This window comes from Pongo abelii, chromosome 8, assembly GCF_028885655.2.
Source record: "Pongo abelii isolate AG06213 chromosome 8, NHGRI_mPonAbe1-v2.0_pri, whole genome shotgun sequence".
Lineage (NCBI taxonomy): Eukaryota > Metazoa > Chordata > Mammalia > Primates > Hominidae > Pongo > Pongo abelii.
The window spans coordinates 91,651,117-92,120,704 of record NC_071993.2 but is presented as its reverse complement, the minus strand read 5'-3'; the positions used below and the strand labels follow the sequence as shown (position 1 = coordinate 92,120,704).

The following is a 469,588-nucleotide window of genomic DNA, read 5'->3' as shown; positions in this document are numbered from 1 at the left end:
AAGAGTCCAGACCATCTAAGGTTGGTGCAATGGTTTACTTGGGCAATTTGCATGAAGACTTTCAAATTTAGAAGCACTGATACTAAAGCATGAGAAGCAAAGAGGCCAGTAGAAATTATGTTAGACATGGAATCGGGGGATTTGTAATTCCTAGGAAGAACATGATTCTTCAAGGTTCCTGGAAAGAAGTGAGAGTAGAGAGATTTTACAATAAAAGAAAGTTGGAATAGGAATGAGATACCATCTTAACTATAATTCTAAATGTCTTCTGTGTAACCCTTTGCTAATTACATGTGCCACAAATTACTATGTAAATGGAAGTGAATTACTTAGGGCCTTGGTTTCCTGACCCATAAGAAGATTATTAGAGTTATTTTTGGTAATAAAACTCTATGCTTTTAAGTTTCTTCACTTACAGCCTCCCTCCAGGGGCTGGCAAACTATGATACACTAGCCAAATTTGTCTCATAGCCTGTTTTTGTAAATAAAGTTTTATTGGAACAAACATACTGTCTGAAGCTGCTTTCATGTTACAACAACACTTGAGTAGTAAGCTAGAGGCTGCATGGCAGGTAAAGCCTAAAATATTTACTATCTGGGCCATTCCAGAAAAGGTTGCCAATCTCTGATCAAAAAGGAAAGGCCTGCAATGAGCTGATGATTTTCAAATTCAGTTCTCCATAGAGCTTCAGAACATTGAAGTAATGTCTCAGTCTACTAGGATGGAATAGGGAGAGGAGTACCTGGATTAACAAAAGGGGACATGCAGGGAGTAGACTCCACAGGCTCCAGATTTCTAATTCTGATTCAGCCAGAAAGGTTACAATATTATTTGTTTTACATATCAGTTTAACATATTCTAATATTAAACCACGCATATGTATTTATGTATATATATATGTGTGCATATTGTATATATGTATATATACACATATATGTATACACATGTATATATACACATATATGTATACACATGTATATATACACATATATGTATACACATGTATATATACACATATATGTATACACATGTATATATACACACATATATGTATACACATGTACACACACATATATGTATACACATGTATATACACATATATGTATACACATGTACACACATATGTATACACATGTATATACACATATGTATACACATGTATATACACATGTATGTATACACGTATATATACACATATATGTATACACATGTATATACACATATATGTATACACATGTATATATACACATGTATACACATGTATATATACACATGTATACACATGTATATATACACATGTATACACATGTATATATACACATGTATACACATGTATATATACACATGTATACACATGTATATATACACATGTATACACATGTATATATACACATGTATACACATGTATATATACACATGTATACACATGTATATATACACATGTATACACATGTATATATAGAAATATAAATATGTATTTAATTTTCCATTGGTATATTTGCCACTCTATGCAGTACTATCAAACTGGCTCAATTAACATGGTTTATAAATATTATTTATATCTTATGGGGTACCCCCCCCGCCCTCCCTCCCTCCATCCCCCTAGCTTTTTGTCTTTAAAATTGTTTTGGCACGTTAGAGTCCTTTTATTCTACATAAATACTAAAACCATATGGTCATGTTTCATGAAAACACCTTTTAGGATTTTGATTAGAATTATTTTTAGTTCATAGATTAATGGGAGAAATGACAACCTTATGATTTTAACTTTTTCCACTCATGAGCATTATTTAGTTTATAGAATGTCTTCAACAACATTTTTAATACAATTCATTTACATATTTGGTTGCTATTAAAATAACATCTTTTAAAATATTATACTCTCGAATATTTTAATTCTTCATTGGTACAGAGAAATTCAATTGATTTCTTTTTTGTTTTTGTTTTTTTTTTTGAACAGTCTCACTCTGTTGCCCAGGCTGGAGTGCAGTAGTGCTATCTCGCCTCACGGCAACCTCCGTCTCCTGGGTTCAAGCAATCCTCCTGCCTCAGCCTCCCAAGTAGCTGTAAGTCCACAGACTTACAGCTGTGCACCACCATGCCTGGCAAATTTTTGCATTTTTAGTAGAGACAGGGTTTCACCATGTTGGCCAGGCTGGTCTTGAACTCCTGAGCTCAAGTGATCCATCCAACTCAGCCTCCCAAAGTGCTGAAACTGCAGGCATGAGCCACTGTGCCCAGCCAATTTCTTGTATAGTGCTCTTATGTCCACCATCCTTGCTGAAATTTTACTGATTAATGTCTATGTCTATTTTTTCAGTTATTTGTAAAGATTATAGTGTCATCTCTGAATAATGAAATGTTGTATTTAACTCTTTATAGTTCCAATCAGTAATTTTTTTCTTGAAGTAATGGGCTGGCTAGGACTCCACGTAAATGTGTAATAATAAAATTATAGTTGGCATCCTTGCCTCTTTTCTGATTTTAAATTTCATCATGAGACATTTGATATAGGTTTTATACACATACACATGATTGTATTAAGAGAGTTCTTAGTTGGTCAATCTTTTTAAAAAATCAAAATTCTGTTTCAGCATACATTAAGATGGGCACGTTACTTCCTTAATCCTTTTATTGTGGTTGACTTGGTGGAAGATGTATAACACATCTAATGTTAAACCACCCATGCTTCCTTGGCATGAATTCAACTTTGTCATTACATGCATTTTGAATATATTGGTGTTTTTGATTTGCCAATGTTATATTTTATTTATTTCTGTATTTGAGAGACAGGGTCTCTCTGTCACGCAGGCTGGAGTGCAGTGGCGCAATCCTAGCTTACTGCAGCCTCAAACTCCTGGGCTCAAGTGACCCTCGAGGCCGCCTCAGCCGTTTGAGTAGCTGGGACTATAGACACACACCACGCTCAGCTAGGTGGTTTATTTTTTATAGAAATTGGGTCTTGCTATATTTCACAGTCTGGTCTCAAGCTCCTGGCTTCGAGTGATCCTCCCACCTTGGCCTCCAATATTATATTTTAGACTTTTCTGTCTATGATCTCAACAGAGTAGCCTAAAATTCCCCTTTCTTGAATTATCTTCATCTGTTTGTGTATAAAGGTTATACTAACCTACTTGGTTAGGTTAGTCTTCTTATCCAGAAAACAGAAATATATGGATATATACTCCACTTCATTACCAGGAACTGTAAATTTAAAAATTAAAATAAACCATTTTTATTCATCAGATTTGCAAATTAAGGTTTAAAAGTATCAAAATGTTGGTTAGAATGTAGAGCAATGTAAAATTTTCATATACTGCTGTTACAAATGGGAATTTTTACAAATTGGAAGAATAATTTTCCAATATTTAACAAAGTTGAAAATGTCTGTATCCTATAACTGAACACTTCTATTCATTGGTATATTTCCTAGAAAAAAATTTCATACACATTCATACACATTCACTGGGAGATATATATATATATATATATATATATATATATCAGCATATCTTCAGAAGAATTTTGAAATAGTAAAAAATTTAGAAGTCAGACTGTCCATCACCTGGATAATAGACCATTAAATCTGGTGTATTCAAACAATAGAATATTATATGAAAGTGAATATAAATGCATTAGTTAAATTTAACATGGATAAATTTCAGAAACAATGCTAAATGAAAAAATTGCATAATACAGTGTGACAACATTTATATAATTTTTTAAGTGAGAAACTTTTATTTTGGGGGAAATGGCAGATTTGGTTATTTGAATCAACTCTCTTACTGAAAATTTAAAATGCTACTACATATGTATATGTATATGTATCTGTGTGTGTGTGTGTATCTTACATCCCTCTCTCTCTCTTAAAAATCTCATAAAGTTGGCAACATACTAAGAAAAAGCCAAGTCAAAATCTAAGGGAATGTGGGGACCATGAAAGGGGGCCACTAAAACTTTATTTGCTCTGAGAACATTTCTCGAGTCTGTTGAAGTTGAGCTTTGGTTTAATAGCCACCTGGGACAAAGGATATATATAAAAGTCAATATTCAAGGACTACAATTTTTAAAACTTAAATGACATAAACTTAACAAAGTATATTAAAATAATAGTATATAAATGTTACAAAAATTATATAAAATATATACTCAAAATATATACTCAAAACGTATTATTACCTAAATATATTACTTCATTGTACTATTGCATATGCTCTTGAAATTATTTATATCAATTGTATCTGTATGGGGCTCAGTGCAGTGTCTTAAACCTGTAATCCCAGTGTTTTGGGATGCCAAGGCTGGAGGATCACTTGAGGCCAGGAGTTCAAGGCCAGCCTAGGCAACATAGTGAGATGCTGTCTCTATTAAAAAAATCATTTTTAATTATCTGGGCCTGGTGGCGTGCATCTGTAGTTCTAGCTATGCTTATAATCCCAGTGCTTTGTGAGGCTGGGGCAGGTGGATCACTTGAGTCCAGGAATTTGAGGTTGAAGTAAGCTATGGTTGTACCACTACACAGCAGCCTGGGCGACAGAGCAAGACTGTGTCTGGTACAAAAAAAAAAAAAAAAAAAAAAAAAAAAAAAAAATTGTATCTATATGGTGAAAGTACTGTATAATTGTGAGCACATCTTCTCATCTCCATGGCCAGTGGTATCACAGTTTTCACTTGAAATTGTCTTTGATGATTAATTTTATATGTTAACTTGATTGGGTTCAGGGATACTCACATCGCTGGTAAAACAGTATTCTTGGTTGTGTCTCTAAGGGTGTTTCCAGAAAAGATTTGCACTTGAATTATTAGATTGAGTAAAGAAGGTTTGTCCTCTCCAATATGAGCAGGCATCATCCAGTCCATTGGGGGCCTGAACAAAAAGAAGGAAGGGAAAAATCTCTCTCTTCTTGATCAGGGACTCCATCTTCTCCCACCCTTGCACATCAGAGCTCTTGGACCTGCAGAGTTCTTAATAGATTTTTTTTTTGAGATTGGAGTTTGGTTCTTGTTGCCCAGGCTGGAGTGCAATGGTGTGGTCTCGGCTCACTGCAACCTCCGCCTCCCGGGTTCAAACAATTCTCCTGCCTCAGCCTCCTGAGTAGCTAGGATTACAGGCATGAGCCACCACGCCCAGCTGATTTTTTTGTATTTTTAGTAGAGATGGGGTTTCACCATGTTGGCCAGGCTGGTCTTGAACTCCTGACCTCAGGTGATCCACCCACCTCAGCCTCCCAAAGTGCTGGGATTACAGACGTGAGCCACCACACCCAGCCTACATTTGTTTTTTTTTTAAGAGATTGGATCTCACTCACTCACTCAGGCTGGAGTGCAGTGGTGCAAACATGGCTCACTGCAGCCTTCACCTCCTGGGCTCAAGCAATCCTCTCGCCTCAGCCTCCCATGTAACTGAGACTACAGATTACAGGTATGTGCCATCACATCTGGCTAATTTTTTATTTTTAGTAGAGATGGGGTCTCACTGTGTTGCCTAGGCTGGTTGTGAACTCCTGGGCCCATGCAATCCTCCTGATTCAGCCTCCCAAAGTGTGATTATCGGCATGAGCCACCATGCCTGGCCTCAATAGATCTTTTTTAAGGAAAGCAAAAGCACCTTTAATTGACTAATATTTGCTTGTCAATGCCTATAAAAACAGGAAAAAAAAATCTGTTTCTCTCCTATTCTTTACATACTCGTAAGAAAGTTCCAAAAAAAAAAAAAAAAGAAAAAGAAAGTTCCACTTATTTATTTACTTACTTATTTTTCTAATCTCAGCTGTGAATTAAACCCTAACGAAGTAATTTTTCAAACAAGTTTAGGACTTTGCCTGCAAATCAGGAACTCTAAATACAAAGAAAACATGCATTTTAAACCTTTAGACTTCACAGCTCTAGCCACAGTTCCCTTCTAAAATTCTTAGTGTAAATGATACTAGTAAATGGTTAGCAGGCAGGCATAGGAGAATATGCCCCTAATAGAAAGCTAATTCACCACTCTACTCTGCCTCAGTGCTTCCATAGCTTCTAAGTAAGCTTGTGGCTCTGCTGAATTCACAAAGCTGTTGGTATTTGCAAAACGTTTTTCATTTCTTTTTCAAACTTAGAGCTTACTTTAAAGAATATGATTCTTGTGGTAAACAGAATCAGCTGGACTGCAGTAATATTATGAGAAGATGGAGATACTGATGGAGAAAACAGCACAATCAGGAAATGTAGACAAGTATAATGAACATACTAATGACATTTTGAGAGGTTTTGATTGAGGTCGATGTGCTTCTTAAAGTCATGATTATAAATATATTTTAGAATATAATCCTAAAATAATAGTATACAATTTTTTACTTAGCATCGAACTGATAGCTACAAATTGAGTACACAATTCATATTGAACTGAATGTTTAGAGATGGCATTTCTTACACATCTTCCATGATCTTTTCTGCTTTAAAAGAAATCTTTAAAAAAAATAGAACTTTTATTTTCTGCCAGAATTCTTCAAAAAACATCAGACAGAAGAACAAAATTGGGTCTAGTTTAAAATATTGGCTATCAATAAAATGCATAACTGCCATTAACATATATGTTAACAGTTGCATATACTATGCTAGGACCTGCACTTCCAATATGTTGTTTTATTAATTTTCCTGCTGTTCCTTTTCTCCTTGTACATCATGTTGACTCAAATGAAGTGAAACTATTAAATAGTACATTATAACTATTGTTTTGCATATTGAATGTTTTTATCTTCCTTTTGAAAATGTAAATCTGAGATTAATATTTTTATTATCCAAATAAATTTAAAAAGCATATTCTGTTATATTTTCATTCTCCCTGAATAGTTACATTGTCTGAACTTTCTTAATATTTGTTTAGCCTAGCATTTCCCTATAACATTATATATTAACATAGTAATCTGGAGACCCAGACATTTTTATCCAGCAATGCAATATAGAGCCTTTGAACTTCAACCAAACTAAAACATTTAATGAGAACCTAAGTTTCGCACCCCAGCTCCCTTTTATTTTTTAAGTATATGGTGGCGACAGTACCAGACCTTATTTTAATTCTACCATGTGTAGATTTAATTTTTCAACAAAACATTATGTGGAATATTAAGAAGGACAAAATATATTTGGCTTTAGAGAGTTTGCAGCATAGGGAGTTATGAAAATACACAAGTCATTGGACCTAGAAAATAAATATAACTACAGGATTAATACATCCTTTTCTCTTCCCTACTAAGAACTTCTACGGAAATTCCACCAGGAGGCAGCAGAAGAGCGGGTTTCTCCCACCTCCCCCCGGACGCCGGAGACACCGCGGAGCCTGATGTCCCTCAGAGCTTTAATCTTCCCCTCAGTCGCCTTTCCCCTCACCCGCCTCTAATTAAGTCAGAAAGGCCCTGTATTTATTTGCCCATGAACTGACACAGCAAACCAACAGCAGCCATTGTAGTGTGAATGGATTTGCGACCAGGCAAGGGGCTTCAGCCGGGATTACCCGCCCCGCAGCCGGATGAATGTGCTGAGCACAAAGTCTGCTCAAAGCCGAGCAAACGGACTATTTGTGAAAATGCCATCCTGGCTCAAGTCTGATTAAGACCGGGGGTCCCCAGGCCGTTTGATCTTCGCTCATCAAAGAGAGTCTTTAAACAAGCTTCATTTTACACTACTGTATGCTAGCGACGGGTTGTGACACCCAAGGGCAGCCACCGTGAGCAGCCGGCACTGGGAGCGCGTGAACAATGGGGGATTCGCCGCACTGCGCGGGGCCTGCGCGCTGGGAAACGCGCCCGCGCTGGAGGCAGGGCCTTTGCGGAAGGACTCAGGCTTGGGAGCCCCTAGGTCTGCCCGACAGGTAGTTCCCCGACGTGCCTCCTGCCACGGACTCCTAGACTCCTCTGAAAATTATTTTATTTTTGTAACTTAAGGGTGATGAAGAATCCTTACACGAGTTAATTATACATCCCTCCTGCTCTTCCCCGCCAAAAGTTAATATTTCTATTTAATAGCCTACATCTTCCACTCTTTAGCATTTCTAAGTCTGGGTGTCAAGACTAAAATGTTTTTAAGGTCCTACTTTCTACTTTTCACCTTAAGGTCCTTTACAATTCACTAGTTGGAGAATTAGTGATAGCTGAAAACATCAGCTTTAAATATTACAATCAATTTTGTGATGGGAAAACAACCTCTACACACACACACACACACACACACACACACACACTTTTTAGAAAGTCGTCTGGTCCAAGTAATTCATCTTATTTCGAGGCACCTAATACTTACATGCCAGTCTCTTCAAAATCGACATGCTCAGTATCAATGTCAATGATTATTACTTGATCTTTAGGCTGCATAAAAGAACAGACTCCTTGCAGGATGTTCTTATTTAACCTGAGTACAAAAGGCCTTCTCTTGGCAGTGCTGAAAGAAAAAGAAAAGAAAGAGAGAGAGAAAGAAAGAGAGACTGTTGTAGTGAAAAGGAAACTCTCCATCTCCCCAGCATCCCATTTTATAAAGAAAAGCCAGCACCACACCAAGAGTTAAATGGCTTTGCCATATTTAGAAGCCAGATTATGGCTGACACCGTATACAGAGTACCATCCCTAGCCTCCTAAATCCTTGGCAGGATGCCTTTCATGGCCATACCCTGGGAGAAGTTCTGTCTTATAAAGGAGGTAATAATAGGAACCCAGTGACATGGAAGAAAATTGTTTTTCTGTAGATACGGAGACTGTGTCATGGGATCCTACATCCTGCTTTCTGCAGACACTGGCCTATCCTTAGGGTTGGAGATGTTAAATCCTTTAGCGGACTCAAAGAGGACATTGCACTCCCTATACCCACCACCACAGACCTTTCTGAGTGTCAGGACCTCAGAAAAGATGCAGGCAGATATCCATCTGGTTTAGGCACTATCTTCACTGGGTTTTAGCCAAATGTTTCTGGGTTCCGGCCTCTACTCTCAGATTAGCTTTTAATATCTTGCTCCAGTAAAACACATCTTCTGAGCTTGGTTAGAAAGCTACCACGGAGCCTGATTTGTCTGGGCTGGCCATCTCCACTGCCCAAATAAACATAATCACGGTCAAATCTTGCCTTCTGTTTGTCCTGGGGAGTGCAGAAAATCCAGCTCTCAGGGGAGTCATAACATGGACCAGGTCTAAAAGTTCTTTTAACATCATGAAGAACATGAAGACCAAACTGTTTTAAAAGTCAATGAGAAAGTCATATCATTTTTTACAAAGCATCAGGAATGAGGAATCCCTGCTATACTCAAGGTTGACACTAACAAAAATGTTGGCAACACCCACCATAAGGATTGATATGTATGCGGTATTTTCCTAGCAAAGTAAAATTATATGGCAACAAATCTGCTTCTTTTGATTTAATCAAGAGAAAGAAGGAAAGAAGGGAAGGAGGGAGAGAAAAAAGAAAAGAGGAAAGAAGGGAATTTAAAATACAGCAGTAGACTGGGCGCGGTGTCTCGTGCCTGTAATCCCAGCACTTTGGGAGGCCAAGGTGGGAGGATCACTTGAGCCTAAGAGTTTGAGACCAGCTCTGGCTGGCAACATAGTGAGACCCTGTTTCTACAAAAAAATTAAAAATTAGCCAGGTGTGGTGGCGTGCAGCTGTAGTCCCAGCTACTTCGGAGTGAGGTGGAAGAGCCGCTCGAGCCTGGGAGATCAAGGCTGCAGTTAACCATGATGGCACCACTGCACTCCAGCCTGAGCGACAGAATGAGATCCTGTCTCAAAAAATATATAAAAATATATAAAATAAAAAAAATCAGCAGTCACAAATAACAGAGATGGAAAAATAGTTGGTGAATAGCATGGAGTGTTTTGGAGTATATTTGTCTGTCTCCCTCATGGATGAAAAGGTTGAGAAATATCCTATGCCTGGCATCCAGCACTTAAAATATAAAGAAGACATGTGTTATCATGCTGTTCCTGAGTTATGAGGTTCGATTCCACACTGATAAGCATATTTCATCTGTTTAAAAATATAATACAAAATATTAAATTTGTTACATTAATTATGATCATATTTATACCAGATTGAATAGGAGGCAGGATTCCCTACAGGACTAAATAAACTCAGTTTAATAAACTAAATTAATCTACTCTGGCTCCCACCTCCTCTGTCACCCAGCTGTAAGAGAGACTTAGACAATCACCAGAACCCTCTCTCCTTCCTGAGACATGTTGGTCACAGTTCCTGCACCTTTTTCTTGCTCTCCATGACCTAGTATCTGCCAAAATATAATCGATGTTGGAAAAATTTTTACCCCCAGCCCCATGTAAGTATGTCGTATTTCCCCAACTACTTACAGACTGAAAGCTTTCTGAGGACAAGAAGCCTGCCTTTCATATTGTGAGATATGCTCCCAATAATGGGTACTCACCGAATAGCAACTGGTTGCTGATGGAACAATGAGTTTTACTATACCTCTTTATCTACCTTGCACTCTTGTTGCCAATGAACAAACCACATCCTGGAAAGGATTTTCAAATGGAGAAAAAGTACTGAAAAGATAAATTTCCTCATTTGGAACAAAGGTTTGATTTGCTATGTACTTAGCCCTCTCTGAGGACCACCCATGTAATTTCTCCCCTGAATAATTTGTGAGGTTACCTCTCCTCTGCCCACTAAATGATTTGAAGGTAGATTATATGAGAACTCATCTTTTATCACACAATATCATGTATAATGCTTAGCACAAAGTAGGAACTCAGATATTGACCAACTCATTATTAGTTTTAAACGCATGACAACTGCAGGAGCAATGTGAAAGGTGAGGAAGGAGGTAGAAGCTAGCCCACTCTTGAAACTCTATGCTTGGTTTAGCTCTCTTAACTCAATACCACAGATTCTGTCCAGACTCAGTGAATATTGAAACATAATAGACATATGATATGTGTTCAGAGATCAAGGTTGAATTTATGCAACAAGCCTCTTTGTTATAACAGAATTTTCCTTTTGTTGATTAAATTGTTCCACTTTCTTTTCTTTTGCCCCAGGCAATGGATTTTTTTTTTTTTTTTTTTTTGTGAAGCCAAGCTTTTAATGAACCAAGTTCATTAAATGGATTAATCATATACTATCTCTTCAGAAAAAAAGGCAAGAGATTGGCCTTTAGTGTGGCACAAATATATTTCCAGATTCAAAATATTTAAACAGGTTAATAGGACTAAAAAGAAACATTTTCAACCTTCTGACTGGCAGGCAGATTTTTCTCCACATTTCAAAGTCATTCAAACTTAACACAGCTTGCAGATTTCCTAGTGCACTGAAGGTGCTTAATGCATTGATTCCTGACAGGATAATTCCCTGGACAGATGGGATTTGGGATGGGAGGGACACTAGTATAACTAGGGTACCATTCAAGAATTGTTTAGATGATCTTAATATTACCTTTGAAACTGAAGGAACTAGAACACAGACCCTGGTAAATTGTGTTTTAATTACTCCTTCCCCCACTAAACTTTAGGATTTTATTACTTTAAGATTGTCACCGGCTTTACTTGGTGGTGGCCCCAGTTCTGACTATAGTAGGTCAGCATGTGGAGTCATTATAGACAGCCTAAATCTATACAGCTTAGAGGAGGACAAAATAAATGTATCTTACTCTTTTTTAATTCAATAGTGATTATTCAATCATCTCTCCCTTTTCCAAACTCACAAAACAGTTGCCTATTTTCTGACACTTATAAAATCAACCTGTTTTTAAAAGAATTATGTATATTTTTATATTTATTGCTATAATTTTATTGTTACATCTTTTATTACAGTAATTAGAATAAAGAGAACTTTATTATTTAAAATGAGAACTGTGTCTCAGAAATATTTGTGTTCACTGTGCCCCCTCCTCCCGCCACCCATCTCACCAAAAAATTTAAAAAATAAAAATCAGGTAATAACCCAGAGGGCAGTCTAATGCCAGGGCTCTAGGCTTCCAATAAGTTTTTGTTGAATTAAATAGATCATTTCCCATTATAAGCATGACACCATTTTTATACACCAGCCTTACTTTATTATATTTACACACCAATTTCAATGACGTCAAATTCACTTTCAGCTCTTCTTCTCCTCAAGGTAGTTTCTTATCTCCCTAGAAGGGGTATTGCGTGGTCCCGTGCAAGGTATGACTTGGGAGCAAACCCTGCATTCGGAAGCGTTGCGATGTGATATACTAATGAGGAAGTCAGGCGCTAAGCCCTAAGGGTTTCTTATTTCCCCACATTAGCCCACCACTGAGAAGGCAGAACCGGGGAAAGGCGACTGACCTGGCACGTTGGACCCTGTCCGCTTTGGTCCCGGCCACTTTGATCTCACGCGTCTGCCTAATCAAGTTCATCTACTGCCGCGATTGCCCTGATTCAAAGAACAACATTAAATGGTTTGGTTATCGGATGGTCATTTCCCTCTTCCCTCCACCCCTGATCTAATTTCTAAACGCCAGTCTCTCGCCTCCCTCTCTAAACTTCCCATCAAAAGAGAATTAGCTCTTCTTCCTTCTTACGCTCGTTTGATGTGCAAATTTCCTTCTCTTTGCACATTTTTCTCGCAGTGGCGGGGGGAGGTGGGGGAGGAGGGCAACTGAAGGACCTTAAAGCCGGGGATCTAACTCAGATCTGCAAACTGCGACTCTAAAGGGTTAATGAGCAACTTGCACCCGCCACCTGGCCCTTTCAGAGGCGTCTTGCTAGAGCCACTGAATTACAGACCGGTTTGTATTTAATACTGAATATGACTTGTGTGCACAGTCAGCGAGTATTGGCATAAGGGAGAGGGGCAAAAAGTGCTTTTGCAGAGCCTATCACCCCTCGGCTCTGAAAAGTATTTCAGATCCAGATAGTTCAACCCTTACTGCCAGGCAAGGGCACCCAAGTTCCCAGAGTTCCTGCTGCCGCCTGCATATATTAAAGTCGTCTGCTATAATGCTCGCTGGTAGCCTTCACCCCGAAGGTGAATCGGGCCAGCCGAGCGACCAAGTAAGGGAGGGGCGGGGTGAAGAGTGTCAAAGGCGCCCCTTCATGTACACAAACACACCCCCTCCCAGCCCCTCCCAGCGCTTTGAAATCCCATCCCGGCTTTGTTGTCTCCCTCCCAAGGGGCTGGAATGCTCCGGGCCCGCGGTATAAAGGCAGCCGCGGTGGCGGTGGCGGCGCAGAGCTCTGTGCTCCCTGCAGTGAGGACTCTGGGACCGCAGGGGGCTCCCGGACCCTGACTGTGCAGCCGAACCGGCACGGTTTGGTGGGGACCCAGGCTTGCAAAGTGACGGTCATTTTCTCTTTCTTTCTCCCTCTTGAGTCCTTCTGAGATGATGGCTCTGGGCGCAGCGGGAGCTACCCGGGTCTTTGTCGCGCTGGTAGCGGCGGCTCTCGGCGGCCACCCTCTGCTGGGAGTGAGCGCCACCTTGAACTCGGTTCTCAATTCCAACGCTATCAAGAACCTGCCCCCACCGCTGGGCGGCGCTGCGGGGCACCCAGGCTCTGCAGTCAGCGCCGCGCCGGGAATTCTGTACCCGGGCGGGAATAAGTACCAGACCATTGACAACTACCAGGTGAGAGGGGTCGGGCACTCAGAGGATGCTCTGACCTTGAAAGGGTCCTATTTGGAGAGGAGGGAGTAGAACGTGCTGAATGTGTGCGGTTCAGGGAGCATTTGGCAACCCTACATTTGGGAGCAGTGGGCAGTAACAGGTTTTGGAGAGGTGGACATATAGGGACTGTGATCAGCGCCCGGGTCCAAGAGGGCGGGTACCTGTATGTCTGGATGCCTCACCCTCTCCCCGAACCCTTCCCACAGCCGTACCCGTGCGCAGAGGACCAGGAGTGCGGCACTGATGAGTACTGCGCTACTCCCACCCGCGGAGGGGACGCGGTCGTGCAAATCTGTCTAGCCTGCAGGAAGCGCCGAAAACGCTGCATGCGTCACGCTATGTGCTGCCCCGGGAATTACTGCAAAAATGGTGAGTCCTGAAAGCTCCCTTTCACACTAAAACTGTCCAGCCTTTGAGCGTCTATGAATTAGGCGGGGGGTGGCGGGGGGGGGGAGGCGGAGAAATCTCCGCCCTGAGAACACTGCGGCGCCACCTGCAAATGGGTGTTCAGCATGCAGGATTCCGCTGAAGTATCTTCATTGCAAGTGTTTAATCGGGAAGAAGAGAGAAGTTGGGAGGTCTCTGAGGTCCTTATCTTCCTCCGTGTACCTCAATGACTCAATATAACGGCTCACCTCGTAGTGGACCCTTCCATAAAAATTTGTCTGGGGAGAACCTTGAAGTCAATTGAGAAGGGGGATGATGGGGAGGACGATGGGATCATACAGAGACCAAGGAAACCAGTTTTGGCGTTCAGCTGTCCTTTTCATTTTTCTTACTGTGATTCTCACAGCTTCGCCAGACTGGCCTCGCCTTCTGATTTTTGCTGAAACTGTTGTCAGCCAGAGGACTGGTTTATCTGCACTGGCCATTTTTAAGAGAGATCTTGATACCCTCACAACCTGACTTTTCCATCCTTCCCCCTCCCTCTACCCTCCGCTGCCTTAATATAAGTACTCCTCCCCCCAACCACAGATCCACTAACTTTTAATTTTTCAAAAGGTGGATTTAGACAGCTAAAGAGGTCTCCAGAAATAAGCTAACAGGGCGACGACCCTCCTTAGGACCCAGCAGTACTCCAGGATGAACCAAGGAAATCTCTGTAATACAGAAATTACACATTGAAGTAACTGGTGGGTGAGATTGCAATGTTCCTGGCAGCTGGAATTGCATTTGCTTAACTTAGTCTGGTAGGACCCATATAGCACCAGGGGCAGAGAAGTTATTTTTAAGAACATTTTAAAAAGTGACTGAGTTTCTTTTTCTTACCCCAAAGGTAATATTAAAATGGGCAGAAATCTCACTTGCCCCTACCACAGTTGGTGGGAAAGTATTTTAAATGGCTATAGAGGGGATATTACCTATGACTGACTGTATACAGTATACACATTGGTGCTTCTGTCCATCTGGAGAGTTTTGCATTAACAGTAAAGAGGAAGTTTGGCTTGTGTTTAAAATGATGTCACTGCAATGAAGGAACTCAAGTTGATGCTGGCATAACAGACTGCCACTGTCACAGCTGTTAACAGTAATGCATTACAACCCTGAAGTTAATCACTATTTCCTGCTTCCTTAGGAATATGTGTGTCTTCTGATCAAAATCATTTCCGAGGAGAAATTGAGGAAACCATCACTGAAAGCTTTGGTAATGATCATAGCACCTTGGATGGGTATTCCAGGAGAACCACCTTGTCTTCAAAAATGTATCACACCAAAGGTAAGGATGTTAAGACTCATTCTTAGCACATCAGAAATGTCCTTTGAGTTATTTTAGTGAAGCGATGCAGGTTTAACAGTAACTAGGTACTTTTTTCCTACTGTCTTCTCCTTCGTAGGACAAGAAGGTTCTGTCTGTCTCCGGTCATCAGACTGTGCCACAGGATTGTGTTGTGCTAGACACTTCTGGTCCAAGATTTGTAAACCTGTCCTGAAAGAAGGTCAAGTGTGTACCAAGCATAGGAGAAAAGGCTCTCATGGGCTAGAAATATTCCAGCGTTGTTACTGTGGAGAAGGTCTGTCTTGCCGGATACAGAAAGATCACCATCAAGCCAGTAATTCTTCTAGGCTTCACACTTGTCAGAGACACTAAACCAGCTATCCAAATGCAGTGGACTCCTTTTATATAACAGATGCTATGAAAACCTTTTATGACCTTCTTCAACTCAATCCTAAGGATATACAAGTTCTGTGGTTTCAGTTAAGCATTCCAATAACACCTTCCAAAAACCTGGAGTGTAAGAGCTTTGTTTCTTTATGGAACTCCCCTGTGATTGCAGTAAATTACTGTATTGTAAATTCTCAGTGCGGCACTTACCTGTAAATGCAACAAAACTTTTAATTATTTTTCTAAAGGTGCTGCACTGCCTATTTTTCCTCTTGTTATGTAAATTTTTATACACATTGATTGTTATCTTGACTGACAAATATTCTATATTGAATTGAAGTAAATCATTTCAGCTTATAGTTCTTAAAAGCATAACCCTTTACCCCATTTAATTCTAGAGTCTAGAACGCAAGGATCTCTTGGAATGACAAATTATAGGTATCTAAAATGTAACATGAAAATACTAGCTTATTTTCTGAGATGTACTATCTTAATGCTTAAATTTTATTTCTCTTTAGGCTGTGATAGTTTTTGAAATAAAATTTAACATTTAATATCATGAAATGTTATAAGTAGACATACATTTTGGGATTGTGATCTTAGAGGTTTGTGTGTGTGTACATATGTGTGTGTTCTACAAGAACGGAAGTGTGATATGTTTAAAGATGACCAAAGAAAAGACAGTGTCTAAATATAAGACAATATTGATCAGCTCTAGAATAACTTTTAAGAAAGACGTATTCTGCATTGATAAACTCAAATGATCATGGCAGAATGAGAGTGAATCTTACATTACTACTTTCTAAAATAGTTTCCAATAAATTAATAATACCTACCTAAATGGTCAATATTTTCTGGACAAGGAAGAAAATCATCCACAAAAATAATACTCCAAAGTACTTGGTGATTGGCAGGAACAGGATGTGTGCCCATAAATACTGTTAACAAATACATGCAGATTTTGTACCAAACAAAATAATTTGCAGTATCTTAAGTACTACTGCATGCAAAGCAGACTTGTTCTAATTATTTTGGTTTTAAAATAATTATTAATTAAAAATCACACATCCTTCCTCATTCCACTCTTTTTTTCTCTTGCTAGGTGAGTTTCGTATTTCAAGTTTTGTTTAACCTGAAATCTATTGATTGGAATGAGGATAGGGATACAGTATTTTAAAGAAAACCCACAGGAATAAAATCTAAATTTTCTTTGCATTTGTACTTGCCAGGTTTCATATTGTGTATACTGAGGAAAAGGGAAAGCAAACTTTCCAATTTATACTTTTTCTGTAGTATTCCAAAGTCTGCACCCAAACCACAAAATGCTGCATTTCAGGCCTGCAAAGGATAGTAGTGACTGATCAATCGTGCAAATATTTCCTTAAATAATGCAGATGTACTAGACTGTTTGTTGTTTTTGTGTTCCTGGAAGTGGTTCAATTTCAAGGGTCTCAACCAATGGGACACAAGCTTTGGTTGGTTCTTCACTGAAAGAGGAACTGGCAGGATGTCTGCTGTTACATTCCTTTTGTCTGGAAGTCTCAGCTTTCTCACCCAGGAGCAACTTTCTTTTTCTACATGCGCTTGTTTTCTGAAGTGCCAGAAAGGCCAGTTCTAAGGCCTGCCATGTCCAATAAAGCACAATAAAGGAAAGGAAACAGGAAACTTTTTCTTCAAAAAGAAGAAAGAAGAGCCTTCTGCTTAAGTGGGGAAAGAAGCAAACTTTTAAAGGGCTTTGGTTATTGGATCCCTTCCTTTCTACAGGAACGGACCTCGGTACATTGACCCTAGTGATAGCCTTTCTTGCTTCTCATCTCCAGATGAGAGATGTGTGGAAGAATACAAAACAAACCAAAGAGGGACGCCTCTTCTTCCTATCCAGCTGAGAAATTAGGAAGGGATTTCCATTAAAAAGAATTCTTCATATTTATAAAGGTGGAAAATACCAAGAAAATTGTAGGTTTTTATTAGCTAGTAATAGAAGCTAGACGATGGAAATCAGATAAAATAGAAATTCAAAAGAGGATTATTTAAGGAATCTAGAACAATTTGGGTATTGATTGTTTAAAATGTCTGTTGTTGTTGCTGTGTGACTTTTAAACAATGTATTTTAATGGAAAAATACATGCATCTGGGAAAATTTCACAAGGTATTTTATCGAATGTTAGTATACTCTACACGCTGTCCTGCACCTTGCTTTTTTTACTCTATGTGTCTTGCAGATCATTTTATATAATACATAGAGAGGTGACTCATTCTTTTTAAAGGTTACATTAAGTTTGCAGTATGTCAGAATGGCAATACTGTAATTGTTTTAACAAGTGACGTTTAAGTTGTTTCCAGAGTTTTTGATCTAACAAATAATGTGTCATGAGTATAGAATTTTTATGTTCATGTGCTAGTATAGTTATAGGATGACTAATATTTGAAGCAAAGTCCAAAACACATGCTTTCTGTAGCTACTCATAAAGTCTGGTATGAGCAAAATGTCAAGATGCTTGCTTATCACTGACCAAGTGATGATTAAGCTCTTGCTAAACTGTATCAAAGCAGAAAAAGGGAAATACAGGCTTATCCTAACAATTTCACAGTGAACAGTAATCTCTGGCATTCAGTTAAAGCTAGACTTGTTCTAATTACTTTGATTTTGAAATTATTATGAAATAAAATCACAAGCCTTTTCTCACCACTCCCTTTTCTTGTTTTGCTAGAAGAGTTGAATATTTCAAACTTTGTCTAATCTACTGATAGGAATGAGCCTGGCCCTTCATTTTTAAATTGGTGACATTATCAAACTTTATCATACTACCAACTTTCTTTTATGGTCTTAAAGAAAAATAGACAATACTACCATTAGGCTTATAAAATGTCTTCCATTGAGTCCTATGATTGCAATTTTCATACCTTCTAAAATACTATTCTGAGAACAATATCAAAATATAAAAGAAATACCTTATCTTTACATTAAAGAAGAAGAAAATAATCTCATAATTGAAGCATTCGATGTTTGTACAAAAGTGTGTGTACGTATGCAGTCCTTTATATATTGAGTGTAAGGGTTGACAGCTTAGAAATAGTCAATCAATCACATCGAAAATCTAGGACTACAATCTAGGTAATGCTAAGAAATTTTAATTCCATATATATTTATTTAGCCTGCCATGTCCAGTGGGCCCTATGTTAGCACTTGAAAAGATACAGTATTGGCCTTTAACTTCAAAGAACGTACTGTTTAGCAAGGGAGATGATGAACATTAGTGCTGGAAGTTGATTTAGTATAGTGGTTAGAAACAGTCTCTATACTTGGATAGATTTGGGATTGAGTCATGGCTCCCTCAGTAATGTAGATGTGAGACTAACGCATGCATCAGAATACTATTATGTCTAGCTCAGTGTAGGCACTCAATTTTAGGTCTTTACTATTGGACAATGAAATGTATGTATTATGTTGTATTATCTTACATACATTAATACCTGACAACAAATTAAAATTAATTAAATCAGCCTGTAATTGCTCAGAAAAAGCTTCAGAGAAGAGGTGATATTTGAACCATCACCTTCTCTTGCCCTTTTATTTCAAGGAAGAAAAAGCACTTAAACTAGAAAAAGCAAAAAGGAGACATGGGTTGATACCGCTCATAAAAATCAGGACGGAAAGCATTCTGCAGACTCACTTATGATTTCTGTTCCATTGTAATTTGCAATGTCTATCACTTGCCATGGTGACAAGAAAAATTCTGTCCCCAGTATATGTAATCATCCAGTGCAGTTCTGCTCAGTAAATTGCTTAGCCTTTCAGAGACTCCTACTCCAAAATCTTGGGTGAGGGTTCTGATTAGCTTATCTTTAATCAGGGGTCCATCTCTGGTTCAATTGTCTAGCATGGCTACTCAGTTCCTAATATATAAACACAGCTGTCTATATCCATTCTGCCTGTAATAGAAACTATAGTAGTTCTACAAGAGGAATGTGTAGGGACAAATCCCACATCTCATGTCTATCACAAATTAGTTTTGAAGGATGAGAAGGCATTTACAAGGTAGAAAAGAAGAGAAAGAGTTTCCTTCCTATTGGAGACAGAGGAAGAAGTGTGAGCAAAATTATGGAGTTATAAAAATAAAAATACATAATATATTGAGAAAATAAGTAATATCCCACTGTGGCTAGATTTGGGGGTAGCTAGGAAGAGGATTTTTCTGATTTTTGGTTATATAATTTGTTATCCAGAAAAAATAGACCACTACAGTTTTTTATTTTCAGCAACAGTTATTGTATTAGGTGGCAATGAAATTGAAGAGGATATATTTGAGACATATTTTCTCTCAAAAAATTACAGATGTCACAAACTATAGTGATTTTTTGCCAAAAAATTACAAAATAAGAATATTATTTTGTTTCCAGCAATACTTGTCCCATTAGATTTCAATTAAAGTAAATAATACAAATAATACATCACAAATAATGTAAATAATACCTTTCACAAACACGGTGGATTTTTTGCCAAAAATTTATAAATCCTAATAATATGACATAGACCCTAAATATTAGTATATGAAAAATTACCTTGCAAGGGCAATGATAACAAACACCCTGCTGTTTTAAACTGTTGAATAAATTCTATAGTAAAAAGTAAAACTGGCAGAAGGCATCAAACATGGCTTATCTTGATAAATTCATATTATGTTTTATAATATTTCACAATCTTCCTCTTGATAAGCAAAAAAATACTTTTAAAAAGCATCCTATATGGAAAATTTTCACATATCTGTGATACTCCGAAGTTCAAATTAAAAGCAGAAAATGATAGAGGCATATCTTGTTATATTGTGCTTCACTTGATTTTTTTTTTATAAATTGAAGATTTGTATCAACCTCGCATTGTGCAAGTCTATTCGTGTCATTTTTTCCAACAGCATGTGATCACTTCATGTTTCCATGTCACATTTTAGAAACTTTTTTGGCCAGGCGCAGTGGCTCACGCCTGTAATCCCAGCACTTTGGGAGGCTGAGGTGGGCGGATCACAAGGTCAGGAGATCCAGACCATCCTGGCTAACATGGTGAAATCCCGTCTCTACTAAAAATACAAAAAATTAGCCGAGCGTAGTGGCGGGCGCCTGTAGTCCCAGCTACTCGGGAGACTGAGGCAGGATAATGGCGTGAACCCGGGAGGCGGAGCTTGCAGTGAGCCGAGATTGCGCCACTGCACTCCAGCCTGGGCGACAGAGCCAGACTCCATCTCAAAAAAAAAAAAAAAAAAAAAAGGAAACTTTTTCATTATTATTATATCTATTATGGTGATCTACAATCAACTTTAAGGTTACAATTGTAATTGTTTCGGGATACTATGAGTTGTGCCCATGTAAGACAGCAAACTTAACTGACAAATGTATGTGTTTTGACTGTTCCAATGACCAGCCATTTTCCCATCTCTCTGCCTCTCCCCATGCCTTCCGAGTCCCTGGGACACAACAATATTAAAATTAAACCAATTAATAATCCTGCAATGGCCTCTAAGTGTTTAAGTGAAAGAAAGAAGTGCACGTCTCTCACTGTAATGAGGAAGGCATGTGGAAGCTGAAATAGGCTGGAAGCTAAGCCTCCTGGGCCAAACAGTCAAATTGTGAATACAAAAGAAAACTATTTGAAGGAAATTAAAAGTGCTACTCTAGTGAGCACACAAGTGATAAGGAAGTACAACACCCTTGTTGCTGATATGGAGAAAGTTTGAGTGATCTGAATAGAAGATTCAACCAGTCACAACATTCCCTTAAGCCAAAGCCCAATCCTGAGCAAGGCTCTAGCTCTTTTCAATTCTGTGAAGGCTGAGAGAAGTGAGGAAGCTGGAGAAGAAAAGTTGGATGCTAGCAGAGGTTGCTTCGTGACGTTCAGGTAAAGAAGTTCTCTCCATAACACACAAGTGCAAGGCGAAGCAACAAGTTATCCAGAAGAGTATCTAAGATCATTGATTAAGGTGGCTACACTAAACAACAGATTTTCAGTGTACATGCAACAGCCTTCCGTTGGAAGAAGATGCCATCTATGACTTTTATATGTAGAGAAGAGAAGTCAATTCTTGGTTTCAAAGCTTCGAAGGACAGTCTAATTCTCTTGTTAGGGGCTAAATGAGCTGACAACTTTAAATGAAAGCCAATGATAATTTACCATTATGAAAATACTAGGGCCCTTAAGAATTATACTAAATCTGCTCTGCCTGTGCAATATAAATGGGTGGAAAAACAAGGCAAAGCCTGGATGACAGCACATCTGTTCACAGAATGGTTACTGAATATTTTAAGCTCACTGTTGAGGGTTACTATTCAGAAAAAAAATTCTTTTAAAATGTGACCGCTCATTGACTATGCATCTAGTCACCCAAGAGCTCTAATAAGGATGTACAAGGAGGTTAACGTTTTCATGCTTGTTAACACAACATCCATTCTACAGCCCATGAATTAAGGTATAAATTTTGACTTTCAAGTCTTATTATTTTGGAAATACATTTTATAAGGCTATAGTTACCATAGTTAGTTATTGCTCTGATGTATTTGGGCAAAGTAAATTTATATGGAAAGAATTTGCCACTGTAGATGCCGTTAAGAATATTCATGATTCATGGGAGGAGGTCAAAATATCAACATTAACAGGAATTTGGAAAAAGTTGATTCCAACCTTCATAAATGGCTTCGAGGGGTTCATTCAAGACTTCAGTGGAGGAAATTACTGCAGATGTGGTAGAAATAACAAGAGAACCAAAATTAGAAGTGGAGCCTGAAGAAGTGACTGAATTATTGCAATCTTATGATCAAAGTTGAATGGGTGAGGAGTTGGTGCTCACAGATGAGCAAAGAAAGTCGTCCTTTGAGACAGAATGTACCCCTGGAGAAGATGCTGTGAATATTGTTGGAGTGACAATGAAAGATTTAGAATATTACATAAATATAGTTGATAAACAGAGTTTGAGAGAATGGACTCCAATTTTGAAAGGAGTTCTACTGTGAGTAAAATGCTATCAAACAACATTTCACGATACAGAAAAAACTTTTGTGAAGGGAAGAGTCAGTCACTGTTGAAAACTTCATTGTTGTCCTGTTTTCAGAAATGGGTACAGCTAACCTAATTTTGAGCAACCGCTACTCTGATCAGTCAACAGCCAACAACACTGAGGCAAGACCTTCCACTAGCAAAAAGATTACGACTTGCTGAAGGCTCAGGTAATCATTAGCATTTTTAAGCAATAAAGTATTTTTTAACTAAGGTAAGTACTTTGTTTTTTTTTTTAACATATAATGCTATTGTGCATTTAATAGGCTACAGTATAGTGTCAATATAACTTTTAGATGCCCTAGAAAACCAAAAACATCATGTGACTTGCTTTATTGTGATACTCACTTTATTGTGGTGGTCTAGAACTAAACCTACAATATCTCAGAGGTATGCCTGTGACTAGTCTGGGCATAAGTGCAAAAATCCAGGCACTCATTCATATACTGCTAGTAGGTACTGCAATTAGCATACCTTTCTGAAAAGCAATTTGGCTGTGTTTAAAATGTGAAAACTCTTTGATGCAGTCATTTCTAGAAATTTATTTTAAGAACAGAAACATGGATATATAAAAATCCATCTACAATGGTATTTTAATAGCAAAAATTGAAAACAAATTACATGTTTAAAGGATAGAACAGTTTAGATAATGTATGTTATGTTATTAAAGTATTCTGCAATAATTAAAGTAATATGGAGAAACATTCGGAATTCTCCATGTACAAATATTTGAAAAAAGCGTATTTCAGAACATGCATGGTATGTTATAAATTACTTAGAGTAACATCTCATATCTAATTTAAGTCTAGATGGCTTATCTGGGAGGTAGGATTGTGGGAACTAATCTCTTTTCCTTTTTTTTTTTTTTTTTTTTTTTTTGCTGAGACAGAGTCTTGCTCTGTCACTCAGGCTGGAGTGCAGTGGCATGATCTTGGCTCACTGCAACCTCCACCTCCCTGCTTTAAGCGATTCTCTTGCCTTAGCCTCCTGAGTAGCTAGGACTACAGGTGAGCACCACCATGCCCAGCTTAGTTTTGTATTTTTAGTAGAGACAGGATTTCACCATATTGGCCAAGCTGGTCTCAAACTCCTGACCTCAAGTGATCTGCCTGCCTCGGCCTCCCAAAGTGCAGAGATTATAGGTGTGAGCCACCACACCCAGCCTTTTTTCATTATTTTGCACTTTTTCTATAAAAATCAGGGAAGACATTACTATTATTAAATGTAAAGATAGGACAGAACTTGGATTTTTCTCATAAACTTTCCTATACATTGAGCAGATATCTTGATGTGTCTCATTCTAATTTAAAATATTACTGTTAGTGCAGAATTACTCTTCCTTGAATTTCCAAAACTACAGGAAAGAAAAACATCCTGGTCGGTGACGGTGGCTCATACCTATAATCCCAGCACTTCGGGAGGCTGAGGCAGGTAGATCACCTGAGGTCAGGAGTTCAAGACAAGCCTGGCCAACATGGCGAAACCCTGTCTCTACTAAAAATTCAAAAATTAGCTGGGCATGTTGGCGAGTGCCTGTAATCCCAGCTACTCAGGAGGCTGAGGCAGGAGAATCGCTTGAACTGGGGAGGCAGAGGTTGCAGTGAGCTGAGATCATGCAACTGCACTCCAGCCTGGGCAACAGAGTGAGACTCCATCTCAAAAAAAAAAAAAAAAAAAAAGAAAAAGCATGAGAAACATCTTTCACTTACTGACCAAATTTCTTTCCATTCAAAAAATACTGACTGGGAGAACTGCAGCTAGTACAGAGAAGACCTGCACCAAGTAGTTCCTAAATAAATGATTAAATGAATGAAACAGAAATAGGAATAGCTGTGCCAACTTCAGCAAAATTACAACAAAATAGAACATACAAAAACAAATACTTTAAAATATCCAAAAGAAGGAACAGAGAGTAAGCAAAATAAAAATCACGATTCTGTTATAATAGATATATTCTTTTTGTATGAACTTTTATGTCCATGTTTATTTTGTCAACAATTATATGTTGCAATGAACTGTCTGACATGTTACGTGTCTTATAAATATATAAACCGTTTTAGTGTTTAGTTTTTGACATCTTTATTGGTGAGAAAAATCTCACTTTTCTCTTCCTGACAATAGTTAATACTTTCAGACAGCTTGGCTTATACTCTTGTAGGCAGGGAGATTGAATTTCTTTGCTAATTTAAACAGCTAGTGACACAGAAGAGGATGGAAATTATTTATTCTGGAAGCTCTGCACATTTCAGTTTTATAAGCAGTCTTGGTTATCTTCTCGATCAAGTTCTGCTAAGTGCTATCATGTCTTGACACTTAGGTGGCATATTGCAGAAAATGTTTAAAAGAAACAATCAATCAAACAAACAAGCAAATAAAAACCAAGACTTCCACTGCCCTAATACTGGTTCATTTTCAACAAAATTGGGAAACTGGTAAAGTTTTTTCTCATATTAACCCTTCATTCAACAACTTTCTCCTTGCTGCTCACAATCTCTCTCCCTCTAAGGAAAGCTATTCCTATTTTTCTAGTTTTCAATTATCACTTTTCATCCCTTTCCCTCACTTCTTTCATAAGCTTTCAATGTTTTAATTAAAAAAAATTAATTCTAGCTAGCTAGACTTTTGCATCAGTACCCTTCTAGACCTGTCCTTTTAGTCACACACCTTGTGGCAGAAACTATTACCAAACCGGTTGCCTTTTCCTCCTGAGCACATTTCCTAGCCTCCCTTGCAATTAGGTGTGGCCACATGACTGAGCTTGGCCAATGGCAGGTGTGCCTGAAGACCCTCCTATAAGCACTTCCATTCCTCCACACAGCATCATCTGCAGATCTTAAGTAGATAATGACAGCCCTGTGATTAAGAGGCAGAGACGCTCTCAGCCTTGGTTTCTAAATAATAGGATGAGCTGATTCTCCTTGCCCCCACCCCAACTTATGTGACCAAGAAATAAACATTAGTTGTGATAAGCCAAGGAGATTTATTTTTTATTTTTTATTTTTTTAGTTTTTATTTTTTACTTTGACTAATACATACCTCAAACTTTAATTTTCTCCTTCCTTCTCTTCAGTCTTGTGTCAAATTCTGCCCCCTTGCGTGTGTCTATGTCAGAAGCCTGCCGCTGGGAAAACTAGATGGTCTGATAAACAAGTATGTGAAATTGTACAGTGCAATTGATTTAACATTGTTGACATTTATATGAAAATGTGAAAGCCTGCAGCATTGTGTTTGACACATAGTAGGAATTCAATTAATATTTTTACTTTTCAAATTTTGAAACTTTTGCAAATAAAACCTCCTTTCAACCAAGTGACACAATTGGCAGAAAATGCTGATGATAAGTATAACTTTTTGGAGCATGTTTTAGGTACCAGAGACTATTGTTGTGTTTCACATATATTTACTAATTTTATTCTCACAATAACTCTATGAAGGATGTGTGTTTATCACTCCTGTTTTACAAATGAGATAACTTGGGCAAAGAAAGTTTGAGGTATTTATCTGAGTTATGTAGGTACTAAGCGACAGAACCAGAATTTGAAACCAGCTTGTCTTCTCCAAAGTCCAGGCTCTTACTACTAATACGGCTAAGTATTCAACCATCTAAAGCTTTCTGTAGCCCTTAAGTTACTTATATGGTTACTATAAAAGTAGGGTAAAAATGTATCTGCTGATTTGTAAAAATGCAGCATCTCAAGTTTCTGAATTGAGAAACTTCTTTCATGAAGTTTCATTAAAAATATATTTGAAAATATGGCAGATCATTTGAGTCCAGGAGTTTGAGACCAGCCTGGGCAATTGAGAAACCTCGTCTCTACTAAAAATACAAAAATTAGGTGGGTGTAGTGGCACACACCTGTAGTCCCAGCTAGTTGGAAGGCTGAGGCATGAGAATCACTTGAACTTGGGATGCAGAGGTTGCAGTGAGTCAAGATTGTGCCACTACATTCCAATCTGGGTGACAGAGTGAGACCCTGCCACAAAAAAAAAAAAAAAAAAAAAAAAAAAAAAAAAAACAAGAGAGACAGAGAGAGAGAGAGAGAGAACATATAATGCCCTATGGTTTTTGTGTGTTTCAATGAAAAAGGAATAAAAGGTAGGATTAATGAAACTGTGAAAGTAAACTCTTTTAAAGCTAAAAATAGTGTAATCTCTTTCTTGATTAGAGAGAGATAATTAATTTAATGGGTGAATTACCAGGAAACTTTACCTCACTGTTAGATTGTTATTTCTCTCATCTAAGAGGACGCTTTCTGCATAGTAACATTATATTACAAAACATTATGATAAAAATTCTGCATTTAAGGACAGTTACTGAGTCACCTATATACATATACTGTGTTCACAAATGTTTTTGTAGTCTGATTATAGTTGCTCTTCCTTTAAGTACATCTTTCAAATTATACCTTCTGTGGTGACAAGTACATTTATGGCTACAATTTGCTATTTATTAACAAATGACGACTGAGTGGTTTTAACTTTCAGAAGAAGAAACAAAATCTGGTATAATTATATCATGGATTCACCCTAAAGAGCTAAAAAATAGTGAAAATACACACAAGAAACGTACCTAAATTCACTGTTTTTTAAGTGCTTGTTTTTCTAAGAGCACAAAACTCATGACAGACTTATAGCTCTGAGGTGGAAATTAGATTCAGGGTTGAATCTTTGCATAGTTTTAGGTTTTAGGATAATTCAGCAATTATCCTAAACAAAGTGACGGCTATTTAACAAGCGGTCGTTCTGCTACAACCGTTATTGACTCCAATGTGGATGAGCTTTTGGTGCACAGTACTGTGAACACTATTTCAATCTGCTTGTTAATTCAGGATGCTATAATTACATTTCAGTGGTGATGTGTCTTTGTGGATTTTATATGCCAGTTGAAGATCAGGAGAAGTCAAGATATTCCCAAATATGTTCCTGATTATATTTCAAAATGGGTGATCATGTTATAGCTTCCTCAGACAAGTGGTTCCCAAACTCAGCTCATCATCCTCTGAAACACCTAGGAAACTCTTTAAAATTGTAGATTCTGGGAGCCTTCCAAGCCTACCGAATCAGAACCTCTTAGAATTGAGCCTTTGCATCTGTATTTTTTTAAAGCTCTTCCATTGATTGCTTTTATACATCTAATTTTGAAATCCACTGTGACATGGCCTTTAATCAAAATGCTTTACTCCAAACAGTATGGCCATATAGGGACTATGTGCAGAGAAAGAAATGATTGGCTGAGCACTTATCCTGAGCTAGTACTTGGGCTTGGGTAAATATATTATTTCATGTGATCATTGTAACAGTCATAGCAGATATAATAAATGTTCACTATCTCAACAAGGCAACAAGACAAAGAGGTGCTGAGAGATAAACTGATGTCCTTAATGTCACATGGCTAAGAAGTAATAGAATGATGACAGATCTGGATGCTTATTGTGCCAAAGCTCACTTTATATCAATGGCAACAAAAATGGTAACTTAATTTTATATCACGTGTTAGTGTTTACCTTCTATGTTTGCAGATACCTCTTTGACAAAACACATTTTATAGATTTTTCAAACTTGGAATAAGAGAAACTCAAACTGAAATAAACTAAGGTTCTTAACTGTAGTCATTCTGATTTTCCTCTAGTACTCATTTCAACTGATGAAGTCTTACCTTACATTTTAAGGGGAAGTCTTCCCTGACCCAACGTTGTATCACAGGCCAAGTCAGGTAATTTATGTGCACTCATAAATTATTTTTCATAGCTCTTATTCTAATTCTAACAAATTACTTTTATATTTATTTATTAAGTGGATTTCAACCCCATCAAGCTGTAATCTTCATGAGTGCAAAGAGCTTGGTCATTCTTCAATCCATAGCACCCAGTTCTGGGCTTACCCTATAGTAGTTGCTCAATAAAGACATGTTGAATGAATCAGTAAACACCTATGCTATTTCCCCTGAATGGATTTGCCACTATATTATTCATAATACACATAAATATACCAAAAAGCTCATAAATAGGTTATTCTTTTTTTTCTGTAACAGGACTATTTAACTACGTTAAATTTAAAAATTTAAAAATTGTACTTTTAGAAATTTTGTAGTTTTATTTATTTATTTATTTATTTATTTATTTATTTATTTATGGAGTCTCACTCTGTTGCCCAGGCTGGAGTACAGTGTCATGGCGCAATCTTGGCTCACTGCAACCCCCGCCTCCCGGGTCCAAGTGATTCTCCTGACACAGCCTCCCGAATAGCTGGGACTACAGGCCCGTGCCACCATGCCCGGCTTTTTTTTTTTTTTTTTGTATTTTAGTAGAGATGGGGTTTCACCGTGTTAGCCAGGATGGTCTTGATCTCCTGACCTCATGATCCGCCCACCTCCGCCTCCCAAAGTGCTGGGATTATAGGCGTGAGCCACTGCATCTGTCCATTTTGTGTTTTTATTAACTACCTACTCTTTGTATATATAAAATAGTATACTCATAATTAAAACAGACAAAAATTACTTCCTGAGTTTATTATTAAATATTACTCATAATTAAGTAAAATGCAGACCGAAGTGCATCCTGATTTTATTTATTATTACTTGTCATTATTGCTGAACTTGGATAATTTTTAATGCACAAATATAATCTTAAAAGCAGGAGTTAATCACAAAGAAAAATATATTAAAAATAATTTCTTGTGATGTAAAATACTCCCATGTATTTTGCTATTTGCATTGTATAATGATTAGATGGTTTTGAGAAGATGAATGGCTTGCCTTATTTTGGCTTTCATAAAAAGAAATTTTACTTGCAATTGTAATTCACGTTTACTGAGACAAAATAACCCTGTAGTCCTGACTAGCCTAACTTGTTCCTGTAGGTTGACCATATAACAGATCCTTTCACCGTAAGGAAATCTACCTTTTTTAAATGGAGACAGAATGATATTTTCAACACCTTGTAATTCATGCAATAGCCCTAGCTAAATTAAAACGAATTCTATGGATGCCATTAATCAGTGGTGTTCTAATTTTATCTTCACATTAGGATCATCTGGGGACTTTCAAAAACTACTTGTGCCTGTGACCGAGTCCCAGAAAATGTGATTGATTGGTTTGGAGTATGGCCTAGGCTTCAAATTTTTTAAAAGATTGATGGGTTATTCCAATGTACACAAGTTTGGGGACTACTTTTATTAGCTTCTGTCTTCCTCAGACGAGGTAGCAGAAATATGGATATTTCTGCCTTAATCTTGGAATAGATTTGTGGAATGCCCTGTTGACTCTGAAAGTGGAATTTACACATTGAGTTTCCTGAATTTGCCTGCAAAGGATTGCAAGTTAGAAAAGGGAATTCCAGGGTGTATCTTAAATTTGGTGTATCTTAAATAACCTATATGTCAAAGCCTAAGACTAGGGAAGTTTTGATAGCAAGTTTATCAGTGAATAGGAAAGCGAATAAGAATTAAATATAGACTTTAAAATATCTCTTATACCTCCACCTCTCAAAACAGCCGAGTTGAACAGGATGATTATAATCCTATATTACCTAAAAGGTGGGATTTAAAATGAGTTTAACATGATATGATTTATTAGCTGAAGAGATAATAATAGCAAGTTTTAGTGAAGTACCAGTTACATCATCTCGTAATGAAGACATTTATGATCCAAAAGGGAATATTTACATTAACACCATTATTGATATTACTGTGTGCTGACTTCACAAAATTCCCAGAGCATGGAATGCAATTTAAAAATCAATGGTTTCTTTTGTGCACTTGTACCCTAGAACTTAAAGAATAATAATAATAAGAAGAAGAAGAAAATTAATAATAATGGTTTCTGTGCCTAAACAGACATTTAAAAACTGTTAACTTTTGAAAAGCTTGTGGTCTTAAAAATGGCTGAAATCAGTGTTCCAACGGCACATATTTAAACATGTGGCCATAAAGCATTTCTTCTTTCCTCTCTTCCTTCCTTCCTTCCTTTTCTTTCTTCCTTCTGCACGCTCTCTCTTTCTCCCTCTCTTTCTTTTGCTCTGAATGACACATATCCCATCACCATGAAAGCCTTGTGTGCAACTGCCAGCTGACACAGGCCTATTGTGGAAGGCATAGTGAGTATGCAGAAAGTTAAGTACCAAAGAAAGAAAAACAGTAAACCACCTGCTTAAGCTGATCTAGTGTTTTCTAGTTCTTTGGACTCTAGTCTCTAAATAATTGCACCTTGATCTCATTGGAGGTGAGGAAAATATACACACACAGGTGGCCTAACTTCTAATTATTTCATTCCCAGCGAAAGGCACAGGTGTCAAAGTCTTAAGGATTCTGATCCTTCATTTAGTGCACTAAATCTTTTTTCTTTCTTTTACACAAAGCACTGAACTTCCCTCTTAATCCAAAGTGATGTCTGTGGCTCCTTTCCCTCTGCACTGTCACTTATACTAACTCCTTCGGCTGTTATGATTTGTTGCGGCTGCTACTGCTGCTTTGAAACCTCTGAAATTTTCTAGGACCCTGGTTCTCAGTCTTTCACTGCTTATTGGATCACTTGGGCTTCTCTAAAAACTACTGATGCTCATGTCCCACCCATGGAGATCCTGATGTTATTGATACGGAGTGTAGCCTAAGAATTGGGAGTTTTTAAAGAATCCCAGGTAATTCTAATGTGCTGCAAAGTTTGAGAACCATCGTTCTAGGAAGTGGTATCTGATACTGGTTCCCTTGCCCAGTGCTGACCTTTTCTAGTTTTGACCTTTCATTCATGAATATTTTATTGGTTTTCTTTTTCAATGAGAGTACATAGTAGGGGGGAATTGTCAGCTGCATTAGCCTGTTGAGTGTTATATCAACTTATTGTACCTACTTTTAGTATAACTGGGCTTGGGGCTTGCATAAAAATGGGACTATTGGCCGGGCACGGTGGCTCATGCCTGTCATTCCAGCACTTCGGGAGGCTGAGGCGGGCAGATCACGAGGTCAGGAGTTCAAGACCAGCCTGGCCAATATGGTGAAACCTCATCTCTACTAAAAAAACAATACAAAAATTAGCTGGGCATGGTGGTGCACGCCTGTAGTCCCAGCTACTCGGGAGGCTGAGAGGCAGGAGAAGCTCTTGAACCTGGGAGGCGGAGGTTGCAGTGAGCCGAGATCATGCCACTGCACTCCAGCCCGGGTGACAGAGTGAGACTTCATCTCAAAAAAAAAAAAAAAAAAAAAAGGACTGTTGCAGATATGTATGTATGTATGTATTCACCACAGAGTACAGGAAACGCCAGAATATAATCTGACAACTGCTTATCCCATTATGCAAACAAATACTTAAAAATGAAACATTATACCCAGATAGAACTGTAAATATTTCTGATTCTGAATCTAAAGAACATATTAACCACAATTGATTATATAATGAGAACAAATTCTTACCTCTATCCTGAGAAGATATAATGACTTAAAATCAAATATTTAAGTAGTAATAATGATGCAAGTTATAGTGTAACTACATTAACCAAGTTTTACTCATTCAGGCTTTGCAATTCTAAAATGGCACAGTATTTCTTATTGCATTTGAACTGATTTTTTAAAATCTGTGGAATTTATTAAAGCAAGAATAATTCATAATAAAATCATTGTTTTCAAATGGTTTTTATGAAGTGAGAATTCTGGGCTAAGCTATTCCTTTAGAGTAGTTATTGGATAAACACCATTATAGCAACAGAAACCAAAATGAAAGAAAATTTAAAAGGCAGCCATAAAACCACATCAAGGTATGGTACTTTTGTAGTTGAAGGTTCCCTTGCTATATTTGTATCTACAGGCAAGTATTTTACCAATAATTCCTGTAGGCAAAAATTCTGCTTCATTATAAAATGATATATTGTTATGTAGGCCTTCCATAAGTTAATCTTTTTGTTGATATGCCTCATTTTATTTATTAATACTGATATCTTAGTTTATGAGAGATACTACTCTGGAAAGATTATAAGATGTATTTTTTTTAAAAGAGTCCCCCAAAAGCAAACCTCTCCTAGTTTCTAAAAACTAGTGAGCCTTTGTTATATTTTAAAATATGCTTACTTTTGGACTTTGTTATTTATTTTATTTCACCTCCTTTTTATTTTATTTTTTGTAGAGACAGGGTATCACTATGTTTCCCAAGCTAGTTTTGAACTATTGTGCCTCATTTTATTTTAATTCAGAAGCAATATATAAATATGTTTTTGTTGTAAAAAACTGAAAAAAATATAGTTTGAAATTCTTTATGATTTCTTCTACCCAAAAACCTTCATTTCCCTAGTTATAACTTTTAAGCATTTAATAGCTATCCTTTCAGTACAAATGAGACAGTCTTATATTCAATGGCTCTGAATTCCTTTTAATACAGTGAATATGACTTGGAGCATTTTCAAAGTGATATATGAAAGCTTGCGCATCTCTTATGTAAAGGCTGCCTACTATTCTATAGCTCAGATATTCCTGAGTTATTCTTCATTTCCATCTTGATTGATCATATGCATCCAATTTTGCGTGTTTTCAAACAATGTGGTGCTAAACATTCTTATACATTTCTTTATGTGTTCATATAAGTTTTGCTAAAATGGGTCTTTCACTTTAACAGGTGATACATATTGCTAATTGCCTTCGAATAGTCTCTGCCGTATTATACTCCTACTATCAGTGTTTGAGCAGGTAGTCAATTCCTTGCATTTTTCCTAGTGGTAATAATACCAGTCTTTAATTTTCAAAACATGAATAGATGAAGATAGTTCACATATTGTTTTTATTCACTTTTCATTGCTTATTAATAAAGTAAACTTTATTTAAAGTGCTTATTGTCCATTCATATTCCTTTTCTGGAATACACAATCCTTTTCTACCAGGAACCAATACACAGTCCTTACTATAGTATCAGATTGTCTGATGATATTTATCTAGATCTCACAATCCTATTTTTAATAATAATAGTAGCCTTCTTCAAAGAGGGCTTACTACTTCAGAATCATCAAAATGCTTATGTAAAGTGTAAATTCCAGAGTTTCTGGGTGAGTCATACTATCTGGGTGTGAGGACATGAAATCTGCCTTATAAGTAAATCCCTCAGAAAATTCTATGAACACTATGTTCATGAGGAATAAATTAGACATGCTTTGGATTTTCTTTTTTTAAACAAAATAAAAAAGCAAAGTGAAGAATATGTTGGGTTAAAGAAGACATAAATTCTTTAGTTTCCATGGGAAAAAAACTGACACAAATTAAATTTAATGACATTCATAAGATCTCTGAAAGTGGCAAACAAGTTGGATACTTTAAAATGTACATTTAAAAATGTTATAATAGCTTACCTCCTCTAAGAGCTGCTCAAGTAATTGCTATTTGTTTCCATAATTAATAGGAACATTCTAATCTCACAGACGAGCTTCCTTTTTAAAAAAAAAAAAAAAAAAAGTTGTCTGTGCAGCATGCTCATTGCTAGCAGGATTTCCATCTATGGAAAAGAGGTCCTGGGAAGGCAGGAAGGAGCACTGAGATCTGCATCCATGATGAGATGACATGCTTTGGCCCAGACAGACAAGAAAGGAGAGCTGGGGGACATCTGCTTAGCAGAGACATCATTGAGGAACAAGAGCCAGAGGGAGTGGACAGGGGAGACAGGATGAAGCAGGAGACAGTAAGAAAACATCATTACAAAGTGAAAACAAATAAACAAACAAGCTGGGAATGGTGGAGAAAGAAGTGGTAAGGAAAATACATTAACAACACATTAAATATTTTCTTAATGCTAAATAGTTAGTTCCCAGGTAAATAATTTTATAATTATGGACCCTTCATTGTGATTGGGTTCTGTAATTTTTGAACACTTTTGTAACATCTGACACTTATTTGTATTTGTTTCATTTCTTGCATGATGGTTTTGTTCACTCTTGGTAAGTCATTATTTTTATTATTACAGATATTTTTACTTTATCCTAGAAATTAAACTCTGACATTTCAAAAAGTTGGAATGAGCTTTTGAAACAAAAGTGGCTTCTGATAAATGATTCACTGCTGACGCCATTATAATCTTACAGTGATTTCATTTCCTAGTCCTTATTACTTTAAATGAATTTCCCAATGACCCAGGTATGATGAATGCCCTGAATATATTCAATAGAAAATATTTACTAACTGATTGTTTCGAATAAATTGTTAAGTCACCATCTTTAAGGTATTATATGAACTGTGAGAAGGCTTTAATTGCTATAATCAGTATTTTTTAAAATAACTGGCACTTACAGAAATAATCTGCTGATTCTCATATTCAGCTCACCTTTAAGCTTTTATCTCCCTTCCAAAATAGGAAGCAACAACTCTTAGGTATGTTATAGGATACTAGAAGTATGGTTAGAAGCAGGACACAGGCCAGGCATGGTAGCTCATGCCTGTAATCCCAGCACTTTGGGAGACCAAGGTGGGTGGATCACCTGAGGTCAGGAGTTTGAGACCAGCCTGGCCAACATGGAGAAACCCTGTCTCCACTAAAAATACAAAAAATTAGCCCGGTGTGGTGGCGGGTGCCTGTAATCCCAGCCACTTGGGAGGCTGAGGCAGGAGAATCACTTGAACCTAGGAGGCAGAAGTTGCAGTGAGCCGAGATGGTGCCACTGCACTCCAGCCTGGGCAACAAGAGCAAAACTCCATCTCAAAAAATAAAAGAAGCAGGTTGCAGCATGTTGCCATGAAAAAGGAGAACAAAAGAGTTTATGATTTCTCAGGATGTTTTTTGAGAAATACCACAATGAAACATATTTTTTTATTGAAGAGGTCTTGTAGGTCAGGCCACATATATGTGTACAAACTTAAGGAGGTTCACTGATTATAATTGCATCCACTTATCACTTCACAGCTATAAGAATGTCTCCAAAACATGTACTGATTCTCTTACTGTTTCTTGAATTTCTATGATGTAAGTATGTTTAGTGATGACCTTGTACTTCTAATTATAGGCTGCAATCTTGATTGTTATTTGGCCTTCATTATTAAGTTTATAAAATAAAAGCTGCTAAATTGCCTTCAAATGCTTCCAAGTTAAAACCATTTTAATGGATATTACCTATTCCTGGATTTAAGGCCTAAACCAAAACTAGCTACTCTAAAATTTATTTGTTAATTCTCACTATAAGTTTTGCTTTATAAGAGCTCATACTAATTCCTATATTATCGTGAAAAATAATTCTCTTCAACTAAAACCAAAGAGAGTTTATGGATAACTCTTTGTTATGTAATAAAGGGAAAATAATAGGAAAAATTATAACTGTAATTGACTCTTTGTGGTCTACTCCAGCTCACTAAATTGAAGAATGAAAATTGGAACTTGGAGGAACATACAACCGTGGTAATGTAATTGGAAAATCCTCCTATATGGTGTAGCAGAATAAAACATCAGCTCAGATGTTATGGAGACACAAGTCCAAATCTTGGTTCCACTTATGGTGCTTTGTGCAGCATTTTATTAGCTGCAAAGAAGGAGGAGGAGGAACCTACCTGGCATGATTACTGTATGAATACACAACAATTATATAATTTAAATATAAATCTGATTACTATTTTTGCACCATAATCATGCTGATAGTGATTATGAATAAGGTACATATAGCATTGCTTAAATTGCTGAATTGACATTTTTACATTGCATTCTTATGACTGTGGTGTAAAGAAAATACTCTTTATTGGCTCCATTTTACAGATGAGGATATTGAATCTCAGCGATATCAAGCAAATTGCTCAAGCCCCACAGCATGAAAGTGGTAGAAACAGAATTCAGGTATAAGCATTGTGAGTCCAAAGCCTGAGCTCTTAAGAGTTAAACTACACTGCCTCCTTTATTTAATTGCAAAGATCACAAGCACGTGCTTAACACAGCAGCTAAGTGAGAATTTGATTGAGTGAGGAGCTTCAGCAGTGTAGGATGAATGGACGAGAGTGAAAATAATCTAAGAAGTGGAAGATCATTTAGGAGGCCATTGCAAATGCTGGGGCAGAGAGTCTGAGCTAGGAGATGAAATGATTTTAAAGACATTTTGTTGAAATTGTACCGCCTTAGAGTTGGTTGGCTGCCTATGCCACAGGACTGAAGAGAATGGGTACTTAGGTCCATGGTACACTTTATTTGTACCTATGAATGTAACACACATTGGAGAGTGCAAGGAAGGAGGCTGGAGGGAGAGGAGGAAAGAGAGGAATGGAGAGAGACGCCAAAAGTTTAGAAAATAAAGTTCCTGCCCTTCACGTGGCTTAACATTTCATTGAAGAAATTCAATGGACAGAGATTGGAACACGTGAAATGATTGGAGAACAACTGAAGAACACTGGGAATTGTGTGAGACCTCGGCAAAAGGAGAAAACAAAGAATACACAGGTAAGGGGTGGGAAGCCTGGGAATTATGGAATGATTACACTAAAAAGCCTTCAAGACCTCTAATGTAATCCGCTCAGATTGTGGATCACTGAGACTGAATACCAACCAAATCCTAGGGTTTCAAAGCCTCTGCCTGCCTTGTCTCTAGTATCTTCTCTTCCCTGCTTTGCCTTTTGACCTACCATAGTCTATTCACAAACACAAATTAATTTTATCACTGTTTGAAGAAATCTCTGGATAAAACAAGCTTTTTGTTTTAAAACGATTCAGCTGCTTGGCATTTTGAAGGCTGCGTCAGTGTTTTCCAGGTGTACTCTGTATCGGCAGACCATCGCCGGTCAGGCTGTTTGAGAATCACCAGAGGAGCTTGGCTCACACGAAGATTCCTGGTCCTTGTTTTAGTTAAAGCACTAGTATGCAGTCTGCCTGCCAGGACTCAAACCCAGCTCTACCTTCTGCTAGCTGTGTGAACTCACTGTGTTCATTTCCTTGGTAAATAAGAACAATAGATAGTACATGTCTTTATAGGGTTTAGGGACAGGACAAAATGAGACAATACCTAAATACAAGGGGTATTAGCACAATTCTTGGCACATAGTTAAGAATCACTAATTATTATAATTAATTTCTAAAGTGCCAAGGATATTGCGAACAACATATTTTGTAATTGAAAATTTCCAGTGTAACTGCCGGGAAAAAAGTTGAGAACTGCCGCTGTAATACCTCTTTTCACAGACGCAGATCATGTTCAGGACTCCCAGGCCCCAGGCTTTGCTCTGCCTAAGCTTGTTCAGTCTCCTCTCCATCTTCCATGCTACTCTCGGGCTGTGCTAGTATCCTATCCATCCTACCAGGTCCAGCTGGATGGATTCTCTAGCGCCAGGCTGGTATTTTCCAAAGTGCAGTCTGCCACAAGACCCTTTCATTTATTAAAATAAGCATTTGTACAACTGTCCTAGCATAAACGGCACCAATAAAATGAAATGTCATGGAGAATCAGAAATACCTTTTTTTAGATTCAAGGTAACTAAATCTGTCAAAACAGTATTTTGCTAAAATGCTAAAATCAGTGATCCATGAAAATGAATGCAGCTTCTAAGCTGTGCTTTGCTGCTTGTTATGCTTTAAAACAAGAGTTGGTGGACTTTTTCTATAAAGGGACACATAAATATTTAGGTTTTGCAGGCCATACTCTGTTGCAGCTACTTTACTCTGCTGTTGTAGTACAAAAGCAGCCATAGACAATGCATAAACAAATGAGTTTAGCTCATTAGTATTGGAGTTTAGCTTTGTTCCAATATAACTTTATGGACACTGAAATTGAAATTTGTATAATTTTCACGTGTAATGAAATATTTTTCTTTTGATCTTTTTTGGTCGTTTAAAATGTGAAAGCCACCCTTTGCTCAGAGGCTGTACAAAAGCAGGTGGTGGGGTGGATTTGGCTTGCAGGTTGTGGATTACCAGCTCCTATTCTAAAAATTATTCATTTTTAATTCCAGGAAGACAGGTTGACTAGATGGCAGTGTATGACAAAGTCTGGCCACAATATACAGTGTGATTGTCAGCATTAAGCCAGCTTGTACACCGCATAGCACTATTATTCATAGTAGCAAGAAGGGGGAAGCAACCCAGTGACTATCAACAAATGAATGGATAAACAAAACATAATATACACACACAATGGAATATTATTTAGACTTAAAAAAGGAAATTCTGACATATACTAAAACATGGATGAACCTTAAGGACATTACACTAAGTGAAATAAGCCAGTCACAAAAAAACAAATGCTGTACAATTCTAATTATATAAGGTACCTAGAGTGGTTAAATTCATAGAGACAGAAAGTGGAATGGTGATTGCCAGGGGCTGGGAGGGAGGGAGAACAAGGAGTTGATATTTAATGAGTATAGAGTTTTAGTTTTACAAGATAGAATTCTAGAGATTGGTTACACAACAATATGGGTGTACTTAGCTTTATAGAACTGTACAAATGAAAAATGGTTAAGATGGTGAATTTTATGTTTGACTACATTCAAAATAATTTTTTTAAAAAAATAGGCAGCTTAGTATTTTACACACTTTAAATTACACATTCTATCCAAACTGTGCATATTGATAATTGTTACTTCTCACTATTTCTTTTTAGCCACACTGCTGAAGTAAATTATACTGTTCAGCCCAAAAAGTGCTTTCTAAAACCACCTATACGTGCCAAGGTATCACCTGGAAAGTATGAATACAAGCATGATTAAAACACAGTTCCCACCTGTGATAGGTTGATTTGTGGGCCCCAATTCATCACTGTCCTGTAGTAGTAGTATAAATGCACACCCTTGTCATGGCTCATGGCAAGTTGAGTATAATTCCTTACTCCTTGACTTTGTTTGGGCTTGCCCATGTGACTGGCTGCGGCTTATGGGATGTTGATGGACTTGAGGACATTGGAGGCTTAAAATGTGCTTGTATTTCTGCCATTGCCAGAAAAATATTTCAGAATGAGACACATGGAGCAGACACAACTGGACTAGAAGCCAAAAGCCCTGCCCAACCCAGGCTAGCCAAGGTTTGAAAAACCCCAATCCATCCACAAACCCATGAAGATGAAAATGAATGATGTGTTCTTCAAAGCAGTACAAAATTATTATAGTTAGAGGAAAGTGATTTATAGATTATCTTTCAGAAGCATATAGGTTAATGTAGCTTCATGGAAATGATTCTATTCTCCTAAACTCACCTCCAAAAAGCAGTGGTTCTCAAACTTTAGCAAGCATAAGAATAATTTGATGTTGAGCATTCTTCCATACATTCATTGGCCACTTGTATGTCTTCTTTTGAGAAGTATCTGCTCATGTCCTTTGTCTACTTTTTAGTGAGGTTATTTGATTTTGCTTATTGAATTAAGTTTCTTACAGATTCTGGATGTTAGACCTTTGTCAGATGCATAGTTTGTGAATATTTTCTCCTATTCTATAGGGTGTGTGTTTACCATTTTGACAGTTTTTTTTGCTGTGCAGAATCTCTAGTTTAATTAGGTCCCACTTGTCAATTTTTGTTTTCGTAGCAATTCCTTTTGAGGACTTAGCCATAAATTATTTGCCCAAGCTGAAGTCCAGAATGGTATTTCCTAGTAAAGATGGGAATGATAAACACAGGGGACTACTAGATGGGGAAGAGAGGAGGGAGGGTAAGGGCTGAAAAACACGGCTGAAAACTATTGGATACTAAGCTAGGTAAAGGGATAAACCATACTTCAAACCTTAGCATCACGCAATATATCTACGTAACAAACTTGCACATGCACCCCTGAATCCAAAATAAAAGTTGAAATAATAAAAAAAAATTGAGAAGCATGTTAAAATTCTGGATTCTCAGGGACCATTTCCAAAGTTTCTGATGTAGTAGGCATGGAATAGATGCCAGAAATCTGCACTTTTGTAAGCACTCAAAACAATTCTGATGCAGGAGAGCCTAGGTTTGTAATAGTTTTAATTTGTTCTAGTGTATTAGTGAGGGGGAAAGATTTTTGCATGCAAAATCTCACAAGGATGAGAGAGAAGTGATAACAGAAATGCAAAGGAAAACAACATCTGTATTAAAAAATCTGTATGTAATCTCTGAAACTAGGCAAAGTGATCCCCTACCCAGTAAGGTCTGAGAAAATCATGGACACACCAAAGTAGCTCCACAACTCACCTCCTTTGCCTTCTTCTGGCCTGAACTTAGCCAGTGGAGTCATTCCTCTAGAGCAGGTGGAAGTCCATCTTAATTCCTTCTGTTATTAACACAGTCCCAGGCTCTCAGCAGATCAGAAGTGACTTTCTAAATTCCTCTATAGCTGATATTTCCCCCTCCAGACTTTCCCCTTCCTGTGTAGCCTACCTCTCTACTGCCAATCTCCTCATATAACTCTTCTGCCTGAGTATCTACAGTCTCTATTCACCGATTCTTTGGTGTAATAGCCAATACTTATTTAAAATTCTTTATGTTATTTTATATGACAAAGCAAATGCATTGTTAAGGCTATCACCTCACTGTCACTCAAGTTAGAGGGCTTTTCCATTTCATCACAAGCTTGATTACTTCCATAACACCTTGTATGATAACTGTCTTATTCCTGACTACTCACCACTTTACTATATTTAGCTTAGGTTCTATTTAGCAGTTTCCCAAATACCATATTTTTCCAAATTGGAAAAGTACACTTACATTTGTTTGATGTCTTCTACTAGAACTAGAATACCTTTGATTGCACAGTACTTGGTGAACCAAATTGAATTATAGCATGAAGTTAAAATAATAACATCAGCACAAAGTAAGAAAAACTGAAAGCTAATTGAGAACTTTCTATGCTCTGGGAAGTACGCTAAGAACTTAATTGCACTTTATGTTTTATTTAATCCTCACAACAACCAAAGAAGAAAGTACTCATAGTATCTCCATTTGACAAATGATAAAACAGAGAGGGGCTGGGCATGGTGACTCATGCCTGTAATCCTAGCACTTTGGGAGGCCGAGGCGGGTGGATCACCTGAGGTCAGGAGTTTGAGACCAGCCTGGCCAACATGGTGAAAACTTGTCTCTACTAAAAATACAAAAAATTAGCCTGGCATGGTGGCAGACACCTGTAATCCCAGCTACTCAGGAGGCTGAGACAGGAAAATTGCTTGAACCTTGGGGGGCAGAGGTTGCAGTGAGCCAAGATCGCGCCACTGCACTCCAGCTTGAGCTAAAGAGTGAAACTCTGTCTCAAAACAAAAAAACAAACAAACAAACAAACAAAAACAGAGAGGACTGGACTTTTCTAAGGTAACTGTGCTTACTGGTAGGAACTTAACTCCCAGAGACAGAGCAGTTAACTGTTCTACCCTGCTTCCATTTGAATAGAGTTACTGGCAATGAGGAGTTTTTCTTTTCTTTAAATCTTTCTCTTAATAAAAGGATTTCCAAATTTCTTGTTACATTAAAGATAATGAGGAGTGCTTAAGGGTGTAAAATTATAAAATTTGAGTGCTGGTTTTGAAACACCATTCTGCCATTTAATAACTAAAATATTTTAGTCACTTAAATCCACTTCATTTACTGGTAAAAAGAAAAAAAAGATCGTAATATTACCTAACACATAGGGATGTTTTGATAATTAAAGAGGAAACTCCATGTGAAGAGTATAGGTCAGAGGCTGATGCAGTAGGCACTTTAGAAATATTTGCTAACAGGATGATGATGATGATGACGACAGTGATAACAATGACATTCTCCAGAGGTCTTCCTTCTGAAGAAGCAAAAAATTCTAGGTTATAGTCCTTATTCTCTGGGAAAAAATATTATGAATACCTTTTATTTCATATTTATTTTACCTGTATATTTTGCAAAACTGAGAGTCCTAGGCATCATGACTCCCTAGGATGACTTGCAGAATAAAACTGACTCAGCATCTTCAGAAATGTATGGGCTCGAACTTTCTGAATACTAAAACATTTGGTTAACTTCTTAAATCAGGATAGATTCACATGTACATGACATTACACAAAGCAAATCCATTCTGAGATGGAGTCTTATAACCTAGGCTGAACTATGTGTACAGTAAATTGAAGGAAACCCTAAAACTGAAAAATGCACTAAATCTACCACCCATCTTCCTATTTTCTTCTATTCAGTATAGCAGTTCTGGTAGGTTTTTATTTTCTCACTGAAGACTGCACTGCTCTTAAATAAACATGATTATACCCTAGAAGAGCTACAGACTGCTTCAGATGCTAAAAATAAAATAGTTAAAATGGAGAGACTTCAATTTGATGCGGGCTGCTCAACAATTTAACTTCTAATTGTCTTGTGGTTATTCCACAACTAGGAATTGACCATATTCCGTTTAAAGGAGATTGAAGGTCTCAGGAAAAATAAGAAATGAAGTGGAATTTTTCTTCCCAAATCTTGATCTCTAGAAAAATGAGCAAAAATAGTTATATTTTAACTCTAAAATAAAAATATGAAATCTTAAGTCACGTCTTTGAATCTTCTCTTTTATAAAATAGCTTAGTATTCTAGTCATGGAGATTAAAGCAAACAAGTTGCGTATTGGTAATGGTGTTTCAACTAAAACATTTGCCTCTTATTGAGAATGACAGAAGCAAATAGTTCTTAATAAAATAAAATTCATCTCAAGTTCTTTTTTAGTTTCCATTTCAATGGTGAAAAATTCTTAATGCCATAGGCATTAACCTGATAATTTTCTAACTTCCTTTTACAGCCTTAGAAACATGCCATTGCTTTATAAAATAAAACAAATTTTGAGTATTTGTGTTTCTTTTGGCTTGTGATATTGAATTGAAAATAATGAATCATTTGATAATTCAGTGTGAAGGCAAGTAAATTGTTTTTCATATCGTGGTGAAAAGGCTATTTTAAAAACATTCATCTGAACAGTATACAATAAATATACATATTTATGAAAAATATAATTATATATATTTATAGTCTCGCCACCCCCAGGCCTAAATCCATAGTTATTTAGATTTACATAACATTTAGATATTATTAGCAGCCCAATCCCGAGTACACTGAAATAAAATCTAGATTATCGGGTGGATAGTGCAAAGTGAGTTTAGCAACTGAAGTGAACGATCTAGTTCTCAACTATGATAAAATAGTTCTCCATGACATATTTTACTGACCTCAGTTTCTTTATATGGATTTTTTTCCTCTCCCTACTCCTTACACAGTATCTCTTCGGGCTTTATTCTTGTCTGTTTCCTCAACTCTCACTTTACCTGCTTTCTTTGGGCAATTTCATCTTTGCACTTAGTTTTTACTACACCTATACACATTCTAATATTGTGTGTGTGCATTCAATATATATACACCTAAACATATGCACATAGGCATGTTATATATGTGTGGGTGCATAAAAAAATATATATCTATAGATTTGGGGGTGTATATGTGTGTGTGTGTATATATATGTGTCTGTGTATATATATATAAATATGAAGATATAGATATACATAAATATGAAGAGAGAGACAGAGCCTTAATGTCATCCTGAGATGATAAATTCTTTTCATTCAGCAGATAGATGTTCAAAGCCTATACATTAAACACTGAACTTGAAATATAATTTTCTAAATTGCTTTTCTTCCTATTATTTTATTTTTTAATTTATGGCACCCATCCAGCCAACAAATTTAAAAAATTAGGATTTAATCAATACTCTTTCTTAATCCTTTCTTCCATCTTCATCCAATCAATTTCTTAATGACTCAAGATTTTAAATTACCTCTTTGTCTTTATTTTATTGTCATATTTCAGGCCTTTGGCATTTTCTTTTGGATTATTGCAATAACCTTGCAATTGTAGTTCTCAATTCCAATTTTGCCCCCTCTAGATCCAGAATCATTTCAGCTAAAATTTTTTTTTTTTTCTTAAATCCTTACGTGGTTACTCATTTCCTATAGAAATCTAAAAATACATCTAGTTTAAAAAGATTAACCTATAGATTGTTTTTTGGGCAGCACTACCTTTCTCTAGTCTAATTTCCAACCCACCATTCATTCCTCTATTTTATTTTATTCTCCAGAATACTGAGACAGTCCAATACAGCAAACCCTGAAAGTTTCCCTGGCTTCTCTCACACTGTTCCATCAGCCTAGAGTGGCTTTTCACCATTAGTTGCCTAGGTAAGCCCCCTATTTACCCTACAAAACTATATTCATGCCTGCCTCAGTGAATCACCCCTGTAACCTCAGTACTTGGGAGGCTGAGACAGGAGAATCACTTGAGGTCAGGAGTTCGAGACCAGCCTGGCCAACATGGTGAAACCTTGTCTCTAATAAAAATACAAAAATTAGCCTGGCATGGTGGTGCATAACAGTAGTCCCAGCTACTTGGGAGGTTGTGGCAGGAGAATCGCTGGAACCCAGAAGGCAGAGGTTGCAGTGATCCCAGATCACGCAGTTTGCACTCCAGTCTGGGCAACAGAGTGAGACTCTGTCCACACCTACCCCCCCTCCCCGCCCCTCCCCCCCCAAAAAAAACCTATATTCAGATTTTACCCTACTTGAGAAGTGTTTGCTGAGTCAGACGGACTTAGTGATGCCAACGATGGGCCATGCAGAGTGGCCACTGCCATCCCACTGACTACAGGGAGGAGGCGCCAGCAGTGGCAGCAGGAGCGGCTGCAGGAACAGTAGAGCCGCAATGGGATCCCTGTGCCCTGCGTCTCCCGTGCCCCGTGTCCCCGAGGCAGCCAACTGTGCTGCCCCCACACCCTCATGGCTGGGCTGGACCCTCCTCCAGGTCCGGAGCCTCCACTGCTTCAGACCCTGGCCCTGTGTTGCCGCTTTGGCCTCCCACCACTGCGGGGAGGGCCTAGGGAGGAGGCAGGCAGGCCCCAAAGCCCGCCCCCGGAAGACCCCAGAGCCCAGGGCTCTGTGATGTGGCTGGCCCAAGTTGCCCACCAGCGAGGGAGAAGCGTGATCAGGCAGAGAGAGGCAGGCAGAGAGGGGTGCCGAGGTGGAGCTGGTCCCTGGAAGGTGCAGTGCTTTCACATGGAGTGCAGGGGCCCCCGGACGGTGGAACTGGAGCCGTGCTTCGGGGACCTGGGGCAGGAAGTGGGAGGGGCACCGAGTTTGGGAACTCGTCCAGCAGCACAACCACCATGCCCACCACGATGATGTTCAGTTCTTGTGCCTTGGGAGAAGGCTCTGTGCCGGCTGCCTAAGACTGCCACCCCTCTGAGCCTGACCCTCCTGGCAGCTGGGACCGGGGCCTGTTATCCACTCCGAGACACCCTCTGCGGCTAGGCAAGGCTGCAAGCAGGGTGAGGGGGAGTCCCTGGCCTCCCTGAATGCCGGTGCCACAGGAAGAGCTTGTGGGGACTCACCCCTGCCTCAGACGCCAGCCCAGGCCCAGCGAGAACCTGGAACCCCCACCTCAGGCTGCAAGGGGATGTCGCTGGGACTGCCTGCAGGCTCCATGGAACGGGCGAGAGTCCCGCTCTCCCAGGTACAGGACCCAGGCGTCTCTGCACTCTGCACTCTTGGGGGGCAGGAAGGAACCCCTTTCCCCTGCAGGCTCAAGGGTGTCTGCTTCCACTGCCTGGTGTCTCCCTGCTCCTTGTGCCTCGTCTGATCTCAGAGCAGGGTTGGGGCCAAGCCCAGGTGCTGTCACAACCTGGCCAGTTGCATATGCTTGGGGCAGCACTGACATGCCATAAGGGCAGCTCAGCACTGGCCTACAGGTGTCCCTTGGCACAGTAGCCTGGGCACCATAGATGGCGACAGGAGACAGACAGGTTCCTGGGTGGAAGGGGGCGGGTCCCCAGTGAGGCCCCATTTTCAGGCCACAGAGGGCCTGAAGGCTAGGGGCTAGGCTGCCAGTCCCGCTGAGCAGAGTGGGAACTTGTGGTGCCTTTTCTGGGCCCACCCATGGCTGCCATAGACCAATCGGTGCACACTTTCTCCCCTCTGAGGCCCATAATGGCCCTGAGCTCAGCCAGAGCAGAGGAGAGGATGGGATGACCAGCTGCAGAGAGGAGCTATCCTCTCCACTGAGAACTGAACACTTGGGAGGGCCTGCCTGCATAGAGGAGCTACCCTCTCTGCTAGGAGCTGAACATTGGTCAGAACACCCTGACTGTGGAAAGGAGCTACCCCTGTGGGTCTCCTCTGAGCTGTTTTATTGCTCAATAAAGCTCTCCTTCATCTTGCTCTCCCTCCACTTGTCTGCGTACCTCATTCTTCCTGGTCATAGGACAAGATCTCGGGACCTGCTGAATGGTGAGGCTAAAAGAGCTATAACACAAACAGGGCTGAAACATGCCCCTTGCTCGCCATGTTGTGGGTGAAGAGAAGGAGAGAAGAGCTGTGGCCCTTTGGAGAGCCCAGATCTGGGAGCTCCCTGAGCCAGGGCTGTGACTTCCTCTTTGGGGCCCTGCAGTTTCTGGCATCTCCAAGCTTTTGGGTACCACCGTGTTTCCTGATGCCAGCTGTGGAAGCTCCTTGGGGTGTGCCTGGTCCAGCCGCAGTCTTGCAGAGGGTCAGTGCCCATGCCAGAACCTGAAGCTCCTCACCCCACTGCAGCAGCTGGTGTGTCTGCGCAGTGGCCAGACCCCATGCTCACATACCCCTCGCCACTCCACACCTGATTTGCCTTTGGCAGGAATGGGAACCAGGCTGGTAGCATGAGCTAAGCTCAGCCTGCCAGGCCGAGTGGGTGGAATGAGCCCAGTGGGCCTGAGCAAAACTCAGGCAAAGGCACCACTGGACACAGAGGTTTCTGGCCAGAAAAGCAACACCTCAAAGATCCCATAACATTAGCATCTCTTTTAGTTCTGATTACATTTTGCTGTGTAACAAACTATCCCAAAACTCAGTGGCTTGAAATGACAACCATGTTATTATATTTCATGATTTTGTGGGTCAAGAACTTGGCAGGTCTGAAATGGCTGATTCCTTATACAATGCATGAACATTTGGTGATATTTGGAGGCTGAGCACTGTTAAAGAAAGAAGCTTTAGACGTAATAAATTTAACATAATTTATTTGAGTAAATAAATATTCATGAATTGAGCAGCACTTCACACCAGAAGAGGTTCAGAGAGCTCCTCCCAGCAGTGTGAGCTGTGAGCTTTTATAAGAACATGAAAGTGAAGTAAAGAAATCACCTGATTGGCTACAGGCAGGCATCTGCTTAATTATCTGAGCATGGTGTAATGAGGCATTGGCCTTATTTGGGTGTGGGTCTGATCAGTTGGCTGCCTGTAATTGGCTGAAACGTGGCTGTTTGTGTTTAACTGAAACCCAAATATTTGTTACAAAAAATATACTCAAGTTAGGTTTTGATTTGTTTGCTTAACTAAGTTAGGTTAGTTTGTTATGTAGGAACTTAAAGTACAGAGGCAGCCTCTGGCTATTTAATAGCAGGTTTAAGAGTCTAACATGTGTCACTTAAAAGCTGGGCACATTGATGGGGATTGCTGAAAGGCAGGGCTCAGATGGATCCCTCTCTTTCTCCATGTAATCTCAAGGGCTTTCCACATGGTCTTTCCAGGAGGATAATAGGGCTTTGTACATGGCAGCTTAGGGCTGCAGGAGACCAAGGCAGAAACCTACCAGGCCTCTTGAAACTAGACTCTGAATGATATAGCGAAACTTCTTTTGGACTCAAAGCCACAATCCACCCCAGATTCAAGTAGAGGTAAATAGACCCCACCTTGCAATGTAAGGAGAGTCAAAGAATTTATGGTCACTTTGAATTCACCACCACATTCTAAATTTTACATAAATGTTGTCTGTACTTACGTTATTACTGTATAATTATTTATTTACATGTCACACTGTGAGCTCTTTGAAGACCAAGAACTTTGCCTTACTCATCTTTGTATTCCAGCACCCAGAACTGTACATAGTTTTGTTGCATTAATCATGTTGCTATTCCTTACTCTTTTGGGACAAATGGCTGCTTCAGGAGACTCCAGTATAATAGCAGACACAGGCAGTACTTGTAGAATACCTGAGAGTTTTCTCCAGTTCTGTATACCAGTGAGAACTCTTCCATTTTGTCCTCTGATAACTTTTTCTCTAAATGTTTCTTTTAGGGACTATAGCCAGTAATATGTTTCCTGTCATCTTCTTCCCAATGACTCCAGGAAAAAATGTTGGAAAAGCAAGGTGAGAGATTAGAGATTCTTCACCTTTTGTTACGGATTAGCAAAATTGAGCCTGGAAATCAGCAGAGAAAGGATGTTTTTAACAACAGGCAAATGAGGAGCTAGCTTTAAAAGAAAACAAATCTCGTAACTTAAATATAATACATTTTGGAAGAAAAACTGGTTGATGGATAATTCATCACTCAGAAATTGCCAGATGATATGTATGGGTTGACGGATGTTCTTTTACTTCATATATTAACTCTAACCTTGCTCAAAGCATTTAAATTCCTGTTTCCTCATCCATAAATTATACATATATATTAATCTAAAAGGTAATTATAGTTTTTATGTTTCCATGGCTAATAGTAGAGAAACACTCTCTAGTTTTAGAAGACATTTTCAAAATAGTCAAGGATGCTTTTGATTGTAAATTAAATGACTATCCCCCACTTGCTACCTCCTTCATTTCAACATAAAGATACTATTTAGTACTGAAAATTAGACAGAATTTTTTCTACTAAAACTAATTTCTTATTTCCCAAACTTGATTAACCATAAGTTTTACCTTAAAATATAAATTCATAAGGAAATCTCCAGAGGAAGAAACCTAAGAATTATCCAAGGGTAATTCTTATAATCAGGCAAATTTCAAAAACAGTCATAAAACCCAGTACCCCTGAGTTAATCTGAGAAAATTGCTAAGTTATTTAGTTAGAAAAAATTCTAGATTATTGAATTTAGAAAGAAGAATTTCTAAATTTTTAAGAAATTGTTCTGAAATACTTTTCACAAGGAGAATCAGACTGATTTGAAGAAATAATCAAATGCGTTTATTTCTCATGAGAATTTAACATACATGGAAAAGGGCTGAAGAGGTCGTCTCCATCCCCCGTGTTATGAACTAAATGCTTGTGCCTCCGATTCATATTTTGAAGTCCTAACCCCAAATAAGATGGTATTTGGCTGGCCTTTGGAAAGGAATCAGATTTAAATGAGGGTATGAGACTGTGGCCCCATGACGGGATTACTGTCCTCATGAGAAGAGGAAGAGACACCAGAGCTCCCTATTTTTCCAACATGTGAGGACACTGCAAAAAGATGGCCGTGTGCAAGACAGGAAGTTGCCTTCACAACAAACAGAATCTGCTGGCACCGGCATCTTGGACTTTCCCGCCTTCAGAACTGTCTACTGTTTAACCACCCAGTCTATGGTATTTTGTAATATCAGCTAAGCTGACATCCCACTTTATAGATAATAAAACTCAGGCCCAGTTTTTTCTATTTCTATTATTTTTATTATTATTAAAACTCCTTAAATAGACTTCTTTACAAGGGGGAAATCATCACTAATCCATCACACCCTTCCATATTCTACATAGATACCTTTTATCTACTTATATTATTCCTGCATACTGATTTATGTTTAGGTTCCAATCCATGCCTCCAAAATTTTGATGTAGCACACAATAAAAACACTGAGAATCTTTGGGAGAATAGTTGTGGTGGTCACAGTGAGGAGTAGTTAGGGGGTAAGTCTTGTTTTGGGGACTGGACTATAGAAAATGATTGAGTATATCTAATTCAGTTAAATGTATTTGTAAAAGCTGTACTTTTTTTTCAGTCAGAGAAGAATTTGTTTTACTAATGATTCCTTCAAGTGCACATCTAGTTACAGTATCTACCTAAATCATCCTTTCAGTTATCATTGATTTTGATGTTTCCAAGCATAGGATTAACCACAGTAGTTTTTTTTTAAATCTCCCTTTGTATCCAATAAAAAGAATATTTATATACTTCAAAATAGAATCCTTCTTGAAAAATAAAAAGGGAGGTTGTTCATTTTCTTTTTCCAATTACATCAGCAGTCCCTCAATGAAAGTCATTTTCCTCTAGGAAACAAAATCAGTGCTCAGAAAAAAATATGGTTATAGGATGTACTCAGAAAAATATATGGTTATAGGATGAGGTCACCAATAATGAAATGTTGGTAAAGAACAATGCTTGTTATTCCAGATCACATCAGATAAAATATTTGTGGCATTATATAATTTACATGCTATGAGTTATGTAAAAGACTTTGGGCTTGGAGACATCCGGATTTGAACGCTTCTCTAATCTGTTTGTTATGAGAACCTAGGCATGTTATTTTTATCTTTCTGAGTCTCATAATTCTCATCTGTAAAATAAGCCTGATAAAAATTTTATCCATCTCCTGAGATCACCATGATAATTAGATGAGTTATTGAACACTTTATATGTAGAACTGTGCCTGACATATGATAAATGCTCAAGAAATGCAAGTGATTTATGATTATTTATTGCAAGAATGGTGATAACCCAAACCTTTGCATTTACATTGCTATATTAGCTTTTGCTACCATAGAGAGTCACCTAAACTTTGTAATTCAATTTTCAAAACACTGTTAATGAATTTGGTTTTAACATAAGAAGTCAATTGCGCACTGAATATAAATGGAGTATTCCTGAAAATTTCTTAGCAATTGACCATCTCTGTGATCCGCTAAAGGTCACTGATTTTTCCCTTTGTCTTACCTTCTGTGATGGCCACATGCAAGTTCAGGGGTTGATGTCATATAAACCTTTTCGGGTTTTGTTTTTTTTAAGGAGAGTTCAGGGGTTGGTAGAAAGGCACAACAGAGTTGGGCATACAAGTCTAAATCAGGAGACTTAACCACCTATATGACTGGGATCAATCCACGTATCCATTCTATACACAATGTCCAGAGCTCACCGTTTTGAGCTGCCAGGTATTACTTTGGCATCCCCTAATTCTGTCATTAGTGCTGTCATTTCCTTACACCCAGACTTTAAAATCTCATGCCTACATCTTATTAAATGTCAAATAAAGACATATATATGTATATATATATATATATATATTTTTTTTTTTTTTTTTTAAATCCCTCATACACATTCTTAACACTCACTCCATGTTGATTCTCATTTCGGCCATCATCTTTGGCATGGGGTTTGTGGCAAAAATGTTTACAGCTATTTAAACTGTGTCTGATCTCTTCCCACTCTAATGCATCCCACACCTGCTGCTGGTTCAATCTCCATAAAGCTTAGCTACATGGCTTCAGCTTGGCTTTTCACTCTTCACCCCAATATTTGCCATCTATATCTTACCATTTTAGTCCAACAAATCTGATCATTCACTGTTCTCCAGAAATGTTTTGAGTATTCCCAATCTATTACCTTTGCTTTTGCCGTGGCCTTGAATCTCTAATGCATGCCTCATGTCATTTTTGTATTCACAAGATATTTCAGATATTCCTGTCTCCTATAAAGCCTGATGGATCCCCCAAAATCTCTCCTCTCTTTGATCCTACATAACACTTAGTCACACTCTCCCGCTCTCTCTCTTTTTTGATGTGGAAAACACAGGCTTTAGTATCAAAAACCTCAATGCACTTACTATGGGACATTGGGCAAGTATTGTGACTCACAGAATCATAGATTCATCTATATAATAGGGATGGTATAAGAGCAATATTTACCTTGGAGAGTTATTATGAGAGTAAAATGCAGCAAAGCTTATAAAAAGACCAGTCCAAAATTGAAACAAGGATGGTTAACTATTATTTTATTCATATTAAATGAAATATAAATTAAAGTATATAATAAAATAAGACATGCCTTATAAATGGCAGAGGCTCGATAATTGTCCACTTAGATTTAAAGTAAAAAATATTATCACTTAAAAAATTTTCTTCCACCATTAGTCAGACCACCTACTACTGCCCTAAGAATGACTACATTGTCCAGTCTTAAAGAGGCTTTTCTGCACAAATAACCAAGAGATGTCTGTTACTATGAACCTACCATAGTAACAAACAAATTTAAAAGTAGCTGAAAAATTAGAGCAGGAAATAAGTACCCAAACCCTGCCAACTGTCAGCAAAATGCTAACCTGCTTGAATATTTTCTTGGTTTCTGTTTTAAAAACATGAGGGCTGAAGTACTAAAATTTGTGATCCCAAACTAAACATAGTAAGACACAAATAACAGTGTAAATGTTTTGGTTGTGTAACCCATCCTACTTTGGTTGATGGAACTTGGGGAAACAGATGGTGATGTCCACGACTGTTCGATCATTGACACATCCTGTATTATGCAAGTATGGAATTGGGTAGTATAAAAGGCTGCTCCCATTAGGAAAGTTTGACCTGTGTGCTATTTATGGCTCAGAATTTGATGTTACCATAGCAAATGAAATGGAGTTCAAGAGAGACAATATTCCTTAACCTAAGTACATTACCAACAAAACTAATTCTAAGTTCATTACCTTTCTATGAGGCCTGCAGTCAACATTCCAAACCCTAGATAGTCAATAAACAGAAAAGAGAATTTGGCACAAGCAGTTGGGCATACAAGTCTAAATCAGGAGACTTAACCACCTATATGACCATTTAGTTTCACAATGGGGCTGGCCCTAAAAAGGACGAGGAAAATTCCAGTTGAGGATTTACCTAGTAGATCTTCCCTCATGTTTGGTCCTAACATGTTCATCTTTGATTTCTTAGTTGAATTGTTTCCCTTGTGACCTTCTATTCTATTCATTCTCTTTCTTCCTTGCCTCTTTACTTCATGATGAGGACTGAACTCTTTCTATAGTGAGCATTCAGCATCAGTCAATAGCTAAGGCTTAGCTATTGAGAATAACTCAGTAGGTTTTAGTTGTAATATATTTCAGTAAATAATTTATTATATCATTACATAATCATTAGATAATACTCAATGCATTCTAATTAGTAATCTTTTATAGAAAATGTATTCAGGCATACAACATAACTGAATTCTTACTTCCCTTCCATTTTTTCCTGTCTTTTAGATTTCCACATCTATAAAATGGAAATGATAGTAGTAAACTCTTTTGAGAATTTCTTAGAAGATTAAATAAGAAAATTCATGCACAGTTCCTGATACCTCATAACTGGCCCATAAATTTTAAGACATTGCCTGTCTCATTATGTCAGTCAGCAAATATTTTTTGAAAATCTATTTTGCATGAGGTCTAGAGGTGACAGAACTGTATTCATTGCCCTCAAGAGAATCTCAAGCTAAAATGAATTACATGATAACTCACAAAACAAGACCAAACTCATCACCATGAGAGCTTTGAGGGGAATCATCTAAGTCAATCAGGGATTGAGGAGGAAGAAGGTGTCAGGAAAGCTGCACAGAGGAGGCAACTCATTAGGGACGTCTTGAAGGATTTCATAAATAAAAAAGAGGTTTGGCAATAAAAATGGTAAAGGAAAACACTGAAAGGGCCCAGAGATCAGAGAAAGACTAGAGTGTCTGAGAGATTAAAAGGGGCTCTGCAAAACAATTTAGACTTAGGGATGTTGGGGAGAAATAAGGCTGGCCATTTGCCCCAGTCATGATGGGGGAGAGCTTTGTATGACAGAGTGAGAAGGTTGGATTTCATCCTGAAGGGAAGGGGGAAGCGAAGGCCTAGAAATATTAAAAGAAGGCTGAGGAATGACAGGATCATAGAAAAAGGAGAGGCAAGTTAGAAAGCCATTGCAACAGCTCATGTTAAAAGAGGTGAGCCAGCAAAGACAGCAAAAAGGAAGGTTCAGACAGTGTTCTGTGGAAGTCCTTTGTTTTTTACTGAATCGACATGTTCTTATTTCTAGGTTTAGAAATTTGTTAATGTTTTGTTCAATGAGGTTACAGATTTCTAAAATGTGTTTCTTTAGGCTTTCACACTTTATTCTCTTCTCAGTGAGAACCTGAAAAATAGTGTGAATAACTTGAAAAGCTACTAAGGTGGTTGGATTAAAAAAATAGAGCAGACAAAAATAATAAGGAAAATTGGCTACACTCTATTTTCTGTTTGCTTTTTCTCAGTCACATTGCCCTGCATTTAAATGTCTCAAATACAGTACTAATTCCCTGCAAGGTAAGTACTAAGGAGGCAGGTAGTAACACTCATTTTTTGCCCAGCAGAGACTGTCCCTGAGAAAGGTCTGGAATTTGCCCAAGTCTATTTACCTAGAGATGGAGTTGGGTTGTCACACCTGCTGTAACACAGAGGTTTTTCAAAATAAAGATCACATCAGTAGGAATGTTTTTCTGGGAAGAGCAGCTTGACATCTTCAGGAAAAGAATTAGGGTAGTGATTCATTTCCAATGCCAGAGACATTATAGAGACATTATGCAAAATATGTCCAAGTCTCAGAATCTTGGTCTGCACGTGCACACACACACACACACACACACACACACTCTCTCTCTCTCTCTCTCTCTCTCTGTCTGTCTCTCACCCTTCATGATAGCTGGGGTAAAACATCTTTCAAATGGAGTAGAGCAATAGGGAGGTAAATTTCACTTTCTACCAAATACAGCATAGGAACTGTCTTGAGTTTTTTCAGTGGCACTTTCCCTAAGTCAGGTATGGGTATCTTCTCCACACTTTTCACTCCTATCTCTGCATTTGTCTCCCAAGGAAAATGAATGAAATTACCCATAGAATATGGGAAACAGGCCAATGAATCCCTTGATAATTGGGTTTCACTGCAGGAGAAAGCTGAAAAGGTATTCTAGCAGCAGATCACACCAAGAAAAATGAGACAATAAAGATAAGGGAGTTAGTTTGATCAAAACATAAAAAGAACAGCAAATTCCAAGTAAGACCAAAGTTTATCTTGGGCTTTTACAGGTAAGGGCTGTAACACTAGTTCTTGCTTCTTTCTATTCAATTTATTTTCCAAATGTATACTGCCTTATGCTTGAATAAGTTGTTAAACTATTTTGTTTCTAATCTTTGGGATACTCTTGATAACATTTACAAACAGGTTAGATAATGTATTTCATGTCCTACATTTCTGAATTTTGATCCTTGTCCTGCTGATCTCCTCGTATGCCTTCATTTTTTCTTTGACTTAACATAGAAGACTAGCAACAATATGCCAGAATTTATTTCCCAGTGATAGCTTTTAGTGGATTAAGATAATATTTGTATGTCATCAGGGCAAAGAATACTGTCATCACTCTGAACTTTCAAGCAGTTCTTCAAGGTTTATACATTTTATCTCACTCTTTTTTTTCTTCCCCCCCTAAAGCAGCTCAGTAGAGATGTAAGAACAGGTCTAATCGAGATGGGAAAACACAAATAAAGATAAGTCAAATAGCTTGCCAATCAATAAGTATAGTACTATGTCCTTTAGAATTGCATACCAAGGCTCTGAGTGTCTGCTAGCAGGTCAATAAAATTCAGAACAATTAATAATTAAATGTGGGGTGAGGGGGAGGTAAAACTTAAACACTTGCAATTTCATAAACAAAACAGTTGACGAAATTTTTAGTGTTTGTAGAGTGGTAATAGTGAGATTTAATTGATTTTTATGTTACCTTTTATGAAGATGGTAGAGTACATAAATATGGCATGTGCTAAGATCTAGCATTAGATCCTCTGCTTCTTTCTAGTTAGATACAATGCTTTTACCTTTGGAATAATTTTGCTATTTAGATAGGAAAAAGATGCAGTTAAGTTTATCTTATAGTATCTTTGCCATCTATAAATCATTATTATAGAAATGAATCAAAAAAAGTTTTAAGGTTTTTGTGGCTATTTAAAGCAAATAAATTTATACTGAAATTTTGTTTACTTTTTTTTACTGTTGTTAATTGAGTTAATCTTTAGTCGAGTTGAGATTATATTGAATTTTAAAATATAAAGTAATGCAGATTAAACACTAAGCATGGAATTCTGGAAGTCAATCATTGCCTTCATTTGCCACAAACTCCTTTCACATCCTTGGCTTCTCCAAGACAGTCTTAACAATAACTAAAGAGCTAAAGGAAGTAATAGCTATTAAAAAACAGAGTTAGCATGGTGTAGAAATTAGACTAATTAATTCATTATTCAAGTAAAACTTTTTATAACTACTATGCATGAACCAAATTTTAATACTTTGCTAACTGTGATTTTTCCCCCAATGACATGCAAATAATAAATTTTTCTCCTTTCCCCAACATCCCCTAACATTTATATTCTGTTCCTTTAAACAGTGTAAAGATGCATTAAATAAATACAAAGTTAGCATGATGAAGAACAAACTTATTTTCATTCTAAAAAAGGCATCACTTGCTCAGTTGCTCTGTCATGCCTGAGGACGTTGTTATCGCTCATATCTTTTAAACACACAGCATCCCTTTCTTCCTTCTTATCCAGGCTGTCACCAAATCCTTTTACTTCTTGCCCAACAGTCTCTTAACTCTATCTCTTCTTTGGTCTCTTTTGCCAAATACCATACGCTGATTAGGCCTTCTCTTAATGTTTTCTTTTGTTTATTTTAAACCTCTTGATTCCTCTCTCCCTGATTGCCACCTCACTGCTAGAATTATCTTTTGTTGTTGGGATTTCCATTAAAGCATTTTCTTAGAAATTTTCCTTTCTAAACAAAGTTAAAAACAACTGTTTAAAAATCACTCCGCTGTTCCCAGGAAGCAGGAATAGATATGTACATTTGGCCTCCCATATGTCATCTTATTCATTTCCCAGGGAGGCTGTTATATATTTTTAAAATGCATGTATTAGAATTAAAAATGCATAATATTAATGTTGCTTATGTTTACTGGTTGCCTACTGTACACCAGTCGCTTTATATAAATAACATTACTTACCTGCAACAACTGTTCAGGTAATAAGCATTACCCCCATTTTTCAACTGAGGGAACTGAACACAGATAATTTTAGTTACCTGCATCTCGTTCCACCTAAAACTGCCTCCCATTAATAACAACTCATCTTTTATCTCTACCTTGCTAACTTCTTTCTTCGGTTTGTAGTGGGATAAAACTCATTGTACTAACTCCAATTTCCACCCAAGTTTTCCTAACAGAACTGAGCTGACCTGAAATATTTCCTAGCTCCAGTGATCTTTTAGATCCCCTGCAGCAAAGCTCTGGGTTTGGACTATGGGGAAATGACCACTGTCTTAGCAAGACATTAAAGGGGGATTTTTTTTTTCTAGTTTCTGTTAGTACAAATTTATTGTTCCCTTAAATTTAGAGGTGGGGATCGGATTTAAGATAAAGACGTTTTTGAAAGAAAGCAGTGAAGAATTTAAGACATCTGAAAAGGCAGGTCCAGAGACTTCCCAAGACAAGAAAGGAATTAACTGGGCCCCCTAGAAATGGCAGTGGTTTAAGAATAGCAAAGCCTTGAAAATGGTTTAGAAAATTCCCAAAGGTCTCCTCACTTCCTTAGATTTCCTATCTAAAATTCTTCCCTTTTTTTCCTTTTCATCCTTATTTATCAATTTGACTATTTATTGAGCCCAATGATAGGCTTTAATTTTCTGTTAATCTGTACAGTAATTACCTGAGTTTGATGCTATTTCCATTTTTAATATGTGTAATAAATAAGTCTTAGAGAGGCTTTGTGATTTGCCTAAGATCACTTGTTAGTACTAGGTAAATAAGGAGAATTTGAACCCAAATCTCTCTGTCCTCAAAAGGTAAGGCTCTTAACCATTACCCTAAATTGCTTTTTCTAAAGGTTTCTATACATCTACGGTGTAGCATTAAGAATGAGAGGCTGAATAATTAGAAGTTATCCCTGACCACAAAAAATTTATACATGAAGAAAGGAAGTGGGTAAGAAAGGAAATGATAGTATGTGGTAAAGAGTTATTGTAGAAAAGTTAGCCCAGGGTTCTAACTCTATTGGATTATTGTAAAAGGTATCTTTTTTTGTCTTGTGCCCTGCCACCAACCCCATTCCCCAAAAGTAGATCAGCCAAAGCTTTCTTCTTCAGAAGGATATCTAGAAAAAATTCACACACATAGGCAAAACATAAGCAGGAGGTAAGAGCAAGAGGCGATGCTGAAAGAAAAGTGGAGAAAGACATGAAAATATGCTAAACAATTACCATAAAATATGTTAAATAAGAATTGTAAAAAAGCAAAAGGCCATAATATAGTAAGCTTAAAAGAGCAAGATGTAGAATGATATGTTTTGAACTATTATTCTCTTTCCAGAAAAATAAATAAATAAAACCTCCTTCCATGACATGAATGCTAGTTCATGTGTATATAAGGAAGGAGAGGGGAATACATACCACTGGTTATCACAAGGGACCCTGACTGGAAAAGGGGAGTTTGTCAAAGATTAGTGTTGTATTTATGCATCTCTGCATGAATTATTTCACACACCACACCAAGCATCGTTTCCTTTTGTAATCTGAAAGACATCAAAATGGAGTAATGTGGAAGTTATTTTTAAAAGTGAAATAAACTCTACTGTATCAGATTCTAAGACTGGTTTAAGAATCAAAGATGGGGTCATAAGAAATTTCAAATATGCATGTTCATTTATAAGGATAATTTAGACTACAATTGGGATTGTTTTAGAACAGTCTCTTCATTATTATTTAAGGAGACAGGAAATAGCAAAAAACAAAGAATAAATAATATTTATTGAGCATACTTGATTAAGTGCCGGGCCTTGTGTTCAGAACGTTATAAAATGATCTTGTGTATTCACTATTATCAACATCTCTAGAAGGCAGATGTTATTATCTCCATTTTACAGGTAAGAAAATTGAGAATCAGAGATTCCTATATCTTGCCCAAGGTTAGACAATCAGTAGCACAGCCAGGAGTCAAACCTAACTAACCCTGTGGGACATCAAAGTTCATGTTTTTTTCTTTGTACCACTATGGCTGGAGCTCTACCATATACATTTATGAGATTAAAACACTGAATTGGCCAGATGCAGTGGCTCACGCCTGTAATCCCAACACTTTGGGAGGCCAAGGTGGGCAGATCACCTGAGGTCAGGAGTTCAAGACCAGCCTGGCCAACATGGCAAAACTCCATCTCTACCAAAAATACAAAAATCAGCCGGGTATGGTGGCAAGTGCCTGTTATCCCAGCTACTAGGGAGGCTGAGGCAGGAGAATCTTTTGAACTGGGGAGGCAGAGATTGCAGTGAGCCGAGATCATGGCATTGCACTCCAGCCTGGGCGATAAGAGCGAAACTCTGTCTCAAAAAAAAAAAAAAAAAAAAATGAAAGAAAGAAAAGAAAAAGAGGAAACTATTATAAACACATTTTTTTCTGAAGGAGTTCTGTACCTGTAATCCATATTTCTTCCCCTCGGAGTAGGAATCTTGTCTGGAGGTGAAATCAGTGCTGATATTGCTACTTCAAATAAAACTACTTTTTCTTATGCCAGAGAAATTGTAGAGAGTACAGAAAAATATAGATAGAAACAGGGAGAAATCAATCCAATTGATTCCTGATATTGGTGAAAAATTTAGTCCTTGGTTTTGGAAATCACATGACCTAAATTTTACTAATTAAGGAATATATGTCACATATAATTTAGTTTTTTAGTCCAAAAGAGAACTATAACAACAGCTGATATTTACTAAGTGTTTCCTGAGCCAATATTTCAATTATCTACAGTCTTTACCACAGTTCAGCTGGATAGGTGTTACCACTCCTGATTTACAAAAAAACAAAACAGAGGTTCTGAGAATGAATAAATTTTCCAAAAGTGGTAGAACCTTTAAAACCCCAGAACAAGTGTATATGACTTCAGAACCTAGCTTATAGGATTGTGAAGAAAAAAAATAGTAAAAGTGAGCTTTTTGTTTCCTTTCTATTTTTTTTTCTAATCAAGTTCTTCAGATTAATTCAATGGATATGTGTGTGTGTGTGTTTGTGTGTGTGTGTGTGTCCTTTGGAAAACATGTACATTTAAATGGCCGACAAACTTGTAGAGTTTTATACCAAGATGTCAGTAAAAGCTCACTAAAATTATAGAGAATGTGAAAATCCAATTTAGGAGACAGTAATATAGAAAAGTGTTACAATTTAGGCTTGACCAGAACAACAGCAAATGTTTATGTTCTCAAAGTATTCCCTACCCCTTAGAAGCTTGTCCTCAGCTCTGAATGTGTGTTTATTCTTCACAGATCTTGATTTTATGCTAGTAGTATTTTGAGGTTTTTGTTTTGTTTTGTTTTGTTTTTGAGACAGAGTTTTGCTTTTGTTGCCCAGGCTGGAGTGTAATGGCGTGATCTCAGCTCACTGAAACCTCCGCCTCCCAAGTTCAAATGATTCTCCGGCCTCAGTCTCCCAAGTAGCTGGGATTACAGGTACCCACCACCGTGCCCAGCTAATTTTTTTGCAATTTTAGTAGAGACTGGGTATCACCATATTGGCCAGGCCGGTCTCGAACTCCTGACCTCAGGTGATCCATCTTCCTCAGCCTCCCAAAGTGCTGGGATTACAGGTGTGAGCCACTGTGCCCGGCCGTATTTTGAGTTTTTATAAATTGTTTTGTTTTCTATTTTTTCTTTTTATAGATGAGGTCTCAGTCTGTCACCCAGACTGGAGTGCAGTGGTGCCATCATAGCACCCTGCAGCCTCAAGTTCCTGTGTTCAAGTGATCCTTCTGCCTCAGCCTCCCAAGTAGCTAGGATTACAGGCATGCACCACTGCACTTGGCTGAATTTTTGTATTTTGATCTGCACTGTTTTCATTAACTGAGCCAACTTTTGTTTAGAATGACCCCCTAAAGAGAAAGTATACCCTTCAAATATTAGTGGGTTTTGTTACTCAATTGCAAAGCTGAATTCTCCATGATGAAATTGTAAGCCCTCCTCATTTCTAATGATACCTTTTCCTTAAACAGCACCTGGCACATGCCAGGCTCTCAGTAAGTGTTGAAAAATGAATGAAGCCAATTCAACTAGACTGGGAAGTGTGTAGATGGCAAATGGATAAAAAGTTCGAATCAACAAATGAGTGAGGGTTTGGCCAGCAGGAGGGGCAATGGTGATGGGAGAAGAAATGAAGATGACCTAGAAAGACTGCATGTCAGGGAAAGAACTATGACCTGAGCATTTCTTTCCACATGGATGCTAAGCCCCAAACCCCTGACTCAACAGGTGTGATTTAACTTGAAGGCCAAAATGATGATTGTGATCTCCTTTGTAATGACAGCAAATAGAACAAAGAAGAGGCAATGTCCAAGGCACGCTAAGGAAAAGCATTTCCCAAATGCACCTGGGAAATAGCAGGAAAATAAAAAAAGTCTTGCTTACTTTCAAACTCTGAAGAAGCCACTGCACAAATTTATTGACTGGAGCAAAGTGATTCCATCTAGAAATAAGGCATTGTTAAGAAATTAGCTGATCCTAGTAAGACTAGTGTATCCCCATGATAGAAAAAAAAATCAATGACATAATCCTATTTTTCACAGCATTTCTTTACCTGTGTTATGTTGGAAGGAGCTGGGAAGCTATGTCAGATGCCATATCTGTGAAGATCCATAGGATCCTGTATGTCTAAAATTTATTGATTATGGACAAGTCTGAGTTATTCATCTGTGTTTTTAGTCTTTCTCAACTTCTATCTACCTTATAATTATATTGCTAAAATTTTGGTAATTCTTTTGTTCTGTCTTCTTTTATTTCTACCTATAATAGGTTTTAATAGCAGTGGAGTTATTCTGTTTTAGCATTGGTTCTTATAAGTTTAAATTGTAGTGTCTGTTAGTTAGCCCCCATCCCCCACATTAGTTTATCTTTTTATTGTGTGTTACTTTTTCCTTTTTATCCTGTAAAACAAAACAGAAAAATGTAGCTAAAATTGATAGTTTGCATTGGTTGATATCCTGAACAAAATACTTTTCAGGAGCACATCCCTCCTATCTTTTTGCTTCCATATCTTGTCAATTTTACTATTGAACACTAGATCAGTGACACATAGACTTCCTTTTATTAAATTCTCTAGCCACAAATACAAGGCCTAGAAATGTAAATTGAAACATATATATTTTTTTAAGACACAGTTTCACTTTGCCTCCCAGGCTGGAGTGCAGCGGTGTGATCTCCACTCACTGCAACATCCACCTCCCCGGTTAAAGTGATTCTCAACCTCCCGAGTAGCTAGGATTACAAGTGCATGCCACCATGCCCAGCTAATTTTTCTATTTTTAGTAGAGATGGGTTTCACCATGTTGGCCAAGCTGGTCTTGAACTCCTGACCGCAAGTGATCTGCCCGCTCCTGCCTCCCAAGGTGCTGGGATTACAGGCATGAGCTGCTGTGCCTGGCTGCACTGAGTTATTATTAAGCCAGCAACTCTTTCATAGAGCGAAGGTGATTATAAAGCACTAATAACACTGAGTACATATTTTTTTTTCTTCCTCCCTCCCCAAGGAATAGATTATTCCAAATTCTCTAGTCTTAAACTATAGATCCATCTTTGACCACTCTTATTCTCAAGTGTAAGGACAGGGTCCAGTTTCAGTTTTCTGCATACGGCTAGCCAGTTTTCCCAACATCATTTATTAAATAGGGAATCCTTTCCCCATTGCTTGTTTATGTCAGGTTTGTCAAAGATCAGATGGTTGTAGGTGTGTGGTGTTATTTCTGAGGCTTCTGTTCTGTTCCATTGGTCTATATATCTGTTTTGGTACCAGTACCATGCTGTTTTGGTTACTGCGGCCTTGTAGTATAGTTTGAAGTCAGGTAGCGTGATGCCTCCAGCTTTGTTCTTTTTTCTTAGGATTGTCTTGCTATACAGGCTCTTTTTTTGGTTCCATATGAAATTTAAAGTAGTTTTTTTCTAATTCTTTGAAGAAAGTCAATGGTAACTTGATGGGAATAGCATTGAATCTATAAATTACTTTGAGGAATATGGCCATTTTCACAATATTGATTCTTCCTATCCATGAGCATGGAATGTTTTTCCATTTGTTTGTGTCATCTCTTATTTCCTTGAGCAGTGGTTTGTAGTTCTCCTCGAAGAGGTCCTTCACATCCCTTGTAAGTTGGATTCCAAAGTATTTTATTCTCTTTGTAGCAATTGTGAATGGGAGTTTGCTCAAGTTTTGGCTCTCTGTTTGTCTATTATTGGTGTATAGAAATGCTTGTGATTTTTGCACATTGATTTTGTATCCTGAGACTTTGCTGAAGTTGCTTATCAGCTTAAGGAGATTTTGGGCTGAGACAATAGGGTTTTCTAAATATACAATCATGTCTTCTTCAAACAGAGACAATTTGATTTCCTCTCTTCCTATTTGAATACCCTTTATTTCTTTCTCTAGCCTGATTGTCCTGCCCAGAACTTCCAATACTATGTTGAACAGGCATGGTGAGAGAGGGCATCCTTGTCTTGTGCCAGTTTTCAAAGTGAATGCTTCCAGTTCTTGCCCATTCAGTATGATATTGGCTGTGGGTCTGTCATAAATAGCTCTTATTATTTAGAGATATGATCCATCAATACTTAGTTTATAGAGTTTTTAGCATGAAAGTGTGTTGAATTTTATTGAAAGGCTTTTCTGCATCTATTGAGATAATCATGTGGTTTTTGTCATTGGTTCTATTTATGTGATGGATTATGTTTATTGATTTGCATATGTTGAACCAGCCTTGCATCCCAGGGATGAAGCTGACTTGATCATGGTGGATAAGCTTTTTGATGTGCTGCTGGATTCAGTTTTCCAGTATTTTATTGAGGATTTTGCATTGATGTTCATCAGGGATATTGGCCAGAAATTTTCCTTTTTTGTTGTGTCTCTGCCAGGTTTTGGTATCAGAATGATGCTGGCCTCATAAAATGAGTTAAGGAGGAATCCCTCTTTTTCTGTTGTTGGAATAGTTTCAGAAGGAATGGTACCAGCTCCTCTTTGTACCTCTGGTAGAATTCAGCTGTGAATACATCTGGTCTTGGGCTTTTTTATTTGGTTAATAGGATATTAATTACTGCCTCAGTTTCAGAACTTGTTATTGGTCTATTCAGGGATTGAACTTCTTCCTGGTTTAGTCTTGGGAGGGTGTATGTGTCCAGGAATTTACCCATTTCTTCTAGATTTTCTAATTTATTTGCATAGAGATGTTTATGTTATTCTCTGCTGGTAGTTTGTATTTCTGTGTGATCAGTGGTGATCTCCCCTTTATCATTTTTTATTATGTCTATTTGATTCTTCTCTCTATTCTTCTTTGTTAGCCTGGCTAGCAGTCTATCTATTTTGTTAATATTTTCAAAAAATCCAGCTCCTGGATGGATTGATTTTTTGAAGGGTTTTTTGTGTCTCTATCTCCTTCAGTTCTGCTCTGATCGTAGTTATTTCTTGTCTTCTGCTAGCTTTTGAATTTGTTTGCTCTTGCTTTTCTAGTTCTTTTAATTGTGATGTTACAGTGTTGATTTTACATCTTTCCCGCTTTCTCCTGTGGGCATTTAGTGCTATAAATTTCCCTGTAAACACTGTATCAGTTGTGTCTCTGAGATTCTGGTACGTTGTGTCTTTGTTCTTATTGGTTTCAAAGACCATCTTTATTTCTGACTTCTTTTCATTATTTACCAAGTAGTCATTCAGGAGCAGGTTGTTCAGTTTTCATGCAGTTGTGTGGTTTTGAGTGAGTTTCTTAGTGCTGAGTTCAAATTTGATTGCACTGTGGTCTGAAAGACTGTTTGTTATAATTTCCATTCTTTTGCATTTGCTGAGGAGTGTTTTACTTCCAATTATGTGGTCGATTTTAGAATAAGTGCTATGTGGTGCTGAGAAGAATGTATATTCCGTTGATTTGGGGTGGAGAGTTCTGTAGATGTCTATTAGGTCAACTTGATCCAGAGCTGAGTTCAAGTCCTGAATATCCTTGTTAATTTTCTGTCTCATTGATCTGTCTAATGTTGACAGTGGGTTGTTAAAGTCTCCTATTATTGTGTAGGAGTCTAAGTATCTTTGTAGGTCTCTAAGAACTTGCTTTATGGATCTGAGTGCTCCTGTATTGGGTGCATATATATTTAGGATAGTTAGCCCTTCTTGTTGAATTGATCCCTTTACCATTATGTAATGCCCTTTTTTTAAATCTTTGTTGATTTAAAGTCTGTTTTATCAGAGACTAGGATTGCAACACCTGCTTTTTTTTTTTTTTTTTTTTTTTTTGGCTTTCCATTTGCTTGGTAAATCTTCCTCCATTCCTTTATTTTGAGCCTATATGCATCTTTGCATGTGAGATGGTTCTCCTGAATACAGCACACTGGTGGGTCTTGACTCTTTATCCAGTTTTCCAGTCTATGCCTTTTAATTGGGACATTTAGCTTGTTTACATTTAAGGTTAATATTGTCATGTGTGGATTTGATCCTGTCATTATGATGCTAGCTAGGTATTTTGCTCATTAGTTGATGCAGTTTCTTCATAGTGTTGACGGTCTTTACAATTTGGTATGTTTTTGCAGTGGCTGGTACTGGTTGTTCCTTCCCATGTTTAGTGCTTCCTTCAGGAGTTCTTGTAAGTTCTTGTAAGGAGTTCTTGTAAGTTCTTGTAGTAGTGACAAAATCTTTCAGCATTTGCTTGTGTGTAAAGGATTTTCCTTCTCCTTCACTTATGAAGTTTGGCTGGATACGAAATTCTGGGTTGAAAATTCTTTCTTTAAGAATGTTGAATATTGTTCCCCACTCTCTTCTGGCTTGTAGGGTTTCTACAGATAGATCTGCTGTTAGTCTGATGGGCTTCCCTTTGTGGGTAACCCGACCTTTCTCTCTGGCTGCACTTAAAATATTTTTCCTCATTTCAACCTTGGTGAATCTGATGATTATCTGTCTTGGGGTTGCTCTTCTCGAGGAGTATCTTTGTGGTGTTCTCTGTATTTCCTGAATTTGAATGTTGGCCTGTCTTGCTACCTTGGGGAAGTTCTCCTGGATAATATCCTGAAGAGTGTTTTCCAACTTGGTTCCATTCTCCCCGTCACTTTCAGGTATACCAATCAAATGCAGGCTTGGTCTTTTCACATAGTCCCATATTTCTTGGAGACTTTATTCATTCCTTTTCACTGTTTTTTCTCTAATGTTGTCTTCACACTTTATTTCATTAAGTTGATCTTCAATCTCTGATATCCTTTCTTCTGCCTGGTCAGTTTGGCTATTGATACTTGTATATGCTTCATGAAGTTCTTGTGCTGTGTTTTTCAGCTCCATTAGGTCATTTATCTTCTTCTCTAAACTGGTTGTTCTAGTTAGCAATTCCTCTAACATTTTATCAAGATTCTTAGCTTCTTTGCATTGGGCTACAACATGCTCCTTTAGCTCAGAGGAGTTTGTTATTACCACCTTCTGAAGCCTACTTCTGTCAATTCGTCAAACGCATTCTCTGTCTTGTTTTCTTCCCTTGCTGGAGAGGAGTTGTGATCCTTTGGAGAAGAGGCTTTCTAGTTTTTGGAACTTTTCAGCCTTTTTGCACTGGTTTTTCCTCATCTTCGTGGATTTTTCTATCTTTGGTCTTTGTTGTTTGTGACCTTTGGATGGAGTTTTTGCATGGTTATCCTTTTTGTTGATGTTGATGCTTCTGCTTTCTGTTTGTTAGTTTTCCTTCTAACAGTCAGACCCCTCTTCTGCAGGTCTGCTGGAGTTTGCTGGGGGTCCACTCCAGACCCTGTTTGCCTGGATATCACCAGTGGAGGCTGCAGAACAGCAAAGATTGCTGCCTGCTCCTTCCTCTGGAAGCTTTGTTCCAGAGGAGCACCTGCCAGATTCCAGCTGGAGCTCTCCTGTATGAGGTGCCTGCTGACCCCTGCTGGGAGATATCTCCCAGTCAGGAGGCACATGGGTCAGGGACCCACTTGAAGAGGCAGTCTGTCCCTTAGAAGAACTTGAGCACTGTGCTGGGAAATCCTGCTGCTCTCTTCAGAGCCGGCAGGGAGGAACGTTTAAGTCAGCTGAAGCTGTGCCACAGCCGCCCCTTCCCCCAGGTGCTTTGTCCCAGGGCGATGGGAGTTTTATCTATAAGACCCTGACTGGGGCTGCTGCCTTTCTTTCAGAGATGCCCTGCCCAGAGAGGAGGAATCTAGAGAAGCAGTCTGGCTACAGTGTCTTTGTGGTGCTGCATGGGCTTTACCCAGTCTGAATTTCCCAGACGCTTTGTTTACACTGTGAGGGGAAAACCACCTACCCAAACCTCAGTAATGGTGGATGCCCTTCCCTGCACCAAGCTTGGGCCTACCAGGTCGACTTCAGACTGCTGTGCTGGAAGCAAGAATTTCAAGCCAGTGGACCTTAGCTTGCTGGGCTCTGTGGGGGTGGGATCCACTGACCAAGACCACTTGGTTCCCTGGCTTCAGCCCCCATTCCAGGGGAGTGAATAGTTCTGTCTCACTAGGGTTCCAGGTGACACTGGGGTATGAAAAAAAACTCCTGCAGCTAGCTCAGTGTCTGCCTAAACAGCAGCCCAATTTTGTGCTTGAAACTCAGGGCCCTTGTGGTGTAGGTACCCGAGGGAATCTCCTGGTCTGTGGGTTGTGAAGACTGTGTGAAAAGCATAGTATCTGGGCCAAATAGCACTGTCCCTCATGTCACGGTCCCTCACAACTTCCGTTGGCTAGGGGAGGGAGTTCCCGACCCCTTGTGCTTTCTGGTGAGGTGATGCCCCACCCTGCTTCTGCTTGCCTTCTGTGGGCTGCACCTGCTTTCTAATCAGTCCCAGTGAGATGAACTGGGTGCCTCAGTTGGAAATGCAGAAATCACCCGCCTTCTGCGTTGGTCTCGCTGGGAGCCGCAGACCGGAGCTGTTCCTATTCAGCCATCTTGCCCAGGCTACATTTAATTTTTTCGTGTTAGCCATTATTACATGAAATTTCTACTCAAATCTTTTCTCCTCATTTTAAAAAATGGGTTGTCTTATTATTATTGAGTTGTAAGAACACATTATTTATTCAGGATATGGTCTTTTATTGGATTTATTATTTCCAAATATTTTCTCAATGTCCCTGTGTTGTCTTTTCATTTCTCTACTGGTATTTTTGAAGTTAAATTTTGATTCTGTCCAACTTACTAATAAAAATTTGCTATTATGCATTTTGTGTTCTATTTAAAAATTCTTTGCCTAACTCAAGGACATGAAAATTTTCTTCAGTTTTTTTTTTCTAGAAGCTTTATATTTTTAAGCTTTACATATAGATTCAGCTATCTTGAACTAATTTTTTTATATGGAGTGAGATAAATGTGTGAATTCATCTTTTTGCATATAGACATCTAAATGTCTCAGCACCATTTGTTGAAAAGACAATTCTTACCCCGTTGCTTGAAAATTCATTAAAAATTAACAGACTGTCATTAGCTTTTGATGGTTCCATACAGCCTGCTGAATCCATTCAAACTCTCCAGCCCAACTTTGTGGCTCTCCCACCCCCAGCCTCAGGGATACATCCCAATGTATTCACACTCAGTATTATCTTTCACTCCTCTCCATTACTCTGTGTACCAATTAAACTAAATCAGTTGATTCCTAGTATGTGTTATGCTCTCCAATTAAAGCTAGTTACTTACTTTACAATATGATTCCGCCTCATTTTTAGATGTTTAAATCTCACCTATTCATTTTAAATCCCACTTCAACGTTGGCTCTTCTGAGAAGCCTTCCTCCTACTAGATGTGATCTTTTCTCCTCCGCAGGACCGTGCTCTCAACCTGTATGCCTTTGGATATGTGCCATTTTCTATTTTGCATTATAATAGTTCTGAAAATGCCTGTCTCCATTGTGGAATTAAAAGTTTTTTGAGAGAGGGTTTGATTTGTGTTCAGTTGATACTCAATCACTGTTTTTTGATTGAATGAATGAATGATATTACATGTAACTGCCCTTACAGGTTTAACAGTAAGCTATTTGCTGATAGACCGCACTATCTGAACTCAAAGCCCAGGAACTTTGCTTAAGTCCACAAAGATTTGCTAATTCTTCACGAGAGAGTTACTGAGTCTGATTAAAATGTGTTTTCTTTTATCAGAAGGGTAAGACTCTTATCTGCTGTTTTCCAAGGTCTTGGTGACTGTTTTTGAACATAAAGATCAAAGGGCAGTGCCCTTCCCCCCAACCAATTGTAAGACATTTCAGAAAGTTAAATGTGAGGAATATTGTATTCAAATGTGAATTATATGAATGTGAATACTGAACAGTCTTCACAGTTACACATTTGACATTTTGAAACAGTGGCAAGACAAATGTATTAGATTTACAGGTAGTTGTGAATGTTTCCATTGCTCAGACAATATATTTTTTCTTTTCATAGCAACATTTGGAAGGTACGTGCTCTGACTCACACCTTTTCATTTCTTGGCTTTCCAAAGAGCCGAGAAAAAAATTTTTTTTGACCCTTGAAAACACTAGATGCGTAAGAAAACAGCATGGCAAGGAAACTTACTACATTCTGACTTCAGGAATTTGCCAGCATGGAAGGGTCTCTTCAAAAGTGAGGTGGAAATTCAGGATAAAACAGAAAGATTTAAAGTAGGGTGATCTGGAGAATAACAAAAAGATCAGAGTAGGGGTGGGGAGGATTATGGAAGAAAGAAGAAAAGATGAGATGGAGTGAAGAAGAGGGTAAAGTCTTTCCATAGACTTAAATAAGCTTTAGGCAATTATCAGAACTTTCAAGGGAATTATCTGAACTGCACATCAAAATTTGCTGAGGTTCCTCCATTGTAGCTAGTGTCTGGTTAAGGTTTGCCCGGTAAACTTGCTTTTTTTGTGCCATGAGTGGCTTACAAGTCGAAATGATTCAGTGAAATCTTCAAAGTAAATCTGTGTCCACCAAAGCAGTTCACAGACCTGTTTACAACTTTTCTATCCGTCTCCTAGACTATCTCCAATGATGCAATCTTTGGACATTACATCTGCTATTTGAACACAGAACTCATTTTATCAAAAGGAACAGGAGTGCATTCCAGTCCACAATTTTAATGAATATCTTGGTAAGGATTCCAGACTCTTCCCTAGAAGATAAAAAGTTAACTAAGCAAGTCATATACACACCTGGCTTTGACAATTGAATAATTAAAGAGATTGGCAAAGATAAATCTTTGGTTGCCAGAAAAATCATTAGAAGCACTATGTTGTTTTGTACATTTTGATGTGGCTCAAAATCTTAAAAAAATTTCCAAACAGAAATAAAAATATTGAATCACTATGATAATCAGTTTGTAAATTGAAACGAGCAATGAGAAAGAAAAAATTGGCAGATGGTGGGGGTGGACAAAAAAGTGGCAAATTCACGTGAGTGATGGAAACTCCCAAGTGCTGTATCTTATGCTTGGTACATGAGTGTTTGAGTTCGGGTGTTAGTTTGTCGATGGCTATGTGTCAGAACTCAGCGTAAGGGTTTTTAGATATCCTTTATCATACTCAAACAAACCTTGCTCATTCCACAGTCAGATATTTTAGAATCCACAAAAACACAGAATTCACTGGGAGGAAACTACTTTGTAGTTACCTGATGAAGCAATAGGAATCACACAACTTTCATTGAACTGCTGGGGGTAAAGTGGATTGCTGGCCTTTTATCTTTTATCTCTGAAATTGGCCCCCCAGCAGTAGCTTTGTTAAATCTGACACATCTTGAATTTGCCTTTTTTAAATTGCAAATATAGCAGCTAGTGGTTTTATCTTTTTCAGCACCTATACTTTCACATTTTGAAGAGACTATTTTTAATGAGACTATCGTTAGCTACTTTAAAACATGTGGCATTCAGTTTTTAACAGGTTCAATTGGACATCTTCCCCCAAGTGCAGAGGAAGCATTTATAAAACAAACAAATAAAAGGTAAGAGGAATAAATATGGGGTATTTGTGATGTATGGCGATACATTTTGAAAAAAGCAACATTGATAATAAGAAAGGGAAGTTTATCCAAAACACTGAAAATAAGCAATAACCTGGGTCCAGATACTTTTCTATTCTCCTGGCATCTGAAGAAATAATAATTTTATTTTAGCTAGAAAATAAACACACACACACAAAGACACAGACCCATACACACAGCACGTACATTTGTTTTCTAAAGAAAACAACCTTTTGGTTCTGCTTTTTTAATATGAGGCTGACTGAACAATTGTTAACATTTTACTTTTCATTTGTAGATGTTTTATCTTAGGAGATAGCTGTCAGATTCAATCAGCTTTTGAAATCGGTTTTTGCAGAAGATAACTTAACTTTAATGTATTGTATTTCCTCCCTCAATTACTAATTACTGAAGATGAATGTTTTCAAATAAGGCCTTTTCTCCATATAATCCGTCTCCTCTTCCTGCTTCAATCTAGCAAGAAACCTGCTGAAAGAGGTCATAATCCTATTGTTTGCAATATTATAGCCTATGACACTGGGAATGTTTAGGGTGTAATGATTGCAGTAAGAATCTTTGTGAGCAAGTAGAAAGTACAGATCATGAAAGAAATTAAGTTTCTCTGGTGGGTGATTTAACTGTGATGGGTTTTCTTGTCAGTTTGTTAACAATCTTCCTTTCAATGAATCTCAAAGCAGACTCAAAGCTGATTAAAAGCAGCATAGACTATAAGTAATATTGTGTAAACACTACCAAAGCAGGAGTTTCTTTATTACTCAGTTCTTATCTCTAAATCACACCAGTTGCGTTAAATCTGACTGAGAGAGGCATGCTCTTCTTGGGTTTGGCCACCATAGAAATTTTACCTGAATTGCAGACATACAGATATGGACCAGTTATTCTCTACTTTTTAAATTTATGTCCACGCTTTTATGATTTTTGATATATATACATTTATTATATAACTTTCACAATCTTATAATTTGTGGGTTTTATTTAAAATTTGTTATAATGATCCACTTTCAGTTACATGCATATCATTTATTTAATGTCTTGAATTAATATTTTGGTATTGGTAATGTTTAAATCTAATATGATCAAATTTTGAGAACTCCATTAAAATGCTATATACCTGAATAAAATATATTTGATATTTCTCCCAAATAACAAATTTTTTTTTTTTTTTTTTTTTTGAGACGGAGTCTTGCTCTGTCGCCCAGGATGGAGTGCAGTGGCGCGACCTCGGCTCACTGCAACCTCCGCCTCCCGGGTTCACGCCATTCTCCTGCCTCAGCCTCCCCAGTAGCTGGGACTACAGGCGCCCACCAACACGCCCGGCTAATTTTTTTTTGTATTTTTAGTAGAGACGGGGTCTCACCGTGTTAGCCAGGATGGTCTCGATCTCCTGACATCGTGATCCACCTGCCTCGGCCTCCCAAAGTGTTGGGATTACAGGCGTGAGCCACCGCGCCCGGCAAAATTGTTTTTTCCAAAATGAAGATGGTCCAGAGTTGAATGGTGAAATATACAAAACATTTAAGGAAAAGAGCATGGCTTGCTTTATTCCTCAGAACTACTTTGCTGATTCTCATGAAGAAATAAAGAAATCATCTGCATTCATTTTTATATACCAAAATCTTATTTATTTTTAAAGCAGATAAGAATCTGCAACAATACAAATGCGATGTGTTAACTCGGTACACATGTAAACATTTATTTTTATTTGTAACAATGCAGAACTCTATAAAATCTAATATAGCAACTATAAATATATTTGGAAAGAGGTTGCTGAATGTTCTTCCGCTGTTGTGGGCTGTAAAGCTATTTCCTTGCCTCTCTTTCTTGTGATTGCTCAAAAAGCAATCAATGTTGAATCTTAAGAAATTTGTTACTAATTCAGAGTCTCAAAATTGTACTGAGACACTTCCTTGAATCCAAACACTAATCCCATTGAATTTTACATCTTTTGTAGAGGATAACATCAGATAATTACATGGAAATGCTATGGATAATTACATTTAGAAGTGTGGAATGACCAACAAATGTAAGATGTGATTGTCATTATGTATTTAAAGCTGAAGAATTCAAAACAAATATTTGTCATTAAAAATAAACAAATATAATTAAGGACAATAAGGACTTATAATTCATTGGAAAATAATGGTAATTCATGGGTTCATAGTGATAATAGAGAGCTAGCTAGAGAAGCAGAGAAATGGTGGAGGAGAGAAAGTTCTTTCTCTTTTAACTTTAATTTAGGTTCAGGGATATATGTACAGGTTTGTTACATAGGTAAACTTGTGTCATGGAGGGTTGCTGTACAGATTATTTCATCACCCAGATACTAACACTAGTATCTAGTAGTTATTTTTTCTCATCCTCTCCCTCCTCCCACCTTCTACCCTCAAGTAGACCCCAGTGTCTCTTCCCTTCTTTGTGTCCGTAAGTTCTCATCATTTAGTTTCCACTTATAAGTGAGAACATGTGGTATTTGGTTTTATGTTCCTGCAAAAGACATGATCTCATTCTTCCTGATGACTGCATAGTATTTTGTGGTGTATGTGTACCACATTTTCTTTAACCAATCTGTCATTGATGGGCATTTAGGTTGATTTGATTTCTTTGCTATTGTGAATAGTGCTGCAATGAACATTGGTGTGCATGTGTCTTTATGGAAGAATGATTTATATTCCTCTGGATATATACCCAGTAATGGGATTGCTGGGTCAAATGGTAATTCTGTTTCTAGCTCTTTGAGGAATCGCCATACTGCTTTCCACAATGGTTGAAATAATTTACACTCTCACCAACAGTGTATAAGCATTCCCTTTTCTCTGCAACCTCACCAGGCAAGTTCAACCTCAGAGCCTGACGAAAGCTACAGTAAATTTTCCTATAGGTGTATCCCTTCTATCAGCTTTGAAACCATTGTGATAGACTTGGAGAGACCTCACATTTCTTAAGTTTCTCCATGAGAAGGATGACATGAGACTGGCCAGTGGAGAAAGAAGGACAGAGGATCACAGAGAACCTGTCGGTGACAACGGGGTAAGGAAGGGAATAAAGCCTAAGCCTGGAGGAGCAAACCAGAATCTCAGGCAAAACAGACTTCAGATTAAAAAAAAAAAAAAAAGCAGCAATCACTCCCGCTGGCCAGACAGTGTGGTACCAAAGAGGAGCAGAGAAAGAAGGAATGTCTAGTACCTGTGATGGAATCCAGCTGGAGCTATGCATCTTGAGTCTCCAGAATCCGTGTAAAAGGGGCTGGCAGTTGGGCCACCAACATGATGTGTGGTAAGGTAAGTTTTCCAAATGTAACAGATGGTAATGGTTGTCTAGGAGTATCAATTTAAAAATCATTATTTATTTTTATTTTTATTTTTTATTTTTGAGATGGAGTTTCACTATTGTAGCCCAGGCTGGAATGCAATGCCACGATCTCAGTTCACTGCAGCCTCTGCCTCCCGGGTTCAAGCGATTCTCCTACCCTCCCGAGTAGCTGGGATTACAGGTGCCCGCCACCACACCTGGCTAATTCTTTGTATTTTTAATAGAGATGGGATTTTGCCATGTTGGCCAGGCTTGTCTTGAGCTCCTGGCCTCAGGTGATCCACTCGTCTCAGTCTCCCAAATTGCTGGGATTACAGGCGTGAGCCGCCACACCTGGCCTTAAAAATCAAAATCTTGAACCTCACTTTCACATCTGCTGAGTTACAAATCTTAAGATAGACCTTGAAAACAATGTTTTTAATAAGCAAACCAGGTGATTCTTATCAGGCAAGCAATGGAAATGCCGCCGGAAACAAAGGTAGCAGAATGTTTTAAAAAGAGTTTAATGGTGTTATGAGTAAATTCAAAAGAGAAGAAAGTGGATATTTGCCACCGTGCTTCGATTTTGAGTAAAAATTTAAATGGATAGCATTACAGATCTGCAGCCTCTTTTTTACAATTCCAAAATTCATAAAATTCAACATTGATGTAATACCAAAACCTGATCTGCTGCAGATGCTGCGGGGAGTGTTATGTAATATGCCGTGCATTCACTGTACAGTATTGCCTTTCTTAAATCCGAAAAACACTGAATTCAGGAAAACATTTGGCCTCGAGGTTTTTGGATAAGATTATGCTCGTATAATTATGCTAATAGCAATAGCTAATATTTATTGAGATTAACTATGGTGCTGGTCATTACAGAAGCTGCATTTTATTAATTATCGTGTTTAGTAATTGTAATAACCCTGTGGCGTTGGTTGTGCAGTATTAACATTCCTCATTTTATAGAAAAGGCAAAGTGAAGCTTTGAAAATTTAAATAAGTTCAATGCTCAAGGTCACACAGCTTGTAAAATGACAGAGAAAGAATTCAATCCTAAACTCTGACTCCATAGTACATATGTCAACCGTGCAATTATTCAAAACAAGGCCCAGATCAGATATAAAACTGTTCATCCTCCTGTGTATCCAGCGATATACAGACTGATAATAAGTAGGCTTGCATGTTGTACTGCATTTGAGAGAGCGAAATGAATCATAGGGCTCTTTTTCCCACATTCCTTGTAATCGAGATAGAACAGGATGTTAAAGGAATCAGAGCCGTCACTATCTGCAGAATACTTTCGAGCCATCCTTATGCAGCACAGAAGCAAAGAAATGGCTCAGAAATGGCAGATCCTGCCTGGGCACGGTGGCTCACGCCTGTAATCCCAGCACTTCGGGAGGCCGAGGCGGGCGGATTCACGAGGTCAGGAGATTGAGACCATCCTGGCTAACACGGTGAAACCCCGTCTCTACTAAAAATATAAAAAATTAGCCCGGCGCTGTGGCGGGCGCCTGTAGTCCCAGCTACTCGGGAGGCTGAGGCAGGAGAATCACTTGAACCTGGGAGGCGGAGCTTGCAGTGAGCCGAGATAGCGCCAACTGCAGTCTGGCCTGGGCAAAAGAGCAAGACTCCGTCTCAAAAAAAAAAAAAAAAAAGAAATGGCAGATCCTGGTTTCTGTGGGCTCCTCAGAGTAGGAAATCATCTCTGAGACAAATGATGCAATTAACTCAGTGCTTAACTTAGGTTGTTGATTTTATCTAGTGGAAATAACATGCTTTTTAGAGGCCAGGCCATCCCTGAAAAACTGGACATGAATAACTGAAACATTCAGCCTTGTAAGTTTACCAATATGACTTCACATTGGAAAAGCACCTGGAGATGGACAAATAAAATATTCTGAAAAATCTATTATCTCTTTAATAGCTTCTGCATGCAGATCTCCCCTATACACTCTCACGTGGGTGACTACAGAAGCATCTACATGCTCATATACACACACATTCTGACAAGGTCCTAGTAAAAAATATGCCTGTTTCTGATAAGAAACGAGAACCAGCTTCATTCTGTCATTTGTAGCCTAGGAGATCCAAATCCATAACCTTCGAAGTAAGATATTGGAGGAAGAAAATACTAGAACTTCTGTTTATGGTTTTTTTTTTTTGTGTGTGTGTGTGTTATTAAAAATTTCATTTTCAGTTTTTTATGTGGTGAATAATATATTAGTACAGTGATTCATTCTTATTATAACTATATACACTTTAAAAAGTGTAGGAAAGAATAAAGTTTGGCATCCACTAAGCTAGATAAAGAAACAAAGAATATTCTTTTTTTTTTTTTTTTTTGAGACAGAGTCTTGCTCTGTCGTAATGGCCTGATCTCGGCTCACTGCAACCTCCGCCTCCTGGGTTCAAGCGATTCTTCTGCCTCAGGTTCCAGAGTAGCTAGGATTACAGGGGCCCACCACCATGCCCAGCTAATTTTTGTCTTTTCAATAGAGACGGGGTTTCGCCATGTTGGCCAGGCTGGTCTCGAACTTCTGACCTCAGGTGATCCGCCTGCCTCAGCCTCCCAAAGTGCTGGGATTACAGGTGTGAGCCACCACACCTGGCCCAAATGAATGTTCCTATTCAGCAAATAGATTGAAAGAGTGAGATAAATACACATTATCTGGCATTCAGTCTACAAAATTTTCAGATTGAAGCATCACAAAATAGCTAATGCTTATAGTTGTGTACAATAGGCTTTGCATAATTCCAGAAGACCCTTTATATCATGGTCATTTTAAATCTCTACACTTACTCTATTTTTTCTGCAAATGGCAGAAAAGGATGGCTTTTGTAAGTGTCTGAGGTAGGGGCAGGACTGGTTCCCCTGCAGGGCATACCAACTCCCCTGTCACTCTCAAACCTGTGCTTCTGTCCAGATATTACGAACATGGGGTCATGAGAACATATGTGCTGGTTCTTCTGTCATGATATATCTTCTCCATTCCAGAGAAACAGTGTTAGGCTTTGTTCATTGTATTGTTGAAATCAAGGTTCACTATACTGACATTTCCTTAATTTACTGATTTAGTAAATTATAACATAATTTAGAATTTACCGTGATCATATATTATATGTGATCATGACAAATAATGAAGAAGAATAAAGCAATGTCTTGTGCGATGTAGTTTTAGTGAAAGTATCAATTTAATTCACTGTTTTAGAATTGTTCCTGGGAATTGAGTAAATTTATTCATTTGCAGTGTTAGGAATGCACCATTAAAAAAAGTGACAACTGCCTTCTCCAAATTTGTCGTGTTTCTAAAGCTCCCCGTAATGGGTGTGATTCTCCTAGGTTCACAAAATTAAACTTACTTTATGAGGCTTGACACTTTCTTTGTTATAACTCAGATTTTAATTCTGTCCTCTCTTTTCCAGTTTGGTGAGGCATTGTTTGAATGGAGGCAAGAAAATGGAAATAAAGAAATTATATCTTTTCTCTCATATGCATTAATTCAATGTCTGCAAGCAAATGGGGACATTTTTTGAATGGTGTTTTAGTTACATCCTGGGTAAAATATATTTTCTCAGGTAGTTAACTGACATTGTCTCTTAGACACAGAGCTCAACATTTTAAACCTTGTCTGATACATCTTTCAGATTGTGGACATCTCTAGAGAGCAAATACTTTACCCTCTCTTTGCTCTTTTTCATAAAATGCCCATTACTGTATAATGCAAAATATTATAGTATGTGGTCAGTATAAAGCTTAATTGATGTTTAATAGTCATATGAAGTGTTTACTTTGAAGAAAGAAATGCAACTTATTTAGATAAGTAACATAATGGGTTTTCTGCTAAGCTAAGTTGGCAAAATGCTTTGTCATAATATCATATTCAACAAGAAATAGTTATTGTGATCTCACAAGAGACTTTCTGGGATAATGAGAATGTAAAGTATTTTGTTATGGAAAATGCCCACACAAAGTCTTTAGTTTTTGTATTCTGTGGTTTAGTTTTTAATTTGTGTGGCTTAGCTTTTAATTCATGTTCTCATCCACAGAAATTCTGTGCAGAGAAATACCTGTAATCAAATCCTAGCTCTGTCATGTACCAACCATGTGAACTTGACTAAATTGCTCGACTACTCAGAGTCTCAGTTTTCTCATCTATAATTTGGGAAATATAGTGTCTTCCTCAAAAGACAGATGTAAGGATTAAAATATATAACTTACAAAGGGCACTTAATATAATTCCTGATACCTACTATGTGAATAGAGAATTTATATCCATGTTTATATTAATGTCTGGGCACCTTTCTCTGTGCCATCTCAGTAAGGTACCGCTTTTCCATCTCATTAAATTAACCTTCTTTCTCTGGTTCTAAGTGATTACAAGGAGATCCCATGCTCAGGCCTCCAATCACCTTGTTTCTCATTAGATTGCAGGACACCTTTTGAAGTTAATTTCAGTTCTGTTTTAGAAAAAGCAGATATCAAAAGAAAGAATAGGGTACAATCATTGGATTTGATGTTTCTTGAATTATAAAAATATTCTATGAGTGTTTTCCCAGTCATAGTACTGGGTTCATTTAAGAGGAAAAAATACTTGAAAGAATTAATCCAAGTTAAATAGGATCCGCTTAATAAGCTCCCGTTAGGGGGTGCCATGTGCTGCAAAGGACTGTATTATTGAGCATTTATATAGCAGCTTGCTTTACAAAGTAGTTTATAATTCATAAGTTCTTTGATAAGTAATTTATAATTCATAAAGATGCTTTAAGCTAAATTTTTATTGTTATCTCCATCTCTTAAATGGAGAAACAAAGGTAGTTAACTAAAGTCACGTAATATGTCTAAGACCAAAAAGAAACTACCTCTGAGCCATTACTTTTCCAAGAGGAGACATGATCTTCATCTCTTTCTCACAAGGACAAAGAAGAGGTAAAATAAAACAGTAACACCCTATTTATCATAGTCACATTACAGAGTCACTGTTATAAGTGTTTATTTCTTTAGGGTAATCAACTAATATTTGAATTTTGCTTTTTATACTAGATATGCAGAGTCTTTGCCTGGCTCATTTGCCTGCATCAGAAACATCTTTCACAATAATCTAAGTGAAATAGGGAAGTTTCTTTCCAAAAGCAAACCTTTTCATCATGTATCCCAACCCTTACCACTCTGCAATTAGCAGTGCAATCCCTGTAAGCAGTAGTTTAAGGGGTGCGGTGAGGAGTGAGGTACTTCCTGCAGAGGTCTAGAAGTCCCCAAATTGGCCTAGGAGCAGCATCCCCCTCTTCCTCCCTCACAAATTGGTCTTTCCTGCTTCAGAAAGTCTAGTGCATAAGGACATTTTCTGTCCTTGAAAGTCAACTCTTAATTACCCGTGAACAGAATTTCTCATTAATTAACTTCATTCTCTTCCTCATGCTATCCAAATTAATTTCCCAGTACCCCAAAATGCTATGTGCCCAAGGTTAGTCAAAATAGGTAAGCATATTTCAGAAAATAAAAATATATTTACTTAATCTTCACAGCAATGGTTTGTGTTTATATTATGTATTTATTAATATATTTATATATACAATATATAAATTCAGTAAAAATTACTACCTTATATATTATATATTTATATATTCATGTTTATTATATATAATATACACATATATAATATATAAGCATATGCATCATGTATAAATATATTCATATATGTAACAATATAATATACATATTGATTTATAAACGATAAACATATATACTTGTTTTATAGTAGTAAATGATAATAAACATATACTTTTACTATATGAACATTTAGTATGTAACAAATGTATATATAATGTATAAATACAAGCATTTTTTGCAGAACTGTATATTTTTATATAAGTATATTAGTTTTAATATTATGGATAAATTTATTTATGATTATTGAAACCATTTGAAAATAAGTTTCAGGCATCATGACACGTGAAATACTTCACCCTTGAACATGGCATATATCTCCTAAGAATAAGCCCATTTTTCTATATAACTATATTATAATAACATAAAAGCATAACAATAATTCCTAATATGATATAATACCCAGTTTATATTGAAATTTCCCAAATTGTGACAAGAATGTCTTTGATAGCTGTTTCTGTTTTGTTTTGAACCAGAAATCAGATTGGGTTTAGCTCCTAGATTTAATTCCAAACTTATTTGACCACCAAACTCTCCCCTTCTCCAAAAAGCTTGATGAGTGTGTGTGGTTGAACATACCTAGAGAATCAAGGATGTGGAGCATAGAATAGTTTCTGAAAAATGTCCATCCAGCACAAGACTGGCACACAGTGTGAATTAAGTAACAAATTGTCAAATGAACAATAGGTTGGAAGCAAGGTCAGCCAAGGAAGCATGACAAAGGCATTTCTCATCAGGCAGGTGCAGCACTGGGAGGAGAGAGTAGGTAATATGAGGTACTGTGAGATGAGGTGATGGCACCAGGCATACATGTTTCCTTCTTTACAATTTGCCCCTCTGATTTCAAGCTTGCATTAGACTAAAATACCTGTATAGTCAATTCCATAAACTCAAATGGATATCCACAGGCACACACATGCACACACTCATACAGAGGTGGAGTGGAGAAGAAAAAGAGAGGGAAATAAATAAAGGAAGATGGGTAAGGAAAAATAAAGAGAAGAAGGGAAATAGTACTTTTGTTACCCAGTGTTTCAAGTTACGAACAAAGCCTCTAGGACATCAGCATACATATTGAAGAGTTGCCAGTAAATTTCAAAATAAGTGGTTTTCTTCTTCTGTGAATGAAACTCATAAGCACTTCCTCTCCTACTTGAAGGGCAAAAGGCCAATCAAGGAATCAGGAAAGGATTTTCAATATGAAGGCTTTTGATCAGACTTTTCTCTCTAGCCTAGGTAAGGTGATAATAACTCTGTTTGATATCTCTTGGGGCCAGAATATTGATGATGATAGATTAGACACACTATGGCTGCAGCTACAGGAGTTAGAAGATTTTCTCTGCAACTCTATGGTTTAATACTTTTGTACTTACATATACCTCGCAAATAATCCTTCTGAAGGTTCTTTGGATTATCTGTAAAGATGGATGGTCTTTTACCATAAGGACTTAGTAAGACAGGGCATGAAAGCACCTAGCCTAGGGTCTAGCACAGCACAATGTGCTTAATAGATGTTGCCTTATATGATGAATGCTTTTTCCCCTTGAGTCACATCTTGGGGGAGCGGGTTGCAGTATGTGAGAAACAAGCTATGATTCTCCTTGGTAGGAAGCAGAATACGAAAAAGTGACAGAGATGCACAGGTTTCTGTGACTCGCAATTCAACAACTCTCATCAAAAGAAGTGGTAGGGATTTTTTATGGGAAAATGATCCAAGACTTTAACCTGGTAAATTTCACTTTGAGTCTTTAGACTACTGTCGTCAAATTTAAAGAATCCTTTAAAAATGCTTTAAGTATTCCTTGTCATCTTTTTTTTTTTTTTTGCAATTTTATAACTTTATTTGAGGTATTTGATGATCAGTGATTAGTTCTCATCCACATTGACTATCTGTAGATTTTTGAAAGTGGTTAACAGGTACATAGGTAACCAAAGTATAGAGCTTATTTGGTGAATCTTCATCCTCATTACGTTTTCTGGACAACCAAACACGGATTCGGTTTGGGACTTTCCTTATTCCTTTGGCCCAGACAGCTGTGTTGAGCCTGGTGTCAATGCACACATCTGGAGTTCCCATCTCCTTCATGGCAAATCTCTGAATAGCTTTGAGTGACTGAGGGGCACTCTTCTTGAAGCCCACTCCATGGATGCGCTTGTGAATGTTGATGGTGTATTCTCAGGTCACCACCTCGTTGATGGCAGAACGGCCCTTTTTCTTCTCTCCACCCTTCTTTGCGGGAGCCATTCTGCCAGGTCCAAGTTGGAAAGGAAGAGCGCGAGGGATTCTTTGTCATCGTTCTCTAAGTGTACAAGAGTTACAATATGACTAATACAATGTATCTCTAGTAGGTCTGCAATAGGGTAAACATTATTGCACGCTAAATGGTATTTTAGGGCTTTAATTCAACTGATCTTTAAAACAAGTAAGCAAGTTTGACAATATGTGTTTAGAGTGTGGTAAATTTAAAAAAAGAATTTATCAATCAAAGCTTTAACAGCATTGAGTTAGAAGGCATGTCTTTCAAGATTCTGAAATTCTTAATGAATTTGATCTTAAATTCTATCTTGCCAATCAATTTAATGTGAACATTCATATATAAAGCCAATTTGTTTCTGAATTACGGCATTAATCCAAGTCAATAGGGAGATCTAGTGGCCCTAATCACTTTTAGTAAGCTTTATTTAAACATCTTAGGATAGTATGTTGCTCCGATAGCTGCCATACCCAGTCTCTGTTTTCACCAATATGCTAAAGTAGTGTTCACCAGTCCTAAAGATATACTTTTTTTTTTTTCCAAAAGAAGTCTACCAACAGCAAATTTAAAGATCTCATTCAAGTTCACTTGTAAGGAAAACAAATAGCAATATAACGGCTATAAAACACCAGGAAGAAAACAACTTGGAATGACTTTCGAGAGAGAATTTCAAAATTCTAGCTGTCAGTACCTTAGTAATCTAAAATGTTTGTAAGGAGGTTTATTTGTTCATTCTATAATTAATACATATTGTCACTTTAGAGAAAATTTGGAAAATACAGAAAATAGAAGAAAATGCAATAAGTAGCTGAACTATTTCATTGTAATTTTTATCCTATCTCAAATATAACTTAAAATGAAAGTCATTCTTGCAATTTTGTAGAGTTTGGAATACAGGATGGGGAAAGGCAGAAGAAACAAAGAGAAAAGAACAACATTACAGAACGTTATGGAGATAAATGGCATACCTAAGTATGAGAGCTTTGCCATTGTATGTTGTTCTTTACTCGAAATACTCTTGCTATTCAAGATCTGGGCCTTGCTTGGCTGTAATCTTCCATTCTTGCCAAGTGTGTGTGGTATTTTGGGGATGTGGACAAATATCCACAGGAACTTGGCTGAGACCTACAGATATATTTTTACCTCCAACAGCAAACAACCAGGGCATTAACTTGCTCTACCATTTAGCACTTTACATTTGAACCACAGCAGGCCAGTTTAGTGTGGTCCTTTGTGAACCAAAATTAGAGTGCTGTAATCTGCCTTTCAGACTTTGATTTTTTCCAAGATTTATAAAGAAAGACATCATAGAATTTAGAGATAGATAAACTCTCAGATATATAATTCCTTTGCTTAATAAATAAGGAAAATTTGATGCAGGGGAAAGCACAGGATGAAAAGCCTAGGATTTAATTAGCCGTGAAGCTCTGGGCAAACCACATAACCATTCTGAGATTCAAGTCTCCCCATCTGGAAATTGATGGAATTGACCACAATAAATTTCAAGTGTCATTTAGCTTTCATATTCCAATAACCAATTTTGTGATTCTATGAAAGTGGAAAATGTAAGTAGTTTTTGATAAAATTCTTCATATGAAACTATGGAACTGAGAATTGTTTGCTCTTTGGTCAAGGCTTAATGACTTAGGCTACATTGGAAGTGGCTATGCTATATCAAAGGAGAGGGAATACAGTAATTAGCCCTTCCATGTCTAATCTGGTAAGGTATTGATACAAGGTAAAATGGAAAACAGGATATCCCATAGAATAATTTGGTATGGTTGATACCTGCCCTCATTTTCTCTCTTGTAATAAAAATTGAAGGACAGGGGGATTGATTAATGGATAGCAAAAGACATGTCACCTTCAAACAAGGGTTGATACTTCACATGTTCATAAGGAGTAAGAGTGGTATGGCGTTTCCAGCTCCAAAACTTTGCACACAGTTCCCACTCTCTGGGATGAATTTGAACGAGCAAAACCTACTTCTTCTAGGAGGTCTCCCCTGATTATCCAGCTATCAAGGTCTCTCTCCCTTTTCTAAACTCCAATAGTACTTGCTGTGGGTGTTCCCTATTTTTCACTTAACATTTAGGTTTTGTTTTATTGGTTCTTTCCTCAGTGCTAGGCTTCTTACTTTTCCATACACCTGTGAGTCCTCAAAAGAAGGAGACCCTTTAGTGCTTGGAAAAGTTAGCACTAAGCCTGCTGCAGGTACATTTCTCCATTGGCATCTGAGATTAAAGGGACTTATGTTCCACTTTGCATGGTTTGGAATGGACAACAATGGGCACGATTCTTTCATTCTGCAATCCTTTAATTCTCCTTAGAAAGTGATCCAAATTTTTAAAGAAGAATTGAGCACCATCTGCAATCCCCAAGATATACTTTGCTGCTTAACTCAGCTTTGAATGAAAACTCGGTTGAAAATATTTTCTTCCTTCTGTCTTTTGAAAATGGAAAGACCAAATGGAAAAAGACACAGGTCATACATATTCACCTATTCTAGTCAATGATTTAAATACAAACACTTCACAAAGAACCAAAAATGAGAGAAAGCATTGATTAGTGAACCTTGTACATCCTGTTTAGAGATCAAAGGGGCCAATGAGCAGGGATCAAAGTAGGGGGAAATTCAGAATGTAACACCCTTGCGAAGCGACATTTCTCACGATGTGGTATGGCTTAATCAGAGCCACTCCATTCAGCAGCTGCAAAGAGGAAAAGGAAAACAACCGTGAAAATTATTAATTAGGTAAGCTTATGCTCTGTGTGCCTTTCATGAAATAGAGCCATTTCAGCAGCTTGTGCCAGCTTTCAGTAGAGAGGTATTTTTGGAGAAGACCAACCTGTGCTGCAGGTAGGTTCCTTTTAGAAATGATCACAAAAGCACCTTGTTGCAGCAACCAGACAACCACACCTAGCTTGACTCAGTCTGCAAAACTCTTATTATACATTGTGAGGCTAGCTCACACCACAGGAATATGCTTCTAAGCTACTTCATTTGCAAAAGTTTAAAAATTCCTTAAAGCAACCACCTCAGAATGTTACAAAGATTTAAGTAGCAATGCTCAACATCTGAATAATGTTTTACAGTTTTCAAAATGTTTTCATGCATATTCTTTTATTTGTTAATCATAACCTTACTCGAAGCTAAATAATCTGCTGTTGGGACGCAAAGTTGGTAATTAGCAGAATAAGGACACACATCCTGGTCTGTTGAGTGTAGTGATACTTCCACATATGCCAGGTTATAAAATACAAAATTTCAGAAAAACATTAAGGTTGGCAATATGAATTAACACAAACAGTAAGGAGCTTGGAAAGGAACAATAAATGAATGGTGGAGGTTCACTGCTTGGATCTGAGCTCTAGCAGGGTAATGATAGTGATATTTTGAAAACCACGGGCTGGGTGCAGTGGCTCACGCCTGTAATCCCAGCACTTTGGGAGGCCAAGGTGGACAGATCGCAAGGCCAAGAGATTGAGACCATCCTGGCCAACATGGTGAAACCCCGTCTCTACTAAAAATACAAAAATTAGCCGGATGTGGTGGTGTGCGCCTCTTGTCCCAGCTACTCGGGAGGCTGAGGCAGGAGAATTGCTTGAACCCAGGAGGTTGCAGTGAGCTGAGATTGTGCCACTGCACTCCAGCCTGGCGACAGAGCAAGACTCCTTTTCTTTTTTTATTTTATTTTTATTTTTTTATTTTTATTTTTTTAATCTTTTTATTATTATTATTATTATTATACTTTAGGTTTTATGGTACATGTGCGCAATGTGCAGGTAAGTTACATATGTATACATGTGCCATGCTAGTGCGCTGCACCCACCAACTCGTCATCTAGCATTAGGTATGTCTCTCAGCGCTATCCCTCCCCCCTCCCCCCACCCCACGACAGTCTCCAGAGTGTGATGTTCCCCTTCCTGTGTCCATGTGTTCTCGTTGTTCAATTCCCACCTATGAGTGAGAATATGCGGTGTTTCGTTTTTTGTTCTTGCGATAGTTTACTGAGAATGATGATTTCCAGCTTCATCCATGTCCCTACAAAGGACGTGAACTCATCATTTTTTATGGCTGCATAGTATTCCATGGTGTATATGTGCCACATTTTCTTAATCCAGTCTATCATTGTTGGACATTTGGGTTGGTTCCAAGTCTTTGTTATTGTGAATAATGCGGCAATAAACATACGTGTGCATGTGTCTTTATAGCAGAATGATTTATAGTCCTTTGGGTATATACCCAGTAATGGGATGGCTGGGTCGAATGGAATTTCTAGTTCTAGATCCCTGAGGAATCGCCACACTGACTTCCACAAGGGTTGAACTAGTTTACAATCCCACCAATTCACCAGCAGGAGAATTGCTTGAACCCAGGAGGTTGCAGTGAGCTGAGATTGTGCCACTGCACTCCAGCCTGGCGACAGAGCAAGACTCCTTTTCAAAAAAAAAAAAAAAAAAAAAAAAAAGAAAAGCAAAGAAAATCACTTTGTATCTAAGTCCATAAATTTTAGACTCTGTGCAGATCAACCATCACCTTTTGTAAATGCATTCTTTTCTCCATAATGCATACAGTTGATTAGGTTTAAGCTTTTGTTATTTATAATCACATTCCAGATATATCTTCCTGAAGGGCACTCAAGTCAGCAATTCCAGTTACAGATTATCAGTAAGAGTGGGTTTCTCCTGAAAATGGCTTATCTCATTCATTATTCTGCCTTTCTCCTAATTTTATCTTAATTTCACTTTTGGAGGAAATCTTGCCATTGCCCTCATTATCCATGGCTTTTGTGACTCAGTTATTAATGTCACTAGCGATTTCCAAAATTTGTCTTTTTCTTTTTTTCTTTCTGAACTTATTTTTTAAATATTCTGTTTCCTCAGATCCCCCTCCCCCATTTCTTCCTCTTGCAGATAATTTAGTACTGCATTATAAGAATTCTACACTCTATGTCTTCCATTTCAGAAACTTAAGGTACAGGGTTCATGCTTCTTTTTTCTTCAGAGTTTGTGCAATCAACTCTCTATGTTCATTTTTCCCACTTCTGCCATGCTACCATGCTGCCAGGATACCATGATCACTTTTTCTCATTCAGTTTTAAAACAAATTCCTTTTTCTGAGACAGCATTAGGTTTCCTCATTACTTCTTGTGCCTCCCTTGGGAAGGAAGTGAAGACATAATAAGAAACTGCCAGATACATTGGTTTTACCATAGTATGTTGCATTGGAGTTCCCCATTGCTGCTGGATCTTTCCCCCACGCCAATGTTAGGATCTACATCTTGCATAGTATAGCAAGTATAGCATCAGTTTCCTTTATGTGGTCATATAGTATGTAACAATTGTTCTTTTTATTCAATGGCTTCTTGTATGCTTCAATTTACCTGATCATGAATTTCTATATAGTATATATTAATTGTTTTAGAGATCTGAGAAACCAGAGAAGTTTTCTGAGGACATGCTGTTACACTCATTGTGATGATGGCAGCGTTGGTAGTGGCTCAACTGTCCTGTCATTTAGCAGTGCAATCACAGGAATTAAGAATACCCTTAGATGTTCTGCAATGTTCTCTTTCTCTTCCTACAGAGCAATGAAGTAATGAGAGATACAGTGGTTGAGATGTGAGATTTTATGCTCAACTATAAAGGTGAGGAGCATAAGGATGACATATGGATCTTTCTCTCTTTGTTCCTTAACATGGAAGAATGCACACCATCTGCTTCAGCTGGAAACTATTAGTCCAGGAAGTTTGACTGTCCTAGAAATTCCCTGTGAACCCACATGACTTGTCTGTGACTAGCTGTTTTTTTCCTGTTTGTTTTAAAATTATTAATTTTAATTATCCTACATTTTTAAACTTCTTTTCTTTTGGGTGACACAGTATATCTTAATATTATGTCTTAACACCTCTTTTTCTTTGATATCCAATTACATTGACTTTTTATATTTTGTCACTTTTAGTCACTTTTTTTCTCATTTAATTTTTTATATCTAAATTGACACTTTGAACTTTTCATTCATCTTTGTCCATTTTTCTCTAGCTGGTTTTTCTACATTTATTTTAAAATCTCACTTGTTTTGTTGCTTATTTTTTCTTCTCTAACTTAGCAAATACATATCAATTACCTCCTATATGTTAGACATCATTTATTCCTCGTATATTTTATCAGAAATAAGATCAGATCTATCTGAGACATTTAGCACCAATCTACCTCTTTCTCTTTCTCTTCTCCTGGCCAAATCTGTTCCTATTCAATAATATATACTTTAAAATTCTATTCCTATATAAATTTTAAGTTTTAGCCTAACAACTTATCAATCAGTATTTGTTATTCTACATCATAAATCTCAAATTTTATTTTTCCATGATGTGTGCATTGATATATGAACATCTGAGATTACAAGTGTGTGTATTTTTTCAATCCCCTTCCAAGTTTATTATTTCTTATATGTATTACTGGATCCTTTTAAATTTTCCCTAAATTTTTCCCCTGATCTCTTCTGGTGGTATTGTTGATTCTCAGTCAAACTGGCATGAATGGTGGTCTCCATGGGATGCTACATTCTGGGTATGTGCTTAAGAAACATAGCATACCTTGATATTGGTCATTCATTGTGTGTCAATCACACTTGGTATATTTATTCTTTCCGGATAAATACTAGGTTTTTTGTTGTTGTTGTTGTTTTTTGTTTTGTTTTGTTTTGATGGAGTTTTGCTCTTGTTGCCTAGGCTGGAGTGCAATGGGGCAGTCTCGGTTCACTGCAACCTCTACCTCCCAGGTTCAAGTGATTCTCCTGCCTCAGTCTCCCGAGTAGCTGGGATTACAGGCATGTGCCACTATGCCCAACTAATTTTTGTATTTTTAATAGAGACGGGGTTTCACCACGTTGGTCAGGCTGGTCTCGAACTCCTGACCTCAGGTGATCCGCCCGCCTCGGTCTCCCAAAGTGCTGGGATTACAGGCATGAGCCACCGCGCCCAGCCTAAATACCAGGTTTCTTAGAACTTGGGGTTAGTTCCTCTTTATTAAGCTGATTATTTATTCATTCAACAAATATTCCTTGAGTGACTTTTGTATGTAGATTCTATAAGAGGTATGTCATATTTATCCCTTATAGATATACCTTATATGCCAGTGACTCTCTGTTCTCTCCCTCTTCTGTGCACACCTACAGAGTTACTACAGGAAAACTTGGTTTCTCTTTCTCTCCTTATTCTATATCATATTATTTTACTGAGTGTTTTCTTGTAATGGTTTGGAGTCTTGACTGCGTAATCAGACACATGGTTTCCTGACTTCTTTTCTACGTTATATTACTTTCATTCCACTAAGGAACTCATTCTCTTTGTTAAACCAAAATGTTAAGAGGCCTGTCTCATCAAGCAATGTGGACACATAGCTGATACTTGCTGCAGAAGGAAGACAAATGTGACACATTCCTTTAAACTGTTTGGAAATAGGCCCCTTAGTTTCTATATTTTTTTTTCTTGGTTAGTGTTGAATCTCAAATGAAATTAACAAGCTTTGCAACTCCTCTTGATAGTGCTTCCAGAGATGACCCTCAAAGTGAACAATTCTCACCTGTTTGGTTCAGGCTTTGATCTTCTGGGGTTATAAGAGTTTGCTTTATATATAAGCCACTCCCTTCTCCCTCTATCCTCAACTGCTTCCCTCTACCAGGCAATGCACAGTTGGTTGGCAACTGCCAGCAAATGACACCAACTGCTACCAAACTTCTATCTTCACAGAACAGCCACCAGATTGCAAGAAAATTACTCAGCTTTCCGATTCTCTAGCTTTTGCTGCAAGGACAATTGGCATTGGTTCATTACTAGGTTCATTACTTTTTAAATGTTAGGCCTTAGTATGAAGGAAGGTTACTTCTGGGATCTGAGTGTTTGAGATCAAGTGATCTCATCATCCTAGAGAGAAGGTTTAAGGAAAATAAAGAAAATGCCATCAATCATCTTAAATGTTATCGGGGACAATGTTCTATGTTTAAATGGACATATGATTTAATTTACAGAACCACTTTGCATTTGGTAAGAACTGAATCACAACTTGTTGAAAGTTCGTTTGAATGAACACTCAACATGTAATATGGTTAAGAGATTTTGTCTATGTCAGAAAGTCCAAATATACAAAATTCAAACATATTTTTGAAAATTCAAATGCAATAGAATCACCAACATGCACTGGTAATTAACGAAAGTGGGCAGCTCAGTTCAGGCAATAATTATTATTGACAATAACTGAAATAATAGGATTTTAAATATAATGCCAATTGTTCTTGTTTATTGCATTATTAATATTGCTATGGACACCAATATTAAAGAGTCATTTTATTTAAGTTTGTCATTGCGAGCTCAACTACTGAAACTTCTCACTTTAAAGAAAAGGCTTCTCAGACCATAAAAACGTCACCATGTCAAATTATCATAGACTGTCTCAAAGTTAAAGCAATTTCACTCTGTCACTATTTTATTGATAATTATTTCACTTTAGAAAGATACTCTCACTTTTGGGGTGTTAAAATTATTTTACATAATTGATGTAAGAGAGTTGTGACAAGAGCTTATATGTCTTCACTAGTCGTATTGAATATTTTGTGGAAAAGTTATGTGATTAAATAACTTTGGAAATAAATGTGTCGTTATCTTGGAGACACACTTGGTTTAACCTAGTATATCAGTGTCAGAACGGACTTTTAAAGATACATAACTGACAGTCTTCATGAACTAGTCACTCTCTTTTTTGTTCTGTCACAGACACTCTATATTTTAAACACATTTTGAGGATACACACTGATTTATCTTTTTGTTCCAACCAGTCCCTAGTATAAAATAACTTAGGAAAAATTCCCGTTCATAAATACTTGTTTTAGAAATTAAAATCTATTTAAGTCTTTTTGACTTCTTTGCCACAGTACAATTTTCTATCAATTAAACCTTTAATCCAGTAAGTATTGAATGATTTACCACTCACTAGCAAGCCCTACTCTCTGAGCCTCAATGTCCAGCGTTTACACATTAAAAATGGTTTGAAAAATCTAATGTTAAAATTAAGAACAAATATAGTTATAAATGATGGAGAATACTGTATCAGGAATCCGGAGCTGGGTTATAGTCCTGGCTTTAACAACCTAATGACCTTGGGTAAGCGACTCAACTTTCTCCGACATCAGTTTCTTCATTCTTGCCTCTAAAAATATGTATCCAATTTGAATTTTACTATGCAATATGGGGTGTAAGGAATGTCACATCTTTTATTTCACTAAGTAAAATTTACTTTATTTCCATACCCCTTCCTAGAAAGTAGGCAGGCATTTAAACCATCACCATTATTGGGGATCCTCATCTCCTCATCCTCCAAGGTTATATGAAAGCCTAGATTTCTTAGGTAATTCAGAATATTCAGGGAGGCGCTTCTATCTTTGCCCAGAGTGGTCAGTGATCAAATGCTCATTGCCCAAGCTGGCTAATCCGTTGAAGGCAGTAGCTCTGTTTCTCTGGGGGTGGAAGTGGAGCATAGGAGATTTTTCCTGGATGGAAGTCGTGGAATTTCTGGTCTTGCTGCACACAAGGCATGGTACCATCATGATCACTGAGGTTCTGTCATCGCTTCAGGGCGTATGGTGCCCAAAAACTTTAATAGATAAAATTGCCCTAAGCGGGCTGGGCGCGGTGGCTCACGCCTGTAATCCCAGCACTTTGGGGGGCCAAGGCGAGTGGATCACCTGAGGTCAGGAGTGTGAGACCAGCCTGGCAAACATGGCGAAACCCCGTCTCTGCTAAAAATACAAAAAGTAGTCAGGAGTGCTGGTGCGTGCCTGTAATCCCAGCTACTCTGGAGGCTGAGGAAGGAGAACTGCCTGAACCTAGGAGGCGGTGGTTGCAGTGAGCAGAGATCGCGCCACTGCACTCCAGCCTGGGAAACAGGGCGAGACTCCGCCTGAAATATAAAATAAAATAATAAAATAAAATAAAATAAAATAATACCCTAAGCTGTCTGTATCAAACAGATCATACTGGGATATTATGATTCTTCCTGGATGCAGCTATCAGGAAGAATGTAGACAGGTCCCCAGAACTCAAAAAACTCACAGGCCTTTATCTCCATTGTCTTTGGAAAATTTTGCCCCAGGCCAGGACCTGTTGTTTTTTTTCATCTGTCCATGGGCAGGTCTTTCTTCCCCACCCTACCTCCTTGCTGAATGCCCCTTTTGAGGATCTTTAGGAACTCAATGCTGGCCTTTCTGTTCCATAGGTATGTCTGCAAAGAATGAGATCCTAGAAACGAATAAATGTTTTGTGAATAAAATCCTTTAAAAAGTCAGTTTTTTTTTTTCTTTCCCGTACTCATTCACCTGGTTAAGTATTATAGTTAGTGGTATCAAAACAGAGGTGTATCTGAAAGAAGGTAGTTGTCCTTGCCTGGGGAGGTCAGAAGTCTCTGATTATTTTGTAGACATGTCTCATTTTCTTAGGTTATATAAGTGGCTTTCAATTCTATCTTATACTCAATTTTAACATGGAGTTATGTCTTTATGCCTCAGTTCTCCCTCCTGCCAGACAAGCTTACTTGGGGCCTATTTGAATCCACTCGAATGTATTCTCTGTTGCATTCGAAAAACTAGAAAGACCAGAACAAGTTAAGAAAGAGTTGTTGATATGGTTTGGGTGTGTCCTCACTCAAATCTCATCTTGAATTGTAGCTCCCATAATTCCCACGTATTGTGGGAGGGACCCAGTGGGAGATAATTGAACAATGGGGGCGCTTTCCCCCATACTGTTCTCATGGTAGTGAGTAAGTCTCACAAGATCTGATGATTTTATAAGGGGTTTCCCCTTTCACTTGGCTCTCATTCTCTCTTGTCTACTGCCATGTAAGATGTGTCTTTCACCTTCTGCCATGATTGTGAGGTCTCCCTAGCCACGTGGAACTGGGAGTCCATTAAACCTCTTTTTCTTTATAAATTACCCAGTCTCAGGTATGTATGTCTTTATCAGCAGCGTGAAAACAGCCTTAAACAGTTGTACTCTCTTCTGTACTAATCAACCAAGATTTGGAATAATATTTTCTTTTCTGAGCTGAATAGTGTGAAGATTAAACTGCTCCATATCCAGGATATAGCTATATGGATAGTAAAATATTTCTATTTGAAATTTGAGAAATAGTTAATTTGGGAAATATATATTTAGGGAAAAGTATAATCGTTCTCCTGTTCTATGTATTGTCTTGTGCATGCGTGTGTGCATGTGGGTGTACATGTGTGTCTCCAAAGTCATAATTTAGTTTCATTCTGAGATATTAATGGTGGACCTTATAGAGTGAAAATTTCAACTTCATAGTAAGTGTCAAAGTCAAAAAAAATACAGATGAATCTCTGAAATTAAAACATTTTGTTGGGGAAGAAAGAATTGCAATTCAGGGCATACATGCAGACTGGATGGTCTTTGGCATGTCCAAAGATCAAAGAGAAGGTTAGCGGTTTTATTTAAAAAAAAAAAAAAAAGAGAGAGAGAGAGATTGAGAAATCAGGCCCCGCACAGTGGCTCACACCTGTAATCCCAGCACTTTGGGAGGCTGAGGCAGGCGGATCACTTGAGGTCAGGAGTTCGAGACCAGCCTGGCCAACATGGCGAAACCCCGTCTCTACCAAAAATACAAAAATTAGCTGGGCGTGGTGGTGTGTGCCTGTAATCCCAGCTACTTGGGAGGCTGAGGCAGGAGAATCTCTCAAAGCCAGGAGGCAGAGGTTGCAGTGAGCCAAGATTGTACCACTGCACTCGAACCTGGGCTATGGAGCAAGACTGTCTCAATAAATAAATAAATAAGTAGAAATATTATGTATTGCTCTTTGAGAAAGTCCATTGGCACTGGTAAGGTTTTGGGAAAAATGACAAGTTTAGATTGGTAAGTGACAGACATGAGTAAAACTGTTCTTAGAATTGCAGGATGTTGTTTCAGAAGCTATTAGATAAAACTGGTTTCAGGTTACAGTAGGCAGTTTCAGCAGCCAGACTCAGAGAGAATTACGTTCTTGTATCACTGTTATTGTGCCCTGAGTGCTTTCTCCCCCAGCCTTTTGACTCTGTTTCAGTTTGGTATAACAAGAACGACCCAATTTGTATGATCAACTTTTGCAATAAGGAAATACATTTTGTCAATTATATTTTCTGAAAAGGAAGCAGACAGGCTCCCTAAAGTAGTACATTTTCTGTCCTTGAAGATCTTAAACTGGATTCACTGTACTCATGGGCCAGATAGAGTATAGAAATGATTCTTGTATTGAATCCATAGCTGTACTCCATGGCTTCCAAAGCCACCTGTCACCTCCTGCCTCTACACACACACACACACACACACACACACACACACACACACACCATCCATTAGATGCTCCCCTACCCACTAATTCTAAGATATCTGAAAATGCTGGGCCCATAGATAATTCTCAATCATTGGATTATAAATGATTTGGAGGTTTTTTTTTAAGACTATATGAGTGTAAAATATAAGCATTTAAGTCATTTTGATGGAAATATGATGATGATCTGGAAGCATAATTATTATACTACTCCCTTCCTTATCTCAACTCTGTTGGATTGATTTTAAGACTATTTCCTCGATCTTTCCTTCATGCACCTGAAGTCAATTCCACACAGACTTCACATAGAATTAATGTTTTTGTTCTGTGCTGAAATCCTAACAAATATTCCCTACCAGTTTCAGAATTTCAGTTTGCAAAAACTTATATAAGTGACTGGATATCCTGATATATGCCAATTGTACCCAGCAGTTTTTTTTGTCTTGTCTTATCTTTTCTTTTTGGAAATCCTGGAGCCCAGATTTCTTTCTTTGCCTTAAGTCTTAGTCTAGGTGTTTTCTGCGGCTTTTTTCCTATTCTGTTTCTCTTATGTTTTAAAAATGGCCTCTCAACCTTTTCCCACTTACTTTCCTTGGTCTACAAGGCCAAAGGGGAGGCAAGAAAATGTATATATTGTTGGGTGGCTTTCAGATAACCATAATGCACATCATGGGGCCCTCCCCTACTCCCCGTCTAGTGACCTGGAACATAAGCCAAGTAGATTTCAGCTGAGGCAAAAAACTGTGCATCAGGTTAGGTAGTCTGTTGGCTTTCTCTACCTTTTAAATCGACATTCAATTATTCTGTTGTATTTTAAAATAAAACAGTCCTTACTGACAAAGTAAAGCTGTGTCAAACCTCAGGCCAATTAAAACCACATGAAAATAAACTCATTCCTGGTATTGGTAAAACGCACTAGGCTCTTTTTGAAAAAATAATGTGGTGCCCCTTGAATATTCAATTTAACGCTTATGCATAATGGTCCAGTAATGTTCCCAGAAATATTCATAATACCTTTCTGATTTGGCTGTATCTTGAGGAAGTTACCCAGGGACACACAGGTTTTGGTTTGGGACACCATCTCCTCTCCTCGCAGAAAGCTAGTGAGAGGTGGGCAGAGGAGGGGAGGTGACGAATGAATCCCTCCAATGATTTACTGGAAATTTTTTCTCGAATTTTCAGGCCTGGAAATTGGGTTTGTTATATTCATCATTTAGTTGAACTGCATTTTTATTTTCTATCAGTTTGCATGTACTTCCTCCTTACCTAGTGTCTGAATTATATTCCTTGCTTTTAATGTTTATTTATTAAATACCATTTAGAAGGCACAGTTGCATGACAGGAACTTACGATTTTATTTCATATTCCACAGTTAAAAAATGGCAAATATGCTGCCACGTGTATACATTTTATTTGAACTTAACATTTTTACTGTTTTAATCTGTGATTTGAACCACTTCTCTTGAAAGTAAATGGACTTTAATAATAAGAGTTTATATGATGATATACATGAGTACATATTGTTATTTTACACTTACATTGTCCTTGGCTTAAAAATAAAAATACATAATTATAAAGTACACATTATGTAATTTATATGTAGTTTTTTTAGCTATAGAAAGAACTACATATTATGCAAACTTTTAAAATGATCCCTACCTCCTGGTATTCATGACCTTGAGTAATCCTCTCCTATTGATCGTGGGCTGAACCTAGTGACTTGCTCCTAATGAACAGAAGATGGCAAAAGTGAGAAGATGTCCTTTCCATATTAAATTATAAATTATCATGACTTTTGCCTTGCTAGCAGATGCTATCTTTTACTAGATTTGATGAAGCAAGCTGCCATGATGAAGAGCCTCATATTTCAAGAAACTGAAGGTGGCCTCTGTTCAACAGCACACAAGGAAGTGAATCTTATCAACAACCACTAAATGAGCTTAGAAGGAGATCCTGCCCCAGTTTAACCTTGAGATGACTGCGAACCTGCACTAAAAACCTAATTGCAGCCTTGTGAAAGGTGCTGAACTAAAGGATCCAACTAAGTTATACCTAACTCACATAAACTGTGAGATAATAAATGCATGCTCTCTTAAGATACTAAATTTTGGGATAATTTGTTACGCAGCAATAGTTAACTGACACAGACTATACCCTTATCCATTGCTTTAGTCAGTCATAGCTTCTTTCAGGTCTCCTGGGAGATTCTTATTCTCTCTCTCTTTTTCTTTCCAACTTTTATTTTAGGTTCAAGGGATATATGTGCAGGTTTGTTACACGGTAAATTGCATGTTGCAGGGGTTTGGTGCACACATTATTTCATCACTCAGGTACTGAGAATAGTACTGGATAGATAGCTTTTTGGTTCTCACCCTCCTACTACCCTCCATCTTCAAGTAGGCCCCAGTGTCTATTGTTTCCTTCTTTGTATCCATGTATACTCAATGTTTAGCTCCCTTTCATATAGGCGAGAATATGTTGTATTTGCTTTTCTGTTCTTACCTATATTACTTCACTTAGGATAATGGCCTCCAACTCTATCCACGTTGCTGCAAAGGACATAATTTCGTTCTTTCTTATGGCTGCATAATGTTCCATGGTATACACGTACCACATTTTCTTTATCCAGTCCACCACCAATGGGCATCTAGGTTGATAGGTTGATTCCATGTCTTTACCATTGTGAATAGTGCTGCAATGAACATATGAGTTCATGTGTCTTTATGGTGAATGATTTATATTCCTTTGGCTATATACCCAATAATGGGATTGCTGGGTTGAATGTTAGTTCTACGTTCTTTGAGAAATATCCAAACTGCTTTCCACAGTGGCTGAAGTAATTTACATTCCTACTACCAATGTGTAAGCAGTATCTTTTCTCTGCAACCTCATCAGCATCTGTTATTCTTTGACTTTTTAATACTAGCCATGCTGACTGATGTGAGATGGTATCTCATTCTGGTTTTGATTTGCATTTCTCTAATGTTAAGTAATGTTGAATATTTTTTCATATGCTTGTTGGCCACATGAATGTCTTCATTAGAGAAATGTCTGTTCATGTCCTTTGCTCATTTTTAATGAGGTTGTTTGTTTTTTTGCTTGTTAATTTGTTTAAATTCCTTATAGTTTCTAGATATTTGACCTTTGTGAAATGCAGTTTACAAATATTTTCTCCCATTCTGTAGGCTGTCTGTTTACTCTGCTGATAGTTATTTTTGCTGTGCAGAATCTATTTAATTTAATTGGGTCCTATCTGTCAATTTCTGTTTTTGTTGCAACTGCTTTTGGAGTTTTCATCATGAAATCCTTGCCAGGATCTATGTCCACGATGGTATTTCCCAGGTTTACCTCTAGGGCTTTTATAGTTTTAGGTTTTATATTTAAGTCTTAAATCCATCTTGAGTTGATTTTTGCAGATGGTATATGCAAGGAGCCCAGTTTCAGTCTTCTGCATATGGCTAGCCAGTTATTCAAGCACCATTTTTTGAGCAGGGAGTCCTTTCCCCATTGCTTGGTTTTATCAACTTTGTTGAAGATCCGATGGCTGTAGTTGTGCAGCATTATTTATGGATTCTCTAACCTGTTCCATTGGTCTATCTGTCTGTTTTTGCACCAGTACAATGTTGTTTTGGTTACTGTAGCCTTGTAGTATAGTTTGAAGTTGGGCAATGTGATACCTCCGGTTTTGTTCTTCCTGCTTAGTATTGCTTTGGCTATTTGAGCTCCTTTTTTGGTTCTATATGAATTTTAGAATAGTTTTTTCTTACTCTTCAAAAATTGTCATTGGTGTTTTCATAGGAATAACATTGAATCTGAAAACTGCTTTCAGCAGTATGGCCATTGTAACAATACTGATTCTTCCTATCTATGAGCATGGAATGTTTTGTTTGTTTCATCTCTGATTTCTTTAACCAGTGTTTTGTAATTCTCATCATAGAGATCTTTCACCTCCCTGATTAAATCTATCACCAGATATTTTATTCTTTTTGTGGTTATTGTGAATGGGATTGCATTCTTGAATTGGCTCTCACATTGGTGTATAGACATGCTGTTGATTTTCGTACTTTGATTTTGTATCCTGAAACTTTGCTGATGTTATTTTTCAGATCTAGGAGCCTTTGAGGTGTAACTGGGGTTTTGTAGGTATAGAGTCATAGCATTTGTGGAGAGAGGTAGTTTGACTTCCCCTCTTTCCTACTTGTATGCTTTTTATTTCTTTCCCTTGCCTGATTGCTCTGACTAGGATTTCCAGTTCTATGTTGAATAAAAGGAGTGAGAGTGGGCATCCTTGTCTTGTTCTTTTTTTCTAGGGGAATGCTTCCAGCTTTTGCCTGTTCAGTATGATATTGGCTGTGGGTTTGTCACAGATGCCTCTTTTTATTTTGAGGTATGTATCTTTGACACCTAGTTTGTTGATGGTTTTTAGCATGGACTGGACGTTAAATTTTATCAAAAGCCTTTTCTGTGTCTATTAAGATGATCATGTGGTTTTTGCTTTTTGTTCTGTTTATGTGATTAATCACATTTATTGATTTGCATATGTTGAACCAACCTTGCATCCCAGGAATAAAGTATACCTGATTGTGGTGGATTAGCTTTTTGATGTACTGTTAGGTTCGGTTTGTTCGTATTTTGTTGAGGATTTTTGCATCTATGTGCAGCAAGGATATTGGCCTGAAGTTTGTGTGTGTGTGTGTGTATGTGTGTGTGTGTGTCTGCCAGAAATTGCTATCATAATGATGCGGGCTTCACAGAATGAGAGAGGAAGGAATCCCTCCTCCTCAATTTTTTGGAGTACTTTCAGTAGGATTGGTACTAGCTCTTCTTTATACATCTGGTAGAATTTGGCTGTGAAACTGTCTGGTCCAGGGATTTTTTTCTGGTTGGTAGGCTTTTTATTACTGATTCAATTTTGGAACTCACTATTGGTCTGTTCAGGGTTTCTATTTCTTCCCAGTTCAAGGAATTTCCAGGAATTTATCAATTTCCAGGAATTTATTTCCAGGAATTTATCAATTTCTTCCAGGTTTTCTAGTTTGTGTGCATAAAAGTGTTCATAATGGTTTATGAGGGTTTTTGTATTTCTGTAGATTTAGTAATTTTATTCTCTCTTCTAAATCTTTAAATCCTGAATATGTAGCCAGTTTTAAGGATCTCACTCTGTTGCCCAGGCTGGAGTGCAGTGGCACAATCCCAGCTCACTGAAGCCTTGACCTTTCCAGGTCCAAGCGACCCTCCCACCTCAGCCTCCTGGGTTGCTGGGACTACAGGCACGCACCGCCACACCTGGCTAGTTTTTTTATTTATTTTTATTTTTTATAGAGGTGGGGTTTCACCATGTCACCCAGGCTGGTCTTGAACTCCTGGGCTCAAGCAATCTGCCCACCTCAACCTCCCAAAGTGCTGGGATTGCAGGCACGAGCCACTGCGCTGGCCTATTTATATTCTTAATGTGTGTTTTCTTTTTAGCTTTCCTTATTACATGAAGTGTTGGACATACTCTCAGTTAATTGCTAGAAGAAATGTTATTATTGGACATGAAGTACAGTAACAGCTCATTTATCTGGTAAATTCGACTACTTAGAAGGAAGCAGAAAAGGCCTCTGTGCAGCTAAAACAGCCCTCAATTATAAGTTATCTATAGCTTCCTTTTGGGTTCTTGCTTAGGTCTTAATTTCCATCTTTCATTCCTTTTCCTCTGTGCTTACCTTGTGTCCTTCCTTCTTTTCTTCTCTCTTTTATTGAACACTTACTGAGTGCTTATAAAGATGTGAGCATTGTGCTAAGGGTTGAGGAGACAATGATGAACTACTCAATATAATCTCTGCTTGTATGGAACCTGTAGTCTAGTGGGAGGGTTGAATGTTAATTGAATTATTGTGTTAGGAAATGTTTAAAAAACATGTGAGACAAGTGTTCTGAAAAAACTAAATGGGGCCGGGCGTGATGACTCACGCCTGTAATCCCAGCACTTTGGGAGGCCAAGGAGGGTGGATCAAGAGGTCAAGAGATCGAGACCATTCTGGCCAACATGCTGAAACCCCATGTCTACTAAAAATACAAAAAATTAGCCAGGCGTGGGGGCGGGCGACTGTAGTCCCAGCTACTCAGGAGGCTGAGGCAGGAGAATCACTTCCGGGGAGGCGGAGGTTGCAGTGAGCCGAGACCGCACCACTGCACTCTAGCCTGGCAACACAGTGAGACTCCAGCTCAAAAAAATAAATAAATAAATAAATGGTCATGTAGCATAAAAGTTAAGGGGGCAGGGCTTTTAATTGCCTCTATTTAAATCACACTTCCAATTCTTCTTTGTTTTGTGACTTTATACTACCTACCAGCCCTTTTGTGCCTCATTTTCTTCATTTGTGCTACAGTTTGAATAGTTTCCCTCCAAAATCCAGGTGTTGCCAATGTCATGGTATTAAGAGGTCGGTCTTTAATAAGCGACTAGGCCATGAGAGCTTCCTCCTGATTAATGAGATTAAGGCCCTTAGAAAAGATGCTTCCTGCAGCATTTAGTTAGCTTGCCCTTCTGCGAAAGCATGAAGGATGTAGGAAGAAGGCCCTCACTAGACCAAATGCTGGCACCTTGATCTTGGACTTCCCACCTTCCAAACTGCGAAAAATAAATTTCTGGTTTTTAATGAATTACCCATTCTGAAGTTTTATGTTAAAGCAGTACAAACGGCCTAAAATGGGAATGATACGGTCTGTAAAATAAGGTTTATGTGAGGATTAAATAGATTATGTGAGGATTAAATAGATTAATTCAGGTAAATGCTTAGAAGAGAGCTTGTTGTATAGTAGCTCAGTAAAGATACTTAACAAGGGGATTTGACTTTGATGGAGGTCTGGAAAGTCCTTCCTAAGAAAGTAAGGAGGGAGCTGCGGCCTTTGGCACATGCCCCTCCTCCAGGGTCATAGCAGATCAAAGGAAACTGGCTGACAATTCTTATCTTTTAGTAATTAATTTCTTAGTCCATACAGTAATAGCTAACAGGAGAAGAGAGATACACTATACAAATTAAACACATGAGTTAGAAAACACAGAAAGTCCTGAGTAACTTTATGTAATGTGGCAAATACTGTTATTAGCCCTGCAGGCATCACTGACATAGACGAATAAACATTGTCTTGGTAGTATGCATTTAGTTACAAGTGACAGACAACCCAGCTCAAATAATGTTGCCTGACGCCAGTTGGAAATCCAAAAGGGAAACTTCCTGGATTTTTTAATTTAGCTACTCTATGATGGCATCACAGGCTCTTTATGTTTGTTCTGTTCCGTATTCTAGTTTTGTAACAGGCACTGTACTAAGGCAGTTTCATCTGGTGAGTCTTGTGGTTAAACCATGGCTGCTAAGTTTATGGGACATCATCAACCATTTGCATAAAGACTTAGACTTTTTTTTTTTTAATTAGATGTCCCTAGCAAATACCTTTTGCAGTCTCATGGGCCTAAATGGAATAGAGAAGCCCACTTGTGAAACAATAAATGTTTCCCCTCCAATTTCAAATGCCAAGGAAGGTGGGATTAGGAGGTACAACCTCCCAAACCTGAAGTCTTTACTAACAGATGGAGTAAATACATTTTAACGGATACATTTGCAGTGTCCATCACACTAATGCTCAAAATGATTATTCTAAATTATATAAATAAATGACAGAAAGTACAATTTAGGAATAAAATCCTTGAATTTCTTAAAATTCTTAAAATTCTCTTAAATGAGAAAACTTTTTAGTCAGATATTTGCATATGTGGAATGTTTGATTTCCTGTCAATGCCTCATTGACATGTCTCATTGTTCATAATTGAGTTTCATTGAGAAATTCCTGGGATTATTCTGGCCAATAAACCAGTTTCATGAGATGATATCTGAAACAGTGACAATGATGTTCTTTTGTGTCTTGTCTAGTTATTCCCAAAAATAGCATGACATTAGTGGCCTCAAAACCTTAAATTATGACAATTGCCCCTTCTGGTATAATCTTGACTTTATAGCCCATGATATTTGGCTAAATTGAATTAAATAGAATAACTATCAGTTTTGGGGAAAGTCCGACAAACTGAACATAAATAGACAGGACAAAAGCATATATAGGGTTCAAAGTAAGAGTTACCGGTATCTTCTCTTTGCCTTTTAAAATGGATTTAAAGTTAACTGTGCATTTGGTGAAAAAATTTGCAACAGGAGTAAAGTGTTATAAAAAGGCAGGATTATTTAAGAGAGAAAATAGATAACTAGCAAGGGATAAAAATATTTTGGGGTTATGGGGGATCAATTTAAAAGCAAATTTGCAATTGCTGTAAATGTCTCTTTGGTGGCCAGCATTCCACAAATGCTGCACAGAAACACACTCATTTTCAATGTTCTGCAGTTCCAGAGTTATTTTAAAAAGATACTTTCTCAACACATGAAGAAGCTTAAAGTTACAGCATCATGAAAATATCCTTGGTACATCCATGTGTTTATCATTTACTTTAGAAATATTTGTGCCTACAGTTTTGTCTTTGAGAGCTGTATTTAGGTGGTCCTGACTGAGCATTCTATATCTATGGGAGATTTTAATTTTCTGGGGAAAACTTTCACAAACGTTGAAGTTAACCCAATGTTTCTGCCTTGCACTTAATTGAGATATTTTGGGAATGAGCAGTCAGAATATTTTCTTTCATAAGTGGCATAACATAATTAAAACTAAAAATGGAAAGTCAAACTATAAGAATTTGTCGCCCCCGCGCGCCAGTCCTGCCGAGCCGGCCAGCCGGCCTGGCTCCCCTCCCTGGCCCCATGGGCGGGCGGACTGCCCTGGGGAGGAGGGGAGGGGGCTGAGCCGGCCGGCGGCCGGCAATGATGCGGAACTTCTGTGCTGCCCCTAACTGCACGCGGAAGAGCACACAGTCCGACCTGGCCTTCTTCAAGTTCCCGCGGGACCCGGCCAGATGCCAGAAGTGGGTGGACAATTGTAGGAGAGCAGATTTAGAAGATAAAACACCTGATCAGCTAAAGAAACATGATCAATTATGTGCCAAACATTTTGAGACCTCTATGATCTGTAGAACTATACATTTTGCAGAGGCATCAGAAAACTAAATAATTAGTTTATTTTATTTCTCAAAACTAATTGAAGCAGATACTCATGAAGTCATTGGGAGAGTCCTTACTTACAGGACAGTTCTTCGAGATAATGCAATACCAACAATATTTGATTTTCCCAGTCATTTGAACAACACACAGAGTAGACACAGAAAACGAATAAAAGAACTGAGTGAAGACGAAATCAGGACACTGAAACAGAAAAAAAGTTGATGAAACTTCTGAACAGGAACAAAAACATAAAGAAACCAACAATAGCAATGCTCAGAACCCCAGCGAAGAAGAGGGTGAAGGACAAGATGAGGACATTTTACCTCTAACCCTTGAAGAGAAGGAAAACAAAGAATAACTAAAATCTCTGTTTGAAATCTTGATTCTGATGGGAAAGCAAAACATACCTCTGGATGGATATGAGGCTGATGAAATCCCAGAAGATCTCTTTACTCCAGATAACTTTCAAGCACTGCTGGAGTGTCGGCCCGGATAAATTCTGGTGAAGAGGTTCTGAGAAAGCAGTTTGAGACAACAGCAGTTAACACGTTGTATTGTTCAAAAACACAGCAAAAACAGATGCTAGAGATCTGTGAGAGCTGTATTCGAGAATAAACTCTCAGGTCCACTATCACTGACCATGTAGTGGACATAGCAGGGGAAGAGCACCTACGTGTGTTGGTGAGGTTTCTTGATGAATGTCATAACCTAAGAGAGGAATTTGTAGGCTTCATGCCTTATGAAGCTGATGCAGAAATTTTGGCTGTGAAATTTCACACTATGATAACTGAAAAGTGGGGATTAAATATGGAGTATTGTCGTGGCCAGGCTTACATTGTGTCTAGTGGATTTTCTTTCAAAATGAAAGTTGTTGCTTCTAGACTTTTAGAGAAATATCCCCAAGCTATTTACATGCTCTACTCTTCCTGTGCCATAAATATGTGGTTGGCAAAAACAGTACCTGTTACGGGAGTATCTGTTGCATTAGGAACAATTGAGGAAGTTTGTTCTTTTTTCCATCTATCGCCACAACTGCTTTTAGAACTTTATGATTTCTGTCCTTTTTCAGAACAGTAAAGAAAGGGGTAAAGAACTGAAGGAAATCTGCCATTCTCAGTGAACAGGCAGGCATGATGCTTTTGAAATTTTGGTGGAACTCCAGCAAGCACTTGTTTTATGTTTAGAGAGTATAAATAGTGACACAAATATTAGATGGAATAACTGTATAGCTGGCCGTGCATTTGTACACTGCAGTGCAGTAACAGATTTTGATTTCATTGTTACTACTGTTGTTCTTACAAATGTCCTTTTACAAGAGCCTTTGGGAAAAATCTCCAGGGTCAAACCTGATGTCTTCTTTGCAGCCGGTAGCTTGACTGCAGTACTGCATTCACTCAATGAAGTGATGGAAAATATTGAAATTTATCACGAATTTTGGTTTGAGGAAGCCACAAATTTGGCAACCAAACTTGATCTTCAAATGAAACTCCCTGGGAAATTCCGCAGAGCTCACCAGGGTAACTTGGAATCTCAGCTAACCTCTGAGAGTTACTATAAAGAAACCCTAAGTGTCACAACAGTGGAGCACATTATTCAGGAACTTAAAGATATATTCTGAGAACAGCACCTCAAAGCTCTTAAATGCTTATCTCTGGTACCCACAGTCATGGGACAACTCAAATTTAATACCTAGGAGGAACACCATGCTGACATGTTGTAGAAGTGGCTTACCTAATCCCGACATGCTCTCAGCCGAGCTTCATTGTTGGAGAATCAAATGGCAACACAGGGGGAAAGATACAGAGCTTCCATCCACCATCTGTGAAGCCCTCCATCTGCCTGACATCAAGTTTTTTCCTAATGTGTATGCATTGCTGAAGGTCCTGTGTATTCTTCCTGTGATGAAGGTTGAGAATGAATGGCATGAAAATGGATGAAAGCATCTTAAAGCATATTTGAAGTACACTTTGACAGACCAAAGATCGAGTAACTTGGCTTTGCTTAACATAAATTTTGATATAAAACATGACCTGGATTTAATGGTGAACACATATATTAAACTCTATACAAGTAAGTCAGAGCTTCCCACAGATAATTGGGAAACCATGGAAAGTACCTAAGAAACTTTTAAAAACAGGCTTTTTTTTTTTTTTGAGATGGAGTGCAGTGGCGCAATCTCGGCTCATTGCAAGCTCTGCCTCCCAGGTTCACGCCATTCTCCTGCATCAGTCTCCTGAGTAGCTGGGACTACAGGCACCAGCCACCATGCCTGGCTAATTTTTTGTATTTTTAGTGGAGACGGGGTTTCACTGCGTTAGCCAGGATGGTCTCGATCTCCTGACCCTGTGATCTGCCTGCCTCGGTCTCCCAGAAAAATAGGCTTTCTTATATTTGATATTTGGAAGTAAAGCAATAAGGTGTATATAGGCCATTTAATCACTAAATATCTTTGTCTATAGGACTCCATTGAATACATTAGCCATTGATAATCTACCTGTTTAAATAGCCCCTGTTTGAACTCTCATGCTTTGAGGACCTATCTGTTCTTCCAGAAGAGAACACTGAAAGTGCCATGTTTCCTTCTGCATGTTCTCTGCTGGAGGCACTCTGGAATTGTTTTAGTTAAGTCATTTTAGACATAGCATCTATTATCACCGTGGATCTCTACTCATTTGGTGTTAATGAATTCTTTGAAGAAATATATTTTGAAGAGGTGGAGGAGGAAGGAATACATTTTATAAAATGTTATAGTGAAGCCCACAATTGACCTTTGACTAATAGGAGTTTTAAGTATGTTAAAAATCTATACTGGACAGTTACAAGAAATTACCGGAGAAAGAAAAGCTAGTGAGCCCGCCAAACAAGGATTTCAGTGTAGATTTTGTCTTTCTCAAATGAACTTAAAGGAACAAATGGCAGTTAAAGTTTGAATGAAAGTCTGCCGTTGTTCCACATCTCGTTGTTTCTGTTTACATTCCTTTGTGGAGCCTACACCTTCCTAAGCTTCTTAGCAGGTATATGTTGAACACTTCTGTTTCATGGATAAGACAGAATCAGAGGCCATGGATACTGACAACTCATTTGTCTGTTTTTTTCTGTCTTTTTCCATGACTTGTATCTCCTGCCTTGTCTTCATTTATAAGCAAAACCTGGAAGACCTACACAAATAAGTGTTGTGGTTTATCTAGAAAAATATGGAAAATATTGCTGTTATTTTTGGTGAAGAAAGTCAATTTTGTATCATTTATTTCAATCTAAATAAAATGTGAATTTTGTTAAAAAATTTGTCTTTTTCTTTGAAAAGATTTAAATTTTTACAAAGGCAGACTTTTTTCTCTTCATGCCATCCTCTTATTCTCTTACTATGTATATTAAAAGTGTCTTCTAGTTTTTTTTTAATCTATATTTAAGTAACTTCATACTTAAAAGTTACAAAAATTCTGAGAGCAAATTGTAAATGTGATGCCCCAGGACATCTAAAAATTTCAGTGTGCATTTCACCAAATCAAGGACACTCTCCAACATAGGACAAGAAATCAACATTGGTACAATACCACTATCCAATATATAGGCCTCATTCAAGTTTGGCCAACTTTACCCACAATATTTCTTCTCTGCTTTGGCACATGATTCAGTTCAGGAATACACAATGCACTTGTCACAGCCCTTTGGTGACATTCCATCTGAAACCATGTCTATCTTTCTCTGTTTTTCATCACCCTGACAGTTTTAAAAGAGTACAGGTCTTTCTTTAGGGTGTCTTCAGTGTGGTCCATGGAATATTTCTTTTTTTTTTTTTTTGAGACGGAGTCTGGCTCTGTTGCCCAGGCTGGAGTGCAGTGGCGCGATCTCTGCTCACTGCAACCTCCATCTCCCGGGTTCACGCCATTCTCCTGCCTCAGCCTCCCCAGTAGCTGGGACTACAGGCGCCCGCCACCGCGCCCAGCTAATTTTTTTGTATTTTTAATAGAGACGGGGTTTCACCGTGTTAGCCAGGATGGTCTCAATCTCCTGACCTTGTGATCCGCCCGCCTCGGCCTCCCAAAGTGCTGGGATTACAGGCGTGAGCCACCACGCCCGGCCGGAATATTTCTTTATCACTGGACTTGAGCTGTCCTTTCTTGGAAGGAACACCTCAGAAATAATTTCTGCTCTTCTTAGAGGATCACATGAGGAGGTACACAATGCTGACACTTCACAACCTTCACACGTCAAGGTTAATAAGTGATGTTAACCTTATGTTTTCACCAAAAATATACCATTCAATTCCTTCATAATTTATAAGTATTTTGTAGGGAGATACTCTGAAATTACAACAGTGTCTAGTGTCACATCAAAATCTACCCACCAGCCTTAGCATCCATTGATGATACCTGCCTGAATTAGCCACAGCAATGATGGGTGTAAAATGGTGATTTTCTATTTCTACCATTTCTTCTCCATTAATTACTTGGCATTCTACCATAAGAAAGATTTTTCTCTCCTACATGTTTTTTGATTTATTTATATAAATATGAACTCCTGAATCAATTTTTTGATGTGTGGTAATACATTACCATCATTATTTATTTTGATGTTCAAATAGTCTCAGATATGGTCACTGGAATCTCCTGCAGGCTAACTCCTGGATCCTTTTGACATTTAATTCTTTGCGCATTTAACAAATTTCTGGCACAAGATATTCCTCGCTCATTTTGTATTTTCCCTGCTTCACCTTTGGGACCAGTCATTACACTAAGGTATTTAGAAATCAAGATCTGGGCAAAAGGTGAACTCATTTTTGCTGAGTTGTCCTGGCATTTAGCCTTCTTAGTGGATAGAGCAATCTATAAATGCACGTATGTACACATGTACACACACACACATTAATGCACACATTCTTGTCTATTTATATGTCATATATATTTTAAAAATCATGAGTTCACATGCATACCTTCATTTCCAAGGCAAAACCTCAGGATACTTTCTAGGCTCTCCCCCTTCAATTTTATAAACCCTTTTTCAGGCAGCAAGAAAGCTGGTTTCTCTATATGGTGGTTTATTTGTTCAATCCCCATCTGTAGCCAATCCCCTTAATCTGCTGGTCACTTCTTCTCCTTGGTCCCTTTTGTTGAGCTCTGTGCCTTCATGGTTCCCCTCTTGACACCTTTGTCACCCTGCAGCCACCATAGTTCTATGACTTTTTAATGGATATTATTTGAGCTATATAATTTAGAAATGAAGTGTTGTTTGAAAATCACTATAGATTCCCAAAGAACAATAAGGTCATATTGGTTTGGTCACTGGCTAAATGCCAAAAAAAAAGGTGTTTGTTGATATTATTTTAAAGGTCACCAACTTTAACAGTCTCCTTAGCAGACTTACTCTTATGAGCCAGAAAATCTTTTATCTTACTAGTCAAATACTCTAATTGCAATGTAAGCTCCATTCCTCTATTTTGACGCTCTCTCTCTCTCTCTCTGTCACACACACACACACACACACATACACGCACACATATAAATGAGCTCATTTCCTGCTATCATCTTTTAGAAAATATTTAATGATCCAATGACTTTCCTCTATTTTAAATGAATACTAATTTCTATAATATTTCCTCATAGAAGGCATTTTATATCACTCAAATTATTTTGAGGTCTGTAAGATCAAGAAGAAATTATTTTACCCAAACTACCAATTAATTGATTAACTAGTTAATTAAATATATATGAACCATCAATTCCAGACACTCTGGCTAGTTGCTGGAAAAACAGTGAGAAACAATACAGAAAAGGATTCTGAGGTCTGAAAATTTGATCCTATATGTAATAAAAGTTAGTGTCATACTGACCCTGAATTTCTCAATTCACTCAATTCCTCCATCTATCCACCATACTATTTTTTTGTGCTTTGTTTGGACTCTCTCTGATTTCTTACTCAGAGATTATAAACTAGTAGCCTCGTGGCCAAATCTGGACAGATTTCACCTATAGAGGTTCAAAATCGCTTTTCTAATCAGTTATTTAAATTTGGAGATTTTACATAAAACTTGGGATGCAAACTTCTCTTGAAAAATCTAGTCAAGCAACACTAGTTCTACATCCCTACATGGCAAAAACCGGCTGAAATCAATAGCGTCTGATCGCCTTTAGGTTGTAGAGTCTCTGTTTAACTACCGACTCCATCACTACCTATAACGTCATACCCAATCTGCTTTTTTTTCTCTTGCTTAGATTTCTTTTTATTGTTTTTAAAATTGAGAGAGAAAATTATATGTATTTATTATGGTTATTAATCTATTTCCCCCCTGCCTGGCCTTTTAATGCTTGATTTGTGATTTCTGCTTTATATGCTTATATTATAGTACACAAAAATTTAACTACTCAGCACATCACTAATTTTTTTTTTTGAGACTGGGTCTCACTCTCTCACCCAGACTGGAGTGCAGTGGCCATATCTCGGCTCACTGCAGCCTCTGCCTCCTGGGTTCAAGCAATTCTCCTGTCTCAGCCTCCCAAGTAGCTGGGACTACAGGTGCACACCACCACACCTGGCTAATTTTTGTATTTTTAGTAGAGACAGGTTTCACCATATTGTCCAGGCTGGTCTCGAACTCCTGACCTCAGGTGATTCACCTGCCTTGGCCTCCCAAAGTGTTGGGATTATAGACGTGAACCACCATGACCAGCCCACATCACGAACTTTTATGTGCCAACTTACAGGAAATTCATGAGCTAATGTGTAATAATATTTTAAGATTGAATCCTCCATAGTATCTAATACAGTGATGGCAAAAATTGGATGGTGATACTCGTTTCAGGAAATTAAAATATTAGCAAGTAAGTCTGATTCATAATTAGTTTTGGTCCCTAAGAATTCCATGTTTTGACTTATGTGTAATACATGTTTTGCTCCCATGTTTTCATATGATTTGATTTTGCTTCACAAATTGTATAATACTTAATGCATTTTGATTCCATGCTTGTTTTTAATGAGTTAACAAAAACCCTCTTCACAGTCATATTTTCTACAGGCAATCGATTTTCCCTTCATGTTATAATATTTTGTACTTCAAGTGAGGTTGTGTGCTCAGACAAGCCTAGGTAGAGTGTACTTTAGCATACTCCAAAATGGTCTTTATCTTTACCTTTGCTGAGCATTGACTATACCTGTTAGCAGTCGCTATACTTTTTTGGCAAGGGTTTGCGTCTGACATTCAGTTTACTAGATGAATAAGTTTAAAAAACAGCTTTCAGAGAATCTGTAGGATAATAATATTAGATTAATGGTGGGAGAATTTCTCAGATATTTTACTACTTGGATTTATGTGTGAGTGGGCATAACACTCTATAAATTCACTTCAAATAAAATAAAAATAAAAAGCCCACTCTTATGGAACTGAATATACAGCCCCTATCCACATTACCCAACTTTTTCCATGCAAAAGGAGTTTTGGTAGATGATGTCATTTCTTAGACTGATAAAAATTATTAGTACAGTTGAGTGACCGTATCACTATCTCTTTCAATCTGAGTTGCATTATTCCTGGGCTCAAGCAATTATCACTTAGCCTTTTCCTTTAGTGACATCTTAGGTTTAGTCCAGGTAGTTTTGGAGTTTGGATGACTAGGTAGAAATAGTGCATTTTAGTCTTGAAAATATGAGTAGTATTAAGTAAATACATGTGAAAATTTCACAAAAGTTAAAAATAAAATTTGTTCAGTAATGTGAATGTTTTCTACAACTTACAGGTTCTAAAATAGCTCTCATAAAAAATACATAGTTTTCCATTGAAGCACATTCTTTTCCCTATAATATATTTACATTAACAAAGTAATATCTGCATTTTCCTCCCTTCTGTTTCTTTGTCTTTTTTCTGGGAATGTGCAGAAAGTAACATTAACTTAGTATTCTTTCCATCCCTCTCAAGAAAATGTGACTTTTCAAACGACAATAACATGTGGAAATAGGGACATTCCGAGTTTGAAATTTAGCATTTCACCTAGTTTTTCTTCATGAGGTTTTATCTGAACTTAAGAAATAAAAAATTAAATTTAACGAAAATTATAAAACAATTAAAAACATATCGGTTTACCTATGAGAGATGTCCGGTTATTTGGGTATGAATAATGCCAACGAACAAAAAAAAAGAAAAAAAATTGCTCATTAGCAATCTTAATTAAAAGAGAATTATAACAATTGTCACATGTTTTAAGCAATATGGAAATTCCCTTCTGCCAAAATATACTTGGCTCCTAAAAGTGGGGAATGCCTGCATATTTGTTTAAATATTTAAATTACCTTTGGGCTTTGTCTTATGATAAAATGATATTGTCTATTCATTGTTTTTCCTCTATCTGTTGGTTTCTTCTCTTTCCAAACCCAAAGGGCATGTCTGTAAGGGTCTTGCCTGTTCCCTGAATGAAGAACATATTTGTAATAAAAGGTTCTTTGTTAGAGGGTGGGGCCATTTCACAATAAAGGCATTGATATTAAGATGGTAAAATTTGTGAGCTTTTTTATGAATAGAGACTTCCAATAATTTTTCAAATGTCTATATAAATGCACTATGAAATTTGACCAGAATAGTCTTGGTTAAAAAAAAAAAAAGGATAACATTGGCTGAAATTACCTTTGAACGTTTCCAGTTTAGAGGCCTTCCCTCCCTTGAAACATTCCTTTCATTTATGCCTTCCTGTAAAGGCCAACTATTTCTGAGCTCTGTCACCAGAATTTTATACTCTAGGGCCTGTTTTGTTAGGGAATCCTGAGGGCTGCCTGCTATCTCAGCTTTATGATTCTATCCCATTATATACCACATTTTATCTCTTCGGAGTCAGGTTTTTTGGCTGTTAAATAGTTTACATATCTCCACCCATCTTTATTTTGCAAATTCCTAAAAATAAGATAAACAACAGTTAAACAAACTATACTAATATACTAAAAAGAAAGGACTATTTTTCCTATTTCACAAGCAGATGAAATATATATTATATAAGAAATATGTGTATATAGAAAATCTGTTTATCCGTCTATCTCTATGTTTGTATATTTGCATTTTACATGATGTTTTGGTGACTATACCTTTTCCTTGCTTATTTTATTTTCATAAAGAAATTGTTTTTTCTTGATTTTGCAATCTTGAAATCAACATTCTTATAGTTATACATTTACCAATACCATTTAAACCAGTTTTTTTTTTTTTGCAAGATTTATCTCATGCTCTCTGGTTAAATTAAATAATTTTATAGCTGATGTGAATTATTAAAAATCATGCTGCTTTGTAGTTATAATTCATAAGAATTGAAGGCAATATTATTCCATAATCCCTTTCTCAAAAAGAATTGTCTATTTTCTCTTTTGCATTATGTTAGTGTTGAGGTTTCAAGATTCTTTTTGCTGTTGTGATCTAAATAACCCAGAGGCTCTGCAAAGATTTTTACTGGTTTTCCACTGTCCTGGATTTTAATTGGCATCCATGACCAATGTAGAATTCAGTGATGACTGGTTGAAGCTGCCTTTGCAAAATTATGACAGTGAAAGGATGAGCTAACCAATTTCATCTTGCCTTTAACCTCCAAACTGCCTTTGGTCATTCCTGGGAGTGGACCAAGCTAACTTTGGGAGTGATTTATGGTTCAAATGATAATAGCCCTTCCCAAAATTAAGCCACTTTTATAAAACTAATAAAAGGCCTGAATTCTGTTAAAAAATAAGTGTAAACTATCACCAGCCATTGTTCTGGAGGCCACAAGATGTGTAACTTCCTCAATCACTCCTGTAAATGACGTCACTATTGTAGAACCTCAGCTTGGCCTTTTGAGATATCTTTTCAGACTTTTGCATTTCTGACAATGGGTTGACTCTGGGTCACCCTGATCCGTGACTCATGACAACCAGCCCTGTGGCTCCCACGCAGAAGTGGACTTAGTGCACAAGGACCATTTTCCACCTTCCTAGGATTGTATCTCCAACGAATTAGCAGCAAGCATTCCCTAGCCCACTGCCTGCCAAACTATCTTGAAAATATATTAGCCTCTAAATTTTGGGGGAGGCTAATTTGAGTAATAATAAAACTCCATCTTCCATTTAGCTGGCTCTATATGTATTAAACTCCTTCTCCATTATAATCCCCCGTCTTGATAAATGGGCTCTATTTGGACAGTGGGCAAGATGAACCCATTGGGCAGTTATATGGCAGGGGAAAAAGTCACAAAATGTGATTTTAAGAGTCATCTTGGTCAGGCGTGGTGGCTCATGCCTGTAATCCCAGCACTTTGGGAGGCCAAGGTGGGCAGATCACCTGAGGTCAGGAGTTCGAGACCAGCCTGACCAACATGGAGAAACCCTGTCTCTGTTAAAAATACAAAATTAGCCAGCGTGGTGGCGCATACCTGTAGTCCCAGCTACACAAGAGGCTGAGGCAGGAGAATCACTTGAATCTGGGAAGCAGAGGTTGCGGTGAGCTGAGATCACGCCATTGCACTCCAGCCTAGGCAATTAGAGCGAAACTCCGTCTCAAAAAAAAAAAAAAAAAAAGAAAAAACAAAGAATCATCTTAAACTTTAGCTTGAAACCTGAGCAACCCAGTGGAGAGCATTAGCCCTCCTGCTTGGTCCTTAAATGTGTGTGGGAACTTCTGCGTCAGGATATTTGTCCTGGCTGTTCTTCCTCAAATCTAATTGTCTCACATTTTTTAGTCTTTACACAAATGTAATAGTTTCAGTGTCATCTTCCCTTGGACAACTGACTAACACTACATTTTACAGGCTAGAATAAATGTTTGTTTTAAATGTACTATTTTGTTTAAATATTGGCCTAGTTAACATCCTCCGTGTAAATACAAACTATTTTTTCAGATAAAAAATAGGCAATAGGTTTAAAATTACATCTTATCACCATCTAACATATATTTTTATTGATTGATCACATTTCTTTTCTGTTTCTCCCACTTGAATGTAGGCGTCATAAGATCAAGGATTATTTGTGTTTTGTTTCTGGTTCTCTAGGGTCAAGAGCAGAAACTAGTACCTCGTAAACACTCAATAAAAACATGTTAAATGAATGCTTCTTGCACTTCATAGCCTTGGATCAGCACCAAAAAGTACATTTGACAAAAAAACACTAGACCAGCTATTAGTGTGATTCAGGAGATACGCCTTTCTTTACTAGGAGAAGCCCGTATTCTATCAGCAGTCTCCAATCATAGGTTCCCAATGGTGGTCAAGAGGTTGGTCACTTGGTATTTCAAAAACCTGAAAGAAATTGTACACCCAGACAAAGACGAAGTCTTTTCTTCTCTCACTGATTGGAATGGGGGTAGGGGACTGGTAAAGATATGAGTTTGGGGTGGTGCAAAAAATGTTTCGTCAAATATTAATATCTTTGGTTAGTTAAAAATGGGAAAATAAATTATATAATAAATAGTTCATTTGGCTTGAGACCACATCTTTCAAACATTTGTTCATAGTAAAGTATTGTAAAATAGTTTTTAGTGGTAAAAATATGAGGATTCTCATTTTATCTGTTCAATTTAGAATGTGTTAAGTATGTAATGTGATCTTTGCATAATATTGAAGTGCTATGGAGGCATAATTTAGTGACTGGTCCTAAACTTCAAATGGTTATAATCTACATAGAATAATAGAGGACATAAAATGATAAAATATAAGAAATACAAATAATAAATTATACTTTTACTTATTTCTTATTGTATAAATATATGTATAAAATGCATAGATATGTATAAATACATAAATTATGTCTATAAATTCTATATAATGAAATGCTTCTCTAAAATATGATAGTAAATAAAATGATGCACAGTGAACAGAGGAGTTGATGAAAAAGTGTTTGATTGAATTTGTTTCTATCTTTACAGCATTCACTGGCCAAACAATTTGAAGAAAATTGGAATATAAGGTAATCTGTCATCAGCTGATTCAGAATAGACTCAGATGTGTATTTTTTTTGAAGATTTAGATGTGTATTTATGATGATGACTCCTTACACTCTGTGCAGAGTTCATTCTGGTGGTTCCCACTTTCTAGCTACTTCAGTTCTGATAAATGGAAGACCATTGTATAAGTGGAGGACTCATGTTACAGGTAAGCTCCCTTTTTCTAAATCAGCAACAAATAAGTATCCTCATGATAAGATCTCTAAAAATCAGGCATCCTGCCAATTTACTACTTAGATAATTACATTTTGTCAATCTAAATCCCCTATGTAATTGTATCAGGATAAGGTCTTAATTTTCCATCCATTAATGTTCTTTCATTTTATCTTAGAAGTGTTTGCATTTTTGTAATTCAGAGAATAATTGTAAGGAATGATTCTGATCATCTGGTATGATCTTGAGAAATGTAAAACTTGTGCAGATGAATCTCTGTTCTTTTCTGGCCTTCCAGCATCCATATCTCCCTATTCTGACACTAGCACAACAGTCTGTGCTAGCTCTCAGTCTGTGAGACTTTGGGGTGGTCTAATGGGGGTTGTCACGTGACTCAGTATTTTCGTCCCCCTGGCCTCAGTGACTGGTTCAGGGAAGAAAAATGACCTAACTAACTCAACCTGAGCTTAGTCATACATTCAATCAACATTGAGCAAGGTACCGTAACTTCTGGGGATATAGCAGTAAAAACACACAGAAAAAGCCCCTGTACTCATGGGGCTTGCTCTCTAGTGGAAATGTTTTCTGTGATTTAAAAAAAAAAAAAAAAGGCATTCTTCTGGGGAAAGAGACATTCTTTAATTCTGCTAGACTTAGAACTCTGAGCATGTAAGTGTGGAGCTGCTGAAACCTAAGAAAGAATTCCAAACAGAAGAAAACACAGCTGAAATAAAAGCAAGTGAGATGAAGCCTTGAATATCCCTCAAGTCACAATATGTCTGGTCATCCTTTGAGCCCTTGGATGTCCTAAAGTTAGCTTGACATCTAGATTTTCTTTTTTCTTTTCTTTTTTTTTTTCTGAGATGGAATCTCACTCTGTCGCCCAGGCTGGAGTACAGTGGCTCAATCTTGGCTCACTGCGACCTCTGCCTCCCGGATTCAAGCAATTCTCCTGCCTCAGCCTCCTGAGTAGCTGAGACTACAGGTGTGCACCACCACACACGGCTAATTGTTGTAGTTTTAGGAGAGACGGGGTTTCACCAGGTTGGCCAGGATGGTCTTGATCTCTTGACCTGATGATCCACCCACCTCAGCCTCCCAAAGTGCTGGGATTACAGGCATGAGCCACTGCGCCCGGCCAGACACCTCGATTTTCAATGATACGAGCCAATTAAATATTTTGGATTAACCCAGTTTTGATGGAGTTTTAGCCACTTGAAATGGTAAATGTCCTGATTTACCTGCCAACAGTGATCTGGGTACAGTGTCACTACAGTTGCACCCCCCCGGGGTTTATGTGTAGAAATGATGAAACAGATCTGTATGATCCATCCATGGGCTCCCAACTGGGCTCTTGATTGACCTGGCATAGCCTGAAGAAGAACAGATCAGGAAGACATTCTTTAGTGTTATTGCTAGTAAATTTCGCTACAATGAGTCAGGGACACTCTGAGGTAGGTTACAACACTTTATAACAGTGGGTTTTAATGTTTGCAAATAATTTATGACCAATTTGAGAATCCTGCCAAAGCTATGGTGGCCAAATGCTTATATACAAATCCTATTAAATTTTTCCATACATTTTCAAGTTTTCCAAACACCCCCCAAAACCTCATGGTATTTCTAAGTTATTTTGTGCCATCTAAACTTTTATTTATTGTCCTGGTCTAGAACTCTTTCCACAATTTACCTAATGTCTGAATACTGAAAAAATAAAATAAATAAACTGCCCAAGGGATTCACCTTGCCTGTTGCCTAGACAGAGCCTATTGATCAAGACAGGGGAATTGCAATAGAGAAAAAGTAATTCACGCAGAGCCGGCTGTATGGGAGACCGGAGTTTTATTATCACTCAAATCAGTCTCCCCCAGCATTCGTGGAGCAGAGTTTTTAAGGATTACTTGGTAGGTTGGGGGAAGCCAGCGAGCCAGGAGTGCTGATGGGTCAGAGATGAAATCACAGGGAGTCAGAGCTGTCTTCTTGCCCTCAGTCAGTTCCTGGGTGGGGACCACAAGATCAGATGGACCAGTTTATTGATCTGGGTGGTGCCAGCTGATCTCTTAAGTACAGGGTCTGCAAAATATCTCAAGCACTGATCTTAGGAGCAGTTTAGAAGGGTCAGAATCTTGTAGCCTCCAGCTGCATGACTCTTAAACCATAATTTCTGATCTTGTGGTTAATGTTAGTGGTACAAAGGCAATCTAGTCCTCAGGCAAGAAGGAGGTCTGCTTTGGGAAAGGGCTGCTACCATCTTTGTTTAAACTATGAACTATAAACTAAGTTTCTCCCAAAGCTAGTTCAGCCATGCCAGGAATGAACAAGGACAGTTTAGAGGTTAGAGGTTAGAAGCAAGATGGAGTCAGTTAAGTTAGATCTCTTTCACTGTCTTAGTCATCATTTTGCAAAGGTGGTTTCATATACACACACAAGAAACCCCCAAAAAACAAAAACAAACTTTCCTGTATATGTCCTTATCCCTTCTCTTTCATTGCCCTTCATACTGAAGTCGTCCTTCAGTTTAGGTGCCTTCCGTGCGGTCTACACTACTTCCTGTCTCTTGTAAATAATAGCTCACCTTTTTTGAGTACTTTCTGAATGTGAGTGCTCAATCTCACTTAATCCTTACAATAGCTCGGTGAAGAAGGTCCTACTATTTCCCGCATTTGGCATATAACGAAACTGACCTTTACAGGCTCAGGAACTCATCTAAGGTCAGTTAATAAGGATATGAAAGAACTGAATCTTGAATCCAGATCAATCTATCAGTGTACTTAAAAAATTCTGAGGCTGGACATGGTGGCTCATGCCTGTAATCCCAGCACTTCGAGAGGCTGAGGGAGGTGGATCACTTGAGGCCAGGAGTTTCAGGAGACCAGCCTGGCCAACATGGTGAAACCCCATCTCTACTAAAAATACAAAAAATTAGCCAGACGTGGTGGTGCATGTCTGTAATCCCAGCTACTCAGGAGGCTGAGGCAAGAGAATCTCTTGAATCCAGGAGGAGGAGGTTGCAGTGAACTGAGATCATGCCACTGCACTCCAGCCTGGGTGACAGAGCTAGACTCTGTCTCAAACAAAAACAAAAACAAAAGCAAAAACAAAAACAAAAAAATCCTCTACACAACTCCCCTTTATATTTCCTGGTCCCAATTTGTGGACTTTTTCCCTCTGCCATGTACACTTGTTTCCTAATTCAGTGCTGCTCTCTGTTCAGGTCCAACCTGACTCTCTTTCGTTCTATCACTCTGTTTTGAGTTTCTCTCCCATGTGTTGCCAGCCTCACTATGTAAGGCCATGCACACTCTACAGTTATGATACTTGTTCTTGACTTATGCCATACTGTGGAAAAGAATATTTATGCCCTACAAAAAAACTTTCTTGTTTTAGATCAGAGAATACGGCTTTCCTGGGAGTGTCAAGGAGAAAAGCATGACCATGACAAATGAAATAAACATTCCTGATGTAATGTTTTTTGTATTTCTACTTTAATTTGACTGCAAATACAGCAAAATAGCCAGACTTTAAAGATTGTCAGAGATTACCAGGAATTCCTGTTCATCAGTTTTTTTTTTTAAAAGCTATTTTCTGCCCACATAATATGGGTCAAAAAATGTACATACTTGCCAAATTACTGGCCAATGCTTTAAAAGAATTATTGCAAAGTTATAGAATTTTTAAGTTCAAAAATATGTAAAAGATCAGCATTTCAACACTATTTACTTAGCTTTTTTCTAACAGGCCATGATTTATTCTTTTGTAGTAAGCAACTGGATATTTGAGTATTAAAAATATTCCATTACTATAAGATGAAGGATGGTGTGATGGTTAATACTGAGTGTCAACTTCATTGGATTGAAGGATGCAAAGTATTGTTCCTGGGTGTGTCTGTGAGGGTGTTGCAAAAAGAGATTAACATTTGAGTCAGTAGACTGGGAGAAGGAGACCCACCTTCAATCTGGGTGGGCACCATCTAATCAGCTGCCAGTGCAGCTAGAATAAAGTAGGCAGGAGAAGATGGAAGAGCAGACTTGCTGAGTCTTCTGGTCTTCATCTTTTTCTGTTCTGTATGCTTCCTGCTTTCAAATATCAGACTCCAAGTTCTTCAGCTTTAGGGGCTCTTGGACTTAACCAGTGATTTGCCAGAGGCTCTCAGGCCTTCAGCCACAGACTGAAGGCTGCACTGTGTGCTTCCCTATTTTTAAGGTTTTGGAACTCAGACTGGCTTCCTTGCATCTCAGCTTGCAGACAGCCTATTGCGGGACTTCACCTTGTGATCGTGTGAGCCAGTACTCCTTAGTAAACTCCCCTTCATATATACATCTATACTATTAGTTCTGCCCCTCCAGAAAACCCTGACTAATACAGATTTGAGGGACAACACTGTTATTAAGTCATCAACCTTTCTTTGACTGCAAAAGCCCCTGAAACCATAGGATCTTATGGACAATGTGTTTCCAGCATCCTGAGCTCTTAATTCATGTGATTATATTACGGCACCAGTTAGACCTAAAAGTAAATGTGAAGCAAGGCATCTCCTGAGTCTTTTTATTCCCATATATCTCCCTCTCCACTGATTTTTTTCGGAACTGGCTTCCTTTCAGTCTTGCCCCATATTACCGCTATTCAATTTGTTCCTTTCTGTTCCAAATCCTGGATTTAGTTATTTCCCACTAATAAAGAATCCATAGCTTTCTCAAATAAGAGGTAGATAGATAAACTATGAAGAGAATGGAAAACAAAATTTATAGAGTTTTAGGGATTCTGGAACATCTAGCTACCAAGTATCCAGAAAAAAAAATTGCAGATACAAAATTCTTCTACCATACAATATTACCTGCTGTCAAGTCCTGGCTTTCTATTACACAAGTGAGGTGATGCCAAATGCTGTAACGTTGGCAACACTAATTATGCATTGAAATCGTTGTTCTTTGTCTATAGCTAATAGGGTATAATAGTTCTTTCTCAATAGCTAATAGGGTATAATACTTCTTTCTCAATAGCTAATAGGGTATAATAGTGTCCAATAGGGTAGCTACTTGCCATATGTGGCTATTTAAATTACTTAAAATTAAAAAAAAATTAGTTCCTTAGTTGCACTAGCCACATTTGAAGTGCTTAACAGCCACATATGACTAGTTACTACCATATTGGATATCACAGATATAGAACATTTTCATCATCTCAGAAAATTCTGTTAGATAATGCTGCTATTCCAGTGTTTCTTTAGACCAGCGCTTCTCAAATTTTAATATGCATAAGGATCACGTGAGAATGAACATTCTTATGCAGTATGTCTGGGATGTGGTTTGAGATTCTCATTTCCTTTAAAAAATTTAAAAATTGATATATAAAAGTTGTACATATTTTGGGAATACACGTGATATTTTGATACATGTATACCAGCCATCCCCAACCTTTTTGGTGCCAGGGACCAGTTTTGTGGAAGACAATTGTTTTATGGGAGGGGGTTGGTTTTGCCATGAAACTGTTCCACTTCAGATCATCAGGCATTAGATTCTCATAAGATGCACACAACCTAGATCCCTCACATGCACAGTTCACAATAGGGTTTGTGCTCCTATGAGAATCTAATGCTGCCGCTGATCTGACGGGAGGCAGGGCTCAGGTGGTAATACTGGCTCACCCACCACTCACCTCCTGTGGTGCTGTGGGATTCCTATCAGGCCACAGACTATACTGGTCCATGGCCCGGGGGTTGAGGACCACTGATGTGTAATATACAATGTATAATGATCAAATCAAGGGAATACACATCACCTCAAACATTTATCTTTTCTTTGTATTGGAAACATTCCAATTCTTTTCTAGTTATTTTGAAATATATAGTGAATTATTAACTATAATTTCCTTACTGTCCTATTGAATACTAGAGCTTATTTCTTCTATCTAACTGTATTTTTGTGCACATTAAGCAACTTCTCTTCATCCCCACCTCCCTTCCCAGCCTCTACTAATCACTATTCTACTCTTTACCTCCATGAGATCTGTTATTTTAGTTCCCAAGTATGAATGAGAACATGCAATGTTTTTCTTTTTTGTTTTGTTTTTGTTTTGTTTTGTTTTGTTTTGAGACAGAGTCTTGCTCTGTGCCCCAGGCTGGAGTGCAGTGGCATGATCTTGGCTCACTGCAACCTCCACCACCCAGGTTCAAGCTATTCTCCTGTTTCAGCCTCCTGAGTAGCTGGGATTACAGGTGCATGCCACCACATCTGGCTAATTTTTGTATTTTTAGTAGAGAAGGGGTTTCACCATATTGACCAGGCTGGTCTGGAATTCCTGGCCTCAAGTGATCTCCCTGCCTCGGCCTCCCAAAGTGCTGGGATTACAGGCATGAGCCACCATGCCTGGCCTTATGTTTTTCTTTCAATGCCTGTCTTATTTCCCTTAACATAATGACCTCCTCATTTCTAACAAGTTCTTCCATGTTCCAATACTTTTAGTGCAGAGATTATAATTTGAGTAGCAAGGCTTTACACTACACTATAAGGTGGTTGTTCTTATACTGCTATACATTAATTACCAGAAGCGTTAAAATCCTGATGGTCATGCAGCACCTGAAACCAATTAAACAGAATCTCCGGAGATGGGACCCAGGCATCAGCATTTTTAAGAACTTCCGAGATGAATCAGTGTGCAGCCAAGTTTGAGAAGCAGTGGTATAAGGTAGGTGGTTTTCAAATTTTAGCCTGCATCAGAATTATTTGGTGAGCATATTAAAACACACATGTTTGGACCCTGCCTTTTGAGTTTCTGATTCAGCAGGTCTGACATGAAGTCTGATCATTTGCATTTATAACAAGTGCCCAGGTGATGCTGATGCTGTTGTTCTGGGACCAGTGTGAGAACCACCGATGTAAAGCCTTGGTATCACAGCATGGGCATTACCTGGGAGGTCCTTAGATGCAGAATCTAGGGTCTTACTTCAGACCTACTGAAGCAAAAACTGCATCTTAACAAGATCCCCAGATGATCTGTATGTTAAAGTTTGAGAAACTCTGCTGTAAAGCACTGAGGGATATCTTTAACTGCTAATCCAATTGATAAGGAAATTTTGTCTTACTATAGTATCATTAGCGAAGAAACCAGCTATAATGTGGCCCATGGCACAAGGTTAACTTAATGCAGTGGTTCTGAAAGTATGGCTGCTCATCAGCAGCATCAGCAGCAAGTGGGTACTTGTTAAAAATGCAAACTCTTAGGCCCCATCCCAGGTATTCTGGACCACGCATTCTGAGAGTGGGGTTTAGCAATGTGTTTTACCAAACCTTCTGGATATTTCTTCCATATGTTCATGTTTAAGAACCACTGACTTAGTGATGACATGTATGAGCTCTAGAGCCAGAAAAACCTGGTTTAAAGACCAGCATATTTTTCAGTACCACTGCTGGCACATTAATTACCTGGGTTTCTCCTATAAAATGGGGATGAGGCTAATAGCAGTACATACCTCAGGAGGTCATCATTAGGCATATTAATTACCTCAGGTTTCCCCTATAGAATGAGGATGAGGATAATAGCAGTACATACCTCAAGAGGTCATAATTTTCTCATTCAAGCTAGAAAATATGTGAAATGCTCTCAACTGTGGCTAGAAAACCTGTTATATGATAGTATTATTATTATTACACGACTGGCAAGAAATATTTTTATGAGAGCCCACTGCTTACATGAGGCAAAGAGGGTAACATTCCAAAACTGCCTACAGATGAAGGTGTTTATAATTTTGATGGTCGCACCTGGGGTTTCCTGACTCATCCCATAGCATGTATTGTCAATTCTGTGACTGCTAAAACACTTAGTTCATCACAGGAATAAAGCCTGCCCAACAGCCTATTTGCATTTTCTCTTCAGGATGTATGACAATTTCCTAGAAGGTGATGCGGTAAAATAGGCAAATTACTATTCAGCATCTGGCCCATGGACTACTGTTCTCCACTTGCCGTTTTTATTTTATTTTATTGTGTTGTATTTTTTTTGAGATGCATTCTCCCTCAGGTGTCCAGCCCAGGTTAGAGTGCAGTGGCATGAGATTGGCTTACTGCAACCTCTGCCTCCTGGGTTCCAGCGATTCTCCTGCCTCAGCCTACCAAGTAGCTGAGACTACAAGCGTGCACCACAATGCCTGGCTAATTTTTGTATTTTTAGTAGAGACGGGGTTTCACCATGTTGGCCAGGCTGGGCTCGAACTCCTGACCTCAGGTGATCCACCCGCCTTGGCCTCCCAAAGTGCTAGGATTACAGACGTGAGTCACTGCGCCCAACCTCCACTTGCCTTTAGATCCAATACTGTACCTATCTATGTTTTAGCACCTGGCCTCCTGTATAGTCATGGATGAAGCTCAGCCAGCCTCCTAAGAAATATGCCTCATAAGCACAAGCCACTGGGGTTGGGTTTTGTTAGCCACCCAAAGATAAAATGCTTTGTCTGCTTTTTTTTTTAACCCCACACCCATGTATACATTCAAAGTTATATACTATGAGTTAGCATTTGAGGGTTTTAGAAGGGGATAATTCTTCCTTTGCCCATGGATTACCTCTGTAAGGATGGGAAATATGTCTGGATTAAAAAAATGGCCATCTTCTTTCCTCTACCTTTTTTCCTTTCTAATTTGCCCACTAAAGATGTTCAATTGCTCTACCTAACTCATAGCTTTAGTTGCCTTAAAGCTCCCTGACAAAAATTATTGGAATCATGCAGTCCTCTCTTTGGTCTATTGCTCACTTTAGTTTTCTTTTTTTAAAATTTTAACTTTTATTTTTAAATTCAGGGGGTACATGTGCAGGTTTGTTACATGGGTATATTGCGCGATGCTGAGGTATGGGTGCAAGTGATCCCATCACTCAGGTAGTGAGCATAGTACCCAGTAGTTAGTTTTTCAACCCCTGCCCTGCTTTTCCCTTTCTTCCTCTTCCCTCCAGTAGTCTCCAGTGTCTATTGTTGCCATCTTTATGTCCATGAGTACCCAACATTTAGTTCCCACTTGTAAGTGAGAACATGCGGTATTTGGTTTTCTGTTCCTATGTTAATTTGCTTGAGATAATGACCTCCAGTTGCATCCATGTTGCTGCAAAGGACATGGTTTTGTTCTTTTTTATGACTGCATAGTATTCCATGGGTATAAGTACCACATTTTCTTTATCCAATCCACCATTGATAAGCACCTAGTTTGACTCCATGTCTTTGCTATTGAGAACAGTGCGGCGATAAACATAGGAGTGCATACGTCTTTTTGGTAGAATGATTTATGTTTCTTTGGGTATAGACCCAGTAATGGAATTGCTGGATCAAATGGTAGTTCTGTTTTTAGTTCTTTGAGGGCTCATTTCAGTTTTGAATAAAAACATAAAGCTTGGAGAAGCTATAATATTTCAGAAGTACAATTTTTTCTATTGTTTCTAGTGACATAATTTGAGAGAAATATGTCCCAGTAGAAACTATTGTTTCTAGTGACAAAATCTGAGAGAAATATAAAGGATGATATATGCTTTCCGTTTATATTTCTGGTTATATATCTTCCCTGAGGCTTTGATTTTTGACATTGGAGGATAATTTAAGATAAAAATCTTCTCTTAGATTTGGCTTCTACTATAACTGCCTTAATCTGAACTAGACTAAGATAATGACAACCAGAATTTTGGAAAAAAAATGTGCATTTGCAGATCTTGGATTGACTTTTTGGGTTAGCTAGACAGACATCTATAATGTTGAGATCCTACATTAAACTTCCAGAGGAAATAAGCCACCATTGATAATTTGAGTTAACTTCAACTGTGACTTAACAACTGGGAAGCGTGTATTTCTTATTGAGATAATTTTCTGAATAAATGTATTGGATAGTCTTATTCTATATTGTCTCCAATATGATTTCATTTATATTATTGTCCATTACATTGTACTAAAACCCTATCAAGCTGGCAGGATCTGTATGAGGAAATCAAAGATCAAAGATGTTAAGTAATTTACCCCCCAAATAATGAAGTAGGTGAAGTGCCAGGACTGAAAGCATAGCCAGGCTTCTTGACGGTGTTACACGGCACTATCTAACTGAAATATAATGCAAACCAAATAAGTAATTTAAATTTCTAGTAGTGAACATTAAAAAAGTAAAATGAAACAGCTACAATTAATTTATCAGTATATTTCATTTTAACTCAACATACTGAAAATATACAGCTCAATAGTTACATATGGCTAGTGTGTTCCTCACTGGACAGCACAGCTTTAAACAGTCTGAGAAGTTAGTCCCCAAAGTCAAAGCTTATAAGGGTCAGTGGCAGAAGTTTTATTTATAAATATAATACAAATGAATATTAGCAAGTGGAAGTATATTACTCTGTTATATGGCTGATGGTCTAGAGCTGCACTACCCAATACAGTTACCAGTATCCACACAGGACTACTTAAATTAAAACTAAGTAAAATTATTAAATAAAATTTAAAATATATACCTGCAGGCAGATGAGCCATATTTTTTGAGCTTCATAACCCCCACGTGGTTACTGACTACCTATTAGACAGCATGGGAACGTCTCTTTAGACATTCACGAGATACAGATCCATATATTTTTTTCAATGGACAGTTTCCATTCCCACCCCTGCCTCAGCCTTCACTCTACATACATATTACTTTCTGGTTATTTATATGAATTACATCATTCTTTATGTATTTTATAACTTGCTTGTATTCAATCAACAATATTTTCTGGGAGAATTTCCATATTCATATGTATATGTCTACATCATTCATTATAATGGCTTCATAGCCTTCTATTATATTTACCATAGATATTTTAAAATATCTCCCTTTGTGTATTTAGTTTATTTTCAATATTTTGCTATTGCAAACAATAAAACATTGAGCAACATTTTGCATGCATTTTTTTTTTTTTTTTTTGCATTTGTGATAGTATTTCTTTCTTCCTTCCTTTCTTTGTTTTTGTGTGTTTGTTTTTCTCTTTTTAAGACAGGGTCTCACTCTCTTGCCCTGGCTGAACTGCAGTGGCGCCATCACAGCTCACTGCAGCCTCAACCACCCAGCCCAAGCAATTCTCTCATGTCAACTTCCTGACTAGCTGGGACCACAGGTGCATACCACCACACCAGGCTAATTTTTATATTTGTTGTAGAGATAGGATTTCATCACGTTGCCCAGGTTGGTCTCGAAACACTGGACTTAAGTGATCCACCTACCTTGGCCTCCCAACGTGCTGGGATTACAGGCATGAGCACGTACTGGGATTACAGGCGTGAGCCACCACAACCAGCCTGTGACAGTATCTCTTTAAACACTTTTCTCAAAAGCATATTCACTTCATCCAAGTATATACATATTTTTAATTTTGATAGATATTTTCAATCTGCCTTTCAAATGCCCCTCCCATTTGAAATGGCACCCCATCTTCAACTAAATTTTCATATATAAAGGGCCTATTTCTTGACTATATTTTCTTAATAATCAATTTTTCTGTTCTTGTATAAATATTAACTGAGTTACCAACCATCACAGCATATGTTAAAACTATAGGACAGCCCGGTGTGGTGGCTCACGCCTGTAATCTCAGCGTTTTGGGAGGCCAAGGTGGGTGGATCACAAGGTCAGGAGTTTGAGACCAGCCTGATCAACATGGTGAAACCTCATCTCTACCAAAAATACAAAAATCAGCCAGGCAAGGTGGCACAAGCCTGTAATCCCAGCTACCCAGCAGGCTGAGGCAGGAGAACTGCTTGAACCCAGGAGGCGGAGCTTGCAGTGAGCCAAGATTGCGCCACTGCATACCAGCCTGGGTGACAGAGTGAGACTCTGTCTCAAAGAAAAAAAAAAAAAAAAAGGAAGAAAAGAAAACCTTTAGGACAAGTCTGATCTTTTATTTATTTAAAAATGTCTTTGCATCTCTGAGCTTTTTCTCTATCTTATAAACTTCAGAATTAGTAGTTTCTTTAACCTTAATTCAAGGGTCAAGTTGACCCAAAATATGATCATATATTCAAGACCATTTGGATATATTTATTTTAAATTTATCAGAATTCAAAGGGCAATCTACATTGGCCATTGCATGGATTTGCTAGATAATAGACCTATTTCACTTAAAAATGACAAAGCATGTAAAGTATTTGACACATTTTAGGCAATGCTCCATCCTTATTTCATGAGCAAAACCAGACCTTACTGTTAGCTTTTAAATCATATATTTTAAGTACAAATGGCTACTGGGTAATGATCACTAACATTAGAATTTTAATGTATTATGTTTCTGTAATAATTTAGCTCCAAAATCTTTTGGAATATCCTATCTCCAAAATCCTTTAACACAAAAATATGTTTTATAAGTTTTGTCCTGAAATAAGGAAAAGTACATATTTCAATCAGTATTTTTTCATTACAGTTCTTCAGCTCAGAATTCACATTAAAAATGCCAGTTATATTTTAAAACTCTTAGCAATTTAGGTACATTTAAGTGTTTATATTAATCAGATTGTGTTACATATTTATTCATTACAAATTAAAAGTGGAAAAGGGGAGAAAAAAGCTTTCAAATTTTCCAGCTGTTCTGTTCCCTAATGACATCTTGTATTTTAGACTTCAAAACATTTTGGGGAAAACTTTTGCAGTTCTAAGAAAAAGCTGCAAAATGTAAGCCTTTCAAATGAAAATCTAAAACAAGAAGAAGAAAAGTTTCTTTCTTTCTTTTTTTTTTTTTTTTGAGACAGTGTTTCCACTCTGCTGCCCAGACTAGAGTGCAGTGGCTTGATCTCGGCTCACTGTAACCTCTGCCTCAGCCTTCCAGGTAGCTGGGACTACAGGCGTGTGCCATCATGCCCAGTTAATTTTTGTATTTTTAGGAGAGACAGGGTTTCACCATGTTGGCCAGGGCTGGTCTCGAACTCCTGGCCTCAAGTGATCTGCCTGCCTTGGCTTCCCAAAGCGCTGGGATTACAGGCATAAGGCACTGCGCCCGGCTCAACAAGTTTCTTTCTTTTTAACAAGAAAAGGAGATTTCTTGTTAAAGGAGGTACTTTTTTCCTAAGTTCTCTTCTGCTTACCGTGAGCCCAAGAGAAAAATTGGCAGGTGAAATGTAGGCAACTACATGCCTCAGCTATGCAAAAGTAAACTACAATGGAAAAAAAAAGTCCTTTGTGCTGACATAGACTACATAAACTACAAAAATCTACCTTTTAATATATTCAGTTTTACAGTTCCAAAGATATTTCCTGGGGAATTCTATGAAAAGTAAATAAAGAAATTAGAAAATTAACTAATGAAAATAAATAAATTCCTCAACTGATGTAGCAATATGTTTTCATTTAACACCCTTTGTATTTTTTTTTTTTACAAATTTTTTGTAACGTTGGGCCAAAAATCATTTTAACACTTCAGTCATCTGTGTGACTAATTCAAAATTGTATATTCTTACAATTGGAACCTCTTGTATTGGTTTGTTTCAGTTTCACACCACTAAGATACAGGATGTCACACTTTTAGAAAAATCAAAATTAGCAACAGAGACCCGATGAACGTGAAACTCTGTGGAGCAGTTTCATATTCTGGAACAACAGAATGTGCTTGATTTTGTCTTCATTCCATATCAAACAATAAGCACTTGTAGAGCATTTTGGGACTGGGGTCATTTTATTTGTTCTTTGTATGTGTTCCGTAAAAATCCTATGAACTGACACAACAGGTCCCAGTGGACATGTAAAAAAATGTTTTCAAAGGCCTTACCATGCATTGCAAAGTCCTAGTAAATCATGATTTTGTGCTGTGTGACCACTTGATGCTATCAGACATGGACGCCCACAAACAGGAATGGCAGAGCCTCCCTGTAGGTGACTGAAGGCCATTAAGCCATCATTTAAAACAAGAAAATAGCATGTCAAAGGGTGGCACTTCCAAAATTGTCTGAGTCTGGTTTTCTCCAGGCCACTAAATTGGTTCAGATCTAATTTTATATCCTTGAGAAGAAGGTAGAGAGAAAAAAAGAAAATTCTGGCTATTATAATAATATATTTCTAACTAAATATGATCAAGTTGGAGGTTGTGCTGGGCTGGGGAGCGACCAATCTGTTTTTTTTTTTTTTAATGTGCTCCAAGTTAATGTGTCTCTAACATCAATGGTAATATGTCCAGACTAGAGTCACTCAATATTGGCATTACTGACATCTGGGCCTGATCATTTTATTTTTTATTTTTTTGAGAGCGAGTTTTGTTCTTGTCACCCAGGCTAGAGGGCAACAGCATGATCTCGGCTCACTGCAACCTCTGCCTCCCAGATTCAAGCGATTCTCTTGCCTCAGACTCCCAAATAGCTGGGATTACAGGCATGCACCACCACACTCAGCTAATTTTTGCATATTTTTTTTTTTAGTAGAGATGGGTTTTCGCCATGTTGGTCAGGCTGGTCTTGAACTCCTGACTTCAGTGATTCACCCGCCTCAGCCTCCCAAAGGTCTGGGATTACAGGCGTGAGCCACTGCGCCCAGCCAGGGCCTGATAATTTTTTATTGTAGGAAGCTGTCTTTTGCATTGTAGGACATTTAGCAGTATCTCTGGCTCCTACACACTCGAAGCCGGTAGTACTCCCCTAGACACACAGTTGTGACAACCCAAAATGTCTCCAGTCCTTGCCAGATGTCTTCTGAGGGGCAAAGTATTCTGGCTATGTCTTTGCTTGTTTTCCGTGTACAAAGACAGTTTGCTGATGAGTCTATTCACTAATCCATGATTATTTTTTATTTTGTTCTTTTTTTGTTTTTGGAGGGGGTGATATTTTGGTAGAGGGAAGTCATAAACTCTTTAACTTTATGACATCAGAATGATTTAATGCTATCAAGACACTATTAAATAGGACAAAGAAAAGAATATATTGGGTATGTTTGACAGGCTCAAATAAGATAGAAACTATTGCTTTGGGAATTGCCTTGCCCCAGCAAGTAAAATATTACCATAGTTTGAAGGGTCATAATCAAGGATTAGTATCAGTCTTCTTATAGAAATACTAAAGAATTATGCAATTATTGCTACTTTTTGGTGAACTTACACATGGGCAGGGTGAAAGGAAAGGAGAAAGACAGAAAGCTGATTCAACAGCTGAGCTATTGAATATCTTCAATAAAGATAGATAGTATTTAACTTGCTGCTTACGATGGACCAGACACAGTACCAAGCACTTAACATATGTTACTTCATCCACAAAGAATGCACTACTATTATTGTCATTACACAGATGAGGAGACTGATGTTTAGTAAGGTTAAATAATGCCGCCAGTTTCCCATCCAGAAAGAGTTAGATTTTGATTAGAATCAGGGAGACTTAGCCCCTAGTTTATAGCAACCTGATGAACTGACTATGCTGGTTTACCTTTCAATTATTATTAATGATAAATGTTTATCTGTCCATCATTTTAAGGTAGGAACTGACCCATCAATTCCATCAATCTGTATTCAGTAAATATAAGTTTATTTTGTTACTAATGAATCCAAACATCTTTAGGTTAATTAATGTGATATATGTATATGAGAGTATGTGGAGGGGAAAATAACATAAAGCACTCCAAAGAAAAATACAAATGATTTCATTCATGACCACTGGTTCAGGTATTTTCATGTCATAATTCCCCTTGTTACTGTAGAAAATTGAGCATATTGAAAACTTAAACCCTTGGGAAACAAAGATTACAGAATCCTCCTTTGGCATTTTGTGTGGCTGATCTACAATCTGTATAACATAAAACAAGTGTATCTCACTTTTTGAATTAGGTACAATACAGGAATTTCCAGCTTATCAAATTTAGGGGACTTATAAATATGTAACGATTTAGAACTTCAGTTTTAGTGTCAGAAACCTTTAAGTTCAAATTCCATTTTCACCACATACTTTCGAGGCTTGCACAAAGGGCCTATTTTCTTTAAGCCTCCACTTTCCTATCTACAAAATAGGAATAAAAATAGAACACATCTCATAGGTTTCTTGTATTAGACAATTATATATAATGTACATAAGACAATGGGCACATCCTCCTTTGCAGTAAATTCTCATTAAATGGTAGTTTTATATGCATTCATGTGTCTGTGTTCTTAGGCCCAATGATTTTCAATGAGGAAATAGTAAAGTCCAGTCATAGTTCTAGAGAAGGATGATTCTGCTAGCTGCGTTCACCTTACTAGAAGACCCTTGAAAACTCTTTCTCTTATGGCCCTGACTCAATCACTGTCCCCACCCTAACAAAAGCTGTGGCCATCATCTGATAGCTTGGGAGGCGGTTGAAGAGGAGCTGATGAATCTGTGGAACTCCTAAAGGCAGTACTAGTGGCCTTCTTGGTAACTGTGGTATTTTCAAGCAGAGAAGTGATTAGCAGAGGGTGAATGGCACTCCAGAAGGGATTCTAGACTAAAGTTACCTGCTTTATATCTTCAATCATAGATGCTTCTTACCTTCTAATTAACACCCTTGCTAAGCAGGGTCTCCAGGGAGCAATATTTCATGCCCTTTCCTTCCCCCAGCCCCTCTCAGAACTGTTTCCTACTGCCCAGTATTCCCTTTTCCTTCTATGAGTAACATAATTCTGATTTTATTTGGAAAGCCACCTCTTCCATTCTCAGCCGTGTGGTTTTGGTAGCCTTGATCTCTTTCCTAACCCAAGGGGTGAGCCCTGATCAGCTTAAGCCAACTAAAATGTTCAAATCCCTTGTCAAAGTGCTTGATTTGGGATTGGACGCTAAAGACAATCATAGTCAGGAGATGAAAGAAGAATTTGCTGGAGTGTCCTCTTCTTTCCTAGATGGCAGTGTAAGAATGTGTGAGCTGTGGAACATTTATAGCCATGTTGCTATAAAAAGGCAAAATCATAGGGGTCAGGGTAGTGTAAGGTACATAGATGTGCTTTGGTCATGGAATAGGCTAAGGTGGATATCCAGGCCTGCATAACTCAGCGAGTTTGGTGTGCAGGTGCACCCTTCCACTTGTTATATACTCTGTTTGGGTAAGTTGATACTTGGCTCTGAGCCACTATTTCGTGTAAAAGGTATAATTGCCCTGCTAACACTGTACAGGGGCTCTTGGGGCTCAACATGGCTTGATATGGTGGGTGTGCTAGTGCCCAGAGAAAAAGAGAGAGCCAAAGCTGCCTGTCTTGCAGACAGACAGGAGAGAGTCAGGACACAGCTCAGCTTGCTCATGCCCAGAGACAGAGAGTTAAGCTGCTGACCCTGAAGGCAAGGGAGAGCCAGCCACACAGCTGTGTATGGGAGCCATGGGTTCAAGCAGCTGAGAGAGGGCAGACAGTGTGAGAGAACTAGTTGATGAGAGCTGTTGCTGAATAAAATCACCTGACTGTTTTTTTCTGCTCATCCATCCACTCCCCTCAACTTCAGCATGGGATGGACCTGGACAGGTAGCCATTAGGGAAGACATTTAGACTGCTGAATGACACCTAGCCTGCAATTATTTGGCATTTGGACTTTATGGTCAAGGAAATCAGTAAATACTTTTTTTTTCTTCTTTTCCACCAGCTTCAGTTGGGTTTTCATTTACAGCTTAAGATCTTCTGATCTACCCATATTTAATTTTCATAATATCTTAATCTTTTATTATAGAACTTATACTATGTTTAATGTTATGGTTATTAACATGTCAGTATCCTGCACTGGGTTTGGAGATCCAGAATTGGTTAGGAAGGCTTATCTAGGTGACTTTCTTCTTTCTCTCCCCCTGGGACATGGTGGTATTTTTTCATGCAGTCAATCCTCAGTAGAGATTATTACTGAGTAAATGAATGAATGAAAACACAACTTTAAGTCTGTTTCAGGATTAAGACAATATTTGGCAATTTGGTTTTCAAATTCCTAAACAACTAATATGTTAGATGAGTATTATTTAATTAATTTATTCTTATTTTACAAAAAAGATAAAGAAAAGAGAAAGCATTTTGAACCATCGTTCTGATCCTGGGTCACAGAAAATTGTGTGGACTCAGAGTGGAAACTGGAAATTGACCCATCTGTTACTTTTAGTCATTTTTTTCTTCCTAAGAAAATAGTATGTGATGAGGTTACAGGTGCCAGTGGGTAGCAGCTTCTTCTTTGGATACACAGATAACTGGTGCCCTGAGACTTGTTTAATTCGCTGGGAAAGGTGGGAATTACAGCACTCACCTCCGTGGAACAGCAGGTGGATGTCTCCAAAAGCACAGGAATAGTGAGCTCTGGATGATCCTGCAGATGTTCATGGCCCTCGTTATTTTTTTATTTCTGTTTATTTTTTCATAAGAATGATTTGGTATCTGTATACAAATCCAGAGGAAACATGCTGCTAGAACAATAAGCTATTTTCAGAGTCAGTTTGATCAATACTGGGCTGGAGTTGGCATGCTCTCATGTCATCTCAGAAGTGGTACAATTATTGGTTTGAGCCAAACAATAAAAGCCTCACATGGTAAAAGTAGGTGATTTCTTATGCAGTGGACACGTGTGGCCGGGGACGCACAGTGCAAGCAGCTACTTCATACATAGGCGTAGGTTGCCTCTGGATAAAAGAGAAGAACAGTAGTTAACTAAGGCAGCCATAGCTGGTGCTATGTGGAGGTAAAGTATTTCTCTTGAAAAGGGAAAAACCCTAATCACAGCCAGTCTGTGGCTGATGTGGCTACACTGGAGCTCATATGTTGCTGTTTTGTGAGGACTGTGCTAAAGTATCTCAGCACATAATAACTCAAACTCCTTTTGATCACAGAGCATCTGGGGCTTCCTTATTTTTTTTATTATGACCATTATTTAATATTTATTTAACACCTTCAAACTGGTAGGTTCAATTCCCAATATAAAAAGACACAAAATTTGTTCTGAAGAGTGGGCCTAATTTACAAAGAAAATCTTAAAATAGATTACAGTCATGGTCATGGGGCCATTGGTGATGCCTCTGATGATGTCATGGATGTAGTATTGTAGTGGAAAGTTCTACCCTCAAACTGCTTGGCTGTGAGGTTGGCTGCATCACTGAGTAGCTCTGTCACCTTGGACAAGTTACTTTTTTAATATCTCAATTTCCTCATCTGAAAAATGGGATAAAAATAGCACTTCTTTCATATCTCAGAACAGATTAAGAGATCTGGTTATGGCATATTTAGCACAGTACTTTACTGTCATGTAGTGAGTGCACAGAACATGTTAGTTGTTATTGTGAAGACTTTATATTCAGCACATTGAATTTGCAAAAGGACAGAAATAAGAGAAGAATAAATTGGTGCTTATTTTTATGGAGAGAAAGCCCTTCACAAACAAATTGCATTACAGACTTCATCTATCAATCAGCTGACCTAACACTCCTCTGGTTCCTCCCAAAACAAAAATCAACAAACATATATAATTAAATTTTGAACTGGTAGGTTGGTTCATAAGTTTCTACCTTGAAATGACAATAGAATTTGCTGAGATGCCTGCATCCCCACTTCAGCTCTTTAAAGACACAACTACAGTAGAATCTTCTGTGTGATATTACATCGCCTAGGGTATCTTTTAGGGGGCTGTTTTATTTTCTCCTAACCTTTCTCACTCTGTTGCTTTCCATGTAAACCAGTGCAACTTCTTTTTAATTAAAAAACATCCGAGGTCAGTTAGGAATGTCCTTGTGACTCCTTTGTGTATTATAAAATAGACCCTCTGGGGAAATGAATCATGCTATTATCTGGTTAGCTGGCTCATGCTAGCAAAAATACAATAAAAATACCCTTTCAAATAGTCTTCCACACCCTTCTTGTTCTCTTCCCCATCTAGTCTCCACATTGCTGACAGAACATGTAGTCACTTGTTCAGAATCAGCCTTTTGTATCAGCATAAAAGCTCCAGGAGGACAGGGACTATGTCTTTTTCTTCCACACTTTATCCTCAGGAAACAGTGTGGTGCCTGGTTCACAGCACTATACTCATTAAACATTCAGTAAATGAATAAATGAATATCTAGCTGTTAGCTGGAAAAATAAGACATGATGAATGCCAACATCAGTTGACTTGGGCGTAGTGGGCCAACTATTGCTAAAGAACCACTCAAGCATTACTCCCTGAAGAATTTATTGTGAACCTTAGTGGAGTGTTTACTGGTCTACCAGGAGATAAGAGAGAACAAGCATAAAAAGTGAGTCATTAAAGTTAGAAATTTTAATAGCAATTTGCTATTTAAATATGTGTTGACTGATGAATTAAAATTGATGAATCATATTTTTCAGTGTCAATTACATTTCATTTTTATTAGAATTTACACAGAACCAGAACTGGAATGGACTACAAACACACATTTCTCCCTTCAGATATTCCATCAAAAGAATGGTTCATGTAAATGAAAGTGAAGCAGTTGTGTTAACCCAACTTGGTAATAGCCTTACATTGCCCTTTGTTCATGTTGTAATGGAAACTATTTTTTTCTCATTATATGTGTAATACATACCCAATGATTATGAAATATCAAAAAATACAAATATTCCCCTTCCAAAAAGGAAAGAAGTATCTTGTTTAATTTTACCCTGAGATAGATTAATAATTGAAATTATATCATCCTACTCATATATGTATTTTTAGTAAGTGAATTATACCAAAATTCATGTTAATTTTTTAAATCTTCTAGGTATAATATCTACATTGAAATCAAACTATATAAAATATTAAGAAAATGAAAATTTCATGTAATCTTATACCCTAGTGCCATTCTACATAAAACTTGATGCATAGACCTATGATGATATGTTTCCATTACTGGTTTACTAGGAGATAAGTAAAGAGAGAATTCATATAAAAAGTGAGTAATTAAAGTTAGAAACTTTAATAGCAACTTGCTGTTTTAATTGTATTTTTGTCACCAGGGAATTAGAAATAGTAATAATAACTAAAAAAATCTGGCTCTTCACTTCAGATAGATGGAGAAGCACTGGACTAGTGAGAATTTTATTTATATTAGTTCAGATCATTTTCAATCCTTGTGTTACTATAGCTATATCTTTATCTATAGCTATATATTTATCGATCTATATCATATATATAAATATACACACATCTATCTATATACACAGATACATATATTAATTGACAAGGTATGTTTATTTAAAATATATACAAATATATTTATTGATTTTTATACTTATGGGGCAAATAGTTTTCAATCTTCAAAATAGCTGTAGAAGTTTGTTATAATGTTTATCTATTTCTCAAACAGGTGTCCGTTTATAAACTTAGTAGCACATTTTCAGCAGAGGAGAGAAGCACTGGTAAATTTGCAAACTGAAATATGCATTCAGAACTTACAAGAAGACAAAAAAAAACCTTTGAAATAATTTTAGAGCTGAGAATCCTGAGAGTGGGCTCAAAGAGTCAACAAAATCTTATCTTGTAGTTGAGGATACTAAGATAAAGAATGGGTAAGTTTTGGTTATATGTTTTGTTTTGTTTTGTTTTTGAGACAGAGCCTCCCTCTGTTTCCCAGGCTGGAGTGCAGTGGTGCAATCTTGGCTTGCTGCAACCTCCACCTCCCAGGTTCAAGGGATTCTTGTGCCTTGGCCTCCCTAGGAGCTGGGATTACAAGCGTGCACCACCATGCCCAGCTAATTTTTGCATTTTTTAGTAGAGACAGGGTTTTGCTATGTTGGCCAGACTGGTCTTGAACTCCTGACCTCAGATGATCTGCCCTCCTTGGCCTCCCAAAATGCTGGGATTACAGGCGTGAGCCACTGTACCCAGACAAGAATGGGTAAGTTGTACAAGTTGTGTAAGTTGGCATTGTGTCAACTTGCCAACTTGTGTGTTGATATTGTTAGATTCATGACTGGATTTCAAGTCTCCAGGGTCCCAGACCAGCACTTTTTCTTTTCTCTATTCTACTAAGGAATTGACTGTGGAATACCTGTTAGTTGTAGATATTACCATATGGTCCCTCCTCCTTGTAACAATAGGTGTTGGTTTCAAAGATGGAAGTCAGACATGGAGTCAAGGGCAGGTTATCCTTAGGGACAATCACAGGTGATTATGTAGACTATTCTACTTTGACCAGGCATACTCAATAAAAATTCCCAGAAAATTCTTAGGAAACCCAAGTTAACTCTGTATAGCCAGACAAGGTGATGTAGGTATTGAAACACATTTTTCCAGTAATTTATTTGACACTTCCTTTTGCTTCATGTGAATGCAGCCCAAAATTCTGCACTTGGACAAACAGCTGAGTCACCGATGTTGCTTAATATAAGCTTGTTCTATAGAAGAAAAAAGTTTTGCCTGTAAAAAGCTGGCTTGCACACTTCTCTTAGTTCTCTCTGAAGTTTTACATTTATGACAAGTTATCCATTTTTGTCTATTTTCCCTCTCCTCTGAAAGAAAACCAATATCTACTTTATATATATTAGGTGACAATTCTGGTAGATAAATTTGACATATAATCCCACTGATTTATTTTATTTTAAATCTGCAATAAGAACTCAAATAATCAGTCAAGAGACATTTTTTTTCCTTTGCCTGCACTGCTGTATGAGATAATGATGAGACCAAGCCGATTTATCTCAATTCTGGGGGCTTTTTATCAGCCATACCTGTATCATCCGGTAGCCATCTGAAATGTTTCACATTAGGTCTAACTGCAATACGGTCAACCATCTGATATAGATCATTAATCTCACACTTCAAAGGAAGGAGAATTTCTGTGGGAAGCTTTCACATCTGGTATTCTACTTGCTGATTTTTTTCATCCAAATCCTGATAATTGATTGCCAAATCTCTATCATCACATACAAGGCCCAGCACAAAGAAAATAAAGTTGTGTTTTTTTAAGTCACTTTGTATTTAAAAGAATGTATAACACTGATTATTTTTTAAAGCAATATATAGCTATTTGCATAAGAAAGTCAGAAGATATAAAAACTAAATGACAAAAGAAGTTATCTATGAAAGAGAGGATTATAAGGGTTGCTTGCCTTTTCTGTTTGCATTTAAATTTTTTCTGCAATAACTATTATCACTTGGGTAATTTAAAGTTAAGTTTTTAAGAACTAGAGTATATATAATTTCCATTACTTAAATAATAAACAATTTAATGCAAAGATTACTTTTATTTAAGGGGAAAATGACTGTGCTTAGTAATTATTAAACATGTGGTACTTATAATAGGGAAGGAATAAAATATATTTGAACTTTGTATTTGTATTCAACAAATCTGGGTTAAAAACTAGGCTATATAATATTTCTAAGACTACCAGATAAAATACAGGACACCAGATTAAATTTGAATTCCAGATCCCAATAGATGATTTTTTAATATAAAAAAATTGAGAACATATTTATATTAAATTTTTTTTGTTTTATATTAGAAATTCAAATTTAACTTAAAGTCCACTGTTTTTATTTGCAAAATTTGGCAACTACAAAAATTGGATCTTAGTTTTGTCCTGTGCCACATGGAGAGAGTTTCACTCAGATCATTGGTTACTCTGAGGATTATAGGAGAAAACCATCATAGATAGATTTTCCATGAAGTTATCAAAGCTTGCACTTTACCTCCTCTGCATGGCCTACATGCACAGTCTTATACATAGTTTTATATTTATAAATTTCTTAAACCTTCTCTTTGCCCTTAATTATATAAGCTTTGGGACTCTCAAAACTTCCATCTGCTTTTGGAAAACATATTACTGTTTACCTATTAGCTTGCACATAGATGGCACTCAGTAAGTCCCCTTTTCTAACAATAGGGATGCTATGAAGTTAATTCCTCTCTTGTGAATAACACAGGTGACAGCCAAATGGCTGTCCTCACATTAGACTTCCGTATCCCTAAGTTCCAAAGTGCCATCCTCTAAAATGTGGCACAAGTCTCCCCTCTATCCCCAGATTGACAACACCTTCCCCATACTTTGTGAATGGGGAAGCATTAAGCATCGATATTTCCAGAAATTGACAGTTTGGGGCTCCTATTTGATGAGAGATTTGGAAAGTCTGTAAATAATAATAAGTGATCCTGACTGTTTGCTACACAGGGGGTTACTCTACTGAATTTGCAATAAAGGCTGCTCAGGGCCTTAGGCAGCAGACTCCATTCCCATGAACTTAGCTGCTATACAAACTGTCAGACTCCATCTCTCCTGGAATCAGGCACACATATGTAGATGACCAGGCATTTCAAACTCACTAATCACTAGGAGCTTATATTAAATATGATAAAGGCAAAGAATCCATTCCCTCAAATTTGTGCAATGCTGTCATTTTTCCCTCTCTTCCCAGATATCCTGCTTCCCACTAATAGCTACCAATCACTCAGTGTCTACTTCATAAGGAACCATGAGAAAAATTCCTCATGCGTCACAGGAACAGGAACAACTGTGCTGTCTCTCAAAGCAGTGTGATTTTGGCCAGCAACATGGGTAGTCTCATGACTAATTGTGCTTTCAAACTATATTTGCCTAGATTACTAGGATAGTCTGTTTCAAAATTACCACCAACACGCAGGAACCTATCAGAACCCTAAGACCAGTGTGGCAGGCACCAACATTACTGCTTTAATATACATTTTCTTCCAGCCTATCTTTCTTCTTGCTTTAATTTCCACAGGTTGGTCTGTTTTTCTTCCACTGGTATGTATATATTTCTGGAGACTACCTCAAGTTCTCTTTTCAAAGGAGAAGTATTACATAAATACATACATAAATAAATATTTATTTAGCAGCACTGAGGGAACATTCTGGTTAAATCTTTGGTCAGGACTTCTTTGTATCAAGAGCATTGGAGGTCTGACTTTTCCAACTTAATTCTCTAGCATCGTGTGGAGGTGCAAATGGTAGGTGACATATTATTTGCTAAAATTTTAATATGAAAAAATATGATTCCATTATATAGGAGGTAAACAAAAAAGTAAAATTGGACTTAATTTAGTTTGGCAGTTATATTAATAAGATGGAATTTGAGTGTTAGTTGAAGGGATAAATTTCGATTTATGAGGTACTGGAGTAGGTCAAGAAATGTTTTCTTTTCAGTTATTACCACCCCCGGTTGGAGGCAAGTCTAGAAGTGGGGTGTGCAAGGACAGAGCTGATGGCTCTTTATGAGTGCCCACAGAAATATAATTATATGAATTCCAAGAAACTAGTAGCTTTCCTTTGTTGGCAGCCAGGTAAGTCAACAGAGACTCAGGAGGGAGTCTACTCTTGGTTTGGGAAATAACTTAGACCAAAAAATGAATCATAGTAGAAAAGAGACCAGAGAGAGTGTTGTTTGCCTTCCCTCATGAAGAAGAATTAGTTTTCAGTACCTTGCTGAAGAAAAACAGAATTCTTTGCATTCATACATGCATTTCTCCTCCTTTTCTCAGGTCAATAACTCTGGATATCTCTTACAGAAGAATACTGCTATAGAACACTTGCTATGCATTTTATTTAGTGATAATCCCTCAGTACTTACAAAGAGTTCCTGCTATTCTGACTATAAAATACATTTTTAATTGTTAAATTTTATATTAAAATTTTTAAAGTAACCCGAAAAAGTGCATTTTGGAAAGTATTTGGAAAAAGTACATTTTGGAAAGTGTTTAGAAAAAGTGCATTTTGGAAAATGCCATTGTAGAATGACATGAATTTTAATGCTGCTTTGTGTTGTGTTGGCAATACCTGAATCTGCAATTGAGAAGGTAATGGATCTTTCATAATCTTGGGGCTATTAATTGAATATGAGACTTGCATAAAAAATTTGCATCTTGGAACTTGAGCATGGAACCACTCTGAGTATTGTATTCTTTCACTCCATAAAAAGGATCATTTTTTAAACGGACTAGTTTTTTGAAACTACATTGGGAGGAAAGAAAATTCAAAAGAAAACATTTGTAAAATTAAACCAATGGACTATTTATCTGCAAAGAATATTTGCTCAAAAAGGTGACAAAAATCAACATGAATTTTGGTTGCCAAGACCTTTTTCCAGCTTTTCACAACAGGTGCTTTCAGGGCTTTGGCAGAGTTTGACATATGCACCCAGCCTGGCAGCTCTGTGTTCAGGCTCTTGTATAAGCACTGGACTCATACAAGGGTGTCCCACATTGCTCATTTATGGAATCACAGCAAAAGTTTTACCTTCCTTCCTCTTCCACTATTATCACTGTACGTATTGTGAGATGAACATTGTCATATACTAAAATTTACATACAACTGTATTTTTTGTTAACAGAGACCAAAAGGGGATATAATAAGAAAGCACAGTAACATTATATTTTCCTAGTAGTCTTAATAAAAAAGCAAGGTGGGGCCAGGCGCGGTGGCTCATGCCTGTAATCCCAGCACTTTGAGAGACCGAGGTGGGCGGATCAAGAGGTCAGGAGATAGAGACAAGCCTGGCTAACGCTGTGAAACACTGTCTCTACTAAAAATACAAAAAATTAGCCAGGCGTGGTGGCACGCGCCTCTAGTCCCAGCTACTTGGGAGGCTGAGGCAGGAGAATCGCTTGTACCCAGGAGGCAGAGGTTGCAGTGAGCCCAGATTGTGCCACTGCACTCCAGCCTGGGGAACAGAGCAAGACTCTATCTCAAAAAAATAAATAAAATAAAGGAAGGTGGAAATGTCCATTTCATAGCTTATTCACCTCAGAGATATTATTACTAGGTTGAGGCTGAAGATTAAGGGTCGAAGTTGATGTTGGTTGACATGTAACTGCCTGAAGTCTGAATAGGGAGTTAATTTTGCAAATTAACCACTGTAACTCCACAGTCTGCACTGAGACATTCACTGGCACTTTTGGTTCATGTGTCCTTGGACCCCTTCTGTCCAATTTCCAGGCCAGAATTGAAGTTTGAAAATTGCTGGCAGACTACTATAATCTCTATTTCAGGGAAAGTAAGAACAAGTGCCAATATGAAAGGAGCATCTCCCCTCCATACTCGGTAACTTTCTTCTTTATATAGATTGATAAAGCAGGCTTCTTTTGTAATTATTCACTCATTAGTGTAATTCAGTTGCGGCACAGATCTTATTTAAGTCCCATTGACATAAAATGGACTACCCTCTATGACAAAATTTCTATCAGCAGACAGACATATAAATATATTTCACTGTGATTAGATCTTCACCGTAACTACAAAGTAAAAGGCTGTGAATTGTTATGTTACATTAGATATGAGAAAATTGAAGCGCTATTGGTTTAAATGACTTGTCTCAGTCAATTAGGATAATTTGACCAAGACAAATTACTCAACTCAGGGCAGAGTTGAGACTCAAGCCCTGCTAGGTGTTCCACCTGTAAATACTATGCTCCTTCATCTATATTATGCAATCTCCTCTTCATTAATAGTTAAGACAGTAAAAGTAGTTATTTTACTGGTTGCCGTTGTGGCCAGACGTTGACATCTCTCTGTTGAAAATTGTTCACACTGAATATACACCTTCTGAGAAGTTACTCTGGCATTGAATTAACCTGCACCGCTTTAACTTTTCCACTTTTTCCTCAACTTTTACGTTAACATCAGAAACTAATAGCGATATTAAGGACATAAATGTAATCACGTATTTGAACATATTTAAGGGCTACTGAAGAAGTCTCCTTATTTTAGGATAATTATCAGAGTTCCACTGGAGTTGTCTCAGTGTAGGAAGTTCTATAGCTAGTCTTTGTAGATTGGGGTTATCAGCAGTCTTCAGACTTGGGGGTCACAGCATCCCAGGAGGGGCTCTTACTCTAGCCCTGGCTGATTCCAAAGATACAGGAATGTTTAATGCAAGAAACAGTTTTAGAAAAATGAGACAAACTATATCAAAATTTGCCTTAAGTTCACATTTATTTATGTGAACTCTTTGGCATAAGGCATTTAATACTTCCTTTAAAAAACATAGATGTGAATAAGTGAAGTAAAACATATATAGGGAAAAAGGATTCCAACTTATTGCAGATAATTACTTTTCAGGTCAATTTTTATTTCTTTAAACCACTTACTTATCCATAGGAGTCAAGGCTTTGACTAACACAAAGTCTAACACTAGAATTTGAGAGCCGATTTTATTCATTTGCATAAAAGATAAAGCCTGCCACCAAGAAAGGATTTTGTCTTTCTTATAAAGAAGCCAATATTACCCTAAGCCATAATAAGTTTTGAACACTAGGTTTCTTGTTTCTAGGTTGTATGACTAATATGAAAGACAATTACTAAATAGTATAAACTCAAGTTACATCCTTCTATCCTCTCATTTCTCAATATCTTCAAATAAAACAATGCCATATTGGACACAGGCTAATGGAGCTGGAATGTGCTTCAGGGCAAAGAACTTGGTAAGCAAGGAAAGTCATAAAATTATGCCTTTTTAAAAAAAATTAAGAGAGACTAATGGTGCACTTTTCTGTTTAAGATATGCCAAAAATGAAATTAGAAGATGTGTTGTCTAAATTTTTACTCCTTCAGAAAGCATTTATTTTTCTCCTTCGGAAAGCATTTATTTTTCTCATACTTTCTGTTTGAAGTGTGGGTACTATGGTGTCACTGAATTCAAAGCTATTTTTATTTTTGTAATTTGCAGCTAAATCTGATCCCAAGAGATGGTTGTTACGGATGAACATGGCTCTTTCCACTGAATTTTCAGTAAAATAATTATAATGGGGATTGATTGGTGGATTAACATAAAAATTAAAATACAAAATCCCCTTGTTCTTACATGGCAAAATAAGGTAAAATCTCTTATTCTTAACTGCCTTTTCCTGAAACAGTGTATAATTCCACCATTTGTTCCCTTTAAAAGAAAGATTTGGGCTAGAGAGAGACAGCTTAAACTCATCTCATCTGCTTGCACCGCTCTCCAAGTAGGTAATTGCAGAAAGAAAAGACAATTCTTTGATCTCAGTGAGGTGCTAATTTGTAAGATTTTTGAGCTGTTTGGGCCTTAGGAAGCAGGGATCAGTACGTAAACAATGGCATTTATCTGGCAGCCTATTACTGACACATTACTATCTCAGTACTTATTCATTTACACTGGTGTTTGAAGACAGGACTATGTGTCAATAAAGGAATTAGACCAGACACCTCAGTCCATCAGGTTTATCTCAGTTTGCTGACAGGAACAGTAGGTGACATTAAGCAACAGAAAACACTTCAAAGTTTTCTATCCTTGGTTTTGCAATGAAGACAAACAACATTTACTGCTTTAGCAGCAACAAACAATGAGCGTAAGACTGCAGAGGGAAGATGAAAGAGCACACCAAATTATCAAACACAAAGCCTGCCCCTACCCCATTTCTACTCATCCCCTGAATTTCATTAGAGTGATTTTTTAAAAAGGGCTTCCAATGATAAGTTGTGTTCATTTGGACCTCTTAGAAGACAACTCTCTTGAGAAGGATGGTAGGAAATGAATGAATAAGAAAATTTTACTTGACTATTCAGCAGCTACTTTTTTTTTTTTTTTTTTTGACCAACTTTTATTTTAAGTTCCAGGGTACCTGTGCAGGATGTGCAAGTTTGTTACGTAGGAAAACATGTGCCATGGTAGTTTGCTGCACAGATCAACCTGTCACCAGGTATTAAGCCCGACACTCATTAGCTGTTCTTCCTGGTGTTCTCCCTGCCGCCCACCACAGGCCCCAGTGTGTGTTGTTGCCCCCGACGTGTCCATGTGTTCTCATCGTTAAGTTCCCACTTATAAGTGAGAACATGCGGTGTTTGGTTTTCTGTTCCTCAGCAGCTACTCTTAATTAAAGATTTCAATATTCATTTATTTAAACATCTTTTCAATAAACAGTCAAGGTGTGTCCACTATACACTAGACCCGAATAAAGATGATGCTATTACTTTTACAGATTCCTGGAACTATGAAAGGTAACATGAAGTTATAATATAGGAACATTTTAGTCAAATGCAAGGTTGTATTTGAGGGGCTGTGGAAATAAGGTAGATGAACTGTGTCTCAAAGGGATTGCCAAATGCTCAAATGTATTGGGAAATGTTTTTCAATTAACATGTAAATTGAAAAACACTTGAAAGAAATACTTTCCTGCATCATCAAAAAAAAATTCCTCTCAGATTTCTTCCTCTATACATCTCAATTTGGAATGATTTACCAGTGTTTGGGTATGTTTTACATACAATTTTGTTAAAATTTTGAAATATAGATTAATTAGCTTATTCAGTAAATATTCATTGAATGCATGCTATAGCACTCCTTGTTCTAGCCTGACACAGTGCAGAGAACAAGACAGTCTAGATCCTTGTTTTTATGTGGGATGAAAAACAATGAACTGAAAATGTTGTGATGCCGAAAATTACATAAAGTGAAAGAACGAAGTGGTGGGATAAAGAGTGAATGGAAGGAGGTGCAAGTAACATTAATAAAACTGGTACTGTAGACCGAGTGCTCATGAAAAAAAACTGTAATGATAGGAAGTAATCATGAAGTAAAAGGAACATTTAGGCAGCAGGAAGAACAGATAGGACAATATATTGACATGCTGGAAATACAAAGGGCTGGACAATATATTGGCATGCTGGAAAAACAAAGGGCTGGTCTAGAGAAGGGATAGTGAACGAAGGAGAGAGTGAGGTAGCAGATGAAAGCTGGAGAGGAAAATGGGGGAGAGGCTATACTGAGGAAGGGAGGGGATATTAGGAGATGAAGGCATAGATATAAAGGAGATCAATTTGTAGGTGATTTCAAGTACTGGTAATAATTTTAGAACATACTCTATTTAGAAGGTATTCTAGTTTTGTTCAACCCATATACAGCATTTGACCTTGTTAATTTCTCCTTCCTCATGGAAACCCTTTGCTGCTTGGCTTTCAGACACCACACTCTCCTGGTTACCTCCATCTTCACTGGCTGCCCTTTCTCAGTCTCCTTTGCTGGCTCTTCCTCATCTTCCAGTTTACAATGGAGTGTCTCAGGGCTCTGTCTTCAGACTTCTTCCCTTTTCTATTTACATTCACTTCCTCCATGATGTCACTCAGTCTCACGGCTTCAAATAACATCTGTAACAGAATGACTACCAAAATTATATTTCCAGCCTCTACCTCTCCTTTCAAATCCACATTTAAACATCCAACTGCTTACTTGGCATCTTGGCTTGGATGTGCAAACTGCATCTCAAATGCACCCGTCTAAAACAAGTTTCTTGACATTCTCCTCCAAATCTCTTCTTCCCTTAGACTTCCTCATTTTAAGTAATGGCTGTTCCAGACTTTCAGTTGATCAGACTAAAAACCCTGGCTCCATCCTTGCTCCCTCTCTACCCCCTCCTCACAGATGCTGAGCACATTTTTGGCTCACCCAGTTCTAACATTTCACCTAAAGTAGAGCAGTAGAGTTCTAAGTGGTCTCCCCACCTTGGCCTTTGTTCCCCTTCAGACAATCCTCATCACAGTAGCCTGTGTTCCTTCTAAACCCTAAGCCAGAGCCTGTCTCTTCCCTGCTCAGCACCATATTCAGAGTCTACAAGGACTCAGGCCCTCCCTAACCTAGACTCTGTCATCTCTCTAACATCATCTTGAATTCTCCCCACCTCTCTCACTCTGCTTCTTGCTGTTCCTGTGCACTTGCTTTTTCTGCTCCGTGGAATGCTATTACCCTCAAACTCCACCTCCTTTCTGACTCACCTTCTTCAGGTCTTTACTGAAAAGGCATCTTCACAATGAGGCCTTTGCTGACAAACCTATTGAAAGTTGTAACGCCTCCAATACCCCATCTCCTTGCCTAGCCCCCTGCTTTACTTTTTTCCAAAGCATTTATCACTATTTAACATGTTATCTGATTCACTTTTTTTGGTTTATTATCTATTTCCCTTCATTAGAGTGTAAGTTACATTTGGCAGGGATTTTTGTCTGTCTATTCACTGCCATCTCCCCAGCAATGAGAATAGTGCTGGGAACATACTAATCAGATACATAATATATGTCAAATTAAAAAGTGGGAATCTGTGCAAAAACTTAAAAGCAGGAGGTGACAAAGTCTGACTGTGCTTTGAGATGATCATTCCGACCACTCTGTAGAGAATGGATTGGGTGTGGCAGGGGTTGGAGTTGAAAATGTTAATAGAAACACCATTTAGGAAGCAAGAGCAGTAGTCCAAGTAAGAGGTAATGGTAGCTGGGACTAAGTGATATTAGTAGAGATGAGGAGAAGTGGATGTGTTCAAAATTTGTTTAGGGGGCTGACTTAATAACATTTATAATTACTTTAGAATTTGTAAAGTATGGTTTTTATTACACAATTAAACACTGCATTTATCTTATTAGAAAATTCAGTTTGTCTTTATGGACTAGTAATATCTTAAAGGTATTCAACTTTATAATACACAGTTTAATAATATACTCATCAAAATAAAATGCTTTTTCTTCAAAAAAAAAAAAAAAAAAAAAAAAAAAAAAACATTTATAATTACTTTACAGCCAGAATACTTCTGGTTATTTCTATGTTGAACACAGCTATACAGCTTCTCAACTCTGACTGCTTTTTCTCCTTATACAAAGAATACTCAAGTGAATGCTGGTAAACTGGTTCTTGTTGGAGAGAGTTTAGGCAATGATCTAAGATGGCTTCTAGATTTTCAGCTTGAATCACCTGGTAGGTGAAGCTATCATTTACTGAGAGAGAGATAAGGGTAGGAAACAATTTTAGGAATTATTTCATTTGAGGTACCTCTTAGACATGGAATAAATGACAAAAAGGCAATCGGTTATATAAACATACCCTACAGCAGAGAGGTCAACTATAGTGATACAAATTTGAAAGTCAAAATGTGTAAATGGTTTTTAAAACCATGGAACTAGATAAGCTAATGCAAGAAGAAAATCAAGATGGAAGAGAAATGAGGGTTCTGGAACATACCAGCATCTAGAAATTGAACAGAGGAGTCCAGCCAAAGAGGCTGAGAAGGAACATTCTGGAAGCATGGCATTTATTGAGAGAAAATTTTATTCCTCTCATTAGTAAACATGATTTACAAAAAAAGTAATTATTATATTTTGAATTTTGTATTTAGAAAATGGTGATTTGTTTTCTCTCATTATCTTTCATTTTGCTTCTTCCCACAAAGCCTAAAAGGACTAAAATATTTGCTATTTTGTCCTCATAGAAAAAGTTTGCTGACCCTGCTTTAGACTATTTTTTTTTTAACACAAGGTCTCTCTGTCACTCAGGCTGGAGTGCCGTGGTATGATCACAGCTCACTGTAACCTTGACTTCCCAGGCTCAAGCAGTTCTCCCATCCCAGCCTCCCAAGTAGCTGGGACTGCAGGTGCACACCACCATGACTGGCTAATTAAAAAAGAAAACTTGTAGAGACAATGTCTCCCTATGTTGCCCAGGCTGTTCTTGAACTCCTGGCCTCAAGTGATTCTCCTGCCTCAGCCTCCCAAAGTGCTGGGATTACAAGTGTGAGCCACTGCACCCAGCCTAGACTAATTCTTTCACATTGCTGAAAGATAAACTGAGACCTGGAAATTTTAGCTTGCTTTTCAGGGTTACCCAGAAGGAGAGCTACGACTCAAAGCCAGGCCTGAACATCTGGTTGCATTTCTATTCCAATATGCCGTTCTATATCTCTGTTGTGTACACTGTAGGCTAGCAAATATTTATCTCATAAAATATGAAAGAAACTTAATTATATAATTGAAATATTTTTTCAATAAAATACTTAATAAATGTAACAACATTCCAATAGCAGAATATACTTGATTAATAGGATGTAATTTAGTGTTAATTAAAAGAAAGCCATTTGACTTATTTAATTTAAATTCAATTGAGAGAAAGCTGTCTGTCTGACTGAACTTTTAAATTTTTTTAAATAGTGTAAAGAATTATGAAAATTACCCAAGTAATTAATGTCAATGAATGGTGTGCAATCCTAAATGTTTAGATAGGTATCTTTTCTTGCTTGTACCTCAAACCAGAGAATTAATAATAGGTACCAGGGTAAGGTGGGAAATCATTTTGGGCTTGGGAATTAGTAGTTGGTACCATTCTTTTCTGTCGTTTTACATTCTCCAAATGTCTTCATTCCTCACACACTCAAAACTTACAAATTTCCCATAACCACATTTCTCATACATTTACCATTAATTTTTTGTATTGTTGTTAAATGCACACAGCATAAAATGTACCATCTTAATAATTTTTAAGCGTAGAATTCAATAATGGTAAGTATATTCACATTGTTGTAAAACCAATCACCAGAAACTTAATTTTGAAAACTGAAACTCTATACACATTAAGCAATAACTCCTCACTTTCTCTTCCCACTAGTCTCTGGCAACCACCATTCTGTTTTCTGTTTCTGTGAATTTGATGGCTCTCGTTACCTAATATAAGTGGAATCAAACAGTATTTATCTTTCTGTGACTGACTTATTTCATGAATGTAATGTCTGCAAGGTTTATCCATATTGTATCACAGGTCAGAATTTCTTTCTTTTTTAAGGCTGAGTAACATTCCGTTGCATGTATCAAATATACACCACATATTGTTTATCCATTCTTCTCTTGACAGACACGTAGGTTGCTTCTGCCTTCTGGCGATTGTGAATAATGTGGCCATGAACATCGGTGCACAACCATTTCTTTTATAACCTGGATTACATGTCCTCAGCTCTCACTGCTTTTCTCCTCAGAGCATCTAAACTATTTTTCATGATATTTTTGACTCATGAGAAAGATCTTTAAAGAAATGAAGAGAAGGCACCTCTCCATTAGGAGTGTTAAGCAAGTGTAGGAAACCCTCCCTGTAAATGTCTTTTTTTGCTACCTTGACTAAGATTGGGGTACCCATCCCTGGACCATTCTAAAAACACAATATTATTGAAGAAAGTATGGAAAGAGAAAGGGGCCCAGCATCAGGAAACATGTGTATAGGCTAATTGGGTAGATTTATTAGCACGTGGTAGAAACGTGTATAGGCTAATTGGTTGATTGGGTAGATTTATACCTGAGTCCCCAGGAATCTATTGCAGGAAGACCCTTTTAATAAATTGCCCATGTGTAGTAGTTGTCTGCAGGCAGGGCACAGTCTTGAGCACCTGGCTAGGGAACCAAAAGTTAGACCAATGTGCTTAGAAAGTAACAAAACTGTACATTTTTATAAGTACAGCATTCATTATAAGCAAAACTTATAAAACTTTGTAAATCTGAATTTATTATGAACTGCCATAGGTGAAGCCTCTTTGTGATTAGAAAGATGTGAATTTGAGTCTTGGCCTTCCTGCTAGCTATGACTTCTGACAAACCACTGAGCTACACTGAGCCTCCTATTCCTCACCTCTTACACAGAAATAATAATGCCTACCTTGTGGGCTTATTTTGAGTATTGCAATACAGATAACATTCAGCAAATGGTAGCTCTTGTTTCTACTTTGATATCTACAATTGTTAATGATAGAGGCTGAAGGTCAGGCTAAGGAAACTCTTCTTTTTTGCATGGGAACACACAAATTATCAATGCAAAAGAAAAATATTAGTGTTAGTAAAAATTGAAGTCCTTCTAACTTAACATACATATACATGGAATCACAGATGTTACAAAAATGTATCCATTATAAATGTCTTTTCTTCTGAAACTTTAGATGCTAAACATAGGTACTCTTGAAAAAATACACATATTCCAGGTTTGTGAGTAATTCAGTATTTTTAAAGCTGGTATTTAGACATTAATGCCATTTGGAGAAATGGTACTTTTCATTCTGTCTGTGCTTGGATTAATGTTATGCATCGGAGTCTAAGAATCCCCTAAATAAATACCATATATTTCTGAATGTTGACTTTCTGATTCTGCAGCCAATCCTTTTAATGAATTTCAATGCACAACTCAGAGTCGGCATCCTATTTCCTAAAAGCCCATAGTCAAATGGTGGACAGAGTTTCCTTAACGTGTTGAGGGTCCTAGTAAGGCACACACAGCTTACTAGTTGCTAATTGCTCCTATTCAGGAATGAATATTACTCAGGTTTTTTTGTTTTCTTTTGTTTTGTTTTTCTGAGACAGCGTCTCACTCTGTCCCCCAGGCTGGAGGGCAGTGGCACGATCTCGGCTCACTGTAACCGCCACCACCCGGGTTCAAGCAATTCTCCTGCCCCAGCCTCCTAAGTAGTTGGGATTACAGGCATATGCCACCACGCCTGGCTAGTTTTTGTATTTTTAATAGAGACGGGGTTTCACCATGTTGGCCAGGCTAGTCTTGAACTCCTGACTTCAGGTGATCCACCCGCCTTGGCCTCCCAAAGTGCTGGGGTTACAGGCGTGAGCCACAGCACCTGGCCTCAGAGTATTTTTAAGAGAACGGTAAACACGAGTGTAGAAAAATGCAGGGAAATGCCTTGATCATCAATGAACTATATTCCTTTATGGGTATTCAGGTATTGTCTAAGAAACTGAAAGGGACAGAATGGGACTTCATAAATAAATATGTTTATCCAACATACGTGTGTTGAACACCGGCATATGTTCCATCACCATGGTGAGACACAGTGATGTGTAGCCTGAAGTCCCATCCCAGTTTCTTAGTATTATGAGAGAGAAGATGTACATAATTATAGCTAATACTTATACTTATTGGGTACTTACTAAGAACATTTATATATATTAATTTGTAATCTGCACAACAAGCTTTGAAGTTGGTACTATTAGTCTTCCCCGTCCCCATAATATTGAGGCAGCAAGGATTAGTCCTTGCTCAGGGTCACATAAATAGCCAGGAATTAAATCTCAGGAAATTTGACCCTTGGAAACATAGTGATTCTCTTGCACACACACAAAAGCACTGTGGCAAAAAGTGACGGATATCAGAACATGGGAAGATATATTGAAATAGGGTTTCAGAAAAGATATCCAGAAGGCTGACCTTCAAATGGGGCTTTGAATGTTAGATAAGACTTGGATGTGAGGAGGAAAGTGAGGAAATGGAAAGGTTGGTAAAAGCTCAAGGTCTGTAAAGATATAGAAATTGCTGTGGAGCATAGCATGCATGAGAGATTGTTGGTCATGAAAAGGCAAGTTGCTCCAGCACATAGAAGACTGTGAAATGCAAGATTTAATGATTATTACTTTATTTGGTAGGTAAAGGGCAGCCAGTGAAAAAATCCTCAACAGAAAATGGACATATTTTGAAGTGGCTCTTTAGGAAGATTAAGCTATAAGTTTGCGGATGGAATTAGTGGAGAGACAGACTGAAGGCAGGGAAAAGTCAGGATGCTATTGCTGACTTAAAAGTTAAAATCCTAACTTAAAAGTTAGGATTGCTATTGCAAAGAATAATAAAGGTTTAAGCTAGAACATTGTTAATGCAGACTGAGAAAGAGATGGATATCAGAAAATACAGATGAGATACAGTATCAACAGAACAGAACACAGTAGCAGATTTCAGCAGAACAGTTCCTGAAATGAGCCTCGAAAGATGTACTCGGTTTTTATTAGGTAGAAAGGAGGTAGGCAAACATTCTTAGTGGAGAAAATAAGCAAATATTAGTTTCTGTCTTTCTTCAACTATTTTGAGAATACCCAGCCTTCAGAATCCTACCCTGGCACTGACTAGGATTTCTGTCATATCAGTCTTGACCTCCCCTAAAATGATTACGAGATATCCAGTGGGTACTCATTATAGACTTGATGATTTTCAAATGGAGAGAAGAACTGTGGATTATTGGAAGTTATATATTCATGTCTCCTACATAATGAAATGATTTTTAATGCTGAATCAATGTTGGGATTTTTTTATTTCTCTTTTTTTCCTTTTATTAAAATCAGAAAAGTCTTTCAGAATGATTACTGATTCAGATATTTTAAGGGATTAAAAGTTTTTTTCTTACAGAGTAACACTGTTCTACTGTTAGAAGTTAAAAGAAATCATGTAACTATGGCTAATATTTATCCTACACAGATTGCTTTTATGAAAGCATCTTTGTATGTGTAAAACTGCTCCAAATTGGGAAAATACTTACACAGTAGCCACCTGGTTAGAGTGGCTACAGAATATACAAGCATATAAAAGCCATTTTATGTACTTTACATTTTTAAAATAACATCTATTACTTGTGGTTAGTGATCTTTCATTGCCTTTAATTTGTGGACACTTTCTAACCACCACTTGTGGGTCTTCAGGGAGCAAACCCTTTCACCGAAACTTTTATTTGCCAACCATGAAGACTGTGAGGATAGAGAGACAATTCAATATTTATTCTGTGTTTAACAATATCCTTTGAGAGTTGAAGCAAGACTTTCAAAATGTAAAACCGTAGAAGAAAATAATCCTCAAATCCAACAACCCCCTAGAATTCTGTGGAGAATGGGACAAATGGGGCTGTTCCAAGTACATCAAGTCTAGGAAGTACTTCCCAGCATATTTCACAGAAGAATGGCTTGAAACAATGTAACCCCAGAAAAATAAAGTAAAGCTCTAAGGGAAAAAATAAAGACTATTGGAGTGTATTCTTATGAGATATAGACTTATTCTCACCCAGTCGTCTGTGTCTCAGTAAAGTCATGGGCCTGACAAAGTCATCTCTTCCATTTTCTAAGTGCAGGACTCAGACAGACATTCTTTCTACCCTTCTGAATTCCAGTCTTTCCATATGTAAATTAAAGAAAATTATACCAGATGGACTCATATATATCATGGGGTACTGTGTGGGTCAGAATCAAAATAAGATAAGGTATGTTCTATAAACTGTAACATAGACATAGGTAAGATGTTATTATCTTGAAATGTAGTTGATAACATATTATACATAGGTAAGATGTTATTATCTTGAAATGTAGTTGATAATACCCTATGTTTTCTACTTTGTAGAGAGGTTGTAAAGACAGATATGGTAACAGATACCAAAACTAAAGGCTAGGAAAGAAAATATATAATTTCTCATTACCTTTTATTTAATTTTATTAACATAGTAATAATGAAGAAATCCCATCTGTTTTGGCCTTCACTCTGTGGGAAAAAACTACAGTGCTGGATTGATTTTCTTTTGACTCAAATAGAAGACTTAAATCTGGAAAAACTATACTTTAGCAAGTTGAGGATATATGACTAGGCTATATCTATAACAAGGGGTGTTTAATTGTATATTCTTTCAGCATATTCCTACCTTGAAAATGTAAAGGTATCATTTTTTTCTTTAAATGGAAGGCTAGGACTCAGACTTTTATCCCTGAACTTGTTAAAGTCATGCTGTTTCAAACTGTAGTGCTTTGTTGATTCTGAAGAATATTCAAACATTTAATAATGGAGGCAAATTTGTTCCTATGACCTGCCCTTTAAAGTTCTCTATCCTGCTGGTTCCCAACAGAAACAGGTTCAATGCCAAGTAAGAGACTCAGAACAAAGCAACTTAAAATCAAAGTGGGGAGTAATTACATTTTTCATATTTTTATTTGTTCCTTTTTCAGCTAAAGGCAAATAGCTAGGTTATGTGCTGTCAAGTTTAGAAGCTCAATTAATTTTTAGATCAAGGCAAAGTACAACATTTCAGTCAAAAATATTAATTGTTTCTCACTTACCTGCTGAGTTGAATCACCTTAAAAGACATCAGCATAATATGGATGTTTGAAGACTCTTGAGATTCCTAAAGAAAAGAACGTGGGCTCAAAACAAAGAAAGTGCACTGATTCTAACAGGGTCCACATCAGCCATTCTGTTGATGCAGTTTTAACAATGATTACAAGAAGGTGCCCAGGGACTTAGTTGTACATATATTAGAATTATAAAAGAGTGGCACTAAAATATTTTGGTTGAAGAAATCACTTCTTACTGTATCTGTAAGTTTAAAAGACTCTCCTCTTTAATATCAAGTAACTAAACAAAATATTGGATATTTGATATGATATTGTGAAGTTTGCCCAGGGATAATAAATTAATAGTGAGATAATATTTTAAATCCTGCCATCCTCTAATTGAGGCAGCAGCTAGACTTTAGAAATTCACATGAGAATGTAGATTACAACATAATCAAATTTCTAACTTTTGAATTCAAAAGTCTAGCCATGACCATAAGACAAAAGATTAGTAAGAAGAAAATCAGAGGAGTAAGTGGAAGCTCATGTTCTCTGTTCCCTTGATTTCTCTATAGAGAACAACTTGAATTGGGAAAGAAAAGAGTCAGAGGGAAACAGAACCTTCCAAACAGCTACAGTACTTTGCCTCTGTCTCAGAGTTAAATAACTATGGGAGGGAATAGCAGACATTTTGGGGAGACCTGAAAGCAGAAGAAAACTGTGTCCTCTTTCCTAAGTGAGCCTGGAAATGACTGTGCTGCATCTAGGACAAAGGGCTTGAGCTGTCCCATAGAGTCCCCTGCATCTAGGCTTGGAGTGGAAGTAGTAGAACGGTTCCATTGCATTCAAGAGCAGCTAGGAGTTGATGAGGTCTTTTAGAGGCAGCCCCGGCAAAGTACCGGTAGCCTCAGTGTGGAAGAGAAGTAGCAGAAAATCCTGCTATCAATGAAAGTAGCACTAAATTCAACAAGACAGCTGGTAGATGTGAATAGCCCTCTCTACTGGAAATATAATACAATCCTCCGTGCTCTCCTCAAAATACTTTGGTGCTATGGAAATCTAGCTTTAGGTACTACAGCTCCCGGTACTAAATACTAGGTCTGGTGGGTGAGGTTAGAAATTGCCTGAGATCAAGTTTCTATCATCTGGCATTAAGAGAGCTTGCAATGTTCACAAAGAGAAATATAAAGAGACTTTGCATATTTGCTCCTTATTCGAAATTTACATACAACAAATTACATTTCTCATAATAAACTAGGGAATATGTAAGCCCTGGGCCTTTCTGGAAACACTCCTCTAGCTTCCTTCCCAATTCTTCATTCCTTGGGTTTGAGTTCTCTGTAGCTCACTGCCAAATCACTTCCTCTTTATCATTACCCAGAAGCCTGTCTAATTCAAGCAATGGGTTAGACTGCTGTCTTCATGGTAGCTTTTATGATAACTTTATTTGATCATATCTACTCAAGTAAAACTCTTTATATACTTTAATAGCTTATGCCTTTTTCAAGGTACCATATTATCTTCAGCAAGTGGAGGAATCAGACATGTTGATGGAGACTTGTCATCATATGAGTATTTTAAATAGTTTGTAGTTACTACCCTCTGAGTCATGCCCTTTCTCTACCTTGATTGGCTGAGTTTGTGCCTAAACATGAGTAGTCACACTCAACATACTAGAATGTCTTTAAAGGATATGTTGAGAAATTTCTTGTCTCCTCTTCCTTTTTCCTCCACCTATAACCCAAGTGCATATTACTGCCACACTCCCATTCAACACACCTCTACTTCAGCTTGCTTCCTTCAGAAACTGGGTTTCCTTATATAACTTCTTTGTGACAAAACATCTGTTTTTTTTTTTTGATTAACACAATATTCATTTTTTAACTGTTCATTCCAGCTGTTTGGCTTGGAGGAATCCTCAGAACCTTAGGAAAAATGAAGTCTTAGTCCTATAAGTTGAGTGAAGTACAGTGTTCCTTTGAGCTACCAAATTGTACTAGTTAACCTAAAGTGACCTCTCTGGTTTTTAAGTGGCCAATTTAAACCACACTGTATAAAAGGGACCATAGTATATAGCTTGAGTAAACTTTGAGAGTGGTGTCTATAATTAGAAAGCTATACCGAAATGACTTGCTGGCATGTTGTCATCTGTGCATACTGAATACATTTCCATAAAATTGTTTCAGTTAATCTTTCTTTGGGGTCCATCGTGGGGGGCCTGCAATTCACTGCCCTTGTACTTCTTCCACTGCCAATGAGCCCCTGTGAGCACCAGCACGTCGCTGAGATCTTCTTAGCTACATGAGTGGTCTGCCCATGGTTTTTTCTCATGCTTGTGTTGGGTAGGGGTGGCGGGGAAGGGAGAGAGTGGGAGATGGGAGAATCAAAGTTTTAAAAAAAGAAATCTAAGTGTTGTTTTAAGCATTAATGCTAAGCTCTAGATATACCTCTTTCTCAGGGTGGTGTATTCTGCAACCAAGAATGCCGAACATTTAAAAATGCAGGTCAGGAAAAAAAAATCTATGTCCTCATTTTAAAAAGTTTCCCATCCACTATTATTTCACTTCCCCCTATCTTTGGTCACACTGGCCACTGCTTTAGCATAGGGATTGAAAAGGTTTGTAAGTAAAGCCTCATGAGGTCTCAGCTGTAACTACTCAACTCTGCGTTTGAAGCTTGAAACTAAGTCAATAGGCATAGCAGTATTCCAATAAAATTTTATTTGTGGGTATTGAAATTTGTATTTCATATAATTTTAACGTGATAAAATATTTTTGATTTTTTTCATCTTCTTAATAATGGAGAAGCCATTCTGAACTTACAGGGTATAGGAAAACAGCAAGAGGGATGGGTTTGGCTCTCACGTCACAGTTTGCAGACCCCTGCTTCAGCACTACCTAGGTATGGAGAATCATAGTCACTTCCTTGTCTCAGCATAAAAACAACTGTTCGTTGTATAACTTCAACTTGACTGTTCCCTCCAGCCACAGCCAAACATCATGTATGAGGAGGAGTTTTCATTCATCCTTCAAACGCTTCCATTTCTTAGCTTCCAACAGCTTCTATGATGCAGCAGGAAAAGTTCTCAGCTACTTATAGCCTATGCTGGTGCCTCTGAGTGTCCCAGACACCATATCTGATTATTACCACACGACTCCAATGTCATTCATGCAGGCCAATTTGCTTTGGCCATCTAAAAAAAGCTGCCTCCGTCTGTCTCTGTGGGTTAATTCTGTAGTGGAAATGAGCAGGCCTTTGCTTTCAGAACACAAGCCCAGAGGGCACTTTTGGCACTGGGACTGTTGCAGAGAGTGCCAAACCACAGCTGTGAAAGGAGTGTGAAGGGGGATGTCTGCAACAGCCCAGGAAATAGCCACCCAGCTGGAAAGGGATGTCAGGAAGTGAGACAGCTTAGGGACAGACCAGGCCTCAGAGGAGTGTGAGCAGCTGGCACTGGTACCCTCTTTTAACTTGCTAGCATGATGTGAGACTCCAGGCCTCCGTGACTGCCACTGACACACTTTCCCTTCCTTGGCAATCCATTCAACCCTCTACTACCCAGTTCTAACTAGAGAAACAGAGTGTGCCACGTTCTAGATGATACTTTCTCTTCTTGGTCCTGGAGAAATGAATATTTATCCTTTGAAAACAACAAAAAAGACTCTTTTCATACCTTTGACTCCAATTGTCAATATCCATTTGCTTTCAAAATTTCATCGCAGAAATGTTTCCCAGTTGCTTCTCTGCTCTTATTCTCACTTCCTTTTCTCCATACCTACAGAATGTTACATATGTCTATATATGCATTCAGCTTTTGCAGCACTGTGATTTGTAATATAATTTTGGTTTTCATGGCCGTCTCTTCTAGATTATTAGAGACCATGGGACAAGAACAGTGATTTATATTCTTTGTATCATGAATTATCCCTCATATATTCCGCACATAATGGATCCTCCGTTAGTCCATTTCGTTAATGAAATGTGTAGGGGAGCTTTTCTGAAGATGCCTATGCTGGGCAGGCTGTCATTGTTCACACATTTACCTTTTCTCTAATAGTTGCTGATGTCTGCATTCTCTTCATACCATTCCACTGGTGTACTTTCTGTCACAAGATGTGAGGATGATCTGGCTGCAACAATCATTACCCCACTAATCTCTAGTGCCAATTTGATGGAACTGGCTATTAGGATTTGCCACTATTTGCCTTTTTTTCTTTAGCCATTGTCTCTATCAACTAAATATAATACATATATCTACACACATATTCTATTTATTTAAATCACCTATTTCCTTTAAGACCATAAAATATAATTATCCATAATTATATCACAAAAATGATCGCTGCTAACATTTTAACACCAAATTCTTTATTCTAATTCAGCCTTTATTTTTAGTTATCTTCTCAAAATATTTACTGATGTACTATTTTTTGAGGAGATCAATAGATTCAGAGTTATATATTAAATAAGCCAGTCCAGAAATTCTATTGGTGGATAGAAAATAACTATAGGTGTGACATAAATTAATTTGTTTTCTTATGAGTGTATTTGTTTTATTTATAGCAAGGAATACTGATTCGTCATCTGTACTGATAATACAAACTTTTCTTACTACATATGTTAACTTAAGTAAAAAAGTCGCTTGACATGCAGACATAGCAAAAGCCATCGAGGGTGATAAGGTGAATTGTTCAGGTTTGGGACACGCTGTCTTAATTTATCACTGACTTATATGCTGTTCAAGGCACCATGCAAGGCACTGCAGTAGAGTCACTGGTGAGTAAGACATGGGTTCGCCTACTAAAGCATTCAAGATATTTCTCACTTTGATGTTGTAAAACAGCTGCACACCGTGCTTTCTGAGGCAAATATTTTCACCTCTACTATGAAATAGTGAAATAGAAGCTAGATGTTCAATAATAATCAATGTGCTGTAGAGTAGCTTGAAAGGTCTTTGAGGCTAGTCTTCTTTCCTAATTAACACAGCTCAAATGTGGCACTTGGGTGGCTTGGTCATGACATTTTGATAGAGTAATTTTGGCAGGGAATGGCAGTGGTCCAGGTTCCATGGTTTTGCAAGTTCTGCAGCATTTGTGAAATTGTGGCTTACTCAGATAAGGGGAGATAGACTGTAGTGTAAACTGGGTTGCGCTGAACAGACAGATAGTATAATTGGCAATCACATTGTTAGCGACCACCAGCACCTCTGAGGCACTTGATCTTTTTGAGGGAGTAGAAGGAGGGTAGAGAAACTGAACTCGTTAGTTGGCTTTAAAATCTATTACTTGTAAAATGGTGCAGCCACTATGGAAAGCACAATGGCAGTTCCTCAAAAAAATTAAAATAGAATTATCATATGATCCAACAAGTCCACTTCTAGGCATGCATCCAAAAGAAATGAAAACAGGGACTTGGACAGATATTTTTTACATCATGTTCATGGCACCATTATTCACAATATGGAAGGAACCCAAGTGCCCATTGACTGATAAATGGACAAAATACAGTATATACATACATACCATGCAATATTATTCAGCCTTACAAAGGAAGGTAACTATGACACATGTTACACATGGATAAACTTAAAGACATTATGCTGAGTGAAATAAGCCAGTCGCAAAAGGAAAAATACTGTGTGATACTACTTATGTGAGGTACCAAGAGCAGTCAAATTCACAGAGACAGAAAGTGGAATAGTGGTTGCCAGGGTTTGGGGGAGGGAAGAATGGGGGGTTATTGTTTAAGGGGTATGGAGTTTGTATTTGGGAAGTTAAAAACTTCTGGAGATAGATGGTGGTGATGGTTGCACAACAATGTGAAGGTACTTAATGCCGCTGAACTGTACACTTAAAAATGGTTAAAATGGGCAGTTGCGGTGGTTCACACCTGTAATCCCAGCACTTTGAGAGGCTGAGTCGGGTGGATTACCTGAGGTCAGGAGTTTAAGACCAGCCTGGCCAACATGGTGAAAACCCATCTATACTAAAAACACAAAAACTAGCCAGGCATGGTGGTGCACACCTCTAGTCCCAGCTACTGGGGAGGCTGAGGCAGGAAAATCACTTGAACCTGAGAGGCAGAGCAGCTGAGATCGTGCTACTATACTCCAGCCTGGGCGACAGAGTGAGACTCCATCTCACAAAGAAAAAAATGGTTAAAATGGTAAGTAGTGTTATGTATATTTTATCACAATTTAAATAAGAAAAAAAAGAAAAGAATCTAGTTTTCCTAAATTTTTCTTCTTAGAGTAGCTCTCTCCTGTGTTCCATGTGTGAACACAGTCTCTGCCAGTTGTCCACATTGTACAGCGGGCCAGATGCCATGCATGTGTACAATGAAGGGGTCATGTTCCAGATTGAGTTTTTGTTTTTCTATTTTATAAAAACCCCATAACAAACCCTTTGCTTCCAGGTAGCCTTACTCCTGCAGGAATCTATTTCTTTGAAATGCAAAGTTTCACCACAGCACAAGTGGAACATTTTGTCTTTGCTCCCTGAAATGTTGTAAGCCACGGTATAACAGGCAAACAATGGTGGAGGCCATTGAAATTATCCTTGGACAAAAGGTCTGCTGAGCAGTGTACTCTTGCCTCTACCATCAGTTTCCTTCATGAAATGAGCCAAACATTGACTGAGGCTCAGAGTGGAAAAGAATTTGTCCAAATTGGGCTCTAATGATAAAGAAGTATAAAGGAAAAGCAATTCCTTGGGAAAATGATGCTACTCCCTTCAGTTTTTGTAGACTATTTCCTATAATCTGCCTTGTGGCTTACCTTGTGCTAAAGGAGAGCAATCCTTTCATGTTAACGTAACAAATAAAGACAAATCAGCAGGCTGCTTAATGTAATGATGAAGCATGGGCTCTGAAGTCAGTCTGCTTGTATCCCAGTCTTACCACTAGCTGAGTGATCTAGGGCCAAGTTACGTAACCTCAGTTTCCTTATATGTAAAACAGGATGATAGTAATGGTACCTACCTCATAAGGTTGCTGTATGGATGAAATGAGTTATTATTTGTAAAGCACTTAAAGCAGAACGTGGTACCTAGTGTGGACTATATAAATACTCACTATTATTATTAGCTCCGGCATGCGGAGATAAACTCTCCAGGGCTGCTTGAAGAGTACAATGGCATCCTCTTTACTCACTCAGGATGATGTGATGGAGCATGCACTTACAAGAGTTGGACAACTCATATTCAGCTCAGATGCAACCATTTATGCACTGTGTGACCTCAAACAAGTCACCTGAATACTTGAGCCTGAGTTTCATCACTACTAGAATTAGCAGTAAAAGAAACTGCCTTTTTCAGTCTCTTAATGTATAACTGTATGCATGTAAGTTGTAAAGGCTGTAATATTTCTGTTAGAATTATTATTGCTTCATCTCTGTTTCTTTTACCTCCGGCCTGAAAGAAAGCAGAAAGAAAACCTTTATTTTAAAAACATAATAGTTATTTTAAATGATAGAAGTGGTATAAATTTAATATAGGAAATATGAAAAATAAGGAAAAGTATCTTAAAAATTCATTATTTTACATCTTAGAAAAAGCCACTATTAACATTATGCTCTTTCTTAGTTACAATAATGTGTCTTAATGTTTAAGGTTTCTGTGTAGTTTTTTTCTCTTCTCTGGGGCAAGACCCCAGTTGAGAAGGCCTATGTGTGAAAAAAATTAAATGCTGTTGATTTTTTAAAGCTTCATTTTGTATAAGAAAATGGAAGATTTTATGTTCAGACTTACTGCTACAGGAAGAAAATTATAATAATTTGGCTATGTTTACAATGTCATATGAGAAGTAATTTCAAATATGCCTAATTCCATGGTATACCAAAAAATTAAAAATGGCTTTAATTTAATGTGTTTTATTTCACTAATACTATGTAAACCTGGGTAAAGAAGATAGTGAATTATAAAGTTCTACAGTAAGGTCAGGCACAATGGCTCACACCTGTAATCCTAGTGCTTTGGGAGGCTGAGGCAGGAGGACTACTTGAGGCCAGGAGTTTGAGACCAGCTTGGGTAACACAGCAAAGCTCCATCTCTACAGATTTTGTTTTTTTAATTAGCAGAGCATGGTGGTGCACGTGTAGTCCTATCTACTTGGGAAGCTGAAGTAGGTGGATTGCTTGAGCCCAAGAATAGAGGCTGTAGTAAGCTATGCGTATGCCATTGCACTCCAGCCTGGGTAACAGAGAGAGACCTTGTCTCAAAACGAATAAAAATAAAAACAAAGTCCTACAGTGTTTGCATATATGACCTTAACAACTGTGAACAAAATAGGGGCTTTCTTAAAGTGAGGCTATTTCTCTACTTGGAAGCAATCAATCCAAATAAACTCAGTTCTGGAGAAATGAGTTATCGGTCTGTGTTAGAAATGAATTTACCAAGGCTGGGTCATGACAGTAGTATGGTTCAACTTCTCCATTGCTTATTTAAATTGCCATTGGGGTGAGAAAGCCTTGGGAAAAGCTAGCAGAAGACTTGGAAGAATCTAAGTGACTTCCTGCCTTTTACTAGTCACATATTACTTCTTGGAAAAACTGGCACTCATACTCTTCCCCATTTGTTGTGTCTCAACCTCCAGCCATCCATTCATCCTTCCCTTCCCTAATCCCCTCTCCCTATTCTTTGGAAGTCACAGAAGTTTTATATTAAGCATCATAATTCTCCACAATAAACAAAAGTATTAGGCATTTTCATGAAATAATCATTAGTCATTGGTATTATTTTTATCAGAATTAAAAACATTTCTGATAATTGAAAATTATGATTTGATAAGAGGTAATGTCTTTGATCCTCCCTGCAATCTGGCTTTACTGCTGGTGGTAAATGAAACAATCCTCTTGCCCTGCTATAATTGTCTGCTATATTATATTCTTTCACGGAATTGTAGCTGAAGAGAAAGTAGAGATCATTTGCTGTGGGGAACCTATTGAAGATCATAGGTGGACCTCATGGTAAATATTTTTCCAAAACATGCACCTTTTCAGACCAGTAACAGACTGAAGGATGTGAAATGGATATTCTTTTTAACATGAATGTTAAATGTTTAACTGAGGCAATGGTTGATTGACATGCGTCTCTGTACATGAGAAACAAAGAAACCTGCTTTGCTCGTCCCAAGCCATCTTCTGGAAGCCTTTGCTCTGTTCAGTTAGTGCCCTTAGGTCAAACAAACAGAAAATTAAGAAAACAGCATTCAAAGAAATGGTGGGTGGCAGAACAGTTGGAAGGATTGGAAAGGGCTCAGTATTTGCTTTATTTCTTCTGAGCTCATTACTTGCTCTGAGTAGGTTAGCCAGGAAGGGAAGATAAACACTATTTAGTTAGTAAGTCCCATAAGAATCTGGCAGAATGTCTTTTCTGATTTACCATTGTATGGTTGGAATAAGCACAGTATCCTCTTTGCTTGTACATTTTTCCCAACCAACTTTGAAGCCTACGAATAATTTACAGTGTGAATAAATGGCATGAGCTGGCTTTTCTCAGGTTAAGAATGTGAAATGTGTGTGAGACACGTTATGGGAAAAGGGAACATTATTTGGGCCTCATCTTTTAATGCAATCAAATAGAAATATTTCCTGACTCAATATTTGCAGCCTAAAACTGATTTTCTTCTTTCCATTTTGGGGAGTTAAAAAGCAGGAAGGAATGTGTCTATATTTTTTAGCAGTTGGTGACCCAAATTGACCCTCATGATTCATTCACCAGCTTTGGTCCCTACCAAACAAATAAAATCCCTTTAAGAGCTGGTTAAATACAGTGCTGGTGTAAACCAGTTCTCCTCACACGGCTGAGCAGTGGGGCATCCTTGGTTTTCTGCACCTTAGGACCAAATGTAAATGTTCAATTCAATTAACCTTAAAAAAAATATGTGGAAATAGGGGTAGGAGAAGAAGGACAAAGGAAAAAGAAAAAGGGATTAGAGAAAAAAGGATATTCATGGAATTTTCATTTAAATTTAATAAAATAATTTAAAAATAACTATGCCATGAAAATAAACAGTAATCGACAAGTAGTGAGGCTAAAATAAGTTTTATGTTATCTTTCAGAAAGGGAGCGACTCTACATAATGGTTGACGAGGCATTATTATGTGCACACCGATGGCTTTTGCTGAATCATCTGCACTCTCTGGTTCCCAGTGTGGTTGACCACCTACATTAAGGGATGGTAAGGGATAGAGTCTATGCAGTGGAATTTCTTTCAATCTGAAATTATTTTGTCTATATTGAGTCTGTTTCTTTATGAAAAAGTTGAAAATAAGTAAATAAAAAATATGAACTTTAGCTTAAGTATTCTATCTTCTAAATTACTGAAGACCCAGTCACTTTTAAATTGACAATCTCCATAACAGGACAACATCTCTAGTAATTATAAATAATTCTAAAGGAATCCTTGTATATCAGTAAAGCATTCTGTGAGCATCTGCTTTACCAATTAGATAAGCTGGTATTAAAACTCTGAACCTATGAAAAAGTATTGAACTTTGGAATATTTATGAAAATATAGAAAAATTTAAAAAAATATGGATATAGATATTTCTTTTTTCCATTTCAGTGTACTTCTCAACTGTACAAAATTAATAAAAATGTGGCATTATTACAGATATTATACTGAAGGAACGAGAGTTCCACAATGAGTAGAGATAGCTGTAGGTAATAATAATCCTTTTATTTTTGCTTATTTTAGGGCATAAAATAATTTATTTGAAAAAGGTTGGTGTTAATGGGAAATATCATGGTGTTCATGTTTTTGCCTAATGGTGTACTGTTTTCAACTCAGATCCTGAACAAATAGTATCAAAGAAACAAAACTAATTTAACAACACAAGAACCCTTGTGTTAGACAACAAAGCTACAGGACCTAGCAAACCAAAAGAAACTCATTCTTGGAGCACCAAACAGTAAACAGCAGACATTCCTTAAAAACATTGTGGTCAAAGCTTTGGTACTCAAGAAGAACTTAGAGCTATCACAAATAGACTGTGAAAATATGTAAATGTAAGAGCCATAATAAAATGAATTGAACAGCATCACAGGCAGGGTGGAAGAAGAGAAGTATAGGATCCACAGAGGAGAAGCAAGAAGAGAATCCTGGAGAGGACAACAGAAGGTGAAGGGAAAGCGAGATCTGAACAAACACCTTCCGTGTAGTCACATGTGAATAGCTTTTCCACTTTCTTAAAAGGACAGAATAAGAAATCCTACCTAAACCCAGTACATATTATATTTTGCTATATATAGACATTAGGCTATTATACAGTAAGTTATGTAAACAACAGACTTTATTGATGCTCATGTGGAATCTGTACCTTCAAGACTTTCCACATTTTCAAGTAGAATATATATATATATACACATCTGGCTCTTTCCTGAATTATGTTAGTTAAGGCGCCACGTATCATATTATATACGAAATTTGTATTTTCAACCTTCGTTGTAGTTTTTTTATTTTTTAAGTTACACCATGGAGTTCTTGTGAACAGGAGAATGAATTATAAATTACAAAACCATCTTGAGGAGAAGGTGCTGGACGTGCCTGAGTCTTATGTACCTGCTTTGCAGGGTACGCTGTTGAAAATCATCCCCCAGCAAAATTAAATGACCATGTCACAAAGCTTCATACTACCCTTGAGTAGTAGAATATCTCAATGTTCAATTCCAAAACGGTAATTACTACTCATTGTTTTCACATGATAGTTTAAGGTCACTTCTCAAAAATCACTGCATTGTTTTTATAAAATTTGATTTAAAGACCAGATTTTATTGCCGCTAGATGGCAATTTGACAATAGTCTCTAAACTTTAAACATTTTCATCTTATTGAAACTAGGAACTTATCTTCATGGGTATGCTCAAGAATTAACTTTAAGTATGCTTATGATGCTGTTGAAAATAATATAGAAAAGTTGGAGGAAAAAACTCTAAGTGTCTCCTCTGATCCATTAAATTTGCTCAATGTAATTTGTATATTCCATAAATGGAATTTTTAATAAAAATTATTTAATAGCCTAGAACATAGTCATGATATCGTTATCTTTGAGTGTAAGATTTATGTGAGATAATTTATTGCCTATGGTGATTTTTAAACTATGATAAACCTATATTATTGTGTAATTAAAAGATAAAAGACTAAAAATTAAAATATAAAAATTCTAGTTTTTTAGGATGGGCAGACCAGTGGAATGATATCTGCCATTGCATATTTCCTTAACATAGCTTATTCTATTCTGCATGTAACGTGGTAGACTAGTAAATCTCACAAAGATAAATGAGTATCAATTACTGAATAGCCACCTGGTCATGTACTAGATACCCTGGGAAGATAACCAAAGAGATTCATTCCATACCTTCAAAAAGCTCATGCCAATTGGCTGTAACTCAGAATTAGAATTTGTTAGAAATACAGGTTCCTAGATAGACTGAATCAGAGCCTCTGCAAGTAGAGCCTGGTCTACAGATGAACACTGAACAACCAATAAAATCAGTTTAGGGAAATAATTTATGCAAAACAAACATTGATCTGATCACACTGGAATTTCTGTATTGACCAACGAACTATGTGAAGTAAAGTATAAATTATTTGAAAAGATGCAGCTTCAACATACACAAATCAATAAACGTGACACTGTATTAACAGAATGAAGGACAAAAATAATATGATAATCTCAATAGATGCAGACAAAGCATTTGACAAAATCCAACATCGCTTCATGATAAAAAGAAAAAAACACACACAAAACATCTCAACATATTAGGTATGGAAAGAATGCACCTCAACACAAAGGACCCCATATGACAAACCCACAGCTAGCATTACACTCAACAATAAAAGATTGGAAGCATTTTTCCCCCTCTAATATCAGGGATGAGACAAAGATGACCATTCTCGCCACTTCTATTTAATATAGTACCCAAAGTCCTAGCCAGAGCAATTAGGTGAGAGCAAGAAATAAAAGGCACCCAAATTGGAAAGGAAAAAGTTTGATTGTTCCTATTGGCAGATGACATGATCTCACATCTAGAAAATCCTAAGGACTCCGTTAAAAAACTCTTAAAACTAATAAATGAACTCAGTAAAGTTGCAGAATACAAAATAAACACACAAAATCCGTAGTGTAACAATCAGTAGTGTAGCAATCTGAGAAAGAAATCTTAAAAATTTTCACTTATAATGGATACAAAAATTACTTAGGAGTAAATTGAATCAAGGAGGTGAAAGACTTGCACACTGAAAAGTATAAAACATTGATGAAAGAAATTGAGGAAGACTCAAAAGAATTGAAAGATATCTTGTGTTCCTGTATTAGAATTAATATTGTTAAAATGTCCAAACTACCCAAAGCAATCTAGATATTCAATGCAGTTCCTATCAAAATCCCAGTGACATTTTTTCTTCACAGAAGTAGAAAAAAGAATCCAAAAATTTGTATGGAACTACACAAGACCAAATAGCCAAAGCAATCTTAAGCAAAAAGAACAAGGATGGAGGTATCACACTAAGTGACTTTAAAATATACCACAAAGCTATATCGAACAGCATGGTACTGGCGTAAAACCAGACACATACAGTAATAGAACAAAATAGAAAGCAAGAAAATAAACCCATACATTTACAGTCAATTAATTTTCCACAAAGGTGCCAAGAACACACAATGGAGCAAGGACAGTCTCTTCAATAAATGTTGCTGAGGAAACTGAATATTCACATGCAGAAGAATGAAATAGGACCCTAATCTCACACCATATACAAAAGCCAACTCAAAATGGATTAAAGACAAAAATATAACCTGACACTGGAAATCTACTAGAAGAAAATATACAGGAAAACTCCATGACATTGGTTTGGACAATGATTTTTTGGATATGACCCCAAAAGCACTGACAATGAAAGCAAAAATAAACAAATAGGATTACATCAACTAAAAAGCTTCTGCCAAACCAAGGAAACAATTAGCAGAATAAAGCAACAACTTATGAAATAGAAGAAAATATTTGCAAACCATATATCTGATAAGGGGTTAATATCTAAAATATATAAGGAACTCAAACAGCTCAATTGGAAGAAAACAATTAACCTGATTTAAAAATGGGCAAAGGACCTGAATGGATATTTCTCAAAAGACGACATCGAAATAGACAACAGATATATAAAAAGGTGCTCACTATAATTAATCATTAGAGAAATGCAAATTAAAACCACAATGAGATACAGCCTCACACCTGTTAGGATGTTATTTTCAAAAACATGAAGGATAGCAAGTATTGGTGAGAATGGGGAGAAAGGGGAATCCTTGCACATTGTTGGTGGGGTTGTAGATTAGTACAGCCGTGATGAAACGGTATGGAGGTTCCACAAAAAAATTAAAAATAAACTACCACAAGGTCCATAAATCCCACTGCTAGCAATTTTTTTTAGGATGTAGAATGACATACGGTGATAGTTACACTATATAAATATTAAAGTGTTTAATCCTTATGATAAGGATAGGAGGAGAAAAGTTATATTATCCTATAGGAAACTGAGGCAGAAATGTTAATTAAGTTTTCTAAGGAAAGTTTTTAAGTAAATGGAAGATAGAATTTGAATCTATGTAATTTGGGTGCAGAGTCCATGCTTTTAGGTGCTATATTATTGGCTTTTCACACTATTATACCTTTATTTTTTTCAGCTGCCAGTGAAGTTACTGGACTCATCAGTAGTCTAGGATATGATGTGCTAGCTAATGACCTCAAAAATCTCACTGGCTAGCAACTTCAAAAGTATATTTCATACTCCTGCTACTGGTACACTGCAGAGTGGCTGCAACTGCCCTCCTGTGTTTTTTCCATGTAGGGACCTAGGCTGGCAGAGCAGCTTCTATCTGGAACATTGCTGTTATCGTGGCAGAAGGCAGAGACATACCAAATGTTGGTGCTTAAAAATCTGGGAAATAATTTGTGCTGCTTGCTCCTATATTTGGCAAAAAAAGTCACATGACAAAGCCTTTCATTAATGGGACTGGGCAGTAAAATCCTCCCCAAATGAAGAGTATCAAACATTTTGAACAATCTCCCACAGTCTCAATTACTTATTATAATTGTAACGATATATTTATTATTATTATTATTTGTTTTCCTTGTTCAACTTTAATCCCCTGTCTTCATTATTCAACACTTTATATTCAATGCCTCATACAGTATTTGGCATCCAATAGGCACATTGCAATTATATTGAAGAGATAGATGAATGCACATATTTATTGACAGCCAGGGATGGGCATGGTAAGAGGACGAACTTTAGTATCAGATAAATTCCGGGCTCCAGTCTTAATTCTATCCTTAGTTACTGTGGAATCTGGAAAATTAGCCTTGATAAGCTTCAGTTTTTTCATTTTTAAAATAGAAAAAATAGGCCAGGCTCGGTGGCTCACACCTGTAATCCCAGCACTTTGGGTGGCCAAGGCAGGGAGGCCAGGAGTTGAAGACCACCATGGCCAACATGGCAAAACCCTGTCTCTACTAAAAAATGCAAAAATTCTCCAGGTGTGGTGGCACACACCTGTAGTTCCAGTTACTTGGGAGGCTGAGGCAGAAGAATCACTTGAATCCAGGAGGTGAAGGTTGCAGTGAGCCAAGATTACAACACTACAGTCCAGCCTGGGCCACAGAGCAGGACTCTGTGTGAAAAAAAAAAAAGGAACAATTACTGTGCTTACCTCATGAGGCTGTTACAATGATTAAATGACATCATGTTTGCAAACATAATAGTGGCCATAGTAACTATTATTTGTTTACTACATATTATTCAATGTAATGCTTCATAAAAGTAAAACACAAGGTGCACTATTATTTTGTAGTTTACTCTTTTCTATAAAGAAAGAAGATAGTTGCCAATAAAACAATTACATAACACATTTAAGGTGGACTCAATTTCAGAGTTGTTAAAATGTCAAAAATGTGCTTTTTTCGAATTGATGACATTTATGTATTAGAAAGTCAGAAATTCATAGAAATACTTTTTAAAAATAAAGTTAGGGATTTATGAATGGGCAAATTATATTTAAAAAATAGAGATTTATCTCTATCTGTAGTGCGTCAGACACTCTGAGTTGCTTATGTAATAATCATTTTTTCCACCCGCTACTCTTTCTTTCTAGAACAAATCCTATGTTTTGTTATTTACAGTGTACCCAGGGAAGGCAACAAATTCTACTTTCTAGTCCCCAGAAAGGTAAGTATACATTTAATTCAATTATGGTCTCAATCCCTTTACTTGTGATTGGTTTAAAACAGTTATATGACCTAATTCTAGCCAGTGGGACCTGAGGGAAATCCCCTTCTACCTTTTGGATAAGTTTTTCTTCCTATTTAAAGACCTTTATATAAGGAAACACCTCCCTTTGCTGGACAGAGATAGTGCCTGGTGCCTGCAACCCCCAGTTGTGTTACAACAAAGGAGGGAAAATGTTGGGACTTACAGGTGAAAGTCTCCAAGTCAATAAGCAAAAATTAGTCATTTGTTCCAGAAAGGAAATATAGGAAATGTGACTTGACCGTTTTGAGGCTACTTTTCATCAGGGGAAACCAGTATGATCCTTTAAATTTATGCTAATTTTTTTTTTTTCCTCTTTACTTTTAGTTTTTATATACAGAAATCTGGTTATCTGGGAGAATTTTTGAATATCTGCTTAACTAAATGCTCAAGATTCTTTAGCTCTGGGACCACAGCTTAGAAATCTGAATGGCATTGACAAATGTTAATGGCAAAAAAAAAAAAAAAATTACAGGCTTAAAATTTTAGGATTGCTATCATTTGGGGAATATTTTAGCTACCATGAATAAAGATGCAAACACCTATAACTTAAATTTTTTTTCATGATGTAGCCATTAAAACAATAATAACTAAAATTTTAATAGATCCTTACTACAAGGCACTTGACATAGTTTGATTTTCTTACATGTTTTAAATTAAATACTTTATTTTGCATTAGTTTCAACCTTACAGAAAAATTGCAGGAAGAGTACAAAAAATTCTCACATGCTATTCACTCAGAGACCTTATTCCAGTTTTACCAATTGTCCCAGTAATATCCTAGCAAAAAATTTAATCCAGGAATTGTGCATTGTACCCAGTTGTGTTGTCTCTCTAGTCTTTTTCAACGTGGAACAGTTCCTCACGCTCCCCTTATTTTTCATGACCTTGTTGTTCTTGAAGATTACAAGCCAGTTGTTGAGTACAACATCCTTCAAATTAGGTTTGTGTAATGTTTCTTCATGATTAGACTGAAGTGCTGAGATGTTTTCACTGGATCCTTTTGAGTGGCACACGATATTACTGGTGGTGTTAACTGTAATCCCTTGATTAAGACAGTGTCTGCCAGGTTTCTCCACTGTAATCAATGCATGTTTTGAGGGAGGACACTTACAGATCACGTGAAATACTGTTTTTCATTCTATGTTCATCCATTAGCATCATTGGTGTTTCTTTTCTGAATACTTATTCTAATGGTTACCAAAAGGTGATTCTTCACTACCATCATTTCTTTTATAATTATTATGAGTTGGCTTTCTATGATAAGAAAGAGCTTTCTCATTTATTTATCTATGAACATCCGTGCGGATTCATGGGTTCCTGTTTTTTCAATGTGTTATAATCTGCTACTCTCACGATATATTTAGATGCTCAAAAATTATTGCAGATTTGACTAATTGGAGCTCTTTCAAGCTAGCTTCCCTATTCTTTAGACAAGTTCCCACCATTCTTTATTTCCTTACTTTATGGTGTAACAAAAATTTCCAGGATCTTCCTGTTGTTTTCCCAACCTATCCCTAAAATTAGCCATTTCTCTAAAAAGCTTGGATTCCTTTTAGTAAGTGGTGTTTAGAAACTGAGTGTTTACTGGTGTTTGGAAACCAAGATCTGGACACTAACGGTGTTCATTGCTATTGTGTTATCACTGCTCTCAGGCTCTTTCAGGACACAGAGCTTGGAAACATATGTACTTGTGTATATATGTACACATGCATACATACATTTGTATCTATATTTATCTCTGTATCCTACCTACAAAATGCTGAGTTTCTGCTGATACCTTTAATTCCAATTCAACACCACAGAGTTCATTCTAGCTTCCCCTTCCATTCTCTGACACTGAGGAAGCCGGCTCTCATCTCAAACCCCGAAATGTAGCCAATTTCCTGACACCAACTAGTTGCCACACCCTTTGTACACTAGCCCCAACCATCAGTGAAGTCTGACAACCCTGGGCCACTTATTTCACTTGGTCTTTTCTAGTAGCTTTTTGATGAAGGAAAGAAAAAGATGGCAATAGATACTTATTTTAAAAAGTAAAGAGAAAAAAAAGCAGTGGAAGAGGAGGTAGAGAAAACCTTTATGTATATTATTACATTAAAGCCTTACTATAGTCTTATGAGAAATGCACAGTGATTATCTCCATTTCACTGAATTTGAGGACTCACTCAAGGTCACACAGATAGCAATCGATGGGATTAAACCCAGAGAATTGACCCCTGGCTGCAGATTCAAAATGATAGTCTACAGCCTTTTATCTGCCTATTCTCAGCATTATCTACACTCTGTATTTAATACAATCCTTCATTAGTTTATATGCCTACCCTGGTTGAAATTGGTTAGCACCTAACTCAAGGAGAGTTTACTCCAAGTGCTAGAACTAATGTAAACAGGGAGTCACATTATTACAGCTCCATGTGGTGTTATAATTACATCAGAATGCAGCTCAGTCACTGGCGCATCGTATGCGCCACACTGTCGCCATATTTGCAGATGTTCAGTCTTACTTTTATTAAGCATGACAATGCCCAGCAGGATCCATTTTGTCTGATTATCCTCAAATGGAGAAGAATATTAAAAGGCAGGATAATTAAAAATATATGCCCAAACAAAGGATGTGTCTACAATTCCTTTTCTAGTGCTTTGAAATAGTTCAAATTTCTCAGCTGGCTCTCGTGCACAGAGCACTAAAAGGATGTCTTAAATTTAGACATATGTCTTCATTCTGTTTAATGTGCCAGAACAAAAACATAGCTTGAGACCACCATGAATTGATGTCTAAGTGCTGGAATGCTAAAGAACATTCAAATTTCCACAGGGCTAAATGTCATCATAGAGTTTGTGATTGCACTTTCCCCTGTGAGAACATAGCCTTCTATTTTTAAGATTTGTCCCGTACAATTCAATGCTGATATTTCTCCTTGAGTGTACATACAGATTTTATTTTATTTGGTGTAACTTCAGAGAATTCAAATCATACTCTCATTAGTAGTGCTGTATTTATTGAGAACAAAGGGAAAAAAATCCCATCACTTTCATACAAGGTAATAGCCTAAAAAACATTTTTTAAAGTTTGAAAAATGATAGGTAAATATATTTGGATATTTCCAGGTCTTCCATGTATTTAAAAAGCCCTTAAAGAAAGTAAACACATAGGTGTATATCAAACAGATACAATGTTTCCAACTGATGGTATGCCAATTATTTGTAGTAGTGGTTAGGATTTTGATGAAAATGATGTGGCAGCAATAATACCAGAAACTGGGTTCCATCCCTGAGTTTTACTAATTTTCCATGTCACCAATCATCTTGTCCCTAAATGCTAGATCATCAGATTCTTAAACTTTAGGAACGTTTTCTATTGGGGATAGAATCTAACTGAAATGTCTTTAGGGTGGAAAAATTTTGAAATCATATGATATGAAGTTTTGAAGCAACGAAATGAATGTTTCTACTCTAAAACAGAAAAAAAAAGAGAAACATGATATTTATTTTAACATGTTTGAAAGAATGTCATATAAGAAAAAGATTAAGTTTGGGGGTGGCCCAAACATTAGAACATAGACCTATGGATTAGAACATAGATCCATAGAACATGGATGAAATTCATGGAGATGTTAAAAAATAACATTTCAATGTAAGGAAGGTCTTTCTTATGGTGAAAGCTGCCTAAAGATGAATTAATCTGTCTCGTAAGGTAGACAATCTGCATCATGAAATAGGTTCAAAAAGATATTATCACATATCAGTGACATCATAGATCACCATTTCTCAAAATTTAATGGGAATATGTATCACCTGGGGTTTTGTTAAAATGCAGATTCTGGCTCTGTAGGTTTGGGTGGGATCTAGATTCTGCCAGGTGATGCATATACTCTCAAACCACAGACCTCTCTCTGAACAGCAAGATCATGGGGGAAATTAAATGAGTGAATGATTTATTCTATTGTAGAATTATAACATGAACTTGATCTGATAAGAATAGGAGGGAAATAAAAAGAAAATGAAGAAAAATATAAAAATCATCTTACTATTGCAATGAAGGGTTTTAGATGATTACTGGGAAACAGCCAAAAGAAATACACCATTAGGATCAAAAGAGGTCTAAAGCAAGGTGGAAACCATCTGAAAGAGGGAAATTATTTGGTGAGAGCAAGAGAAACTGAGAGTGCTTAGAGTCGTACTTGTGTGACTAAGCTGTTGTCGGGGGGTGCACCTACAGTTCCACAGGATTGCTTGAGCCCAGGAGTTTGAGACTAGTCTGGGCAACATAATAAGACTCAGTCTCTAAAAAAATAAAATAAAATAAAATTTAAAAAGGAGCTTCAAAAAGTCCATGCACCCACTAATTTACCATGAAGGCAAATAAGATGGTGTTCAGACAAGCAAGCAGGTGCTAAAATAAGGGAGAAATGTTCAAGAGCAAGTTTTTTCAGACCACTTTCTGGAGATAGAATGGGAATAGTGTGAAGTTCTGAAAAATCCCAGGATGAGGCTAAAAAGATTCTGGTAACAAATACTTTCATCATCACTGGCTACTTGTTAGCATTCACCAATGGTCTTAGAGGAGCAGGTAGCTAAGACGCTACCTGGAAACTATTTACCCTGTGACCAAAAGCAACTCTTTCAAACTATGATTTTCCTCTTGAAAGGAAATCTCTTCTTTTCCCTTGTAGCAATGTTATAGAATTGAAAAGACTGCAGAACACACATGTCTTTGATTAGATGAAGAGTCTTCCTACAGCTCTCAATTTTCAAGTCTGCCAAAAGTCCAATTTTACCATTTAGATGTGTTAATAACCTAACAGATTCTTTCCAAACACTAATGCTCTTTCCAGGTCTCAACTCTTATCCAAATTGGGGATGCTTGAGTGCACGCATGGGCTCTTCTGCATTATTCCAATTTTAAATTTTAATACAGGCTTTCAGAAAAATGTGTATTAACCTTAAAAGAATGGCTGAGTAACTCATTATGTTAGGGGTTTCACAGATCTCCAATGCGTCATTGAGATTGAATTCAGCAGTCTGGTCTGTCCAGGGTGGAGTCTCAACCTCTTGACCCTAGCCTTAGCCTCCTAAATTTCTTCTAAAGCAATTTAATTGTTTAAATTAAAATCACTGAGCTTTTTTATTAGAAGAAAGTAATAAAATGTAAAAAAAACAAACTGTGTAGCTTCCTCAAACTCTTGTTTCTACAGAGAAGCAACATGTTGGTAAATCTGGTGCAATTCTTCTCTTGATGACTGGATTACAATTGACAGCAATGTTGGCTATTGGATTTCTTTGATTTAAAACAGTCAAATCATTACAGAGATGCCAGCTGATACTGGATTATATTTGAAAATCATATTCAGCTGGTTTAGACAGGTGTGTTTTAAATTTGGAGAGAGTTCAGAGAAGAGTAGTCAAGATGAGTAAGGTTGGAAAATAAGACCAATGGTAAGAATTGGGAAAGACCAATTTTGAATATTTAAAAATATTCTCCATATTCATATTGATGATTGTAGAAAATTTTCAAGATCTCAAAAAGTATAAATGTAAAATAATATATCCATTCATGAGCCATGTAAGTGAAAAAAAGTTTTTAAACAACAATCCCATGTACATGTATAATGTGAAATAACAAGAGAACAATAATTGATTATTCAGATGGGTCATACAGATTACTTAGAAAAAAATCTTACAATAAACGTTCTTTGTTTGCTGTTGTTTTTTGACACTGAGGACTAAATATTAAAAAGATCGTTAAAATGAGTTTTACTAGCCTAAACAATACAGAAAGATCTGAACATTTGTTTTAAGTGTACATTTTGGAATCCCCACTACTGGCAATTTGGTCCTATTTTGATTACCTACATCTGTCTTTTTGTATCTATAGAAAGACCATATACCTGAGTTAGCTTGGATTCCTATCACCAAATCTTGCTATTTCAATCCAATTTGGAAGGTTGATAAGCTTACAATTCCTTTTTCGAGGTGTGATCCAAAAGTTCCTTGGCTTAGAGCTTCTAGTAAAGTTTCAAGGGAATTTACAGAAGTTTTTCCTCTGAATCCTCTCCAACTGTTTTCACTTTAACACATGACTATTAAATATAACACAGTATTTTAGCCCTCAGCAGATCTGTCTGATGCAATGTAAAGAGGGCAGAAATGGAATGTGTTAATAATTAGACTAGAAAATACATATATTTTCTAGAGTCCTTTAATGAAAACATTCTCTTTCAAATGTTACACTTTATACCTAAGCTCAAAGGAGGGGATATGTAACCCTTAAAACGCTTAATCCATTGTCCTGCAAGATGAATTTCGTGCGTTGTCCACATAACCTATGATGACAGAACATACAGCATTTTTTTTTTTTTTTGAAATGGAGTCTGGCTCTGTTGCCCAGGCTGGAGTGCAGTGGCATGATTTTGGCTCACTGCAACCTCTGCCTCCCAGGTTCAAGCGAATCTCCTGCCTCAGCCTCCCGAGTAGCTGGGATTAAAGGCGCCTGCTACCACACCCAGCTAAATTTTGTATTTTTTTAGTAGAGACTGAGTTTTGCCATTTTGGCCAGGCTGGTCTCAAACCCCCGACCTCAGGTGAGCCACCCACCTTGGCCTCCCAAAGTGCTGGGATTACAGGCGTGAGCCACCATGCCTGGCCACACATAGCAATTTTAAACCTCTTTATCAGCTATAGCACTTGTTTAAAATAAGGGAGTGGTATAGATTTATACATAAAAGCTAAACCTGAGATGTGTCTAGATACTGTATAGATATATGGTAAAATATGCTGGTTACTTTGTTTGGAGATTATTTTAAAGCCAACAAGCAGAAAGATAAATACAAAATGGTAGGTGGTCCAGCTAAAACAGTGGGTAATTATGGAGATTTAATGGTTGGAAAATGTATATTCTTGTTCGTACAAAGTTAAAATGTATGTGGATCATCATGTATATAGCTTTCTTGAACAACATTTTCCAAACTGTGACTCCTGGTTAGGGTTTTATGATAGATATGAGGGATAAAGAATTGACTCAGGTCCTGGGACTTCAGGTGGCTTGTAATCTAATCAAGAATGGAGATATGATTGATGTGAGCTAAGAACTAAGTGTTTTGGGGGAATCATATCATATTTTAAGACAGACATTGACCAGGAGAAAAGTATGTGTTATTTGGGGCATTCTAACCAGATAGTGAACTGTGTGAGAAGAAACCAACTCTGTTTAACCCAGAGAAAAATGAGGACTTAGAAAGACTGAAGATATGTAAGATGCTGTCTCACCAGGCAGCACTATCTGGGAAATTATTATGCTGAATATTTTTAGAATGATAGAGTTACATGGGTATGTTTCTATCATGTGCCTTTCACTCCACACCACAGCTGATTGAGTAATCAATCAGCAGCTGAAATCTCATCAGGTTAGAAATAAAATATGCTCCCCAGATTTAAGTGCTACTAACTCATTTCCAATTGCTCTGGTCAAGTTTGCTGTTTCATATGTCTTGGGCTGGCTTCGCTGATAAGCAGAGCTAGGAGCTGGTATGCCTCAGATGAACCCTATGTTCCTGTATAGCACTTTAGCTTTAGTATTCCCTACTTTCTTCCTGTTATTAGTCCAGTATATGGGACAGGGATTCTGCTTGCTTCCATTTATTCAGGCTTTACTGCCTTTTCAATTAGTTGTCTTTAAACTTTAGTGTACATCAGTAAAAGCTGGAGGGTCTGTTAAATCTGGAGGGCTGGTTACTGGGCCCTACCTTCAGAGCTGCTGATTCAATAGGTCTGGAGTAAGGTTGGGAAATTTGCAGTTCCCAGTTGAAGCTGATGCTGCTGGTCTAGGGAATCACACTTTTAGAAGAACCACTGTGATTTGCCTAGACTGTCTTTGTTAATTCTCAGAGGACCCCTGTGAAATAGGAATAATTATCTCCCCATTTCACAGATGAGAAAATAGATGTTAAAGAAAATTTATTCCAAAATACATAGGTTAGAGGGAGTAGAGCAGAAGGTAATCAGACTCCAGAACCACAGGTAATCAGACTCCAGAGCCAATGGTCCTAACAGAGCATCCAGCTTACCTGGTAGCTTTGCTTGTGTTCTAGCTACCCCTCTAGAATGAGGCAGTGTCTGGAAACAACTGGCAGCCAACACCCTTGGATCTTGCTTTCCTCTTGTTAACCTGTCTTTTCAACTTGTATCATAAAGCCTCATTTTAAAATTCCGGTACCTGAGCCATATTTGATTCTGCTGTCGTGTTGGAACACTTGCTTAGGACTTCTTTGCTACCATCACCAAAGCTGCTAAGTAGCCTGGTTACTTTCGTTTGTCACCCATGGTTTTGTTGTTGTTGTTGTTGTTGTTGTTGTTGTTTTCTGGCCCTAAAATTTTTCCTATTCGCTGGTTATTTGTTGAGACCTCAAGCTATCCTGAGTCAAAGTCATGCATGGCATAATGATCTGTGTCACCTTCTGTGTTTTTTCCTTGAAAAATGACATAAACTCCTTTATACCCTTTAACCCATCATAGGTGCATCTGATGCTCAGGAAGCAGGGAAAAAGAAAGAGTGAGTTTTAAAACTATGAGTGTTTCTTTAGCTTTACCCAGAGGGGAGGGGGGCTTGGCTGACTGATGGCACTATTTCTGTCCATAAAATCTTACTACCACACAATAACCCAACAGATTATCATGCCTAGGTTGATACCATTGTCACTGAAGATTATTTACTAACCACTGTTAGGTTTGTAGCTACATCAAATGATCTGAATTTAGACCTTAAATTCTTTTGCCCAGCTTCCAGCATATTTGTTACTCCTAAATTGTGAATAAATGAATGACTGTCTACTTTGGGGAAGATTTACTTCCCCAACATAATGAATGTGGCCTAGTTAGTCATTTCTTCAGAGTAAATTAATACATTGACACCCTAATTTATAAATTATAATTTTATGAATTTTGTTGGCATAAATCAGTTTTCTGGAGCCTGATTTAAGTTATCATATATCTGTTGTGTCAAGATTCAGACTCTGTTGCTGGTAATAACCCCTTTCAACAATCTACAGCTCCATTAAAAAAACGTCTAACTCTATAGAGTAGTGAGCCTCAACTCTGGTTATACATGAGAATTTCATGAGAAGTTTTTTAAAAATATGGATGCCTGGGCCTGCTTCCAAGAAATTCTCGCTCTGTTTGACTGGAATGGGGCCCGGACATTGATAAAGCTCCCCAGGCAATTGTAATGTGCAACTAGGATTGAGATCATTTTTGCTTTGTCTGAAAATGGTAGTTATGCTTAGTGTTGGGGCTGGTCAAATTTTTGAAGAGAGAAGATATAAGCAACTTTATATTTGCTTTTTTCTTTCTAAAACAGATGGCTTGATTAATGCTTATTTTTCATGATAAAGAAACTCAATAGTTTTATGAACAATTTTTTTTTCTCAGTTTTTAAAATTCTAACCCTAGGGCCCTGAAAACAGACAAGAAATTGTGACTCTCTTTCTCCACCTGGTGGCAGATAGTGTTATAATCTACAGAAAATAGAATAATAGGGAGAAATTATTTTAAATCTCAAAAACCCAACAAAGTAGCAGCGTTGGTCACAGGACTGACTACTGATTTCAGGTGCCTTCTCTGGCGGAGGTTAACAAATTTCTACAAGTCAGCCAGAGTATTGATCCATCAATTTCTGATCTTGTTCCAAGACCCTAAGTTTTATGTTACTTTTGAATTTAAAGCTATCAACGGAGTACAACAAGAAATGCTGTTTTCTTCCCCACAGTACTTTCCTTTCTGCATGAAGGACTGCTGATTTGGCTAATGTCAGATGGCAGTGATCTGCGGCGAAGAGGGATACAGAATGGTTAAGAATAACTGTCTGGCAGAAGTGGCTCACTCCTGTAATCCCAGCACTTTGGGAGGCCAAGGTGGGAGGATCACCTGAGGTCAGGAGTTCAAGACCAGCCTGGCCAACATGGTGAAACTCCGTCTCTATTAAAAGTACAAAAATTAGCTGGGCATGGTGGCAGGCACCTGTAATCCCAGCTACTCAAGAAGCTGAGGCAGGAGAATCACTTGAATCCGGGAGGCAGGGGTTGCAGTGAACCAAGATCATGCCACTGCACTCTGGCCTGGGCAATAATAGCAAAATTCCGTCTCCAAAAAAAAAAAAAAAAAAAAAAAAGGATATCCTTTTCAGTTACTAAAAAGTAAGAACAATAACCATATTATAAAACATGCAGTACCTGTGGTTAATTTCAAAATTACCAGTCTCCAATTATCAGTTACCCATTACCAGTAACCAACGTAAACCGTACTGATTCCTTTATACAGTTTATTGCTTAAACTGTAATATGAGAGGGGAGACAATATCAGAAAGGCAGAAATGGCTATCTTTGAATGCTTAAATATTCAATTAACCACTGTATGACTTTAATTGAAGAATTTAAACTTTCTGAATCTCAGTTTCCCTGTGTGTAAAATGGGGAGAATACTCATGTGAATTACATAGGCCAATTCCTATCCCATGGTAAATAGCCAGTAAATTAATTACTACAAATTCCAGCTATGGCAGTTGCCCATATTTGAAATGTGAGTACAACAAGTAACATAGTCTTCTAAAATTTTTATATTTTACTTAGATGTATTAGATATTGATTACCTAAGAGCATGGGCCCTGAAGGTAAATTTCTATGTGCAAACCTTGGTTATTCTGCTAATTAGCCATGTGATCTTGGTCATTTAAATTCTTTGTACTTCAATTTTTTTAATCTATAAAATGGAGATACTAATTATGCTTACCTCTTTGTGTAATTATGAGCATGAAGTGTGTTATTATATATAAAATTGCTTAGAACAGGACCTAACACACAGAACATTTTTAGTAAATGTTAGTTATTATAATTGCCTTTGTTATTGTTGTTCTATGCATTGTGTTGTATTCTTTACCAAGTAGTGATAGCTTCCAAGACAGTAACATTGTTTGAAATTGTTACATAGCTTAGTAATGTAGTGAAAAGGAAACATGCTGAAAATATTGTTATATCTGAATGTGTAAACAAAAAGAAGCCAAATTTTAAACTGCATTCCAATATAACTTTTATTCTGACAGATAGTTTAGAACTTTAGATAGTCTTTCAATAGTTTACTGTCCCTGTCTTTAGGTACAGTACATGGATCTTAAACTAAAATCAGTTTTGGAATCTGTATCTGACACCTTTTTGTTTTCCCTCTCCTCCTGCTCCCTCCTTGCTTCCAATTACCTGCTGATAAATGGTTTTAAGCATAGTGACAGGGTAAGACTGATAGCATTCTGGATGAAACAGGGATGTGTAAGCCATGAGAAACCATAATCTTATCTCACTAGTCTCTTTCTCCTTCACAAGGTTGACATGTAATCCATACTGGCTAAGAATTGAGGAAATCACTTTATATTTAATTTCTTAATGGATATCTAAATTTTTATCAAGATCAATGGCAGTAGTTGCAATTTGTTGTTGATATACTCACATTTCTTTGCCTTATGAGATCTATTTCAAATATATGACCTTTAAATTTGTATATTTACCTAATTGAAACAAAGCATGCATATAATTATATGTCTACAGATTCCAATTTTATAATGTGGACAGAGCGAGTAAGGGCAGCAATTTTATGTGAAATTGTTTGTACATTTTGTAATAATCTCCACATGTTCTAAAACACAGAAAAAACATAACCAAAGAAACAGTAACTGAAGAGGAAATGCATTTGTTTAATGCATTCTATTATCTTTGATTAAAACATTCCTGCCTTATGATGTGAGTAATTAAGTATTTATTTAAAAAAAAAGATAAAACATCACTTCCAGTTTCCAGAATGAGATCATTCTTTTTTTTTCTAGTGAGAGTTTTTATGAATCATCCCAGCAGTTTGCCACGTTTAGGAGCTGGAGGATTCACTTGCCATTCCACAGAGTTCTTTTTTTTTTTTTTAGACAGGGTCTTGCCCTGTAGCCTAGGGTAGATTGAAGAGGGGCGATTTTAGCTCCCTGCCACCTCCGCCTCCTGGGCTCAAGTGATCCTCCCACCTCAGCCTCCCAAGTAGAGTAGCTGAGTAGTTGGGACTACAAACACACGCAGCCACACCCGGCTAATTTTTGTATTTTTTGTATGGATGGGGTTTCACAATGTTGTGAAGGCTGGTCTCAAACTCCTGGACTCAAGCAATCTACTTGCCTCAAAAGTGCTGGGATTACAGGTACGAGTCACTGCGCCTGGCCCAAAGAGTTCATTAATGCTTCTTGATCTAAAATAATTACTCCTTTCTTCTCTTGGACAATTCAAGAAAAAAGATATATAGCTATTTATGAATGAAAAAAAAAAAGCTTCTCTTCTCTTATCTTAGGCAGAGAGACATTAAGATTTATAAAACTATATACTCCCATCCTGAGCTAAAACCACAAACAGTATTTTGACATAACTGCTAGAAGGAAGGAAATTGGGAATTATATTCCAATGGTAATAACTGCTATTATTCTCAAAGTATGTTCATACAATTTTATCTTTACAAACATATGTTAGCAGAGACATATTTGGACCCAACCTATATACTTTTTCTCTACAAAGCATTCAAAGAACAATGTGACGATTACAGTTGTGTGGTAAGAAATATTAATATAAAGAATGTGTTAACTGTAAATTCATTGTTAAAGATATTTTACACATTGTGGTCGTTATGTTGTACAAATGTCAAAAAATAATCTTGGGATAAATTGCTTACTTACAATCACTTGACTAATTGTAATTTTTTTTGTGTGTGTCAGATATGCTTTTATTTCATCCTGATGACTAGCTATTCAGAGATAAATGTAATGCTTACAGTACCTATATTATCCTAGATTTGTTTCTGGTTTATTTAATAACATTTTAAATTTTAATATCTATTTTAAAAGTTTTACTCTACTTGTATCTTTTAAAAAGACTGTAATTCTTCCTGAAAGCAGAAGTGTATAGTAAAATAGGAGAAATCATTCTTACATGATATCGTTTTACATGATATCCAGAATGCTGCTGGCTTCCAGTTTTTTTGTCTGTTTGTTTGTTTTGAGATGGTGTCTTGCTCTGTTGCCAGGCTGGAGTGCTGTGGCGCGATCTCGGCTCACTGCAACCTCCGCCTCCCGGGTTCAAGTGTTTCTCCCCCCTCAGTTTCCCGAGTAGCTGGGACTACAGGCATACACCACCACGTCTGCTAATTTTTGTATTTTTAGTAGAGACAGGGTTTTACCATGTTAGTCAGGATGGTTTCGATCTCTTGACCTCGTGATCCGCCTGCCTCCACCTCCCAAAGTGCTGGGATGACAGGCATGAGCCACCGTGCCCAACCACTTCCAATTTTCAAATAGAGAATTCAACTGGCCAGGCCAATGTCTCTTTCAGTTCTCACACTAAGTTTTTCTTGCTGGACAGTTGAATTAGAAGAAGTTATCCTAGGAATCTAGGCTAGGCATGGTGGCTCACGCCTGTCATCCCAGCACTTTGAGGGGCCAATGGGGGCAGATTGGTTGAGCCCCAGAGATCTAGACAGGCCAGCCTGGACACCATGGTGAAACCCCATATCTACAAAAACTACAAAAATTAGCCAGGCATGGTGGCACATGCCTGTAGTCCCAGCTACTCAGGAGGCTGAGGTAGGAGGATAGATTGAGTCCCAAAAATCAAGGCTGAAGTGAGCCATGAAGGTGCCACTGCACTCCAGGCTGGGTGACAAAACACTGAGCAAGACCCTGTCTTCATTAAAAAAGAAAAAAAGGAAAAAAAAAATTTCTTCTAGGAATCTAGTCTCTAAAATACACTTATGGGTATTTTCTCATCTACTCTTTCAAATTCTGATTATTCCTTTTACAACTCAATAGTAGATTAGGACAGTTTCCAAGTTATTCAACTGAGATAGAATTTGAACCTTATTCATGATTTTTGGCTAAGACAGTCTAGGCAAAGAGCAGCTGTGGCAAATTCTTAGCAATTGCCTGACTACTACTAGTCTGACAGAGATCTTCCTTTGGCCAGTGATTTCTCTTTTCTCTCATCTTCATTTTCTTGCGTCTCCTTTGCACTACCTCCATCCTGTAACCCTAATCAGATCATCCACAATTCCAGAGCCCCAGTTCCTTTTATAATATAATTATATATAATTATAATAAAAGTTACTTTTTAAATTGAGGGCATATTCTATTAGAGCCACTCTGCTAACCATTTTGCATGCATTACAATGCAGTCTTATGTTTTATGGATTGAGTGACCATGTGTTCTGTTTGTCAAGAACAATGCTATTTATCTTTATTGTACTAGTATACTTAATCATAGTGCTCCCTTTCATTCTCAGAAGTGACCTGGTTAGGACAATAACTGATATGATCATTATATATTTTATTAGTTTCCCAGGGCTGTTATAACAAATTACAAAACACTTGGTGGCTTAAAACAATAAAAATTTATTGTTTCACAGTTCTGGAGGCAACACGTCTGAAATCAAGGTGTCAGCAGGGCTCCCTCCCAAGGCTGTAGGGGTAAGTCCTTCTATCCTTCTTCCAGTTTCTGCTGGTGCCTGACTCTCTTGATTTGTGACAGAATAACTCCAGTCTCTGCCTCCATCTTCACATGGCCTTCTCCATGTCTCTGTGTCCTTTTCTCTTCTGTTTCTCATAAGGACACTTGCTCTTGGATGACAATGACAGATAATCTTTCTAATCCACATCATTTTATCTCAACATCCATCCTCACCTTACCTTAACTTACCTTATCTATAAAGACCTTCATTCTAAATTAGGTCACATTCTGAGGTTTTAGGTAGACATATCTTTTGGGGGCTATAATTCAACCCGTGGCCTATAGATACATGTAGTAAGTTTTTAAACTGGCATATAAAAATATGCCTTGTTGAAATTGCCTTTGAAAAATATCTCCATATCTGTGAGGGATTGTTTCCAGGACCCTCACAGATAACCAAAGTCTCATCATAATCAAATGCTGCAGTTGGTGCTGCAGAGCCCATGGATACAAAAAGTCACCCTTCCTTATTCGTGAGTTTCACATCTCGAGAATATTGCACTTTCTATCTGCATTTTGTTGCCAATGTGGAGGCCTGACTGCACTTTTTGAAAAAAAATCCTCCATAACCAGGATTTGAACTGCCCATTCAGTTCAAACCCATGTTGTGTAAGAGTCAACTGTATAAAATAATTTTTATTCACATTAAAATTTGAAACTGCTTGGTCAAACTGAACAAAAGATAACAAGAAAAGTCTTTGTTCAATTTAGAAAATTTAAATAATTTATTATGACTTTAAGACAATAAAGGTAAATTCCAAGCCTTGAAGGGGGAAGTTTGGAGAATTAAAAAAATATATATATATTCCTCCTTGCCTCTACTGTGTTATAGTAATCTTGTTTAAGCTTAATATAGTTAACAATTTCTTGTTCCAAGAATTACATATGATAGAGAAATCTCTTCTCAGTTGTATCTCATTTGAGCCTCATTTTAATTCATAACTTATCCTCACATTACAGATAAGGAATTCATAGCTTAGAGATAAGTTTCCAGCAACAGTTCACATTTAGAAAGCTGTAGAACTAAGATTCTAGTTCTGATGGCAAAACAGATTCTCCGAAATACTATGTCACTGATAGAAGTTAATAATTAGATTAGATATCATAATTACAGATAATATAGCTTTAGTATAATAGATAATATAGATATAATTGCATGTAATTATTAGATAATTAGAAAATCCTTCTAATAACAAATGCAACAACTTTTAAATTAGTTTATAGATTAAAAAGGCTATAATTCATGTTTAAAAACAGAGAATAATACCAATACAAAGATAAAGTAATTCCTCTAGATTCCTCAGTTCATGTGGAGAAATCACTACAGGGAATTTTTATACAGATAATTTTTCTATGCATTTACAAGTACATATGTACGTATGTACATACACATGTGTGTATTATACATATAATACACAAATATCTTTTATATGTATATTATATATAATACACACATATATCGTTTACATCTTATACAAATGAGATTCAACTTGAAATAATGTTCTGCAACCTTTTCCACTTAATAAATAGCTTGTCATATAGATCTTCCTTATTCTTTGTAGCTGCTACCTACCATAAGTTTTTGGGGATGTTTTCTATAATTTATTTAGATGGCTCTTTTTTTCCATAAGTTATTGAGGTACAGGTGTATTTGGTTACATTAGTAAGTTCTTTAGTGGTGATTTGTGAGATTTTGGTGCACCCATCACCCGAGCGGTATACACTGCACCATATTTGCAGTCTTTTATCCCTTGTCCGACTCCCACTCTTCTCCCCAAGTCCCCAAAGTCCATTGTATCATTCTTATGCCTTTGTGTCCTCACAGCTTAGCTCTCACACATCAGTAAGAATATATGATCTTTGCTTTTCCATTCCTGAGTTACTTCACTTAGAATAATAGTCTCCAACTCAACCAGGTCACTGCAAATGCTGTTAATTCATTCCTTTTTATGGCTGCATAGTATTCCATTATATATATATATATACACACACACACACATATATATACACACACACACACACACACATATATACACGTGACTGTTTCTTTATCCACTCATTGATTGATCAGCATTTGGGTTGGTTCCATGATTTTGCAATTGTGAATTGTGCTGCTATAAACACGTATGTGCAGGTATCTTTTTCAAATAATCACTTCTTTTCCTCTGGGTAGGTACTCAGTAGTGGGGTTACTTGATCAAATGGTAGTTCTACTTTTAGTTCGTTAAGGAATCTCCACACTATTTTCCTCAGTGGCTGTACTAGTTTACATTCCCACCAGCAGTGTAGAAGTGTTCCCTGTTCACCACATCCATCCCAAAATCTACTGTTTTTCAATTTTTTGATTATGGCCATTCTTGCAGGAGTGAGGTTGTGTCGCATTGTGGTTTTGATTTACATTTCCCTGATCATTAGTGATGCTGAGCATTATTTCAAATGTTTGTTGGTCATTTGTATATCTTCTTTCTGAGAATTGTCTATTCATGTCCTTAGCCCACTTTTTGATGAGATTATTTGTTTTTTTCTTGTTAATTTGTTTGAGTTCATTGTAGATTCTGGATATTAGTCTTTTGTCAGATGTATAGATTGTGAAGATTTTCTCCCACTCCGTGGATTGTCTATATACTCTGCTGACTGTTCCTTGCCATGCCAAAGCTCTTTAGTTTAGTCAAGTTCCAGATATTTATCTTTGTTTTTACTACATTTGCTTTTGCAAGTGTTCTTGGTCATGAAATCCTTGCCTAAGCCAATGTCTAGAAGGGTTTTTCCAATGTTATCTTCTAGAATTTTTATAGTTTCAGGTATTAGGTTTAAGTCCTTAATCCACCTTGAGTTCATTTTTGTATAAGGTGAGAAATGAGGATTCAGTTTCATTCTCCTACATGTGGCTAGCCAATTATCCCATCACCATTTGTCGAAAAGAGTGTCCTTTTCCCACTTTATGTTTTTGTTTGCCTTGTCAAAGATCAGCTGGCTGTAAGTACTTGGGTGTATTTCTGGGTTTTCTATTCTGTTCCATTGGTCTATGTGCCTATTTTTGTACCAATACCATGCTGTTTTGGTGACTATGGCCTTATAGCATAGTTTGAAATCAGGTAGTGTGATGCCTCCAGATTTGCTCTTTTTGCTTAGTCTTGCTTTGGCTATGCAGGCTTTTTATTGGTTCTATATGAATTTTAGAATTTTTTAAATAATTCTGTGAAGAATGATGGTGGTATTTTGATGGGGATTGCATGGAATTTGTACATTTCCTTTGGCAGTATGGTCGTTTTCACAATATTAATTCTAACCATTCATGAGCATGGGATGTGTTTCCATTAGTTTACATTGTCTATTATTTCTTTTAGCAGTGTTTCATAGTTTTTCTTGTAGAGGTCTTTGGACTGCATCCAAAGGTATATTTCTAAGTATTTTATTTTATTTTATTTTACTTTTTGCAGCTATTGTAAAAGGGGTTGAGTTCTTGATTTGATTCTCTGCTTGGTCACTGTTGGTGTATAGAAGAGCTACAGATTCGTGTACATTAATCTTGTACCTGAAAACTTTGCTGAATTCTTCTATCAGCTCTAGGAGCTTCCTGGAAGAGTCCTTAGGGTTTTCAAGGAAAACGGTTATATCATCAGCAAACAGTGACAGTTTGACTTCCTCTTTACTGATTTGGATGCCCTTTATTTCTTTCCCTTGTCTGATTGCTCTGGCTAGGACCTCCAGTACTGCTTCTTGGTGTGGATCTTTTGCTAGTGAGTTCTTATCCATTCTGAGGTTCTGTATCTCTTAAGCAGAGCATTTAGGCCATTTGCATTCAATGTTAGTATTGAAATGTGAGGTACCGTTGCATTCATCGTGCTCTTTTTTGCCCGTGTACTTTGGGTTTTTGTTGCTTTTGCTTTTTAACTTGTATTTTTGTTTTATAGGTCCTGTGTGATTTATGCTTTAAAGAGATTCTGTTTTGATATGTTTCCAGGATTTGTTTCAAGATTTAGAGCTCCTTTTAGCAGTACTTACAGTGGTGGCTTGGTAATGGCAAATTCTCTCAGCGTTTGTTTGTCTGAAAACAATTGTATCTTTCCTTGATATATGATGCTTAGTTTTGCTGCATACAAAATTCTTGGCTGATAATTGTTTTGTTTGAGGAGGCTGAAAATAGGGCCCCAATCCCTTCTAGTTTGTAGGGTTTCTGCTGAGCAATCTGCCATTAATCTGATAGGTGTTCCTTTATAGGTTACCTGGTGCTTCTGCCTCAGAGCTCTTAAGATTCTGTCCTTTGTCTTATCTTTGGATAACTCAGGGATATCCTCTTAGTGTGGATCCTTTGCTGGTGAACTAGTATGATTTTGGGGGTGGGAGTTGTTGAAGAGCTTTGTTTTGTTCTATTACCAGGGTTGGTTTCTGGTTCCTTCTCATTTGGGTAGGCTCTGTCAGAGGGAAGGTCTAGGGTTGAAGGCTGTTGTTCGGATTCTTCTGTCCCTCAGGGTGTTCCCTTGATGTAATACTTTCCCTCTTTTCCTGTGGATGTGGCTTCCTGTGAGCCAAACTGCAGTGATTGTTGTCTCTCTTCTGGGTCTAGCTACCCAGCGAGTCTACCCGGCTCTGGGGTGATACTGGGGTTGTCTACACAGAGTCCTGTGATGTTAACCTTTATGGGTCTCTCAGCCATGGATACCGGTGCCCGTTCTGGTGTAGATGGCGGGGGGTGTGCAATGGACTCCATGAGGGTTCTTAGCTTTGGTGGTTTAATGTTCTATTTTTGTGTTGGTTGGCCTCCTGCCAGGAGGTGGCACTTTCCAGAGAGTATCAGCTGTGATATAATGGGGAGGAACTGGCAGTGGCCAGGGCCCTAGAACTCCCAGATTATATGCCCTTTGTCTTCCGCTACCAGGGTCGGTAGGGAAGGACTATCAGGTGAGGGCGGGGCTAGGCGTGTCTGAGTTCAGACTCTCCTTGGGCAGGTCTTGCTGCAGCTGCTGGGAGGGATGGGGGTGAGGTTCCCAGGTCATTGGAGTTGTGTATCTAGGAGGATGATTTCTGCCTCTGCTGAGTCATGCAGGTTGTCAGGAAAGTTGAGGAAAGCCGGCAGTCACAGCTTCACACAGTTCCCATGCAATCTGAAGGGCTGGTCTCACTCCGAATGTGCCCCATAAACAGCCCCCAGACCATTTCCAGCTGGAGAGCAATACAGGCTTGAAAACCTACCCCAGGCTATCTGCCTCCCAGCTGTGAAAGAAAAGGGCTTGGTTCTTTCCCTGCCTAAGGAGTCTGCACACCGGATTTACATCCTCCGCCGAGTGCTGGCCAGAAGGCTTCTCACCTGTTCAAATTGTTACAAAGTTCAGTTAGAGATTTGCTTCTCCCTGTGTAGTTTTACCCCCTGCTCCTCTCCCGTTGGATCCCTGTATTGCCAGGCAGGAATGGCCTGCTACGGGACCCCGCGAGCTCCCAGGGCCTTTCTGCTGCTTTCTCTACCCGTGTATTTCACTCGGCTCTCCAAATGGACTCAGCTCCAGGTAAGGTCATAAACTTCTCCTGGAAACAGACCTTCAGCGTCTCCAGTGGGGGTGTGTGTTTGGGAGAGGAGGGTCTCCCTTTCCCACTTCCGCAGCTGGGGCACTTAGAGTTTTGGGGGGTCTCCTGGGTCCTTCAGGAGCAGTCCACTTCCTTCAGAGGGTCTGTAGGTCCTCTCTGGATTGCTGATTTCTAGATGGCTTTTATAAACAATGCTGCAACCAACATGTTGGTACACATGTATTTGAAAATATGTGTGTGATAGCTTGAAGATAAAGTCCTTGAAGTAAAAATTCTGTGTCAAAAGGCATGCTTATTTGAATTACGAAAGATATTGTCAGGTAAGTAATATGATACTTTTTGAAGCAAGAAAATTCATTGCTGAACATTTATACTTGTTATAATTTTTTTTTATATCTAACCAAATCAGCCTTATTCTAAATTTTAACCACTGTTTCTGTTTCTGCCCGCTGGAAGAACCACCACCACAAAAATAAGTATTTGCCTTTGTAGTATAACATACATTCAAATACTTTTAAAAAGTCTCATCTAAATATTTTTCTCTTCATGTAGAACATTCTCAGTTTTGCAACTATTCATCTTTGGAACAGTTTCGGAAACTTTATCTTACTGTTTATAATTCTCTGACTTTATCTGTGTCTTTAAGTGTGCTGCTTTCTCCCAGTGCAAAGCCTTGTGAAAAACTTCCAGAGATCTCATTGGCAATTGATGTGGTCCAAGGAAGAGCCCTCACAAATTCTTACTTCATCTACCAGGGTGTGACAAGACGCTATTTCATTTGTTGAATTTTTTTTTTGAATTGGAATGAATTAAAGATACATTGCCTTGTCCTACTTAGTATGATAGGAAACAGATTATTTTAAACATAAATTTTAATGAGTACATGCTATATTTTAGTAAGTTTTTTTTTCTTATGGGTCACAAATGTAATTCCTCTAGATTCCCCAGTTTGTGTAGAGAAGACACTACAGAGAGTTTTTATGTAGACTAGAAGTTTTTCTATGCATTTATAAGTACATACATTATACATGTAAAATAGATGCATATATCTTTTACATTATCTTATACATAATGTCATATTGAATCTCATTGCATAAAAGTTAATAAAGGTTTTTAAATCTTTGTATAAATATTAATAAGGTTTATAAATCATAAAATGAGATTCAACTTGACATAATGTTCTGCAACCTTTTACACTTGGATCTAGTATTTTTCCTGGGAATTAACATTATTCTTACTTTTTCATAGTTTCTGCAATGTATTTGTTCTCTTGTTTAGAATATCAGAAATTTCTCTTCTAATTTTCTCCACCATTTCTCAAATATTTGTTCAAGATTACCTAGTATGACTTTATGATCATTAAAAAATTATTAATGGAACATAGATATGGAAGGCTGTATGTTCTATGGAGTATACTCTGGGGAGCATCTTAAGGCCATCTTTCTAATCAAGTATATATGTGTTATGGTTGTTACAAAGCTGCAGTATAAATATGAAACACACATCCACAGAAAGACTTGTGCAGAGCGCTCATAGAAGCTTTATTTACAATATCGCAATATTACTAGCCAAATGTCTGTTGACAGGTGAATGGATACACAAAATGTGATATATCCATATAATGAAATAATATTAAGCAATAAAAAGTCTACTTAGTACTTGAAATATGCTAACCTGGATCTAGACCCTAGTCCGAGATGGACTAACCTGGTCCTCGACTTGAAACCTTTTGAAATGACCTGTAGCCTCTTGCTATCTTCTCCACTCAGCTGCTCTTCTACTTCACTTGACAACTGAAAGATGTTTGAGAATCCCTTCAGAATTTTCTTTTTTATTGTTTGTATACTAATATACACCATGTTCTGCAGTGGTGTTCTTTTTCACTCCAACTATTATAGGTTTCATCTGAATTTTTAAATTTTGCTTTTAGAAAATATAGGACTGCATAGAATCATGATAGTCTTTTCTTTGAGAAGGTTATACATTCTTGACATACAATATCTGAAAAAATCAGAAATAGCTATGATAAATTACCATGTTTCTGATTATTCAGATGGGTCAGTGGACTATTACAGATTCCAAAGCATCAGAATTGTTGGATGTTTTAAGATTTGCCTTTCATTTATTCTGTGACTCTTTAGGAAAAAGTACCAGAGATAAAATACGGGCATTTATGTAGCAGGGCTTACTCTCCTCATATCACAGGACACTACAATTATGGTAGCATAAGGAGTATTCCTCTTTTTTCCTTTGATTATAAATAATGAGTGCTCCTAGAATTAGAGAAACGCAAGAAGTCAATGATGTTAAAGATGGAATGACTGAAATAAAACCACAGGAAACTTAAAGTCAGTGATATGTTATAAGTATTGAGGTACTTTTTACATCTTTTATGTGACCTTGTAAACCCCTTGGCAGAAATTCAAACCTTACCACTAAAGTCTGCTAACTTGAGAGAAGAGTGAAAATAAACAGGTCCTGAGGTATCTTAAAGAGTTAGCTAGACCTCACCTACTATAAGCATAAATTTTGGTATCTAGAGCTTTCCTATTAAGAAGTGATTTAATTTTACTTTATACATATCGTATTTCTATTGTTTTAATATATTTAAAGTCTAGTTAAATTTTTATGTTTTCCTTTCAAGCTTCCTGGTAAAACTCTAACTCCAGGAAGATGGTCCATATTTTAAAAACAGCTTTGTTGGCATACAGTTTATAAACAATTAGCTGCATTTATTAATAGTGTATCATTTTATAAATTTTACTTATGTAGGCATCCATGAAATCATCACAATCAAGATAATGAACGTACTCATCACCCTCAAAAGTTTCTTTGTACCCCTTTGAAATTTTTCCCTTTTACCCTTCTCTGTACCCCTCCCTGCAAGCAACCACTGATCTGCTTTCTATCAGTATGTATTCGTTTCTATTTATAGAGTTTTATATAAATGGAATCAGACAGTATTGCTCTTTTCTGTCTTTTTTCCACTCAGCATAATAATTTTGAGATTCATTCATGTTATAGTAGGTATATTCATTCCTTTTTATTGTTTAGTATTATTTCATTATATGAATATATCACATTTTGTGTATCCATTCATCTGTTGATACACATTTAGGTTGTAATTTCGGGATATTATAAGTAAAGCTTCCTTAAACACTCACACACATGTCTTTCTGTGGACGTATGTTTCATATTTTTACTGTGGCTTTGTAGCAACCATAATATAAATACCCTTGATTATAAGCATGGCCTTAAGACACTCCCTAGAGTATATGCCATGGAACATAAAGCCTTCCATATTGCTTATGTTCAGTTAATAATTTTTAATGAAGAACCGAATGAATGATGATTTTGGAGAAAAAGTAGAAAGGTGTATCACATAATGAAAAGGAACCTCTATTGAATTGGAAAATCTTGACTCTAACTTCTATCTCACCATATAGTATTAAGCAAGTTACTTAATTTCATACACCTTAGCTACCTACCCATAGAAAGGAGATAATACAGGTATGTGATCTTTTTACCACAATTAGTCCCCAAATCTTTGAAAATCAAAAGATTTTTGATACTCATTTGGTAGAAAAACTTTACCAGACCTGTACTTATTTATTGGAAAAGTCTGACCTGAACTGATGAGAAGCTAGTTATAGTGTTACTGAAATACCAAGTGTTTGGCCTAGGTCCTATGCTGCTTGCTGAACAGAAAGCCAATCACTGAGATGATGAGTATTGTTGGAGAAGGAGGCCTTAATAGGGTGCTGCAGCCAAGAAGGGAGCTCAGTCTCAAATCCATCTCCTTGATGGACTAAAATTAGTGGTTCGTGTACCAAGGAAGAATTGTAACCATGTGTGGGAAAACAGGACCTAGGAATGGGTAAGGAAGAGGAGTTGGTTAATAGGGAGTAGGTGGTTGGTTAGACAATCATGATGGGTAAGGGATCTGCCCTCTCATTGTCCAAATGCAGTGGTCTGATACTATCTGGGAGGACTGATGGTTGATTTTCTGAGTGAGGAACTCAGATAAGACAATTGTAATTTTCTTCAGTTTTAAGACTGGGAGGATCAATTTCTATGTTTATTCAAAGAAACCATAAACACCAGCTCTATGGGATTCATAGAGGTTTCAGTCCCCCATTTCTATTAATTTCTCCATCATGGAGAATCTGGCTGTCGATCTTTTTGGCTGCTTCATGCTGAGAAGGGGTGTTGTGAGCAGTTCCATACCATCAGTAACCATGCAGCCACTTAGGAATCAAAAGTTAATCTAATCCTAGTTTTCTCCTGAAACACAATCTTTCTCTTTCCAGTCTCCTACTTCCATTAAAGTCAAATTACAGCAGGACCAATCTTCCTGCAAAGTAAGCTTCCATCTCGTATACTTGGCCTGATTACCCACACAATGTGCAGCAAGAATCATTGTCTATATAGGCTCTTTTAAATTGGCTTTTCTGGAACCTCTCACAAGGCCATTTCAGTCAAAGCTCTGGGAAAATATGTTCCTCCAATTGTGTCCCATTGTTTAACAAAACAAAATAAAACAAAAACGGATTCTTACTGAACTCTTACAGCCAAAAACATTGCCTTGAATTAAGAATATTCACAAACAGTTTACAAATTCTGGATAAATTAGGCAGAGAGAGAGAAATATGTCCCAAATTCTGTTTACAAGAGTATACTCAAGTGTTAAAGGTTGTAAATAGCTCAGCAGGAAAACAATTCTCCGGAGCCTGAAGAGTCAGCAATGGTTCAAACAACAACAATAACAACAAAGCCATTAAAATGATTTTAGTTTTCCATCAATTTAATCCATGAAATCAACTGCTGCTCTGCTTCATGTTAGGTTAGCAATCCTTATGAACACATTAGCCTTTTAATTAGAGTCCTGGAAGTTTTCTCTCTAATCCAATGGCATAATCTATAAAGTTATAAGAAACCAGTGTTCAAAAGTCCTTTTCATGAACTCCTTAAAAGAAGTAAGCCCTGGGCTGTAGCCGATTAGAAGTCACCTTGAGAAGAATTATCAGGGGAACCAGCCCCCAATATTTCAACATAGGTTCTTTCTATTTTCCCTAAGTGTCAGCCAGTCTGAGAAATAAAGAGAAAGAGTACAAAGAGAGAAATTTTACAGCTGGGCATCCAGGGGTGTCATCACATATTGGTAGGACCATGATGGCGACCTCGAGCCACAAAACCAGCAGGTTTTTATTAGGGATTTTAAAAGGGGAGGGGGTGTATGAATAGGGAGTAGGTCACAAGGATCACATGCTTCAAAGGGCAATAAAGATCGCAAGGCAAAGCAAAATTAGAATTACTAATGAGGGTCTGTGTCCCACTGTGCACACACTGTCTTGATAAATATCTTAACAGGAAACAGGGTTCAAGAGCAGACAACCAGTCTGACTAGAATTTACTGGGCTGGAATTTCCTAATCCTAGTAAGCCTGAGGGCACTGCAGGAGACCAGGGCATATTTCAGTCCTTATCTCAACCGCGTAAGACAAACCACTCCCAGAGCGGCCGTCTATAGACCTACCCCTGGGAGTGCATTCCTTCCCCAGGGCTGTTCCTTGCTGGGAAAAGAATTCAGCAATATTTCTCCTACTCACACATCCATCTATAGGTTTTCTGAGAGAAGAAAAATATGGCTCTATTCTGCCCGACCCCGCAGGCAGTCAGACCTTATGGTTATCTTTCCTTGTTCCCTGAAAATCGCTGTTATTCTGTTCTTTTTCAGGGTGCACTGATTTCATATTGTTCAAACACGTTTTACAAACAATTTGTACAGTTAATGCAATCATCACAGGGTCCTGAGGTGACATACATCCTCAGCTTACGAAGATGACAGGATTAAGAGATTAAAGTAAGACAGGCATAAGAAATTATAAGAGTATTAATTTGGGAAGTGATAAATGTCCATGAAATCTTCACAATTTATGTTCAGAGATTGCAGTAAAGACAGGCATAAGAAATTATAAAAGTATTAATTTTGAGAACTGATAAATGTCCATGAAATCTTCACAATTTATGTTCTTCTGCCGTGGCTTCAGCCAGTCCCTCCGTTCGGGGTCCCTGTCTTCACACAGCAAGAATCAAAGCAAAACGACAACTGTCTTAAGACAGTCATAACCACACAATTGACAAGGAAATTTGGTTATTTCTGTGTCATACAACAATTTAACATAATAATCATAATTATTACAATATGTATTAGTACGTATCAGAATTTTAGGAATCTCCTACAATCCTAGAACACATATTAACAACACATCTATAGAAATATAACCCCCCAAAAAGTTAAATACCACCTCACATTTGACAATGCTTCTTGTATAATTCTAACATACCAAATGAATCTAATATGTCTCTTTTGGAATTCAGGATACCCAATATTTAAAAAAGGTTACCTCGAGGTTAAAATACTGTTCTAGAACTTGAAATTTTTCTGCTGGAAAGTCTGTCAAAAATCAAAGATTTAAGACACTTGAGATCACAAAACAAGTTCACAAGTTACTATAAAGTAGTCATTCATTTAGCCAAAATCATAATACAAAAATGTTTACTTTTTGATAGAGAGGAGACTCAATTTCCTTAACAATAAAACCTGATAAAAACAGCACAGCACCAACTAAAGCTGTCTTCCCCCACTCCTTCTTTTTTTCTTCTACAGTTTTACTCAAAAGGTAAACAGAAATCTCTTATTATCTCTTACATGAAAATTTTGTTCAAAAGAGAAAACCAAATTTTACCATTGTATGTTGTATTATTAAAGTCAAAACTAATTTTAATAAAACTTTATAAACAAATCTATCTAATTTTAATCAGTTTGATCCCAAGGTAAGATTTCCATGAACTTTTTGTAACTTTTTACAGTTTTCTATTAAAGAGCAGATTAATGCTCCAAGAAAACCATGTTATTTAGACATAGAGGTCCAGTTGCTGGCCTTGCATTAGTGTGCTTTTGATATTAATGTTTAGTTTATAGAAACACTCTGAGCTAATCTTATCCCTCAAAATCAGCTTTGCAGTCTCATGTGCCCACCTCTTCTGTGATAGTCCCTGGGCCTAGAGGGATTGAATAGTTGTTATTTTATTTCATTTCTGCTTTTGTGTCAATACTCAAGATTTAGCAGGGATCAGTGCCTTTTTTCAGACCCAGTGGTCAAAGCCCTGCAACTTAACAGTACAAGGATTAGTTAATAGGATATTTATACTACAGAAAGTCTTATCATTCTCTCTAACATGTCAGAAATAAAAACACTGTGATTTGGTGCTCAGGAGTTACTGCTTGCAGCACTTCAAACCACTGTATTAAAGTAGTTAAGTTACTCACTACACATGTCTAATTGCTGGTACTCTAGTGACAGAACTGTGACTAAAAGCATCAAAAGTGTGACAGGTCCTATGTTAAACTTATCAAAGCAAGACAACTAACTTGTTTCTCCATCATTAAAAACATAGTAAATGCAAATATTCGTTTTGGAAATGCAATATGAAGACAAATAATTTCCTTTCACTTAAATATTTTATAACGAAACTGGGATAAAGTAAGAACAAGTGAATAATTAATTTATTTTCAGCTATTTAAAATAGCATTACATAATTTCAAGATTAGTTTCTAGATACAGCACTGACAACTTATTAGGGAACTCTCATCGCTGAAATCTTCAAACTAGTGCAACACTTGTATTTCTTTGGTTTTCAAGTATGCACGTGAAGGCTCATCAGTGATAAACTGCTTGGGATCAAAAATCACTAGACAGAATCACATATTTTTTATTACTACTTAATCCAAGTGAATGTCACTTAATTTTAATAATGACTAACACACATAAGTTAGTTTCAGAGAAATTTCAATCAATATAACTTCCTTAGGGACAAGGCTAATCTTTCCTGAACATTAAAACTTTGTACCCATTTTACAGTTTTTCCTCATTACTTAAAGGAATATATCTGAAACCAACTCAAATTATTGATTGATTGAATTACCTTGGAAATAAACACCATTTAAACATTTTAATTCTCAACAATCTTTTCAAATAACAAAATAATGTACTGTTTCTGCTTAAAACTTGTAAAAATAGTTCATTTTTTTAAAACCAGGAACCTTAAAGCTCTTGGTCTCTCTAGATCATCAGAGGTAAGCAATAGCAACAAGTTTTAAATGGCTTGTGTCCTCTATCAATTTTTGCATGCTTAACAAATATAGGTTAGAAATTTTAGGTAAATAAAATAAATAATTAATTGCTGGAAATGTGTAGGAAACAAAATGACTATTCATGGAACCAAATAAAAGCCTTCCATTAGAAATGAAAAAATATCAATCATTTTATATACATGTATATGAAAGTAAAACCCAAAGGAGAACAAACAGCAAATAATTGAAAATTAAAAGCAAAAACAAAGAACAGGAAACCAAGTCCAAATTTCTCTTCTGCTCAGTTTACCTTGGAGGCCACAGTGTTACTCAAAATCTAAAAAATTCACATGATGTATATTTTGTTCCTGGTACACAAACTAATGTTTTTAAGTCCACTAATAACACTATACTTTCTGTGCAATTAAGAAATTCACTTTAGGTGTATGATCAGTAAGTACTTAGTTCTGGTAGCATCTATGCAGAAGGCCAAATACAGTGTGAAATAAAGCAATGGAAGCATTTATGTTAAATTTGGCTCCATGTTAATCTCCTTTCACTTAAATATTTCATAACAAAACAGAAACAAAGTAAGAACAAACAAACAACTAATTTATTTTTAGCTATTTGAAAGAGTATCATCACATAATTCCAAGATTAGTTTCTAGATACAATTTGGCTTCATGCTTAACTGCCATTATATTTCATTACAAAATGTATTAATTTACCTTCATCAAGACCAAGAGCTTTAATTATGAGCAATGTTAACTAGCCAAATTTCTCTAATTTTCTCTCAGGTTTTAAAGAATATTTTACTATCTAAACTGTTTCATCTTTATTTTCTCTGTATGTGCATGAAGGGTAGTCATATAGAGAAACAGGAAAAAGCTACATATGACTTACATGGACCATCTATGACATGCTTGGACTTTCTGTTTTGTACTAACTTTTCTTTTTAAAATAAGCAGTCATTTTATTTTAGGACAAAAATTCACCATACATGATCCTTTGTCATACAAAATTCTTTATTTTCTTTTTCCTTTTTTTTGCAACAGAGTCTCGCTCTGTCACCCAGGCTGGAGTGTAGTGGTGCGATCTTGGCTCACTGCAAGCTCCACCTCCCAGGTTCAGGCCATTCTCCTGCCTCAGCCTCCTGAGTAGCTGGGACTACAGGCACCTGCAACCACGCCCGGCTAATTTTTGGTATTTTTAGTAGAGATGGGGTTTCACCATGTTAGCCAGGATGGTCTCAGTCTCCTGACCTCGTGATCTGCCCGCCTTGGCCTTCCAAAGTGCTGGGATTACAGGCGTGATCTTTGTTTTCTTTATAACCTTCCCTACCAAAAATATATCTTCATGTCCTTAACTTTCTTTCTATCCCTCTCCCCTACTTCTTCCTTTCTATTTTGTTTCATAAATAACATTTTCAAGTCCATAATTCTAATTAACCTTTAGATACCCTCTGAATTAGGCAAAACTATTCTTTTTCTCACAAAGAACACATCTTCTTTGGCACATGTTATACACTGAATTATATATTAACTATAATTCTTATCCTTAGTAACTTTAAATTTTAGTGAAAACCTAGGAAGCAAGAAATTCTGAGCTGCCTTTCAGATATTAACATTTGGTGGATGAGAACCATTTCACAACTTTTAGAAATATGTTTCCCCATATCATAACTTTTTCTTATTTAGAAATGACTCAGACATCCAACTGGCATAAAAAATAATTTTAAGATTTTAAGTTACAGGCTGGGCATGGTGGCTCATGCCTGTAATCCCAGCACTTTGGGAGGCCGAGGCGGGTGGATAACGAGGTCAGGAGATCGAGACCATCCTGGCTAACACAGTGAAACCCCGTCTCTACTAAAAATACAGAGAATTAGCTGGGCATGGTGGCGGGTGCCTGTAGTCCCAGCTACTCGGGAGGCTGAGGTAGGACAATGGCATGAACCCAGGAGGTGGAGTTTGCAGTGAGCCGAGATCGCGCCACTGCACTCCAGCCTGGGTGACAGAGCAAGACTCTGTCTCAAAAAAAAAAAAAAAAAGAAAGAAAAGATTTTAAGTTACACAGAAAATTCACCTACAACAATTACCCATTTACATTTTCCTTATTTTTAGCAATTTATCTAGATTTGTGAATCATTTCCTTGTTAACCATTTTATAACCTGTGAATATCAGGTATTCACCTAAGTAAGAACCTTAGAGTTAACTACACGGGCATGTTCACCAATAACTCAGAAGATTCAGCTATTTTTGTTAAACTAACATTAAATAGGTCTTACTTATCAAAAAAATTTACACAAAGATCATTTTGTTTTGGCTGGATTTATAGTTGTATAACCTCTATGTCAAACCCTGATACCTAAAAATATCTAGCAGAGACAAATATAAAACCCCAACAAAAATGTATGCTGACAACACTGAAGACATTTCTTTTTTTATATTACCAATAATTTTAAAGCCAGCTTGTTTAAGTTTTAGTTAAGTCACATGAAAATTACTTGGACTTATTTACTTATTAGTGATCTTTTATTTATAAGCCAATTTGATAGACACAACGTGTAATAAATGTACTTACACATAAACACATCTAGACATGTATACACACACACAAAGATCCAACAGCTTTTATCTTGGAACTCTAGTCATGTGATATAAATACATACTTACCAGCCTACAAACATGTTCACATGGTTCAACTTTGTTTGCCCCAATAGGTAATCCAGTGAAGGCTGTGAACCAAAATTTTGGGTAAAGCAATTTCCATGGCAGTTTGATTTGTAAAGTCCAAACCTTCCCAGACTCCAAAGAACAATGGGGCAAAACAGCATCACAGAACCTGACCTGGAACCTACTAACCAGGCCCAACCCTGCTTAGAATAGCAGCATTAAAGCCTGTATATCTGGAACTCCATTTCACTTTCCCATTATCAATAGCAAACTCCAGATTCCAAACAATATTGGGGCCAAACAAAAGAAAATCAGTTTACTGAATTCCAATTTCCCATGACTATGTTGACACACACACAATCACCAAAACACAATCCAAGTGCTTCAGCAATAAACAAGCACCAAGTGTGTCTAAATTGAAACAGTCAGTGTGCTTCCTCTCTCAATCAGTTGGGATTTATCCACTTGCAAATGGAAATTCCAACCAAAATTGAGAGGAACTGACCCACTCTCTGGTACCCACAAAAGACACTCACTTGCCCAGACACACACACAACACACAGTTAGAAATAAGCCCCCAGAGTGTCCATATTGAAACAGTCAGGGTGCTGCCATCTCTCAGTCAGTTGGCTTTGTCCACTTGCTAATGGAACTTCCTCTAAAAATTTCCCAAATTGAAAAGAGCAGATCATGCTATCTGGGCCCACAAAGGAAATTTCACCTGTCCTGATGCAGATACCAAATTTAAAGATTGTTCTTTCTAGGCATTCACGAAGGCAGCTGGGGCCAGCAACAGCAGGACCAGAGAGGGAAACAGACCCACGTCCAGCCAAAAAAAAAAAAAAAAAAAAAAAAGGGTCAAGCAGCTACTTAGAAGGGCTTTTGAAATTCCTGACCCACAGCAACCAAGCCACCAGCAATGTGTTCCTGGTCAGGGAACCGGAATTTGTTACTGAAACACTGAGGATTCAGTGTAGGTCTTGCTGCTCACTGCACAGAAAGCCATTCACTGAGACAATGAGTATTGCCGGAGGAGAAGGCTTTAATCAGGTGCTGCTTCCAAGGAGATGAAAGATTAGTCTCAAATCCATCTCCCTGATGGACTAAAATTAGGGGTTTATATAGCAGGAAAGAAATTTAACCCTGTGTGGGAAAACAGGAATTAGGGAGGGGTAAGGAAGAGGAGTTGGTCGACAGGAAGCAGATGGTTGGTTAAGCAATCATTATAAGTGAGGGGTCTGACACCCCATTGTCCAAAAGCACCAAATAGTGAGTTTCAGCTTCTTGATACTATCTGGGAGTCCTGACGGTTGATTTCCTGAGAAGAACTCAGATACGACAATTGTAATTTTCTTCAGTTTTAAGACTGGGAGGATCAATTTCTATGTTTATTCAAAGAAACCATAAACATCAGCTCTATGGGGCAATTGGGTCAGTTGCAATAGTTTTATTTATCACACTTAGTACAACCATTCTGATGTGTTGCTGCAAAAATGTTAATAAATTTGATTATGGGTTGCTGCTCTATATTCCATTGGTGTTACCTAATGTGCATTTTATACATTGTATTATACTTCTAAAATTGCCAGATTTTTCATTCTAAAATATATGTTGCCTTGGTAAAAATTGTGGGTTCTACATATTTCTCTACCTACCTATATTAGATTTTGTTAGGGTTTTTTTTTTTTTTCCATAGGTTATTGGGGAACCAGGGCTGTTTGGTTACATGAGTAAGTTTTTTAGTGGTAATTTGTGAGATGTTGGTGGAACTGTCACCTAAGCAGTATACACTGCACCCAATTTGCACCCTTCCCCAGTCCCACCCTTTCCCCTTGAGTCCCCAAAGCCTATTTTTCATTCTTATTCCTTTGCATCATCATAGCTTAGCTCCCACTTGTAAGTGAGAATGTACTATGTTTGGTTTTCCATTTCTGAGTTACTTCACTTAGAATAATAGTCTCCAATCTGATCGAGGTTGCTGTGAATGTCGTTAGTTTATTTCTTTTTATGGCTGAGTAGTATTCCATCACATATAGGTATATATTATATAGTGTGTGTGTGTGTGTGTGTGTGTGTGTATGTGTGTGTATATATAAAATAGTTTCTTTATCCACTTGCTGATTGATGGGCATTTGGGCTGGTTCCACATTTTTGCAATTTTGAATTGTGCTCCTATAAACGTGTGTGCAAGTATCTTTTTTTGTATAATGATTTCTTTTCCTTTGGGTAGCTACTCAGTAGTGGGATTGCTGGATCAAATGGTAGTTCTACTTTTAGTTTTTTAAGGAATCTCCACATTGTTTTCCATAGTGGCTGTACTAGTTTACATTCCCACCAGCAGTATAGAAATGTTCCCTGTTCACTGCATGAATGCCAACATCTATTATTTTTGATTTTTTGATTATGGCCATTCTTGCAGGAGTGAGGTGGTATCTCATTGTGGTTTTGATTTTCATTTTTCTGATCATTAGTGATGTTGAGTATTTTTTCGTATGCTTGTTGGTCATTTATATATTTTCTTTTGAGAATTGTCTGTTCATGTTTGCCCACTTTTTGATGTGGTTGTTCATTTTTTTCTTCCTAATTTGTTTGAGTTCGTTGTAGATTCTGGATATTAGTCCTTTGTCAGATGTATAGATTGAAGGTTTTCTCCCACTCTGTGGGTGATCTGTTTACCCAACTGACTGTTCCTTTTGTCATGCAAAAGCTCTTTAATTAAGTACCAGCTATTCATCTTTGTTTTTATTGCATTTGATTTTGGGTTCTTTATCATGAAATCCTTGCCTAAGCCAATGTCTAGAAGGATTTTTTCAATGTTGTCTTCTAGAATGTTTATAGTTTTAGGTCTTAGATTTATGTTCTTGATCCATCTTGAGTTGATTTTTATATAAGGTGAAAGATGAGGATCCAGTTTCATTCTCCTACATGTGGCTTGCCAATTATCCAAGCACCATTTGTTGAATTGGGTGTCCTTTTCCCACTTTGTTTTTGTTTGCTTTGTCAAAGATCTTTTGGCTGAAAGTATTTGAGTTTATTTCTGGATTCTCTATTCTGTTCCATTTGTCTATGTGCCTATACAAGTACCATGCTGATTTGGTTATGGTTGACAGAAAACACATAAAAAATGGCTCAAATAAGAAGTTTATTTCACTCTTATAAAAAAGTTCAGAGATAAGCAGTTCCAAGGCTTTATTATGGCCACAAAATGTCAGGGCTCAAAGCTTCTTCTATCTTGTAACTCTGTCTTATATGATATTTGATCCTAAGAGCATGTCATAGGTAAAATGGCTGCTGAAGTGCCAGCCATTTCACTTACTTTTCTGCCAGCATGAAGGTAGAAAAGGAGGAGAAAGGCTAGGTCACATCTTTTAAGGACCCTTCCCAGAAACTATAAATACTACCTTAGTCTGAATTTAGTCACATGGACATATCTGATGCAATGGAGTATAGGAAATATCTTTGCTTCAGACTTCTGTAAATCTAGCTAAAAATTTGTGGTCTTGTGACTATAGAAGAAGATAACATACTGAGAAAAACTGTAGTCTTTGCCCCACTGCCCTTCTATCTTATTGGGTAGTTGTTAAAGAGAAGTAATAAACATGAAAACAACTTAAAAGAGTCAAAAGCGCTACATAATTCTATGTTTAATAACAAGAAGGGACTTACTTAGGGTATTTTTTTTTTGAAACAAACATTCTTCCACGGTTTTGATGTATCATTTTGGTGGTTTCTCAACATATCATTGGAATAATGTTGTAAATGGTGGATAAACGCCAATTTTTACTATTCCTCAAAGACTTTAATTATTTTTTTGTCTACCAGGAAATCTAGTGGGTTTTTTAAAAAGACACTTGAACATCTGGCATGTGTCCAGGAAGCCATAATACAAAGTTAAAACAGCTTTAGCTTCAAACATAGTTTTGTTCACTTTTGTCCCCCATATTTTTTCTGGATCTTTTCTTAGAACTGTGAACCTGGTAACAGCTCTGTGGCTAGTAAATCTTATTCACACCTACTTGTGTAAATGCTATTATTATTTCCTAAATATCTTTTATATTTTTTCAGGATAATGCTTTAATACTTGCTATTATTATTTAAACCAATTAAAGACACAAGACTATCTAACCTAGAGAAAAATAAAAGAGGAAAAATTAAATTCAGCTTTATTTAGGTAATTTTGGAGAGTTATAATTCTACAAGATGTGTATGCTTGTGATATATAGGTAAGCAGTCTAGGCATAATTTTCATCCTTTCCTATGCAGTGGAGGGCTGGAATTCTGCATCTCTGCCTGCGACTGGTTTAGTTAAGTGAATTCAATTTAGAGGACAAAGATTAAGATACCCAAGTTTGTTGGGGGTCAAGCCACATTTTTTCAGCCAACCTTGCCTCCAATAACAATAATATCACATTTTGTTCCCCATTAACTCTTGTATATGTTTCCCAACCAACTCAGAACTTGAAGAGGAAAAGGGATAATTTGTGTCCCCAAATCCCAGCAATACTCAATGAACAATTATCTGATAAATGGAATGATGACTGGTTGAGTGACTAAGTGAGCCAAAGTGCTTCCCAATGATATGGAAGTTAATCTGTAGAGGTGTGGTGAGTGTTTATACCAACCCAAAGAATAATGTTTGAGACATGTATAGGACAATAAAGGCATTTCTGTTCCAGTGAGGAAAAAGCCAGAATCAGGCTTTGAGTATATTTGGGAGGGTTGAATTCAGGATGTTGATGAGTCTCTTTTAGGGGACAGTGGACTGCTGGGTGGCACTTTAGGAGAAACTCTATAATTCAATAAGAAAAGAGGATTTTGAGCACCCTGACATCTCTAGGTATAGCCCCAGCCACATACTTATCAGCCCTCTTGGCTCCGCAGTAAATCTGAATCTTGTTTTATAATAATGCTGGCAAATGTTTATTTTGGTTTTAAAAATTTAGGAGATAAATTCAATCTTGGGTTTATTCCATAAAATAAACATGCTGTTAGCAGAGCCTAAACTAGGATGGTACTTAGGAAGTATCGGCCATGGGATTTTGTCCAAGGGCTATCAATGATCGTATGCTTCAGTTTTCTGCCTCTTTTTTCTACTTGATGCTTTATCACTCAGGGTAGAATAAGAGAATGATTATTTTCCTAAGAGATTTGGGGAATTCAGTCTCGATGGCTCCACAGTGTCCACACAGATGCTCTAGTTAAAAAAGAAGAAAGCCTTTGGGTTCGTGCCTTTATTTTACTCTATGTATTATTAGTTTCCATTCAATAAAAGGGAAATAGAACATTTCTTTTTTCCCTTTGGTTTTCATCATGAACAGACACATTCAGAACTTTTACCAAGGCTGGTCCTTGAGAGTATTGTGCTACAGCTGTTTTTTATTCTTGCTCCTAGGTGGCCCTGCCGAAATAAAATTTTGCTCTTTAGATGCATAGATACTTTTTGAAAGTGTAAGTAAATTGAGGGACTTCTAGTTTGCCTGAATAAATCTGTATTAATTTAAACTGTTAGAAATTTATAACTCCATAAGACCAAAGAAAGATAATTCAAAAAATAGGCTCATTGTATTTTAGAGCTAAACTTTCTTACTTTTAAAGACTATGGTGGTAATTAAATTGAATGTCTTAATCCTACAGACAAGGAGACTGGGGGGCAGAGATGTTAAGCCACATTCCTAATATAATATTCTGTTCCATAGTGGTACCAGGATTAAAACCCAGCTCCCAGAGTCCAATACAAGACTCTTTTTCACTTAATTCCATGTGACTCCTTTCTTTAAAAATAAAATAATGGGTTTGCTTTACGAATGTCAACTGGCTGATGCATATAAGAAAGTATATTATGGGAAATGTCAACCCACTTTGTGTTGCTGGAGATACAGAGATGCTTCTCAGATGGTAACTCTTTGTGGGGTCCAGGAAATCTCTCTTTCCTCCCTCCCCGCTCTTTTACATTATATTACCCCTCCTACCCGTGGGCTCCCACCTTCTTCTCCAATCAAGCCTCCTTTCTCCACAGAAGAGGTGGTCATAAAGACGTTACTAAAAATGAATCTAGCTAAAGTTGCTGAATGCTTGTGAGTCCTACTTTCATCAGCAACAACAATAAAGTTTGTCTTGCAGAAGGGTCCCAAGGACCTAACTCATCTTCTCTGATCTCAAAACTGATACAAGCTCAAGTTGCTTGTGGAAACCTGTGTCTTTTCTTCCAAAGATAATAAGTAACAGACCCTCTGAGTGTCTGTTGAAAAGAAGAGAAAAGAGACTGTCTGCCTTTGTATTCCCCAGGGAGCAAAAGCTATTGTGAGGAAGCAGACAGGCCTTGTGCTGCAGCCTGGCTCACAATGGCACATGCTAGTGACAAGAGACATAACATCGGAGCTGTGGCTCCTGCATGGCTGCAACTATTGATACAAGTTGTGTTGACTTGTAGTTATTACAGCTTCAGTTGGGACACTGCATTCCAAATAGTAATCAGTACCATACAAACTTTTCCAATATGCACTCCTCAGTCTAATTAAACAAAATGTAAATATACATTTGAAAGCAAGTTCTCCTTTCTATGGAATAAATTGCTTTATTTTTAAGTTAGTTTAGCATGTGACCAGAGTCAATGGAGGGAAAAGCAACATCTATTTTATTACTGATGGGAGGCAAAAATTTTAATATCCACAAATAAATTTAATGAGGACTATCTTTCTTATCTTTGGAGGAATATAGTATACATATGCAGTGCCTTTCAATCTAACGTGTTTAAGTTCTATGTGTGTATATTTGCACATGAATAAAACAAAAAGCTAATGAAATTAGAGTTTTAGAACTAGAGGGACACGTAATGTACCCTATTTCAGCTCTTCTGTCTTACAGTTCAATTTTCCATATTACAGTTCATACCCTTAGAAATTGAGATCTATAGGAGATTAGGAATCTGTCCATTAGTTGCAGAATAACAAATATTCAAATTCTTTAAAATTTTATCTTCTGGTATATTGGTCTAGATCCCAAATTACCAAAAAATTTATGGAAAAAAAATAAATAGAAATAATTAAAAACTTATTAGCACCTATAAAAGTACTTGAATTATACACTGAATTATTAACATTTATTGCATTTTAATACAATATGAAGGTACAATGTATTTTGTGGTATGTGAAATTTCATGTTTTAAATATTTTTCTTGATTGATAAAATTTTAACCAATCAGATCACCTCACTCACTGAATGCCTTGGCTAATAGAGAACTCTGAAATTTAATCCCAAAGTGGGCAATCCTGTGATATTCTGAATAATTCAGCCATTTTTCTCCTCATCTATTGGAGAAGAAATACATTTTTTTATTATCAAACAAGTAGGCGAGATTTTTGAATGAATAAAATTATTTAGGTAATTTCTAATCTCCCCCTTTTACTGATACAGACATAAATGGTATTGTTTTTTATTTGAAGAAAAGTTTTCATGTAAAGTTTTTAGGAAATTCTACTCTTAAAAGATTGCGTATCACCAGAAAAGAATTAAAAACAAACCAGAGATGAAGAATGTAAAGAAGGAGTGTCTTGCAGCATGCCGGCAGAAGGTTGCAGGGTCACAAATAGCCTGTAAAAATCAAGTTTTGATGGAAGGAAGAGACTTCCCCAGGTTGATGACAACTGGAGAGAGGAAGTAGACTGAAATCCTCAGTTCTCAAACTTTAACATGGTAACTGGTGTACTTGCTTTAACTCAGATTCCTAGGCGCCATCTCAGAGATTCTTTAGCTCTGAGTTAAGGCACAGAAATCTGCAGTTTTAACAAGAAGCGCTAATGTACAGATGCAAGTGATCTGGGGCCACACTTGAGAAATCCTAATTTAAATTATAGCACAGGGAATGTATGTTATGTAAAAGAAAGAAACAAAGGACTGTCCCATTAACACCACAATAAATTCCTGTGTGAAAAAGTGGACATTCTTTTCTAGAACAATATTTTACAACAGTCACCAGCTACTTATCATAACAAGTTTCTGCCCAGACCAGGCACGGTGGCTCATGCCTTTAATCCCAGCACTTTGGGAGGCTGAGGTGGGCAGATCACCTGAGGTCAGGAGTTGGAAAACAGACTGGCCAACATAGTGAAACCCCATCTCTACTAAAAATACAAAAATTAGGCAGGCGTGGTGACAGGCGCCTGTAATCCCAACTACTTGGGAGGCTGAGGCAGGAGAATCACTTGAACCTGAGAGGTGGAGGTTGTAGTGAGCTGAGATTGCACTACTGCACTCTAGCCTGGGCAACAGAGTGAAACTCTGTCTCAAAAAAAAAAAAAGAAGTTTCTGCCCAGATAATCCTGGAAAATTTCTATGCTATAATCAATATTTAGAAATTCATAGATTATTCTAACATGCAAAAAGGTGTTGCAGTACAAAACTCTAACTCTGTTTAAGTGATTTTCTATATTTACTTAATCATGGAATATATTTTTATTTAAGCAGAATTCCTATTTGTATCCCATTGAACCTATCCTCAGAAAAACCACTTAGGAAAACAATAGAGTAGTAGAGAAGTTTTGACCTTTTGAGCTGATATACAAGCACCTCTATTATCAAATGCCCCAGAAGCCTACTATGAAATCTCTTTACCTGTGAATGAAGATGTTCAGGCCTTTGGGGCTTTATACAGGGACACTCTGCTGTTGTTCAGGCTGAGTATTGTTTGAAAGATTCTTCTCTATAACTAGGAAGCTCTATTTATAATTTCTTATTTTTTCCCCTCCATGATTGGAAGTCCTTTTAGCTATAGCAAGTTGTATTGAGTTTTCCAATTCATGCCTATTTATATATTGAGTCACATCATTTAGTTATCATTTTCGGACAGTGACAAAATGACAGTGGATAGGGTTTTCTCTTCTCTTTGTAGAAAACAAAACTCTTCATAGAAAACACAGGATTTTCTGAATGATTCCAAAAATAATTTGAAATCTGTCTTTTATTATGCTATATGATCTAACTCCAATCCTAGAATGATCAAGCCATCTCTGTCTCCATAGCTGCTTACAAACATCCGAGTTCTGCCAGAGAAAGCCACAGAAATAGACATAAGTTCTATTATGAATTCATGATCACCAAACTCAAAGAAGCCTTCACCCCTACCAGTTAATTCTACTATATAGTGCTTCCCCATATAAAGTAGGCACAGCAAAAGATTATCAACAATAGAACAACTATAACAATATATTGTAATACAAATTATGTGAATGTTTCATCTCCCTTTTTTTCTCTCTCTTTCTTCTCAAAATATCTTAATACTATGTATAATACCTACCTCTTTTCAGACAGCAGTTAACCGTGCATAACTAAAATCACGGAAAGTGAAATCCTGGATAAGAGAGGACTACTGTCAGAGATGTCTGAACTAGAGTGACTTCATTTTGAATAGGGGCTGGGTAAAATAGGCTGAGACCTATTGGGCTATGTTCCCAGGAGGGTAAGGCATTCTTAGTCACAAGATGAGATGGGAGGTTGGCACAAGATACAGGTCATAAAGACCTTGTTAATAAAACAGGTTGCAGTAAAGAAGCCAGCAAAAAGCCACCAAAACCAAGATGGCCACGAGAGTGATCTCTGGTTGGCCTCACTGCTACACTCCCAGCAGCGTGTTGACAGTTTACAAATGCCGTGGAAATGTCAGGAAGTTACTCTATATGGTCTAAAAAGGGGAGGCATGAATAATCCACCCCTTGTTTAGCATATAATCAGGAAATAACCATAACAATGGGCAACCAGCAGCCCTCAGGGCTGTTCTGCTTATGGAGTAGCCATTCTTTTATTCCTTTACTTTTGTGCATGTGTGCACCACGTGTGCAGTGGCATGATCTCGGTTCACTGCAACTTCTGCCTCCTGGAATCAAGCTATTCTTGTGCCTCAGCCTCCCAAGTAACTGGGATTACAGGCACGCACCACCATGCCCCGCTAATTTTTTTCTGTATTTTTGATAGAGACGGGGTTTCGCCATGTTGGGCAGGCTAGTCTCAAAGTCCTGACCTCAGGTGATCTGTCCACCTTGGTTTCCCAAAGTGCTGGGATTACAGACATGGCCCACCATACCATGGCTATTCCTTTACTTTCTTAATAAACTTGCTTTCATTTTATGGACTCACCTTGAATTTTTCCTTGTGTGAGATCCAAGAACCAACCTTCTCTTGGGGTCTGGATTTGGACCCCTTTCCATTGACACTACTGTACATCTCTCATACTCATCAATGACAACTACATTTTCACATTTTATCTAACTCTCTTTTTCCCTCACCCCAAGATGAACCTCAGCTTTATAATCTACTTCATGAGAACTAGAAGCTATGAGTTGGAAATATCATGAAGCATAGAAATCTTCACAGATCTGCCCCTCTACTGTCATTTTTCCTTTTTATTATAATTTAAGAGCCTTTCCTCTTCCTCTGTAAGGCTAATCCTTCCACAGGTACTTTGGCTTCCTTCCCATCACAGCTCCTAAGGAATCATAGATTCATACCTCTCTCTTACTGAATATTTATTATGTATTATGAACCAGACAATATTCTAAATCCTAAGGATATACCTGTGGACAGATTAAAGATGCCTGCCTTTTAAAAAGTTGTATCCTAGTAAAATATTATTCTTTACATTATATATAATGCCTTCTTCATTTGTACAGGCAGTCTCTCTCTCTATCTGGATCCTTTCCATTGGTTTTTCGCATTAAGAAAAGCAAAACTGTCTGGGTGTCGTGGCTCACTCCTGTAATCTCAGCACTTTGGGAGGCCAATGCGGGCAGATGGCTTGAACTCACAAGTTCGAGACCAGCCTAGGCAATATGGTGAAACCTGTCTCTACAAAAAATACAAAAATTAGCTGGGTATGTGGTGGTGGGAGCCTGTAATCCCACCTACTCTGGAGGCTGAGCATGAGAATCACTTAAGCCTAGGAGGCAGAGTTTGCAGTGAGTTGAGATTGTACCACTGCACTACAGCCTGGGTGATAGAACCAGACCTTGTCTCAAAAGAAAAAAAAAAAGCAAAATCAAATACTATAAATATCTCTCTCTCCAGCTATGGCCCTATATTATTGCTTCATGCCACAGCCATACTTCTTAAGAGTTTACTTTTTTGGCCAGGCATGGTGGCTCACGCCTGTAATCCCAGCACTTTGGGAGGTCAAGGTGGGTGGATCATCTGAGGTCAGGAGTTCAAGACCTGCTTGGCCAACATGGTGAAACCTTGTCCCTACTGAAAACACAAAAATTAGCCGGACATGATGGCAGGTGCCTGTAATCCTAGCTACTTGGGAGGCTGAGACAGGAGAATAACTTGAACCTGGGAGGCAGAGGTTGCAGTGAACCTGGATCACACCATTGCACTCCAGACTGGGTGAATGAGCGAAACTCTGTCTCAAAAAAAAAAAATTTTTACTTTTTCGAAGAATTGCCTAGTTGCCCATATCTGCTATTCTATTTACTCATCCTCTATTATTCCTTATTTACAATATTACTTCTGCCTCTATTATTTCACTTAGATAGCTCTTATTTCAGACAATGAGTTCCAGTGTTGCTGGATTTCAGTATGCAGTTTTCAGTCTTCATCCTCCTTACTTTTCAGTACATTTGATTCTGACAGGTACTTCCTGCAACACTCATTCCCCATTGATTTCTATGATACCATTCTCCCTTGGTTTCCTATCCAGGCACTTCCTTTCTCTTTTCCTGGCTCATCCACTTCTATCAGTCATTATATTAAAATTCTTCATTGTTCAATACAGGCTCTCTTCTATCTCCTTTCACTGTATGACTTTTCTGGAGAACTTCATTAAGGTTCTTGGTTTCAAATACCACTTACATGCTAGTGATTCACAAATTTATATCTCTAACTTTCTCTGAGTTCCAAAGATAGAAGGTGGATACAAAGATAGATATTTGGCTAGTAGATATCCCATCTTGCATGCCTCAAAAGCATCTCAAAATGAACATATTTAGATGGAAATTCATGACTCTTGAGAATCCCTTAGTCTTGTTTTCCTTCCAGTGTTCTCTATCTTCTGAAAATCAGAATCCTAGTAACCCATTTACAGTTCCCTCTCCCTCACCTCCCACATATAATGCACTGCCATGTCCCGTTATTTGGCCTCTGAAATAAATTTCTACAATCTGTCTACTTCGCTCCATTTTCACCACCATCCTGGTCAAGGTGCAATTTCTCACCTAAATTTTATAATAACCTCCTAAATAAACAGCAGTATCTTATCTCTCTTCAATCTGTGCTCACTCTGCAGCAAGAACGTTCTTTTGAAAGGAAAAGCTGATCATATCATGTTCTTATTAAAAACCGTCAACTGCGTCCACTGTTTTTAAGATAAGAGTAGAACTAAAGTCTCTCTCGGTCTACAAGTTTGCCTTGCCACCATTTGCTCATTCCATTTCCCCTCTTTCTTTCCACTCCAAATGTATTGGCTTGTTTTGTCCCTTATAAACTCTTGCTTTTGTTTGTCATTGGGCCTTTGTCTGCATTATTTTCATCACCTGGAGTTCCTTTTTCTTATTTCTTTGCCTGATGAGCTCCTCTTAATTTCCCATATATTAGCTCAAATTTGACTTCCTTAAGGGAGCCTTTCTCCTGCACCAAATTAGATCAAATCTTTTTATTATACCATGTATTTCTCTTTTGTAGTTTTTTGTAGGTATGTAATTTTTGGTATATATGTAGAAATGTACAACTTGCAGTTGTATGTTTATTTACATGATTACTTATGTTTTTTCCTACTAAATCATAAGTTCCATGAGGTCAAGGGTTATGAATGTTTTGTTCACCAATTGTCCTCAGCAGCTAGTACATACTTGACACTTTGTAGAACATATAAAATAACTTTTACTACTGTGACTTATGCAAGACATTTTGGCAGCAAAGCAAAGTACTGATTATGCCAGTGTTCTAGAAATTCAATATTAAGTGGCTTGAACTTATGCTGATACATTTTTAATGATATTTTTATGATATCTCTTAGGAGATGACTCAGGACAATCCATATGCAGTCCCCATCCTCCAATTTGAAATTTTAAAAATTTCAATTTTTCAAATTAATCCTATAGTCTAGTATTAGAAAAAATTTTTTGGAGGTTATAGGTGGCAAATAATTTTTCACACTGAATTTTAGAGGAAGTCCATGATATTCTCCATGTAAACTTACAGGAGAGTCTCCAGGCTTTGAATGGTCCTGATACACAATAATTGCTCTAAACAACTTTTTACTTAGATCCTCATCATTTAATTTTTACTCCTCCATAGTGTGGAAATTATAATTCTTTCTCATCTAAAAGGCTATCTTCATAAGGCTTGTTGCACTCCAATACGATATGTGAAGTATTTATACATATATGGAATATATGTAAATATATTTAAAGTTAAGTTTTATATTTAGATATAAATATATCATATTAAAATATATATTAATATATCAGATACACTTATTACATAAATATAAATTATATTTATGTATAAATATGTGTGAATTTATAGTGTATATAATGATATGACATATATAAGCATATAAATATTAATATTTTGTAATTATGAGAATGAATTGGTGATAAACAGGTGTTGGTAAATGTGTGAGGTTAATTAGGAACCAGGGAATCTTGATGTGTTATTTTTTAGCTGAAATTGTGTACTCTGTTTAGAGTTAGGCATAGGGAGAGCATGTATAAAACATTCCTCTTCATTTTTCTTACTATTGTGTAGAGTTAAACATATATACAAAGCATTTATGAAGCAAGACAGTATACATACCTAATTCCTGGCAGAGTGACTAGGTGCTTATAGGAGTTTAAATTTAAAAGAGGAATCACAACTACCTGCCAACAATTTAATAAAAGCAGTGAAACATTTTAATCTTGAAGATTTCCCATTATTTTTTAAAAGATATAATGTTTCAGTTAGAGAATCAGTATAAACTTTTTGTAGAAATTCAGAAAATTTCAGGCAAAAATAAACACACATGCAAGTCTACTAGATGAAAGTAATCAATATTAACATTTTTATATGTTTCTTTACCCAAAAGGGTAGTACAGAATATGCTGTCTTATAAATTGATAGTATGGATTAATTGCCATGCCAATAAATATTCTTCCATAACATACTCTCTTATGGCTATATATTTATCTCTTTTGTGGATAAACCATGATTTCTTTAAATAGTCATGTAATGACGGGCACTGTTTTGCTATTATAAACAATAAATGTGATTAGCTAAATGGTAAAAAATTTAGGGGGACATGTCAGGGGATACAGACAGGAATACTCAAGATATCATATAGGCTGAGCTGAGAAACACAGATGACTCTATCTTAGGAAACTTTAAAGGTACATGAACTTCCCTATGGCAGAGCAAAGCCATGCAAATTGCTCAGTTTGGATTAAGTGTAGGCTAAATATTTTGTGCTAACAAACGTCTAAAGTTAAGGAAGGCAATATAGGAATAAAGTAATTAAGAATGATAACTATAGATTCAGACTCTATGGATACAATTCCTAGCTTTCCCACTTACTATCTGGTGATATGGAGCAAGTCATTTCATTCCTCTGAGCCTCAGTTTCCTCAGATGAAAAATGAGAATAACTATGCCTAGCTAATAAAGTTGTCATAAAGATTGAGATGATGCATGTAAATGATAATCATGGTGCTTAGCATACACTAAATGTATACCAAATGTTATCTATTGTTATTATTTTGAGACACTTTGAAAACATAAAACAAAAATTCTGAAATGCAAATCCTAAAATGGTACTAAACATGAGTCTCTATGAACTTTCAAAAAGAAGATGATTTTCGTATATCCTAACACTTAAGATTATGGATTTGTTTTCTCCATGAGTTAAGAGTTCTTTCCTCCAAGGGCTGTGAGAGTCATCCCTGCTCTTGTTTCTTGTCTGCACACTCAGAGACTATGAATTTCTAGGCAGCGCCCACTCCACCCTCCACAAGCATTTATTGAAAACAAACACATAGTACTTGGCTAGCAATCTTCTAGTTCTTTCAAGAACAAACAAAGAGAAATTTGGTCAATATCAATGCTCTTAACCAGAAATTTATCTTAAGAAATATCCGAACTTTAATAAAAATGTACATTTACTTTTCTAGGGTTAGTGCCATAAAGATTAAATGAATATGCAGAGGGTCTTAGTCCTTTTATGTTAAAAACATTCTCAATCTAATGAAAGTAACACACACACAATCACACAAATATACAACCCCTAAGTCTAATTGTTGCACAAAGATCTCTTTGAGAATTTTGTGTCTGGGGGAAGTCCAAGGCAGGAGTCATGGTATGTGTCAGAATACTCCTACTTCCTACCTAATACAAAATCCTGCTAAGGAATATTGACAGTTTAAAGTAGAAGCAGAATGTTTTTGTACAAAAAACACTTGCTATTACTTCTTCTAATATCTTGGATATTTCTTAGCTTCTCTGAGCTGCATTTTTTCTTATCTTGAGAAAATAAATAACATAAGTGAGCTTTGGGTATTTTTGAAGCTTAAATGAGTAATATGTATGGAATCTCTCGAGTAGTTCCTTAATATACTACATTTTTACTCATTTCTGTATAATCACATTATCAGAGCTGATCCTGGGGTAGAATTTATAGCAGATACTTGCCTGTTTTGCCTCTTTTGAGGAATTTGGCTTATGCTGAGCCAATAAGATAAATGTGTATTTGGAACACAGATACTCTAGATATCTGAGGTCCTTGAACTGGGAGATCAGAGAGCATGTAGAGAGGAGTTAGATCATGTTTAAGTAAAATAAATTGGCCTATGGAAGAAAAAGAAAGAGGCAGTTGTCCAGATAGAAGCTGAGATGAGAAAAACATGAAGCACTTGACAGACCAAGAAAGTGAAGAAGTTCCTCAACTTCTATTTCATGTTTCAGCTACTAGTGAAACCTTTTGGAACTTCCTCTTTTTGCATGGTATCACTGATGTTTTTATTCATTTATTACTGTATCAACCAACACCCAACAAAGTGAAATAATGACCAGATAGATACAGTCCTTATAGAGCCTACATACATATCTGTGTTTTATTTCAATGATATCTCTTTCCTACTGATAACATCCTGTGTGTGTTCGGCTTCTCGCAACGGAACTGATTAAAACACTGGGCAAAGTTATAAAGCAGATGATACCATGTTCTTATAGAGAATCACACTGAAATCCGTATTATTTAATGTGCAAATGTGGGCTACTCAATCTTCCCCTTCAGTGACACAGCAAGTCTTTCCAGATCTCTCTACTTTCATTCCCTCTGTTTCTGGTAATTTCATACATTTTTTTTTTCAATAGGGTTTTAGAGGAACAAGTGGTGTTTGGTTACATGGATAAGTTCTTTAGTAGCAATTTCTGAGATTTTGGTACACCCGTAACCCACACTGTACCCAATGTGTAGTCTTTTATCCCTCACGCCCACTCCCAACCTTCCCCTAAGTCCCCAAAGTTCAACATGTCATTTTTATGCTTTTGTGTCCTCATAGCTTAGCTCCAACTTATAAGTGAGAACATATGATGTTTGGTTTTTCCATTCCTGGGTGACTTCACTTACAATAATGGTCTCCAACTCCATCCAGATTGCTGCGAATGCCATTATTTCCTTCCTTTTTATGGCTGAGTAGTATTCTATGGGTGTGTGTGTGTGTGTGTGTGTGTATATATAAAGCTATATATATATACAACTATAAATATATAAAACTATATATATAACTATTTATAAAACTATATATAACTATATATATAAAACTATATATAACTATATATATAAAACTATATATAACTATATATATAAAACTATATATATAACTATATATATAAAACTATATATAACTATATATAAAACTATATATACAACTATATATACATAAAACTATATATACACAACTATATATATAAAACTATATATATAAAGCTATATATATACAACTATATATATATAACTATATATACAACTATATATATAAAACTATATATATACAACTATATATATAACTATACATATACAATTATATATATATATAACTATATATATATAACTATATATATATAAAATTTTATCCACTTGTTGATTGATGGGCATTTGGGCTGGTTCCATATTTTTGCAATTGCAAATTGTGCTGCTATAAACATACATGTGCAAGTGTCTTTTTCATATAATGATTTCTTTTCCTCTGGGTAGATACCCAGCAGTGGGATTGCTGGATCAAATGGCAGATCTACTTTTAGTCCTTTAAGGAATCTCCATACTGTTTCCCATAGTGGTTGTACTAGTTTACATTCCCACCAGCAGCGTAAAAGTGTTCCCTTTTCACCACATTCATGCCAACATCCGTTATTTTTTGATTTTTTAAATTATGGCCATTCTTGCTGGAATAAAGTGATAATGCATTGTGGTTTTGATTTGCATTTCCCTGACCATTAGTAATGTTGTGCATTTTTTATATATTTGTTGGCCATTTGTATTAATATCTTGTTTTGAGAATTGTCTATTCATGTCCTTTGCCTCCTTTTTGATGGTATTATTTGTTTTTTTGTTGCTGATTTGTTTGAGTTCCTTTTAGATTCTGCATATTGGTCCATTGTTAGATGCCTAATTTGTGAAGATTTTCTTCCACTCTGTGGGTTGTCTGTTTACTTTGCTGATTATTTCTCTTGCTGTGTGGAAGCTTTTTACTTTAATTCGGTCCTATCTATTTATATTTGTTCTTGTTGCATTTGCTTTTGAGTTCTTGGTTCTGAAGGCTTCACCTAAGCCAATTTCTAGGAGGGTTTTTTCCGATATCATCTTCTAGAATTTTTATGGTTTCAGGTCTTAGATTTAAGTCTTTGATCCATATTAGGTTGATTTTTGTATAAGGTGAGAGATGAGTATCCAGTTTTATTATTCTACATGTGACTTGCCAGTTATCCCAGCACTATTAGTTGAATAGGGTGTCCTTTTCCCACTTTATGTTTTTGTTTGCTTTGTCAAAGGTCAGTTGGCTATAAGTGTTTGGCTTTATTTCTGGATTCTCTTGTGTTCCATTGGTATAAAAATGTGCCTATTTTTATACCAGTACCATGTTGTTTTGGTGACTATAGCCTTATAGTACCCACTCAGACCACAGTGGAATAAAATTGGAAAGCAGGCCAGGCACGGTGGCTCACGGCTGTAATCCCAGCACTTTGGGAGGCCGAGGTGGGTAGATCGCAAGGTCAGGAGATCGAGACCATCCTGGCTAACATCCTGGGGTTTAGTGAAACCCCATCTCTACTAAAAATACAACAATTAGCCAGACATGGTGGTGCGTGCCTGTAGTCCCAGCTGCCTCAGGGAACCCTCAAAACCATGCAAATACATGGAAATTAAATAATCTGCTCCTGAGTGATTGAAGGGTCAACAGTGAAATCAAGATGGAAATTAAGAAACTCTTTGAACTGAATAATAAGAGTGGTATAACCTATCAAAACCTCTGGGATACAACAAGAGTGGTGCTAAGAGAAAAGTTCATAGCATTAATGCCTACATCAAAAAGTCTGAAAGAGCACAAATAGACAATCTAAGGTCATACCTCAAGGAACTATAGAAACAAGAACAAACAAAACTCACAGCCAGCAGAAGAAAAGAAATAACAAAGATCAGAGCAGAACTAAATGAATTGAAGAAAAAAAAAACGAAAACAGAAAACATAAATGGAACAAAAAGCTGGTTCTTTGAAAAGATAAAATCCATAGACCATTAGTGAGATTAACCAAGAAAAGAGTAGAAAAGATACAAATAAGCTCAATTAGAAATGAAACAAGAAATATTACAACTGATACCACTGAAATACAAAAGATCATTCAAGGCTACTATGAACACCTTTACACGCACAAAATAGAAAACCTAGAGGAGAAGGATAAATTCCTGGAAAAATACAACCTTCTTAGATTAAACCAGGAAGAAATAGAATCTGGACTGCCCAATAATAAGCAGTGATACTAAAATGGTAATAAAAAATTGGCAACAAAAAATGTCCAGGACCAGATGGATTCATAGCTGAATTCTATCAGACATTAAATAAAGAATTGACACCAATTCTATGGAAATTATTCTAAAAGATAGAGAAAGAGAGAATCCTCCCTAAATCATTCTATGAAGCCGGTATCTCCCTAATACTAAAAACAGGAAAGGACATAACATCAACAACAACAACAAAAAAACTACAGACCAATATCCCTGATGAACATAGATGCAAAAATCCTCAACAAAATATTAACTAACTGAATCCAACAGCATATCAAAAAGATAATCCACCATGATCAAGTGGGTTTCCTACCAGGGATACAGGGATAGTTTAACATACGCAAGTCAATAAATGTCATACACCACAGAAACAGAATTAAAAACAAAAATCACATGATCATCTTAATAGATGCAGAAAAAAAATCATTTGACAAAATCCAGCATCCCTTTATGATTAAACCCTCAGCAAAATTGACATAGAAGGAACATACCTTAAGGTAATAAAAGCCACCAATGACAAACTCACTGCCAACGTTATACTGGATGGGAAAATGTTGAAAGCATTTCTCCTGATAACTGGAACAAGATAAGGATACCCACTTTCACCATTTCTATTTAACATAGTAGTGGAAGTCCTAGCCAGAGCAATCAGATAAGGGAAAGAAATAAAGGGCATCCAAATAGGTAAGCAGGAAGTCAAACTGTCACTGTTTGCCAATGATATGATCATATACCTAGAGAACCCTAAAGACCCATTAAAAAATCTCCTAGATCTGATAAATAAATTAAGTGTCAGGATACAAAATCAATGTGCACAAATAAGCAGTGCTGCTATACATCAACAGCAACCACGCTGAGAATCAAATCAAGAACGCAACCCGTTTTACAATAGCTGCAAAACAAAATTAAAATCTGGACAGGCACGGTGACTCATGCCTGTAATCCCAGCACTTTGAGAGGCCAAGATGGAAGGATCACTTGAGGTCAGGAGTTCAAGAGACCAACATGATGAAACCCCATCTCTACTAAAAATACAAAAATTAGCCAAGTGTGATGGCACATGCCTGTAATCCCAGCTACTCGGGAGGCTGAGGTAGGAGAATCACTTGAACCCGGGAGGCAGAGGTTGCAGTGAGTTGAGATCATGCCACCGCACTCCAGCCTGGGCCACAGAGCGAGACTCCTTCTCAAATAAATAAATAAATAAATAAAAATCTTTAGGAATACACCTAACTAAGGAGGTGAAAGCCCTCTACAAGGAAATCTACAAAGCACTGCTGAAAGAAATCATAGATCACACAAAGAAATGGAAACACATCTCATGCTCATGGATGGGTAGAATTAATATTGTGAAAATGACCAGACTGCCAAAAGCAACCTACAAATTCGGTGCAATTTCCATCAAAATACCACCATCATTCTTCACAGGACTAGAGAAAAACAATCCTAAAATTCATATGGAACTAAAAAAGAGCCCGCATAGCCAAAGCAAAACTAAGTACAAAGAACGAATCTGTAGGCGTCATGTTACCGGACTTCAAACTATGCAATCCCATACGCTTTCTCAACAATTTCTCCCCTCCTTACCTCCCACATTCCTTCCTGATACATTCACCGAGTTAAAGTAAAGATTGAATTATTTAGTTAGCCCTGTTGGCTGCTACATGTATTCCCTCTGGTTCAAGATGGGAAAGAAAAAGCAAGAGAATAAAAGAGAGGTATTAGGATCTAAAATTTGCTGTATAATATGGTAGCCACTAGCCAAATTTAAATTAATTAAAACCAAAAACAATTAAACACTTAGTTCTTCAGTAGCACTAGCCACATTTCATGTGTTCGATAGACACCTATGGCAAGTAGCTACCAAGTAAGATAGCATAGATTATAGATCATTTCATTTTTGTGAAATATTCTATCAAGCAGCCCTGAGACAGAGCATAATAAACATCAGCCTTATTTCCCACCTGTATTTCAATTAATTTAAGGACTATTACAACATAGTCAGAAAATGGAATATCAAAATACCATTATTATTATTATAGATAAACTTGATATTAGAGGATATGGCTTATGTCTGTGGGCAAATATGTTTATCTATCCAGATTTACCCATACAGACAGGGTAAAGATGGACTGGGACAGCTTTCCTTATTGGTAGAGAGATAGAGCCTACCATGGAAAAATGTCTGAGACCTGTGGAAGGTGATCCAACAAGGAAGAAAAGTCAACTAATTTGTTTTACCCTAATAACATCAATCAGACTGTTCACTCAGCTCTTTTGGAGCAGAATGAGCAAAGTAACAGAACCAGAACATCACAGTCACCAATCTCCTTTCCTGTGGAAGAAAACAGACTTGTAGAAATGATGCCCCTTAAAGAGAAGATAAAACAATACCCCCAGACTTTCATTATCTAGGATAAATTGTAAGTTCTTTGGGACTCTAGGACAAAATCTTCCCTAGCAGTGTGTCTTGAGATGCAATTTCCATCAAAATACCACCATTGTTCTTCACAGAACTAGAAAAAACAATACCAAAATTCATGTGGAACTAAAAAAGAGCCCTCATAGCCAAAGCAAGACTAAGCAAAAAGAACAAATCTGGAGGCATCATGTTATCTGACTTCAAACTATACGATCCCATACACTTTCGTAAGTTTCTCCCCTCCCTTAAATAGAAGATAAAATAGTACCCCAGACTTTCATCCTCTATGATAAATTGTAAGTTATTTTGGGCTCTAGGATAAGACCTTCCCTAGCAGTGTGTCTTGAGATAATGATTCTTTTAAGCTCTTAAAGTGGTGGATGAGGTAGCCAGCACTTCCGGATAATTGTTATCTGCTTCTAAGCTACTTCATCCTGAGCTTTATTCCAGTTTGAAAAAAAAATTTAAAAAGATTGGTTGATCATGAAACTATTCTGTGTGTGACAATGAGAAAATCCATTAACATGGCACCCAACATCTTTCATTAAATCCAAAGGCCCTCTATATTCTTTCTCTCTCTCTCTATAAGACCTTCCCTTCCCTTCCCTTCCCTTCCCTTCCCTTCCCTCCCCTCCTCTCCTTTCCTCCTTTCCTCATTTCCTTCCTTTCCTTCTTTCCCTCCCCTTCCCTCCCCTTCCACCCCCTTCCCTCCCCTTCCCTCCCCTTCCCTTTCCTTCCTTCCTTCCTTTTCTTCCCTTCTTCTTCCCTCTCCCCCACCTCCCTCTTTCTTTCTCTCCCTCCCTTCCTCCTCCATGGTACCTGTTTTTTTGTATGTGCAGATAGCTTTTATGTCAAACTAAAACTTGTTTCTTGGAATGGCTTATCTTGTATTGGGCTATTTCTTATAGTTGACATATTTGGTTTTATCTTCAGTACTCTGACCAATCAGAGTGTAATTTTTGTTCTTTCTTTCTTGGTTCCATATAGTGGCTCATAGCAAAGATTGCCACACTTTTCTTCTTCCACAAGCAGGTTCCTCCCTCTTATTTTGGACTACCAGCTTCTTCTAGAACCTGTGGTAAGAATAACTTGTTATAAAATTAATTCAGAAGCATCAATTTCTGAATTATTTATCACAATATATGGCACTTTAAAATTTATCATCTTTTTCTCTGTTTTATACTGCAACCTTTTTAAGTTCAACTACATTCTCTTATAAGTATGTCCTCAGAATTCTAACATGAATCTGATGAACATTAATTAAATTATGAATTAAATTAGACTAGGTGGTTTTAGACAATTTGAGACACCATAGCAGTGATAGACTTTGAGTCCCATTAGGATTTTAATATGCCCCTCTAGTCAAAAATTGCTTCTGGAGCTAGACTGACTAAATTGAATCCTGGCTTCTTCATCTACAAGGTGTATGACCCTGGACCACTTACTTAAGCTCTCATATTCCTCACACTAAATTAGTGATAATGGTGCCTATTTACTGCATACAGTTGGTAAGTTTAATTGAGCCTATCATGTAGAACGTGATGAGGGGCACACTGGAAATGCTGAAAAAGTAGATTATTTTGTTTCTTTGAACAATTTACATATACTTATTTAAAATCATTTTAAGATTGCCCTGTTATCTCTAGTTCCTCAGGTGTGAATTCTTCACCTTAGTGGTCTATGGATTATATTCCTTGATGATAGACTGCTTTTTGTGTTTTATAACTTTTGCCTTAAGCACATCTTCTGTGAAAGTTGTCTTTCTTGGAGTCTAAGCATACCTTCAGCTGTGGAAGCTTTACTAACAGATGGGTTTTTATAGCTGCTACAGCCTGGCCTCTATGTTAGTCTTTTACCTCAGGGACTTTCTACAGCTCATTACTCACCCATATTCATGGCAGTCTAAGGATTCTGGTTTTATTTATTTATTTTTGGTGGGGTTGGGGTTGAAGGGAGAGATAAATCTGTTTTTTGATTGATCACAGTTTCATGTAGGCCAATTGCCTGTTTTCCCCCAGGACTATTGGGGTAGAGAATTTTTAATCATTGTTCCAGATTGGGTGGAGATTTTCTTCTTTTTTATGCCAGTTACCAGCTATGTAATCTTGGGTAAGTTAATTTACCCTTTCCTACTCCAATTTCTTCAAAGTGAGGTATAATAATAGCATATATCTCATAGGTTTTTGTGAGGATTAAATAATTTGATATACATAAGGTGCTTAGAGTGGTGTCTGTAATATATTAAATGTTATGTAATTGTTACTTACTACTGTTATTCTTATGTAGACAATAAACCTCAGCCCCTATCATATTGAAAATGTATATGCTTTTGGATGTCTTGGATTCATCTTTATGACTATATTTTCTACTTGCCTTTTTACAAATTGAATTTCTGTTTTAATTTTTTTGCTCTTGAGTGTATATATCTATTTTAAAATTTAAAACACCTTTACCAAGTATTTATTTATGTTTGGAGAGTATAAGTGTGTGTTAAAGATAGGTCAAGTAGATGGGAAGAATTCCTATGTCAACTTAGTCTACTATCTTGACCCAAAGTCATAGCTTCTGATACTTGTTCTTATTACAGATGTTCTTTTTGTTATTATTACTGGACTCGTCTCATCTCTAACACTGCAAAGTATGTTTTATGAGTTAGGATTCTTTACATCATAAGTCACACACACACACACACACACACACACACACACACACACATACCCCAAACCAAAATGCCTTAATCAAATAGGGAATTTATTAGTTCATGTAACAAAGTCAAAAGGGAGATTATTAACTCAGCTATATTTGGACTCAAAATATACCACAATTCAGATTTTCTTAATCTTTAAAGTCTGTTTCTGTGAATTGATTTTTTTGTCAACACACACTTCTTGCATATGGTGACAAATGGTAGTAGTATTCTCAGCCTACACTTATGCATGTTTAAGCATAGTGGCATCTCAGAAAATTATCATTATATTTCACTGATCTTATTGGGTTAGGTTCCCATTACTCAGGAAATCAGTGTGAGGTAAGTGAAAGTAATTTGAACAACAATAAAGGAAATTAATGAATCTATAAACTGATTATTTGAAAAGATAAATAAAATTTATAAACATCTGCTAGCAGGTCAAAAAAGAGAGAGAGAGAAAATAAACAATATCAAAAATGAAAGAGGGGCTGTATCTTCAGATCCCATAAACATTAAAAGGATAGAAAGGAAGTATTATAAACAACTTTATGCCTATTCATTTGATAACTTTCATGAAATGGACATCAAAGTTGTTTGTGCTAATACCACTAGGCAGCTTCTCAAATTACTGGTGCATTAATTTGTGAAGTTAAGATAAAAAGGTTCTCCCCATGTTTACAGGGCAACTTATAAATCCAGTATTAGAGCATTTGAAGAATGTGTAATCCTCTTCTCCTTTCCTGGATTATCTCTTAGCAATATATATTTCTGTGAAAGAAAATTTCTCTCAAGTTCAGTGACACCTTTTCTGATGTCACTTTTTTCTTCAGAAACTGTTATCAGTTATCTTCCTATTGATAATGTGCTTCCTATTGATAATGTGCTTGTAAGAACTGTTTGTAATAAAGGTTTATAATAATGGATGAGGGATACCATATTGTATATTATTGATTTTATTGTGTTCACCATCATTGTTCTGAAGTTTTGAAATATTTATTTTCCAAAATTATAACAAGGAATGTATATGAGTAGAATTTTTTTTCTGTCCACGACTGCCACCATCTTGTTTAAGCCACCATTTGTATTTGCTTTTCTCCCAGGTTCTCCCAAATCCTCTCCACCACCTACCATCAACCCTTGAAAAACTTACTACTATTATCTCTTGCAAAGCAAGCTAACTCTTTTTAGTTCATATGGCTTTATCTTTATCCATTCAGTGTCTTTTTTGATATAAGTAGTCAACATCTGATGCTGAATATAAGGAATGCAGTTTATATTTTCCTAAGTTGAAAAAAAAGTCCTTACTTTGAGTTACTTTTCTTCAAACCTAGAAAGATATTTTTATTTAAATAGGGTAATTGAAGTTGTATTTATTTTGGAGTCCAGCAGGGCTTTGAGGTATTTAAAGAATAGATAATAAAATGACCTAGGAAGTTAATAAATTGTCAATACCTCTACTCTCCTAAGACATTTAAAATAGAGGTCTCATTTTAATGTATAAAAGTTGGTCCAGTGTAACAATTGTGTGAATAATGGTGATAGTTGATATCTGTTATTACTTGGTCTTGTATTTTAACATTATCTCTTAAACATTTTCCAGAATGGAAAAGAGCATATTTCTATTATTTCCTGTATTTCCTTTTGCTATGAAATGTAAAAAAAAAATACAAAGACAAAATAATTGTAATCCAAAATTAACCCTTATTAATATTTTATTATATTTTCTTCAAACTTCTTTTTTTGAAATTTTAAGTTCAAGGGTACATGTGCAGGATGTGCAGGTTTGTTACATAGGTAAACATGTGCCATAGTGGTTTGCTGCTTCGTGTGTGTTCTTCTCCCTATGTCCATGTATTATCATTATTCAGCTCCCACTTGTAGGTGAGAACATGTGGTGGTTGGTTTTCTGTTCCTGCATTAGTTTGCTGAGAATAATGATTTCCAGCTCCATTCATGTCCCTTGCAAAGGACATGATCTCATTCCTTTTTACGGGTGCATAGTGTTCCATGGTGTTTATGTACCACGTTTTCTTTATCCAGTCTATCATTGATGGGCATTTGGGTTGACTCCATGTCTCTGCTATTCTGTATAGTGCTGCAATGAACATATGCCTGCATGTATCTTCTTGTAATTTTTATTTTTTTAATAATAGAATGATTTATACTCCTTTGGGCATGTACCCAGTAATAGGATTGCTGGGTCAAATGGTATGTCTGGTTCTAGATCTTTGAGGAATTCCCACACTGTTTTCCACAATAGTTGAACTAATTTACATTCCCAGCAACAGTGTACAAGTGTTCCTTTTTCTCCACAGCCTCACTAACATCTGTTGTTTCTTGACATTTTAATAATCACCATTTTGATTGGCATGAGATGATATCTCATTACGGTTTTGATTTGCATTGCTGTAATGATTAGTGATGTTGAACTTTCTCTGATATGATTGTTGCTCGCATGTATGTCTTCTTTTGAGAAGTGTCTGTTCATGTCCTTTACCCACTTTTTAATGGGATTGTTTGTTTTCGTGTAAATTTGTTTAAATTCCTTGTAGATTCTGGATATTAGACAAATATCAGATGGATAGATTGCAGAAATTTTCTCCTATTCTATAGGATGTGTGTTCACTCTGATGATAGTTTCTTTTGCTGTGCAGAAGTTCTTTAGTTTAATTAGATCCCATGCCAATTTTTGCTTTTGTTGCAGTTGCTTTTGATGTTTTTGTCATGAAATCTTTGCCCATGACTATGTCCTGAAGGGTATTGCATAGATTTTCTTCTAGAGTTTTTATAGTTTCGGTTTTTACATTTAAGTCTTTAATCTACCTTGAGTTAATTTTTGTATAAAGTGTAAGGAAGGGGTCCAGTTTCAATTTTCTGCATATGGCTAGCCAGTTCTCCCAGCACCATTTATTAAATAGGGAATCCTTTCCCCGTTGCTTGTTTTTGTCAGATTTTTCAAAGATCAGATGGTTGTAGATGTGTGATCTTATTTCTGAGTTCTCTATTCTGTTCCCTTGGTCTATGTGTCTGTTTTTGTACCAGTACCATGCTGTTTTGGTTGCTGTAGCCTTGTAGGATAGTTTGAAGTCAGGTAGCGTGATGTCTCCAGGTTTGTTCTTTTTGCTTAGGATTGTCTTGGCTATAGGGGCTCCTTTTGGGTTCCATATAAATTTTAAAATAGTTTTTAAAATGTCAATGGTAGTTTAATGGAAATAGCATTGAATCTATAAATTACTTTAGGCATTATGGCCATTTTCACAATATTGATTATTTCTATCCATGAACAGGGAATGTTTTTCCATTTGTTTGTGTGTTCTCTGATTTCCTTGAGCAGTGGTTTGTAGTTCTCCTTGAAGAGGTGCTTCACGTCTCTTGTTAGCTGTGTTCCTAGGTATTTATCTTTGTAGCAATTGTGAATGGGAGTTCATTCTTGATTTGGCTGTCTGCTTGTCTATTATTAGTGTATAGGAATGCTTGTGATTTTTGCACATTGATTTTGTATCCTGAGACTTTGCTGAAGTTCCTTATCAGCTTAACAAGCTTTTGGGCTGAGACGATGGGGTTTTCTAGATATAGGATCATATCATCTGCAAACAAAGATAATTTGACTTCCTCCCTTCCTATTTGAATGTCAAGTTTCTTTAAGGTAAAAATCTCACAGATAATGTTCCTCTAGTTCCTTATTCTGAAGACCAACACAGTGTTTTAAAATACATATAAATGTATTATACTGTACCAATTTTTCTGCAACTTGCTTTTTTAATGAAAAATCATGTTTTATAAGTCTAATCACTGAGATATAGAAATCTAGTTATTTTCTATAACTATTGCATAGAATTACCACATTTTTCTTATCCCATTTCTCTATTGATGATATTTATCTTATTTCCAATATTTTGCTATTAAAAACAATACTATAATAAGAAAAGCAGGACTTCTGGTATAAAAGAAATATATATATACAATTTTCAATTATACTAGATTTTGGCAGATTGTCCTCTACATTGTTCTATGTAATTGAACTTCCACTAGCATGAGTTTCCTTTTCCCCATGTCCTCCTTTAAACTGTATGTTATCAGACTTAATAATTTTAACTAGTCTCATGGGTGTGTGAAATAATACCTCACTGTGCATGTGTATGTGTGAGTGTTTTAGCATATTTTGGCAATTAATCTTTATATTCTATATATTTTATAAATATTGCCTCCTGATTAATAGCTTACATCTTATCTTTAAATATGTTTTTTTTTAATTTGAGTTTAAATGAACAAAAATTTGGCCATCTCTTTCTTAATGGTTTGTAATTTTTGCATGTTGTTTCAGAAATTCTTTTTTTATCTGAAGGGAACAACTTATTTTCTATGTTTCTCTTAACTTCTATAGTTATATTCTTTTTGTACAATAGCTATTTCTTCCTTTTCTCCAATATTTTTTATGCCTCTCTCCATTCTGTGTATGATAGTTTTCCCCTCGAGTTCATTTGAAATACTTTTAAAACACTTATAAATGAGTTCTCAAGCCTGAGTGTACAAACAAATTATTTTTCAATATCACAAGTTAATTTTCATTTCAAGACCTTTCTGCAGAAGTGTTGGTGAGGGGATTGTTTCCACATTCCAGGACTTATGTGGTGCTAAGACATTGTGGCATATCTGGCTAATGAGTCATCTATCCAAGCGGGAATCCTAGAGACCCACCTTTCTTACTCAGTACTTAGCTATTCAGCCATACAGATCTTTCTTGAGACCACTCATGTTCTTGTCCTCAAGGCTTATTCAAGGCTGTTGGCATCTGTGGTCTATGCCAGAGCCAGGCTTCAGGCATGGACATCATTCTACAGCTTTGACACTGTAATTGGGTAGTAGAAATTCTCCATGCACGTGCAGGACTCTGTCTGCCTGGACCCATTACACAAATGTTCTTTACTGTCACTGATGATTTGCTGCCTTCCCTAAGCCACACTCTGAGAATCCTGTTCTGGAATCACAACACAGGGCCCCTCTCTCAAAGACCCTACAATTTCTCTTTTTCATTGCTTCCTTACTATCTCTTCTATTTTCCGTCCCACCCAGGGGTTTCTTTTTCTAGTCAGGATGGGAATGGGCACGAGACACCATTTTTTTTCTTTTGTTTTTTCTACACATTTTATTCTAAATTCTTAAAATCTCTCCAAAGGAATTTAAGTTTTTTGGAGCATAAAAGGCAGAGACTTTTAGGCTGCTTCTGCTTTGTTTTCTGACATATCCCTTCACTGAAGTGATGAATACAGAGCCAAGTTTGTGCCTGTGTGAGGCAAGAGATAGGGGGAAATTACTGGAACAAAAAATTTAAAAAGGAAAACAGCCAACTTCTTTAAAATATTATCCTGCCATGCTCACATGTTATAATTTTAGTCTTCATAGCTTTGATTTCTGTACTTTTGAATTACTGTTATAATTCGGTATATTTATATTGCCTCTGATTATTCAATTTAGTAGGAGCAATACTAAAAGTTCTCATTTTTTTTCAATCAGTCTAAGGTCTTGCTCTCTGCTGGCTGCCAGACCTGTACCTATTAAAATCCACATTTATTAATGCTCATGGTCTGCTTTGAGCCATTCTAATCACACTGTCCTTCCTGTCTTAGTTTTCTTTTACATCAGACTTTAAAACATGTCTCCGTTTCCTACCATCAATCATTAGTTAAGCCTTGACTTGTTAAAACTTCTGTCTAAAGCATTATGTTAGTAAAATGATTAGACTTCAGGTCCATGTCTCTTATCATTAGCCAGAGTTTTTGCATCTGATCCCCACAGTGATCCAAATGCAGAATTGTTTTCCATGAGCTGTCGTGGAGAAGGACGTCATTATGACAAAAGACTTCTGCCTAATTTATATAGTGAGGCATGCTCACTAATTGTGGCATCGGAGCTCTGACCAGTTACCAATTGATTTCTATCAGTGTTATGGGAAATGATAAATTTTAATCAGAATTTTTTGGTCTCTGTTAGTCTGGCTTTTTAAAAAAGTTATGGATTTCTCTCATTCATGCTTTCCCTAGTCTGCATTTTTATGACTGTGATGTGCTTTGATTTACTTCATTCAAAGTATGATGCTCTGGCTTCAATTACTCCATTTAACTTTAAATAGACATTGCTACAAGTCTTACTGATACAAAGAACATCTGGTGTCAATAAATTACAGCAGGAGGTGCCATGTGGGAAGGAACCCAAGAACTAAACACATCTCTGGGCACATCCTTCAGGACCATGAGCACACATATTGTGGCATTTTGCCACTTATCTTCTTACATGTTATCAGAGTGGAGCTCAGGGAGTTTGGGTCAGCATGGTATCATGATTTTCATTGCAACAACATTTGACTCACTGACTTAAGCTCCAGACACAAAACATTCTGTTCAGTTGATAACATCTTTGAGGATGACTTTTGCTGAACAGGAAAGGCACAGAGACCAAGGGACACTTCTTTTTTAATGTCATGTACAGAGTGTTTAATGAAGGATGTTGTAAAAAAGTCAGAGTAAAGAACTCTGTTCCTCATGTCCCCTCCTTGCCAACATGCACCAAACCCAAAGTGCTGAAGTCTTTATAAGGAAATATATTTATTCCTTGCTATTTGTGGGTTGATTACAGCCACAAATTTTAACAACTACCTTAAACTACCAGATGCAAATAGTAGACTGTACAATGATTTCAATCATGAGAAACTTTTGCTGATTTGAAGCCTAGAAAAGTAAATTCTTCTTTAATTATAAAAGTACGGATAGCATAGAAATAATTTACCAAAGATGTAGTTGATATTTAAGTTTTAATATGTACACAAGATTTCTGAATCAAAGTTGTGCACTGTTAATCTAATCCTGGTAAAGAAGGGTGCTCTTCATCATATGTTGTATTTAAATGACAATAATTGCAATTATGTATGGATCACAGAGCTGGAAAACAGACTTCTGTTTCTCAAAGTATCAAAGTGTTTTGATCGAATTTATCTCAGGAATCAGAACCCGGAACCCAACTTGACCAGACTCTCCTTGTCTTCACTGCTTGTTTCTGCTGGGCTTCCTGGATGCTTTCCCTGTGCTAGGGAAGCAGCTGACCACAGAGATCACATCCTCTCAGTTTTAACCACTCCTGCAGAAAGACAGTCCCCTTCCCCAGGGTCCATATATTGATCTCACAGAAGGACCCTGATTGGCTTTGTTTTGTGCTGTTCTCACCCTTGAATCAATCACGCTGTCAGAAAGGAAGGGCTCGTGATGGGCCAAGAACTGTTTCTGTGGTGAGGAGAGCAGGTTCTGTTCCCAGGAGGAGGGAGATGAGAAAGCTTAATGGGCAAAACAAACAAACAAGAAAACCCCAAACCAATGAAACAAGTACAAGCAATAGGTACTACCGTCTGTAAACCAATTCTGGATAAAGATTTGGGGAATGGGTCTGAGAAAGGCATGCATTTCAGACTGGGGACATTTTCTTTGTTCTGTCTACCCAGAGCTAAAACACCCTCATAAGACAGGCCATCATGTCCCACCACAAGGAAAGAGGAAATAGACATCTCTTCTGCATTTTGGGGGAGAATGAAATAGCAGCAAGAGAGAATGAGAATGTTCTCTAAAAGGCACATATCAGAATAGGGTTAGACTAGGTCAGCACTCCCCTGAGTAAGTCCTCACAGGATGATAAGAGGTAGTGTTAAGTGAGTAAAAGGAAGACGATTAGGTTACAGAACATTAGAAAGCTTTCCTTTTTGAAAGTTTTTATAGAACTTTTAACATACCAGAATACTTTTGAGAATTTCGGAGGACAATATGGCATGCAGAATTTGGAAAACACATTTAGGTAGAGAACTTTTTTATTTATTAAAGAAAGTGAAAAATTAGGTAATTTTTAATACATTGATTATCCTGCTATTCTACCAGTTTTTTAAATTTAAGAAAGCAATAAAGGCTGAGATTCCAAATCAGGGCTTTTATTATATGGTGGGTGTCTATGGGGCCAGAAAGCCCAGCCACAAATTCGAAAAGCTTTCTGTACCTGCTGATCTTCCTTCCCTGTGATCACCAACAGATCCTGCAAAAAGGGTCATTGGAATCATGCCACCTGAGTCATCCCAATTTGATGTACCCAGACTGATGAAATAAAAAGAAAACAATGCCATGAGAAGCATTGTAGCATCTGCTATGTAATAAAGACCTAATAAGTCATTCAATTTCAGGATTCAAAATCCAATGCCTAGAATACCTGCACAGCTTCTCAGGAGCAGGTGAGTTATCCATAAAACATATTATTTGACATGGAAGCTGAAGGCTTCGTTCCTTCTGCATACCTGATTCTCTGTCATTCCAGCTCATGCCAGAGCCTCCTGGAGTCTTCGACATTGATTCAGAACATTTGGTCTACATAGCAAAGTGATCTAGGTTGAAGAAAGAGTGCTTAAAAGAGATAAAAATCTACTGTCCTCCCACAACTTTCAGCAGAAACCAGTCGTTCCACTGTCTTTGGCCAATGAATATCACTGTATTTTAAATCATGAAATAGTGTGTGAACAGAGTGTTGTGGTCAACTCTTTTCAACCTGTTTGTTTTACCTAGTTCTGTGACTTTGAAAGCAAGTATGTTTGTAATATTTTAATTTGTTTACCATTTACTTCCCTTTCTCCTCTCTTGACAGAATGAGGTTAGCTGATTAAATGGGAGAATTTGGCAGAAGGCATATTTGGTATGGAAGGTTGAGAGAGAACAACATACTTTTCCTTCAAATCTGATGTCAAAAGTAGAGGAGGTTTTAATAGCCCAGGAAAGGCACAGTCTAAGAGTTCTCATATTCAAACTTTAAATCTCTTTAGAGACCAGATTCATAGACACAATACTAAGTTTTACCTACTCAGGAGAAGCAATTGGATTAGCTTTTCTAGAATGAATAGGTTTTTCAGTTTGGGGTTGCCTCAATCTCATTCAAATTTCTTTGCTAAAACGTATATGTCACTGAATGGGGACTGTTGTGGGGTGGGGGGAGGGGGGAGGGATAGCACTGGGAGATATACCTAATGCTAGAAGACGAGTTAGTGGGTGCAGCGCACCAGCATGGCTCATGTATACATATGTAACTAACCTGCACATTGCGCACATGTACCCTAAAACCTAAAGTATAATAATAAATAAATAAGTAAATAAATAAATAAATAAATAAATAAATAAAAGAAAAATTAAAAAAAAGAGTTCATGTTTGAGAATCACCAATAAACTTTCAAAAATTGATGCATACTTTTACATCTGCCACTCATATTTTCAAAGTTCATGTCTGGACAGTATGGTTAACTTAAAATTTGAGTTTCATTTACATGAAAATATTGTATGGTTTATAATACTAAGATCTAGAATCAAACTCCTGTTACCATTTTTTAATCTTCTTATCTTGGACTAGTTATTTCACCTCCGCGAATCCCACATTCTTCGTTTGTAAACTGAAGTGAAAACAATATTTGTTCCATTCACTCATAAAAATGTTGTCATATCTGAAATGCGCCCAACACATCAAAATGATAACTACCTGGCTGATAGATACCCTAGTACTCTGAGTTGATCATTACACATTCTGTGCATATAACAAAATTTCACATGTACCCCATAAATATGTACAAATATGATGCATAAAAATTTAAAAATTTGTCATAATCAAATGACATTTGTGATAGTTTGTATATTTTGAGATCTGCTACAAAGTGTTGTGTTGGGTATTAAGGCCACAATGATGAATGACAGACACCTGAGCATATGGACTTTACGGGTAAGAATTACAGTATATTAGGATAAATGCGGGAAGGGTATCTAGCAACTGCAGTATGTTAGAATAAATGTGGGAAGGGTATGTACAACAGTCTTCAAGGAGCAGAGAAGACTCCTGGGAGGTAGGAACACCTCCCGTGTGAGTTGAAAGATAGCTAGATAAATGAATTGGCAACATTTTTCAAGTGGAGAATATGCAAAGATTGAGAAAGGAGAGAGAACATGGCATGTTTAGGGAATAAAAAAAGAGTTCAGTTCATTTGGAGCATTAGGTTTGGGGAATTGGGGCCAGAGAATGAAAGATACAGAATGAGAGGAGTAAATGAAGGCCAGATGATTTTAAACTATATATAGGAGTTTGGACTTTAACCTGATGGCAATAGCAAGACAAAATAAAATTTATTTCAAAAGTTTTGAATAGGAAATGGCATAAGCCATTTTATAAATGTGAGTTATTATTGGGCTTTCATTATTTAAGTGATAGTATTCAGACAGCAACTTGATCTAAGTTAATCTGCAAACATTTAGAGATAGTTCTGGGGCAGTGTCTTAATGTTACTAACAGTTCACATCTTTAGATGGTTCTCTTCTTATTTCAGTGTTGATCACACATTTCTGATAAACTTAACCTGCATTTAAAGAAATGTGAAAAATAATTAAAAAAGCACAAAATAATTAAGAAACTCATAAGAAATTCAGGCATTTCTGGAGTTTCAGCAGAGCTGTTTGGTGATTCTCTCAACATTTCCCATAAAAGATTAACTCTATTGGCATTAATGAGTTCATAAGGCATCATAATTTATATGAGTTGCAAAGCAATCAATGCTCTGTCAAAAAATAGATATAGCTTTTCAGGAAATGATCTGTTTGACCAATTGCCTCCAAATATCACAACTTAACTGAAGGAAGCATGATTAGAAGAAAATCCTTGACCAATGTTTGATTGTTTGCCCTTAGCCTGCATGAACTTATGGTGTTATCTTAGGGAACTTGCTTGCCTTGTTGCTGGAATCCTAATAATTCCTTGATGATACTCTTTAGATTAAAGGAGCTGTCCCTATTAACTTGAAGAAAAGAGCTGTCCCTGTTAACATTGCTTCTTGGAAACATATGGAAACACTTCAGCAGATTGCCCAATTTCTCCTACTGCCTTGCTTTTGCAATAGTCAACTGTTTAACTTACATTCCAGCCATGATGTAGTAATAAAAAGGTAGGGCCAGGACATAATTGTATAAAATACAGTTCCTCATTAATTTCTCCTTTTGGGATAGAGACTTTCAAATATCAAAAACTCCTGTTCCGTTATAGCTTCGAACAGCTCATTTAAACCTCCACATAAGTGAAATAGAGGTACTTTCTTCCAAAATATGTGGCAATCTAAACACCTCACTATGGAAAAAAATGTTGTTAATGAGATTTATGAACAAGGTACCATAACAAAATGAAAAGAAATGGGGAATGCTTGTATGTTAGTGAAATGACCCAGGAAAGGATAGAGGAGGGGGAGTGAGAGAAAGGGAAAAGGAGAGGAGAGAGGAGGAAAGATAGAGTGATGTGATGTATTTGAGAAAGCAGATGGGGTCTAGAGCACAAGCAGAAGAACCACCTTTAGGTAGGAGTGTGATCTGTTATTCTATCCAGGGACAATAGGCAAGAAGGCAGGGTATATGAGTACTGATGCTGGAAAATGGGTAGTTTTCGATGTGGAAATGTGTGGAAGTTGTCTTTCTGAGTGCTTCTGTTTTATTAGGAAAATAAGTTGTGACTTGAGGGCAAGAATGGAAAACAAAGTATTACTGATATGAGAAGGTTTGAAATAGTTATCTAGAAACTAGAAATGTGAATAGAGTAGGGAAATAAATTATGGTTACCAGGCATCTTGGCTTAAGAGGCATCTTGGGATTTGTAGTCATTAATGTTTCAGTGTTCAGCAAGTTTGTGTTTTTCTTTTTTTCTTTTTTTTTTTGAGACGGGGTCTCGCTCTGTCGCCCAGACTGGAGTGCAACGGCGCGATCTCCACTCACTGCAAGCGCCGCCTCCCGGGTTCACGCCCTTCTCCTGCTTCAGCTTCCCTAGCAGCTGGGACTACAGGCTCCCACCACCATGCCCGGCTACTTTTTTGTATTTTTAATACAGACGGGGTTTCACCGTGTTAGTCATGATGGTCTCAATCTCCTGACCTCGTGATCCACCCGCCTCGGCCTCCCAAAGTGCTGGGATTACAGGCGTCAGCCACGGAGGTTTGTGTTTTTCTCCAGCCATATTTCATTGCGTGAGCACTGGGAGGAACAACTGAATAATGTATCCCTAGGTGGGATTTTGCCCAATATGTAAAAATCTTCCAAAGATAAAGAAGGAAGTTGAGACAAATGCAAAGAAGAGATGATAATTATTAATCGTAAAATTTAATGGACAAGTGATAGTATCATAGATTTTAGGCACCAATGGTGCAGAAGGATCAGTGAAGTTACAGTACTAGATGGAGTACCCCGGACAGGTAGAAAGTTGGAGTTGGACAGTAAGACACTTGAAAATGAGATTCTGGAGAATTTTTAGTAATTGGTAAAGACAAGGGCAGGTGTACAACCATGAAGGATCACTGGAAGCGAGGCAGTCAGGGAACTGAGAGACCAGGCTTTCAGTTGAATCATCTAGGTTCACAGTCAGCCCTCCATACCCATGGGTCTTGCACCTGTGGATTCAACCAACCACAGATGGAAAATATTCAGAAAAGAATGCATCAGTACTAAACATGTAGAGAATTTTTCTTGTAATTATTTTCTAGACAGCGTGGTATAACAACTATTTATAGAGCCTTTATCTTGCAGTAATCTAAAGATGATTTAAATTATATTGAAGGATGTTCATAGGCGATCTGCAAATACTATGTCATTTTATATAAGGGACTTGAGTATCTGCAGATTTTGGTATTCCAGGAAGATCCTGGAACCAATCCTTCTTGGATATTGAGGAACAGCTCTATATGAAAGCCATTGTCCTAGTCTATTTGTGTTACTGCAAAGGAGTATCTGAGACAGAGTAATTTATAAAGAAAAGAGGTTTATTTGGCTCACAGTTCTGTTGGCTGTACAAGAAACCTAGTGCCAGCATCTGCTTCTGGTGAAGGTTTCAAGCTGCTTCCACTCATGGTGGAAGTTTTAGGAGAACAGACATCATGTGGCAAAAGAGGAAGAAAGAGATAGAGGAGGGAAGTGCCCCGCTCTTTTCACCAGTCAGATCTCCTGGAAACTAACAGAGCAAGAACTCACTATTGTGAGAACAGCACCAAAACATTCATGAGGGATCTGCTCCCATGATTCAAACACCTCCCACTAGGCCCCATCTCCAACACTGGGCATCGAATTTCAACATGAGATTTGGAAGGTTCAAATATCCAAACCATAGCAGTTACCAAAAATTAAATGGAAGTAATACCTGGGAGAGATGCAGTAAGCTAGGAGCTAAGATCTTCAGCGAATGAGGAGTGTATTCCAGATATCAGTAAAAACATTTTAGGTGTGAATAGAAAATGAGCTCAATTTGCCACCTTTTTAAGGCTGTGGCTGCTCTAAGACAAGACAATTGAGATTTTTTAATTTTTTAGTTTGTCAGGGGGATTATTATGAGGTGCTACAATATAGGCAGAAAAAAACAAAGATGTGTACAATATTATATTTTTGAATGATTACTTGTAGAGGCTTTCTTTCTGAGAAACTGAACATAATTGGCTCATATATACTAAAAATTGTGTTATACGATTCTCACCTTTAATTTATTCCTAAAAAAATAAAATTTCCAACACATTTAAAATAAACTTTATTTTTAGAGCAGTTTTAGGTTTACAGCAATATTGAGCACAAGGCACAGAGACTTTTTCATATACTCCCTGCCTCCACACATACATAGTTTCTCCCATTAACATCTCTCACCAGATGTTATATTTTTTACAATTGATAAACTTACATTAGCATATCATTATCTTCCAAAGTCCATAGTTTACACTGGGGTTCACTCGTGGGTTCATTCCATGAGTTTCAATACATATATCATGTGTACATCATTACAATATTATATAGAATAGTTTTATTATCCTAAAAATCCTTATTTCCTGTCTATTCGTCCATCTCTCTCCCATCCACTGGCAACCACTGATCTTTTTACTATATCCATAGTTTTGCTTTATCCATAATGCCATATATTTAAAACCATACAGTAATTGTAGCCTTTTCAGACTGGTTTATTTCACACAGTAATAAGTATTTAAGGTTCCTCCATGTCTTTTCATGGCTTGGTAGCTCATTTCTCTTTTACTTTGTACTTCTCAAAATGATTGGTGTATACTTTTTTGTTTTTCAGTGCTCCTGATTGTTATTTATGTATGTAGGTAGAAAATAGCAAAATTGGATTTGCAGATTGAATATTTTCATAAAAGATTTAAAAAACGGCATTCTTATTTTTTCACATTTAAGCTTTCTTCAATTCAAAATGAAATTCAAGATAACACACAGAAATTCAGGATTTACATTAAATTCTGTTACCTGTCTAAGATAATTCTATGCTCTTGATTTAGTTAAATGGTTAAATAGTTTTCCCATTGCAGATTTTTATTAACTGATAGGTATATGTAAGCTGAACTTTATACTATGTCATGTCCTAAATGGGCCATATTAATAAATGAGAGCTAAAAGAAACATATGTTCTCTTCCCTTGGTACTCACTTGATTGTTAAAGATTAAATAGCATCTTTAAAGGTCTTCAGGAAATCATGATGAATTGAATTATTAACTTTATAAATGTATTTATTGTTCATTAAAATTTTTTTGAAATGTAAACCCAGCATGTTGAATACTGAGTTAAAACGTATATGAAGCCAATCTTTTCAAAATCCATTTAGTCTCAAGACGAAATTTTTTTCATCGTGGTAATCTGAGAGACGCTGTAGAGTGTGGTGTTTAAAAGCCTTATTCTGGAATCCAAAGGTTTGGCTACAAGTTCTTGCTCTGCTAATTGTTAGATTTACCTTAGGCATGTGATTCAAATTTTCCAATCTTAAATTTCCTCACTGTAAAATAGTGGTAATAAAAGAATCTATTTTATAGGGGTTTTAATTACAATTAAATAATCCATAAAAAGCATTTAGCACAATCCCAGGTATAGAGTAATGATATTTTGTCCTGCCCTCTTCCAACTTCAAGATTTCTCTCAAATCATATCCCATGCTTAGAACATTTTTTTCTTCTTCTTTATATACCAAACCATTTTTTACACAGGAGAATCTCTAGCAAGCTTAATTAATTGAAAATGGAGAGATTATTCTAGTGTTCATAGAAATTATTCATGTCCATTTAATCCTAAGGATTTTTAAAATAAATTATAAGATAAGTAGGTTACTTCTATGGACTAAATATTTGTGTCCCCTTCCCCCAAATCCACATGGTATTAATCCTCAATCTGATGGTATTAGGAGGTGGGGCCTTTGGGAAGTCTAATGGTTTTAGGTGGTGGGGCCTTTGGGAAGTAATTAGGTTTAGATGAGTTCATGAGGATGGGGTCTCCACAATGGGATTAATACCCCTATGAACAAAAGAAGAGACTTGAGATCTCTCTCTTAATGCATGCACCAAGGAAGGCCATGTAAGGGCAAACCAGGAAGATGCCTCTCACCAAGAAACTGACCATGATAGTACCCTGATCTCAGACTTCTAGACTTCAGAGCTGTGAGAAACTCACCTAGTCTATGGTATTTCATTATGGCAGCCCAAACTAACTAAGATAGTTACTTGGTGGTATTTTATACACACAGTGATTTTGTTGGTAGGACAATATTTTGATGGGCATGGCAATCCTAGAAATTGGTAGAGCTCTATATCCCCTTACTTAACTATGTTTGATTTCCTATATAGGTATTCACACTGAAGACAAGTCACATGTGCTTCCAATTTTGATTGCCAGGGTATTTACACTGAGGAATTATTGTCAAATTGACCTGAAAGCAGTGTACAACATGTTTGTGGTCATCAATAAAAAGTGACTTATAAAGCTTCAGTAATAAACAGTCTAGAACTACTTTACAGTGGAAGCTGCCTTTTGCTGGAATATGATTAAATTTTTATATCTCTTAGGAAAAGCAGAGTTACTGATATCAATAGCCAAATTTGAATAGTTAGTAACTATTTAATGACATTTGTTGCTATTTGAAAACACCGGTATCCCATATGAGACAGAATGGTTGCTAGAAAGAACAGTGACCCAGGAGTGAGACCCAGGTGCCTATTTCATAGATAGAGGGCTATAGGCCTGCCACTTCTCCTTCCTGGATCGGTTTGCTCATCTGCTAAATGAAGAGAATGGAGTCTCAGAAATCCTATCCCAGCATTTCATGATTCTCTGTTGTTAATTGTAGACTTTAAAGCTTGTGTGTCATTTGTTTGTCTCCTATTGCCTGCTATTAAGATGATTGAAGTATAAGAATATGTCATGTGTTTGTAGCCTGAATTGATTGACCTTGTACAAGGATCTGGATGAAATTTTCAGTGAAATAATACTCAGTTTTCCCTTCCTGGAGCCTTCTTTATTTCCCACCTCTTTCCATGATGTTTCAGTCTGTCCTAGTTTTATGAGGTTGTTAAAAAATTCGCTGTGAAAGATTAGGAGGAAATGATGAGGTCTTTGGTTGCTGGGTAACTGCTTTTTAACCATGATTCAATGTTTAATAAGATTGTTTTATCTGGTTCCAGGGTCTTCCCAGAATTTCACTGTTGCTGATTTTGTGTTCTTTTAAAGAAAAAAAAGAGTACACTTGCAAGTTTTTTTCCATGATGTTTCTTAAATTTATACTTATTTAAAAATGTTCTTCATCAAATATTTCAGCCTGATCAAGTCTTGTTCTTTTCTCTCTTGGTAAGAAAGATTTTATATAAAAAAGTCAAATAATATATATCTATTCTGTCAAAGCAGTTCCAAAAACTAAATATAAAGAAAAATTCTCTTTATAGTCTGTTTAAGCTGGTTTCAAAGTCAGAAGAATATCTTTTCAGCTCCTCCATTCCTGAAATTTTTATTTAGATTATTTCTTTCTTATGGCATCTTAAACTTTTTTTCTTCTTAAAATTGTTGTTATTTGTATAGATTTAGGGGGTACAGTGCAATTTTTGTACATTGACATATTGCATAGTGGTAAAGTCTGGGCTGATAGTATACCCCTCACCTGAATTGTGAACATTGTACCAATAGGAATTTTTCAACCATCACCAGTCTCCCACCCTCCTCCCTTATGGAGTCTCCCACCCTCCTCCCTTATGGAGTCTCCCACCCTCCTCCCTTATGGAGTCTCCAATGTCTATTATCCCCCTATGTCTGTGGGTACCCATTGTTTAGTTCCCATTTATTAATGAGAACATGTGGTATTTGATTTATTGTTTCTGAGTTATTTCACCTGGGATAATGGCCTCAAGCTCTATCCATGTTGCTGTAAAAGATATGATTTCACCTTTTTATGGCTGTGTTATATATATATATATATATATATATATATATATATATATATATATAAAACATTTCCTTTATCCAATCATCCATTCATAGACACTTAGGTTGATTCTATAACTTTACTATTGTGAATAGTTATGCAATAAATATGAGTGCAGATGCAGATATCTGTTTGATATGACAGTTTCTTTTCCTTTGAGTAGATACTTAGTAGTAGGATTGTTGGATTGAATTGTAGTTTTTTTTTAGCTCTTTAAGAAATATCCTCACTGTTTTTCATAGAGGTTGTACTAATTTGCATTCCCACCAGCAGCATATAAATATTCTCTTTTCCCTGCATCGTCTCCAACATTTTTTTTTTTTTTTTTACTTTTTAATAATAGCCATTCTGACTGGTGTGAGATGGTATCTCATTGTGGTTTTGATTTGCATTTCTCTGATAATTAGTGATGTTGAGTACATTTTCATACGATTGTTGGCTGCATGTATGTCTTCTTTTGAGAAATGCCTGTTCATGCCTTTTGCCCACTTTTTAATGGAGTTATTTGTTTTCTTCTTGTTGAGTTATATGAATTCCTTGGAGATTCTGGATATTAGTTCTTTGTCAGAAGCATAGTTTGCAAATATTTTCTGCTATTCTGTCAGTTGTCTCATTACTCTGTTGATTATTTCTTCTGCTGTGCAGAAGTTTTTTCATTTAATTAAGTTCTATTTTTTACATTATTCCTTAAGTTGTTGAAATTTACTGTTGAATAGCATTTTCAAAGAAAAAATCATGGATGCTATGTTTCCTAAGTTTTTCAAAGCTTGAGAATACCTGCCTGTTGCCTTTATAATTAACGACAATCTACCTGGATATAATCTTTGAGTCCCAAATTTTTTACCTCAGGAATTCTGTGGCAATAGCTTAATTTTATTCTGCCTTTAAATTTGCTTTCGAGAAGGCTGAGGTCAGTCTGAATTTTTCTCTGTTGTAGGAATGTGTCTTTTTGTTGCCTCAATGCCTGAAAAATTTGTTTATAATCTTGGTTTAAATAACCAGGAAATGTCTTGATGTTAATTGATCTTCATAAAATATTCCGATATATGGTACTGTCTAACCATGTAAAAATTCAAAATTTAAGGAAAAATTTCTAAATCATATTAATGAATACCTTTTTTTGTTTTGTTTATTGGATTTTTATATTTCAATAGTTCTAATCATCTCTGCCCTCTTGCTTGCTTGGTAAGACTGTCCCACTCCTAACAGATCAATGAGCAAGCTCAAGGCATTGAAATTAAAGTATGCTTCTTACACTCACTATTGTCTGACAGGATCCCATTCAGAGAAATGATTTGCTCCCCAGGCATCCTCAACTCCATTATATGGATAAGAGGACAACCAGTTTCCCATCACCATTCCTCTCCAACAATCATGGTCTTGAGTTTGCTATGACAAATCTCATTATGCCTTTTATTCCCATCTATGGTGCCACAAGCATTAATAAACTCCCAGATCATTCCATAGCTTTCTCATTTTGATTCCTAGAAGGTTCTATGTGAACCCATTTCTTGCCCCGTGTTTCACCTGTTCCCATCTCTTGAAATATTTCCATTGTGCTTATTTCAATTCCATAGTCCTTCATCAGCAAAATCTTCTAAGTACTTATACTCTTCCCTGAACATTTTCTTCATGCTGATGTTCTCCCATAACCTTATTTTCTTTTGATGTTCTTTCTCCCTCTGAAGCTTTCGCAAGTGATAGTCTTTTGTTTTGTCTTGTTTTTTCCCCTCAAAACCCTTGAACCATAAATTTGTTTAAATCTCTCTTTGGGGAAATATGTGGTATGAGTGGGCCCAATGCAATTTCTAACTCGTGGGTGGAACTCTCTTCTCCCTTGGCACAAACAGGCACCTTAAAAATTTATATCCTTGGTGTTACTTGGCCTGGTCTGTATTTTCTGTTTGTGAGTCTGAATGCTTTATTTCCTCTGGACCAATATCAGGCATCTTTTTCTGAGTTCACACAAGCTGTGGAAAATCACTCTGAAGTCATTCCCCTATGAGGGGCCTTGTATGTAAATGGGTGGAAACTCCACCTTCTAAAGTTCTCACCCCTATCAGAAATAAAACCCCATCTCTGCTTCTAGTCTTGGGACAATGCATCAATATCCCATTAAGGTGGTTTTTGTTTGTCTGTTATTTTTCCTATTCCACTGTCATTAAAGTCTATGTCCTCTTCAAAAATAACATGAAATAGCCATAATTACCTTTGGTCAAGCTGAAATATACAGATGCAAGACAGGTAATGTAGATGAGGGATCCAGTCTGGGTGAGAGAACACATGGCTTGTCCAAAGCAGATGGGCTTACTCAATTCTAGCTCATGTTTGCTTTGAACGTGAACCCTCTGATGCCTAAACTTTGCTTTTTCAATAGAAGCAGAAGTTTCATATTTTTTATGTGAAAGCCCCTAACTTTTAAGTATTGGCTCAAGTGGTTTTAAAATCCTGTGTGGAATATACAGAGGATTTTATGTTTGTAGAAGCCTTTTCACTTGGCTTTTGGTGTAGGAGACTTGGCCTCTCTCCTAAGTCTTCTTTTTTAACTTTAAACACTTATAGTGAGTATCATGCACAGCCAAGGCTTCACATACTATTTTCATGCTTACCTCTTGCTCAGCTGCACATTGAAGCCCCTACTTGTTCCTCTTTGTCTATAACACTGACATGTAATATATCTAAGTTTGAACTCAAGATCTTTCCCCCCAAATTGTTATTATATTAAGTGGAACTTTAGTGCACTCAGTTCCTCGTAAGAGCAAGGAGAGAAACCCTGGAGTCCAGTCAATGTGAAAAGAATGGACAAAGATATCTGCATGAAATCAGGATGCCCAGAAGAAACATCCTTCATGTGTGGCCTAGAAATCAAACATATAAGTAAGTAAAAAAACACAAATTCAACAAGTAAAAACCAGTTCACAAAGGAAGAGTGTAAGAAAACATATACGTCTTGGCTTTCACTCTGGGTGAAGCAGAGGAAAAAAAGGTCTCTGAGAATTACCACTGGAAGTTGTCCCTTGGGTAAGTTTGAGGCTGGAATACAAGCCATTGATGTGGGTCAAAAAACACCTATCATCCCATTTGTTTTCAGCTGGCCCTGGGATGTATTGTTTTTAGAAGAAGCAGGTGCAAATTTTCTCTAAAGAAATACATTTCATTTTGACTAACACAAGATTTGCGCATATAAAGTTATAAGGAATATAAACTCACATCTGAAATAATCAAACTCCCAAAGAAGTATGTTAACATGAGTGAAAATAATGAGTAAAAAGAAATAAAAGTGGGAATAAAAACTATGATTACACAGGATGTACATCAAAGTGTAACAGACAGATTTGTAAATGTGCCAATTAAAATTTCTAGAAAAAGGAAATGTTATAATTGGAGTTGGAGTTCAGTTAGAATACAAGTAAAGAGAAAAATAGTAAACATAAAGATTCATTTGAAAAACAATTTCCTTATGAACCACAGACAGAGAGTAAAAAAAAAAAATATGAAAGAGCTCTAAAACATGTATGAGGTAGAACGAGAAAACCTAATTCCAGTTTAATGAGAAGTTCAGAAGGAATACATAGAGACAACAAAGATAGCAAGAAATTGAAGAGATAAACAAAGCTAGTATAAATATGTAAAATGAGACAAAATAGATATGAAAGTTAAAAAGCATTACCAAAGATGTAGGAGATTAATACAAACTGATAAAATATTCAATTCACCAGAAAGGTGTAATGAAACTAAACATGAATTGAGCATAAATAAAATAAATTATGATAAGTACAAGAAGAAATTTAGAAGCCCATCTTCATTTTTAAGCACCTCCGTCAGTAATTAATAGATCAATCAGATTAAGAAAATCAATAATTCTGGAAATTTGTATAACAAAATTAACAAGATTAATTTACTGATACCAAAATAACACTTTTTCCAATAATTGGGTGATACACATTCTTTTCTAACACATACAGAACACTTAAAAATGACACTTAAAATAAATTTTTGCTTGACAGATAGGAAAAACAAGTTACAAAGTATGAGAAGATATTTTCCATCTACATAAGTGACAAAGAATTAATGTGGGTTTAAAGAGTTTTTCCACATTAATAAGAAAAAGACAGTCCATTAGAAAGAAAATGGGCAAAGACCATGAATGTGCCAGTGAGAAGAGATAAAAACCAATGGCTAATAAACAGAAGATGCTCAATCTTTTCTCTCTCTCCCTCCCTCCCTCCCTCTTTCTTTTGGCAGGGTCTTGTTTTGTCAATCAGGCTGGAGTGCAATGGCACAGTCAGAACTCACTGCAGCCTCAAACCCCTGGGCTCAAGCAATCCTCCTGCCTCAGCCTCCCAAAGTGCTGGAATTACAGGTGTGAGCCACTGTGCCCGGCCAAGATGCTCAATCTTACTGTTAATTAGAAAAATACAAATCAAAAGAAGGAGGTGTTGCCACCTACCTATCACAAAGGCAAACATCAGTCCATCTGGTAATGACGAGTGTTGAAGAGGATGTGGAGAAAAAAAAAAACTGTTATATACCACTGTAGGAATGTAAATTGGTACATCTAATTTGAGGAACAATTTGACAATAACCAATACATTTTAAAATATACACACTCTCTGAGTCAGACCCTTTACTTCTAAGGGTCTACCCTGGAGAATTTCTTATACCTGAAGACATATACAAAGATAATAATTGCAAGAATGTTCGTCAGAGCATAAAAAGGAAAAGAAACCTAATTGTCAGTCAGGGAAATAGATGAATTATGGTTAATTCATATAATGAAACACTATTCAACTATTAAAATGAATAAACTTATGTGCATAAACAGGATAATCTTCAAAATATATAATAGTAAAAGTTGCAAAAGTGTAGAGTATGGTTAGATGTATGCAAATATTAAGACAAAATAATTTGTCATTTTGTTTATGAATATGCACATGTTGTAAAAGTACAGACACTCATGGAAATGATACACACCCATCTCTGGGGAGGGAGTGAGGGGAAAAGCTTCCTGTTCAGACTTTAGAGGAATATGTATCATCTTATTATTCTTTTAGAAAGCAAAGGTCTAGAGTAAATAGGACAAAATGTTAACATCTGTTTTAGTGCTTATATATATATATATATATGTATATACACACACACATACATATATATACATATATAATACACATTATATTATTTTCGATCTTTTAAAGTGTGCTGCATAAATTAAAAAATTTTTAAATGAAAGTAGACAAAGAAAATGTTTTTGAAAACTCTACCAGTTGCATGTTTCTGGAAATAAAATTAGGACAGAGTTACCAGAATGGGCAATTATATTAAAAAATAGGGACCCAAGCCAAACGGAATTGATAATAATTTACAAGAGAGCAGCTTCATTAAATTTTTGAGTGAGAAGCAAAATAGTCAGAAGCTCCCTGGAAAGGAGAAGAAGTAAAAGACAGATGGCATAGAATAAAACACAAAATGGCCAAGAAGAGAAGTTTTAAAACACAATACAATTGAATATTTACCAACTAAATAGTAGAAAGGGTAGACAAATACCTAGGTTACATAAAATGGGCCGATTACGCATTTTAAAATCCATTTTAGAATCATTCCATTTGTAAGAGAGTGACAATTATCTTTAAGAATTCTTTAACATCACTGACATATCTGAAGATTGAATTTTGTGCAAACAGATTTAGTAGCTAATAGACCAGTTGAGTGTTTATGAAGCAGTGTTAAAGAACATTTAGCTTCTAAAGATGGCATCCAAACTATCCATCTAATCATGCACAAGTGAATTGAATTATCAACTGAAAATACATTTCCCCTTTAGCCTTAAGAGTAGGACTAAATTAATGTCATGTGTAAAAGATTGTGGGCACCCTAATGCTAAATTCAATGCTTATTTCTTGGCAACATTTAAAAAATGGGAGTATTTAAAAAATTATACAAATCTAAAATAAATGTGGTTGTGAAATAGTAAGTATATTAAACTTAAACTTCTTGTTTAAAAATAGTACTATAATGAAAGATGACTTTAAAGACAAGTTAAATTTCTTATTATTTATAATCAGTGATAATTGGGAACTAAGTATTAAAATGATTTACTTGCTAGTTATATATATGTGACCTATACTTATGACATTGTGAGGTATGGACTAGAGTTTTGACACAGCTCTTTGTGTTTAGATAAGACATGTGAGTATGTTAGAGCTGTTTGGTGGCAATTATGATACCTGTAACTGCCATTGAAAACTTAGAATTAGACACTACACTTTCAGTTCCATTCTGACTTTTCTTGCCTTTCACTTACTGACATCATTGCCCACCATTTCTTTTTTTAAAACTTTTAAGTTCAAGGGTACATGTGCAGGTTTGTTACCTATGTAAACATGTATCATAGGGGTTTGTTATGCAGATTATTTTACCACCCAGGTATTAAGCCTAGTAACCATTGGTTATTTTTCCTGATCCTTTGCCTCCTCCCACTCTCCACCCTCCAATAGGCCTCAGTGTGTGTTGACCCCCTGTATGTGTCCATGTGTTCTTATCATTTAGCTCCCACTTATAAGTGAGAACATGTGGTATTTGGTTTTCTGTTCCTGCACTAGTCTGCTGAGGATAATGGCCTCCAGCTCCACCCATGTCCCCCGCAAACGATGTGATCTTGTACCTTTTAATGGCTTCATAGTATTCCATGGTATAAATGTACCACATTTTCTTTATCCAGTCTACCACTGCTGGGTATTCGATTGATTCCAGGTCTTGGCTATTGTATATAGTGCTGCAATGACCATACATGTGCATGTGTCTTTATAACAGAACAATTTATATTCATTTGAGTATACACCCAGTAATAAGATTGCTGGGTCCAACAGTATTTCTGTCTTTAGGTCTTTGAGGAAATGCCACGCTGTCTTCCACAATGGTTGAACTAATTTTCACCCCCACCAACAGTGTATAAGCATTCCTTTTCTCTAGTACCTTGCCAGAATCTGTTATTTTTTGACCCTTTTTTTTTGAGATGGAGTCTCGCTCTGTTGCTCAGGCTGGAGTGCAGTGGTGCAATCTTGGCTCACTGCAAGCTCCGCCTCCTGGATTCACACCATTCTCCTGCCTCAGCCTACTGAGTAGTTGGGATTACAGGTGTGTGCCACCATGACCAGCTAATTTTTATATTTTTAGTAGAGGCGGGGGGTTTCACCATGTTGGCCAGGCTGGTCTCAAACCCCTGGCCTCAAGTGATCTGCCCACCTTGGCCTCCCGAAGTGCTGGGATTACAGGTGTGAGCCACAGGACCCAGTCCTCCTTATTGTGGTTTCGATTTACGTTTCTCTAGTGTTAGTGATATTGAGCTTTTTTTAAAATATGATTGTTGGCTGCATATATGTCTTCTATTGAGAGGTGTCTGTTCATGTCCTTTGCCCACTTTTTAATGGAGTTACTTGTTTTTTTCTTGTAAATATGTTTAAGTTCTTATAGATGCTGAATATTTGACCTCTGTCAGATGCATAGTTTGCAAGAATTTTCTCCTATTCTGTGGGTTGTCTGTTTACTCTGTTGATAGTTTCTTTTGCTGTGCAGAAGCTTTTTAGGTTAACTAGATAACATTTGTCAATTTTTGCTTCTGTTGCAATTGCTTTTGAATGCCCACTATTTCAGTGTACTCAGAACATGTCCCCCAGGACTTCTCAAACATTAGTGAACATAGAATTGCAAGGGTATTTACTAGGAACACAGATTCCAGAACCCTATCCCAATAGATGCTGATTTGGAATATCCTTTGGAGTAGGATGCAGGTGCTCCACAAACCACATTTGGACCCCTTTCATTCATCTGCCTTACCATATTAGTTCCTAGCAATGGTAATTTCCATTACCTGCCTTTTCCTCTTCCAGAACTTAGCAGTACTACAAAAATATCAAGGCTTTACCAAATGTTTCCACCACCAATTTGTGTCATTAAACATATGTATTTTATAGTCAAACAGACTTAGGTCCAAATCTTGACCCTGTTACAGGCTAGTTATATTTTGCACAAATCATCAAATCCTTTTCAGCTGTAATTTCCTTATCTGCAACATGCGGACTCATTCATTATTCATTCATTCGTCCAATGAACAGAGATATATATTTTAAATACATACCGTTGTAAGTACTGGTGATAGATTAATTAACAAGAAGTAAATATAACTGTCTCCATGGACCTTATATTTCATTAAAGTTTCCTACTTAATGCATACAGTTGTTAGAAGGATTGAATGAAAACATAAAAACATAATAATAGCTACCGTACATAATAGTATTTAAGAACCAGATAAGGTTTTAGGTGCTCTATGTAATTACCTAATTTATTTCTTATAACAAAACTGTGAGGTAGGTACTATTATTTTTGTGTATATATATATATATATATATATATATACAAAATTTTGAATATATTTTGTATATATATATAATGAAATTGAGCCACAGATGGTTTTTTATTCAAGGCCACTCACACAACAAGTGGTAGAGATGGAATTCCCACCCAAGTGGCTGGGTCCAGAATCAATGCTCTTAAGCTCTAATATAATGCCTATTCTTCTCAATGCAATTAAACTAGCAAAATTATAATATACAGGTCAGATTTCTGAAGAAGTCAACCTAAAATATAAAATGCTCCAAAGCCAAAGTCTATAATTTGATCTGATAGTAACATTATTCAAGAAAAAAAATGTGTCAACCACCAGGAATTGTCCCAGTTTTCATTACAAAAAGGGCACCTTCCTGAGAACAAAAATTGGCAAGATTTATTCAGCACTTTCAGAGGAGAAACTCGATGTTAACCATAATAATAACAACAACAATCATCCATATCGAACATTTACCATTTAGCCAGGCACTATACTAATTTCTTCTCACAATTCATCTTGACAATAACTTGCAAGGTATGTAATATGTTCATCTTACCAGATGAAGAAACTGAGGTTAGTAAGCATCTCCAGCCAGGTGGTTTGATCCCAGAATACACCCTCTTCATGACTACAAAGCACCATTTTTATACCAGCTGTACATTCAATCTGTAGGATACAAACATGCAGTTATTAAACATATCTGTTTCTTATAAGTAGCATATGAGCTGGGTAGAATATACTTAAAGACTATATAGCAAAATGTCAGTTAAAATGTGCTTTTCTCAGAGAGGCCTCCACTGGTCCCACCAACTAAGTAAATTCCTCTATTAATATTCTTTCATAGAACCCAATTTTATAATTATGATTTTAGTGCTTATTTCCTCTTCTAGGTGGTAAGAGGCATGAGGTTGATCATTTGCTTTCATTTTTCATTGCATTCTTGGTGCCTAGTATAGTTCCCGTTATGTGAATGGTTAGTGAAGAAATGAATGCCTGGATTCTATGTTTACTTTGTACATTTCCAGTCATTTGCCTGGTTTATCAGATTCTCTGGTGAAGGCAAAAATGCTGACACAAACATATTAACCACTGGAAAAGGACATCCCTGTTACAAATCAAATAGCACAGGGAGAAGGTGTGTTTAAAATGAGCATATCTTGGTTGCTTGTGACATTTCTCTTTATTATTGTATTTGCTTTTTCATTTGTGTAATGGAATCTTGTGAGTTTGATTAGTTTGATCGATCTCTGAGTGACCAATCAAATGACTAAATAAATTGAACACTAGACTCCTCACTTTGTCCACTCACTCACTCTCTCAAGTGATGCCATCCTTGGCACATGGTCTAAACAACCACCCAAATTCTATTGCTAGAAACTCAACAGAGAGTCTAGGCATGAATTGAGGTACCAGCAAAGCACAGGCACTAACCACTAAACATCATTTCTTTTGAAATAATTTGATATTTGAAACATAAAGTACCAGAAATATTCATTATGTGAAATATCAGAACTTTGTTGAGCTTCACTAGAAATAATTTGTGTTTTAATATTTTTCTAAAATTTTGATTTATGTAGGGATGTATGGGTGGGACACCATATCAATTTAGTGTTTAATGCTTCTAAAGCTATCCAGCCCCGAATTTCCTAGGGTCACAGCTTTTTCTTCTTATATCATATGTCAACACCTGCTTCCTCCCATTCTTAATATTATTATATCTTATTTTTTGCTTTTGTCTCTGAGAAAGAAATACCCCAGTGCCTTGGCAAGGTGAACATCCCCATCAGAATATTATTCTCAAGTATAAGTAACTGATGTTCTCTTAGTGACTTTTTGATGTTCCATCTTCATTAGCTCCTATCCTAAACAAAAATTTTCTCAATCCCACTTTCTCCTCAATCTACTATTCTTCTTTACAAACTTCCTGTTATTTATATTTTGTGCTTCTTCTGTCTTAGTAGTATTTATTCCTCTGCAGCCAGACTTTCAACCAACCCCAACATTCTTGTATGTTGTCTGTGAGCTCAGCCTTGCTTAAAATACCTGTCTTATAAGCAATTATTTCTTCCCTTAATTAAGTGATCAGCTTGCTCATCTTCATAAGTCCTTGCAATTGTGACTAACATTGTCTTACATGTATAGTAAGTGCTCAATACACTTACTATTTAATAAATAAAGTTAAATTGTGTTATTTTTATATGTTTTGGATTTTTGTCTTAATTATTATAAGGCATTTCAAAGTATCTTGCTGTGTGTGATTTCAAAGTAACATAAAATTATAATGGGTATAAAAATCAAACCTATTTGAATTAAATAAAAAGACTGAGAAAAAAATATATCCAAAACTGGATTTTTTTAAGATTAAAAGGATATTCCATCTTTTCTTTTTAAATCATGCCTACATATTTTATACATCATAAATTCATTGTATTTTTAATTCTGTAAAAATGTATGTTTATTAACTTTTCAGTATTATGGGAGTTATACAATTCTGAGATTCTTCAGAGAAAGTAATTTTGGTGAAGTTTCAATCTCCCTCTTTTTTTTTCTGTATTAAGAAGCTCAGGAAAGAAGTTAATTTTAAATATGAATACCCTTTTAACTTTAATTTTATATTTATCTGCACATTCTCTCTTTCCCTCTCACTCTCTTTTCTTGAGATGTAATTTACTCACTGTCAAATTCACCCTTTGTATGTGTACTTTATGAATATTAACAAATGTATGCAATCATATCACCACCACCACAATCAAAATAGAGAATATTTCTATCATTCCAAAAAGTTCTGTTATGCCTCACTTATAGTCAATATCTCCCCTCTACTCTGCAGCCCTTGACAACCCTGATGTAAAAATATAAATGCCTTTTTGTTTCTAAAGCACATTTGGGGAAATTTGACTTAAGATGTAAGTATCCCTGGTAAGTCAAGAATTGAATAGATAATAGTTTTAACATCCTTAAAATGTACCTGCTAGCATTATGCTGTAAGAAAGATGCTTAAGAAAACAAAATTTAAACAAGTAATACAAAATACTGTTACTTCTGTGATTATGTGATATAGCATTCAGTCTATGGTTGAGAAATTGCCTAATTTATGGCATCAAGCTCTGTGACTCACAGAATAGCAGGGGTTGAAAAACACTTTTTAATGCCTTGATGTTTTTCTCTTCTTCTTTTGGGCAGGGCTAGGGGCAATGAGTTGATTTCAGCTTCAGTAATTTTTTTCTTTTTTCTTTTTTTTTTTCCTTTTTTTTTTTTTTTTTTTTTGTCTAAGCAAAAAGTTTTCACTTGTCCTAAAGTGATACAGTAGTGATTCATAAGTTAATATGCCTGACAACTGAAAATCACAGAACATGTCAAATTATACCAAAGATTGGAAGAAAGAGACATTTTTAAATCGAACTTAAATATTCAACTAAGGATATGTTTTGTCCTTTTAATGACCGGCATATTGGTGGGGAAGGGTGTTAAATGGAAGTTTTAGATAGTGGAATTAATTGCCAAAAAAGACATACTTTGGGATGGCAAGTCTCTTTCATATGCTTATCTTTGGAAACTGTCTGCCATATGCCCTGTGAAAGGGAAGAGATTACTATGTTTATAGCACAAGGTCGATTTTCCTCTGAGCAGGTCTAATGGGATTGGGGTAGATCTAATCCAATGTTTGATCAATCACAAATCAAATTCTATTTTATCACATTGAAACTAAGAGAAGTAGAAACTACAGTCAGACAATGGTGAGATCCAGAAAGCCAAAGTTCACATACTTAATTCAACTATGTTAGATGCCTTTGATTATTTTCCTTTTTAATCGATATTTTCCTTTTTTGATTTATGTGAACAGATTTTTCCTTCTTCTGCTTCTCTGACACTACTCAATCGCTGTGGTTTGCTCCATATCCCCACTTCTTATATGTCTATTTTTTCTTTAGTTCTCTTCTTTTCTTTCTCTATAGTCTTGCCTTAGCTTAGGCAAACTTTCTATTTCAGTACTTATGTGGATAAGTCTCTGTCTTTGGTCCTAAACTCTCAGTAACTCTAGATCTCCAATTTTCCAGCTTCTTCATAAATAGCTGTTTGTAGATTTCTCACAAGTATCTTCAACTCACCATGCTCTTAAAAAATCTTCTACCATACACGTTAGCTGTTTAGTACACAAATGCTTAATTGAATTGAACTGTGATCATTCACAGTGGAAAGAAAAATGGAATGCAGGTTTTTGAATTGGGCCTTAATGGCTAATTACTGGAAAAGAGGAAAGAGGAAAGAATCTTCCAAATGTAGAGAACACAATGAGGTACAAAACCAGGTATAAACATTATAAATTCCTAGAAGAGTGAGACTGGCCTGTCAAGGATAGAAAGAAATTGGTGGGAAGTAAAGTTGGGTAGTTAGAGTGGTGCAAAATGTGGCAGAATTTGAAAGCAGAGAAGTTTAAACTTGATGTTTAAAAAAAAATGGTATTCCTTAATGACTTTGGAGTAGAAGATATAATGGGCACTTGTTGGTTCCTTATCTGGCCTTCATTCTTTGCTCCACTCTTTCTAACAGTTTTTAGAATTTCGTTCTCCTCAATGGAGTCCATATGTTTAAATAGAAAGTAACTTCACCTTTAACTTCAGGGGTCAGTATGTGGCCTAAATCTCTCCAGCCAGAATGAACCTGAGAAATTCTGTTCAGAATCATTTTCTTGTGTGTAGAACTGTCCCCAATTTGTGCTATAGCCGTGACATAAATATGCTAGACAACAGCCAGAAAAAGCTGAGAGAAGTCTAGGATGATCTTTATCTCCCAGCTAGAAAGCATTTCTGAAAATTTTGACGTATTAAGAAAAATATTTCGAAAAAGATAATTTTTGAAAAATATTAATAAACATTTTTGGTATAATACTATTCATTCACTTATAAATCACTTTACTTGAGGGGAACACAAAAGGATTATATATTGTATCTTATCTTGGGAAAACACAAATGTACTAGGTATGATTCCACATGTTCAAGAAATGAAATATATTGACCTAAGTAATTGCATTTCTTTTAACGCTTCTGTAAATCTTAGTGTTAATAGAACTAAAAGGAGAAATGTATTAACTCCATTTTTATTTCCAAGTCTTTAGTGTTAATTTTATTTCCTTTTGTGTTAAACTTTTGTCTTAAGAGTTCACAAAGTTTCTTGTGATCAGTGGTGTTCTGGAGCTGGCACATATAACATATCACATTAAAAAACAAAGGTAATAAATACTCAAAACCCAGCACTTCCTAAATATTGTATACATTTTAGTATCACCTATGTCGTCTAGGTAATTTTCCTTACTGAATCTATATAGTAGCAATAATACATAATCATGAGCTATTGAGCACCTCTTCTCAACTCTGTTCAGTGATACTGCATTAGTAGTTTGAAATGGGCCGTGGTGAGAGTATTCGTATCACTTAACCCACAGAGCAGGCAAATGCTATAAATCAGGGCTTGATTAATTGTTTTGTTTATTGTCTTTAAGAAAGTGATATAGAAAACATTAATAATGCAGATTAAACTTAAAAGTGAGTCATGTCTGGAGCCATTATACTGTGCAGCACAAAAAATTGAGAAAATAGTTTTCTAACACTTAAAAACTGTTGCCTGATTCAGCATATACATCACTCACATAATAGATGAAGGAGGAAAGTTCTGACATTGGTCTTGCTGTTTCGCTTTTATCTTTTTAAAATTTTTACTTGTTGTTTTGAGACAGAGTCTCACTCTGTTGCCTAGGGTAGAGTGCAGTGGTGTGATCACGGTTTACTGCAACCTCCGCCGCCTGGGTTCAAGTAATCCTCCCACCTCAGCCTCCCAAGTAGCTGGGACTAGAGGCACCCTTCACTACACCCAACTAATTTTCTTTGTATTTTTTTTTGGAGAGATGGAGTCTCACTATGTTGCCGCACTCGTCTCAAATTCCTGGCCTCAAGCAATCTGCCTGCCTTCACCTCCCAAAGTGCTGGGATTACAGGTGTGAACCACTGTGTCCAGGCCACTTTTATCTTAATGGGTAAAAAAAAAAAAAAAAGTAAAGAAAAATCGCAGCCAATATTCACATCAGAACCACATGTATTTGTCAATTGCAGCTATGGGTTGGCTATGATTACAAGAGTTAGGAAAAATCAACAAACGCTTACACATTCTTATATACTCAAAAGTTATTACAAGATGATGTACACACATACACACACACACCCTGTTTTGTTTTGTTTTGTTTGTTTTATTTTGTTTTGTTTTGAGACCCAGTTGTTAAACATTTACCAGCACTCCACTGGCTGCAACTTTCTATTTCATTTTCTATTTGATTGACTGAAGGTATAATTAGAAAGATAAGAACTTTTCAACAAAGCTTAAGATGTCTTCAGTATGAGAAAGCAAGCATACATGGGATCATTTTCTTGTAGAAATCATTGTAAAGCTTCAACTGTTCTCCTTGACATATAGGAACAATAAGAACTTGACACTGTAAAGCATTGCACAAAAATCAACCTTCCTACTGTGTAGCTGAAAGAAATCGCCTTTGGTAGTAAACAATAGTGTAGCAATAGCTAAATATTTCATGAAGAACTTTTTGTTACTTTTAAAAATTGATAAATATTTGTCAACTTGGAAAGAGTCCAAGAAATACAAACTTTTTTTTTTTACTTTTCTGCTTGGTTTCTTGTTTCCTGATATTTTTATACCATCTACCTCCTCCATGGTAATTCTGCCCCCTGCTGGAAATGGGTAGATGATAATTCCCTCCCCACTAGGAATTCAAACTATTAAAATACTGTAAAAACACTTAAAAAAAAAAAAAAACTAGAGAAACATTTTCTTAGTAGTGCCCTCAGGTCAATGAGGTTTTCATATAACAGTATTGTATTTGTCATTATAGAAATTAACATTTATCTTACATCTCGTGGTAAGAGATTTATGTTATTTCTCCCATTAGGTTGATGGAGCTCGTACTTTCTCCCCCCAGCAATTTAGTACAGTGCTCTGAACATTTTAGTACTTAAATATACTACAAAAGCATTAACTTCCTTGATTTTAATTTCTTTCCATTTTGAAACATTTCTTTTTTATAATTATAATTTCAGATAGTAGTCATTGTCCTATTAACTAGTAAGCCTATTTCAAGTGCCTACTATTTATCTAACTCTGTGCCAAAGGCTGAGGGATTTTTCCAACATGAGGATCCTGCAGATGCTTTTCCTTTTGTTTCTTCTAAATAATTGTCATGAGCATATGGACACACTGACTGATCAAATATAACTAACCCATCAGATATCCCTGTTTCCTCCCCTTGTTATAAACTTAGAACGTATGTTGTATCTATTCATGAGACCATCTGATATTCAGTTTTGAGTTAGACTCATTCCTAACTCACTTAATGTACAAATACTTCTTTTTGTTCATTTTTACCTATTCCTAGTTTATATCAATTTAAAATGTTTTATTTATCTTAGAAGTCACTTTAAATCCTTTTGAAAATAAGATCAAGCCAAAGTATAAAAATTAAGTTAAAATGTTGGGGGACAGCTACCCAAGAAAAGCTTAGGTATAATTTGTATTCATATGGAGCTTGCAGAACAGCTAGAAAACTGCCATTTATAACCCATCATTTTAAGTCACATTTGCTTATGGCTTCTTGGATGGCTTCCTGGTCCCTTTTTTTTCTCTGGAAGCTTGATAGCAGCAGAAAGTCAGGGCCAACAGATAACTTAAACCAAAAGTTCCAAGCTGGGAGGTTTGTTATAAATGTCTTCCATATAACACTAGCCTCCCAGGCCATTTAAGGCTAGAGTCCAATTAAGCAAAATTTAAAACTAAATGTCAGAGTGGTAGAGAGGGATCCTTAACATAATCTGATTTATCACTTGGTTATTAGGATCATTTTGTTCTATTCTCCACCCTGGACTAATGAAAGACTATTACCATAGAGCCATGACAAGTTTTATTCTCTTGAACTGTCTAGCTTTGTTACTTTCTCTTGCTAATAGTCACTTACTGAGTCAGAGATGCTGCAGACATTGCAAATAGAATGATTCCTCATATGTCTCTAGGGATACAGTTTTCTGAGATACAGATCTAGCAGGGCATGAGAAAGAGAAGAAAGCAAAAAAGAAATCATCTCTGCTAATTCAATTGTGGGTTTCCTTGGATCAAAGACTACCTATTATAGCATACCAAGTTCAAGACTTTTTCTTAGGATGCTGGAGGCCCTCTCCTCATGATTTATATTAAGCCCTATATATGGTACACATGTGGCCTCTATGGAAGTATACTTAAATGATTCTTTTTTATCACTGGCAAACTGAGGAATAGCATACAAGGAGGTCTCATTCTAGTGATGCTGTTTAAGTACTAGAAGGTCAGAGGAAGTGAAGAAAATAAATAGACAAAAGAAAGATGCATATATTGAACAGCAAGTAGAACTAAATTTCAAAGGAGCAAATAAAAATTTCTAGCAAATGACATAACTCCATTTGAATATACAGCCAACAATTAAAATGTCAGGGAAATACTCAAATATCCCATTGGTGGGCATTAGGATTATTTTTAAATGACTATTTTTAACCTCTGGTTAAGAGAACACACTTCACTGGGGAAAAATAGGTGAAAAATTGTTAATAGGCATCATTTTCTCAATTCTGCTATTCGATAAGTAATGGCTACAAATTTTAGTATAAAACATACGTGTTCAAAAAATCAAATTTTCTGTATTTGTTATAACTTCTATTTCAAGCCTATGTTGTTCCATTAGTGGCAGACTCTTAATCACAATCAGCTTAAAATAAGCTCGTTGTAATCAAAGTTTCCTCAGGCAACTGAAGCCACCCCTCCTTCACCCAAACTTTCCCCTAGGTCTAGTGTCTAAGTTCTAGGATGTTGATAGATAGCAAAGGCATTGAGAGCAGGAATGGAAGGGGGAACATAAATCTCCCTCAAGTCATTTGTATACACCAGCATCAGCTGAGAAATTCTTATCCCACCTGTATTTGTCAATCCAAGAAGATCTCTGCCTTGTCTTCCTTATTCCTGAAAAAGTCAGCCATGTGCTTCTCATTCCGCAGTGTGGGCTCTCCAGCCCTGGGTTCTCTCATCCATTTCCATATCCTTCTTGGGTACATGTGGACATGCGACCTCTCCAAGGTAAACAGAGTTCAGAGGAACCCTATGGGGCTTGTCTCTTCCCAGCCTCTATTCCAAAAGTGATATATAGGACCACCTGACTTCAAAACCCACAAATAAATCTGGTGGCTCTAACGTTCTCCTTCCTACTTAGCCTGAAGGTGTGGGGAAGGGCAGGAAAGCCTTTATAGAGAAAATGAAAAGCAGACATCTAAATATTGTTTTCCCTTTGTTCTTAACCAGCTTGGTTTAGGTTCTTAACCTTGTGGCAGGGTTTCAGCTGGGACAACATAAGGAAAAATGTCCTTTATTATTTAAGGTATGAGTTTTATGCCCCATGTCTTTTCTAGACAATATTTTATTTCTCAGAACAAGAAAATTGAAATTCAAAACCCAAATATTGACAAACATCTCCCATCTCTCTTTCTCTTCAATGTCATCTTTCTTCCCTTAGGTAGTAAAGATGAAATGTTATAGTTATCCAGGTTGAGGAAAATGCAATATTTGTTAAAAAAAAAAAAAGCATATCAACAGATCATACAATTATCCATAAATTGTGTTGGAATCATTCTCCTTTTCCCCTTCCTCTCTTCCCTCCCTTTTTTCTTTCTCTTCTTCTTTTTCCTCCAGCTGTTTTACTAAGAGCTTGCTCATTGTTCTTTATTATTGTTTTTTGTTAGAAAGAGAAATGAAAGGTGAAAATTACAAATTTTCTACTCAACTGAGGTACTTTGGATGAGAACTGACAAGGATCAGATTATTGACTGTAATTTTCTGTGCTTTTTCATTTAATTATTTTCTTCTTTGTATTTTTCTGCAAATTTCACCAGGATAATTTACACTGACATTATATGAGCTATCGGAGTTAGGCGTTTAGCTTTTACATTTTGAAATCTGCAGAAAATGTACTAACTTTTTATAAACACTATTGGAAAAAAATTAAGTCTTAAGATCTCTTTCAGCTAAACGAGAAATCAGATAAATGACTTTAAATTGTAGGCTCAGGCTCAGTGCTATAGATACATTGTTTTGACTGCCTAGAATCCTCCTATTCTGAGAGCTGCCACTTCCCCTACCCACATGGGTTATTTTGTACTTGTTCCAAGAGTTGGTAGCTGAGCAAATCTGAGCCAACTCTAGTCATTTCCCTGGTGACAACTAATTGGACCAGGAATAAACAACTTACCCAAGCTGGACTTGTTAACCTCTCTTTGAAAATTTAGAATCAGAAATAGGATTCCAGGTAAGTCTGAGAAGATAAAAATTGGGTATTGGTCATATTTTTGTTCTACTATATAAGACAGATGAAACAACAACAACAACAAAAAGACCATTGCTCATGAATAAACAAACAAAACAGAAAAAGCAGAAACAGAACAGAAATCCTAAGGGTGCTAGAACTCTTGGTTTCAGTTGTTCCTGAGGCTCAGTTTAAATCTGGATTGCACGTTTATGAAAAACACTAGTACCTTCATTATGAAGTCCTCTTTGGACTTAAGTTTGAGTTTATGTTACTTGCAACCAATCAAGTCCTAACCAATACTCTCCAGTGCCTTTTATGTCAGGCTAATTCAGATGGACTGTATTACCATACTGCAGAAGGAGCAAATGACTTGGGGTATTTCTCACCAGTCATGTGAAGTCATTTCTCTATCCATGTGGTTTCATTTAGAAATTGAAGCACAAGAAGAAAACCACGTGTTTATAACTTCAAAACTCCAAAAGGAAAATTTATTCTTAGAGCCTTTTAAATAATAAGAGAAATACTATAAATGAGACAAGCCTATATTTACTGAATTTAGAGTTTGACCAGTCAATAGTTTAAAATATCAGAATTTTTGTCACCGTAGCTAGGAAAATTCTGCTGAAGGCTGGAGAATGAATATGTCTGTGCTATTTAAAATAGGTTTTCTGGAATAGACAGTTTAGGCTCTAAAACAGAAGAAAGCAAGTGTTTGTCTACACATATGGCTTATTCTGTTTAATTAACTCCTTTTCTCCAGAAACACAAACTCCAGCTTGCCAAAAAAAAAAAAAAAAAGAAAGAAAAGAAAACCATAAATCTGTGTAAACTGCTGGCTGACATAACTTAAACAAGGTAGTTAAAATAGTTGAAATCTCAGCTGTGTGACTGGGGCAAATTACTTAATCGCTCAGTGACTCAGTTATCTTCTCTATAAAATGAAGATAGGATGGTTGTGAATTGTAAATGAGTTAATATATGTAAGTCACATATCATAGTGCTTTGCACTTAATGTACACACAGTAAAAGTTCAGTTTATGTTAGCTACTATTTTCTCAAATAAATACTAGAAAATTGGGTTTTCATATAGAGCTTTGGTTATCCTTGGTGGAAAGTTAATTTGGACTACGATTAGCACTTATACAAATGGGTCTTTCACAATACTCCATTTATCTTTGTCTCTATCAAGATATTTACAAATGAAAATAAAATAAATTTTAAAATGAAAGAAAATAAAGCATCCTGAATGTAATTTTTAGGAAGAGAAGGGGCTGCCACAAAGTGTAACAATGACTAGGTGGTGAGATTCCAGCATATTTGGGAATCTGCCCATATGTAGTAGACTTATACCATACTGTTTTCCTCTCTTCTCTCTCTTTCTTTCTTTTGGTGATGGAACCTTTATTTCTTGTGGAAAACATTCTACATGATCTAGTTGGGAGTGAAGCTGAATCTTCTTCTAAGCCACAGGGTGGGCACATGAGACAGTAAGAATACCTGATCCAGAGCTCTTAGGGAAGACACTCCCTGTAATCCGATGTCAAAATTTGGTTCTCAGCTATCACCCAGCAACATAAAAAGAGTCATTGAATAGAGAGATATAAAATCCTAATGGAATTACGTGACACCTTGGATCCCAGACATACCAAAGAAATGTATCCCTGGACTTTTAGTGATATGCCCTCGAAGGCTCTCAAATATTTTTGTTTAAAAAAAGTTATGCTATTTTAAGTAGGAGGTTAATCACTTGCAATTGAAAAGTTTCCAATGACTACTGCTATTTCTGTGTTACCTTTCAGAAGCTGAAGGGTAGACTCTATACTCTGCTTCCATAAAAATGGGTTCCATTTTGATTCTTTCTTCTTTTCAATGGAAAAAAAGCAAGTATGCATTCAGGTATTATTTTTTACCCAGTCCAGTTAGAGTTATAGTTTGGAATATTAGTTGACTAGAAAAGAATAAAAAATATCAGAAAATAGATTTTAGGCTGGGGCAGTAGCTCACGCCTGTAATTCCAGCACTTTGGGAGGCCGAGGCGGGTGGATAACCTAAGGTCAAGAGTTCAAGACCAGCTTTACCAACGTGGTGAAACCTCATCTCCACTAAAAATACAAAAAATCAGCCGGGTGTGGTGGCAGGCACCTGTAGTCCCAGCTACTCGGGAGGCTGAGGCAGGAGAATCGCTTGAACCCAGGAGGTGGAAGTTGCAGTGAGCCAAGAGAGCACCATTGCACTTTACCTAGGGAACAAGAAAAAAGAAAAAAAAGAAAGAGACTTCAATGGAGAAAATCCTTCATAAGTTAATATCAATTTTAGATTTACTATAGTCAAAGATTGAAGATATCTTTAAAAGGTGCGCTGTAGAACGACAATTCACAAATTCATTCAGCAGGAGATCATGTAGACATGAATTACCTGCTCTGCACTGTGATCATAAAACATTATCAAAGTTAGTTTTTAGATCAAGTGGAAAAGTATTCTGATATTTCATTCAAAAGTACACTGGAGTTTATCTCTGTGCCCAAAAATATTCTTGAAGATGAAATATAGGGAATTACAAATAAATTTTGAACTGAGAAAGTGGAATGAGAAATAAAAGAGTACTTCTCTAATTTCCACTCTATCCCCAGGCCTATGCCCCTCCCCTTCACAATAAGTAATCCTAATTCCAGCTGCATGTGTTGGACAAGGAAGGGACAGGTGGGTGGGGCTGGTGACTAAAAGCTTTTTAGAGTACCTTGTAAGATTGTCTCTTGGAATAGTTAGAAACTTCCCTCTGCCAGAGGATTTAGTATCCGCCCCCACACTATGAAACATTTTGCTCTCCACCCATTCATCTTCTAAAAATCATTGGCCTTAACACAATCTCTATTGTTAAGATTTGGAGATGTAGATTGCTGTAAATACCTCCCCAAAACACAGTGAGATTATGGCAGAGAGGAAATTGAGACGTCTTTTTCCCTAAGATACTACTTCCTCTACAAGACTTGGTTTGCTCTTGCTTTCCACACTTTGTTGTTTCTCAAACTTCCTTGCGTGCTCAGATATCCAGAGGACATGGGAAAATATAATTAACTGGGAAGACTGAAGTTTGGCTGTAATTATCAATTTGGGCAATCCATTGTGGCAAGAGCCATGCAGGGTATACAAGGTCTTATTATACAAAACAGTCTTTTAAACCTATATTAAGTTCCATCGTTTCCACAGACTTTCCTCAGTTCTCCAAGTTTTTGACAATCTCTTCATTTCCCAGAACTACTAGAGAGGTTGATTACAAATGGTCTTATGATAGTCAATGTTTTATTGTGTATAGGACTTTCCAATATAAATACAGTATTCTCAGAGGAAAGTACATGACTTCCTTCTACGTAATTTATTTTTCCATGATACTTCATATCATTCTGGTTAAGTATATTTGTGTGGAAGAACTGGTCAGTTGTCTTGTATATGTCAGTTAAAGGTGATTTCTCAATTTAATACTCATAGTTTCTTTTGCATGTTTTTATTAAGCTTTGCAAAATAGCACAAACAAATGTACTATTTACAGTTTCAGACCAAAGTATACTCTCCTGAGTATCCACATACCTAATAAACCTAATTAGTAATATAAAGAAAACCAGTATTTAACTAAATAACTTTTGTAGCACAATCATTCCACTTAAATAAATAGTTATTTGCTAAATTACTCAGGTAACAACCTGGTTCTGAGTCTCTTCTAGAGAGGAAAAAGGGTTACAGGGTCAAGATAGAGAAAGGAGGTGAGAAGTTTATATAGGAATTACTTTAAAAGTAAAAGTAAATTAAATTCTCTGAAAAAAGGAAAAGAAAAGCAAAAGGAAGGATAAGATAAAAGGAAAATAACTGATGTGTGCAAAAATATGCATATATTATTTTCCTGTGTGTCCGTGTGCAAACACATGAGGGAAATACAAGGAAATCTGTTTCTTTTTATGGTTGACTCTTCTATGTGTAGTGGGATTTTCTGGTTACATCTGAGCTAAATATTATGGCACGTAGCAGAACACAGTAGTTATTGCACATGATTGTGAACTGGGTGGGCAGGAATTTTTCATTTCATAAATCATTTCAGCTTGCCGCTCTAATTCCACAGCACTGGGAGACTAAAAAAAGCTCAAGAGGGAAAAAATGTGTTTTTCCTCTTTTTATTCTTAGTCTACCCCTTCCCAGTGTGAATAGATCTTTAGTGTTAATGATTAGGTTTTTTTTATAAGACATTTCAAAATATCTTTATTGCTCTGCTTTTGAAGCAAATTATTATGTTTTCCCATTCTATTTTGTTTTTTGCCAGGGAAATTTAGTACCAAGGCAATCAGACATACAATTTCCTTCCTTTATTTCTACTTATTTATAGCACAGTCTATATCAATGAAATAATGCTATATTATTTTCTTGCTGATTGCTTAATGTTCACAGATCAAAATTCCAGCCAAGGTCCTGAAGTGGTTTTGCCCTTATTTAAGATTTCCTGCTAAAAACATTCTATTACAGCTCTGCAAGTAAGTACCTCCCTGGCCTCAAGTCACTATAAAGGTAATTTAGTAATTAAAATAAACACCCTTTGCAAATCTGTTTCCTCCCTTCTGGGAGACTAGGGAAGTAGTTTCCATCATATTTCAGGTTTCTCCCCATTTTCCTTAAATGATTAGCCTTCAACCAAGAAGTTACTTGGTAAGTTGTCTGTAATATAGCTCCAGGGCAAACACAAAGTGTACATTGTGGGAAAATAAACAAAGCAAACAAAACAACAACAACAACAAAACACAAGTAAAAAATGTTTCTCAACAGCTAGAGTCCATGAGCATAGTTTTATAATTTGCTTCCTGCTCTGGTAGGAAATCTAAATCAGTTCTTGAAACTATGTAGTTATTATGATTAATCAAAATCTATAGCTGTGGTGCTGTGTCTGAAGCCAGGAACTCCTGTGCCCCACTCCCTACAACAGTAAAAAAAAATATATATATATATATATATTTATATATATTTTTTATATATTTATATATATATATTTATATATATATTTTATATATTTATATATTTTTATATATTTATATATATTTTTATATGTATTTATATATATTTATATATATTTATATATGTATTTATATATATTTATATATATATATATTTTCCTAGCAGAATAGACCAGCGTTTAAAAGCAAAATTAAGAAGGAAAAGGTAGTATATGCTAATACTGTCTTCTCCCCTAGCATTTTTAGAGGTCCCTCACATTTATTATTTATCTCATATTTAGAATTGGCTAACAGAAAGTAGCATACAGATATCAAATGAAAAGTGCACCCTTTACACTTAAACAAAACCTTTTAATTTGCCATGCTAGTACAAAAATGAATAGAATTGCAGTTACATTCTGTTAACTTGGAAACAGGATCTTCTAAGTCAAATTTTGTTGGTTTTTAGTCAATAGGTTTCTGATTTGATTTTCATAAAAATTTTGAGTATTGTTTGCTCTTAATTTCTTCTGAAATTGTGCAAACCAAATTACATAGTCAGCCACTGTCATTTAAGTTAAAAACAATTATATGAAAACAAATTTATTACTACTATATGGCTGGGTTTTGTGTAGATCTTCCTATACTTCTTGATTTTTAAAAATAGATGTGAAAATTAAAGCAATACAAGAAGTAGTCCTAGTCCAGATAAAAGAGATATAGAAATACTGATTCAAGCAGAGATAGATATAGAAATATTGATTCAAGCAGAGAATTATATTTCTGAAATACTTCATTTTCCCCAGTGTAGATAGTCTATGTAATAATGGGCTTGCATTATTAAGGATGAAAAGTATTGATTTAATAATTATAACTCAAGAGAAAACTAAAAAATCAGGTTAACATAGTGCTGTGTTCATTTGCACTGCAATCAATTCTCCAAATATTCATTTGATAAATTACACAATAGATGTGAATGAATAGCCCCAGGTTAGGTTAGGCCCAGTCAAAATTGTCTGAACATAAACAATAGAAAGTATCTTTCAGTCTCTCTGGTGATAAGTCTGTGACATAGGATACCAGATCTTCCAGTTGCTTAGTAGAAGCGAAGAGTCAGAAAGATAAGGACACCCTCTATGGATTGTCTCTTGTGCCGAGCTAACTGCCTTCCACTCCCACCACTGATTGTCTTGTGGTTTTATTACATATATCAACATATCTCCCCTTTATCTATTCTGGTTTGATATGGATTTCTGTTACTTCGGAGAAAAGGGTTCTAATAAAACACCCATTAATGTATATTTTAGTGGACCATGTAAACAGAAATATATATTATTAATATATATTATTCTTATGGTACATGTTAATTCTAAATTAAGGTTCTGGGTACCCCTGGTATATGGTCTCATTAATAGGAAACAAGTAACAGGAACTATGAGTTGTGAGAGGAAAATAAATATTTTTTCACATATAATAAAACTTTCAGAGAGCATATTTTTATATTCTTCTTTTCTTTCCATAGAACTTTTTTCCTCTTTTGTAACTACAAATTTTTCCAATCCCTTTCACACCAAGGCAAGCATATGCACTCTAGTTACTGTGATCTAAAGACTGCTTTTTTACAAAAGTGCTGAGAAAGCAGAATAGACCAGCGTTTAAAAAGCAAAATTAAGAAAGAAGGAAAAGGTAGAAAACAAGTGATGACAGAAAGTAGGTAGTAGACATGTTTCCTGTAAACGATTTTTTCTTCAGAATTGCTGCAAGGTAGATTCAGTCTTATGCTGCTCATTTGAGGTTTCCTTTGCTACCTTTCCCAGTTCTGGCCAATTTGTATGTGTATATATTTGCCTAAGTGTATCAGGGCACATCCGGTGGAGTTAGTGAGAAGGGTGAAACGATGTGCTAAAAAACTGAGCTACCACTGTACCATTGTAAAAGCCAATGAAAATGCTCTGCAGTTGTTTTGAGTCAACAGTGCTCTACAAAGTTTACCAATGCCTGTTAACTTCCACATTCTCGTAAGATATCAGGCTTGGGGAAAGCAGAGATTTGTCCCATGATCCTTGGTGATTTTAAACCCTGTGATTTTGATCTTCTCCAATCTCTTGCTAAGCTTAATGGAACAACATTGAAAGCAAATTCTATCTTGAAATATTTTGCTTTCATGTTTTTATAATTAGACTGCAAATTATTTGAGATTAATGAGGCTATAATTCCTCCTAATAAGAGTGGTTGTAGTAGTAGAGGCCATGACAGTGGTTACAGTTATTAATTGTAAGTAATAGTAGTAGCTACCTTTTAATGAGCACTTATTATGTACCAAGCACCATGCAAAGAGCTTTAGATAAGTTTAAACTCTATGAGATAGAGTGTACCTTATTCCCTTTATTTTACACATGAGGAAACTGAGTCAGAGGCATTGGTAGTTTTAGTCATGGAGTTGCAGTTACAATGATAATAGTAAGTGTGGTAGCTAAACTTTATTTAGTATTCTTTATGTGGCAAGAGCAATTCAAGTATTATCTCCTGTAATCTTGAAAAAATACTATGAATTAGATGTGACCATTTCATCTCTTTCTGTGTGCTGTAGATTATAAACTGCATTATTTAGTAATTTTCATTTAGGAGAAAGACAAAACACTATGTCGAATTTACTCATCAATTATATAACTCATCAATTTTACATCAGAAATACTCAAATGTGAAGTTAAATGTGTATCTTTAAGCCGAAGGAAGGTACTGTTATTGTCATTTTACAAAGAGAGAAACTGAGGCTTAGTGGATACCAAAAAAAAAAAGTGCCCGAATTCATAAGCATTAGTAGCAAAGCTGAGATGTATATCCAAGTCTGTCTGGTATGGAATCAGCATAGATCTGAATAGATTTTGAGTGATAAGAGAGAATATCTCTTATTTACATCAGCCTTTTCTACTGCAAAGTGTCTGCCTTTTTTTTTTTAAGTCAGATGCCGTATCTTCACAATTCTAAATATCTGTGAACTTGTAAATCAAATGGATATCCAAAATAGAAGTGAAAAGTTGACTGCAAGCAGTGTCTGTCCCCAATCACTTGGAGTCTTTGAACACAAATTCTCTCAGTAGCAAGAATATTGCTTGGATAATTGACTCAACTCTCCACTTCCCCTTGCCTTGAAAAGTCAATAACTAGCTGGCTGTTTTGGTTCTTTGCCTAATTGGGCAATGATATTTCTAAGACATGATATCCATATTGTGACAGAGTTATTTCTTTATAAATATTTAATGCCACCAACAAAGACAGTTTGAGACGTAAAATAACAACATTTGGGTGTAGTTTCAGTCATGCCTTACCACTTTGTTATATGACCCGGTTCCCTGGCTAACATTTTCTCAGGCAGTTATTTCCTGTGCATTTCCTGAGGTTTCCACAACTAGACATTTTTTAAGGGAAATGGTAGTTAAAATAATAGAGCTTTTAAGGAATCTGAAGTTTAGTGATTAGGATTGTGGCCATTGGGTATATTTCCTGATATCTGTGAGAATTTAGAAGGTAGAATTCCTTTCTAATTATTGTAATAACAAACATCCTTAAAATTTTTTTCTCTAGAAGATTGATAAGAGAAAAATTCAGCAGACCACAGTGCCGCAGGAACAACTGGCTGCCATTGTGCTTAAAGAGAAACAAAACAGGAAGCAAACCAAGAAAACCAATCCTGACTCCCTCATACAAACTGAAAGACGGTCAGGAGAAACGTGTTTAGATAGGAGTGATGCAATCAAAGGTTTACTATATCATAACAAAGAGGCCTGCATATGATCAAACTTTTGAACATTCTCTTATAAAAGATATTTGGAATCAGTATTATTTATTTTCCTGTAGATCTTGAATGAAAAATATAGATCTACAGAAAAGGGCTGGTTTATAATGAAGAGCAGTTCTAAGCCCACGAAAGATAAAACAGCACTACATTTCAAGCCAACAGAGTTTAAGTTTTATGCTTGAAAGGGCAATGAGATTTTATCAAAGTGAACACAGAAACATTTATAAGGTCTTTATATCTTTGGGAATGCTTAGGATGTCAATCTCTCCTTTTCCAGGGATTTCACCCTTCCTTAACTATAAAAAGAAGACTTCTTGGGCCAGGCGTGGTGGCTCAAGCCTGTAATCCCAGCACTTTGGGAAGCCGAGGCGGGTGTATCACGAGGTCAGGAGATTGAGACCAGCCTGGCCAACATGGTGAAACCCTGTCTCTACTAAAAATACAAAAATCAGCTGGGTATGGTGGTGCATGCCCTACTAGGGAAGCTGAGGCAGGAGAATTGCTTGAACCTGGGAGGTGGAGGTTGCAGTGAACCCAGATTGTGCCACTGCACTCCCGCCTGGCGACAGAGCAAGAGTCCGTCTCAAAAAAAAAAAGAAAAAGAAAAAGAAAAAAGACTTCTTAATAAAAAACAGGCGTACCTCATTTTACTGCACCTCACTTTTTCTGTGCTTCACAGATATCACATTTTTTTTTTTTTTTTTACAAATTGAAGGTTTGTGTGGTAACCCTTCATCCAGCAAGTCCATTGGTGCCATTTATCCAAGAGCATGTGCTCACCTTGTGTCTCTATGTTACATTTTGGTAATTCTTACAATATTTAAAAATTTTCACTATGATTATATCTATGATGGTGATCTGTGATCAGTGATCTTTGATGTTCCTATTGTAATTGTTTTAGTGCACCACCAACTGCATTCATATAGGACGGTGCACTTAATCGGTAAATACTGTGTGTGTTCTAACTGCTCCACCAATCAGGTGTTGCCTCATCTTTCTCCTGCTCCTTGGACTCTCAATTCCCTCAGACACAACAGTGTTGAAATTAGACCAATTAATAACCCTACAATGGCCTCTAAGTGTTGAAGTGAAAGAAAGAGTTGGATGTTTCTCACTTTAAATAAAAAGCTGTATATAATTAAGCTTAGTGAGTGTATTAGTCTGTTCTTATGTTGCTAATAAAGACATACCTGAGACTGGGTAATTTATAAAGAAAAGAGGTTTAATGGACTCACCACTCCACATGATTGGGGAGGCCTCACAGTGATGGTGAAAGACGAAAGAAGAGCAAAGAGACATCTTACATGGTGTCAGGCAGAGAGAGCTTGTGTAGGGGAACTCCCTTTTATAAAATGATCAGATATCATGAGATTTATTCACTATCAAGAGAACGGCAGGGGGAAGACCCATCCCCATGATTCAATTACCTCCCACTGGATCCCTTCCACAACACGTGGGAATTATGGGAGCTACAATTCAAGATGAGGTTTGGGTGCGGACACAGACAGACCATATCATTCTGCCCATGGCCCCTCCCAAATTTCATGTCCTCACATTTCAAAATCCATCATGCCTTTCCAACAGTCCCCCAAAGTCTTAACTGAGTTCAGCATTAATTCAAAAGTCCACAGTCCAAAGTCTCATCTGAGACAAGCTAAGTCCCTTCTGCCTATAAGCCAGTAAAATCAAAAGCAAGTTAATCACTTCATAGATACAATGGGGGTACAGGCATTGGGTAAATACAGCCATTTCAAATGGGAGAAATTGGCCAAAATGAGGGGACTAACGACCCCATGCAAGTCTAAAATCCAGCAGGGCAGTCAAATCTTAAAGCTCCAAAATGATCTCCTTTGACTTCATGTCTCACATCCAGGTCACGCTGATGCAAGAGGTGGGTTCCCATGATCTTAGGTCCCCTGTGGCTTTGTAGGGTACAGCCTCCCTCCTGGCTGCTCTCACAGGGTGGCGTTGAGTGTCTGTGGCTGTTCCAGACACATGGTGCAAGCTGTTGGTGGATCCACCATTCTCGGGTCTGGTGGATGGTGGCCCTCTTCTCACAGCTCCACTAGGCAGTGCCCAGTGGACTCTGTGTAGAGGCTTCAACCCCACATTTCCCTTCCATACTGCCCTAGCAGAGGATCTCCATGAGGGCCCTGCCCTTACAGCAAATTTCTGCTTGGACATCCAAGCAATTTATATATCCTCTGAAATCTAGGTGGAGGTTCCTAAATCTCAATTTTTGACTTCTGTGCACCCACAGGCTCAACACCACGTGGAAGCTGCCAAGGCTTGGGGCTTGCACCCTCTGAAGTCATGGCCTTAGCTGTACCTTGGCCCCTTTTTGCCATGGCTAGAGCGGGTGGGATGCAGGGAACCAAGTTCCTAGGCTTCACACAGAAGGGGGACCCTGGGCCCGGCCCATGAAACCATTTTTTCCTCCTAGGTCTCTGGGCCTGTGAAGGGAGGGGCTTCCATGAAAGTCTCTGACATTCTCTGGAGACATTTTCCCCATTGTCTTGGTGATTAACATTTGATTCCTCATTACTTATGCAAATTTTTGCAGCCAGCTTAAATATCTCCTCAGAAAATTGGTTTTTCTTTTCTATTGCATTATCAGGCTACACATTTTTCAAACTTTTATGCTTTGTTTCTCTTTTAAAACTGAATGCTTTTAAAAGCACCCAAGTCAACTTTTGAACTCTTTGCTGCTTAGAAATTTCTTCCACAAGATACCCTTAATAATCTCCCTCAAGTTCAAAGTTCCAAAAGTCTCTAGGGCAGGGTCAAAATGCTGCCAGTCTCTTTGCTAAAGCATACATAGCAGGAGTCACCTTTGCTCCAGTTCCCAACAAATTTTTTATCTCCATCTGAGACCAACTCAGCCTGGATTTCATTGTCCATATCATTATTAGCATTTTGGTCAAAGCCATTCAACAAGTCTCTAGGAATTTCCAAACTTCCCCACATTTTCCTGTCTTCTTCTGAGCCCTCCAAACTGTTCCAACCTCTGCTTGTTATCCAGTTCCAAAGTTGCTTCCATATTTTTAGGTATCTTTACAGCAGCATGCCACTCTACTCATGCTAATTTACTGTATTAATCTGTTTTCATGCTGCTGATAAAAACATACTTGAGACTTGGTAATTTATAAATAAAAGGAGGTTTAATGGACTCATAGTTCCACGTGGCCGGGGAGGCGTTACAATCATGGTGGAGGATGAAAGGCACATCTTACATGGAGGCAGGGCAGAGGCCTTGTGTAGGGGAACTCCCCTTTATAAAACTATCAGATCTTGTGAGCCTTATTCACTACCACAAGAACAGTATGGGAAAGACCCACCCCCATGATTCAATTACTTCCCATTGGTTCCCTCTCACAATGTGTGGCAATTATGGAAATTATAATTTAAGATGAGATTTGGGTGGGGACACAGATAAACTATATCAGTGAGGAAAGCATGTTGAAAGCTGAGAGAGGTCAAAAGCTAGACTTCTTGTACCAAACTGTTAGACAACTTGTGAATACAGAGGAAAACTTCTTGCAGGAAATTAAAAGTACTACTCCAGTGAACACAAGAATAATAAGAAAGTAAAATGGCCTTGTTGCTGATGAGCAGAAAGTCTGAGTATTCTGGATAGAAGACCAAATCACCCGCAATATTCTTTCAAACCAAAGCCAAATTCAGAGCAGGCCCCAACTCGCTTCAATTCTATGAAGGCTGTGAGAGGGTGAGGAAGCCACAGAAGAAAAATGCAAATTGAGTAGAGGTGGGTCCATGAGGTTTCAGGAGAAAAGCCATCTCCATTACATAAAAGTACAAGGTGAAACAGCAAGTGCTGATGTAAAAAACTGCAGCAAGTTATCCAGAAGATCTAGCTAAGATAACTGACAAAGGTGGCTACATGAAACAACAGATATTCAATGTAGGTGAAACAGCCTTCTATTGGAAGATGTTATCTAGGACTTTCATAGCCAGAGAGAAGAAATCAATGCCTGATTTCAGAGCTTCAAAGAACAAGCTGACTCTCGTTAGTGACTAATGCTGCTGGTGACTTTAACTTGAAGCCAATGATAATTTATCATTCTGAAAATTATAGGGCCCTTTAAAATTATGCTGAATTGACTTTGCTCTAGAAATGGAACAACAAAGCCTGGATGATGGCACATCTGTTTGCTGAATATTTTAAGCCCACTGTTGAGACATACTGCTCCAAAAAAAAAATTTTTTTTCGAACTATTACTGCTCATTGACAATGCACCTGGTCACCAAAGAATTCTGATGGAGATGTACAAGATTAATGTTGTTTTCATTATAGCTAACACAATATCCATTCTGCAACCCATAGATCAAGGAGTAATTTTAATTTTCATGTCATGTTATTTAAGAAATATGTTTTATAAGGTTACAGCTGCCATAGACAATGATTCCTCTGGTGAATATGGACAATGTAAATTGAAAACCTTCTGGAAAGGATTCACCATTCTAGATGGCATTAAGAACATTCATGATTCTTGGGAGGAGATCAAAATACAAACACTGTAACAGGAGTTAGGAAAAAGTTGATTCCAAACTTTTTGGATAACTTTGAGGGGTTCAATACTTCACTGGAGGAAGTAACCATAGTAGTAACCATAGGTGTGGTAGAAATAGTGAAAGAACTAGAATCAGAAGTGAAACCTGATGATGTGACTGAATTGCTACAACCTCATGTTAAAATGAAAAGATGAGGAGGTGGCAGTTCTTACGGAGGAGCAAAGAAAGTAGATTTTCAGGACAGAATCTACTGCTGGTGAAAGTGCTATGAACATTGTTGAAATGACAACAAAGGATTTAGAATATTACATAAACTTAGTTGACAAAGCAGTGGCATGGCTTGAGAGGATTGATTTCAATTTTGAAATAAGTTCTACCGTTGGTAAAATGCTACTAAATAGCATTGCATACTACAGAGAAATCTTTGGGAAAGGAAGAGTCTATCAATGAAGTATGTTTCATTGTTGTCTTGTTTAAGAAATTGCCGCAGCTAACATAACCAGCAACTACCACCCTGACTAGTCAATAGCCATCAATATTGAGACAAGATTCTCCACCAGCAAAAAAATTGAAGACTCATTGAAGGGTCAGATGGCTGCTAACATTTTTTTAGCAATAAAGTGTTTTTAAATTAAGGTATGTATATTTTTTAGACATAATACTATTGCACACTAAATAGACTACAGTATAGTATAAACATAACTTTTTGAGATTGTAATTAATTTTTACATTTTTGTGAGTGCATAGTACATATATATATATATATGTACATATATATATATTCACCAACACATTGTGTTGGTGAATACTAGACTTTATCCATTATTTCCAATTTTTTTTTGTGCCCATTAACCATCTCCAGTTTCCCCAACCCCCCCCCACTATGCTTCTCAGTCTCTGATAACCATCCTTTCACTCTCTATCTCCATGAGTTCAGTTGTTTTTGTTTTTAGCTCCCACAAATAAATGAAAGCATGCAAAGTTTGTCTTTCTGTGTCTGGCTTGTTTCACTTAACATCATGACCTCCAGTTTCATCCTAATTATTGCAAATGACAGGATCTCATTCTTTTTTTTGATGTAAAGTACTTCGTTGTGTACATATACCATATTTTCTTTATCCATTTATCTGTTAATGGACACTTAGGTTACTTCCAAATCTTGGGTATTGTGAGCAGTGATGCAATAAACATGGGAGTGCCGATATCTCTTCAATATACTGATATACATTATTTTGGGTATACACATAGGAGTGAGATTGCTGGATGTTATGGCAGCTATATTTTCAAGTTTTTTGAGAAACCTCCAAACTTTTCTCCATAATGGTACTAATTTACATTGGCAACAGCATACAAGGGTTCCCTTATCTCCACATCCTTGCCAGCATTTGTTATTGCCTGTCTTTTGGATAAAAGCCAATTTAACTGGGTTGAGGTGATATCTCATTATAGTTTTGATTTGCATTTCTCTGATGATCAATGATGTTGAGCACCTTTTCATATACATGTGTGCTATTTGTATGTCTTCTTTTGAGAAATGTCTATTTATATCTTTTGCCCATTTTAAAATTGGATTATTAGATTATTTTCTACAGAGTTGTTTGAGCTCCTTATGTATTATTGTTATTAATCCCTTGTCAGATGGATAGTCTGTAAATATTTTCTCCCATTCTGTGGGTTGGCTTTTCACTTACTTGTTTCTTTACTTTCCTGTGCAGAAGCTTTTTAACTCGGTGTTACGCCATTTGTTCATTTTTGCTTTGGTTGCCTGTGCTTGTTGGGTATTACTCAATAAATCTTTGCCCAGTCCAATGTCTTAGAGAGTTTCCCCAGTGTTTCCTTTCAGTAATTTCAGAGTTTGAGGTCTTAGATTTAAGTCATTAATCCATTTTGACTTGATTTTTGTATATAGCAAGAGATAGGGATCTAGTTTCATTCTTCTGCATGTGGATATCCAGTTTTGCCAGCATCATTTATTAAAGAGATTGTCCTTTCTCCAATGTATGTTCTTGGCATCTTTGTCAAAACTGAATTTACTGCAGATGTATGGATTTGTTTCTGGGTTCTGTATCCTGTTTCACTGTTCTATGTATCTGTTTTTATACCAGCAACATGCTGTTTTGGTTACTATAACTCTGTAGTATAATTTGAAGTCAGGTAATGTGATTCCTCTAGTTTTGTTCTACATAGCTTTGGCTGTTCTGGGTCTTTTGTAGTTTCATGTAAATTTTAGGTTTTTTAAAAACAATTCTGTGAATAACGTCATGGTATTTTGATAGGGATTGCATTGAATCCATATATTGCTTTGGGTAGTACAGACATTTAAACAATATTGATTTTCTAATCCATAATTATGGAGTATCTCTCCATTTTGTGTGTGTGTGTCCTCTTTAATTTCTTGCATCAATGTTTTATAATTTTTATTGGAGATATCTTTCACTTTTTTGGTTAATTTCTAGGTATTTTATTTAATTTTCAGCTATGATAAATGGGATTACATTCTTGATTCATTTTTCAGGTTGCTTGTTTGGCATGTAGAAATGCTACTGACTTTTGTATGTTGACTTTGTATCCAGCAACTTTACAGAATTTGTTCACCAGTTCTACTGTCTTTATTTGTGTGGAGTCTTCAGGTTTTTCCAAATATAAGATAACATAATCTATAAACAAGGATAATTTGTCTTCTTCTGTTCTAATTTGCATGTCCTTTATTTGTTCTCTGATTGCTCAAGCTAGGACTTCCAGTGATATATTTGAATAACAGTGGTAGAAGTAACCATCCTTGTTGTGTTCCAGATCTTAGAGACAAAATTTTCAACTTTTCCTCATTCAGTATGATATTAGCTATGGGTCTGTCACATATGGCTTTTATTATGTTGAAGTATGTTCTTTCTATACCAGTTTTTCAAGGGTTTTTATCATGAAGAGGTGTTGAATCTTAGCAAATGCTTTTTCAGCATCAGTTGAGATTATCATATGGTTTTCATCCTTCATTCTGTTGATAGGATGTATCACATTGATTGATTTGTGTATGTCAAACCATCCTTGCATTCCCGGAATAAACCCCACTTGGTCATGACGAATGATCTTTGAAATGTAGTATTGAATTCAGTTTGCTAGTATTTTGGTGAAGATTTTTGCATAAGTATTAATTGGTGGTATTAGCTTGTAGTTTTCTTTTTGTATGTGTCTTTGTCTGGTTTTAGTATCAGGGTTATACTGACCTCATAGAATTTGGAAGCATTCCCTCCTCTGTGTTTTTGAATAGTTTGAACAGAATTAGTATTGATTCTTCTTTAAACATTTGGCTTCAGCAGTGAAACCATCTGTCCTGGGTTTTTCTTTGCTGAGAGACTTTTTTTTTTATTATTTTTTTATTATACTTTAAGTTTTAGGGTACATGTGCACAATGTGCAGGTTAGTTACATATGTATACATGTGCCATGTTGGTGTGCTGCACCCATTAACTCACCATTTAGCGTTAGGTATATCTCCTAATGCTATCCCTCACCCCTCCCCCCACCCCACAACAGGCCCCAGAGTGTGATGTTCCCCTTCCTGTGTCCATGTGTTCTCATTGTTCAATTCCCATCTATGAGAGAGAACATGCGGTGTTTGGTTTTTTGTCCTTGTAATAGTTTACTGAGAATGATGATTTCCAATTTCATCCATGTCCCTACAAAGGACATGAACTCATCATTTTTTATGGCTGCATAGTATTCCATGGTGTATATGTGCCACATTTTCTTAATCCAGTCTATCATTGTTGGACATTTGGGTTGGTTCCAAGTCTTTGCTATTGTGAATAGTGCTGCAATAAACATATGTGTGCACGTGTCTTTATAGCAGCATGATTTATAGTCCTTTGGGTCTATACCCTGTAGTGGGATGGCTGGGTCAAATGGTATTTCTAGTTCTAGATCCCTGAGGAATTGCCACACTGAATTCCACAATGGTTGAACTAGTTTACAGTCCCACCAACAGTGTAAAAGTGTTCCTATTTCTCCACATCCTCTCCAGCACCTGTTGTTTCCTGACTTTTTAATGATCGCCATTCTAACTGGTGTGAGATGGTATCTCATTGTGGTTTTGATTTGCATTTCTCTGATGGCCAGTGATGGTGAGCATTTTTTCATGTGTCTTTTGGCTGCATAAATGTCTTCTTTTGAGAAGTGTCTGTTCATATCCTTACCCCACTTTTTGATGGGGTTGTTTGTTTCTCTCTTGTAAATTTGTTTGAGTTCATTGTAGATTCTGGATATTAGCTCTTTGTCAGATGAGTAGGTTGTGAAAATTTTCTCCCATTTTGTAGGTTGCCTGTTCACTCTGATGGTAGTTTCTTTTGCTGTGCAGAAGCTCTTGAGTTTAATTAGATCCCATTTGTCAATTTTGGCTTTTGTTGCCATTGCTTTTGGTGTTTTAGACATGAAGTCCATGCCCATGCCTATGTCCTGAATGGTAATGCCTAGGTTTTCTTCTGGGGTTTTTATGGTTTTAGGTCTAACGTTTAAGTCTTTAATCCATCTTGAATTAATTTTTGTATAAGGTGTAAGGAAGGGATCCAGTTTCAGCTTTCTACATATGACTAGCCAGTTTTCCCAGCACCATTTATTAAATAGGGAATCCTTTCCCCATTGCTTGTTTTTGTCAGGTTTGTCAAAGATCAGATAGTTGTAGATATGTGGCATTATTTCTGAGGGCTCTATTCTGTTCCATTGATCTATATCTCTGTTTTGGTACCAGTACCATGCTGTTTTGGTTACTGTAGCCTTGTAGTATAGTTTGAAGTCAGGTAGCGTGATGCCTCCAGCTTTGTTCTTTTGGCTTAGGATTGACTTGGTGATGCAGGCTCTTTTTTGGTTCCATATGAACTTTAAAGTAGTTTTTTCCAATTCTGTGAAGAAAGTCATTGGTAGCTTGATGGGGATGGCATTGAATCTATAAATGACCTTGGGCAGTATGGCCATTTTCACGATATTGATTCTTCCTACCCATGAGCATGGAATGTTCTTCCATTTGTTTGTATCCTCTTTTATTTCATTGAGCAGTGGTTTATAGTTCTCCTTGAAGAGGTCCTTCATGTCCCTTGTAAGTTGGATTCCTAAGTATTTTATTCTCTTTGAAGCAGTTGTGAATGGGAGTTCACTCATGATTTGGCTCTCTGTTTGTCTGTTATTGGTGTATAAGAATGCTTGTGATTTTTGCACATTGATTTTGTATCCTGAGACTTTGCTGCAGTTGCTTATCAGCTTAAGGAGATTTTGGGCTGAGATGATGGAGTTTTCTAGATATACAATCATGTCCTCTGGAAACAGGGACAATTTGATTTCCTCTTTTCCTAATTGAATACCCTTTATTTCCTTCTCCTGCCTAATTGCCCTGGCCAGAAGTTCCAACACTATGTTGAGTAGGAGTGGTGAGAGAGGGCATTCCTGTCTTGTGCCAGTTTTCAAAGGGAATGCTTCCAGTTTTTGCCCATTCAGTATGATATTGGTTGTGGGTTTGTCATAGATAGCTCTTATTAATTTGAGATACCTCCCCTCAATACCTAATTTATTGAGAGTTTTTAGCATGAAGCGTTTTTGAATTTTGTCAAAGGCCTTTTCTGCATCTATTGAGATAATCATGTGGTTTTTGTCTTTGGTTCTGTTTATATGCTGGATTACATTTATTGATTTGCGTATATTGAACCAGCCTTGCATCCCAGGGATGAAGCCCACTTGATCATGGTGGATAAGCTTTTTGATGGGCTGCTGGATTTGGTTTGCCAGTATTTTACTGAGGACTTTTGCAACAATGTTCATCAAGGATATTGGTCTAAAATTCTCTTTTTTGGTTGTGTCTCTGCCCGGCTTTGGTATCAGGATGATGCTGGCCTCATAAAATGAGTTAGGGAGGATTCCCTCTTTTTCTATTGATTGGAATAGTTTCAGAAGGAATGGTACCAGTTCCTCCTTGTACCTCTGGTAGAATTCGGCTGTGAACCCATCTGGTCCTGGACTCTTTTTCGTTGGTAAGCTATTGATTATTGCCACAATTTCAGCTCCTGTTATTGGTCTATTCAGAGATTCAACTTCTTCCTGGTTTAGTCTTGGGAGAGTGTATGTGTCGAGGAATTTATCCATTTCTTCTAGATTTTCTAGTTTATTTGCATAGATGTGTTTGTAGTATTCTCTGATGGTAGTTTGTATATCTGTGGGATCGGTGGTGATATCCCCTTTATCATTTTTTATTGCATCTATTTGATTCTTCTCTCTTTTTTTCTTTATTAGTCTTGCTAGCAGTCTATCAATTTTGTTGATCCTTTCAAAAAACCAGCTCCTGGGTTCATTACTTTTTTGAAGGGTTTTTTGTGTCTCTATTTCCTTCAGTTCTGCCCTGATTTTAGTTATTTCTTGCCTTCTGCTAGCTTTTGAATGTGTTTGCTCTTGCTTTTCTTGTTCTTTTAATTGTGATGTTAGGGTGTCAATTTTGGATCTTTCCTGCTTTCTCTTGTGGGCATTTAGTGCTATAAATTTCCCTCTACACACTGCTTTGAATGTGTCCCAGAGATTCTGGTATGTTGTGTCTTTGTTCTCATTGGTTTCAAAGAACATCTTTATTTCTGCCTTCATTTCGTTATGTACCCAGTAGTCATTCAGGAGCAGGTTGTTCAGTTTCCATGTAGTTGAGTGGTTTTGAGTGAGTTTCTTAATCCTGAGTTCTAGTTTGATTGCACTGTGGTCTGAGAGACAGTTTGTTATAATTTCTGTTCTTTTACATTTGCTGAGGAGAGCTTTACTTCCAAGTATGTGGTCAATTTTGGAATAGGTGTGGTGTGGTGCTGAAAAAAATGTATATTCTGTTGATTTGGGGTGGAGAGTTCTGTAGATGTCTATTAGGTCTGCTTGGTGCAGAGCTGAGTTCAATTCCTTGATATCCTTGTTAACTTTCTGTCTCATTGATCTATCTAATGTTGATAGTGGGGTGTTAAAGTCTCCCATTATTATTGTGTGGGAGTCTAAATCTCTTTGTAGGTCACTCAGGACTTGCTTTATGAATCTGGGTGCTCCTGTATTGGGTGCATATATATTTAGGATAGTTAGCTCTTCTTGTTGAATTGATCCCTTGACCATTATGTAATGGACTTCTTTGTCTCTTTTGATCTTTGTTGGTTTAAAGTCTGTTTTATCAGAGACTAGGATTGCAACCCCTGCCTTTTTTTGTTTTCCATTTGCTTGGTAGATCATCCTCCATCCTTTTATTTTGAGCCTATGTGTGTCTCTGCACGTGAGATGGGTTTCCTGAATACAGCACACTGATGGGTCTTGACTCTTTATCCAATTTGCCAGTCTGTGTCTTTTAATTGGGGCATTTAGTCCATTTACATTTAAAGTTAATATTGTTATGTGTGAATTTGATCCTGTCATTATGATGTTAGCCAGTTTGCTGAGAGACTTTTTATTATGGCTTCAATCTCATTACTTGCTATTGGTTTACTCAGGTCTTGGGTTTCTTTATGGTTCAGTGTTGAGAGGTTGTATGCATCTAGGAATTTATTCCTTTCTTCTAGGTTTTCCATTTTATTGGCATGTTGTTCCTCATACTAGCCACTAATATTGCTTTACATTTCTGCAGTATCAGTTGTAATATATCCTTTTCATCTTTAATTTTATTTATTTGGGTATTCTGTCTTTTTTCCTTAGTCTGGATAAAAATTTGTCAATTGTGTTTATCTTTTCCAAAAACCAACTTTTCATGTTGTTGATCTTTTGTATTTTCTTCTGTTTCAATTCCATTAATTTCTCCTCTAATCTTTATTATTTCTTTTTTTCCGACTAATTTTGGGTTTGGTTTGTTCTTGCATTTCTAGTTCTTTGAGATGCATTGTTAGGTTATTTATTTTCTTCTTTTTTGATGTCATTATAAACTTATAGCTATAAACTTTCCTCTTAGTACTGCTTTTTCTGTATACCATAGGTTTTGGTATGTTTTGTTTCCATTATCATTGGTTTCAAGAAATGTTTCAATTTTCTCCTTAATTTTTTCATTGGCCTACTGGTCATTCAGGAGCATATTGTTTAATTTCCATGTGTTTGTATAGTTTCCAAAATTCCTCTTGTTATTGCTTTGTAGTTTTATTTCATTGTGGTCAGAGAAGATGTTTGATATTATTTCAGTATTTTTGAATATTTTAAGATTTGTTTTGTGACCCAACATGTGGTCTATCCTTAAGAATGATGCATGTGCTGAGGAAAAGAATGTGTATTCTACAGCTGTTGAATGAAATGTTCTGTAAATATCTATTAGGTAAATTTGGTCTATACTGCAGATTCAGTCTGATATTTCTTTTTTGATTTTCTGTCTGGAACATCTGTCCAGTACCAAAAGTGGAGTGTTAAATTCTCAAGCTATGATTGTATTCAGGACTATCTTTCTCTTTAGTAATATTTGTTTTATATATCTGGGTACTCCAGTGTTAGGTGCATATGTATTTACAATTATATCACCTTGCTGTATTGACTTCTTTATCATTACATAATGAACTCCCTTGTCTCTTCTTTCAGGTTTGTATTTAAATCTATTTTGTCTGATATAAGTATAACTATCCTTGCTCTTTTTTTGGTTTTCATTGGCATAGCATGTCTTTTTCCATCCCTTTATTTTCAGTCTATCCACATCTTTATAGGTGAAGTGTGTTTCTTATAGACAACAGATCATTGGGTCTTGTTTTCTATCCATTCTGCCACTCTATGTCTTTTGATTGGAGAGTTTTGTTCATTTACATTCAATATTATTATTGATAAGTAAAGACTTATTCCTGCTATTTTGTTATTTGCTTTCTGGTTGTTTTGTGTTCTTCTCTTTCTATTTTATTTTCTTCCTGCCTTAGTTTTAGTGAAGGTGATTTTCTCTGGTGGTATGATTTAATTTCTTGCTTTTCACCTTTTGTGTATCTATTGTATGTTTTATGATTTCAGTTACCATGAGGCTTACAAATACTATCTCATAACCCATGATTTTTAAGCTGATACAACTTAATGCTGCTTATATAAGCAAACAAGGAAAAAGAAAATTAATTAAAAAATCTACACTCTAACTTTGTTTCCCCACTTTTTATTGTTTCTATTTTATCTTATTGTACTGTCTATGTCTTGAAAAGTTGTTGTAGCTATTATTTTTGTTTGGTTCATCTTTTAGTCTTTCTAGTGAAGATAACAGTAGTTTGCACACTACAGTTACAGTGTTATAATATTCTGTGTTTTTCTGTGTACTTACTATTGACAGTGAGTTTTGTACCTTCAGATGATGTCTTATTTTTCCTTGGTGTCTTTTTATTTCTGGTTGAAGTACTCCCTTTAGCATTTCTTGTAGGACAGGTCTGGTGTTGATGAAATCCCTCAGCTTTTTTGTGTCTGGGAAAGTCTCTATTTCTCCTTCATGTTTGAAGGGTATTTTCACTGGATATACTATTCTAGGGTAAAAATGTTTTTCTTTCAGCACTTGATGGCATTCCACTCTCTCATGGCCTGTGAAGTTTCCCCTGAAAAGTCTGCTGCCAGACTTATTAGAGCTCCAGTATATGTTATTTGTTTGTTTTCTCTTGCTGTTTTTAGGATCCTTTCTTTATCCTCAACCTTTGGGAGTTTATTAAATGCATTGAGACATGTTTCTTTGGGTTAAATCTGCTTTGTGTTCTATAGTCTTCTTGTACTTGGCTATTGATATCTTTCTTTAGATTTGAGAAATTCTCTGTTATTATCCCTTTGAATATACTTCCTACTCTATCTCTTTCTCTACTTCCGATTTAAGGCCAATAACCCTTAGATTTGCCCTTTTGTAGCTATTTTCTAGATCCTGTAGGTGTATTACATTGGTTTCAATTCTTTTTGTTTTGTCTCCTCTATGTATGTTTAAATAGCCTGTCTTCAAGCTCACAAATTCTTCCGCTTGATCATTCTGCCACATTTTCTGTATGTAAATTGCATTTTTCAACACCAGAATTTCTACTGGATTGTTTTTAATTATTTTATTATCATTGTTAAATTTATCTGATAGAATTCTGAATTTCTTCTCTATGTTACCTTGAACGTCTTTGAGTTTCCTCAAAACACCTATTTTGAATTCTCTGTCTGAAAGGTCATAGCTCTGTGTCTCCAGGATTGGTCCCTTGTGCCTTATTTAGTTTGTTTGTTGAGGTCATGTTTTCCCAAATGGTCTTGACGCTTATTGATGTTTGTCGGTGTCTGGGGATTGAAGAGTTAGGTATTTATTGTAGTCTTTATAGTCTGGGATTTTTTGTACCTGCCCTTCTTAGGAAGGCTTCCCAAATATTCAAAAGGACTTGAGTGTTGTGATCTAAGCCATATCTGCATTAGAGGACACCCCAAGTCCAGTAATGTTGTGGTTCTCACAGACTCATAGAGGTACTGCCTTGGTAGTCTTGGATAAGATCTGGAAGAATTCTCTGGATTAACAAGTAGAGACTCTGATTCTCTTTCCTTACTTTCTTCCAATCAAAGGGAGCCTCTGGGGCCGGGGGTGGGGTGGCACAAGCACTCCCGTGGCCACCACCGCTGGAAATGCTTTGGGTTAGACCTAAAGCCAGCACAACACTGGGCCTTACCCAAGTCCCAGTGTAATTACTGCCTGGCTACCACTTCTGTTCACTCAAAACCCTAGAGCTCTGTAATCAGCAGATGGCCAAGCCAGTCAGTCTTTTGTCCATCCCTTCAGGGCACCAAGATTTCCCCAGGTCCCAAGTAGGTCCAGAGATGCTGTCTGGGATCTAAGGACTGGAGTCAAAAACCTTAGAAGTCTACTTGGTGTTCTATTCTGCTTTGGCAGAGCTGGCCCTCAAACCAAAAAACACAGTCCTTCTCACTCTTCCCTTCCCTTTCTTCAAGCAGAAGAGCCTCACCCCTTGGCCACCACCACCACAGGCCCATAGCAAGTACTGCCATGCTACCACTGATAGTCACTTAAGGCCCAGGGGCTCTTCAATCAGCTTGTGAATGCTGCCAGGCCTGGGACTCACCCTTCAGGGCAGTGGGCTCCCCTCTGGCTCAGGGCTGGTCTAGAAATAATGTCCAAGAGCCAAGGCCTGGAATCAGAGACTACAAGATCCTGCTTGGCACTCTACCCAACTGCGGTGAAGCTGATTCCTAAGGTGCAAGGCAAAGGCAAAGGCCCCTTTGGTTTTCCCTCTGCTTTTCTCAAGCAGGAGTCTTACTGATATAGGAGTTAAGAGGAAACTACTTAGGCAGATAGTGAAGGTATGACAGTCCTCAGTAAGGTTATCCTTTTTAATAAAGAGTAGCCCCCAATCATTTTCTAATAAAGAGTAGCCTGTAAAACCGAGCTGCAGACATAGACAAGCAAGCTCGAAGCTTGCACAGGCAAATGCCAGCAGGAAAAAGCTACCTAGGGCTAGACATGTTCAAAATGGTGACTCCATCTTCCCTTCCCTTTGCCAGTCACTTGTAGGAACAGACCAGATGGTGCCAGCCAAATAGCCCATTTGCATAATAAGATTAGGATGGGATGACCAGCCTTTCCCTTGTGCTATGTAAACATCACACCTGGTCGAACCAATCTGTGAGCCCTACATAAATCAGATGCCACCTCCCCAAACCTGCCTAGAAAATCTGCTGTGGTCCACAGCTCTTCTCTTTTCAGATGCCTCTCTCTCAAAAGAGAGATACCTGCTCTCCTCTCTCCTTTCTTCTCCCTGTTAAACTTTCTGCTCCCTAACCCACTGTGTGTGTGTGTGTCCCTGTCATTAATCTTCTCAGCACAAGATGACAAACACTAGGTACTTACTCCAGACAATGATGCCACTTCATTACCATAGCCACCATAGCTGTGAATGTGGTGGGTCTCACCTGATGCCCACATGCCTCAGAATCTCACCAAGACCCTTGGCATGCTACCTGTGTATCACTGCTGGTTATTCAGGGCCAAATGGCTCTTTAGTCAGCAGGTGATGGATACTGCCAAGACTGGGTCCTTTCTTTCAAGGGGGTGGTTTCCATTCTGGCTCAGGGTGTGTCTAGGAATGTTGTTCAGGAGCTAGGGCCTGGAATGGGGGCCTCACAAGCTACTGTACAAGATGACCGGTGCCCTATCATACTTTGACTGAGCTACTATACAAGATGAAAGACAAAATTCGTCTGTACTCTTCCCTCTCCTCTCCTCAAGCAGAATGAAGGGGTTTCTTTTGGAGACCCATGCTGCGTTTCCTGGGGTTGGGGGAGGGGAGGTGCAAGCACTGCCTTAGCTGCCCTGGCCAGTGCCTTAGTAAGTCGAGTGCCCCCAAAGTGCACTGGTTCAGAGCCCAGCTCAGAACTAGGGCTTGTAGTCTTTGTGGCCTAGATTGCCTTTCAATTTGGGGCCTGAGAGCACTTCAGCCCGTGGTGGTGAGGCTTGTGGGAAGTTGGAACTCAAGTTTAACTTCTGGGTTGGGCAATTCCACTATGGCTTGGGCTGGTCTGAATGCTCCCTTGATGGGGGGGCATCAGCGAAGTTCAGCCCGGTTTTGCTTTCTGCTCTGACAGGGCAGCACTGAGTTCAATGAAAAGTCTCACAATTGCTGAGCTAACCCTCTGCCAAAGGGCACAGATTTCTCTGCACCATGGGGCCACTGTGGAAAAGAGTGTGTGAGGGAAGAGGCGGGACATGTGGCTTCAGCATTTCAAGATGGCCTCCTACTCTATTCATTCCCTCTTTTAGCAATATGAAATTAAAGCCAGGTACTGTGAGTACTTACCTGATTTTTAATTCTTATGAAGGTGCCTTTTTGATGTAGATAGTTGTCAAATTTAGTGTTCCTGTAGGGGCGACTATCAGCGAGGACTTCTATTCCACCATTTTACTCTGCCCCTTTCCCTTTTATATGCATTAGTATACTAAGAATTTTGTGTGACTTACTTTATTGAGATATTTCTATTATAGGGGTGGTCTGGAACCAAACCCACAATATCTCCAAGATATGCCTGTATATCCAATTTAGTCAAGCTTACTATCATTATACTGCCCTGATTCTTTTTCTGATGTGTTTTTCCCTCTTAAAGTCTTTTGCAGATTATTTTGCCACCCCTGTGCTGGGTCCAGTACTTAAATGTGGACCAGGTACTGTGTAGCATTGCTGTGACAAGGTTCGGGTATGCAAAAAGATTTCTAAAGTTTAGGTCATAAATAGGAATAATCTTTTAAAAAAAAAGTCAGCAACATAATTTTATGTTTTATATGAAATATAAAATTTTGCCCTTTGAGCCCTTTGGCTAAGAAATAAGAAATCACACCTGATACAGTGGAGACCTTATTTTCTGACCCCCCATAATCCATTCACTTTTCTTTTGGTGATCACGTATCCCAGTCTCTTTGATGAACCACCCTTCTTCTCTGAGGACAGGTGGCTTGAGTGAGACTGACACCAGCCAAGAATTTGGAGGTGGAGCACATGATCCTGGCCTATATCAATCGGTTTGTATTTTATTTGTATTTTTCCAGTGATTGGCATTGTGCCTGGCATGTATAAGGAATTCAATATAGATCTGTTGATTTTAGGTAGAGAGGAAGATGCATGTTCTGTACTAATAATTTTCTGGTTAAAAAAGGAAAAAAATACATAAAGGAAAATAAATCAGCAAGATTAGCTTATTAAGAATAGATATAGGAAGTGTAATCACAAGACACTTTTACTTGTACAATCATGAGTCCTGTTTATCTTACACTTGTTGACTTGGAGGCAAGTCTTTTTTAGTAAGCAACTCTGTCTTTCTTTCTCTTTTCATATCAGTGAGTCTAAGCTTTTTTCTGCCTATTTTTCTACCAGTATGCCATTTCCTAACACTGAAACATCTCTCACTTTTCCTATGCTAAGCAGCATCTGTTCCTACCTTCTATGAGCCTCTGGCACATACTTCGTCGTGCCTTCTCAAAGGTCAGCTGTGGGGCACACACTAGGAAAACGCTGTTCCATTTAACTGGACCCTTATAAGGAGTAAACTCAAGTATTTGTGTAGTTATGGCAGTCACAATCAGCAGATAAGTAAGTCATCAGTTGGCTTACGTATTATTTGGGGCAGATCTGAGTGCACAACTGAGAGTCTGTTCAGCTGAAACAAATGAACTAATCATGTCGCTCTGCCTAAAATGTGAATTACTAACACCCAGTAAAACGGGTGACCTTGCAAATACTGATGCAGTTAGGAAAACGTGTTTCTCCTTCCTGTAGGATTAAATGAACTCTGAGAATGAAATTTTGTCCTTTGGAAATTGAAATGTGTGTGTGTGTGTGTGTTCCCAGGTACACTCCAACAGCTGTCCACTGACCATAATACAATTAAACAGATGACTTCAAGAGGAGCAAACTGGAACAGCCTTTTTACAGTTAGAGTGTTCTGTGGCATGTGTGGTGCCAAGCAACACCTTGGGTGTCCTGCTGGAGGTCTAGGGTACTATGTCAAGCAGATGACTTAGTCTTGGGGAAGTATTCTATGAGGATAGTGAGCCTGAAGTAAGACCAGCATCTGTGAGCTTGTGTTTGTATTCCCTAAGGGTGGTAACTCTCAGAGAAGAGGTTAGAGGAGGGAGGGCTTTCCAGAAAGTTCAATCCTGAGTTCAGAAAAGAAGCTCAAGAGCAATGGATCCTCCTGAAGAGAATATCCTGACTGAAGAATCCCTAATTTCATGGGTATTTTTATATTAGACTTTGGGAATATTTAGAGATTTTTCTTTAATTTTTTGTCATGGACACTCTAAATCCCTTCAGATGACCAAACTCGTTAGGAAAGTCTGATATACTTCAACAGTGTTGTGGGATATTGCTATGGTGACTGAAGAAATGGAATAGAAAAGGGGAGGATGTCTTCGGGGAGGAGATACATTATTTTTGAAGGGATTGTGTCTTGGAATTTCAGGTAATACCAAAAACAGATTAAAGAGATGGCAGAGCTGAGAGAAGTCGGAATGGTGTATCATGTGGTAGGGCAACTAGAGGTGGACAATACAATTTGCGAGAGAGATATTTCAATGCCTTCTCACTCCTTTCCAATCTAGAGGTTGTTGATACTCAAAAGGGAGATGGGAAGGAAGCAAGGTGAATTACGCATAGATGGAGAAAACTAATGAAGTAAAAAAAACCTCTAATATTTCTTAATGCTAATAACTTTACATATATCATTGTATTTAATCCTGTGCTCTGTGACGTCATATCTCGATTTATTATTTGGTTCCATTTGGAAGACATGAAAAGTGAAAAAGGTAAATTGAATGGCTTGTCTCAAGTTCCACAATTAGAAAAAAATCTGAGCAAGGAGAGAAAAACCCAGGTCCATTTGATTCAAGTCCATAGTCTTTTTTTAACATGTGTGATTATGATTTAGATTACTAAGAGATTTATAAATTATATTTGTAATTATATTTTATATTTTGAGTGTTATACAGTTATAAATCTTATATTTGTAATTATATTTTATATTTTTAAGAGTGTCTTACACAGTTATAAATCTTGCATAAGTAATAATGGGAATTTTTAGCCAGAGATTTTGCAGAAATAGGTTAATATTTATATAACTTAAAAAATAAAGTAAATAAAAATTAATTTGATTTTCAAATTATTTACTCCCTCTACTGGTGACTTTTTGAAGTGATATAAGTGCAATAGATAAAGTAGAATGTGACCTCCCATAGGTATCTTTCTGCGCACGTGTGTGTGTGTGTGTGTGTGTGTGTGTGTGTGAGAGAGAGAGGCAGAGAGAGAGAGAGACACATAAATATATATGACTTATAAAGATTTCTGGTGAAATGAATTAGGATGTAAAAATTCATCTTCCAGTGGGTAACTTGATGCCCCAGAAACTTACAAAAGGTGAAAGTTTTCCTGTGGCTTACTATGTTCACAATATAAGAATAATGTGTTTCTTTGATCTGTGCTGAATATTCTTTAGCAAAATCATAAAGGCCTTTTGTGAATGTAATTCTGTTTCATGCTAATACAAACACATAGATACAAGTTTTATAATCTTCTCTTTCATATTTCAACCTATGAACTGAGAATATTAGTGTAAGTTGGCAAGATACTCTCCATTTCCAATTTTGTATGCATTTTAAATACAAATTGTAGAGAGATCTTATTAACACTTGTAGACTTTGCTTTCAGCCATGGCAGACAGACAAGGACGTAGAGAAGAGGGCTAAAGCAATAAATTCTTTTTTTTTTTTTACCTTTTGCAAACATTAATAATACAAAGTTATGTAGAGCATTTGAGTTTAGCACCCATGTGCTGAATGACAAAAATGGTAGTAATCTGTGTAGAAACTGTGACTTTGACTTTCACCAGATTTTTCATTTTTCCTTAGAAAAGTTTCAATTCTATAGTGAATTAAATTGTGATGTCTTTTGGCTATTTTAGATTTTGGAAACAAGCAGAGATTAGAATTCTCTCCAGTGAATCACAGTAAATGTTATAACCAAATAACAAAGTAGGAAATACGAATAGTTGCTATGGATAATTCAGGAAGTAGTTTTGCAAGATTATTAAAAGCTTAGATTTGAGTCAGGTAAACATGATTCGAATCCTGGATGGCCATCCATTAACTATTTATTTTACTTTTGGCAAGTGAATTAATTATATAGGTTTTAAGATGTTGAAATAATCTGATATCTATAAGTCCAGACTAGTAATTGGTGTACAGTAGTGCTCAATTACTATCCTCAATTATTACTAAAGAGAAATATAAATTTCATTAGTAAAGTAAATAAAGTTGAATAAAAATAACCATGATGTATATGATTTCACAAATTACAAAGATTTTATTTTTAAATAATGATGCTGGCAAGGATGTAATAGATAGGTATCCCTACATATGAGGTATATGGTTCTTCTAAAAAGCAACATAAGAAAGAAAAATATCTTTTTCTTTCATCTATTATACTTGTAGTAATCTTTAAAAGATTAAAACCCGAGGCAGCCAAATATTTATAAAAGAAGATATTTGCAAAATGATTTACATTACAGAAATGTTGACCAAGCGCGGTGGCTCACACCTGTAATCCCCGCACTTTGGGAGGCCGAGGTGGGTGGATCATGAGGTCAGGAGATCGAGACCGTCCTGGCTAACACGGTGAAACCCCGTCTCTACTAAAAATACAAAAAATTAGCCGGGTGTGGTCATGGGCACCTGTAGTCCCAGCTACTCAGGAGGCTGAGGCAGGAGAATGGTGTGAACCCAGAAGGCGGAGCTTTCAGTGAGCCGAGAGCCCACGACTGCACTCCAGCCTGGGTGACAGAGTGAGACTTCATCTCAACAACAACAACAAAAAAAGAAATGTTGGACACAGCCTAAATATCTAATAAGAGAAGCATGTTAAATAAAATGTTGGTATAACAGTAAAATGAGATAGTACACCGACATTATAATGATATTTGTGAAGATACTTTTAATGTGGTAGCTATAAGTGCATAGATACTTTTAAGGTGGTAGTTATAAGAGCATTAAATAGTACGTGGTCTGTGTGGACCAGATGGGTTGGAACATGTATCCTAAGTCTAAGACTATCAGAAAAAAATGTTCCCTTGTCTTAATGATTGTTTTAGGGGGATGCACCAGATCTAAACAGCTCTAATTAGAGGGTACCTTTGATATTTTTCTAGAAATATTGGAACAAATATTTTCTTTTATAAGAGCTTTGGAAAACAATATCTCTCTTTGAATACAGTGGTAAGAGGGTGTAAAGTCTGGGACTGATACTAGTGGTTTGAGTTCCATACCATAAGGGAAGCTAATATGAGGAAAAGCCAAGTAAAGAAAGTAAATCTGAGAGAAGTGAAAGTAAATAAAACCAGAGCCCAGAAGAACTTTTGGTGTGTGCTTGAATCTACTTCCCCTGCTGGATTTTTCAGTTCTATGGCCAATAACGTCCTGGATTTTTTTCAGCCAGTTTGAATTGGGTTTACTGACCCTTGAAATATAATAAATTCTAAATGATATACACATGCTATAATACTAAGTCAGGAAGAAATGTGACTCGAAATAATATGCAGTGTGTTCTCAATTGTGGAAAATGCATATTCACAGAAAACTCTAAAAATGTATAAAAATATTCCTACTTAATGACCAACTAGTATTTATTTTTCATTTTTTTTTACCCATTTTTCAAGTTTCACATTGGGTACCCATTGCTTTCATTATCTAAAATATAATATTTATTTTTTCAATCCATATCTTAGGAGGCAAACTGGGCAAGTCATTTGGAATAATACATTAAGATTTGTTTGCAGCTACCAAGGCAATAAAATGCTCCTCTTGAAATAGCAAAAAAAAAAAAAAACCTTTTGTAATTCATAAAAATCTTGGGGAATATTTATCTCAGTGAGTTAATCTAGCCTGTCTTCCATGCAAACCAGGAATAGGGAAGTTGTTCAGTTGCAGAATGAGATTGATAAATTATCTGTGGTATAATAAGGTACTCTTCAATTTCTACATCTTTATGGAGAATTACGTGCAGCTAAGACAGAAACTTGTTCCCTGCCCCTGGAAAAGATGGACATTGTCTCTTTCCTGGGGTTACTCAGCTTTAAAAAGTTAATTTTAATTGAAATTTTCACATGGTTTTAATAACAGGAAAACAGCCACTATTATAAGTTAATAATAGTGATAATGTCACTATCATCAACTGTTTTTAGATTCAGTAATGGTTCCTTTGTACAGTAAAATGCAATAGGCTGATTTCTGATTAACGCATGGTTAATATTATTTTAAAAGTGAGCAACAGTAACAATTCTTCAAAATAAAATTATAATAAAGTGTGTTGCCACAATGTCAAAATCCCACTTCCATAAACACCCACTATTTATCCAGGTGTTTCTGTGGCTTTGGCTGTTACATTAATGTCAGTATTGGTAGGCATTATAGAATTGTTCTCTCATCAAAGCAATGAGTGAAAAAGCACAATTATACATTCTCCAAGTCCTTATTTTTAGAGGATGCCACTTTTCTATTAGATGTGGGAGTGATATACCAAAGTGATAGTATTTGAAATATTTTTCTTACTTCTATGGCAGTATGATATATACATAGATAACCAGAAAATCTGCCTCATCACAAATATAATGTTTGATATGATGATTTGCAGAACAGAACTCCACTTTTCTTGAAGTTATATGCCCTACGTTTGAAGGGTTCCATCAGACAGAACACTTGATTTGATTAAAACTTGAATGATTTACACATTTACACAGGATTAGTGAGACAGACATGCTCCTTTGAAATTGTGCACTCAGACATAGCTGGGCTCATCAGCCTGTGCATTCCAGCTGGCCAAGTCCTGCGAGTCCTCACTCTAAGCCCATTCCTGGTTCTGAATCAAAGGTTAATATTTGGAGTAGCTTATCAATATGTATAATCAATAATGATATTATGACACATCAGCTATTACACATTCTGGTATCCTTCAAAACTTTTCTACAGAAAAACTAAATTCAAAATACTGAAAAACAAATAACAAAACAACATTAAAAAATAAAGGTTAGATTTTGAAACAATAGCAATACATTTTTATTAAGTTCTTATTTATGTGTACATGATAGGAATTGTTTTTATGTCCATACCTTTCCCTTAGATTTTAAGAGCTTTCATTTTAAAGAATTTTGTATTGAAAAATAGCCTTAAAGAAAGACGTTCAGTTGATTACAAAAGCATATTACCAAGAGTCACTAAAGAAAATCCCAAAGCAGCCTGCTTAAGTAAGTATAGTCCCTCAGTCTGTAATGAGTGTGTGAAGAGTGATTTAAGTCTGCTTTCTTGATGTGAGATAACGAGATGGAAAATGTGAATGGACTGCCAATATACTGCTCAGGCACACATGGAAGGGAGTCCTAGGCCTTCTAAAGTCTAGTTCAAGCTCCCAAACACGGAAACCACAAAGAGTTAATGATAATTGAGATCATATGCTTCTTATCAAAGCTTCCTTAAAAAAAAAGCAGCTTAAGGGAAAATTCATAAATATGTGTCTTAACCACAGTCTACCAATCCCCTTCCGCATTGGAGCCTTTAGCTAATTTGTTGACTTAATTACCCAAGGCACAGGAAGGTTAAACAGAGTGATAATCTGATTTTCTCTGATTGCTGATCACTGCAGAAAGTGGTCCGTGGGACGCAAAAATAAACCTAGAACCTTGGGCTATGTAAAATGGAGAAGTGAGGCATTATCCAGATAATTCAGGCAAAGTTGACCGTTTACAGTAATCAAATTATCTGGATAAGTACATAACCTACTCTCTATCTACAGGAACAATAGCTTTAATCATATCATCTGGTCTGATTAAATAAGTTATTCTTTCTATCTGTATTTAGTGTGAATTATTTCAATTTAATAGTCAAATTCATACATAAAAACCTATTATAATACCCTATAAAAATATCATCCCAAATGGTGGGGATATTAATAATATTTTGTCCAAGTAAAGAATGAGTGCTTGTCTTTAAATAATTAGAAAACATGAGACCACAGAAAGAAAAAAAATGTGAGAAAAACAAATTTACTGTGGTGAGATTAATGCAAAGGCCTATATGAAAACTGAGGTAAGAAAAGTTGAAATTATCATGGTAAATGGAAGTTTATTCCATACCACGTCACTAGAAAATTTATATTCTGAAGCTCTCTGATTGTCAAGAGGCACCAAAATAAAATATTTCAATAGAAGATTCAGTTAACTCATTTTCTTCTCACTTTTAGTACCTCCTCATTTTAGACATTTTAGAAAATACAGAAAATTATAAAGAAAACCAAAATCACATTCCAGAGAACACCACTCTTAATGTTAATTGCATCTGTTTTTCTGGACTTTTAAATAATTTTATATGATGGTATTTGAGCTTCTGGATCAAATCAGGAATAATTTTTCAATTATGTACATCGGTTTTAAAAATGGAATTGTAATATATATGCTGTTTTGAAGATGCAGTTTCCATTGGACAATATCTCAGTGTCTTCTTATATCAGTAAATATGTAGACATGGTATCGTTTTTAATACACTTATCTGAATATGACACAGACATAAGCCCTACTTTTGGGCATTTAGGTTATTTCTAATTTTATTATAAACAGCTAAGTGTTGGATATTCTCACACATGCATCTTTACATACTCACCTGATTTAAATTTTCCTAGCTTAGATTTCTAGAAATGGTATTACTAAGTCAAAGAAAATAAACCTTTTATGGCCTTTAGTATATATTGGTCAATTGAATGCTATACATTTTTTATAACTTTTTTTTTTTTTTTTTTTTTTTTTGAGATGGAGTCTCGCTCTGTCACCCAGGCTGGAGTGCGGTGGCGAGATCTCAGCTCACTGAAAGCTCCGCCTCCCGGGTTCACGCCATTCTCCTGCCTCAGCCTCCTGAGTAGCTGGGACTACAGGCGCCCGCCACCACGCCCGGCTAATTTTTTGTATTTTTCAGTAGAGACGGGGTTTCACCATGTTAGCCAGGATGGTCTCCATCTCCTGACCTCATGATCCGCCCGCCTCGGCCTCCCAAAGTGCTGGGATTACAGGCATGATCCACCGCACCCAGCACATTTTACAACTTTTAAGTGTCACAAGCTGGGTACAAGAGCTTGTACCTGGTTCCTCACAGCAGGTCATCACTAAATAACATCTTAATTTAAAATCAATTACCATCTTAATTTAAAATTTAAAAATATTTTTGGTTCAGCAATTTGATATGTGAAAAAGGCAAATTTCTTGCTATTCTTCTTTACATTTTATGTAAAATGAATATATTTTCATAATTTATTTTCCATTTTTTTTATAGTTTTTCTTTTATGAGTCACCTATTTGGATGTTTGAATTTTTTTATCTTTTGGGATAGTTTTTCATGTTTTAAAAAATAATTTTACCTTCATGTTCTTTTCAATTTCTAAGAGCTCATTTTCATAGTGAGAACATAAAACCTCTGTCTATGGCGATCTTGCAATAATTTTCTCAGTTTTTCAGTTGCCGCCTTATATTTTAATTATTTTTTTAGTTTAGAAGCTTCTCAAATTTATGTAAACTTACAATCTTTTTCTCTATTGTTTCTTTCTTTTAATCATTGCCTATAAAGTCTTTCATTTCCAGAATAAACTATGTATATACCCATGTGTTTTTTAAGTGCCAGCACATTTTATTATTATTTTAAAATTTAGATCTTTAATCCTTTTGGAAGAAAAATTCATCACCAATAAAATAAATTTATAGTTTATTTTAATAAAATAAAATATTAGGTAGGGCATTTGACTATATTAGTTGTTATTATCCTATCCTGGTTCTTCAAAAGTTGGTGATTTTATACATTAAGATTGGCACCCGGGCCAGGCGCGGTGGCTTACGCCTGTAATCCCAGCACTTTGGGAGGCTGAGGCGGGCGGATCACAGGTCAGGAGATCGAGACCGTCCTGGTAACACGGTGAAACCCCGTCTCTACTAAAAATACAAAAAATTAGGCGGGCGTAGTGGCGGGCGCCTGTTGTCCCAGCTACTCGGGAGGCTGAGGCAGGAGAATGGCGTGAACCCGGGAGGCGAAGCTTACAGCGAGCGGAGATCGCGCCACTGCACTCCAGCCTGCGAGACAGAGCAAGACTCCGTCTCAAAGAAAAAAAAAAAAAAAAAAAAAAAAGATTGGCACCCGAGGCACACAGGCTACCTAAAGTGACATTGAAACCGCTCTGGGGATCTCAAAAGTGCTTAACTCAAAGACTGCTATTCAGAATACCTAGGATAAAAATAAAATCATAAATGAGTTCAGAAAGGAAAAACCAAGCTGTGTGCAAAAAAATAGGAACTGAAATCACATTCTTTGATTAATATGGTATTTTGGAAGACTTAAGGAAGAAAGCATTTTAGGTTATGAAATAAAGTAATGTAACCTAGACCCTTTATCCAGCATTCAAGTGTGAGTACAGAATGAGAATTTTTTTACTTATAAGGAGGAATTCAATAATTTTACATTTCAGAAGGATTTTTCTAGAGAAGTTAACTTGAAATGTTTCTGCAAAATAAAAGCATATGAAGTGGAATTCATTTGATTCAAGAGTCAAAGTTTTCAAACCAGGAAAGCAATCATAGGACAGTCCATTGTAACCGCTGTGCAGCAAGGTGAGGGCACCCAATCAACAGGAGCAGGGAGAGAGGATTTGGGAGAGATCTATAAGAAAAAAAAAAAAAGATGTGCGAAAGGATTTATAGCATCAATAATAGGATAGAAAATTGGAGAATAATAAGTAGTGAATGATAAAGGAAATACTTCAAGAAACTAAATGAAGGACGTTAGAAACTTTAAGAGCAATAACTAGTTCTTTCAAACAAGAAAGGAACTCAAATGAAGCATAATTTTGAGCAACTGATGAGGCATAGAAAAGGAAAAGTTCATTTGACACTCATGCTAGGAACAGTCTCCATTGATTTGCCCAAGAGTTGAGGCAATAAAACTCTAAACATGAAAATATAATTCTAGCATATCACTTGACCTAACCATATCATCTTATTTTCATAGTCATAATTACATAAATCCTACAATTGATCTCCAACTTTTACAGCCTACTGATAAGAATATGTATATGTATCAAGACTTTATGTAGTTGTCAGGCAGAATGAAACTATTCACAATTTTGACAATGTACAACTAAAAATGTAGTTGACAGAAAAATGGGAAATAGAGAAAAGGTAGAGAAATACTGGGGCCCCATTTTACAAAGCAGGAATGAAAAAGTACTGTGAAAAACTGTTAGCGTAAGAATCAGAGCTATAAGTATGTATATTAAAGGTTATAAAGGTAACCAGTATAAGAACTAACAAATAATTTGTAAATTCTGATATGTGTAAATAGATGGGGAATGGGATACAGTAGGTGAGTGAAATCCTTATTTTCCACATTGGAGAACTAATAGGTATTGTCTAAATTAGATAAAACAGTAAATAGAAGTTCAGATACATATAGTTATGAAAGTAAGCATCATAAAAATTATAGAATGCATGCTGTGGACAAAGGGCATAACTTGCTTTTCACTAACTTTTCTGTAGTATTTGACTTGTTATCAAGTATCTGCAGTGCTTTGATAAAACTCAAACCTCAAAATAAGAAATGAAAAAAATGCCTAAGAAAATTGTAATCACAATAAGTATGTCATCACACATGCTAAAACTTTTCTGGATGAAAGATACAAACTGGACATGCCAATAAAAGGTGAATGGAACTTAACCAAGGAGTTTGGCAGAGGAATGGCTGGGTTATCTGTAGCAGATGGTTTCTCTGCATTTAGCTGAAAGCATGGTTGTCCAGAATTAAGGCTATTTCTCAGTCTCTCTTAACAGCTGGCAATGGTCATGTAACTAAGTTCTGGGTAATGATATGTTGAGTGGGAGTGGTGTGTGCAGTATTCTGATTGAGCCTGTGGAGGGAAGCATGTGCTCTTCACTTCCTGTTTCCTCCCTTCTAGCTGCCTGCAACATAAACTTATAATGAATTTAAATTAGGAAAAATCAAGATTAGACAAACTTCCTTGCTCTAGTTCATCAGCAATGAATAATAGAACTTAAACATAGGTATTTTGACACAAATTATCCACTAAGCATATAATTCAAAATATTCTATTGAATTCTTTACTCCCACAATAATTTAGCATTCTAAAACATTAATTTGCTGAATAGAAATTGGATTTGGATGAGTCAGGGCATTTACTAAAAGGTTCCTTTATTACTGAAGAGTGGTTAGTAGACTGAAACACTCAGATAATTTGAAATTATTAATTTTATGAGACAATCTTTAAAAATACTTTTTGAAAATCAAATTATGCTTTCAGATTTTTCAGGTCAAAATTTGTATTGTAATTTTATTGTAATTATGTTAGAATTAAACATACATCCAAGACAATCTTGAAAGACAGACACAGTTGGAAGAGTCACACTCCCTCATTATAAAACTTACTACAAAATTATAGAATTCAAGACCATATGATACTAGCAAAAGGATAAACATATAATCCAATGGAATGTAATTGAAAGCCCAGGGATAAATCCATACATGATAAGTTAATTTTCAACCGGATGCCAAGACCATTAAATGGGAAAAGAATAGTCTTTTCTTCTAGGGATTTTATGGTTTTAGGACTAACATTTTAAGTCTTTAATCCATCTTGAATTAATTTTTGTATAAGGTGTAAGGAAGGGATCCAGTTTCAGCTTTCTGCGTATGGCTAGCCAATTTTCCCAGCACCATTTGTTAAATAGGGAATCCTTTCCCCATTTCTTGTTTTTGTCAGGTTTGTCAAAGATCAGATAGTTGCAGATGTGTGGTATTATTTCTGAGGGCTCTGTTCTGTTCCATTGGTCTATATCTCTGTTTTGGTACCAGTACCATGCTGTTTTGGTTACTGTAACCTTGGCCTCGTAGTATAGTTTGAAGTCAGGTAGCATGATGCCTCCAGCTTTGTTCTTTTGGCTTAGGATTAACTTGGCAATGTGGGGTCTTTTTTGGTTCCATATGAACTTTAAAGTAGTTTTTTCCAATTCTGTGAAGAAAGTCATTGGTAACTTGATGGGGATGGCATTGAATCTGTAAATTACCTTGGGCAGTATGGCCATTTTCACGATACTGATTCTTCCTATCCAAGAGCATGGAATGTTCTTCCATTTGTTTGTATCCTCTTTTATTTCGTTGAGCAGTGGTTTGTAGTTCTGCTTGAAGAGATCCTTCACATCCCTTGTAAGTTGGATTCCTAGGTATTTTATTCTCTTTAAAGCAGTTGTGAATGGGAGTTCACTCATGATTTGGCTCTCTGTCTGTTATTGGTGTATAAGAATGCTTGTGATTTTTGCACATTGATTTTGTATCCTGAGACTTTGCTGAAGTTGCTTATCAGCTTAAGGAGATTTTGGGCTGAGACAATGGGGTTTTCTAGATATACAATCATGTCATCTGCAAACAGGGACAATTTGACTTCCTCTTTTGCTAATTGAATACCCTTTTTTTCTTTCTCCTGCCTAATTGCCCTGGCCAGAACTTCCAACACTATGTTGAGTAGGAGTGATGAGAGAGGGCATCCCTGTCTTGTGCCAGTTTTCAAAGGGAAAGCTTCCAGTTGTTGCCCATTCACTATGATATTGGCTGTCGGTCTCTCATAAATAGCTCTTATTAATTTGAGATACCTCCCATCAATACCTAATTTATTGAGAGTTTTTAGCATGGAGGGCTGTTGAATTTTGTGAAAGGCAATACCATTCAGGACATAGGCATGGGCAAGGACTTCATGTCTAAAACACCAAAAGCAATGGCAACAAAAGCCAAAATTGACAAATGGGATCTAATTAAACGGAAGAGCTTCTGTACAGCAAAAGAAACTACCATCAGACTGAACAGGCAACCTGCAGAATGGGAGAAAATTTTTGCAATCTACTCATCTGACAAAGGGCTAATATCCAGAATCTACAAAGAACTCAAACAAATTTATGAGAAAAAAACAACCCCATCAAAAAGTGGGTGAAGGATATGAACAGACACTTCTCAAAAAAGACATTTATGCAGCCAACAGACACAAGAAAAAATGCTCATCATCACTGGCCATCAGAGAAATGCAAATCAAAACCACAATGAGATATCATCTCACACCAGTTAGAATGGCAATCATTAAAAAGTCAGGAAACAACAGGTGCTGGAGAGGATGTGGAAAAATAGGAACACTTTTACACTGTTGGTGGGACTGTAAACTAGTTCAACGATTGTGGAAGACAGTGTGGTGATTGCTCAGGGATCTAAAACTAGAAATACCATTTGACCTAGCCTCCCATTACTGGGTATATACCCAAAGGAATATAAATCATGCTGCTATAAAGACACATGCACATGTATGTTTATTGCGGCACTACTCACAATAGCAAAGACTTCGAACCAACCCAAATGTCCAACAATGATAGACTGGATTAAGAAAATGTGGCACATATACACCATGGAATACTATGCAGTCATAAAAAATGATGAGTTCATGTCCTTTGTAGGGACATGGATGAAGCCTGAAACCATCATTCTCAGCAAACTATCACAAGGACAAAAAAACAAACACCGCATGTTCTCACTCATAGATGGGAATTGAACAATGAGAACACATGGACACAGGAAGGGGAACATCACACTCTGGGGCCTGTTGTGTGGTGGGGGGAGGGGGAGGGATAGCATTAGGAGATATACCTAATGTAAATGACGAGTTAATGGGTGCAGCACACCAACATGGCACATGTATACATATGTAACAAACCTGCACATTGTGCACATGTACCCTAGAACTTAAAGTATAATAAAAATATACATATCTAAAAGAAAGAATAGTCTTTTCAACAAATAGCTGTAGGACAACTAGATATTCTTATGCAAAAGAATTAAGTAGGACTCTTACCTCACATCATAAAAAATTAACTCAAAATGGAATAACGACTGAAATCTAAGAGTTAAAACTACAAAACCCTTAGAAGAAAACATACGGGTAAATTTGGATACCTAGCATTATGCAGTGGTTTCCTAAATGCCATACCAAAAGCACGGGATACAAAAGAAAAAAAAATAGATAAACTGAACAATAACACTAACGAAAAAGGAAAAAGATAATCCAAAGAATGGGAGAGGATATTTGCAAGTCATTTATCTGATAATAGTCTGCTATCCAGAATACACAAAGAACTGTTACAACTTAATAACGAAAGAAAATAACCTAACTTTAAAAGGGGAAAGGACTTCAGTAGGCATTTTTTCCAAAGAAGATGTGTAAATGACCAACGAATACACGAAAATATGCTCAACATCACTAGGCATTAGGGAAATGCAGATAGAAACCAAACACCACATGTTCTCACTCATAAGTGGAAGTTAAACATTGAGAATACATGGACACAGGGAGGGGAACATCACACACTGGGACCTGCTGGGGGTTGGGGAGCTAGGGGACGGATAGCATTAGGAGAAGTACCTAATGTAGATGATGGGTGCAGCAAACCACCATGGCATGTATATACCTAAGTAACAAAACTGCACATTCTGCACATGTACCCCAGAACTTAAAATATAAAAAAAACCTTGAGATAATTATTCGTAACTGCTGGGTTGGTTACAATATAAAAGATAGACATTAAAAAGTGTTGTTGAAGATGCAGAGAATTTGAAGCCCTCATAAATTACTGATGATAATGTAAAATGGTGCAACCACTTTCCTCAAAAAGTTAAATATAGAGTCACCATATGACCTAGCAATTCTACCCCAGGCATATACAAAAGAGAACTGAAAATATATGTCCACACAAAAGCTTATACATAAATGTTCATAGCAGCATTATTCAAAATAGCTAAAAAGTGGAAACAACCAACTGTCTACCAGTAAAGAGTGGATACACAAAATGCAATGTATCCAAACAATGAAATACTATTGAAACTTTAAAAAGAATGAAGTACTGATACAAGTTACAACATGAATGAACCTTGAAAACCTTATGCCAAGTGAAAGACATCAGTCACAAAAGGCCTCATATCACTGGAGTCCATTTATAGAAAATGTTTACAATAGGCAAATCCTGAGACAGCAAGTGGAGAAAATATTACCACAGGTTGGTGAGGATTGAATGGGAAGTGACTGCTAATGGGTATGGAGTGTGACATCGAAGAGATGAAAATGGCTTGGAATTAGAGAGTGGTAATGGCTATACAGTTTTGCGAATATACTGAAAACAACTGAATTGTGTTTTGAAAAGTATTGTGATATTTGAATTACTTTTTTTAAAAGCATACAGTAAGCACATATCATATCAGGAAAGAATAGGCATCTATTGCTTTGGTGGTCATTGTATTCTTCCAAGCATCATGAAGAAATAATTAAAACAGATGCAGGTAAATCAAAGACTTGCACTTAATTTTATCCAATTTAAAATCTTTTTTAGTAATTTTTTTTCCTGTTGCCATATATGTTACTCTTTCTTTCAAAACTGTAGTACTTAAAAAAAATTCTTGTGTGCAATTTGAGAATGAAAGGCTCATATTAGCTTTAACTGCCAGTGGTGTAGACCTGCTGGCACCATTAACAAAAGGGGAGTATTCTGACACTCGGGAAAGATGCTCTTATTTCCCTGGTCCACAAAGAGCCAAAGGCAACCCCTGTTATTAGAGCCAGTGAGGCCAGATTCACTATATGATTAATCACCGAAGTAGAAGCAAAAATTCAGGTTGGATTGCACCTAGTGTGTGGGTCAGAGAGCTTTTCCTGAGCCTGTTAAGGGTTTCAGGCTTGTAATTTCCTCCTTCTACAATAAACTCTTCTACCATGCTGTAAAAAAAAAAAAAAAAAAAAAAAAAAGACTTTGAGTGATGAATCCTCCTGGAAGCAAAGTGGTTGCCAAAATATCAGACCAGGGAAATGACAAGAGGACTTGATTTTATTCTTTAGCTACACACCATGCTTCAAATACCTCAAGCAGGATTTTAAAAGACATCTCTAAATTTCAGTCTCATCATTTTGTTTTTGCCATTACAACTCTTCTCTCTCTCTCTGTCTGTGTGTGTATATATATGTATATATACACATACATATATACATTATACATGCACATAAACAGAGATTGAGAGAGGCAGGAGAGAGAGAGAAAAGTAATGTGGTATTGCATGGCAAGGTCATAGTTTAAAAATATCTTGCCTTTTCCCAAAGTCTTTAAAAATATCTGCAATCAACTAAGCAACCAATTACTGTACATCCCAAATGCATGTTTTCACAGCTATTTTTAGGGGCAAGATTCAGTCACGACACATCCTGTTCACTCAAAACAACAGACAGCCGTAGAGGGCAGCTAATGAGTAGGTAGCCAAATGACAATGTCTCCTTACTTTTGACTTTGCTTCCAAGGCCCGAGTGGCTGCCTGACCGTCTCCACTCTGGCGTCAAACAGTCCCCCTGCAGTATGCAGACAATTTAAATTATTACAAGGCAATGTTGCAAGTATGAGCCCTGGCACAAAATAAAGTAATTACATTCAATTAGCAGTCCCCAAAGTGATGGTCCAATACTAAGAGCTTTAGATGTTGCCTTTTGTTGACTTACAGAAGCCAGGTAATGAGTGAAACTTCAAAGTGTAAGAGACTAAATTACTGCTTAATTAGTGGAAACTAGATCAGAAAACATGGCAAAAGAGAAAAAAAGAACACATACCCACAATTTTCTTTTGTTGTAGGAATTCAGATAATATGCTCCATTTCCCAAATAACAACGACTGAATACCTCAATACAGGAATGTTCTGAGGAAAAACCCACGGGAATGACGTTGTTGGAAGTGTTTTCTGGGGAAAACATTGAAGTTGATGCCATATCTGCACCCCTAGTGACATGTCTTCTCCTTTTAACGAAAATCAGCGTTTCTTGTTTGATGTTTAAAAAGTAAAGTTAAATAGAATTATATTAGATATTTCCTAAATCCCACTGCTGGTCCCATCAGTATCTTTTTGCATAGTACACTGATAAGTATAAGTTTGCTTCTTGGAAGAACAATCCTGAACTCAAATATGGCCAGACAAATTCTGAAAAATGAAGAAATATAGGGGAAGCTAACTTTGCTAATAATTAAAACATAATTTATGTTTTTTAAGTATATGTATTTATATATAATTTACTACACAAAATAGGTGACATTGTCTCTCTGTGAAATAAAGACGGTTAGTCAATAAGTGGGTTGAGGCAAATGGTTAAATTTGTAATCACTTATTATACCAAAATGTATTTCAGATGGATCAGAGATTTAAATAAGAAAAATAAAACTAGGACTTAATAAATGTTTAAAGAAAAATCTAAGAATTAACCATTCTAAGAATTATACCAAATCCTGACCATAAAAAATAGATAATTTTTATTTATTATAATATTGAAATTATCTATATTGAAATTTAAAATTATCTATAAGAAAAAAATAATAAAAATAAATAACAAACAACATGTATTTACCATAAGTACTACACACAGAGGGCCAGTGTCTTTAATGCATAAAGACCAGCAACACATTTACAAAGAATTTAGTAACAAATAACCAATAGAAAATATAAAAAATATCAATAGAAAATAAAATGAGCAAAGGTTAGAAACAGCAGGAACAAAAAAAAAAAAGGCTTAAACATGAGATGAATCTCAACCTCACCTACAATCAGACAGTGCCAAAAGTAATATACCATTTTTGATTTATCAGATTTGCAAATTTCAAAATTCAAAACATTTTGTGCCTGAGGAGAGTCTAGGGATGCAGACAACTCATACACAATTAGTGAAATGGGTTCAACCTCTATACAAGGCAATTTTGCAATACGATCAAAATGTACAATTTATAAACCATTTGACTTCTAGAATCTTCCTACATATACAAAGGACATGTACAAAGGTATTCATTGCAGCTTATTTATAATAGCAAAAGAAAAACAATATAGATGTCTAATAAAAAATTACTAGTAGAGTACATGAAGCTGGTCAAAAAGAACAATATTCTCTATACATACTGAATTGTAATTATATGATGTTAAGAAAAAGCATGATGCTTTCAGTAGCATAGGAGACTATCATTTGTAATAAAAGCAGTAATACACTTATACTGTCATCCATCTCTGGAAAAGTATCTAGTAAAAGTCTTGGGAAAAAGAGATGGGTAGGAGAGAAACTTTAGACTACATTTTTCATATTACACCAAGTGTGTGTATTTTATATTCACATAAACACATTAATTGAAATGCCCAAGGGAACATTTTAATATAATGTTCTTTTCCAAAGTCTTGGGTCTGCTTTAATGAATTGAATTATAATTTGATAGCTCCAAAATGTATAGGTATGAAACTCAGAGTAGTCCTTGAATTCTATGTGCAATAAATGAATTTTCTGACTGGATGAACTGCTTATATCCTCTGGTTAGAAGACAAATATTAAAAGAAATTGATGAATTATTTATTTTAATCATAACTTCCATCTTCATCTTCTTCTGTCTGCCTTCTCCATCCTTTATTCCATATTCAAGTTGCAAAAAAGAGAAAGCTAGACAAAAACTTAAAACTGTCTTTATAAATTGAACATTGGTATAAAACCAGGACACAGTAATTTTTTACATGGGTAATAATAGAAAAATAATCTGATGATTGATTCATAACCTCCTTTTACTCATTTATGAATAGTTATATAAATCTTTAACACCAGAGCCTTAAAATAAATTATTCATTTCATTCCCTAAATGAGACAGTATTAGGCTTATGTCTTCTTACATGCCCCATAAGGTAATAAAGAAAAATGGTTTTCAAGAGTTTAATCTTCTACATCCTATCTTAATTTGTGAAATCACTTTTCAAGTTATTGATAAAAGTATTCATTGTCATTTAAATAAAATATATGTATCTGATTGATTACTTCTATTTTATATAGCTACTGATTGTGTGTAACATGTAAAATCTGTATCTTCATCATGCCAAGGTGGGGAAAGATTTCCCCAATGGAAAGACTGTATCTTCATTTAATTCTCATCCACTTTCTGTTCCAGAAACATTTGGTCAAATTGAGTAGTTAGGTAATGACCAAAATAGGTCAATTAAATTCCAAACCTCTCTCTTTCCCTAACTTTACCATGAGGAGGAAGAAGTACACAAATTCAGATCATTGCTTCTTCTAAGTATGTATTGAGGTTTTTATTTACATGAGTGCTTTTCCAGCTACAGTGTTTCCTAATTACTTTTAAGAACAATAATTCTCACATACCCTTTGATCAAGCAGTCCCAGATTTAAGAATCTATCCTATCATAATAAAAGCAACAGACAAAGAATATGAGCTATAAAAATAATCATTTCTACATTATTGATAATTACAAACCCTGAAAACAACCTGTATGCCCAAGAACAGGAGAAAAGTGATGATATATTTATAAGATAAAATATTATGGAACTATTAAAAAGCAGTGAGATATATGTTATTAAATACATGTATAATAACTTCACTCTCATAAAAACAAACTTCAACCAAAAACCCAAAAATCTATTATGTGAAATATGTATGTAAGAGAATGTACTTGTTGTATGACCAAGGAGAAAGGTGGAAGAATACACATCAAGCTCTTATCACGTATCACTTGAGGTGACGGAGTATATCAGTTAGGTTGCCTTTAGCTGCAGATACTAGAGATCCAAATTCAAATTGATTTCAAAAGTAAGGAAATAAATTGGAATAGAAATCTATTGCAGTAATCCAGCCAGAGAATGATTTCAGGCTAAGTGTCTCCCTGGCTGTGTTCTCCCTTGGCTGTTTCCTTAGCATTGCTTTTTTTCTTCTTTTTTCATACTGGAAAAATATCCAATGCAATCCTTTGTTTTATATCTATATTTCTAAGGCAACTGTCTAATTTTTCACTTACCTGGAAAATTCTGGAGAGTGAAAGCTAATGCAATTAATACTCACTGTAGGACAGTGGGCATAAACTGGAACTGTCCTAGGCAAACGAAAATCTATGGCTGTCTTTCACATGTCACAACACGCAAGGGAAAAGAGAGACGGCCTCTTCCAGAGGTTTTACCTTAAGAGAGAAACTAATTTCTCAGAAGCCCCAGATTCTCTTTAAGATTCATTGGCCTGAATTGAGTAATTTCGCTATTAATGATCCAAGCCCTATGGCTGGGGGATTGCCTAACACTGACTGTGTTTTAGGCTAGCCCCTCATTCATTGGATAGAAGGATGAGTAATTTTGAACCAGTAATTTTCAGAGCGTGGTTAGGGGACCTCTGGGGATCCCTGGGACTCATTCTTCATAAAATAAGTTACTTTTTAACATAAAATGGGTTTATTGTCAGGCATGGTGTCTCATGCCTATAATCCTAGCTACTTGAGAGGCTGAGCCAGGAGGATCGCTTGAAGCCAGGAGTTAGAGACCAATGTGAGCAACATAGTGAAAGCCCTTCTTTAAAAAATAAACATAAAGAAAATTAGTCAGGCACAGCAGCACACACAGCTGTAGACCACCTACCCTGGAGGCCGAGGTGGGAGGAACAGTTGAGTCCAAGACGTTGAAGACCAGCCTGGGTGATATGGCAAGATTTCCTTCTAAAAGAAAATGATGTTTATTCTTACTCTTTTAAAAATAGTTATTTTAACTGCTAACATAGTAAATATTAATAGATATGACCCAGATAAACAAAAAATAGTTGGAATCCTCAGTAATTCCAAGAGGGTGAAGGGGTCCTGGGAACAAAAAGTTTGGAAATTCTACCTTAGACCAGTCATGTGAGCTCACCTGGGACTTGGCATTTTAATCCTAGACATTTCAATATAATTTGAGTAAAATTTACTATAACCTAATTTCTACATACTGATCATAATATTCACTAATGTTTAAAGTGAATTTTGTCTCTGAGTTTAAGAAATCTAGAAAATTTAGGTTCTTCTATGAAGATAAACAGTTTATTTCTAGAATTTTGTAATAGTGCTAGTTAAGTATTGTTTATTAAATTTGTTAAAATATTTTTATTACATTAAATCAATTTTTGAACTAGCACTGTCTCTATTCCTAGCCTTGTTTTTAGAATAAAAATTAATATGTGTGTCAGAAAATTTTGAAAGAAAGATAATTAGGAACTATTGAATATTTTTCTCCATTACTAGTGATGGAAATTTAATTTTGTCTAATGCCTCCACCATTAATTAAGATCATATATTCCCCTCCCATATTAATAGATTTTGTACTACTGAATCATCCTTACATTTCAGGTTTGAATCACACTTCATTATTTTGTAACATACCTGAAATATACTGCTAAACTATTTGTTAATATTTATTTATATGATCTTTACACCTATATTCAAACATGTAATTACTCTATGGTTTGATCTTTAGTATCTATGTTTGCCAGGTTTCACTTCAATGTTATACTTTAAAAAAACAAGTAAAAAGGTTTTTTATGTTCTGAAAAAAACCTATAAATAGAAAAGGAAGACATTTACTTATAAAACTATGATATATACTTAGTATGACAGGCATTATTCAAAGTATTATCAAATACTAGTTTATTTAATGCTTGTAACAACACTATGTAGTAGGTATTATTATTATTTCTATTTTATAGATAAGAAATGGAGGCACGGAGAAGATAAGTAACTTGGCCAAGATAACACAGCTTATAAATGGCAAAATTAGGTAAAATTTGACTCCAGATGGTTTGGGAATTCATGCTCTGACAAAATTTGAACCTTGAGCTTCTTTTCATGGTTGACTTTTTTTTTTTTTTTTTTTTTTACATTTTTTAGTTTTTTCTAGGATCTCTATGATTTCCTTTGTGGATAAAAATTATTCATCCAATGTGGCAAATTTTGCTTTGAGTTTTGCAAAAGAGTTGACTGAAGGCTTCCGAACAGATGAACAGTTTAAAGCATCTGCTTAAGATGAAAATTTAAGCATCACTATTCCTCTGTTTAAAAACATCTACTGAACACTTCGTATGACTCAGACACTGATTTGGATAACGGAAGTATAGTAGTGAACACTCACAAAATAGATCACATCTCTGTTCTCATGGCAATTATGTTCAAATGAGACAAGACACAGAAAACAAATAAACGAGTAGTGGTAAGTGCCAAGAGAAAAATAAAATAGGACAAGGAGACACAGAGTAATGGGAGAGAGAACAGACTGTTTTAGATAGTGTGTCAGGGAAAATCAGAATGAAGTGATGGAGCTAGCCATGTGGATAGGTATCTGGGGAGAATATTCCACCAGCAAGGGAAAATACGTCAGCAGCAATGTGCGTGTAGCATTCTAGAAGCAGTGAAGAGGACTATATGGCTGGCACAGTATGACAGAGGAAAAAGTGGCAAAGGATGTAATTAAGAGGTTTCTGGGGGCCAACTTATGCAGGATTTTGTAGGCCACAGTAAAAACTATTTTACTTTCATTAAGATGAAAAGCCATAAGAAGACTTTGAGCAGAATGGCATAGATGGAATTATATACTCAAAGACATTCTTCTGACTCCTAATTGAGGAAGAATCTATGATGGAGCCAGGCTGAAAACAAGAAGACAGAATTGGATTGGTATTGCAATCTTTGAGGAAATAGTGGCTATCACTAACTTGATAGCAGTGGAAATGATGAGAAGTACTTCAGTTCTGTGTATAATTAGAAGGTAGAGCTGACCAGAATCTTTGCAGAATTAGCTATAAAAGGAAGAAGTCAAGGATGACTAAAAAATTTATGATTTCAGCAGCTGTAAGGATGCCAGGCTGTTTCTTGAGTGGGAAAGCCCAGAGAAGGAGCAAATTTAAAGAAAAAGATTAAAAATTTGATTTTGCCCTTGTTAATTTTGAGGCAATGTATTGGTTATTACTGCTGTTATAACAAATTACCACAAACTTAATAGCTTAAAGAAACACAACCTAATTTTCTTGTAGTTTTATAGGTTAAAATGTTGGCATGTGTCTCACTGGGCTAAAATCAAGGTAGTCTCAGGGTCTGCCTTCCTTTTGGAAGCTGTAAGGGAGAATCTGTTTTCTGGCATTTCCCAGTATTTAGAAGCTTCTTGCTTTCTCTAGCTCAGGAACCCTCTTCCATCTTCACAGCCAGTCAGGAAGGATTGAGTCCTTCTCACATTGAATCACTCCGACTCTTCTACCTTATTCTTCCACTTTTAAGGACCTTTGTGATTATACTGGGCCCATCAAGAGATAATCTCCCTATATTAAAGTCAGCTAATCAGCAACCTTAATTCTATCTGCAACCTTAATTTTCATTTGCCATATAAGGCAACCTATTCACTAGTTCTGGGAATTAGAATGTGAACGTTTTGCAGGGAAGATTATTCTGCTTAACACAGATGCCTATTTGACATCCAATGGACTTATAATAAAATAGCATATCTTTTGCTTTCTTAAAAAAGAAATATATAAAGAAGCAGGATAGAGGGTAAAATAAGTTTTATTGCTCTATAAAAATGCAGAATTACCAAACCAGCTTTTAAGGCAAATTTTAATTCTAAAGCACTTAAATAAAATAAAATTTTATTTTACAAAATTATATAGCTGTGGTAATTCTAATAGGTACAAATGTATTGGTCATCAGATTTTGTGCCGAGTGTTATTTACCCAGTTAAGCCCTTCAAAATGGTGCTTTTGAAAAAAAAAGTTGCTTAAAAGCCCCTAAATAAAGCCTTTAATTCTTAAGTCATAAAGTTGAAAGTATATAGTGCTATGTTATATTTTGAAAGTGCTGTTTATAATCCAGCATATATAAATTAATCGTGAAAAGTCCACCAGAAGATAAAATAAAAAGGGTTTTATTCTTATTAAGTAAAATATCCTTGCTAATATTTTGATTACGTACTTTGTCATATGCATATAATTATAAATACATGAATATTTATATACACAGACATTTATATTTATGTATGTTTAATGTATTTACAGTTTTAAATCTGCTTACTTATATTGGAAGCACTGCTTCATGTTACTAATATTCTGTATACCATCACATTTAATGGTATCATAATATCATAATATTCCATTGAGTCATAATTTACTTAACCAATTACCATTATCAGATACTTGGATTTTCAATTTTACTCTAAATATAACTAACATGAACGAACTTGCATTGAAATCATTGCTTATGTCTAGTGACTGATTCTTGGGATACATCCCTGAAGGAAACATTATTGTGACGAAGTTTATTTATATTTTCTAAAGCTTTCAGTATAAAATGAGAACCATTATAGTCTCTGAAACAAATACCTCAGTCGATTTAACTGAATCTTATTTTAAGAGAATACCCTTGATTTATCATCAACTTCTCATATAGAAACTTCAAATAAGGATATAAAAGCCTTTGAATTTCAAATTGTGAAAATTATTAATATGTCAGGACTAATAATTATTAACATTTCAAAAGAAGGTTTGGGGAGCCCTTTTATTCTCTTGTCAACAAATGTAAAGCACTGTTATTAAATTTACATTGAGAAGACGTATTGCCACTTTTTTCATCTGCTTCTGCTATAAATGACAAAAGAGAAACTATAGGAAATAGTAATATTTATAAAATGGTAAGTACTTAATAAGTGCCTACTAAGCTTTAGGCAGTGCACTGAGCATCTATATTTATTATCTTAAACCTTGCATAAAGCTAGAGTTAGGTAATAGTATTATTTCCATTTCAAAGATATAAAAACCCAGGTCTAGAAAGGCAAAAAATTAGTCCACCCAGTTAGTAAATGGGGGAGCTAGGAATTCAAAATCAGGTACATCTGACACTGGAGTCCTGTCTCCTAAAGTAAAATTCTGTGTTTCCTTGACTTTCTCCTTCAGCTATTAGTAGCAGTAACAGTAGTAGTATCATTCATTCATTCATTTGCTCATGAGGTTATTTAGTACCTATTATGCTCCAAGATCTCTGCTAGTTACTTGGGAGATTACAGGGAACATAACAGAGGCACTGATCTCTTGGAGCTTATAATCTTTTCGAGAAGGCAATTATTTATTCAATTGGTAATTCCACTAGAGTATATTGAGTGTTATGTTGGTGGAATCACAGAGTGCTGTATAACTGTGTGTCCTCTGCACCCCCAGTATTTTATACTCATCTTCATTGGCCTTGTTACACTGAAAAATGAATTTTCACCTATGTACTGGTTGTCCTTTATAAACTATAAATTTCTTAATAGCAGGCATCTTATCTGATTAATGTTTGTGACCCTAGCACCTAGCGTAGTTCCAGGCACATAGTAAGTGGGTGCCTAATGAATGTTTTTCTTTTTTCTGAAATACTCATTGATTATAACTAGTCTCTAAATAAGCAGTTTTTGAGTCCTGATTCTGTTACTCTCAATGATTTATTATTGGTAAGGTGAAACTGTCAATTATGTGATTATACTAATCAAATGAAGTTTTTGGAATTAAAAATAATGCCATCATTCACTCTCTAATTCAACAAGTATTTTGTCCACTTACCACATATTACTTTATGTGTGCCACGAAGGACAGAAATCAGGCCCTGAGCTTACATTTAGGATTTTGACTTGAGTGGAAAAGATAAGACAAGCTTATAGCAAAATACATAAATGACCATTCAGGAACTTATTATGTATGTGTATGTGTGAGTGTGTGTGCGTGTGTGTGTGTGCAAGAAATTCTGTATCCATCCTCAGGAAGAGTGACTATTAGAAGGAATGGGAGAGTGACTCATTGAGAGTGGCTAGGTCCTGCTTTCAGTCTTTTCTAATTGACCACCTAAGCTTTTCAGATCAATCACCAGCATGTGAAATGAATCCTTCATGCTGGATAGATCTCTCAGGACATGGAGGACATAAAGACTCAGGACATGGAGGACACAGGTTCCATGTGGGTGGGTGTTTGAGCCCTCTGAGATCCAGAGGTTCCAATGTGGCTTTCCAGATGTGGTACCCAGACGGACTGGACATTAGCACTGAGGCCTTGAGCCAGGGCAAGCCATAACCAAGCTGGTTATGAAGGAATGAAATCACACTCAGAGCCACTGTCCTTCAAAAAACCAGGCTGGCATATGCAGGGACATAGGATGAAAGCAGCGATAGGCAGAGGAAAGAAGACCCAACAACTCAATTGTTGTTCTGTGTGCAAGCAAGGGTTGGTGGTGGCAAACCCGGCAATGGCAAGATTCTTCCAAGGCAAGACGTTCAGAGGCTCAGAGCACTGAAAAGTTTAAGAAACTCTCACTCACTTATCCATATGTGAATCAAAGTCAAAATAATACTAAACTATAAAATGCTAAACTTGTGTGCATGCTAAAATAAAAACACTTTCTATATTTGTAGATGAAAAAACTATAAAAAATAATAATAAAGTAAACTTTCCTCACCTTGTTGATGCCCTGTTTTGCTGGCAGTCTAAACCTCTGCTTTCTTACTCTGCATAAAGGGTAAGCACTGGCCCTTTTGCTCTGGACAAGGGAAGCTGGGGGACCTGTTTCCCGGACTGACTTTTTTGTATTATCTAAGATGGTAAACAGGTGGCCTTAAGAATATGGTTCCGGACTTCCTGCTAACCTTAAACTGTTTTATATTTCTAGAACCTCATTCTGATAGAACATGATAAATAAACAGTGTGTTTTTATTCACACCCTGAGTGGTACAAAACAATTCATATTTATTATAGTTAAAACATAAGGGAGAAAGTGCCAAGAAGTATATGAGAGGTTTAAATAAATTATTAATAGAAATTCAGAAAACAGATGCAATTACATTAGGAATCTGAAAAGATTTGTGGAAGACTTGCATTTTGGCTTTAAGTGTAATGGAAGTGCAGGGATAACAGATGTAAAGAACAACGTCTAATTCTAGGGCTGAGAGAATACCTAAGGAAGGAGCAAACTTGGAAGAGCTTGCCTCACCAAGGCTGAGGTCCAGACTTCTTTGAGGAGTGCGCCCAGTGGATGGTGAATACTGAGTACTGCAGGCAGTAACTATAAAGCTGGAAGCCACTCACTGGGGACTTGCTGAGAAGCTGCCCACTGGGGTGCTGGCAAGACTCACTGGAAAATTTTCATCGTTGCTCTGACAAAACTCTTTGGAAGGGGGTGCACCACTGAGTCTCCTCAAGCCAGTGGTAGGAGAGCTGCAGTGAGTTGTTGGAGTAAGATACACAGCAACTGAACAAGGAGGAGAAACTCTCTTCTCTTGTGGTGTCCCCTATTCCCCTACATATTCTACTGACAATGGCTGGCTCACAAAGAAGAACACTTACAGGATCCTACACCAGGGCAAAAACAGTGGATTTGGAGCTAAGAGGCAATACATCAATATAATTCACACAGTAGCAATGTATGTGTATGTATCTCAAGATTATGAAGAGTTGCCCATTTTCCTCTTATCTTCAGGCTATAAAGTATCAGAATAAAAGTTATCTGCAGTGAGTTGAAAACCTGTTTTCCAATTATTACATTAAGGCACATGTTATTTATATCTATAGCTCCTTTTGTCAACTCAGTAGCACACTTCTAGGTTTTCTCCATGGGGCTTAGATGGCCGTATTTATTGGCTTGGGGTAATTAAGTGGGAATTGAACAAAACTTCAGTTTCAGTAATTATACCTGTTTGCCTATACTATCCCTTATATATTGCTCCTTCCACTTGAATCTGCTATATACTTACCCTGAATTCCCCATAGTATCTGGCAAATGGTACTTAGGAAATTTTTTAAAAATTGAATCAGATCCACATGAAGAGTAAGTGATGAAAACCACAAGCTTTGGAGTCAGACAGACCCATTTAAATTCTAGATCTTTCACTTAGGTTTTGTGTGACCCTGAGTACATTACTAATATCTAATTTTTTTAGCCACAGTTTTTCCATCCATAAAATGAGGATTATAAAACCTTTCCTCTATGGTTGCTGTGAGTATTAAATGTGGCTACCTATAAAAACTGTAGCCTGGCACATAATAAGTCCTTGACAAATGGAAGCTATTATTAGTAGAGGGAATTTCAAGTTGCAATGATTCTTAAAATGAATGAAAAGATGACAGATTCTTGGGTACAGCCTCAAAGCTGTGCTCTCCTAAAATACGATTTCAGAAAATGAAAGAGCAAAAACACAGGGACCTCAAGGAGAGAACTAAATTCTTGATGAATGACTACTAAAACTAAGAAATTTATTCCACGAAGGTAATAAAAACAATGAATTTAAAAACTGAATAATCAGATCTGGTTTGCATTTCATCAGACTGTGCTATAAACCAAATCTGTTTTACTGTCTCATTTATGTGACAGATGGTGTGACAACTTATTGAGCTGATAAATTGTTTTCAGTTATTTAATCACAGTGCAATCATCTTACTGTATTTCTACTCCCTTAATTTGAAACAGATTCGACCCTTTGTCCAGTTGGCTTCCTGTACATGCAACGCCAGTCAGCAGACTGGGCTGTCCCCTTCAGTCTACTTGTTCATGCTAGACTCTTGGAGACAACAGCATGCTTATGTCACAAGCCACTTCTGTCATGGCAGGATTTGTGTTTCTCCTCAGGTTAATAATATCTGATGGAGGCACCAGGTCTCCTTTCCTTAAAAGCAAGGGGTCTGAATGCCAGTTTAGGAAGAGGTGCTTCAAAGATCAAAACCAGGCCTGTGACAGTGACATGTGGGTTCATGAATTGGAAATGGCAGTGTCAAATCTCTCCTAAACAAGGAAATAGCCCCTGGCCAGCAGAAAAGGAACATGGAATATTGCTGGCCCCAATTAAAGAAGCAAGTTTTGTAAAAGGTAGCCAAATTCACTGACATTTTTTTTTCTAATGTAGTTCTGTACAGAATATTGGAAAAATAAACTAGGAAAAACAGGCAAAATGTGAACTTACAGGTTGATGGGCAACTTCAGAGATAAGAGCACAAATACACGGCTTTCAACTTTATGATGAGAGATGTTTTGCTTTAGGTGGGCTGAATATACATAATTTCTGACTGAGATAACTTGCAAACAGGAGCTAAGAACTGCAACTCAAGTTTGGTAAGTTAATAATAATAATAGTTATGCTTATTTGGAGACTTTAATAATCATTGTTATTATTTAGTATTACATGACACTTATTAGTACTTATATGTGCCAAGCAGTCATACATATTAATCTATTTATCCTCATTAAAACCATGCTGCAACTTGTCACTAATCAATTATTCAATAATATATTGAACAAGCATTTATGTAACACCTACTATACTTCAGATACTTAATCCTTTTTCATTCTCACAGCAGTAAGAGATGGGTATAATCATCAACTTACCCAGATCCTCTAAGAGGCCAAATAATTTGTCATGGCTGTGCAGCTAGTGGGTGTTAGAAATAGTTTCAAGTCCATGCCTAGCTCAAAATTGTCCTTTTTTTCTGGCTACCTCTCAACCTATGGCTGCTATCCCTTTGCTTTGGCCACCCATTAATAGGGAGCCCTCGCCACAGTTCCCAACTTCTCTTAGGCTTCATCTCCTCATTTGCATAATTATCATCATATGTACCACATAGGCTTGTTGTGAAGTTAAATGAGGTAAAATATAAACTTTCTTAGAACACTGATTAAAACACAAGTATATTTTGGTTGAATGAAGTCAAAGTGTGTTTCTTTTTTTATTAGGGGTTTCAGTCCACTGACAGAGTGTAGTAGCTTAATTATTTTCTTCGTCAGGATTTAAATAATGTATAGTCTAATTTTTAGTTATTTTTAAACCAGTGTTCCGCATTTACCCAGTGCCGTTTTGTTTTGTTCTGTTTTGTTTGAGACAGAGTCTCGCTCTGTCACCCATGCTGGAGTGCAGTGGCACGATCTTGGCTCACTGCAACCTCTGCCTCCTGGTTCAAGTGATTCTCCTGCCTCTGCCTCCGGAGTAGCTGGAATTACAGGCATGTGCCACCATGCCCGGCTAATTTTTGTATTTTTAGTAGAGACAGGTTTCACCATGTTGGTCAGACTAGTGCCTTTTTAAAAATACAACCAAACCTAGTAGGAACATGCAGAGAAATAGCAAGGTTACATTTTTTAAAAATCGAAAACCAATTATTTCTTATGTTAGCTTTCCATTCAACTCCAGATCTTTTCATTATTCAGAGAATTCTTGTCCAATTAAGGTCCCTGACTTTCTTTCTTCTGTAGCCTATGACTTAGGTAGATGTTATAAAAAGAAAAAGTTGAAATTGACTTTTGACTGAATATATTCTTAATAGGAGGTTATGCATCTCTACCAAAGAACTTCAGTAGTGCTTGTGAAAGGAAACATTTTCAAATCAAATAGCCAAATATAAAAACAGCCTGAAAGATCATGGCTTTATATCTGTCTTTTAGTTCTTCTCTCAGAGCACAAAATTTCTCTGCCTGTGGTATCAGCAAACAATTTCCTATCTAAGAGCTGAGATATGGAGAGGTTACGTAACAAGAAGCACACTTAAGGAAGTCTTGACCAGTTCCTGTGTTTAGGATCATTTCCATTGTGACTGGGAACCTTCAGAATGGGAAGCTTGTTGACATTTCAGATCTTCATCATGGTTCAGCTTATGGAAAAACCTATCTGGTATAGTATTAATAAAACTAGAATGATATAATCTTTCTGGCAATTTCATGTCTGTCACTGAACATATTTTACTGAAAATCTGATGAAATCAGTCACAGTTTTTTAAGAAGCAGTATCTGTCAATTAGACTATATCTTATACAACAGTGAAAATCGAGCTACAAGTAGAGTTAGTAAACTTTATTGTTTTCTACCACAGCAATGTCCACAAGCAAGCTAAATTCAATGATCTCTTACTAAACTTTGCCATATTATGGTGGTTTTGTATTATACCAGTCTTCTTCATTAAATAATGATGGGCAGTTACTACCTATGATTACCATTTTTGCTCTCAGAAGGAAAATGAGGCATGTATATATATTCTATTGAAAGATTTTTAAAAGAAAAAATAAACATAGAAGGTGATACGTGTAATAAAGAACAAAAATTCTAAAATATGAGGTGTTTGGACAGTTTGATTCTAATAAAACAGAACCTTCAAAACTGAATATAGTTTATTTTTCTTACTGAATTAAAGGTGTACTAATACTTATGATATTTTCACCATTTGATTCATAGGGACTAGCTAATGACAGTAAAAATATCTGTATATCACACACTCACAAACACAGAAATGTGTGTCACAGTCTCTACCTTGAAAAATTATGTTTTTAGGTTTATGCATTTTAAAATTATTTGTTTATTCATAATATGACTTATCAATAATAAATAATTATAATTACACTTTGTAAATATATAGGGTCATTGTTGATCAGATGATGAGAAACACTTCCTGGAAGAAAGCAGTAGGTAGGGAAAAAGAAAGAAGAGGCTGAAGATATTTGGAAAATTAGATTTCTTTATTTCAACTTATGGTTCCTGAAGACACGCAGCTGCACTGGTTTTGGAGGGCAGAATCAGTGTTAATTTATGAAAACTGAAGGAAAGCCTAGCAAACAGAAAAGTTCAAATGAAAGTTCTGGCATTCAAAAAGAAAGCAAAATACCTAAGAAAACATGATCTAGCAAATTTTAATGTAGTAGAGACCCTATGTATAGAAATACACATTAAAGGCTATCTATATATGCTTTCCTGATACTCCAATAGTATGTTTCTTTCATGTCTGAGGTACATAATAAATACTTTTGAATAAATGAACACAGCAGAATTATAGGCACTAAGTAAGATACCAAGTAACTAGGACACTGGTAATCAGGGTGAATTCTTAATAACTTGTGGCAAAAAATCCAAAAGCATGGTGCTCTACAACCCTGAATAATTTATCCCAAATTTGATCTACTGGTAATCAGGGTGAATTCTTAATAACTTGTGGCAAAAATCCAAAAGCATGGTGCTCTACAACCCTGAATAATTTATCCCAAATTTGATCTACCTTAAAGTTATTCCCAACATAATGACTTCCATAAAGTTCTGGGATTTGTGCTTTACAAATATCCCTTGTCCTACAGCATCTATCGATTTGTATATTCCTGAATAGCTATAGTGATCTCTTCTTTTGTCCCTGATATTTGATTATCAGGTTACTTCCATAAATACAGCATGTCTACATAGTACCACAAACTCAGTCGTTGTAACTAAAGTGCTTGCTTAGCAGTCAAACAGCTACAGAACTGACAATTACATGAGGAACAATCAGTTTAATTTGGTCCTTTCTAAGACCTGCACATTCTTCAGTAACTTGTATATAACCATCTTATCTGATCGGTGTTATAAAATATATTGTACAATCATTCACCGTTTTTAAAACCCAGCACTTTATAAATTTCCTATACCTGTTATGTCAAATATAAAAATTATAAATTTGCACCAAAAGCTTCATGGCTAAAAGTGGTATAGAAAATTAATTTTTATTAGTGGAAAAATTGCTTTAAGTAGGTGAGAAGTATTTTCCTGTGAATTGAGGTAATAACCAATTGGAGAAGTTTTAATTTCATTTTACTTGAGCATACTTACTCTAACAAACCTGGTTAAATTGCCCGGGGAGTTATAAAGAAATAATGGGATTTAAAAAAATTAAAACCCGTAAGAATGAAACATTCTGTTTCCTAAAGTGGGTGTTATCTAATCTCATTCAGTAAAAGAAAAAAGAAAAGTTTGACTCTTTCTCAATAAGGAATCACATAAAACTTAGAAAATATCATTTGAAGCTACGTTCTAACTCTCTACAAGAACTCTTGAGAAAGTTTAATGAAAGCTTTAGATTTCAAGGCATAAATATAGACTGAAATGGTTACCAAGGTATATTTATTAGATTTATTATTTCCTTTAAAGAACTCATGTAGCTGTCTAAGATTATCAAATTGATGGATACCAAGAAAATAATCTACGGTCTTAATTGCCAAGTTCCCAAACCATAAAGAACGATACTAGGATCAGAGGGTAAAAGCCACTCCTTTGATCACAGAGTACAAACATTATAGAATCTTTGCTACCACACAAATACATCTATATGGGGACATTTATTCACATAATGCACAATTGCATTGTTTCAAGTTTCTTCAGAAAATTAAAAGCCCATGTTAATATGTAAGTATAGTAATATTGATAAGTACTCTCTGCTTTAAAAAAAATCAGCAGGACGAAATAGATGATATCTCAGCTATCTCCTTCAGGAAGTTACACAATTCTATGAAAATTTTAAACCTGGGGAAGAAATTATGTTTTTGTTTTAGCTTAGAAAAATCATGTAGTTTTGAAATTGATAGCCATAGCTTCACCTGTGAGTCGTGACTCTGAAATCCATATCTAAATCCCAAGTTTCTGTCTTTGGAGAAACAGATACATGGATCAGACGAGCCACTGAACATCTCTACTTGGAAGTCCCAAAAAACCCTCAAACTAAAGATCTCTAAAACAGAAGGTATTGCCATCTGTAACCCTACTCACATTTTGTTTTATTTATTCTTATAGATGATGCTACTGCTCCTTAGTAACCCAGGGCAAGGACTTTTGGAGCTGTCCTAAATGGCTCTTTACCACCCACTTTCAATGTCTGCAAAAGTTATATAACAAAACAATAATGATTGTTTTAGAGATTGGATGTTCTTCACATAGTGATTGAAGTGCTTCTTTTGTGCCTTGAAGCTATCAGTAAAGCAAGGCATTACAGCAAATCCATCCATTTTTTTCAGGTGAGACCCTCAGTTTTCACCCAGATTCAAGACAGATTATGTTGATGCTCTTTATCAGCCAGAGGTACAAGATGGAACTGGGAGAAAAAGCGGTGGGTGTCATTTTTGGAGACATGCAGAATGTCTTAGTTTGGGCTACTATAACAAAATGCTATAGACTAGGTGGCTTATAAACAACAGAACTTTCTTTCTCACAGCTCTGAAGGCTGGAAGTCAGACTGAAGGTGCCAGAATAGTATGGTTCTGATGAAGGCTCTCTTTCTGGATTGTAGACAGCACCTTCTCAACGTGTCCTCAGTGTTAAGGGTTCTGATGTTTTGTTAGAGTAACACTGTCCAATACAGTTGCTACTGTATTTAGCATATGGAATGTGGCTAGCCCAAATTTAGCATATGGAATGTGGCTAGCTCAAATTGATGGTAACTATAAAATGCACACCAAGTTTCAAAGATTTATTGTGGAAAAAGAAATATAAAACATATTTTTAAAATATTGATTACATATTGAAATGATAATATTTCAGACATATAGGGCTAAATAAGATAAATTAATTACATCCATTTTTTTTAATGTGACTACTGGAAAATTAAAAATTACATTTATGGCTCACATTTTATTTATGATAGCTTGTCCTCTTTTAGAGTATTCATTTTGTTTGCACACAAAAGACTGAGTTAATTTAAGACACTTTATTGTCAAAAATGATTGGAGGGAACTAATGCATACCAAATTATAAGACATGGGAAGATGGTCTTCTGGTGGAATTATGAATAACTACATGTCAGTGTTTTTATAAATGTAGCGGATAACATGTTCATATGTAAAACAAACAGTTTAGTATTCCTATATTCTTACCTTGTTTCTCTTCATGTAATTTAAACAGCAGCTGAGACATACACTTAACCTCAGAGAAGTGATTACCCAGAGAATCAACAGAGCAAAAGACTAAATATTTATTTCTTGGGACATGACAAAAGATTTGGGAGGATACTCTATGCATTAAGAGTGAATATGTTTTACCTTTAAAACTAGATAGATAAAGCTAAATAAACCTTTATCAGCTGAGGGATAGTTAAAAAGAAGAGAGAAGAAGAGTAAGAGAGTTTAAATAGCAACCTGTCACTGAAAGAAAGGGATCTATGTCCTACACTTCACATAGATCAGCAACCTGGAAGTGGGGAGGGAGAAATAAACAAATTCATACATTGAGGATCTGAGTCTTATGCAAACAAGGTAGCAACATCTCAGAGTTCTGACTTCAACCCAAATGGTGCCCATGCTGTAGGTTACACATTACGAGGTGATTTCTGTGGGAACATGGCTTTATTTAGCCCCAGTGTATTTCCAGAGGCCCTAGAACATGGTATAGAGCATCTGCATGTTTTCCATGCCCTGAAGAAGAACAAAGAAATAGTTGAAAGAGATCTGACCAAGGGAAGGCCTAGGAATAAGGGTAAGTGATGTCAAAATGGCAACTAGTGTGAATAGGGAGCCAAGAACAAGTTGGGGTTATGTACATTTCAGTGGAGCATGGAGTAAAAAAGGCCAGATCCTACTCTTCTGACTGCTATGATCTGAATGCTTGTGTTAAAATTCACATGTTGAATCTTAATCCCCAATGCAACAATATTAAGAGGTGGGGCCTTGAAGAAGTGGTGAGGCCATGAAGGTGGAGCCCTCATGAATGGGATGAGTGCCCTTATAAAAGAAGTTCACAAGAGATAACCCCTTTCATCATGTGAGGACCCAGCAAAAAGGTCCCAACTATGAGAAAGCGGCCCTCATCAGACACTAAATCTGTTGACACCTTGATCTGGGACTTCACAGCCTCCAGAACTATGAGAAATAAACTTCTGTTGCTTATGAGCTACCCAGTTTATGGTATTTTGTTATAACAGCCTGAAACTAACTAGCACAAACTCTAAGAGCTGATTGTTATTTCAAGAGCTCCTGAAATACACATGCAACTAGGGGAGAAAATGAAGGAAGGGAAACTCTGAAACAGAAATAAGGTTGTTTGAGAAATATAAAAAAAGGTTATAGTTTAATTTAATTTCATAAGCTCATATCTTCTACATTATCAGTGAAGTAGAGAGGAACATGAGCCAGTTTAAAATTCTGAAGGATTTGGGGAAGCTTTTATTTAGTTTATTTTGTGAACATTTATCAGTAAGAAAAAGATATTTCAAAATCAGTTCAGTTAGTCTCTAATTTAATAAAGGCCAATCCTAGCAAGATATTTAGCAGCCTCTCTTTGTCTATCTCTTTTATTACCATTTCATCATTTGTACCAGTGTCTACTTTCTTTGAGCACATTCAATGTACAATGTTGTTTTTTCCTTTCATAATCTCAAGTTTTTACTATTAAAATTTCCAAATAAACAGAAAAATTCAAACACAAGTACAAAGAACATGGTATACATGTCATGTAGATTGAAAAATTAACATACTGCTATATTTGTTTTATATATTTATATAAGTACACATTTTTTCTGAAATATTTGAAAATTAATTGCAGTCATGATGCTTTCACACTTAAATTCTTGAAAGTAAGGACATTCTGTTATATAACTATAATACTATTAACAAAATAACAAATTAAAAATCCCTTGCTATTATCTAATATTGAATCCATATTCAAATTTTGCCATTTATGCCAAGGATGTGTTTTCTAGATCCTTTTTATCCCCAAATAATTCAATTTAGCTTCACACATTGTGTGAGATGTTACATCTCTTTGGGATCTTTTAGAGAATAGTTTTCTCTACACACACATCTCTATAATGATACTCACTGTTTGAAAAGTCCAGACCAATTTTCTCATAAAATGTTTCATATTCTGAATTTGTTTTATTGCTTCCTCATTGTATAGTTTAACATGTTGCCCAATCTCTTGTATTTCCCATAAATGAAGATTTAGATATAAAGGCTTGCTTAGATTCGGAATTAACATTTGTGACAAGAACACATCATAGGTGGTATTTTATTCCTTGTATTTCAAGTATTTCATATTGCATCGCATCAGGACTGACATAACTTCAGGTTTTACCACCATTTTATCCCTTGGTTAAGGTAATTACCAAGTGGAGATCTCTCCACTTTAAAGGCACATTTTTCAGCTTTCCAATGAGTAAGTCATCTATGAGATTATTTTAGACATCGTCTAACTCCATTCCTTCTTCTTTCACTGCTTTGATTTGTAACCAGTTACTTATCTTGAGGAAGACATTTCTTCTTCTTAAAGCTTCCTTTTTGTTCTATTCATTCACTAAGAAAAAACACAATGTTGTTGTAATGATTCAGTGAAGCAATGCATGTAAAATAGTTTTATAAATTGCAAATGTTGTAAATGTTAAGAATATTTATGTTTATAGTGGGAAGAATAGGAAGCAAAAGCACTTTTATCATCATTATTGTAGTTTGAGTGTGTTCATTCCCCATAAGAAGAAAACATGCATTTGACTACATGGTTTACTAAGGCATATGTAATAGTTTGCTAGGACTGATATAACCAAATATCGCAGACTGGGTGACTTAAACAATATAAATTTATTTGCTCGGAGTACGGGAGGCAAGTCCAAGATCAAGGTGCTGGGCAAGGTTGGTTTCTTCTTCTGATGCCTCTCTCCTTGGCATGCAACCAGCCGCCTTCCCAACTGTGCCCTCACATGAACTTTCCTCTGTGTGTGCAATCCTGATGTCTCTTTGAATTTTCTAATCTTTTCTTATAAAGACACTAGTGAGATTGGATTACGGCCCACCCTAAGGGCCCCATTTTAATTTAAAAACCTTATTAAAGACCTTAATTTCAAATAGTCACATTCTGAGGTACTGGGGCTTAGTACTTTAACATATGAATCTGGAGAGACACAATTCAGCCCATAACAGCACACATTATGTACATTATGTATCACATTATGTACATTGAGTGGACTTAAGTTGTAATATATATTTATAATTCTGTTTCATCCAAGAAATAGTCAACATTTTCATAATGCTAGTCAATACTCAGTACCAAATCATGCCCTCCTTTGTCAAAGCCTTCCAATTCTTTCTGATCTTGCTCAAAAAATACAAGCAAAGTCCTTTTTATGCCCCACAAGATTCTCCTCAGTCTGCTCTCTTAGCCCCTCTTCTCTCTGGATTTATCTCCTGCTATTCCATCTGTCACTTGATCTCTCTACTTCAGTACCCTGGGACACTGTGACAGATTTCCCACCTAAGTGTTTATGCACTTGTTCTCCCTCTGCCTGCAATGCTTTTCTCCCAATTTCTTTCCTTCCCTCAAGTCTTCTCCACTCAAATATGACCTTTTCATGAGAACTTCCCTGCCCGCTAATTTATAGTCCGCCACCCTGACTTTCCTTACTTTTTTTTTCCTCTGTAGCATAGACAAAGACTAATATACCTTAAATTGCATTTACTGATCTTGTTTTTTATTTGTGTTCCCATAAGCGTACTATATTAGATTGTGTTCTGCCTTATTGACTGATATATCACCTACATTGAGAACAGTGCCTGGCAAATTGCAGATGCACAATAAACATTTGGAATGAAATGAATGAAATAACATTGAGGCTCAATTTGAATTCATCTTTCAAATCCTCTTATTCTTACTATGAGGAAAGGCAATACAGTGCAGTCTTCAAGAGCACAGGCCTTGGAGGTGGAAAGAATTAGGCAAGAATGCTGGCTGCACTGCCTGCCAATGGTTGTTGTTGGCCAAAAGTTTTTCCCATCTGAGCCTCAGGCTACTCAATGAAATTGAATGTAATTATCTTCTTAAACGATAATGAGGTTAAATGGGTTAAATAGTTAGCATAGTGATCAATATGTTGTAATGCTAAACCCAAGTCTGGACTGAGAGTGTTAAAATTGGTTAACCAGGTCTGCTTTGGGAAGGGTGGAAGTGGTGGCTGTCATAAATGCCATATGATGACCAGATTCAAAGACTCTGTTTTTATTATCCTCAGGTCAAATTATGTCCTGCCCATCTGCCCCCACTCCCACCCCCAGACTTTCATTGCATGGAGATCTTTGAAATCAGTAAAAGAAAATTGTGACAACTTAGGTAGCTTATTTGGTTTCAAAGCTGAAATATGAGAAAAAAAAATCAAGTAAGATTCTTTTCACTATCTTTAATATCTTACCTATTTTTGGTCATATATTAATTTCACCATCCATTTTTGCCGTGCACTTTCACAAGTTTTCTAGAGAATTGTGACTTGGAAGGTATCCTTAAATTATTTAATCTATATTCTCAATTTTTACAAATGAGGGAGGTGAAGCTCAGATTGAGGCTTGCTCAAAGACCCACATAGGTTTTGGAAGACCAGGGACAGATCTGAGATATAGAAGAAAGCAAACACATTATGATACAGAAGTTCTGGAAGGCAGGTGTTTTTCAGTGAGAAAACTGCAGGTTGGATGAGATGATATAACATGGCCACAAGGTCACATAACAGAAGGCTGTCTGCCAGAAAGCTCTGTTTTTTCCATTATACTACTTTGTGTCTTCTTTTTACTAATGAAGAATTCCAATCCCAGTAATGCTGATCTCTGGGCTCCTGCTGAGAAGGTGCCTTGTGGCTTAATGGTCTCCTGGTAACAGTCAGTATGGACTAAATGGTGCTCTGTGAAGATTCCTCGTGATTTAAATTGACTTGCATTTGTGAGGCCACATTTGAATTTATAACCTAACAAACTGCCACCGTCTGTTTTGAAAGAACACAATTCACACATGATTCACCCTCTCCTCACAATGCCTACAAAATAATCATTCTTTTAAGGCTTTTATATTTCCTGAGACGAGTTTTCTTCCTCTTGCTTTTTCCTGAACAAGGAAGTACTTATAATCTCACCTCTTAAATTACATTTTAAGGCCTCACAAACCATAGTAAAGGAAGGGACAGAGTCAGCACTAATTTCATAAACTATCTGTAAGGGAATTAATTACAACCTGACTTATTTTTCTTTTAGAAAGAAGTTATAAAGGAATCCCATAAATTTCAAAGGGGGAATAAATTCTTTCTCAGGAGGGGTGAGAACTGTAGTAAAATGTTAAAATAGCACAAATTAAAGTTGACTGGAATCTCCTGTAAAACCAAGCCAAGCCAAAGAGTAGTAAATATCACTGAAGTTAAAATCAGTATCTGTCCATCAATAAAACTGATTAAAGTATCACGTCTAAATATATACTCTGTGAAGCATACTGATTCAAGATACACAAAAATTATATATGTCAAGCAGCAGTATTTTGCATTGAATTTAGTATGTTTTCTCAAACTTTTAAAAACAGAACATATTTTTTCTGAATAAGCTAATAGTGCTTGGAAAAATCATAAATTAAGCTGTTATCTCAAAAGTCAGATCACCTTACTTGTGACAATATGAAATAGAAAATATAAGCGTTTCTTAATATTTGTCCTATCAATATATAAATAAATACAGTGTCATCTCTATGTTTGTCATTTTTTTTCTCTCAGCTTCTCAATATGTTATCTCTTCCTTCCACATGATCACTAGATAGGAATTCAAACTGACTTTGACTTTAAGAAAAATTATCATCTTTATATATTGCCAAGAATTGTACCATGCTTACAGCATATTCACTCAAACATATTTCTTAATTGAAAATCTTTAGAAAACTGAATCTGCAAAAGTGATATTTATAATGCCTTCTTAAATCAAATTATTGATTTGAGGTCAGTTGTCATTATTTAGGGCACTCTCCCCTCTGCGTTATGTAAGTAACTCAGATTCAATTAAATCTTCATGAATTTAATGAACTAATCTTCAATATAATATAAATATCAGAAGTATTCTTTTGAATCATTGACCTAAAAATGAACCTTATCTTTGCCACTAATTAGCATATTACTTGATTTCTCTGCATCTCAGTTTTCCAATCTATAAAATAGGACAGGCTGGGCATGGTGTTGCATGCCTGTAATCCCAGCACTTTGGGAGGCCGAGGTGGAGGCAGGTGGATCACTTGAGATCAGGAGTTTGAGACCAGCCTGGGGAACACGGTGAAACCCCATCTCTACAAAAAATACAAAAATTAGCCAGGCGTGGTGGTACACACCTGTAGTCCCAGCTACTTGGGAAGCTCAAGTGGGTGAATCACTTGAGCCTGGGAGGTTGAGGCTACAATGAGCCACAATCATGCCACTGCACTCTAGTCTGATGACAGAGTGAGGCCCTGTCTCAAAAAAAAGAAAGTGGGGACAATATTTGTACTCATCCTTATAAAAATGTTGAAAAGATTATATAAGTTAATTCATTGGACACATTTGGAGCAATAATAGAAATTTTTTAAAGCAATTAAAGGTTTATTGCAATAATGGTTATGAATATTATTTTTATTTACTAATATTTTGATGTTTGATAAGTTCATCATATCTTTGGACTTCAGCTATATCATGTATTAAAATATAGTGATTGGGTTAAGTTGTCATTAATATCCTTTCTAACTCTAAAAGTTAATAGTTATATGACTCTAAAGAAAGTTATTCATGACCTGAAGGATTTATTACACAAATTCTATTCAGATATCTGTACAGTATTCCCCCTCCCCCCGCTATTAAAAATAAACCTTTATAGGAATGTTCTACAATAGTTGAAAGTGCACCAGAGAATTTGGGGAAGGATGCACTCAGCTTTTAGTTTTGATCCTTACAATAGTTATTTTGTCATTTTGTCAAGTTACATATATATGACATATAATTCTCTATTACAAGTGCATTATAAGAAGTAAAGGCCAATCTATCACTTAATATCTATTTTTTTTATACTTTAAGTTCTAGGGTACATGTGCACAACATGTAGTTTTGTTATATAGATAGACATGTGCCATGTTGGTTTGCTGCACCCATCAACTCGTCATTTACATTAGGTATTTCTCCTGATGCTATCCCTCCCCCAACCACCACTCCCCAACAGGCCCTGGTGTGTGATGTTGCCCTCCCTCTGTTCATGTGTTCTCATTGTTCAACTCCCATTTATGAGTGAGAACATGCAGTGTTTGGTTTTCTGTCCTTGTAATAGTTTGCTGAGAATGATGGTTTCCAGCTTCATCCATGTCTCTGCAAAGGACATGTTACAAGAGGATTTAATATCTATTAAAAAATGAGCAATATAATTTAATAGATTTCACAGACTACCCATGAGATTCCAAGAATACTTGTTTTCTACAAACGTCCACAGTATATACTCTAGCAATTGGGTGCCACTGCCAGTACTTCGAATGTTACCAATCAGTCTTAAAATACAAGATGTAATGCTGATTATAAACTATACCATGTTCCCCCAGAAAAACTTCCTTTAAAGTTACCATAAAGAGAAAAAAAGAGGTGTTCCAGAGCATTTTTCAGCACTTGGTAGACAAAAACACAAGACACAAATTATGTAACCTACAGCAAGTTCTTTGGCTAAGTTTGTAACATTGGGTAACCTCTAATTTGCATGTGCTTTCTTTGGATTTTTTAAAAGTATATCCAACTTGGTCTGGTTTTGGAACATCAGCTTTGGAAATAAAACAGTTCTTTTGAAATTTTGACAAGTTCTACCAGTGGATTCTGAAGGGTCGGAGCTACACTTTCACACCTCCCTTTGTTTTTCAAACAAATGCCCTTCTGAAAACTAGGGATTTATGATGAGTGATCTCAATGTCTTCTTCCTCTGCCTCATTTGATCCAACATCTAAAAGTACTAAGTGATGTGGTTAGCCATGAGGGTGGATTGGCATCCATAAAAATATTTCATACCCTGAAGTAGGCAAAGTCAATGACTGTGGTTTAGAACTCTCAGTGAAATATGATTTGGCAACATTGTTATTCTGAAATGTTTAATATTGTTTAGCTTGCTTTTTGGTTAATTTTTTATATTCACGTTATGTCTTTCTGTCCTGCAATGGCTTAAATAAACATATATCGTTTTATTTTATTTGAGACTGCCAAGATTTGTACACTAAATAGTTTGTTGGTAAACTTTGAAAACTTATAAAATTCTTTTGTATATTCTCTGTTGGAGAAATCAATCAAAGAAAGTGTTTTCTTCTGAATATAAAGTAAAACTACACTCATTTATGTTTAGATAGACACAAAGAAAAACTGGATATTTCATGTTGAGATGGATTTTTTCCTTTCTAAATAATTTCTAAATTTATATTAAAGATTTTATAACTACATTGGAAAATACACAAAATTCAATATCCTCCTGTTTCCTATACTACCCATTTTTTAGAACAATAATTAAATATTTAAAGAAATGAAGAAAACCTGTATTTGTTATTGATGAAATAGTCTATTATAACTTTTTGTAGAATCATATAATGACCTCAATCATATTACTTTATCCAGCTAAACACATATCTTTTTCTAAAGGCTTAAAGTATTTCTGAGGATAGGCATTATAAGACTAATTTTCCCAGATCTGTGCATTGCTATTTTAAAAAATAAAAATACTTTGGATATATTGCCAATAGTATTCATAGCATTTTATTCAAGTATATTCTTGACCAAAATTGTATAAAATTTGGTGTTTATCCATCTTAATAGAGCAGTACAAAATAAGTTTATACAAAAGTACTAGCTTGGAAATGGACAAAATATTTTATAAATATATTCTACATACAACTTTCTTTTTTTTAACTTTTATTTTAGGTTTGGAGGTGCATGTGAAGGTTTGTTACATAGGTAAACTCATGTCATAGGGGTTTGTTGATAATTATTAAGTACTGGGCTTAATACCTGGGTGATGTAATAATCTCTACAACACCCTCCACCCTCAACTAGACCTCAGTGTCTCTTGTTTCCTTCTTTGTGTTCATAAGTTCTCATCATTTAGCTCCCACTTCAGAGTGAGAACATGTGGTATTTAGTTTTCTGTTCATGTGTTAGTCTGCTGAGGATAACAGCCTCTATTCCTGCAAAAGACATGATCTTGTTCTTTTTCATGGCTATATAGTATTTCATGGTGTATGTGTACCACATTTTCTTTATTCAATTTGTCATTAATGGGCATTTAGGTTGAATCCACGTCTTAATTATTGTGAATACTGCTACAATGAACATTGTTTCCCCATCCAAATGGTTTCATAGGACTTCTTCTTTCTGAGAGATTGTAGTGCACTGTGATTCCATCCCAGAGTCCCTGAATAGTTCATCATACCCTAGACATCCCCTGCTTCAATCTCTTTGAACAAAACTAACCTGTCCGAGATCCCATTATTTAGGGTTTCATCCTGCCAAAGTAGTTATGGGTGATTGTGTTACACTCATAAATAACACATGCGTCTTTTCAGATTTCTAAAGTCAATGCCTTCATTTAGAAGTGGACATAAGTTTCAGATCCTTTTCATGTCATTTGGTAAGAGAGTTTTGAGCAGGTAAGCTGTTTATTATTTTTAGAATTGCATTCTGTTATTAAACCACTTGCTGTTTGTTGTGCATTGATCTACTCTGGAAAGAACAAACATAAATACGGTAGGATGGTTTTCCAGAACTATTGGCTACACTATCCAAGTAATGGATGTCTGAATAACAGGAGACACCCCTCACATGGACTTTGGACTTGGCCCATGTTTACACAAGAGTTTCTCTGTTTCAGGAAGGAAAAGAATGATGTATACATGGCTGGTACTTCAATGAAAAACCAGCCTGTCTAGCCAGTCATTTAGTGAAGTATGCTGTTGAAGCAGTGAGGAGACTTCCAGGTATCCACTGGTCTAACCTTCTGTAAGCAGTGAATCAACTTTTGGCCAGGCAGTGCCAAAACGGCCAGAAGGTACTGGGTGCTGTCTCTTTCACAGACTCTGATTTGTACGCAAAATTAAAAGACATTTGCAGAGGTTATTTCAATCTTTTTAAGATTTTGAGATGATAAGGGTATGTATATATTTTTAAGAAAAATTGATCTTGAAAAGAGAATGAGACATTAGGAACAAAGAAAGCCCTGCAAAGATAGCACAAACAGACTTCCTTATTTTAGATCTCACATTCTGTTTTAGGTTCCACCGCCATGACAATCCATATGTCCCTATAAATACTCAGCATCAGCCGGGCGCAGTGGGCTCATGCCTGTAATCCCAACACTTTGGGAGGCTGAGATGGGTGGATCACCTGAAGTCAGGAGTTCGAGACTAGCCTGACCAACATGGTGAAACCCCATCTGTACTAAAAATACAAATATTAGCTGAGCGTGGTGGCAGATGCCTGTAATCCCAGCCACTCAGGAGGCTGAGGCAGGAGAATCACTTGAACCTGGGAGGCGGAGGTTGCAGTGAGCTCAGATTGCGCCATTGCACTCCAGCCTGGACGACAAGAGTGAGATTCCATTTCAAAAGAAAAAAAAAAAGAAAAATGGAAAAAAAAACCTCAGCATCCCATTTTTTCTATATCTCTCTTCCTTACACCTCAGAACATCTTTTCCTTTTATTTTTAAGGCCAGTGTTCTAAAATAGCTAAATATTATTCTCTTGAAATATTCTTCATCTTAGCAAGCTGATTGTTAAGGTAACCTCACAGTTATCCAGATATAAACAAGCAAAATCCTTAGGAATGATTTTAGATCAATGATCTTGAGTCTCTAGTTCAAATACATTGGGACTGCCTTAGGAAGGAAAAGGACAGATTTCCCCTTTCTAAAGAGTCTCTAAATTTATATTTTATAACTACATTGGCAAATACACAAAATTTAACTCCCTCCATTTTTGATCTTCATTTTTTGCCATCCCATATCCCATTACTCACCGCACTAACCATCCTTCCTTATCAAATGAGTTTCTTTAGTTTCTCTAGATAAATTACCTTCTAGATTTGTTCTCATTCCCCTTCATACCAGTTTCTACTTTCTTCAATTAAAGTCTATCCCAAAGGCCATGAAAGCTTTCTTGATGATCACTGCTCTCAAAAGCCTTTCTATTTCCAAATATCTATGCTTTTATAATCCAGCCCATGCAGGTCAGCCTTTGCCAATGGATTGCTTTGTAATAAGATAACAGCTACCTGGTTGTGAGCTTTCTTTGTTGAAGGTGCTGTCGATGTGCTAAACAAAACTATTTCATCCTCCCTGCAATCATACGAAGCAGACATTTTTGAGAAAATAAAGGGCAGAAACTGGAATCCTCCAGAGCAGTTAGGGACAGACTCACGTGCTTGGCCCTCATACTCTCTGTCACAATCCTTATCCTCTGTTGATATTATATCATCCATAGCACCCCGCAGAAAATTGAAAACTGTGTGTGTATTAATAAAAAATAGTGGCTGACTTGATATCAACATTGCATTTGGATATGCAGATTTTTATGTTCTTTCACAATGACCCTGACATCTGAAAAGAAATTTTAAAAAAGTAACCATAAAAATTATACTGCAATTCTCCACATCATCACATTTACATGATATCTTAGAGTTCCCAGAATAGCCAAAATGGTTAATATTTGAATTTACAGGCATTTCTACTTTTAGCCTATATTGCAGATACCATTTTTACATTAATTTTGAACTCCTTCTTTTATCTTTAGCAAGAATTCAAAAGGGTTGAGGATGAGGGACAAAAACAGAAATGATGAGAAGATAATTGCATGCTCAACCACACTAGAACAATTGCTCCAAAACCTGATATAGTGAAAAGGATGTCATGAATCATGAGGTAAAAAACAGCTTCAGAGTTAAGTGGCTAACCACAAAAACTGCATGTAAACCAATTAACCCATGAGAGAGACACAGAGTCCACAAATGCACAGCATGCATTTTTTTTAAACCACTTACCTAGGAAGGAGAGATAGTAATTGCAAAAATGAGATTATGAAAGTGCTTACGTTGTGACCGTATCAAGAGATGCTGGCAAGGTGCTAACTGTGCCAAGAATAAAAATGCAAAAATAAAAAAGTGGGTGATTACATACTCCGGATAAATATTTAACTTACCGACTAGCCCCAAAACAATTTCCTTGCCCAAATTAAGTCCAGAGGTATTTTCAGTACTATGATAGTATAAAAAACAAAGCAAAACAAAACAATATTTCTTCCTTTCATTTATCCTTTTTCTTTCCTCCTCCTGACTTGTCCAGCCCTCACCAATGAATGCTAGGAGAGAATGGGTATGTAACATGGATGTGGGCTGTTTATATAAGAAGGAATTCTGTGAATCTGTTTTATATAAACATTTTTCAGGTAGATGTTCAAAGACTTTATATAATGCCAGGGATCCAAATCTTTGACTTTTTAAATATTTCATATGCAGTATTGAGTTTATTAGAAAACTAATGAAGTGAAGTACTGATACCTTAATAAGAAAATGAACACAACTTACTATTATTATCAACATAGCAACCGTTGACATAAAATCTACCCCCCGACCCTATTTTTACAAACCCAATACCATTTAAAGGATGATTGGATTAATATTTCCCTTTTCTTCAAAAATATTTTAAAACACAGTTGGATCTCATTTTTTATAGCATTTTATTTTTTGGCTTGGCAAAAGTTCACACTTGCAATGGGAGATTATATGACATTTTCAAATATTGTTCCAAAAGGAAATTCCAAAGTGTTGGAAAGCCATTCATTCTAGTTATTTAGCTACACACTGTGAATTTTGTTAATGATGGAATTATAATTGTATGCAAATGGAATATAGGTTTGTGGATTACCCCAAATACATACAGTACTATAGTAGTTTTTATATGTTGATTAGTACTCAAGAAAATTTGCCTTTTAGTATTAATCTATGATAATGATTGCCTTCAGTTACTGGCTGTATATATAACAAGGATTACAAGAAGTAGAAATTAAATATATATTCAATCTAAACTATAATATATTTTTATTTTTAATTTCAATCGGACCTAGACAACTTAGTCATTTGATTTACAAATAATTCTGAATGGGGAAAGTCTTTAGATATAATTTACCACAAGAGACAGTGACCAACCATGTGTTTTTAAAAATTATGCATAAATTTATATGTTGAAAGATTAAATTTTATTTTAAGCCACTTATGAAAGATGTAAAATACAATTATGCATTCTAAGGTTTGTCTGTTTGCTTGCTTTTTGTTATTTTGGAATCATACCATATGAGAAATTTCAAGGGCAAGTAATTTTTTGAGGAAATAAGTAAAAATAAGTTCAAAAAACATTTTCAATGTAAATACGGAAGGTAACCACTTTAAAAGTATGTTGATAAAGTTCATTTATAAGTTAACAGTGTGAAAGTTGGTACATGGCAAAGTTGGTACATGGCAAAGTTGACTAAAAATGCTAAATTTGACACATTAGAACTAATAGTAAAAAAGGAACATTTTTAAGTACTGTTTAACATTTATTTTCTAATTTGTGAACTTCTTAGTTAATTTGGAAACTCTTTAGTTATTTCATGTAATAAATATTTTAAAATTTATTTCAAGATTATTGATAAATTTTTAAAAATCTTACAAATATTACCTACATGGTGATGACATTTGTGTGGAAAAAAGGTAAATTAAAACAAAACTATATACTTATTTACTGTAGGAAGAGTCTTCAAAAAATTCACAAAAAATGCATATTATTTTAAAAATTAGCCATGGAGTTTTAAAATTTTTTGCACCAAAATAAACTCATATTAACTAGTTACAACATATCTGAACAGGATCTAGTTTGAAGTACTAAGAAGGATAAGACATCAGCGTGAAAAAAGCCCCTATCAGAGCAACATAAATTATGCTAAAATTGAAACAAGAACAAACAAATTTATGTTGAAGCTCGGGTGGAAGAATGATGAAATCATTGCTATTTTACCAAAAGTTTATGGGGATAATGTCCCAAATAAATAATCAGTTTATAAGTGGATAACTTGCTTTAAAAAGGAACTAGATGATGTTGAAGATGTAGCCCACAGCAGCAGACCATCCACATCGATTTTTAAGGAAAAAAAAAATCACCTTGTTTGGGTCCTAACTAACAAAGACTGACAACAGCAGAAACATTAGCCAACAATATAGACATCTCAATTGTTCAGTTTATGCAATTCTGACTGAAAAACTAATTGAGCACACTTTCCACTCAATAGGTACTAAAACCAATGCACCCAAAACAGATGCAGACAAGAGCAGAGCTTTCAGTAGAAATTTTAATCAAACGGGATCAAGACCCTAAAGCATTTCTTCAAAGATCTGTAACAGAAGATGGAATGTGGCTTTACCAGTATGATCCTGAAGACAAAGCACAATCAAAGCAATGGCTACCTAGAGGTGGAAGTGGTCCAGTCACAGCAAAAGCAGACTGATCAAGAGCAAAGGTCATGGCAACAATTTCTGGGGATGCTCAAGGCATTTTGCTTGTTGACTTTCTAAAGGGTCAAAGAACAATGAATATCTGCTTATTCTGCGAGAGTTTTGAGAAAGCCAAAGAGCAGAAAAATGCCCAGGAAAGCTTCACCGGAGAATCCTCTCATCAAACAAGGGCAATTTTGTGAGCATTTCAATGGGAAATCATGAGGCGTTCACCCTACAGTTGTGATTTGGCTTCTTCTGACTTCTTTTTGTTTCTTAATCTTAAAAAAAATCTTTACAGGGCACCCATTTTTCTTCAGTTAATCATGTCAAAAGACTGCATTGATAGGGTTAAATTTCAGAATGCTCACTTCTTTAGGAATGGACTAAGTGGCTGATTTTTTTTCCTTTCAAGAGTGTCTGGAACTTTATGGAGCTTATGTTGAGAAACAAAGTTTATGTTTTTATTTTTATCTTTTAATTCCATTTTCCACAAACTCTTTAAAGTCTTTCCACATAAGCACAAATAAATATGTGACAGAATAACATCTCAAAATAATAATCCTTTGGATTATTTATATTTGTCTCTCTTAATCCCTAAGGCATTCTCAGCCCATAGGGAAACAGAAGCAGAAATTCAAAGAAACTGCTGACCTATATCCAGGTCAGAAAGGTTTAGATTCATGCTTGAAGAGACCATTTTCTGCTCATAAAGTCTAGTTAAACTGGGTCTAGACAGAAAGGATCAAGAAGATGAGAGTCCTCAAATTTAAAGGAGGAAGGCTGTCAATGGGACCAACGAGTGGAGTGGAAGGGCCTTGGACTGCACTTTTTTTTTTTTTTTAGATGGAGTCTCGCTCTGTTGCCCAGGCTGGAGTACAGTGGTGCGATATCGGCTCACAGCAACCTCCGCCTCCCAGGTTCAAGCGATTCTCCTGCCTCAGTCTCCTGAGTAGCTGGGATTACAGGTGCGTGCCACCACGCTGGACTAATTTTGTATTTTTAGTAGAGACACGGTTTCACCATGTTGGTCAGGCTAGTCTCAAACTCTTGACCTAGTGATCCGCCTGCCTCAGCCTCCCAAAGTGCTGGGATTACAGGCATGGGCCACAGTGCCCAGCCTGGACTGCACATCTATGCTGATGGCAGATCCCTGCCATCCATCTCCTGGGGACATTTGTAAGTGGCTATTACAGGGTCAGAGAATTGGACACCATGTGTGAGAATGACCAAGAAAGAAGTGTCCAGAATAAGTTAGGAATTTTTTAAACACTTGAGACAATGGAAAAACGCATGGGAAAAGACTTAGAAAAAATATATATACCAAAGGGCTAGTCTTAATCTCTGAGGCAGCTAGTGGATTTGTAGGAGAAGGGAGTCAAAGAGAATTGTTGCATTATCTCTGGTTTAAAGGTTTTACAACAAGAAATTGTTTGTTTAGTGTTTGTGTAATTCAAATATTTTTAAATCATTGATTTTTCAAAAGAGGAAGACAAATTGGAATAAGATGTTTTTAATTTTTTGACAGCTAATGATTTTTTTAAAAGTGATTTTTGCTAGAAGTTAGGGAGCAAATCAGGATTTTTGCTAGGATTCTAAATGGCTCTTCTGGTCATTTACAGGAGCTTTACACATTGTGTTCATAACATTTAATTTCATGTCAAAACAAATCAGGCCAGGCACGGTGGCTCACGCCTGTAACACCAACACTTTGGGAGGCCAAGGCAAGAGGATGGCTTGAGCTCACAAGTTCCAAACAGGAGCCTGGACAACATAGGGAAACCCCATCTCTCCAAAAAGAAAAAAAAAAAAAAGCAAAAGCTGAGCATGATGTGATGGTGCACACCAATAGTCCCAGATACTTGAAAGGCTGGGACTTTCAAGTCCTTTTTGAGGTGGGGGGATTGCTTGAGCCAGGCAGTTCAAGGCTACAGTGAGCCATAATCGTGCTACTGAACTCCAGCCTGAGCGGCAGAACAAGACCCTCAAAACACAATTTTTTTTAAAAAAAAAGCAAATCAATTTCCTTTTCACTGAAATAGTCAATTTCTTATCACTTGCAATAATAAGACATTTATCAGATACGATTTGGATTGATTTGAGGGAGATGGAAAAATAACCAAAATTGGAAGAGAAGAGGGGAAGTATGAAGGTAGCTACAAAGGATGCGTGCATGTGTATAATAATAGCTGCCATTTGTTATGAATTGAGCATTTTTTGTATGCTAGCCACTAGATTTTTTATCACAGTACATACATGAATTACATGACTGATTCTCTAAAACAACTTTAGGAGGTAGAAGTTATTACTACCGTTTTACCAATTAGGCACTTGAAGGACAAAATGTTAAGCAGCTTGTCCAAGGCCAGAGGGGTGGAGAGGAGAAGTGAGCTCTAGAGTTATACTTTTAGCCACCACACTATGATTCTTTCAGTGTATGTGATGAGAATTGGCATAGAAGGAATTAACCGAGGCCAGATAGAAAAAGACAAGAGAGAGGCAAGTGGAATGTAGAAAGTTAAGTAGGCAATTTTGTATCAGATGGTTCCTTACACTACCACCAGGTGGCAGTGGCGGCTCAGGACAGATTAATTATTGTCTGGAGCAAGAGGGTTCAACAATAGGCCTCAGGGTGGATATGGAATACTGAAACCGTACCACCTCTGTTCAAATGTATGAGATGTTTGCAAGTCAAATGTAACTCTTCAAGGAACCTTCCTGATTCTGGCTTAAGACAAGAGTTAAGAATTAATATTCTTATTAATTCTATATGACCTCAAAATTTGTCATTGTGATTAATACTATTATCTCGATAAGGATGCAGTCCTCTGCCAAGTATACATATATCAGTTTCTTAAAACATTTTCCTTTTTCTCCAGGGTCATTACAAAAAAGATGGCAATGCAACTCAAGATTAAAGTAAAATGGTAATTTGTGCAAATAATTGTGTCACTGGTCTATAATTAGATGATATTTAGCAAGGAAATCTAGGATTACTGAGTCCTGTTTTTGCCTAACAACCCCGATCCCGTGAAGTTCCTGAGGAAAAAAGTCACAAGAGGCGAATGCAAATGATAAACAAGTCCCCCCTCCCTTCTTTGAAGGTTAACTAGCTGCTAATCACCCCCAATTTCGAGCTTGCTGGAAAACTGAACATTTGCCAATTATTTGGTCTCAAGGGCTAAGTGGAGCTCTGCCTTCATTTAAGCCCCTATTTTTTCCACGAATTGGTTGCCAAGATGAGCTGCATGAGCTTGTCTAAAAGTCTAAATTCCTCTGACCTTCTATGAGCAGATGAGAGCTCAGGATTGCTGGCCTGCTTTCAGGGGCTGTGCTCTGGGTCACTTTTCCCTATGGAGATAGGTAAACAGCAGAAAATGTAGGAGCAAGGTCTAAGAAAGAGAGCCACACCAATGTACAGGAACATTCAGCAGAGAATGACCTTGAGACTAATAAATTGTGGTCTAATCAGTTCTGGAAGCTGCTTCCATCAAAATAACAACTCCAGGGCCAGGCGCGGTGGCTCACTCCTATAATCCCAGCACTTTGGGAGGCCGAGGCAGGCAGATCACCTGAGGTCGGGAGTTCAAGACCAGCCTGGCCAACATGGTGAAACCCTGTCTCTACTGAAAATAAAAAAATTAGCCGGGCGTGGTGGCACATGCCTGTAATCCCAGCTACTTGGGAGGCTGATGCAGGAGACTCGCTTGAACCCGGGAGGCGGAGGTTGCAGTGAGCCGAGATCATGCCACTGCACACCAGCCTGGGCGACAAGAGAGAAACTCTGTCTCAAAAAAAAAAAAACAACAACAAACACCTCAACAATTTGGTAGGCAGGCAGTAGGAAGTGGAGAGAGGGGAGTGAGAATTATGCCCCTCCCCCATCACACATAAAATACAGATAACAATATGCATTTTTTATCTTCTTCTGGGTTTGAGCCATTAGCCATAAGCAACTATTGAGCACTTAAAAATATGACTGAGGAATTGTGGAGACTGAGAAACTGAATTTTTTATTTGATTTGATTTTAAGTAACTTAAATTTAAAAACTTAAGCAGTGTAAAATATTTTTTCTGTTCAATATAGCTTTATTGTTTTGGTAGAACTATATTTCACTTTAACTATAGTGCATTTTGTCAGCATCAATGGATTTGATGCAGTTGAGATGATTTTTGTAATGTGTTTATATGAATTTTTTATGCAGGCAGCAGGAGTCACAGTGATACTTATACAAATTATAATTGTTAATTAAGCTGAAATATTTTAAGGATATTGTAATTAAATTATTTTTTAGTTAAAATTAGTATAAGCAAAATTTCAAAATGCAAAATAAAGGAATGCATCAGATGCAGAATCAGTTGAAAATGAAGATGCTAGTATTTTGATAGTCACAGTAAAAAAAAAAAAGAAAAACATAGGTCAAATAGTAATGATGAGGGGCAATTACGCTTTGTTGTCATATTAAAACAAAAAGCTGCTTGCTCATGTAAAAAAGTTAAGATAATAAAGTGGACAGTGTTTAGGAAATGTGTAGTAAGTTTGATAATTTTTTTCTCAACAGTCATAAAAATTGACAAATTTAGTCACATAAAATTATAATTTGATCTTTAAAGAAAAATGTTTAAATAATTTTTTAACAGAATCAGAGTTTGACAAGTCATAAAATGGTTTGAATTCCTGAACAAAAAGAGAAAGTCATTTTTAGATACAAGGTAAAATAAATTGTGTTGTTTCATGGGCCAGGCGCAGTTGCTCACACCTGTAATCTCTGCACTTTGGAAGGAATAGGTGGGAGGATTGCTTGAGGACAGGACTTCCAGGCTGCAGCGAGCTATGATCATGCCACTGCACGCCAGCCTGGGTGGGTGACGGAGCCAGAGCCTGTCTAAAAACAAACAAACAAACAAACACATTGTTTCAATTATGATAATTTTCTTAGATAATTATAAGAAAAAATCTAAAAAAGATATTTCATAAAAAGTGAAAGATCTTCAATTAAAATAGCAATTACGAGTAGAATGTAAACTCTTTCTAGAAATATCAAAAATAATTTAAAAATTTTAAAAATTGAAAGTCTTTTATTTTTTAGCTTTAGATGAGTCGTGGAATATAAGAGAGACTGCACAATCAGTACCATAGGTACAGTTGTTTCAACCTTCAAATTTATAAAGGAATGCTGTCAACCCATGACCTAGAAAATTAAATTATGGTATAGACACATACTTTGGACTTCCACCATGAGCAAAAATTTTAAATAGATCTGAAAAAATCAGTTTTTATTTTTCAGACTCCAGCCACATTAAATAAAAATCGGAATATACAGGCATTTTAAAACAAGAGAGGGATGTTTTCCTTATTTTTTCATTCCACTGTATAATGCACATTGGAATTATTTGTGCTCTACTTTCTAAGAGATTGAAAATTGTCATAAATGCAATGGTTAAAATCATTCAAATTTAAATTCAAAGGCCATGAATTATTGCTAATTATAAAAGACAATGGGACCAAGCATAGTGGCTCATGCCTATAATCCCAGCACTTTGGGAGGCCCAGGTGGGAGGATCATTTGAGGTCAGGAGTTCAAGACCAGCCTAGGCAGCATGACAATACTCTTGTCTCTACACACACAAAATTTAAAGTTAGCCAAGCATGGTAGCATGCATCTGTAGTCCTAGCTTCTTGGGAAGCTGAGGTGGGAAGATTGCTTGAGCCCAGGAGTTCAAGGTTGCCATGAGCTGTGATCGTGCCACCGCGCTCCAGCCTGGGCAACAGAGTGAGATCCTGTCTCTAAAAAAACCAATACAGATTCAATAATCTTGTGTTCTTTGCTAATGTCCATTAAATGAGTCATGGAAGAACTTTACAAAGATTTACTCTATACTTCAAATCAAGATTTTTTTGAAACCAAAAGAAACAAAGATGAAAATAGCAGGGCAAATTGTGTTTTCTCACTTAATATTACACTTCATAAAAATAAACTTGAAGCTCAAGAAAAGGAAAACTTTTTTGTGACCTAAGCAGGTATGAGAATTTATGTTAAAATGGAAGTGTTGCAAAATACAAATCAATAGTAATTATTTTATACATTTTTCTGATATGAAACAATATACAGATTTTAATTGTAGTCGTCATATTGGGTTTGGCTGCAAAAAGTACAAAAAATGTAAGAAACACTTTGTTGATACAGACAAAACTTTAGAGTTTCTTTTCAATTTATGAAAGGCTACTTTGAATTTGATAATACTGAGTTGACAAAAGAGTTAATGAATTTACTTAACTTGGATATACATAGTTAGAAACTGATGAAGTTTTGCTTCAAAGGAAAATCAATTATTCTAAAGAATGATAAACCTATTTTGCAAATTAGATGTGACTGTTAAAGAATGATTTTTCTTTTGTTTTTTGCTCATTTCAGTTAGTGGAAAACATTTAAGTATATTTGGAAAAGCATAGGTAGTTGAATCTACTTTTTCAACTGTAAATATTATGAAATGTAATCCCTGATCACATATTTCCAGTGAAAATTTAACTCCCATACAATATGTATTGTAGCCTATAAGTGTTGTAGACACATGAGATTTCAAAAATTTAGTCCAAAATAATGTAAAATACCCCATTAATATTTTTTAATGTTGATAATTTGTTCAAATGATGTTTTTGATGCATTGAATTGAATAAAGTATAGCACTCAAATTAATTTCACCTGCTTCTTCTATTTTTGTAGTTACTATAAAATTCAAAATTACCTACATGGCTCACATTGTCCTTCTATTGAACAGCATTAATGTAGACCATGTTCACAATTATTTTGAGAGTTTTACTGAACTCTGAAGGATTTCAGAATCAAATTTTGCCCTAAAGCTCTTACAATGTTTGGCTCCAGAGTACAACCTCAAAATGAAAGAAAATGTGATATATATTTCCCTCCTTGCAGGATGCTTTTCTTGTTTCTTACAGTCCTTAAGTATTGTTTACCTAACAAATATGTGGTATATGGTATCTGTATTAGTCCTATAAGATGCATCTTTCTTAAATTTGTAACTGTCCCTTCATCTCACAGTTTTCTAATGACCTTCTACAGAAAGCCTTAAACCCAGCATCTGCCTTCCCCAGAAATCTTATCTTTTTTCCATCCAAGTTCCAAAAAGCTACTACTGCCCTCATTTTCTTTTACCTTCTCCATTGCACACACATCTGCTAATGCTAATTGGCTTTCTTTAAGATCTCCTAGAGGGAATCAGACATTCTAGCCCACAGAGAGGTTATCATTTCGTTCATCTGGCTCTGCAAACATTAAGAAGTTACTATCTACTTACTGAAAGACATGTTGCCTCATCTTTGTATAAACTTACAAAAAGGAAAGAAAACCCAGTGGGTTCATGCTTTCCTTGCTTCCAATTTGTGCCTCAGAAAAAAATCAAAATTATTGTAGAACATGAGTCCAAAAGCTAAACAAAATAGACATATTTATCAGACAAGGACTGATTTAGAAAGTGTTTTTGAAGATTAGCATGCAGAGGCAGACAAAGTTTAATGTTAAAAAGCATGCTCTGCAAGACTGAAATGTTATTTAACAAATTAAGTTTGAAATTGTTTTAATTAGTATACATGTGGAAACAATAGAAATCCACCAACTAGAAAATATATCCATCCAATCCTGAATGTGCCCAGGCATTTTATGAATCATTTTATGTTAGAATTCCAAGAAAGAGAATATTATAACTCTTTAGTAACAGCAAATTTATCCTATAATTACTTTCTCTCTTTCTATTCCCTTGTTTATGTGCCCCTTATAATGTGAGCATCACTGGATATGATTGCAGAGTTTGAAGACACATCTTTTTCATACAGCATTTCCCCTATTTCTGGAGTAAAAATTGGTTATTGGACTAACTGAGAGATACTATCTTTGGAGCTTTTCATAGAGTAAAAAATAAATTATTTTATGGGCAACTTAAAGAATTTTCAAGAATAACTTTTATAAATGCAGCGTTTGCCTTAAGTACTAATTTCAGAATCTAACTTTGACTGAAATGAGACTCTGCTAGATTAGTCAAAATCTGCCTCTTGGCTATTTCTCTTCATTAGCTGTGAGTCTTTTAGCTTAGAGTCATTAAATCTCTTTTTCTCTTACACGGAAGTGAGAGGGAAACCTGAAAGGCTAGGCCTGGGAGGGGTGGAGGCCTTTAGCATCACGTAGCTTTGTACAGATTCAAAAAGCACTGGATGACTATTGAGGGTTTTTGAATAAGCAGTTTAGGTGAGATGATATATTTTTAAGACACCAAACTGATTTTCTCCATTTTTTGTTACCTCGTAACTCTTAATCCAGAGACTCAAATGCCTGCAATTACTTGTGAGAAGATAGAGAATGAAGTCAATTTTCAGTTTGAAAAATTTGATTCAATTTTTTTTTTATCCAGAGCAAGATAATATCTACCAAGTCATGGTTTTGCTTTTTTTTTTTTTTTTTTTAAGAAAAATAGATTTTTCGAATCCTAAATCTTCCTTTTTACATCAAGGATCGAACTTAGAATTTAAGGCTTAGAGCTTTGCTATGGTACTCTGTGAGGAAAGATAAAACAGATGGTGTTTCCTTGGGATAGAAAATAGAAATACAAAACTCTTTAACTTCTGAGATTAGAAAATGAGGGGCTGTAAAAACCAGGTGATTTAGGTGAGGATGAGCAAGCTGCCCAAGTCCTTTGGGTGAAGTTTAGAGAGAAGAGGCATATGATAGACTCTGAACTGGATTCTGTATTGCGCGAGGGGAAATCAGAGAACAGCCAAGCTTCTGCTCTGCTTCCTACATCGCGCAACATGGCGCATGGTGCTGGATCGGTAACAGGCAGAGAAAGGGTCTAGATGTGTAGCCTTGGGACAGCAAGCCCCTAGTCTACAGTCTGCGCCTGATATGGAAAAGGCCCAGATATTCCAGCATGACCATGTGAGGGAAGAAGTAGGTGAGTCGAGAATGAAAAGACAGAATAACTAAATGAAATTAGGCATAACTGCCAAGGAGTTATCAAGTGCTCGAGGTGTGGAGACCACTGCAAGGTCAACAGCCCCAAGAAAATGGCAATAAGTCTCAGAGAATCAAGGCTGCCAGAAAGAATCAAAGTTCAGAGCCTCACTAGCATGAGGAGTTTGCTGACTTTCATGGAAGCAGTTACTCAGCTCTGTCTACCCAGAGAGCACAGACCTTAGCTTTAGAATCCACAGATACTACAGCAAACACATGCAGCAAGGAGAGAGAACAATGCCACGACCTCCCAGTTATTCATCAGTCAGAGTCAGCAGGGCTGGCAGAGGACAAATTGTGGATCATAGCTGTCTTTTCCTTCTTCTCGCGAGATTGCATGTACCTAGATACCATCCTAAAAGCATTGAAGAGGTAAGAAATCCAAAATGATTGTTTACCCTTAAGAGTGTTTTGTCCGGGCGCGATGGCTCACGCCTGTAATCCCAACACTTTGGGAGGCCGAGGTGGGCAAATCACGAGGTCAGGAGTTCAAGACCAGCCTGGCCAACATGGTGAAACCCCATCTCTCCTAAAAATACAAAAAAAAAAAAAAAATACTAGCCAGGTGTGGTGGTGCATGCCTGTAGTCCCAGCTACTCAGAAGGCCGAGGCAGGAGAATTGCTTGAACCTGGGAAGTGGAGGTTTCAGTGAGCCAAGATCCTGCCACTGCACTCCAGCCTGGGTGACACAGTGAGACTCTTGTCTCAAAAAAAAAAAAAAGAGTGTTTTAACCTGACAGCCTTTAAAACCACAAGAGACAGAGTTACTGTTCATCAGGTTTTAGGGTTGTTTGTTTGGGATTTTTTTTTTTTTTAATCAGCATGATGGAGGATCGAGGGCAAGATAAGGTCAATTATAGAACATAACAAATTACCATTTTTGTACAACTTAATTGGCGTGTGTAAATGTTAACCTGGCTGTAGAAGTATCTGTATGCTGTTCAACCCCCTTCTTTCCTACCTTATACAAACTCTCATCAACACAATGTAGAATTTACTTTTTTCACTATCCCTACTGGTAGTAAAGATAATAATATGTACAGAAATTTAGCAGATATGAGTCAAATACAATCAAAATGTTTCTTGGAACATTAGGAGAAATAGAAAGTATTTACATATGAATCAGGCAAGAGTGAAAAAGAAAAGCTTATTCTCAAAGAAAAACTGCCACTTTGGATGGTGGTCAACTGGCATGGTTTATTTTGACTACCATCCTTCATGTATTTAATGAATGAGGCAAGCCCGTTGGCTTGTTACAATAACAACTTGGCAGTTAGACATCCTCCTAAACAATGTGCCAGCTTGAGAGGATAATTGACAATGCCACACACTGTGATCATTTATAACCCTGGGGTGTTCTTCTGAGATTTATTTTTAGTTATTTGATGACACAATTTTCCTGATCCACAATATTTTGCTCTTTTCCCCCCAACGTTCATATCTGACCAGACCACAAAATGAATGCTTGATAAATCATCTCATATTCTTGCCACTTAAAAATCTTTTCTGCTTGTTTTCTTAAACTCTCCACTTGTTTGCTGCTCAGATGTGCCTCTTATTTTAAGAAGCTAAAGAGGCAAATAGTTTTTAATTGCCCTGCAAATATTTACATCCTATACATCCTGTGATTACAGCAATTACACTTATCAGTTTTCCACCCCCTGCTAAAGTAACCGCAACATTATTATGAGGAAATCATGAAAAGGAAAAAAAAAAGCTGCAGCACACTTATTCCACTTTGAATATAATGGAAGAAGAAATGCCCATCTTTCACTAACTTGAACTGCAAGATTATTTTCCACCCTCAGGAGCAATTGGTCTTTTCCCACCACTGATGGGCCACCACTGTTGCAGGATTTAAGTGTTACCTCGGAAATACCAAAAAGATAGTTATATTACAATGCCGTATCCTGTAAATACTCGAGTTATGCCCGTAATTGCCTTGAAATACATTGCCTGCTGTGCTTGCTTATGTCCAAGAGCAAGTTAGAAGGTCAGACTCAGACCTTTTGTAGCCTTGATAACTGGCTGTTACATGGTTATGAAGTGAGTGGGAGAAGAAGCAATAGTTAATATTTGTGTTTCATTCACCAAAGAAATCCTTCTGGAACTCTTCATGGGATAATGATGAAATTCATTCGATTCATATTTGCATTTAAAGTATTAAGGTTTTTTAAAAAATAAAATATATAGCAAGGACAGAAATTTTTGCTCGCAAATAGACCTTTCTAGTAATTTCAGTGTCAGATGAAGTTGTATAGACTCTGTGCCTCAGACATTTAATGGCCTTTTCCCTGGACTCTTGCTCTTGGAATAGATTAGATTTAGAATCTGAAAATAGCAACGCCAATGCCAGGCTGGGTGGGGAGTACTGTGTGGTTCTGCCAAAGTACATGATGAGCTGTTCCCTAAGTAACTGGGTCATTTCTGAAATTCACGAAGGAAGAGGCACACTTGTGTTCTGTTTGCGTGGAACAACAGTGACATCCAGTGCTAATACCGTTGATGTGAGCCTGAAGTAATAACATCACATTGGCTGGTGTGGTGGCTCATGCCTGTAATCCCAGAACTTTGGGAGGCCAATGTAGGTGGATCACCTGAGGTCTGGAGTTCAAGACCAGCCTGGTCAACATGGTGAAATCCCGTCTCTACTAAAAAAAATACAAAAATTAGCCAGGTGTGGTGGCAGGTGCCTGTAATCCCAGCTACTTGGGAAGCTGAGGCAGGAGAATCACTTGAACCTGGGAGGCAGAAGTTGCAGTGAGCCGAGATCATGCCATTGCACTCCAGCCTGGGCAACAAGAGCAAAACTTTGTCGCAAAGAAAAAATATAATAATGATAATAATAATACCATCACATCATTTCTTGGTAAATGAACAAATAAAATGACAAGGGAAATGTGGTTAAGATTAGTGTCTTCACTAACAGCTGCTAATAACAGAGACAAATGCTATTTAAGGTTAGGGAGAGCATTTACTTAGCACATCCTAGCAGAAAGCAGTGTAGGCTTCTGTTTCATTTCCAGCCTCACTTCTGGGAAATACTGGCAGGGCACTTGGACCCTCAGCACCCTCTCAGTTTATCTCTTGGTACTCTCTCTTTAGTTTTGCTTCTGTAAGATAGTGGCAGGGCCCTTGAACTTTCAACACTCTTGGTTTATCTCTCAGTACTCTCTTAAGTTTATCTGTAAAATGGAAATGATGATGCCAGTTCACCATTTGACCACAGACGCTTCAAGCTCAGCATAAAGTCATTTGGAGTTGTCTTTTCTCCAGAGGGAAGATAAATATTCAGAGACATCATGAAAGCATGGACATATAGAGGAGCATTTGGACATATAGAGAAGTCCGAATTGCTTGTAATGTTATTGGGACTATTTAAGATTTTATTGCAGATTGTCTTCTTTCCAGAGAGAGTCATTTCTTTGTTCTCTATCATGATTGAGAAGGCCACCTGTGGTCTGTCTAGTTCTTCACACAATGTAGGTGCTTCTTACATTGCCTTGTGTTGGGGAAGACCCACCTTCTGAGCTATAATATAAATTGTTTGTCTATTTGCCTATTTGTTTGACTTTGGCAATAAATATCTTCTCAATAAATGATCCTCTAATCAATCTAGCATTTATTGAATAACTATTACAAGCAGGCATAGTGCTAGGCCCTGCTCATACATTATCTTTAATTTTTACATTATTCAACTAAGGTGGATTTTGCCTTCGTTTTATAGGTAAGAAAAGTGCAACTTAGAGGTTCTCAATAATTTGCCCACACTTACAAAACTGGTAAGTGGGAATTGCAGGTTTGCGCTCAGACTTTCTAACACCACTGTGACCTTTGTTCAAAATGGAGTGCAGAATCCTGAGCCACTTGGGTAACATTTCAAGGACCCTTAGAGACTAATAGGTGGGCCTCTCTGTTGGTAAGAACTCTAGTTCGCTGAGATTTTTCATTAATACTTTTGCATGTATGTAGCACATGAACTACATGTTTCCAACTGAATTTTAATCTCCTTTACACAACAACTGTAGTTTTATCTTTGTTTATCAGGCTGAATATAATTTTGAATACTGTGTTACGTCCTCCCTTTACATTTGTTTGACATGGAAAGATGAACCAAATATGGGCCCGTACACAAGTTTTGGTCGCTTTTTTTTCCCATTCAAATGCTTTAGGAAGACTGGTGGAATTACATTTTTTAAGAAAGTGAAGTCATGTGGTAACTTTTATTTGGGTTCTATTCAATTTTGGGTTTTATAGAAGACAGGGAGCAAGTCTTTTGGGTCTTTGATGACCCATAATACCTAGTTCAATAATTTAGACATCCTAGAGGATCAATAAAAGTTGAATTTGATGACATATTAGGTTTTCTTCTGTGAACTTTAGCTAGTAGAGAAAGCACTTTCATTTCCCAGAGGCAGAGAGAAAAGTCTTTATTTATACAGTGCTTCCAGTTCCCATTTTCTCAGATGAATTAGGCTTTGTGCTCTGAAATATTAACTAGTGTCTGTTTTCCCAGGAAGAGAAACCCAGGAGGAAAACACCTACACTTCAGTCTTAGGGAGGGATCCTGGAAGGACTCAAAGCACCCAATGGAGAAAGAGGGACCTTTGATGGGATCCGAGGCACAACTGAATATATTTGTGAATATACAGTTTCAGCATAGCAAAAAATGACTTCATGGACCAGAATCTATCTTTTTCTTTCTCAGTAGAATATGAGACAAAACACAGAAGATACAATTTGAGGCAAGAAAACCATCTTTATTTCTGCTAAACTACGTGCACTCCGAGGACAGGGAGTGTGGCTGCCTTGTTGACTGAGTCCAGTAATACAGATCTTAACACCAAGACTAGCATGCAATACTTAGTAAAATTGTTATAGTAGTTAATGAATGAATAAATAAATGAGAGGATAAATGAGAGGATAACAAATGAGAGGATAAATGAATGAATAAATGAGAGGATAAGTGTTTTGTAGAGAATTGCTTGGAAACACTGGACAGGTCCAGGGTGGAGTTCAGAACAGGAAACATCCAGATAACCGTTCCCAAACACTGCCCAATGAGTAGCCACCAGTCACATGTGGCTATTGAAATTTAATTAAATAAAATGAGAAATTTGGTTTCTCAGTCTCGCTAGCCAGATGTATTAGTGACTGCCATAAAGTACAGTGAAAATATAGAACATTTCCATCAATACTGAAAGTTCTACTGGATAATGTTACTCTAGGGTACAAGGTTGAAAGAACAAAAGCCAAGAATATCTTAAAAAGTTTTTTTGGTTGTTTTTGTTTGTTTGTTTTTTATAGTATCCATCCCAGCTCACAAGTAAAGATATATGCAGGTTCCTAGAGTTTGAAGGAACTTCTGGAATAAATAATATGCATTTGGCTGAAGAGCATCATGTGTTGTATTTCATGACAGTAATACCTAAAACAAAACCTGTGTTGGGGGAAAAGCTGTAGGGGAGAAAGAAATCCTCAATACCTTCCCTGTTCAGTCCAGTCTCTGGTTATTGGCATAGGTTCTAGGGATTCTTAATTTGTCCTTTTGGGACTCTGAGGATTGAGAACAAATTTTTACATTAAAAAATAGAAAATAGACTTTTCTTTCATAATGAAAGTTGAAATTTAGAAAATAAAAAATAAATAAAAGTGTAAAAATTAAAATAGCCAATTATCTCCTGAAATAATCATGTTCTAGAATGTATTTATTCTGCCTTTTTTCTATGGAATTTTATTTATAGACATAATACATCATGAACCATTTACCATGTTATTGTTCTTAAACATTCTTAGCAACATGTTTTCAATGATGGTATTTTATTACATTAGGTAGATATATTACAAATTACTTAACCATATCTTGTTATTAAACATTTAATTAATTGTTTTTCATCTCATGACAATCTGTACATTAAACATTCTTGCACACAAAGTTTGCATACATCCTTAAAATTATTTTGAAAGCTGGGAATTCTGGATCAAATTACAAGCAAAATTTCAAGCCTTTCTCACACGCATTGCCAAATTTGCCCTCTACATTCATGCTTAAACATGAGTTTGTCCATTGGAGTTTTACTAGACGCATGCTCTTCTAACAAAACCATATGTATAGGATTTGTACTTGACTGTTACTCTTGGGGTTCAACTTGTGGGAAGTGACAAAAGTTAATTTCAGTGGTTAGATGTTAAAATCTTAGATAGTGAATAAATAATTATACCTTAGGTATCTTATCTATCATGTTGAAGACTCAAGTCCTGCATCTTTAATCAACATCTGCATGAAATTATAGAAATTTTTCCAGAAGTTTAGAGGAAAAAATGGTAACATGGTTATATTTTTGGATTGTTAGTGTTACTGTTTTTTTTAAATATAGTCAGAATCAAAATGTGATTATTGGTAGAGATGGAGCATTCAAAATGGAAAACATTTATCATTTAATATTGATATATTGGGGGATCAGTAAGTGAAAGGGCCTTTTGCAAACAGAAGTTTCTTGGTATCAACAATTGAGAAACTCTTTTCCACCATTACCCTTTTACTTCAGAATAATATATTAGTTAGCATCTTTGAGTGTTTGCTGACTTTCTTTGATACTTTTCAATCCCGTGGGCAAAATGCCATACAGATTAGACACAGGGAGCAAATACAATGTTGCCATCTCTTATTTTCAAAGCTCTTTTCAAATAATTTACATCTCCAATTAATTTTCTAGGTTTACTTTATGTTTTACTACTAAGATGACATAGTTTTATTATTCCCATAGTGGACTTATTCAAGCCTTGTTTCTTGGGTCCCTTGTGGGCCCTTAACTCTAGTTTAAGTATTTTCCTCAAAGACAATCATTAATATAATGATTCAGTGTTCCCTTTATGCTAAGTCCCTAATCTAGCGATATTTTTGCTCTGGCCATTTTTTCTGGCACACACTTTAAACAGGCATGGACGAGAAACTCTTTGGTAAATTAAGTGGGTAAATGCAAAGACTCTGAAGCATTTATCTAGTTTCAAATTTTGACTCTGTACTTACTAATTGCAAGACTTCGGGTATATTACTTAACTTCTCTGGCTTCACAGTCCTTATCTGTAAAACTTAATATGTGTCTGGCATATTTCACTTAGCATAACGTTGTCCAGGGCTATCCATATTGTGGCAAATGACAAGATCTCTTTCTTTTTAAAGTCTGAATAATATTCCATTGTGTGTGTGTGTGTACATAATTACCTTGTAGGATTTCTAAGATTGTATAAATTAATATTTATAAAGTGCTAACAATAGTGCTTGCCCCTTTGTATTTTAAAGTATTTGTTAGATAAATAAGGGACTTTCTTCTTATTTACTTATTCTGAAATAAATTTTATTTTATGTATTGTATATATTTAAGGTATAAAACATAATGTTGTAAAATACAAATTTATATTAAAATAGTTATCATAGTGGAACAAATTAACATATCCATCATCTCACATAGTTACCCATTTTTCACCTTGTGGCAAGAACAGTTGTAATCTACTCACTTAACAAAAATACTGAATACAAAACACTATTATTAACTATAGTTTCATGTTGTACATTAGATCTTTGGACAGCCTACATATTTGCTACTTTGCATCCTTTAACTTGCATCTCCCCATTCCCCACCACCACTACCCTGGCAAACAATGTTTTTATTCTCTTTCTATCTCTATCTATATGACTTTTTTTTAAATAAAAGATTTTGCATATAAGTGAGATCATGCAATAGTTTTCTTTCTGTATCTGGCAAATTTCACTTAGCATAATGTCTTCCAGATCCATCCATGTTGTGGCAAATGACAAGATCTCTTTCTTTTCTTTCTTTTTAAAGTCTGAATAATATTTCATTGTGTATGTGTGTGTGTGTGTGTGTCCATTAGTGGACAAATAGCATGAATAAAGAAGTTATCTGCACACACACACACACACCCCTTAGCTTCTTTATCCATTTGTCCACTGATGGACATCTAGGTTGTTTCTAAGTTGTTTCCATATCTTGGCTACTGTGAATAAGGCTGCAATGAACATGGAAGTGCAGATAGCTTTACAAGGAAGTGATTTCATTTCCTTTGGATATATACCCAGAAAAGAAATGCGATCGTTCCACTCTTTTTTTTTTTTTTTTTTTTTTGAGACAGAGTAGCCTCACTGTGTCATCCAGGCTGGAATGCAATGGCACTGTCTCAACTCACTGCAATCTTTGCCTCCCAGGTTCAAGCAATTCTCCTGCCTCAGCCTCCTGAGTAGCTGAGATTACAGGAATGTGCCACGATGCCTAGCTAATTTTTGTATTTGTAATAGAGATGGGGTTTCGCCATGTTGGCCAGGCTAGTCTCGAACTCCTGACTACAGGTGATTTGCCCGCCTTGGCCACCCAAAGTGCTGGGATTACAGGTATGAGCCACTGCACCCGGCATGATTGTCTACTTTTAGTTTCTTTGGGAATGTCTGTTTATTTAATTTATTTATTTATTTGAGATGGAGTTTTGCTCTGTCACCCAGGCTTGAGTGCAATGGTGCGATCTTGGCTCACTGCAACCTCTGTCTCCCAGGTTCAAGTGATTCTCCTGCCTCAGCCTCCTCAGTAGCGTGCCAACATGCCTAGCTAATTTTTGTATTTTTAGTAGAGACAGGGTTTTGCCTTGTTGGTCAGGCTGGTCTTGAACTACTGACTTCAGGTGACCCACCCACTTCAGCCTCCCAAAGTGCTGGGATTACAGGCGTGAGCCACCATGCCCGGCCTGGGAATCTCTATACTGTTTTTCACCACAGCTGCACCAATATACATTTTCACCAATAATGTACAAGGGTTCCCTTTTCTCCACACCCTCACCACCACTTTTTATCTCTTGCCATTTTGATAATAACTATCCTAACAGGTGTAAGGGGGTATCTCACAGTGGTTTTGATTTGCATTTCCCTGATGGTTAATAATATTGGCCACATATTCATGTACTTGTTAGCCAGTTTTATGTCACTTTTGGAGAAATGTTTACTCAAGTCCTTTGCTCATTTTTAAACTTGATTATTTGCTTTGTTGCTATTTAGATGTATGAGTTCTTTAAAAATCTTTGATATTAACCCCTTATCTGATATATGGTTTGCAAATATTGCTTTCCAATCTATAGGCTACCTTTTCATTTTGTTAATTGTTTTCTTTGCTGTGCAGAAGATTTTTAGTTTAATAGAGTCTCATTTATTTTTGCTTTTGTAGCCTGAACTTTTGGTGTGATGTGCAAGCAATCATTGCCAAGGCCAATGTAAAGGAGATTTTCCCCTATATTTTCTTGTAGAAGTTTTGTGATTTCAGGTCTTACATTTAGGTCTTTTATTCATTTTGAGTTGATTTTTGACTATGGTTTGATGAGGGTCCAATTTCATCTTTTGCATGTAGAAATTCAGTTTTCCCAGTGCCACTTATTGAAGAAATGATCCTTTTCCCTTGGTGTATTTTTGATGCCCTTGTCAAAAATTAGCTGGCTATATGTTTGAATTTCTGGACTCTTTTTTGTTCCACTGGTCTATGTGTCTGTCTTTATGCCAGTTCCATATTGTTTTGATGACTACAGCTTTGTAAAATGATTTTAAGTCAGAAAGCATGATGCCTCCAACTTTGTTTGTTTTCCTCAGAATTGCTTTGACTATTCAGGACCTTTTGTGATTCTATGCATATTTCTGATTTTTTTTTCTATTTCTGTGAATAACGCCATTGGGCTTTGATAGGGATTGCATTGAATTTACATATTGTTTTAGGTAGTATGGATATTTAAATGGGAAATCTCTCCTTAAGTCTTTATTTTCATCTGTCAATGTTTTCAGAGCATTTTTGTGTCTTTTCTGCCTACCATTCAGATTGTTATTGCTTTTGTTTCTTTGCAATATATTTCAAATGACGTTTTGAAATCTATAACTTCTACTCTCTTATCTTTGATCAAACATTTAGTATTCTCTTACCAAAACTATCATTGAGACTGAATAATAAAATAAATCATAATGTTAATAATTGGTAACACTATCTGAACACTTAATTATGAACCAGAAATGACACTAAGAACTTTGCTTAAAATCTTTTTTAACTCACGCCTGTAATCCCAGCACTTTGGGAGGCCGAGGTGGGCAGATCACGAGGTCAGGAGATCGAGACCATCCTGGGTAACACGGTGAAACCCCGTCTCTACTAAAAATACAAAAAATTAGCCGGGCGTGGTGGCAGGTGCCTGTAGTCCCAGCTACTCGGGAGGCTGAGGCAGGAGAATGGCGCGAACCTTGGAGGCGGAGCTTGCAGTGAGCCGAGATCACGCCACTGCACTCCAGCCTGGACGACAGAGCGAGACTCCGTCTCAAAAAAAAAAAAAAAATCTTCTTTAATCCGCACAAAAACCCTATAAAATAAACATGGTGATTATCCCGACATTAAATAAGAGACTTAAGAGATTAAGCCACTTTTCCAAAGTCATACAAGTGGTGGCAGAGCCAGGCTAAGAACTGGACTTTTTGAGTATTTGCTGTCAGCTTCCCCTATTTTATTTGGTTCAATGCCTAGGCAGATGAAAAACTTTAGTTTACCTCTATAGTAGTCATCTCCAGTAAGATGTAGCTTCCCGTTGATGATGATAGCAACATTAACAAAGCAACGATAAAACCATCCACTCTTGACTGATATTGTACTATTATCAGGTACTGGATTTCATGTAAGCCTCTCAGTGTTTTTATTTGCTGTTTATTTCATCTCTATTTTATGAGTAAAGAAGTTAGATTAAGTTATGACCCGCAGATTGTACATCTAGTAACTGAACAGAGGCAGAATTTATTACACAGATACTGTCTGTTGTCAAGTTTTTATGCCAAGCTGTCTCACCTGGGTTCCTCTGTTCCACACAGATTGAAAAAATAAATAGTTCTAATGAATATACATTAATGTATCTGTGCTTATTTGGCCAGATTAGGAGGAATCTAGAGGAAGATCTCAAATTGAAACACTGTTTCAGTAGATCACAAGTTTTGCTAATGAGGGATACGCTATTGTGCTTTTTCTATTGATGAGTGCAGAAATCAAGGAAACAAAGCATCCAACTGCAGGGGGCCAATCTTTGCCGTTACAGTAAGGGGGAAGGGTGAAAGACTATAGATCTAGTTTATTGTTGTTTTTGAAGTATTAATATTCATCCTTTACTGCTGAAAATGCTTGTGAAGCTCTGTCACTCTAATTTAAAAATGCTTTTGAAGAGGGCTCCACACTGTCTGCTCTAAAATGGGACCTTGCTATTCCTATTTGTAAACTGTCAGCGTGAGGCAGGAACTATCCATCAGTAAGATTTACTTTTACAGAAATATAAAGTGATTGGAATACCCCAAGCATCTATAAGTCTAACTTCTTTCATTGTTCTCATTTTCTTTTCCCTGTGCTTTATGAAAACAGCATAGCGTCCTCTGGGGAGTATCCATTCATTGTTTCATTGATTTTCAATTCTTAGATGATTTATTCAAATGCTGTATTTGCAGAATCAGTTCCGGAATATAGGTTCTAACAGAATCAAACAGAATTGCAAAAAATTGTTCTCCCCCCACTTTTAAACATTTCTATGATATTCTGAATGAGTGCCTTCTAGTTACTACTCCCATTTCAATGCATTAGAGAGCCAGAAGATGAAATCCATGTTATCTTAAACAAGGATTCACATCTTGCTAATTATTTGGTGTCTCCATTTCACATGCGGTCTCTCAGTATTTCCAAATGTGGGATAAATTTTTTGGTCACTTACGATGCAGTCTCCCAAAAGCACTCTTTTGCAGACTGTGCCAGCAGAGTGGCAGGGAAACACTGAGCAATAAGTTTTAGAAATGAAGAAAACTGAGAGGCTCAATATTGGTAATTATAGGTCACCACTGAAACTTGGATCCACGAAGGCTTATCTTGACTCACTTCAAACATCTCTTAGGCTCGAAGTGTGTTGCTTATGAGAACCGTATATTTCAGGAAGTACAGCAGCCTTTGATTTGGCTCTGTGTGATCTCCTCACAACCTTTCTAAATCAGACAGCCAAGTGCAAAGCTGATCCAACTGAAACATTTCTCATGTACAGAGGGGAAGAAACTGGGGAGCACAGAATGTGGGCGTGTATCATTCTTGCGGCATAAGAACAACATACTAACAGCCCCCTGGCAAGTAACCAGCTTTTAATGAAATTGTGGCCTGCCATGAGCTTTCCATAATAAAGGATGCACAATCACCTCTTGTTCATGAGGTCTTGACAAATTTGCTATCATCCTCCATGTTATTTTCTGCAATTATATCATGCAGATTCTTCTTGCGGGTCAACTGTCAAACTGGTCTAATATTGTTGGTTTCCCAGTTTGTTTACCAGTCTGAGTTCTCAGATAAAATAATCCTATCTTTTATCTAATGCAATACCTAGCAAATGTAGACATTCGTTAAAGGAAATGAATGAGCACATAAATATAAATGAATAGGAACAATACTGTTTACTTCATTGATATAACACTTACTTACTTATATAGCTAAGCATCAAAAGTCACTTAATAAGTTGATGAATTATTCTTTAGGAAGAAGTTAAAGTGCTTAATTTGAGAGAAAAATCGTCAAATTTTTCAAACATGGAAATTCTCCTGTCAAATTTTCAAACACAAAACTGGGAAATGTCTTAGAAATCTTTTGAAGCTCTTGTTGTAATAGATGGGAGCAGAGAAAAGGCATGGTATTTCATAGTCAAGAAAAAAAAGATTTATGTATTCTGAACTTTGCAAAATAATCTACATTTAATTCATTTAGTATGTTTTTTTCTGAATGACCTTTATACATTATTTGTGGTAGGATTGGAAGTGAGAAGAAATATAAAATGAGATAAGATTCAACTCCTTTCTTTAAGAAGCTTAAGATTTAGTGTATCTAGGGGTATATAAATATAACCTCTAGGAATACATTGATAAATGTTATAAGTTATAAGATTGATTAAATCTGAGCAAATCATAAAATCTTCACAAAGGGAGAGCGTGACATAGTGGTTAAGAGCTTGGACTCTGTAAATAGTTTTCCTAGGTTTGAATCTAGCTTTCTCTTCACTAGCTTAGTGTCCTTGGGCAAGCTAAAGATCTGTTCCTTAATTTCCTTATCTGTAAAGGTGGGTTTTGATAATATAACAACTACCTCAGAGGACTGTAGTAAGAATTAGGAGAGTTGGTGTATGTGGAGTGTTTAAAATGATGTCTGGAGTACAGTAAGGAAGATTGGTGACTCTTTCTGATCAGAGTAAATAGATGTTTACCTGGAGCAGAGGAAGGGGAAGGGCAGTGAAGAGGCTCTGACCTTTTGCAGGGTTCAGAAATTTAAAACACAGAATGTTTGAAGAGTTACAGAAAATCAACGGAGTTGGAATACATGCTTCAGGTCTTTGGCCTGAGCCTCTGGTGGACTGAGACTCTGGCTGTAATGGAAAGGCAGAAAGCTCATAGATCAAGCCTTAACCTGAGTCCACCACTGTAAAATTTTAACTCACACAGGCACTTGCTAACTTTTCAAAAAATGAATGAGTCTACCTGCCTGAGTAATCAGTGATTCCTGACTTTCCCAGAAGAGATTATTTTCTTTGGTCTTTGGGGAGATGAGGAAAAGTGATAATGTAGGGAATTTTTCACAAAGCTAACTTTTTTCTATTTAAAAGATTACAATTTACTCTGAAATTATGATCCTTCAATTTTTGTTGTTGTAATCTCATTTCTTTTATGAATTTATGGTGATAAAAATAATAATTAAAATTGTCTCAAAATAAGATGTTGCTGTCCTTATGATGCCTCCAACTCTTTAAAATGTTTATGACTTGGCAAATTACAAAAGTCTGGGAATTTCTATTCTGGAGACCCAAATAGTCCTAAATTTTTTATGATATTTCTTGGAGGAAAGCCTAACAGAGCATTCTAAGGCAAACTACTAGGCTTTTAAAAAATATGTGCTTGCTTCTAGAAGAAGCCTAATTAAACTGATCCATTTTAAGTAACTTTTTTTTCTTTTTTGAGACAGAGTTTCGCTCTTGTTGCCCAGGCTGGAGTGCAGTGGTGCCATCTCGGCTCACTGCAACCTTGGCTTCCCAGGTTCAAGTGTTTCTCCTGCCTCAGACTCCCAAGTAGCTGGGATTACAGGTGTCTACCACCACACCCAGCTAATTTTTTGTATTGTTAGTAGAGACGAGGTTTCACCATGTTGGTCAGGCTGGTCCCAAACTCCTGACATCAGGTGATCCACCCACCTTGGCCTCCCAAAGTGCTTGGATGACAGGCATGAGCTTGGCCTCCCAAAGTGCTTCGATGACAGCTTAAGTAACATTCTTACAGTTCACTGTATACAGCCAACACACAAAGAAAGGACACAATCTCTTTTTCTTCTAAATATGATCTGCATGTCCTTATTTTTACACCTTGGTTTCAAGTACTCACTGCATTAGAAATACCATGCTCTATCATTGCCTGCTGAAGCCCCATGTCCTATAATGTGTAATTCAAATGCATTATTTTCAACAAAAAGTCCTTAATTGTTTTCTCCTCCATAATCCAAAACCTTGAGATGTTTAACATACTATAACAAACATAATATAATATTTGGTGCTTTTTAAGGAGATAAGGACAAGCATGATACTCTTAGGAAGCAGTCAGTAGTTGTATTCATCTCCCGTGGTTGCCATAACAAAGCACTAAAAACCAGGAGGAGCAATACAACAGAAATTTATTGTGTCACATGTCTTAGGCTAGAACTCTGAAATTAAGATGTCAGCAAGGCTGTGCTTCCTCTGAAGGCACTAGGAAAGGAACTGTTTCATGCCTTTCTCCTACATTCTGGTAACCTTACCAAAAAGCCAAGTTATAGATGCACTATTCTAATGATAATGTCACCAGATCATGTCTTCATATCATCTTCCCTTTGTGTATGTCTCCCTGTGTCCAAATTTCTCCTTTTTATAAGGATACTAGTTATGTTAGATTACAGCACACCCTCATGACCTCATTTTAACTTGATTACCTCTTTAAAGACCTGATTTCCAAATAAGGTCACATCCTAAGGTACTGGGAGTTAGGATTTCAACATATCTTTTTTGAACGACAAAATTCCATCTATAATAGTAGTCTAGAATGATTAATTTATGAGGATCCTGAGATTTTGAGACATGAGGTTGGGGTAGTGAACTAGGAGCAGATCACAAAGGCACTTTTTGCCAAGCTAGGAGTTTAGACTTGATCTAATTTGAAAGGACTGGAAGATATTTAGGAGAGGAATGATACGATCATATTTAGGTTTTAGAAAATTTATCTGTTGATTCACATCTTTTATTACTAGCTGAAGGTTCAAAGCTCCAGAGGAATTGAAGGCTTAATTGCTAATTCCTAGCTACTCAGAATAAGTAGGTAGAAGAATCTACCCCTTTGGCAGTTGAACGGAACTACCTTTCACCAAAGTTGCATTTGTGAGAGATTTCTGCAAAAGAAAGAGTGAGCTGCATTTGGAAAGAGAGCAAAAAAACAAACAAAACAAAACAAAAAATAAAACAGTAATGATATTCTTTAACAGAAACTGGTTAAAATAGAGTTTCATACTAATTCTAATGAAATCCAAGCAACCAACTTTACAAGACTGTCAGTATAACAGGATATGCATGCTCCAGTTATTTACTGCTGCTAACAAAGTATCTGCAAATCTTAGCAGTTAAAGACAACCACCATTGTATTATATCTCACAATTTTGAGTTAGGAATTTGGACGGGGCTCAGCTGGGTGATTCTTCTGCTTTGTATGATATCAGCTAAGGTTATCAGTGATATCTAGTTGGTAGTTAGGTTGGTCTGGAGCATCCCAGATGGCTTCATCATATTCTGTTCACTTGGGGAGGATGACTGAAAAGCTAAAATGAACTGGGACTGTTAACTAGGGCATGTATCAATGGTTTCTGTAGCAAGGTAGCCTCAGAGTAATTAATTTCTTACATGGAAGCTCATGGATGTCAGAGAGAGAGTTTCAAGAAGCCTGAGGAAGTTGCAAGCCTTCCTGTTATCTATACTCAGAAGCCCAGGATGTAACATGCTATTTGGTCAAGCAAGTTATTAAGGCTAGTAACTCGAATTGCTATTCTGTGCTATTCCTCCCACTAAGAGATGGAATCTAATTCCCCTCCCCTGAATTCAGGGGATCTTTAGTCTACCACAGCCTGGAAGTTAATATTGAATCAAGTTATTAAATTTCCTGCAGATATTTTCAGAGATGCTTTAAATTTCTAACTTTATTTACCATATGCCCAAGCAAGTGAACATTTAAAGGCTAATCAAGTGCTTAGCTATAGCTAAGTGTCCTACACTGACGATGGCTAAATAAAGCTAAACCTGTGTACTGGTAGACATTACAGCTCAAAACTTTGTGAATTTTGAATTGATAGAACTTAGTTGAGCCACTTGATTAATGTCTCTGAAACATCTTGTATTACTATATATCCCAATATAATATAAACAAGTAATACAATATGAGAAGCATCAAAAGAATGGTATTCACTTAGATACATGATTAAAATAATATTTATGCATAGGCAGATGTCAGTCAATATTTCAACTCATTTCTATTTCGACATACATAATAAAAAAAGACTTTGGAAGTGTGCCAAAATGAGTTGGCACAAAATAATGAGTGGGGAAAAAAATTAGACCACTGGGAATATTTAAAAATCCAACTTTTGGGTACTCTGCTATTTTCTTAGTTTTACATAGTTCCATAAAACACAAATAGCAGTTTTATGTTGCTTTTCTGTTGTTTTACAAGCTTAATGTTGGCTGCCAGGGCTATGATGCAGTCAACATTTTTAGACTGGCATGCATGAAAACATTAGATCCGAGAAGAGAGGCTCAGCATCATTGATATCCTGTAGTGTTTTGTTTCGGGAAATGCCATGCTGGTGATTATAAAGGATGAAGTCATATATTTCTACCAACCACATCCTACCATTATGGTAATTCTAATTGTAGTAAGCTGTGGAATCAATGACAGATAATTAAAAAAAAAAAAAGAAACAAAATAAAACTTAAAATGTTTGTGAATCTTTTGTTTAATCACATAACTTTACAAAAAAGGTACATTATGGTTCTGGAAGAACAAAAAAATGAGGAATGTGTTAGTTTTTATTTGAGGATCTCTGAATGTACACAAAGCTATTATTAGTTATTAACAACATCATTGTATGAAATTTTTGTCTTAATGGACTCACTGGTTGAAGTTAAGCATAACAGCCTATGACAAATCATGCTGCCTTTCTCTAATTATAGTACCATTAACTACTTCTCTACCAACGTATATTCTTCTGCTATAAACAGCCTATTATTTTCTGCTTTTTTCTTACCACTAAAACCACAAAATTAGAATTGGAAGGTAAAGTTGGTACTTCTCTTGGACTCATTCCCACTAGTGGAGTCAATATTTGCTGAAAGCTGGGTTCAATAAGGGAATAGATACTTGCCTTGCCATTATATGATTTTGCATATTGGTCTGTTTCACAATATCAATCTCATTAATGGAGACAAATCTTTCTCTTCCTTTCTTCTTGATATCAAGATTTAAAAAGTGTTAGATTTGGCCAGGCATGGTGGCTTATGCCTGTAATCCCAGCACTCTGGGAGACCAAGGTGGGCAGACCACGAGATCACGAGTTTGAGACCAGCCTGGCCAACATAGTGAAACCCCTTCTCTACTAAAAGTATAAAAAAAAATTAGCTGGGTGTGGTGGTGTGCACCTGTAATCCTAGCTACTTTGGAGGCTGAGGCAGGAGAATCGTGGGAAGCAGAGGTTTCAGTGAGCCAAGATCTAACCATTGCACTCTAGCCTGGGTCACAGTGTAAGACTCTGTCTGAAAAATAAATAAATAAATAAATAAATAAAGTGTTAGATTGATTCCTTCAGTACTTTGTTACTGGTTGCTCAGTATTGCACTGTTATGGAGGTTCAAAAGACAGATGAAAAATGTCTGTGACTCAAGGGGTTTATAGTAAAGTCAAAAAGAAATATATATATATGTATATATACACACAAATATTTTAAATGGTGATTTTATTCTTTGAATGTGTTCAAGTGAGACTTTAAAAGACTGTTTTTCTTATGTTTTGGGAATAATTATTTGACCTATCCTTTCAAAGGTTTACTATCTTGTTGTAGAATAAGTTAAAACTTTGGTTTATCATGTTGGGGTTTCCATAAATTCTCAATTTCAGGTCACTGAATTTAGCCACAGATTCATAGTGGAATTTAGCCACAATTGCAGCAGAATATTCTTTTTTACTTCAAAATTACATTTAATTTCTATCAAGGATTCACCTAGTTGCAATGAGGTTATAGTACATCTCTAATAAGGAGGTACATCTTATTCCCATTAAATTTTAACCCCTATATTGAGCTGAAATTAAACACACAAACTGTTACAAATTAGGGGAGCCTACATGATTAGGGACTTGAGTGGTTAGATTGCAATGTATCTGAACACCTGCTATCCAGAGATGCTCAACAATGTAGTGAAGACTGTTATTAGTGCCACAATGGAGACAATCTATTTTCAGCTCTTACCCCTACCTACAAAAGAGAACAATTGCAACCTTCTCCTTTGCCACAGCATAGGACAGACCCCAGATCATGGCAGAGATTACAGTCACACACAAAAAAAGCTAGGATTTAGAAAGAGAGCTATAGGCAGAGCAAGCAAAAGGAAACCTTTTCCTTCATAATATAGCTGTCAGCATTTTGATCAACATATTATAAAGGATCAAAACCTTACATAATCATTTGCTAAATGGTACCTGAAGTGAATTTTGAGAAATTTTACACAGAGGCAGAAAAATTGATATGGTTTGGCACTGTGTCCCCACCCAAATCTCACCTCGAATTTTAATCCCCATGTGTCAAGAGAGTGACCTGGTAGGAGGTGATAGGATCATGCGGGTTGTCTTCCCTGTGCTGTTCTCACGATAGTGAGTGAGTTCTCACTAGATCTGATGCTTTAAAAGTATTTGGCAATTCCTCCCTACCTCTCTCTCTCCTGCCACTTTGTGAAGAAGCCGCTTACTTTCCCTTTGCCTTCCACCATGATTGTAAGTTTTCTGAGGCCTCCCCAGGCATGTGGAACTGTGAGTCAGCTGAACCTCTTTCCTTTATAAATTACCCAGTCTCAGGGAAGTTCTTTATAGCAGTGTGAAAACAAACTAATACAATAATCTACACATGGTATCAAAGGCCTTGATACAAAAATGTTACAGACTAAGCTCAGACTCCTTAGTCATATTTTCCACGATGTCTTTAATTTGGAGAAAACAAAAGTTGTCTCCAAACTCTAGGGCAAATATACACACATCTACATTTTATTCAATAGAATGCAGGGGATAAAAGGATTGCCCTTTCCAGAGGTCTTGCCTTTGCTCCCAGGGTCACATGTTGGAAGGGTCTTGGAGAGGTTATGGAGTATACTGTGAAGTATAACAATGAAGTCACAAATATGGTGGACATACTTTGATTTATATAATGAGATTCCTTCCAAGAAAAGCAATCACACGTCAAGAAGAGTGAATGGACAAGATCCTTCTCTCTAATATGTTTTGTGGAAATCAGAACAGTGAAACTAAGGCAGCAGATGCAGAGGCAGAAGAGGCAAATTATAATGAGAAAATCACAGGACTTTATAGAAAGTATGAGGAAGGCTTTGGCTTTAAGGGAAGGAGATCCAGACAAACATCCATCCATCTCTCATTCCAGAGTTCTGGTTCCATCATTCTCAACAAATCTATAAGAGTCTACATAGTAGCTGAATTAAGAAATCTCTACACAAATTAGGTGGGTTCAACAAACTAGAATAAAGATTCTAGTGCCTAGACTAATGTCAATGAGCTAAGTGATGGACTTTCCAGTTTTCTCTTTTAAAACAATCTGATTCTGCTCAATTTTACGCTATCATTTTAAATTTCAGGACGCCTACATGCCTATACAGGCAAAAACCATAGTTATAGAGGAGATTTAGCACTCATGTAAAACCCAAGCGTATTTCATCTTTCAATATTTTGGTTGTATTTCCTGGTTAAACACTTTCCTGCTTTCTTTTTACCTTAACCCCATCATATAGGATATTTATATCTGGTCTTTTTCTATTTTCCTGTGCAGGGGAGCATAGCAAAAATAGCAAGACAGTGCATGGGTAGATTAAAGAATTATTTTAATAAAAATCTATTCATAGATAACATTAATGGCATTAATGGCAGACACTAAGTGATATAATTTGAATATTTATCCCCTCCAGATCTCATGATGAAATTTGATCCCCAATGTGGGAGGTGAAACCTGATGGGAGGTGTTTGGATCATGGGGACAGATCCCTCATGAAGGGCTTCGTACCATTCTCCTGGGATTTAATGAATTCTAACACTTAGTTCCTGTGAAATCTTGCTGTTGTTAAAAAGATTCTACCACCTATCACTGTGACATGCCTGCTTCCTCTTTGCCTTCTGCCATGATTGGAAGCTTTCTAAGGCCCTTACCAGAAGCAGATGCTGGTGCAATACTTTGAGTACAGTCTGCAAAACTGTGAGCCAAAAAAAACCAAAAACAAACAAAAAAAACCCTGTTTTGTTTATAAATTGCCTCAAATTTTCCTTTATAGAAATAAAAATAGGCTAAGACATTTAGAGTTTTAAAAATGGGGGCTTCCGTAGGGCACTAGAGAGATTCTGTTGGACATCAGGAAGATTAAACAATATGAATCTTCAACTGTGTTGAGTTTTCAAGATCTGATGTTGCCTATAATACAAGGAAGGTACAAATACTTGTTCAGGCACTGGTCCATGTTGGATTATATGGGGCACTCTCTAATTATTTTCTGTAGAGAGGATTCATTAGGAATTCATATAGTGTGATTTAACATAAAGATTAAAATGTAATATTTTTATATCAACAAATCTGCAAACTATGTTCCTTTCCTTCTGTCAGAGTCAGAGCAATTGCTCCTTCCCTCAAGGTAAATAAGATGAATAGTGAATATTTGGCATTGCAAAACACGCCTCTCTGAACATACATAAAAATTCTTGAGGCCGGGCATGGTGGCTCACTCCTATAATCCCAGCACTTTGTGAGGCCGAGGCGGCCGATCACCTGAGGTCAGGAATTCGAGACCAGCCTGGCCAATGTGGTGAAACCCCATCTTTACTAAAAATACAAAAATTAGCCAGTCATGGTGGCATACGCCTGTGATCCCAGCTACTCAGGAAGCTGAATCAGGGTAATCACTTGAAGCTGGGAGGCGGAGGTTGCAATGAGCCGAGAAGGCGCCACTGCACCCCAGCCTGGGCGACAGAGTGAGACTCCATCTCAAAAAAAGAAAAAAATAAATTATTGAAAATGTAGAACATGGAAGTATTTTTTCCATTACTGAAAGTAGTACTGTTTGTAAAAACTGTAAGTTATATGGAAACATTTTCAGTATTTTTTTTGTTTGTTTCATAGGAAGTTTTATTTGGGGATATTTCATATGTAAAAGCTATTGAACCAGGCAGTTACCAGATAGTTACTTAAAATCAACAAAACTCTGCTATTTTATGAAAAGTCCAATAACCTACAACCTCACCTTGCTCTGAACTGGTAAAAATGCCTCTGTGACTGACAAATGGATGAATCAGATGACAAGCATATTGAAGCAGGCATAATTGAACCTCTAAACACATAATTGAACCTCTAAACACGGGCCCCCACAGCTCTTTTTGCCTGGTAATCAAATGAGGCTGTTATTGATGTAGTACATTATAAACAACAAAATGTGAGTTACCTGTGGTTAGCAACCAATAGTAAAATAATTAGATGCTATAATTTACAGTGATATTTTTGAGTGGACAAAAACTTGACAATGACCAGATAATTTGAACTAGGTTATATTAAATACAAGAATAGGAAGTTTTGGAAGAATGTAACTGGCTTTTTGATGTTTACTTACCTCCAGAGACACTTCTGTATGTCCTGAATTTTGGCTTGGAAATACTGGTAAGAAATTGAGCCTGTGCATAGAACCATGTCTGGAATTACGTTGCAGAGGGTGGCATCCACATAGAATACAATGTAAGTAGTCCTTGTGATAGTGAGTGGGTTCCAATGTGAATCTGACTCAACTAAAAGTATTCTAGAATGCTTTCTTGTCTTAGTAGACAAAGTTTGAAATTTTCTTTCAATTTTGAGTGAAAGGATTGGAAATTTGAATCATACTCAGATCAATTAAAGATCTTATCCTTATTGAGCTTTCCTAAGAATTTCATGGAAATGTGTAATTGTGAGTCATATAAAAAGCAAGGAAAAGTCTGGGACACCCTGTGTGGTTACTTGGTCCTCCCTCTCAGATCAGCACATATTCCTTGGCCCAGAATAATACATGAAGTCTCTAAGTATACATGGGTTGCTTATATATTGGAGAGCATTTAGATTATAAAACATTTCTATTATACATGCAAGAAAGTTGTGCAGATTACATGGTTTTCTCTTGGGAGCCATGTCTCACACCATAAGCAATCCTAAACCAGGGACATACTGTTAAGAGCATCCAATATATAAGAATACTCCTTCTAGCATATATCCTCAGGCTATTTTCCCAGAGATCCAATTATCATGTTCCAAGAAGATAAAACTGGTCACCCAACTTCTTTCTTATGTCAGGCATATTATCATGGTAATCAGGAAGGGACTAGGTCACAGACCCACTGCATTAGTTCTTTTCTCCCGCATTTAAACTGAGAAAGCACTTGCTTTACAATATTTTATCTCAGTATGTTTCATTCATAGTTATGGTTACCTAGGATTATAAATGACAATATGTGTTGAGTGCTGATATGGTTTGGCTCTGTGTCCCCACCCAAAACTCGTTTCATATTATAATCCCCATGTGTCAGGGGAGGGACCTGGTGGTTGGTGATTGGATCATGGGGGCAGTTTGCCCCATGCTGTTCTCGTGATAGTGAGCGAGTTCTCATGGGATGTTGTGGTTTAAAAGTGTGTGGCGGTTGCCTCCTTGTTCTGTCTCTCTCCTGCTTCACCATGGTAAGACGTGCTTACTTCTTCTTCACCTTCTGCCATGATTTTAAGTTTCCTGAGTCCTACCAGTCATGCTTCCTGTTAAGCCTGTGGAACTGTGAGTCAATTAAACCTGTTTTGTTTTTTTTTTTTTTTTTTTTTCATAAATTACCCAGTCTCAGGTGGTTCTTTATTGCAGTGTGAGAATGGACTAACTTATTATAGTTATATAGTGCTTACTAATGCTGGGCATTGTTCCAAGAGCTTTTCCTGTATTGACTCCTTAAATCATCAAACAACCTAAGAGGTAAATATTATTTGTATATATTGCAGATAGGGAAATTGAAGAAGCACAGAGAAGTTGCATAATGTACTTGAGACCATATAACTGGTAAATTTTAGAACCTGAATTCAAACTCAGGTAGTTTGGACCTAGAGCCTAAGCTGTTACCTGCCAGGTCATGCCACCTAACTACATCAAGAAGTAATCAAGGAGAAGCAACACAAAAGGTGGAATAATTCAGACTCTGGACCTGTGCCTGTCTTCTCAGCAAGCTCCTCATGGTAAACATAATGTAGTGCATATACCCATTCAACCCAAGTCACTTTGCAGGAAATCTTAAAAGCAAAAATATAAATTATATTTTTCTCATTAGTCACCTAAACATTACAGTATTAATTGGAAAGTACATTTAAGTTAGATAAGAATGTGAAAATTCTTACTATAACAATATGTTAAAGGTCCTTTAAAAGTGTTTTCTAATGTGTCCAACACCAATTTGTCTTTCATTTCTGAATTACTATTGGCCTAGATCTAATTGATCTTATCCTAATTATTCTGACAGCAACATGGCCAGAAGTAAAGACAATCAAAGAAAGGAAAAGATGGATATCACTTTTTATACACTGAAATATGTTATTTTAATAGCTCAAATAATATAACCTGCATGAGATAAATATAGTGAATTCATTAGATAATGTTTTATATTTGGGGGAGGTTTTAAAATACCATCTGATATGGTTTGGCTTTGTGTTCTCACCCAAATCTTATGCTGAATTGTATTTCCCAATGGTGGGGGAGGGACCTGGTGGGAGGTGACTGGATCAGCAAGATTTCTCCCTTGCTGCTCTTGTGACAGTGAGAGGGTTCTCATGAGATCTGGTTGTTTAAAAGTGTGTAGCACATCCCCCTTCACTCTCTCTCCTGCTCCAACATGTCGCTTCCCCATTGCTTTCCTCCATGATTGTAAATTTCCTTAAGTCTCCCCAGTTGTGCTTCCTGTACAGCCTGCAGAACTGTGAGTCAACTAAACCTCTTTTCTTTATGAATTACCCAGACTCAGGTAGTTCTTTACAGCAGTGTGAGAACAGACTAATATAACCATCCATTTGTGTAACAAATATTTATTGAGTTTCTGTTATGTGCTAGGCATTATTTAGGTGCTGATGTCATGGAGAACAAAACAGACAAGATACCCACTGTAATGGAGTTTTTATGTGGGTAGAAATGAGGTAGGTAATATCGATGACAATACACAATTTAATGAAAAAATAAATGGAAGATACATGGTATTGGGTGTTATGAAAATAGCTAAGCTAGGATATTGTGATAGTGAATTACTGGTAGCTATCTTAGAATAGGTGGTTAGGAGAGACCTCTCTGAAGTGGTGAAAAGAAGCTAATATCAGAGTGACCAGGAGGATCCAACCAAACAGGGAAGCATACAACCTAGAGCTTTCTGAGCAATAGGTAATTTTGAGGACTGGAAGAGTCGGCTTGTCATATTCTAGGAACAGAAAAAAAAGCTGAACCTGCTGGATGGTAGGAGGCGAAGAAGAGAAGACAGTGATAAGCTCAGAGAGGCAGGTGGATCTAGTTCACATTGGGCTTTATTAGCCTAGGAAAATTTGGATTTCTTTCTAGTGCGATGGGAAACCATACTGCAGTAGGAGCTGCATTTTAAAATGATGCCCATTTTGAAAGATCACTCAGGCTACTATGTGGAGAACGGATCACTGAAGGTGTTAGTCGAAGATGGGTTTGGCTGCATGTAATAGAAAAACCAATGCAATAACTTAAATAAGAGAGAATTTTTTATTATTCTTTTTATTTTTCTCACATGACACAACATCCAGAGGTATGCAGTCTGAACTGCCATAGCTATGTTTGCGATTTCTTTGGTGTTTTTCCTCATGTTCAATATTAGACCCTGGTAACAGACAGAAAAACGATGCCCAAAGGACAGAAGGCTTCTCTGCCAGCTAAGCTATGTCCATTTAAAGCAGTTTATTCAGAAATCTCACCTAAAAATTTTTGCTTACCATGTATGGGTCAATACTGTGTATGTGGCCAACACTATAGCAAGAAAGACTATTTTTGGGTGTTGACCTAGACTCACTGCTGCCTTCATAAAAATTATGGTCAGATATTCATCTTTCTAAGCTTGTTTTATTTCCTTTAAAATAATAACAATAATAATGATAAATAGTGACTTCATTATGGTGAAATTAAAGTTTAAAATGAGATGATGCGATCAGAACATTTAGCACAGTGACTGGCTTATGGTAAGTACTCAATAAATACTATCTATTAGAATGTAAGCTTCATGAAAGTAGGAATCAAGTCTGCCTCATGCAAGCATTCAGTAAATATTTGTTGAATGCTGAACCAATAAATGCATGAGGTAAATTCTCATGAAGTTTACAGGGTAGGACTGTGGTTGTACCACAGTCAGTAGAGTGTATACATTTGCGTTAAAAATACATGAGGAAAAAAAACACCAACAGAGTGCTTTACAAACATATAATTAACAGATCCCAGATTAAGCTCACATTGCATTCTCTGGATTTTTGGAAGAAAACTCATTGCTGGTAATGTTGTCCCTGGAGTATTGCCAACATTCAAAAATATCAATTTGTTTCAAATGATGATCTGTGAAGGCAGGATAATGCAGAAGAAGACAGAATTTAACTATTAAAATTCAAGAGCTTTGAGTTAGTTTAAAAAAAAAAAACAAAACCTCTGTACTATTTTAATTTTTTTTTCACTTTGGGGGAATAATTTACAAACATCTGAAAAATAACACCCAATTCTAATCTTTTTTACATTGTGAATTACATTTCAAAGAGGTGAATGTTTTTTCTCAAGAAATTTATCAATAGCTGTTTAGTTATCAAGCTATTTTCATGAGGTCTAAATTTTTATTTCTATTTTGTGGAAGGCTGATGGCCATTTGCTAGCTTTTCTTTGTCTAAGGCTAAATTTTAAGCCCTATTATATTATAGTCTTACTTTTTAAAAAGTTTCATGCCATTACAAATTCATCTCACAGAAACAAATGTGATAGTCACTAAGCAATTTTGAAGATTTAACTTTCTAAAGCCTGCTTAATATGTATACATTTCTGAAGCTAAGGAGCAAATATCTAAGCATTTCTATCTTTCAGTAGAGCAATAAAGTAAGTCAAGGAATTTATGAGGAAACTCTTGAAGATCATGCACATGAATTTAGACACCATTTGTTGACCATAAGGAACCACTGAAAGGCTTTTAAGGAGGGATATAATGTGTTCAAATTTTCAGGCTAGAAATATAATTCTGCCTTCAGGAGGTAAGATAATGGACTGAGGTAGTCGTGATAAAAGAAACAGAAGTAACCAAATAGAATATTGAATTGGTCAAGAATCATGCAGTTCTGTCTTAGGGTACCAGCAGTGTAGATGCTTGTGAGTGAATCAGTTTAACTTTTGTTTTAATGGTAGAATCAACAGTACGGAAAAGAAATTGGACATGTAGAAGTAGAAAAGAGGAAGAGACAAAGAAGGGTTTTGGCTATCTGCAGAAAGCAATTAGATGGCATCACTAACCTGAGTAACAAAGATAGGAGTAAGTTTGGGGAGAAGAATAATGAGTAAGTTTTAGACATATGAAGCATCCAGTGATGTCCAATAAGAAGCTGAATACGCAGTATTCTAAAATTCAGAAGAGTGTTTTGAGCTGAAGATATAAAAGCTATGGGAACAGATTATTAGAGTAAGTTGAAAAGAACATAGAAAACCAATTTAGTGAAGCATGACTAAGAGCTGCAAGTTTGCAGGGAAAAGGGATTGTCTGGCAGAGGTGGCAGAAGGACTGACCTGTGCACATCCATAGGCACATGGAATAGCAGGATGAATGTGGGAAACTAGAGGGAGTTTGACACCAAAGCGTGGCACATGAGACTAAAGAGGCAGGCCACGTCCAGATTTTATAAAGGGAAATCTGGTATGTCAGTTATCCTAAAGAGCTTGGGCTTTATCTTGCAATTAATGGGAAACCATTGAAAGGTTTTTAATGGGGAATGACTCGATACCATCAGACTGCTGACAATCATGATGGATGGAATATGGGGAGTCTGGCGGGAAAGAGAGAAACTAATTAGAAGTTCTTGCAATCACTTGGTGAGAGATAATGAGGCGTTTACTAAGATAGCAACAGTGGGAAAGGATGTGAGGACAAAGAGTGAAGATATATTTAGAATTGGTTGGCTATAAGGACAGAAGGAAAGTGAGGGGTCAAGGATGATGCCTGGTGTTCTCATTTGGGTGAGTAGATGAATAAATCTTAACATCAACAACTATGAAAGATAATGAAGGAGGGAAAAAGAGACTGAGAAGGTATGGTCAAATAATTAGGAAGAAATATAGAAAGAAAGTAGTGTGGCGTGTGCATCAAGAGTGTATCACGAGTGTAGAGAGTTTCAGGAAGTGGACAGTAGTGCTAAATACTTTTAGCAGCCAATTCAGTTAAGAACCAAAAATTTCTCTTCTGATTTAATGACCAAGAGGACAGTTTCTGGGTGAAAGTGGTTTCAGTGGGGTGGTACAGACAGAAACCAGACTGCTGTGGGAGGAAGACGAAGGGAGGAAGTGGCGATAGTCTAGACACCTTCAAAAAGCATAGAAAGCAATACAAAATAGAGACAGAGAACAAAATGAGACTATAGAATAAATCCAGTTTTTTTCTTGACTGGCGTGATAGGATATATACATATATATCTGTGTGTCTATATCTACCATTTAATATCAATGGCCATATATATGTTATAAACACATATATCACCTATTACACCTCATCCAAAAATATATATTCTAATTTATTTTTCTATAGATGAAATTCAATCATTTAATATACAATGTGAACAATTTTCAATTATAAGAAATGAAATATAAAATAATAATATTAAATACTATCATTGAATATCTTAGTGAACAATTGAAATAGTAAAAAGGAATATAAAAATAATATTAAATACTGGGTGATAATTTTATTACTCATACTTTGTAGAATATTTCAATTAAATATTATTTTGCCAATTTAAAACAAAAAATGAAGTTCTGCTTGCGAAGAGGAAGTCCTCTCCCACTGCTTACATTTTCCATATGTTATTTATTTTTTAGCAATAAGATAATTATTTCCAGATTCCTCTTTAACCTCTGAAGGCCTCTGGAATGTTTACTTTACATGGGCTTTTGTCTTATTGTTGTGGTGCTAAGTATTTCTTTAAAGTGAGATTTTGGATACCTAGGATTAGTATTCATGAATCAGCAGAGCCCTCTAATCAGGTAAACCAATCTCCAGCAACTTGATAAAACAAAAATGTGTTCCCCTTGTTTAAAAACAGAGTATCAGCTGTGCTAGAATGAATGTTATTTTTCATTTATCTTCTGAACTATCTCTCAGATGCTTTACTTATTAATTAATTAATTCATTATACAATACTTACTTTGTGTCTGTCTACTATGTACCAGGCACTGTTTAAATGCTAGGGGCTACAGCAACACAAAATAAGTAAAAGTCCCTTTTTTTTGCAGCCTTCAGGAGCCTTAATGACAAATTAGATCCCTAGCTCTGCAAAGATGCCCTCCATATACCACTCAAACTCAGATGCCTCACACCATGCTGCCCTCTCTCACCCTTTCCAGGTTCTGACATGCTACACTGGGTCATGACTCCATTTTCCATATGGATACTGTCAAAGGAAAAAAGTAGTTTAAGTGAATCGAATTGAGATTAAAGTATTTATCCAGCTCGTGCACATCAGGAATGACTTGAAAATCAGGTAACTTCCCTAACTGAAGCAGGATTGGAGTTCTATGGGTGAGGAGAGGAGAGGTATAAGTGTACTTTTGGTCTGGCCCAGATTGAAGTTACATTCATCTTTAACTGTTGTAAAACTTTCACTTTAAAGGTCTGAGATTGTTCTGGTTTTCATGCCTCTTGTTCTGGATCATTGTTTCATTTCCCTCCTGGCAACTGTCAGAACAGTTCTTTCAAGAGCTGTTTTTACAATATTTGCAGTTTTTTAAGGTTCGCGGTTGGGGGAGGGGGTGGCGGTGGGAGGGAAAGAAAAAAAGATGGAAGGTGGAGGGAAAGAGGAGAAAAACAGCAAGTAAGGAAGGCAAGGTTTGAAACAAGAGAAACTGAGGTCTGTTCAAATCCTTTTACTATACACTCTTCACCCCGTCAGCTCTAACTCCTCATGCAGGGGAGCTTCAATGTACATGTTCTCTTTCTCCTGATTGAGTTTCAACAACCCTGAGCCAATTTCCTAACTTCCTCTGCCCAAGTTAGGCATAGGCATTAGGATGAAGTTGTTCTGAAAGGGAAGAGAGGACGGGGGCAGAAAAACTAAATAAATAAAAGAAAACAGGCCGGGCGCGGTGGCTCACGCCTGTAATCCCAGCACTTTGGGGGGCCGAGGGGCGCGAATCACGAGGTCAGGAGATCGAGACCATCCTGGCTAACACGGTGAAACCCCGTCTCTACTAAAAAATACAAAATATTAACCGGGTTTGGTGGCGGGTGCCTGTAGTCCCAGCTACTCCGGAGGCTGAGACAGGAGAATGGTGTGAACCCGGGAGGCGGAGCTTGCAGTGAGCCGAGATCCCGCCACTGCACTCCAGCCTGGGCGACAGAGCAAGACTCCATCTCAAAAACAAAACAAAACAAAACAAAACAGGAGGGGAAGAGCACACTCAACTACTTTTAAACTCCCATCCCACTGAAATGTCTCTCCCATTTATAAAATTTCAATGCTGTCCTTGAGCTTTCAGAATACAGTTATTTGTTAAGATCAAAGACGACACAGTCAGAAAGATTTGGATTCTAGTTCACTCTTTGCCACTTACTACATGTATGTCCTTGAGGAAAATAGTTAATCTTTCAACCTCATTATCTTCTAAATATACATTATTATATTGTAATAGTAAACATTTTTGATACATTTACCAAAAATCCAGATCTAACTGGATTACTCAAAAAATTATTGAATTATAGAACTTGAACATGGGAAAGCAAAGTTAGTGTCAGGAAAAATGGGATCCTACACCTGGATCCTCCTCAGGACTTTATCTTGTTTCTGTTACTTTTTATATGTTGGTTTCATTCTCTCCTACTGCAGCAGAGCTTTCTCCATGTGAAAGGCAATGGGGCATAGACATCTTTGGATTTGCACCCCATTAGCATCAACACTGGAGAGAAATTGATCTATCAGATGCAGCAAGGAAACAATCTAGGAATGATTGCAGATTTTGGCCTAACTTGGGCTACTTGCCCATTCCCAACTCAATCACTGTGGTCAAGAGTACGGGGCATGATGTCTAAATTATATACCCATTCTTGTGGCCAGAATGTGGTTGTCAGTTACAGGGTCTTGCTAGCCAAACAAAGGCAATGGTCACTACCTAGTTCATACAGTTTCCTTAAGAAATAAATTGTTATAAAAAATCAGTCAGTATATTAAAACAATGACAACAACAAAACCTCCAAACTCAATAGAGAGTAATCATAAAGCAACTCTATTCCTTTTCCCATTGTGCTTAAAACTCCTTTTGGGATAGTACTACTGTTTTCTCTATACTTGGAATAAATTTAGGTAGACTGGACTATTCATCTGCTTTATTTTAATCACAAGAAAATACAAATCTCATTTTGTAATTAAGATGTACTCCAGTGTAATGAAGTATTTAACTTCAAACTTCATGCAAATTTAAAGATTCTATTTAGCATTCCCCCAAGATGTATGGATGGTTTGCTTTTCTCTTCCTTAAATTTATTCTTCACACCCACTAGCTAGCCATGGTTTCTAACCTCTGAATTTTTCCTAGAGGGGAGAGAGAAACAAGGTAAAACTGGCATAGTGACAAGTATTGTTGTCACATGGCTGGTCATTTCACTGAGGAATGTGCAATCGAATCTTACAAGCTTGTAAGATGTCAGACTGATTTTTCCATAAGACTTTATTGCACATTTCTCAGACATTTCTCTTCAAGAACCTTCCAGTTGCACTTCCATTGATTTAGGAAATGTCTTCTAAGGCTAGTCACTTCTAGTTCTCGCTTATTCAGTTTTCCAAGTCATCCTTCTGAAGAATCACTTGGCCCCTCCAACGGCCTTCCTGAATAAGATCCCTTTCAAGAAGGTCCAGGTGGCCTGTTTCTTGTTTGCGCCCCCACCCCCCAACCCACTTTTTTTTTTTTTAAATCTTTGGGAAGAGTAGCCTGTAGAAAAAGAATTTTAAGAAAGTTATAGACATGATTCTTACACCAGTATACAGTGAGCATATGTGAAAGATTTATTTGACTCATTTATAAGGGAACCAGCAGGATAGTAAACCCAGTTCAAAAGGTATTTGGGAAACAAAGTATGTATAGGTACCGAAGAAAAATGTTAGAAAATATTTGATAGCTTACATATAAAACTGATAAAAGTCCTAGAGATCAATAAAACTATAACTTTGGGGACTGTCTTTTCTAGTAGACAGAAATGATTTGCATGTCTCCTGGATAAGAATCTGCAGGTATATATGTACTTTCATAGGCTCTGGATCCTAATGACAAATACTCTCTCAACATAATTAAATAATATTCTAGTATATAACATTGAAATGATGTCCAGTCTTCCTTTTGCATTATTTCCATGTTCTGTAAAACTTTTCCTAAAAGTCTGTCTATCTAGCTTGTCATCAGTGGAAGTGCAACTTGTATTTCTCTTTGTTCTGCTGCCTTAGGAAATCTAGCCAATCACTGCGCATTAACCTCTAGAGGGACATATTACCCTAAATGTCTTAATCCCTTCTCAAATAGTCTAAGGTAGGAAAAAGTGCTTCTTCATCTCCCAATGGAGAATGGAATGCCAGAAGAGACTGCTACAGCACAGGCTTCAAAAGAATCTCCCTATAGCCTCTTCAGCCTGTTGAATAGGCTTAAGGTGAGCAGTCATAACTGGGGGCAGGAAAGCTTTCACCATATCTTACTTTGTCCTAATAGCATCTTGCTTGAAGGTGTAGGAATACTTGCTACTGTAACTGCCCAATGGGTTCACCTTGCCCGCTGCCTAGACAGAGCTCATTTATCAAGACAGGCCAATTGCAATGGAGAAAGAGTAATTCATGCAGAGCCTGCTGTGTGGGAGACTGGAGTTTTGTTAGTACTCAAATCAGTCTCCCCAAGCATTTGAGGACAGGAGGTTTTAAAGATTATTTGGCAGGTAAGTGCTCCGGACGTGGGGAGTGCTGATTGGTCAGGTTGGAGATGGAATCAAAGTGAGGTTTTCTTGCTGTCTTCTGTTCCTGAGTGGGATGGCAGAACTGGTTGAGCCAGATTACCAGTCTGGGTGGTGTCAGCTGATCCATCCAGTGTAGGGTCTGCAAATATCTCAAGCACTGATCCTAGATTTTACAATAGTGATGTTATCCCCAGGAGCAATTTGGGGCGGTTCAGACTCTTGCAGTCAGAGGTTGCATGACCCCTAAACTGTAATTTCTAAACTTGTAGCTAATTTGTTAGTCCTCCAAAGGCCGACTTGTCCCCAGGCAAGAAAGAAGTCTTTTCAGGAAAAGGTTATTTTTAATTTTGTTTCAGAGTCAAACCATAAACTAAATTCCTTCCCAAGGTTAGTTCGGCCTACACCCGGAAATGAACAAGGATAGCTTAAAGGTTAGAAGCCAAATGGAGTCAGTTAGGTCTAATCTCTGTCACTGTCATAATTTCCTCAGTTATAATTTTTGCAAAGGCGCTTTCACTACCTACTGCATTGTTCTCATTCCTGTAGTGCTGCTGGTAAAAGTTCTAGATAATGAGACTTGCATTTAATATTACTTATATGTAAAGCACTCACTACAGGGCCAAGTAGCCCTGAAGGTGAATACCTCCTTCAATTCTGTGTCCTAAGAGTGTCTATTGCTTCTCCCTGGTCCCACCTCTATTCGGTAGAGTATGTGATATTTAATAAGCACTCCATAAATGCTCATAATCTGAACCGTACTGCTGTTACTCTTTTTGTTACTGCCCAGAGAATAAAAAGTTTACATTTTTTAACTTTGCACACATGACCATTTACAATCTTTTCTGAGATTTCCTTTTCAAACTCACCTTCAGGGATTTTTTTTTTTTTTTTAACCAGTCATGTCCCTTGTGGTTCATCCTCACTGGGGTAGCTATTAACATAGGCATAAGGGTTAAGAGCATGCAGTTTGTGGTCAGACAGAATTGAATCTCGGCTGGGCGTGGTAGCTCACGCCTATAATCCCAGCGCTTTGGGAGACCGGGGTGGGCAGATCACAAGGTCAGGAGTTAGAGACCAGCTTGGCCAACATGGTGAAACCCTGTCTCTACTGAAAATACAAAAATTACCATTGCTTTTGGTGTTTTAGTCATGACGTCTTTGCCCATGCCTATGTCGTGAATGGTATTGCCTAGGTTTTCTTCTAGGGTTTTTATGGCTTTAAGTCTTACATTTAAGACTTTACTCCATCTTGAGTAAATTTTTGTATAAGGTAAAAGGAAGGGGCCCAGTTTCAGTTTTCTGCATATGGCTGGCCAGTTTTCCCAATATCATTTATTAAATAGGGAACCCTTTCCCCATTTCTTGTTTCTGTCAGGTTTGTCAAAGATCAGATGGTTGTAGATGTGTGGCATTATTTCTGAGGCCTCTGTTCTGTTTCATTGGTCTATATATCTGTTTTGGTACAAGTACCACGCTGTTTTGGTTACTGTAGCCTTGTAGTATAAAGAGCTTCTGCACAGCAAAAGAAACTGTCATCAGAGTGAACAGGCAACTTACAGAATGAGAGAAAATTTTTGCAATATATCCATCTGACAAAGGGCTAATATCCAGAATCTATAAGAGAACTTAAACAAATTTACAAGAAAAAAAAAACAACCCCATCAAAAAGTGGGTAAGGATATGAACAGACACTTCTCAAAAGAAGATATTTATGTGGCCAACAAACATATGAAAAAAAGCTCATCATCACTCGTCATTAGAGAAATGCAAACCAAAACCACAATGAGATAACATCTCATGCCAGTTAGAATGTCAATCATTAAAAAGTCAGGAAACAACAGATGCTGGAGAGGATGTGGAGAAATAAGAATGCTTTTACACTGTTGGTGGGAGTGTATATTAGTTCAACCATTGTGGAAGATAATGCGGTGATTCCTTAAGGATCTAGAAGCAGAAATACTATTTGACCCAGCAATCCCATTATTGGGTATACACCCAAAGGATTATAAATCATTCTACTGTAAAGACACATGCACACATATGTTTACTGTGGCACTGTTCACAATAGCAAAGACTTGGAACCAACCCCAATGTCCATCAATGATAGACTGGCTAAAGAAAATGTGGCACATGTACACCATGGAATACTTTGCAGCCATAAAAAAGAATTAGTTTATGTCCTTTGCAGGGACATGGATGAAGCTGGAAATCATCATTCTCAGCAAACTAACACAGGAACAGAAAACCAAACACCTCATGTTCTCACTCATAAGTGGGAGTACAATGAAAATACATGGACACAGGGAGGGGAACATCACACACCAGGGTCTGTAGTGGGGTGGGAGGCTAGGGGAGGGATAGCATTAGGAGAAATACCTAATGTAGATGATGGGCTGATGGGTACAGCAAATCACCATGGCATGAGTATACATATGTAACAAACCTGCACTTTCTGTACATGTATCCCAGAATTTAAAGTATTAAAAAAAAATTAGCCAGGGGTCATGGTGCATGCTTGCAGTCCCAGCTACATGGAAGTCAGAGGCATGAGAATCGCTTGAAACTGGGAGGCAAAAGTTGCAGTGAACTGAGATCACGCCACTGCTCTCCAGCCTGGACAACAGAGCGAGACTCCGTCTCGAGAAAACAAACAAACAAAAAAAGAATTGGATCTGATTTGACTAGGCAAATTATCACTTGGGACCTTGGGCAACTTATTCAACCCCTGAAGGTTTCAGTCTTATTATATATAAAATGAAGATAACAGAGACTTCTTCAAAGACTGTTTGTTATAAGATTAAGAAAAACAATGTACTTGAAATGCTTAGCAGATAATACATGCTCTATAAATGATGGCTATCCTTTTGTGCCTGAATCCTTGGGTTCTTTTATAATTTCCTGCCTGATGTGGTTTGGCTTTGTGTCCCCACTCAAATCCCATCTCAAATTGTAATCCCCATTTGTCGAGGGAGAGACCTTGTTGAAACCCCCTTTGCAAAATTATAACTGAGGAAATTATGTCAGTGAAGGAGATCAGACCTAACCGACCCCACCTTCCTTCTAACCCCTAAACTGTCTTTGTTCATTCCTGGGTGTAAGTGAAACTAGCCTTGGGAAGGAAGACTTCTGTAAGTAGGTTACTTATATTCTTTGTAATGTTTTACACGGTTTACCTCTTTCATCATTGTTGTTTCATTTTAACTGATCATTTGTAGCATATTTTCATGACACAATTATTTAAGAATCAAGATTCAATTTCTGGTCCCAGTTCTAGTGATGTAATTTTGTGCAAAAAAAAAAAAACATGTCTCATGTCCATTCTCAGACTTGTGCTGCCTATTATCTTCAAAGCTCATATTAACATTCCACAGAACTAGCTTCTCTAGAGATGAATTTTACCAAAAAGTGTACTAATACTGCAAACCAACAGATTATGTCACATGAAGCAAAAGTAAGAAGTAAAACAAATGGAGTGACATAAGTGATGACCCTTGTTTTCAGAAAATATGTATATTTGTACCCCTAAATTATCCAGAGAACAAATAGAAAGTCTTAATCAAATTAAATAAAGTCATTACCTGAAAGATAAATGTAAAAACCTCAATAACTTAACATTTGCTTTTAACTATTTAGAAAGTATTATAAATATATGCCATTTCCATCTGGGTACCATGGCTTACACCAGTAATCCCAGGAGTTTGGAAGGCCGAGGCAGGAATTTGAGTTGAGCCTAGGCAACATAGCAAGACCCCATCTCTACAAAAATTTTAAAAATTAGCCAGGTATGGTGGTGCATGCCTGTAGTCCCAGCTGCTTGGGAGGCTGAGGCAGGAAGATTGCTTGAGCCTAAGAGGTTAAGGCTGCAGTGAACCGTGATCATGCCACTGCACTCTAGCCTGGGTGACAGAGTGAGACCCTGTCTCAAAATAAATAAGTAAATAAGACATATATCATTTCCAGTAGCATCACAAATATAAAATACTTGGAAATAAGCATTAGAAAAAAAGTGTGTATTGCAGGGGCAGTGACAGATTCTATTTGAGGAGCATGTGCTGAGAGGCACTGTGAAAGACATGATTAAATAGTGAATAAATGGGATCCTGATGGAAAGATTGATATTGTAAACACATTAAGTCATTGCAAATTTTTAAACTTAACACCATTCCATAAGAGTTTGAATGTTTTTTAAGGAAAATATTTGATAAAAATGTTTTATTATTACAATTTACTAAATCATCTCTATGTGTCAGGCATCTAAGTTTAAGCATTTTACATGTATTAGCACATGCAACCCTAATGAAATGGCCTTTGCAAAATTATGACTGAGACAGTGAAAGAGATCTAACTTAAGCGACTCCATCTTGCTTCTAACCTCCAAGCTGTCCTTGTTCATTCCTGGGTATAGGCTGAACTTACATTGGGAGAAACTTTGTAGTTTATAGTTGAAACAAAGACAGTAACAGCCCTTTCCCAAAGCGGACCTCCTTCTTGCCTGAGGACTAGATTGCCTTTGTGAAATTAACAGTAGCCACAGGATTAGAAATTATGGTTTAGGAGTCATGCAGCTGGAGGCTACAAGATTCTGACCCTCTCTAAACTGATCTTAAAATCAGTGCTTGAGTTATTTTTCAGATCTTGCACTTGATGGATCAGCTGGCCCCAACCAGATCAATAAACTGGCTCATCTGATCTTGTGGCCTCCACCCGGGAACTGACTCAGCACAAGAAGAGAGCTTTAACTTCCTATAATTTCATCCCTTACCAATCAGCACTCCTGGCTCACTGGCTTATCCCCACCCACTAAGTTACCCTTAAAATCTCTGCTCCTCGAATGCTTGGGTAGACTGATTTGAGTAATAATAAAACCCCGGTCTCCCCCACAGCCGGCTCTGCGTGAATTACTCATTCTCTATTGCAATTCCCCATCTTGAGGAATCAGCTCTGTCTAGCCAACGGGCATGGTAAACCCCTTGGGTGGTTACACTAACAATAACCGCTGTAGGAAGTGCTATTATTATGTCCTTCTTAAAGATAAGAAAGCTGGCCAGCCACGGTGGCTCACACCTGTAATCCCAGCACTTTGGGAGGCCAAGGAGAGTGGATCATGAAGTCAGTTCAAGACCAGCCTGGTCAACATGGTAAAACCATATCTCTACTAAAAGTACAAAAAAATAAAAATTAGCCAGGCATGGTGGCGTGTGCCTGTAATCCCAGCTACTCAGGAGGCTGAGGCAGGAGAATCGCTTGAACCTGGGAGGCAGAGGTTGCAGTGAGTGGAGATCCTGCCACTGCACTCCAGCCTGGGCGACAGAGTGAGACTCCATCTCAAAAAAAAAAAAAAACAAAAAAGCATAAAGATAAGAAAGCTGAGGCATAGAAATAATGCATCTTCTTCCAGATTGCACATAATTAATCAGTGGAGCTGCCAGGGCTTAAGTCCAACTAGCCTGACTTCACTTAGAGTGAATTTTGTTTCACTTCCAGTGACAAACTGAGAAAAAAGAGCTACAGTATTCCCAGATGAGTCTTTTTTTATTTTATTTTATTTTTTTTTTGAGACGAAGTCTCACTCTGTCGCCCAGGCTGGAGTGCAGTGGCACAATCTTAGCTCACTGCAACGTCTGCCTCCCAGGTTCGAGCAATTCTCCTGCCTCAGCCTCGCGAGTAGCTGGGATTACAGACATGTGTCACCATGCCTGGCTTATTTTTGTATTTTTAGTAGAGGTGGGGTTTCCCCATGTTGGCCAGGCTGGTCTCAAACTCCTGACCTCAGGTAATCTGCCTGCCTTGGCATCCCAAAGTGCTGGGATTACAGGCATGAACCACTGTGCTCAGCCCTAAATGAGTCTTAAATAAGGAAAGAATTGCTTTATCATTCAGATGTTTAGATATATAAATGTATTAGAAGGCATTTGTAAACCAGAAAGTATCTGAGACAGGTCTCAATCAATTTAGAAGTTTATTTCGCCAAGGTTAAGGACATGTCTGTGACACAGCCTCAGGAGGTCCTGAGAACATGTACCCAAGGTGGTCAGGGTACAGCTTGGTTTTATACATTTTAAGGAAACATAGACATCAGTCAGTACTTGTAAGATGTACATTGGTTCAGTCTGGGAAGGCATGATGACTTAAAAAAAGGGGGTGAGGGGGAGCTCCAGGTCCTAGGTGGGTTCAAAGATTTCCCAATTGGCAATTGGTTGTAAGAGTTTATCAAAAGACCTGGAATCAATAGAAGGGAGAAAAGGGAGTGTCTGGGTTAAGATAAGGGATTGTGGAAATTAGGGTTTTTATTATGTAGTTGAAGACTCTAAGTAGCAATTTACAATAAATTGTAAATGATTCTTATCAGACTTAAAAAGTTACTAGACTCAGTTCTCTCCTGGATCAGAATAAAGACCTGGAAAGGCAAAAGAATTATCTACAGAATGTAGTTTTTCCCCACAAGAGAGAGCTTTGCAGGACCATTTCAAAATATGTGAAAGAAATATATTTTGGGGAAAAATTCTTGGGTTTCTTTTAGGGACTGCTATCTGTCATGTTGGTATCTTACTGCTACAAAGCATCAGCTTTGTCAGTCTTAAGGTTTCTGTTTTAATGTTAAATCTTGGTCAGCTGTGCTTGAATTCCAAAGGGCAGACAGTATGATGAGGCATTTCCAACCCCCACTTCCCATCATGGCCTGAACTAGCTTTTCAGGTCAACTTGGGAATGTGGTTGGTCAAGTGGAGGGATCTATTCAATTGGTTGGAGAGCTTAAAATTTTATTTTTGGTTTACATATCAATAAATAGGTTTATATTACATATCACATATCTCAAACCCAGATGAAATGATAATTAAATGGAAAGAAATACAACAATAAAACATACAATAGAATTGATGTCACCTCTTGTTTAAATAAGGCTAATTCTGAATGCGAAAAAATAATATAACAAATATTTACACTGAGTCTCTTATTTGCCAGGCATCATATTAAGGCATTATAGGTATGATGGTGAGTGACAGAGAACCAGTTTTTGCTGTAAAGACACAGCCATTAGCCCAAACAGATATTAAGCCATATCTACTTTAATGGCTATCTAATTACTACTTGGTACTCTGAAGAGTTTTGACCAAGATACCTGACTTTTGACATTAGGATATGGAAGACATCCCTGAGGAAGTGACATTTGTTAGAAACAAAATGCTTATTCCTTGATGCCATGAAGAAATAGCACTCAAACATTAATTTTCTCAGCAAGGCAATTTTTACTTCTATAGAAGAGTGCGACTTACAAATGGAGCAATGGCAAGAGCACACCTGAACAAGGGAGGGGAAGGGGTTCTTATCCCTGACGCAGGTAGCCCCTACTGCTGTGTTGTTCTCCTATTGGCTAAGGTTGGACTGCACAGTCTAAGCTAATTCCAATTGGCTATTTTAAAGAGAGCATGGGTATGAGCCACAGTGGCAGGGTGAGCAGTTTGGTGGGAAAGACGGTTATGGAACAGGTAACTAAAAGTGACTTAGGTCAGAGCAGGTGACCAGGGGTGATTCAGGTCAAAGCAGGTGACAGGGATGAGTCAGGATGGAGCAGGTGACCAGGGGAACAGATGTGAACTACTTAATAAAACTGATGGAAAATGTTGTTTAAAACTACGAGGAAGTTAAACTTTAAAATGGAGGACAAAGAACTGAACACACTGACATACTGATTCTTTGAAGAAAAATCTAGAACTCACTGTATCCAACACATTGGAGCTGAGACATGAAGCTATGAGGGCAGTACAGTGGGCAAACAGTTTGGATGGGCAGGCAGGAAGATGTGATAGGAGAAAATTTCTGAAAAGGGTATATCATATATGCAAAGGCCATGTATGGACCGGAGCTTGGTCTATTGAGAGCTATCAATGGTTAACAGGCTATGTCACATGAAGAGAAGAGTGAGGTAAAATGTGTCTGGGTAAAATTCCTGAGTATATATAAATATAAAATGTTGAATACCTAAAAATGTAAAATGTTTGCATGTTAAAATCAATTACTCTAAAGTACAAATAACAAGCTGAAGAAAATATTTTTTGCAATAGTTTTAGTTACAAACGGTGTACAAATTATTCAATAACTATCCAACTCTCCAGATAAATGGACCAAAAAAATAAACAGACCACTCATCAAAGATAAAATACACAGATTTAATACATATAGAAGATATTTAATCTTACTTTAAAAAAAAAACAAAAACTGAGTTTCATCAGGCTGGAGTGCAATGGCGCAATCTCAGCTCACCATAACCTCTGCCTCCCAGGTTCAAGTGATTCTCCTGCCTCAGCCTCCCGAGAAGTTGGGATTACAGGCATGTGCCACCATGCCTGGCTAATTTTGTATTTTTAGTAGAGACGGAGTTTCTCCCTGTTGGTAAAGCTGGCCTAAAACTCCCAACCTCAGGTGATCTGCCCGCCTCGGCCTCCCAAAGTGCTGGGATTACAGGCATGAGCCACCATGCCCGGCCTTATCTTACTTTTATTTAGTGGATGGATGTATCAAATTCAAAAAATTTGATCAAGGAAATATTAATCAGAATAGGTGAAGGAGAGCTAGAATGAGTACTGTACTAGGGAGATAAAACCTTTTCGAAAGCATTTTGGCAGTATATAGCAAAGTCCTTAAATAATGTAAACACTTCACCCTGATATTCTATTTTATTTATCAATTGACCCATCTTTCCAACCATTCATTAAAATCTAACTTGGCAACTACTATATCCAGACACTAAGGAAAAAATCTCCATCAAAGAAATAAATGGAATAATCGGTAGAATTTGAATATAATAAAGGGCACTTAAGAAAAAGCCTGGGCGACAGAGTGAGACTCCATCTCAAAGCAAAAAAAAAAAGAAAAATACATTTTTTTTTACAAGTTGACACCCAAGGGATCTCATGCAATTAACTTAGTATATTTACATTTATTTACATTATAAATAAAGTAGACCTAATATATGTATGTGAATAACTTACAAACACACACACACACACACACACACACAAACACACTCTCTCTCTCTCAAGGGGGAATAGATACATTTTTGTAGTTATTTATTTTACTGACTTAAGCAATATCAACCATAAAGAAATACTAGGAAAATAAATGGATGTTCAATTTCACTTTATCAAGGGCTCTTTTGAAAACAGAATTAAATGTTGTATTATTTTTCTTTCTTTTGAAGAATATTTTGTATGTGAAGGCAGAATCTAGTTACTGGAAAAAAAATGTTTCCTATTGCCTGGAGTAAATTATATGCTTAAATACATGGAATGACATTCTTGCTAGATGGAATGACATTCTTGGTAGTCAATTTGTTTCACATTTATTCTCTACAGAGAATAACAAATTTCAATCATTTGGATTTACAGGGTAAAACAAAAGAAAACATCAGTCTCTTTTAAATCCTTCAGTGTTGAACTGTACGGAATTTAAAAGTTTCCTTGTGAAAGCTTTAACTGGACTACTTGAGTTCTCATAATTTATCTATGTCATCAGCACTCAATTGACAATTTGGAATTCGAGTAATTCCATAAAATGATCTAGATACAGGAAAAAATATGAAAATGGATTTTCCTTTAAACCTTCCTCGTGCCTGAGTTTCCATTTCTATTTAAGCTGACAGCACAGTCCAGACTCACATCACTTCATTCTTGGATTATTATGAAACCTTAACTTCTTTTTCTCCATTCAATCTGCTTTGCATGATATCCCCAGGTTAATTTTGCTAAAATATATTCTTTTTATTATGTCACTATCCTGCTCAAATGCTCTCTATCATGTACAGGATGAAATTAAAATTATTTTGAAAGACATTCATAATTTCCTCCCCTCTAGCCATAATCTGCCTTCCTTAACTTGTCTCCCACTATTCATTAGCATGAATCTCCAATCTTTATGTTTCTGTCCTGTCTCAGTGCATTCTCATTTTGTGTCTTTGTAGTACAGCTCTGTTCTTCATGAATGTTGTTATTATTTCTTATTGTTGTTGTAATAAATTTCCAAAAACGCTGTAGCTTAAAACATCACAAATGTATTATCTTACAGTTCTGGAGGCTAGAAGTTGACTCATACCTCACTGTGTTAACATCAAGGTGTTGGCAGGACTGCTCTCCTCCTGGAGGCCCTACAGGATAATCTGTCTCCAGCTTCCAGAGCCTGCCTGCATTTTTAAGCTCGCGGCCCCTTCTAGCTTCAAATCCAGAAATGGCTGATTGAGTCTTCCTCACGTTGCAGCACTCTGACTTTTCTGCCTCACCCTTCCTCATTTAAGGACCTTTTGATTACACTGGGTTCACACAGACTATCCAAAATAATCTCTCTTCACATTAGCTATTTAGCATCAATTTATTCCATCTGCTCCCTAATTTACCTTTGCCTTGAAAGGTAACATATTCAGAGATTCTGAAGGTTAAGGCATGATCACTGGGAGGTGGGGTGGGGAATTATTCTGCCTAGCACAGATAATATGATTTTCTCTTCCGTTATAAACTATAATTTTTTGGTTATTTTTCAATGCCCAGTTCACCTCTTCTATGAAGGTTTCTCAGATAGCAGTTAACCACAGTGGTTTCTCTTTCCTCTGAAGTTTTACAAACAGTACCATGCTTATACACTGACAAGAATGGCTCCTGTTTTGGTCTTGTTCATTTAAAAGCCCCACTTTGGCCGGACCCGGTGACTCACACCTGTAATCCCAGCACTTTGGGATGCCAAGGCGGGTGGATCATGAGGTCAGGAAATCAAGACCATCCTGGCCAACATGGTGAAACCCCGTTTCTACTAAAAAAACAAAAATTAGCTGGGTGTGGTGGTGGGCACCTGTAGTCCCAGCTACTCAGAAGGCTGAGGCAGGAGAATCGCTTGAACCAGGGAGTCGGAGGTTGCAGTGAGCCAAGATCGCACCACTACACTCCAGCCTGGGTGACAGAGAGAGACTCTGTCTCAAAAAAAGAAAGCCATGCTTTGGCACTCAAATTATCTTGGGCCTCCTCAAAAGCAGAGTTGACATGGTAGAGGGGCCTCCATTTTCCTCTTACCCAGGACCATCATAAGTGGTAAACTTACCCATAACATTCTTTATTGTGAAATAACTAATTCTAATGTACGCTCTGTGTGGACATAATGAGAGATTTTTTCTTTTAATATTTTGGGATCTGTTTTTCTCGTCTCTACTGGGAAATAGTTAGACATAGTTCTCCAAGGATCGACATATGGGGGATTTTTATTTTATTTTATTTTATTTTATTTTTTTGAGATGGCATCTCACTTGGTTACCTAGGCTGGAGTGCAATGGTGCCATCTTGGCTCACTGCAACCTCCACCTCCTGGGTTCAAGTGATTCTCCTGCTTCAGCCTCCCGAGTAGCTGGGATTATAGGTGCACGCCACCACGCCTGGCTAATTTTTGTATTTTTAGTTGAGACGGAGTTCCACCATGTTGGCTGGGATGGTCTTAAACTCCTGACCTCAAGTGATCTGCCTACCTCGGCCTCCCAAAGTGCTGGGATTACAGGTGTGAGCCACCACACCCAGCCCGGATTCAGTATGTTCTGTGGACAAAAAATTTTAGAAACTTTGGGTAACATTCTATGAATCTGACCCTCCTAGAATAAGCCTTGAATGTTTGAGTCGCTGGTTATGAATGTGTCAAATCCTAAGTGCGTTTATCCTGTTGAAATAATAGGGATAAGGGTAAATATTTTTATACAAAGGTGTTCATTGTTACATTATCTCCCAAATCAGAATAATATAAATGTATAAATAAGGGATAGTTAAATTCCAAAAGAGAAATAACAATATTATGCAGCCATTAGAAAGTATATTCTTGGCCGAGCGCAGTGGTTCATACCTGTAATCCCAGCATTTTGGGAAGCTGAGGCGGGCGGATCACTTGAGGTCAGGAGTTCGAGACGAGCCTGGACAACAATGGTGAAACCCCGTCTCTACTAAAAATAAAAAAATTAGCCGGGCGTGGTGGTGCACATTTGTAGTCCCAACTACTTGGAAGGCAGAGGCACCAGAATCGCTTGAACCTGGGAGGCGGAGGTTACAGTGAGCCCAGATCGTACCACTGCATTCCAGCCTGGGTGACAGAGTGAGACTAGATCTCTAAATAAATAAATAAATAAATAAATAGTATATTCTTAAAGATTATGTAATAATGTAGGAAATAGTTATTTATAAATATATTTACATTCTTTAAAGAAAAAGCATGACATAAAACTATATAAAATAATTTCAAATCAGAAAAGAAAGTTTATATTTAAAAAGAGAACTGGAAAGAAGTAAATTAAAGTAGTGAAAGGGGTTATACCAAGGGTGGGATTGTAAGAGATTTTAAAATATTTTTATACCTTTTCCTATTTTTCATATCACTTCTAAATTAAACATATTTTAACTTTTGATGAATTATCTTAATTTATAACATATGTGATCAAAATACACAATATTATTTTAAATTTGTAACAAAATTTGTTGCCTCCAGAAAACATTAAGTTCAAGAAATATTTACTAGACATTTCCTAAGCACAGCATGCCATGCTGCACGATAATATATAAGACACTGTCCCTGTCTTTAAGGAGCTCATCCTTAATAAGAAATTATACAAATAAATAACTAATCACAATATTGAGTAATGATGGTAATATAGGTGGTATGTACATATACAGTACTCTCTCAGAGGGGGAAACAATAATTCTTTTTAGGCTGTGGCCAGGGAAGGCTTCATAGGGGAGGCGACATTGGAGAAGAATTTTTTTAAATAAATGAGATTTTGCTAGTTTCTAATGAATAGAAATGTATACTATAACTGTAATTGATTTATATAACACAACATTGAATGTGAAATATAGAATTCTTCCATGAGATAGAAGAGCATAATTCTATTTTATGTCCTGGAACTTCTGAATTTCTTGTTTTGGTCATTGTCTCCCTGTCAGCTGGAACACTGTAATAATAGTACATTTAGCACTTCATTATGTTACATTTCAAAAGGCAAGAATGCACTAGCGTATTTTAGCCCAAATTATCCTGAAATCTAGCTTAGTACATTTCTGTTTGAGTAGATTCCTTGACAGGTCCAACAAATGAATTTAATTTTTTGTGCAAATTTTGAATAAGGAAGATCTTAGGATCTTCATATTGCTCTGGTTAGTAGCTCTACAAATACTTGGAAAAAGACCCGGAGGATTTTAAGTAAAATAAAGATTTTAAAATATCAGATTGATTGCATTAGTACTACTAGCAATCCTACTACATTTCTCAGGTCACCCACTCTCTCTTTCCCTTTCTCTTTTTTAATTGGGAAATATTTAAACATCCCCATCTCCCCTTAGATCTCAGACACCTCTTTGTTATTCTCTTTCTAGGTTGATGACCTTACACTCATCACCTCATTTACACATTCGTCTGAATCTGTACCCATATACTCTGCCAACCTTCATAGTACCATGGATGAACAGTCCATTTTTCAATATAACCTCAAGCCTGCCTGGGCAGAAGGTCCCAGCCCTTCCCTCTTCCTGAAGTATATTACTCTAGTATTATCCATTGTTTCTCTGCATCATCAATTTTTCTATAATATTAACCATCAGTGTCAACAGTTTCAATACTTTCTCTCATCTTAGAAAAGCAAAAACCCTCTTCTGGTCTCACATTCTACTCCAACTGTCACCCACATATTTTCTTTCTTCAAAAGTAAAACCCCTCAAATGAGTTGCGTGTGCTCACTCTCTCTCTAACGGCTCTTCTCCCATCCTTACATGGAAACACCCCAGCTGAGCTTTTCATCTCCACTGCTTCACTGAAACAGCTCTTGTCAACACCACCATTGTCATCCATATTGTTTATGTGAAAATTTAATTTTCATTACTCATCATACTCCATCTATCAGTGGCTGATGAACACCTTTCCAGTGACCCACTTTCTTCATTTGGCTTCCAGACTGCCACTCTCTGCTGATTTTCATCCTACTTTATGGCTGCTCCTTCACAGCTTTTTGCTGATCTCTTATTTTATTATGACCTTTAAAGTTCAGTTTCCCCAGGGCCAGTTCTTGGACAATTTCTCTTCTCAAGGCACACTCATTCCTCTGGGGAGCTCGTAAATTTCACAGCTTTAAGTAACATCAATATGTTGATGGTACCCAAATTTATATATCCACTCTACATGTATTTCTTGAACTCAAGTCTCTTACTATCAGCCTAGTAACCCTGGAGATTCTTTAAAAATGCAGATCAGCTAATGCCCTTTCTGTGCTAAAAATTCACCCATGGATTCCCTGTCACTCACAATAAAAGCCAAACACCTCTCAATGGCCTCTAAAGCCTCATCTAAGCTGGTTCTCCCATTGCCTCTGTTTTGTTTTCTTCTACTCTTCCTATCCATTCAGCCATCCTGATCTTCCTTATGTTCTTTAAACTTGGCAGGTGTTCTCCAGGCTTAGGGCGTTTGAACTTACTGTTCCTCCAGATATCTTTGACTCAAACTCCAGCTATTTAAGGTCTTTAAATTTTCTCTTCTGAGTAAGGCTTCATCTTCTTCATCATATAACTCTCACTGCTTCATCATATGTCCCTTTTCCTGTTTTGCTTTTCTTCACAGTACTTACCATTGTCTTCCATGGTGTATATTTTAATTATATATTTATTATCTATCTCCCTTCACTACATAAAGTCCATGAGAGGAGGAATTTGTGTCTGTTTTGCTGTTTGCTGCTGTACCTCCAGCATATAGCACTTGACAAATAATGCATGTTTGATATATTGGTGGTTCACAAAGTGTGGTACCCAGAAACTTCAGAATAACCTGGAAGCTTTTAAGAAATGTGTTAGAAATGCCAATTCTTGGGCTCTGCCGCAGTCCTACTAAATTTGAAGCTGCGGGGATGGGCACCCACAGTCTGTTTTGACAAGCTCTCCAGGTGATTCTTATTTCTGCTAATGTCTGAGAATCACTGTGATGAATATTTGTTAAATGAGAGAAGAAGTGAGAAAATTTTTATTCTTGTTACCCTTTTGACAAATATAGTAATCATGACAATGTTGGGGTTAAGGTGTCATATAAATCATAAGTAAAATTACTTTGTAGAATTTTTCTGATAAGATTCATAATCTAATAAAAAAGTTCCAGTTTGTCATTTAGAAAATGAAAAATATACATTATGCTAAGACATGAATCCAAATCTATTGAAAAGTAGATTTAGATAACCATAATTGATTCTATAGAATTAATTTATGGTTTTAATTCTATTTTAGTGGAAACTTCTGTTAAAAATTGTTCCAAGAACTCTGTCCTATGATTTAAAAATTTAACAAAGCTGTTATGAATCAGTTTACTTCTCTTGGTCTTTCCCTATTCTTAGACTCTCAACTTTAATTTCATTAACTCAAATTGCTCCATGTCCTCTAAATCCAATCACATCACATGTATACATCTACCTCACATGTATACATCTACCTCACATTTGATGCCTGGGATACACTCTGTCCTCTTAATGACATAGGGCTGATAGTGTATAGTCTTCCCTTTGAATCCACAGGGGATCAATTTCAGAACCCCTTGCAAATACCAAAATCCTGAAATGCTCAAGTCTCATAAAATAAGGCATAATATTTGCATATAACTTACTCATATTCTCCTGTACACTTTAAATAATCTTTAGATTACTTAAAATACATAATACCATATATTACGTAAATAGTTGTTGTACTGTATTGCTATTTTATTTGTATTATTTTATTGTTGTATTATTTTAAGAAATTGGTTGAGTCTGCAGATGCAGAACCCATGCAGATACAGAACACTGATTCTATTTTAGGTTGTGAAATATGACATATTTTGTGATTATGCAGCAAGCTAATAACTCCCTCCCTTAGTGTCTATGAATAAAGTTATTATGATTGTTTCTACGATAAACAAGTATCTGTTAGCTCAAGACAAACCCAGTTTATGCTTGATGTTGCAATGTAAAATAGCATCCATCATCATTGAAAGTGTCCTGGTTTTATGATAAATTATATGACCATCCTATGTATATGTAATACACAATATAGTTACATATACACATATATATAATAATATTATGTATTAATATATATACTACCCTTAGTCTACATTTTTAAATAATGTATAAAGAATATTAAATAATATTGTATATTAAAAATTTGCTAAAAGAATAGATTTTAGGTGCTATTAACACATGCACACACATATAAACAATAATACGTGACTGTGTTAGGTAATGGATATGTTAATTTGCTTAACTATAGTAATCATTTCACTAGCTATATGTATATCAAAACATATTGTATGCCTTAAGTATATACAATAAAAAGCATTCCTATAAAATTTACAATAATGATAAAGGGTGAAAAAAAGAATATGAAAAACCAAGGTTCTAATTATCTCTAATATTCACTAGAAATATTAACTTTGAAAAAAGTTATTCAAAAAATCCAGATATACATCCTTTTAATACTATAGTGAGAAAGAAAAAATTTTAATATAATGTTAATAAAGATGAGTACTATATGACCTTATGTATTTTCCTAAGAATTTTCACTTACTAATTTTATATTTTGTTTATATTAGATTTCATTAAAGTATCTTCCAGTTTGAATAATGTATGCCAGTATAAATTTTCATAGTTGCCATATATCTCAATCAGGATATTATGATATTACTACAACAGAAAAATGAAATTACAAATAAATTATTTTGACTGAATTATGTTCCTTCATTGAGCCAGATAATCCTACCAATCCTACTGTTTATTTGACATTATGAAGATGTAACCTCAGACCTCAGGACTTTAAAAAGGGTCAATAGCTGTGTGCAGTAATTATCATTAGGTGTGATTAAAATTTCTGGATTTAATAAACTGGTTTTCCACAGGAATTTTTGACTTGCATCATGTTTTTGGGCCAAACTAAAATGTATTGAAATATAGGGTGAAACAAAGTAAATAAGATAAATTAATTTATCATCCTAAGTAAATACACGAATAAGTTTGTATACTTTTCCTTTAAAAATTCAGATCTTACGTGAAAATTATACATTACTACAAACCAGATTTTGCCAACACATGGCTGTTTCTTTACAATAATTTTTAAGGTCTTCTGGCTTTTTAAAATTTCATTTCCTTTTAAATATGAATTTGTTGAAAACTTGAAGTTTATTAATGGAGTCCTGTGTCCTAGACTTTACTATCATGTATTGTTTTAATTTTTAAAATACGTGTTAGTTGCCAGGAATGTCGTATATGTAAGATAATCTATATTGAGATTTTTAACAATTACTTTGATTATCTGATCAATAGTATAGTTCATTCAGACTACACGATCTTTGTACAAAGATGTTTGTTTACTTGATTCATTCTCTTAACTGTTTTGACTCTGCATTTAGTCTATATAATCAGCCTGTTTCTGGCAGTCTATTCATTACAGTTGTGCTGGCATCCACCCTGACTGCCATACCCAGAACAACTGTGTGGCGTTCCGCATGTATAACAAAAACAGCTGGAGTAAACACATTGACCTTCGCTTGACACCCCATGTAGGCGGTTTGTATACATAATCATGGCCACAGCCTGCTTGGCTTGTTCAAGGTCATATAACAAGTGTGGGTTTAGTTACAACTTGGAGCCCTTCAGTTTCTAGCCTGGGGTTGATCTTAAAAAAGCCAGTCCAAGCTACTATTTTTTCCTTCATAAATGCTGTAAAAATAGTCTTAGTTTAATAAAGTACATAATTTTTATGAAAAAAATAGTTATACTAGTCTAAGGGTACTCCCTTTAATGAGTTGCTTTACAATTGGGATGTACATACTTTTAAGAGCTATTTTATTTTATTCTAGGCCAGAAGGCCCATCATGTTGGTGCATCTTCATTGACTATCAATTTTACTCCATTGGTGGAAAATATATTAAGAAAAAACAAAAATAATATTTGAATAGTGTATAAAATCCATACACAGTTTTAAAAATATGAGCCTTCAAAAACATTAAATTTTGAGACTCTGGTTTTAGGCTAAACAATCAGACACTTCAGGAACAGAAGCTTCTTCTATTCTAGGTACCAATTATGGGTATTTTGGTGGAAAAGTTTGAGACTAGAAAATCTCAATGTCAGAGATTGTTTCCATCTTATTTAGCAAGTTATATACTTCTGCATGTTACATGTATTCTCTCAGAGAAAATGTAGCCCTAAATAAAAATTGTTTTCTGTCTGTATTGAAACAAATCTCAACTGTCTTCTAATCTATTAAAAATAGCCTCTTTCAGTAATTAAAAAAGATGTATTTTATAATAAAATTTTTTTAGTAAATAAAATATATGTATTTTATATTAAAATAGGCTTTTTCAGTAAATAAAAAATATATAAAGTTATATATATGTATATAACTTAATGACTAGCTATACTGTGTGGCTGTTTAGTTCAGTATTTTTAAAGCAAGAAACCAAAACAAGCAAACAAAGCTTATAGTCACATACTTTTTTTTTTTTTTTAACTTCCAGAGGCTACGTCATATACTTATATTATATAAAAGGATTTCGAACAAAGTAAATGCTCAGTAGCCTTTTGCAAATGGATACATTGTGGAATACAGGCTTGAGACCTGACTATTAAATCTTACAGACTGAATTAATTAAAGGCCCCTGAGTGCTACACTCTGGAATAGATTCAGTTTTAAAAAAGTAAAGCAGAATTTTGAGGGCTTCAGGTACAATTTTCATAATTGCCCTGGGTCTCATGGCTGGTCTATTAGTTGGACCAGTCCAAGTTCACTTTATTTACTGGGGAATTTATTAATGTGTTTGTGAGAAATATACATTTCACTGTCATTTCTCAAAATGCACAGGTGATTTTTTCCTTGAGCCTATAATCCCAATAGATACAGATTTTTGAAACACTACTGCACCATTCCTCTAATGTATATTAGAGTGAGCTTCAAACATACTTGCATTTGTTTTCTGAGTAAAACTATTGGAATATAATATCCTCTCCCCAAACTACCCCCTGGCCCCCAAATAAACCAAATCTTTAGATAAAATTGGTAGCACTGAAATTGAGGATATCTAAAAACAGCAACCTGTAACCTTGGGAATTTTGAGTGATATAAATACAATGGCTGAGAGCATTTTTTAACCACAGAATTTTTGCCTTTTATACTTAGACAGTTGCAAGGTTGTTGAGTTGCTCTCCTTGTGGTCCATACCAAAATGCTTATGTTTGGGAACTACACAATTCACATTTTATGACTTTTTTTTTCCTTTTTCTCAAATGAATCATTATTTGTAACTAACTTGTAATTTCTGATTCAATTCCCAGCCACCCAGGCAAACACACTTTCTGAATAGTGATAGCAATTCTATACCTGTTTATTTACTATCTGTTTGTCAATGAGTCAGAAACTGACAATTTTTTATACATACCTTCTGGATTGATTTAGCATTCTGAAAAAATTTCCTGTCTTTCAAATGTAAGAAAACTGACTTCAGTATTTTCAGTCTTTCCTGTCTGATACAGAAACGATATTGTGTATTTCACAGAGAAAATAATGCCTTTTCTATCACATTAAATCTTTCTGACTTATCACAAAAACCTGGTTTTTGGTTACATCATCCCTCAAACTGTTGCCTGTGTCTGGGGAAACATGGCTATTCTAATTAGCAGTAAATCAAAAGTTCTTTGTTTCTGATAGAATAAGACTGTGAAATAAATTGTAATTTGGTGTGCTGTATCAGCAAGCATCAGTGATTAGGAAGACTGGCTGACAAGGCCATTAAGACTGCCCCAAGGAAACTCCACCCATTTAAAGAGAGACTGGGGGTGGGGGACTCCATTTTCTGTGGTTTTACTGCTGATCACTGTTTCCTCATATGAAATTCACCATAATTGACAATCAGACTGGTAATACACAGGATGCTTTAGTCTAAATATTTGAAGGTGCTTTTTTTTTTTTTTGTAATCTAATGAAGCAGGACTTTTAGAATTGAATCAACAGGAACATGAGGTCATAGTTACAAGCAACAACTGAAAACATAAAAATAAATGGGAAAGGCTATGCTCCTCTGGAGAAAAGGGGAATTGATGTGGATTATTCTGTTAAATGCACACTTAGATTTAGCAAAAAACTGTACAAATAATTAGCCTGAGTTACCTGGCTTGTCTGGCTATAGTTGCCAAATTCATGGGTTGAACAATTCTCCAATTTACTTTATTTGTGTGGATAGCCCCCACATTATAATAGATCTTGAAAATAATTTTTTTGTGTGTGCAGCTCATCTAGGTAAACTCTGGTTAGTTATAAATCTAAATTTTAAAATTATGAACAAAAGTGATAATACATCAAGGACATAGAGGACAATATTGATATATATAGAAACCACTAGTCTTTAGTAATTAAGAAGTGATTTGCAAGAAATCAGAGAACACATATTGTGTGTCTCATTGGGCTCGGTGAACATATTGAGAATAAATTAGTGGACATCTGAGAAATATTTGGTAGACTAGTTGAAGTCTTTGCTCTCCTTCTTTCTCTTTCATCTCTTTATCAATCAAACTCTAAGTACTTTCTACTATGGACTATATGCAGTCTCCTCTATAGTTTTCAGCGCTGGTACATGTAAATTTAAACTGAAGTCATTAAAAATACTTTAGTCCAGGGCCTTAAAACAGTTAATACAAAGGCCGGGCGTGGTGGCTCACGCCTGTAATCCCAGCACTTTGGGAGGCCGAGGCGGGCGGATCACGAGGTCAGGAGATCAAGACCATCCTGGCTAACACGGTGAAACCCCGTCTCTACTAAAAAAATACAAAAAAATTAGCCGGGCGTGGTGGCGGGCGCCTGTATTCCCAGCTACTCAGGAGGCTGAGGCAGGAGAATGGCGTGAACCCGGGAGGGGGAGCTTGCAGTGAGCTGAGATTGTGCCACCGCACTCCAGCCTGGGCAACAGAACGAGACTCCATCTCAAGAAAAGAAACAAAGAAACAAACAAACAAAAAAAACAGCTAAAACGGAATTGCAGGAGTGGGATGGGGGTGGATGGGGAGGGCCAGGTATCAGTATTTTTAAAGCGCCCTCGAAACCACTGGCCTCCATGTTCTGCTTATTTTTTCTTCCTTTCTTCCTACCACTCTCCCATCTACCTGCTAAACTCAAACCACACTTCTCTCTCTTCCTCAAAATCACCAAAATTATTCCTGTCTTATAGCATTTGCATTGGTTGTATCCTCTACCTGCAAATTCCTCTTCCCTGGGCCTATTTTTACAGGACACTTTTCTTCTTGATATTCAGGGATCAGCTCAAATGTCATCACTTCAAAAAAACTTCACAAAGTGCCTCCCCACCTCCCAGCCACAGTTATGCTCTATCACATTATCCTGTTTTATTTTTTTCATAGGCTTCTTTTTGAAATCATTGAAGTATTTGTATGATTGCTTAATATCTCATTCAACCATTAAAAAATGGTCCATAGGCCGGGCGTGGTGGCTCACGCCTGTAATCCCTGCACTTTGAGAGGCCGAGGTGGGCGGATCATGGGGTCAGGAGATCGAGACCATCCTGGCTAACACGGTGAAACCCCGTCTCTACTAAAAATACAAAAAATTAGCCAGGCATGGTGGTAGGCACCTGTAGTCCCAGCTACTTGGGAGGCTGAGGCAGGAGAATGGCATGAACCCGGGAGGCGGAGCTTGCAGTGAGCTGAGATCACGCCACTGCACTCCAGCCTGGGTGACAGAGCGAGACTCTGTCTCAAAGAAAAAAGAAAAAAAAAAAGGTTAATATTGCAAGAACCTTGTATTTCTTCACCATTGCCCTAGCCCCTGGAGCAGTGTGTAGCAGGACATTGCAGAAACATCATAAACTCATTCATTTTAACAAAAATTTAGTAAAGGTTTGCTATGTTCCAGGTACTGTTCTAGGCAATGGAGATGAAGCAATAAACAAAACAGATAAAATGTATGAATGAATGAATAGGTATATTACTAGAGTATTCAGTGGACAGGTTTGAGATAAACTCAATTCTTTCAGGGAATTTTCTTTTTTAATGTCTGAATTTTCACAGCTACATGCAAATGAATGCACATAAATGTATTCAGAACTTGTAGGTCTGCAGCATCACCTGCTAAAAGGAATGCAAGGCATGATAAAATAGAATCTAGATCCTAATATTGTTTCTAACAATATTGGTAGTGATGAGATATTAGACAAGGCATGGAATATGTCGTTATAAGGAAAACAGCACCTGGAGACAAATGGTTTCAAACACAGCACTTCAAATTTACTCATCCCCTCTGTTACTTAGTTTTTTTGGGAATAGATGTTAAGTAATAATCACTGTTTCATTAGATTGGACTGAAGATTAAATAAGGCCAAAAATGAAAATTGAGTGAAGTTTTAAAAAGCACATAATGCTTTTTTTTTTTTTTTTTTTTTGATACAGGGTCTCACTCTATTGCCCAGGCTGGAGTGCAGTGGCATGATCTTGGCTCACTGCAACCTCCTCCTCCCGAGTTCAAGCGATTCTCCCACCTCAGCCTCCTGAGTAGCCGGGAGTACAGGCGCAGGCCACCACTCCTGGCTAATTTTTGTATTTTTAGTAGAGATAGGGTTTCACCACGTTGGCCAGGCTGGTCTCAAACTCCTGGCCTCAAGTGATCCACCTGCATCAGCCTCCCAAAGTGTAGGGATTACAGGCGTCAGCCACCACGCCCAGTCACACGCAATGCATTTTAATTAATAGCTATGGTTACATTAATTTTCCTTCTATTTCTCCTCAGCTTTGATTCCCTCATTTGTAAAACAATGAAAGTAGACTAGCATTTCTGCCACCTTTCTCACAGCCCACATTTTCAAAATATTCTAGGCCTATAAGCCTTGCTGATTATACTGGGATCCCTGACAAGGAACGCTTACTGCATTTTAAATAAATATATATTCCAAAGAAACGTAATGACTTGTTGCAGTTTTCTTGGCTTTTATTTTCAGACCATAGAAATGATTCAGGAGAACAATGATGTGATAATACTCTGTGGTTTGCTACTCGTAGTTCTGAGGTACATTTTTATCAATCTGCTGCTTTAATGGATACCATGCTTTTGTTTTTGCTTTTGTTTTTCTGTAAGCATATGAAATGTTCAAGCCTATTTTTCAGAAACCTTATTTATTTTTTTGAATGGATAGTTTCAGCTCATGGAATTTGTTAGTCCACCCCTCATTACGTTGCTTCTGACTTTGAATGATGGAGGAAATAGCTTTGGGTGGGTAGCCAGCCAGTCTGACTAGGCCATTGGGCACAGGCTCCCTGGTCACTGGGATCACTAACGCCTAATGCTTCTCTAATTATAGACATGTCTCATTCCTGGCTATTTAACGGCCTCACCGCAGGGAGTGACTCCACATCCTGACTGGAAGCCTACCTTCATTAGCTTAAACTGTACATCATAACCCTCTAGTTTTACAATAACCCAAGGGGCCCTCCCTCCCAGGATGGTGGCACTGTGACAATGCTGGTATTTTAACATGGAGGCAGATGATAAGATTTATGACTTCCAGCTTTAAAATGAAAAAGGTGAAACTCTATATGATATTTTCAAAAGAAGTCATCTATGCCGATAATGGAGAAGATGCAGGGAGTTTGTTCTGCCTATTTTCTTCTTAAAAGTGTCCTTTCCTTCCTAAGTTAAGAAAGGCCTATAGTAAGACTCTCATTGCTACTGAAGTTGAATAAGAATGGAGACTTTAAAAAACAAATGAGCCTGTAAAGAGACTTAATAACTTAATAACTTGAATCAGTTATTACATCTACAAGTGAAAGTTATCACATCTACAAGTGAAAGAATTATCACTTAACTTAAATTAGAATGTTGATGTCCTTATTCATGCTTTGCTTTTCATAATACAATCATGGGTTGCTGCTTAAGGATGAGGATACATTCTGAGAAATGTGTTGTTAGGCGATGTTGTGCAAATGACATAGAGTATACTTGCACAAACCTAGGTGGTATAGCCTACTACACATGTAGGCTATATGGTATAGCCTATTGCTTCTAGGCTAAAAACTGTATAGCATGTTACTATACTGAATGCTGTAGGCAATTGTAATACAATGCCTTGTGTTTGTGTATTTAAATATAAATCAGAAAAGGTACAGTAAAATATGGTATTACAATCTTCTGGGACCGCTGCTGTATGTGTAGTCTGTCATTGATTAAAATGCATTATGCAACTCATGACTATACTAATAATAATCCTTTATGCCACCTTTTATGGAAAACCCTTCATATACTAAGCCCTGTGCTAGGCACTATAGATATTTGTTATCTTCCTAGATATTCCCCCAAGCACTGCAAGGTAGGTTGTCTCCATTTATACAGAAAAAAACTAAGGTTCAGACAACTTTAGTAAGTGGCCAAAGACATACAACCTGTGACAAGTCTGAGATTTGAACTCTGCTTTACTTCATTCTCAACCCTATGCTCTTACTCCCAATCCACTCTGCTTCCTTGAGGCTTTGTTGCTGATGATAACATAATGTCTAAGACTTTTAAGAGGGCAGAGTTCTTGCCTCTGTGCTTTTGGTAATTTTGAGTCTTAAACTTCTATTACACTAATAATATAACTTTCATAACAATAATAACAGTAAGTGGTGCCTATTGAACATTTATCATGGGTCATGTACATAATACTCTTAATCTTTAAAGTAATTCCTATATTTTTATCTTCAGGTGAAGATCTTGGGGCTTAGAAAGGTTACATAGATGGCATGCTGTTACACCTAGGTAATGGAGCTCACTTTCATTAATTATACTGTCTCTCATAGTAGCTCTTAATCGAATGCATTATGTTGATATGTATTTTGTGTTATCTTCCTGGTCACACAGTGAGATTCTTAAGAGCAGGGACCACAAACCTGTATAGTTTCCTCATTGCTTAAAACTGTGTCTGGTCCATAATAAGCATACAATAGATAGCTGTGGAATGATGACCACTTTTACTTATGTTTGAGTCAGTCATTAACTTGTTAAATTGAACAGATCTCACATAATGGAGAAAACCATCAGAACGTCTAGAAGCTGATGCATGAGAAATGAATGCATGACTAAGTCATATATTATAAAATTATTGCTTTATACATTCTTCTAGTTACCATAAAACCTTTTTATTTAGCAGCTAAATCTTTCATTACTGGTTCACACTGACCGCAGTGTTTTGAGACATATTTAATACTGTAAATGGAAGTAGCAGACCAGAAAGAAATGATAATTTTATGACATATCAACAAAAAAGAAGAAAGACAATTCTCTATTCAAAACAGGGCACCTTTAAAGACTAATAGTTCTATGAAAAGAAGGAAGATATTTTCTATGTATTTTCCTCATCTTCTAAATAATTCATACATTGTTATTTAACATGCTATAAGTGAATATTAAAAGAATAAATGAAAGAATAAAAAATTAGAGTTACCTAATGGCATTTAATCTGACTAAAGTTAATTGTGGCTCACTCAGAATAATAACCTGTTCTGTAACTCTCAAAGCTAAAAAGGAAATTTAGGGACCCCCTAAAAGAAAAAAAAATCCTCATTTAACTGATATTTAAATGAAACTTAGAGACTTTAATTTTGCACAGCTAATTAGACCTAGAATTAGAAATCAGTTTTGGAGGCTCATTGCTAGGCATCTTGTCCACAGCAAAATAAAACTATTTATTTTTTCATAGAATTCATAATTTTATTATATTTTCAGACGTATATGTTTTAGTATTTCTTCAAAAATCTACAAAGCAATTATATACTACCTCCAAGTCCTCATGTTGGTCCAGGCCACCATTGTCTCTAGCTAGGATTACTGCAGGAGATCCTGACAGATCTCCCTGCTTCTAGTCTTGCCAGAGTGAGTCTTTTAAAATGTAATTGCGATTATGTTGGTTCTCTGCCTATGAACCCTGTAATGATTCACTTTTGTCTCAGAGAAGGAGCCAATGTCCTTTCAATGGTCTATGGGGCCCTACATGTCCCAGTGCCCATTCCTCTCTGGTTTCTTCTTCTTCCTTCTTCTTTCTTCTTTTTTTTTTTCTTTTTTTCTTTTTTTTAGATAAAGTTTTGCTCTTGTTGCCCAGGTTGGAGTGCAATGGTGTGATCTTGGCTCACTGCAGTCTCCACCTCCCAGATTTAAGAGATTCTCCTGCCTCAGCCTCCCCAGTAACTGGGATTACAGGTGCCCGCCACCACACCCAGCTAATTTTTATATTTTTAGTAGAGATGGGGTTTCACCACGTTGGCCAGGCTGGTCTCGAACTCCTGGCCTCAGGTGATCCACCTGCCTTGTCTTCCCAGTGTGTAGGGATTACAGGCCACCATGCTGGCCTCTGGTCTCATCTTCTTCTCTTCCTCTAGCCCATTTCAGATAATCTATGCTGCCCATTTCCTGTGACACCTATGTGTCTGGATGTTCTTGTCTGGTATAAAGACTTGGCTGTTGCTGTGCCCTCTTATTGGAACACTCAACTCTCATAAACTGCTTGCTAACTTACATATCTCATTCAAGTTTTTGCTCAGATTTTTACCACCTCAGTGAAGTCTTCCATAAACACTTTTATTTAATATTGTAATCTGTCTCTCAACTTCTGTCCCCTGCTGCCCTGTACTCTCAAATCCTTTTACACTTCTCTTTTAATTTTTTTATATCACTATCACCTTCTATCTTATGATTATTTTATTTGTTTATGTATTTATTTATTTATTTAGTAGTCATGTTTTCTCCACTGGAATGCAAGCCTCTCAACAGCAGAGATACCCCTTTTCTATATTCCCCACTGATGTATGCCAAACATCTAAAGTAGTACTTGACACATGGTAGGTACCTTGTGTATTACTTAGATGATTAAGATAAAATATACAATTATATATATTATTATTATTAAAAAAATTTTTTTTGAGACAGAGTCTCGCTATGTCACCCAGACTGGAGCGTAGTGGTGCCATCTCGGCTCACTGCAACCTCTGCTTCCTGGGTTCGAGTGATTTTTCCTGTCTTAGCCTCCAAGTAGCTGGGATTACAGGCACATGCCACCATGCCCGGCTAATTTTTGTATTTTTAGTAGAGACAGGGTTTCATCATGTTGGCCAGAATGGTCTCGAACTCCTGACCTCAAGTGATCTGCCCGCCTCGGCCTCCCAAAGTGTTGGGATTACAGATGTGAGCCACCATGCCCAGCCAATATATATATATTATATATATAATATATGTATATAAAATGGTGATGGATATAAAATATCTAATTTACTCATTAATGTAATAATTTGAACAAATAAATTTATCATATGGGAATAAATGCAGTATCTTTTTTAAAAGAACTAACTGGTATTCTAGTCAGAGACGGTATAACATTTGATCTTTTAAAATATAGCAATAGCAAATATTAATAGACATGAACATATTTACTCAGTTCTTAATATTTGTTTTTTCCAAGAGTTTAAAAATTTTCCTATTCTTCTTGTTATTGATTTCTAGTTTATTCCATTGTAATTATGTAACTCACTCTGTACAATTTCAATTCTTTTAAAAATGTTAAGCTTGGTTTTATGACCCAAGATGTGGTCTATCTTGGTATATGTTTCATGGGTGCTTGAAAAGTATGCAAATTCTATTGTTCTATAAATGTCAATTAAATCCTATTGGTTGATGGTATTGTCCAGTTCTTCTGTATTCTTGTGGATTTCTCTCTAGTTGTTCTATCAGTTGTTTATTGATGAATGTTGAAGTCTACAAATATAATCGTGGAGTTGTCTATTTCTTCTTCAAGTTGTATCAGTTTTGCTTCATGTATATTATAGCTCTGTTGTTTGGTGCATTTAGGGCTATACATCTTCTTGGTAGACTGACCTTTCTATCATTATGTAAGGTCCCTCTCCTTCTGGCAATTTTCTTTACTTTGAGGTCTACATTATTAATCTAGTCCCTCCTGATATCTTTTGATTAATATTTGTGTTGTGTATCTTTTCCCATCCTATCTCTTTCAACTTGCTTATATCCTTATATTTGATGTGAATTTCCTGTAGACCACACACAGTTGGATCATGTTTTTAAATCCATTCTGTTAACTTCTGTCTTTTTTTTTTTTTTTAGATGGAGTCTTGCTCTGTCACCCAGACTGGAGTGCAGTGGTGTGATCTTGGCTCACTGCAACCTCTGCCTCCCGGGTTCAAGCAATTCTCCTGCCTCAGCCTCCTGAATAGCTGGGATTACAGGCACACACCACCACGCCCAGCTAATTTTTTTGTATTTTTAGTAGAGATGGGGTTTCACCATGTTGGTCAGGCTGGTCTTCAACTCCTGACCTTGTAATCTGCCTGCCTTGGCCTCCCAAAGTGCTGGGATTACAGGCGTGAGCTGCCACGCCCAGCAACCGCCATCTTTTAATTGGTGTGTTTAGACCATTTACACTTAATGGAAGGATAGATATATTAGGCCTTAAATCTGCATTTTATTTTTTTCTTCTGTTTGTTTTATTTTTCATTTTTCTGTTTTGATTTGATGGCTTTCTGTAAGTTAATTAAATTGAACATTTTTTAGAATTTTATTTTGATTCATCTATAATGTCTTAGGTATGATGTTGTATATACATATTTTATCACAGCCTATTGGTATCAACATTTTACCAACTCAAGTGAAATATGAAAATCTTACTTTTCTTTACCTTCTCCCACTCATAATTATCTAAAATATTTCTTCTACATACATTGTGAACCACATTAAACAGCATTATAATTATTGCTTCAACTATTAAACATAATTTAGAAACCTTAACAGAAAAGGAAATGTATTTTTACTTTTTCTGTTTATTTTTTTCTTCGTGATGTTCTAATATCTATTTCTCTTATTATTTTTCTTCTGTTTGGAGAACTTCCTTTAACCATTCTTCTAGAATACGTTTGCTAGTGACAAATTGTCTTAGCTTTGCTTCAGTGAAAATGTCTTGTTTCCTCTTAATTTGTAAGGGTGTTCTAACTGGATATAGATTTTATGATTAATAGTTATTTTTTCTAGCACTTAAAAAATTCTATGCCACTTTCTTCTGGCCTCCATGATTTGTGATGAGAAATCTGTTATCATCCTAATTATCTTTCCTCCTAAAGGAAAGGTCTCACTTTTCTCTCCCTGCTTTCAAAATATTTACTTTGTTGTTACTGTTCAGAAGTTTGACTATGATGGTGGCTTTGGTGTGATTTCTTTGAGTTTACCCTGTTTTTTGTTCACTCTGCTTCTTGAATTTGTTGGTTTTTGTTGCCAAATTTGAGAATTACTAGCCATTATTTCTTTGAATATATTTTCAGCTCTTTTGTCTTACTCTCTCCTTCTTGGACTTTGATGACAGTACTATTAGACCTTTTGTCGTAGTCTCACAGATCCCTGAGGTGGTATTCTTCTTGTCGTTTTGTTTTTGTTTTTGTCTTTGTTTTTGAGATGGAGTCTCGCTCTGTCACCCAGGCTGGAGTGCGGTGGCGCGATCTCGGCTCACTGCAACCTCCACCTCCCAGGTTCAAGCGATTCTCTTGCCTCAGCCTTCCGAGTAGCTGGGACTACAGTCGCTTGCCACCATGCCTGGCTAATTTTTTGTATTTTTAGTAGAGACGAGGTTTCACCATGTCAGCCAGGATGGTCTCAATCTCCGAATCTCGTAGTTCTTCTGCCTCGGCCTCTCAAAGTGCCGGGATTACAGATGTGAGCCACTGCACCTGGCCTTTCTTGTCGTTTTTTTATTTTGTCTCTGATCTTCAGATTTGGTAATTTCTATTGCTTCATCCTTAAGTTCCCTGATGAGTCTTTCTTCTGTCCTTTGTATTCTATTGTTGAGGCCATCCATTGAATTTATTTTTAAAGTCTTCTTTATTATATTCTTCCATTTTAAAGTTTTTATTTGTTTTTTTAAATACCTTCTATTTTTCTTTATTTTGATTGCTGAAACTTTCTATTTCTTTGTCAACATTTTCTCTTTTAAAAAATTTGTTTCAGTAATGTTTGTATTGCTCATTGAAATGTTTTATTATGGTTGCTTTAAAATCCCTCTTAATTCTAATATCTATGCCACCTTGATGTTGCATCTATTGATTGTCCTTTCTCATTCATGTTGAAATTGTCTTGTTTCTTGGTATATGGAGTGATTTTTCTATTGAAATCTAGACAATTAAGTTATTATAAGACTCAGTGTCTTTTTTCAATGTTCTGTTTCAGCAGGTTTCCTCTGATATCATTCTGGCAAGAGAAGGGTAGACATCGCCTTTGACTGCCAGGTGGGGTGGAATTCCAAATTTCTCACTGAGCCTTCTTTTGCAGGAGGGCCTCTTGGTTACTGCTGGATGGAGGTGGAACTTCTGGCATCCCATTTAACCTCTGCTGATACCAGCCTGGCTAGGAGGGCCAGGGATGCCTTGTTACTACTCAAAGGTCTTCCACTGACTCCATGAGGTAGTATGGTCTTTATTACTGCTGAGTATAGTGAAAGTTCTGACTCTCCATTACCTCTCCTATGACACCACTCTGGTAGTGGGACAGGGTGTTTCTACTGCAATGGAAGAATGAAAGTCCAGTTTTCTCATTTAACATCCTTGCGTGTGTGGGCTTGTTCTTTCCCTGTGGATGTAAACGTCCTGGATATCTACTGAATCTTCTGTGACACCACTCTGGCGGGGAGGTTGGAGTATCTCATTGTGCCTGGAGAGGGTAAAAGCTACATTTCCACTCAGTCTTGGTTGTTTGGAGTTGGGAGTGGGGCCCCTGTTTTTTTCTGTGATGTTTGGTTGGAGAAGAGCAGTTACTAAAAGTTTCTGTCTTGCTAGACTTCTCCTCTCCTAGACCTTTGGATCAAGGCATCCAGCTTCTCTTGGGGCACTTTTTCTTTGTACCAGTTTGTTTTCCAGGTGGCCATCTTCTCCAGTGCCCAGTCTGGAATATGTGAGATGACAAGAAAACTTTAAAAACTTAGTGTTGTATTCTTGCTTAGATTCTAAAACATTTAGCTAGTTGATCCTTTTTGCTCCATCTTGCAGAGTCTTCTTATGTTTGTTTTATATATAATGTCCAGGATTCTTAGCTGTATTTACCAGGAAGAATAAAGGAAAAATACTTCAACTCTATCTTTCTTGATGCAAGAGTCTCTTAAAATTTATTTTTTAGTTCTTCGAACTTGATTTCTTAAATGCGATCAGGACTTTCAGTTGTTACATCATAATAAGAGATGTAAAGTTTATAGAAAATACCTTTGGAAAATTCTATTAACATCTGTCACATACTATAACAAGTGTATATTTTTAAAGAGTCATAAAAAACTAGAGAAGAAAATGCTACTAACTTTTCAGTAATACAAATACAAAAGTAAATTACAAATGCTTTTCTGGGATATATTTGTATATCATGAAAGAAGGACATTATGTTAACTTAGTTCTCAGTAAGATTGGAAAATCCTATAAATAAAAATACATTTAAATGTAAAAGAAGGTCAGCTTATACACTTAATGAGTATTATTGATGAAAGTACACAATGATAATGGTAAAAGACAACCCAAAATTTCCTTTTAGATTAATGACTCTTACAGTATGCCAAATTAGTGATAAATAATAAGACAAGGTTTAAAAAAATTAATTTCAAAACATTTAAAAGTTATATTTTATGTTGCTGTAATAATGGAGGGTAATACTGTTAGGGTGTTGCCAATTCTACTATAACAGTGAAGTTACCAGAATAATATTATAGAACATTGGGTAAGATCAGCAGAAATTTGTTGTTGTCATTGATGTCACTGTTGTTGTAAAAAGTCCCCTAAATATTTTATTTTCTTAATTTTTAGCTGCAAGTCCATATTGGTAATGCAAGATTACTTTTTCTAGCACATAAATAAAGATAAATAGCATTTAGTATATAGTACTGACAATGACTGATTTTTACTTTCCATTTCAGATGTTGGGTTTCAATGCAATTTATCTATTTTTTAAAAAGATTTTAGCCGGGCATGGTGGCGTGCGCCTGTAGTCCCAGCTACTCGGGAGGCTGAGGCAGGAGAATGGCGTGAACCCAGGAGGCAGAGCTTGCAGTGAGCCAAGATTGTACCACTGCACACCAGCCTGGGTGACAGAGCGAGACTCCGTCTCAAAAACAAAAAAAGATAAAAAATATCTAAGGCATGGAAGTTCATTAAGCTGTCAACTAATTTCTACCAATTTCTATTTAAACACAACAGTAATAACTAACAAATTTATATCAATGTGTTTAGTTATGACTAGCGTTAATAACTTATGTACTGGCAAAATAGGAAATAACTGAGTAGCCACGATTGGAGAGGTAGAGGGGTAATGTTAAGTTTCTAGAGTCAGGAGAGTCTTGCTTCAAGTCTGTGTCCGTTACTCACTAGTTGTATGACCTTGGCAATTTACTTAAACCTCTTGCCTTAAATTCTTCATTAGTAAATTGAAATAATCATACGTAATTGATACAAATGGATATCACTATTTCCAAATATCTCCTGAGGGGAAAAATGGAGAATGAACCCTGGAGCACTGAAGTGCTTGGTTTCAGGTGATCCCAGCCCCAGATGATGCACATTCTTCCTGGTGTTTAGTGGTCCAGTCTTTCTTCAGACTTCAGAGATAGATGAATTTGCCATTTTGGCTTCAGCAAGTCAAGTTGTATGGTTTGTTTTTAGTCATATAAGGCTGTCTGATTTATATTGATTAATTATATTAGTGACAATATTTCTCTAGTCAGCCATTTTAAAACCTAAGATTGAAAAGTGGTCAATTTATAAGGATGGGAGAAATAAATATGTTGAGAGAGTGAAAAAGGCAAAACTATGGTTAACCTGAAGAGGTGAACCCCTAAAACACTGTAATAGCAGAAAACAATAAGGCAGTTTGATAAGCATTTTGCAGAAACATGATCTATTGAATATTGGTAGTTTATGTAAGAGGTACATAGACATGGTCCTACTTTGCAAGGGGTTCATCATCTGAGTCCTAATTTAATCAGCTATTCCATCTTCTTCTTTCCCTTTTGCTCTTTTTTCTTCACTCTCTTTCTCAATCTTAATATCCTAATAATTGTTTTCAACATTCAAATCTCTGGCTTCAAATTCTTTTACTTGAATTGGGTAGTACCTCAATAAGATTTCCTGGCAATAAATCAGAATTTTAAAAGCTTTAACAGTTTTCTAGCTGCTTCTAACCATAAGGTTTTTCATACATATTTTATCAAAATAACTCCTAAGTATGATTTTTTTCTTTCTAGCCCTATGGACTTCTAGTATTTTTGCTTCTATAAAACCTGCCCTTCGTTCATGATGTGATCTGAATATCAAATTGCTTCGAATCATCTGTTCCAACTAGCCTGTCTAGAGTATAAAGTCATTGGATGTACCTTTAACTTAATGTCTGAAAGATGTCTTAATAAGTAGCTTTATTTTAAAACAAAAACCTGACAAATAACAAGGTCATGCTCTTTGCAGCAACATGGATGGAGCTAGAGGTTATTATCCTAAGCGAACTAAGGCGGGAACAGAAAACCAAATACTTACGTTCTCACTTATAATGAGAAGTAAACATTAAGTACATACGGACATAAGGAAGGAACAACAGACATCTGGCCCTACTTGAGGGTGGAGGCTAGGAGGAATGTGAGGATGAAAAAGATACCTTTTGGGTACCATGCTTATTACCTGGGTGATGAAATAATTTGCACACCAAACTCCCATGACATGCAATTTCCTGTATAGCAAACCTGCAAATGTACCCCTGAACCTAAAATAAAAGTTTAAAGAAACCTATGTAAAATACATTTAGTACTGTAATAAAGCTTGAATATATTGCACATGGTGATGAATGATAGAGATAATGGAAATTTCTCTTAACAAATTACTACATAAAAGAAATAAAAAGAAAGAGAAGAAGAAAATGTATAAGAAATCCGTGTTAGGGAGCTGGAGATAAAACAGAAGTTGGTAAATCTATAATCATCAGCATCAATTTTGAGGATACCAAGAAGCATGTATGGCCTATAATAATTGAAGACAGTTTTCTTAAACGTTTTAGTTCATATTGACATATAACAAGTCTCCATTATAGTTAGCTCCTATGTCAGTAGTTCTCAAAGGATGTGCTGACTAGCACATCTGAATTCAAGAATCTGGGCTTTAAACAAGCATCCAGTAGATGGTTTTGTAAAATAAAGTTTTAGAATAACCTGCCTAAGCTACGTAAAAGTAACCCAGGGTCACTATTATATTTGAATCCAGATTATAGACATCTCTAATCCAGAAATTTTTACATTTAGCTCTTTGAAAGTTGTTCCTTATCCTAAGGTTTGCAGTACTTGTACTGGAAGCCGGGTTGAAGAGAAATAATAATTAGGGGAAAATCAGAGTGTTACATGTCTTAAATTGTCTATCCTCAGCCATGGCCAATTTCATCATTGTATTTCTTCTATTTCTTATCATACTCAGGATTCAAAAGTACAATAAAGATTACCTATTCATTTCTTGAGCAAAAAAGTCTTGAATATTAACAACAAATTTACTATAAGGATGGTCACCAAAAATTATTTAAAAGAAAGAAAAATTAATAACTTAAATGTATATCTATGGAAGAATGGTCAAATATGATAAAGGCACAGGTATGGGATAATATTTAGCCAATAGAAATCATGTTACATAACAGAATTTAATGTTCATTATATACTGATAAGCTAAAATAAAAGAAAACGAAAATGGTTAAAGTTTTCTCTTATATCTTAGTACAGGCGGAGATAGGATGGTCTTTTTTGGAACCTAATCAGACTCATTAATTTTTTTCCAAATATAAGCAACTTATTATCTACATATCTGGTTTATAAAGCATGCAAAACTGTAGTCCCTGCACTTTAGACCTGTGTGAAGAGTCTGTTTAAGCAGAAGCAAAAAGAACAAAGCTGGAGGCATCATGCTACCTGACTTCAAACTATACTACAAGGCTACAGTAACCAAAACAGCATGGCATTGGTACAAAAACAGACACAAAGACCAATGGAACAGAATAAAGACGTCAGAAATAAGACTGCACATCTACAACCATATGATAGTCAACAAACCTGACAAAAACAAGCAATGGGAAAAAGATTCCCTATTTAATAAATGGTGCTGAGAGAGCTGGCTAGCCATATGCATAAAATTGAAACTTGACCCCTTCCTTATACCTTATACAAAATTTAACTTAACCTAGATTAAAGACTGAAATGTAAAACCCCAAACTGTAAAAGCCCTGGAAGAAAACTGAAGCAAAACCATTCAGGACATAGGCACAGGCAAAGATTTTATGACAAAAACATCAAAAGCAACTGCAAAAAAAGCAAAAATTGACAAATGGGATTATTTAAACTAAAGAGATTCTGCACAGCAAAAGAAACCATCATCAGAGTGAACATACAACCTACTGAATGGGATAAAATTTATTGCAATCTATACATTTCACAAAGGCCTAATATCCAGAATTTACAAGGAACTTAAACAAATTTACAAATAAAAAAATTACCCCATTAAAAAGGGGACAAAGGACATGAACAGACACATGTCAAAAGAAGACATTTATGTGGCCAACAAACATATGAAAAAAAGCTTGACATCACTGATCATTAGAGAAATGCAAATCAAAACCACAATGAGATACATGAGACACCATCTCACGTCAGTCAGAATAGTGATTATTAGTAAGTCAAAAAGCAACAGATGCTGGTGAGGCTATGGAGAAATAGGAACACTTTTACACTGTTCGTGGGAATGTAAATTAGTTCAGCCATTATGGAAGACAGTGTGGCAATTCCTCAAAGATCTAGCACCAGAAATACCCTTTGGCCCAGCAATCCCATTACTGGGTATATACTCAAAGAAATATAAATAATTCTATTGTAAAGATGCAAGCATATGTTCATTGCAGCACTATTCACAATAGCAAAGATATGGAATCAACCCAAATATCCAACAATGATAGACTGGATAAAGAAAATGTGGTACATATACACCATGGAATACTATGCAGTCATAAAAATGAGCAAGATTATGTCCTTTTCAGGGACATGGATGGAGCTGGAAGCCATTATCCTCACCAAACTAACACAGGAACAGAAAACGAAACACCACATGTTCTCACTTATCAGTGGGAGCTGAACAATGAGAACACATGGACACTGGGGCCTACCGGGAGGGTGAGGTGGGAAGAGGGAGAGCATCAGGAAAAATAGCTAATGCATGCTGGGCTTAATACCTAGGTGATGTGTTGATAAGTGCAGCAAACCACCATGGCACACGTTTACCTATGTAACAAACCTGCAAATCCTGCACATGTATCCCAGGACTTAATTTTTTTGTTTGTTTTTGAAATGGAGTTTCACTTTTGTTGCCCAGGCTAGAGTGCAATCACTGAATCTCAGCTCACCGCAACCTCCGCCTCCCAGGTTCAAGCGAATCTACTGCTTCAGCCTCCCCAGTAGCTGGGATTACAGGCATGTGCCACCACACCCATCTAATTTTGTATTTTTCATAGAGATGGGGTTTTTCCATGTTGGTCAGGCTGGTCTCGAACTCCCAACCTCAGATGATCCACCCACCTAGGCCTCTCAAAGTGCTGGGATTACAGGCATGAGCCACCGCACCCAGCCAAATTAAAATTTGTAAAAAAGAGTTTCTGTTTCTGACTCACATAAAGGGGAGGAGCTAAAGGAAACTATGAATGAATAAACTATTTGAAAGTTATGTAGAGAATCCTCTCCAGTCAGTACTCCAAATGCCATTCTTCATTAATATCACATCCACCATAAGGATATGCATATCTAATTAGACTATATTTCCTTTTATTGAGTTTTATTTTTTATTTTTATGATACCTTCTTTTAAATGAAACTATATGAAATATTCATCATTTCATATTTAAATTATAAATTAAAATACTCTTGATAATAAGCTGTCCTCAGATATTCTGTATATATTCCTGGCCCCATATTTTTCTTCAAGGTGTTTTCTTATCCTTTAAGACCTAAGTCAAAAACTTTGCCAATAAAATGTCACCATTCTCTGCAGTCAAAATTAGTCTTGCCTCCTTCTGTGTGTTTAGGTTACTTTTCTGATTGCAATTATTACATACTATTTTGGCTGTGTACTGTTGTACAGATTTCACCCGAAATGTTAGTGCTTAAAGCACCAATTTATTATTATTTCTTCTGTTTCTGTGGTTGATCAGAATCAGGTGAACAATTCCTTCATGTGTTTGCAATCAAATACTAGCTGGTTATAGAGTCACCTGAAGTCTTGATTGAATTGATAGGAAGCCTTTTTCACTAAAATCTGTGGTACTTTGGCTGAGAGAGCAGGAACAGATTAAGGCTGGCTGGGTACTTTGTTTTTCCCATGTGTTTGCTCCGTGCAGCCTGCTTGGGCTTCCTCAGGATAACTGGGCTTTTTATATGGAGTCTGGCTTCCTGCAGATCTAGTGTTCCAAGAAATATAGATGAAAGTGGTGAGGTTTTTCATGACCTAGACTTAAGAGTTCCAGGAATTACTTTTGCCGTATTCTGTTGGCCAAGCAAGTCAAGCTAGTCCAGATTCAGGCAGAGGAGCATAGACTCCATCTCAGTGTGAGAAGAAGCATGCATGTGCAGAGAGGGAAGGAATTGATGGTGGCCATTTTTGGAAATTACCTATCACATGTGAAACAGAAGAGGATTTCAATGCTGAAAGGAACCTGAAAGATCATCTGATACATTTTCTCATTTTAATGGAGAAAAGTCCAATTACTAAAAGTATGAATACTATTTCATAAATGCTATTCAAGTAGGAATAGTATTCATATTTCTAGTATGGGAAATATTCATCTCTCCAGTATGTGTATGTTCTTCACCTGTTTTAAAATTGTATTATTTGGTGTTGTTTTGCTATTGAGTTTAGGAACTCCTTGTGTATTTTGAGTACTAACTCCTTATCAGATAATGTTTTGCAAATATTTTTTCCCACTCCATAGGTTGGTTTCTACTCTGTTGATTATTTCCTTGGCTGTGCAGAAACATTTTAGTTTGGTATAGTCCCACTTACCTATTTTCACTTTTGCTACTTGTCTTTTTATGTTATACCCATGAAATCACTGTAACTCAATAGAAAAAACAAATGAAACAAATAAAAACAATTAAAAACTGGGAAAAGGGCTTGAATTTACATTTGTTCAAAGAAGAGATACAAATGGCAACAGGTATATATAAATATTATCAATATCACTAATTATCAGAGAAATGCAAATTAAAACTGCAAGGAGATATCACTTCACATCTATTAGGATAGCTATTATAAAAATACACATATATTAATTTTAATTTAAATATATATATTGAAAACAAGTGTTAGCAAGGATGTGGAAAAATTGGAACACATACATTGTTGGTAGGAATGTAAAATCGTGCAACTGCAATAAAAAATAGTATAGAGTTTCCTCAAAAAAGTAAAAATAGAACTACCATATGATTTGACCATCCCATATTTAGGTATATATTCAATAGAATCGAAATCCAGATCTGGAAGATATATATGTACTCCCATGCAACACTATTCACAATAGCTGAGTTCTGGAAACAACCTAAATGTTCATTGACAGATGAATGGTGAAAGAAAATGTGATATGTACATATGATGGAATATTATTCAGACTTACAAAAAGAAGGAAGTACTGCCATATGCAACAATATGGATGAACCTGGAAGATGTTATGCTAAATGAAACAAGCCAGTCACACGAATGCAGAATAATTCCACTTATTTGAAATATCTAAAATAATTAGACACATAGAAGTAAAGAGTAGAATGGTGGTTGCCAGAGGGTAGGGGAAGGAGGGAAATGAAGAATTGCTGTTTAACAGGTATGAAGTTTTAGTTTGCAAGATAAATTCTAGCGACATGTTGTACAGTAATGTGCCAGTAGTTAATAATACGGTGTTGTGCACTTAAAAATCTGTTCAGAGGGTAGATCTCATGTTAAGTGTTCTTACCACAATAAAAAAACAAAATAAAATAAAAGCAAACGTTTCTACATATAACATGTATTAGTTCATTCTCCCACTGCTATAAAGAAATACATGAGAATGGGTAATTTATAAAGAAAAGAGATTTAAGTAGCTCCTGGTTCTGCACAGGCTGTACAGGAAGTCTGCTTCTGGGGATGCCTTGAGAAGTTTTTACTCATGGTGGAAGGCAAAAAGGGAGCAGGCATCTTACATGGCAGGATCAGGAGGAAAAGAGGGAGCGGGGAGGTTCTATACACTTCTAAACAACCAGATCTTGTGAGAACTCTCTCTCTATTACAGTGACAGTGCCAAGGGGGATGGTGTTGAGAAACCACTATGGTGTTGAGAAACCATGAGAAGCCACCCCCATGATCCAATTACCTTCCATTAGGCCCCACTTCCAACATTGGGGATTACAATTCGATATAAGATCTGGGGGTGGGAACACAGATCCAAGCGATATCAATACGTAACAGGAAAAATGAAAGAATAACAACTTTAAAAATAAAAAAAATTAAAAAAAAATAGGCTAGATGTGATGGCTCACACCTGTAATCCCAATACTTTGGGAAGCTGAGGCAGATGGATCACTTGAGCCTAGGATTTTGAGGCCAGCCTGGGCAACACAGTGATATTTCATCTCTACAAAAAGTAAAATAAAATAAAATAAACAAAATAAGCTGGGCATGGTGGCACATGTCTGTTGTCCGTCCCAGCTCTACTTGGGAAGCTGAGGCGAGAGGATTGTTGGAACCTGAGATGTCAAGGCTGCAGTGAGCTGTGATCATGCCACTGCACTCCAGCTTGGGTGACAAGTGAGACCCAGCCTCAATAACAGTAATAATAATAAAATATTTAAGTAAAAATTTAAGCATAAAAAGGCAAGATAAAATCATTTGCCCCAAATAAAACGTATACATTTATCTCTCTTCCCTTCAAAAACTAGATGCTTGACAATGTGGTAGGATTGTTCTCAATAAGTGCAATAGTTTGTATACAACTTAGCAAAGGACTATGTATAAATTACACAAACAAGCATTTCCTAAAATCAATAAAGTATATTACAGAAAATAAATTTAGCTGTCCTGTATCTCATTATAGGGAGTAAGCAAAAAGGCGAGGTTTTCTATTTTGGCTGCATTTTCTCTTATAACATGTACAGTTTTGACGTTATTAAACTGTTGTTCTGTGTTGTGAAATCAACTTAAGTATAATTTTAAAAAATAGATTCCCGGAATGTCGGGGAAGATGGCAGAGTAGGAGGCAGGACAAACTTGCAGCTTCCACTCAGACCAACAGAGCAGCGTGAAGATCACATCGTGAATTTTTGTTCCAAGAACTACCAGAGGAACATACCAGGAAAGCTGAGAGAATCCACAGACCCTTTGAAGGAGCTGGATGGCCGCGACAGCCTCCATAGGACAGCCAAGGAATGGTGCAGCTGCTTGCTTTCTCAGCCAGGAAGCTGGTAGCCTGGGGTAAATTCTCAGCTCTGCTTACCAGCTGCCTGGAAATAAATTCGGTGCCCTTGAGGGGGTACAGTGGGAGTGAGACCCGCCTTTTGGACTGTGGGCTACATGGGAGCTGAGTAAGGCCTATGGCTACCAGCTTTCTCCCACTTCCCTGGCAACCTATGTGAGGTAGCGGAGGCAGCCATAATCCCCCGGGAACATAACTCCATTGCCTGGGAACCACACTCCCATCCTCCACAGAAGCCACAGCAAGCCCTGCCCAAGGAGAGTCTGAGCTCAGACACGCCTAAGCATACGCCCGTTTGATGGTCTTTCTCTACCCACCCTGGTAGCCAAAGACAAAAGACATAATTTCTTGGAAGCACTATCCCCGCCCCCACCCCTCACCCCCACCCCCACTCCCACCCCCCACCGCCTGATCTTCCCTCTACTACTGCAACTGATGCCTCTTGAAAGCACCGCCTTCTGACTGGAGGCTAACCAACACTAAACCGGTGCACTTAACAAACATAAAACTGAGAAACTGAGAACTCTCGCAGAGTCCTCACTTCACTCCCCTACTACCACCGGAGTAGGTGCTAGTATCCACAGTTGAGAGACCTGAAGATGGTTCACATCACAGGACTCTTTGCAGACACTCACTAGTACCAGCCCAGAGCCGGGTAGCTCTGCTGGGTGGCTAGTTACAGAAGAGAAATAACAACCACTGCAGTTCAGCCATCAGGAAGTCCCATCTTTACGGGAAGGGGAGAGCACTGCATCAAGGGAGCCCCCCACAGGACATAAAAAACTGAACAGCAGCCCTTGAGTTCCAGATCTTCCCTCTGACATAGTCTACCCAAATGAGAAGGAACCAGAAAAACAATTCTGGTAACATGACAAAACAAGATTCTTTAAAACCCCTAAAAGATCACACTAGCTCACCAGCAATAGATCCAAACCAAGATGAAATCTCTGAATTGCCAGAAAAAAAATTCAGAAGGTCGACTATTGAGCCATTTGAGGACACACCAGAGAAAGGTAAAGCCCAAATTAAAAAAAAAAAAAAAAGATAAAGGATACAAATGGAAAAATCTCCAGTGAAGTAAATAGCATTTACTTCTATTCACAACGTCTGGAAATGAAGGACACACTTAGAGAATCACAAAATGCACTGGAAAGACTCTGCAATGTAATTGAACAAATAGAAGGAAGAACTTAACCCAATCTGACAAAGACAAAGAAAATAGAATTTAAAACAATGAAAAAAGCATCCAAGAACTTTGGGATTATGTTAAATGATCAAACTTAAACAGTAATTGGTGTTCCCAAAGAAAAAGAGAAATCTGAAAGTTTGGAAAACATATTTGAAGGAATAATTGACCAAGATGAGCATAAAATCAAGAACTCTACCCCTTTTACAAGAGCTGAAAAAAAAATACTTAGGAATATACTTAACCAAGGAGGTCAAAGACCTCTACAAAACTACAAAACACTGCTGAAAGAAATCATAGATGACAAACAAATGGAAACACATCCCATGCTCATGGATGGATAGAATCATTATGGCAAAAATGACCATACTGCCAAAAGCTATCTACAAATTCAAGCAATTCTCTTCAAAATACCACCGCCATTCCTCACAGAACTTGTAAAAACAATCCTAAAATTCATATGGAACCAAAAAAGAGCCAGCATAGCCAAAGCAAGACTAAGCACAAAGAACAAATCTGGAGGCACTACATTACCCTACTTCAAATTATACTATAAGGTCATAGTCACCAAAATAGCATGGCACTGGTATAAAAATAAGCACATAGACCAATGGAACAGAATAGTGAACCCAGAAATAAACCCAAATACTTACAGCCAACTGATGTTTGACAAGGCAAACAAAAACATAAAGTGGGAAAAGGACACTTTTCAACAAATGGTGCTGGGATAATTGGCTAGCCTCATGTAGGACAATGAAACTGGATCCTCATCTCTCACCTTACACAAAAATCGACTCAAGATAGATCAAGGACTTAAATCTAAGACCTGAAACCATAAAAATTCTGGAAGATAACATCGGAAAAACCTTTCTAGACATTGGCTTAGGCAAAGACTTCATGGCCAAGAACCCAGAAACAAATGAAACAAAAACAAATAGATGGGACTTAACTAAACTAAGAAGTTTCTGCACAGTAATAGAAATAATCGCAGAATAAACAGACAACCCACAGAAAGGAAGAAAATCTTCACAATCTATACATCTGACAAAGCACTAATATCCAGAATCTACAACAAACTCAAACAAATCAACAAGAAACAACAACAACAGTCCCATCAAAAAAGTGGGCTTAGACATGAATAGACAATTCTCAAAAGAAGGTATACAAATGGTTAGTGAACATATGAAAAAAATGCCCAGCATCACTAATTATCAGGGAAATGCAAATCAAAACCACATCCAATACCACCTTACTCCTGCAAGAATGGCCATGATAAAAAATAATAATAATAATAGATGTTGGAGTGGATGTGGTGAAAAGAGAACATTTTTACACTGTTGGTTGGAATGTAAACTAGTCCAACCACTATGGAAGACAGTGTGGAGATTTCTTAAAGAACTATAAGTAAATCTACCATTTGATCCAGCAATCTCACTATGGGGTATCTACCCAGAGGAAAAGTAGTCATTATATGAAAAGGATACTTGCACATGCATGTTTGTAGCAGCACAATTTGTAATTGCAAAAATATGGAACCATCTGAAATGCCCATCAATCAACAAGTGGATAAAGAAAATTTTATATATATATAAATTATACATATAATTATATTTATATTTTATATGTATAAATAATATATAAACATATATAATTATATTTATATTTTATATGTATAAATCATATATATATATGGATATATACACACACACCATGGAATACTACTCAACCATAAAAAAGAATAAAATAATGGCATTTGCAGCAAACTGGATGGAATGGCAGACCATTATTCTAAGTGAAATAACTCAGGAATGGAAAATCAAACATCATATATTCGCACTCATAAATGGGAGCTAAGCTATGAGAACCCAAAGGCATAAGAATGATACAGTGGACTTTGGGGACTAGGGGAGAAGGGTAGGATGGGGGTGAAGGATGAAAGACTACACATTGAATATAGTGTATACTGCTCAGGTGATGTGTGCACCAAAATCTCAGACATCACCGCTAACGAACTTATTCAGGTAACAAAACACCACCTGTTCCCCAAAAACCTATTGAAATAAAAAAAAATAGATTCCCACAGTTGTTTTGTAGATTTGGCTGTGAAACAATGAATATATGTAATTATAAAATAAGATTACATCAAAATGAATATTAAAAATTTCCTAAAAATAGAAAGCAAAATGAAACAAAAAAAGTGTAGCTCCGTATTGAGTTGTTGGATTAACCACATAAACAGGAATTCTTTCAGGTTACTTTAAAGCAGGGTAATTTAACAAGTTGTATACTTTAGTGAAATATATCTTAAGATCAAATAACTGCAAACCAACTCTCCCCCCAAAAACCTAAAAAATGTTTTCACTGGTTATATCATTAGTAATAATTTTGTATTGTTATTTTGAAACTGGTTTTCAGTGCAGCAAGACAAAACTATAAGTAATGCTATTATCATTACATTAGGAATTAAGATTTTCATAATAAAAAGGGATATAACCATAAAATCAGGGAAGTTAACCTGAAATTTTGTATTTGTAAATTTGAACTTGAAATTATTGGTGTAAACTCATGATATATATGTTAAAAATATGCATTTCTTAGCTCTATTCACTAAGACATCCTAGACACAATGACCAATGATTATTCAGTAGCAATGAATACCATTAATGCACAGATGATTCTGGTCTTTCAATACCATTTCCCACTAAATCAAGACAAAGGTTATTGGAAAATGGTTGAATCCAGTACTGGAAGAAGAAATGTACAAGATAAACTGGGAATATTTTGTGATAACAGAAAGCTACTAATGACTACTGGGGTCATGGTCATGTCTAAAGAAATCAGGAGACAGCATGAAATGCATCCCAACAGTGAAAGATGAGACAAACTGAGAATGGCAAGAATAACAACTGTGATAAATTAAAACTATCAAGTATTTTTAAAATCCCATGAGTTCACAATTACACTTCAAAAGCAAACAAACAAAATCTTTAGGGAACCTTTGTAACATACTTTGAGGACCCAATCAAACTGGTTAAAAAAAGGGATGGAGGTTAAAATTGTATCCTATATTTTCTGTATGAATTTTAGCTCAAATGCAATAAAATGGTAGGTAAGAAAAATTTTTCTCTTCATACAGTTATCTAAGTTAATAAAAGAAGAAAGGATGAAAGAATTAGCATATCACTATTTTGAAAACCCTTAATAAATTACTAGACAAAGGCAGTAGTCATCAATGGCTGATAACGATCATAAAAAGATATAAAACTAGACATTGTTCTCCTCCCAGTGAAAGTACACAAAACACTTAGGAAGCAATTCTGCCAAGAAATTAAACTTGAATCGTATCAATCCTCTAGGCTTAATAACAGTTAACTGAAAATAAAGAGAGGAAGATGCAAAATGACTTTACAGAGTTGCAATCTGCAAAAATGCAGACTGTAAGAAACTACAGGAATGCTTATCAAACTTTAACATGAACATAAATTTCCCAAGGATCTTGTAAAATTAGAGATTCTGATTTAGTAATGTAGGGTGGTGCTTGAAATTCTTTATCTGTAACAATCTCTCAGTAGTTGTCGATACTGCTGGTCCATGAACCACACTTTGAGTAGCAAGCCTCAACAAAGTAAAATTAAGGCAAGGAAAACAAAGAGAAGTGTTCTATAAACTAAAAGTGACTCTAGAGACATAATAATCAAGTGTAATGTGTACATTTTTTTCCGTAGATTCATTGAACTAAGCGTGAAAAATTATGAGAAAGTGATAACTTGGTATTTGAAAATATTCTTATCTTTTTGAGATACACACACAATTTATGGTAGGATTGAATATGATTATTAGAACTGGGTTCAAAATCATCCAGTGTATATTGGGGAACAGAGGAGAGAAAATATTGGAGAAGTGACAGGGGTTATTGAGCTCATCACGTTATTTTTCTCTACTTTTTTATGTTTCAAACTTTCCAAAAGAAAAACTGTTTCAACTGGCTCTGCAAAATCATTTGGCATATTTTAGTAAGATTTCAATTGACTTTTTACGTTTCTCCTTACAGTCTTTACCAATTTTCTGTGTATGTGAAGAGATTGTTTTTCTTGGAAAGTCTGTAGCTTTCATTATGTTTTCAAAGATTATTGAACAAACAGGAATACAACTCATAATACTTATATTCAAGAAATGACCTCCTTGGAAAACCGACAAATTGAATAAAATCATAAATATGGTAATTTTATTAAAATACGTTTCTTGCTACCCAGTGAACATCTTACACAGATCACCTAGAGAGTGTAATATCTTAATAGAACAGCACCCTCTGCTGTCTTGACAAGAAATATCACCACAAATGGGGAGGCATAATTACATTTTCGATTTTTCCAGTTACCAATTATGGCAAATTAAAATCAAGGTATGACAGCATAGTCAACTTTTCATTTAAACCCAGTATCATGGGGATTATGGGGATAAAATATACATGTTCTTTGTGCCTACATCTTATTTTTCTCTTCCGATTTTTCTCTCCCCTGAGGCCTTTGTGTGGGATCAATACAGTTCCTATGATTCTGTAACCCGATTAAAAACACTCTCAAAAATAATTACTCAACCTGGGCAACATAAGGAGACCCTGTCTCTGCAAAGAATTAAAAAGTCAGCCAGGAGTGGTGGCTTGCGTCTGTGGTCCCAGCTACTCAGGAGACTGAGGTGGGAGGATCACTTGAGGTTGGGAGGTTGAGGCTGCAGGGAGCCGTGATCATGACACAACACTTCAGCCTGGGCAACAGAACAAGGCTCTGTATTAAAAAACAAATTGCTTCCCTCAAAAAAAATTTTATATGGAAAGCATAATTTTAAAAAAGATTACGTGATAGACCCCTGAATTTTAGTCCCACTTCTTTTTTCTATTTATTTCTAATTCACCCCTACAATCTTAATAAATATTTATTAATGTCTGCAGTCTACTTGAGCCTCTAAAGAATATACATAATCTGAAGGGATAGGACTTAGATATTTCCCAACAATTTAGTAGTGATAAAAACTATTTTTCTAAAATGATCTTTCTGGAGAATCCAATATATAAACTAGATTAAGGTTGCTCTAGTTCATGAGGTGGAAAACCACAGGACACAGAGCAAATTCAGTCCACCACCAGTTTTGGTAAAAAGAAAAAGTTTATTCATACACAACCGCTACTGTTCATTGACAACTGAAACTATAAGATAAATGAAACGATGGTTTTTAAGACATTGAGCATTAGGCAAAGGAGAATGGAGAGACTAGAAACAAACTAAGGGAGCCCTAAGACACCCCCAGCTCACTTCCCTGAGAGAGTTTTCAGGTCAAAGTTTAGGGGCAGAAAATGAGGTGAAGTGCATTGGATGCCCTGAGTTGAGGGAATAGAGCTGAGAGATCCTGGAAACATGGGCATTTAGAGTTTATGGGAAAGAGTGCCGAAGCAGAGAGCACTACACAGAGAGAGGATCTGAGAGATCTTTGAGTATTCAAAACTCTTTGTGCATGTTTGTGAAGATTTTGCCTAAAGTAAGAACAAAAAAAGTCTGAAAAGATTAGAGTGAATAGTGTCGGGCAATCACACAAGGCTGAGAACAGTGTCTTTACCAACCAACTAGCTAGAAAAACTCTTAATTCATGGAGCTTTGGGGAAACTGCTCAATAGAGGGGAAGCATGAGCTCTAGACAGAGCAGTGCTCCGGATCTCCACATAAAAGCAAGACCTGAGAAAAAACCAACTACTTCCAAGAAACTTAACTGGGTGCCAGGATGATATTTTTCACATTTAAGCAAGTCACTCGTAGAAAACCCACAAAGAGGTCATAGGAGAAATTAGAAATTATTTTTATCTGAGTCATAATGAAAATGAAATGTTTAAATTTTGGTGATAGGCATAGCTAAAGCAGTTCTTATAAGAAAACTTATAGCTTTAAATGTTTATATTACAGTGGAGTAAAGACATGAAATAAATTATCTAATTATTCCTTTTATAAAACTAGAAAAATATGCTGCAATTAAAGTAGAAGAAAGGAAATAAAGATCAGAGCAAAATTAATGGTATACAAAGCTGAAAAAAATGAGAAAATAAAGCCAAAAGTTGTTTTTTGTAAACATTAATACAATTTTTAAATATCTAGCAAGACAGATCAAGAAAACATGAAAAAATGCAAATTAGCAATATCAAAAATAAAAAGGGACTATCACAACTGATCCTAATAGATATCAAAAGCATAAGAAAAGATTGTGAACAACTTTGTCAACAAATTTGTGAAGTTAAATTCCTTAAAAATTAAAATATAATGAATATGATACAAGATCGAGTAGAGAATCCTCGAATAGACAAGATCGAATAGACAATCGAATAACCCTCTACCTACCAAAGAAAATTAATTTGTTATCAAAACTTGCCCCACAAAGAAAATTCTAGGCTCAGATGGGGTTTCACTGGTGAATTCTATTAAATATGAAGAAAGAAAGTAAATCCTATGTAAACTCTTTCAGGAAGAAGGAATAAGGAACACTTTCTAATTCATTGATGAAGGCAGTATAATCCTGACATTAGAACCTGAAAATGATACTCCAAGAAAATACCGCTAATAAACATGTTGGTAAAAATTCTTAACAAGTCTAGACAAAATCTAGACTACTCAGGCTCTCTGCACACGATAAAAACGGCCAACAGGCCCCCCTCCTAACTGGCATGAGCAACTGCTGCTTCTCTACTAAATATAGATCTAGCCCTCTCTGTTCCTCCCCAGTTCTAGAAAAAGGTAATGACATCCAATCCTATTACCCCTGCTTCCTGACAGCACCCGGACCAGATCAGACTCATACATTCCTCAGTCTCCCCAACCCGAAAATCACAAAGCACAAGTACAAATTTCATGCACATTTCCTCCTGACAAGCTGACTGAGCGGTCCTATGGTTTCTCCAGTAGTACAATCTTCCCTGATACAAGTACCAGGAAAATAAACTTTGCCTCATGACAGTTGTGTTCCTGGTGGTTTTTGACTAAAGATCTTTGATTGATGGTTTCATGTTCTCTGTCTTTATCTTCCTCACAACATTTCTGGGGAAGCAGCATGGGACTACAAAACTTATTTGATGCCAGTATAAGTTAGGTTTGTTCAAATTCACATAGATACCAAATTCACAGTTAAGAGTCAAAATCTCTCAATCTCTAGCTGTTTCTTCAAGATGGAGCAGTCCACAAAGGCTGCATCCCAGAGTAAGAAGAAGTAGAGATAATTGCAACTGAGGCCAGCAGACTCAGAATGGAGTGGGGACCATGAAAATCCTGCAGGAAAGGGTTGTGCGAGGGGGCAGAAACAGGCCAGGCTGTGAAAAACAGGCCACGAGTGGGGCAGGCACTCATCTTGTAGGTCAGAGAGGCAACTGATTCTGCAGGGAGGTGGATGAGTTGAATGAGGTGGATGTCTGGGAGGAAGAAGCAGTGGACAAGGCTCAAGGTCCTAGAAACTCTGACAGTGACTATAGGGGTGGTGTGAAGGTGCTCAGAGATGCTATATGACAACCATTTAGTAGAGTTTGTTTGTTGTACCTGTTAGGAGCTTAGCATTGTGACTATTAGCATTTAGATGACCATTGCTCAGCATTTTAATAATTACAGCACCAGAAGTCAATATTTTCTGGAGAGAAATTGGTACTTGCCTCTTGAAATGCAAAGTTCACATTTCCCTGGTGGAGGCTCTTAGGTCAGAGGTGTTAACAGGATGGAGAAGAGTTCTGTGGTCTCAGGCTTGTTGGGTGGGGTGGGCTGCCCTGGCCTGAGGACAGCAGGAGGTCCAGGTCGGTATATGCTGAATGGATCTAGGCGGGAAGGAAGGATGGGGTGGTCTTGAGAAAGTTCATTTTACCCTTGGCCATCAGAGAGCAGGGCTCCTCTCCTTACCCCTGGCTGGTGGGGAGCATTCTCCAGATTTTCAAGAGTCCCCACAGAATGGCTGTGGGACTCAGAAGCCTGGGAGGCATCCCCATCTTCCAGACGGAGTTACAAATGCTGAGCCAGTCATGGCTTCTCAATTGGACCAGAATTCCTTCCATGTGTATGTTATTCAGATCCCCATGTCAGGAATAAGGAAACTGAGGCTCAGCCAAATGAGGTGACTACGAAGTGAACACTTAGTAAAGAGCAGAGCCTCTCGTTAGGCAGGTGAGGTCACTTATGAAAGTCACTGAGCTCAGGAGACAGTAGACCCTTGCTTGGCCCCTACGTCTGCCAAGCAGATGCTGATCTTGTGGTTCCCATTGCCTCTCTGGTTTGGAGCCTTGAATCACCACCTTTGTCTCAAATTTAATCACCCCATTTTCCTTCCCTCAGCAGGATTCCTTCAGCATTAGGCAGAACAAAGATCTCTGGGGCCAGCATGGAACCCCAAAGCCAGACTAGAGTATTCACATCCTGAACTTACAGCATGGGATCCAAGACACCTCTTTGCCCAGAGGACAGGAATGTAATCCTGTGTTTTCATCAATGACCAGTAAATAGCCCAAAGACTCAGCAACATGGGCAGAGCTGGAGCCTGAAGCCCACAGCCCAGTGCCCAAAGCCTGAATGAGGAAACTGCAAGGAGAAGACAAGATTTAGGGGCTCAGTTAAGCTTGTAGCACTACGGACCTGCAGATCACCAAGGTAAGGCCCAGAAATATAACGTCAGTTCCTGGAACCCAAATGCCAGATGCCAAGTGAGGGCCCAGAGCCAGAGGCCCAGGCCTCAAGCAGAGCCCATGACCCCTAGTTCAGGATCCAACACACAGAGCCTGAAGCTGCCTCTTCTCCGGAAAACTGAGATCACTGCCCAAGCACAGTACAGGGTCAATCCCACCCACTGGAACCAAGACCCAGGGCCTAGACTGCAGAGTCGAGGGCCACAAGCTCAGTGACCAGAGCAGAGGGAGCAGATTTAGAATCCTAATTCTCTTTTCTGAGCTCAAATACCCAATCACTGAGGGTGTGACCACTGCCCAGAGCCTGCAGCTGAGAGCCCAGGACCCTGAGATCCAGAGACCAGAACCCTGTACCTGGGAGGAGTGCCCTAAAGAAGTGACAACTGGGAACTGCACGGGATTCTCATGTTGATTCTCAGTGCCAGAGAGGATGCATGCTTTTGATCCACCTGCAGATCATCACAAAAGCCAGGCTCTTTCCCTTCCCTGAGCATTTCTACATGGTGTTCCCCAGGTATCATGTTAGATGTCATGTCCAGTCCTCAAAAAGGCCTCCTAGATCTTTGGGCCCATCCCCTTGGCCCAAATGCAGTTCTTATGACTGCCAGCAGAGGGCAGAACTGTTACATGCTTTTCCTACTGGTTGTTGAAGGGGCTGCCACTCAGGGGCTTCTGCTTATCCTACAGGGTCCCTGAGGATTCAGCATTTCCCATGCCTCATGTTGGCTCCAAGAGGCCATTCGGAGAGGCTTTTTTCATCATTCCATCTCTGTGAAGAGGAAAGTCTTGTTGGAGAGGTATTTCTGGTTAGTCTAACCACCTTTCTCCAGGCTTCTGAGTATCTGCAGCTTCCTATATTGCAGGGCAGCGCTTTTTCCTGCTCAGATCTTAGGGAAGACTTTTTTTTTTTTTTTTCAGGCTAAGGGAACACTCACTCAAATGCTATCTCACACGATGCTCACAGCAAACATTCTGTTGGCCAGTGCTGTCCACATGCCAGTTTCATAGGTGTGAGAGCTGAGGCCCAGCAAGTTGTGGTCAGTGGGAAGTAACTGCTCTGTGAAGGGCAGAGCACACATGTGGCATGCAGTGGCATCTGGTCTATGCACATCCGCTGTCTTCCCCTCTTCCTGCTATCAGACCAGCGTCTGGTACGCTGGAAAAATATGTGGGAGGTTTCAGGTAAATTAGTGACTACATCAGCCTCATCTGGACTAGGAGCCAGTTATTTGGGGTCTCAAATGCATTTCTTGCTGGAGGAGGATTGCAAACCATCCCCTGGATGGAGCCTCCCAGGACACAGGTGCTGAGGATCGTCGATCATGTCCTGCCATGGTTTCATCCAACCTCCCCATCTTTATATTCTTGTTCAGCAGCACCCTAACATGGTGTCCAGTGCTGCTCCTTCATCCTGTTTCTTATAAGAGGATGAGGAGGGTTCAGGGATGCCAGTTCTCTTCCTATTGCCTCTTGGCAAGGAAGAACCCCAAAGCTGCCCTCGGGCCAGACAGGGGCTTTATAGGCCTGAACCTCAGAAGTTATAGATCATCTTCATCTTATACATCTATGCACATCCACATACTTCCCCAATACCAGTGCATATACACACATACATACACAACCACCTGCGAACACTTGGACATGCTTCACACAGACAGGAATACACAGGGCAAGCACAGACATGCAAGAATCATAGAGACATAAATAGACCTACCCCTGATGCATAAAGAAGCACAAGTATGGACCACTCTGTGACACTTGGTGAAGGCAAAGCATATCTGTATTTCCACTACTCCCATTGGAATTAACTTCTACTAAGTTGGGCCGGGTAGAGGTCAGTCTCACCAATTTGTGCATGTTTTTTCTTTGAGACAGAATCTCGCTCTGTCGCCCAGGCTGGAGTGCAGTGGGTGATCTTTGCTCACTGCAACTTCTGCCTCCCGGGGTTTTAAGCGATTCTCCTTCCTCAGCCTCCCTAGTAACTGGGACTACAGACACCCGCCACCATGCCCAGCTAATTATTTTGTATTTTTAGTAGAGATGGGGTTTTGTCATGTTGGCCAGGCTGGTCTCGAACTCCTGACCTAAATGATCCACTCGCCTCAGCCTCCCAAAGTGCTGGGATTACAGGTGTTAGCCACCATGCCTGGCTGTTTATTTTCATAGGTAAATGGTTGCTGAAAGAAAACTAACTTCCATGGACTCTAGTCTCTTTATTGGCTATTTAGTAGCTAGACACAGCTTTCCCTCAGAGCTCAAAAATATGTGTGTGATTTACAAGTTCTCAGAAAAGCCATCAAGTGTGGTCTCATTCACTGTTGTGGATGCTCCCTGTATCGATTAAGGTCCTAAAGAGAAACAGACAAATAATTGTGTATATGTGTGAAGTGGCTCAGGTGCCAGTGAGGGCTGGCAAGTCTACAGTCTGTATGGCTGGTGGGCTGGAAATTCAGGTCACAGTTGCTACTGCAGCCTTGAGGCAGAGTTTCTCCTTCTACAGGAAACCTATTTTTCCTCTTCAAGCCTCAACTGTTAGATGGGGTCTAACCGCATGATGGAGGGTCATCTCCTTTACCTAAGATCAACTAATTGTGGATGCTAACCATATCTACAAAGTACCTTCACAGCAGCACCTAGGTCAGTGTTGGATTCAATAGCTGGATAGTGTAGCTAGACCAAGTTGATGTGAAAAATTAATCATCACATTCCCTGATTGTGGGATACACAAAGATTGACCCTCTAGGTGTTTCTGCCCAAATAGAAAACTACTAGCCACATGTGAACACTTGAAATAGGCTTACTCCAAATCAAGATGTGCTCTGCATGCAAATGTGCATTGGATTTTAAAGATTTCATGAGGAACAAATGGCTGTACCAAATCAGGTGAATAATGCGTTTACATGATTACATGTTGAAATGATAATATTTTGAATATGCTGGGTTAAATTTTATTTAAATTAATTTTACATATTTTTACCCTTTTAATGTGGCTGCTAGAAAATTTAAAATCAGAGGTGTTTCTAACTCCATATTTCTATTGGACAGCAATGCTCTAAAACCCATTTTCCCTGGGCATCACTGGTAGACTCACTGCCCAGGTCATTCGGCCTCTCGAGGGCTACGGTTCCACAACCTAGTGATGAGGATGGGAGCAAGCCTCCTCACTGAGGGCCATGACTGCAGCGCCCGAGGCTCACCCTGCACCACAGGATGCCCTGAGAGAGCAAGGTGGGCTGTGTTGTGACCTCCTTCCTTATCCCATTTTTTGGGAGAGTTTTCCAGGTGTCCTCATTTTAAGCTGAAATTTCAACAGACTCATACATTGTTGGATATTCAGAACTTTTAGAATTTGAACCCAGTGTCATGGCCCGTATCAAACTGAAAAACCAGGCCTCAGGAGATGTTGCTCTGACTTCACAGAATACTGAAGACAAGGTTTATGGGCCTTTATCAGGGAGGCCTTGGGCTCCTGAAATGTTTTCAAAATTCCTCAGAGTGTGTTCATCTATGAATACCGTATTAGCAACTAATTAAATACAGGAAAGTGCATAGAAAGGCATTCCACTAAGGGGGGAATAGAGTATGTCTCTGCTCTGGGACTAGGATGGGGCAGCCCATCTAGAGAACTTCATGGGGCTTCATGTGGCTGACTCAGAGACATTCAGGGACTGAGCTCCAGGGGAGGCTGAGCAGGAGGACAGACCGGGCTGACACTGGAGGGTTGTGTGTATCAGCCTCTTGCTCAAATCATCTCTGAGGGTAAAGGGATCCCTGGGATGTTTATAAGAAGAAAAATGTCCTGGTGAATATTTCTCAGTTACAGGTGGGTCCTCAGCATCTGTCAAGAAACTGCGTGTCTGGTATTTGGTCCTCAGCTGAGAACTCCCTGCCACTGCCTTGGTCATGCCAGTAGGAACCTAGCCCACACCACAGTGACTCTCCTGAAGAGATTGTGGTGAATTCAAGAGAAAAGGCTGTGTTCTGTGTATGGGTTCCTGTGGGCCTAGGGATTCTAGAAATATGAAAGGTGTTCAGAATGTATCAGTAATAAAACAAGAAACTAAAAGTGACTGAAAGCTTAAGAATATAGAAAACTTTTCAAAACAGGTACTTAGACTACATCCAGTATGTGGATGTGGATGTCAATCATAAGTGTCGCATGTGACTCATAGGACAGGATGAAGCCATAAGTGAGTGATGTTGGCTGAACATATCGGAGCACATAGGAGAAAAACTCTGTGTCCTGTTCTCTGCTCCTCACCCTGGGGCAGGAGTGTGGGCCTGGAGAGGTGGAAGGACCATTTCCTTCATGTTCCATGGTGTGCTGTGGAGTCCCACCCTCTGGTCGTGATGGAGAAACCTGGTCAGTCCCACCTTCCCACGGACATCAATGGAAAAAATTATTTTAAGAATGCAATTAATATTGAAATATTAGACTTTGAAATCCATCATATTTACAAATCAAGGAGACATAGCTGAGAGTGAATTCGATGGATTCTGAAAAATCAATTCAGAACTCATCACACATTCATTACTTAAAAAAAAATCAGCAAATTTCCCTCCATGTCATAAAGTATGTCTAAGAACAACCTCACACTCACATGATCTTTAATGGTGAGAGAGAAAAAAACTGCTCCCTGTGATTGAAAACAAGACAAAGGTGTCAGCCGTTGCTGCCACTATTCTATTCAACATTAGTTAGAGAATCCAAAAAAAGTCACTATGCACATGACAAAAATAGCCAATAGGCCCGTCTTTTGGCTGGCATGAGCACCTGCTGCTTCTCTAGTAAATATAGATTTAGCCCTCTCTGTTCCTCCCCAGTTCTGGAAAAAAAGTTGACATCTGTTAAAGCAAACTAAAAATGGCCTGAGAAGGACTCCATACTTCTGTATTTGAGTACTTGTGGACAAACTGTAACCTAACTTGAGAGGTAGATGAGATTGAAAACCAAACTTAGGAGTATGCGCCTGTAACAATAGCTGAGTCTTGGCCAATCGCAGCAGCCATACTTCAACCACTCATACGCAGCTGAGTATTCAAACTCTGTTCATATAAGGCAAACGCCAACCTGTAACCAGTCCAGCTGTTTCTGTACCTTAATTCTGACTTCTGTACAACACTTCCTTTTTGTGTCCTTAAATTTGTTCTGACCATGAGGCATCCCCAGAATCTCTGAATCTGCTGTGATTCTGGGGGCTGCTCCATTCTTGAATCATTCATTGCTCAATTAAACTCCTTTGAATTTAATTCAGCTGAAATTTTTCTTTACCACATCCAGTAGTATTACCCCTACTTTCTGACAGCACCCACACCAGATCAGACTCCCACTTTCTTCTTTTTTTTCCTCTTAGAATAACCCTTGTTTGAAAGTCTACTTTTTTTTTTTTTTTTTCACTATTATTTAATTTTATTTTAAGTTCCAGGATACATAGGCAGGACGTGCAGGTTTGTTGCATATGTAAATGTGTGCCATGGTGGTTTGCCGCACCTATCAACTCTTCACCTAGATATTAAGCACCACATGCATTAGCTATTTATCCTGATGTTCTCCCTCTTCCCACCCCCTTGACAGACCCCAGTGTGTGTTGTTCCCCTTCCTGTGTCCATGTGTTCTTGTTGTTCAGCTCCCACTTATAAGTGAGAACATGTGGTGTTTGGTTTTCTGTTCCTGTGTTAGTTTGCTGTGGATAATGGCTTTCAGCTCCATTCATGTCCCTGCAAAGGACATGATCTTGTTCCTTTTTAGAGCTGACCCTAGCCCTAACCCTAACCTTATTTGTCGTAGCCTGTGTTTCCCTATTGATGACATGGGGATCTGAATAACACACACAGAAGGAATTCCGGTCCAATTGAGAAGCTATGACTGGTTCAGCATTTGCAACAGTGTCTGGAAGATGGAGACTCCTCCCGGGCTTCTGAGTCCCAGAGCCATCTAGTGAGGACTCCTGAAAACAATCTGGAGTCCTCCAGAAAACAATCTGGAGAATGCTCCCCACCAACCAGGGGCAAAGAGAGGAGTCCTGCTCTCTGATGGCCAAGGGTAGCAATAAACTTTCTCAACCCCATCCTTCCCTCCCATCTTGACCCATTCAGCACATACTGACCTGGCCCTCCTGCTATCCTCAGGCCAGGGCAACCCACCCCTCCCAACAGGCCTAAGAGCACAAAACTCTTTTCCATCTTGTTAGTACCTCTGACCCAAGATCCCCCACTAGGCAATTGTGAACTTTGCATTTCAAGAAGAAAGTACCAATTGCTTTCCAGAAAATGTTGACTTCTGGTACTGTAATTGTTAAAATGCTGAGCAATGGTCATCTAAATGCTCATAGTCACAATGCTAAGCTCCTAACAGGTACAACAAACAAACTTTGTGAAATGGTTGTCATTTAGCATCTCTGAGCACCTTCACGCCACCCCTATAGTCATTGTCAGGGCTTCTAAGACCTTGAGCCTTGCCCACTGCTTCTTCCTCCCAGACTTCCACCCCGTATAACTCATCCACCTCCCTGCAGAATCAGTTGCCTCTCTGACCTATAAGATGACTACCTGCTCCTCCCATGGCCTGTTTTTCACAGCCTGGCCTGTTTCTGCTCCCCTCCCACAACCCTTTCCTGCAGGATTTTCATGGTCCCCACTCCATTCTGAGCCTGCTGGTCTCAGTTGCCATTATCTCTACTTCCTTTTACTCTGGGATGCAGCCTTCGTGGACTGGCCCATCTTGAAGAAACAGCTGGAGACTGAGAGGTGTTGATTCATAACTGTGAATTTGGTATCTATGTGAATTTGAACAAACCACTTGTGCTGGCATAAAATAGGTTTTCCAGCTCCAAGCTTCTTCCCCAGAAATGTTGTGAGGAAGATGAAGACAGTGAAAATGGGACCATCAATCAAATACCTTCAGTTGAAAACCACCAGGAACACACCTGTCCTGAAGCAAAGTTTATTTTCCTGGTACTTGCATCAAGGCAGACTGTACCACAGGAGGTACCACAGGAGGAACCACGGGACCACACAGTCATAGTTAGGAGGGAATTTGTATGGAATCTGGGCTTCTGCTTTGTGATTTTGGTTGTGGGGGGCACTCAAGAAAGTGTGAGTCTGATCTGGTCTGGGTGCTGTCAGGAAGCAGGGGTGATAGGATTGAATGTCATTTCTTTTTTCTAGAACCGGGAGGAAAAAAGAGGGCTAAAGCTATAATTAGTAGAGAAGCAGCAGTTGCTCATGGTTTTCTGATGTTCACCATTAGTTCCTGCTTTTCAAATACATTACTCTGTTTGTTTGCCTCCACTGGAATGAAATTTTTCTAGTAAGCTGTTTGCTGGGTCTGCAGAGCATTAGGTGTAACTTTCCAGAGAAGACAAAGGATAACTTTGGCCTTCTTCCGTTGATTCCAATACTTGTTCATTAATTCCATCCACAAATATGCATGGAGCACTGTGAAACTCATCATGGCCAGGCCCAACCGAGGCCACTGGAGCCACTAGAGTGAGAGAACTATGGTCACAAGACAGGGGTCTGCCCACATAGGACAAATGGAATGAGCAGCTTTCCAGACTGAGTAAACAGTGTGCATAATATATTAGAGTCCTTGTTAGGCTCCAGATAAAGAAGTTGAAGAAATGAAAGAAAGAGCCAAGGATATGAGGGAAGATATGAGAGTTCTTGATTGCTTTGGGCCTGCCCACCCACCCTCAGCAGACATGGTTTGCCTTGGTCACCCAGTGCAAGTTTGGTTCTGAGTGAAAACCAGAAGCATCATTTTCATGGTGTGGTGTGGGCCTACTGGCCAGGGTGGCCCTAGGTACCTCTGCATCAGACTGGGCCACTATGGAGAAGCTTCATTCTGCTGGGGATTGTACTCTTGTCCAACCATGAGACACTAGACGATTTCATGGCAGAAGCTCCTGATGATGTGAGAGCAAATCTCACTGTCCCCGTATAGCAATGGGAAATGGAAGAGTATATTTTGACAGTCCAGGTATTCCTAGTTCTCTTGTTTGTAGGCAAAATTGTTGTCATTCAAAGAAAGGCTTCCTTGATCAAGAGACAAGGGACCTGCCAGTAGCAATTTAGCACTAGCAGTAGTCAAATATAATGCTCTTGGCAAGTTTCATCCTAGGGTGAAGGAAAAGGAAGAGTCAGAAGTGGCTGATGACTTGCATGGGTTCAAGCCTATGAGGAGGAACTTTATATGCATTGTGGTGAGACACAGGGGAAAAGTAAACCTTCATTGTTCAGAACAAAAACAGCTGATGTCTGAGACAGCAAGAAAGATCCAGTCTCTACACCAGGCACAAAAAGCCATTGAGCCATATGTGCAAGAAGCTAAAGCACACTTCAAACTAACAGGAGAAACTGAAAAAAGATTCAAACTCACCAGAGCCACGTTGATGTCTTCTATGAAGAGTCAGGCCATGTCTTGGCAGGCAGACAGACTCAAGATCAACGAAGCGGCAGCTTGTCCCTGAAAGAAGGACTTGAGTGAGAAATTGGGATTAGGAGAACCAAGAAATGGAGATCATATTCCTAAAGAGGCAAAAGGATCCAGGAAAAGATCGAAGGATGCTGTCAGGTCACATGCCCATTTCAACATTCAAGAGAAAGAGAAAGAACCAAATTCACATCAATATTGCCAAAGAAAAGAAGAAAGCTCACTGAGAGGTCAACACAAGAGCATCTAGAAGCCTCCATGGAAAGATCAGATTGACATCTTGAGGAGAGAGAAAATGAAATGATTAAATCAAATCAGCCTAAAAGAAATGGAGTGTGTGGGGATGCTACTTGTCAAGGCAGATCTTGACTTCGAGCAAGAGGTAGAAAGTTCTGAAGCCAATGACCTGATGAGCCATGAAATAAAGAGTTGGAGAACTCCCGAGAGCTATTTCCTCATCTCACATGACAGCTGGAAGGAACCGTTTTTTTCTAGGCAGTGCCAGATTCTGTCAATCAGGTGTCAAGCTCCCAATGATTGGCTGAGAGCTCAGGAGGTTGAAGGAAACCTCATCATCACCAGACAGGAAGTTGCGGAACTGGGACAAAGAAGAAGGGAAAGAGCCATTCAGCTCCAGCTTCTGCATGTGGATCTTCATGGATTTGATCATCCCAGTGGAGCATGTGGTTGAGATTAGGATTTGTGCCCTGATCCCTGGCCATGAAGTGGTGCTTTCTCAGAGATCGCAGAGTCTCTGGCCCATCCACTCTGACCCTTCCCTTGATGACCCTCTCCTCACTCCCCCTCCTCTGTCTCCATTACCTTCACTTTTTCTTTTCTCTTTCCTTTTCCTCAATGAGGTGTTTACTGAGTCTTAATAGGGAGTTCCTGGCAAGAAGCTATCTTCTTCCACTGCCTCCTTCAAGAAGGCTTGTTGCACCCATGCCAGGCTTCTTCACTCTCAAAGTAGAGTTCTCCTCTTTTGCATCTGCCATAGCCTGTTTTTTCCCCTGGACATTTGAATTTAGAAAATGGTTGTGTGTTATCTCTCGGTTTCATTCAACCTCCATGGGACCTTTGTCCTCCAAATTCTGAAACCACACAGTGGTCTTCAGTCATGAGTTTTCATATTTGATCCTCAAAATGTCTTTCAGTTCTCCCTCTATATTTATATGTATGGTAGAATCTTTTACACAAGTGGTTTGTTTTTTGTAGAATCTTGATAGTCATATAGATTTCAGGATAAATTTAGAAAATAGAGATTATTGGAAGTTATTTTTATGATAGTATACTCTAGAAAACTAGAAAAATATGTTTCCTGTAGGTTTTTGTTTTGTTTTGTTTTGTTTTTGTTTTTGTTTTTGTTTTTGTTTTTGAGACAGAGTCTTGCTCTGTCTCCCAGGCTGGAGTGCAATGGCATGATCTCAGCTGACTGCACCCTCCACCTCCCAGGTTCAAGCGATTCTCCTGCCTCAGCCTCCAAAGTAGTTGGGATTACAGGCACCTACCACTACACCTGGCTAATTTTGGTATTTTTAGTAGAGATGGGATTTCGCCATGTTGGTCAGGCTGGTCTCGAACTCCTGACCTCAGGTGATCTGCCCGCCTCAGCCTCCCAAAGTGCTGGGATTACAGGCATGAGCCACCGCGTCTGGCCCTCCAGGAGGTTTTTATTGGATGAGTCAGCCTGCTTTTCTTTGAAAAACACGATATGATTTTTGAGCACTTTAGCTTGAAGAGACATTTGAAAGAGAAAATCATTTCTCTAATTTAATGTTTCTATCTAGCAGTGTAAAAGAGAATGGTGAACTTTACTTCTGAGTTTAATACATTAGACTTGAATTTAAGATTGGCTCCCATCTGTTCATTGAGTGGAGAGGGCAGTCTGTAATGTGGGGAGTCCAGTAGGGCTGGACCTGTTCATAACTATTTCCTTCCAGTACTATAGGTCTCTGAAAGGGACTGGACTCAGGGCTAGAGACTCAGTGAAGAGGAAGGTGGGCCAGCCTATAACTCCTCACCTTTATCGCACACCCCTAGGAGACCTGGGCCACTGCAGCCTTCAAACTCTTCATGTAGATGGATGAACCTGTGCCCATGTCAACCCCTCTTGACAAAACCATTTAGATGTTCCTATGTTAATGTCCTGGATGACATCATGTGCCAAATCCTTGAGTGTCTGAAAATATGGCCTATGGAACAGATCTGACCAGCAGCTGATTTGACAGAAGTCAAGAATGTCTTCAGGTTTGGCAGTGGGGAATGTCAGTGTGTGTACAAGAGTGCGGCTGTGAGGTTCTTAGGCCAAGAGTTTTGGGTCTCAGCCCAGGCAAGTCCTACCACACAGAAAAACAGGAAAGGCTTTGCTCACCTAGATCCTGGTTCAGTCACAACTCTACTTGGTAAAGCATCTGTCAGAGTCTTCAACGGAGTCATGTCCTAGATCTGTGGTGTCAGCATGACCAAGGTATGTAACAGAATTCCAGTACCTGCAGTCTCTCTGACTACCACCAAGTCTCAGGCTTTCTTGCTCTACATAGGTCCAACATTCACGACTGCCTACCAAGAGTCCTTGAAAGATTCCGATAGGAGTAAAGGGTCTCCCTGATCCCTTACCCCCAGCACATACCCAGGAATAGACAGGAGTTACTACTAAGACTTCCCCAAGGATGCAATTGTGAGCCAGGCCTCAGTGGCAAAAAGGCATGGGACAAGTACCAAGGCATTCCCAGAAGCCAGGAATCATCATGAGTGCTGACTCATTCTGTATTGATCAGATCATCCAGTGAGGGAAACAAAGAACTCGGGTAGGCACAGGGATTCAGGGGGACTCAGACTTGGAGGCCCAGGATTGAAGTGGGTCTTGTACCCGCACACTCTATAGATGTATTTCTGCCTGAGAGCCCAACCTTAGGGAGCACCCTTCAAAGTCAACTCTGGTCGAAAGCATTGACTGGAGGAGGGGGACTGTTCTGCTCTCCTCTCCATCCCAGGACAGGGACTCTAGGCTTTGTTTTAGTTCCTGTCATTCTCATGTCCTTGTTCTTCTCTGATTTGGCTGTTTCTATCTGTGAGGCAGAGACACGCATCTCTAGTTTCAAATCATCCCTGGGCAGGTCACAGGCCTTGTGTTCCAACCTTCTGATCTATGTGCCTAGTGAGCTGTGGATACAGATTTAGCCCACGGCTCTGGGCCCTGGAACATGGTCATGAGTGCTGTGAGGATGATGGGGAAGCTGTGCCACGTGCCCTGTGGCCATGTGGGGGTTGGCACTGGGCTGACCAGCATCCATATGTCCTGTCAGTAAGCCAACCTATGAGCAGTGTGGCTCACAGATGTCCACTTCTTTTTCACTGTCCTTCAGCTTCTTGGAAGGTCTAGTTGAAGGTCAAGAGTCAACAGAGCTGCTAGAGAAACCAAATTATAGGGAAGGACGTGGGCCTGGGCTCTATCCTTGACTTAGCCATTGCCTAGGTGTGCCTTGCCTCCTGATCCTCTGTTTCCTCATTTTGAGAAGACCACTCTGTTATGGGCAATCATGACCATTTGCTCTGAATATGGTCTGCCAGGGGAAACATTCACCAGGTACCTAAAAAAGGCCTGTCCTGAATGCCCCTCATGGAACTTTCCTCTGCTCAGCAGAAGTCATTAGGACATTGGACAGCTTACTGCCCCTGGCTTCTTTGCCCTTCTTGCCTTTCTTCCTCTCTCTTTTCCTTAACAAGCGTCTTGCCATTTTTCTTTCTTCATTGCTATTTGAATACATTCGATAAAGGTGGTCTCTAGGCCCTGTGAGGGCCTGGCCTTGTGCAGGATGTCTGCAGGGGATGGGCATTGTGAGCCAGTATGGCTCACTGCACACTCTATCAAACCCTGGGCTCCATGTCTGTGTGTGTATGTGGCAACATCATAGACATCCAAGAAAGGTAGGGCCTTCCTCTCTTCCAGACATGTATCTGAAACTTTGTTCCTAGTAGAAGAAATCTGAGAACTGGCCAGGTGATCAAGGGCAGGTGGTGAGGAATAAAGGGCTTGTGAGACACTTCACCTCTTTCACCTCCTGGTGTGGTCCTGCTGCATGCCTCACCTTTTCATGGTCTGCAAGTTTTGCTAACTGAGATCAGGATAATGGCGTGGGACTGAAATCATGACGCACCAGCAGTCTAGCCCTGCTCACTGCTCCTCACTCTGGGGCAGAAGCTGTGGGCTTGGACAGGAGAAGGGTAGCCTTTTCCTTTCTCTTCCATGGGGTGCTGGGGAGTTCCATCTTCTGGTCATTGTGGAGGAGGCTGATCAGTGCCACCTTCCTATAGACACCAATGATTCAGCATGGGCAAATGATTTCTGAGAAAGCACCTCACAGAAGGTGCTGAAGAGCCACCCAAATCAGGCAGATTCTGGAGGACAAATCTATGAAGGAAGAGGAACTGCTGGAGATGTGGTCTCTAACTGTGTGGCTTTTCAGACAAGGGCAAGCCCTGATGCTCAGTGAATATTGAACTTCACCACAATGACACAGGCTCAAACAGAAAATCTGAAAAGTCCCACATTTGTGTGATAAAATGAACTTATTCACATAGAGTCAATCTCAAGTTCAAATGGCTTTCTTGGTGAATTCTGTCAACTCCAAAGAAGAAACAAACTTATGGAAACTCCATCAGAACATACAGGAAGAAGGAACACTTGATGTGAAATTGTAAGAGATACAAGCAATACCCTGCTACCCATAATAGAAAACAGTATCCAGAATAAAATGACAGACTAATATAGCCCATGATCTCGTTCACAAAATTGATTATAAAATATAAACATGTCAAACCAGTAACCTATGACAAATATAGGACATCATGGCCAAGTGACATTTATGCAGAATTGCAAGTTCATACTTCAGTGTGTAACTTTGAAATGCACAATGGAATAATTAAATCAGGAAGACATAGTTGAGTCAGTTCAATACATTTGAAACATTAATTCACAAATTTCATCACCTATTTATTTTATTTAAAAATCCCAGCAAATTTGAAATAGAGGGAATTTTCTCCACATGATAAGGTACATCAATGAAGAAAATTAACCTAATATAATGTGTGAGATGTGGAAATCATTTCTCCCTGTGATTGAGAACAAGGCAAGGATATCAGCGCTCTTCATTCTCTTCAATTTTAGATAGAATATTTAGCAAATGTGGCAAACGAGAAAACAGGCAGAATGTTGCAAAGAAAACAGTAGCACTTCCTTATTTACCAAAGGCATGCATTGATATGAAAACACTTAAATGAATGTATTTTTAGACCCGTGGAACTAATGAATGTGATTAGCATGGTTTTACATTTAAGGGTAATATACACATTCATTTTTATTTCTATATTTTTAGCAACAGTTTGTTGGAACATAGATGAATCAGTATTTTTCTCAACACCGTGATCTGAAGAGTCAACTCCATTTTAATCAAAATTCTAGAGAAATTAACCAGCTTATTCTACAATTGATATAGCATGTATTATCTGCGGATTATACTCATATTTTCAGACTTAAACTGTAAGACACAGCAATTAAAACAGTGTTGAATTGGCATGGGATGCATCAATAAACCAGTGGAATAGAATAGATAATTCAAGCATACATTAGTACATATAAGTGGTCTTTTAAACTTCCATATAGATGTAAATGATCTTTAATGGAGACTGGAAATACTTTTGAACAAATATTGCTTAAATCACTGTAGATTTATTAAAAGAGATAATCTGCATTGAATACTGCCACACACCATCAATGCAAATTAACTCAGTCTTAATATAAAAGCGTAATGTAAAAGTTAAGTCAAGAAATGTAAAAGCTAAGTCAAAATGTGAAAAGCTGAGTAATTTACAAGGAAACAGAAGAATAGCTTCATGAAATAGTAGTCAAGAACGTTTTGGGTAGCAAATTAAAATGCTAATGAAAAAAGAAAAAAAATGTAGATTACTTTTCATCAAACATGAAAACTCTGTTCATCAAAAAACACCAGTGATAAAATGAGGAAACTGTTCAAAAATATTAATCACATTTAACTGAAAAAAATCTTGCCTCTAGTTTATATAGAAATGCTTGCAACTTATCAATAAAAATGTAAAGAAATTTTTAAAAGTAGGCATAGGACTTGAATAGAAAATGCACAAAGGAAGAAACACAAAAGTTTGATGAAGAAACTCTAAAGTGTTTGTCATCATTTTTAATGAGGGAAATAGGAAATCATGCTGAGATACCACTCACACCTTCAAGAAGAAGGCTAAAATTAAAATGACTAAAAACAACAGGAATTGGCAGGAAGAGGGAACAACAAAAACTGCCATTTTCTGTCAGAAAGAAGGTAAACAAGTACCACCACTTTAGCAAAGGACGAGGCAAAACAAAATATCTTCTTTGACTGGTGGAACTAAGGGTTGGAGGTAACAGCTGGAGAGAAATGTGAGTACCTGCCTCCCAAGAGAGTGGATTAACCTGTCCTGGCCTCTCCTGAGAACCACAGCACGGCAAATCCAGTGGTTAAGAAAGCAACATCGCCTCTTTTGTCTGAGCTTCAGTTTTCATATCAGTACACTGGGCCTTCAGCCTTGCATGGCCAGAGCCCTCCTCCTTTGGTGTGTGGGTTTCCCTTTATGTCCCCCCAAGTGTATCAGGAGCATGTGGCTTTTTCACTGTGGTTTTAAGCTCTATTTACAGGAACCATCTGCAGAGTCTGCAGAGTTCACTGTGCATGCATACAGTTGTGCAACAGTGGCTTTGTCTGAGTCACTGATTCACCCATTCATCCTACAGATAGGAACAGGAACATTCCAGAAGGAAGGTCTGTGATCCTCTTAGTCTTTGTAGCAATCTTCTCAGAGATACCTATAGGTATTATCTGTCATTTCTCATTCTAAATTAACTTCATTAATTTTTTTGACACAGGAAAGTATTATAAAAACAAGGCTACAAGGGTGGCCCCCAGCCTTCTTATACAAAAACTTTTCTGCGTGGTCATCTCAGTCTGTGCTTTTTCACACTGCACATCCTCCATGCTTCGGTCTGAGCTGAGCCACCTGGCCAGGCTTGATGGGAATTTTCTTGGAGGAAATGGGCTACTAGGCTAGCATGAACTTTGCTTCTTATGTGAGGTGATGGGGTCAGGGTAACAGGTTGTGGTAATAGGGTGACCGGGAGTCCAGACATGGCTGTTACCAGCTCCTCTTCTCTACATCTTTCACAGATTTCACAAAGGTAGGTGCCATAATTATTTTCCTCTATATCTTTGTTGTTCCAATCTTTTTTATTTTTAATCTCTGCCTTCTCTACTTAAGAGATAGACAGACAGACATACCTCCTGATAGCTGCAGGATGGTTCTTTGGGGGGGCCTTGAACTGACCAAGTTTTCCAACCTTTCTCACTTATAGTTCTCAGGAATAACTTTGGAATGCTCTGAGATATGGCAGAACTGGTCATGGTAGCCCAGGCTCTGCTCCTGTCCCACTTAGGAACAGAATGTCCTTCAAACAGTAGTTTATATCAAGAGGTCCTTGAAAATGAAACACTAAGACAAGCTTCTACTGATGAGTAGGAATGGAGCAAGCAGACAAGCATTCTCAAAACAAAAGAAGCATCATCAAAGCTAAAAGGGTGAGGAGGGGAGAGATTCATGGAGATAGAATCTAAGGAAAATCAAAATTAAACTGCATCCTGCATCCCAGGATGACTCATCAGGGATCTCTCTATCTCTGTCTGAAGTCCACCATTACAGAGCACACTTTTAGGTCCATGACTGATGAAAAGTCTTTCTCTATGACTCCTCCTTCACAGCTCCTGCTAGGGCAAACCTATCTGATAGTTCCGCTTTCACACATGTGGTTCTTACACTCAGAGGGGAGATAAAAAAGGATGAATTAGGCACTAGAGATACCTAATGGCCATGGATGGAATGTGTTACATCACCTTTGCTCACATTTGCATTTCTAGAGCCAGATCACTTAGTACCAACCCAACAAAACTGCAAGGGATTCTGGGAAATACTGCTTCCTGTGCTCCCAAGGAAAGGAAATGGTGCTGGAAATGAAGCCCCATTTCTGCCATAGTGTATGAAAAGATACCACTCAGGGGATTTTGCTCTTTGGAGACAACGATCATAGAAATGGGGGATAGCTGAAGAGTTACTGGGTGGAGGGTAAATTATTTTTCAGATGAGATATCTTATACCATGTCTGCATCCAGCCGAGAAAGATGAAACAGAGAAAGAAAACCGGTAAAGCAAATTGTGTTACTTGCTGGAGAGATATCCTTGAGTCACTGAGAGGAGGGTAAGATTGAGAACATGACTAACTTGTTTGGCCGTAGAAGAGAACACAGACAGTTCATCCACGATAAGAGGAGGAAGGCCAGAATTTGTGGTCACTGATGGAGGCACATTGGGACATTTGGTTGTGAGAAAGGAAGTTATTTTCTGATCGTTTTCAATTTTGCAGCAAAGTAAAAAGCAAGATCTTTAGGCAAGAGTGAAGACTGGAAAGTGTGGAAGGCTTAAGGAAAGAGGATAAGGTTTAAAGTTAGTTATTATCTGGAGGCATGGCAGAGTAAGGGAGAGAAAATGCAGCAGGATTACTGGGTGGCACTTGGGGTTACCTGATGTCAGAAGTCATTAATTTACAGTGAGAGAGGCATCATGATTGTGTATTTTTCTACAAGCAAGGTCAGTTTTTCAGGCGTGGGTAAAGAGTAAATGGAGAGTAGAATTTTGACACGGTTGAAATTTTTGTCCCCCAGGACACTTAAAAGAGGGAGAGAATTATTAAAGGAAGTGGAAATTGCAAAAGAGTGATTATAACAATTAGCCTTACCATCTAAGTGTGCAGGAGGAAAGTGAGGACAAGAGGACAGTGAGGGGCAGTGACACAATAATTGGCTCAAGGGTTACACGGTACTAGGAAGTTCAAGAAGTGTTGTTGTCTGGTTCCGGAAAGAAATGAGGTGAAGAGAACAAAATTATCCCCACAGATTTGTCTGTGCATTTGAATTTCCAAAAAAGTGTACCAGAAAGTTCATCATTACACTGGTGACTTTATAAATTCAGCATTGTAAATTCCATTCCCTATCTGTGGTTCAAGTCAGTTCTGTGCTATGAGCTCAGGCTGAGCTCACTTAAATACCACATAAGGCTATGGCAAGTCCACTCCATGCCTGCCAGTGCCTGGGTTTGTTGTGATCTGAACAGCCAAGTGAAACCATAACATTCGAATCATGTTTATATCGTGTCATGTGTCATTTTCAATTTATTTTAAGCTTGGATCCTTTTCTTTTTTTTTTAGAACAGCTTGATACCAGAAGAGTTTTGGAAATGACACTGTGTGAATAAAGCGTTAGCAAAACCCTTTCTCCTATTTATGAAATTTGACCTTGGGTTAACTTTCTAGTTCTGTTTGCCTGGAACCCTGATAAGGGTGGAAATCCAGCAGTGTTAATGAGCAATATTGCTTATAAAAATGACCTGTGATTGAATCATGAACTGCTTCAAACTGGGAAGACAGAATGAAGTAAAATATCAGTTTTGGAACCATAGTTTTGGACTTTCTGAAGTGCGGTGATTCTTGTGTCTCATATGTCCCTTGTGGAGACCGGGAAACTTCACCTATGGAGCTATTGTCATAACATATATTGGTTCCTATCAGGAATGAGGGAATTTTGAGCCAGGGTCAGTTCTAAGCCATTACTGTACCTACTTGTGTAGGTCTAACTTGGTCACACCTGAAGTCTCCCTGGAGGGGCAGAGAGCAGCCCCTAGACTGCGGTGTGACTCCTGTCAGGCCTCCTCTCACTGCAGAACAACATTTGGTGCTGTCCTAATAGCAGGCTGTGTTCCCTTTCCCATCTTTCTATCCTTCTAAATGAATCCAGGGCTAAGTGTGGCCTATGATGAGTCTAAATGCATAGTTGTACTAATAAGATGGCAGACTGCACATTGCACCTGGCTGTCATTTGTAAGTATATATGCACGTCACTCGGTATTCTAACATTGTACAACCTAAACCCGATATGAAAAGGTAAACTGAATTCAAGCGTTTACATGAGACTACAGTTATCATCAATGACTGGATTTCCAAAATTTTTATGTTTATTAGAGCGCTCTGTCTCATGTAAAGGAATAAATTTCAATTAAACAATTACTTTTTGATGAAATTATTCTTTAACCTCTTCTATGTATTTGTGTTCCATGTAAGATTTTGATTGAAATAAAATTGTCTTTAATTTTGCCAAGTAGAAACATCCACTGCTCTGTAGCTGTCACATAGAAGATGCTCCTGAACCTACCTGCATGCTGACAGCTCAGGGAGCTCAGCACCCAGAGGCAGGATACTCCACTCCCCACGGCGTCATTGCCTGGGTGTCAGCTCTGGGATGTACTTGAAATTGTGCCTTGCCTCTGCTGCTACTGGAAGATTTAGTGGTTGCATTCTAAAATATTCCTTCTAATGTGAGGGGTCAGAAGCAGGAAGGGGAGCTTGATATTATGCAAGAGGTTTCAACTGGACTATCTATCTGCCAAATGTAGCATGGGAGGGGTGTGTGTGTGCATGTGCGGGTGTGTGTGTGGGCTCATGTATCCATTTCCAGCCCCACTCCACAAGTTATCTCATCATTCATGAGTACTTCCTGTCATTCTTCCTATTGGCACTCTCCAGCTGAGACCTCTGACACAGACCACATCATGGATAGGAACAGAGAGACCCACTGAGATCCTGGGTTAACAAATGTGGGAAGAGAAGCCACTCTTGGTAGGAGGGAGGTTGAAATCAACTGATTGCAGACATGAGTGGGAAACAGACCCTTAGTGCATGTAATTGATAAGGATGCTGTTATGAAAGACCTAGAATTGGGCATAGACATCCACAGCTGCAGAGTTTAAGGGGCCAGCATCAAAAAGACCACATCTTAGAGCAGACAGGAGTGGGACAAAGATACTAAAGGACACAGAGAAGGATCAGCCTTTCAAGGGCCTCCAGGAATGAGAGAATTCTGATGCTCATGAGTTCAAGACATTCTTCATTCTCCATGAAAAGGTGATCCTATGGATCCTGAAAGAGGAGTGACTGGAGTTTGGCTCATAAACCGCAGACACACTTTATAGGAAAGGGGTGCTACCGTTTGTGGTGGCCACTGCATAGAGATTGTCCAAAGGACAGGCTCATGCCTCCTTCAGGAGCCTGTGGTTTTTCATGAGTCCTGAGCAAAAACCCCTGTGCATACTTGTTTTAGTTTCCTAGGATGACTGTAGTAAATTAACACAAGCTAGGTGGATTAAAACAACAGAAATTCATTTGCTCCAATTTCTGGAGTCCAGAAGTCTGAAATCAAAGTGTTGGCAGGGCTACACTCCCTTTAGACACTCTAGGGGAGGATCTCTTTCTTGTCTCTTTCAGCCTCAGCTTTCTTCTTCCTTCCTTCAGTGTTTGCAGATGTTTCTTTGCTTGTGGCTGTATTGCTCCAATCTCTGCTTCCTCATTCCTTCCTCTTCTTCTTCTGGACATCTGTCTCCAGACTCCCCCTGCCCATCTTGACACATGTGATTTTATTTAGGGCCTGCAATGGACTGAATGTTTGTTTCCTCTCAAAATTCCTATCTTGAAATCCTAACTGTCCATATGATGGTATTAGAAGTTGTGGCCTTTGGAGGTGATTAGGTCACGAGGGTGGAGCTCTGCTAAATGAGGTTTGTGCCATTATGGAGTCTGTGACTCTAGAGAGCTCTACCAGTCTCTTTCTACCATGTGAGAACACAAGGAGCAGTCAGCTGTCTAGAACCTGGAAGAGGTCCACAACCTCACCAGAACCTGGCCATGGTAGCGTGCTGATCTTGGACTTCCATCTTTCAGGACTGTGAGAAATAAATTTGTTATTTATAAGTCACCCAGTCTACAATACTTTGTTATAGCAATCTGAAATGGCTAAAAAAGGGCCTAACCAAATAATCCAGGGTAATTCCTCTTCTCAAGATCCTTAATTTAATCATATCACATATAAGATAGTATGCACTATTTTGCCCTGTAAAGTAATATTCACGGGTCCCAGAGATTAGAATATGAATATATCATTGGAGGTTACCTTTCAGCTAACAACAGTACTTTTCATATAAAATTGGTCAAACTGGTAGGTCCAAACTAACCATTACTGTTCAGATATTGGTGCCCAGAAGGGTGCTCTGAGGGAGCAATCCCTTTTCTGGAATAAGCATTAATCTTCCTGACTCTCTTGGTGATGCATGTGGAACTCACATAGTGAGATAGGACTGCACAAAGTTTACGTTATTCCATTTCCCATCCCGTTCATCTCCACGCACTTTCCTCTGTGTTGTCCATCAGGCTCCTCTGGATAGCAAATGTACAGTTACAGGAGTCTCATTCAGGTAGGGCAATTTCCTGGGTCTGGGGCCTCCATTAGGCCCAGGTAGGTGTGTTACTTTCCTCATGAGACATACTAGGCCTGTGTTCTTCAGGTCCATGAAGGTGGTGATGGACTCATGGACACAGAGTTCACAGTGGGTGGCCAAATGACTGCCTGTTGCTGGCAAAGGCCCTATTTCCCTCCATGATCATGGATTCCTGCAAGATCAGAGCTGGAGAAGAGAGGGATCACAGTCAGGCCTTTGATTATAGTCTGGCTTCTATGCATCTATGAGTGTTTGTATGTTTGCTGTATATGTGTTTATTTTGTGTGTCTCTTGGGTATTTCTTGTATGTGTGCTTGTGTGTGTGTAAGGAGGGGTATGGTACTGCCTCATCATCTTTTTTTATGTATCATTCTGTCCTTCAGTGTGAAAGTGGTTGCCTGTCCTCAGCAGTTTCTTCTTTTGGCATCTCTAAGTGATGCCTCTTCAGGTGGGATGTTAAGGGGAGACAAGTCTGAAAGGAAGAGCTAGGTTACATAACACTGGCCAGAAACTGGGAGAGAAGAACAAGAGGAATTGCTTGAACCTATTTATGACCTAGAGTATGGATTAACACATGGAGAATATGCTTGATGACATGAGTTTTGAGTGAGACAGTTGTGAATTTTCAGCTTTCTAAAGCTACCTCACATGAACTGTGAGCTCGCTGAGAGTATCCCAACCTCTTAGATTCTCTTTTCCTCTTTTGTAAAATGATGTTTTATGTGGTCATGGTGCGAAGTTTCTAAGTACAAAATATGGCACGTAAAAGGTACTCAGAAACCCCTTCTACAAGTTTTTCTTCACCTCTTGTTCCACTCTGATTCTCCTGTAAAGATTTAAATCACATGGCACCCAACCTGTACACACACCTAGCTCACTCCTGGTCCTCTCCCAGCCAGCTCCCCGCTACTCACTTTGGTTGCAGTGACAAAGTCCTGCTGTGGGTTACATGGGCTCAGCTCATTGGGCCCCAAAGTTCCCCCTCACCCTTAGCTAAAAGCCTGGTGTCTGCCTGAGGGTGGCCTGCAGCTCCTTGCCCAGACTGGCCTTCGGTACTGTGGAGACAACTTCCTGTGAGGTCAACGTCGAAGCTATCATTATTCTCATGAGTGTGGCAGGCCCTAGCCCTTGAATCACACACACCACAGTAGCCCACTCCCTCCTCATGAATCCCCCAGTGGGGATATGAGCCCAGACCCCAGAGTGACTTTTTATGGAGGTCCTGGAAAGCACATGAGAATATCTCAATTCATTCATTCATTCATTCTCTCTCTCTCTCTGTTGTTCTGTCTTCCCAATCATAAGAATGAAGCTCAGAAGGATGTTTTCCAGGGAAAAATTCAGTCTACTGTAGTATACACAACAGGAGTCTCCATTGTCAAGTGTATTTGTTTTCTAGGGCTTCCATAATGAACTACCACAAACTGGGTGGCTTAAAACAACATAAATTTATTCTCACATAGTGCTGGAGGCTAGAAGTCTGAGATCAAGGTGTCACCAGGTTTGGTTCCTACTGGATGCTCTGAGGAATATTATTCTACGCCTCACTCCCAGCTTCTGATATAGGCCATCATAGGTAAACAGCCTTGAGGAATTAGCAGCAGTTTCCTGGCTGAATGGTTCATCATAGTCTGTGTTTTCTCATAGAATGGACGATTTTAGTAGAAAACAAGTTTGTAGGCAGACGTTTCAGAAGAAGCTGGCAGAAGTTTCTGATACCAGTATTGTCCACAATCTTTGGCAGTCTTTGTCTTAAAGACGTGTCACTCCACTCTCTGCCTCCTTCATCACACAGCATTTTCCTTGTGTGACTCTGTGTCCAAATTTCCCACTTCTTATAAGGACACCAGTCAGTGGATTAGGGCCTGCTCTAATCCATTGTGGCCTCATCTTGTCTTTATTATAACTGTAAAGACCCTAATTCCACATAAGGGTGCATTCATAAGTCCTGGTGGTTAGGACTTGCATAGATTTTTTTTTTTTTTTTTTTTTTTTTTTTTTTGCGACACTATTTAGCCCACAACATTAAGGAATGGGAATTCCTGACCAAGGACACTGAAGGTGGTCTGTCCTGTGTTTCATTTCTCCTCCTTTGGTCCCTGGCCATCCCTTCCCAGTTCCGTCTTTTTATTACTGGCTTATAGCAGTTGTTTCTGTATCCTATGTATCCTTTGGCAGATACAGGCCAATATCTGCAAATATTTTTCTCCCAGTTATGGTTTGCCTGTTTTCCTAATGTTTAACAAACTAAGTTAATCTTTAATTTTGATGAAATTATTTATCATTTTTTACTTGAATAGTAATTGAGTTCTCTAAGACAATTTTGCCTAATGCTAAGTTACAAAGGATATCTATACATTTTAAACCTAGATTTTTTTAGCTCTTATGAAATAAAACTTTAAAAGAAGACAGCGAGGAAGTGAGAGACAATCAGAATGTAAATAGAAAACAATGTAACAGAAAGGAATGTAGCTCTTATGATCCTTTGTACTTGTATGTTATCAGTTGTCACGTCTCTCATTTCTGATTTTGAGTCTTCTCTGTATTTTTCTTAGTTATTTTAGCTAAAGTTTGGAAATTGTATCATATCACAAAAATTAACTTTTGAGTTTCGTTGATCTATTTGCTTTTCTACTGTCTATGTCATTTATTTCTGTTCTGATCTTTGTTATTTCCTTCTAAAAGGGCAAAATATTAGTGAGAATATAGAAAATATGAACAAGATTAATATCCTGACCTAATGATACACTAATCAACTGTAAAAACCACATTATTTCTAGTGCACATAATATATTTACCATTCTAAATCATAACCTAGATCATAAAATAAAATCTTAACTAATTTCATAAGACTGAACTCATATAAAAGTATATTTCTGGATACAGTGGAATTAAACTATAAATCACTTTCACGAGTATAGCTTTTTAAAATACTCAAATATTTAGGAATTAAACCACACACTTATAAATAAACCATGAGTCGAAGAAGTCACAATGAAAATTATAAAATATTTTGAATTGGACATGAAAAACATATTTTGACTTGGTGACTAAAGATACATATCCAAACCTGTGGTATGCAGCTGAAATAGTTCTTAAATAAAAATTATAACCTTAAATGATTATATTAGCAAAGAAGGAAGGAAGAAAATCAGTTCTCTAAATGTCAATTAAAAGAAGCTAGAAAAAGAATGGCCAATTAAACCCACAGAAGATCGATACAAGAAAATGATAAAGATAGGAGCAGATATAAATAAATGTAATCATAGAGGTTAGTAAAGAAAACACCAAAAAGAAGTTTTTGGAAAAAAATAATAAAATTGACAAATCCTTTGCAAGACTGATTAAGAAAAAAAGAGACAGGCTAAGCACAGTGGCTCATTCCTGTAATCCCAGCACTTTGGGAGGCTGAGGCAGGCAGATCACCTCAGGTCAGGAATTCAAGACCAGCCTAGCCAGCATGGCGAAACCTCGTCTCCACTAAATATACAAAAATTAGCCGGGAATGGTGGTGGGCATCTGTAATCCTAGCTACTTGGGAGGCTGAGGGAGGAGAATCTCTTGAACCTGGGAGGCAGAGGTTGCAGTGAGCCAAGATTGTGCCACTGCACTCCAGCCACTCCATTCTGGGTGACAGAGTGAGACTGTGTCTCAAAAAAAAAAAAAAAAAAGATAAAATACAAATAATCATAACAGATACATAGACATTGCTATAGATCCTACTTATATTGAAAAGAAATACGAAGATATTGTAACAATTTTATGCCAATACATATATATTCAGAGGAAATTGACACATTCATTGAAAAATATAACTCACTGAAACTCAACAAAAGACAGAAAACATGGATAGGTTTAGATCATGAGGAAATTAAATCTGAAATTAAAATCATTTCCCAACAGAAAACACCATTCTAAGATGGCTTCACTGGTGAATTTATCTAACATTAAAGTATAATTTTACATAAATTATTTTAGATAATAGGGAGCATGAGAGCACATCACAGCTCATTTTAATGAGGCTTACATAACATTGACACCAAACCATAGCAAGTGCATTAAGGAGGGGAAAAAAAGCCAGTATCTCTCATGAACACAGGTGCAAATGTTCTAAATAAACTATTAACAAGTCCACTCCAATAATTTATACACAAGATAAAATGTGACTAAATGGAGTTTATTCCATCAAAGTAAGGTTGATTTAATTTTTAAAAATCGGTATATATTATTTATAATATCACATTTTCTCATTAAAAAGCATATATCTAGCAGCATAACTGTGTGTATTAAGACCTAAAATGTAGTATCCTGATACTTTACTACACACTTTTAAGGTGTTAACTTATTTCATCGTCCCCACAATTTTCATGAAATAGGAATCATTATTTTCTCCCAGCTGCAAATACATGGCTGAAACGCAAAGTAACTGGCTCTAGATCATGTAGCAATTAAGTGACAGAGCTGTGAATCCAGTTTAGATAGGCCTGACTGGAGCACTTCATTATATTGTCTTTCAGGAGTCTATACCTGCTCTGGTGGTCTCTGTACTGGGGCTGCTAATCAGTGCAATAAGGTAAGAAAAAAAGTAAAACAATTGGGAAGAAACAAGTATTGCCATATTTTCAGCTTACATGACTATGCATATACAAAATCCAGAAGAATCTACAAATTACTAGATTTAAGAAATAAACTTATTGAGGTTACTAAACATCATAAGACTACACACAAAACTTAACTGTATTTCTGTGTACAACAATAGAAAAGAAAAAATATTTAAAATATATTATTAAAATCACTAAAACCACCAAAACAAGATATATAAGATTTTTAAATGAAAAATATCAAAACATAGCAATTAAGTTAAAGAAATCCTAGTTAAATAAAGCGATACATGATGAACATTGATTAGAGATTCAGTAGTAAGTTGCCAGTTCTGCATAAGTTGATTGATAGACTCAATGTGGTCCCAATGGAAACCTCATCAGGTTTTTGTGGGAATTGAGAAGCTGTTTCTAACATTTACATGGAAATCCTGACTTGAAGAAGAACAAAGCTGGACTATAGTTACAACTATAAATGTACAATAATTAAAATAGTGTACTATTTGACACAAGCATCAACAAATAGACTAGAATAGACAGCCCAGAAACAGACACACACACATACAGTTACCTAACTTACAAAAATGCAGCACCCTAATTCAATGGAGGAAAAGTGGGCTTTCCTACAAATAGCGCTGTCTCAAGTGGATATCTATTCTACCAGGAATAGATAGAATGTTTATTAGTAAAACTGTTAGAAAAAAATGGAAAAATATCTTCATGATTTCAGAATCATGAGAAATCTCTTCATGGTTTCAAAATCATGAAAAATATCTTCATGATTTTGGGATGGGCAAAAATTTCTTAAATATGACACAAAAAGCACTAATTTTGAAAGAAAATATGAATAAATAAGACTTTCTCAAAATTAAGAAATTTTGTTCATCAAAATTCAACATTAGGAGCAAGTCAAAAACTAGCAAAATATTTGTAATACACATTAAAAAGGACATTCATAATGTAAAAATAACTTAAAAATCAGTAAGAAAAATATTGGCTAACTAATTTAAACAAAATACAAAAGACGTGAATGGGTACTTCACAAAAGAAGATACCCAAGTGCCCGATAAGCATATAAAAAAGTGTTCAACCTTATTACATGTTGGGGAAATACAGATCAAAACCATGGGGAAATATCACTTTACATCCACAAGAATAATGAAAATTAAGAGAACTGAAAACATTGACTTTTTACAAGCACATAGAGCATCTAGGACTGCCACACATTGCTGGTAGGAGCATAAATTCATACAATCACTTAGGAAAACTGGTAATATCTACTAAAGCTAAATACATGCTTTCCTCATCCTCTACCAGTTCCACTCCTGGATAGGTAGAGAAATTAGTGCACCATGTCCACCAAAAGACAAGTCCGGGAATGTTCATGGGTTCTCTTCCTCATGGCCAAAAATTGGAAGCCACTTAAGTGCCTATTAACAATAGAATGGATGAACTGAGGAATATTAATATAAGGAAGCCCTACATGGCAATGAAAAGGATGAAACTTTTGTACACATGACATGAATGAATCTCACAGACTTAATTCTGAGTAAACAAGACATACAAGATTACACACAGTATGATTCCAACTATACAATGTTTATAAACAGACAAAATTACTGTGCAGTCATGGAGGTCAGAATAGTATTTTCCTAGGAGTTAGTACTAGGAGGAGTTATAAAGGGGCTTCTAGGGAGTCAAAAATGTCCCATATCTTAATCTAGAAAGTGAGTATATAGGTATGTATGTGTGTGAGAAGTTGTGAAGCTGTTTGCTTGAGATTTGTTATTTATGTTCTTTACATGGTTTAATATCTCATTAGAAAGAAAACAGAGTTCATAGAGAAAGTTACAAAATAGATTTTCTTAATACCTGAAACTTGGTAAAAAGCTGTGGTATTAAACTGTGGTGATGTCATTAGGGGAGCCCTCTACCCAAAGAGAAAGAAAGGCTCAACAGAGCACAGGTGTTTGTTGTAAATGGAAAAATAAATCCATCTTATTTTCATACTGCAGCAAGTTAACACTATCGAAAGCATTACAGATTAATTAAACTAGATAATTAATGTAGGATGCAAAAGATAGGGCCTCATAGTATATATTAAAAATATTATGTAATTAGCATGACTACTACTATTATTGCTTTGTTGGTGCTTTGTTAGTGATCATCTTTAGTGATTGCCCACAAAAGGAACAATACTGGATATGGGGAAATTGATATAATTTATCTTTTCAAGCAGACTGTGGGCCTGTGGGTTGCAGTAAAAAGACAAGGAGGGCCTGAGTGATGTTGACCCTTCAGATAGGGAACTCACAGACGGCCAGATGGGAGGAGGAGCAGGGGATGTCATTCCACTGGCCATTTTTCAGTAGCAATACACAATCTTCATCAGAACCAGCATTGTTGGGTTCACCCTCGTTCCAGTTTGTGTAGGTCAGTCTATTTCCTGTCAGATCCACAAACTGCCCTTCTGTCTTCTCATCAGTGATGCCCAGGAAGGCTTCCTCCTTGATGAGATTCCGAATGGCTCTGTTCTCTGCAGCATCCCTGGGGGTGGCCACAGAGGCCTGGAACTTGACACACAGGGCCTTCACTTTTTCAAAGGTCATTATTTCACCATTGGTCAGGAAGAACTTGTTCCCAACTTGTTTGCCCAGAGAGAAGGTCAGCCCTAAAATGTGAAAAAGTGGGTGAAACTGACTCATCCTTAAGCCCAACTCAAGGTATTTCTCAAGAAAAAGTCTTCCAGAGTAGAGTTGCCGGATAAAATATAGTATGTCCAGTTAAATTTGAATTTCAGACAAACAATGAATATTTTAGTATATCTCCCATATAATTTTTCAGACATACTTATACTAAAAATGTTTTTAAGCTGAAATCTAATTTAACTGGTGCTTTGTCTTTTTATTTGTTAAATATGGTAACCCAAATGTGAACAGACAGACTGGTACAAAGGCCTCTCTGTGCTTTTGGATCAGAATTCTAAAAGACATATAATTTGGACTTCTGAATTCTAGATTGTTAACTTGAGACCAAACAAAAAATGTCTGAAAATATTTTCCCCAGGCAGGTTAGACCCCACAGCCAGGTCTCAATACCAGTACAACAAAGGGATATAAGTTCCATTTTCAGTGAGCAATATCAGAGGGTAAAGGATTAGGGTCTCTCAAGTCAGACTGACTTCCATCTATAAACCACCCCTGCCATTTATTAGCTCTGTGCATTTGAGCAAGTAATTTAACTTCCCTTTGCCTTCATTTCTACCAAAATGTTGTGAGAATTTCATGAGGTCAGAATATGAGAAATGCCTAGCAGGGTACAGAAAATTATATGCATTCAATAAATATTTGTTGCATTACATTTTTCCCAAACTTCAAGCTGCCTGGAGAGTAAGAGAAAAAGCTTACACTTTTTGATACGTGCCATTTCTGTTTGCAGAGCTTTTCTTTCTGAGGCAGCCAGGCTACTATCACAATCTAGAAAATTAGAACAAAGTAAAGAAGCATTGTTGAGAACGAGCCTCAGAACCATGCATATATAAGGGAGTGGAGTATCTTTTTCAAACTGAAAAAAAAAAAAAAAGCTTATTTTACATTGATGTTTACACTTTGAAGGAAAACAAAAAATACCAAAAAGCCAAAAGAATGAAAAATCTCTATTTCCATCCAACCCCAAATGTCACTCTTTGTCTGTTTACTGTATCCCAAAGTACACATACATAGCACATGCACACATATACTCCATGATTACCTAGCAATCCATATGCCAGGTTCTTCACAGATTATTTTTTTTCAAATAAATTGTTCTATCAAAACTAAAAAGAAATCTCTGAGGCATTACTCTATTATGACCTGGTGAAGAGTGGCAAAAAAGATTGCAGGGTTTTTGTCTTTGGAGAGGTTTTGCTTTTGATATCTTTTGTTTTGTGTTTGTTTTTTCCAGGTTTGTTCTGTTAGTCAGGAAGCCAAGATTTTTGTGAGTTGCCCATTATCCAAGTGGGGAGGGCATGAGCAAATCACTTGTTGTAGTATATGGCAAAAATGGCCTCAATAGGGTACAGCTCCTTGCATTAAGACATGAGTCTACTTCCCCACTCTTTGAATCTGGGCTGGCCTTGTGACTTGTTTTGACCAATACAGTCTGACAGAAATGATAATGTGCTCTGAGTCTTCAAGAAGCCTAAAGCCTATCTTATTTCTACTCTTGGGAATCCTGTAGTCACTGCTATGTGAACAAGCCCTGGCTAGCCTGTTGGATGATGAGAGATGTGGTTCAATTACCCTCATCACTCCAGCTAACATTCAAACAACAGCCAGACACATGAGTGAGACTATTGGCCATCAGTTGACCACAGACATATGAGTAAGCCCAGCTTAAACCAGCAGAGAAATCACATGGCTGACCCACAGACTTGTGATTTAAATTGACGGCTATGTTTTTATGCTATTAAGCTTTGGCTTGGTTTCTTATGAAGTAAAATATGACATACCATGGTCACATGCTTTTGTAAAAATAGGCATAATAAGCCCACACTTAGATGGCCTATTTTCTCCCTCTAGGACCAGGGCCTCACATTGGACTGTTTCAGCTGACGGAGAATCCAGGCTCAGCTCCTACAGGGAGTGCTGGATGAGGGAGTTGTCTTGAAAAGCTTGTAAGTCTGTACTCAGGCACTTATAGGAATTCCCTAAGGCTCTAAGAATGAAGAGAAGGCTGAGGCACTGGGTCAGAAAGCAAATTTGGGTATCTTCCTTTGAAGGAACAGGAGAAGGGGCACCTCTTACCAGGTACTCAAGGTCTCAGAACCCTGGGTGAACTCAGCTCAGACCTTGCTGGGGTCCTTACCTGGACTTTTTCCAGGGTCTCCTTTTTGGCCCTTTGGTCCTGGTGACCCAGAAGGCCCTGGATTTCCTGGAGGCCCCAACTTTCCAGGAGGGCCCTGTAAGCCTCTGAGCCCTTGGCCTGTTGGAAGACAAAGGAAATGTGACTTAATATCTATGTTGTTGCTCTCTGTCTTCAAGAGTTTGATGCCCAATCCCTTCTCAGGAGAAAGACCTTGACCCAGGACTGACCTTTCTGAGCACTGCTCTCAATAACTGTATGGTGTACACCTGAGGGCAATAACTTAAGAAATAAAGTTGCCACGTGGAGGTTGCTGCAGGAAGGGTGCGAAGTGAAAATTAACTGCATGTTTTTTTTACAAGTAGTTGTGGTTCTCCTGTCCCGCCCACTGCTGCTGGATCTCCCTGTAAACAGGTTCCCCCAGTAAAGCCTATGTTTGTTTGCTGGCTCCAGGTCTCTTCTTTGGCCTCTTGAACCTGGTGCCATCCCTACTGAAGTGAATAGGGGTCTGACATGACAATGACCCAGAGAAGAAAAATTCATCCTGTGTCCCATGGGATGGCCTGACCTGTGGGCCACTTTCCTGGGCTGGCAAGACAACTGTTGGTCACAAACTGCTGTATGGAATTCTGAGATGCCAGAGAATGAGAGTTGAATCTCTGTTTTGAGTTACAGTATAGTTGAGAAAAATATACTCAAATAGGACATCAGTCTCCTCATATCCCCAGGGAGTTTCCTCTGGAAGGTAAAGAATTGCAGAGACAGAACAGCCCAACATGTACCTGGTTCCCCCTTTTCTCCCTTGGTGCCATCACGCCCGTCTTTGCCTGGGAAGCCATTGATGCCTGGAGAGCTACAGGCAATCACTGCAGGGCAGGTCTTTTGGGCATCCTCACAGGTCACAGTTTCTGAGTAAGATGCTGCCACCACACTCAGGAGAAGGAGAGGGAGTGATGGAAACAGGGACATGGTCCTCACCTTGGTGTGAGAAAAGTCAGGGAAGGTTAATCTCAGTTAATCAACACATATTTACCAAGCATGCCCTCTGTCCTACAATCTGGGTGCAGGCTATATAGAAATAGATGACCCATCCCTGGCCTCTAGCTGGGGATTTGGAAAAGTAAACATTCCTTGTGACACTGCGTGGCTAGTACTTTAACAAAGGTAGGCACTATTATGAGCAGTGTGGATCCTAAGGAGGGGTTCATCTGTGCCTAGACACCTGGTGTTGCTGCTGGAAGACTATAAACATGCTTTCTGTGGCAGTGAGAACAAATGGGACCATGCATTGCCAGCTCGCTCATGCCTGTTAGCTTAGGGAATGAGAATGAGCGGAAATCCAGGTGTCTGTAGGAGCTTCCTCTTTCTCTCCACGTCCCTTTTGGGTCCGTCTGCCACCTGAATCCCGTCTTTGTATATGGGCAGCTGATTCCCCTCCAGGGCCTTTTAACTATGATTTACTCAGTGGCAGGCCCTGAGCTGAAAGCTGGTGATCCAAAGAGGAAGGTCTCAACCTCAGATCAACCTCAACCTTAGTCACCAACCCAGCCCAGAATTAACTTGAGTTTGCTTCCCCTTGGTGTTTTAGACAGGCTTGCCTGGGTAAGCATTTTCTCTGGAAATTTCTTACTACGTTGGCCCTGGCAGAATGCTAAATACCTCTCTACTTTCTGGCAGGAATTCCCCATGTTCTGTGAGTCAAAACCACTGGCAATTAGACAACTTGCCTTGAATCCTCCTCCCATTTCTCAATCTTAACTTTTCATTTGTTCTTCAGAGCTTTCTTCCGGCTATTACCCCCTAAGAAACCTCAGCAGCCCAGCCCCATAGGTCTAAGCCTCCAAGGCTCCCTTTGAAAACAAAGACAGTCTCCACTGCAGATGAACAGATAATGGAGGAAAGTCACAGATGCTCCAGCACAAGCAGAAAAAGAGAGACATCCTCAACCTGATTTCTGCTTTCCATCCCACTCCCCCCACCCCTAGAAAGCCTCCTCCATGCCTCCAGGGTCATGTCAGCTCCCCAAACCCTCGATCCAGAAACCCAGATTTATTCACCTGAAATGACTTACTGGTGTTTCTGCAGAGCAGGGACTCAATGACAAGGATGCTGGCCCTGTAGCCTGGGGCTCTGGCAGATGCCTCAGAGTGAGGGAGGAGGCTGGGCTCAGCAACGTAGGGCCCAATCAACCTTGTGAACAAGGATATCCTGGGCCTGGCCTTCAACTCCAGATTAATAAACAACTCTTCTCAGAACTATGAGAAATTTAGGAGCCTCCAACACAGTGCTCAGCAGCTGTCTGCTTTAATACAGCACAATTCCTCTTTCAATTGCCATCCATTTTGGCAAATCTCATTGCTGAACTACCATAACTAGGTTCACCTAGTTAGTCATGTTGAGATCCTTGTTTCCAACAGAAAAACAAAGATACTCACAAATGCGTATTACACATGCTCATGCACACCAACTGTACACACAGACACGTGCATGTGCGCACACACCCATCCATGAAACCACATAGACCTCTTGCTGCCATTAATGCATTAAGGCCGTTCCTTCCTCAGACTCTTCACTTGATGTCTCCATGCCTGGACCCCTTACGGGCATCGTCGGCTAGCTCTTTCTCTTCTATTCAAATATTCCAATTTCAGAGAAATAAGTACCTTGATCACTCATTCTAAAATAGTCCTACCTAGCAGTCTCTATCCTTTTAGCCTGAATTATTTTCTCTCATGTTACTTACACTTTATGATATTACAGTCATTGACTTCACTTTTCCAGTTTTTCATTGTGGTAAAATAGACATAAAATTTACCATTTTGACCATTATTATTAAGCATACAACTCAGTAGCATTAAGTACATTCACATTGTTGTGTTATCATCACCACATCATGGGATGATTTTCATCATCCCAAACTGAAACTTTCAACTCATTAAACTAGAATTCTCCATTTACCCCTACCCACAGCCACTGGTAACTTCTGTTTTACTTTCTGTCTCCCTGAATTCATCTATTCTAGGTACCTCAAATATGTGAAATAATACAATAGCCCCTTTGTATCTGGCTTATTTCACTTAGCACAATGTCTTCCAGTTTCATCCTCATAACAAAAATTGTAAACTGTGTTAAAGACATTGGGTTTCCTTCCAAGGGTCACTAGAGGAACTGCAGTAGTGGAGAGGTGATCACATTTGAATTTTGCAACGCTTGTTCTGGCTATGTTATTGAAGGGAACTGGACTGGAGAAAAGCAGATCTAAAAGGAAATGCTTGTCATGATCTAAGTAGCAGAAGACAGTGGCCTGGGTCAGGGTAATGGCAGCTGGATTAAGAAGGTGGGCACATTTGAGAAACAGGAGATGTTTATTGCACTTGAGAATTAGCTAGAATAGTGAGTGATAATAAGAAGTTTTCATGGGTACACACATTTATGACTTGACTATCTAGGGGCCACTCAACTGAGATAAGAAGCAAAAGAACAGCACTTGGCAGTACAAGATCATGGGTATCGTGTGTGTTAATGGCTTGAACCATCTTCCTGTGGTTAATGGGGACAATCTAGAAGGAATGGAAGAATACTCTTACGAAGCATAGTTCATTTGATTCTCAATTACATTTCCGATATAGCTTTCAGAAAAATGCCATGCAGCTTGGGGTGTTGGGGAGCCCATCATGGGAAGTTCAGAGGCTGCGGGGCCGTGTGGTGGGGGTACTATGGAGGCCTCCAAACACCAAAAGAAATGTGAGTAAGATGCACTTCCGAGTCCCTTCCAACTGAAGTCTTCTTGGCTTGTGGGGGGACTGGCTTCCTTATTTCCTGCTGACCTGTCTCCTGTGCCTGGAAAAATGTCCAGGATGGCACAGAGCCACATGCCTAAAGCCATCAATGGTTATCAGGAGATCCAGGGCCTAAAGAAGACAGGGCCTAAGAAGACTTGTTTCCCTTCTTATTCTTTAGCAGCCAGAGCTTCCCCCTGCTCCTGCTCCAGTGGCAGAAGGTGAGGTGAGGTAGTTGACTCTAGGTCACTGGCGGTGCTGGCTTTAATCACAGCGCTTGCTTTCATTGTTTACCTAGTCCACAGGTCAGGAAACTGCCCTCCAGACCCTGAAATTTCCTAGAACTGGGTTCAGAGGGTGTGGGTATCTGGGGGAAAGTCAATCTAGCAGTTGATCCGGAGATTGGAGTGTCGCCCAGTTACATCCTGCTCTCCAGAAGGCCTTTCCCAACAGGAGAGGCCACTCTCCACATGCCGCAGCCTGAATGTCTCTCTCCACACGAATGCCCACTCTGCCCTCCACCCCATAGATAAGGCCACTGTGTGCATTTGTTCTGAACTTTAAAACCCTTCCCGGCCGGGCGCGGTGGCTCACGCCTGTAATCCCAGCACTTTGGGAGGCCGAGGCTGGCGGATCATGAAGTCAGGAGATTGAGACCATCCTGGCTAACACGGTGAATCCCTGTCTCTACTTAAAAATACAAAAAAAAAAAAAAAAACCAAACAAAAACTAGCCGTGCGTAGTGGCGGGCGCCTGTAATCCCAGCTACTGAGGAGGCTGAGGCAGGAGAATGGCGTGAACCCGGGAGGCGGAGCTTGCAGGGAGCCGAGATTGCGCCACCACTGCACTCCAGCCTGGGCAACAGAGCAAGACGCCGTCGCAAAAAAAACAAAAAACAAAAACCTTCCCAACACTGCTTCCATTCTGGCAGCGCCACAAGAAATCCACCTCACTCCAAGAGACTGCAGAGAAAACTGCCTCTCTGACCTGCAGGAGGACTGCCTGGTGCCCTACATCCCCTTTTTTGTAGACTAGGGTGAAATCCCAGCTCTCCCACTTCCCAACAGTGTGACCTTAGTCAAGTTCCACTGCCTTCATGTCCTCAGTTTCCTCGTCTGGGAAAGAGGGCACCGCTGCCTTGGCTGTGGAGTGGTGTGTCCTTAACTGGTCCTCATTCAGAGAGCATGGCACACAGCTCACCATGACAGCCTGCTTAAGAAAGGCCTTCATTCCCTCCAGGGTGACTGTTCAAGAGTCTTCTCAGCTTGGGAAGCAGTGTTCTTGGGTGGCTCCATGTGGGAGGCGTGGTTCGAGATTGGAAACCAGAAGGCTTGGTTTTGACTCATGAATGTGTGCTTAGACAGACCCCATATTCTGGCTGAACCTCAGTTTTACATCTTTCAAATCAGATTTTGAACCCCATTCCGTTTTCCACAGGGATGCTGTGAGTAGGACAATAGGAATGAGGATGTTACTGCTCTCCAAGCGAGGACCATCAGGAATATGCTTATGGTCAGATGAAATGGATTTATTATTTTTAGTTTCTTTTAACTGTTTGTTTCAACAGGGATATTGAGCACAATGGTGTACTCTAGGATTTCTCAGTAACAGGGTGTCGGGAGGGGATTTCTGTAAGACTTGGTTTTGTGTTAGGTGGTTTTAGGGTAAAAGTTTAAGAAGCAGGAGTCGCTTCTGGATAGGGTGCTGTCCATAAGCTGAGCAATTCTATGATTGTGCATCTGAACTTTTATTTAGGAGATGAGTAGAACAGAACAAGGCGAAGCTGCATTTTGTAAAAGAGTGGCAAATATTTATGTTAAACAGGAGAGGGGCATGTTTTTTGTTTTTGTGGTTCACAGAACAAGCCTTTTATATCTGTATGAAGACATGATTTTGGAATGATTTGGGTTGTCACAACAGAGTAATTTTGTTGTACACCAGTATTCTGTGGAAGTGTTTAGGGTCAGCAGGAATACCATGGTCTGGCCATGAAAGACAGGCTGTGAGAGACAGCTGACAGCTGTAGGCTGCTTTCTTGTTGTCAGCAGTGTCCTTTGTAACTCTAAGGCCTGACCTTCCCATACTTTTCATCCTGTACTGTCCTGTGTTCCAGTCCTGCTATTTTTTCTTTGCGTGTTTTTGCTCATGAACTCTCTGAGAATGTGTAAATGTCATAGGCCTTCTTTTTAACCAACACAAATACACAGACCCACTGCATCTGGCAAGGACTACCTTAGGCCCCTACAGCCACGGGGTGGGTGGTCATCAGAGGGTGTCATATCTACCCATGTGATAGAGACATGCTTATCTGTGACATGGCCTTGAACACAGGGTGGCTGCAGTGAAAGGCAGCTTAGAAGTTAGGATAGAAAAGACCTGCTCTTTTGCCACAGAAATCAGAACACATATGGCTCTCAGACTCTCCTCAGACATTCCTTACTCCCATTCTTCCTCCTGCCCCTTCACTCCCAGGCCTGGTATCTTCCTTCCACCAGTGTCCTCCCTCTGGGGCAGCTTCTCTCTACAAAAAAAAAAAAAAAAAAACAAAATTTCCTGGTGGGTGACCCTCATTGATAGGTTTCTGGGGCCAGGGACACTTCTTGTCCAGGCCCATTCTCTGCCTTTGCTTTGGCTCACCGGGTGACCTACAGCAGCATGTGGCAGAGGTGACCAGACAGACTACACCCCCAAAAGGAGGTTGCTCACTGCTAAGGAGCGGGCCGAGAGGGGCACTATCAGCACAATGGAAAGATAAAGACCAGAAGCACACACTACTGGATGCAAAATTATTGGGAAGGAATACCAGTAATTTAAAATAAGTATAATCAATATCCATAGAGAAATCAGTGAAGATACTGCCCATATGACACAGGCAAGAAGCAATGAAGTAGAAACATTAACATGGACATTAGTCATTGGAATAACAAACACAATAGAAAGTGCAAACCACCAGGGTGCATATTGCTGAAAAACACACCAAGGAACTGCGAGAGCAGAGCAAAGGACTCTCGCAGGACTGGGAAACTGGAGAGATGGAAGTCAGGGGGTTAGAAATGGGAGATTCGGAGTATTAAAGACAAACAAGCAAAGCTTTCTGACACACAAAACGGTGTTGGAGAGATGGTACTCCTGCATCTAAACCAACCAGTCACACAGATACCAGCAAGGAGGAGTGGAAGAAACAGAGATGGCAGCTCCCCAGGCCTGAAACTGGGAACATAGGGAGGATACCACAGAGAGGTGCTCACCCTTCAAGGCTTACTGAAAGCCACGGCACAGTGAGTGCTTGGGCTCTAACCAATTAGATCACCAAACCCCCTTCCCTGTGACAGTTAAAAATCTAGATATTTAGGGTAGGATCAGAAATGTAGGGAGTTGGGCAGAAACACTCTTCTTCCCAACACCATCTCGCTTGATTCTTGTGATCAGCTGCCTGTAACAGCCAAGCCTGTGTACAACAGGGAAAAAATCATAAGTGACCCCAAAGAGCTTCCAATATCATGAGGCGGCTTTCCTGGTACCCTTCCTGCTCTTTTGTACCTTCCTGGGACCAGAGACACAGAAAGCTCAGCTGTAGATTAATGATAGATTAATTGCATCATTAATTTACCTAAGATCCCATACTGTACACTTGGACAAAAATTCACCCTGTATGTATCCAGGTGTGTGCGTGTGCATGGACTTGTGTACATATACTTGTGTACATATACTTGTGTATGTGTGTGTGGGGGCGGAGTATCTGAATGTGAGTCTGTGCCTTTTCTTAAAGTCTGTCTCCCCACCTGTGATTAAATGAGCTCACCTGTAGCTTTGCGAGGATGAAAAGGTTTAGCACTCGAGCCAATCAGGAAACAGACATCACACAGTGATCTAAACAGGGGTAGTTTAACATAAAGAATTATTAAACCCTGATTAAAAAGTAACTATAGAACGTAAGACATTCTCTATGGTTCAGACCTCATTGGAGAAAAGATAGTTGAACCCACTGGGTGGCTGTGCTGGTTTTTTGGGCCAGAGCTTCTCCGCAGTTCTGGGACAAGCAGGCATCAGCCCTCCTCCGGAGCACAGGTGGGCCAGGCAAGCCGCAGGTCGTGGCCCCAGTGGTCGCGCAGCGGGAGTGGGTCGTAGGTGCAGCAGGCGGCCCGGAGCGCGGTGTCCCTGTTGGGAGGGCCACTGCTTCCCTAAGATTGCGGGAGACACACCTGGGGGAAGAGGGACGAGCAGAGGCAGCACAATAGAGGTGCAGGCAGGAAGCTTCGTGCCTCGGTGTCCCTGTTGCGAGGGCTGCAGGGGGTTGGTGGCGAGGCCAGGGCGCAACTGCAAGCTCCCGGATTCGCGGCCAGACTGCGCGTTCCAACCGCGGTGCCCCCAGATGTTCCCACCCGCCAGGTCGACCCCCGAGAGGGCCTCCCGAAACTGCAGGAGCCCCCTTTTTCTTGCCATGTCTCTCTAGCGCCCTCTACTGAGAAAGCTTTGCATCGTGCTCACTCGAAAAACGCTGAAAGGATTCTGTAGTTTAACCACAGAGCATGTTTTGAAGGGTAAATTGGGAGCTGAGAGTCCTTTGATGCCTGGCACAGTAGGTGTGTCCGCATCGTCGTGCACACGGTAAGTCCACAGGC

General features: G+C 37.2%; 2 protein-coding genes, 2 long non-coding RNA genes and 2 pseudogenes across 9 annotated transcripts; 3 read left to right on the top strand and 3 right to left on the bottom strand.

Moving 5' to 3' along the window:
- The first annotated feature begins 13,136 nt into the window (after positions 1-13,136).
- DKK1 (dickkopf WNT signaling pathway inhibitor 1) lies at positions 13,137-16,539 on the top strand. The gene is given in 4 exon segments (NM_001260480.1): positions 13,137-13,562; positions 13,808-13,970; positions 15,178-15,318; positions 15,437-16,539. Coding segments are annotated over 4 exon segments (801 nt in total). The 5' UTR covers positions 13,137-13,319; the 3' UTR covers positions 15,691-16,539.
- Positions 16,540-82,225: 65,686 nt separating this feature from the next.
- Positions 82,226-82,634, bottom strand: LOC112135231 (large ribosomal subunit protein eL31-like; annotated as a pseudogene).
- A 21,208-nt stretch (positions 82,635-103,842) lies between these two features.
- Positions 103,843-106,196, top strand: LOC100435183 (52 kDa repressor of the inhibitor of the protein kinase-like; annotated as a pseudogene).
- A 37,015-nt stretch (positions 106,197-143,211) lies between these two features.
- On the bottom strand, positions 143,212-162,845 carry LOC103891687 (uncharacterized). Its single transcript, XR_008510903.2, has 4 exons — positions 162,710-162,845; positions 155,645-155,709; positions 146,973-147,136; positions 143,212-143,875 (listed from the first exon to the last, which is right to left on the bottom strand). It is a non-coding gene; the product is annotated as an uncharacterized LOC103891687 (long non-coding RNA).
- Positions 162,846-183,812: 20,967 nt separating this feature from the next.
- Positions 183,813-436,128, top strand: LOC103891686 (uncharacterized). Of its 5 annotated transcripts, XR_010141582.1 has the most exons (6): positions 183,829-184,155; positions 186,403-186,463; positions 318,786-318,857; positions 430,532-430,843; positions 431,566-431,675; positions 433,924-436,128. It is a non-coding gene; the product is annotated as an uncharacterized LOC103891686 (long non-coding RNA). The 5 variants fall into 5 exon arrangements; XR_010141583.1 differs by lacking the exons at positions 430,532-430,843; positions 431,566-431,675; positions 433,924-436,128 and adding exons at positions 333,843-333,926; positions 338,592-345,483 and having other exon boundaries at positions 183,813-184,155; XR_010141580.1 differs by lacking the exon at positions 318,786-318,857 and having other exon boundaries at positions 431,566-431,684; positions 434,696-436,128.
- A 19,772-nt stretch (positions 436,129-455,900) lies between these two features.
- On the bottom strand, positions 455,901-463,392 carry MBL2 (mannose binding lectin 2). 2 transcript variants are annotated; one of them, XM_002820928.5, is made up of 5 exons: positions 463,259-463,392; positions 461,970-462,165; positions 461,191-461,307; positions 459,753-459,821; positions 455,901-459,016 (listed from the first exon to the last, which is right to left on the bottom strand). In XM_002820928.5, exons 2-5 carry the CDS (start codon positions 462,154-462,156, stop codon positions 458,643-458,645), a joined length of 747 nt encoding a protein of 248 aa, XP_002820974.3. In that variant the 5' UTR covers positions 462,157-462,165; positions 463,259-463,392; the 3' UTR covers positions 455,901-458,642. The 2 variants fall into 2 exon arrangements, with proteins under 2 accessions (XP_002820974.3, XP_063583713.1); XM_063727643.1 differs by having other exon boundaries at positions 463,245-463,323.
- Positions 463,393-469,588: the final 6,196 nt, after the last annotated feature.

Bases quoted from the DNA above. Each gene is read 5' to 3' on its own strand.
- MBL2 (XM_002820928.5), bottom strand. From the start codon at position 462,156: ATGTCCCTGTTTCCATCACTCCCTCTCCTTCTCCTGAGTGTGGTGGCA. The intron at 461,308-461,969 runs GTACATGTTGGG...GTCTTCCAACAG, and splicing joins GGGAGAAAAGGGGGAACCAG to GCCAAGGGCTCAGAGGCTTA. The intron at 459,017-459,752 runs GTAAGCTTTTTC...TTCACATTTTAG, and splicing joins AATGGCACGTATCAAAAAGT to GGCTGACCTTCTCTCTGGGC.